General features: G+C 42.8%; 1 long non-coding RNA gene and 2 other non-coding genes across 3 annotated transcripts; all 3 read right to left on the minus strand.

The window, feature by feature from the left end:
• Positions 1-762: 762 nt before the first annotated feature.
• On the minus strand, positions 763-378,254 carry LOC124709147. The gene is made up of 3 exons (XR_007005393.1): positions 378,074-378,254; positions 119,563-119,763; positions 763-851 (listed from the first exon to the last, which is right to left on the minus strand). It is a non-coding gene; the product is annotated as an uncharacterized LOC124709147 (long non-coding RNA).
• Trnas-aga lies at positions 251,750-251,823 on the minus strand. Its single transcript has one exon. It is a non-coding gene; the product is annotated as a tRNA-Ser (tRNA).
• A 23,942-nt stretch (positions 378,255-402,196) lies between the features above and the next one.
• On the minus strand, positions 402,197-402,271 carry Trnas-cga. The gene has a single exon. It is a non-coding gene; the product is annotated as a tRNA-Ser (tRNA).
• Between the last annotated feature and the right edge of the window lie 174,445 nt (positions 402,272-576,716).

Below are 576,716 nucleotides of genomic sequence, written 5' to 3' on the forward strand. Positions count from 1 at the left end.
CTGGAACGCTCATGCAGAATATACCACGATTTTATAGGAGAAGAAGGAGTACGCGCCTTACAGTATATAAAGCAATAGAAAATATTCTTATTAATATGGGGAGCTATGATGGTGCACAAGTCGTCCTGCATGGTGCATCAATGTTTATAAGACTCACTTCCATAGCGTCTCACTGCAATCTGCAGGGCCAGAGGAGGCACCGCGCGATATTAGGTGCCTATTGTATGACATTTCCTGTCGGAGTAAAGTTACGCTGTGTGGAGTTTCCGGTCTAGTGTGTTGTTGGTGGCGTCGCCTTCTGGTCCGTTGATGTCCAGAGTAACTACGCTTCGGTCTCTCACACTCATTATCTGTCCCACTATCTGTCTAGTGTTACCTGTCTCACTCGTTATCTCCCCCCCCCCCCCCCCCCTCCCGTTTCTCTCTCTCTCCCTCTCTCTTTCTCTTTCTCTCTCTCTACATGTTTCTTCCTCTCAATATCAGTACGGTGCAGCACCGCTCACCTAGTATGCTGGCGCCCTGGTCCCTGGCGACGCCGGTGAGGCTCTGGACGCGCTGCAGCAGCGACTCGCGCGTCTTGGCGGGCGAGGATGGCGCGCTGGTGGTGCGCGGCCCGGTGCGCAGGTTGAGCGACAGGTCTCCGCCGCTCTGCGACTGCGCCGGAGGCGGAGGCCCGCCGACCGGCGGCGCGGGGGCGGCGCTGGGGGGGCGGCGGCCCGTGCTGCGGGCCCTGCGGCGCCGGCTGCACGCCGCTCGACAGCCCCAGCGGCACGCCCTCGTGCGTCGGCGGCAGCGGCTTCCGCTCGTCCGGCGCGTCGTCCAACTCAGACGACAGGTCGCCGGACGAGAACCTGGGCGGGAGCGAAACCAGCCGTGGCCATACACTGACGTCTGTGTCTCAGCAGTATGATGACCAACTACACTATATAGCGTCCCCAGTGCCATATTACGAAAAGACTTAGAAAACGGTATTTATAAAGAAGAGACATTTAAAATTTGAATAAGTGGACACTAGCCGCTCAGGCGAACATACATTTTTCTCTATATTATAATAATTTCTCTGCGTAAGTTTCGAGGGCAAAGAAATATAACAAAATGTTCCAAAGAGACGACAAGATACGCTCTTTTGTTAATTTTTTAGTCGTCTTCACTTCTTCTCTTGTCTTGGTTGCTTGTAGACGGACATCTTGCGAGTGCTGGCAAATGTAAGCATATTTGTATGAATTAAGCAGATAATATATTGATTTAATATTATTGTGCACTTTTAATTTGTAAGAGGTCATCCCGATTTCATGTCCGCCTTCCTTGAATTAACCTGCATTCGAGTAATTTACAGTTCAACAATCGCAGCGGCCGATGCAGCCAACGACGCCGTGGCTATATTAACTTTTTTGCGGAAGCGAAAAATTCGTCCGCTATTAACATAATACTCATTCTTCTCCACAGCCGCCCGACGTTGCAGAAAATACGTAGCTTTAAGGTTCTTATTTTCAGTACCACAGCCGAGAGCCAGAGCCAGGACTCCGACTACAATACAATGGTTAACGGAGGTAAGAAAAAATACTCTCGCGCGTGTGTGGGCCGCAATTTAACTAAGGATCTTTTGCTTTAAAGTGAACTGACTAGCCGACAAAATTAATATGAAAAGTTTATTCCATTGTTCAGCTTATATGCTCATGTTTTAAGATTCAGTGAGTCTAACGTTCATTAACGTAACAAATAATTTGAGATTAATATTGTTAAAAAGGAGAACTTCAGGAAAGCATTTAATCGTAAATCGAAATTGAATGAAATATCATTTTTATTAAGGGCCACCACGTAAGTCGGCAACAATTAAAATAATGATAATAATATATTAAATTACGACGGACGCGAGAACTACTATCCATAAGTTTGGAAACACCTAGTAATTATAGACAGTGGAAAGGAAATACAGTATAAAAAGGCATTCTCTTGTCTTCCAAATGTTTATTATCTCAAATAATACACAGGAAGGTGCAACAATTAATTTTCGATCCTCAAAATAGCCACCCTTTGCTTTCATCACTGTCTTGCACACTCTCGGCATGCAGTGCGTCAGTTTTGCCAAGGTTTCAGTTGGAATTAATCTCCACTCCTGCAGCAGAACCTCCCACAATTGTGACCCACTTATGATTTCCCGTTTTCGGATCCTCCTATCCACTTCATCCCATAGCAGCTCGATTGGGTTACAGTCAGGGGATTAGGGCGGTCATTCCATGTTTTTCAATATTTTACGAACCTCTAGAGACTTCATATAATTCTGACACAAGCGAGACGTATGTTTCGGGTCGGTATCTTGCTGCAAGACAAACCTTTTTCCAATCAGATGTCTTAGCATGTCACTGGAGAATGGCATGATAATCAAAAATGTCTCTGAGCACTATGGGACTTAACATCTGAGGTCATCAGTCTCCTAGAACTTAGAACTACTTAAACCTAATTAACCTAAGGACATCACACACATCGATGCCCGAGGCAGGATTCGAACCTGCGACCGTAGCGGTCACGCGGTTCCAGACTGAAGCGGCTAGAACCGCTCGGCCACTTAGGCCGGCGCATGATAATCCTTTTGGTTCATTTTTCCATCTGTTTTCACCAAATCTCCGCCTTTATTCCCTCCAATGGATGCCCATACCGTCACAGAACCCTCTCCATGCTTTACAGTTGGAATTACGCACTGAGGATTCAAGCGTACAAATTGACGGCGTTTACTTACAAATATTTCGAACTTGGGTTTATCAGTGAATAAGACTCTTTGCCAATCCCCCGCTGTCCAATGTTGGTGTGTCTTAGTAGCCCACTAAAGCCTTTTCTTCTTGTTAACAAGGCGCAACAGTGGTTTCCTCGTTGCTACATAACCTCGGATGTTGTTGTCTGCCAGGCGTCGTCTCACTGTTGACTCACTCACCGGCCTACCTCTCGTTCCGTTTAGTTGGGTTGGGTTCATTTGGGGAAGGGGACCAGACAGCGAGGTCATCAGTCCCATCGGATTAGGGAAGGACGGGCAAGGAAGTCGGCCGTGCCCTTTGAAAGGAACCATCCCGGCATTTGCCGGGAGAGATTTAAGGAAATCACGGAAAATCTAAATCAGGATGGCCGGACGCGGGATTGAACCGTCGTCCTCCCGAATGCAAGTCCAGTGTCTAGCCAATGCGCCACCTCACTCGGTGCGTTTAGTTCACCAGTCAATTCACGGACAGTTTTTAATCTGTTACGTTTACTGGTCACTTCCAAATACTTTTCCTGGCGTTCTGATATTTTCCTGAGTGCTCCTGAGCGAGGTCGATCTCCATAGGAGCCTGTTTCTCGATGACGGTGTACGGTTTTGACAACTCCGCTGATGGAAATCATCAGTTTCATTGCTATTTTTCGGACACTATTGCCTTCTTGGTGCAAGTGATTATCATTGCCCGTGATTCATAAGGAACCTGGCACTTTGGGGCCATTTTCAATTACTTTCGCGGTGTGTTATACCTTTATGCAAACGCAACTACAAGTGAACAAAAATATAAACAACGTACCTCTACATAGCCATGCGGTCTACCAGCGCCACCTGGCGTGTTTAGTAGAACCGCTTGGACAGGTAACGTCGGTTTACATAAAACGGAGCAATACTAGTATGTTCCAATATGTATGTATATGTACAATAATTACGTGTACAATACTGTACGTGTCATTATTAATCGTTATTTGAGCTTGCTATTCTGTATTATAACCAATAACTTACATAGATCACTTCCATCTTGCTCCGTTGGAACACGCAGCATGGTGTTTCCAAACTTATGGAAGGCAGTTTAGGTGCATAAAAACTTTTCACTGTGTACTGTTTCTGCCCCTGCCCCATCCTTGCCTCTTTCCCTCCCACGTCCCTCCCTACATGGCCCTCTCTGGCGCGCCCCCCGTCCATCTCCCCCCTCTCTTCCCCCCTCCCCCCTCCCCCCTCCCCCCTCCCCCCTCCCTCCCTCCCTCCCTGTACCTGGCTGATCCTCCTTTTTGATCATCGTGCCACGTCAGTGTTGTGTTTAGTTCTGTTTCTCCTGTGCGTCGACAGGTGTGATTTTCATTGTGTGCTGGCCGTGTACTTAGTGTCAGTGTTTGTCAGTGTTTGTTATGTGCTACGCCATCCATCGATACTTTTATGCTTCGGTCCTACTGCGCCTTGTTTCTTTTAATTGTCCCAGTGTGTGTTTTTTGTGTGTACTACTTTTTTACGGTTTTTATCTCCATTTTACAGTCGCCTCCTTTTTTGTCTATTGTCTTCCATGATATTCCCCCTTTTTTGTATCTATGTTCACCATGTTTTCTCCTTTGTTACTTTTAAATGTCTTCTATTGTTTGTTCTATGTCTTTCGGCTGAAGAGCAGCGCATCTGCTGCTGCCAGTCCGCCCCGATGGGGAATTGAAATACAATGAAGGGGGAAAAAAATAGTTTCTGGTCGACATCTCATCACCCGGACTATGACAGCACAACAAAATGAAGCCAAGGTACTTAACATGCTACAGCGTCTTCAAATGCGAACTTACTAGTTTAGGCTCGAGAGAGACTGTTATTTATATCAACCGAAACAGGACAGTGTGCTGTTAAGAGCCACAGTTTATTTTTTCTGTGTATATGGAGCCTGAAGCGACGAGTGAAAGTTTGTACCTAGGTCGAGTTTCGAACCTCTATCTCCTGCTCACTAGGCATATGAGCTAACCACTACCCCACCCTGGCACAATAGCTTCGCACAACTGCGTGGTCTACCCTAGTACGCCTCCCTCCTCAATCACATTCCCTTTCACACTTGGTATTTCCCTAAACTCGAACAGTATTGAAGAGACTCTCTGAGTGTACTAGAATAATACCACAGCATCGAACGAAATGGGGGATCCTATCTGAAACCCAGGCATAGGTGCTTCAATCAAATGAGCTTAGGGGGAATACCAAGTAGACTGTAGCGTGAACGGGAATTTGGAGTGCCGCGAGAGGTATGCTAGGCTAATCTGTGAAGCCGTGCGGAGTCACTGTGCAAGGGTGCCGTAGTCGTTAGCGCATCTGACTAGTGAAAGGGAGACCAAGGTTTGAAACCCGGTCTTAGTACAAATTTTAATTCGTTGCTTCAGACTGCATATATACATTATAGATGCTGGTGGTCTCTCGAAACCTATGGCTTGATTTTATCTCCACTATGACTCTCAGGGGTTTAAAAATCCATCATCAAGTGGATTTAAGTGAATTAATACTGCATGTAGCCATTTGTAACAATCTGAGGCACTGTCTAGTAGAAAAAGACAAAAAGAAAATACTATTTTAGTAAAATGTTGCTGGTGTACAGAAACCAGCTAGAAATTAGTTTTAGATTACTTTACCCAAAAATGTACCATTGCAGGGTTCGGATTTATGTATTGCAACATCGGTTTGCTTTCAAGTTTCCGTCAAAACATATGAGGCGTTGGTTTACTGTTGAGGTGCCCTAGGATAAACAATAATTCAACAGTTAATCCGTGTAACAAAGGTAGTTGCGCTACAGACTTGTGTTCGAATGTCCGTCTGGAGCATTTCTTTTCGTAGTTTTCTTCCAAAGCATCACGTGTTTCGACGAACCCGTAAAATCCGTTTTATCATGAATTGTATAAATTTGAAATCGACAACGGTACGTTTTGAATAAATTAACCTACAACCAATTTGTGGCTGTTTGCTCTACTTCATATAACAGCCGCGGACAACAACCATATCTTTATTTGACAAATTTGCAATTCTAGTACATGACTCAGTTTCGTGAACGTCTTTGACCGAAAAGGTGAACGATAATGTAGATTTGAAAGTAAAAATACCTCTAGCGCATCACAGGCTATTTTCTCTGGCGTGTTACGTCACACGCAGCATCATATGCGCGTTATACACTAAAGTGAACAAAGGTTAAATCTAGAATGTAGTACGCGTGAAGAAAATACAAAATGATCATTCTGTCAACAGTTGCAGAAACAAAAAAGACACAGATTCTTCATTGACAGTGTGTGTTTGTTGGAGGGGGGCGGGGGGGGGGGGGGGGAGGGCGACGGTTGAGAAATAATGGCTGAAAGCAGTAAGAGAAGGAGGCCATAGTTTTATTTATAACAGAGCCCTGGGTAGTCATGCTCACATCTCACATCTATGACTACTACATGTTGTGTCTAAGCAATGGTTGACAGAACGCGTGAATGATTTTTTAAATAATATAGTCTGGTAGATATAATCTTAATTATATAAGCAGTTTATATATACCAGGTATCCGTCATAACCATCTTTAGGCGCATTTTCTCTGGTGTTTCAGTCTATATTTGCAATTTAGTTGTGCAGTGTGTAGCAAGAGTCACGGCAAACAAATGTTGGTCATCACATCTTTCATGTGTCTCCCAGAGTCCACGGGAAACGTCAGTTATTTTCCCGTTACAAACAAAATTACTTTTAAAACAGAATATTACATTCACGTTCGATAGAACTGAGAAAAATTAATCCGGTGCGATATTCGTTTTATCGACTCGTTTTAACAGGGGCAGTAAAACGCAGTGAGTAACCAGTACTCCAGCTGCTACCTACCAGCGCACCTGCACGGCGGTGGAACTCCACAGAACTACACTCCTGGAAATGGAAAAAAGAACACATTGACACCGGTGTGTCAGACCCACCATACTTGCTCCGGACACTGCGAGAGGGCTGTACAAGCAATGATCACACGCACGGCACAGCGGACACACCAGGAACCGCGGTGTTGGCCGTCGAATGGCGCTAGCTGCGCAGCATTTGTGCACCGCCGCCGTCAGTGTCAGCCAGTTTGCCGTGGCATACGAAGCTCCATCGCAGTCTTTAACACTGGTAGCATGCCGCGACAGCGTGGACGTGAACCGTATGTGCAGTTGACGAACTTTGAGCGAGGGCGTATAGTGGGCATGCGGGAGGCCGGGTGGACGTACCGCCGAATTGCTCAACACGTGGGGCGTGAGGTCTCCACAGTACATCGATGTTGTCGCCAGTGGTCGGCGGAAGGTGCACGTGCCCGTCGACCTGGGACCGGACCGCAGCGACGCACGGATGCACGCCAAGACCGTAGGATCCTACGCAGTGCCGTAGGGGACCGCACCGCCACTTCCCAGCAAATTAGGGACACTGTTGCTCCTGGGGTATCGGCGAGGACCATTCGCAACCGTCTCCATGAAGCTGGGCTACGGTCCCGCACACCGTTAGGCCGTCTTCCACTCACGCCCCAACATCGTGCAGCCCGCCTCCAGTGGTGTCGCGACAGGCGTGAATGGAGGGACGAATGGAGACGTGTCGTCTTCAGCGATGAGAGTCGCTTCTGCCTTGGTGCCAATGATGGTCGTATGCGTGTTTGGCGCCGTGCAGGTGAGCGCCACAATCAGGACTGCATACGACCGAGGCACACAGGGCCAACACCCGGCATCATGGTGTGGGGAGCGATCTCCTACACTGGCCGTACACCACTGGTGATCGTCGAGGGGACACTGAATAGTGCACGGTACATCCAAACCGTCATTGAACCCATCGTTCTACTATTCCTAGACCGGCAAGGGAACTTGCTGTTCCAACAGGACAATGCACGTCCACATGTATCCCGTGCCACCCAACGTGCTCTAGAAGGTGTAAGTCAACTACCCTGGCCAGCAAGATCTCCGGATCTGTCCCCCATTGAGCATGTTTGGGACTGGATGAAGCGTCGTCCCACGCGGTCTGCACGTCCAGCACGAACGCTGGTCCAACTGAGGCGCCAGGTGGAAATGGCATGGCAAGCCGTTCCACAGGACTACATCCAGCATCTCTACGATCGTCTCCATGGGAGAATAGCAGCCTGCATTGCTGCGAAAGGTGGATATACACTGTACTAGTGCCGACATTGTGCATGCTCTGTTGCCTGTGTCTATGTGCCTGTGGTTCTGTCAGTGTGATCATGTGATGTATCTGACCCCAGGAATGTGTCAATAAAGTTTCCCCTTCCTGGGAGAATGAATTCACGGTGTTCTTATTTCAATTTCCAGGAGTGTATAAGCCATCCACCAAAATACTGTTTTGTTTTCTGTTTTACAAGGACAGTGCCACAGGTTAACCCCCAAAGCCGAACATATTAACCACAGATGTCTTATTAATTGACGTATATCCACCTGATGACGGAGGATTAACCTCTGAAATGCCTAGTGGGAGTAAAATAAATCGTGGCTGATATCAGTAAACTTATGGTTTCAATCGGTACTATTCCATCAATAATAATGTGTAATTTTGAGACGAATTTCTTATGTGACCTCCCACATCGGCACCCATACTCTGTCAATATGACGATTTTAGGCGCTTGAAGTTCTTTCCTCTCTATGTTAGTGGAAACCTCATCGTTGGTGTACAGTCACACTAACTTATTTGCGGCGAGGATCACGTGCTTAAATAATTTACCTCTGTTGAACTCTTCCGTTTTAAAGTAAATGAAAAACTTAACGAGGCAATTATATGTATCCAGTATTTCGTCGAGTCCGCGTCCCCCAATGTACGAAGTCAAACAGACCAAATACAATTTGTTCTTAATGTTGTTAGAGACTGGAGTCTAAGAACTAATGCTTATTCAGCAGAATATTTTTAAAAAAATTCTGTTAAATCGAAAACTGGGAATTAAATGTGCTTCAATTTTGGAGTTGTCAGGTCAGCATTGTGTACCTGACTGAGAAAATCCAAGTGCGTCTATGCTTCACTTGTTTATAGACTCTGTTATTCAGTTCGTGTGATTCTTAACAGATCAACACTTTAGCACTTTATTTCTTCAGACTAATAGAAAACCTGGCCAGGCCTCTAGTATCCAAACTGGACATATGTCAGTCCCTTTATTTGTATATAACTTAATGTGTTTGACTCTTTGTCGCAGCTTTCTAATGGTGTGACGAGGGTAACTTTCATGATGGAACTGTATTTTATCATTCTTTAATCTTGTTGCACCTGCAAGGGTTTCGTATACGGCTGGGAATAGCAACAATAAATGTGTACAGTAATTGAGCTAGTTACGCTCATGCTTGCAACTTTTTACTAATCTTCTAGTGTCGCCCATCTATCCTCGGTATACTACAACCCCATGAAGTGTCTGAAATAACTGCAAATGTACACGACGTTCCACTCTAAAGCGGTTCTTTCATAATTATATCCCTCGGAAAATTTTAGTGTTCGTGATCAAGGGGACAAAACACTACGACTGGTGTGCCAGGTAGCCAAGGACAATGTAGCTTTATTGAGTCCAATAAACAGAAACCGTTTCTTGGAGCGAGGGTCGATACTGCTAGGTTCAGCCTGATGTTCATCACTGAAGCACTGGAATTTTTTGGAAGCAGGTAATCACTTGCGTGACACTGGAAAGTCCTAGTGGGCAATCACTGACATTGCACGGGGATGTTCGTATGTGGAGGAAGTCAATGGTGATAGTGTCCTGTGAAGCAGTGAACTGGAAGATACCTGTGGGGAGTCCGGCCGCCACTGCAAGTCTTCTTAGTTGTTGTCACTTCGGCGATTTGGGCGTCGATGAGAGTGAGATGGTGATGAAGGCAACGCAACTCCCAACCTCCGAATGGAGAAAATATTCGACCCGGCCGGGAATCGAACCTGGGCTTCTCACATGGTATTCCGCTGCACTGACCACTCAGTTAAGGAGGCGCAGGTGAAGTCCGGCGAAGCGGTAAACTGCAGTGATGAATCGTTAGATACAACGGGTGGAGATCAAGGAAAGCTGTGGGCGCTCGGCAGAACTCGCAGTATTGACGAACCACTAGAGGCGCCCGGCGTAAAGCCCAGCGTGTGAACTGCCCGCAGAGCTGTCGACGGCACCCTAAATACTCGTCTGGCTGAAAGATACGGGTGGAGGTAGTGTCGCGATGACAGCCCTGTTTTCCGCAGTGCCTTGCCACATTGGTAACACAGGTTTCCGTCAGATCACCGAAGTTAAGCGCTGTCGTGCTGGGCTAGCACTTGGATCGGTGACCATCCGGTCTGCCGAGCGCTGTTGGCAAGCGGAGTGCAATCAACCCTTGTGAGGCAAACTGAGGAACTACTTCACTGAGCGGTAGCGGCTCCGGTCTCGTAAATTGATACACGGCCGGGAAAGTGGTGTGCTGACCACATGCCCCTCCACATCCGCATCCAGTGACGCCTGTGGTCTGAGGATGACACGGCGGCCGGTAGGTACCGTTGGGCCTACCAAGGCCTGTTCGGACAGAGTTGAGTTTAGTTTATGCCTCTGGCGCCGAGGCTGGCGTAATACGGTATCGTGGTGACTGTTGGAGGTTTGGCTGTAAACAACGTGGCGTATCGGGTGACAACAATATTATTGCATCAGGGAGAGAGGGCGTTTCGGTAGGCTTATCTTGTGTTTTTAACGCGATATTTCACTGGTACACGATGAACCACTTGATAGTATATGCACAACTGTCTTGATATCGTTCACAAGGCGATGCTCTTTCCTGTACTTTACTGTAACGTCAATGTGCGTTTCCGAGAACAGTCATGAAGTCCAAGTGCAATAATATCGTGACCGGTAACTATTTGTATGTTGTTGTGGACCGTTTTCGCCTGAGCTCCAGCGGAAGACTCGATAGCGGGCCTGAGCTGAGGCAACCTGCTATACACATCTGTATGGTTGGTGATTGTGTCGGAAGAGGATATGGAAAAAATCATATGACACCACAATTATAGTATAATTTTTAGTTTGACATGATTAAAAAGAACATTCAGATTACATTTTATTAGTGGCGTCATAAAATGACTTGTGTTTTATTCACTGGTTTCATTTCCTGATCGATCGGGTGGGTAACGGTCTGTGTGGTCGAAACTAGTAATCAATAAAACGTGTTTCTTCAGTGTCAGTTTACTCTGGTGATGATGAGGTTACTTGAATATTTATAAGCTGTGGACAACAACTACATACAGCTTAAATATCAAGATAACTGAAAGGAAATTTATATAAGATTAAATAAATAAGAATACAGAAATGGTGAGGAACGGTAATGAGCTCTGAAGACGTAGTAAGATGTGAGACCCCTATGCTGGAATCACAACCTATTGATCATAGTATGGGCATCGAAAGTATGCAGCTGTAGCGGGAGGATCTTCCTGGACGCAGTTCATATGGAGTCCTCAAAGCATCGATAAAATCAACTTGCTGATCAATCAGATCCCAAATGTGTTCGATGTGGAATGTGTCGATCATACGCGAGTTTCCAAGCCGTGGAAAGCGTATTAACGGAACCACTTGCTGTCAAGTATCAATGGCAACCACTGTGTTCAAATACAAGGGCAGCATTCATCGCTGGAGGCGTAGGTACACAGTTCCGAGAAAAGCAAGCACGAAAACTAGCAACGTAGAGCAGTCCGTTACAGGCCCATCATCAGTAGAGTCTGAAATGGAACTCCGTCCTGGCATGTTATTAAATAACAAAATTTTACCTATTAGTGAATTAGTGTACAACAGTCACGTAAAAAGAGGACTAACTATTATTCTAAGCTCATCTACACCCACATACGCAATGTGTTTGAAAGAAGTGTCGCGTATTCATGAAGATCGTAGTAATGGTCCGAAATAGTTGAAAAGTTCCTATAATGATATGTCCGGAAATCAATACCTGTTGAGATGTGGCCTCGGAGTCTTTCGCGACGGAATACATGAATAAAACGTTCTTGATTTTCAAGCCGCATCAACTCGAATAAAATCCTCGAGCTTTCGATGACCATCTCCGCCATCGTCGTCAGGAGTTCACTGAATGCCGGGGCTGCTACGGTTTCTCGCTTATATAGGCATGGTGACATCATCAGCAGCCAATAAGTTAGACCAAATGTGGCGTGCGCGCGTAAGTCGGCCCGGGCAGCTAGCGGAGCTATTGCCCGTGGCAGCATCGGTGACGTCACGTGGTGCCAGAGACCAGGGGTACACACTCAGCAGGGCATGGAGGCGGGCGTTGGACATCGAAAGAAAGCAAAGACAGATGTGCGGCGCTGGAGCGGCAGTTTCAAACGTGGCGCCTGCCCCTGGCGCCACCTGACGTCACCGATGCTGCCACGGGCAATAGCTCCGCTAGCTACCCAGATCGAATTACGCGCGCCACATTTGGTCTGTCTGATTGGCTACTGATGATGTCATCATGCCTATATAAGCGAGAAACCGTAGCAGCCCCAGCTCCCTCCCGCGTCTGCCCTTCTCCCCCTTTATTAGTTCTCTCCCTCCTTGGTTCCCCCCCCCCCCCTTTTCGTTTTTTCCTCTCCTCCCTCCTTGTTTTTCCCCCTCCTGCAGGTCCCCCCCCCCCCCTCCCCGCATCTGCCTTTGGCTCGGGAGTGTCGTCTTTGTGCTGCCACTTTCGTGCAGTGTTCTACAGTGAGTGTTCTACAGTGCGTGTTTTACGGTGAGTGTTCCGTGTTGTGTTTTTTGGGACTTGTTGCGAACGGCCATCATACTGTCGCTGGGTGTGCCTTTTATCTCTTGCGAACAGAAACCAGACTATCGCCATGTTTTTTTAATTGTGTGTCTACTATGTTACTTGTCTGATTCCTGTGTCTTTTATCTACATTGCCAACCCCCTTTGCTTTCTGTTTTAACTTTCCGCAATTTTACGCCATTTTACACTTTAAATCACCATTTTATCGCCTGTTTTTCCTTGTTTCTTTCTTCTTCCTTTATTTAAAAAGGTCTGTAGGCTGTAGAGCAGCGTAGTAAGCTGCTGCCAGCCCGCCCCCTTCGAGGGGAATTGAAACTCAATAAATGAAAAAAGAAAAAACAGCCCCAGCAATCAGTTAACTCGAGGGCGGAGATGGTCATCGACAGCTCGAGGATTTTATTCGAGTTGACGTGGCTTGAAAACCGAGAACGTTTTATTCACCTGTTGAGACATGGGCGAAATGGCCCTCGCGTTCCCATCTGTTACCTTGAAGTAAACACCACACGCTGTAGTACTTGCGGTTACTACGCGCTCTGACACATACCTCAACCCTTCTTCGATGTGAATCAAGCACTTTTTTCAAATTCACCGGCCCCATTCGGAATAAATTACATTCGTTGGTTACACATTCATGTAACGTCTGCACTCTGTTGACGATTGGGGCATAACCCAATGTCTTTAAATGTCTCTATAGCCATAAATCGTACGGACTGGGATCTAGTGAATGAGGAGGCCATCTTACCGTACCACCTAGAGCAATCCAACGCCCATAAAACGTTGCGGTGAGATGCCTTCACACGATCCGGAGAAAATGGGTTGGTGGACCATCGTGTATAAACCATAGACTTTGTCTACATCCAATGGTGATGTTCTGCAATATCGCTGCTAGCTCATCGCGTAGAAATAGGTGATACGCAACATCCGCTAAACTGTTTGGTAAAGTATATGGCACTATGAGTATGTCACCGACAATGTCCGCTCCCGGTAGCTGAATGGTCGGCGCGACACAATGTCAATCCTAAGGGTCCGGGTTCGATTCCCGGCTGGGTCGGGGATTATCTCCGCTCAGGGACTCGGTGTTGTGTTGTCCTCATCATCATCATTTCATCCCCATCGATGTGCAAATCGCCGAAGTGGCGTCAAATCGAAAGACTTGCACCCGGCGAAAGGTTACCCGATGGGAGGCCCTAGTCACACGACCGACAATTACCGCCCATACATCGATGCTGAATTTGTGGCAATTTACTATGCCATATCTTATGAGCCCACCCTACACCACAGAATACAACACACCACTCGGCGCAAGTGACACTGCCCGTAGCTCAACAGATATTGTTTTTTGGACATATCATTAAGGAACTTTTCTTCTAGTTCTTGCAGGAATATGACACTTTCGTTAAACAAATAGTATAATTTGAAAGCCACTGTACTGTGCTAGATGCAGAATACTTTGCGGCAAAATTAGTGACTCTCTCTTATTCCGTTCGACTACAGACGGTGGAAAAAAGGCTCTTTATACGCCTTTCTACGCACCCTAGTCACTTACGGCTACAATTCTCTCTTCTCTTATTTCCTACTCGAGATAGACAGAGGTGGCACCAGAACCGTAGAACGGTCTCCCTTCAAATTCTGTTCTCTAAGTCGACTCAACAGTGATCATGAGAACTGTCACCTTCCTTCCAAAGATTTCCATTTAAGCTCCCCCAAGAATTTCTGTTACATTTTCGCACCTGTTGTACCGTCCTGGTACGATCCGTTTGCTGTTTCGTTATACGTTTGTTATCATGCATGCTTGATAAGTATTTCAACCGCTGGCGTAACACTCCGTAATCATACAATTTTCATGTCCGAAAGACAGTGCACAGTACTGTACAGACACCGCAAATTGTTTTACATCCCTAGACAGGCAGCGTCAATAACAAAAAGTCTCTCCCGGTGGATATGGTGACATAGGGAAGTTTGGGTCGGTGCGGGAGACGTGTACCGATAGCGGGAGAGGTTACGGCGACCACTCGCAGTAAGCGAGCAATGTGGTTTTGAATCCAACCCGGCACAAATTTTCATGTTTAATCGTATCTGCAATTTGCGAATACGTCTCTTCTACTTTAACACCAGTTGCACTAGGGTCTTGTAGCGATTTGCTTTCCCGGGATTGTCAGCACAAATCTGTCTTCCCTTTGCATTACCTACTACAGATTTTACTTATTAGTGCCACTTATTATCGCATCTTAGTGTTAGTCTACGTATTATCTTGAATTCATTCCCATTTAAAGAGAACTCTCATTCACTACGCCATGAACGATTGTCATACCTATTCGTTACAATGAAATGAATGCCCCTAGCTGCATACAGACGTTGATATAAGTCAACGGGGACAGTTGAAAATGTGTGCCTCGACCGGGACTCGAACCCGGGATCTCCTGCTTACATGGCAGACTCCCCTATCCATTTGAGTTACTGAGGACACAGAGAATAATGCGACTGCAGGGACTTATCTCTGGCACGCCTCCCGTGAGACCCACATTCGCAACATATTGTCCCGCACTTTATTCATAAAGCCCCTGCTCGTTTTACTCAGTACTCGCGGCTTATTGGCGATTCCCGTAAGAGTTCGGGCACTGTTTATGCAACCGCATAAATGGCCGTTGAGCCTTAACTCTCTCTCTCTCTCTCTCTCTCTCTCTGCTGAGAATTCTTCCCGGTCGTATTGCCGTGGTCCATGGAACTCTTCAATCCCTGACGTTTTGTCCAAGGCTACGTTGGAAATCTTCAGTGGTGTTTCTGATTGTGATAAGTCTTTCCGACTCAAAATGAATTCAGGCTGGTATTAAGTGATGGGAGAATGGAAACAAGAGGGAACAATCCTTTTATTAATAATTCTGAAAAAAAAAAAAACTGTTGGTGTGCATTGCAAAGAATGTCAGAGCCGCTACCGTGCTTCGCGTTCCGCGGAACGCAGTACCATTTAGGTTGACGTGAAGCGATGGGGACACGGAGCCCCCGGCAGTTGAATTTTTGTAGTTTGTTTATATTTGTGATACGTGAAGTTCGGGACTCAGATCTCAATTTGTCAAAGCAGTTTGATACGACTCTCAAAAAATCTCGAGAATATCGACTCTGAAATTTTTCCGAGTGTCTTTAATAACCCTTATACGAGGAAGGTCATTTTGTTTGATAGGCCGTGTGGCTCTGTGGTGGAATGGTGGTCTGACATGCCGTTATCCTGGTTCTGGTTCCCGCTGTGGTAAATATTCAAATAAAGGACCATATTATATGAAGAGTAAAATACGTAAGACAAGGATGAAAAAGAAAAACAACAACGCATTTACTGTTCTAGTTTTATTCACACAATAAATTGAGAGGGCTATGCCGGATATCTATTAAACAGGGAGCGGCAAACCGTAGGGCACCTCGGGTGCGCGTGCAGCCTACACGGCCCCTTCCACGCTTCAGTACCGCGAACTCACCGTGTCGCAGTCACGACCGAACGCCAGGCGGTGGCACCACTGCTACCAGAGGCTGTCATATCCGAGGAACCTATTCGCGTTTGCACAACACGTGACGAGAAACTAGTATCACGAGCATTCTGACGCCGGCAGCTGCAAAGGCAGGCGCGTAGGTTATGCGAGCCATGTCATTCGGCTTCGAGAAACTCTCCTGGGCTCCGGGCGCGTGTTACACGCCTCATCGTCTCTGGATACCCTCAAAGCCCGTCATAAGGAGCAACGCCGCCGTTCTTAATTACAGACTTTCCTGTGTCTGTGTCGGACCTAATCAGAACGGCATTCTCGGAATTTGCGGCCGGCCACTATGGCCGAGCGGTTCTAGGCACTTCAGTCCGGAATCGCGCTGCTGCTGCGGTCGCTGGTTCGAATCCTGCCTGGGGTACGGATGTGTGTGATGTCCTTAGGTTAGTTAGGTGGTGGTGGTTAGTGTTTAACGCCCGTCGACAACGAGGTCATTAGTGACGGAGCGCAAGCTCGGGTTAGGGAAGGATTGGGAAGGAAATCGGCCGTGCCCTTTCAAAGGAACCATCCCGGCATTTGCCTGAAACGACTTAGGGAAATCACGGAAAACCTAAATCAGGATGGCCGGAGACGGGATTGAACCGTCGTCCTCCCGAATGCGAGTCCAGTGTGCTAAGGTTACTTAGGTTTAAGTAGTTCTAAGTCTAGGGGACTGATGACCTTAGACGTTAAGTCCCATAGTGCTTGGAGCCATTTGAACCATTTTTTTCGGAGCTTGGGTTACTTCCCTTCAAGTGTATATCCCTACGTAGCTCCGAGTGCTGATGCTACGTACTAGAAACAGTGAGGCGACTTTTAGATAGCAGCTCTGGCAGCCCTCTTAATGATTCAAATGGCTCTCAGCACTATGTGACTGATCATCTGCGGTCATCAGTCCTCTAGAACTTAGAACTACTTAAACTTAAATAATTTAAAGACATCACACACATCCATGCCCGCGGCAGGATTAGAACCTGCGACCGTAGTGGTCTCGCGTTTCCAGACTGAAGCGCCTAGAACCGCTCGGCCACAACGGCCCGCTGGCAACCGTGTATTTTGTGCTTTTTGTTCTTACCGTCAAAGCAGACTTAGTTTGACCGCAGCTCGTGGTCGTGCGGTAGCGTTCTCGCTTCCCACGCCCGGGTTCCCGGGTTCGATTCCCGGCGGGGTCAGGGATTTTCTCTGCCTCGTGATGACTGGGTGTTGTGTGATGTCCTTAGGTTAGTTAGGTTTAAGTAGTTCTAAGTTCTAGGGGACTGATGACCTTAGATGTTAAGTCCCATAGTGCTCAGAGCCATTTGAACCATTTTGAACTTAGTTTTGCTGTCAATAAACTTATTGAAACTTGAATGAGATTTTCACTCTGCAGCGGAGTGTGCGCTGATATGAAACTTCCTGGCAGATTAAAACTGTGTGCCAGACTGAGAATTGAACTTGGGACCTTTGCCTTTCGCGGGCAAGCTGTGAGGACGGGGCGTGAGTAGTGCTTGGGTAGCTCAGATAGTAGAGCACTTTCCCGCGAAAGGCAAAGTTCCCGAGTTCGAGTTTCGGTCCGGCACATAGTTTTAATCTTATTGATACTTGTTTTCCCTGTGTGCCGGTGAGGGGCACTTCAGAGAGTTAGATCGAAATCCGTATAATTTGACGAAGCTAGGGTCCGCAATCCTTATCAAATTTTTGAATATGATACACGCAGCTTACGGATGTCAATTGTATTTTAGTTACAATTGGAATACCGCTCATGGCTACCAGAATATTTATTAGTGGCGATTGCAGTTTCGAAGATCTGACATTTTTAGGTTTGCATATTAAGCACGGAGGCAAATATCGGCAATGTCACAAGCGAACACAACTGCCTTTATCCCGCCAAACGAAGCAATGTAGCCGACACGTATCGAACGTCGTGTTTTTCCTTTTGTGGATAAGAGCTGTTTGTGGCGCGATGAAATGGGATCCTGCCGGGATTGTCAACTTGCTAATTGTCAATATGCACTTCGGTATTCGATATGTATGCGCTAAACCGACAGCCCTTAGTAACTCCAATCGTAACCAATAAATATATAGATAGCCATAAGTGGTATTTGTCATGTTCAGAAATCTGTTATGAAAAGCAATTAAAATCTGTCACATGCAGTACGTAGTTCGCAAATTCAATAATTTTCTATTGCTTTCCTTATTCACGTTTTTGTAGATTTTATAAAATGTCTGTTTGTATTGAAATCTTCTGCTGTAGCTGTTGTATTCTACCTGTATTTCTTTTCCAGTCTTTAGCTTACTGGGATCTAAGAGTTTTACACGAAATTCGTTCCTCTCTCATTTACAAGGCGTTATCTGTGGTGATTTTGTGAATATAGCATACATAATGCTTCTAAATTTGATAATTCGGCAGTCAGAGCTGGAAGGAAAAATATTGTTAGCAGGTCATCCCCCATTCATTACTCTTATTGAAGCAATGGTAGAGGGAAGAAGACAGAGAGAAAGGACAAGGTGGAAGATCATGGATAAAATTAAACTAGCAAGAGATATGAGAGAAAGCCCACCAATTTTCAAGCTGAGGAAAAAAAGAAGAGACGAAGATTGAAAACATTCTTTGCCTATGAATGTGATGTAGAATATGATTTCGGTGTTTATTACTCATTTTACATGTTCTGAAGTCGACAGGTTTTTCCTCGTCGCTAGCAGATGTTGTAGTATAAAAAGTATGGTAGCAATTTACTGTTGTTAAGCTTCATGGAAATTTGATCTGTGTTTTCATCTGCTTTGAAATCACCACTGCATCATACGGCAGCTGTGGTCGAGCGGTTCTAGGCGCTTCAGACCTGAACCACGCGGCTGCTACGGTCGCAGGTTCGAATGCTGCCTCGGGAATGGATGTGTGTGATGTCCTTAGGTTAGTTAGGTTTAAGTAATTCTAAGTCTAGGGGACTGATGACCTCAGATGTTAAGTCCTATAGTGCTTAGAGCCATTTTTTTCGAACATAAATCCAGTTCCCTAAAAGGTAAAAAATTTCAAAGGGTGACACTGAAACCACGTTTTTACGACAGCAACAACTGATAGTGGTACTATCAAACACTCTGAACTTTAAAATACATGAAAAGAGATAACAGACGCCGCAATCAATTTGCGCAGTACATTGATATGCAAAATTTCTTTTTAATCTATAACCGTATTATGAATGCCATATTTACAGAATGTCTACTGAAGATGTTTTGTAAATAAAAGCGAAACGCCTCAGGTGCAACGCTCCCATAAATTACAATACGCTTATGACAGGGATTAACAAATAATAAGTTTATGTTTATTTACTTTAGCTGTACACTGTTGTGAAATAATAGCCAGTGGAATCGTACGATATTTTAAAAAAGATGCGTCAAAACTTGAAACGCGCAGCTGCTAGGGTAGGTACTGTAGATGAGTGTAGGGAAATTTTGAACTGAACAAGGAAATGGGTTGCCAGCGATTTTGTTCAGCTTGTTGCTGGATGAAGTGCTGCCATACTAGGGACAGCGAACAAAACCGTTGCTACTGAAGGTGTTAATATCAGGTACAAAATAAAAACAACAATACAGCCAAGCATCAAAACACTGTATCAAGGTAGGGTACAATAAGTCCCACATTATGAATGCAGAGACTAACTTTAAGATTGAAAGTCAAGCGCTGGAGAATGTGAACGGCTACTGTTACCGGGGAGAAAACTATCAAGCAATTTACAGAGCAACTGTACCATAACATACTGGTCCCAAACGCTGCACAAACTGCGATATGTTACAAAAACAACTTGTGGAAAGAAAAACCTGTCCAGGAACGTCGAACTGAAACGTAATAAGTCAATACTCAGAAATACCTTATTATGCACAACGGAGAGGGCCACCTTGGACAAGAGGGCCTGCATCGTGCTCGAAGAGGTGGATTGAAAGATCTTGAGGCACATGTGAGCACTAAGAAATAAGGTGAAGTCTGGATACGTAGATCAAGACGAGATCTGTTTGAGCATGTTGGACCAATGTCAAGGATCATACTCATGAGAAGCCTGAGATTTGTTAGGCACGTAGTGAGGATGGAGGACAACACATTCACCAGTAAGATATGGAATGCATCACACTTAACAGGAAACCAGTGGATGAGAGAAGCGAGGGGCAACTGGAAAACAATTACAATAAGAGAAAACAATCAATATACTACTGTCCAGGATAGATCCAGCTACGCAACTACAGTGTAAAGTCATTGGTGAACTCATACCAGAATTAAAATGAAGTTCACGGAAGCAGAGAGACCCAGGAGAGCGAGAGAATGGAGAGGTACTGGGAAGAACGTGACCTGTGATCCTAAGGGGGCGGAGCGAACCATATAAATGTAATTGTGATGTTCCAGTAAATAAATGGCACTAATTAAAGTGGTTCTGAGTGCTATACTTATCTTCTAACTTATAACCACATCCAGTGTGAATTCGTTTATCAACAGTGGGTGTAATGTATAACGATTTAATATGTTGGTTATATCATAGTACTTGCATTTCTTAAGAATTTAGTTTAAACGGTAAAAACCGAAGTACATCGAATACCAAACGTACTCTAAAAATCTTTTAGTGTTCGCAATAACAACTTGGTGAGCCATTATCTGTCAGATTGGGAGCGTCACTGCTGAATGCATTAGTTCAAAATGGTTCAAATGGCTCCAAGCACTATGGGACTTAACATCTATGGTCATCAGTCCCCTACAACTTAGAACTACTTAAACCTAACTAACTTAAGGACATCACACAACACCCACTCATCACGAGGCAGAGAAAATCCCTGACCCCGCCGGGAATCGAATCCGGGAACTCGGGCGTGGGAAGCGAAAACGCTAACGCACGACCACGAGCTGCGGACAAACTAAGTCTGCTTTGACGGTAAGAACAAAAAGCACAAAATACAGGGTTGCCAGCGGGCCGTTGTGGCCGAGCGTTTCTAGGCGCTTCAGTCTGGAAACGCGAGACCACTACGGTCGCAAATTCTAATCCTGCCGCGGGCATGGATGTGTGTGATGTCTTTAAATTATTTAAGTTTAAGTAGTTCTAAGTTCTAGAGGACTGATGGACGCAGATGATCAGTCACATAGTGCTGAGAGCCATTTGAATCATTAAGAGGGCTGCCAGAGCTGCTATCTAAAAGTCGCCTCACTGTTTCTAGTACGTAGCATCAGCACTCGGAGCTACGTAGGGATATACACTTGAAGGGAAGTAGCAACGACAGTGGATGCGATATCGCAGTGGAAGTAACTACATTTTAACCCGTCAACCAATTGTGTTTGTGTGTGCCATCGCTTCGCTAAGTTTCTACAGGATCAATTTGCAGAAAGCAATATCGCAGATGGGACGTCATCGGTAGCACAGAGTTTAAATCGGTGCAGATAGGCTTAAGTGCTACCATAGTGAAGGTGGGAGTCAGTAGGCACAACACGTACACAGAAATCAAGCTCGTTAGCTAATCGACAGGACTCGAACGGGGGCGAACACAAGGAGGAGCTATCGATTGCAGGTGATCGATCAATCGATAGGTCGATCAGAGCAGCACGAGTGAGGCGCGAGCCCTAAGAATTCCCCGCGCACGTCGGTTGAGGGCTGGAGGGCATCAAGGGCCTGATCGCCAGACAATGGCGCCTTTGTGCGCAGGGCCGGCCGGGTACGGCAGATCACGGGGCCCTGCGGACAGAACTGCGCCATTAGGGAGGCGGCGTAACTCATCTCGAGTGAAACTTTAAACGACGAGGGGCTGCAACAGCGGAGCGCGGGGAGGCGAACGGGACACAGCCATTCATGTACTTCCAATCAGGAATTTCCTGAAAATTTCATCCGTTCCGTACGCTGACTCTGTGCTACCGATGACATCCCATCTGCGATTTTGTTTTGTACAAGTTTAGTCTGCTGAAACTTGATGAAGCGATGTCGCATGAAAGCACAATTCGTCGACGGACTAAACGCAGTTAGCTCAACTATGATGCCGCATCCACTATCATTGTTACTAATGAAGCAGAATTAATGGTTTGTCTTCCCCACTACTCACAGACTTGCGATGTTACAATACTCCACAAGAAACTTTAACTTCATGTTCACTGACGCTGGGCCCGACTTTTCTAAGCCATTGCAGTTACTACTGTGTTTCGTGGAGACGGCGCGATTTATTATAGTATGTGACAGCCTTTCGGTAAGAAAGTTTATTGAAAATATCTTGATGCAGGACAAAGTTTACCCCCCCCCCCCCCCCCCCCCACCCCCTAAGAATCTTACCAGCACGTGGCTTTCCTCTGACTCCTCACACGCACTAAACAACGTTTATTAATTACGCCATTTGCATGATCAGGACGACAACATAGACACACGAAGCTTAAGATAGGAAACAAGTTCACGTTTAGTTCGCAAAAGAATATACATTTAAATTTATAAAAGTTGCACCCTTCGCTCTGGTTCTACACGACACGAATTTCTTCGTACGATGAGTATGTTTAACATCCCTGTCACTAATTATTGCCGGAAAACTGTGATAAGGGGCAATGTGTTTGCAACATGCCATCTATCAATATGATTTACGCTAACTAGGCGATACGTAAAGACGAAACATTATTGCTTCTCCCCTAATCGTGTCTGTAGCACTGGGATACCTTTGGTACCTGAGTTGAGAGGATGCCCGCTTCACCTTGTAAGCCTTGACATCTGTTTTCCACTGACTATTTTCGCAGGTGAAATCTCTGTTTGAACCAAGCACTCTTCTGGAGGTCGCTCAAGAGCGAGGAGCCGCTTCGAGCGTGTTAAATCGTCCACTCTAAAATGCAGTTGGTGACAAGAACTTACCAAAGGCGCTCAACCTAACAGGAGTATGTAAATGCAGCATTTTCTTGTAATGCGAACTTACAATCGCTGTATACTTATTCTAGTCATTTCATGACAGTTTTTGGACTATTCTGTTACGGAGGACTAGTATCTTATTTAACCGTCTTTATTGCTTTTGCTAAGGATCGATTTAATCTAATGACACAATATGATTGCATTATACTTCCGTGTTCAGTAATCGCGGGATCTGGACGTCAATCCTAAAAAGTTTGACAGCCGAATGGTAATTCAAAAACGCGTCTTGTACGTTCAGTGACTTCAATTAAGCCAGTGGCCAAGCCTACTACAGCTAATGTCTGTAATCTTTAACTGCCTTTGTTTTGCTATTCTTTTCACCTAAATACATATGTTTATTCAAAGTTACTAATAATGCTTTTGCACACCACGATCGGACTATTCCACAACTCCTACCCCATCAATCTCGGTTTACAGTCTCGACTTCCTATGACATATTATGCTGTGTACATGGCACATACCGGGATTTCACACACTCTCTCAACCCGCTAAGTCTCATTCAGTTTCGCCCTTCTGTTCTGGGTGCGTCACTTTTTTTGTTAGATAGTGTGCTTAAAACGCTCGTCAGAGTCCTGCAGTAAATTGCATGTTCGACACTGAAGCATGCTTTCTCGCAGTTAACGCGAGTGCAAATTGAAAGTGAGTGTTTGTATAATCTTAAAGAATGTGTAGACTTGTAGAGTCTGATATCCTCTTTAGCCAATGGCTCGGTTGGAGACACGACTTACTGATGTAGTAAGCAATCAGAAACTGATCATCTTTTGCGATCGAAGGTAAACGCGAACAGGGACAGAATATCCCTCTGTAGATGCCAGCACGGAGTTCTCAAGCACCGTTCGTATGGAACCCAGCTTAATCTATTTTCCCGTGAGATCCAAAATGCTGTAGATAAGTGTCCATTTGCTTGAGTTTCGGAAAACCGTCGATACAAATTACGTGCATATAAATTATAAGTTGTCTCATTTTTTTATCAGTTTGCTACAAATGTTCCACTCTAGCTGTTTGATAGTATCAAAGACATCGAACATCTAGGTTAGCCAGTTTTGAGGGGAAAAACTTACTCTATAAGGACAAGCGTCGGTAATCAGAGTCTCAACTGTGTAGCCTACGACACATCACCTATGTACTCCGTTCACACTAACACAAAACGATCCCATCCGAAAGTTATGAAACTGATGTAAGTTATAAATTAGATAACACACTTTTACGGAACACTCGATTTTATTCCTTCCTTGATTGCAAATTACATGAACACGGTTTCTAACCACATTCGCACTACACTTGCATATACTCGTCATTCTCGGTATAAAATGAGTTATCCATTGCCACTCTTTCTGTACGGTCTCGTTTTCAACACTAAACGTTTCATAATCGAGAGATTAAAGTTTTTAAGACAATTACAATCACCGCGCTCCCATGTATATCGCGTTCTGCTCACCGCACATGGCTCGAAGGCGACTGATGGCTGCCTCCCGTCACACGATCTCTTGGCACCGATTCGCACCTACCAGAACTATGGGGCTTCCACTTCAGCGATGCCGCTGCGCCGTGTCAAAGAAGATGGTAAGTAGCCAATTTGATCTGTCGAATGGTGGATCGACATTTGTGCCCTTACAAAATCATGTGTTTATGGTTAGCTGGAACAAGTATTCGATTGGACTCAAGATCTGCAAGCAAATAGAGGGTTGGGTTGTTTGGGGGAAGAGACCAAACAGCGAGGTCATCGGTCTCATCGGATTAGGGAAGGATGGGGAAGGAAGTCGGCCGTGCCCTTTCGAAGGAAGCATCCCGGCATTTACCTGGAGCGATTTAGGGAAATCGCAGAAAACGTAAATCAGGACGGCCGGACGCGGGGTTGAACCGTCGTCCTCGCGAATGCGAGTCCAGTGTGCTAACCACTGCGCCACCTCGCTCGGTGAGCAAATAGAAATCGTTACGTCGTTCTTGTCGTGGAAACATCGTCAGAATCAAAAGTCGCTCTCAGTGTGCCTAATGGAAAAGCTAAGATGTTTACGATGTATGCTAACGACATATGCTCGTGATCGTTTCGTAGCTTCTGTTACTGCTAATAACTAGACACTAGTGCCTACGAGCTTTAATTTATACGCTAAGGCACTGAAGGTGATCATTACGTGATCGAATATCGATTTTGCCGTTAATAAATAATCAGAATTACGGCCAATGCTGACCTTCCTTCTAATTTTATTTACCATATGGTCGTTGTGCACACAGCACTCTATGGAGCCGCCAATCAATTGTTTTGGTGATCTGCAAGTTGTAAATTTTCAGTGCATCTGTATGTATTAGCGCGGCTTTTCGTAGAACTCGACTAGCTTTCAGGGACACCAAAAGGCACTCGAGAAACTTCTTCACTTAATTAAAATTCGTCTTGTGCCACGAAGTTCTCTGAATTAAACAGTCCTGTTCTTGTTACTCACGTTTAACAATGAAGGAGTTTGCGGAACACTGTTCAATGTTTTTTGATGAGGGCCCTACTTAGATTACACTAGGCTAGAGCAGGGTGAGGTCGACTTGTCGGTGAGCTTACTAGCGTCGCGTATTAGCAGCGGTGTTGTTTGCGGTGCGGTGCCAGTAGAAGGCTTCAGAGTGCAGAACCAGCCAGGACGGAACTAAGGCCAGATCGATGGCGCTCGGCGCGCTTCGCTGCGGCGACTCTTTGTCCAGGCCGGCTCCAGCCTCCAGCTTCCAGCCACGAGGTCCACCGCCACGCTCCGCCGGGTTGGCGACCCCGCTACCAGTCGCCACTATTGTCCGCTCTCAGGCTTTATTCTCCAGACAGAGACCCCTCCATCAGCCAGAAATCTGAGCAGCAAACACACCGCAGACTCCTCCAGCACAATGTGTGTTCGCTCAGCTGTTGAAGACAGCAGCAAGTTCTCTATTTTCTAACCAAACCGCTTCAATGAAAGAAAAACAATCTGTTGAGTTACAGTATGGCTGTAGATCTACGATACAAGCAACGCTCAACCCACAACTTATTATATCTTTGCCATCGATGAATAAAGGAACATCAATAGCAAAAATGACGGTAATCATAAGATTACAAAGAAACCAACCAACAACCGAAATTTTTTTAAATTTTTTTGTATTTATGATATGTGAAGTCCAGAATGCAAGTTCTCAGCGGAATATACTTCGAAAGTTGCTGAAGAACTTCAGGAACTTGAACCCAATAAAACAAAGGCAATTTACAAGACAGACACGCTGATTCACACAGTAGCGTTGGAGTATAGGGATCGAGTAATCACAGAATTTCTGGTTCAAATCCAACTAATGTTTTGTTTCTTTTTTTTCTCGTTCATTCCTAGAACCTACATCACTCAATATAGACATTGTCAAGCATATAATACCTTATCATTTATGAAAAACGCGCATCCTCTTGTTTCTAATTACGCATCACAAACAATATTCCAGTTTTGATTGCAAATATAAATTCTTAGTTATCATTTTACAAGAGATTGCTAACAGCGATTGTTGAAATTGAAAACATAAATTTATTAACAATTTCTTATAAGACATCGATAGTCAAGGAATATTTGCAATGAAAGCTGGAATTTTGCATGTGATATGTGATTTAGAAACAAGAAGACCTGCATTCTTTTATAAAATGATTAGATATGTGTCAATTAGCAAATATTTTATGAATTTTTGTATTAAACGATTTACATATTCGAAACGAACGGGAAAAATGAAATGAAAAAGAAAAATACCATAGCGAGAATTCAACCAGCGACCCATTTCTTACCTGGTTACCATTCTCCTACGCTACTGCGTGAGCCACGCTGTCTGCCGAAAAAAAAAATCGCCCTCATTTTAAGGAATTTAGTTGCTCAGAAAACTCTAGTGTCGATTTTCTCGAGAGTTTTTCAAAGTTGCGTCGAACTGCTCTGGGATATTGATATTTGCATTCCGAACTTCACGTGCCATAAATACAAAAAATTGCAAGAATCCTTTTTACAAGCTCTGCCACAAGCGACAGTAACAACGCGATCTGACCATCGCCCACGCAAGTTGGCTGCCTGGAGAATTAAGAATTATATAAATGGCCGCAGAGCAGGCTGAAGAGAGTTTTCTTTGAGCAGCCACATGAAGCAGATCACCACTAGCTGAAAAAAGTAACCATCTTCTCGTATTGCCGCTGGCCAGCTCCCACTAGAAAGCGGAAGGATGGGAATTGGCAGAGCAGCTTCCGCAGTGTCAGGGCGGCAAGCCCTCCCTTTTGAGGCGGCAGCCACTAGTGGTAACCGATTGCCGGCTGAGCAGGTCTGTGTGGGGGAAATCAGAAGACAGCACTTAGCGAGTGACGCAGACGGAAATAAACTCACCAGTAGGTAGGCGAATAGATTCAGAATATGCGGCTGCAGTAGTTTTAAATATGTCCATGTCGTCTAAAGATGGTATCTTAACGGCTGCTGTAATGACAGCAGTGCCTGTTATTAATTGTACTACGAAACCATGGGAAAATATAATGAAATTTGGTAAAGACACACCAAGTTTCTTTCTGGTACACTCTTTCACACATTTAGTTATTCATGATTTCCTGTTTACCGTTAACAGATTCGAATAATTATCGATCGTGGTTATACCTTAGCTCGTTATGCAGCTGGCAGTACTTGAAAGCGATCACTCCAGAAGAACAGCTTGCTATGACTCTCTTAACAGCTACTAATACCATAATTTGCTGAATTTAAATGCTGTTTGCTACAATGATAATACATTACCTTTTGTGTGGGAGAAATTTGTCTATAACAGAAAATTTCTGAATTTTGTTTCTCGTGATTGTAAAATGAAGATCACGTATTTGAACCAATTTGCAAGAAGTGTTAGTAATTGAAACAAAAAAAAAAAAAAAAAAAAAAAAACAAAAAATTGCTTCAAATGGCTCTGAGCACTATGGGACTTAACTTCTGAGGTCATCAGTCCCCTAGAACTTAGAACTACTTAAACCTAACTAACCTAAGGATATGACACACATCCATGCCCGAGGCAGGATTCGAACCTGCGACCGTGGCGGTCGCGAGGTTCCAGACTGTAGCGCCTAGAACCGCTCGGCCATCCTGGTCGGCAATTGAAACAACCAACATACTATCGCAGTACCATCTTTAGACTGCCATTACTATTACTGTAGGGAATACAAACACATAGCCGACACCCACTACAGTAGTACAAACTCACATGCCCTATAACACCACAGATGATTAAGAGATTGAAATAACGTATGATCAGGTAAAATAAATTACTTACATTCTGAATTATTTTATTAACAAGAAAAGAATGAGAAGGAAAAATAGTAGTGGGAAAGAACTGGGTGAAATAAATAAAAGAGGAAGCCAAACTGAGGCATTCTGCACACAGCGAATTTTCATCATTGATAAGACTTCAATTAACAATCGTGAAGGTGGGTAAGATGAGTCATACGGACACGGATACACCGGAGGATTTCAGATCGATTATGTAATGGTACGACAGTTTTTAAAAACAAATATTAAACAGCAAGACATTTCCAGTTGAAGATATGTACTGCCCGAAATTTTTCGTTGCTGAACTCCACGTAAAAACTGATAATATTTCAAGAACGTAGGAAATTAAGGAGATAGGGCCTGGATAGTTGAAGAAACCATACAAACGGAGTATTAGGCAACGATCGACTAAAACAGGGGAAAGAACTACGCTACAAGACCATTGGGTGGCTTTGATAGGTCAAATAATCAGGGCAGCAGACGATCGAAGTATAGAAATCCTTGCATAACGGAGGAACTAATAAATTTAATTTGCAAATATGACTTTACTAATTTTTAGCAAAGATATGTGTTGAATTACTGTGTTGCTCACTTTACAATCTCTATCATTATCCCAAGAATTCTATAGGATGTCCTACATCATTAACTCCTTCCCGAACTAACAACCCGTAAGTACGTAGACGAAAAAAAGCAACATCAAAAAGTAATTTATGTAAAGAAATGAAATTTCTTGTACATATTTGTCTAGGTAACATACGTAAGTGATTAACATTGGAAGATCAAAGGTTAATGTAAGCGCGAGATATGCCATTGCAAATGGGAAATGCTGGTACATTAATAACCGGTGTAAGCACCAGAATAATGAATGAAAGCATGCAAACCGTGAATGCATTGTGTTGTTCAGGTGCCACATGTCAGTTTGTGGGATGGAGTCCAAGCCCGTTGCACTCGGTCTGTCAATACAGGGACGGTTAACGTTGGTTGTGGATGACGCTGGTGTTGTCGTCCGATGACGTTCCACATGTGCTCGATTGGAGACTGACTGGTGATCGAGCAGACCAAAGAAACTCGGTAGAGCATGTTGGATTACAACAGCAGTATGTGGACGAGCGTTATCCTGTTGAAAAGGACGCCCTGGAATGCTGTTCATGAATGACAGCGCAACAGGTCGAGTCACGAGACTGACGTACACATTTGCAGTCAGGGTGCGTGGGATAACCGCGAGAGTGCTCCTGCTGTCATACGCAATCGCACCCTACACCATAACTCCAGGTGTTGGTCCAGTGTGTCTAGTACGCCGACAGGTTGTTTTCAAGCCCTCACCTAGCCCCCTCGTTATCAACACACTGCTGTCACCGGTACCAAGGCAGAACCAGCTTTCATCAGGAAACAAACTAGACCTCCACTCTGCTCTCCAATGAGCTCTCGTTTGACATCACTAGAGTCGCAAATGGCGGTTGTTTTGGGTCAGTGGAATGCACGCTACAGGGCGTCCGGCTCGGAGCTGTCCTTGAAGAACGTAAAGTACCTAGCGACTGGAAGAAAGCGCAGGTCGTTCCCATTTTCAAGAAGGGTCATAAATCAGATGCGAATAATTATAGGCCTATTTCGCTTACGTCAGTCTGTTGTAGAATAATGGAACATGTTTTGTGTTCTCGTATTATGACGTTCTTAGATAATACAAATCTCCTTCATCATAACCAACATGGATTCCGCAAACAGAGATCATGTGAAACTCAGCTCGCCCTATTTGCCCAAGAAATTCACAGTGCCGTAGACACTGGCGAGCAGATTGATGCCGTATTCCTGGACTTCAGGAAGGCATTTGATACGGTTCCGCACTTACGTTTAGTGAAAAAAATACGAGCTTACGGAATATCGGACCAGGTTTGTGATTGGATTCAGGATTTTCTAGAAGAAAGAACACAACATGTCATTCTTAACGGTTCAAAATCTGCAGATGTAGAGGTAATTTCGGGAGTACCGCAGGGAAGCGTGATAGGACCTTTATTGTTTACAATATACATAAATGACTTAGTTGACAACATCGGTAGCTCCGCGAGGCTATTTGCAGATGATACGGTTGTCTACAAGAAAGTAGCAACATCAGAAGACTCGTACGTACTCCAGGAGGACCTGCAGAGGATTAATGCATGGTGCGACAGCTGGCAGCTTTCCCTAAACGTAGATAAATGTAATATAATGCGCATACATAGGGGCAGAAATCCATTCCAGTACGACTATGCCATAGGTGGTAAATCATTGGAAGCGGTAACGACCGTAAAATACTTAGGAGTTACTATCCGGAGCGATCTGAAGTGGAATGATCACATAAAACAAATAGTGGGAAAAGCAGGCGCCAGGTTGAGATTCACAGGAAGAATTCTAAGAAAATGTGACTCATCGACGAAAGAAGTAGCTTACAAAGCGCTTGTTCGTCCGATTCTTGAGTATTGCTCATCAGTATGGGACCCTTACCAGGTTGTATTAATAGAAGAGATAGACATGATCCAGCGAAAAGCAGCGCGATTCGTCATGGGGACATTTAGTCAGCGCGAGAGCGTTACGGAGATGCTGAACAAGCTCCAGTGGCGGACACTTCAAGAAAGGCGTTACGCAATACGGAGAGGTTTATTATCGAAATTACGAGAGAGCACATTCCGGGAAGAGATGGGCAACATATTACTACCGCCCACATATATCTCGCGTAATGATCACAACGAAAAGATCCGAGAAATTAGAGCAAATACGGAGACTTACAAGCAGTCGTTCTTCCCACGCACAATTCGTGAATGGAACAGGGAAGGGGGGATCAGATAGTGGTACAATAAGTACCCTTCGCCACACACCGTAAGGTGGCTCGCGGAGTATAGATGTAGATGTAGATGTAGATGTAAAAGTACCGATTTGCAACAGTTCATCTTGTCAGTGTGGTACCAGTTGCTGTTCAGATTGCTGCTTCAGAGTCAGTACGAAGCGTCAGATTCATACGTCGAACATGATGGTCTTCCCTCTCGGTACTACCACGTGGTCGTCAGAAGCCCGGTCTTCTTGCGAGCGTACATTCTCGCGACTATCGTTTCCAGTAATCTAGTACCGTGGCTACAGTATCACAGAAGGAACATCTAGCTTCTCGGAACACTGTTACACGACATCGTCCAAACTCACTGAGTTGTTTGTCGCTGTAAAGGCATTCCTTACCAACGTCAACTCACCACGTCCAATCTCTAAGCTAACTAACGCACACGACCGTGACAACGTGTATTTAAAGCAAACCTATTTTGCATGCCCATGGTGGCTCTACTATCGCCATTCTTAAGCGATCTGCGCTAAATTTGAACAGACATCATCTTACAGACGTAAATAAACGCCTAACAACTTCCGTTTACATCACAAAATTCCTTTTACGAGTTGAGATTTTTGTCCGTCAGTGTAGATAAGTATTGCTGTTGACTTTAGAATGCACCGGCGGTTCTCAGACGTGTATCAGCCATCGACAGGAAAATACTGTAGTGCAGTGTTCTACAAAGTGTGTCATACGTATTTTGTGCGGGGGATCTTCTTTTACTGACTCCAAGTACCATGTATACACAGGTAAAACAAAGGGCGAGTAATTTCATGTGAGGCTACTGTTAATTATTATCTGTCCTGGCCATCCAGACTAATGAAAGTATATTTGGCAATTGCGAGGTGAATGTACCGTCATGTCATTGCAGTTGAAGTTTATAGTAGAAAGCTAATTATTGTGGCAACTGCGGCCATACCGAACTACTAACCACTTTTCATCAAGAGGAACGCTCATGAGGTAGCCTGTAACATCCTACTGTTCTTACAGTTTCGGAAGATGTCGACAGGCAATTTTAGCTGGCACTTTGCTTCACGTGATCATACCACCAAGGATTTACGACCTTTCGATAAAGAAACTGAATTACAACATCAGACGCTTTCGTATAAAATCCTTTTCAGTAGCTGATCTGGAAAGGCTAGTTGTCAAGCCTATTACTTGTAACTATTAAGCATTCTAAAGGTAGTAAACTAACAGAAGGTCTGAATGCAAACCGGAATTATTTTCTCTCCTTTGGATATCTGCGTTATCGTGGCCTCTGCCATGTAACATCGAACTTTTGGATCCTCGTCCACCGGCCGTTGTGACCGAGCGGTTCTAGGCGCTTCAGTCCGGAACCGCGCTGCTGCTACGGTCGCAGGTTCGAACCCTGTCTCGGGCATGGATGTGTGTGATATGCTTAAGTTAGGTAGGTTTAAGTAGTTCTAAGTCTAGGGGACTGATTACCTCAGATGTTAAATCCCATAGTGCTTAGAGCCATTTGAACCATTTTTTATCCTCGTCAGTTGCTTTTACTTCATTTATTTCCTTGTGAACTTTATTTTATTCGAATAAAACAATCCGGCAGTTTAAGTTCTATAACTGTTTGATGGATAGTGAAAACTGTAACCGCCCGCCACAGTGGCCGAGCGGTTCTAGGTGCTTCAGTCTGGAACTGCGCGACCGCTACGGTCGCAGGTTCGAATCCTGCCTCGGGCATGGATGTGTGTGATGTCCTTAGGGTAGTTAGGTTTAAGTAGTTCTAAGTCCTAGGGGACTAATGACCTCAGAAGTTAAGTTCCACAGTGCTCAGAGCCATTTGAACCATTTGAATACTGTAACCGTAAATGTGTTTGTTTGTTGCTGTAGGTTACAGCATACTCTAAAACAGGTATAAAACTGAAACAGCGACGTTATTATGCTAAAAGCTCCTCAAGCCACACATCATTTTGTCTCCGAAGTATGACTTAAGTGTCTCTAGATAACGAACTTGCTGTTTATGTTCATCTCGGGTGTCACTCGTGATATGGATCTAGATCTTCATAGTACTGTCACACGACAAATGTTCTTCTGCAATAGTTTGGCCAGGAAGATAGTTTTCTGCATCTATATCTGTACTTCGTAGACGTATTACGATCTAAGGTAGAAGTCAGACAGATTCATATGAAAAGTACGCAATCCTCCCACGATGGAGGTAGCTTACGAAACGCTAGTTCGACGAGTACCAGATGTATAAGTATGAAACCGGAATTTTGCTTGCAATGATTACACGTCTTGACAGCGCTGTCAATCGACCATAGGTCGCGAATCAGCCTATTCACCTCGCCAACAAAATATGAGAAAACACTACAACATCAAAGCCGTAAGTTACACACAAAAAAGTGATATATACTCATTTCCGTTCGTAAATACATAATAAACAGAAAAATAAAAATTACGTTTTGCTGTTTGCAGATGAGAAGTTGTAGATTGTGTAGTAGACTAGCTACCAATACCCAAAAGCATCATGTAAGGTATGTAAATGCGTACATCCACTCTTTTGCCAATTAAGCTATGACTAGAACTTTAGACATAATGTTATAAACAACACACAGTGCATCAGGTCGTTAATACATATCTCAACTGTGAACTATGAACAAATGATGTATAATATTTTCCAACAGTTACTCATTCACAATTGTAAATATTATGTACCAAAAGTTTCGCCAAATTTCAATGTGTAACAACAATTTCACAGTAAGAAAATAAAAAAAAGCCACTGAAGATTGTACAGAAAATGTTGAAACATGTCTGGGTAAAACGAAACTCAAACTGTCTTTTGCATATGGCGGAATTCCTCGTCCTATTTTCATAACAATCACGGACATAAAAAGAAGAACTGCAACACCACACGACGATTATAATTTTGCTTCTTTAGTAAAGCATTCTTGTTTAATTTGATTTTTTATTTCGAGCACCATAGAAGTTCCTCTTGTCCCAAGATGTGTGTCTCTCACTTTCGAAGTCTCGCTGTACAGATGGACGCAATGAATAACAACATATGCGGTATTTTTGACTATGATGTATATTTGGAAACTGAAATGACGAATGAAAATTTGTACCAAGGCCGGGATTCGAGCTCGAGTCCCCATCTCACTAGGCAGGTGCACTGCCAAGTGGCTTTGAGGAACTGTAGGGAATAACCTAGCACGTCTCCCTCCTCACTCCAAATTCCTATTCATGCCTAACCCCAGTGAACAGCTTAGGCCTGATAGGGAATTTGGAGTGAGGAGAGAACCGGGCAAGGGTAGTCCGTATAGTTTCTCAAAGTCACTGTGGCACTGCGGCGTAGTAGTCGGCGTACGTGCCTTGTGAGATGGAGCCTCGGGTTCGAATCCCGGCCTTGGTACAAATTTTCTTTCGTCGCTTCAGTCTGCATATATACTTCATAGACGTTTGAAACCTGAAAACTTTTCTGGAACCATATAGTCTCACTTGATTCTGGACTGTGCTTAGTGTTAAAGTAATGTTATTAAGAAGTGTCTATAGCTGTGTAAGGTGAAACTGGAATTCGGTAACCGCTGTATTTGTGAAAGTGCCGAAAATAAGTAGCATCCATTGAGTTTTAAATCCCGTATTACGATTAAACTGTTTGCGACGGATGCGTCGCAGCCCATCAGTAATGTGACAACCCGCAGTCTCGCCAGAGAATCGTATCAACAAGTAATGACTAGACACCAACGAAAACAGCCAAATGCTCTAATTAATATTTAAAACTAGTACTTCCTAACACGTCTATTACTTGTTTCTCATTCGGGTCGGCGGCTGCACATACTGGACATGAGGTCACCGAGTATCTTTGGCAGTAAATACCAGCAGACCGAGTGTTCCGCTGCTGTGGGCGAACTACGTGGTCGATTCACAATAGCTCGAATGGAAACATGTTCTTCCTAACGCCCTACGAGATTAGATACGCTGGAAACCCGTGGTTAGTAAATAAGGAACAAGAGCTGCTATAAAGGCGTACGCTGGGGCGATATCGCAGATCAGACGAGGCTCTCGCATGGCGGCTGCCACCCACGCGCTGCCCTCGCCCTCACGCGACCCCTCGCGACCTTTCAACGTGCCCCGCACTGCTCCGGATTCTGGTCGGCTTAAACGCCCTGGACTGCGACTACAGTGCGAGAAATTTATTCTGTCTGAGGTAACAGGCGTAGATCTGGGGACAGACTCAGGCAACCAGTCACACACAGGCTCGTGTAGAGGGCACTGGGACCTGTAAGTTGGCTGCCAAAAGTGGTCCATAGCCTTCTTTTTTTTCCTTTTTCTTTTTTTTTAAAAAAGTGAAGTTAGTGGGCTTTGATACAATAATTTCGACACAAGGTCTGTTATGCTACATAGTACAGGGTGGAAAATATAGAACTAGCCCGGGAAAACTGATGGACATATATATATTTCAAATTTATCTCGAAAGGAATGGGTGTGGAAGCTCTGTTTTCATGCACTGCCACTCTAAAAAATCTTTATGTTACGTGAACAAAAATTGTGAATATAAGTCTGTGAAAGTCTCCAGAAATAAAAATGGCTCTGAGCACTATGGGACTTAACATCTGACGTCATCAGTTCCCTAGAACTCAGAACTACTTAAACCTAACTAACCTAAGGACATCACACACGCCCATGCCCGAGGCAGGATTCGAACCTGCGACCGTAGCAGTCGCGCGGTTCCGGACGGAAGTGCCTAGAACCGCTCCGCCACCGCGGCCGGCCCAGAAATAAAAGAAGACAGAAGTGGAATAGAGGAAAGACTAAGGATTTGGCTTGCTTTAGAGTGTATGTTTAAAAATGATATGAAGTTTTCTACTTTTCTATAACATCTTATTTTTAGGAACTTGTATTTTCCTTTTGCATGGGACAGTTACTCAAAACTTACTTATCAGAATTGATAAGAATCAAAATTGCGCAAGGTCTTTGAAAGAACGTGCAGGAACTTAAGAACGCAAGCAGTAATGGAAGTATCAATAACGACAAAATGTCGACAGAAATAGCGAGAACAAAGGAACTTCTGTGTTAGAATTAACACTGCAACATGTGTCTCGAAGAAGAAGGACATAAAGTACGTAAGGGAAGTTATTTGATACACAGTAGATCTGTTTCTGATGAGTAGTGAACTGCTGTTTATAAAAAAAAATTACCTGATGCTTTGTGAATATTAGAAGAATACAAGATTGAAGCCACGTAGAAACGAACCGAAAACATTTCAATTTCTCTGATAGCCCAATCAGAAGTTACGGTTGGGAAATACTGCAAAGGTGTAATATTGTCGACCGATCTAATCTGAAAAAGTCAAATGAAAATTTCAATTACGATCGTTTATCAAGCACTTAAATAGCAAAATTTCGATTACTAACGGGCAAAATACGGCAGAAGGCATAGATAACGTTACTTCGGAATATTTCTTTGGGGCAAGTGACAATCAAACGGCTATTCAATTTTGTTTGTAGAAACTTTGATACTGGAGACGTATCAGCAGAATTTCGGAAAACTACATCCACACAATTCCGAAAATGGCAAGGGTAGATGAGTGCGAGAACAATCGCACTTCAGATTAACAGCTCACGCATCTAAGCTGCTGACACGATTAATGTATAGAAAAAAGGAAAAGAAAACTGAGCATGTATTAGATGACGATCAGTTTGGCTTTGGGAAAGGTAAAGGCACCAGGGAGGTGAATATGACGTTGTGGTTGATAACGGTAGCATGATTGAACAAAAACAGAGAAACGCTCATAGGATTTGTCGACCTAGAAAAAGTGTTCGGCAGTTTAAAGTGATACAAGTGTTCGAGTTTCTGAGAAAAAAGGAGTAATTTGTAGAGGAAAGCGAGTAATACGCAATAAATACAAGAATCGAATGGTGATAATAAAATCTGAAAATCATGCTCGATGTGCTCGGCTTTAAAGGAGTGTGAGACAGGGGTGCTGCCTTTCGTTCCTACTGTAGTACACTGACTAAAATAAAAGATAGGTCAAGACTGAGATTAAAATTCGGGGTGAAAATATATCAGTGATAAGAGTTACTGGTGACATTGCTGTCCTCAGTGAAAGTAAAGAATAAATACGGGATCTGTCGAATGGAATGAACAGTCTAACGGGTACGGAATACGGACAGAATAAACTGGAAGAGGACAAAATAATGAGAAGCAGCATAAATGTGAATAGCTAGAATTCTGCTACCTTCGAAGCAAAACAACCCATGATGTACAAAACAAGGAGGACATAAAGAGCAGACTAGCACATGCAAAGGGGGCATTCCTGGCCAAGATAAGTCCACTGGTGTCAAATATAGCTCTTAATTTGAGGAAGAAATTTCTGAGAATGCGCGTTTGGAGCACAGCATTGTACGGTAGTGAATTACGGACATTGCGTGAAACCGGAACGGAAGAAAATCCAAACATTTGAGATGTGGTACTACAGAGGAAAGCTGAGAATCAGATGCACTGATAAGAAAAGGAATGAGGAGGTTCTCCGCAGAATCGGCGAGGAAAGGAACATATGGGAAACAACGAACAGAGGAAGAGGCAGGTGGAAGGAACGTGTGTTAAGAAATGGTGCTGTAGGGAACTGTAGAGAGTGACAAGTGTAGATTAAGATAGAGATTGGAATACACCCAACAAATAATTATTAAGGACGTAGAGTACAAGTGTCGCTCTAAGATGAATTGGGTAGCGAAGGAGAGGAATTACGGAGCGCCAGTCAGAAGATTGACTCAAAGAAAGGACTACTTTCAATAATCCAGGTGATTTTGCAGGGATTTGGATTGGTGACTGAGGGTGTGAACTGAATTGAAGCCGGCATTCTGCTACGCCTCGTTGGACGTGAGGAGCTCAACTTCGGGAGGGGCGGACTGCGAGTCAGCCGCTCGATACGGACAGACAGACAGACAGCCCGCGCGGTGCATTCTGGTCGCGTCCGTCAATGCCTTCCTTTCCTTGCCGACAATGGACAGAGATGAGGCGAGGGCGCGCACGGGGTCTGCAGGTCACATGCTCCATTTATGAACGCGATTCTACCGAATACAATGCTGGCCATTAAAATTGGAACTACATGAAGGGAGCATGCGAAAACGTCAAGTGATTACCATTTCAGCTTAACCGGGCAAGGTACATCTAAGTTCGATTTCACAGTTGGATGTTGATTGTCTGCGATGTAATCACGCTATACCACGTGTAATTGTTGTTGTGGTCTTCAGTCCAGAGACTGGTTTGATGCAGCTCTCCATGCTACTCTATGCTGTGCAAGCTTCTTCATCTCCCAGTACCTATTGCAACTTACATCCTTCTGTACCTGCTTAGTGTATCCATCTCTTGGTCTCCCTTTACGATTTTTACCCTCCGCGCAGCCCTCCGATACTAAATCTGTGATCTCTTGATGCCTCACAACATGTTCTACCAACCGATCCCTTCTTCTAGTCACGTTGTGCCACAATCTCCTCCCCAGTTCTATTCAATACCTCATCATTAGTTATGTGATCTACCCATCTAATCTTCAGCATTCTTCTGTAGCATCACATTTCGAAAGCTTCTACTCTTCTCCTGTCCAAACTATTTATCGTCCATGTTTCACTTCCATACATGGTTACACTCCATACAAATACTCTCAGAAACGACTTCCTGACATTTAAATCTATACACGGTGTTAACAAATTTCTCTTCTTCAAAAACGCTTTCCTTGCCATTGCCAATCGACACTTTTGTACCCTCTCTACTTCGTCCATCAGCAGTTATTTTTCTCCCCAAATAGCAAAACTCTTCCAGGTCTTTTGGTGTCTCTGACAGAATTACAATGTCATCGACGAACCTCAGAGTTTTTATTTCTTCTCTATGGATTTTAATCCCTACTCCGATTTTTTCTTTTGTTTCCTCTACTGCATGCTCAATATACAAATTTAATAACATTGGGGATAGGTGACAACCCTGTCTCACTCCCTTTCCAATCACTGCTTCCCTTTCTTGCCCTCGAATCTTGTAACTGCCATCTGGTTTCCGTATTTTACCCCTACCACCTTCAGAAATTGAAAGAAAGTATTCCAGTCAACATCGTCAAAAGTTTTCTTTAAGTCTACAAATGCTAGAAACGTAGATTTCCCTTTCCTTAATCTATCTTCTAAGATAAGTCGTAGGGTCAGTATTGCCTCACGTGTCCGAATATTTCTACGGAATCGAAACTGATCTTCCCCTAGGTCGACTTCTACCAGTTTTTCCATTCGTCTGTAAAGAATTCGCGTTCGTATTTTGCATCCGTGACTTATTAAACTGATAGTTCGGTAATTTTCACATCTGTCAAAACCTGCTTTCTTTGGGATTGGAATTATTATATTCTTCTTGAAGTCTGAGGGTATTTCGCCTGTCTCATAATCTTGCCCACCAGATGGTAGAGTTTTGTCAGGGCTGGCTCTCCCAAGGCTATCAGTACTTCTAATGGAATGTTGTCTACTCCCAGGATCTTGTTTCGACTTAAGTCTTTCAGTGCACTGTCAAACCATTCACACAGTATCATATCTCCCATTTCATCTTCATCTACATCCTCTTCGATTTCCAAAATATTGTCGTCAAGTACATTGCTCTTGTACAGGCACTCTATATACTCCTTCCACCTTTCTGCTTTACCTTCTTAGCTTAGAAGTGGGTTTCCATCTGAGCTCTTGGTATTCATACAAGTGGTTCTCTTTTCTGCAAAGGTCTCTTTAATTTTCCTATAGGCAGTCTATCTCACCCCTAGTGAGATACGCATCTACATCCTTACATTTGTCCTCTAGCCATCCCTGCTTAGCCATTTTGCACTTCCTGTCGATCTCATTTTTGAGGCGTTTGTATTCCTGCTTCATTTACGGCATTTTTATATTTTCTCCTTTCATCAATTAAATTAAGTATTTCTTCTGTTACCCAAGGATTTCTACTAGCCCTCGTCTTTTTACCTACTTGACCCTCTGCTGCCTTCATTATTTCATCCCTCAAAGCTTCCCATTCTTCTTCTACTATATTCCTTTCCTCTATTCCCTAATGCTCTTACTGAAACTCTCTACGTAAAAAGGAGAAACTTATATCAGTTGCTGTTGTTGGAAATCGACAAAAGTTGCATCGTGGCCCATGTAGACTTTGGGTAATAGTTTCGTGTTATTGTTATCTGCATTGGTCAGTATACCACAAATTTCATGTGAGTGTGGGATCGGCGTGCTCGTGGGGGGCGGGGGGGGGGGGGGGAGGGTAGCATACTCACCCGTTTGGTCATACTTACAGTGCTCTGCTGTGGTTAATGGTACAGCCCCATATTCCGGACCTTTAGTCAAGAAATGGGTTTGTTTCCTGGTGATGCATATGTCATCATATGCAGTGGTAAGGAGAGATGGGCTATAGATTGTTGTGGCAACTGTCACTGTAGGAAAACTGGACACAAGCAGAAACGGTTTCTGAACGAGGCCTCACAATGAACAGTAGATTTACTTAACTTGTATATCTCGAAAAATACGAGTACTCATTACAAATGGTGCAGTGAGAACTAGAGTCCAGCTATCACAATGTCAACAAAGATGAAGCACAAACAAAAGTATCATAGAGTAGTGGCTTCGAGCGCAGGAGGGCTGAGTGGCTACTGCTGGTCATCCTATATTTCGGCAGCAGAGGGCGCTCATTGTCCAGAACCACCGGAGGCGTGGCTCATCAGGCATGCTCCATTGGGTCCGCCGGATCCCACAGCCACACGGAGAAGCCTTGTGGTCTAAGGCGCCTTGCCACGGTTCACGCGACTGCCCCCGTCGGAGGTTGGAGTCCTCCCTCGGGCATGGGTGCGTGTGTTGCCCTCAGCGTAAGCTAGTTTAAGTTAGATTAAGTAGTGTGTAAGCCTAGGGACTGATGACCTCGGCAGCTTGCCCCTAGGAACTTAGCCACCACCATCACCGGATCCCACACGATCGCCATCGGCGTCTAATGGAAACTTCCGATCCACTACCAACTGTAGAACGCCAGTGGCATAGTATCAATAAATGATGTCACAGCTGTAAGGCAAGTATTCACACAGATTGTGTGACGAGATGTGGAACACCATGGATGGTCAGCATGGTAACAACTGTTGTGACTTCCTATGTCGCAGCAGTGCAGAGAGGTGCTCTGACAGGCATACACGAAATGCAGACACTGGACACAGAAGTGACACCTCATCGACTTTTCGGAAGAGACACAGTTCTCTGTACAGCCTCACGATGGAGCCCTCTGCATGAGTACATGAAAGCATCTATCATCGTTATACGATGGATTGATGTTACAGCTGCCATTGGCTATGCTATACGAACATCTACATCTGATATGGCCGGTAATCTACGTAGCAGCCGTTACATTTATGAAGTGTTGCGGACGGTGGTTGTAGCATATACTCTACAAGGGTGGACAAAAAAATGAAAAATCAAAAACACAACACATTATCATGCCTAATACAGTTTAAGAAAACAGCTGGTATTCAGAACAGCTTGCAGTCGTCCTGGAATAGATAAAGGCAGGTCCTACATCGTTTTCAAAAACATCTTATACTATGCCTCCTGCAAAATAGTGCCAAGTTCAGATAACGAAGATTGAGGTGGATAACTATCATTCACTCTTCTCCTAAACGTAGATCGCAGAGGCTCAGCAGTATACAGTTCTGATGACTGTGGTGTTCTGAGGAGAGGAGAAAATTCATCCTCGTGCTCACTGAACTATTCCTGAACGATACAGGGTCCTTCTCTTCTAAGAACACAGCATCACCATTGCGGAACAAACGTTGTACCATAGGCTGGACCTGATCAGTCGAAACGGTGACATAACTCTTCGTAGCAATGTAACCTTGCAGACTGACCATGGGGCCCATGGAATACTAAATCATCGACGAACCCTGTCTATGATGTTAGCTCGGTCAGACGTTATAAACAGTGTGAAACAAAATTCATCCGATCAAATTGCACTCTCCCATTTCTCCGTACTCCTGGTTTTATGCCTTCGGTAGCACGTTTTCCTGTTACGGGCATTTGCGTCCCCGGCGAGTGATTTGGAAACACCAGTAATACCCCACTTGTGGAGTTTCTTTCTTGTTGTTTTGGTGCTGACAGCGTTTGTGTGTGCGACATTCATTTCTGCAGCGACGTTTGAAGCTGTAGTGCTCTTATTTTTCGCCACACTGCTCTTCTGTGACAGTCCATCGCGATCGCTCGACACTGACCGTCCATCGCGATCGCTCAACACTGACCGTCCATCGCGATCGCTCAACACACACTTTCATCTGCGGATGATGTTTCTCCACCTTCGCTGTATGCAGTATTAATCTTCGATACGGTACGTTTTGAAACTGCTTCGGCTACCTTTGCTACGGAAGCACCTGCCATAAAGCAGTTTGCCCACGTTAGAATTGACTTAGCTCCGACAGGATGCACTCACAACTAGGTAGAACACTGTTCTGACCAGGAGTGACATTTGAAACGTATTTAGGACAATGAGCAGGTACCACTATGATCAAATACAGCAGCAAAATCAGCGCGCTTGGCTAAAATCTGTATTTATGTTCAAGCACGCATTTGTCACGGTGTTTCTATATTTTAGTCCAACCCCTGTATGTCTCCATGACGTTATGTTTCCACAGGATAACAAATGCTCTTGTCGCCTTTGCTTTCCTGACCGACTGTAAGACCTTAGATTCAACATCGGCAGCTGAAATAGTAAAAAAAAAGGTGACAACGTCCTATTTCCAGGAGGTAAAAATAATCACAAATTTCCTCAGTAGGACGGCTGTAGAAGTAGCAACTTTGTGTAATCAAGCAGTTCTTATAGAATCTGAGGCAGATGTGAGAGAAATTCGAACCGCCATCCCACTAAGCCATGAAGCTAGCAGGTGACCAGTGTGCTGGATGTCAGCGCAAGTCTGCTTGAAGTAGTGTGAAGAGCCTCCACTCTAAAAGGGCAGCACACACTGAATTGCCAGAATTCACGACATAACTGTTTGCCCGGTTCAGCGTGGTCGGTGATGGAATCGCTACAGTGGCAAAATAGCAGTGTGGACGTGCTGGCTGCTCTACAATCTTTGTCAAACGATTTTAAAGGTCCTATTTGATAAAAAATGATTTTCTCACATCTTGTAGCCTCGTTCGTCACTTTCATGGTATATTTTTGGTTATAGTCATAGTTATTGTGATATTTCGAAATTAAGTAAACCATCACAAGTAATCTGAGTAGTCTGCAATTAAAAATAGCTATGATTTATACATTTGGTACATATTAGGTCATGCATTTCTGTGTATGAAAAGTAGCTAACAAACTGGTTTTTTCTTTAAACTTGGGAGCAGATCTGTATCCCAAAACTTGTGAAAATGGAATGTATGTAGTGCACTAGCTTGTGCCTATGCACATGAACAATATAGTGAAAGTGAAATATTCATAACATCCATCGTATCTCATAAATGGTTCAACATATATAAACGAGTTTTGTGCAAATCTTATGACGCAAAAAAGACGATCGTACTTCGATATGGTTTACTTGTGAAACGTTATCTACCGTTATATAAGAGTAACTGGACATTTTTCTATGGAATACAGTAGTTTGAATGAAACGAGGGCGTGGGTTTACAACAATATAACTGAAGAACTTATACATTTATTTTCATAACGACATGAGATTTTTCATAAACTATTGACCAGTCTTATTCTCACGTTTTTCTTTAATAATACATTGTTTCAGGATTCTGTCACAGTTTCAACTGCATTAGAATGTTTGTTAATTGTTGTTGTTGTGCAAACTCCACATTGTTTTGGCAAAGGAATCTTATTCCAGTGAACTCGTAGATATTTCATGTGAATATGCTAGACGAGTTTATAGTCACATAGTTTTGAATTACAGATGTACCTTAGCAGCGAAATTTCAATTACTATTTGTTGCTAGGATATATACTGCTCAGCGGAGGATATCTTACATGATTACTGGCTCACGTTACAGGAAATATATCTATCTAATTCCGCAAATATCACCTGCTGTATCGATGTGTAACATCCCATTCGAGTCATTACAAATGTTTCCATTTTATGGGCAAAGTCTTAAAGTAGACAGTTACCGGTCCATAACTTACGAAACTACATTTTGCGGATATAACACTGTTTAAGTGCTGTAGTGGCGCAGCAGACGACGTGTTAACAGCGAGTTTATGGCTTTCGTAAGCACCAGTAACAGGTTTCGTCGCGAGAAAATGTCGATGAGGCATTAGGTCCGGTTAGTGGTGGTAGAAGCTGTCTGTAGCAGTGCACCTAAACTAGGAACAAGTGTTTATTATGGGGAGACGTTTCTTCCAGTGCGAAAGGTATCATACATTTTCATAGCAATTTCAAACCATTATGAACCTTGTAGCCCAAAGCAAATTTCTTTTTTAATTCTTATTAATGTCCATTTCTTCTGATTGCCGAAGTTGCCCCCTGTTGCGATAGAAGGAAATGAGAAAAAAATACCACAAAGAGGAAGTCTGTAAGTTCACCCTGTTATGGTTTGTAGTCTGACAGAAAATTATATTGATAGTGTAACAGAGACTGAAATATCGAGAGGGTAATTCCATTTCATATACGGGGTGGGAAAAATTAAACCGTCCCGGAAAATATTACATCCACCTTAAAGCAGACAACTCAGCTTGCATCATCTGAACCGGGGCGGATGTTATAACTTAAGTTGTCTACCTTAAGAGCCTTGAAATATTTTCCTGGGTGGTTTTATTTTGCCCAAGCTGTACATTACAAGTTGTTTGTCGCTTCTCAGCCTCCTAGATCCCCTAGCTTCCTTGAAACTTGATGCTCATCTTCTAGGATTATTATCCATTCGTTATAAATAACTTCCACTGAGTTCCTTCTATTTTCATCATTATAATGATATCTTTATTTCTGATCTTGAACTCCAAAAATTCGTTTCCAGTAATCAATTTCCTTGGCTTGCAGGTCTAATTTTTTCTGTGTTATTTGTCAAACATCTGACCGATCTATGAATATACTTTCTACTTTTCTTTTGTGTATAATCTTTACCGTTTCATCTGTGATCTCGTTTAAAAAGATTCAGTTTTATTGTCGAATAACGTTTTTTCTTTATTCAGTCTTATATTTAATATGTTCTACATTCCTTCTTTTCGCAGGTGTAGGTACATGTAAGTATGTGAAACAATAACACCATTTGGCACTGAAATTCCCATAATATTGATCTCGCTGTTTTGTCACCACACACTATCATATACTCACTTTTCTTTGCAGTTACTTTTAAACCTCACTCGTCATTTTTCGAAAAGCTTCCTTAGTGTATGGCAAGGGTTGTCGCTATCTTAGACAGTCATCACCCGATCATCAGCGGAAAGAACAAGGTTTAGTTTATTACCTCCCAGATTCCCATAGATTTAGCTTTAGTTCTGCACGCATTTAGCACTCCTTCTAAGTATACAGAGGGGTCAAAAAAATGTATTCACTGTTTAAAAGTCCATAACTTGCAAACTGATTGACGGAGTTGTCTCGTTTTTGGTGAAAATGTAGCTTAAAGTCCAACTTAAAGATATCACTGTCGGTGTTCGAAATGGTCACCATTAACATCCACACACAAAAACGATGCCGCTGAACTGCAGCACGAACTACTGACTGCAACGTGCTCAGTTGGATATTTGCGCATGAATGTACGATGGATTCTCGAGGTTCATCCAATGTGCGTGGCTTTTGTCGATAAACGACGTCCTTTTGTGTTCCCCACAGGTAAAAGTCCACAGGAGTTAGGTCTGGGGAACGTGGTGGATACTCCACAGCACCTACGGCCTATCCATCTTCCTGGTAGATTTTCGTCGAGATACGCCCTAACACGATTTTGGTAGTGGGCTGGGGCACCATCTTGTTGAAAGTAAACTCTTCCGTCTCCATACAAGTCTCGGATGGCAGGTAAAATGGGTGCCTGAAGCTTCTGAAGGTACACGTCACCGGTAACTCAACTAACTAGGTGCAACTAAGAACAAAACACTGACTATCTGGGCGACTGTCATCTGACAAAACAAAACAACGCATTACAACGCTTGTGTGGCGATTACCGGAACTTCAAACTATTACACTACCAAAGATGAGACAACTTCGTCAATTAGTTTGACAGGTATGGACTTTTTAACAGTGGATACATTTTTTTGGACCCCTCTGCATTTTAAATAACAGAAGAGCCTATGGACAGTCCTGTCGAAGTCCTTTGCTAATTTCTTTCCAATGAATGTAAAATAGATAAATATATGCATTGCGCGTTAAAGTGTGTGGGCAGACGATGGTTTACCGAAAGGCTGTACCAGAAAGCCATCTTGTAGAAATAAAACATTAGTGTGTACTTAGTCCGAGTGGTGTCGCTATGTTCTCGTTCCCTGAATAAATACAGGCTACTGCCTGACCCGTATTCAGGCAGTGACGTCACCTTTGGCAATACCTGTAGTGTAAACGTTAGGCACAAAACTCTAATTAAGTAGATTTTCAGAGAAAATACGCTGCATTAACTGGTTACAATGGATACCGGGATGTAATGGTACGGTCCGCAGCTCGTGGTCATGCGGTAGCGTTCTCGCTTCCCGCGCCCGGGTTCCCGGGTTCGATTCCCGGCGGGGTCAGGGATTTTCTCTGCCTCGTGATGACTGGGTGTTGTGTGATGTCCTTAGGTTAGTTAGGTTTAAGTAGTTCTAAGTTCTAGGGGACTGATGACCATAGATGTTAAGTCCCATAGTGCTCAGAGCCATTTTTTTTTTTGTAATGGTACGAACATTTAAGAAATCGTTCAAAAGGAGGATCGTGGAAACATACCGTCGTTTCATAATCAGACAGACTTCCGTACAGAGGACATAGTAATAGGCATTCTTTGCGTAGAGAAGTATGTGATGAGTTGAAAACAACTAAGTCTGCAGGTCAGTATGAAATCCCAGTTTGATTTCACAAAGATTACGACATTGGCCCCTTACATAGCTTGCATTTATCCCTGATCTCATGCCCATCGTAAAATCGTAAGCAACTGCAAAAAAGAGCATGTGACTCTAGTAAATAATCCTATAGAACACCTTTGCAATGTTTTGGAACGTCGACTTCGTGCCAGTCCTCACCGACCGACATCGATACCTCTCCTCAGTGCAGCACTCCGTGAAGAATGGGTTGCCATTCCCCAAGAAAGCTTCCAGCACCTGATTGAACGTATGCCTGGGAGAGTGGAAGCTGTCATCAAGGTTAAGGGTGGGCCAACACCATATTGAATTCCAGCATACCGATGGAGGGTGCGACGAACTTGTATGTCATTTTCAGCCAGATGTCCGGATTCTTTTGTTCAAATAGTGTACAGTTAGTGTAATGAGGACGTTTATAAGAGAAATACGAGCTCGTACAGAGGCAGACAGACAGTAGTTTCTGCCCTGCTCTACTTGCGAGTAGAACAGGAAAGGAAGTTTTTCGAGAATGAAAACGTATTCCATGTGTGTCGGTAAACATGTTTTAATTAAAAAATTGTCCTTAGACTTCAGATTTTGGTCCTTGGACACTATTTTCAGATCTGTTCACTTAAACATTCAAGGTGACTAGGCGTTGCTCTCTCTTCTACGTCTTCATGATGAGTATGCTGTGGGCACTAACGTCTTCCATGATGATAACAGACTCGTTTAAAGAGCTTCAGGCATACATTCCTCGTTTGACGAACGTTCACGCACCATGTCCCATCTCTGATTGCCCACAAAATCAACGGACCTTAGTCCCGTAGAGAAGTCGCTGGAACACCAGTATCAGTCAGCATCCCTGTAGTTTACCTGTACGGGTTGTAATCATCATGAGTGGCACCAGCTGAATATGACATACCTGAAGAAACTTGTGAAGTCTGTTCCTTGTCTAAATGCCCACTGCGAAGGCTACAGGCTGTGTTAGCCAGTATTAGCGCGGTGTCTTTTTGGGGTAATTACTTTTTGACTGGCGTGCTCATATATATTTCGTTAATTATTATTTTATTGAATATAAAAAATACAGAATTTGGAACCATAGTAGCTATGACATACGATAGACTGAGTATAGGACTTCACGAGCGAAAACGTGAAAGTATAGTACAGCACTCGCTGCCTCAGAAACGCCGGCTGGGAACTACAGCAGTGAAGCTATGACCAGTGCGCGTCCATCACGAGTGTCAGGGCAGATATTGGAGAGCCATCAGGACACTCCCCTTCCACGCGTTAACCGCCCTTTAAACGCGGCTTTCCCTGTCACAGCCACGCAGTGAGCGAGTATCAATTTGTTTGTTTTTCGTCCGTGTCACCGCAAAGCGCAAACACGCAGTTCGTGATTCGATAGCGGCCATGCCCGTTCGTCAACTCCTCTGACACGGACTAAGCGTTCACCAGGTAATAAACTGCATTGCAGGTCCTATTGAAAGCTATCTGGCGAACCGTTAATCGCTGGCGTTAAAATGCTTTTCAGATTAGCTTCTTATCTGTTGGCTGGAGAGAATGAAGGAAAGTATGCTGAAATGATTTTTTAAACGGATTAAACGGCCCTGCAATTGGAAGTGATTCTCTTTCATAACTGGAGTAGTTTCTGCAGGGTACGCAAAATAAAAATGTCCGTGGAAAATATTTCATGCACTTTAAGATAGACAACCTAGCTTACATTGTTCACCGCATGTAGGGATGATGTACAAGGAGCATTCGGAAACTAAGTTCTGATCGGCCGTGAAATGGAAAACCACTGTGAAAATCAAAAATTTTTTATTTGTAACAATTAGCTACAGCTCCTAGCTACATATCTACACAGTCGCCGCTCCAACTTAGATATCTGTAACATTGTACCAACTTTCCAATACCCTCTTCATAGAAGGAAGCCGCCAGTATTTTCCGCCAATACTCTATGCTGGCCTAAGCTCATCGTATGTGCCAAAATGTTGTCTTCATAGCCAGCGGTACATGTTAGCAGAGATGAAACTCAGAGGGAGCCAATTGCGGGCTGTATTGTGGGTGATCAAACACCACTGAAAACGCTGGAGGAGCGTCTTCATTGCCTCTGCAGAATGGTGCTGAAAACTGTCTTGAAGAAGAAAACGCACGACAGTTATGTTATGTGGTTTGCATACCTTCAGGAGAAATTTCTCACCAGGCCCTCGTACTTGGCGGGAGACATTGTTTTCTAGTCCTCTTTACGTGCTCACTACGCCCACAGAACTGAAAAGAGTGACGTGACGCGATCGACGGGCGTACCAGGGCACTGCTCAACAGATCTGCGCAAAGCTTCATCCGATTTTCACAGTGGTTCGCAATCGAGCGGAACTTAATTTCCTAATAGCCCTTGTTTACTGAGTTGCTTATGTTATGGTGCATGAAATGCACTGACTGATAAAACAGCAACATCCCGAAGGACTTCTTCAGTGGTACCAGGTCATTGGCAATCAGATGATGCTCAGGAGGCCTCTGTGCATAATCTGTTTTGAGTCAGCCACCGATAGCTGAGTGCGGCAGAAGACAGAATATGTTATATTTTGCTGTATTTAATGTTTTTCTAATATTTAACTAACAATCATTTGTGTGTGTTTAAATGGTACCTTGAAGAACTTTTGCGTTGTGTGTATATATGTACTGTTAATTTGCTCAATATAGATTATTGCATCTAAAAAAAAACAGAAGAAGACAGAATATGTTATTTAAAAAACACTGACATTGTTATTTAAAAAAACACTGACATTTTCTGTTCATCTTTTAGTGTCTCAACAGAAATGGTATCGCGTATGCGCAATGTATCGTTTCTAATTAATTTTTTTAAAGAAAAGCATGCAAGAAGACCCAGGTTCGAGTCAAGGCCACAGCACAAATTATAATTCATTTCGAGTGCTTCGATAAAAAAAAGTGGTCAGCAACAAAGAATGCCAATCCTAAGAGCCCGGGTTCGATTCCCGGCCGGGGCGGATATTTTCTTCGATCAGGGACTTGCTGTTGTGTTGTCCTAATCATCATCATTTCATCCCCATCAACGCGTAAGTCGCCGAAATGGCGTCAAATAGAAAGACTTGCGCCCGGCGAAAGGTCTACCCGTCGGGAGGCACAAGTCAGACGACATTTATTTTTCCGTTTTGAACACTTCAGGCAGTAACTGTGCTGAATACAGCGGTGAGCAGTGTTTGCAACCTTCATTCTGGGTGCAACAATGGCCCACCTGTTGAACAACTTCAGCCACTTGATCGGGGTCATATTGTGGACCCGTGTGAAGCTGGATGGACGCATCGACAAAGTGTTGTGCATGTTGGCCACAATATATCGATGGTATTTAGTTACCTTAAGCAGTGATCTGTAGAACATAAGCGCACCTGTAGAACAGTTTCTGGACGTCCAAGTACTACAGATGCAGGTCAAGATCGATGCATTGGGCGCGCTGTGGCGTCCGAAAGGACGTCATCCGGGTATGAAATCCGAGCACTTGTTGCACGGCTGTGTCATATATGGCCGTTATTAGCCGTCTGCTTGCAGTAAGGTTTACACCACGTGAGCCTATGGCGAGGCTAGCACTGGCACCGCGTCACTTCCAAACAGCGTCACCCTAGTGTCTTTGGCTGGTGAGTGGAATAGCGCTGTTTCGTCGTCAGTGATCAGAATAGGCCGCTGTTTGTAAGCGAGTGATCGACATACACGTGTACGACGTAGATCTGGTGAGCAGCCAGTTTCAGAGTACATTCGGTCACGACACAGGTCCCACCCCAGGCTTCATGGCACATTCATAAGCAGCTGCTGCGATGCAAAGCGCTCTTCGTGGTGGACAACTGCGCTGGCGAACAAGATCACCAGATCGTTAATCAACTGATCACCTATGGTACATGATGAAGCAGGAATTTACTCTTACTGTAGAGTCTGCAACAACCACTGGCGAATTGCAACAAGAGACGGAAGATGCTTGTGACAATCTACTGCAGTATGCCTTTCGGCACTGTTATGCCGGAGCCAAGGTAGCCCCTGAGGGCCGACAATTACATCACAGAGGATGAGGTTGTCTATGTCCACGGCGTACCTAAAGCACCATGGTAAAAACCGGCTATTTACGTACAAGATGCTGGGAAGAGACATTCCGAGCTCTATTTCCTGCAGGGGAGCTCGAGCCACAGCCTGCAGAAAGTATCAATACGCCAAAACCTGATTGGCTGGAGACAGCTATCTAGGGGCCAGAATCAGCCCCATAGTTCAGTTCACTCCGGATGCCGACCTCGTGTACTTCGATCACTGAATATTACGTCTTCGTCTCTGAATTGGACTTTACTAGTGTGTGTGTGTTACCACGAACCTTTGTGGAAAATTAGAAGTGAACTTTTGTTCTGCCCCAGTTAGGAGACTTTTACTGGCATCGTTATTGTTATCTTTCGTTTGTTGTTCATTCATCAACCTTGGGTACTTACATCAATAAAAGTTGCGTTTGTGAAACATTGCGATTTGTAAGTCACAACAGGCACGTTTGTGATTTTTTGCATGAGAGAATTCACGTCTGAATTGTCGCCAGAGGGGAAGCAGCTGTTTGGGCATCATTTACTGTGACGTGTGTTAAATTTGGTTTGAATTTGTTATATACCCCTAAATGAGGAACTACCTGCTACCTCACTTGCCAATAAAATCACCTTGTCTTTGAGGGTGCTGTATTTTTTTTCAGGTGGTGTGTTTTCCACTCAAATTTTATTTTGTCCTCCCTGTAGCAGCGGTTTATCTTAATACCATCAAGAAAGACACTCAGATTGTGGATATAAGGACGAGTGAGGAACTTTAGCATGCCCATTGAAACTGTAACTCCACGATGGATAGCAACAACAAAGTTTTATTTGTTGTGCGTATGCACTCTGGTAAAACGCTGCTGAATTCTCCGCACTTTTCATAAATTAAACATCGACTGCAAGCACTTGATCTATACCTAATTGACTGCATCGGAAGGAAGGTCTTTGTTCATTATATACTAAACTTTCAGGTAATAACATCATCTGACACCTTCGCCTACTACATGAAATAGCTTACTACACTCTGTCTGTATCCATATCGATCTTTTTTTATTTTATAAATAATGCTTACTGATACACAGGTGGGTGCATCTACCTTGTTGTTGATGGAGTGATTTAGAAAATCACTTGCCAAATTTACCAGCCGGTTGCTGGAAACAAATGTAATGTGGGAAAACTTAAGTGGAAGTACAGACCTCAGTGATAAACAAGAAGAGCGGACGCTGTAATCAAAGTAACATTTTAGCACGGTTGCTAATGGTTGTCTGCTGTTGTTGTTGTGGTCTTCAGTCCTGAGACTGGTTTGATGCAGCTCTCCATGCTACTCTATCCTGTGCAAGCTTCTTTATCTCCCCGTACCTACTGCAACCTACATCCTTCTGAATCTGCTTTGAGTATTCATCTCTTGGTCGCCCTCTACGATTTTTACCCTCCACGCTGCCCTTCAATGCTAAATTGGAGATCCCTTGATGCCTCAGAACATGTCCATTACGGAAATATTCAACCTTGTTGCCTCTATAGCCGTCCACAACTGCGAAAATTTTACCAGTGCATGATTTTGTGGACAAATTGACCTCTCGATTATGTCCCATAAATGTCTGTTGAGGTCCATGATGAGAGGTCTGTAACTGTCCAGAATGTTCCTCAAACCAATCGAGAAGAACTGTGGTCCGGTGACATGGCGCATTATCATCCATACGTGATGGATGCAAATGGTCTCCAAGTAGACAAGCATAACCACATCTAGTCAATGAACAGTTCAGTTCGACCAGAGAACGCACTCCACTCCATGTAAACACCGCGCATCTAATTATGGATCCACCAACAGTTTGCACAGTGCCTTATTGACAGCTTGGGTCCATAGCTTAATGGGGTCTACACCTCACTCGAACCCTAGCCTTACCCACCGAAATCGGGACTCATCGGATCTGGTCACGGCTTTCCAGCCGTCTGGGGTCCAACCGACATCGTCACGAGCCCAGGAGAAGCGCTGCAGGCGATGTCGTGCTGATTAGAAAAGGCACTTACGTCGGTCGTCTATTTTATAGCCCATTGACGCCAACGAATACGTTCGTTATACGCCCACCATTGATTTCTACATTTAATTCACGCAGTGTACACAGACGCAGCTACTCTTGGTCATTAAGTGAGGGCCGTCGGCCACTGCGTTGTCCGTGGTGAGAGTTAATGCCTGAAACTCTTCACACTATGGACCTCGGAATACGACTTACTTATTTCCCAAACAATTTGCCGGCCGAAGTGGCCGTGCGGTTAGAGGCGCTGCAGTCTGGCCCCGCAAGACCGCTACGGTCGCAGGTTCGAATCCTGCCTCGGGCATGGATGTTTGTGATGTCCTTAGGTTAGTCAGGTTTAACTAGTTCTAAGTTCTAGGGGACTAATGACCTCAGCAATTGAGTCCCATAGTGCTCAGAGCCATTTGAACCATTTGAACCCTAACGATTTCCGAAATGGACTGCTCCTTGCGTCTAGCTCCAACTACCATCCCGCGTTAAGAGTCCGTTAATTCCCATCGTAGGTCCTTATTCACGTCGGAAACATTTTCATATGAATCGCCTGCATACAAATGACAGCTCCGTGAATGCACTCCCCTCTTATATCTTGTACATGCGATTCTACCGTCATCTGCATATGTGCATATACGAAGGCGGTTCAGAAAGTAACCTCCGATTGGTCACAGTGCGGGTTGTGGGGGGAGTAGCGACGCCATCTGTGCGTTCACGCACTCAACAGGTCAGTCGGCATCAAGCCGTGGTCGAGTGAACGTCGTACCTGCGCTAGTTTAGTGTTTTGTGGCAGTTTGAAATGTGTGCTGCAATAGAAAACCCCGCCAAATGTGAAGTGCGTGCTGTCATAAGGTTTTTTACAGCCAAAGGATATTCTGCAGCAGCTATTCATCGTGAGCTTTGTGCCGTGTATGGACCAAGAGTTATAAGTGAAGGAGTTGTCCGTGAATGGGTACGTTTATTTAAAAGTGGACGAGAAAACGTTCATGATGAAGAGAGGAGTGGTAGACCATCATTGGTGACTGACGAACTCGTTCAGACAGTTGATGCAAAAGTTCGTGAAAATCGACGTTTCTCAATGTCGGAGTTGTCTACTGGTTTTCCACAGATTTCTAAGACTCTCTTGTACGAGATAGTGACAGCAAAATTGGGTTACCGTAAGTTCTGTGCACGATGGGTGCCCAAAATTCTTACCGACCACCACAAAACTCAAAGAATGGCCTCTGCATTACACTTTCTGTCACGTTATGAGGACGAAGGAGAACCATTGTTAAACAGAATCGTGACCGGTGATGAAACCTGGATTAAGTACGTGAATCCTGAGACAAAAGAACAATCAAAGATGTGGGCACATTCAAATTCGCCTACCAAACCAAGAAAAGCCTCGCAAGATTTTTCTGCCAGAAAACTGATGGCAACGGTGTTTTGGCATGCCAAAGGGGTGTTGTTGGTTGAATTCATGGAACGTGGTACGACCATTAATCAAGACGTGTACTGTGAAACAATAAAAAAGTTACGACGGGCTATACAGAACAAACGCCGTGGTATGCTGACTTCTGGTATCGTTTTTTTGCACGATAACGCCCGTCCTCACTCTGCTCGCAGAACAACGGCCCTTCTTGAGTCCTTCGAGTGGGACGTTATCAACCATCCACCTTACAGCCCAGACCTGGCGCCAAGTGATTATCACCTCTTCATGCATTTGAAGAAATAGCTCGGGTCACAGCGGTTTGATGACGACGAAGAGCTCAAAGATGCGGTCACAGGCTGGCTCCAGGCATAAGCGGGTGATTTTTTATGCAGAAGGAATTTCAAAGCTTGTGAAGAGATACGATAAGTGCCTCAATCGCTATGGAGACTATGTAGAAAAATAGTGCAAAGATGTAGTTGTAAGATGTATATATTAAAATATTTTTATTTAACTTGGTGTATTTTTTTAAATCAACCGGAGGTTACTTTCTGAACGGCCCTCGTAGCTATACCATGACTTTTGCCACCTCAGTGATATAATGACGTTGTTGTTAAAAAACTTCCTGGCAGATTAAAACTGTGTGCCCGACTGAGACTCGAACTCGGGACCTTTGCCTTTCGCGGGCAAGTGCTCTGCCATCTGAGCTACCGAAGCACGACTCACGGCCGGTACTCACATCTTTACTTCTGCCAGTATCCGTCTCCTACCTTCCAAACTTTACAGAAGCTCTCCTGCGAACCTTGCAGAACTAGCACTCCTGAAAGAAAGGATACTGCGGAGACATGGCTTAGCCACAGCCTGGGGGATGTTTCCAGAATGAGATTTTCACTCTGCAGCGGAGTGTGCGCTGATATGAAACTTCCTGGCAGATTAAAACTGTGTGCCCGAGAGAGGTTCGCAGGAGAGCTTCTGTAAAGTTTGGAAGGTAGGAGACGGATACTGGCAGAAGTAAAGATGTGAGTACCGGCCGTGAGTCGTGCTTCGGTAGCTCAGATGGCAGAGCACTTGCCCGCGAAAGGCAAAGGTCCCGAGTTCGAGTCTCGGTCGGGCACACAGTTTTAATCTGCCAGGAAGTTTCATATCAGCGCACACTCCGCTGCAGAGTGAAAATCTCATTCCACGTTGTTGTTGTTGTTGTGGTCTTCAGTCCTGAGACTGGTTTGATGCAGCTCTCCATGCTACTCTATCCCGTGCAAGCTTCTTCATCTCCCAGTACCTACTGCAGCCTACATCCTTCTGAATCTGCTTAGTGTATTCATCTCTTGGTCTCCCTCTACAACTTTTACCCTCCACGCTGCCCTCCAATACTAAATTGGCGATCCCTCGATGTCTCAGAACATGTCCTACCAACATAATCAAGTTAATGAAACAACTATAACAGCAAAGATGTAGCATAATTGTAGTGACGTGAATGGAAAAGACAGACAGTACTACAGAATAGCCGGCCGCGGTGACCGTGCGATTCTAGGCACTTCGGTCATTTGAACTCGCCAACGTAGATACTTACAACATGATGTATAAGCAGCGTTGATAAAAAACACCACCTAACACTGCAATTACTGAGGCCGCGCAACTCTAGATATGAAAGAATGTTCTGTAGAAATACCGTCATCTAATTTTATCGGGCAGTAAGAAAATGGATTGGCTTCTGGAAAATAATGTCAGAAATTTCCACACAATAATGTTTATTTTGTCCTTGATAACCAAAGAAAAGCTACAATTCACTCCACATTTAAACTATTGGCTATTTCCTTCCAGTTCACGATTCATACACACATTTCACACGCACAGCAGCCAGAAATCTGTCGAAACCCAACCCAAATCAGACAAAGTTTTCACAGTCATTAATTTCACCACTAATATGAGTTATTACATTCGGTCCTTTTTGTGGATTTCTAAAATAAAACTGATCGCCAAAAATGCTCAGTAGTTGAATACTGAAACGTACCTCGTGGATTCTATGAAGGCCAATATTTCACACGCGAGTATCTGTCCAACAGGTTTAGTCAAAACCTCTGAATTTTAATCAAGCACTCCTCAACAACAACTGCTATCGACTTAGCTCACCAATAAGTCAAACACTAATTAATTCTTCATCTTACAAATTATTTTTACTGGCACTAGTAACATGACCGACCGCGTTAAAAGCTAGCGAGGGACTTTTTTCTTCCAGCCTCACTCCCACTATAACCATCAGCTAACGAGCGGGTGCCTTCTCAATTCTGATTGGCTGACCATACTAATGGCCACTCAGAATACTCGCTCATGATCATACAGAGCCAAAACTCTCCTGCACCAGTCTTTATTCACAGTCGCATCTGTGTCAATTTGACATGCATATATTAAAGTAAAGTTTAATAAACGGAAACGAAAAGACAATAATTCTGGAAATATTCTTTAGATACAGATTTTACTCCAGCTGACTTTTTGGCTGCTCTGCTACAATAGCAATCACATCTAGACATACGTCATCAGCAAAGTGGGTAACTCGCCTAGGATCATTTTCCCACGACAGGCTTGTGAAACTCTTGCACCTTATTTAAGACGGTATATAATGCAATATTGAAACTTATGAATGTTCCATATACATTACTCACAGGCTCACATAACACATAATAAATTAAATATTGATTTTAATAGTTCTTTCGGAAGTTATTCCAGATTTCATACTACGAAAATTGTAAGGTAATTGAAATTTTTAAATTAAATTTCAATTACATAATTCTATACCCTTATACTTCAGGTGAGTATTTCAATTGACAACCAAAAACAAGTCATAAATGTTCCCAGGTGAATTTCCTTTCTTAAGTTCAGTTTTTATAACTTAAAAGTAAATTTTTCTATCTCCGAAAATACACTCGCTAGAAAGCTGAGATTTTCACACCACCTTTCTATTAATAACAAAGCGCAGTATACAAATTTTGAAAGCGATTACACTGAAACTACTATCCTGTATTTGGATTCTTATAGGTGGTGAATGTACGCGTTCAGTAAGAGACACTGAATAGCTTTCCCACGGCAGGCAGTGACAGATACACGTGTGTCTCCCGGGTAGGCCGATAGATGTCAGCCGCCGAAGTTACATGCAGCAAGCTATCCTAAAACAAACGTTCGCTCGGAACAAATAGTGACGCCACAAAATGGCTGCGGAATGAGCCAACAGCAGCGCACCAACGACCCTCGCCAACGCATAACTTTAGAACACCCTGAAATTGCTCAGAGTCCCTCAATACATTTTCTCTGGTGGCATCACAGCTCAGCAGAAGCGAAGTCAGCCCATAAACGTTCAGAGGGAAGAAGTCAGATGAAGGAGTAATATTGTACCGAGAGCCCCCTAAAAGGAAATCTAGCACTTCCTCGTTTTAGTTCATTACTTATTCATACTGAGTGAGCTACGAGTCTTCCGAGCGCCGAATGAAAAAAAAAAAAAAAACGTTTCTCACAGGGGAACCTCCCCATCGCACCCCCCTCAGATTTAGTTATAAATTGACACAGTGGGTAGGCCTTGAAAAACTGAACACAGATCAATAGAGAAGACAGGAAGAAGTTGTGTGGAACTAGGAAAAAATAAGCAAAATATACAAACTGAGTAGTCCATGTGCAACATATGCAACATTAGGGACAACATTAGTTGAGGAGCACCGTGGTCCCGTGGTTAGAGTGAGCAACAGTGGAACGAGAGGTCTTGGGTACGAGTCCTCCCTCAAGTGAAAATTTTACTTTCTTTATTTTCGCAAAGTTACGATCTGACCGTTCGTTCATTGACGTCTCTGTTCACTGTAATAAGTTTAGTGTCTGTGTTTTGCGACCGCACCGCAAAACCGTGCGATTAGTTGGCGAAAGGACGTGCCTCTCCAATGGGAACCGAAAACATTTGATCGCAAGTTCATAGGTCAACCGATTCCTCCACAGGAAAACACGTCTGATATATTCTATACGACACTGGTGACGGCATGTGCGTCACGTGACAGGAATATGTTGTCGACCCACCTAACTTGCACACTAGGCGAATGGGTAAAAAGATTCTTCTACCTTACCCGATTTAGGTTTTCTTGTGGATGTGATAATCACTCCCAAAAAACTGATGAAAACACAAGAGTTTGTCGCATAAACTGCAACAAATGAATGAACAGTTTCACAGTCGCACAGTTTTCCCTGTGCTCCGTCAAAACATATGTTTTTTACGTTTTCAAATGTTTCCGTGTGTAGACCGTAAAATTGTGCATATGTCCAAGCAAATCTGAACATGCCCTGGAATTTTGGAGAGCGAAGTTGATTATGTGTGAGAGCCTGAGCTTTGATAATTGTCTGAAAATAAAAAATTAAACTTTTCTCTCGAGGGAAGATTCGAACCGAGGACCTGTCGTTCCGCAGCTGCTCACGCTAACCACGGGACCACGGCGCTCGTAAGCTGGCACTCTCCTAAATGTTGCATACATTGCACATGGACTACTCAGTTTGTATATTTTGCTTATTTTTTTCATAGTTCCACACAACTTCTTCCTGTTTTCTCGATTGATCTTTGTTCAGTTTTTCATGGCCTATCGCTGTGCCAACTTATAACTAAATCTGAGGGGGGTGCGATGGGGAGGTTCCCTTGCAAGAAAAGCTGCTCCCCTTTCCAGGCTATTTATTAGCTGGTTAACCAGTAATGTGTGTCCCAACATTTAACACTCATAAAAAGGCATCTTACTCTCTTCCCATCTCTCTGTCGTCAATGAGGCGGGCTCTCGTCGACTTTCTACGCCTAACCTCTAAAAAAAAAGACTCCTCCCGGACAGGCAATGAAGGCCCAACTGTACCTACCGGCCGCCGTGACATCCTCAACCCACAGGCGTCACTGGGTGCGGATATGGAGGGACATGTAGTCATCACACCGTTCTCCCGGCCGTATGTCAGTTTACGAGACCGGAGCTGGTACTTCTCAATCAAGTAGGTCCTCAGTTTACCTCACGAGGGCTGAGGGCACCCCGCTTGCCAACAACGCTCGGCACACCGGATGAGCACCCATCCAAGTGCTAGCCCAGCCCGACAGCACTTAACTTCGGTGATCTGACGGGAGCCGGTGTTACCACTGCGGCAAGGCCGTTGACCCATCTAACCTCTAGTTCATTCATATTTGCCATTGCTGACAGTTCTTAGTTGTGTAAACATTTTGTTTTTGTGAAGTCAACATTCCTCAGCACCTCAAGCCTACGAATCATCCCAAAACTATGGGTCCACACTCTATTTTCGAGACAACATCAATACCACGTGCTACTTTCTGGAGAAAACTTAGAAAACGCTAAGTTTTGTACGCAATAGTGTCTTCTCGGACTTCTCTAAGAATAGCGTTCTTTCTAATTGCACTTCTGGGTAGTAAAAGTGGTCACGACTGGGGCCTCATGCCGTAGGAGATCTTATCTGTGTTTGCCTGCTGTGCTTCTGGTGCCCAACAGGAACTATGAAACTTTGCTCTGTGTACAGCAACATAGTAACTCAAGTTACCATGTTGTATATAGAGCAATGTTCAGAATACAGTCTTAAAGGTGTCACTATAGTGTGGATGGTTTCGTACAATGTCGGAAAGTGGCTATTTTTTACTTGTAATAAAGAGTGATTTGAAAATGACACGAAATATAGATGTTACAAATGTGCTTGGCAACGACGCTTTGTCGAAATTAGTTCAAAATGGCTCTGATCACTATGGGACTTAACTGCTGCGGTCATCATTGCCCTAGAACTTAGAACTACTTAAACCTAACTAACCTAAGGGCACCACACACATCCATGCCCGAGGCAGGATTCGAACCTGCGACCGTAGCAGTCAGGCTGTTCCCGACTGAAGCACCTAGAACAGCTCGGCCACCGCGGTCGGCCGAAATTAGCTAATGGTACGATTAAATAAATATCGAATTACAGCCTTCTGCGGACCATGTTTACGTTTATTAAGCATCTGGAGGTCTGGATACCCACAAATCCAAAATTTTAAATTACATTCGTCAGCTGCTACCAGTCACTAGTATTACCATCTATCAATTAATTACTCCAGTGCAATCGGTTTTTTGCACTATGATTTTACATATGTTACTGGACAATTTCAAAAAAAAATTCACATATCGCTTGTTTTCCACGAAGCAATAAATATCTTCGATCATATTATGGTAACTAGAATGAGTCGTTCCACAACAAATTACGAGAAATATCTCTGATATGTAAGGGAGGCATCTCTGGCCTGGGCTGCACTCTCCACGTACTGAGGGTTAAACGCCTCATAGTGCCTATCGTCAGAGTCTTGTAACATTTGATAGGAGACAGAATATTGACCTACCAGATCCTACTTCACATCTCCAGTCAGGTACTGTCCAATGTCTGTCACGTCTCCACGCTGACCGATTTTACTGCTCTTGTTCCGTACATCTGACTGGAATGCTTTGCATCAACTGTGGAAGGCTAAATGACAGCCTGATAGTAGTTCTAGGCCACGTGCAGCGCTCAAAAGCAAAAGGTACGCTCTCTTACGAGAGTGACTAACATTTTGTCCAGTGATCTGATGGTCACAAGTTCCCCCATAACCACAGTCTATTGTTCCACTTCTCTCAAGTCCTATTACTATGTGCCCTCTATTTACAAAGTCACTTCGAATTTTCGGACAGCTATTACTGTGGTTTTCTGTTAGATTTTTACACTGTTACTTCGCAATTCCTTTTTAAAACTATTTGAGATAATTTTTGATGCCTGGTAGAAGCCGACCTCGGGGAAGATCAGTTTGGATTCCGTAGAAATGTTGGAACACGTGAGGCAATACTGGCCTTACGACTTATCTTAGAAGAAAGATTAAGAAAAGGCAAACCTACGTTTCTAGCTTTAGTAGACTTAGAGAAAGCTTTTGACAATGTTAACTGGAATACTCTCTTTCAAATTCTGAAGATGGCAGGGGTAAAATACAGGGAGCGAAAGGCTATTTACAATTTGTACAGAAACCAGATGGCAGTTATAAGAGTCGGGGGGCATGAAAGGGAAGCAGTGGTTGGGAAAGGAGTGAGACAGGGTTGTAGCCTCTCCCAGATGTTATTCAATCTGTATATTGAGCAAGCAGTAAAGGAAACAAAAGAAAAATTCGGAGTAGGTATTAAAATTCATGGAGAAGAAGTAAAAACTTTGAGGTTCGCCGATGACATTGTAATTCTGTCAGAGACAGCAAAGGACTTGGAAGAGCAGTTGAACGCAATGGACAGTGTCTTGAAAGGAGGATATAAGATGAACATCAACAAAAGCAAAACGAGGATAATGGAATGTAGTCAAATTAAGTCGGGTGATGCTGAGGGAATTAGATTAGGAAATGAGACACTTAAAGTAGTAAAGGAGTTTTGCTATTTAGGGAGTAAAACAACCGATGATGGTCGAAGTAGAGAGGATATAAAATGTAGACTGGCAATGGCAAGGAAAGTGTTTCTCAAGAAGAGAAATTTGTTAACATCGAGCATAGATTTAAGTGTCAGGAAGTCGTTTCTGAAAGTATTTGTATGGAGTGTAGCCATGTATGGAAGTGAAACATGGACGATAACTAGTTTGGACAAGAAGAGAATAGAAGCTTTCGAAATGTGGTGCTACAGAAGAATGCTGAAGATAAGGTGGGTAGATCACGTAACTAATGAGGAGGTATTGAATAGGATTGGGGAGAAGAGAAGTTTGTGGCACAACTTGACTAGAAGAAGGGATCGGTTGGTAGGACATGTTTTGAGGCATCAAGGGATCACAAATCTAGCATTGGAGGGCACCGTGGAGGGTAAAAATCGTAGAGGGAGACCAAGAGATGAATACACTAAGCAGATTCAGAAGGATGTAGGTTGCAGTAGGTACTGGGAGATGAAGAAGCTTGCACAGGATAGAGTAGCATGGAGAGCTGCATCAAACCAGTCTCAGGACTGAAGACCACAACAACAACACCTTTCCAACCCATCTTGGAAGGTGAAGGATGAAAGATATTTATAACGGAAAAGGTTACTTTAAATCCACATACTGCGTTGTCGAGACTTGAACTAACTGATTAATTCTTATGTAATGATTACTGTATAGACAGAGATGTGAACAAATCATTGAAAAGTGTTATTTTATTTGAAAGTGCAGATTTATTGTTCTATAATTAAGAATATAAAAACAAACCAATTTGTAAAGTGTGGAATATTCTTTAGGACGTGACAGATTATTATTAAGGAAAGCATAAGTTTCTGCCAAACAAATGACAAAGACGTTAGGCTTGATGACAGCTAATCTTTGGCCTTTGTGATTCCATTATGTCAACACGTTTTCTGGAAAGGAAAATGCGTAGTAGACAGTACCGATATAGGTTTGATGTGTGCCTTGTCGTTTTTCGTTTTTGTGAACGGCTTTTATGTAGAACGATGTACACTCCACACAAACCAAACTGCGGAGGGAAGCCTGCCAACAGCGTTAGAGTGAAGTCTTGTTATGCTGCGCTCGGCTAAACATTAACACTCTCAGTACAGGACCAGTATTTGTTCACGTCCGCAGAACCCAGGCAATTTTAGGTATGTTCAAAAACTTATGTCTTGGACATCACCGAGCATATAAGGACAGAATTAAAACTATTTTAATCCCATTTTGTCTTCTTTCATATGCAACTATGAACAAAATACTGCGAGGTATAACACCGAAAAATTATATTCTTATACATGACATTGTTTTCGCAAAATGAAAAGAGTCACACATTTATATAGGAAGAGTAAATGAGTTCATAAATACATAAAGATCAGTGCTGAATATCGTTTTTAAATACAATAGTACTTTCTAGATGGATTTATAGAGCATTTAGGTATGAAGTATTTTAAAACAGCGTCCCATACCTAATGCCACACAGCACTGCTCGCACTGATAACAAATCTCCTTGCGAGATGCTTGCTGGCTTTCTCTGATTTTGAAGAACAAATAGAAATACATAGCAGTCATATTTTTTGCTTTTGTGTGGTAAGGTGTTGCAGGAAATGTATCTGTGTCAGTCAGCCTACAGGTTTGTTTTGGTTATTTGGAGTTGTTGGAAAACTTGGCAATTTTCATTCTGTTGGTCTGAAATGGTCTGTGTGACCAAAATGCATTCGATACTCCTAGTAAGAGCAAATGAAAAATGCTGTTTCCTCCACCATTTTACAATTCTGTGCCTGAACACAAAGATAGTAGTGATTTGGCCTTCAAAGACACCTGTGTCGTCCATATCATCTTCAATATCTAGTGCATCCATAGTGTCTCCAACATTCAGCAGATCTACAATTTCTTCATAAGATAAACCACGGCGCGCCGTTTCTCTTGCACAGAATACGAATAATGTTCCCTATCCGCAGACGATAACAGTGACTCATAACGAACGAAATACCCCGAAAACAAGACCACATTCACGCCATCTAGCCATGCAACTAATAAGTAACAGTATAAACACCGCATATCGATTGCCAGAGGTATGAAAACAACTCGCAGTGCATTTTAATGAACAAAATACGCTGGTTTGTAGGACCTATGGGCTTGGCGCTTTTAGAAGGTATCGTGGTCCGTAGATTCTATGACGCTGACTCTGAGAGAGTGAAATGTTTCTGCGATCGTCATCACAAATTATGCAAGAGGGCGATAACTGGTACATCGACAATAGTAATTCGTCTCATCCAAGTCTTAGGCTTTGATGCACGACTTTTGAAGCCTATAATATGATGTTGCAACAGTTACGCCACCTTACTCGAAGAATGTTTGTCAAAGGTATACATTATGCAGACTAGTCTATCTAATTAATAGGAGACATGAAGAATTTGCACAATTATATTTGTACTACATTCTCATTCGCAACTTCTGACAAGCCAATTATTTGTATACACGAAAAACCGTCATGATCGACTGTGACTGGTAGCAGCTGACGAATGTAATTTAAAATTTTGGATTTGTGGGTATCCAGACCTCCAGATGCTTGATAAACGTAAACATGGTCCGCAGTAGGCTGTAATTCGATATTTATTTAATCGTACGATTAGCTAATTTCGGCCGACCGCGGTGGCCGAGCTGTTCTAGGCGCTTCAGTCGGGAACAGCCTGACTGCTACGGTCGCAGGTTTGAATCCTGCCTCGGGCATGGATGTGTGTGATGTCCTTAGGTTAGTTAGGTTTGAATAGTTCTAAGTTCTAGGGGACTGATGACCGCAGCAGTTAAGTCCCATAGTGATCAGAGCCATTTTGAACTAATTTCGACAAAGCGTCGTTGCCAAGCACATTTGTAACATCTATATTTCATGTCATTTTAAAATCACTCTTTATTACAAGTAAAAAATAGCCACTTTCCGACATTGTACGAAGTCATACTAGTGAAGTCATGAAAGATGTCGGTAATTTCTTTCTGATGCTAAAAGCAGTAACTGCTTTGCAGGAATTTCACATTTATCGGTTGTTCTAAGAGTAATGAATATACACTACTTTCAAAATCCGACTGGTGTTAGCAAGTAGAGTAATTGATTTTCGGGAGAAGAACTATCAAGTTGAGTTGGTATTGGTTGTTGGCCCAATGGTGAGTGATGACACAGTCCTTTAGTGGGAAATGATTATCGAAACGATGATTGCAGGTAATAGTGAAGTGCACGGCATACTTCACTTCTGGATACGACGACCCAGTAGTTTGCCCATTAAACGCTTCGGAAGACGTACTATAGCTAATTAATATTCAAGCAGGTACAAACGCGTTTAACGCTAGTGAGAGAGTTCAGTTTACTCTAAAACGGTGTTCAACTTGTTAATATTATTGTTATTAGCAGCGAGTCCGAAGTTGTACATTAAAATGGACGACCAAGGTTCCACATGGTCACGCAGCCTAACAGTCGAAATAATGAACAATAAGAGGACACTACAACTACGGGAGGAGTACATGATGTAGGGATGTTTTATACTCGAACTGGATGCCACATTTGAACAGAACGGCCATAGTGGAATTGACTTACGGACGTGTTAGGTGAACTTCACTAACATGATCGAAAGTTTTCAAGCGCTAAATTATTCTTCAGTTCTTACCAAAAAATGACGTATTACTTAACTCATTGTAGTCAGTCACGAGATGTCGTAAACATAACGGCTAAGGATGAGTGCTTGAAGCTTATTTAAAATTATAGCATTAATTACGATTCCTTTTTGTTTTTTGCGACTGCTCTCGTTGGTGTAAAGTTGAAGTTCCATCTTGCGAACTTACACAAAATGCTTGCACCTGTTTTTGTGTAGTTCGCTATACTTTTAAACCACCGGCGTTGGTCGTAATGTGAGCTGAATATTCATATCTGAGTTTCATGAACAAAGCTGTGATACTGTCGGCAGCGTATTATGTCCCTTAATAACGCAAGGACATTCAAAGGAACATCGTGCCTGCAAATCTGAAATGAAAGCCTGCTGGGTCGATGATCCAGAAATAACCAGTTACAGCAGGTAATAGGAGTTGAATGTACTGGCCGCTTTAGAGCCGAAACTAATACTGCTTTTGACAGGGTAAAATAGTCACCCCAGTCCATTTTCAGAGGAAACCGACGACAGAGACCAATGTTTTGTTTCTTTTTCTGCCAGCACATGCACTTAGAGCGATATTTAGTTTGCATTTCTCGGCGTTTGTATGTTGGGACTGGCGAACTCACGTGCATTATGAAACAAACCACATTAAGTTTACTGTAGAGTTTAAATTACATAGTTGTAGCGATGCGTTTCAGTTTCAAACTACGCCGCATACAACCCTGGATGCCGTACGTTATTACAGGAGGCGCTGCGCCACGAAAATTGAATCTGCTGGAAAGTGATCAAATTAATGAAAGTTTCCTGTCCAACCAATTTCGTTGTGGAGTGACTCATGGTACTAGTAACAAATGTAAATACTGGTGCACGAATATATCAACTTAAATTTTGCCAGAATGTAGCTGAATAACTGATGTTTAAGCGAAAACATTGACATGTAAACAATAAACAGACAGTATTCTGGCACAACAGCCTGTTATAGTTGTATGGAAGTATAAAGCACATAACTGTTCAGCATAGGGCGAGATGATAACGAAATAAGTATACACTAAGCTCACACCTGGAAAAGGCACACGTGTACAGCACACGGAAAATGCCTGTCAGTTTCTTGATTTAACTGCTATGATGCTACATAACTGAATGAGAAACTGCTTCTGACGAAAACAGTCATGTGCTTTTTTGTGCTGTGCTTACTAATTGATGACAACCATGCTCAAGAATCGACCTTTCAGAGACAGCGTAGGAAAATATCCTAGTAGGTAAATGGACTCCTCCGAGGATCAGTGTTAGCTTTGGCTTTATGTGCCTTACGCACAAGCGACATCCGAGCAAATCCATTCTAAAAGTTTTGCTAAGCACCCGATATCACTCTAGCAACACAAAATAATGTTTTCCCAGAACGTGGAAAAATTCGCCGACGTGATGTGGATGCACTAGAAAGAGTGATTTAAATAGTGAAGACTCTGTTCCAACGCCAGTAAAACAACCTATATAAAGAGCTACCCGACATAAAAATATTCACTTCTGATGAACATAGTAAAACCACGAACAACATACTAAATGTCGTGGTATAACACTTGTACACACTCTAAAATTTAGGAAACGCCTTGAAACATCTGCAACAAACATCATATGTGCGACCAACTTTACCAGAAGTCTGACTGGAATGTCATAATTGGAGCAAACAGTAGCACGCTGGATCAACTTGATAAAGATCTCGCCAAAGACAGAGCTCTGGTGGAACTGTTGTAAGATTGCACCCATTGCTAAACTGTCAGAGGGCCCGTTTCCTTCAACACGACGGAAGACATGTCAGGCCATGGAGCTCTCACTGGCCGACGAGCGTACAGGTGTCCGTGTGTGCACCGTTGTCTGGATTTCTCCCCAGCAAGGGGGAAGCGGAAGGACGTTGGAGTATCACCACAGTTGAACGCGGAAAAGATGCCGGAGTTTTAAACGGATGCGATAAATGGCTATGGCCAGTAATTGCGAAATTAATGAGTAAAACATAGAAATGTCCTGCCAGAAATCCAAATACACTAGGATGACCACGACAACCTGAATGATAATTATATTACAAAAATTACGGAAATGGTCGTAATTATCTGAACATTATTATATGGCCCTTGCAAACTGGTAGCTAGTAAACGGTAATTACAGTCAGCGTGTCAAGCGATAGCAGAGGGAGTCAGCTATAGTCACTGCCATGCGTCCCTAATTAATACACAACATAAATTATAGCGTATTTTAAATTACAGGTAATTACGCAAATATGCAAGGACGACGATTCCTCCTCCACTCACTAAAACACACACACACACACAAACACACACACACACACACACAAACATTTATTAGTTGTTTAATTAAATATTCCTTTGACCATTAATAAAGACACAAGTCAACTGAAATTGATGTAGCTTACACATTTTCTGAATCCACCATAAAAAAGATCACGGGAAATGCTCCTTAAGACTACACCACACTAATTTGCGTATGTGTTCTTTTTCGTAAGTGTCATGCACATGTCTGCGTAATATGCAGTCATATTCCAGAATGAGATTTTCACTTTGCAGCGGAGTGTGCGCTGATATGAAACTTCCTGGCAGATTAAAACTGTGTGCCGGGCCGAGACTCGAAGTCGGGACCTTTGCCTTCTCATTCTGGAATATAACTGCAAAGGTCCTGAGTTCGAGTCTTGGCCCGGCACACAGTTTTAATCTGCAGTTATATTGTTTATGAATCAGCCATTAGGCTTAAGTTATTTTGTGAAGTCGGAAAAGGAAGGCAACATGTGTTAATTACTGTTAGTTATAATTTAAATGGTGTATCTATCCGTCACGCTGAGAACCATTATCTTTCGAGACGGCTAGGTGTTTGAATTTAGAATGTGGCAGCCAGTTGGAAGTCCATCTGCTGCGAGTGTCAGACTCTGAGCAGCTCGGGACTTATAATTATTTAGGCTATTTTTCATAATTGTCTCTGGCTAGCCTGAAGGACTGTTTTAATGATAAAGGAAATTTATAGCTCGTTTAAGGTACTATTTAACTTCAACTAAGACTGTTGGCCATTGGTTTATGATAGTTAATGCACTACGGGACTTTATATTGCGCTCATTTGCAATGAATAGTTCCCTGGGGGAATGTGGCTGTACTTGGATCGCATATACGCAAACTTTTACTGTACATATGCGGTCATGCTCAGTTTATTCGAGGCTGCATCTGTGTGCTTTTTGCAAGGTCAAGATTCGATTTCTCGTATTTTTAATGGGTGAATAAAGAATCAGTTCATCAGAACAAATCTTTGTTGTAACCTACAATTATGGATCCTAAGAGATTTATCATAACTAATTTTTATTAATCAATTTAATTTATATTTATGTTATTTCTCATTTACAATTTCGACTGTCAGATCACTTGAGAAATCTAATTTTTTTCATATAGCTTAGATGCACGGCCTAGGTGTGACGTCGCACAATCCACCCCAAGGCCTACGAGAAACACAGTCCACGGTGCGTACGTCACAGCACGTGACACTACGGGTCTTACGAGAGCCAGCAGCCGACTCCGGCGAGGAGCGAGTAACGTCCTCAGACGAGTTTGATAATTCTTGAATGGGCGTTTAAATGCACTCAAGCTCTCGAGAGCACATGACAAATGTAAAACGTTCAGTGGGTATTACGTAGATTAGATATCCATTTCTCGTGGGCCCTACACAGAACCGAACGTTCGTGAAGTGTGGCGGACAAACCGATTGGTGTAACGTCACAAGTTCATAGCGAGGCCCGTCTTTCTCGTGGGCCCGATCCACCACTACGATAGATAGCGAGGAAATATTAATTAGGGCCGCGAATTTCTAGATTCCTCGCAGGCAGGTAATCGGTCCCTTTGTCGGTCAAGGCTTTCAGGTAGAGCGCGCTTGTATTTAGAGTATCAGAAGGAGGAGATAGCACGCACTGTGATGTTAATAACTTCTTTAATTTGATACTAATGTCTTAGTATTTTCATATTTTCGGATGCTTGTGTTATAAATTGTATTTCTGTTTCATATATGTAGCGTTTTTCCCGTAGTTTTTTGTGTTAAATTAAGCATATAACTGGAAAGAAGATGTGCCACTCGATTGAACGGCAGATAAAGAATAGTCAAGTACGTACTAAGGACAGCCGAAGTTGGAACTAGCAGTTCAAAAACGCAAGCACTGACTTCGGATGGAAATAGATGAGACACAGCTGCAGTACTATTGGATAGATAACCAGTATGGAAAAAAAAAGAAAATCTGTGAAACAATAGCACTTCCGTATCAATGCGACTATAAATGAAGCTCGTAAGGGATGTTATCGGGTAACAGATATGGGAAGAAGAAAAATCCAAATTGGAGTCTTGGTCGGGCGTAAGGCAGATCTCTCATTGGGGACCAACCCAGCTAATATTTTGTTTATAGTCCATACAAAATTCAATGATACACGTAAATATTATCAAATAATCATAGAATAATAGATGTAATTAACAGCAAATGAACAATTCCTGTTGCACCAAGCATGCTGTACACAAATGCAGTTAAAACAAATTATCAACAAAAAAAAAAAAAATATTATTGCGTTTAGTCCCGTATTTTACTACCATAAGCCACGTAAAAACGTTGTGGAATTTTTACACCTGCACTCTATGGGATTCCAGAGACCATTTTCTTGTGACTTCCTTGGTAGGGATGCAGTTATAAGGAAGCTGACTGGCGTCATCAGAGTACGTGAAGCATCTATAATACTTTCAGCAAACAATTTCTTGAAATGTGAAGTCATAGCTTTCACGAAACAATTGCAACTCGCCTTAATGAGCCACAATAAACAGCGATATCGCCCTTTAAAGACACTTTTCAGCCAAACCCTTCACTCTGCCATACTCCTCCTGTCAATAAGACTACACTCAGTCCACTACTGTGGTTTCTACTTCACCGTTTTTACGGAAAAGGATTTTCCGTGTTGACGGCAGTAATATCGTAGCGCTCTCCACTGCTCATTAAATGTAACATGGTCTCTTGCTTTCGCGCGCGCGCCACAGACACACAGCGCATACATTTATTTTAAGCGTCGTGTGTCCTGACGTAGATCAAAAGACCTGCAGCGACGAGCTTTGAGTTTTGTGCTTTGTGCTTCTTTTGCTTTTTATTTCACTTCAGATGACACATATGCATCAAATGATAAAAGCAAGCTAGGCACTGAAACCACCGGGTAGCAATGGCGATTATTATTGAAACAGTCGGTTTTCGGCTGTATCGACTTTTTCCACGCCAGTTTAACCTGACTGATAAAACCGGTTTCTGGCATAAACGATTTTCAGTTTTGACCCCGCAGGGTAGCAATGGCGATTATCATTGAAACAGTCGGTTTTCGGATGTGTCGCCTTTTTCCACGCCAGTTTAACATGACTGATAAAACCGGTTTCTGGCATAAATGATTTTCAGTTTTTATTCCTATTATTTTCTGTACTAATCTAGAAATTGAATAAAGATTGAAAAAATTTGGCCCTCTCAATTTGAAAATACATAGAATCAAGATATAAAACTAAAGAGGCAAATAAAAGAAAACTTAGTTGGTACACCGTTCGCTGCTTTTCTCGAAAAGTGATTCATGATTGAATGCTACAAGAAGTGGCAGTATTCTCCTACCGATTCTAATTTTTTTGAAACCCTGCTAAAAAAATACGTTGTAATCTAGGATCAAACCACTGTTTAGGCTTTACGAATATTCAGTGGTAAATGATGAAAACTGGTTGAAGAACTTTTTTTCATGTGAAGTTTTTTTCCGTTTTCAAGGGCTACAAGCAGGTGAAGACATGTTATGTAGACACTTTCTATTTTAATTTGATACTATGAATGTATTGTTAAGTTTTCAATTTATTAGTGTTACCATAATTTGTTTCCTCTTTTCATATGTAAGACAAATGGCAAACAAATCTGTAATCTTTGAAAGCAAATGAAACATTGTACCTCATTGTTAAGTCACTTCGCAGAAGTATTTCCAGACCAGGGCTGGTACCATTCTGCAATACATCGGATGGCCGGCGACCACAACGAGAGGCCACCATACAGGCCAGCCGTGGGCAAGTATTGCACATCGCAAGTACACCCAAGTACACACGGCTACAGGGACATTGTTGTGTGTTGTGATCTTCAGTCCTGAGACTGAGACATTAATGTTTCGGAAATGTTGGACCAGTTCTTTTGCCATGTGTTTGTTTCGCCCGTTTTATCAGCAATGTCATTAAAACAACTCTGATCGCTTTTCGAATTTTCTATAACCACGCAATATTTCAAACCAATTCAAATTTTACAAATAAAAATCAATCCTCTTTTGAATCAAATTTATATGAAAGCAGAAAAAAATTAGCGCTGGTGTTATGGATAATTCATATTTCAGGTTTTTACTCGGATATTAGTACAAAATAAATCCACTTGTTATAACCGAGAGCAAACAAATACCTAAAAATACCTATTATTCAGAACTAAAATACCGATCGCGGTTTTAACCGGTCGGTTTTTCCCATACGTACTGCAGGGTGTGCATTACCAGTGTTTCCAGTGAAATTACAAGAAAGGACATTAACTGGAATCCAGGATCAATTTTGCCCCAAGATCTAACATATAGAACGAAATCGGTATGGTTTGCGGCCTGTTTAGAGTATGCTGCGGTGCAGTGCAACTTGTACCCAATGATTGTTCAAGTACATATTGTGGTTCACATTCACGGTACCATAAATGAGTGCGACGGATGAAACGGTACAGAATGACTGGACGTTCCACATACTGCAGGTTAAATGTCTTCTTGTGTAATTGTAAGCATGGAAAATCGCAACTCATCGAACCACAATAGATTCCTCCATTCATTTATGGTTCATTCGCATAGAGTATGAAAGGAAGGTATAAGATGAACATCAACAAAAGCAAAACGAGGATAATGGAATGTAGTCGAGTTAAGTCGGGTGATGCTGGGGGAATTAGATTGGGAAATGAGACACTTAAAGTAGTAAAAGAGTTTTGCTGTTTGGGGAGCAAAATAACTGATGATGGCGGAAGTAGAGAGGATATAAAATGTAGACTGGCAATGGCAAGGAAAGGGTTTCTGAAGAAGAAAGACAAGAGGAGAATAGAAGCTTTCGAAATGCGTTGCTACAGAAGAATGCTGAGAGTTAGATGGGTAGATCACATAACTAATGAGGAGGCATTGAATAGAATTGGGGAGAAGAGGAGCTTGTGGCACAACTTGACTAGAAGAAGGGATCGGTTGGTAGGACATGTTCTGAGACATCGAGGGATCACCAATTTAGTATTGGAGGGCAGCGTGGAGGGTAAAAATCGTAGAGGGAGACCAAGAGATGAATACACTAAGCAGATTCAGAAGTATGCTGCAGTAGGTACTGGGAGATGAAGAAGCTTGCACAGGATAGAGTAGCATGGAAAGCTACATCAAACCAGTCTCAGGACTGAAGACCACAACAACAACAACATGATGGGCAGATGTTTGCTCGGAATTGGTGGATACTGCGACGCACATGGGTCTCTGATTTTGAATATGAATTGTAGCAACATGTTAATTAGACGAAAGAGGTCTTCAGCAATATAATCTGTTTCTACCAGACGCGGAGAGTACCTATTTCCTGACCAACCAACGTCTTAACTAGCCTATCATTTCTTTCAATTTGTACGCATCTTTCACCGGCAGGAGCCCAGCCTTAGAACACGCGCACTGAACGATAGGCAGGTGAGTTTTTTCAGGCTGTAGCATCACTGATGCGTGGCAACTTACAGAAACAAACAGATGGGTTAGCATTAGAGCGTGATAGTAGTTGCCTGCCGCCAAAGTGGACAGTTCTTTTCGGTAGAACCGTTGTATATGTTGTGCTTATCACCTAGCTTGCAGAAATCGATCCAGTATTAAGAGGTAGGTGGATAAGCTACAAGCTTTATGAGCTGGCACGAGTAATAGCCTTTTGCGAGATCCCCGCCTCGAAGTGTCCATTGCATGGAGGTCCCTTCGCAATGTTCGCTTTGAAGTTGATTGAAGTGAAGGAGTATTCACTGACAACAGGAAATCAGTTCTGAAACTAATTGTCATTTACAACACCTGGTATTCGTCATCGATAATCGTCCATTAGGCTCTTGCTGCAACCGCCATTCTTCATAGTCGCGCTGTGTAATCTACGTTTATACAGCAACAAATCGTGTTATTTAGTTCAGGGTATGAACATGGCGACGTCCAAAGAAGGAAGCTCATTTCTGTCTTTCTGTCACGTGTCCACGTCGACCCATCTTACTGTGCTAGAACCGACTGAAACACACGTACAGTTTCACTGACACGATCTACGTCTGCCGTGGAATGTCACATAAGCGTCAGTTCCACACCATCTACAGCACTCCAAAGCAACTGGAGTGACCTAAGTTCTGTAAAGTTTATTTTCGTAAATAACGGCGGATATTATGACACAGTAACCATTTTACTTCACATTTCTCATATGTGAGAACAGCAGAGTTACTTAGCAGCTTTTGCCGGCCGGAGTGGCCGAGAGGTTCTAGGCGCTACAGTCTGGAACCGCGCGACCGCTGCGGTCGCAGGTTCGATTCCTGCCTCGGGCATAGATGTGTGTGATGTCCTTAGGTTAGTTAGGTTTAAGTAGTTCTAAGTTCTAGGGGACTGATGACTTCAGAAGTTACGTCCCATAATACTCAGAGCCATTTTGAACTTAGCATCTTTTGTTTATGACGACGGATTGACCAGCAACTTACACATTTAGCGTCCCCTCAGAACTATAACATGCATGGAAATGTAGCCTTGGTTTTTTATACCATTACCCTCCGATACGCTGTGAAAATATGAAACTTTCGTCTTTCCGAAATCAGACAACTGACGGGGAATTATCTGGCAGGTGTCATAGATGTGGTACCACACTTGTTAGGGGTTGCAGATGTCGACCGCGCTCCGTAATAGATATCGCTGGACCCGTGAGTCGCGACTAGGAATGTAGCATAGCCTTCACCTGATAGGAAGCAACCTCTAACAAGGCGCTTAATAGGTAATGCCTCGCTAGATATCTGCTTGTAATTATATGTATGCAGCATATTAAGAAGCCTGTAACACAAGTACAATATATATTACTTGTTATCCACGACTACTAATTATTTCAGTCGTTGGAGATACAGACTATACAGCCAGCTCCTTACCGACTTCACTGCCAAACCTGCAATATATGTTTCTAGTTAGCATTGACCACCTGTCATTATAACAACTGACAACGAGAATCATAACAATAGATGTTTCGATGCTTACGAAGAAGCGCAGAGGTGGGCAACCGATAACTCCGAAGTCCCTTTTCAATTGAGCTAGTAGTAAATCCTTCCGAGTTCAGCAGCAATGAAAGTTTCAATTCTGACCTTTTTACGGTCTTGATTATTACAAGAGAATGACTGTAATGCTTCCGATTTTCTGTCCGTTCCATATCATCTGAGCGGGATTGGGGTGGCAACAGAGGGATGAAGAAATATTAGCTGGCTGCTGTTACTGTACTAAGGATGAGTGATGGAGCTGTGTTTGGTCATTAAGGACTGTGTCAGGTTCCTCTCATTGGTGTTTATTACTGGCCAAAATTTCGAGTAATTTTAGCTTTGTGCATTTAGTTCCTCTATGGAGAGCATCACACTTACTATCATATCAATGACATTCATACCGAGCATGTTCAGGAAACGTGGAATCTTTATTGTTCAGTTCCCAATTACTTTCATCTTCAAATGGTTCAAATGGCTCTGAGCACTATGGGACTTAACGTCTGAGGTCATCAGTCCCCTAGAACTTAGAACTACTTAAACCTAAGTAACCTAAGGACATCAAACACATCCATGCCCGAAGCAGGATTCGAACCTGCGACAGTAGCGGTCACTCGGTTCCAGACTGTAGCGCCTAGAACCGCTCGGCCACTCCGGCCAGCTTTTATTTTCAGTCATAGAAGTAGCTATAGCCCTACCTTATTGGCGTAAATATAATTTGCGACACGCGTTGCAGAAAATCCTATCGCTGAAGTTGTGTAGACTAGCTGTTGAGTATTAAATAATCTGATTACGGCTTAGGAAGCCTAAAGACAGTTTAAAACGAACTATTAAATAATTATTGAAATCTGGTTTTGCAGGACGGAGCGGATCAAGTTGTGGAAAGGGACCAAGGTCAAAAATAATTCCTTCTAAAACGCCTGAATTTAGAGAAACGGCTGAAGGCCTCACTTAAGTAAAATTGCAATATCTTCACGGCTAAAGGCCGAAATAATATTCCAGATCAGCTAAGGAATTCTATAAAAGCCAAGCATTTACAAATTTCGGCTAAAGGCCATATTAAGGAAAATTCGAATTAATTCTTCGGCTGAAAGCCCAATAAATTTGTTTTTAACATAATAAAAGAGAAACTTTAAACATACGTTTTTACACAGTACAACAGAAAAACATCTTAAGAAAACTTGAAGTATCTTCCAGAATGAGATTTTCACTCTGCAGCGGAGTGTGCGCTGATATGAAACTTCCTGGCAGATTAAAACTGTGTGCCGGACCGAGACTCGAACTCGGGACCTTAATCTGCCAGGAAGTGTCATATCAGCGCACACTCCGCTGCAGAGTGAAAATCTCATTCTGGAAACATCCCCAAGGCTGTGGCAAAGCCATGTCTCCGCAATATCCTTTCTTCCAGGAATGTTAGTTCTGCAAGGTTCGCAGGAGAGCTTCTGTGAAGTTTGGAAGGTAGGAGACGAGGTACTGGCAGAAGTAAAGCTGTGAGGACGGGGCGTGAGTCGTGCTTGGGTAGCACAGTTGGTCAGCCGGCACGGTAGCTCAGCGTGTTCGGTCAGAGAGCCGGTTGGCTTCTGTAATAAAAAAACTGAGTGGAAGGATCAACCACCGAACTTGAACAGGATGTCTTGCGACGTCCGCAACCACCAAACACAACGATCAATAACGAACAAACCGAAAAAAAAGTTGGTAGAGCACTTGCCCGCGGAAGGCAAAGGTCCCGAGTTCGAGTCTCGGTCCGGCACACAGTTTTAATCTGCCAGGAAGTTTCGTTTGAAGTGTCTTGTCGGCTGAAAGACCAAACAATTACTCAAAAAATTAAAGACAATCTTAAGATAAACATTTACAGAACACGTCTGAAGACCGTTTCAAGATTCAAAATAACTAAAGAGAAACCTTACAGACAAGGATTTACATATTAAATCCACAGATTCTGAAACAAACGCGGCTGAAGGCCTAAATACAGAGCAACAAGAATTCTAAACAAAACACGGCTGAAGGCCTAATCTTAAAATAGTTGTCATGATGACATAAAATGACAATATTAATACACGGCTGAAAGGCTGACACAGTACCTGCGACCAAATAAAATGACAATCACAAACAATAAACAGTAGTGTTCCAAGGGTCGGCCTGGGGAGGAAACTCAGTTTAGGTGAGACAGGCAGCCAATCGTAACATTAAACAATCGGCTTGCAGCACGACCTAGGGAAGGCTGAAGAACCACCAACAGCCTAATCAAATCACTCTTTCGCAACCGACCAACAGCCTAGTCCAGTACGCAGACAGCATTCATCTGCTCAGTGGAAATCACAGAAGCTACACACGGTTCTACGTAAACACACTTGCGCAAGAACTCGAACGATCGTAAAAGCAATCACTGTGGAACAACAAGGACGAATCAATTCGACACACAGAGTTTTTCCACAAGCGGTCGGCGACCAAATACAAGTCGTCCGGCGAGACGACCGACCGAACGAGCAACCCAGGTCGTTCCCACTTCAAGTTACGTGTGTCGGCGACGGTCGGCCGAGTCTTGGCTGTCCGAAGCTGACTGCAGCTCCAGCTCGACTCAACTCTATGTCCGTTCGGAACTCGGAGACACGGCGACCCGGGCACCTTGGCTCGAACCCATCCATGCAGAGGTAACTCTTGCCCATTGGCCACGATATCTCTGCACAAGGAAGGAACTGAACCACGTCCGGTAAGATGACCAAGTGACGATGCCCAGAAACGGTCAAAAGACCAAATACACGTCGCCCAATGACACGACCGACCAACGGTCGTCCCTCTCCAATCTCCTTCCATCGGACAGTTCATGTGTGTCGCCAGCGGTCGGCGAGCACTGGCTGTCCGCACCTCACTGTCGCTCCATCCCCGACTACACTGAGGCTGCGTCCGGATTAAACTCGAACAGATCACGACCCGGAAATACTGGCGGTCGCTCCAGACATAGTACGACAGTGCACTTATCGATGAGCGCTGTTGCTCCCACTGACGGGTAAGTAAACCAGCAACTTAATGACGCTAGTAGATCGAATCACAAAAAAGGCGACAGAACCATTAAGACAAGATGACGAGCAATAAACGGCATGACCGCGGGCCTCGCACCGCTCAAATATTATTGTGGAACATTAATACTGTTTATTCAACTTTTTAATATGTCTATATTTCTCCAAGAACTGCAGGAATATTTCATAAATATTTTTAACTTTTGATAATAGAACTGTCCTATGCTGACGGTCACCATTCGGACACACGTGAGAGTTTACAAAATTTCTCTATACAAGGTGAAAAGTATTTAAACCGACAAACTCTAGGAGATTGTAGGGGACATCCAAACAAATATTTTTCTCTAATGTCATTTTTTCCTATGAGGAGAATTTAAACCGGTAGAGGATTTCTCTGGCGGCAAATTAATTAAACCAACAAACATTTTTCCATTTTTTATGACCAAGAGACAACACATTAACACAACCCAATTTCAATTACAGCAGATTTTCAAAAATGCCTCCATTGACACGTAAACAAACGTTACACTGGTGGATCATGTTCTGTGTGACACAGGCAAAATTGTTCCTGCTACTGTTACTATCCGGACAACCAGATCCTCTTCTGATGCAACAGGAGTTGCGTAAACACGATTGCGCATCTCTCCCCACACAAAAGAGTCCAGAGGGGACATACCTGGGGATCGAACAGGCCATGGCACAGGACCACCTCTGCCAATCCACGTTTCTGGGAACCTTCGGTCCAGGAATCGACGCACATGACGACTGAAATGTGCCGGCGACCCGTCATGTTGGAACCACATGCGTTGTCTTGTAGGGATCGGGACGTCTTCCAGCAATTCTGGCAATGCTCTGGCTAGAAAATTGTAATAGTGCCTGCCATTTAATGGCCTAGGTAGCAGATACGGCCCAATTAAACAGTCCCCAACAACACCGACCCACACATTAACGAAGAACCGCACTTGATGAGCGCTAGTAACTGTGGTATGTGGCTTATTCTCACTCCAAACATGCGAATTGTGCGTGTCGAAGACTCCATCACGCACGAACGTTGCTTCATCGGTAAACGCCGGCCGGAGTGGCCGTGCGGTTCTAGGCGCTACAGTCTGGAGCCGAGCGACCGCTACGGTCGCAGGTTCGAATCCTGCCTCGGGCATGGATGTGTGCGATGTCCTTAGGTTAGTTATGTTTAATTAGTTCTAAGTTCTAGGGGACTGATGACTTCAGAAGTTAGGTCGCATAGTGCTCAGAGCCATTTCATCGGTAAACAACACAGAGGACGGAAATGTAGGATGCATTTCACGCTGTTCCAGGTACCACTGCGAATACTGTGCTCTGGGTGGATAATCAACTGGTTCCAGTTTGTGGACACGCTGTAAGTAAAATGGACGTAACAGTTGCCCTCGAAGGACTGTTATTACATTCGTCTGATTCGTCCCCATGTTACGTGGAATTGCACGAGTGCTGATTGAAGGATCCCGCTCCACATGCTGCAAGACAGCTTCCTCAAATTGCAGCGTTCTTAGCGTGCGACGACGTTCCTGTCCAGGTAATCTGCTAAATGACCCGGTCTCACGCAGACGTTGGTACACAGCAGCAAAGGTCGTATGATGCGGGATACAGCGATTAGGATATTGTTGTTGATAAACCTTCTGTGCAGCTCGTCCGTTGCGGTGCGCTACGTAGTACGCACCAACCATATCAGTGCATTCACTCCAGGTGTATCGCTGCATTAGTAAAAAGAGACAATACACTACTCCACTGGTGGACAGCAGTTGCCTACAACTGAAGATCGTAATACGGCCTCCACCGGTATAGATAATCCTCATAGGAAAAAATGACATTAGGGAAAAATATTTGTTTTGATGTCCCCTACAACCTCCCAGAGTTTGTCGGTTTAAATACTCTTCACCCTGTAGAGAAAAAGTATTCGCCTCCACTCTCCTACTGCCACTGTGACGTCTTGTTACACATCATTTCCATTTTCTTGCATCAGTGTGGGAAGTACAGACATTCAACGGGCATACAGGCGTATTGGTAGAGTACACTGAAATGCGTCGGATGTATCGGGCTGCCATAGCGCGTTCCTTGGATGTGCCAAATTCCATTACAGAAAACGCTTTCACTTCCCTGCAATTTAAAGCAGAATATTTTGACTGCTCAGTCTGCAGGGCCGGGTCGTTGTAGCCCACAGCCCGACGGGACGTCAGCTGTAACAGCAGGGCACGTTACCCAGCACGCGAAAACGCCATTACCTCTGTAGCTCTGCGTTCCTTATCGACCTGCTCGCCGCCGTAAGTATTGTATCCCGGAGTAATTTAGAAGTGAAGAAAGTGTACGTAATGACCGAGTGTGGTAGAAACGAGCTCAATGGAGGGACCAGCATGTGACCTGGGGGCAAAGAGCTCTTTATACGAGTACATGGCGAACCAGAAGTCCACCGAACCATATTCGGAGGCTGTTCAGAGTTTTACTGCTAATTTTGTGGACTGAGAGTTTATCGGTTTGCTCTGTGATATTCACATACATCGTACAGACAAAAATCTGCCGAGACTGATTTTATTGCTGACGTATAAGTGACGCCAGGGCAGTAAATACAGAGGTATCTCGAACTGAAAACTGTAAATAAGAGATGTGCGTTCGACTAGTCAGTAGTAAGTGGTAGATGTGTGACCGTAGTAAGTTAGATCACCTGAACCTTTCTTTTACCGAATGAGGTAGAACAACTCAGTTTACTGAATTTGTTAATGCGATTAGCGATAAGTAGAGAGCAGATTATGTGCATCATAAACACCTTAAAATATGAATGCCAATATGAACGAAAAATGCTTAAAAATGCAAACAGTGTGTCGAAATACGCAACAACAAATAATAAAAAACATGGTAGTTACTGCTTGCCTTACGAGGTGTGATTGGGAAGATTTAAGAATGGATCCGTTGCTGCTTACTGGTTTGGCGGGCAGGTACACGGAGGTTGGGGAGTGAGTCATTGCCTTATCATTGAACGCCCTCTGACGGGAAACTGCGTTTCCTTCATTCAGTTCGTTGTGGCAGCTGGGTGAGTGCGGGTCTGTTAGGGCTTGCTGCCGTATTCTATCTGTGTGAAAATGCATGTAAAAACGGAGTAACGAGTTTGTGTGAAATTTTGTTTTAAAACCGGGACATCAGCTTCTGAGACTGACGAACTATTAAAAACACCTTTTGGAGGCAATTGTATGCGCCAGTCAAATGTTTTTGTCTGGTTCAACAGATTTAAAAATGGTCTCGAATCATTTGAAGATGAACCACAATCCGGCAGTCCTTCCACCTCAAAAACGAATGAAAATGTTGTTAAAGTTCGCGACTAAATGCGCTCTGTTTGTAGACTAGGTCGCGAACTTTAACAACATTTTCATTCGTTTTTGAGGTGGAAGGACTGCCGGATTGTGGTTCATCCTCAAATGATTCGAGGCCATTTTTAAATCTGTTTCTGCGCAGTTCAGTCAACTTTAACTGAAGATCTGAACATGCGTCGAGTGTCAGCAAAATTCATTCCAAAAGTGTTTTCAAATGACCAGAAACAATACCGACTTGAAGTGTGTGAAGAACTGATTAATCAGGCTAGAAATGACCCAGATTTGTTAAATAGGGTAATTATAGGTGACGAATCATGGGTATATGGATATGATCCTGAAATCAAAGTTCTGTCTTCACAGTGGAAGACTCCAGGTTCACCACTACTCGATTGAAGACATCCAGGCAAATACGGAGAGGGTACTTAACACGCTTCAGGAAAAAAAATTCCAGGAATGTTCACAAAAGTGGAAACACCGTTGGAGTCGGTGTGTTCAGTCAGAAGGGGACTATTTTGAAGGAGGTACGTTGCAGTAGCATGTGAGTACCACCATTGTGCAATTACAAGCCCATTCTTAAAACTTTCCAGTCACACCTCATATATCTCAAAATCGAACCTGTGCACATCAATTTTGAGGAAGAGCACCAGCCACACGAAAAGTCGGTACATTTAGAACGCTGATATTTTCTAAATACTTTCTAGTAGAGGTTAGGAAGGGAATCTTTCTAGGGTTTATTTTCGAAAAATTTGCAAAATGGGGATGCATACCGTGTTCCAAAAATAGTTCCTTCTTGGCCATTGTTGTCAGTAAGAAGCGGATGCGATGCGAGTGAGTCGCAGCAAAACAATCGATATATACAGGACCAACTTCGAGATATAACACACGCAGAGTGGTACGCTTAAAAACTCCGTAATATTTTATTTAAGAAACAACATTCAATCATAATTTTTTTTGAACAGAATTAACTCTGAATTAATACTATTGGACCAAAGATTCAGTCGTAATTTATTTTGCGGCCGGTCGGAGTGGCCGAGCGGCTCTAGGCGCTACAGTCTGGAGCCGCGCGACCACTACGGTCGCAGGTTGGAAACCTGCCTCGGGCATGGATGTGTGTGATGTCGTTAGGTTAGTTAGGTTTCAGTAGTTCTAAGTTCTAGGGGACTGATGACCTCAGAAGTTAAGTCCCATAGTGCTCAGAGCCATTTGAACCATTTTTATTTCACATTTTTCTACTATTGTAAACATAAAGGACCAAATACTGTTCCAAATGTTTGGTAATAAGATTGTGCCTTCGATCACTCAAAACATTTTTATAAGCAGGAAAGGATCGTCGTACATCAATTGGCAGTATTTGAATTTGCGTGCTATGTTGGCACTTATTGTTTCTGGTAAAAGTTCACACGTCCCATAAATAAAGCTATCGATTTGACACAAAGGTTCAAAGCCTGGATTATTGTTTAAAATGTTTTCAAACTTTTCTTTAAGTTTACTTGGGAATACCCGTGTCAATGGAAAGTTCACAAGAATAATTTCATTCGTTAACTGAATAGATCCATTCAACGCCAAACCTTGAGTTCCAAACTTTTTAATACTTACAGGTATACGGGAAAAATGATTGCTAATCACAGCAATGTCTTTTTTTTAATACCGGAATCATTAAAAGCTACCTTGCACTAGTAAACTGCAAAGCCTCTACACTATCGAAGTCGTTTACTACCCCTATAATGGCATCGAAATGTTCATTGTAAAAAAACACACTTTCGACCCACGTATCCCAACGAGTTAACCACTGGTTCTCGAGGTAAAGGCAAATTTGGTAGTTTTTCTCTGTAGGTCTTTATGCGAGCAGGAGCCTTTAGAAACACTTCCTTTTTGGATGAAATCAGTTTATTTACATTCAAAAACGTGGAACGTACTTCTTCAGCAAGGCATGAGCAAAGTGCGTCACATGAATCAAATTGGGATAAAATACTCGGAGGGCTTTTCGTGCTTTGATCATACAGGGAGCAGCATCTCAAATAAACGCAAAGACCCTTTCATCTGCAGAAGTTTCTGGAAATATTTTTCTAATACCCTCATTAACAAATCTTGCGATCGTAGAATCATTTACTTTTTCAAGTTATTTGCATTTAGCTAAATAGGAAGAAGACGGCTCTTCTTTCAAAGCACCAACAATTAAATTTACAATGTAACGGCCACAAGTGTATGTAGTTTCGTCACCTGAAATCTAGGTAATGCTGTCTTTGAGGTCATTGCGTATTTCTTTCAGAACATTTACGTAAATTGTCGGTATGCAATTTTTATGCAATGTTGATTCATCTGGTATATTCTGATTTAAGCAATATTTGCACCAGAAGCCTTTGAAGAAAGGGATTTGTAAGTTTGTGAAGAGAAATATTGCTTGGAATGAATGCTTCACATAGATTGATGTCAGACCGACTTTTTGCGTTACCTTTTTGACAAATCCCTGCTGCTGCAAGTTGCTGTTATCAGACGTTGTCGTGGTCATTTTTTTCTGCATTACTGCGATATGGAGACTTGTCTTGACATGCTGGTATATTTGAAACTTTTTTTGCACGAAACGTTTCTGGCAAACTCGACAATATGAAACAATTCTGTCATACGTAAATGTTCCAGGATGGGCAGCTATCAACCAAACGGCGTTCGTTTTTTCGGGCGGCATGGCGCACAATACGTTACACACTACACGTCGTAAACACGTTCAACTGCGTACAAGTAAATAGAAAGCTAAATTGAAACAATGGAGGTGCGACTAAAAGCTTTCGTAGTTTAATTTAGTTGCCGCCGACACGTGCGATATTACAGCGGAGGGCATTAACTGGGAGCGCGGGCGCGGAAGCATTGACTCTGTCTGCCAGTGCCTGTTCCTCTTCTGTAATGATTTCGCTAGAGTGTGCCTCTTGGTAGCGCTTGCACGCAGTTCTAGGTCGCGGTGAATCTCTGAGCCATCAAAACTAGATAGAGCGAAAATATGCATTATGACTAGTTTTTAGTTAAAATACGCAACAACTGGTGAAAAGGAGCCAAATATGCAAGTGCGTATGCAACATGCAAATGCATATAATCCGGTCTTTAGTGATTAGTGTTAATGTTAACAAACTTATACTTCTTAGTGCTAACGGTCCAACTACATTTAAAAACCGTTTTCTACAGGTTACCAGTTTTAAAACAAAATTCCTCCATGGAATACAAGGAGTTGTCCAGGAGAACTATGGGTTAGATTTAAAACTTGCTTTGCTTCCTGTCAGACATTTTATAGTATCGAGAAAATGGTGAAAAGCTTTTGTTGCTACATATTGAACTCCTTTCTGAAGCATTGACGACCTTAACAATCTGTAATAAAAATTCTTTTTTCCTCTAGTGTTGCAAATTATTCTCAAATTGTGATACATTATTTATGACAAATATCATTATGGAATATATGCATTGTGATGGTGCAGTTAAAGCGCCTACCTCCATGAAGAGCTGCCTACAGGACGAGTGCAGGTGAGGACCACATATTCTTACTCCTCACTTTTGTCCAATCAGTACTTTCTTTTCAAGAGATGAGTTATATCGGAGAATTATTCCACAAGACTAAACTGAGTGGAAATACGCAAAATAAGTCAGAAAGCTGATTCGTTCATTTCCAAGACTAGCAATTATACGAAGAGCAGAAGTAGCTGAAGCAAGTGTTTGAGCAGCTCAGCAACATGATTCTACCAGTTCAAGCTTTCATCAGTACATGCACCCAGAAATTTGGAGCTTTGTAATCCATTTACTGATTCCTCTTCATGTGATACGTCAGTCACTGGTTTGTCTCTATTTGGTGTACAGAACTGAATGTGTGTGTCTTCTCATAACTAAGGGAGAGTCCATTAGCAGAGTACCACTTAATAATTCTTCAAGAAACAGAATTATCAATCTGTTCTGTTACTGTCTCTTTAATGAGGTTTGTTATGACATTAGTCTCATCTTAAAAAAGAGTCAGTTCTGCATGATGAATGTTAACTGGAGTCATTCACACATATGAGGAGTAGAAGTGGACCCAAAACTGAACCTTGGGGGACTCCGTAATTTCTTCCCAATCAATAATTTTCTCTTATTTCAACGTCTTTCGAATTATTCAGCACAACTATTGAATTCCGTTGGTTAAGTATGGTTCAGGCCAATTGTATGTAAAGTCATCAGTTCCATAAAACTTTAGTGTTTCTATTATGTATTATGATCAACTCAATCAAGCGCCTTGTAAAGACCACAAAAATACCACCCAGCGACATTTTACAGTATTTTTAAGGCGTTAATATTTGCTAGGTGAATGTACAAGTAGCATTCTCAGTCGAGGAACCATTCTGGAATCCAAACTGTGATATGCCATGTAAAATGGCTGTACTTAAATTTGAGGCTACACTTTAGTATTTAACTTTATCGAATATTTTGGAAATAGTAGTCAGTAAGGATAGTGGACAATAATTATTTAAGTCTTTCTTCTCACCTTTCTTATAATGAGATTTAAAACTGTATATATTAATGTGAGTGGCAATTCCCTATGCCAGTGATAAATTGGTAGGACATCACGTATTAAGTTAGAATAACTTTTCAGTATTGTGCCTGAAATTCCATCAACACCGTATGGATTCGTTCCATAACTCGTCGAAGTTCGGTGTTCAGATGATGATGTGAACCGTTATATTAAGTTTAAGATTGACAGCTAAAGAGACAGCTTTCTCCAGCATTGTTAGTTTAACAGAAGAGATGCTTTTGAAGAGCTTTTTGCAGTGCATGAATTCCAAGCTCTATATTCACCAAGTTTCAGATTCTCGCCACTGTTCTTGACGCATCCAGCGAAAGCAGGAGTACATTCTAGTTAATATGACACAGTTGATTCAATAAGTGCCTTAAATGAGAGATGTTCCTTCCATGGCCTTTGGTCCGCTGAAGATATCATCCGTCAGCTGGTTAACAGTGGTGCAGTTTGCCTCTCCAGGAGCACGCTCAGACGAGGGGCACGAGAGAAAATCGTAAAACGCGCTACCTCAGATACGATTGAATTTCATAACCTTCTTTAGACCAGGTATACAGCCCCATTTACCCTTATGTCTCTACCAAAATAACTCTTGGCATTATACATCATGAGGAAACACAACAGTAAAAAACTGGCCAGGTGCGAGTAGGCCTCGCCGACAGAGAGTTCCGTACAAACTCAGTCATATATATAGATAGTTTATCCATCGTATGACTAGATGATCTCGACGATTTTTCCTCTTATTGACTTAGAAGCTTCAATTTTTTACAGCGCCAAGGGACCATGAGCTTTAGTATGTGTCATAAATTTCAATGTGATAATCTACCGGCCCTGAGAAAATTGGCCGGCCGCTGTGGGCGAGCAGTTCTAGGCGCTTCAGACCGGAACCGCGCTGCTGCTACAGTCGCAGGTTCGAATCCTGCCTCGGGCATGGATGTGTGATATCTATAGGTTAGTTAGGTTTAAGTAGTTCTAAGTCTAGGGGACTGATGACGTCAGATGTTAAGTCCCATAGTGCTTAGAGCCATTTTGAGAAAATTATTTCTCAACAGTCGAACAGACAGAGAGAAAGACAGACAGACTGAAGACAAAGTGATCCTATAAGGATTCCGTTTCTATCGGTTTAGGTATGGAACCCTGAAAAAAATACATTAGTTCTGTTTAATTGTTAGAGATATAATTACTTTTTAATAAAAACCAAAAGTTATCTAAATACTCCAAAATGGATCACATTGAAAACCTGGCACTGAGCTGATTTACTTGGGATGGATTTACGTACTCCTTAAGGCGAAGTAATGTTTTATCAGTTATGTCTATAAAGTACATAGTTGAATGTTAACCGAAATTGTTTGTTTGTTTTGAAAGAAACCATCCGTTCATTTGTTAAGCCAGTCAGGCTCCATCTCTCAATTGATCAACATTTAAGGAACGGCAAGTTATAGTTTTCTGTGTTTTCCTCACACTATATTTATTAAATTAAGTGCGTGTTTTTCTATTTAAGATGTTTAATCTCGTGTTTTTATAAATGTAAATTCATTTACTCTGTAGTGGTGTAGTTGGTCACTGAACAGCCAGCTACACAGCTTATTAATGTATCAGCGAGCATTGGTGACACATCAGGAGGGTAGTAGGTTGCATATCTAGGATTCTGTCTGGTTCTATCGTTTACTTCTTTAGTTAATCTAGCTAGGATGGTTAGGATGTGTACGTGCAAATGCAGGAGGAGCTGGCCGCAGTTGATGAACAGCTGAATGCGCTTTTGGCTACGATCGGTCACGTTTAGCCTGCTACCACGAGGTTTAACGATGGCGAAGATTCTGGCGTGTCACATGGAACACCTCAGGTGTCGCTTGTTTTGCCCGTGGTCTCTGGTTCCGAGGCGCCTCATAGTACACCCGACGTGATGGATCCGCCCTCACAGCAGGGTGAGTGGCGGGTGGTAATGCGTTCGCGTCTCTCGAGCCGGAGGGCCAATGTGAAGACTGGCCACCTGGCCTCGATCATTCACCTTGTGATTGGGAAGGTGGCCACTCCTTCAGTAGGGTCCGAGCAGGCACACAAAGGAAGAGGTTAACTAGCTACCGGGAGCTCCAACGTTAGTCTCATTATGGAGCCTCTTAGGCAGATAGCATGCAGCGCTGGAAAGAAAGCCAATGTGCACTCGATATGTCTGCCAGGGAGCCTCATCCGAGACGTGGAGGCGGCCTTGCCGGTGACTATCGGGCTTGCAGGGTGCAGTCATCTGCAAGATGTGGCTCACATCGGGACCAACGACGCCTGTCGCATTGGTTCTGACGCCATCCTCAGTTTATACAGGCGGCTGGCAGAGGTTGTGAAGGCTGCTAGCCTCGCGGGTGGGTTGGATACAGAACTCGCAATTTGCAGGACTGTTCCCTGAGTTGATCGCGGTCTTTTGATATGGAGCCGAGTGGAGGGCCTCAAAGGCTTCGTCGAGTCTGTGGTGGTCTTGGCTGGAGATTTCTAGACCTGCATTATCGTCTGGGGATTTGTAGGACTCCCATTAATAGGTGAGGGTGCTCTACACAAACGGTTCAGCTACATGGATAGCAGAGTACTTGTGGAGTGCACGTGAGGATTTTTTAACCTAGACGGTAGTTTGAGGTGCTCTGATGAATACTCGGCGGTCGATACACAACAAGGGAAGTCAGACGGCATTCAGAATAAAGACTGTCAATACTTTATCAGCAAGCTGTCTAAGTATTCGTAATAAAGTTCCCCAATTTACTGCCCCCTCCCCCCCCCCCCGGGTAACTTCTCGCGCTCAAATTATTCTCGGGACCGAGAGCTGGCTGAAATGCGAGGTGTGAAGCTCTGAGATATTTAGCGAGTCATGGAACGTGTATCGGAAAGATATATTAGAGGCCATAGGACGGGGAGTGTTCATTGCAACTGACAAAAATATTGTCTCTACTGGGGTCGAAGGTAAGTGTGACAGTGAGGTTACCTGGTTGCGTATAACAGGTGTAGGTAAAACTAAGTTAATTGTTGGGTGTTTTCACCGGTCACGCGACAGTTCTGGAGTCAATCAAAAAAAGTCTACGGCCAGTAGAGCGTAAATACCCAGGTCATGCAACACTAGTTAGAGGCGACCTTAACCTACCGAGTATAGACTGGGATATCTAAAGATTCATTCCGGGGTGGGGGGGGGGAGGAGGGTACAAAGAGACAGTCATACGAAATACTTGGAACACGTTTTCTGAAAACTGTCTTGAGCACTGAGCATCTCTCTCGGCAGTCCTGACGCAATGGAAATGTCTTACATCTTGTAGCTGCAAATAGGCCAGACATTATCTACAATGTCAGTATAGAAACGAGGATTAGTGATCATGATGTTATTGTAACAGCTACGATCACGGAAGTTAATAAATCAGTTAAGACGCCTAGGAGAGTGTTTCTGCTAGATAGAGCAGATAAGCGGTTGTTACCATCTCACTTAAACAACGAATTGATATCATTTAGTTCCAGTAAGATGGATGCAGAGGAATTATGGGTCAAGTGTAAGCAGAGTGTGGATCGTAGTCTGCAGAGTTATGTGTCTAGTAAGCTGATAGAGGATGTAAAAGATCCACCGTGGTTTAACAACGAAATTCGGATGATGCTGACGAAGCAGCGGCTGGTGCACTCTCGGTTCAAAAGAGAACGCACAAATGATGACAAGCAAAGGTTAGTAGAGATTTGTGCATCTGCGAAAAGATCTATGCGCGATCTGGCACAGAATCTGAGAAAATTCTGGTCATATGAAAAATCGCTAAGCGAGTCTTTGTCTGGTTCAAATGGCTCTGAGAACTATGCGACTTAACTTCTGAGGTCATCAGTCGCCTAGAACTTAGAACTAATTAAACGTAACTAAACTAAGGACATCACACACATCCATGCCCGAGGCAGGATTCGAACCTGCGACCGCAGCAGCCGCTCGATTCCAGACTGTAGCGCCTAGAACCGCGTGGCCACTCCGGCCGGCTAAGCGAGCCTAAGGCTTCCATTCAGTCCCTTGTTGATGAGTTTGCTATGGCAGTTGAAGACGGCCGAAGTTTCAAATTTCACATTCAAGAAATCGATCGTACTGGAGAATCGTGCAAACATACCGTCATTTGACCATCGGACAGACTCCTGTATAGACGACACAGAATAAGCATACCAGGCGTACAGAAATAGCTGAAAGATTTATAAGCAAATTAATCACCAGGTCCCAATTCGGTTTTACAAAGACTGCTCTACGGCATTTCCTCCTTACCTAGTCTGCATTTATCGTGAACCTCTCGCCCAACATATGGTCCAAGGTGACAGGGGAAAAAAAAAATTACGCCGGTGACTCCAGTGTATAAGAAGGGTAAAAGAACGGACCCGCAAAGCTACAGACCAATATCCCTATCTTCGGTTGGCTGCAGACACCTTCAATATAATCTCGGTTCGAATATATTGAGTTTTCCTGAGACTGACAAGCTTACGTCCACCAGTCATTATGGCTTTAGAAAAAATCGCTCGTGCGAAACTCAGCTTGCCCATATCTCGTCTGATATACTGCGAACTATGGATGAAGGGCCATATTTCTAGATTTGCGGAAAGCATTTGATACGGTTCCCAATTGCAGTCTGGTATCGAAGATTCGAGCGTTGGAGTAAGTTGACAGATATGTGAGTGGCTTGAAGACTTCTTAAGTAATAGAACCCTGTATGTTGTCCCGGAAGGCCATCACCAGAGACAAGGGTACCGTCAGAAGGGCCCCAGGGAAGTATGATAGGACCGCTGTTGTTCTCTGTATACATAAATGACAGAGTGGGCAGCAATCTGCGGTTGTTTGCCGATGATGCTGTGGTCGACGGTAAGGTGTCGAAGTTGAGTGACTGTAGGAAAAAAACAAGACGACTTAGACATAATTTATGACTGGCGTGATGAATGGCAGCTAGCTCTAAATGTGGAACAACGTAAGTTTAATGCGCATGAGTAGGAGTAACAAATCTGTTATGTTGGATTACAGTATTACTCTTGTCTCACTTGGTACAGTCAAGTCGTTCTCAACAATGGTGACATTGACAGTTCAGTACATATTTAACAGCATTTTACGCTGTAATAAGTGTCACACTCATCGGATCTTGTGGGACTCTCACAGTCAAAAGGCTGGATTTTGACGACGACATACAGTCATGTACATGTACATGTACATTCTGACAATGTAACTCTTGCAGTGTTACTTGAAAATGGCTCTAAGGCCGAAATTGCAATCGTAATAATAAATATTTTATACAGTCAACGGCGACTATTATGTCATTTAAGAAATAAATTACAAACTTAAACATTTTGGGATATTCTTTTACTTATTTCAAAGACAATACGATAAACTACAACGCGACTGAGATTTACAAGGTGCTGACAGATCAGAAATTTATAAACAGAATCGAGACTAAAAGAGGAAAAGTTTGAAGGGAGAGTATCTTGAAGAATGTTCGCTTGGGTGTACTATGAAACGAAGATAGGGAGATTACGGTTTAACGTCCCGTCGACATCTAGGTCATTGTAGTCGGAGCACGAGTTCTGACTGTTTCGAGGGAGGGGAAGGAAATCGGCCGGTCCTTTACAAAGGCACCGTCCCGGCTTTTGCCCGAAGCGATTTAGAAAAATCACGGAAAACCTAAATCAGGATGACCATGTGTGGAGTCGAATCGTCGTCCTCCCGTATGCGAGTCCAGTGTGCTAACCACGGCATCACCTCGCTCCGTATGTGTACTGTGAGGAAACTGCGCAGTCAGAAATTCGTAATACATGCATACCATAAAATAATTTGATGTCAGCTAATTAGAAACTAAAAGCTACTAAACTTAGGGAACATCAACAGATGATTAAACTATTAAATGAGCTCATGATGGAACATAAATAGACGTGCAAAGCTTCGGCAGAATTATGGAACTGGACAAAACGTAGAATTGCGACAATTGACCATACACGTGTTAACGACATAAGAATGACGTTGTTCATCGCAATTAAGAAAAATAGTATGATCTAAGACTTTAAACATACCTACAAGTAGAATTCGACAACTACAAGAGACATTAATCAAAAAAATTGCAAAATTTCTCTGTAATAGTTTTTCCAATTGGAAAATGCTGTTATCAATTCCATATAATTTGAATATAGTCTTATATTTTTGCAATATAAGAGATATTTTAGTTCCTAAAATGACATAAAACGGAGCTGAAAATAAAGCAAGAGATCTGGTTCATACGAAATGACGACAAAAGCTGAAGAAGTTGACGCAGGACTGAAATTTGCTGTTTGAAACTTTTTCTGTAGTCACAGAGAAACGCGTATGTTGCACAACGATAAATTGTTGTTGTTGCCATCGTCTTTAGCCTGAAGATTGGTTTGATACAGCACTCCGTCCTATTTTATCCTGCGCAGGCCTCTTCATCTGCGAATAACTTCTGCATTCCATCTCCTTTTAAAACTGCTTACTCTATTCATTTCTGGGTCTCACTTTATAAATTGCTCTTTCTCCTTCCCCCGCCCCCGCACCTCCCTCACACACACACACACACACACACACACACACACACACACACACTTCCCTCTACTACTAAATTGACGTTCCCTTGGTACCACAGAATATGTCTTATCAACCGACACCTTCTTTTAATCAAGTTGCAGCACAAATTGCTTTTCCTCCCATCTCATCTCCCACATTATTCTGTAACACTAATTTCAAAAGCTTCTGCTCTCTTCTTCTATTGACCGTTTATCGTGCGCGATTCACTTCCAAATAAGGCTACACGCCAGAAAAATACCTTCATAAAAGGCTTCCTGTTACTTAACTTTTTTATTGCATTTTAAAAAATTCTTCTATTTCCAAAATGCTATTCTTGCAATTGCCACTCTGAATTTTATAATCTCTCTATTTCGGTCATCGCTAGTTACTTTCCTACCAAAATAGCAAAACTCATATACTACTTTTATTGTTTCATTGCCTAATCTAATTCTCTCAGCATCGCCTGAGTTACTTAGACTATATTCCATTACCTTCGTTGTACTGTTATTCATATTCATCTTATAGCCTCTTTTCAAGTCACTGTCCATACTGCTCAACTGTTCTTCCAAGTCATTAGACGTCTATGAGAGATTTACAATGTCATCGGCAGGATGCAAAGTTTTAATTTCTTCTCCATGAACTTTCGGACCCTTTCTAGATTTACCCATGGTTTCTTTACTGCTTGCTCAATGTACGGATTGAGTAACATCGACGATAGACTACATCACTTTCTCAATTTCTTCTCAATCGCTGCTTCCCTTTTGCATCTTTCTATTATTGCAACTGCAGCCTGATTTCTGTACAAGTTGTAAATAAACTTTCGCTCCCTGTATTTTACCCCTGCTAGGGCGTATTCCAGTCAACATTGTCAAAACGGCTGCGTTACAGTTGTTTTCGGAAATGAGTTTCTAGCAGATTCGCTCGTTGTGCCATCGAATTCCCGGTTTTTCAGAAGTCTTCAATTACTAATACCCTTGCGCCGTTTGTTACTTCTTTCTGGTTTTTCTATTCTCCTAGTTTTACTTTATCGTAATGATGCGCTCAGAATTCACTACTCCACGAGAAACAACCCTCCACCACTTCCTCCCGTATTAACACTACTGAACATGTCTTTCGTCTGGCCCTTTGAATCTAAATAGTAATCCGCAATATTATTGTTGTCGTTATTAGAATGTTCCTGAGCTGCGCGGGATTAGCCGAGCGGTCTAGTGCGCTGTAGTCATGGACTGTGCGGCTGCTCCCGGCGGAGGTTCGAGTCCTCCCTTGAGCATGGTCGTGTGTGTTTGTCCTTAGGATAATTTAGATTAAGTAGTGTGTAAGCTTAGGGACTGATGACCTTAGCAGTTAAGTCCCATAAGATTTCACACGCATTTGAACATTTTTAGAATGTTCCTGTTTCGTGAATACAATAAACAACTCGCCCATCTGTGACTGTTTGTGACTCCATAGAGTTATTGTGATCCTTTCAAAGCTTCTGTTACTGCTAATAGCGAGACACCAGCGCCTACGAGCTTTAATTTGTACGCTAAAGCACTGAAGATGATCATTATGTGATCGAAAATCGATTTTGCTGTTAATAAATCATCAAAATTACGGCCAACGCTGACCTTCCTTCTAATTTTATCTACTGATAGGAACAACTGAATGAAAACATTGGTTTCGTCGGTTGTTGGAAGAAACTCCAGTCAGTCGATTGTAGTGTTTTTTTTTGGTCGATTTATTCATTCATTCTTTTGAATGAAATTAGTCTGTGGTGGCAACCGATTGTAAAAAGTCGGTAGAGAGCGTTGTAGTTTGCATATTTCTTTTCAGCTCAAACCATTCTGTACTCTTCCTGTGGGCTCTGCCAGCCAGCCTGTGGTATTAGGCGGTTTTCCCATATTCGTATAGATTGCTGGGTTGGTTAACCATTCAAAGAAAATTAACGAATCATGATAAATATTTTTTGCGAAAAAAATACTTCTGACAAGCAGAAGTATGCACTCAAAAATCAAATGATTAAATCAACAAACAATTTAAAAACTTGTAACATGTATAATTCCTGCCCATGTCACCTTAGTTATTACTAAATTATAATTGGCAGCTATGTGTGGAAACCGGTGGGAAGAGGGATATAGCCTTGAAATTTAGAAAAGTAATTGTTCATTTATTTAAATATAAATTTAGAATGTGTCATCTATTATGAAACTCTTAACACCAATCAAATTTGATATTAGGTTTTCCGTTTCGCTTTTAATTAAATAAATGTACAAATGTTGAAAATGCTTAAATTTTGAAATTATGCTTTTTGTTTACCTCCCTTGCATTAAGGTAAGTTATTGATCTCTAAACACGTAGGCAACTCTAGTAAGATTTCTACACGCCCCCAATTTGAATTAAACAAGGCGTGTTTTGATGTGTCCTCAGGAATGTACATGAAAATTGAATAGTAAAACAGACTGTACAGTCAGAAGAACAGCGCCTGCTTTTGTGACAGTCGTCATCTGATATGTTCAAGCTGACATGATAATTCAACAGATAACTCAGCGAAAAACAGCAGTTAATGACGCTCCAAAATCTATTCAGGATGTGCTTGGGCATACAAACAGTGAATTATTGGGATAGGAAAGTTTGATCGTAAATCGTGGTGTCCCATATGTGCTCACAATATTCAGTAAAACCAGTCATTCCAAAAGAAATATCAACAGAATATCTCTATTTAAAAGGGGGATAGTGCGAACTGCAGAAGATATAGAAAAATATCAATTTATTGTACGTATCACATAGATTATACGCCTGTACTTTAAGCACTAGATTAAAAGGTATGAAAGGAAGGGTTTTTACAAGGACAGATCAATAATTCATGCTGCTCTTGTGCTAATGAATATAACTGAAATATAGTGTTAAACAGAAAGCCTCAATTGATAGGAAAACTAATTTCTTTTTAACATTCATAGCTAATGTTAGTTTACAAATAACATTACACTGCACATCAATTTAAAAATAAATAGAATAAGAGTAATTAAATTAAAATGCATCTATAATAATAATAAAAATAATAATAATGGTTTCATAACAAAAATAATAATATGTGCTCTACTAACAAAGTTAATATTACATACAGTGTTTACCTTGACGACAATAATGAGGTACTGACAGCAGCCGTAACAGAAACAAAACAATAATGAGCACATGATCCAAAGCTGACGAAAATATAGACACAAAAATACAATGATCAAGCTTAAAATATGAAAAAGAAAAACAATGAAAAAAAATGAGGAAAAAGGGATCAGTAGGGATGTGACAAAATATCTGTGATTGGATATCTTTAACCATAGACGTTGGACAACAATGAAGGACGCGCTGGTAACGCTTTAACTTTATGCATATAGATGCAAGCAAGAATTCAAACATATGTGAATCCTATTACTGTTAGTAATACTCCATACGTAAGCAGAAGTTCTGAGTGTCCAACGTAATACGTAGCCAAGTAGATCAGACTGTGTGCCTATTCTACGGTCGTTTCCACCTCATTTGAACATAACAGTCACTGGTGTAACGAATAAAGAGAATGCTTCAAACTTGTCCGCACCAGCTTTAACAACGCGAAGAGAAATTTCTGAACATGGAGGAAAAAATATTACAACTAGGATAAAGAGAAAAACCTCATACACAAAAAGAAAATTCATTCTCAGAAAGCGGTGGGACCTGTTGTCAGAATCTGGGCTTGTTCAGCACTGGTCAGCTGTAACTCACTACATGCGTGCCATATTTGCATTAAGCAATGCATTACGGAAATGCTTCAGGAACTCGGGTGGGAGTCTCTGGTGGAAAGGAGGCGTTCTTTTCGTGAATCGCTATGGAGGAAATTTGGAGAACCAGCATTTGAGGCTGACTGCCGTACAATTTTACTGCCGCCAACTTATATTTCGCGGGAAGACTACAAAGATAAGAGAGATTAGGGCTCGTACAGAGGCATATAGGCAGTCATTTTTCCCTCGTTCTGTTTGGGAGTGGAACAAGGAGAGAAGATGCTAGTTGTGGTACGAAGTACCCTACGCCACGCACCGTATGGTGGATTGCGGAGTATGTATGTAGATGTAGATGTAGAAGCAGCCAACAGCTGAGCTTAGAGAAGGACAGCACTTGTGATTCTGAGAACACTCGCTACTCTACCCACAAAGTGCACTCTTTACTCTCTTTGAGTGCCTGTGGTGCCTAAGCAACTACGTAATAGTAAGGGAAGAGCTTCACAAAATATTTATCCTCATTCTGCTGAATGAGAAAGGAGCACACAAACGTGAGAACTTTCATTCAGTTTGACACTCGCTACTCAGTTTCTTTTCCGCAGTAATGAAGAGATCAGGAATATAAAAAACCGTAATTTTTAGTTACAAAATTTAAAGAGTGATGAAATATTAATTCTGAACTGTAGCATAACAAAGGGCTACAGAATTTAGGGGAAATCATGGGTATCTTATCGGCACTTATAACTTAAAAACCTTGACCAACATTTCACGATTAATGAAGATAGCAGGACTGCAAATTATTACTTGCGATGGTACAACCGCATGATTTAACAACTGAGTGGTCAGGCGATTGTTTTTTCAACTGAAAGAATTAACAGAATAAAAGAGGCCTCTGTTGGTACGTCAGCTCACTTTCCGTGTTTGAGTGGTTCCACTTAATGTGAAACCATCAACTGATAAGGGTCTGGCGAACGCAAAATCGCCAAGATTGGTGATCTTTTACAGAAGCTCGAAATTTAGCACGGACTTCATAGCGAGATGCTTATAATGGTTTCCACAACGAAACTTTGTTTCAAAACCTGACAGAAAATCCAGAGAGATTCTGGTCGTGTGTAAAACATGCTAGCGGCAAGACACAATTAATGCCTTATCTGTGCTTTAGCAATGGTGCAACAGTGCTGCTAAAACAAAGCTCTAAACGCAGCCTTCCGAAACTCTTTCGCCAAAGAAGACAAAGTAAATATTCCAGAATTCGAAACAAGAAGAGCTGCCAACGTGATATCGACTGATTAGTGAAGCAGCTTAAACTACTTAATAAAAGCAAGTCTTCCGGTCCAGAGCGTATGCCAGGTAGGTTCCTTTAAGAGTAAGCTGATGCAGTAGGTCCATACTTAACAATCATATACAACAGCTCGCTTGACGAAAGATCCTTACTCAAAGACTGGAAAGTTTCACAGGTCACACCAATATTCAAGAAAGTCAAAAGGAGTAATCCACTAAATTACAGGCCCCTGTGTTCGAACGTTATGAATTACCTAGAAGAGAACGGTCTATTGACATACAATCAACACGGATTTAGAAAACACCGTTCTTGTGAAACACAATTAGCTCTTTATTCACAAGATGTGTTGAGTGCTATCGACAAAATATTTCAAATTGATTCCGTATTTTTAGATTCCCAGAAGGCTTTTGACACAGTACCTCACAAACGGCTCATAATCTTGTGTGCTTATGGAATATCGTCTCAGTTATGCAACTGGATTCGTTATTTCCAGTACGAGGGGTAATAGTTCGTGGCAATTGACGGAATTGGATAAAACGAAAGTGACTTCTGGCGTTTCCCAAAGTAGCTTGGAGGCCCTCTGATGTTTCTTAACTTTATAAGCGATTTAAGAGACAGTCGGAGCAGCCGCCTTAGGTTGTTTGCAGATGATGCTGTCGTTTATCGTCTAGTAAAGTCATCAGAAGATCAAAACCAATTGCAAAACGATTTGTATAAGATATCTGTATGACTATAAATAATGAAAAGTGTGTGGTAATCGACATGAGTGCTAAAATTTTTGTTACACGATAAATTAATTAAATCTAAAGGCCATAAATTCAACTAAATACCTAGGAATTACAATTACGAACAACTTAAATTGGAAATAACTCACAGAAAATATTGTGGGGGAGACGAAGCAAAGCATACACGTTATTGGCAGAACATCTAGAAGATGCAACAGGTCTACTAAAGAGACTGCCTACACTACTTTTGTACGTCGTCTTTTGGAATACTGTTGCGTGGTGTGGGGTTCTTATCAGATGGATTAACGGAGTACAGCGAGAAAGTTCAAATGCAAGGAAAATTCACGTTTTTCATTAGCGAGGAAAAGGGGAGAGAGTGTTACGGACATGGCATAAGATTTGGGGTGAACATCATTAAAGCAAAAGCGTTTCCCGTTGCGGAGGGACCTTCTCACGAAATTTCAGTGACCAACTTCCTCCTTCGAATGAAAACATTTTGTTGACGCCACCTGCATAGGGAGGAAAGTTCACCATAATAAATAAGGGAAATAAGTACTCGCCCGGGAAGCTATAGATGTTCTTTTCTTCCACGCGCTATTCTAGAGTGGAATAATAGGGAAGTAGTGCGAAGGTGCTTCTATGAATTCTCTGCCAGGCACTTACGTGTAATTTGCACAGCATCCATGCAGACGTAGTTCCTATGGCCATTATACGATTGTTTCCTCTCAGTCTACCGAGCGAGGTGGCGCAGTGGTTAGACACTGGACTCGCATTCGGAAGGACGACGGTTCAATCCCGCGTCCGGCCATCCTGATTTAGGTTTTCCGTGATTTCCCTAAATCACTCCAGGCAAATGCCGGGATGGTTCCTCTGAAAGGGCACGGCCGACTTCCTTCCCCATCCTTCCCTATTCCGATGAGACCGATGACCACGCTGTCTGGTCTCCTTCCCCAAAACCAACCAACCAACCCTCTCAGTCTCTGAGCAGAAGTTGTTCCATTTACGTACGTGGTCAGCACACAGGCCGGTCTCACAGCTTTACTTCTGCCAGTATCTCGTCTCCTATCTCCGCAGTATCCTTTCTTTCAGGAGTGCTAGTTCTGCAAGGTTCGCAGGAGAGCTTCTGTAAAGTTTGGAAGGCAGGAGACGAGATACTGGCAGAAGTTAAACTGTGAGCACCGGGCGTGAGTCGTGCTTCGGTAGCTCAGATGGTAGAGCATTTTCCCGCGAAAGGCAAAGATCCCGAGTTCGAGTCTCGGTCGGGCACACAGTTTTAATCTGGCAGGAAGTTTCATATCAGCGCACACTCCGCTGCAGAGTGAAAATCTCATTCTGGACTCATAAAATTGCTCGCAAGAACTTCTGTGTGGATATGTTAAATCCATTACATGAGGATGAATATTTCTTGGACAAAATCATCTTTCCTGACGTGTCGAATCTTCACTTAAGTGGCAACATTAACACACATAATTAGGGTCGTGAAAATCCACATTAAACATTGTAACAAGTTCATAACAGCCCTAAACTGAATTTTTTTTTTGCATTTCGTAAGAACACAGTGTATGGCCTCTTGTTTCCAAGAGAGAATCATCGACGGGATAGTGTACCTGGATAATTACAACAATTTTTGATACCGTAGATCGATGCGGATGACCAAGGACGAAATGTTTTCATGCAAGATTGTGCACTACCCCAATAACTGGTTGACGTCCGGGATTTTTAAGTGACCGTTTTCCAGGTCAATGGATTGGCCGTGATGCGCCAACTGCATGGTCCCCACGTTCCCCAGACCTAACACCGCTCCATTTTTTTATGGGGACTCATCAGGGACATCGTGTTTGTATCTCCTATGCCGCCTTTTCTACCTGAACTTAGAGCAAGAATTTACGCTGCCATTGACCAAGTTACACCTGCAATGCTTCATCGAGTTTGGGAAGAAATTGATTTCCAGTGGGATGTGTGCAGGATAACCAACGGAAGCCATATACAACATCTTCAGTTTAAGGTAAAAAACTTGATGTGTTTCCCTACAAAACAACACTAAACCCAGCTCCATATCTTCTTTCTATAAATTTATATGGATTTTTAAAGTTGTGAAGTCCTTTTTGAAACACCCTGTTTATGGCCGACTGGAATACTCATGTTACAGTACAGACCAGACATCATGACCAGTTCAGAACTAGTGTGCCGGCTGGGATGTAGGTGATTGTATAGTAGGCCCATATGTTCTCCTAGAACGTCTTTGCAGATGCTGTCTAGAAGGACTTTCTTCAGAACACTCTCCAAGATTATTAGAAGATCTGCCCATGCAAATATGAAAAGAAATCATTTGGTTTATGCATGATGGAGCTGCAGAACATTTCAATCTCAGGGTTCGGGATGCACAGATGGATAGGTAGAGGAGAACCGGTTCCGTGTCATGCACGTTCGCCAACGTCACTACTTTGGACTATTATCTCTGGGGGCACCTTACACAATTGGTCTGTGCAGAAGGCTGCCCAGATACAGCTCGAAACTCTCAGGCAATATTTGAAACGTGTGACAGTCGGTGATTAGACAAGCGTACGCGTCTTTAGCGGCAAGAGGAGGACATTTCGAGCATTTATTATGAGTTTATCTTGTTGAGGTCCAGTCGCTTAAATTGCGAACTTTCAATAGTACTTCGAAAACGAACCATTTTCGGACATATCTTCATGGGAACTTCCTAAAGGAATCTTTGGAACATCCTGTATAGTTTTCTTGTGGTCACTAAAAATCAGATTTTGTAAGGCTATTTCGTCTGGTTTAGCATTATTGCGGCAGATATCTCATTACCCCCCCCCCCCCCCCCATGAACCATGGACCTTGCCGTTGGTGGGGAGGCTTGCGTGCCTCAGCGATACAGATAGCCGTACCGTAGGTGCAACCACAACGGAGGGGTATCTGTTGAGAGGCCAGACAAACGTGTGGTTCCTGAAGAGGGGCAGCAGCCTTTTCAGTAGTTGCAAGGGCAACAGTCTGGATGATTGACTGATCTGGCCTTGTAACAATAACCAAAACGGCCTTGCTGTGCTGGTACTGCGAACGGCTGAAAGCAAGGGGAAACTACAGCCGTAATTTTTCCCGAGGGCATACAGCTTTACTGTATGATTACATGATGATGGCGTCCTCTTGGGTAAAATATTCCGGAGGTAAAATAGTCCCCCATTCGGATCTCCGGGCGGGGACTACTCAAGAGGATGTCGGTATCAGGAGAAAGAAAACTGGCGTTCTACGGATCGGAGCGTGGAATGTCAGATCCCTTAATCGGGCAGGTAGGTTAGAAAATTTAAAAAGGGAAATGGATAGGTTGAAGTTAGATATAGTGGGAATTAGTGAAGTTCGGTGGCAGGAGGAACAAGACCTCTGGTCAGGTGACTACAGGGTTATAAACACAAAATCAAATAGGGGTAATGCAGGAGTAGGTTTAATAATGAATAGGAAAATAGGAATGCGGGTAAGCTACTACAAACAGCATAGTGAACGCATTATTGTGACCAAGATAGATACGAAGCCCACGCCTACTACAGTAGTACAAGTTTATATGCCAACTAGCTCTGCAGATGACGAAGAAATTGAAGAAATGTATGATGAAATAAAAGAAATTATTCAGATTGTGAAGGAAGACGAAAATTTAATAGTCATGGGTGACTGGAATTCGAGTGTAGGAAAAGGGAGAGAAGGAAACATAGTAGGTGAATATGGATTGGGGGACAGAAATGAAAGAGGAAGCCGCCTGGTCGAATTTTGCACAGAGCACAACATAATCATAACTAACACTTGGTTTAAGAATCATGAAAGAAGGTTGTATACATGGAAGAACCCTGGAGATACTAAAACGTTTCAGATAGATTATATAATGGTAAGACAGAGATTTAGAAACCAGGTTTTAAATTGTAAGACATTTCCAGGGGCAGATGTGGACTCTGACCACAATCTATTGGTTATGACCTGTAGATTAAAACTGAAGAAACTGCAAAAAGGTGGGAATTTAAGGAGATGGGACCTGGATAAACTAAAAGAACCAGAGGTTGTACAGAGATTCAAGGAGAGCATAAGGGAGCAATTGACAGGAAGGGGGGAAATAAATACAGTAGAAGAAGAATGGGTAGCTTTGAGGGATGAAGTAGCGAAGGCAGCAGAGGATCAAGTAGGTAAAAAGACGAGGGCTAGTAGAAATCCTTGGGTAACAGAAGAAATATTGAATTTAATTGATGAAAGGAGAAAATATAAAAATGCAGTAAGTGAAACAGGCAAAAAGGAATACAAACGTCTCAAAAATGAGATCGACAGGAAGTGCAAAATGGCTAAGCAGGGATGGCTAGAGGACAAATGTAAGGATGTAGAGGCCTATCTCACTAGGGGTAAGATAGATACCGCCTACAGGAAAATTAAAGAGACCTTTGGAGATAAGACAACGACTTGTATGAATATCAAGAGCTCAGATGGAAACCCAGTTCTAAGCAAAGAAGGGAAAGCAGAAAGGTGGAAGGAGTATATAGAGGGTCTATACAAGGGCGATGTACTTGAGGACAATATTGTGGAAATGGAAGAGGATGTAGATGAAGATGAAATGGGAGATATGATACTGCGTGAAGAGTTTGACAGAACACTGAAAGACCTGAGTCGAAACAAGGCCCCCGGAGTAGACAATATTCCATTGGAACTCCTGACGGCCGTGGGAGAGCCAGTCCTGACAAAACTCTACCATCTGGTGAGCAAGATGTATGAAACAGGCGAAATGCCGTCAGACTTCAAGAAGAATATAATAATTCCAATCCCAAAGAAAGCAGATGTTGACAGATGTGAAAATTACCGAACTATCAGCTTAATAAGTCACAGCTGCAAAATACTAACACGAATTCTTTACAGACGAATGGAAAACCTAGTAGAAGCCAACCTCGGGGAAGATCAGTTTGGATTCCGTAGAAACACTGGAACACGTGAGGCAATACTGACCTTACGACTTATCTTAGAAGAAAGATTAAGGAAAGGCAAACCTACGTTTCTAGCATTTGTAGACTTAGAGAAAGCTTTTGACAATGTTGACTGGAATACTCTCTTTCAAATTCTAAAGGTGGCAGGGGTAAAATACAGGGAGCGAAAGGCTATTTACAATTTGTACAGAAACCAAATGGCAGTTATAAGAGTCGAGGGACATGAAAGGGAAGCAGTGGTTGGGAAGGGAGTAAGACAGGGTTGTAGCCTCTCCCCGATGTTGTTCAATCTGTATATTGAGCAAGCAGTAAAGGAAACAAAAGAAAAATTCGGAGTAGGTATTAAAATTCATGGAGAAGAAATAAAAACTTTGAGGTTCGCCGATGACATTGTAATTCTGTCAGAGACAGCAAAGGACTTGCAAGAGCAGTTGAATGGAATGGACAGTGTCTTGAAAGGAGGATATAAGATGAACATCAACAAAAGCAAAACAAGGATAATGGAATGTAGTCTAATTAAGTCGGGTGATGCTGAGGGAATTAGATTAGGAAATGAGGCACTTAAAGTAGTAAAGGAGTTTTGCTATTTGGGGAGCAAAATAACTGATGATGGTCGAAGTAGAGAGGATATAAAATGTAGGCTGGCAATGGCAAGGAAAGCGTTTCTGAAGAAGAGAAATTTGTTAACATCCAGTATTGATTTAAGTGTCAGGAAGTCATTTCTGAAAGTATTCGTATGGAGTGTAGCCATGTATGGAAGTGAAACATGGACGATAACTAGTTTGGACAAGAAGAGAATAGAAGCTTTCGAAATGTGGTGCTACAGAAGAATGCTGAAGATAAGGTGGGTAGATCACGTAACTAATGAGGAGGTATTGAATAGGATTGGGGAGAAGAGAAGTTTGTGGCACAACTTGACTAGAAGAAGGGATCGGTTGGTAGGACATGTTTTGAGGCATCAAGGGATCACAAATCTAGCATTGGAGGGCACCGTGGAGGGTAAAAATCGTAGAGGGAGACCAAGAGATGAATACACTAAGCAGATTCAGAAGGATGTAGGTTGCAGTAGGTACTGGGAGATGAAAAAGCTTGCACAGGATAGAGTAGCATGGAGAGCTGCATCAAACCAGTCTCAGGACTGAAGACCACAACAACAACAACATCTCATTAGCTTTCTAAGAGGTGTTTGTCAGCGTCCAAAGGAAGCTATATTTATGGAGATATAGGAGGCACATGGCAAGTCAACGCGGCAGCGTCTACCAATAAATATGGCCGCGGAACACGTGACCTCGCGTGTCGATCAGATATGGCGGCTGACGCCTGTCCATCGTCAGCGCTGCACGCACTCGCCGTAAACGTACCGCACGTTTGTCCCACACCGCTGGTGGTAAATAAGGCCACGCACTCGATAGCCAGGGCGCGTGCTGTCCCACAGTGAGTGATGGGCAAGGAAAAAAGAACAGCTTTTAACCCTTCTGCAACATTTTACGACTGCACGTGCCTGTGAGGTAACCGATAATATACCTTCGCTTCTTGGTAACAGCAAGCTATTATGTTTTATAGCTATGGGGATCATGTGGTTGCAGTTCCGCGAAACTGGCATAATCTTCAAGATACAATACCTGTTTCTGGCTCTCTGGGGAGACTAGATGCTAAAATAAGTGGGAAAAGGGTATAGAAGAAAGTTCAGGACTCAGTGTTATGTTTCGATGAAACAAGCAACAAAAATAAGCGCCGCAGAACACCCACAATACGGTGAAGCGATAGGAAATCAGACGAACACCTACAGTCAGGGAGGCGAATGGGTTTGTTGAATGGGTTCTGGCAAAATGCCATGCATCTGTAAATCAAATGGCATACAAGATGAGAGTGCGACCAATTCTAGAGTACTGGTCAACTGTTTGGACTTCTTATCAAGTACGACGAAAGACACTGGACTTATCCGAATATGTGTTACGAGTATCGTAATAGGTCAGAGTATCCCATGCGAAAGTGCAACAGAAGTGGTCGAGGGAGAAAGAGTACTAACGAAATTCTCTGGGGCAGATTTGGGGCAGCTACATTCGAAGGTGAATGTGCGACTACTCTGTTAGCGTCATTGTACATATCGCACGGGAATCATATAATCCAAATTACACAGAATAGAGCACTAATGGCGGAATATAGTCACTTTTTCCATTGGCCAATACGCCAATAGTACAGGACAGAAAATCGACAATAATGTACCCTACGCCATACAGTGCAAAATGACTTCCAGAGTACATATGCAGATGTAGATGGACGTATTTTTATTTTGATGTTCTGCGATTTTTCTGGGCGACACTACTGATCACTCCCAGTAATTTGGAAATATTACGTTATGGTTTTATAATAAATAAATGTAAATGTCGTGTGACTAGAGCCTCCCCCCCGGGTAGATCGTTCGCGGGGTGCAAGTCTTTCGATTTGACGTCACTTCTGCGACTTGCGCGTCGATGGGGATGAAATGATGATGTTGACAACACAACACCCAGTCCTTGAACGGAGAAAATATCAGAATCAGCCGGGAATCGAACCCTGACCCTTGGGATTGATATTCTGTCACGCTGCTCAGTCAGCTATCGGAGGCGGACATTGTTTTATAATGGTGGGAATGAAGGGAGAGACTGATATTCGGATTAGCAATTTTCAAGCAATTTTACGGTATGTATGGAATTTTTATGATATTTTACTACAGCTGGAATGTGCAGTCGCCTTGTTTGACAGTAAAAACATTTAATCTGATGCTGTTTCCCATATTTATAAATAATATCGCAAACAGTGATGGAGTTGAACTATCAAAACACACTAACTCATATTTCATAACACTGTGCCCCTGCATCAAAAGCAATGGAACGCGAAAATGAGAGGATCAAGCTCACAGGAGTATCAACAGTGGAGAAAACCCTTCATAGTAAATAAGCCACATAATAGACGTGTAAAACTTCCCTTGCGATTTTCTCGGAACTGGCAGAGTAGTGCACCTTACTACTTGCAAATTATGTTGTTTTAATGGCTTAGTAAAGATGTACAAAGTTTGAAGTAAATCTGCGATCCCAACGTCGTGGGCTCCCCTTCTGCGCTTGACCGAGAGAAGATTGTGATGATTTCGGCTCGAGCATTTCAGAAACTGAACGAATTGTCGGGTGTTCGAGGAGTGCTGTGGAGATTGTCTTCAACACGTGGCGAAACCAAGATGAAATCACGTTCAGACATCGTGGCGTTCGGCTGCCACCCCTCATTACAGATGTTGGACGTCGTAGTCGGGGCAGACTGGTAAAACAGGACAGGCGGCGAACTGCAGCCGAACTAGCATCGCACCTTAATGCTGGGCGGAGTAGAAGTGTGTCTGAACATACAGTGCACCTAAACTCCTCACGATGAGACTCCGCAGCCGACGACCCATTCATTCCAACGTCAACACCCCGACATCGACAACTGCGACTGAATGGGCACATGGACATCGGCACTGGACGTTGGCGCAGTGACAGAGCGTTTCATTGTCTGATGAAACCTGATACTTTCTTCATCATTGCGATGGGAGGGTGCGAATACGTCGTCTTGCAGAGGAACAGCTTCTTGACACCTGTACTGCGGGTCGGAGACAAGCTGGCGGCGGCTCCACTATGCTCTGGGGAACATTCACGCGGGCGTCCATGGGTCCAGTGGAGCTCGTGCAAGGCACCATGACGGCCAAGGAGTATCGTGCACTGGTTGCAGACCACGTACATCCCTTCATGACGATCATGTTTCCCGACTGCAGTGGCATTTTTCTGCAAGATAATGCACCATGTCACAAGGCCAGGGGTGTGACAGAGTGGTTCGAAGAACACAGTGTCGAGTTCCAATTGACATGTTCGATCCCAAATTCGCCTGACTGAACCCGATTGAGCACATCTCGGACGTGATTGAACGTGGATTGAGAACTCATCGCATTCCTCTCCGGAATTCACGGGAATTAGGTAACTTGTGTGTGTAGATGTGGTGCCAACTCCCTCCAGCGACCTACGAAGGCCTTGTTGCTTCCGTGCCACAACTCGTTACCACTGTTATCCGTCACAAAGTTGGACATACTGGCTATTAGGTAGGTGATCATAATCTTCTGGCTGATCAGTGTAGCTACAAATACGATAATCACTGCAGGCTCCCAGCATCCACACAGCCACAAACAGCACTTTTCCATTCGATGGTATATCGCCTAATATCTGCTCCATTGCCTGAAACACCATATCAGATACGACCACAGACCGACAAAAATGTGGTTTCAAGCAACGGCTGTAGCTCCGCTTTGATTTGTAATACACTAAAAAAAAAAGAAATTGCAAAGACTCTTGCAAGTACCATATTTAATATAACCTTGAAAAAAGTTAGAGTCTCGCAATTACAGAACTACGCTTTGTAATACCAACAGCACATTAAAGTTTTTATTCAATAGGAAGGACAAATTGCAACCCTTGGCACAGTGTGGAGTGTATAGTCACATGCAGGCGGTGTGCGAAAGTAAATATTGGTTATTCAGGCAGGGTTGTTACAGTTGTGTTATGTGAACATCAGAGAAGCCGGAGATTAAGGAAGAAAGATTCAACTTCTGGCGATCATCTTCTAATGGAGTATCACTCATTTTATGTAGCAATGAAGTATACAGGGACCGAGCGGTTCTAGGCGCTACAGTCAGGACCCGCGCGACCGCTACGGTCGCAGGTTCGAATCCTGCCTCGGGCGTGGATGTGTGTGATGTCCTTAGGTTAGTTAGGTTTAAGTAGTTCTAAGTTCTAGGGGACTGATGACCTCTTAAGTTAAGTCCCATAGTGCTCAGAGCCATTTGAACCATTTGAAGTATACTGGAAATCAACAAATGGTCATACTCAGTTTCTTTTTCCCCTTTGTTAAATTAAATCTTCGTTACAGGTAAGAGATTCATATTATAAATACATCTTATTTCTCATCAGTTGTTAAATGTACGAGGGCTATCCACAAAGTACATTACGTTTTGGAATTAAAAATAAATGAAGTATTGGAATTTTTTTTATTATATACAGATGAAAGCCACACTTAAATACTCCTTTTCTATATAGTTGCCATTTAAATTAAGGCACTTATCGTAGCGATGGACGAGCTTGGAAATTCCTTGGTCGTAAAATTCGGCCGCCTGCGCCTTCAACCACGTAATGACTGTCTTTTGGGACAGAAAAGGTGTGACTTTTGTGGATTTCCTGGAAAGAGGCACTACAATAAACTCTAGAAGGTATTGCCAAACTCTGCACATCCTCAGAAGAGCAATACAAAACAAGCGCAGGGGAAAGTTGGGCTCAAAGATCTTGCTGATTCACGACAACGCCCGGGCCCACACGGCAAATGCCACTCGTGAAGTTGTCGAATCTTTTAAGTGGGAGTTGTTTCCTCATCCGCCGTACAGTCCCGACCTGGCACCGAGCGACTTCCACTTATTCCCAGCAATGAAGAAGTGGTTGGCTATGAAGCGTTTTGATGACGCCGCACAGCTTCAAGAAGAGGTAACCATGTGGTTGAAGGCGCAGGCGGCCGAATTTTACGACTAAGGAATTTCCAAGCTCGTCCATCGCTACGATAAGTGCCTTAATTTAATTGGCAACTATGTAGAAATGTAGTATTTAAGTGTGGCTTTCATCTGTATATAATAAAAAAATTTCCAATACTTTATTTATTTTTAATTCCAAAACGTAATGTACTTTGTGGATAGCTCTCGTATCTTCACAAAACAACTTGGTTTCTCCCTTTATTATTCCTAAGTGAGAAGATGTAACCTTTCCACGTGAAACACTCTACGTCATTTTTCTGTCTTCTCTATAAATAATATCTGTGTAAGTCAGATATAGTATGTATCTGCGTTTGCCACATTCAGTCGTTACATGAAGAAACCGAAAGCTGACTCGTGACCAGGCAAATGTAATTTTGCAGAATATTAGGAAGTGTTTTCCTGTTTAATATACCAAGCAAGGTGGCGCAGTGGTTATCACACTGGACTCGCATTTGGGAGGACGACGGTTCTGATTTAGGTTTTCCGTGATTTCCCTAAACCACTTAAGGCAAACGCTGCGATGGTTCCTTTGAAAGTGCACAGCCGACTTCCTTTCCAAATCCGATGGGAGTGATGACCTCACTGTTTGGTCCTCTCCTACGAATCATCCAACCAACCGATCTACTTAATACACAAAGGTACATGTATCACATTTGAACAACCGAAATAAAATGTTCAAACGTACCTACGTTCTGTATTTTAATTTAAAAAACCTGCCTGTTACCAACTGTTCGTCTAAAATTGTGAGCCATATGTTTGTGAATGTTACAGCGCCATCTATCACAAAGCGAAAATGTGGTCCAACTAAAACATTCATATTTCTTTACGTACTGCACGAATATGTAATAAAAAATGGGAGTTCCTATTTAAAAAACGCAGTTGATATCCGTTTGATGTATGGCAGCGCCATCTAGCGGGCCAGCCATAGCGCCATCTGGTTTCCCCCTTCAAGCTAGACGAGTTTCGTTCTTTGTAGTTTTTTCGTTTTATGCTTATTTCGTGAGATATTTGGCCCGGTCACTATCAATGGACCACCCCGTATATACTGACTAGCACCGACGGAAAATTCAGTTAGTAAATACTTTCTTCATTATTTTCGGTAATATTATAGTATATTACTCCTGTACTATACGAACTGAAATGTTGACTCACTAAGGTTAGATGTGAGTTTGCCATGCGAAATAAATTTTTAAATGAATAAATGTATAGAAGATACCGACTTGTAAAATCAGATCAGTCTTTTTGACACACCCTACACTTCGTCTGAAAACTGAAACTGGAGAGTAAAAACACAGCAGTATGTGTTAAATGGTTTCTCTGTGTGGTCGGACTGTAGCTTGTATACGGAGAGCGGTAAACGTGGCAGGAGTTATTGTTTCGAAACGCTTGAGTGCCGGACCGCGCCTGTGGGCGTCTCTTTCCCTTTCGGCGACACGGGCAGATTGGTTCATGGCGCAGAATACATTACACTCCGTAATGGATGATCTGGCAGCCTCCAAGCACCTCCCACCACTTATCCTCTGTCCCTTCCCTCGGTCGACTACACACACACACACACACACACACACACACACACACACCGCGATGAAGTTCAGTGTTTTACAGGTGCGCAAACGACCGCCAGTAACGTGACGCGGTATGAGATGAGCCGATATCCGATCCCCGATAACGCCCCACGCGGCCCGCGCGCTGTGCTAACGCCGTTACGGCAGAAGCCGCCAGCGCTGGGAGATCTCGACCGTTGGCGGCGTGCCCTGCAACAACATGGCGACGCCTGATACTGTGTGCCTTCCGCTAACATCCGAGGCCGAGAGGTCGTGACCTCAGAGATTGATTACTTGTTGCGGTTGTACGCTGCAGTCACCGCTGGCCTACAAGCATTGTTGGATCTGCCCTGCCTGATCCCTACATTCCTACCAACAGGAGGGCGCAGTGACAGAAATTGTTATCAAAGAGGGGTCAATGTCACCTAACCACATCCATTTGAACCTGCTTGCTGCTGTCGCAGCCGGCCGGTGTGGCCGTGCGGTTAAAGGCGCTTCAGTCTGGAACCGCGTGCCCGCTACGGTCGCAGGTTCGAATCCTGCCTCGGGCATGGATGTGTGTGATGTCCTTAGGTTAGTTAGGTTTAAGTAGTTCTAAGTTCTAGGGGACTGATGACCACAGATGTTAAGTCCCATAGTGCTCAGAGCCATTTTTGCTGCTGTCGCATCAGTGTTTAAGAAGGGTAGTAGGAGTAATCCATCGAACTACAGACCTATATCATTGACGTCGGTTTGCAGTAGGGTTTTGGAGCATATACTGTATTCAAACGTTATGAATCACCTCGACGGGAACGATTTATTGATACGTAATAAGCATGGTTTCAGAAATCATCATCGTTCTTGTGCAACGCAGCTAGCTCTTTATTCGCACGAAGTAATGGCCGCTATCGACAGGGGATCTCAAGTTGATTCTGTATTTCTAGATTTCCGGAAAGCTTTTGACACCGTTCCTCACAAGCGACTTCTAATCAAGCTGCGGGCCTACGGGGTATCGTCTCAGTTGTGCTACTGGATTCGTGATTTCCTGTGAGGAAGGTCGCAGTTCGTAGTAATAGACGGCAAATCATCGAGTAAAACTGAAGTGATGTCAGGTGTTCCCCAGGGAAGCGTCTTGGGACCTCTGCTGTTCCTGATCTATATAAATGACCTGGGTGACAATCTGAGCAGTTCTCTTAGGTTGTTCGCAGATGCTGCTGTAATTTACCGTCTAGCAAGGTAATCCGAAGACCAGTATCAGTTGCAAAGCGATTTAGAAAAGATTGCTGTATGGTGTGGCAGGTGGCAGTTGACGCTAAATATCGAAAAGTGTGAGGTGATCCACATGAGTTCCAAAAGAAATCCGTTGGAAGTCGATTACTCGATAAATAGTACAATTCTCAAGGCTGTCAATTAAACTAAGTACTTGGGTGTTAAAATTACGAACAACCTCAGTTGGAAAGACCACACAGATAATATTGTGGGGAAGGCGACCCAAAGGTTGCGTTTCATTGGCAGGGCACTTAGAAGATGCAATATGTCCACTAAAGAGACAGCTTACACTACACTCGTTCGTCCTCTGTTAGAATATTGCTGCGCGGTGTGGGAGCCTTACCAGGTGGGACATCGAAAGGGTGCAAAAAAGGGCAGCTCGTTTTGTATTATCACGTAATAGGGGAGAGAGTGTAGCAGATATGATACGCGAGTTTGGATGAAAGTCATTAAAGCAAAGACGTTTTTCGTCGCGGCGAGATCTATTTACGAAATTTCAGTCACAAATTTTCTCTTCCGAATGCGAAAATATTTTGTTGAGTCCAACCTACATAGGTAGGACTGATCATCGAAATAAAATAAGAGAAATCAGAGCTCGAACAGAAAGGTTTAGGTGTTCGTTTTTCCCGCGCGCTGTTCGGGAGTGGATTGGTAGGGAGATAGTATGATTATGGTTCGATGAACCCTCTGCCAAGCACTTAAATGTGAATTGCAGAGTAATCATGTAGATGTAGATGTAGATTCATTCCTTGGTCTCCCTCAAAATTTTTACCCTTCACACCTCCTCCATTGCCAAATGGACGCTTTCGTCAAGCCTGAGGTTGTGTCGTACGAGTTGATCTCTAAAACTCAAGTTGTTCCAGAAATTTCTTATCCTCAGTTCGATTCAGTGCCTCGTCATTAGTTAATCAATCTTTCCATTTAATATTCACCGTTTTCCTGTAACACTACATTTCAAAAGCACCTATTCTCGTCTACGTTTCACTTCTACACAAGGCTACACTCCAGACAAATAGCTCCGGAAAAGATTTCCTAACATCTACATTTATATTAGATGTTAATACTTTCCTCTTTTCCAGGAACGGTTTCGTTCTACAGTCAATATGCATTTTGCACCCTCTCTACTGTAGTCATCCGCAGTTATGTTGCTGCCAAAATACGTTAAGAAATCAGACACTAAAAGCAGTAGATGTATTTTGCCAATCTCATCTTTATTACCTGATTTATGTCAACTACATTCCATTATCCCGTGTTTTACTTATGTCGAAGTTCATATAACCTGTTTTCAAGCGAGTATCCGTTTTGTTTTACTGCTCTTCGAAGTCATTTGCTGTAATGTATACAGGGTGTTACAAAAAGGTACGGCCAAACTTTCAGGAAACATTACTCACACACAAATAAAGAAAAGATGTTATGTGGACATGTGTCCGGGAACGCTTAATTTCCATGTTAGAGCTCATTTTAGTTTCGTCAGTATGTTCTTCCACCTACACTGAATGGAGCATGTTATCATGATTTCATACGGGATACTCTACCTGTGCTGCTAGAACATGTGCCTTTACAAGTACGACACAACATGTGGTTCATGCACGATGGAGCTCCTGCACATTTCAGTCGAAGTGTTCGTACGCTTCTCAACAACAGATTCGGTGACCGATGGATTGTTAGGGGCTGACCAATTCCATGGCCTCCACGCTCTCCTGACCTCAACCCTCTTGACTTTCATTTATGGGGCATTTGAAAGCTCTTGTCTACGCAACCCCGCTACCAAATGTAGAGACTCTTCGTGCTCGTGTTGTGGACGGCTGTGATACAATACGCCATTCTCCAGGGCTGCAACAGCGCATCAGGGATTCCATGCGACGGAGGGTGTATGCATGTATCCTCGCTAACGGAGGACATTTTGAACATTTCCTGTAACAAAGTGTTTGAAGTCACGCTGGTACGTTCTGTTGCTGTGTGTTTCCATTCCATGATTAATGTGATTTCAAGAGAAGTAATAAAATGAGCTCTAACATGGAAAGTAAGCGTTTCCGGACACATGTCCACATAACATTTTCTTTCTTTGTATGTGAGGAATGTTTCGTGAAAGTTCGCCGTACCTTTTGGTAACACCCTGTATAGCTGATCTAATGAGTTTATTATAATTATATTTTTGCCTTTGTTTAATGTAAACTACAAACTTTTTTCTGCTATCCTGGTGAAGTATGGAATCCATCACAAGTAGCCTGAATGTCACATCAAAGCTCCTGCGATTGTTACGTTCTTATAGTGAAATGAATCAATATTCAGTGTTATGAATGTTAAAATGAATTCAGCCTGTTCATGATCGTTCTAGAATAGGTTAAGACATTTTATTACGTTGTCAGACGTTATGTATAATTCTTGGAATGAACTACGGTAAAGTGTTTTATGAGACACAACGAATACTAATTGAATGATGCATACTACGTTATATATTCAAGAAGATTATTTCAGTTGTGACTATTAAGATATTTTAACCAAGTGTTGAGATGTTTGTGAAAAAGTTCTTTAATTTTGAGAAGTGCTAGAAATCAGAAAAATATTTTTTGTAATATTACACTTCGACAACGAGTACTTACAAAAGAATATTTATCCGTTTCTATGACAGGAAGGAGATACAAGATGTCTGTTGCTGAAAAACGTACTTTGACATTACATGGGAAACAATCCAGTGGTCTATTAATGTTGAAAAATATTATTTTTAAGTATAGCTTCCAACACAGAAACAAATGATTCGCTGATTTTGTTCAGTGTCTGTTTAAACAGCATCGCTGGTTGCCTGGGTGGTGGACAAAACCAATAACGGACCAAAAAAACAATATTCATATCTTTTTAAAATTATTCCTCAAGTGAGTTGTACCTGCAGAGATTCACGACGTTAACGATATACAATCAAATTTCGTCAAGAGTCAGACGAAGTTTGGGTAGTGAAGGGACACAAGGAGAATCACGCGTATGTCCCGAATGTCTCACTGTCCCACCACTAATCTTGGGAACAATAACATGTTGGTATATTAACATTACTATAGCTGTATTCGGAACCACTTCATATTAAATTTTCTTACTCTTTTCTCGAAAGATATCCACTGAAGAGCCAAAGAAACTGGCACAGCTACCCAATATCGTGTATGGCCCCAGCGAGCACGAAAAAGTGCCACAACACGACGTGGCATGGATTCGACTAATATCTGAAGTAGTGCTGGAGGGAACTGACCATGAATCCTCCTCGGCTGTCCATGAGTCCGTAAGAGTACGAGGGGGTGGTGATCTGTTCTGAAGAGCACCTAGCAAGTCATCCCAGATGTGTTCAATAATGTTGATGTATGGGGAGTTTGGTGGCCAGCGAGAAAGTTTAAACTCAGAAGAATGTTCCTGAAGTCACTCTGTAGCAATACTGGTCGTGTGGGGTGTGGTATTGCCCTGCTAGATTTGCCCAAGTCCGTTCGAATGCGCAATGGACATGAATGGCTGCAGATCATCAGACAGGATGCTTACATACGTGTCACCTGCCAGAGTCGTATCTAGACGTATCAGGGGTCCCATAGCATTCCAATTGCAGACGCGCAACACCATTACAGAGCCTCCACCAGCTTGAACAGTTCCCTGCTGACATGTACGGTTCATGGATTAATGAGGTTGTCTCCATACCGGTACACGTCCATGCACTAGATACAATTTGAACCGAGACTCGTCCGACTTGGCAACATGTTTCCAGTCCAATATCGGTGCTGATGGGCTCAGGTGAGGCGTAAAGCTTCGTGTAGTGCAGTCATCAAGGGTACACGAGCGGGGCTTCGGCTCCGAAATCATATTCCGATGATGTTCCGTTGAATGGTTCGCACTCGGATACTTGATAATGGCCCAGCACTGAAATCTGCAGCAGTTTGCGGAAGGGTTGCACTTCTGTCACGTTGAACGATTCTCTTCAGTCGCCGTTGGTCCCGTTCTTGCAGGATCTTTTCCCGGCCATAGCGATACCGGAGATTTGATGTTTTACCGGATTCCTGATATTCACGGTACACTTGTGAAATGATCATACGGGAAAATCCGTACTTCATCGCTATATCGGAGATGCTGTCTACCATCGCTCGTGCGCTGACTATAGCACCATGTTCAAACTCTCTTAAATCTCGATAATCGGCCATTGTAGCAGCAGTAACCGATCTAACAATTGCGCCGAACGCTTGTCTTATATAGGCGTTGCCGGCTGCAGCGCCGTGTTCTGTCTGTTTACAGATCCATGTAATTGAGTACGCATGCGTATACCAGTTTCTTCGGCGCTTCAGTGTATCTATGGTATACGAAATGTTGAACTACATTGTGTGCAGGAATATTTTTCTACACGTTTCATGGATACGGGAATTTTACTTCATTGAAGCAAGCTCACCAGAAAATGTGTTAGTCACTCCCTTAAATAAGGACTCTGCTCTCTTTGTAGCGCTGTTGGTTATGTACACAGTAAAAGCAGAGGCAATAATTTGAAACGACCAATCAGTGTTTCTAGAGATATTCGGCGGGATTAACTCTTCCGTTACGAATTTTTGCTGTAGCTCGAATGATTCGTCTTTTTTGTTGTTTCTGATTGCATTAGAGCACTTCCTAAGAGCAATATCTGCATATTGTTACTTCCCAAATTGTTTATTTCTAAGCACTGAAATTTGTGAACAAAGACTTACTATTTAAACAAGTAACTATATACGTATGTTTTTGGATATGGTCCGCCTTTAGCAAAACACAATTTTGGTTTTAACCCAAACATGTTTCACTGCAGTTGCAACATCTTCAGTGGGCTTTTATTTTTCATCTGTTAAAGGTAAAGAATGTTCTTTGCTGTTTGTATATATGTAGCTATTAGTTTTTAAATCGTAATTACAGATATTTGAAAGGTTACGTATCCGTATGGGCCATCCGGTCCCAGCGGGGCTATAAAAGTCTGCGCAACTACGTCCGGTCCGCAGTATAATAGTGACTGTTGTTGCCTCTCGTGAATAATGTTGTTTCCTTTCCATTTGTTTAGGAGAAATGAGTACACAGCAGCGCTTAGGTGGCGGTATGAGATGGAAAATCGTCGGTAGGCTTGAGGCAGGACATTCCCAAGCTCAGGTTGCAAGAGAACTGGATGTGACACCAAGTATCATCTCGAACTTGTGGAAGCAGTTTAAAACTAGTAGGACAGTGACCAGACCTTCCAAAGGCACTCCTGAATCGCTTGTTAACAATATGTCCATTTTCACAATATTTGAGACTAGTGCGGGTGCCATTTCGGACTTCCATTATTATAAAACAAAATATGTTCTGGATGAAATCTGAGCACGAGATTCTTCTACAAACCTAGCAGCGTTGCCAATTTATGCGTCTCGTCTTTATGAAATGATCCCATTACTACTTCTTGAGAGTTTGTTGAATGCAGATTAATGGGTCTCAGAGCGATAAAGATGAGACTGCGAAACTGGCGGACGATTTTGACCAGTAACGTAGCGATTGCGCAATGGACAACATAAACAACATGATGACTTTACATCATACCATTAGCGATATTTTGAGACATAAAGAACGCACCAGGTTTTGCTTAATAGAACGGGAAACAAAACAAAAAAAATGCGTATCATAATTATTGCGATAAGTGTATCCATGTTATAAATTAAAGCACCGCTCCCGCACTCACCCCCTCGTCCCACACGTCGCAGTTTTAACTGCATGTGAAGGTTAATGGCAGTAATCACCGTAGGGATTTTCATGCGTTTTTCAGTAATAGAAAAACTAAGTTACGAGGAAGGTTTGTGTGTAAAATTTATTACCGCTACCCGAGACGAGTCGGGCGGCAGTAGATACTTGTGTGATGCTGGGGCAGGTCGCTTGTCGCGTGTTATGAAGAGAAACATATCTTGGACGTGAAACGGATTCAGTATCGCAAAAACAAGTTCTGCGGCTGTAACGGTCATTGCGACGCGGAGTATGAAATAAAAATAAAGTTTGTTTTCGTAAATAAGTCTAGGTTTTACCACAATATAGACTTTCACTTTTCAACTGAAGTGGAGACTGCGATAAATACTTTCAAATAGAAGTAGTTTTGAGTAATTAATGGAAATCTGTTTGACAAAGAATAGGCGCTGGAAAGAAACCGAATACAGCATTGTAAAGGCGGCTGTACAGCTGAAGTACAAGCCACAATATACAGTGCAAACTAAAAAATATTATTTATCGTAAGGAAATCTAAGCCAGTATCGTAAAATACCCTTCAGCTATATAGTTGAAGTAGAGAGTGAGATTTGTAGTTAGAAATGTGAGTGTGATTCAGTAATAGATCAAAATGGTTATCTAAAATACTTTAGCTACTTATTGAAAACAAAACGACTTGAATGTTATAAAAATTCGTTACAGCTTTATTGTGGACCTTGATCAAAGCTATGAATTGAAGAAAACATGGTAAGGAAGAAAAGACCGATAAATCGACTAAATATTACTACTCGTTATATAAGTACAGAGAACTGCAACTAGTCACTCTCTAGAAATAGTTATTTAATTTATGAACCAGTTTTCTAACCTTTCAGACTCATCTTCAGATGGTGCACAGGAGGTTACATATATACTTCAAAGCGTAACACTGGTTGCTGGCCCTGTGACAAGAAGAAGAGACATGCTTCACCACAGAGTCAGCAACCAGGCATTACCCTTTGGGTTTTTGAAAAAGAACTCCCTAGTTTTAAGTATAATGGGGAAATTAATGAAAAATTCCATCGATGAGTACATATTAACTTTCGTTTAATGTTAGTAGATGTCAACGTGGGATGCATTTGTCGCCCTGCACACGTCGAGACGATATTCCACTTCTCGCCACGTATTCTCCAACATTTCAGGTGTAAGTGTCCCAACCGCCGCGAAGATTCTTTTCCGTAAATGACTGATGTCTCTGATCTTTTCGCTGCAGACGACATTTTTTATGTGGCCCCAAAAGGAAACGTCCGGTGGGGTTAAGTCTGGGCTTTTTGGTGGCCAAGGTATTGGGCGAACCCTGCCTATCCACGTTCCAGGAAAGCGAGTGTCAAGAGCCGCGCGCACATGGTTACTGTAGTGAGGTGGGGAACCATTTTGTTGGAAAAACACGAGCCCCTTTTCCGTCTCAATATCGTCTATTTGAGGAAAGACGTACTCTGTCAACGTGTCACAGTAAACGCCCCCGTTTATTGTTTATGCTACAAAAACGAGAGGACCAATCACATGATCTTCCATCAAACCGCACCAGACATTAACTTTGGGAGAGTCAAGTTGATGCTGAATAACTGACCCAGTTTTCACAAGCCAAATAACACACTGCACTTTCTGTTGCGGAGTACACATTGTTGCTGAGTTGCTCTGCAAGCACGCCTGGAGCGAACTGAGCAAACAGAGGAAAGAAGCAGCACTGGTGGCGTCTTAAGGTGAAGCAGACCTTCCAACAGCAGGGGAGACAAACTTGGAGAGTTGATGAATCAAACACCACAAACTAGAATTGTGTATGTTACTTTGTACAGATTCAAGGGCACATGAAAACTATGGAGTTATTTTTCAAACACACTGTAGATAAGTAACCTCCTATGTACCATCTGAAGATGAGCCTGAAAATGTTGGAAAACCGGTTCCGTAATAAATAAGTATTTCAAAAAAGTGACTAGTGATGTTTTATGTATTTATATTGAATAAACAATCACGGATTCTTGAACATCCGTAATGGATAAGCTTAGTTATAGTTTGTATTTCCTCCGAAACCCGTTTTGTTTCTTGTAACTAACAGAGATTAAAAATATATCCAGAATGAGATTTTCACTCTGCAGCCGAGTGTGCGCTGATATGAAACTTTCTGGCAGATTAAAACTCTGTGCCGGACCGAGACTCGACCTCGGGACCTTTGCCTTTCGCGGGCAAGTGCTCTACCAACTGAGCTACCCAAGCACGACTGACGCCCCGTCCTCACAGCTCAGTTGGTAGAGCACTTGCCCGCGAAAGGCACAGGTCCCGAGTTCGAGTCTCGGTCCGGCACAGAGTTTTAATCTGCCAGAAAGTTTCATTAAAAATATAATTTCTCTTAAAAAAAATTCAAAATGCGCGCCGAGAAGTGACGTCACAGTAACCATTACCATTACAGTACTGGTCAAAGCCGACGGTTAGTATCGCAAATACCTCTTGAACTGGGTCAGAGTGAAAGCTGTGTCGTGGTATTTTGCGGCCCACAACAGCATGCAGAACTCGCGTGGACTGTTTGAAGGTCCTTGCGCTATGAAACACGGAGTGGAAAGAGGCTTATGTGATTTGACAAGTACGGGTGCTCACCTCCGTTTCAGGTAGTTGACATTGGAGGTGAAGGACTGCTTGAAGCTGGTGAAGGAAATGTTGGCGGCTGTGTGTGGCCTGCAGGAGTGGAAGCAGCCCTGGCTGGCGATGGCCTCGCGGTGGCGCAGCTACGGCGGCTGGGCGCTCGCGAGTCTGCTGCAGGTCCTGCTGCGCTGTCGCGGCTGTCTGCCGTCAGGCCGTCTGAAACACAGCGCAACACACACCCTGAGCTATCAGCTGGCTGCTGTGGCGGATCTAAGTTTTAATTGTCATCACGGCAGTTGGGTGGCCTTAACTACACTACTGGTCATTAAAATTGCTACACAACGACGATGACGTTCTACAGACGCGAAATTTAACCGACAGGAAGAATATGCTGTGATGTGCAAATGATTAGCTTTTCAGAGCATTCACACAAGGTTTGCGCCGGTGGCGACACCTACAACGTGCTGACATGAGGAAAGTTTCCAACCGATTTCTCATACACAAACAGCAGTTGACCGGCGTTGCCTGGTGAAACGTTGTTGTGATGCCTCGTGTAAGGAGGAGAAATGCGTACCATCACGTTTCCGACTTTGATAAAGGTCGGACTGTAGCCTATCGCGATTGTGGTTTATCGTATCGCGACATTGCTGCTCGCGTTCGTCGAGATCCAATTACTGTTAACAGAATATGGAATCGGTGGATTCAAGAGGGTAATGCGGAACGCCGTGCTGGATCCCAACGGCCTCGTGTCACCAGCAGTCGAGATGACAGGCACCTTATCCGCATGGCTGTAACTGATCGTGCAGCCACGTCTCGATCCCTGAGTCAACAAATGGGGACGTTTGCAAGACAACAACCATCTACACGAACAGTTCGACGACGTTTGCAGCTGCATGGACTATCAGCTCGGAGACCATGGCTGCGGTTACCCTTGACGCTGCATCACAGACAGGAGCGCCTGCGATGGTGTAATCAACAACGAACCTGGGTGCACGAATGGCAAAACGTCAATTTTTTGGAGGAATCCAGGTTCTGTTTACAGCATCGTGATGATCGCATCCGTGTTTGGCGACATCGCGGTGAACGCACATTGGAAGCGTGTATTCGTCATCGCCATACTGGCGTATCATCCAGCGTGATGATATGAGGTGCCATTGGTTACACGTCTCGGTCACCTCTTGCTTGCATTGACAGCACTTTCAACAGTGGAAGATGTGTTACGAGCCGTGGCTCTACCCTTCATTCGATCCTTGGGAAACCCTACATTTCAGCAGGATAATGCACGACCGCATTCTCCAGATCTCTCACCAATTGGAAACGTCTGGTCAATGGTGGCCGAGCAACTGGCTCGTCACAATACGCCAGTCACTACTCTTGATGAACTGTGGTATCGTGTTGAAGCTGCATGGGCAGCTGCACCTGTACACGCCATCCAATCTTTGTTTGACTCAATGCCCAGGCGTATCAAGGCCGTTATTACGGCCAGAGGTGGTTGTTCTGGGTACTGATTTCTTAGGATCTATGCACCCAAACTGCGTGAAAATGTAATTAAATGTCAGTTCTAGTATAACATATTTGTCCAATGAATACCCGTTTATCATTTGCATTTCTTCTTGGTGTAGAAATTTTAATGGCCAGTAGTGTAATTGTGCTACCAGCTGGATTAGTCATCGAGAAAATTTGGAGAACTGAAATATATGTTACACCAGCGGCCTTGCCGCAGTGGTAACATCAGTTCCCGTCAGATCACGGAAGTTAAGCGCTGTCGGGCTGGGCTAGCGATTAGTTGGGTGACTATCCGGTCTGCCTAGTTCTGTTGGCATGCGGGGTGCACTCAGCCCTTGTGAGGCAAACCGAGGAGCTACTTGATTGAGAAGTAGCGGCTCCGGTTTCGTAAACTGACATACGTCCGGGAGAGCGGCGTGCTGACCACATGCCCCTCCAAATACGAATCCAGTGACGCCTTTGGGCTGAGGATGACACGGCTGCCGGTCGGTCCCGTTGCGCCTTCCAAGGCCTGTTCGGACGGAGTTTAAAAACATATGTTATGTTATGTTAAGCAGGGACCTAGAAACGGCGGAGAGGCTCCGTCCTTGCTGCAGCCGCAGTAGTCGGCACTGCTCACGACGACTACCGCAGTCCACTTCACCCCTCCGCTGCCCCGGTGGTCCCCCCCAGGGAACATCTTCCACCAGACGAGTGTAACCCCTATGTTTGCCTGGTAGAGTAATGGTGGTGTACTGGTACGTGGAGTACTTGCTTGCGCAGCAATCGCCGACATAGTGTAGCTGAGGCGGAATAAGGGGAACCAGTCCGCATTTGCCGAGGCAGATGGAAAACCGCCTAGAAACCATCCACAGACTGGTCGGCTCACCGGACCTCGAGACAAATCCGCCGGGCGGAATCGTGCCGGGGACCGGCGCTCCGTCCCGCCCGGAAAGCCGTGGGTTAGACCACACGGACGGCCAACCGGAAGGGCAAAATATATGTTACTATGAGGTTTTCCTATAAGTCTTTTTTAATGTACGAGGGGCATTGAATGATTACAGAGACAAATTGGTCTGGAGAAAAAAGCGTTTACTTTTACAAAAAGCCGGCCGGTGTAACCTAGTGTTTCTATGCGCTTCAGTCTGGAACCGTGCGACTGCTCCGGTCGCAGGTTCGAATTCTGCCTCGGGCATGGATCTGTGTGATGTCCTTAGGCTAGTTAGGTTTAAGTAGTTCTAAGTTCTAGGGGACTGATGGCCTCAGATGATAAGTCCCATAGTGCTCAGAGCCATTTGAACCATTTTTATTACAAAAAAAAACTTTTTATATTTTTCAACGTAATCCCCTTGAACGCTTATGCACTTGTTCCAACGGGCTACTAGCTTTTTTTATTCAGGCTGCAAAGAACTCTTTATCTTGATGTTTGAACCTATTTCACACAAACGTTTTCACGTCCTCGTTCTCCTGGATTCTCTTCCCACGTTATGCCTCCTTTAGTGCAACCAAACAAATGGAAATCACCAGATGCTAAATCAGAACTGTAATGGGGATGAGGCAGTGCTTCCCACCCCATTTTGTCGATGGTTTCACTGGTTAGTTGAGCAATATTAGGACGTGAGTTGTCTTGCTGGAGAATCACAGCTCTCCTCTGAGATCCACAACGTCTCTCTGATGGTTGGCTTCACCTTGTTTAAAAGCAAATCCGAGAAGTATTGGCTGCTCATTGTACCCTGCGTTTCGAGATAATAGCAAAAAACTGGACCTTCAGCATCCCGAAACACCGTCAACATGATTTTTCCTGCTGGTGCTTGGGGTTTGAATTTTTTCATGACAGGTGAGCTGGTGTGCTTCTACTCCATGCTTTGTATTTTTGATTCTGGCCTATAATAGTGAACACACGTTTCATCACAAGTTAAAATTTTGTTGAGGAAGTGCTCACCTCCTTCAAATGGTTCAAATGGCTCTAAGCTCTATGGGACTCAACATCTGAGGTCATCAGTCCCCTAGACTTAGTACTACTTAAACCTAACTAACGTAAGGACATCAAACACATCCATGCCCGAGGCAGGATTCGAACATGCGACCGTAGCAGCAGCACGGTTCCGGACTGAAGTTCCTAGAACCTCTCGGTCACAGGGGCCGGCATTTCCCTTCACAACGTTCCTTTAGCTCTGTGCACACTCTCAACCTTGTTTCCTTGTGTAGCCAACACCTTTGGGACCCATCTTGCACAAGTTTTGCGGTACTTCAGCTTGTTACAGAAAATGTTATGAACTGAACCAGTACAACTTGAACCTTGTCAACGATCATTTCCATAGTCACACAGCGGTCGGCACGAATAATGCCACCAATTAGATTTTCAAGTGAGGCAGATGAAATTGCAAATGGTCGGCCAGAACGGTGTTCGTCAGCCACTGAGTCGCGGCCGTTTTTGAACTTGTAAAAATTTACACGATTCATACAACCTTCACCATAAACTTGAGACATTATACAGTATGTATTCATTAGTTTCTCTCCTTCAGCAAGTAAAAAACGAATAACAGAACGTCGTTCAACTAATGTGTACGTTTCAACCCGACTCGCCATCTGTAAATGTATTTTTGAGGTTATAAACAGAACAGTGTTGATACATCAGCTGATCAGAGCTCATCCCAGTGATGTCAACCTAAAGCCATAAAAGTACCAAACTTGCTTTCTAACAGTTTTTTCCCCAGACGAAATTGTCTCTTTAATTACTGAATGACCCCCGAACGTTGGGTGCTGTGAGTTTTGCCGCCAGCACGAGCACAGCGAGCGGCCAAAGATGGTGCAGGCTACGCTCATCACCAGCAGTAGCAATCTGCTGTAAAGATTACATCTAAGAGGAGCTTGCGGCAGAAACAAGAGCCGATGGCTGAAGAATATAATGAACTAATTGTTTAAAGTACGTTTGTTTGCTAAATGATTCCGAGGTTGGATAAACAAGGGGTTAATAGTCAATGGAGTACTGGACTTTGAGCAACGCGTTTGAAAATCAGGTCTTGTACTGGGCAGTGGATTTATGGCAGAGAAGACTCTGGTGAGCTGTGGTATCGATAGTCTCAGTTTAACTGCTCAGTTACGTCTATTCACAGGAATAGTTTCTGAAAAAGTTTAAAGTTGTACGTAGTGGATTTTGCTATGTCGAAGGTTAATACTGACTACCAGTGTTTGTTATACCGCGCACTGAATTCTGATAGTTGTTGTTAAGTGACAATCAAAATATGATCTCTGTAGGTGATTGTAGGTTTGACAGGTTGTAAGAATTGATTGATAGTCTACTACGATGTGTAGTACATGCTGTACCTGAACCAGCCATTGATAACTGGTGCTTAGTTTGCACTGCAATCGGACGCCGTACTGATTTGTTCTGTGCATATTAACTAGTTTAAGTGTTTGTGCACCCAAGGATAATATGTATGTTCGTGATATATATATATATATATATATATATATATATATATATATATATATATATATATATATATATATATACCGGGTGATCAAGAAGTCAGTATAAATTTGATAACTGAATAAATCACGGAATAATGTAGATAGAGAAGTACAAATTGACACACATGCTTGGAATGACATGGGGTTTTATTAGAGCCAAAAAAATACAAAAGTTCAAAAAATGTCAGACAGATGGCGCTTCATTTGATCACAATAGCAATAATTAGCGTAACAAAGTAAGACAAAGCAAAGATGATGTTCTTTACAAGAAATTCTCAATATGTCCACCATCATTGCTCAACAATAGCTGTAGTCGAGGAATAATGTTGTGAACAGCACTGTAAAGCGTGTCCGGAGTTATGGTGAAGCATTGGCGTCGGATGTTGTCTTTCAGCATCCCTAGAGATGTCGGTCGATCACGATACACTTGTGACTTCAGGTAACTCCAAAGACAATAATCGCAGAGACTGAGGTCTGGGGACCTGGGAGGCCAAGCTCCTTTTATATATGATTGTCAAGCGCAGTCACTGACGTTTTGCTGTCCAGCGCCATCTGTCGGACATTTTGTGAACTTTTTTTTTTTTGTTCTAATAAAACCCCAAGTCATTCCAAGCATGTGTGTCAGTTTTTACCTCTCTATCTACATTATTCCGTGGTTTATTAAGTTTTCAAATTTATACTGACTTTTTGATCACACGGTATGTGTAGTTCTGGTTAGCACACTCCTCTGGCTAGTGATTGTGATTTTAATGGCTGTACCGGACCCACTGACGTAATAGTATGACTGCCATAGCAGTGGATATGTGTACTTAGGATTCTTACTGAGCAGACAGCTCAAATTTATTGAATTAATTTACAAGCAGGCACTAGTACTCGTCATAGCGGAAGTCTAAAATTGTGGTTGTACAGTGGAACCTGCCTGTTAATTGTTCAGATTTTCCCAGTACAGTAATAGACAAACCGTACTAAACTGGTACTATTCGTGTAAACGCACGACAATGCTACTATTACTGCTATAGTGTGTCCGCGAAGACCCATCACCTGAAGAGGCCGCATTAGGGGGACCTATATAAGTAAAGGCCAAAGGTGAGGGTGAAACGTAAGCATTTTCTTTTATTGTTTTCTGATTTGCCATCGTTTCACGTGGGATAATTATTGTTGCGCCTCATTTACTTGTCTCGTCGTTGTGGTACTGAAATAGCTCAATAAAGCCTAGTGGTTGGGAATAAGCTTTGAGTCCACACATTTTGATTAGAACTAAATTTAACTCCCCTTTAACATTGATTGAAGCCTCCAAGACACGAAAAGAAATAACTTATAATTTTAAAGAAACAGAAATAAAGGAAAAGAAAGAATACACTAACTAAAAGAAAACCTTCTTATTAGCGTTAATTGCCTGAATTTTCGCATTGTGATCATTTCGCGAGAGGTGTGTAGGAGTAAGTAAGGGTAGTATGTTGTCCGACTCTTCCACGAACGTACTCTCCCAGAATTTCGACAGGAAAATTTCCCGTGATGCACAAAGCCTCTTTTGCAGCGTCCGTCATTGAAGTTTGTTGACCATCTGCAAATTGTGACGCGTCAGCTAAACCATCCCGTGACGAAACGAGCCGCTCCGAGTTGAATCTTCGCTATCTCTTCTATTAATCCAACCTGGTAAGGGTCCCGGAAAGAGTACTCAGCCCGTCGAACATTCTCTGCAGACCACTTCTATCATGGATGAAGTACATTTCCTTAACCTACTTCCTACGAATCTCAGCTTGATATCTTCCTTTCTCTACGCTTTGTTTATGTGGTTATGTAGTCATTTGACTTTCAGTCGCTACGAGTAGTTACTCCTATAATTTTATGGCAGGTATTATTTCCAATAATTTCTCGCCAATATTGTAATCGTACAGTAGTGATCTCTTCGCCTATTTTGTGCGATAGGTTACATTTATTTACTTTCTGGGTAAACTGCTAGTTCCTGCACCAATCATCAATTCTCTGCTGGTCATCTTGCAGTTCGATGAGCCTCGTCATCTGTTAACAGGCTCATGGAGCTTACGACGCTATCCACTCGATCTTTTACATTTACTGTAAAGAGTAATGTACCTCTTGCACTTACTTTGTGCATCCCTGAAATTACCTCCACAACTGTCGATGTGCTGAGTTCTACGTGCAGGGAAGATCTGGATTCAGTGTCAACCCTGGTCCGATATGCACGACTGTACGCTACGGTCGCAGGTTCGAATCCTGCCTCGGGCATGGATGTGTGTGATGTCCTTAGGTTAGTTAGGTTTAAGTAGTTCTAAGTTCATGATGACTCATGACCGCAGACGTTAAGTGCTTAGAGCCATTTGAACCATTTGTACATCACACCTACCGACTTCCGTCTTATTCGGATAATTTCTTCATCGTTCGTCGTTTTTTTTGTCGTATAGTGTACAAAGCTAGCTGTCTTTCCTTGGACTTTTGCGATGTCATCCATCAATCTCATTTGTTAAGGAGGTAAGACGTCAAACTAGTCGACATGGAGAGGGAGAGGCACCACAGGACATTTTGATTTCCACTGTCTGCACTTTTACAAATTAATTCATATAACTTTGTCAGGAAGACCAGGAAGGATTCAGGTTTCCGAATCAAAATAGTGCAAGTTCAAAAACATAACAAAATAATATTTTTACATGTGAAATTTCATCATTTCTTAATTTACTATTCGCTGCATTTTTGCTATAGGTACATATTTGTTCATAAGTAAGAGAGATTCTTCGATGAATTTTGCACAGCATACAAACCATACTTACAGGTGTATGAAACTCTAGAATTTTCCAAATATATTAGAAACGATTGTAAAAATCGATATAATTAACTATAAAATTTGAGGTTTTTCTAAACTTGAAGTTTAAAATGCAACAGCTTATTTATTTTTTCATAAATTAAGTAAATTCTAGAGTTTCATACACCTGTAAGTATGGTTTGTATGCTTTGCGAAATTCATCGAAGAATCTCTCTTACGTTTACCTATAGCAACAAATGCAGCCAATAGTAAATGAAAAAATGATGAAATTTTACATGTTAAAAAATTATTATATTATGTTTTTGACTTCCATTGCTATGACTGTTAAACCTGAATCCTTCCTTGTCTTTCTGACGAAGTTCTTTGAATTTATTTGTAAAAGCACAGACTGTGGAAATTAAAATGTCCTGTGGTGTCTCTCCTGCTCCAAGTCGGGCCGTTTGTCGTTCTACCCCCTTAAGGACCCAAAACGTTACAAAAATGCTCTAGCGGAGGACGAACAAGCGTTACTACTCCCAGTGCTTCACAGAGAGATAGCCTGCCACTTCGTGCATAGACTCAGTGGAAACATCTGAGACTGACCACTGCGTTATATGATGGAGGGTTGTTGCCGCACAATTCCAACAATACAACAAGGATCGTTGCAGCGTTGTTCCTCTTCAAACTGAGAAAAGGAACTGCTGCGTATCTTGCAAATTACGGCTGGGGTTCACTATTCTGTCTTGGCTTCTATGGAAGCGTCCTGCGGTACAGTGGCGCGGGTATTTCGTTGTGTGGCAGGGCAGCGGACATGTAAGAACAAAGTCACAGAAAATTTATTACGTAACTTTATATTTTTCGAGGTGGTTATTAAAACTTCACGAAATGGTTCAAATGGCTGTGAGCACTATGGGACTTACCATCTGAGGTCATCAGTCCCCTAGAACTTAGAACTACTTAAACCTAACTAACCTTAGGACATCACACGCATCCATGCCAGAGGCAGGATTCGAACCTACGACCGTAGCGGTCACGCGATTCCAGACTGAAGCGCCTAGAACCGCTCGGTCAGTTTCATTATTAATTCTCTGCTAATGTGTTCGGCTGTTGGCAAAACTTTACGAGTACCCCAGGAAGTGCTGGTGTTCTAGCGACAGAGGTAGAGGTCTGCCCTGCCGCACGTGGCAGCACTTGTTGCTCGGTGCGTTATTACGCAGACACGGGAGCCGCGCTATGGCCGCGGGCTTTGCGGCCCCCCGCCGAGCCCCATCAGCCGGGATAACGAGTGCCGAACACCTGCTTGTTAGCGGCGCCAGTTCCCGGCCAGATAAATAACCCCAGCATCGGCGCCGGCGCCGCGTCCCGTTGCGCTGCGGCGTGGGCGGCCGGCACTGTTACGTCGCTAACCGGGCGACCCTCGCAGGGGGTTCCCCGGATGAAGTTACGGTCCACTTCTCTGCGGATGGGTGCGTTAATGAAATACAAGAAAAACAGGAAATTGTCGCCTCAATTACAAACGTAATTTAGTAAAGAAACTTCCTCCTGTCTGCAGATGTTACCACTTACGTCACAACAGCAATGATCGATCCTCTGAATCTCTGCGGATGGGTACGTTAATTAAATACAAGAAAAACAGAAAACTGCCGCCTCACTTACAAACGTATTTAATAAAGGAACTTCTTTCTGTCTTCAGATGATAACACTTAACTTACGTCACAACAGCAATGATCTATCCCCTGATAAAAAAAAGACGAAGCTACATCACCCACCCATTTTGAAATGGAATGCAGGTTGAGAACAAAATGCACTTACAAAATTTTAGAACCTGTTGAAAGTTGTAACAGCAGTCCACTTCCAGCTGTGCATTATCTTTACACTCCAAGCAGGCCGAAATGGAGTCTTCAAATTTGCGATTTTTGTTACATGAAAGCAGCATTTACGTAACTTCCATGTGCAAACAATGAGAGAGCCGGCAGGGGCGGCCATGCGGTTCTAGGCGCTTCAGTCTGGAGCCGCGTGACCGCTACGGTCGCAGGTTCGAATCCACCCTCGGGTATGGATGTGTGTGATGTCCTTAGGTTAGTTAGGTGTAAGTAGTTCTAAGTTCTAGGGGACTGATGACCACAGATGTTAAGTCCCATAGTGCTCAGAGCCATTTCAACCATTTTTGAACCAAACAATGAGATAGTGTAAGTTCGTAGTTAGGGTTGTAAGACTACCGTAGGTTACCGTAGACACCGGCCGCGGTGGCGGAGCGGTTCTAAGCCCTTCAGTCTGGAGCCGCGCTGCTGCTGCGGTCGCAGGTTCGAATCCTGCCTCGGGCATGGATGTGTGTGATGTCCTTAGGTTAGTTAGGTTTAAGTAGTTCTACATCTAGGGGACTGATGACCTCAGATGTTAAATTCCCATACAGCTTAGAGCCATTTGAACCATTTTTTTACCGTAGACTAAAATAAGTAAGCGTCGCTTTGGTCATTTAATCTGGTACCTGCCTAACCAGTACGTTATGTGTCTTGCATACCTATTGGGTCTTATCTCATAATGAACTCTTTCTTTATGTATGGGATTGCTATCTTACTAGATTCCACGAAAAACCAGAAGCGGTGAACCGTCTAGAAACTGAGTGAGGATATATAATGGGCTGGCTATTCCATAAAACATTGTCGTTCTTCACAGCTATCTTCCTGTCTGTTACTCAATAATAAACAGTATTTATAGCAAAATTGATATTGTCAATGTTTAATTCAAGTTTTATTTGAAAATTTTTGGTTTACTGCATGAAACCGACAGCTGTAGAAGTAAAAATAAAGGGAACAATACAGATTTATCTTACAGTGCCAGAAAACGCAATTGCCTCAAAGAAAACGGTAAAATAAAGGAAACCACTAAACAACAATATGTCGGACATCGCTTCAGTACTTCGTCCAACATGTTTCTGTTATTCATAAATAACTTTTGCATTTATCAGTAATAATAGGTAACTCTTGCCTTTGATCACGACGAAGAACGTTCTATTTAGAACAAAATGACAACAATATTAGATATGTCTTTTTATATTTGTGCATTTATCCTGTACTTGCATCAAAGTAACTGCTTTGGTTACATAAAAGCGGAGAAGTTACGAGGTCAACGAACTCTTATTAGTTATAAAATGCAGTTTTCTACGCCATTTATGTTGCGTAACAAAACTACCGAACCATAGTTTTGCCAGAGTCATATCTGTTCGTATGCTTACAGGATCTGTGTCAGTTTCAATTAAATCGTTTCGAGTGTTGCCTTCGACATTATAAAACATGAAAACAATTAGGTGACCAACATTTCAATAGGTTTTGTAGCGGTCCTCTTTAGCGTATGGACTTCTACAGAGGGCCACACTGCAGTTCTAACAGCAGAAAAGTGCGAAACTGAGACAGTAATTGAAAAGACGGTGCGAAAGATTGGTAGTCTGTCCCCGTGTTACTCAGTCTGTACATAGAGCTAGCAATAAAGAAAACCAAGGAGTAATTGAAAAATCAAAATTAACACACAGGGAGCAGAAATAAAAACTAAGGTTTGGCAATAAAATTGTGAAAACAGGAACGATTTCGTATCTGTTACGACTTCGTATACATCACAGGACGAGGCGTCTTCTGCATAAAAAGTCCCATAGAGTCCTCAAGTTTGAAGATGAATATTAGGTAACAGGAAAAGGCATTTACGAAGCTTATAACATGTTGAAACTTGTTTAACAGCGACACATATTCTTACTCTGTAAACAGACCGAGATGAATTCTTTAAACTTTACATTACTATAGCATGAAAGGGATGGTTATGAAACTCTCATTTGCAAACAATAAGATATGTACTTGCTCCAAAACCAGACTGAAGAGTCGAAGGATATAAAAAGGAGACTTTGTTTGAGAAGGAGCGAGTCTGCTCATAGAGCAAGAGATAAAGGTAACCAAGGTGAAATTGAGAAACCAAAGCTAATGTAATTTTAGAATAAATAAAACTTTCAGGTATTTTTGGACTTCAGTTGTTTCATTTGAGGCATTTATATGTTTTTCTTCGTTCGTCATTTATATTGAATATTTCATCTGTTATCGGTGGATTTATTCTTGACCTTTAAGGGCCTTTTTTGTTACGTTGATTATCTGTTGTCTTCAGTGTTCATCTATCGAAGATAGCCATTCGTCATTTATTGTATCTCTTTCCTCTATTTCAGGCGATATTTTCCAAATTCTCCCCTTATAGCTCTAAAAAATCCTTAGTCCTCTCAATTTATCCAGGTCCCATTTCTTATCTTTCTGCAGTTCCTTCATTTTATTGCAGTTACCATAAGCAGCTTTTGCTTAAGGGAGGGTTAGACGAATCCTAGTAACAGTTTACCGGCAGATAATCGCGCCACTATTTCTATGTTTGCTTTCCAAAAGCCTGTTCTGACGAAAAGTGAAAATCCTGCTCTGGTAACAGTCACGCAAGCGAGCGAGGCGAAGCCAATCTTGATAAGGAAGTTTTTACTATGCCCCCTCCCCCCCACCCCAAATTAATACAAACATCATAATCTCATTACATCTACTCCAATAATGGTAAGGCTACATACAGCCTCAGTGAGAGAGTGACAGATAATAAAATGATTACAGAGAACGATACCAATGTGCAGTGATACAGGTCAATAAAACAGCAATTTTACGTTACTTACTGACGTACACAACTTGATGGTGCTTTTTCGTCATAAATTACGTATTAAAGATGTTTTTTTATCATCCACAACTAAACTCCATAAAATAAATTTTGGCAGTAAAATTAGATCTATTCTAACAATTAGGTTCGTCCAAATTATGCAGACAACGCGATTTGTGCTTATTTCCCAGACGTAGACTAACGCATTTATGCTATCATCAGTGCGTCATGTTTTATTCATGTCTGGAAATTATGATGTTTTACGGAGAAATTACTGAACGAAAAGTAGGCGTAAAACATTTTATATCTATTATAATCATAACCTGAGTTTTGTAGGACCTTCTTTAAATTCGCGCATAATTTGTCATATTTGCTAATAATTTTACAGTTTCAGAACATATTATTAACTCACATGTTGCTTTTGTTTTCACGAAACCAAACCCAAACTGTGGCGATGATTCACACGCGGTCATCACGTTTCCGGGTTAAAGATAGGAAGCCAGTCAAGGTCTTGGTTCAGGGTATCGTCTGCGGCTTCTTCTCCTCTCCACCCCCCCCCCCCCCCCACCACCACCTCAAGCTAATTCCCGGTCGTCTTTAAGCCGCCAAGTAACACCCTGGCGTCACCTTCAGTGTCTAACTTTCTCGCCTGCCGAGGCCCGGAAACTATTTTCGGTGCCACTTTTATTGTGATCTCTGCACACTAGATTGTTCTAGTCCAATTCGTAATTATTGTTTCGCAATGTATTGTGGGAACCATGGTAAAGTAGTACTTTCTGATGTCAGTTTCACAATCTGACGCGATTTAGCTAGAGCAAATTTCGCATTCTACAATATGAAATTCACACTACTGACAGAGCTAGGCGGCGCAGTGGTTATTAGACACTGTTGGAAGGAGTGTGGGTCGAACCACAGTTCCGACGTCCAGAGCCAGTATTTTAGTAGAATTCTGAAACCACTTTTATTACACAACGTACACAATAGTGTATATGTACCAGTGACGGTCAGACAACTCGTTGGTGTTGTCGATGGACATTATTTCAGAATGGAATGAAAGCTTATTCGTTTTAGTATCCATTATGTGGTGAAAATCTCATCAAAATTTGATTAATATTGGAATGATGCTTCATGCTGCAACGCTTTCTATTTGCATCAGTATATTCTGGCAAAATCTCAATACTGCAGCAAAATGTCTCTGCTGATATTCCCCTTGGCATATGACCTAGGTCCGGATTTGCCACAGACAGTAGTAGTGGTGGGTGGCAATATTGTAGCTACTGTGTGGTTAACACGTGTATACAGTTGGTACAATCACAGCAACACAGGTCTCACATTCACTACACACACACACACACACACACACCACACACCACACACACACACACACACACACACGTACACATACACAACGCAGAAAGTCATGACTTTCGAAACCCTTACTTACACATCAGGTCTCGTGAGTGAGAGCTACCATTTGCGTCCTTGGGAAAAGCAAAGTCGTCTTCAGAATTTCCCATAACCATTATCTCGGGGTTGTGGAAGACAGCATAGCACGAGATAGAGGTTTTACTTGTTGCAGCTCATATCGCGAGCAAAACAAAGGTAGGTCTTCCTTGTTTACTAATTCTGTTCGAGAAAAACACGGCTAGTTGTGTCTGAAGCTATTTAATTGTGTGCCTCACAAGAGATAAATTTCTGGAGAGAAACGGTGTTTTAGTAATAAAGAAAATATTACAGAACAAGACAAATGCAAACAAAGGCGTGTCATAAAGCGGCAGAGTATTCTAAAACTCCCCATGCACCATGCACTGGTATCTGCGAACGGAGAATGAATATTTCAAGATTACTGCGTAAAATGAAGTCTGAAACAGGTAATTACCAACAAGCTGCAGAAGTGTGGGCGGAGCGCAAAGCGGACGGCTCATTTTGCCCAGCACTGTTAATGGGCGATAAAACTGTTTGATCTGCTAATGCAGCCGACGGCTGTTGACTTTGGAAGGGCGTTTGCTGCGTAAGCCGAAACCGTCACGGAAATTTAGTGAAACATATCATCTCGTCAATTTCTTGTAAAGGCGGGAAAGTCTCTACAAATTCTAAAAGATTATTTAAAACAATGGCAGCTCAAGATGTACAATTGAATTACTCGCATATTAGAGATTACTGCAAGATTTGCATTCACCGTTTTCCTTAAATCAAATTTTCAATCAGGAAAAAATTATCGGTATAACAATGATTTTAATGCGACGTTGAAATCGTGGGAAAGTACTCACTGAGAATTTGTTTAAGATCTCAGAGGGTTGATGACTGACTTCGTATCAACACGTCTCATATCAATCCTCAATGCGTCGTAGGATTTTTAAAAACATTGCCCGTTGCATGAAGTACCATGAAGCAAAAATATGTTCACAAGTGAGAATGGTTAGCAGTTAGCTTTGGTACCATTGTACTGTGGTATAACTAGATTTACACAGAAGAATGATACGGACAGTGAATATAAAAGGTGTGAAAATATATAAATAGAATTATTTAACAGTGAGGAGAAGAACCGAAATGAACAGCATCGTGCGTATATAGATCGATGGAAACTGACATAGTAATGCTGTCCGAGGTACAGTTGTATAATGAGATGGAGTAAGAGGAGGAGGAGGAGGAGGAGGAGGAGGAGGAGGAAGGGATGATAGAAGAAGAAGAAGAAGAAGAAATAAAAGAAGGGTGAGTAATGATTGGTTGTCTCGAAGCAGGTGGGAGTATAACCTCACTTGTTTGAAACACACAAAGATGAGGAATTAAAATAAAACAATAAGAAAAGAAAGTTAGATAGAATTAACTCAGCAACGAAAGATTAGCTATGTTCAGTAAGGCGAACAGGAGGTGATATGTTGGGTAATCGAATCTTGCGGTGATTAGGGGTTGGCCAAATGTAACGCATCTCACACAACCAGATAGAGTCTTCACACAGTCAGTCTACTGACATAGTACACGTCATGGAGTCATACCTCACAACTGAGAGGCTGAGAGTACAATCGATACAAACAACGTTTCATAAGGAAATGATCTAAGCAAACGTTTGTAAAGCTAATTTGTAGATTTCTTCACAGTAAAAGAATTACAAGCGATTTCTTGCCTACTTCTGCATTCTATGATATAAAATTCAAGCTCTAAGCCAATGCCAGGACTGCATTTAGAATACAACTAGAACAAGTGGACGAAAGGAGAACTGCTGCTGTCTTTAATGAAACATCAGATATACTTTTTCTAAAGCAGTGCAGTAGCAAATGTGCATGCTCTTAAGATTACTTCTAATAATTTTTAAACGCATGTTTAAGTATGTCTGAAGATGGCCTTGTAAGCCGAAAACCTGTTAACAACAAAAGTAATATTGTAGAACAAAAGCAAACTGGTGCTTTTCATTTATTATAATGTTGTTCTACCAAGAACCGACGGAAGATTTTGTTAATATAAATATGTCCTGCTTTGAGATAGCGGATGTACATCTTGACACAAAATCAGCATACCGACACTACAGATCATAAGTTCCTTGAAGCAGGCCATGCGTACATGGAATGTGATAATGCAAAGAAACACTTGAAACATGTATTTGTTCCCCAGGACAGGATGGAAACAGTAAAGACGGCCAGCCTAATGTTATCAGTAGTGGAAATGAAAACAGGAAACTTTGTTTCAATGAAAGCCATGGATTTCATAGTAAAGGAAAAAGTTGCTAAAGACGCTCAATGAAACATAATACAGTGGAACAATATTATAGGAGCAGAATCAGCAAAGAAAATGCTCTAGCAGTGCAGTTTAGTTGTTTACTAAAAGTTTATTGAAGCGGATTTTAGGAGGCACAACACTGGTCACCTGTCAATACCTCTCCTGCAGCCACTGCATCGAGAAGATTATGAAATACAATTTGAAAAGTGGAAAAACCTTCAGGAAATAAATACATCCATCCAATTTGTCGTGAGTACTATAAGAATATATTCGACTTCTAAACAGCAGTTACCAGGGGTGTAAGAAGAGGGAGTGGAGAAAGAAAAGGATGTGGCCAAAGAAAGGGACAAGAAAGGCTGAGAAATACACAACAGGGTAGTACTGCACGACGAGTGTTGCCCCTGGAAGGACATTCTTTAGAAAGGTGGCACGGAAGGAAATGATTCTGATCCTATATTAAGGCACTGACTGTGAGAGGATTAAAGAGAGTGACAATAAATAATCTCTCGTACGTATTGGAAACACACCAATAAATTTTCGTTTTGATACTTTTTTATTTTACTTGCAATTTAGCTGTTCTCAGCTTGTTACATTAATTTTGCATTAGCTACACAATTACTCTTGTTTTATTACGAACTTCTATTGTACTATCAGCATCACGTGTGTTGTAGCGAAAACATCTTCAGAATAAAACACAACAGAGAAAATGGTTTTGCACTTGTACCTGTTTTACTCTAAAAAGTTTTAAGGAGGAAGAGTATAAGTATTTTAATACATTACAAAAAATAATGCAGATGCTCTACACTGTCAATCCATACCAATGTAGACATACACGGACTAAGTGAGCATTAGGAAAAAGTCAGATTCAATAGGAACTCACATAATTTACAAACAGTCATTTAACTTTGTCAGTCATTTACTCAATTTGCTTCAGCAAGCGGAAGCACTTGTTCTCGCAGCCCCTCAGTTATCACAGAAACTAAGCCCAGCTCATAATAGAAGCGAAAAAAATGAATTGTATGTACAATATGTAACGGTATCAACTAATATGTTAAGAAACAGAAAATTCAAACACTGATAACCTAATGGTATTTGTAAATATATCTATACATAAAGTATTTGTAAATATATCTCTACAGAAAATGTGTGAGAGGGGAAGATAAATATTCAAGGTGTAATTTGCGTGGATAAAATACAGTACATTAACAATTCAGTTTGATTCAGAAATAAATATGATGTGAGGTCGCCTACCATTGAGAGTCAAAAATGTTATGAAAACAGAACTGATTGATAAATATATGCATATCAGGTCGCCCAACACTGACCATCAAAAATGTAATTAATTAATTTAGAATGAGGAACTTGCTATAAAGATGGCTCAACTTTCGGCGCCAAAATGTAGTCAATCCAAAAATTAAAAGCACATGTAGATATTAATTTTATTATTATTGTCATTATTTGCAGATAACCAATACGAATGTAAGCTCAGTGCTTATGTGACTAAACATAGACATGACTCAGTAGTTGAATCTCACCACTCTATGCAGTTGTTATACATGAAGGCGAGTGCAACTCTTGCGATGTTGGTGCGACATGTCGATCACATCTCCTCACGAGTGCGGCTGCAAGTTGACAGCTGACAGCTTTCATCTTTCGTATCCTGTGACCTTGAAGCGACGTCCTGAATTGCTTAGCTTGGCAAGGCTTCCGCGCTCCTGGCCTAATCCCTTCAGATAGTGCACTTCTGGCAGTCGACATGGTGTTATTGCCCTCAGGCTAGGTACCTATTGGATTCGGCATGGTGTTAGAGTGATATTTCGAAGCTTATGTCAGACAAAGACATGCATCAGTATGCTTAAACATTCAAGCATGCGACTGCAATGAAGACCATTCGACATGGGATGGAAAGTGGACACTGGAATGAATGCAGGATCTGACAGTCTGAAAACTGGGTCGACGGTAGGTTGCCATCTCTAGAAGGAAGACTCACTGGCTTTCTCCCTTGTCCCATCGCTCTCTTTTCAGGCTTTCTCTGTTTGGTTTCCCTGCAGCTGGTCCTACTTGCCAGCCTTATTATGATCCCCCAGTCTGTCCTCCAGGGCGCTTAATTTTCTATTGTATCGTGTTTGTCATTGACGTTTTCAATATGCAATTTAGCTCATTGATCGATCGCCTCCCAGTCTTCCTGCTGGGTCTGAAAATTTCCGATCTTACGTCAGATGACGTGTAACCTGAAAACTCGCTCTGGCCTCTTGTGGCACCTAACTGGTGAATTGGCTGCTGACTCTTCAGGTGATTGCATACCGGTAGGAATTGCTCCAAGTGTCTGTCTGCCTTCGTGAATTGTCAAACTGGCTGTGACACAACATCAGACCCATTTTTTTGTGACAGGAGTGCCCGTGATTGACTCTTCAGACGTTTTGCTCTCTGTGACATCTGCCTGCTGTCAGACTTCAAGCAGAACAACCTTTTCAGAGTGAAGCAAACATTTCACTCAGAATTTAACTGTCTGAGTTTTGTGAAAATATTAGGTGTATGTAATGACTTACGTGGCGCCCTCTTATCTTGAGCAACTGACACGAAAGTATTACAGATTCTAAATACATTAATGATGTGACCTGTGTACAACGATGGGGTTAAAATTACTTGAAGTGGGCGTGTATAGATGTGACGTGTGCATACGGGCCTGAATCATACTATATAATTTATGCGCAACGGTACGTCAAACAACTTACACAGAATATAATGCACACTGTCGTGACCTCACTGCAAGGCGAAATGCAACAATGATTGGCAGAGTATCTAGTGCAATGTCTCTACTCACTGCCTTAACCACTTCTAAAACGACACACTGGATTTCATTGTTATTTAAACTTTGTCCCTCGAAAGCAGTTACTGCAAGATTATTACCGAGGTACTGTGAAATGTTCGTTCCTGAGCAGACCTCGTAGATTGTTTGCAGATCATTCTGACGTTTACCGTCTGGAAAAGTTATCAAAAAATCAGACCAAACTATAGTATGGTTTACACAGTACGTACGGTGCTAGAATGGCAATTGATCTTGAGCAATGTCGTATTCTACGTGAATGGAAAAATTTGAATTTCTGTTAGACGATGAATCTCACGAATTTAAGAATTTTCGATTGAACTTGATACTTAGGAACTACAAGTTCGTAAGGGTTAAGTTGGAACCATAGCGAAGAAAATTTTATGGGCAAGGTGAATTGCGTTTTATTGGCAGAACATCAAAGAGGTGGCCTACACTACCTATGTTCAAATGGCTCTGAGCACTATGGGACTCAACTGCTGTGGTCATTAGTCCCCTAGAACGTAGAACTACTTAAACCTAACTAACCTAAGGGCATCACACACACCCATGCCCGGGGCAGGATTCGAACCTGCGACCGTAGCAGCAGCGCGGCTCCGGACTGGAGCGCCTAGAACCGCACGGCCACCGCGGCCGGCACACTACCTATGACCAACCTCTTCTGGTATACTGCTGTCTGTTTGGTTTTGGATCTTTACCTGGCAGGATTGATGGAAGACATCGAGAAAGTTCAAAGAAGAGCAACTCACTTTGTGTTATGAAGATAGTGTTACGAATGTAATAGGCGAGTTGTTGTGGTAGTCATTAAAACAGAGGCGCTTTCCATTGCCGCGAGATCTTTCCACAAAACTTCAAACATTCCTTTTCCTTCGATGCGAAAATATCTTATTAACTCCCGCCTATATAAGGAGAAATAAGCATTGCAATAAAGGAAGAGAAATCAGAGCAACGGCGCTAGGATCTAGGTGCTCGATTTTTCCTATGTTCCGTTCGCGAGTACAACGGTAAATTAATAATCTGAAAGTGGTTGTGTGAGCGTTGTGCCAAACGGTTAAGTGTTATTGCAGAATAGGCGTATAGGCGTATAAAAGAGGAAGTAGTTTGTTTCATAGCCACTCAGTAAAGTCATTACGATCAGCAAAGGTAACCAGCAGGAGGGATTATATCCATCCTAGCGATAATCATGAGAGATGTACGAAATGGCAGTGTGGATGACCGCAGTGAGTTTCGAAAATCTGTACTCCAGAAAGCGAAATAGGAGTGCTGCCTCAACCGCTACGCAATCTAACCCAGCCAGCATGGTTAGCTGTAGCAGGAACCCTGAGTGATACTTCGGTGTACAGTGAGACCAGAGGAATATTTTTCTGTGGTTGTGTGCCTGATCCTCTGAGCAAAGTGACGACGCATGAAGAAGGAAGGATGGGAGGAGGGAAGGAAGGTGATCCGGGCTGAGAGCCGTTCGCTGTTATCGTGGCTGTGGCTGTCCGCCGCCGCGATCTAATTTCGGCAGCGAAGCCCTCCACGGTCGCCTCGGCGCAGTCAGCAGCTCCGCCCACGGCTCCACCCCTTCCAGCCCCTCCCCCTCCGGCGGGACTTAAGGAGGCCACCACTGCAGAGAAGCGACGCGGCCTCGGCCGCCGAGGATGGTCTAAGATATCACTGTACAACAAAACGCTCTGGAAAGACGTCATTCAACGCGATAGCTGGCACAGCTGTTAATTGACGTTATTCCCTGAAACAGTCAGACAAGTATTCTAACTCCTCTACTTTACTCCTTCTGTCAACTGATGGCTAGTTGTCATGAGCACACCCACACAAACCACTAGAACCCCTCTGTTTATTAATTTGAAAGTTAACTAAACTGTGGGAATCAAATAAACTTTCTTACAATAAACCTAGCAGATGACGCCAGATGAAGGTTAACCTTATTATTAGGGAGGAGAGAAAAATATGCTTTTGCCTGTACTTTCTTAAATCACTCTGGCAACGCTCGTATTTCTGCTTTACGCAGCCCTCGTCATTTTTGTGGATTTTCTTGTTTCCATACTGGTCCACAACCAGGTGGAAACCGACACCTGACATTGGCATTAATAAAAAAAATGGTTCAAATGGCTCTGAGCACTATGGGACTTAACTTCTGAGGTCATCAGTCCCCTAGAGCTTAGAACTACTTAAACCAAACTAACCTAAGGACATCACACACATCCATGCCCGAGGCAGGATTCGAACCTGCGACTGTAGCGGTCACGCGCTTCCAGACTGTAGCGCCTAGAGCCGCTCGGCCACAACGGCCGGCCGTTAATAAAGGAGGTAGTTATTGCATCTAGCCATGAATGGAAATGTTGCAACGGATAATTGGGTGAGGGGTACTTGAGAGCGCTACCTAGAGAAGAGAGCGTATCCTATTTTGCACGTTACTAAGCAAGGGAACATCCTCATCGCACCCCCCTCAGATTTAGTTATAAGTTGGCACAGTGGACAGGCCTTGATAAACTATACACAGATCAATCGAGAAAACAGGAAGAAGTTGTGTGAAACTATGAAAAAAAAGCAAAATATACAAACTGAGTAGTCCATGCGCAGGACAGGCAACATCAAGGCTAATGTGAGCACAGGAGCGCCGTGGTCCCGTGGTTAGCGTGAGCAGCTGCTGAAGGAGAGGTCCTTGGTTCAAGTCTTCTCTCAAGTGAAAAGTTTAATTTTTTATTTTCAGACAATTGTTATCTGTCCGTCCGATGCGATCACTTTTTTTGGGAGTGGTTATCACATCCACAAGAAAACCTAAATCGGGCAAGGTAGAAGAATCTTTTCACCCATTCGCCAAGTGTAGAAGTTAGGTGGGTCGACAACATATTCCTGAATGTGACGCACATGCCGCCACCAGTGTCGTATAGAATATATCAGACGTGTTTTCCTGTGGAGGAATCGGTTGACCTATGACCTTGCGATCAAATGTTTTCGGTTCCCATTGGAGAGGAACGTACTTTCGTCTACTAATCTCACGGTTTTGCGGTGCGGTCGCAAAACACAGACACTAAACTTATTACAGTGAACAGAGACGTCAATGAACGAACTGACAGATCATAACTTTGCGAAAATAAATAACGTAAAATTTTGACCCGAGGGAAGACTTGAACCAAGGACCTCTCGTTCCGCAGATGTTCACACTAACCACGGGACCACGGCGCTCCTGAACTGGCACCCTGCTTAATGTTACTTATCTTGCACATGGACAACTCAGTTTGTATATTTTACTTATTTTTTCCATAGTTCCACACAACTTCTTCCTGTTTTCTCGATTGATCTGTGTTCAGTTTTTCAAGGCCTGTCAACTGTGCCAACTTATAACTAAATCTGAGGGGGGTGCGATGGGGAGGTTCCCTTGTAAGCAAGGGGCTGAAGGGCTCACACGCTATTTTATAACTCTTTTCATTCTATAAATGAGTTCTCATTAGATTAACTTCATTGTGATTTCAGGGTATGTTAAAGATTGATGATCATTCATAACCTATTTATTCTAAACATAATTATTCCACTTTAGACCAATTACAGTAATTATTCCACTTTACATAGATTACAGTTTAACAACGTATAGCTTGGCTGTCTTGTATGCTAATCTGCACGCACATTATTGTTTTACGGACAAGACGGAACTTCGTTTCGCCTAAATGTGCACCACCAAATTTTACCATTACTTTACATAGAACATCCACTATGTGAGAGAGGATAACGGACAAGCTTGGGACCAGGCACGTTAACACAGGGGTCGAAAGAATTTAGCGGAGCGATATCTGATTTGTCGCTATTTGAAACTCGTGCCCTCCGTGGAATTACAGTTTATCTAACGACGAAGGGAGTGGAAACGGCAATCAATTTAACTATACCGTGAGGTGGCGAATTAAGATGTGGCCGTTCGATGTTATAATTTGGCTACTCAATGGTCAACCATGTTCACTATAACTAGCATGGGGAGTACCACGTATTCTAAGACCCCATTCGCACAAAAAAACATTTTTACGGTTGAATTTTCGACCAAAATAAATCACTGTCGTTTGAATATAACTCGTTGGACTCTATTTGCGCGATAGAATTTATGCATTGGAACTATTGATGAGACTAGTAGCTTATGACACCGCGTGGCTTTGTACAAAGGATGGGAGCCTACTCTGTTCCCACACAAAATTTCCGAAATAAACGAGAAACAATCATTGCGTGCATTCGTTTCCCAACAAAATCTGAAGCTGGAAATAAAAAGAATCAGTTCAAATATTCAAATACCTTCCTTCTTGTGAACACCGAGACAGACGCACTGAGGGCACGTCTGCTCACATACCCGTCTTCTGTAGAACTCCCAGAATATGGCGGGCACCCGGAGGTCTTCCTGGGTCTCGGTGGAGGGGGTGGCCGATCCACTTGGCCGTGACCAACCTCTCCACCCCAAATCTTATGTTTCTGGAACGTCTTTGACTTCGACCTGCCTGTGCTGTATCTCTGATCCCCTACCCAGGAGTAAGGTTGGCACTACTACACTACAGAACTACCTCTGCTGTGTACCAACTAGTATTTTGCCACGCTTTATGGAAATGTGGGAGGAGGATTAGGAATGTTCACGTTCATGATTCGTATTCAGGTACAAGTAATAAATGATACTCGACATATATAAATATGTATAGTGAAGCCTAACACATTCTCCATCAGTCCAAATGGGGTTCAGCTGCACCAGCGGCCGGCTGCTCCGCGCAATAAATTGGCCGCCGAACCGCCTCAGTTTGTATTCCCGGTGCGAGCGAGCAGCGAAACCAGCTGCTTAAGGAGCGGAAACTACTGTACCGTTTCAAGTTCTCTTGTCTTGTTTTCTGCGCTCTGAATAAGTCTACATAGCTGCGGCGTGCGATATTGCGGGTGTTTCCTTGTGTTGTGCTAAAGGATGCAACAGAACACTTTTGTTAAGTTGCAGGAAAATTGGCTATAGTTAACTTATACGCGACAGACTTTTGACGTGAGGTCACGAGCTAAGACTATCTGAAGGGCTCACACGCTGATGTATGGGTCCCTGCGTTCTATATATTTTTTTTATTTTATAACTCTTTTCACTGGTTCTGTGGATTATACAAAGGGACGGTAATTGAATATAAGAACGGAATTGAACACTTAGCTTTCTGAAAATAAAAGCGTACGAAGTTTGAATGACTGTATCGAAGTATAGTAATGGACCATAGACCTTGCTATAATAGAGTGGCGTGCTATAAAAATCACGGACATTTTAGATGCCGTAATTGCTGAGAGTAATTGTTTGATCAGCCCTCCTTTTCCCTCTAAACAAAACGCAATCATTCATGATCATTTAATTATTGTTGAATGTTATTAATAAAAAACTAAACTGATTTCCATTATAACGTGTTATTAGTAACTAATAAATAACACCCAAAGATGTCATTAAGTATCGTGTCTTCGGTAATGCAGCATCAAATGAAGGGTGACCTACTGAACAAAAATTTAAGATTAATTATCATGAAAACACAAAATGTAGTACCCGTTACAGTGAAGATCCTTGTGGCTGCTTCATCTGAGGTACAGATATAACGAACAGTGATGCATATACAGTAGATAACAACATAAACACCGTACGTCAGAGAAGTCGACGACAGCGGATCGACGGAGGGCGGCTACACCACTCACAATTATTGAAGTGTATGAATTAAAATAGTAACTTCTGAATGGTTTGCGTTAGGACGTTCAAACTGGACAGGTGGTCACGGAGCATGATGGGAATTAGTATGCGCATGTGCACGCGCCTTATTGTTGACTGCCATTTGCGTGTGAAAATGTCACGGTACAGCGCTTTGTGAAGCAAGCAATAATAGCCCAGCTGCAGTTCAAAGGAAATTTGAGACCGAGTTCAAGTTGAGGCCAACCGGTTCAAGTGTGCTAAAAATGAAGAATTTGATTCGTAAACTTGAGAGAACGGGTCGTATTCGTGATGACAGTGTTGCTAATGTTGGTCGTCCAATTGGGTGTAAACGTCTGGAAACATCGAGAAGACAAGTGTTGTGTTAGAAACCAGTCCCAGGTAATCGATCAAACGGGCTGCACCACAGGTGGGAATCAAGCAGGAGGCACTTCGACAAATTGTAGTTGCAGACCTCCGTCTCTCACCATACGAAATTCAAACCGATCAGCCATTAAGGCGCAAGGGCCATGGAAGAGTGGTTGTGTTTCGCCAATACTATGTCCACAGAATTGACGAACAGGGCTTTGATGAGAATATGGTCTGGTTTACTGACGAAGTCCACTTTCATTTTGACGCGTTCCTCAATAAGCGGAATTGGCGCATTTGAGGGACAGAGACCGCATTTCGATAGAGAAGTCTCTTCACCCCCGGTGGATGACTGTATGGCGTGCAATGTCCAGTCACAGAGTAATCGGTGTGATATTTCTTGATGGCTTGATGGCATGCTGATTACCGAAAGTTACATGAAGGTTTTGGAAGATGATTTCATATCCATTATCCACAGGATTTCGACAAGGTGTGGTTCATGCAAGACGGAGCTCCACCACATCGAAGCAGGAGAATGTTTGATGTCCTGGAAGAGCACTCTGGGGAAAACATTCTGGCTCTGGAGCACCCACAGGCCACTGGCATGGGCCTTGATTGGCAACCATATTTTCCGAATCTGAACACATGAGACTCCTTTTTGTGGGGCTATATTAAAGAGAAGGTGTAGAGCAATAATCCCAAAACCATTACTGAGCTGAAAATAGCCATTTACGAGGCAATCGACAGCATCGATGTTCCGACGCTTCGGCGGGTCATGCAGAACTTCGCTTTTCGTCTGCGCCACATAATCCCCAATGATGGCAGGCATATCGAACATGTCGTAACCTACATCTGAATATCTGTGCTGGCGTATACATGTTGAATAAAGTGAGTACACGCTGTAGTTTGTCTCTAATTTACGATTTCTTCCATATAGTTCAATAAATGTCACCCTATGTATATAGTGATTCTGCTGTCACTTTCATTCTTTCGCTCGCTATGCGCAACTTATTAGTACTACAAAAAAAAAAAAAAAAGAAGTACAGAGACTTTTCATAGTAAAGCTAACGTAGTTAAATTTTTTGTTGGGATACGTTTTCGCTAGACTCCGCAGTTTTCGAATTATTCAAGAAAAAACGTACAGAAGTGACCTTCATACGCGTTTTTCTTGAATGATTCTAAAACCGTGGTTTCCAGCGAAAGGGTATCCCAGTAAAAATTTAAGTATTTTAAAGGTTTTGTCCAGTTTTTCTGTAGGATTTTGCGCATAGCGAGCGACAGAATACGAAAATTTTGCACACCGTATTGAATGGCCGTGCGGGCTGCATAAGACCCAGCGGTAAAGGCAGCTGATTTACCCAGTGTTTAACATGGGACATCTAAGTATCACGGAAACGGAGTCAGAAATAATGTTGTAGATGAAAATCACCGCTTATACAAGGGCAGGGCCATCTTTGTATTTTCAAATGGGAACACCACCAATTTTTATTGCATATTCGGAGTCTACGACAAAACATACGTACGGTTTACTCAAACTTCTGGTTTCCATTCGTAGCAGACGGTGATATAAGCCGAAGGTATCAAGTGTGCCGTTTTTGCAATTAAGAACCGACGCATTTGATTTAACATTTCATTTACTACTTTACCACACAAGTAGCCTCATTATTAGTAATATACAAACACATTTGCAACAACTCAAGTGACGTTGAACATCGTTAGTCGTTAGAATACAAAGGTCTACATTTCTATTGTAAATGAAATGAAGAACCAGACGGTCAATTCTTAACTGCAGCCGTGCGGGGTAGCCGCCCTGCCTTGGGGTCTTGCCACGGTTCTTGTGGCTGCCTCTGTCGGAGGTTCGAGTCCTCCCTCGGGCATGGCTGTTGTGTTGTCCTTAGCGTAAGTTAGTCTAAGTTAGTTTAAGTAGTGTGTAAGACTAGGGACCGATGACCTTAGCAGTTTGGTTCCTTAGAAATTCACACATTTTTTTAACTGCAAAAACAGGCACACTTCGTATTTGTCGATTACAGCGCCATCTACCACGAATAGGACACAATGATTTCAGGAAACCGTAACTATTTTGTGGCATAGAATCCGAATATGCAATAAAAATGGGTGTTCCAGTTGCAAATACGTTTACCTCGCCAGATAGTGGCCAGTTGTAGCGCAAACAGTTGTCATCTTTACTAATATGAGCTTTTCACCTAGAACATTTTTTTCGTACGACGCATCATTTTAGAGACATTTAGTTGCCGCTATAAAAAAAAATAGAAATAAAACAGGGAAAGACGAACAGAAATGATGCTTATTTTCAAGAACAAGAATTACGAGAGTTAGAGATCTATTTCCAGATAAGGTCCGATCAGTTGCAAAATGGAAAACACAGCGAAAATCGACGATGCTTCTGGGGCAGCGTCTCTAGTGTTCCTTCGATCACATCGCGTCGCTCTTTTTAGTTGTGAGCGCACAATGACCACGTAGAGATGCGTAGAAAATAATGTCTCCCAGCAAGAGCGAGTGCTTGATGAGAAATTTCGCCTGGTTTCACGCAACCCCACATAACGTGCCTGTCATGCATGTCCTTCTTCACGACAATTCTCGGCCGCACGCTGCAGGGGCAAGGGATGCGTTCCTGCGCGTTTTCGATCGGAAGTGTTGGATCTTATACCTTAAAACCCGGACTTGCCTCCCTCCGATTTTCTTCTCAGCTCACATGAAGTGCTGGCTATGAAGACAACATTTTGGTACAGACAGAGATCTCACGGAAAGCACAGGCGACTGCCTTCTATGACGAGGGTATTGGGAAGTTAGTGCAGTGCTACGACAAACGTCTAAGTCGGAACGGCGATTATATAGCGGAGTAGCTGAAAGGATACAGACTGACCATGATAAATTCCCAACATACTGCGACTGGTTTCATGGATTTATCATTGAAAGGCCAGGAATATTGCAGTACACATGGTACAATGACAAAGCATGGTTCTACTTGTCAGGATATGTGAACTCACAAAACACACTATTATGGAGTAGCGACAGCTGTTGCAAATAAGGTATTTTTGACTTACTCAGTGGTTTCCAGTTTGCGACCGATCGGAATTTATTAAACGAATAGCCCTCATAACTGAAGTCACCATGAATTATGATAGTCACATACAATTAAAAAAGGCGGGACATGGTTCTTAGTAGGGTGTGCGATCGCCACGGGTGCTATACGGGCTTTGCAACGTGCTCCCAAGCTGATCACAATGTTTGGTAAAGAGATCTTTTGGTAGGGCGCTCCATTCCCCCAACAATGTTGTTGAAAACTTCTTTGATGGTCGTTGATGGGTACGGATCTGCTGTAATACGTCTCTGCAGCAACGCATCCCACACGTGATTAACGCTGTCCAAGTTGCCAAAATGGGCTAATCAATCTATTCGCCTAACATCAAAGATCTCCTCAACCTCCGCTCCAATGCTGGCTCCCATTTTCATGCATAAATGCCGAATGGACCCCTAAAAAGACGCATGTGTGGCAGAAGTACAATGTCACTTCAGCGTTGACCGGTGACTGTACCGGGTTCAAGGATCTGATGGTCAGTGCGCCCTTGCAAAATCATGCCTGCCTACATTACCATACCTGTGCCACCAAAACCACCATATTCGACAATATTCCTGGGTGAATTATCTATTCCGACCTCGCGCCATATGAGGATACGCCTAGCATTGTCGAACATGATTGTTTTGGTGGGCCAGATGTTATTGTGTGGGGAGGCATAATGCTGCATGGGAGTACTGACCTGCAAACCACATTGCACTCCTCCTCCATGCGTGTCTTTTCAGGGGCGCATTCGCTTTTAGCGTCATCTTTATGGATGACGCTGCGCAACGGCATTGAACAACGCAGGTAGAGGTACTATTGGGATGAGATGATACTCAGAGAATGGACTGACCCGTCCGTTCCCCTAACTTAAATCCCATGAAGCACGTGCTGGATGCGTTGTGCAAACGTGATGCAGCACGTCCGCATCCATCAACAACCAATCAGCAAGCTATCAACCGCGTTATTGGAGGAATGGAACGACCTACCACAAGAACTCTTTACCATCCTTATAACACTGGAATCGCATTCGGGAGGACGACGGCTCAATCCCGCGTCCTGCCATCCTGATTTAGGTTTTCCGTGATTTCCCTAAATCGCTCCAGGCAAATGCCGGGATGCTTCCTTTGAAAGGGCACGGCCGAATTCCTTCCCCGTCCTTCCCTAATCCGATGAGACCGATGACCTCGCTTTTTGGTCTCTTCCCCCAAACAACCCAATCCATCCTTGTAGCCAGGTTGAAAGTACGCTTCAGAGCTTGCAATGCCGCCCAAACACTCTATTAAGAACCATGTTCCGTCTTTTGTAATGTTAAGGGTCCATCAAAAATCATGGTGGGCTTGGTGTAATTATTGCGTTTGAATACAAGTGGCATTTCTGTTCGTCTCATAGTCCATTTCTTTCTGTTACCTACTGTACTATACTCTAGCAGTTCTTTCTACACTCATCCTCATTACTTAAAGATAATTGCAGAATGTGGTGCCGCGCAACGTGGCACTACACAAAACTGGCGCTAATAGCATAGGTACATAGGGAACACACACGACACAAATATGTAAGTCCACGGTAGTGGTGATGCTAAAACCGTCCCGAAACACATGTACTACAGAACGCCACTGTTTTCTGCGAATGTATCCCGAAATCAATACGGGATGTGATCACCATGCACACGTACACAGGCCGCACGACGGGTTGGCATACTTTGGTTCAGGTGGTAAAGCAGTTGCTGGGGTATAGCCTCACATTCTTGCAACAGTGCCTGTCGGAGCTCCTGAAGCGTCCTAGTGGTTTGAAGACGTGCAGCGATACTTCGACCGAGAGCATCCCAGATGTACTCGATGGGGTTCAGGTCGGGAGAACAGACAGGCCACTCCATTCGCCCGATGTCTTGTTTCAAGGTACTGCTCCACGATGGCAGCTCGGTGGGGCCATACGTTATCATCCATCAGAAAGAAGGTGGGGCCCACTGCACCCCTGAAAAGGCGGACATACTGATGCAAAATGACGTCCCGATACACCTGACCTGTTACAGTTCCTCTGTCAAAGACATCCAGGGGCGTACGTGCACCAATCATAATCCCACCCCACACCATCAAACCACGACCTCCAAACAGGTTCCTTTCAAGGACATTAAGGGGTTGGTATCTGGTTCCTGATTCACGCCAGATGAAAACCGGCGAGAATCACTGTTCAGACTATACCTGAACTCGTCTTCGAACATAACCTGAGACTACCGTTCCAATGACCATGTACTGTGTTCTTGATACCAGGCTTTACAGGCTCCCCTGTGACCAGCGGTCAGTGGAATCCACCTTACAGGTCTCCGGTCGAATAAACCATGTCTGTTCAGTCGTCTGTAGACTGTGTGTTTGGAAACAACTGTTCCAGTGGCTGCGGTAAGGCCCCGAGCAAGGTTACTTGCAGTACTCCGTGGCCGTCTGCGGGCACTGATGGTGAGATATCGGTGTTCTTGCGGTGTTGTACACTGTGGACGTCCCGTACTGTAGCGCCTGGACACGTTTCCTGTCTGCTGGAATCGTTGCCATAATCTTGAGATTACACTTCGTGGTACACAGAGGGCCCGTGCTACTACCTGCTGTGTTTGACCAGCCTCCAGTCGCCCTAGTATTCTACCCGTCATAACGTCATCAATATGTGTCCTTTGAACCATTTTAAACACAGTCACCATTAGCACGTCTGAAAAAGTCTGAACACTTACTCGCTGCACCGTACTCTGACATGCACCGCCGGCCGGTGTGGCCGAGCGGTTCTATTCGCTTCAGTCTGGAACCGCGCGACCGCTACGGTCGCAGGTTCGAATCCTGCCTCGGGCATGGATGTGTGTGATGTCCTTACGTTAGTTGGGTTTAAGTAGTTCTAAGTTCTAGGGGACTGATGGTGTCAGATGTTAATTCCCATAGTGCTCAGAGCCCTTTGAACCATTTGACATGCACCAACACACCTCTGCGTTTGTGGAATGCTGCTAGCGCCACCGTGCGACGACCTCCGGTCAGATGCACCGCATGGTCATACCCGAGGTGATTTAAACCCACAAACCGCCCACCAGAGCGTTGTTTCACCATGTTTCAGCATTATCCTTAATTTATGAGCATGAGTGTATGTATGGTCGAAGTTTCAGTGAAATATGTTTCTTGATGTGTCTTGGCAGTGACACATCATGCGGAAGTCGCTTTCATTCTTAAGTTTTGTACACCAATGTGTGCATATACAGGATGATTCGGCTGTCCCTAGGGATATCGTTTTAGGTAACCCGCAATGTTATATCTAGCACTCAAAAACTACGCCGGAGATTTCCATATTCTCTCGCTCGCTGTGCGCAAACTATTAGTCCAACAGAAAAAAAAATTAACTGGACTTGTTTTGCAGATAATTTAGTGTAGTTAGATTTTATACTGGTATTTGTTTTCGCTATAGGTCGTAGTTTTGGAGATACTCAAGGAAAAACTAAAAAGGTGACCTTCAGACACACATCCACTCCCACATACAGCCTCCACCAGTCAGGATTTCTAGTATGTCGTTCATGGCTCTCCCGCCTACTACTGTACAAAAGTTGGCGACTAAACGGGTTATTTCCCACAGTGGACCTTTCTTAGCCTTCATGGACTGGTCTTTTTACGCCATCGATTTAGTCGAGCACTTAAAAACTGTATATTTTGCCTGGCAATATTGTGAATTTTAACAGCATAAAACAGACAATTACATCGTTGTTTTCATCAGATCTTTTGACTACAAAACTACGCTGTGTGTAAGGGATAAGTTCGGACCGTATTAACAACTTAATCAGTCTTAGCGTAACGTTTACGAAAGTCTTTTTCTTTCATTAATCTCAAGGAAACGTTTGATTTAATAATGTTAACGAAATAACCGACTATGGTGGTGGTGCAATAGCACAGTCAACAGAAACCACAAAAGGCCAAATAGCGGAATTAGTTCGTGTAATCGGAAATTTTTGTATAGTGGTAGGAAATTGTGCTACGAAAAACTTACTAAAAATCCTGGATGATGAGGAATGACTGTGGAGGTGGAGGTGTTTTTGAAGGTCGCACTTGTACGTTTTTCCTGAGTCATTCGAAAACTATCGACTCCAGCGAAAACGTAGCCCAAGACAAAATTTTAAGGACCTGAAATTTCCTACAAAAAGATCCTGTCGATTTTTTTCTCTGTAAGAGTAATGTTTAGCGCGTAGTTAGTGAGAGAATAAGGAAACATCGCGTATGCTTTTTGAAGGCCAGATACAACATAATCGTTTGCATGAAACGATATCGGTAGGGGCAGCTGAATCAATGGGACCTGCAATATCATTACCGAACAGAGTAGCAGAGTCTCCAGAAGGCAGTAAGACGAACACCAGCAAACTACTAGTCTAATTCTGCTACATTGAGACACGCTGCAAAAATAATAACAGCGTGTGCTGTTAATACAAAAAGAAAGCCTCTACCCAAGGGTTATTTTCAAGGCTTAAGCGGAGCACTCTTCTAAGATTGAACAGCAAATAGCATTTACATTATTCAGTGATTAGTTGTACTGAAAGACTTTCCAATCACTTTGAATCTATCACTTATAAAGACTTGCAAAATTAAAGACTCCAACAGACCTTTTCTTCCTTTGATTTGAAATAACACTAGTATTAATCAGTTGCTTTGGGAGAGATATGTGTCACCCGTAGTATTTCAGTTAGTACAGTCTCTGCTGTTGTCGCCAGAGGTGTCAGGTGAGTGTACCAAATTTCACACCGTGTTTGGTTTCGAATCCCTTATAAATTTAATCATGAATTATTCCTGTTATACTGTATACACGTAAACATACAAATAAATTTCATTAGTTGTCGTTTCTGGTTTTTCCATTTTAAAAGTCCGTCTTTGTAAAACACATAAAACCTTATTTCTGCACAATAAAAGATGGTTGGGCTGCACAATTATGAGTGTAGCAATTACTTTTACATCGATCACACTTACATCCAGTCTAACTGCAGATTACATAGAGCAAGGCAGGCCCTCAGACTACAACTACAAAATCATTTTAAACAGTTATGTTTTACGTTGGGAGGCAAATTTCTGGACCATATAGAGTAAACAGAGTTCGGTTGTTAGCAGTTAACGACGAAAGGGCGCTGTTGACATTTTACATTCCAGTCCTCGTGATTAATTCTGCGCAGCCCGTTGGGTCACCGTTGCGGAACGCGATTTAGTTCGCTTGTGAGGATAAAACATGGATCCATGTGTGGTAGGTGGCTAGTATGTGCGGGAAACGTACTCGAATAAACGTGGTAGTGGCAGGGGCTGCAATCAAAACCTGCGTGCGTGGATGTGTGTGTGTGTGTGTGTGTGTGTGTGTGTGTGTGTGTGTGTGAGTGTGTGTGAGCTGTGTTCATTAGGAACTTGGACTCGATGCTGTAATTGAGTTTGCTGCCGGCGGTCTGATATTCACTGAAAAGGTATGGCAGGTGCATTCCGTCCTGAATTGCTGCCTGATTCACGGACGGGGTGCGCTGCGGATACTGTTTGTTGGCTTGAGGGCGGATTGGACAAATTTTGCGATGCATTTGGGTACGTACGTATGAGTAACAGTGATGTCACAAAATGATTAAATTTATGTAACTCTTCAACATATTAAATACCTAAATAAGCATTTTTACAGAATGATACGCACAGCACTACATCGACACTCTGCAAGGAATGAAGTGCGTGGCAGAGGGCCTTCCCCCTGTACCACGTACTAACTTTTGTTCCAGTTCCGTTCGTGTATGGAGCGAGGGAAGAATGATTAATTAAAAGTCAGGAGTGTCTTGTAATTTAATTCTGTCTTCGGCGTACGTAGGAAGTTTCCATACATAACGGTGAAACAATGCAGTTAGGCTCTCGTAGAATAGTTGACGTCTATCTCCAAGGATCTGTCATTGCAGGATTTTCAGCGTCTTCCTGATGCTCTCTGCTAGTGAAATAAACCTGTGACAATTCGAGATGGCCTACTGAGTACGTTCAATATTCTCTGTTAATTTTTTCTTGTATGAATCTCACATGCTTCAGCGTTAATATAAGATGGGTCACAAGTGCTTTTTGTAAGCGATCTCCTTTGTAAACTGATGGTATTTTCGTGGCATCCTACCAATACTCCACGACTGAGAGTGTAGGATCATTACATTTTATATTCCTATAAACTGAGCCCATGCATTTGTGCGACTTGGCGGATACCAATGGCGAATCACAGGTGTTGTGGTCATAGGATACTATATTTTGCATTTTGCACTGTGTACAGTTTTACGTTTGTGAACATTCAAAACAAACTGGCAATTTATGTATCACTTTGAAATCTTATGAACAGCTGACTGTATATTTATGCAGATTCCTTAAAACAATACGTCGTTACTGTAAACTGCATCATCTGCAGTACTTCAGGCATGCCGAGGAAGATTTTCTGATATCCTTGCTATCCACGTTGTACCAGGTGATCAAAAAGTCAGAATAGATTTGAAAACTGAACAAATCACGGAATAATGTAGATAGAGAGGTACAAATTGACACACATGCTTGGAATGACATGGGGTTTTATTAGAACAAAAAAAAAAAAGAAAAAAAAAATTAAAAAAATAAATAAATACAAAAGTTCAAAAAATGTCCGACAGATGGCGTTTCATCTGATCAGAATAGCAATAATTAGCATAACAAAGTAAGAAAATGCGAAGATGATGTTCTTTACAGGAAATGCTCGATATGTCCACCATCATTCCTCAACAATAGCTGTAGTCGAGGAATAATGTTGTGAACAGCACTGTAAAGCATGTTCGGAGTTATGGTGAGGCATTGACGTCGGATGTTGTCTTCCACCATCCCTAGAGATGTCGGTCGATCACGATACACTTGCGACTTCAGGTAACCCCAAAGCCAATAATCGTACGGGCTGAGGTCTGGGGACCTGGGAGCCCAAGCATGACGAAAGCGGCGGCTGAGCACACGATCATCACCAAACGACACGCGCAAGAGATCTTTCACGCGTCTAGCAATACTTTTTTTGTTGTTCTAATAAAACCCCATGTCATTCCAAGCATGTGTGTCAATTTGGACCTCTCTATCTACATTATTCCGTGGCTTACTAAGTTTTCAAATTTATACTGACTTTTTGATCACCCGGTATTATAATAATCTGGCACACAGTGTTAATAGTAACTGCGTAATGTACTGGTACATTCCAGCAGTTTTATAATGAATTATTCCAGGCAAGCTGCAAATACACTGACGCGCCAAAGAAACCGGTATAGGCATGCGTGTCCAAATACAGAGATATGTAAACAGGCAGAATACGGCGATGCGATCAGCAACGCCTATATAAGACAAAAAGTCACTACTGCGGTTGTTAGATCGGTTACTACTGCTACAAAGGCAGATTATCAAAATTTCAATGAGTCTGTATATGGTGTTATAGTCGGCACACGGGCGATAGGACACAGCATCTCCGAGATAGTGACGAATGTCAGAAATCGGGTAAAACATCAAATCTCCGCCATCGCTGCAGCAGAAGAAACATCTTGCAAGGAGGGGATCAACCACGACTCAAGAGAATCGGTCAATGTGATAGGAGTGCAACCCTTCCGCAGTTTGCTACAGAGTGACTCCAGGAACACTCTTCTGAGTTTAAACAATTCCGCTGGCCACCAAATTACCCAGAAATGAACATTATTAAGCTTATCTGTGATGCCTTGCTACGTACTGTTCAGAAGAGATCTCCACCCCCTCGTACTTTTACGCATTTATGGGCAGCCTTGCAGTATTAATGGTGTCAATTCCTTCCAGCACTACTTAAGACATTAGTCGAGTCCATGCCACGCCGTATTGCGCCACTTTTGCGTGCTCGCGGAGTCCCTACACGATATTAGCCAGGTGTACCAGTTTCTTAGACTCTACATTGTAGTTTAATTAGTAGTGATTCTTGCTTAGTACAAACTTGCTTCGGCTATAGCGCCATTCTCAAGTAAACGTCCAGGTGGACTAGACACCCATATTGCATTACTGACTGTCGGCTGTATATTCTATGTGGTTTCGGGATTGCAGGCCGATCATGGTGCCTTCCTACCACAATATTTCGGCTGGCAACAGTTCACCCATCTTCCGGTGAGTGTCAACCACTCAGCTGAAGGTGGTTGAACGTTTGCCTTCCGAAATATTGTGGCAAGAAGTCAGCATTATCCGGCTGCAATCCCGAACCTAACAGAGTATTCAGTGCGCCAAGAAAACTTAAAGAATCACAGTCAACTGTCTGTCTGATGCTGTAATGTTATAAGTAACGTAATTTCTATTTCTGTAGAATTTTTTCCGTGAAATACTTTTGACAGCTAGATTGACAGTTTATTCTCAGTGATGCAAATATGTGAATTACGTGACTTGAAACAGTCTAGTAACGAGCAGACAGTCGACAGCTTACTCAGTGACGTAAAGTGGATGTCTTTTCCAACTAGGAATTTACTTGATAATGGCCCTATAGTCGAAACAAATCGGTGGTAACCTGCTAGCAGACCAGGTTACGAGTGTTGCTTAACTATGATAGAGATAATGTGTTCTTAGTGGGACATCCACAACTGTTACTTGTATTGTTCATAATGAATCTGTAAATTCAAAGATCCTTTATTTGGACAAAGGCACATACGTTACCCGGACTTCAGGACTCTAGTCCCATCTCCAGACGCTGTAACAATTTATATTCTGTAGGACAGTAACAAAATAAAATAATATAGAAGGGCCTGTAAACCTGTAAACCAACCATACAATATACATGAATTGCGTACGAAGAACCGTACTGGTCGGGTGGAAATATTAACAGATTTATGCTATAGTATGAGAAAGCCTGTGCGGTTGAGGCATGAACAATGTGAGACTCGAGATAAGCCGGGCCTGACCTAAAGAAACACGACTAAAACCATAAATATGCACTCATAGACAAAAATAATATAAGCTGATATCACAACCATACCTCTGAGAGCATAGTTATGACAACGTGATAGAGGGATGGCAGATACTGCACTCAGATTTATTCGAACAGAAAGAGAATGCTTACAATGCGCTCGCTGGACCAGTATTTGAGTATTGTTCGTTGTGATTAATGGATGAATGGAAAAGATCCAAAGCAGAGCTTCGTGGCTCAGTTTATTTAATCTGAGGGTATCACTCGAACGCTAAACAATCTGTAATGGAAGATACGAGGGCTATCCACAAAGTACATTACGTTTTGGAATTAAAAATAAATAAAGTATTGGAAATTTTTTTTATTATATACAGATGAAAGCCACACTTAAATACTACTTTTCTACATAGTTGCCATTTAAATTAAGGCACTTATCGTAGCGATGGACGAGCTTGGAAATTCCTTCGTCGTAAAATTCGGCCGCCTGCGCCTTCAACCACGTGGTTAATCAGTAACCCGGTAGAAATACGATTTTTGTGGATTTTCTGGAAAGGGGCACTACAATAAACTCTCAAAGGTATCGCCAAACTCTGCACATCCTCAGAAGAGCAATACAAAACAAGCGCAGGGGAAAGTTGGGCTCAAAGATCTTGCTGATTCACGACAACGCCCGGGCCCACACGGCAAATGCCACTCGTGAAGTTCTCGAATCTTTTAAGTGGGAGTTGTTTCCTCATCCGCCGTACAGTCCCGATCTGGCACCGAGCGACTTCCACTTATTCCCAGCGATGAAGAAGTGGTTGGCTATGCAGCGTTTTGATGACGACGCACAGCTTCAAGAAGAGGTAACCACGTGATTGAAGGTGCAGGCGGCCGAATTTTACAACGAAGGAATTTCCAAGCTCGTCCATCGCTACGATAAGTGCCTTAATTTAAATGGCAACTATGTAGAAAAGTAGTATTGAAGTGTGGCTTTCATCTGTATATAATAAAAAAAATTTCCAATACTTTATTTATTTTTAATTCCAAAACGTAATGTACTTTGTGGATAGCCCTCGTATTAGAAGAGAAGCTATGCGAAGAGGACATTAGAAGAGAATCTATGCGAGAACCCCACACTCAGGTGCCCATGAGCTCTGATTGTAACACTACGAGCAAGATAGTATGGAGCAAAGTCAGTAGTCGATACATGTGAACTAACCACTGCCGAAAAATCAGTACATCAAGCCTTCGTCCAGGAATGATTTTAGATGATCCATCATTGAAGTGGTCGTGGAAATGTGCCTGATCATAAACTAGTAGAAATAAGGAATACCAAAAGGGCGTGGAGATTCGCCTGGTCTTGTACTTGTAATATCAACAGTCGTACTTTTTATAAAATATATTAGTTACGTGACCACTTTAGAGATTATATCAGCTTCTTCTTTAGGCTCGTGTGCAAACTGAATAATGATAGCCCACCAACGGTGCATTAGAACAGGCACAATGTTTATTTATTAGGTTCATGAATTACTTTACACACGATTTGTGCACTCCAACCATATAACAAAAACTGTCCGTTGCCTCGACGATCACAATTTAGTAATGATGGAGAGTAGACTGGAGTTCAAGAAAATAACCCAAAATAATTATTTTGGAAAGAAGGGGGATATTAATTACCGAGGAATAGTCAGATCTGTTTGAAGTTTTCAGAGTCTGTGTGGACTACTATAATGACTATCACAATACGAAATTGAGCTGAAGAGAAATGGAAATCTCTAAAAAAGGGTCTTTACCGAAGTTGGACAAAGAAATATATGAACAAGTGAGGCAACAGCGAAGAAGGATTGGGTCACAGAAGAAATTCTTTTGGTTAATCGACAAAAGAAGGACGGAACAAAGCGATGAGGGACAGACAGGAGTCTAGAAGTGAAAGTCAGTTTAGGAACGAAATAAACAGGCACTGTAGGGAAGCTTCGGTGATACGTCTTCTGAAAGAATGCGAAGAAATGAAGGAAAAAAAGTCGTGGGAAGTCTGATTCAGAAGATATAGAAGTCAAAATAACTTTCAGTGAAATGAACATCAATGACGTCCACATTAAGAGTGTGAAAGGAATTCCACTATTAAGCACAGAGGTGACAGCGAGTAGGTGTAAAGAGTACACTGATGGCTTCTACGTGAGGAAGGAACTGTCTAATAACGTGGAAGAAGAAGAAAGAACAGGAGTCGATATCGAAGGCCTTGGGAGGTGAAGTTTTGGAAACATTAACGAAGCTGTGGACGACTTGCGATGAAATAAGGCCGAAGGCATAGAGAACATTCCTTTGGAACTTCTAAAATCATTAAGAGAATTGACAACAAAAGTCTGTTCAAGTTGGTTTGTGGAATCTGTGAGTGTGGAGACGCACCCAGACATTCAGAAAGTATGATCTACACGATCCCGACGATACCAAGGACGTAAGTGCAAAAGCTATCGCACAGTCAGATTGACAGCTCAGGCATCAAGTTGTTGACAGTAACAATTTGAAGAAGCATGGAAAAGAAAATAATGAATCTTTTACATTACGCTCAGTTTGGCTTTGGGAAAGGTAAAGGCACTAGAGAACCAGGACTAACGTTGCGCTTGTTAACGATAGCAAGACTGAATGAAAATTAAGACACTCTCATAGAATTTGTCGGCCTTGAAAAAGTGCTCGACGATTCAGAATAGTACAAGATGCACAGAACTCTCAGGAAAATTGCAATAAACTGTTCAGAAAGACGGGCAATACACAATACGTAGAAGAACAAAAAGGAAAAAAATAAGAGCAGAAGGCAAAAATGAAGTGCTCGGATTAGAAGGAAAGGGTTGTACTCTTTCGCACCTACAGTTGAATCTATACATCGAAGAACCAAATCGGAAATGAAAGAAGTTCAAGATTGGGATTGAAATCCTGAGTGAAAGATCTACTAATGATATTGCTGTCCTCAGCGAAAGTGAGGAACAATTGCGGAGGCCTGTTAATGGAACGAAGACAGTAATGAGCGCAGAAGACGAGAGTAAACAGGAGGAAGATGAAAGTAAAGATGGGTATCAGAAAAGAGATTACTGATTAAACATAACATAAAAATTGGTGATCAAGAAGCAGACGAAGGAATTCTGCAACCTCGGAAGCAAAATAATACGGAAAGGGATGAACCAAGGAGAATGAAAAAAGTGGATTCACACAGACAAAGAGGACATTCCTTGCGACTAGTAGTTGTACATTGCAGCCTCTGTCTCGCACAGTACGACTGCTTGGCAGAGTCTACATCTACATACCGATACCTATGTCGATGCATTTGTACCAACATTGGGCTTTGTTTGAAGAAGAAATTCCTGTGAATGTACATATGGAGTTGAGTGTTGTAGGTAAGTGAATAATCGTCCGTGGAGCAATATGAAATAAAGAGACTCAAAGTATTTGAGCTTTGGAGCTATAGAAAGATGATGAAATCTACGTGGGCAGGAAAGATCATCAACGAGAACGTTCACCGAAGAATCGACGAAGGGAGGAATATATGTGAAACATTGACAAGGAAGAAGGGACAGGATGTTGGAACATGTGCTAAGACACAAGGAATAACTTCTGTGGCACTAGAGGAAGCTGTAGGGGGTACACTTTGTAAGGAGGACAGAGATTGAAATAATTCTGAACGTAGGTTGCAAGTGCTACTTTAAGACGAAGACGTTGGCGCAGGAGAGGATTTCAAATCAGTCACAATGCTGATGGCCCAATCAAAACCATCCTTCTCTGAACTCTCTTATCGTTTCCTACTATAGTTTCCTATACTATGGTGTCAAAATAATGGCCACACGGTCTTCTTCGAATACGGTTTCTCTAATTTTGCTCCAGAGAGGTTCGCGAGGAGTATGTTCCAAGGACTCCTATTCAAGTCTCTCGAGCATTTCTGTTACACATTCGTATGGTACACACCGGCCTGTTACGATCCTTGCAACACGTCTCTGAATTCGTTCAGCACCTGCTGTCACGCTTAGTCATAAAAAACATTACTCTCGAACTGGTCGCACTAACGATTTCCTTTACAGATGCATTCCATTTTCTTAAAACTCTTCAAACAGGTCTAGAACTAATACAGCAAATATAAGATTATTATGTTTACTACGTTACAGGATCTGTAGAACAGAAACACTAGTGAGTGTATTTCAGTTACATACAGATGAAGCCGTTGCAGGCTTCCAAGTCTATTACAAATACCGTAAGCACACGTATTTGGAAAACTAGTATGTAAATACCCTGTGTGATCTAAAACAAACTACGAGTGAGTTCAGTAAGTAACGAAGCAGCTTTTCCTGAAAGGAGGTTGGTTTTATTCAGGATTCCAATACACCATATTATTCCCCAATCTTTTGGCTGCAAAACCCTATCTTTCAACATAATCTCCGTTCAATGCGACGGCCTTACGCCACCTCACTGGGAGGGCTGGAATGCCCGCATGGTCCCACTCTACTGCTCAATGTCGTTGCCAACGTCTTGCAGCAATAATAACCTCCTCGTCATACAAGTACTGTTTCCCGAGTACTACATCCTTGATTTAGCCAGATAGAAGCTGGCTGTACGGTGGATGAGGAAGAACGGTCCAATGAAGTTATGGAAGCTGCTCTCGGGCGCGGATACTTGTGTGAGGCCTTACGTTGTCACGGAGAATTAGAAGTTCGTCTGCATTTTTGTGGGGACATACAAGTTGATGTCGTTTCTTCAAATTCCTGAGGGTATCACAGTACACTTCTGAGTTGATCGTTGCACTATGAGGGAGGACATTAAACAGAATAACTCATTCAGAGTCCCATCGCTATGGCTTTACTGGTTGTTGGTGCGGCTATGAACTTTTTCTTTGGAGGAGACGTGGTGTGGCGTCACTCCATCGATTGCCGTTTTTTGTTCCGGTTCGAAGGAATGAACACATGTATGATCGGCTGTGACGATGTTCGACAAAAAGCAATTCCGCACACTTGGTCCTTTATGCTTTTCTCTTAGACGGCGTAATAGTAGCAATAACATAATCAGTCTAGACAGATTCGTATTTGTTGGAATAATAGTGCCCATTGTTTCTATAGCAAAAAATAAGTAACGGAATTTATTGAATTTTCTATAGTGTACTACGTACTAGTCTCTTAAATAACAGTTAACGTTTGTTTTTAGCATAAGACCTCCGAGATTCAATAGTATAGGTGTAGATGGATGAGGAATAGGTATTTGAAACCAGTGAAGTCCCATCGAATTAATAAATTTGGTTTCTCGTATTTCTCGTCTTTTAGATATAGCATTAGAAGCTGCTATGGACATAACTGCTTCTGTAAAATACTTGTTTATAAGCGCAGGGAGTAAATTTTTCACAAAATGTAGATCATGTAGAACACAAGATGATCTGATATTCGCTTTTGAGATTTCCTCAAAAGTTTGTCGAGTTTACTCTCAGTTAATGCGCACTTAGAGGGAACAAAGGTTCGGGAAAAAATTGTCAATGCAAAACATACGTTATAATATCACTGGTTTTGCAGATAGTGTCAGTACTTACATTGACGAAACAGTTGCGCGGTTTCTCCCCAGTGGTATAATTTGATGGAGTCAAAGCAAATTTAATATCGCGGCCTCCACTCTTCCGCCTTGGCTGAGAGACGTCATTCTAAATTATGCCACAAGACGCTGGAAATGAATTTAGCCGGAAAATTACAGCCGAAGATCGAAGTCCACGGTCGGTAATACTGTGTCAACAGCGGGCTATCTCCGGCAGTGCCTCTGGCGATCCCGCTAATGCAATTGCAGGCGGTATGCGCTCATGCTGGGCCGGGCGCCGGTTAATTTCGATAATGGGACGAGGAGCGGCGGAGCGGAACGTAGCGGACGGAGCCGCTGCTCTCCGTAGCGTGGCGAGAGGCTGCGCCTGCGCTGGCCCCTGCAGGGTATGCAACCCTTCCAACGTGGGCGCCCATCGTGCTGCCGACCGCCAGGCTTCCTCTTTGCCGTCCCCTTTTTCCTCCATTGTTTGTTTTGTTTTCGCAGAGTTCGCTGTAGCGTACCTGTTGCAATTTTAAGCAGGCCCTTTGCGCGCTGGCGGAATGCCGCGGGTTGCAGTGCCTTTGCGCGTTTTCGCACTGGCGTCACGTCCCTCGCGAAAAACTACTCTGACAAAACTGGGCTGAAAAAAATGGAAAAATAATAATGAACGGAGCAGAATACAAAACTGCTTGCTTAAAATCTGCTATACTGGTCAGTAAAATTACATTTCCTCTGTTAAATGATGACGCACGGTATTTGAAACTGTGTGTTCGTCATATAACGTTAAAAATCTACCTCAGCCGAAATAAACGGTCTTTCTTCTTACGATTATTTTTTCTTAAATAAAGCGCATTTATTCTATCCCAATAATGCCTAATTTGTTTTGTTGTAACAATGAAATGTACTCAGACTCAAAACAGCTGAGGCTTTGGTGGCCAGTTGGTGACGTATTGTCTGCTGGGTTTCGATCCGGGATCTGCGGCCGAAGTTTGTATAATAATTTTCCTAACATTTCGTCAACACGAACGGCTTGGCATTAACAAAGACTCACCCTCCATTGCTGGCAGCGAACGAAGATCCTGAGACAAAAGTCGACAACGATATGTGAACGGATTTCTCTCGCACTTACTTACAAGCAAGATAATGTGGCGCACATGATTCTCCAGCTGGTCATGATTAAGATTTCTTATCACTGACGCATTTCACGTTTTCCCGTATTGGAAACTAACTCTCCGATCACAATTGTCACGTTTGTTGGGCGAGAATCGTATAAATTCTATGAAAATATTTGATAAACTACTGTTAGTTTATTATGAAAATCTATTTCAAGTGGGGGCGATTCCAAATCTGTATATACGAGTTCGATAGCAATTCGTAATGTACATTAAAGTGTGGTTCGCAGAGAGACGATACATCTGCGGTACGATGTGTGACGCGATTTGCGATTAATGCAGAAGCAATCCGCACCGGTGAAGCGCATAGAAACGTAACTGAAGCGACATTACTGGTTCACACTGGGACGACTACGATGCGACACCGACAGGTGTGTCCGTCGTACTGCCCTGTGCAATAAGAAGTGTTGGTCGCTCCAAATAACTTGTGAGGTATACTACACGGAGAGGAAAATCCTGTGTGCCTTAAAATTGTTTTATGTAGATGAATGAACGTTAGATCCACTCGGTAGTTAGTTTCTAAGTAAAACCTTCGGTTTTTGCGTACAAAATTAGTAACAACTTTTTTGGATTTGCTCTTGTTCTTCGCTAAGCATTCTTACTCTTTCGATATTGAGGTAACTATACGAAAAAAAGAGGTTTTGTTATAGCTCATAGTTGTTTTGAAACTCTGCAAATATGTTAACCAGGGGCACATTTTGAAAGCTTTGCAGTGAAGAATATGATCGCTGGTGTTTGGTGGGTTTTAAGATTGATGTGCACGAAATGTAGCTAATATATCTAAGTTTATTCTAACGGTGGAAGGAGAGTGATACTGCTTTGCATTCTCGGCAAAATACATGAGATATACAGGGTGTTACAAAAAGGTACGGCCAAACTTTCAGGGAACATTCCTCACACACAAAGAAAGAAAATATGTTATGTGGAAATGTGTCCGGAAACGCTTACTTTCCATGTTAGAGCTCATTTTATTACTTCTCTTCAGATCACATTAATCATGGAATGGGAACACACAGCAACAGAACGTACCAGCGTGAATTCACACACTTTGTTACAGGAAATGTTCAAAATGTCCTCCGTTAGCGAGGATACATGCATCCACCCTCCGTCGCATGGAATCCCTGATGCGCTGATGCAGCCCTGGAGAATGGTGTATTGTATCACAGCCGTCCACAATACGAGCACGAAGAGTCTGTACATTTGGTACCGGGGTTGCGTATACAAGAGCTTTCAAATGCCCCCATAAATGAAAGTGAAGAGGGTTGAGGTCAGGAGGGCGGGGAGGCCATGGAATTGGTCCGCCTCTACCAATCCATCGGTCACCGAATCTGTTGTTGGGAAGCGTACGTACACTTCGACTGCAGGAGCTCCATCGTGCATGAACCACATGTTGTTTCGTGCTTGTAAAGGCACATGTTCTAGCAGCACTGGTAGAGTATCCCGTATGAAGTCATGATAACGTGCTCCATTGAGCTTAGGTGGAAGAACATGGGGCCCAATCAAGGCATCACCAACAATGCCTGCCCAAACGTTCACAGAAAATCTGTGTTGATGACGTGATTGCACAGTTGCGTGCGGATTCTCGTCAGCCCACACATGTTGATTGTGAAAATTTACAATTTGATCATGTTGGAATGAAGCCTCATCCGTAAAGAGAACATTTGCACTGAAATGAGGATTGGCACATTGTTGGATGAACCATTCGCAGAAGTGTACCCGTGGAGGCCAATGAGCTGCTGATAGTGCCTGCACACGCTGTACATGGTACGGAAACAACTGGTTCTCCCGTAGCACTCTCCATACAGTTACGTGGTCAACGTTACCTTGTACAGCAGCAACTTCTCTGATGCTATTAGGGTTATCGTCAACTGCACAAAGAATTGCCTCGTCCATTGCAGGTGTCCTCGTCGTTCTAGGTCTTCCCCAGTCGCGAGTCATAGGCTGGAATGTTCCGTGCTCCCTATGACGTCGATCAATTGCTTCGAACGTCTCCCTGGCGGGACACCTTCGTTCTGGAAATCTGTCTCGATACAAACGTACCGCGCCACGGCTGTTGCCCCGTGGTAATCCATACATCAAATGAGCATCTACCAACTCCGCATTTCTAAACACTTCACTAACTGCAAAACCACGTTCGTGATGAACACTAACCTGTTGATGCTACGTACTGATGTGCTTGATGCTAGTACTGTAGAGCAATGAGTCTCATGTCAGCACAAGCACCGAAGTCAACATTACCTTCCTTCAATTGGGCCAACTGGCGGTGAATCGAGGAAGTACTGTACATACTGACGAAACTTAAATGAGCTCTAACATGAAAATTAAGCGCTTCCGGACACATGTCCACATAACATCTTTTCTTTATTTGTGTGTGATGAATGTTTCCTGAAAGTTTGGCCGTACCTTTTTGTAGCACCCTGTATTGGAGGTTGTCCGCAACGAGGTTGGCTGTTACGCGCCACACGGGAGGCTATCACCGCCTGCTATGGCCCGCAATACAGAGTGTGGACCTGCGTCTTGTTTCTCTTTTTCGATGCTTGTATGCTACCGATAGAAACCGAAACTAGAAATGAAAATCTTTCTGATATGAGAAGACACCAGGCGGCATCAGTAGATGACGCTAACTGGGTGGTTTTTCAATCGATACTCCCTGATTTCAGGAAACTTTGTGAGATGCGTAAAAGGGATATTAAACCTAATTCCCTGTTACTTCTGAATGAGCACATGGAGCCTAGAAGGACATGTCAGGAATCTTATCACCTCACTCTTCTTCCATTTCATCAAATACAGTATCCATCACCATGCAGTGTTCCCCACCCGCTCCTGCACCATCGGCGATGACTGCTCTCGCTTCGAAACAAGCAAAGTTTCTTCTGAATACTCCTCAAACTCAGCCATATACTCCTTTGCGAAACTGAACAAGAGTGTACCACCGATAAGGATTGTGTTGCGCGACCTTTATTGCAACGTCTCGTGTCCATATACCATCGTTTCAGTGTGAACCACGCCTAAAACCAAATTAGTATTGACACGACTTTTTATTCTAATTAACAATGAAAATGATGGTCTACACACGAGGTTACTAAATCAGACCAACTGCTACTAAGTGTTCCGGTGTAACGTTAAGCGCCTGCACGGCGATCAAGAACGGAAGAGCAGAGAAGGCTGTGAGACGACGCCAGCCAATATTACGCTAAAACACCCCTTTCTAGGACGACGCCAAGACAGGAGCGGAATCTAGGCCAAGAGAATATAAGCGTCGCTCCGCTTGGCTGCGGCGCGAGTTGAAGTCGAGTCGACTACAAACGCTACAGCAGTGACTTAGAAACTTTATTGGTTCACTTGTATTACGAATTGTATGTACGGAAGAACCTGCTTATGTTTGTCTGTCGCTCCTTGCTTGCGACGCTTCTATATCTCACAATGTTACGTATTGTAATCATGTCCTTTTGTACGAGTAATAAACTCCATTAATACGATTCGCTTGAATTGTCGTCTAGCGATCCGAGAAAGCAGCTTTCCTAGGCACCCTATATTAGAAGAGTGGGCAGAACACAACCCAAAGCATATCTACTGCTTGTTACAATGTGTTGCTCAGTGATCCTCCTTTACAGTATTAAATATCTTTTTTTTTGCATTTGCAATGCCTGCACTTCATTAGTCCTTATAAGCTGGGCCAGTACACGTCCCTAGTCAATAAAGAAGCCGATGGGGTCACCACCTACCGAGAGCCGTCCTACTGTCTCACTCGCACTCCTTTACATACTATTCTAACTCAGTTTATACACTGCTGATCCAAAATACTATGACAACCTGCTTAACAGCTTGTCTGTCCTTGGAACGAAATACGAGATATGTTCCCAAGGTAAGTTCCCTTTGCTTATATAAAACAAACGTGTACAGATACAGAAAAAACATTTGTTGTACAAAAATCTACTACTGTTAAACTACTTTTCTACATAGCTTCCGAAATTACGTAGGCACTTGTCATAGCGTGGCACAAGATTTTGTATGCCTTCTCCATAGAAGGTTGCCGACTGTGCATTAAACCATGTCGTAACATGTTCTTTCAGCTCGTCATCATCGTTGAAACGTTGACCACCAAAGACAGACTTTTAGGTGTAAGAAGAGATGAAAGTCACTAGGAGCGAGGTCCGGGGTGTACGGTGGATGATCAAATGCGTCCCAGTGAGATTCCCGTAAGAGTTGTTTGGTCACACTCGCCGTGTGTGGTCAGACATTATCGTGGAAAAAAAAACAACACCTTTTGACAGTAATACTTGGCGCTTGTTCTGTATTGCGCCGCGCAATTTCTTAATGGTCTCACAGTAACCATGTGCATTGATTTTTTGGTCTCGTGGCAAGAAATCAATCAGCAAAATTCCTTTTCTGTTCCAAAAATCGGTGCGCACGACTTTTCGAGGTGTCAAGATTTGCTTAGGCTTCGTTGGGGATGAAGTGTGCCTCCATTCCATTGACTGCCGTTTTGTTTCAGGGGTGTCGTACGATACCCAAGTTTCATCCCCCATGACTATCCGAGAAAGAAAACCATCGCCTTCTTCATTGTAGCGTGTCAGTAACTGAAATGCACTGCCCATCCGTTGTTTTTTGTGTTGTGCAGTAAGAATTTTGGGTACGCAACCTGAGCAATGTTTTCGAAATTTCAGTTTATCAGTAACAATTTCATGAATTAGTGATCATGAGATATGCGGAATTTTCATAGCAAAGGCAGTAAGTGTAAACTTCCTGTTGTGCTTAATCTTCTCTTCAGTTGTGTAACCCAGTTCATCAGTAACCACAGACGGGCGTGCACTTCGTTCTTCATGGTGCACTTGATCACATCATTCATTAAACAGTCTGACCCGTCTTCTAACCATTGAATCACTCACAGAATTTTGTCCGTAAACCTCGCAAATTTGCCCGATGAATTTTCTTTGTCTTAACTTACTTTGCATTTAGAAAACGAATCACAGATCTGATTTACATGCGTTGGCATTTTCAATCACGGCTGACATTGTAAAGAAGCTCTACAAAGCACGCGTCGGCAGCAGCATCTGAAAATGGCGTACATTTCTTCTCCTTGAGTCAGGGTAACTGCCGCGCATGCTCGGAACTGCAATCGTAGCGCTGCCGCGGATAGAAATAGAAACGGAACTTACTTTGCGGACGACCCGCGTACATCACTGTTTCAGCGTATCAGGTTGGTTGGTTGGTTGTTTCGGGGAAGGAGACCAGACAGCGAGGTCATCAGTCTCATCGGATTAGGGAAGGACGGGGAAGGAAGTCGGCCGTGCCCTTTGAAAGGAACCATCCCGGCATTTGCCTGGAGCGATTTAGGGAAATCACGGAAAACCTAAATCAGGATGGCCGGACGCGGGATTCAACCGTCGTCCTCCCGAATGCGAGTCCAGCGTCGAACCACTGCGCCACCTCGCTCGGTGCGTATCAGGTGTCCGACAGTTTGTTAGTAGGTCTGTGGAGGTACGTGGCGTTGGACGCTTACGCACAGGTCATGTAATTAGCATAAACAACCGGTCGCTGATTTACGTACGCAGTGATGACGCCCGATGGCGACACAAATGGGTTCCATAGGATTTAAACCAGGCGAATTCGATCGCCGAGACACGAACGTGAGTTCACTACAATGCTCCTCAAACCATTGTAACACCGTTCTGGCTCCAAAACACGGACAATTATACTGATTACAGTTGACATCGCCGTCGGGGAAGAAATCAAGTATGAAAGGATGCAGGTGGTTAGCAGCTGTCAGCGCGTGTCTTCGATTACTACCACAGGCCTCATGCAAGCGCTGGAGAATGTCTCCCGTGGCGTAACACTGTCCCCAGAAGCCTGCGTCCGTGTCGCGCTGCACGTTCCGAGCCGCCGTTCACCTCGACGACGGCGTTTGTGGAGAAGACTATCGGCATAGTGTAGCAACAATGTGATTCATCCGAAGAGTCGACACGATTCCATTGATCGACCGCCACATCCCCATGGTCCCGTGCCACTGCAATCGTAACTGACGATGTCGTTGGATCGACTGTGAAGACGTAAGGTTGGTCTGCTGCTGAGCTCCATGTTCAGCAATGTACGATGAACGGTGTGCTCTGAAACACTTGTGCGTGCACCGGCATTGTGCTCTTTTGGCAGAAATGCCACAGATCGCCATCTATCCTACTTTACAGAGCAGACAAGTTTCCAAACACCATGTTCTGTGAAGATTCGTGGACATCCAACAATTTAGCGCCTTGTGGTAGTTTCCTTGTCCTTCTACCTCGTTCCGCAGATGCTCACGACAGTAGCACGTGAACATTTTCGACCAGCTTCGCCGTTTTTATATACCCTATCAGAGGTTCTGAATAATAATAATACACTACTGGCCATTAAAATTGCTACACCAATAAGAAATGCAGATGATAAACGGGTATTCATTGGTCAAATATATCAACTAGAACTGACATGTGATTACATTTTCACTCGACTTGGGTGCATAGATCCTGAGAAATCAGTACCCAGAACAACCACCTCTGGCCGTAATACCGGCCTTGATACGCCTGGGCATTGAGTAAAAAAGAGCTTGGATGGCGTGTACAGGTACAGCTTCCCATGCAACTTCAATACGATACCACAATACCACAGTTCATCAAGAGTAGTGACTGGCGTATTGTGACGAGTCAGTTGCTCGGCCACCATTGACCAGATGTTTTCAATTGGTGACAGATCTGGAGAATGTGCTGGCCAGGGCAGCAGTCGAACATTTCCTGTATCCAGAAAGGCCCGTATAGGACCTGCAACATGCGGTCATGCATTATCGTGCTGAAATGTAGTGTTTCGCAGGGATCGAATGAAGGGTAGAGCCACGGGTCGTAACACATCTGAAACGTAACGTCCACTGTTCAAAGTGCCGTCAATGCGAACAAGAGGTAACCGAGACGTATAACCAATGGCACCCCATACCATCACGCCGGGTGATACACCAGTATGGCGATGACGAGTACGCGCTTCCAAAGTGCGTTCACCGCGATGTCGCCAAGCACGGATGCGACCATCATGATGCTGTAAACAGAACCTGGATTCATCCTAAAAAATGACGTTTTGCCATTCGCGCACCAAGGTTCGTCGTTGAGTACACCATCGCAGGAGCTTCTGTATGTGATGCAGCGTCAAGGGTACCCGCAGCCACGGTCTCCGAGCTGATTGTCCATGCTGCTGCAAACGTCGTCGAACTGTTCGTGCAGATGGTTGTTGTCTTGCAAACGTCCCCATCTGTTGACTCAGGGATCGAGACGTGGCTGCACTATCCGTTACAGCCATGCGGATAAGATGCCTGTTATCTCGACTGCTAGTGATACGAGGCCGTTGGGATCCAGTACAGCGTTGTGTATTACCCTCCTGACCCCACCGATTCCATATTCTGCTAGCAGTTATTGGATCTCGACCAACGCGAGCAGCAATGTCGCGATACGATAAACCGCAATCGCGATAGGCTACAATCCGACCTTTATCAAAGTCGGAAACGTGATGGGACGCATTTCTCCTCCTTACACGAGGCATTACAACAACGTTTCACCAGGCAACGCCGGTCAACTCCTGTTTGTGTATGAGAAATCGGTTGGAAACTTTCCTCGTGTCAGCACGTTGTAGGTGTCACCACCGGGTCCAACATTGTGTGAATGCTCTGAAAAGCTAATCATTTGCATATCACAGCATCTTATTCCTGTCGGTTAAATTTCACGTCTGAAGCACGTCATCTTCGTGGTGTTGCAGTTTTAATGGCCCGTAGTGTAATAATAACTTGCCCTTTGTGTAAGTCGCTTATCTCAGTGGATTTCATATTTTCAAACCATATCTTCGCTGGTGTGATCGCTCGTCCATGTCTGCTCCACTTGCGTATTTTTGCTACCGCGCCACGTGCCCGCAACGCAACCACGTGGCATCCAACGTCGCGGCGAGTAGTGGTCAAAATGTTTTGGCTCATCAGTCTATAGGTCTACTTCACATTTGTCATGTTTTACCTGTAAACTAACTCGCGAGCAGTTTTACAGTGATAATCGATGCCCACTAATCGATCTCTGCGGTGTAGACGCTTGTTGCTCATTTGTACTGCAATGTCTTAACGATGCTCTTTGCTGAGCCGTAGGGCACGACCAATAGGAATCCAACGCGTCCAGTGCGGCAGAAAAATGGTCTGTGTTTGAATGTTGGAATAAAAAGGTTCCGTTTCGTTTACTCTGTTGTTTGGTGGGCTCAATGCAAAGTGAAGGGGCAGTTGCTGTGAGGCGTATCGAGAGAGAAAGAAATTGGTTTCCATGTCAGATCCGATTATGAGAACTGCGGTCTGGATTATCTGGTCATGACCTACGAATAATAAGATAGTATATGCTGTAAAGCGCTACTTGGCATGCGCGATTGGTGCAAGATATCCATGTCGGTACTGTGACACTATGAGTGATACTGTAGGGCATCAAGGTTTGGTTAATGTGGGCCAGAAGGCATTATCTCCACGATATGAATTTGATTATTCGGCGAGCTTCTTCATTAATCCAATGATTCTTAGTGGTATCTTGGCTTTTACGAGTGCTATGTGAGCGAAGTTTGCAAGAGACCGGTCGTGAGCCTAGACTTAACTAGTCGATTCAACACCTGACCCTCTCCGGACTCTCTGGAGATCAGTACGTTCGCCATATATTCAGATGCGTAATGTACAAATTTTTACAATGAATAATGCAGAATGATCCGCGCAAATAAACCACGATCGATAAACGCGAAGGAGCAGAGATTGTGTAAACACGAAAAGACACATGGTTCAAAATGGTTCAAATGGCTCTGAGCACTACGGGACTTAACTTCTGCGGTAATCAGTCCCGTAGAACTTAGAACTACTTAAACCTAACTAACCTAAGGACATCGCACACATCCATGCCCGAGGCAGGATTCGAACCTGCGACCGTAGCGGTCTCGCGGTTCCAGACTGTAGCGTCTAGAACCGCTCGGCCACTCCGGCCGGCTAAAAGACACATGTCCAGAGGCCCTGTTTATTTGATCTCATGAGATCACAATGATAAATGTTATATAAAATATATTTACATATGGAAAAGGACGGAAAAACCATTAATGAAGACATGGGGAACTACTTGATTACACCTTAAGCAATGTCAAATAGGTCACAGGGGACTGCAAGGCAATCGCAAAAATCGGAATTTGTAAGGATCGCGCTCTAGTATTCCTTCGCTGGTGGAAGACTAACTAATGTAATGATCATGTTATAAGGGCGTAGTAATCAGTCATGCAAGACGTTAGTATTCACTGTATCTTGAATATTTCGAAAAAAAAAAGTGTGGACCACAATCCATTAGGATACGTCGACTCGCAAGTCAGAGAAACGAGTTAAATAAAAAACAATTGTATGGAACTAAAACAATCAAGCGCCGCCACAAAATTCCTCATGAAATTACTATCACGATTTACACCCTAGCCGCTTCCCGAATCCACATCATTCACGGAACAAAGTAGTAGCGCTTCCTAACAAAAAAGACGCCTTCCGGATCTGAAGGCAAAGGCTCTTTCCGTTGGAATCCGAGGCCAGGAAACAAGCATCGTCTAAGTCATATACTTGTCGAAAGTGTCTCTGCACCATCGACATTTCAATATGGATCGCCTGACCTGGTCGAAGTCTGAACCCAGAATGTGGTAAAATTTCGGCTCCCCCACTCTCCTGAACATTCCGCGAAAAAGAGGCACAGGTAAAGTTCACCAGCCAATCAAAACGGGTCACTAGTGGTCAGTCAATGACGAGCGGCGAGTGACCTTGCGAAACCCCCTCCTAACAAATTGTTTCGAAATAGCCTACTGAAAGACTTAAAACAAAAGAGAAAAGGAAGGGGCTGAGCTGTTTTAACGGTCGGCATTGCAAAATCTTGTCGCGGTATACCGACGTCCAGAAAGCTTCGTAATTTCATCTTCCATCTGTTTCGGCTGCGTCCCTCGGCGTGGCAGACGGCTTCTGGGCGCCATGCGAACATCTCGGCCCTGCTCTCTGAGTTGCGTTCCTCAGTCCAGCTATTCAAACCATCACCAGGAAATTCTTTAAAATGAAAAGTGGAAACATCTCTCGCTCGCGATGTGCCTGGGAGCAAAGAGTTACCACATTTGTAAGCGCTAAGTTCACCAGTACGTATGTGAGTGGCTCGAAGACCTATTAAGTGATATAAAATCAGACATATTAAATATGATGAGGCCTTGAACCTGAAACTCGGAGTAATGCTCTTGAAGAACCGTCGTTATAGATTCCGTTATGCATGTCCCTACTTCTTTCTTTCCACACTTCAGAGAAGCTCATCTACTTAACGCAGTTTACAAAAACTTCTACAAGAAATGATCGTGTGGAGAAATGGCTTAGCTGCAGCCTAGGATATAGTTTCCAGAACGAACTTTCACTCTACCCTGCAGTATGAGCTGATTTGAACTCCCTACAACATTAAAACCGTGTACCTAACTGGGATTCGAAAACGGAAGGCACTCAGGAAGGCTTCTGTGAAGATTGAAAAATAGAAGAGAGGAACTAGCAGAACTGGATCTATGATGAATGGTCGGAGTCGTTCTTAGAGAGTGCACTCGGGAACAGCATTACTTGCGAAGGGAGATGCTAGCATCTGTTCACAGTCCAGTACTTACATTCAATTTGTCATGTACCTTTAAAACGAGTGCACACTCCGCTGTAAAGAGAAATATTCATTCTGGCAGATAAATTTTGGGTGATGTCAGGTAAGCACAGAAAATATGTGTCGTATTTTTTTTATATCCAGAATTGCAGGTTTTCAGTATGTATTTTTTACACATAGTACGTTGGGCAGGCTACATGCTGATTACTAAAATACCGCGTAGCCTCCTTTCGTTAGACTTGTTACGTGTGTTGTCCTCGCCGGCCGTTGCGGCCGAACGGTTCTAGGCGCTTCAGTCCGGAACCGCGCTGCTGCTACGGTCACAAGTTCGAATCCTGCCTCAGGCATGGATGTGTGTGATGACCTTAGGTTAGTTAGGTTTTAAGTAGTTCTAAGTCTAGGGGACTGATGACCTCAGATGTTAAGTCCCATAGTGCTCAGAGCCATTTGAACCATTTGAAGCCCAATAAAGAATATGTGGGACCACCTCGGTCAGGCTGCACGCCCCTTGTATCCTCGGCAGAGAAATCTAGCCCAGCTCGCCACGGCTCTGAAGTCGGTACGGCTCCGCATGGCTGTCGGTACCTTCCAGAACCTGACTAATTATGTTCCTGCACGTCTCACGGCGGTCCTACTTTCCAGGACCTGACTGATTCTCTTTCTGCACGTCTCACGGCGGCCCACGCTGCAAAAGGTGGCTATTCGGGCTTTTAGCAGTTGGTCACATTCATGTGACTGGACAGTGTAAATGATTTAAGACTGATTATTGTAGATCAGGAACAATTAGATATCTTTCGTTAACCACAAGAAAATGTTGTAAGAGTGATTACTGTAGTTTAGGAACAGCTTGGGATGTTTCAACAGATAACAGAAAATCTCCAATAGGTGCGGATTGTCTGTCAGTGCAGAGTGAAAGAGAGAGGGGGAGGGCGTGCATGCCTTGAGCAGGCTCACAGTGGCAGCAATATGTGTCAATAGTCATGATGGAGACGGCGAGTTTGGCTGAATGTTCACGTACCATTGTCGTGAGCATCTACGGAAAGAGACAGGACAGTGAAACAACCAGTAGTCGCTAAATGGTTCGACGTCCACGACTCTTGACAGAACGTGGTGCTCGGAGCCTTGTCTGCTCTGTAAAGTAGGACAGCCTCTCTGCCGATAGAGCATAATGCTAGAGCACGTGATTCGGAGCACACTGTTCGTCGTATCTTGTTGGAAATGGAGCTCTGCGTCTGACTACGCCTACGCGTTCAGATGTTGGCCCAACGACATCGTCAGTTACGATTCCAGTGGACACCAACGGGTATCCACTATCGATCAACGGAATCCTATCTGCTCCTTGTGTGACTGACATTTTTGCTACACTAGGTCGATGGTCGTCTCCACAAACGCCTTTATCGAGGTAAACGCCTGCTCGAAACGTGCAGAGCACCACGGATGTAGGCTGTTGGGAGCAGTGTTACGCTGTGTGAGACTTCTCCTGCGCTTGCATAGGACCTGTGGTAGTAACAGAAGACACATGACAGCTGCGAACCACCTACATCCCTTCATGCTTGATATCTTCCCCAACGGCGATGTTATTTTTCAGCAGTATAATTGTCCGTGCCTCTGAAACAGAGCCGTGGTACAGCGGTTTGAGGAGTGTTATCATGAACGCACCTTGATGTCTCGGCAAGCACAATCATCTGCTGTAAATCCTATGGGACCCATCGGGGCCGCTCTCGGACGCGATCACAGCGTACGCAAATCAGCGGCCCGTTACTTACTCGGATTACATGACCTGTGCGTAGACATCTAACGCGAGATACCTCCACAAACCTGCCAACAGACTGTCGGACACCTGCTGCGCAGAATCAGCGATGTATTTCGTTCAAAGGCGGACAAACAAGCTATAAGGTAGGTGGTCATGATGTTCGGATCATCAGTGTGTAGCAGGCAACTTTCAACATTTCTGTTATGTGCTGCACTAATGCCGACACACCAAAGTCCGGTGTTGTGAACGAACATGACAAAACAAATTTCTTGCGCACTACATGACTTAGGTTTGTTGGCACTAGTGCAGAACATCATTGAAAGGAACAGACTGGATTATGTATACAGAAATTTCTGGGTGACAGTTCCACATTTGCTGAGGGATGACGTACTGCACTTTAAAGTGCATCCAATTCCGAAATTCCAATAATGGACACAAGAAAAATAATTTCAGTCAAACGGCGAAAACGGCTCTTCAAAATTTTTGGCATGACTGCGCTGCCCCTTTAAGAAAAGATTATCGACTATACTAAATGTAACCCAGCAGCACGATCTAATTTCACAGACGTGAACATTTCAAGAAACAGCCTTTGTTCTGGTTCTCTTTTCTTCTTTCACGTTTGATAAGTCTCATTTTCTCATATGGTTGACACTTGAAACCAACACGTTCGCAGGTATACAGTTGAATTAAATGTTTTTCAGCACTATATGCCCACTTTTGGCTCTGAAATACTATTGATGATACGTAATTTCAGTGTTTATCAAGTCAAAGACAAGTACAGGGGGGTCCAAAAAATGTATCCACTGTTTAAAAGTCCATAACTGGCAAACTAATTGACGGAGTTGTCTCATCTTTGGTAGTGCAATAGTTTGTAGTTCCGGCAATCGCCACACAAGCGTTGTATTGCGTTGTTTTGTTTTGTCGGATGACAGTCGCCAGATAGTCAGTGTTTTGTTCTTAGTTGCACCTAGTTACTGCAGTAAACATGGCTGGCGCAACGCTTGCATTCGATGAAAGGAAGTCAGTTCTGAAGTGGTATTTTAAGTACGAAAATATTGATGAGATTCAACGGCAGTGGCGAAATGAGTATCAAACAGAGCCACCGACACGTTTAACGATTCGTCGCATTCGAGACAAATTTGAAGCCGAAGGCTGTGTTAAAGATGTACACAAACAACGATCTGGACGACCTGTAACAGTAACAAGTCCAGCTAACTTCCGTCGTGTGTTACAACAATTCACTCGCTCACCACAGAAGTCTGTGAGGCAGTACAGTAAATCGTCACAATTGCATCTACTGGGCCGCCGAAAATCCGAACGTCCATGTAGACAAAACCGTGAATTTGCCAGGAGTAAATGTGTGGTGTGGGTTTTCTTACCGGGGTTTGATTGGGCCATTCTTGCTTGACGGCACAGTTACCGGTGAGGTGGACCTTCAGAAGCTTCAGGCATCCATTTTACCTGCCATCCGAGACTTGTATGGAGACGGAAGAGTTTACTTTCAACAAGATGGTGCCCCAGCCCGCTACCAAAATCGTGTTAGGGCGTATCTCGACGAAAATCTACCAGGAAGATGGATAGGCCGTAAAGGTGGCTGTGGAGTATCCACCACGTTCTCCAGACCTAACTCTTCTGGACTTTTACCTGTGGGGAACACTAAAGGACGTCGTTTATCGACAAAAGCCACGCACATTGGATGAACTTCGAGAATCGATCGTACATTCATGTGCAAATATCCAACTGAACACGTTGCAGTCAGTAGTTCGTGCTGCAGTTCGGCGGCATCGTTTGTGTGTCGATGTTAATGGTGACCATTTCGAACACCTACAGTGATATCTTTGAGTGGACTTTAATCTACACTTTCACCAAAAATGAGACAACTCCGTCAATTAGTTTGCAAGTTATGGACTTTTAAACAGTGGATACATTTTTTTGGACTCCTCTGTATATTTAATCGTTGTAACTGGCACCACATTTCATTTAAAATTTTCGGCAGCGTCTCGCAGGTTTAATAGTTTCGATTTTAAAAAAGATAGGCTGTAAAAACAAGACTTTGTGGCATCTAGACGTATTTTGTCTCAAGTCACGCGAGGATAACTACCAATGGAAGTTACTTTGTCGTGTACAGTCGGATTGTTTGGAAGATATAGAATCCATCATTATGGTAATAATACGCATAAAGTTAGTTGGTCAAGTCGTCGGGAATCTAAAGTAAGCCTTCATGCGCCTGCAGGGCGCCATGTAGACTAGCGTGCCATATATCTGAAATTTAATTTGACACACTTTTCATCTTTACAGTAACAATGCGTCGCTTAGCGATCTGTCCCAGCACTTTATTCCAGAAATCTACTTACTGTGCATGAAGAACGTGCCAATATTTCACTGTGCTCTGCGTAACGCTCCCTGAAGGGCGATGCCGCCGCAGTGGCCACATAAAACATCGAGGACAGCAGCCACAGACCGCGCCGGTATCTCCCCACTCTGCCTCAAGAGATATGAGTCTCACTAGGGTCGACCTCACTTACTGCCGTACTCCTCTCCAGCCGTTACTTGCGCGCTGCGGACTAAGGCAAGGCTCCCGTGCTGAGATATTGAACGTAGTGCAAAGGAGACTTATAGTACAACGAGGGAAGCTAGCCTAATTCCTAATAAAAATTTAATCTGTTTGCTTAGAGCTTTCCTACTGACAGAAACGATTTAAAAATGTTAGTTTAAGTGTCATATTACATTCAGTGATTTTAAAAAGAGATAAAGAAATAGAAAAACATTAAAAATTGATGCAGAATAATTTTCGCGACTAAAATGTTCATGATTTTAATGGCTCTGAGCACTATGGGACTTAACATCTGAGATCATCAGTCCCCTAGGCTTAGATCTACTTAAACCTAACTAACTTAAGGACAACACACACATCCATGCCCGAGGCAGGATTCAAATCTCCGACCGTAGCAGCAGCGCGGTTCCGGACGGAAGCGCCTATAACCGCTCGGTCACAACGGCCGGCCATGATTTTAAGACACTGCGCTTGTCAATACGGGTTTGAACACCTTCATTTGATTGAAAATTATCATTACAATGCTTGTTGTTTTACAGAACCAGCTCACTTAAATAAAGAAAATGGTCACCTCAGTAACAATAAAAAGAGTACTAAAATCGATTATCTGAAAAGAACTGCGGAGAATTCAGTACACACACACACTTATATGCAGGGTGGTCATTTTAACTGAAGACTGAAATATCTCGAAAACTACACATCAGGTCAAAACAAGTTATAAGTCCAATTTATTAGTCTCAGAGGGGGACATCAAACCATACCACACTCTACACGCTATCGTCAACGGAAACCCCAATTTTTTGTTGCAGATTACGATTCTACGTTTTGTCTGACGAATTTTTGTCGCCTCGCCGGAGATGGCGTTGTAATCGCAGGAATAGAAATGGCTACATAATCGTAAATTACAACATGCTACTCAATTCCCTTGAATATCTAATGTCACGTGGGACCCCACCCCGCATGCAGTGAGAGCAGGACAGGTCAGTTATTTTATATCTCGTAACTGGAAACTGTATTCGCAACTTTTATTCCTCCGACTTATCTAACAGGGGACTACTCGATACGTCACCGTGGCCGTGTAGCAAACTGCAATGTATCATAACAGGCAGTATTCTACGACCGGAGCTTACGCATCGTGCAGACGTAAAACAGATATCGGCTCTAAAGATTACAATATTTGATCAGTGTTTACTGCCTGAATCTCTGCCTGCCATTTGGGGAACAGACGTGTAAGTGGACGATGAATGTTTCAACCACAGAGGAAAACATTGAAATGATCCTGATTTATGGAGAATGGAGGAGAAATGTAGACTCTGCTGCTGCCTTGTACGCTGAACGTTTCCCAGAGGAAGGTCGCTCTCGTTCGTTCTTTAACAAGGCTGTGAACGCCTTTTTGTCTGGTGGTAGCGTACAGACCAGTAAAAGGAAACGAAGTCAATGTGTGACAGGAGAAGGTAATACAAAAGCTGTACTAGCGGCAGTGTACCATAGCCCTCGGATAGTCGCCCGGCAACTACACCGCGATTCCGGTATGTCCATAGGTAGTATTGTTACAATAATGCATTGTCATAAGTATCACCCATACTACGTGTCACTGCATCAAGAACTTCATGGTGCACATTTCTATGACTGGGTAGTGGTTTGTGAATGGGCACTTCAACAAATGCGAACGACCCCCATATTATTTGCCGAGGTACTATTTACCGATGAGCCGCGTGGAGTGGCCGCGCGGTTACAGGCGCCATGTCACTAATCGTGCGGCCCCTCCCGCCAGAGGGGCGAGTCCTCCCTCGGGCATGAGTGTGAGTGTTGTCCTTAGCTTTAAGTTAGTTTAAGTAGTGTTTAAGTCTAGGGACCGATGACCTCAGCAGTTTGGCCCATTAGGAATTCACACACCTTTTTTCCGATGTATCTACTTCACAAGCCATGGTAGTGTTAACATCACGTTGAATGGACGCAAATATCGAAGGTTTCTGGAACAGGAACCACCGGTACTAGTGCAGAATGTTGGCCTGGACGTTTTACAACGTATGTAGTTTCACCATTATGGCTGCCCGGAACATTAAGCAATTAAAGCACGGGAGGTATTACACCGTGTTTACACTGGTCGGTAGATCGGCAGAGGTGGCCCTATTAGTTGACCCGCTTGGTCGCCGGACTTGACGCCGCCGAATTACTTTCTGTGGGGATATTTAAAAGGTAAGGTATACATGAAAGTGCCAACAGACATGAACGACCGCTTCAGAAGCCCCTCTGCTGAATTCCCTCAGATACGCTTCCGTCCTGTGTACTGTTACTTGAAAAGCGGATCACTAACTATACTGAAGTTGGTGGCACTGCATTTTAACACTTATTCTAACTGGAAAAGTAGAGTAGCGTTCGCCTCGAGCTAAGGCCACACTGACGTTCCAAGTAGACGCATGTTCGATACCTCAGAGAAATACAACGTTGCGAATGGGTTTTCCAATTAGAAGTTTGAAATACTGGCCTCTCCTATCCTCGCAGCATGGAGGTGGGGGTCCCACGTGTCATTGGATATTGAAGGGCCACAGAATAGCAAGTCGTAAACTGCAATTGCGTACCCATTTCTATTGCTCCGATTAGAGCGCTGTCTGTGGCGATGCGATGTAAATGCTTCAGACAAAACGTATGTAGATTCTGCAACAGACTCGTAGTCTGCAGTAAAAAATCCCTGTCCCCATTGCCGGATGGTGTGGCCTAGCGGTTCTAAGTGCTTCAGTCTGGAACCGCGCGACCGCTACGGTCGCGGGTTCGAATCCTGCCTCGGGCATGGATGTGTGTGATGTCTTTAGGTTAGTTAGGTTTAAGTAGTTCTAAGCTCTAGTGGACTGATGACCTCAAATGTTAAGTCCCATAGTGCTCAGAGTCATTTGAACCATTTGAACCTGTTCCCATTAAAGATTTCAAAGTTGACCCTCGCCACGCACGCACGACGTGGGGTGGCAGGTCGAGTGTGTTATCATTGAACGTCCTCCTCCGAGCCAAACAAATTGAAATTACAACTCTTTTTATACGTTGTGTAGTTTTCGAGATATTTCAGTGTCCCTAGTTATAATCGACACCCCTATATATATAAACTAAATCTCTCGAAATCGTACGAAAAAAATGTTCTAGATGAAAATTCAGTACTAGGAAAGGGGGCACCAGTCTGTACTACAACTGGGCACCTCCTAACTACCCCTCATTCGTGTCACTATTTTTGACCGCAGAGCGAAAGCATGTCTGTAGATGATCCATTGGAGGCTGAAACCTTCTGAGCAGTCCTGTAACAGGGCAGTTGAGATTTGACTTAGCTGTCCCGTATGGACGAAGACAAAGCACACTTCGTAATACAGGTCATGGCCAACGTTACTATCCCAGACCGAGCGGGGTGGCGCAGTGGTTAGACACTGGACTCGCATTCGGGAGGACGACGGTTCAATCCCGCGTCCGGCCATCCTGATTTAGGTTTTCCGTGATTTCCCTAAATCGCTCCAGGCAAATGCCGGGATGGTTCCTTTCAAAGGGCACGGCCGACTTCCTTCCCCGCCCTTCCCTAATCCGATGAGACCGATGACCTCGCTGTCTGGTCTCCTTCCCCGAAACCAACCAACCAACTATCCCAGCTATTTAACATTAGTATTACGGGGATTAGAAATTGTATAGGGAGTAATTTTTACTATTTCTGTTGATTTATGGTAATCGTATTCCAGGTAGTACAATGGAGGAAATTTGTAATTGCACAGTACTGTAACCAAAATTTTTGATAACCTACCAAGCGATGTATAAAATGCATGATAGACAACAAACTAAGATTCGAAAAGGAACTGAAAAGGTTTCTTCTTGAAAACTCTTGTTCCGCAGAAGATTTTCAATTGTTGTAATGCGTAAAGGTGATAGATAGGAATTACTAAATCACATATGTATACAAAAAAATATAGTAGCGTTTAGCCGTATTTCCACATTAATTTGTTACTTGAGCTGAAAGTGACTCGTTCCATATTGTTACGGTTTATCGTGCAAATGATCCCTGAAACATAAAAATAACTAACTAATTAATTAAATAGTTAAAAAACATTGCTGCGCTTTCGTGTGTCTTTCTTAAATAAAAATCAATAGTTATTTCAAATTCTCTTCCGTTAGTTTTCTTCCCGAAGCCTTTTATAATTTATCGTACTGTGTTAGTCATCTCACATGTCCTCACTTACCTTCTGTCTACAGTCGTAGTTGACGCTAACACATTTCACCGAACTGGTTCTTCATTCACTTGAATGGTTATTCAGATATGCTGATGTGTTATGCATATTATACCAAGTACAATACATGTCTGATTTGCCAAGAACTTCTATACACCTGGTGATACTGAACATGTTAGGAGTGACGGTTGTGATAAATGCTTTGTACGAATCGAATAGGTGGTAGTTTATTTACTTTGAGTCTGCATCTATATTCGAAGGGTTTTCTCTATAATGGAAGACACAGTATATTTCCATATTGTTCTAACAAGCTTTAACGTATTGGTGTAATTCTGTGTTATTGAAACATAGGTACAAGATCCCCTTATATTCATCATTGCGCAATAAATGTCCTCCTATATCCGAATATCTCACTAATCGAAGTCATATGGTGGTAATACTCATTCATGCGTGAAAATTTTCCATACAAATGTGAATATTTTCAGAGTATTAATGCTAATGTCACACCATGTAACTCAGGATGGATTTAAAAAGGAGTAGAAAGCTTTCAACAAAGCTATAACTAATGATTTGTACAACAAAACGAAGGTGTACAACAATAAAGCCACGAGAATCGCAGAGTATGTTACAGACGTTGATTCCGATGAATGAGAACACGTCATGATAAAAAGTGTTGAAACACGGCAGTTATAAGAAAAATATCCATTGTGAAAACGCATTAAGTTGTAAGGAATTATCTGGAAGTGAAGACAATCTAGGACCATGAAGTTGTTAAACGAGATATATGTGTTAAGAAAATTGTAAAAACCCATCTCAAAGGAAGACCAAAAGTAAAAACTGGAGCAAAATTATTGGAAGAGCGGAAACGACAACACACTGCTGGATTTGAACAAAATTGGAAAATTCGGAACTTAAATGAGAAATACTTGTTAACGTCTTCAATATGAGTCCCAGCTTGAAGAAAGATCAAATGGCAAGATATCTACTTGTGCAGTTTCAGTCTCAATTACAACAGAAATATTAGTTTACGTTCCTTGGTTGCATATAACCAAAACTGTTCGGCGATGGTAGGAGTCATTACCTAATATGTAATTCACTGGGAGGTGATTAAAGCAAAATACAGTTGCCAAAGTACAATAAAGCGTGTATGTATAATCTCACCTAGAGAAAATAGTAGTTAGCGTCTTAAAGGAGTGCGCTGGGGACTTGAGCGCTGTAGATGGTTTAGAGCTAGTTGAAAGTGGCCATGCGCTCCTCCAAAGCTGACAAAAGTCATGGCAGTGAAGTGGGGTGTATGTGCTAGTCTGTTACTTGAAATAAGCGTGGGAAGATGAGTCGAGGTGGTGACATGAATAATATGGTGGAACGGAGCAATCGTTTTTGGACGAAGCCATAACTACATCGAAATGAAGTTGTCTGATTCACTTTTGTGCATCGAAGACTGTCCAAGCGCCTACAAAGACAGGCGTACCATCCGCAGCACGAAGTGGGAACAGTGATCGTAAAAGATATTAATCGACAGGGAGATGAAAGTCACGCCTTGAGAGTCATAATCCATTTCAAATCTGACAGGAAATGATACTTTTAGTGAATATAGGTCCATCTCAACCAGTTTCCGAGCAAATATGGCTATGGAAAATACTCTATGTGATCAAAAGTATCCGGACACCTGGCTGAAAATGACTTACAAGTTCGTGGCATCCTCCATCGGTAATGCTGGAATTCAATACGGTTTTGGTTCACCCTTAACGTTGCTGACAGCTTCCACTCTCACAAGCATATGTTCAATCAGGTGCTGGAAGGTTTCTTGGGGAATGGCAGCCCATTCTTCACGGAGAGCTGCACTGAGGAGAGGTATCGATGTCGATCGGTGAGGCCTGGCACGAAGTTGGCGTTCCAAAACATCCCAAAGGTGTTCTAGAGGATTCAGGTCAGGACTCTGTGCAGGCCAAGCCATTATAGGGATGTTATTGCCGCGTAACCACTCTGTCACATGCCGTGCATTATGAACAGGTGCACTATCGTGTTGAAAGATGCAATCGCCATCCCTGAATTGTTCTTCAACAGTGAGAAGCAAGAAGGTTCTTAAAACATCAATGTAGGCCTGTGCTGTGATAGCGCTACGCAAAACAACATTGGGTGCAAGCCTACCCCATGAAAAACAAGACCACATCATAACACCACCGCGTCCGAAGTTTACTGTTGGCGCTGCACACGCTGGCAGATGACATTCACCGGTATTTCGCCATGCCCACACTGCCATCGGATCGCCACATTGTGTACCGTGATTCTTCACTCTACACAACGTTTTTCCACTGTTCAATCGTCCAATGTTCACGCTCCCTACACGAATCGAGGCATCGTTTGGCATTTATTGGCGTGATGTGTGGCTTATGAGCAGCCGCTCGACCATGAAATGCAAGTTTTCTCACGTCCTGCCCAACTGTCACTGTACTTGCAGTTGATCCTGATGGAGTTTGGAATTCCTGTTTAATGGTGTGGTAGATGTCTTCCTCTTAGACATTACGGCCCTCTAAAACTGTCGGCGGTCTAAAAAAAATGGTTCAGATGGCTCTGAGCACTATAGGACTCAACTGCTGAGATCGTAAGTCCCCTAGAACTTAGAACTACTTAAACCTTATTAACATAAGGACATCACACATATCCATGCCCGAGGCAGGATTCGAACCACCGACCGTAGCGGTCGCGCGGTTCCGGACTGTAGCGCCTAGAACCGCTTGGCCACTCCGGCCGGCTGTCGGCGGTCTCTACCAGTCAACAGGCCAGGTCGGTCTGTGCGCTTTTGCGCTGTACATGTCCCTCCACGTTTCCACTTCACTATCACATCAGAAAGAGGTGCCCTAGGGATGTTTTAGAGTGTGGAAATCTCGCGTACAGACGTATGACACAAGTGACACCCAGTCACCTGACCACGTTCGAAGTCCGTAAGTTCCACGGAGAGCCCCATTCTGCTCGCTCAGGATGTTTAATGACTACTGAGGTCGCTGATATGGAGCACGTGGCAGTAGTGGCAGCACAATGCACCTGATAGGAGAAACGTATCTTTTGGGGAGTGTCCGGATACTTTTTATCATATAATGTATGTGCAGTGGATGGAGGAGATTATGTGATGTGGTGGTATTTTTCGTACCATGACTTGGGTCCACTTATTCGGGTAACTTTGAACATGAACTGGGTTGTTTATTTCAACACTATCGGTCAGGACGCGTTGCCGGACTTCCACAACTTCATGATGAGTGTGCTGTGGACACTCCCGTCTTTCAGCATGACAATAACCGCGTTGACAGGGCTGCATGCAATTCTCGACGGGCCCACTCGATCTTAAACTTTTGGAAATGTCAGACTATTAGAACGGCTATTGAGACAAGGCAGTCCGTATCTGCGCAGTTTGATAGTTCTTGGGGATCTAATCACCAATGAGTTTCATGCGCATGCCTTAAGGAATGTGTGGATTCTCTTAGCCTAGTTGAGGCCATTATCGACGCTGAAGGATGTGTTACGCGGTATTAGCATGGTGTCTCTCGTCCAGTGTGCTTACGTTGCCAGAATTAGTGTGGTGCAAAGTATATCGAGTAAAATTTGTAACCTGTTGTTTTTATTGAAAGCCTGCTGGAAATGAAACCTGAATAACAGTGCTCACCTTCCTGTAGAATGACTCAGAGTGTCCCCACACACTGAAAATAGATTTTCTGTCGATTCCTATTTGAGGGAACGCTGGCTTTAGGTTGGGATGATTCTAGGATCCCTAGACGATTAAAACTGACTAAAGTTCTCTTCAAGAGAGAAGTTTATAGAGTCTCGATATCGCTATGATTGTTCTTTTACTGAGTGGAAATTTAAGGACGTCCAGTAAGACAATCAACTATTAACACATGACAGACTGAAAGTACACTTTGTAGATGGGCATATTTCCAAGTGAGATGCGGCGTCTAGGCAACAAATCAAAAGAGTTTCAATGCCACCCCTACCTTTCCTCCCCCGCTCCCCCCCACCACCACCTCCCGCCCCGCCACCGATACGAAGAGGCTTTGAACAGATATTCCTTGTTTCTAAGCAAAAAGTGCGAATTAGAAATTCCCACTCAAATTTTCCCTAATGACAGTGTTCTTATACTCGTATTTTTCAGGTTTGCTTGTGCAACGCCTAGATGGCAAATACACTACTGGCAATTAAAATTGCTACACCAAGAAGAAATGCAGGTGACAAACGGGTATTCATTGGACAAATCTATTATACTAGAACTGACATGTTATTACATTTTCACGCAATTTGGGTGCATAGATCCTGAGAAATAAGTACCCAGAACAACCACCTCTGGCCGTAACAGCCTTGATACGCCTGGGCATTGAGTCAAACAGGCAACGCGGGTCAACTGCTGTTAGTGTATGAGAAATCGGTTGGAAACTTTCCTCAAATCAGCACGTTGTAGGTGTCGCCACCGGCGCCAACCTTGTGTGAATGCTCTGAAAAGCTAATTATTTGCATATCACAGCATCTTCTTCCTGTCAGTTAAATTTAGCTTCTGTAGCACGACATCTTAGTGGTATAACAATTTTAATGGCCAGTAGTGTAGAATTTTCAACAGCTGCCCATACAGCTTCAACACGATACCACAGTTGATCAAGAGAAGTGAGTAGCGTATTGTGACGAGCCAGTTGCTCGGCCATCATTGACCAGACGGTTTCAATTGGCGAGAGATCTGGAGAATGTGCTGGCCAGGCAGCAGTCGAACATTTTCTGTATCCAGAAAGGCCCGTACAGGACCGGCAACATGCGGTCGTGCATTATCCTGCTGAAATGTAGGGTTTCGCAGGGATCGAATGAAGGGTAGAGCCACGGGTCGTAACACATCTGAAATGTAACGTCCATTGTTCAAAGTGCCGTCAATGCGAACAAGATGTGAACGAGACGTGTATCCAATAGCACCCCATACCATCATGCCGGGTGATACGCCAGTATGGCGATGACGAATACACGCTTCCAATGTGCGTTCACCGCGATGTCGCCAAACACAGATGCGACCATCATGATGCTGTAAACAGAACCTGCATTCATCCGAAAAAATGACGTTTTGCCATTCGTGAACCCAGGTTCGTCGTTGAGTACACCATCGCAAGCTCCTGTCTGTGATGCATCGTCAGGGGTAACCGCAGCCATGGTTTGCGTGCTGATAGTCCATGCTGCTGCAAACGTCGTCGAACTGTTCGTGCAGATGGTTGTTGTCTTGCAAACGTCCCCATCTGTTGACTCAGGGATCGAGACGTGGTTGGACGCTCCGTTACAGCCATGTGGATATGATGCCTGTCACCTCGACTGCTAGTGATACGCGGCCGTTGCGATCCAGCTCGGCGTTCCATATTACCCTCCTGACCCCACCGATTCCATATTCTGCTAACAGTCATTGGATCTCGACCAAGGCGAGCAACAATGTCACGATACGATAAACCGCAATCGCGATAGCCTACAATCCGACCTTTATCAAAGTCGGAAACGTGATGGTACGCATTTCTCCTCCTTACACGAGGCATCAGGTTTCACCAGGCAACGCCAGTCAACTGCTGTTAGTGTATGAGAAATCGGTTGGAAACTTTCTTCATGTCAGCACGTTGTAGGTGTCACCACCGGCGCCAACCTTGTGTGAATGCTCTGAAAAGCTAATCATTAGCATATCACAGCATCTTATTCCTGTCGGTTAAATTTCGCTACTGTATAACGTCATATTCGTGGTGTAGCAATTTTAATGGCCAGTAGTGTAGTATTTTCAAACATTACTCTTAGTTATTATCTAGATGGACACGAAAAAATATTGGATTATGTGTTTCCGTGTTAGTAAACAGTCTGGCTAAGTTCAAGGGCAGAGTGACCATGATCAGGATAGTCAAATCGAAATATGTAGGTTAGTACTAACAAATATGTTTGGAAAGCATTAGGGAGGCCCATGTTATATGCAAAGTGTCATCTATGCACAACCTGGTGCAGAGATGTTACGAAAGTAAGTTAGTCACGCGGGACTACAATCCAGAAAAGAGTTAGGAAGAGGGCACTACCTAGGCAGCTGTGGGCCGGTGCCAGAATGAGACTGCGGCTTGGAGCAGGCTCTCTCCGGCAGTAGTCAGGAGTCAACACGTGATTCATATGCCTTGATCCCTATTGGCTACACATAGTGAGTGCAGAGGGAGTCGGTTGGCAACAATACAAGTTTCACAGATAAAACCATCTCATGTAGAAGTGACAATCTTACTTGACACATAGGCGAAAATGTATTATACTTTAACATCACAAGAAACATCTATCAGACTGGCTGGAGGACCAGTGAAGTACTGCGACGGCGGAATAATTGTTTTAGAGATATCACATTAGCCTGTAATGGAGCGGAGGATATCGACGTAGGGCACTTACAACTTCTATGAAGCTAGAACCAGCTATAATTGGGATCACTCTGGAATTCGCAGAACGCCTGTAAGTTGTACAAGCGTGTAACAGAGAGCTACGGGATCGCAAGCGACCATGTGGCGGGCTAACAGCTTTTCCCACCCGCCTAAACAAAGGGCAAGGTGCGGCGGGTTGAGGCCAGGCGTAACTCGGCCAGCTGCGTACCGCAGGGGAAGCACGCGATGCGCTGTCCACTATCCTCTCATCCGCACAACGCCTGTCTAAACACCACCAGTCACGCAACCTTCGCTTCGCTTTGTGGCTGGCGACGCACGCCTCCTGAATGTGCCCTCTGCATGAAAGCATTTAATAGCTTCATACTCAGCGCCGCCGCAGCGGCCACAACCACAACCACCACCACCAGAACCTTGGTGATCTAGTAGTAATGAGCGTGCCTGGAAAACTAAAAACTGCGGGTACGAACCCAGATTTAAACATAGAGTATTTCATTTTTCATTTAACCTAGTCTTTAGAACTCAAAGATGTCAGTATTCGCGTGGATTCCACGTTAAACTGTAGGTCCCTTTTCCACTGTAGGGATATTTTTGTATGCAGGTGCAACTAAAAATTTGAACCAGGTCGTTGAGCCACACGAAATGATGATGATGACGATGATGATCATCATCGTTCTCATCTGCCGTCTTATATCCTCTACAAGATATAGGCGTGCTCTAGAACGGCACGTATGCAGCAGGTTCCCGATTTTCTGGGCTGTGGCAGACCCGAGGCTGCACGGATAAACGAAAATCAGAGGTAACCCAAACTTAACATTCCAGTCAGACCGAGAGGTTACGGTGTGTGGGCATGCCCTTCCAGTGCATTTTCTAATTTAATCAGCGTTGTAAATCCATTTTGGCGAACGTAACTGAAGAAACCTTCACAAAAATAATAAAAAAAATGTTCAAATGCGTGTGAAATCTTATGGAACTTAGCTGATAAGGTCATCATTCCTAAGCTTACACACTACTTAACCTAAATTATCCTAAGGACAAACACACACACACCCATGCCTGAGGGAGGACTCGAACCTCCGCCGGGACCAGCTGCACAGTCCATGACTGCGGCGCCCTAGACCGCTCGGCTAATCCCGCGCGGCGGTCTATTCGCGATCTCCCTTATATATTCGCCCAATAAACCGAAGTGGACCATTCGCCTTCCATTCTAGTGACGAACAGCAATTTCTAGAATCCAGTAGCGACGTTTAAATCGTATATTCCATCGTGATGAAACGTTGAATTATCCTTCAATCTTCACTGTTTCATAGAGGTCTTTTGCTTTCACTATTAACATCTGACCTGATACGAGAACTCCTTTCGCCTAATTTAAGGTTTTGAGGCAGCTGGACGATGTGCCAGTCCGACTTTGATGTCAATTTTTCCCTATTTTTCTTGAAGTTTCCACTATTTTTCTCTCCATCTCTTGAGTTTGAGAAAGTCTTGTTGTGGATTCACCCTTTTCTAACACTTCTTTAACCTCTAATTTGTTGTCCAGGGTTAGAACAATACGTTTGCTGTCGTCGTCTTAGCACACGAAAACCGTCCATAGCTGGATCTACAAGAAATCTGATGTAAATAAACTCTTTGTCAATGATCCCATTTAGAAACAACGGTATTATTAAGAACTGTTGTCGGATAGTGAAGTACTTTCAACAAATAACAATGCATTCCTCCCGGCGATGTTTAATAGTATGCTTTCATTTATTACCATTAACACAGCAAGAATTCTAAGAACCGTCTGAGAAGAAACCTGAGAACTCTTCATCGGACTTCTGGTTACTTTTTTGCTTTTTACGAATGCTAATACAGGTGCACGAGATCATTCGACGGGCTTAACTATTTCTGTGCACTTGTTCCTAGTCTTAAGTGAAATGCCACCTGTATACTAATATAGTCGACTCCGGACCTAAAAGTTAAAGTGTAACGTATACTACTGAAGATCAGTCAGTTGAGGGAAATACAGTATACTAAACGGTATACTACTGAAGATCAGTCAGTTGAGGGAAATACAGTATACTAAACGTTGTTGACATACGAAAATAATTGCGAACAGTCCACTGTTCATTTCAGCCAACGTCATGTCAGATTTCATGAAAGTACGTAAAATTAAAGCCTTGCAATGTAATTTTACTTGTAAACGTAGAGCTAGCGTATAAGCGACCTTTAGACTGTAGCGTGTGTTGACTTGAGAAAGTTTTGTTGTGGATTCACCCTTTTCTAACACTTCTTTACCCTCTAATTTGTTGTCCAGGGTTAGAACAATACGTTTGCTGTCGTCGTCTTAGCACACGTAAAAATATTCTATACAGGCTCCCAAGTAGATGCCATTTTCCTTGACTTCCGGAAAGCGTTCGATACAGTTCCGCACTGTCGCCTGATAAACAAAGTAAGAGCCTACGGAATAGCAGACCACCTGTGTGGCTGAATTGAAGAGTTTTTAGCAAACAGAACGCAGCATGTTGTTCTCAATGGAGAGACGTCTATAGACGTTAAAGTAACTTCTGGCGTGCCACAGGGGAGTGTTTGGTATCATTGCTTTTCACAATATATATAAATGACCTAGTAGATAGTGTCGGAAATTCCATGCGGCTTTTCGCGGATAATGCTGTAGGATACAGAGAAGTTGCAGCATTAGAAAATTGCAGCGAAATGCAGGGAGATCTGCAGCGGATAGGCACTCGGTGCAGGAAGTGGCAACTGACCCTTAACATTGACAAATGTAATGTATTGTGAATACATAGAAAGAAGGATCCTTTATTGTATGAATATATGATAGCGGAACAAACACTGGTAGCAGTTACTTCTGCAAAATATCTGCGAGTATGCGTACGGAACGATTTGAAGTGGAATGATCATATAAAATTAATTGATTGTAAGGCGGGTGCCAGGTTGAGATTCATTGGGAGAGTCCTTAGAAAATGTAATCCATCAACAAAGGAGGTGGCATACAAAACACTCGTTCGACCTATACTCGAGTATTGCTCGTCAGTGTGGGATGCGCACCAGGTCGGGTTCACAGAGGAGATAGAGAAGATCCAAAGAAGAGCGGCGCGTTTCGTCACAGGGTTATTTGGTAAGCGTGACAGCGTTACGGAGATGTTTAACAAACTCAAGTGGCAGACTCTGCAAGAGAGGCGCTCTGCATCGCGGTGTAGCTTGCTGTCCAGGTTTCGAGAGGGTGCGTTTATGGATGAGGTATCGAATATATTGTTTCGCCATACTTATACCTCCCGAGGAGATCACGAATGTAAAATTAGAGAGATTCGAGCGCGCACGGAGGCTTTCCAGCAGTCGTTCTTCCCGCGAACCATACGCGAGTGGAACAAGAAAGTGAGGTAATGACAGTGGCACGTAAAGTGCCCTTCGCCACACACCGTTGGGTGGCTAGCGGAGTATAAATGTAGAAGTAGATGTATCAGGGCAACAGAGCCATATACATTGGCTCTTAAACTGGTTGAGGTACAGCGAAACATGTACACAGTCGAGCCGAAATCTTACATAGGGGGCCAACACTGTTATTCCAAGATGAGAAAGAAACATGCCAGAGCTTTCAGCCTGCTTTCGGTCAAAGACGGTGGAAGAAAACACTTCTCCTATTTATTAACGTGCATTGTCCTTTACATATGTTAAGTATCTTTCGTACCGAATCACATTGCATCCATGTGACATAGGTACTGCGGATGAGTGATCCTAGTGTTCTGGTTGACTAGACAACGACAACTCAGAAATGTTTCACATAGCGCGTCGTAACAGGTGTCTAATAGGGAGCTTCATGGGGATTCTCTATGCGTCAGCGGCGAGTGCCTTCGATCGAATGCTACGTAAACGCTCCCCGCCCCGTGATGTGCCGTTACTTCAACTGCTGCTCTGAGGCAAAAGTGCACTGCTGAAGCCGCAGGACTAGTAAACTAGATGAGTTACAATGTCCCGTCTTTCCTAATGTATCTTTCTGTTGTTTACCTGAATGTCTTCAGAAGAATGTAGCGCTAGTTCCTTCGACTACGATACACCGTCTCTAAAGACCTCAGCATTGACGGTAATTTAAATCACTCCCGTTCTTCCCTCTCATGCTGCAACAGGAACTCCGAAATTCTATTTCTACCCATTATCTATTAGGTGACTGTTATAGTTTGAAATCATGTACTCCACACAACGCAATATGCGTGTGAGTGCACCAGTGACTAAAGTAACACCTGGTGAAAAAGAACTAATTTATGATTATCTGTCGTATAGGCAATACTCGTATGTGCTGATAACAGTTTTGAAGAACCTAATTCGCAGAAACATTATTTTGCACACTGTTCTTTATTTTGTTTTGCACTTGTAAGAAACTGCACCCAAGAGGGCCATTTAATATATTTCGGACATGAAACCTTCCAAAAACTATTCCCTTAACACTAATCGCACAAAATGATTAACCGTTACGACAACGTAAATAAATATTCGAAAGTTAACGTTACGTACTCGTGATTAATGTGATTACTGCTTCTTGTGAGTAGATATCAGATCTTACAAGGTGGAGCCCATATTTCCACTGCACATGTGTCTCCTATTAGGGAGGATGCAACACACTTTCATATCGTGTTTGTAAGCTTTGAATATGTTATATCTAATTTTGCGTTGCTTAAACATATGTTCACGATCTTCTTTATTTACCGCTGCGCCATTAAGTCATTACTACTTCCGAACATCTCATTAATCGAACTCACGTCGCGTTAACATTCATTTATGGGTCAAAATCTTTTATACGTGGGGAACATTTTCAGGGCACTGATACTGAAGTCATACCAGTTACGTAGTTACGTACCGAGCGAGGTGGCACACTGGAATCGCATTTGGGGGCGGGGGGGGGGGGGGGGGGGGCGACGGTTCAAACCCCCATCCGACCATTTTGATTAAGGTTTTCTGTGATTTGTCTAAATCACTGCCGGCAAATGCAAGGCCGAATTCCTTCCCAAACTTCCGTAATCTACTGGGACCGATGACCTCGCTCTTTGGTCCCCTCTCCCAAATCAAACAACCAGTTACGTACTCATAAAAATTTAAAACAAAGCAGGTAGTTCATAAATCCGAAGACTTTTTGATGCAGCTGTCCATGATAGTCCATCCCGTGAAAGTCTCTTCATCCGTGCATAACTATTGCATTTGAATGAGGTTACTTTATTCAAATCCTGGTCTCCGTCAACAATTTTTATCCTTCATATTTCCCGCTATTACCACTCTGACACTTTTGATGCCTCAGGATGTGTCCTAGCAAAACGATCCCTTCCGTTAGTCAAGTAGTGCCATGAATTTCTTTTTTCTCCATTTCGGTTCAGAACCTCCTCATTTCTTACTACATTTACTCATCTAATCCTCATCATTCGTCCACAGCACCACGTTTCAAAAGTTTATATTCTCTTTTTGTCTGAACTGCTTATTGTCCATATTTCACTTCGATGTAAGGCTACACTCCACACAAATTCTTCCCCAACATTTAAATTTTATACTAGAAGTAAAGAAATTTTATTTTTGAAATGCTTTTCTTCCTACTGCTCATCTGCATTTTATATTGCTTCTTCGTGAACTATTTTGCTATCAGAAAATTAAAACTCATCGTCCTCTAAACATTTCATTTCCTGGTTTAATTTCATCAGCATCGTCTGATTTAATTCTACTACATTCCATTCCCCGTGTTTTTCTCTTGTTGACATTCATCTCATATCTTTACAGGAGACTGTACATTCAGATGAACTGCTCTTCCAAGTGCTTTGCCGTCTCTGACAGAATTAACGTCATCATCAACCTCAAAGTCTTTATTTCTCACTGAACTTCAATTTTCTTTCCAAATTTCTCCATGTAGTCCTTCGCAGTTTGCTAAGCATGCAGAACGAACATCGGCTACAACCTGTTTCGTTTCCATCTCAGCTATGGCTTCTCTTTAATATCTTTACACTATTGTAACTGGGGTCTGGCTTCTGTGTACGTTCTAAATAACCTTCCACTTCCTGCGTCTTAACCCTGCTGGCTACGGGATTTCAAAGAGTATGGTCTAGTTCACATTGTCGAAAGAGTTTTATGATTCTACAATTGCTATAAACGTAGGTTTGCCTTTCTTTGGCCTATCCTCTAGAATAAGCCGTAGGGTCAGTACTGCCTCGCGTGCTCCTACATTTATGCAGAATACATACTAATCTTCCCCGAGGTCGGTTTCTTCCAGTTTTTCCATTCATCTCCAAATACTTCGTGTGAGTGCTTTACGACCACGACTTACTAAACTAATGGTTTGGTGGGATTCATACCGGCCAACACCTGGGTTCTTTGGAATAATTACATCCATCTTTCAATCTAAGGGTATTTGGTCTGTCTCATATGTCTTGCACACCAGGTGGGATAATTCAATCACATCTGACCCTCCCAAGAATCCCAGTAACTCTACTCCAAGGGCTTTTTTTCCACTTAGGTCTTTCACTGTTCTGTCGAATTCTTCTCGCAGAAATCTATATGCAACACTACACCTGAGACAAATCGATATTGGCGGTGCTTCTTTTTTATTGTGCCAGCCACCTTCATGAACCTACCGAAAAAACGGACTTCAGCAACGAATCTAGAATTTGGAATTTAGAGTGGCTTTAAAATAAAAACGCATCTCAGTTTCAACGCTACAAAATGAAACAAGCGACGGTTTGCTCAGGCTCAGAGAGACTGGATTGTGAGCGGTTGCGGCGACTGACAAAGTAAGACGTGATACTGCGTCTTAGACAATCTCGGCCAGTGGCCAAGCTGTGTCAGGGTTTATGCAGCAGGCTGTCACCGACTGCTGGTTTCGGGGACGGTGAGTGTCATCTGGCCGTGGCAACTGATGGACGGAGACGTCCAGGGAGCGAACCCTGGACCGGCACGGCAGCTGGCTGGCAGTGGTACGAGCTGACGTCCGCCCCAGTGGCTTCGTAGTTAGAAATGTCTCAGTTCGACCCTCGGCCCACCAGGCGGCTGCAGGACCTCTTTGGCGGACCTCACGGCGGGTGCCGCTGCTATGACGGTTGGCGACTGGATAACTCGCTGCTTCCACGCATGCACAGCTGAACGGACGGCCAGGATATATTCGTTCCGAAAGGGATTTGCCGCGTTATCGCAGCTGAACACGTCACGTAGTCCGCTTGCCATAGTGTCCCTGGTTTCGGTAATTGTCCGGGCACCGACTGACGGCGGCGAAATTCGCCCACTTTACGGCATGAAGCCTAAGACCCGTGCCATTACGTAAATAGGATGTCTACGTGTTGAAAAGATTAGAAACTCACCTTAAATGTTGAAAAATGTACATCTCCGCACGTAAAAACAATAAAAAACATGGTATCTTATGACTGCAATATCAGTGTCACGATTGGAATCAGTTACTTGGGCGTAACAACTTTTTGGATTTTGAAATGGAATATCAGACTCAGTCCTAGTTACGAGATGGTGAACGTGGTTTCGTTTCTGTCAGTCTATAAAATCACTTGTACAACTCAGCTTAGAATATTGCTCAAGCTTGTGCGACCCATACTAAACAATACTAACTGGGGATATTGAAACGTGCATATAGTACGGCAGTAGATATGGTTTGCTTGGCCCACACAAGATCGTGACAAAAGTATTAAAAAGCTTGAACTGATAGGTGCTTGTAGATAAACAGCAATCATTCCGCGAAAGCCTACTTACACAGTTATCAAGAATCAATACTAAGTGAGGGATATAGAAATATACTACAGCCTCCTACCTACAGCCGCCACAGGGGCCGCGAACACGAGATTAGCCTAATTACAGCACTCACAAAGGCTTTCAAGAAGTAATTCTTTGAGAGGGATGCGAACATGATTTCAGAAGTTCCTGTGGTAGCCACTGAAGGAAAATCTCCAAGCTTGACAAGATGCAAGATGTTTCCAACCGATTACTAGAGTAATGTGAACCATTTACAAGTATCAGCATTCAGAGAGAGAGTTGCCAAAGGAACTCGCAAGAGTGCTTTCATCTCACGTCGTTAATTATCAGCAATGTTCAATATTAATTTAGGGAGAAATGATTTTACTAATACCACTGATTTTTTGCGATAATTGCTCGATGTTTTAAATGAAGAAGTCACATATGTTTGTGTATGAACTATATGTGCAGTAGTAAAAAAGTATCTGTAACACAGAACTAATAATTTCATGGTTTTCAGAATATCATAAAAGTCAGCTGATTCATATAATTAAGTTTTCACCTTAATATTTTCAGCACTATTTTTAAAATCGTTGTTCCCACTACTTTATAATATTGTTTTAACGTTTTTGTAAATTGACAATAATGAACAATCATAAACAGTAGCAAATTGTTGAATGCAACCCACTAGCTATTTCGATTTTTCCAAGGAATTTAGTTGCTAGAGCAAATAAAAGACGTCATTTTGAAGATTTGTGAAATAACTTTAGTTACTTATTCTTAAATATTAAATATTTATTTGTATAAATTCTGTAGAAATTTAACGACATCCTGCATTTGACCATTTTCCCAATATTATATTCAGTACTAGCGTTTTCCGTGTAGCTCACTCGCACACATGTTCGAGACATTTGCTGCACACATCCCCTCCTTACCACTCTCTAGATCCACCTCTTCCCCCTACTCCTCCTCCTTCCATCTTTCTGTCCTACTCATTCTCCCACCTCTATATGTCCATCTCTTCTTCCCACTTTCTGCCTACCCCTCCCCCCCCCCTCCTCACTGTCAGTCTCCTCTCCTCCTCTCCGCTCAACTATGTCCATACACTCCTGTAACGCCTGCAGGACATGCCGATACTGCTCCCAAAACATGCCTTTGTGCAGGTCAACCCACATACTTTTTTTTCCCCCGTTCCTATGCAGCTAGGACTTTCTGAACTCCAGAATGCTGATTCTGATCCAAATTTGGTTGAAATCTATTCAGTGGTTTTGGAGATAGTGGGCACACACAAATACATACATACATCCTGTTTCATATGCATATGGGTTGGATTAAGAACTTACATGAAATTTATTAATTACATTTTGGTAACAATTTTAGGTTTAATTATATGATATTTACAGCTTTGGTCACTAGTTCAAGCATTATGTTCATTGTGTTACACAAAAACCCAGTGCTTGATTTGTGACGGTATGCGCCGGTATGCAGTACCTGAAGAAAACAAGTGAGAACAGCAGCTTTTGAGGAGTGGTATGATAGAATTTTTGCTGCAATTGAAGCGATGTAGAACAAATGTTGGATTAACGCTTTTAAAACGATCAGAACAGCGTTAAAACATTTTAAGACGCTTAAATTTCAAAAACACCCAGCGGAATACAAATCTTGCACTTTCAAAATCTATCAAAGGTTAAGAGTTAAGAGAACATCCTTCAGGAAATTACACCAAACTCTTTCAGGCTCATCGAATGTAGGTATCCAAAGCTGTCGCTTAAAAGCATTGCAGCATAGGCCTCAGGCCTCAACAGAGGCCCGAAGATAAAAAAGGTAGTACGACCCTTATGAGGTCACGAAGCCCCATTGGATTAGTTAGAGCAGCATTACACACCGTTTAACTTTACTGGAACCGCTGCGTTAGAAACGCAATAGCATAAAAGTGTACAAGGAACTATATCGAAAGAGGTCGGAGCTGTTTCGCGACGCCATTACCGTAACTGGGCGCGGCCATTAATTTAATGTGCGTCTCTTGTGGTTGCCGTCTTTTCTTGCTCTTTTATCGTCTCGGAACGTTACAACTTAGAGCCGGGAGAGCGTGACATTCTGACCTTTCAACGCAGAGGAGAGCCGAAGAGGGCCGGCCTAATTGGTTTATGCGGCTTGCGGCGAGGGTGCCATCTGCGCCGTTACGTAGGGCAGCCACTCTTGCTAATAACCCTTCCTTTCCATCCGACACCTCCCCCCCCTCTCCCCGTCCATAGTCTGGCGTGTCTGCGAGTTCACCAACTTAGTCTTGGGGAAAACTGGGGGGGGGGGGGGGGGAGGGAGGGGGGCAGTCATAATGAACGGCTACTATAGGGTACGAGCCCGCTGGCGTAGAGAAGGCTTGTTGGAAACCTGCAGATTTCGGCTCTGCAAGGTCCGAGACTCGTAATGGCTGCAGTCGTAGAGAGCCCAGCCAGCAGAGGCTACCAACAGGAAACTGTACACTCCAAGATGCAAAAGACGACGCACCATGAAAGAATGACCCGAAAGCGACGGAAATCGGCAGATGCGATGTACACATACTGACGAAGAAATGATTACACTTTCAGGAAAATTGGATGATTTATTCAAGAAAACGAGATTCAAAAATTGTCCAAGTCAATAATGCGTTGATCCACTCCGATCCTTATGGAAACAGTTATTTCGTTTCTATTAAGAGAGCTGTTAGATATCCTCCTGAAAGATATCGTGATAAATTCTGTCTGACTGGCGCGTTAGATCGTCGAAATTCCGAGCTGGTTTGAGGGCCCTGTCCATAATGGTCCAAAGGTCCTCAACTGGGGAGGGATTCGGTGGTCTTGCTGACTAAGGTTGCGTTTGGGAAGCTCGGAAAAAGGGTGTGGGTGGACATTAATATCTTGCTGATATGTAAGTCCAGGTTGGATGGCAATGAAGGGCAACAAAACGAGGCCCCTCCACCCTCCCCCCGTCCATAGCCAGGCGTGTCTACGAGTTCGTCAACTTGATCGTGGGGAAACCTGGATCGGGGGAGGAGGGGAGGCGGTCCTAATGAACGGGTACTATAGGGTACGAGCCATTTGGAGTAGAGAAGGCTTATTGGAAACCTGCAGATTTCAGCTCTGCAAGATCTGAGACTCCTAATGGCTGCGCTCCTAGAGAGCCCTGTCAGCAGCGGCTACCAACAGGAAGCTGTACACTCCAAGACGCAAAAGACGACGCACCATGAAAGAATGATCCGAAAGCGGCGGAAATCGGCAGATGCGATGTACACATACTGACGAAGAAATGATTACAATTTCAGAAAAAACTGGATGATTTTTTCAAGGAAAAGAGCTTCACAAATTGAGTCAATAATGCGTTGATCCACTCTGACACTTATGTAAACAATTATTTCCTTTTGCATTGAATGAGCTGTAGGTTATGCTCCTGAAGGATATCGTGATAAATTCTGTCTGACGAGTGTTAGATCGTCAAACGTCCGAGCTGGTTTGAGGGCCCTGCCCTTAATGGTCCAAATGTTCTCAACTGGGGACGGATCCGGTGGCCTTGCTGGCTCAGGTTGCGTTTGGGATGCTCGGAAAAAAGTGTGTGGGTGGACATTATCTTGCTGAAATGTAAGCCCAGGTTGGCTTGCAATGAAGGGCAACAAAACAATTCCTAGAGCATCGTCGACGCACCACTGTGCTGTAAGGGTGTCGCAGATGACAGCCACAGAAGTCCCACTATGAAATGAAATGATTCCCCTGGCCATTACACCTGGCTGTCGCGCTGTATGGCGGGTGACAATCAGACTCGTAGCCCACTGTTGGCCAGGGCGTTTCCAGACACGTCTTTGCTTGTCATGGGCGCTCAGTTTGAAGTGGGACTCAATCGCTGAAACAGTTCTATTCCAGTCAGTGACATTCCATATCAACTGTGCTCAACAGCACTGGTTTGTCGTTGTACAGAGGTCAATCAGAGTCGGCGTAAGGGGCGCCGTGAGCTCAGGCCCTTTCTGTGAGCTGAATGGTAATTGTCATTGCGGTCACTGAAGCACCAGTTGCACATCATATCGACGATAATGATCAATTTGGGGCTTTTGGAAGATTTTTCAGTCCTCGCATTCTGTCGTCTCTCCATGTAGACCGCTTCCCTCTTGCTGATGTCCTCAGCAGTGGTTCACTCATTCCTGCCAACATAGTCGAATAGTTGCATCGCTCCTATTCAAATGCCGAGTGATTCACCGCTTGCCCCAACTGGCTTCTTTGAGCCCAAGCACACGCCCTCTCTCACATGATGACATCTGTGTATATTATCCGTGCGCCTGCCTGCCTGTCAGGCATAGTTACTGTTCAACTGAGTACACGGAAAGAAATTCGCAAAGACTTTACGCCATAGCATTTAGACGCCCCTGCTTCCTATCTTTGTCAGGTACTCGGTGAAGTTGCATTGCAGGGTCACACATTCATCCAACGGCCACGGAAGTTGATGGTTTTACATTGTCCATCGATACTTTTATAACCCTCAGTTCTCAATTTGCGTAACTCTTCGTGGCGTGCTCTCTCTCTCTCTCTCTCTCTCTTTCTTTCTTCTCTCCCCTCTTTTTTGTTTCGTTTTAGAGTGTATGTTGTTGAGGCCTTCAAACAATTTCATACAACTCTCACGATAATATCTGCATAGCTACTGTAGCCTCCACGTATTATTTCAGTCTTCTTATTGTAGTCAAACCTTCGTTTCCCAAAAGGACGTCGTTTCTCTCCCCCTGTTCTCCTCGCCTTCCCACCCCCACTAACACATTTCCTTCTATTACCAAACAGCCTATTCTTTGATGCTTCAGACAGTATTCTGTCTCTTCTCTTAGTTAACTTTTGGCACAAGTTCCTTTTCTCCCCATATCTATTCAGAATCATCTCATTAGTTATTTGATCTCCCAATCTAATCTTCACCATTCTCTTGTAGCGCCACAATTCAAACGCGTCTGTTCTTTCTTTGTCTGCAGCGAACAGTCTTCCCACAAACACTTCCCACTTTACGACAAGATGTTTTCTACATGGTCATACTGCACCCCTAGGTGGACTACACCTGTCTGTATAGACTGTCCGTTTTGCGTCCAGGCATCCACACTTCACTGCATAATACGGTATGGCAAACAAAGACATTATTTCGCAGAGTTATTATGCAGGTGGCCTAGCCAGTCTATTCATATTTTAGATTTTTATTTTATTCCTAATTTTTCACTTTAGTATTCACCTGCATTCTTCACTGCGATTCATTGCAGCCTAGGTGCCGAGAGGATAGTCGTTTCAGCAAAGGTAGTTTGTTCCTATGGAACGTGATCTGCTAACAGAAAGCCCTCTATACGCCGCTGTGGGTAGTCATTAGAGAGCATGAGAGAGAATTCACGTGGTAGTTGCTGGCTGCCGTCTGGAGCGTCCGTTCAGTGATGTAATATCTCTGTGTGGCAGCGTCACTCAGCTAAAAATATCATGATGTCTGTCCTCTTCTCCTTTTTTTATGGACTTTGTTCCGACATCGTAATCTTCTCATGAACACCGTGCCTGACTGTCGGTCTCACAGACCAATCTAGGTGCAGCTGTATGTATCTCGTACAGTCAATATAATGAAGGTATAATTTTAACAAAGCCTTTCATTGGAAAATCTCCCCTCAGATGCCAGCATCCCCACCATCCTGAACCACTTATCTCCCGACATAACAGCTTTTTTAACTTAATAAATTTTGCCAAATATTTTCCGGACAGTAGACACTCTTACACAGTTGAGATTATGAGTGTTCTACAAAAGCTATCTAAGGCTGCGATATCAGCTTCACTGGACCCAAAACATTTCCACTGAGCCATATGGCGCTGTTGTAGGACGCTGGGTTCGCATTTGAGAGAGTGGAGGGGCCGAATACCAATCCAGCCATCAGAGATTTCTTTAAATCGCTTTAGGAAAATGTCACGATGGTTCCTTTGAAAAGGACACGGCAAATTTCCTTTCACGTTCTCCCTCACCCCCTTCCCCCCTCCCTCCCTCCGAATCGGAGCTTCGGTCCCGTCTGTTATGATCACTAAGCTTAATAAACCCATTTCTTCTCTCTTTTCCCCTTACGAACCTTTTCCTCCGCTCTCACCACAAACACAATATTTAGTTGGTGGAAAAGGGAGAAAGGAGGAAGGCAGAACAGACTCAGATCTGTCGATACACATAATGTTTCTATCATTCAACATCGAACACTTCAGTCTTCACACAGCTAAAGCACCTTCGTTGAAAGCGCATTGAGCTTACTCTTTTAATCATTTAGGTGTACGACTTGCGTACCATTCAGCAGCTGTACATTTTAGCATATAATTAATAATGAAATTAATTTATATATACCCACAGAAAAATCAGTACTACCCTCCCGGATATGAATTCGATTTCTCCTGCTTTCACTGGCGTTTCGTTCAGTGAGCGAAGCAATGAACCCATGCCACATTCACGATAGTGAAACATTGTGCAGATTAAATTATATTCCTTTCAGAAGTCTCCAAACGCTAATGGGAGAAATTATCGTAATTGACTTTGGTCATTATCCAATATACACTGTACAGCCAGAACACTATGACCACCGACGTTCTATTGATATAAGCCCGTCCAGGCGATAGCAGCTTCACCTGGCGAGGGAAGACTGCTAGTCGGATACACGCACGGGTATGTAGGATCAGTCAGCGAGCTGTCTTTGTGCAGAATAGGAAAGGCGCGCGAAATGTCTGAGTTTGGCTGTGGGCAGATTGTGGTGGCCCGGAAGCTCGGCACGAGCATGCATGAGTTGTTGGCTGTTCGAGAAGTTCTGTGGTGAGTGCCTCTAACACATGGTGAAACCAAGATTTAACCACATCCAGACGTCGTGGAGTTGGGCGGCCACTCCTCTTTACAGATGTTGGACGTCGTAGGCTGGGCAGACTGTAAGACAGGACAGGCGACGAGCCGCAGTGGAACTAACATCATACTTTATTGCTAGGCAGAGTACAAGTGTGCGTGAACAGACAGTGTTCCGAACACTCCTAACGCAGTCGACGATCCATACATGGAAATGAAATGGGCGTTTGGCGTCATTAGCCAACAGGCCCCTTACGGAGCAGATCCGGCCGCCTTGGTGCAGGTCTTATTACATTCGATCCCACGTTGGGCGACCTGCGCGCCGGATGGGAATGAAATGATGATTAAGGCAACACAACACTCAGCCCCTGAGTGGAGAAAATCGCCGACCCAGCCGGGAATCGAACCCGAGCCCCTTAGGACGGCAGTCCTCCACTCTGACCATTCAGATATCGGGGCGGACGATCCATACATGTGCCAATGCTAACACCACAACATCGACAACTGCGCTGACCATCAGCACTGGACGTTGGCAGGGTGTTGCATGGTGTGACGAATCCCGATACCTTCTTCATCATGCAGATGGGAGGGCGCGAATACATCGTCTTCCAGTGGAACAACTCCTTGACAGAGAAAAGCTGGCGGCGACTCCATTATCCTTAGAGGAACATTCACGTCGGCATCCACGGGTCCAGTGGAGCTCGTCCAAGGCACCATGACGGCCAAGAAATATCGTACACTGCAGACCACGTACATCCTCCTTGATGATCATGTTTCCTGACGGCAGTGGCATTTCTTAACAAGATCACGTTTCGTGTCACAAGACCAGGAGTGTGATGGAGTGGTTCGAGGAACACAGTGGTAAGTTCCAATTGATATTCTGGCCCTCAATCTCGCCAGGGTGAGCCCTACGTGCTGCAATTGAATGAGACGTCAGAGCACATCGCCCCACTCCCCGGAATTTACAGGAATTAGGTAACTTGTGCGTGCAGGTGTGGTCCCTCTAGCGACCTACCAAGGCATTACTGCTTCCATGCAACAACTCATCGCCGCTGTTATCAATGCCAAAGGTGGATATACCGGTTATTAGGTTGTTGTTGTTGTTGTCTTCAGTCCTGACACTGGTTTGATGCAGCTCTCCATGCTACTCTATCCTGTGCAAGCTTCTTCATCTCCCAGTACTTACTGCAACCTACATCCTTCTGAATCTGCTTAGTGTATTGATCTCTTGTTCTCCCTCTACGATTTTTACCCTCCACGCTGCTCTCCAATGCTAAATTTGTGATCCCTTGATGCCTCAGAACATGTGCTACCAACCGATCCCTTCTTCTTGTCAAGTTGTGCCACAAACACCTCTTCTCCCCCATTCTATTCAATACCTCCTCATTAGTTATGTGATCTAACCACCTAATCTTCAGCATTCTTCTGTAGCACCACATTTCGAAAGCTTCTATTCTCTTCTTGTCCAAACTATTTATCGTCCATGTTTTACTTCCATACATGGCTACACTCCATACAAATACTTTCAGAAACGACTTCCTGACACTTAAATCTATACTCAATGTTAACAAATTTCTCTTCTTCAGAAACGCTTTCCTTGCCATTGCCAGTCTACATTTTATATCCTCTCTACTTCGACCATCATCAGTTATTTTGCTCCCCAAGTAGCAAAACTCCTTTACTACTTTAAGTGTCTCATTTCCTAATACAATTCCCTCAGCATCACCCGACTTAATTCGACTACATTCCATTATCCTCGTTTTGCTTTTGTTGATGTTCATCTTATATCCTCCTTTCAAGACACTGTCCATTCCGTTCAACTGCTCTTCCAAGTCCTTTGCTGTCTCTGATAGAATTACAATGTCATCGGCGAACCTCAACATTTTTATTTCTTCTCCATGGACTTCAATACCTACTCAGAATTTTTCTTTTGTTTCCTTTACTGCTTGCTCAATATACAGATTGAGTAACATTGAGGCCCGCATATCGTGGTCGTGCGGTAGCGTTCTCGCTTCCCACGCCCGGGTTCCCGGGTTCGATTCCCGGCGGGGTCAGGGATTTTCTCTGCCTCGTGATGGCTGGGTGTTGTGTGCTGTCCTTAGGTTAGTTAGGTTTAAGTAGTTCTAAGTTCTAGGGGACTGATGACCATAGCTGTTAAGTCCCATAGTGCTCAGAGCCATTTGAACCATTTAGTAACATTGGGGATAGGCTACAACCCTGTCTCACTCCCTTACCAACCGCTGCTTCCCTTTCATGCCCCTCGACTCTTATAACTGCCATCTGGTTTCAGTACAATTTGTAAATGACCTTTCGCTCCCTGTATTTTGCCCCTGCCACCTTTAGAATTTGAAAGAGAGTATTCTATTAGGTAGGTGGTCATAACGGCCTGGCTGTTCAATGTATGTAATGGAAAGCTTTCTCATGGTTAATTCTTGACGTAAAATGTACTGGGGTGGATATTCTTATATACGTATAAAGCAAAGCAAATCTCCGTGCTCTGGTCCAGATTTACCGATCGAGACCGACCGACCCCCGTGTCGTCCTAAGTCATTGACGTTATTTCGTTGTAGTATAGAGCGTAAAGGGGTCAGTAAACCGCTTTCTCGGCGTTTCAGTTTTTCAGTTTGGAATCGGTACTTCTCACACAAATACCCCCACAACTGGCATCACAAAGCTAAGTGCGTACCGTTCCAGACCTCGCACAATGGAAAAATCTCTGGTTTCATTCGCACACATTTAATGTCCTAACGTCCAACGACGTATTGTCCACGTTCTTTGTGGTTCCGTCTGTGATCGCACTTCTGAGGCGTTTTCGTATTCTCAAGAGAAGTGCAGTCATTCTTGAACTCAGCTTACTATTTCTTAACATGAACATTAATTATAATATTGTGTGTAATACATAAACAGGTTTCAATGAACTCCGTTGGAGATAAACAGTCTGAAAAAGAATTTTATAACGTCATAGTACTCCAAGTTTCTGTCTTCGTTTCAGCTCCGCATTGCCTTCAACAAAACAGAGGTTATGGACAATGTTAAAGAATTTGGATCGTAGCATCAAACAAAAGTAAAGTTGAACGACACAGCCGCAAGGCCCGCCGGAGTGGCCGTGCGGTTCTAGGCGCTGCAGTCCGAAACCGAGCGACCGCTACGGTCGCAGGATCGAATCCTGCCTCGGGCATGTATGTGTGTGATGTCCTTACGTTAGTTAGGTTTAATTAGTTCTAAGTTATAGGGGACTGATTATTTCAGAAGTTGAGTCGCATAGTGCTCAGAACCATTTGAAAACCACAACCGCAGGTTCACATGCCACTTTTCGTTTCTCAGCTGCGAGCTCACAAGAAACGAAAGTGTTACTATTAACTGACTAAGACCAGCACACGTGAGTACCAATAAAACAAGATATTTTCCAAACTGTTTCTTTCAACATGAGAATGTTATAAATATGTTAACAGAAAGCGAGAAATAAAAACCATCCAAGATCGGTTACGCTGTAACTAGTTTTAAAAGTGACTTATTTTGTTTCTTTGGCCTAGCGTTCAGCTCCCGGAACATTTCCGTAGCTAAATCGGTTTGCCAATTCTCTCGTCTGTGGAAAACGGAACTTTAAGGAAGTACGACTTTATGTGTATTTTATATGACGAACTTTTATTTGTAACTGTGCACTCACACACAGATATATCTGCTTGTGTATTAGACAAATTAGAATTTGTCATACATTCTTCTGGTGAAATCCGACAAAAATCCTATTTAATTCTCGTTATATCACTTAAATGTACACAATATGTCGCCGTAATCCACTAGAGCCCATCATTTGTTTTATTTTCTTTGGTAAAGGAATTTGCATGTTTGCGGAACTGGCTGCTAATACAAAGATTTAGCCAACATTCCCGCATAAAACGTTATATTTTTATTGTCTGTGACAAGAGTCAATGCAGAACAATTAGAGCAACTGAGAAGATTTTAAATAAGCAGGGGCACTGACGAAGTAAATCGCGACAACGACTTCAGTGGGAAAAGATTGCTCATGGCTTCTAAGTTCCTGAAATATCTTGGTTTACGTTCTTTTCTGCTCAACATTTGTTTATAATTAATGCTATCAGTTATAATAATTTCCGAAACGACTTCATTGTCTTTCTTGATGTTCGCCCGTTGATGCCTTAAATGACACAATTGTTTCCCGTTTCTGTATTGTTGCTTTTATTAATTATATGAATTGTTGTTGCGAATAAAACCTATGTCAGTGATAATGCAGACCTCAATTAAACCGATCCTTTAATAAATACCTGTTATTCTTTCGTAAAATGTTTCCTGTTCGTACTAATGTTACCAAATTAACTGCTTCTAATACATCTTTTCCACAGTCTACCGTCAGTTTTTCTTATAAGCACTCCCAAAAACATGGTTAACACCACTAAATATAATATGCGTGCAACAGGACATCCCGTTATCTATGAGCAAAAAACTGATGTGTAATATCTAGGGGAGTAATTCATTCGTAAAACCCTTATATTATGATCATATACCTTCTAAGTAGGGTATCTGCATCCATAGTAAGTGAAATGAGAAAGGAAGCCTGGGGACCCACATGTTCAGAAAAATTTTAATAATATGGTAATGTAGTCAAAGCAAAAATTAGTTTTATAGGTCATCAGTAACCGGTACTAACATAGCGACGTACAGAAGCAGTACCGAATCGTGCTATTGGTGATAAGGTTCAATGACGTCATTTGTCACCCAGTTACTGAAACTTTAAGTTTTTTCACCGAGACCCGCTTTAGAACTTTGGAATCTTTTAAAGTTAAACCGTTAAAGGTTTCCTGAGTTACGTAATAGACACGCTGAAAAAGGGGAGTGGGGTAAGCATTTCAACTCTTCAGAACTTTATTACTGTCGTGTCTAATTTTGCCTGTTCAAGTTTCCTTCTGTCGAACTTTAAAAAAATTTCTTGACTTGTGAAACTTCAGTTCACTCATATTTCGCGGAATTCCTTGCTCTAAGTTCACAAATAGCTCTCAATTTTTCATAAATGTTTCCCATTTCATTCTGTCACCATTCGAACTTTCTGCGCCTGTCCTCATTCAAATTACTGGGGCATGTTTAACTTCTGTATAGCTTCATTGATAATTTCTCCTATAGCTGATACATTTCTTGAAAGGTAAAAACATACTCTCCTTGAATGAAGTTGTTTGTCTTGTTTACCGATTACTACAGGAAATGACGTTATTAGTGTGGATACTGTATTCATTGTACGAGTCTGAAACACGATGCGTCTTCAATACATTCTCTTAAGCAAAATAAATCAAAAAGTTTCTAGCTACACTGATAAGCAATGACATTGTTGTAAGAACCTGAGATTACAGAAAAATAAAACGGCATCGAGCTATCTAGGTAAATGGATCGGGGCCAGAATGAAGCATAAAGCTATTGATATGGAATGGAGATGGAAGTGATACTCGCACTTACTTATACATTAAGTTTACCTGTCAAGATTAGGACGTTCAGGCTCTCTCTTACATGTAACCATACATCTCTACTGAATTAGTACTGCAGTATGCACAGTAGATGCGCTTTATAATAGGACAACCACAATAATATTAATAATAATAGATATGGCAATCATTGCAGTGTACCTGGGAAATGGATAGTAGACTGAACAATCATACTAACCTATTAAAAAAATTAATTTTTTTTGAAAAACACTATTCATTACATGACTGGTTTAGATGCTGTTTAAGAACCAGGATGCAGAAAGCCACGCCACTGTGAAGGACGCCAATCTTTTCCGTGGGGAGAAATCAGGTTGGGAGTTCCACAGATTCGATCAAGGGCCCCGTTCCTGCTCTACGGAAATAATCTACAATTTTATTTCAATCAGGAAGCAAAGTTAGTGCTTTTGGAGATGGTGAAAGGGTTATGGATAAGACGGCCAAAGAAGTACCAACAGTGGAAAATAGTAAATGATATTTTTTCTAAAGTTATTTAACAGCGTTTGATGAAACAGATTAGTTTTAACTTTGAGAGAGATGTATAGAGAAAAACAGGTCATCCAGTTTAGAACCCAAAAAAGTACTTTAACTATGAATGTAGATTATATTGCCAAGAAAAATAATAAAAAAGTTCGAAAGTTGTAAGTTACTAGATGTGCATGTTGATAAACCTAAATTAGAAAACCATATAGAGAACCTAAAATATCTACGTTCATGTACTGTTGTCACACGAATAACTGCCAGCCTTGGAGACATAGAAATAGGAAAGTTAACGTATTTCCCCTATTTTTATTCGCTGATGTACTATAGTGTAATATTTTGGAATTTCTCTTCACACACGCAAGAGGTATTCATTGCAGAAAAGAAAGTATCTGGACTATATGTCGAGTTCACTCACGTAAGTCTCGTATGCATGTGTTTGTACATTTGAGAATATTAACCACAGACTCATAGCACATTCCTTCAGTCACGAAATTCATTTCAAACAAAAATTCATTATAATTTGACTATAAAAATATAATCACCAATACAACAGAAGAAGAAAAAATGATCTGCACGTCCCTCCATTGACTAACTTTGATGTAAAAAGGAATCAAATTGTCGGCTATAAAATTATTTTATGAGGTGCCCATTGTAGCAAAATCTCTCATAGACAGAACTTGCGTTTTCAAATATAGTTGAAGTTCTTACTCCCAATAATTTTTTCTACACAACAGGGGAATTCTTGAGTAGAAATAATTAGTCTATTACAAACGAGTAAATGTCCAGAATATATACTGTTATTGTGAATAAGATTGTGAAGCATGGGACTAATTTACGAGATAACATGCACTTTTCTTGCTTGCAAGAGAGGGAGTGAGAGGAAAAGAAAAGAAAAAAAAACAAAAAACAAACGGGACGACAACCCAATGGAATACTTATAGCTTAAACACGGATACAGATTACTTAATACAATGATGCATGGGAAATTAGAAGAGGACTTTATAGAGCAGTAAATATCAGTTGGTTGACGCTGATAAAGGCCTAGCACAATGGAAACTAACAAGTGGAGACTGTATAATTTCGCCTTTGAAGGAGATTCTTTCATGGAGGAGGAATATGGGCGTCATGTTACAGGCAATTTTAACTTATAATTACCAAATAAAAACATAGTTGAGAAACGATGTGTGCTTTAGTACGTTCAAGTTGTTAGCTTCCCTACGTTTTCGTATTACATTTTTTCTGTTACGTAATACATTCTTCTAAACTCCTATTGAAATTATTTTACCACTCGGTCATGCAATCGGCAGTTGCGCGCGCACCAAAATCGAAACAAGTCTTCTACTAAGCTAATGTTGCCAGTGTCTTTATAGGTAGTTTGGATGGCTGCTGTAGGTACTACTGTGCGTAAGATACCGAAGTCACAATGTATACGAGCCGGCCGTTGTGACCGAGCGGATCTAGTCGCTTCAGTTTGGAACCACGCGACCGCTACGGTCGCAGGTTCGAATCCTGCGTCGGGCATGGATGTATGTGATGTCCTTAGGTTAGTTAGGTTTAAGTAGTTCCAAGTTCTAGGGGACTGATGACCTCAGATGTTAAGTCCCATAGTGCTCAGAGCCATTTGAACAATGTATAGGAGTGTAACAGCAGTAAGACGAGCATTAAATCACACGTACGCAGCAAGGTAACAAGATGTCTAAATAAGCATAGAAAATTGTAAAGGGTGAAACAACTGAATTCTTGGTACCACTGTACCACTAACTGTTGCACGCCACTTATATCTCAATCACTTATACTACAATCTACACTGTACCTCTAACGGATGTACGCCACTTATATCTCAATCACTTACACTACAATCTGTGTTGTCACTAGCACTGCTGTCCGGAATTAATGAAATCATAAGTTATACAGTGTTATTTTCCACTACACATTAATTACCTCATGTTTTCATTATAACTACTTTTGTGTGTGCTATAACATTACGACAATATTATGGTGATGTTTGGTTTATAGATTCTTTGTCAATCTTTCCACATGTGTCAGCGTACATTTGTTGTTGTTTCTCCCGGCCTAACACTTAATTATGCTCACATGAGTTCAGTAGAATTGAAGTGACAGCCTGAGGACCCTATGGCCACATTTTTCCATTTCATCTGTTACATGTAGAGGTAAATGCTATTTAATCTAAACCATGAAATGAAATGACTTCATGGCATTGAAGGCAGGAAATTCCCCGTTGAGAAAGTTCGGCAGCCAAGTTGCAAGTCTTTTTAGTTGACGTCAAACTGGGCGACTTACGTGTCGATGATGATGAGAAAGTGATAAGGACAATACAACATCCAGTTCCCGTGCGGAGAAAATCTCGGATACTATCGGGAATTGAAGATGGACTCAATGCATGGCAGTCAAACGCGCTCACCAATCAGCTATGGGACGGACATTCTGATCCACAAGATCCAGTGATTCACCCTTCCTGCTGTTCTCTGGTGTGGGAATGTTTTTATGTTGCAGCCAGTTAGTAACGTCTTGTTTTTATGAAGTTATTGTAGGTGCCTTATCAAGAACAGTCGAGGGACATGAGATGTTGTCCATAACTATTGCTGAAGGTTTGTTCAAGATAAAAGCGAGTCCTTAAACCATCGCTGAAATGATTCTCCATTCATTTCTTCATGGAAATCAATGGTTCTCTTCAGTCTAAAGAAGAGCGTACAGTTTTCAGCAAAGCCTACGAGGAGAAAATAAGTCTGCTGCATTTTACTTTGGGTTGTGGTATGGCGCCAGTTACCGATTCGTCAGTCTGCCATGTGCTTATTAAATGGGTTGCATTTAACCACGTTTCGTCGAGTCAAGCAACATCGTTAAAGTTTTCTTCATCGACAATATTCATCACGTGCATGTCGAATTCTCTCTTCTTTCATGGAGTACTTAGATAAAGATACAACTTAATTTTCTTCTACTTCTTATTGTTCCTTCCCTATTGTCACTACAGCGTTATTGCGAATTTATACTTCAAATGGAACTCTATCACGTTACAGATAGATAGCAAGGGCCGACCATTGTCTTTCTCTCGTCCGAAATATGAGATTGTTGTAGTTAAACTCTCACTACTTGAGACGGTTCTCAAGAAAAACTAGTTATTGGAGGACAAAGAAACCTTGTGGAAATTTTGTTAAGAGCATACAGAATAGGAATAAATCATTGAAAGAAAATCATTTTAATTTCCACATGAGAAGCTAACATGTCTTTAACAGCGCTACCGACGTTGCGCAGTGTGACGACCATCTGCATTCACGACAGTCTGGAACCACACTAGAATTATTCGCAACTCTTTTCGAACGGCGGGCCATAGAATGTAGAGCTGTTGTGACATAGCTAGCGCCCTGCTTGAATATCGTACATTGCGTTCGCATTCTGAGCTACGGCAGCAGTAACTTCTTCAGCAATTTGTTGCACAATTAGCCGAAGGCCTCGCTAGAAGCAACATCTAAATGGCCAGTTCAAAACATGGTTCAAATGGCTCCGAGCACTATGGGACTTAACATCTATAGTCATCAGTCCCCTAGAACTTAGAACTACTTAAACCTAACTAACCTAAGGACAGCACACAACACCCCGTCATCACGAGGCAGAGAAAATCCCTGACCCCGCCGGGAATCGAACCCGGGAACCCGGGCATGGTAAGCGAGAACGCTACCGCACGACCACGAGCTGCGGACAAATGGCCAGTTAAATCGCCCTTCTGAATCATGTTCTTCAACCCCGGTGGAGAAAGAGGAACTCTCCGTACTCCTTTAATACATCGATACTCGCGAAGAGCAGCTGCCAGCCGGTGTGGCCGAGCGGTTCTAGGCGCTACAGTCTGGAACCGCGCGACCGCTACGGTCGCAGGTTCGAATCCTGCCTCGGGCATGGATGTGTGTCATGTCCTTAGGTTAGTTAGGTTTAAGTAGTTCTAAGTTCTAGGGGACTGATGACCTTAGAAGTTGAGTCCCATAGTGCTCAGAGCCATTTTTTTTGAAGAGCTGCACTATTGTTGTTGTTTTGGTGAAACGGATTTACGAGTAATGCCCTGGTCGTCTTGTACAGACCAATGTTGACTGTCTGCAACTGTAATGTACACTGATACTTGTGTTTCAACAATACGTTACCGTTTCAACACCACTACCACGACACGACCACTACTATCAACGCTCATCCTGCTTCGCACAGTTTGTTCATCATCCTAATAAATTTGGGTACGCATACGGTAAATAGTTTTTCGTCTACAGTGGCTCAAATTACGAAAGTTTAATTATAACCGTGCTGTGTTCCCTAACTTTATTAGAATATTAAGGAGTCTCCCCCCTCAGTTCAGTGCGTTGCCGAAGTAAAGGCTTATCTTACACAGCATACATCCTCGGATGTCCTCTCCTCCTTCGTTATGGCACTGGAATTTTGTGAACAGATATAAATATTCAGACAAGTATCACACACCTCAATTCGCAGCACTACACTGTACAGTTGCTATAGACCAATGTAGCTATGGAGTGTAGAGCGAAGTGGAGTTCGTAGCCACGAGTGTTCCCATTTTCGTTTTTCTCCTTTCGCCAGCATGCAGGGTTTTGAAGGCTAACACAGCACAGAAAATGCAGTTTCCAAGAGCACTGAGTTGTTTAACTGATGAAAGGATTAATGGGAGAGGCCTTCAATAAGTAATGGAACACCTTCTTTTCTGAAAGCAGGTTGGTTTTATTCAGGATTCCAATACAGCATATTTTTCAACATAACCTCCGTTCAATGCGGGCGCCTTACGCCACCTTTCTGGGAGGATTTATATGAACACATAGTATCGACGACGAAGCCAACTTCTTGCTCCATCAATAACCATCCCATCATCCACGTACTACTTCCCGCAGAGTCCATCCTTCATTAGATCAAACAGATGAAAGTCGGAGGGTGCGAGGTCCAGGCTGTAGGGTGGATGAGGAAGAACGATCCAATGAAGTTATGACCTTCTCTCGAGCGCTCATACTTATGTGAGGCTTTGCGTTGTCATGGAGGGAAAATTCATTTACATTTTCGTCGCGACGATCACGCTGCTGACGTTTCTTCGCTTTCCTGAGGGTAGCGGAATACACTTCAGAATTGATAGTTGTAACATGATGGATCAGTTATACAGTGAGGTGTTTGATCGCGGTCCGTCAGTCGCCTCACTTGAGAGTGTCCAGATGTTTCTACACTTCAGGAGTCACAGCTCTGTGCGGCCGGGCGTCACGCGGGAGATCGAACACGTTTTCATGACATTCCTGTGATCGAGACAGACGCCACGGCCAACGACTCGCCGTGCTTTTGTTCACTGCCAGGTCTGCACAGACACTCTGCAAGCGTCTGTGAAAATCAGCGACGCTCCGGTGTTATGGCGTAAAGTCAAACGTTGGCACCCCGGCCGGGAACGAAAGAGAGGAGAAAGCTGTTAGCAGAGGTCAGCCAATCGCACGCTGACCGACCCCGTTCCAGGACGACAACGCGACGGCAACGACATCTGGGTGAACAGGACAGAAGCGCAGCGTCCGACGAGGGACGCCCCAGCTGAATAGCAGTTTTAACGTTAGCCATTTCGACTGCAGTTCAGGACAGACTTTTATCGGTTAGAGATCAACAGTCACTGCAAAGACTGATTATTTCGTACGTCGCCCTTTGCTTGCGACACATCTGTGTAATTGTCAGAGTTAAGTATTGTATTTTATTATATGTAATAAAACTCATTAATAAGAGTTGTTTGATCATTTGTCTAGCGAACCGAAGATGCAAGCTTCCCAGACACAACGCTCTGGTTTTCCACCAAAAGAAACTCAACGGTAGCTCTCGGCTTGCAATGCACCTTCTCTACAGACGCCCTTTTAAAGGCAACGTTTTGCGCCGTCACCTGTCTGAATTGCATGAAACTATGTGGGCTGAAGCGAGGATGTCCAAGACAAAGTCCGCATTTTTTCAACTGAAACTGGCCAAAAAATACATCGCATTATTTACTGAGCACCCCTCGTACTAATTAAAATTTCAGCCATTAATTTTATGGTCGCATTACTGTAATAACACAGTTTTCTTAGAGAAAACTAACAAATAAGCGCCGGCCGCAGTGGCCGAGCGGTTCTAAGTGCTACAGCCTGGAACCGCGCGACAGCTGCGGTCGCAGTTTCGAATCCTGCCTCGGGCATGGATGTGTGTGATGTCCTTAGATTAGGTAGGTTTAAGTAGTTATAAGTTGTAGGGGACTAATGACATCAGATGTTAAGTTCCATATTGCTCAGAGCCCTTTTGAACAAATAAGCTCATAAAAATGTGAATGTGTATTTGAAGTCACGACCTTTCGATTACCAGTACAGTGCTTTACAGTTACATTAATGCGTCACACGGATAATTTCGTTTCATTTAATATTGTTACGGGAGATCAACATTGCAACTGTAATTCCAACACGGATAGCGGATGTGAGTCAGTGATAAATTGCATGAAAAGCAGAAACGCGAAACACGCAAATGAATTCGGCATGGCTCGCGGACAACTTCGATGTGGCTCGCAGCGGCGTAACGCGACTGGGTAAGCTGTATTTACTGTACAATGTAGTGAGATATGGCTCTCTTTCTACCTTTAAAAACAGTTTCGGTATGATGGCTACATTTCTCGCAATATGACGTATGTCTTTAATGTCCACTGAACTTTGAGTGACAAGCGAGAAAGTTTCTACTTCAAGCACTACGAATTAACTACTGCAGGTTTCTTAATTTCATAACATCATTTAAGTATGACAACTAAAGGTAAGCTACGATGTGGTGTTATAAGGTGCGAATGAATCGAAGCCATTAACAAAAGTTTCATAAAAATGTGAAACATTGGCTCTGCGATAGTGAATTCTTGCGTAAACTCTGACGTGCTATTTCCCAATCTGTTGGGCAACGATCATCATTCCACTTTCAAATTCGGTTAAATCGCGATGTACTGGCATGTTCGCTACACACCTGTCTATTAACAGACTGCTCCGATATTATGTCCACACTCGCGCAACACGTAACATACAGCCGCGTCTTCCGGGTGTCATACGGGCCACACCTTCAAGTACGACAACTTTTTCCAAGAATTTTGGCCAATATTTGGGGCTCCTTCATGAAGCAATACGTTTGCGTAAACGATAAAACAACGCACAACGACTGGATTCGTGGCAATGGCCAAAAACACTTTGAGCTCCTACAATACATAATCTGTTTTCAGGGCTAACGTACACTTTTGTCCTCATTCAAAAAATGGTTCAAATGGCTGTGAGCACTATGGGACTTAACATCTGAGGTCATCAGTCCCCTAGAACTTAGAACTACTTAAACCTAACTAACCTAAAGACATCACACACATCCATGCCCGAGGCAGGATTCGAACCTGCGACCGTAGCGGTCACACGGGTCCAGACTGAAGCGCCTAGAACCGTTCGGCCTCACCGGCCGGCTTGACCTCATTAATTGAACAAAAACAGTCCTGGAAGAAATACTTAGTGAATTTTCAAGAAGTTGGCATCTATAATCCTTAATAAACTGTTGAAAGGCTAACTGTCCCTTTTGAGAAATGAGGGATATGTCTAACAGGAAAAGAGTGAAAAGCAATTTCAAAATCTCAAACAGCATTTTTGCAACAGTATCTCACAAATCCACAAAGGAATAGTAGATGCAGTCAATTACACACAACTGCACTCGGCATGCCCGCATCTCGTGGTCGTGCGGTAGCGTTCTCGCTTCCCACGCCCGGATTCCCGGGTTCAATTCCCGGCGGGGTCAGGGATTTTCTCTGCCTCGTGATGGCTGGGTGTTGTGTGCTGTCCTTAGGTTAGTTAGGTTTAAGTAGTTCTAAGTTCTAGGGGACTTATGACCACAGCAGTTGAGTCCCATGGTGCTCAGAGCCACTCGGCGTAAACATCCAGCGCAGTCCAAGATCTAAGACAGAAATAGACAACACTAGCATAATAAGCTAGAAAACAACAGCACGGTAAACATCCGAATGAGCTCAGCCGGGATAACATCTATTTCCAAGCACCAGACAGCTGGTTGACGCACGCAGATTTGCATGCAGAAACAGAGGGATTTCTGGCAGCGATAAAACATCAACTCATTGCGACAAGGAACTACCAGATGAGGAGCCAGATTGAGCAAGGAGTATCACACATTACGTCTAGGCGTAAAACCCTAGCAGGCACGCAAAATTAAAAAAAGCGTGATGATGTTGCTAAAATTATCCAACAAAAGATGAGGGTAGCATTATCAGTAAATGAATGATTTTTCACCGTATTACAAACACGAATCTGTGACCGTTGTAGAAAACGAAAATTCTAAATTTACTGGAAATGCTGCACAATAATTAATGAAATAATCTGTTGTAATGGATCTGACGTAACAATGACTATTAAACGTCAGAAGTCACCTTCCTGACAGACCTGGTTGTTCTCGACAGCCGTAATTTTCTAACCATCTGTAATGAGAGAATGGTAGATACAAGGACATAGGAGAGAGGTAAAGGCCATGTGGAAGCGTAAGTCAGTAAACATCGTCCCTGGCGTAACATCGGATACCGGTATTGACCAAAAACGACTGCAGATCCTTTCTCTCCTCTCCGTGCGAACACGCCCTGTGAGGCCCAACGGTACCGCCATACATCCTCAACTGACAGTTGTCACTGGATGCGGTTGTGGAGGGGAATGTAGACATTACACCACCTTCCCAGCCGTCGTCAGTTTCCGTGACCGAAGCCGCTGCTTCTCAGTCAATTAGTCCGCAGCTCGTGGTCAAATGGCTAGTGTTGTTGCCTCTGGATCGTGGGGTCACGGGTTCGATTCCCGGTCGGGTTGGGGATTTTCTCTGTCAGGGGACTTGGTGTTTGTGTTGTCCTCATCATTTCATCATTTATTCATCATCATTAGAGACAGTAACTAGACTTAATTGTGTAAAAAATGGGACTTTGTACTGGCGCTGATAACCGCGCAGCTGAGCACCCCACAAACCAAACATCATCATCATCATCAGTCAAGTAGCTCCTTAATGGTCCTCACAAGGGCTGAGTGCACCCCGCCTCCAACAGCGCTCAGCAGACCCGAACGGTCACCAATTCAAGCGCTAACCAAGCTCGACAGAGCGTAACTTTGGTGATCTGACGGGAACCGGTGTTACCACTGCGGCAACGCCGTTGTGCACAGCCTACAGGACCTGAAAGTGCATCCTTCCCTCCGCTGGTAACTGCAAAAAGATGTTTTACTCAACACCTGGACAAAAGTTCGTGAGATTCTTGGATAACATAGCTAGTTTAGTGATAAGTTGTTGTTTAAACACTTATCATGGTATCAGTACTGATTGCAAATGAATGAGCCAATAAAGAACTACTCTGAATTACGACCTGCAGTAGCTTCCACGCTGCAGGTCACATTTTGAAACAACAAAAGGTGAACAACAATGACTACTGAGTTAGTTGAAAAGTGTTCAGTGACTTAAACATCAGTACAACCGGGAAGAAGCATTGAGATGCTTGCACCTTGTTATCCGAGCGGTTTCTGAGCCGCTAACGAGCGTGTACCTCACAAATGTGTATATATCTGTGTATGTGTGTGTGTGTGTACGTGTGTGTGTTGCTCGCGGGCGATTCGAGATCTGCTCGCAGCTAGCCACCTGGTGTCCGCCCTGCGTCAAACACAAAGGGGTTTTCAGGTTTGATGGGACGTCTGTGTTGCGTGCTTACGCACTAGCAAGCATTGTGACTCGAAAGTCACTTTTACTGTCGAGAAACTCAAGAAACTCTACTGACGAGGCAATGTGTGGCGTTTGAAGTCTGAAGCACCACTGGGCTGTGCCCGGTATGACTTCGTAATTGTAGAAAAATTTGTATATGTCATTAATTCCTAAAGTGGTGCGTAATTGTTATTTTTGGGCGTTCAAGAGAAGCTTCAGAGGGTCCTTGGCCTAAAGGTTATATGAGGAGGGGGTGCGATATCTGTGTTTTTTCGTAAAATTTCTACATCTACATCTACACCCGTACTCCGCAAGCCACCTGACGGTGTGTGGTGGAGGTCACCTTGAGTACCTCTATCGGTTCTCCCTTCTATTTCAGTCTCGTATTGTTCGTGAAAAGAAAGATTCCTCATAGTCTCTTCGTGAGATATACCTAGGAGGGAGCAATATACTACTTGTCTCCTCGGTGAAGGTATGTTCTCTAAACGTCAACAGAAGCCCATACGCGAGCTACTGAGGGTCTCTCTTGCAGAGTCTTCCACTGGAGTTTATCTATCATCTCCGTAACGCTTTCGCGATTACTAAATGATCCTGTAACGAACCGCGCTGCTCTCCATAGGATCTTGTCTATCTCTTCTATCAACCCTATCTGATACGGATCCCACACCAGTGAGCAGTATTCAAGCAGTGGGCGAACAAGTGTACTGCAACCTACTCCCTTTGTTGTCGGAATGCATTTCCTTATGATTCTTCCAATCTCAGTCTGGCATGTGCTTTACTGACGATTAATTTTATATTAATTTAACGTTTTGATCTTTAATACGAGGCGTATTCTGAAAGTAAAGTCCGATCGGTCGCCAAGGAGAAACCACAGTCGAAATTAAAAGTGTTTTATCTGCAATAATTAGCCATACCTTCCAGCAACGTCTCTACATAGCCGCCGCTCTGTCTTAGACATTCGTCGTAGCGTTGTGCCAACATTCCAGTACCCTCGTCATAGAAGGCAGTCACCAACAGTTTTCGCCGATTCTCTACGTTGATCTGCAGCTCGTTGTCTGAGCCAGCGTGCCAAACTGTTGACTTCATAGCCAGCGGTTCATGTCAGCAGAAATTAAAATCAGAGGGAGCAAAATCCGGGCTGTATGGAGGTCGATCAAGCATTTCTCATCGAAAACGCTGCACTGGTATCCTCATTGCCCCTTCAGAGTGCAGCCAAGAACTGTCGTGAAGAAAGAAATGGACGACAGTTATGTTGTGTGGGCTGCATCAAATCAGGCGAAATCTCTCACGAGCACTCGTACTTGGCGAGAGACACTGTTTTCTAGGCACCTTTGCGTGCTCACTGCGCATTCAGCACTGAAAAGACAGACATGACGCTATCAATGGGCGTACTAGAGACACTGTCCAATACATCTATGCAAAGCTTTATCGGATTTTCACTGTGGTTTCCATTTCGCAACTGGTCGGACCTTATTTTCGGAATGCGCGTCGTAAGTGTGTAATAGTGGGCTGTTGCAGTAGTTCTCCTATGTGTGTGTTTTGGACATACCTGCCAGCACCTGAAACGACCTGGAAAGCTTTGTTCTGGAGACGTTGTAGGCTTAGGAAGGTGGCTGGAGCTCCGCAAGGTTCAGTCTTAGGCCCTGTCCTGTACATAATCTACACCGACGACGTACCCAAGAAAGTCGGTGGTGACATAGCTCTATACGCTGGCGACACTGCCATCTACAAGAGCATCCGCAACCTTTTATTCGTTCACCATAAACCACAGGAGCATCTAGACTAGATCCCGCAATGGTGTAACGTTTGGAAGCTGAAAACTGACCCCAAAATGCCAGGTCATTCATTTTACAATGAAAATTAAGCGTCCCGACCCGGAACTCACGGTTGACGGACGAGATCTGCCCTGGCGTGAGTCAGTTACGTACCTGGGCATGGATTGTGCCCTTGTTACGAAAAACTGACGCCTCGCAACAAACGAATCAACGATCCAGATTCAGTGTTCTGGACAGTGTTCAGTGACCTAGTTTGTAAATAAGGGCATCGTGCTAGGCGCGGTCAAAGGCTTTTACTATATCCAGGAATGCCGCTCCTACTGAATCTCTCTTTGAACTAGCATACTGCTCGATAGTTTATATGCGCTTTAATTGTGCGTAAGTGAGTGGCGTGCACCACTTGCATGTGTGCGTGCGGTGACGTCACGTGCAGCGGGCGCGCGGCACCTGGTGCGTGACGTCAAGGGCGCTAGGGTTGTGGTAGCGGGAGGGGCGACGTGGGAGGGGGAGGGGTGGTAGCGGGGAAGGGGGGAGACGGCAGTGAGCGACAGGCGGCGGGCGCTGAGTAATTAACACCGCACCGCCCACCCCCCAGAGGGCGCCAACTGAAGCAAACTTGGTTTCCTCGCAGTTACCGCAGGCGCGCCAAGAGCGTCACGAGTTTGACGCCTTTAGTCGTCGAATGGCCGTTACGCTGGCTTCTGCACTTAAATTAGTCACGGGTTTTAACACCGCTACAGCGTGTGTTATTACGGTGGCGAAAAATGCGTCAGCGCAGTTCTCTCTAGAGGTCTGCGTGGTTGCTTCGGTCTTAATTTTCGTAGTAATGAAAATTCTGAGTTATTGATTTATGTTATGTATTAACGATTTGGAGAATAGAATAAATTCTATCATAACATTGGGAGGATGATTTCTTTACGATGAACTCTTGTCTATTAATATCGACACAATTGGAGGTAGTTATTTTGCTTTATTTTTTGTAAAATGAAAACTGCTGTCCACCACTAAATGTAAAAACGAGATATGCCTTGAAGAGCTGAGTCAAAGGACTGGGAGTGGGGCTTTTGCATCATACGGTAATGATAAATGGGGATAGCGACGATGACATCCGAGTGTTTTGTGACAAACCTAAAATGAATGTGGTGACTGTAGCTGAAACTAACGAATTAATAGTTTTCCAAATTCATTAAAAATATTCTTTAAAACACACACACACACACACACACACACACACACACATATATATATATATATATATATATATATATATATATATATATATATATATATACACAAGATTCTCAGAATTGTGTACAAAGACATGCTACTTGTTCTACTGAGGATATCGCCAAGAATGTACGATGTGTCACAGTGCAAGAATACAATAAAAATGATATTTTCTTCTGAAAAGCAATACCAAACTTGTCGCAAACATACATATGTATATACCGAGAGATACATCAGTTGATTTTTTGAATAACAATAAACACCGGTTATTTAAAATGTTTGTAACAGCACATGTTTCAAGTGTAATGCGCTGCGAATACATAGAAAGAAAGATCCAATATCATTTAGCCACAATATAGCAGGTCAGCAACTGGAAGCAGTTAATTCCATAAATTATCTGGGAGTACGCATTAGGAGTGATTTAAAATGGAATGATCATATAAAGTTGATCGTCGGTAAAGCAGATGCCAGACTGAGATTCATTGGCAGAATCCTAAGGAAATGCAATCCGAAAACAAAGTAAGTAGGTTACAGTACACTTGTTCGCCCACTGCTTCAATACTGCTCACCGGTGTGGGATCCGTACCAGATAGGGTTGATAGAAGAGATAGAGAAGATCCAACGGAGAGCAGCGCGCTTCGTTACAGGATCATTTAGTAATCGCGAAAGCGTTACGGAGATGATGGATAAACTCTAGTGGAAGACTGTGCAGGAGAGACGCTCGGTAGCTCGGTACGGGCTTTTGTTGAAGTTTCGAGAACATACCTTCACCGAGGAGTCAAGCAGTATATTGCTCCCTCCTAGGTATATCTCGCGAAGAGACAATGAGGATAAAATCAGAGAGATTAGAACCCACACAGAGGCATACCGACAATCCTCCTTTCCACGAACAATACGAGACTGGAATAGAAGGGAGAACCGATAGAGGTACTCAAGGTACCCTCCGCCACACACCGTCAAGTGGCTTGCGGAGTATGGATTTGGATGTAGATGTAGATGTAGAAACTTCTGATTACCTCCACCCCATTGTACTACTACGGATTTATGGACAACACTGCAGGACTCATGGTGTCAGTTCCCTCCAGCACAACTTCAGACATCAGTCGAGAACATGCCACTTCGCGTTGCTGCATTTCTGCGTGCTCGCGGGAGCTCTACAAGATATGAGGCAGGTGTACCAGTTTCTTTGGCTCTTCAGTGTATAACTTAAAAGATTTAAGGTGTGCATGCCAGGAATCCTCGTACGAGGTATGAATGTTATCTGTTCCATATATAATTGGCTTTTGGAGCGACGTTAGTGGCAACGATAGGAACATAGCATGATTTAATTAATATCTTTGCAACCAACGTAAATAAGTAAATATTATGTGCGATTCGCGTCTCTCTCTTTCTCTATCTGTGTGTGTGTGTGTGTGTGTGTGTGTGTGTGTGTGTGTGTGTGTGTGTGTGTGTGTTTGTGTGTGTAGGCGCACTCATGCGTGCTATTGGATATGTCTATTAATTTTCATCATACACTCCTGGAAATTGAAATAAGAACACCGTGAATTCATTGTGCCAGGAAGGGGAAACTTTATTGACACATTCCTGGGGTCAGATACATCACATGATCACACTGACAGAACCACAGGCACATAGACACAGGCAACAGAGCATGCACAATGTCGGCACTAGTACAGTGTATATCCACCTTTCGCAGCAATGCAGGCTGCTATTCTCCCATGGAGACGAGCGTAGAGATGCTGGATGTAGTCCTGTGGAACGGCTTGCCATGCCATTTCCACCTGGCGCCTCAGTTGGACCAGCGTTCGTGCTGGACGTGCAGACCACGTGAGACGACGCTTCATCCAGTCCCAAACATGCTCAATGGGGGACAGATCCGGAGATCTTGCTGGCCAGGGTAGTTGACTTACACCTTCTAGAGCACGTTGGGTGGCACGGGATACATGCGGACGTGCATTGTCCTGTTGGAACAGCAAGTTCCCTTGCCGGTCTAGGAATGGTAGAACGATAGGTTCGATGACGGTTTGGATGTACCGTGCACTATTCAGTGTCCCCTCGACGATCACCAGTGGTGTACGGCCAGTGTAGGAGATCGCTCCCCACACCATGATGCCGGGTGTTGGCCCTGTGTGCCTCGGTCGTATGCAGTCCTGATTGTGGCGCTCACCTGCACGGCGCCAAACACGCATACGACCATCATTGGCACCAAGGCAGAAGCGACTCTCATCGCTGAAGACGACACGTCTCCATTCGTCCCTCCATTCACGCCTGTCGCGACACCACTGGAGGCGGGCTGCACGATGTTGGGGCGTGAGCGGAAGACGGCCTAACGGTGTGCGGGACCGTAGCCCAGCTTCATGGAGACGGTTGCGAATGGTCCTCGCCGATACCCCAGGAGCAACAGTGTCCCTAATTTGCTGGGAAGTGGCGGTGCGGTCCCCTACGGCACTGCGTATGATCCTACGGTCTTGGCGTGCATCCGTGCGTCGCTGCGGTCCGGTCCCAGGTCGACGGGCACGTGCACCTTCCGCCGACCACTGGCGACAACATCGATGTACTGTGGAGACCTCACGCCCCACGTGTTGAGCAATTCGGCGGTACGTCCACCCGGCCTCCCGCATGCCCACTATACGCCCTCGCTCAAAGTCCGTCAACTGCACATACGGTTCACGTCCACGCTGTCGCGGCATGCTACCAGTGTTAAAGACTGCGATGGAGCTCCGTATGCCACGGCAAACTGGCTGACACTGACGGCGGCGGTGCACAAATGCTGCGCAGCTAGCGCCATTCGACGGCCAACACCGCGGTTCCTGGTGTGTCCGCTGTGCCGTGCGTGTGATCATTGCTTGTACAGCCCTCTCGCAGTGTCCGGAGCAAGTATGGTGGGTCTGACACACCGGTGTCAATGTGTTCTTTTTTCCATTTCCAGGAGTGTATTATGTATCAGAGGCTGGCTGATTGACTCATGTCCGGAGGTCACAAATAAAATACGAGGGGGAAGAAGCGCGCCTCATGTTGATCTGAAGTCCGTGACACCTCTCCTCTTGTGAATGTTACTAAGCACCGATTCATTGTTCAGACTAATTGCCGCGATTCTATGCCGCAGACGCTTTGCTGCCTAAGTTTTCGTCCTGCCATGGAGAAAATCGTGTCGCCATCTAGGTTTGATTTAAAAAAAGAAGAAATCTGAAAGGTGAGTCATTAACTGCGCTGCTGAAAAACCTAATGTAAACAAGGTATTTCATTGCCACAGACGAAATGTAGCCAACATATCGAAATACATTTTTATGACCTTAAGAGGCCTATATCCCTTCCCCGCCAACGAATAATCGTTTCTCAGTCTCATGTATAGTTTTAAAGTGTCCAAACAAAGAATATCTCGACATATTAGCCGTCTCGGTACCCGCGCGTGTTAACGCGACCGTTTCCGGAAAGGGGTATGCCGACCCCTGTACGATTCCGTCCGGCTCATTAACGAGGAGGCGTCAAACATTGATGCAGTTTTCATGAGGTTTCGCACATCCCACTAGAAGAACATCGATATGGTTCCCATGTTTCTCCACAGATAAAATCTATTTATCAGTGAAAACTGTATCAAAATCCCTACAGTAGTTCCTGAGATTAGCATGAACCCCAGCGGGCCACATCAGTTTATACATGTATAGAAAATAGATAGGTAGATGTATAAAAATTGCGTTAAGGAATAAATATATTGGGGTAGAGTAGTTAGTATACCCAAATGCTGGGACAGCTCCCTGCAGCACATTCCCAGTTATTACCGCAACTAATACTTTTGTATTCTGGAAACTTTGGCTTAGCTTGTTGAGTTACGCTAAAATGATACTGTATGATACTGAAAATGAAGTCCCATGATTCTTTATTAATTTATTTATTTATTGTTCCGTGGCACCAAATTAAGCAGATGTCCCCATGGTCACGGAACGAGTCAATACACGATAGGAGAAACATATAAAATGGAATGTAAGAAACATATTCAGGCGACAAGTCGTAAGTTTAAATAAAGAAAATCAACAATGTAACACTGAAATTTGCTTAATTTTTCAGTTCTTCCAGGAGCTGCTCGACAGAATAGAAGGAGTGAGCCATGAGGAAACTGTTCAGTTTAGACTTAAAAGTGTTTGGGCTACTGCTAAGATTTTTGAGTTCTTGTGGTAGCTTATTGAAAATGGATGCAGCAGAATACTGCACTCCTTTCTCCACAAGAGTCAAGGAAGTGGATTCCACATGCAGATTTGATATCTGCCTAGTATTAACTGAGTGAAAGCTGCTAACTCTTGGGAATAAGCTAATACTGCTAGCAACAAACGACGTTAAAGAAAATACATACTGTGAGGGCAATGTCAGAATTTCCAGACTATTGAATAGGGGTCGACAAGAAGTTCTCGAACTTACCGCCACACATAGCTTGGACATCCAGTTTTTGAGCCAAAAATACCCTGTGGCCCCAGCACCGACAGAGCATAGGAGAACGGTGCGGGAGACGCGCACCGCCGTCCTAGGCAAGGATCCTAATGGAGGTGGTTTGCCGTTGCCTTCCTCCTGCCGTAATGGGGAAGAATGAAGATGATGAAGACGACACAACAAAACCCAGTCATCTCGGGGAAGGTGAAAATCCCTGACCCCGCCGGGAATCGCGCCCGGGACGCCGCGCTCGGAAAGCGATACCGCTACCGCGAGAAAACGAACAGCGGACTGTATGACATTACAGAGTGAAAATAAGGTTTCTGTATTTTTGTGTCGCCTATGCCCGAGAACATCTGAATTGCAAATGAAGATTTGTTTAAGCACTTTTGCAATTCAATCATATGCTCCATATTTTCTTTGCCCTCCTAAAAACCGAACAGTACGGAATGTGATGGAGAATGCTTGCTGTACCAGATACGTTTTCCCAATTCCTACACTTTTGTGAATGATGGGCAGAAGGGGTTTGTCGATTCCCTGCAATTCTTCCACTTCTTAAATGGAGGAAGAGCCCACATCCCTCCTGCGACAGCTCACGTCTTTACTGGAAAAGCCGACGTCCCTGCTGGAAAAGCCCACGTCCCTACTGGAAGTGCCCACTGCTCCGCTTGATGAACACATGGCTCTGCTAGAAAAGCCCACATCTTTGCTCTTAGGCAAACTATCAGTAGAGGGAGACAATAATCACAAATTGGAATAATGCTGTAATTATTCTGTTCTGCAAGAAAGGTGGTAGTCAACCCATAAAAACCTTTCCATAAGATGTTATCTAAATTTATCAGTAAACACAACGGAGAAACTTTGGAATTTAATGAGGTCGGTCTCAGAAGCGCTTATAACATGACTACCAGCCATGAACGAAGTTATGCATCAAAGAAACTAGCATGAATTAGTCCTTTGACTTGGATACATAGATTATGAGGACGCTTGTGACCGAGTTCCAACAAAATTTTTACTAATAGAGGTACAGCCTAAGAGAGAAGGGAACGATATATCCTACACCAGTAAAAAAGGTACCATTCGACGTCGTCAGGATATAAGGAATTCAGTAATAATAAAGGCGAGGAGATATAAGCAAACGAAGACTATTTGCAGCAGCCCTAGAGGAACTGTGCAGATACTTTAACTGGGAAGACGAATAAGGTATATCTGTTTAGGGAACTCATCTGAACTTTCTCTGTTTTGCAAATGACTGCTTTTCTGTAGTGTAGATATACAACAATGAAACGAGTCGTAATAAAATTAAAATAATTTACTATAAACACATGGGAAAAAATGTAGTTAGAAACTGACAACAAAGTCGCAGAAATCTTTGACGGGTCCTTTGTTTAGGAGAAGTGGAGTCACAAAAGAGCGCGGCACAGGACAAATAAATATATAAATAACTAAAAAAAAGCAAAAATCCTTTCTGAGGTGGACGTTAAACACATAAGAAGGAAGGAATTTGAAATCGAGCTTCTGCTCGACATCAACGCTATTAGGGACGAAAAACTAACTCAATCAGACTAAATATGGTTTTGGGAGGGGCGGGGAGGGAATGTCGCAGTCTCTTCTTGAAGGAAACATTGTGGTCTTTACCTGAAGCGATATAGTGAAAATAAGGAGATCAGATGATAATTAGAAGCTTTATCCAATGTACTGTGTTACATCGGCAACTGGAAGCAATCTTTTGGAACATCTTCGCATTGAAGTTGTAATAAAAAGAAATTGGAATCGACATATCTGTTTCATTTGTGCCAGCATCGGTATTACAAACAATAAATTCGAAAAAAAAGTAATGAAACAAGAAATGTTTTCTTACTGCATTCGAAATTATACTTCTCTCTTAAACTACATTTTGAAGGTGCGGACGGTTATGATTTAGTATTGCAGTTTCGCACTGTCACACATTGTCGGAGTCTAAATATGTACACCAGCTATAGGCAGGCACGAGTAAAACGAGGACCAGAATTGATGATGGACGTACATCACTGGACAAGTGGCGAGGTGCAGCATGGCCAGTGGAAACGACAGACGAGGCAGTAACCATTTGGCAGACAGCACCAAAGCGAAAAGTTATCCTGCTTATTAACGACGCAATTATTTGCGTACCACGTAGACTGCCTCGCACATCGCATGGAAAGGTACTCATATTAATTCGCTTCTGTTAATTGTCTGTCCCTATGATAACAAAAACTTACGACCTCTGCTACAAATTCTATTAACGCACAGTGAATAATATATTTTTACACAGAGTGTCACCAAAGGCAGATTTCGTTATAAACGTTTTTCCATATTGTGTTGTCATTAATGATAACTAGACATTGTGAATGTAAAGGACACGTCATACTTCCATTCGAACTCTGTTATTCAGTTGTCTGTTGTTTCATATTCCCCCTTCACGAATGCTTCGCTATGAGTTGATTTAACCTTCATATAATTTTCTATTTTCTAGATAATGATGTTGCTCATCGTGTTTAGATTAGAAAAGGTCTGTATTGACTAACCTTCATATCATCATCGGACTTTTGGCTCAGCTAAGACGGAAAAAAGGAAAATAAATGTACAATATGTCTCACTTTTCAAGCTACAAACTCACCTCAACCACACATATTTTGACAGCAAATATTTCTTACAGCTAATTGTCATGTATGAGCATCTGTTAACACAAGAAATGTACTTAGGGCGATTATATGAAATGATTTTGACATATGACTACTAGATGAGCAAATGAATTAAAAAAGACTAGCTAGCAGCGAGGCGTGTTGCAAATCCATTTATCATGATAACGGTGGCGTGGCTTTGGATCCGCGAAACACCAAGGGCGCGAGGCAGCCGTCGTGATCCATGAGCGCTCACTCACTGCCAGCGGCTTACGGAGACGGGAGGATATTCACTCCAAGGATTGCACTGAGTTCCGGAATAGCTAGATAGGAATCAGGCCGAGTGACCGCCAGTAGCACACTGAGACTCTAATGTCCGCAGTTTAATACCCCAAGTAAAATGACACACTTTTGGAACTCTGGGATGGCCTGTAATCTATCTGAAGGTACAAGTCACCTATGGGTTGCCATAGAACAACTTGACGCATGGGTGATGGAATATTTGGCTGCTGTATCGTTATCCTCAGTGTGTGTGAGGAATAACTACAGAAACTGATGAATAGAACGAGTCGTACCTCGAATAAAGAATATGGATTCGGAGTACCAATACACTTCAGAAACACGAAAGTAGTGAGTAGGAGGCATGAGATTAGCGCTGAAATCAGCATTAAAACTGGGCAACACAAAGTAGACGAAGAGAAGGATTTATTGTATCTTGAAAGCAAAATTTCGCATATGTGATGAAGCAACGAGAGTATAAACTACCAAAGTAGCAGCGTATGCCTCGCTGAAATGAGGCGATATTGACCTTAGTCGAGAAAGAAGTTTCTGAAAGACAATTGTATGGCTGTGGTACGTAGACTCACGTTTAACAAAGAATATAAAATGAATTTTAGTATGGTATGTTGAAACTATTACAATTTATCAGAAGATGAAAATTGAAATTGAATTTTTAGTCTTATATTTGTGCGGCAAATTTGCAACGACTTCTACTTCAACAGCCGCGACTGTGCATCTGGTTATAATAGCCTTACAGTTCTCGTGAGAGCTTGCAGTTGCACGTGTACAGGTATAAAGTCAGACCCACGTCATCACAGAATTCTAGTTTCTCGCCTTGCGTTTCCTGAAGTTGATGTCCTCTTCGCAGGAGATCACGCACGGTCGCGTCCCCATTCATAATTTGGCACTGAAACTTATGGGAAATGTGCAATTGTACTTTTCAAGTAGTAAGTACGTAAATTCCTTTAAGTGGAGCCATTAATTATTCAGCGTTTCAATTCATTCCTCAACATTGGTCACAATACCATCACAAATGATAACACAGCATTATACTTGCACATGAATAATTGCAACGTTCGACCTTGTAATGTTAACGCAAGCTACGAACTTAATAATATTTTATCATTAATAAATATCATGAGTAATTAACACATCTCTATTCCGATTACGAACTTCCTGTACCAATGATTTAAGAACGATTTCATCAGCGTGCTTCAGTGAGGTCCTATGCCAACCGCAGTGGAGCTTGTTTCTTTTGACCAACCAGAGCTTAGGAAAAACAGCTGTACCTTGTAAGGCCATGCCACAATCAGCCAGTGAGAAGTAGGAACGGAGTCTCCATGTGAACAGTGACTGCTAAGCTTGTGACCATGACGCAATATGTCAGCCAACAGTAGGGCTTAAGAAATATTGTTCATTATCACAGCTCGCCCAGGTCCAGTGAACTAGAAATGTTGCAAATTCAATTTTATTTTTCATCCTTTGTTAAACTGTAGCGATTTCTAGATACACTTTTTCCCTCTCTGTGAAATGTAAAAATTTCTGCATAACGTAACTAAGTAATACTTATCTTTGTAAACACTCTGTATCTTATTTTATGCATCTTCATGCATCTGTAGCAGTAATAATTCCGTACATTATAATACTATCGGCTCTACTAAATTAGCAATTCGCCGATAACGTTACTCCTACGGAAGAAATTAGATTTGATCGTGATTGTGTCTAATGGAAAATCTATCGGACTAATTTTCGTTTCCCTAAACATTTCTATTGACAGGAGCCAGTAGTAGAATAAACTGGAATCGAAGCAAGGTTGTATCAGCAATAAAGTAAATTGGAATTACGAAAAATGGAACGGTCGCCAGACTATTTAGGCAAAATTGTACTAAATTCTAGCATTCTTCATAAGAAAGTCAACTATTGGTATTTAATTTACTTGATACTGAATTAAAATTTTGCTATAGGACACGAGACAGAAGTACACTTAAGCAAGCAAGATACCAGTGGTTTGACATGAACAACACATAAGTAATATCAAATATTTTGGCAACAAATGGCTCTCTTTACCAGTTACTCTCTGTGCTTTACAGTAGGAAAGCTAATGGCCATTACGTATAACAGATTACTGACGTATGAGCACTATTAATTGGGACATGAGGTTCTACTATCAACTTAATTATGAGAGAATCACTGTTAGTGTTCAGATAGCCATGTTCTCTGTTCTGACTACTATTTGTTTTCTCAAGGAGCATTCACGTCATTATACTAAACAGCTCAAATGAAAGATGAGGTCCCCAGCCCTGATGTAGTTCGAATAGTGGTACCGAGTTATTTATAACAGAACATAAACGTTATAAGGATAAAAGTTGCTCATCCCTCGTAATGCTGTTGCGAAATTGAGTGCAACACTGTCTCAGCAACTAGCAAGGGGACACATGAACTATTTTATCAGTAGAAAAAGATCAATGCTGATCAGTTTCGCCAACACTTTTTCCAACAAACACGTGGAAACACAAATATTGTTACAAACCTGTGCATTAATAATTCCTTATGCTAGTACTTCAAGTTTACTACCCAGTAACTACTCTGAATGATCAGTTTTTGTAGACAATTTTAGAACTGTGCTGAGATATCAATAAGAATAACAACTAAACAAAGCACTTTAGATCTTTTATTTGTAGCTGTAATGCTGTAAAACTTTATCTGTTCTTGTATGAAAACCACGCGAAGTACTTCATAAACAAGGCTTATGGAATAGTAACGCTACAAAGCTTATTCAAATTTATTAAAGAAAGCAATTACTTTTAAGTTCAGTAAAATAGGATGCTTCGAAACACTGCTGAACTTGGAAAAGGGCTCTGTCTAGGCAAATGACTAGGTGCTCAAGACATAACATAAACAAAACTCGCTTTTCATTGGGTAAGAAACCAACTGGTCCTTGCAGTCTTACAGTACTCAAGTGATTGTTTCAGATGATCTCCGGCGGCAATTCCAAAAAGGTGGCAGAAGTATCCATGACTCTTGCTGTTGAAAAGCTATGAAAATTCTCTTCTTAGCATCGTATTTTCGTAATTCAGAACTATCCGAGGTGTACCATGAATAATAAGCCAAATTTCTTCCATATACAAGGGTATGTTACTTAATATTTCTGCTCTTTTTGCCCCATTCAGCATATTCGATACGAATGGTTTGCGTGCTAGCGACCGACTAACTCGTCTCACAAATGAGCCTTCTAGTTCCACCACCAGATCCACCTTTTCCATTCCCGTCATGGCAGATTTATTGTGGAGGTATTTACCTTCAGCATTTACATCGTTGCAAACGTTATTTCCCTAAGGGTGAATGAGTTCTACGAGAATAGTTTTAATATAATGCTTTTCCATTTGCTTTTAAAATGACGTACTTATATTAACTGATCGTCATCATTTTGTTTGGGCCTTTGTCCCACTTCAACGTGGGGCCCGTCTTGTTACTACAGATTTGGAGATGTTAGTGTCGGAGGGTGCCGGATGCTCATCTTGTCGCCGTTCGTATCACCTGGGATGGAAATAGTGTACACCAGCAGTCTGCGTCTAATGTAAGGCAGGAAATAGTGCGAACGTTTTCAAACGTTTGCGAGTCGTGTGACTGAGGCGGGACATGGGGACCAGCCCAGTATTCACCTAGGGGGATGTGGAAAACCGCCTAAAAACCGCATCCAGAATGGCCGGCACACGGGCCCTCGTCGTTAATTAGCTGGGCGGATTCGATCCAGGGCAGGCGTGCCTATTCGAGTCCAGGAAGTAGCGCATTAAAGCCCTTGGCTAACCTGGCGGGTTCTGCACGTGCAGTACTTACATTAATCATTGGGACATAAATGGACATAAATAGTGAATTAACATTTACATAGATGTTACATCAAAGAGCTTTATGATAGACAGGCCACGTTAAACATAAGCAGACAAAGAGGTTATATGAGGTAAGGGTAGGTAATGTCGATAACAATCTTACATCGACGCACATCTTTTAATCTATGCATATGGACTATCAGACCAATTGTGTGATTGGATTGAAGAGTTCCTAGATAACAAAACGCAGCATGTCTTTCTCAATGGAGTGAAGTCTTCCGAAGTAAGAGTGATTTCAGGTGTGCCAAAGGGTAGAGTTGTAGGACCGTTGCTATTCACAATATACACATTAATGACCTTGTGGATAACATCGGAAGTTCACTGAGGCTTTTTTTTGGATGATGCTGTAGTATATCGAGAGGTTGTAACACTGGAAAATTGTACTGAAATGCAGGAGGATCTGCAACGAATTGACGCATGGTGCAGGGAATGGCAATTGAATCACAATGTAGACAAGTGTAATATGCTGCGAATACATAGAAAGAAAGATCCTTTATCATTTAGCTACAATATAGCACGTCAGCAACTGGAAGTAGTTAATTCCATAAATTATCTGAGAGTAGGCATTAGGAGTGATTGAAAATGGAATGACCATATAAAATTAATCGTCGGCAAAGCAGATGCCAGACTGACATTCATTGGAAGAATCCTCAGGAAATGCAGTCCGAAAACAAAGGAAGTAGGTTACAATACACTTGTTCGGCCACTACTTCAATACTGCTCACCTGTGTGGGATCCATACCAGATACGTTTGATAGAAGAGATAGAGAAGATCCAACGGAGAGCAGCGCGCTTCGTTACAGGATCATGTAGTAATAGCGAAAGCGCTACGGAGATGATAGATAAATTTCAGTGGAAGACTCTGCAAGAGAGACGCTCAGTAGCTCGGTACGGGCTTTTGTTGAAGTTTCGAGAAAATGTCTTCACCGAGGAGTCAAGCAGTATATTGCTCCCTCCTATGTATATTTCGTGAAAAGACCATGAGGATATAATCAGAGAGATTAGAGCCCACACAGAGGCATACCGACAATCCTTCTTTCCACGAACAATACGAGACTGGAATAGAAGGGAGAACCGATAGAGGTACTCAAGGGTCCCTCCGCCACACACCGTCAGGTGGCTTGCGGAGTATGGATGTAGATGTAGATCTATGGACTCGACATTCAGTGATTGCCTGACAATGGCCTAAGAATCCTAAATCTGACTCATGATGAAATAAATAACATTTTCAAAACATCAGAAAATTGTTTACTGTTTCGTACTTTCGTCATGTTCTGTCAACCGCTAACTTAAATTCATTTAAAGTTAAAAAAAGCCTTTATTTTGTTTGACATTGTTTAAAAACAGTGGATTGTCGTTTTAGAAGAGGAGATGCCGCACATGGATAAATAAAAGTACTGAAAAATTTTCATTTCCAAAAAGGAGAAAGCTTTAATGTTATATTCTGACAGTAATCTTCACATGTCGTATTAAAAAAAAACCGAGGCTGCTGACAGCAGGTTTCCGTGCACCTTCTGCGTTGCCTCGGCTCCCCTCCGCTTTCCCCCTTTGAGCCGAAGTATATTGCTTGCAACGCGGCCGTCAGACAGCTTTGGGGGTCCGTGCCTATGCCTGCGCCACGCTCCTCATAAGTGAAGGTGCGGACCTCAAACTCCCTCCCTCCCTCCCTCCTTCCCTCAATGCTCCCTTCACTCCCCCTCTGGAGTTTCACGCCTTGAGGTAGGGACGCTTCCCTCGCTATTCGAACCACCAGCGTCAGAGGACTGGCTGGTGTACGCGTCACCCCCCATTATTAAATATAGCCCCAGAGGACGTAACTTAATCCCCCCTCCGGTAACATTAGTGACGCCTGGAGTTACGCATCTGAGATTATCTGAAATATTACTCAAAGGTACCACAAAATTTTTCTGGATTGCACAGGGAGCCTTGATGTAAAATGAAACAATGCTCCGATCACTACTGCACACACAACGCATGTACGCAGTCTGATAAAGACAGCCTTCAATAGTGAGGTACAGCGTTGTTTTGTCAGCTTGCAGTGTCGTATTCGGATACGATCCCAAGCTTTCTATAACTACCTCCATCATCGCGAAAGACTTTGTAGCCAAAGTTGTAATATCCGCCAGTCTTTGATTCATTGTTTAACAATACGACACGCTCAGCAGACCAGATACTTTTTTCTAATCTGAACCCAGCTCGAAAAGTTAGGCAAATATTCTCCCTCCACACACCTTTTCGCATGTCTAACAGCTATAATATTTCCTTTATACCCTTACTACTATAATTATGTAGCTGTACCTCGTTTCTACTGTTCTATTGCCAGGGGACGTAAAAATAGGTCCTACCTTGCATCCATGACGTGTAAAGTTACTTTGATATTGAAATACACTGACGCTAAATAAAATTCGCAAAAAAAGTTCATGTAGTGTAATGAAATTCCAGGAATACATTTGTCTAGGAAACATAGTTAAGAGAGTAACACTCCATGATCACAGGTTAATGAAAGCGCGAGGTAAGCCACTGAAAATGTGAAATGCTGGTACATTAATGGCCGGTGTAGGCTAACCGACAGAATCATGAATGCAAGCGTGCAAACGTGCATGCATTGTGTTGCGCAGGTGGCGGATGTCAGTTTATGGGATGGAGTTCCATGCCTGATGCACTTGGTCTCTCAACACAGGGACAGTTAATGTGGTTGTGTATGAGCTGGGACTGTCGTCCGATGAAGTCTCATATGTGCTCAATCGAGCAGGCATTGCAACATGTAGACACTTTGTAGAGCATGTTGGGTTACAACGGTGGTATTTGGGTGAACGTTTTCCTGTTGGAATACACCCCGTGGTATGATGGTCATGAATGCAGAACAACAGTTCGAATCACCAAACTGACGTACAAATTTGCAGTTGGATTATGTGGGATAACCACAAGAGTACTCCTGCTGTCATACGAAGAAGAAACCTCGATTTGCATGTCGAGTGTATCCAGCACACAGATAGAGTGGTTGCAGGCGCTGAAATGGGATCCCTCTAACCAACACACAGCCATCACTTTACCGATGTGTAACTGGCTTTCATCACAAAAAAAAAAAAAAAAAAACAAGAGACCTCCACCCTGCCTTCCAATCAGTTCTCGCTGACACCGCTTAAGGGACCTGAACGTGAACGGGCTGCATTTTTATACCTCGCTCTCAGTGCACATTACTCTTGATCTAGAATGCGGAGGAAGTTGTGTTTTTTTACCAACAATGAATGACATTAACTCAAGTTGTAAAAGGAAATTTATTGATATATCTGTTATAGTTTAAAAATTACAGTATTTTGCCTGATAGATGTGTTGATAATACACGTTCCCATTCTGGTACCCTGGTCCATCATCAGTCTAATAGCATTCAAACTGTGGCAGGCTGCTGTCAACATTCATAGGAACACATTATGCCTCTCGTTTTGTAGTTTGGAGTATATCTCAGGAAATAGGAAACCCTTATTATACAACATTGCTATTTTGTCTAAAAAATACCGCTAAAATTATACACAGAATGACAAACAAACATCATTTCTGCGATGTGTTAGGCATAAGACAAAGATACTATCCCATTCTTCACTTGAGAGAAATGTGGTGAACATGGATAAAACCATTGTGATGTTATATGTATGCCGGCCGGGGTGGCCGAGCGGTTCTAGGCGCTACAGTCCGGAACCGCGCGACCGCTACGGTCGCAGGTTCGAATCCTGCCTCGGGCATGGATGTGTGTGATGTCCTTAGGTTAGTTAGGTTTAAGTAGTTCTAAGTTCTAGGGGAGTGATGACCTCAGAAGTTATGTCCCATAGTGCTCAGAGCCATTTGAACCATTTGTTATATGTACCTAATGTTCTGAAAATGTAGTTTCGAGAAAATGAGAAAAGAATGTTCACAGTGTTTTTGACTCACAGCATGCCTCTTTCAGAACATTCCACCAGCATACTCTTGCTGGACAGCTGCTTCTTTATCCTCTGTAGACTTCTTCAGGAGCCTTTTCCTTACTCTGGACTCTTTAGCGGTGGCTTCCATAGCCCTTTCAGCTTCAACTAGTCGCTGACGATCTATGTCAGTCAGGGCAGCTATCGTATTATTTCGCGGCTTGATGACTAATTTGTCCATTACTTTTGTCCTGCTGATTACACCATCATTGAAACAGATGACAGCATCCATCACACCCATTTTGAGTACTGTCCATCCAACAAGCACTGTTTTTGGTACACGTTGCCGCACGCAGCTGTTCAAACACTCATTAGGGTTTTGCTAAGTAATTTTGTATCTGCAAGGTCCCTGTATAATGGCTTTATTGTTTCCGTAATTGGGGCAGGCAAGAAATGTTTATGGTGATATTCCCTGCCTGTCGCATGAGTGTGGCTGGTTTGCAAACATTCGTTCAAAGAGCATTTAAGATCAAATCAAAACTGTAAAGTAGATAAAAAATACATTTTTGAAATGGGATAAAATTGTCTTTCAAATGGTGACAAAAAGAGTTTTGGGAAATTTCAGTCGTTTCACGTCCAGGTCCCCTAAGTTGGAAATGGCGGTGGTTTGGGGTCAGTGGGACGCACGCTACGGAGCGTCTGGCTCAGAGCTATTCTCGAATACCCGATTTGTAACGGCTCGTGGTGTCACCGTGGTGCCAACTGCTGCTCAGACTGCTGCTGCAGATGCAGTGCGATGCTCCAGAGCCAAACGCCAAACACGACAGTCTTCCCTCTCGGTAGTGCCATGCGGGCGTCCGGAGCATTGTCTTCTTGCGTCCGTACATTCTCGTGACCATCGCTGCCAGCAGTCATGTACAGCGTGCTGCATTCCAGCTAAGTCTTTCTGCAATATCACAGAGCGAGCATCCGATTTCTCGTAGCCCTATTACGCAACCTCGTTCAAACTCAATGATGTGTTGATAATGGCATCTTTGTCGCATTAAAGGCGCTCTTGACTAACATCAACTGAGCATGTCCAATCTCAAAGGTAAGTAAAGGTCAAGACCGTTACAGAGTGTATTTAAGGATAACCTGATTTTCGTGATGATAGTGGAGGTACTAGCGTCACTATTCTGTGATTAGCGCGGAAAATGAATATACGTCTTTCAGTTATAGAAACACGCCTACCAACTATCGTTTACTCGCACGACCCATTCTTGGTGATATGATGTTTTTCCCGTCAGTGTACGTACGTGTGAATTGGTTGTTATTGGGATTTTATGCTTCCTTATATGATATTTTTGCATTTTCTGGAAATAGGCTGGTTATTAGTTGTTTCCCCAAAACAAACGAGAATTGCACAGTAATATGCAGACCTTGTGACTGTCTATGACAGTCAAGACTTTTCATATTGTCTCCGAGATCACCAAACTAGTCCCAAGCAGTTTAAGTTGAGGAAATTGTCATCTTGGAAAATGCAATCTTTCTACGACGACAGTCGTGTGCTGTATGGAATAAATGTGATTACCTTTTGTGGTTTCATAGATCTTATCAGTTACCTGTCCATTCAGTGCCACCTTGGCAGCCACGAAAAGCCACATCGTTGCGCAAGCTATTACAGCATAGCCACCATGTTACGCAGCTGGAAAGTGATGGTCTAAAGTGAATTAAGATGGCGTGGACATTACATGTTTCCACTGGCCATTATTGCTTCCGATGCATCTGATTTACATGGCGTATTAAGTACAGTAGCAACTCTGTCGTGAGTGATTAATTTATGCATTACAGTCACACGATTATCACTGACACTACGATTGAACAATATGTCCCGAACTTTGAGCCGTATTGTTGAGGTATTTTAAATTTTTACACCGATATGGCGTTTTATCTACATCTACATTCATGCTCCGCAAACCACCATATGGTACGAGGAAGAGGCTACCCTGTATTACTATTATTCGTTTCTATTCCTGTTCCACTCGAAAATAGAACCAGACAAAAATGACTATATATATACGCCTCCATACGAGCCATAATTTTCGATATCTTCATGATATGTTGGTGGCATTAGGGTTGTCCTGCAGTTAGCTTCAAATGCCGGTTCTCTAATTATTCTCATCTATGTTCCTCCAAAAGAACGTCGCCCTCTCTCCACTGCTTCCCATTCGAATTCCCGAAGCATTCCGTAATGTTTGTTTGTTGTTCGAACTTACCGGTAACAAATCTAGCAGCCCCCCTCTGAATTTCCTCGATGTCTCTTTAATCCGACCTGGTGCGGATCTCAAACACTCAAAAATTACTCAACAATGGGTCATTTTGGTGTCCTACACGCGGTCTCCTTTACAGATGAACCACTCTTTCCTAAAATTCTCCCATTAAACCGAAATCGACACTTCGCCTTACCTACTACAATCCTTACATGCTCATTCCACTTCATAACGTTCCGTCTAGATATTTAATTGGCTTGACTGTGTCAATCAGCACACTACTAATACCGTATTCGAATATTATGAGTTTTTTTTCTTACTCATCTGCATCTCTAGGAATCTGTTTAGTAGATTTCTCATAAACCTTCTTGCTTGCATGACAATACCTACGAGGACTATCCTTTCGTGAAGTGGAAACCACAGTGAAAATAAAATATGTTTGCTTTGCAACAGTTACTACACTTTCTAGTTACTTCTCTACATGCTCTTCACACCGGCTTAGATTTTTAACGTAGCGTTGTGCCACTTTTCATAGAAAGGAGACGCTGCCCGTCCCGCCAGTTACCTACATTGGTCTGCAGGTCGTTGTCTGCGCCGGAACGTTGTCTTAATAGCCAGCGGATTGATGTGAACACAGATGAAAATCAGAGGAAGCTAATTCCAAGCTGTATGGCGGGTGATCAAACACTTCTTATCGAAAGCGCTGCAGGAGCGTCATTGCCCCTGAAGTGTGGAGCGAGAATTCTCATGCAGAAGGAAATGCGGTAAAGTGTCACAGAAGTCTTATGTGAATTGCATAAAACAGGCGATATCTCTCAGTAAGCATTCATACTTAGCGGGAGACACTATTGTTCTAGGCATCTTTACGTGCTCAATGTGCGCTCATAACTGAAAAGAGCGACGTGACGCGATCTGCGGGCATACCAGAGCCACTAGCCAACATATGTTTACAAAGTTTCATCGGATTTGTACAGTGGTTTCCATTTCGCGACCGATCGGACCTTAATAAATGAATAGCCTCGTACATCCCTAAACACGCTTGTAGAATTGCAAGCGTTGTTTCGGATACGCAAGTAACTACGCACTGACTGTTTACTCTCGTTTAAGAGCTGTAAAATTACGCAAAACGGGATCCAAAGAGAATAGCTCAATGTTCACGAACGGTCTAGCGATTCCGAACAGGCTCAAAGATGTTGTAGTACGAAGGTAAAACGACGGTTACACTTTACAGGATTATCAGAATACCGCTTACGTTTTCGAATATTTATATTAAGTTGTTAGCATTATTTTAAACCATGTTGACGGCATGTAAAATGAGACAAAGGACCATTAGTTATTTGCCAGAGTGGGATAGGATGGTGGATTAATGCGCTTGGTTTCGTAGTGCGAAATTATGCTAAATTGCAGTTGTTTCAAAGTAAATGCCTTTTTTGCATGCTGCTCATCGAAATTTTTATTTTTATTTATGCACCCAGACGCGTTTTGCGTTTTTTACAAGGCATCTTCAGTGGGTGTACTGAAATATTACATAATTTGTCCATTTTTACACACAGGTTATGGCTTCACAAATACGTTACAGATTTAAAAACACTTTTTTTTATGAAATGGAAAGATGCTTACACGTAACTTCTAATTCATTGCATCTAAGCAAACTACAATGAAATGAACACCCTTAGCTGCTTACAGGCGTTGACATACGTCAACGGGGACAGATGAAGATGTGTGCCCCGACCGGGATCTTCTGCTTACATGGCAGACGCTCTATCCATTTGAGCCACCGAGGACACAGAGGATAGCGCGACGGCAGGGATTTATCTCTGGCACGCCTCCCGCGAACCCCACATTCTCAACGTATTGTCCCGCACTACATTCGTAGTGGCCCCGGCCATTATACTCATTACTCGCGGCGCGTTGCCGATTCCCGTAAGAGTTCGGGCACTGTTTGTGCATTCGCACAGAAGAAGAAGATGGTCAAATGGCCGATGAGCCTTAACTGTCCGAAAGAACAGATACCATCTTAGTATATATCTAAGCAAACTGCTTTTTCTCATCTGGCAACCAGGTGGACATCTTACAGTTCACAAAGTGAAAGTGTCCACCTGGTTGCCAGATGAGAAAAAGCAGTTTGCTTAGGTGCAATGAATTAGAAGTTACCTGTAAGTACCTTTCCATTCCAAAAAAAACGTTAAGGAACTGTTTTTAAATGTGAAACCGTAACCATAATTAAGAAATTATGTAATATTTTAGGACACCCACTGAAGGTGCCTTGTAAAAAAGGCGAAACGCGTCTGTGCGCCTAAATAAAAATAAATATTTCGATGTGCAGCATGCAAAAATGGTATTTTCTTTGAAACAACTGCAATTTATATACAGCTGCTGCGAAAATGGCCACTACAAGAAACGTGAAAATATACTAGGTGTTTAATACCGAACTAATGAGTGTTATGATAATTGTTATACGAATTACGGTATAGCATTCTGATGGATAGGTAACTAAAAAATAGCAGTACCAGAAGGTTGCCTACTTCACGTTGGAAAATGACAGAAAACCTGAAGCCACTGAAGATGGGAATGAAACTGCTGCTAAGGAAAACTCAGACACATGAAGTATTGGAATGAGAACTTTATTTCAGCTACGTTTATCTGAACGACAGTCAATTGGCTACACCACTGCCCACCTCTTTCAGTTTTGAAGAACGGATACTCCAGTAACTAACCTGTATAATGTCCTTCCCTTCATTGATTCGTCGACCACATCCGTCTTCCTCTCTCGCATTTCTTCTGTTACACACTCCGTCCCTCATATCCGTCTCCATATTACACCAGCCGACAGACCTCCCCCTCCCCAGTTGCCCTGCCTTAGGAGACAGTATTGCCAGCACGTGACAAACTAATCCTAGCTCCATGTGTCGGCTCGCTCATTACAGCTTATTGCCTCTACTGCAATCTCAGTAACGCTTTAAACAGGCTGGGCAATAAACCAGCGTTCATTCTACACGTTTGCAAACATCTCCGTCGTTTGAAGCTCTAGGGCGAGGTTGTAATCTCTTCGCAAACAGATGCTACTTCGCATAAATTTCCGAAGTTGGTTACGTTAAGAGTAAAGTCTCCACGCTGCAGGATGTTATGAAGTTGCGACTCAGAGGGTTTGATCAGAGACGGGAAAACTCTATGCATGTGATTAATTACATGCGAAATACAAATAAGATGATACCAGTCCAACTCGTAAATGAGATAAACTGAGGAGTGCAATTATAGTGCAGCCCTGTGAACACGGTTGTTGGCACCATGAAAACATCACACTCAGCATGAGGATGTAGAAGAAAGAGTAATACGTGATTACCGAGAATGTTGATATAAACAACGCAGTTAATGAACACGGTAACTTCACTTAATTCGCCAAAGTGATACAGCGAAAAACATTGATGAAACATCATTGATCCACCTCCAGCTTGAGCTGTATCTCACCCATAATGCGAGTTAAACATCTCAGTGGGCTGCCGGTGCACTCAACAACTGCATCATTTTAAAAGAGGCAAAATCGTGATTACGAGCGCCAAGACAGCCACTATCTAGTTTCTATGCTGTTTGGTCCATTGAAAACGTGCAGCGTAATGTAGTGCTGCAAGTAATGGCCTTCGGGGAGGTGATCGCCTCGAAATGTCCTCGGCATGCTGCTCCCTTCGCAATGTTCATTCGGGAGCTGATTGAGGAGTACCTGCATTCTCTGAGAACACACATTCTTTCGGCTTTGAAATCCGTTATCATTGACAAAGGGAGACATTCACCTACAGCCCAAATCGTAGCGACACTTAGACTGTCTTAAAAGAGAGAGACCAGAAATCCAGTGCATTATTCGGTATTTCCAAGCCTATGCGACAGTATATTTTAGCCACTGGTTGACTTCAGACATTTTTTATTTTTTATTGCCTTTCTGGACGTGCCCTTACAGTCATCTCAACAATGGAAGATAGAACAGTGTGTTTCGACAGTTCAAAACATTCATTGGAGCCAAGCCGTACCCTGGCACGAAGTTTAGGCAAATCATGTGACGCCATGCGGGTGAGTTTTGTGTGTATTACAACGCTACGAAAGTGAAAAATCTCCAACCCGCCCAGGGATCGAAACCGGACTCCTTAGAGTAGCAATCTGTAGCACTGACCCTGCAGCTACCGAGGCTAACAAATTCAAACACTTGTGCACTAGTGGAAAATGGTTCAGGATCGAAGAGAGGGGATTTGCACCTGGCGCGAACGTATAACCTTTAACCCTGAACTTTTACAAAACTCCAGACTAGCGTAACGGCAGTGAAAAGTTTCAGACTTATCGAATAGGAATTCCAGACACGCTTCCCAGAGCAGGATTGGACGGCGTTCGTTTCCAATGGGGATCACTTCGTGAGGATAGAATGAATCCGTGCTTTTACGGACCTAGTGATAACTGTCATCCTATTTCCTATGTAAGATGTTTAATGATGAATAATTCACCTCTAAGAAATTATATTAAATTCAGTTTTCGTTCCACTGATCCAAAAATGAGACGATTCTCCTGGGTATGGAAAAGTCAGAAAACCAAAACAAAAAAAGTATATAAAACATCTGAATAAAATACTGATTACCCTGATCATTTGTCAGGAAACTGTCAAAATATGTGAATACATTACAGTGAAATGAAAATGCTAATATTTATAGAACTACTATCCTATCAGAATGAGACATAGATATGCACTTTTAATAAATTTATCAATGACAAAATACTAATCTTGATTTGTGGTCAAGTATTGTCAGACCTAAAATCCAACAGATATTCATCTACAGAGCAGAAGGAGTTGCTATCAGAAAGTCTATCACACTCTGTTTAAACTGGGCTTTATCTGAAACTAAGTTTATAATGGTTGCTGGCAATCTATTACAAAAGTATGTTGCTGAATATTGGACCCCTTTTTGGACCAAGTTATATGATTGTAGGTCTTTATGTAGATCGTTCTTATTCCTAGTGCTGATACTATGTTTGGAGCTATTGATTGGAAATAGAGATATATTACTTGCAGCAAATGTCATTAAGCAATAAATATACTGAGAAGCAGTGGTTAGAATACAAAGTACCTTGAACACGTGTCTACATGATGTTCTTGAATTTACACCATAAATGAGTCCTCGTTACACGATTTTGCACACTAAAACCTTTTATTCGGTTTGACGAGTTACCCCAGAATTTTATTCCATATGACATAATAGAATGAAAGTAAGCAAAGTATACAAGTTTTTTTTATATTTATATCTCCTACAACTGACATCATTCTCACTGCAAATACAGACTTGTTTAGACGCTTCAGCAATTGTGTGCCATGCACTTTCCAACCGCACTTATTACTGAGTTGTAATCCCAGAAATTTTTACACTGTAAATCTTTTCAATCTGCGTGTCTTCATATGTTATATACATGCTGGAAAGATATCTCTCACAGATTTTGAACTGCATATAGTGGGTCTTTTCAAAGTTTAATGGCAGTGAATTAGCTTTAAACCATTTATTAAAGCTAAAAGTATAATTATAAGAGATAAGCTATCAGAAATTACAGTTTATAACACAAGACGTAGGTGAAAAAAAGATTTTCTCGTAGCATTTACGGAGTTACGTGGCGCAGCAGTTAGCACAATGGACTCGGATTTGCCAGGACGACATTTCAAACCCGCGTCCGACCATCCTGATTTAGGTTTTCCATGTTATCCCTAAATCGCTTCAGCATATGCTGGGATGGTTCCTTTCAAAGGGTATGGTCGACTTCCTACCCCATCCTTTCCTAAACTGATGCGACCTATGGCCTCGCTGTTTGGTCCCCACCCTGAAATCAACCAACCAACCAATCGTATTATTTGGTCGTCGAGAACGAAGATCCAACATGTACACTGAAACAGTGTCTGAAGTAACTGAATTGAGATGAATAAAACAAATGGATTGTTAATGCACCATCAGAGCAAAAAGCAAGTTGAAATCATATAAATGAAAAGGAGAAATAATAAGCTATCGTTCGAATGGGTGCAAGACCATTTTGAAATTTACCACTGTATCTATTACCTTTTATGTAGGAAACTATTATTCTTCTGTTGAAGAGAAAGCCATCTGAAGATTTAAATCAAATGATATTTTCCTCCTGTGGCATATAATACTTTATTAGATTAAAGTTTTGGTTTTGTTAGGTGATGCAAAAAATTCGTACAGCTCGAACTTCCTATTTCATGTTGGAAATATTTTCTATTGAGCAACGAAAATTAATGTGGATGTAGTGGTAATATCCACGTGAAATCGCAAAAAGATCATAAATATTTATTGCTCCGGGATATTCTTTATACTCGATTTCTGAACGAGTTCGAAACAAGAGTAACTGCGCAAGACTAACGACAACCAGTTTTTGGATTTGCTGAGGAAATAATGATCTGCAAAAAATGTAAACAGGAAAAAATCTATTTGTAAACGGATGTAAGTTAAAACAGTGAACACAAAAACATAAGTAAGAATGAGTAGGAAGATGGTTAAGGATGAGTGGAAAGAGCACAGCGAGGAGGAATGGCGTGGGAGCAGGGAAGGGGGAAAAATGTGACTAAGAGCGAGTTAATTTTGATCGACGGGACAGAAACATAACCTGGTATAATACGCCCAATTGTGCCTGAAAATCCACGAATGATTGTAAAATATATAGTGGAGTAAGCAAAGATTTACAGGAAAAGTGTGCGTAAATTTTAGCTAACGATGGTGATGTGGACAAAATATGGACTACAGTGACTGCAAAAGTTGTATTATCATCAATTTAATGCAGTAAACAACGAATGGAAATATGTTCGGGCGTGAAGGGTCGAATTATCACAGGTAATGAGACATACAGCTTCGCTTATGACCCTTAAGTGAAGCGAGAAATTCCCGAATATGGTGATTTCAGTAATTAAACCTGAAGCTGGTTTCAGCAAGATCACCGTTCCAGTCGCTAGACTGCTATCCTCTTAATACCGGAATAGCTGTCGCATCTGACGTCATCGACGATGTGTCTGATATTTTACCCCACCAATCCGATTCTTTGCATCCTCCATTTCATCACACACGGTGAACAACAATGAACCATACCGTAATAAGTGCCCAGACATTGTGGAGTATCGAAGTTAGGTAAATGCCTGTGCACTTGAATGTTGCATTCGTATTTGGTCTTTCCGTGTACTTGTATAATGTTATACCTTTTCTGTCGTTTTAGACTGCATCAGAAGACGTGATGACTGACAGCCGTCCTTGAATTAACCATCTGCAAAACCAAATGCCTTATAGGTTCCCTCACTCACGAGGCTATTTCTCAACACTTGTAAATTTATTTTTACGTTATATGTGCCATGATGTTTGGAGAGGATATTAAATTCTCTGATTCTATGTTTGTCCTTAACCATAATGACTGACTTTGTATATCAGATTTGTTACACTTTATACCAGTTTCTTTACACATTTGTGTTTCAAAAAGATTGATTACCTTACACCTCTCCTTCATTCAACAGTTACACCACATTTCCATATCTTCATGTTTGAATACATCATATTTGTTTAATAGGAAACATGCTATCTCCACTTACATCACAGATTTCTCAGGAGCTACGCTACACTTTCAGCAATTCAAGTAAGGCATCTTTAATGCTGTTCTTCTAGTTATAAGGTGATGGAGATGGCGCCATCGTAAATTATTAGTTTCTCGACACAAGGACTTAGCTTTCAGGATAATAGGTAGTGTAGGCAGCAGATGACAAACATTTTTCCTGCCTAAATGATGCCTGTAGGACAGCTCTTAATGCCCCCACGGGGCTCGCCACTCTTTGGCGGGTCGCGATCGTGCTTGGCTAACACGGGGCCCCAGCCTTTGCAACATCTCTTCCCTTCCGTGCTATTGCTATTCTTTTATCACTTCCTTGGGGAACATGTCTGGCGTGTTATTGAAAATGTTCTGGATTGTTCATTGATGATGTAAGAACATTCTCACCACTGTTTCTCGTTCCCTTTTCTCTGCTTTGTTTACCATCTCCTATACTTCCTCCGCTTCAGCGTTTGAGTTTACTCTTTTTCTTCTTCCTCACTGCGCCTTCCAGAAGGCCGGCCCACGCATCTGATGCATAATTGGTGACTGTGTAACGCGTAATTCCCGGCCCTGTGTCAGCAGGTGGGGTTCGCATGTACCCCTGGTACAGGTGCTGCTTGGTCCGCCTGTCAGGTGTTCGGGAGTTATGACCTGAGGTGTGAACAGTCAATTAAAGTGGGTGCGTCCCCTTTTGATGGAAGCCTCACTTGGATGGACCACGCCATCGGAGACACAACCATGGGCGATTTTCTCACAATGAGCCAACCATCTTCACAATCAACAACCACAAAATGTTAACGGAATGAGGCTAACGATTCAAAGACCCATCCATCTGCACCATGGTGCCTCATGGTTTCATGTACTGAAGCCGGTCAGTCCTTCGCAACGGTAAATCCGTTTATTATTCAGAAAAGTATTGATGCAATTGCTGGCCCTGTGAAATCCTGCTCTCGTTTAGGAAATGGCACTTTGCTTTTGGAGACTACTTCTGATTCTGAAGCACAACATCTGCTTTCCGCTTCGCTTCTCCATGGCCGTCCTGTTCATGAAGAGGTCTATAGAACTCTGAATTCTTCCCATGGTGTTGTTTACACTAGGCTGCTCGACGGTCAGACTGAGGCTGAAATCCAAATATACCTCCCTGATCAGAGTGCCATTGGCGTCCATCGGGTGACGAAAGAGGTATTTTCCTCCTTAGTGCCCACATGTACTCTTTTCTCACCTTTGATAGAGTGGAGCCTCCGTCCAAGATCAAAGCAGGCTATGAAGTTATCACAGTCCGACCGTACATGCCGACCCCGATGCCTTGCCACCAGTGTCATTGTTTCAACGATACTTGAATGTCTTGTCGACAGTCAGTCAAACGTATAACCTGTTATAGCAACGGGTGCGAGGGTGATTTTCCGCCTCATTCATGCCGCTGTGTCAACTGCAATGGCAGCCATGCCACCTCCTCTCGAGATGGTCCCGTGTATCTCTTCTATTCAGGAGGTCTGGCTAAAAGAAAAACAAAAAATTCTTACCCACTCGCTCGCAAGTTATTGGCTAGCGTTCTACTGCCTGGCACTTATAGTACTGTTCTTGCTACGTCTCGCTCCATGATGAAACTGTCCACAGAGAAATGCGACCTCAGATTAAGCTCTGAGGTTGTGAAATCGCCCAGTTTGAAGGTAGCATCGCCGTCCCTCGTCCAGCTGTGGAATAAGCCATCAAACTCTCAAGGGGCGAAGTCACCAGTTACACAACCAGCTGGAAAGGACGGAAGGAGTACTGATGTGAAGACTTCCTACCTCCCTCCAGCCAACCAACATCTGAGTCTTCCTCAGCTAAATGGAAAAGAAGTCATACAGAGGCAAATGGTCTTCTCCTTCGGCGACTCGAAGATTATGTTCGACGGTGTTGCCATGTGATACCTCCACCCGGCCGACTTCCGTGTCGCTGGTGGGCACCATCAAACATTTTTCTGCGCTGGATTCCGCAGATCGACAACACAAGAAAGTCGATGCTTCTGTGGACCTCATGGAGCAGGATACTCCAGCTTCTGTGCCATGTAGCAGCGGGGCTTTGCAGTCTGACACTCGGCAGCTGCCGAGTTGGCACCCCTTCATTTTTTACTCATCGTGACTCTTCTCCAATGAAACGTTCGCGGCCTTCGATCCAATAAAGAGGATTAACGCCTGTTTTTAGAATCGCAGAGTCCCCTCGTACTCTTCCTTCAGGAAACAAAATTGTGTCCTCACGACCGCTTTGAGCTTTCGCATTTCTTCTTCCCAGTACATTTTGACGTCCCCCCCCCCTAGGTCGGCATCCCATCTCATGGCAGAGTCATGCTGCTCATACGGGTCGACGTACATAGTCAACTCACCCCATGGCTACCCGTCTTCAAGCTGTTGTAGTTCGCCTTTTCCTCCCTCACATGATGTTTTCCTTATGCACCATTTATATCCCTCCGTCGTTAGATGTCACCAGGGGAGACTTCCTCCAGTTTATTGGGCAGCTGCCTCACCCATTTCTGCTGCTCGATGACTTTAATGCACACGATCCCCTATGGTGTTCTCCCAGAATCTGTGAGAGAGGCGACCTCTTAGCTGACCTTCTTAATCAACTTAACCTCTTGTCCCTTAACACAGGAACACTCACATTCCTTCCTGACTCGTCGCACATTTGGACCTATCCTTCTGCACTGCCCAGCCTGCCGATCGTCTCGAGTGGTCTGTTGTTTCTGGCACCTACTCGAGCGACCATTTTCCGAGTGCTATCCGTTTGCTGACTCCTACCATACCTGCGTTCACACCCAAATAGCAGCTTACTAAGGCCGACTGGAGGCTTTACTCCTGCCTGGAGACCTTCGACGAAACGTTATCCTTAGCCGCTGCAGAACATTTCAATCCCTGCTATTACTCTTTACAACACCTTGTCCCTTGGCGGATGGAGGCATGCCGTGACACAGTCCGCGCGTGGAGACGTGCTCTCTGCGTTATTAACCGTCATCCTACGATGGCAAACTACATTCATTATAAACACGTGCGTGCACGTTATTCGGGATAGCAAAAAAGCTAGGTGGGTTGCATTCACAAGTTCTTTTAACAGTTCCACTCCCTTCTCTGTCGTGTTGGCCAACTTCCAACTGCTCTCTGGGACCAAGATCCAGTCCACAGTTTTCGGTCTGACAGTACCAGACGATGTCGTCAGCTATCTCAAACACTTCGGGCAGCCATTTTGCAGAAATTTCGAGCTCTTCCCGCTATCATCCTGCCTTCCTCCATTGGAAATGAGTGGAGGAGGCTCCGGTGATATCCTTCTATTCTCAGAATTGTGAGTGCTACAATGCCGCCTTTACTATGAGGGAGCTAGATCACGCTCTCACTTCATCCCCATCCTCCTTCCCAGAGCCAGACACTGTTCACAGTCAGGTGTTGCAGCACCTTTCCCTAGAGGGTAAGCACTTTCTGCTCAATATATGCATCTGCTCAGAGGGCACGTTTCCCAGATGTTGGCGTGAAACCCCTGTCATACCCATATCTAAGCCCGGTTCAGACAAACACCTTCCTTCTAGTTACCGCCCCACCTCTCTCACCAGCTGTGGATGCAGGGTGATGGAGCGTGTGATTCATAACCAGCTGGCATGGTGGTTCGAGTCTCGCAATCTACTAAACACTGCAAAGTGTGGATTTCGAATGAACCGTTCTCCTGTTGACCATCTCGTCACCTCGACGACCCTTGTCATCAATGGTTTTCTGCGGAAATCCCACACTGTGGCCGTGTTTTCCGATTCGGAGAAAGCCTACGACACCTCCTGGAGGACTGGTATCGTCCATGCACTCTACGCTTGCGGCTTAAGCGGCCGCCTTCCCAGTTTCCTTGAGGATTTTTAACAGACTCAGTTTTCAAGGTCCATGTGGATTCTGCCTTGTCGGACACCTTTATGAAGGAAGATGGTGTGCCTTAGAGTTCTGTCCTGTGCGTCGTCCTCTTTGCCATCGCCATTAACCCTGTAATAGCCTGTCTCCCACCGGGCATCTCCGGCTCCCTTCTCGTTGACGATTTTGCCGTCTATTGGAGTTCTCCACGGACCTGTCTCATCGAATGACCTCTTCAGCGATGTGTAGATCGTCTTTAGTAATGGAGCATCGACACTGGCTTTCGTTTATCCATTGACAAAACCGTTTGTATACATTTCTGGCGGCGCAGTTGGTTTCTGCCACCATCTTTACATCTTGTGCTTGTTGCTCTTCCATCGTTGAAACTACGAAATTCCTAGGGATTATGCTCAATAGGAAACTCTCTTGGTCTTCCTATGTGTCATACCTGGCAGCCCGCTGTACAAGGTCCTCTAATGACCTACGAGTCCTCAATGGTACTTCCTGTGGTGCAGATCGAATCATCCTCCTCTGTTTGTACATATCCCCTGTCCTTTCGAAACTAGACTATGGGTGAAACTTCCTGGCAGATTAAAACTGTGTGCACCGACCGAGACTCGAACTCGGGACCTTTTCCTTTCGCGGGCAAGTGCTCTACCATCTGAGCTACCGAAGCACGACTCACGCCCGGTCTCACAGCTTTACTTCTGCCAGTATCTCGTCTCCTACCTTCCAAATTTTACAGAAGCTCTTCTGCGAAACTTGCAGAACTAGCACTCCTGAAAGAAAAGATACTGCGGAGACATGGCTTAGCCACAGCCTGGGGGATGTTTTCAGAATGAGAATTTCACTCTGCAGCGGAGTGTGCGCTGATATGAAACTTCCTGGAAGATTAAAACTGTGTGCACCGACCGAGACTCGAACTCGGGACCTTTGCCTTTCTCGGGCAAGTGCTCTACCATCTGAGCTACCGAAGCACGACTCACGCCCGGTCTCACAGCTTTACTTCTGCCAGTATCTCGTCTCCTACCTTCCAAACTTTACAGAAGCTCTCCTGCGAACCTTGCAGAACTAGCACTCCTGAAAGAAAGGATACTGCGGAGATAGGAGACGAGATACTGGCAGAAGTAAAGCTGTGAGACCGGCCGTGAGTCGTCTTTCGGTAGCTCAGATGGTAGAGCACTTGCCCACGAAAGGCAAAGGTCCCGAGTTCGAGTCTCGGTCGGTGCACACAGTTTTAATCTTCCAGGAAGTTTCATATCAGCGCACACTCCGCTGCAGAGTGAAAGTCTCATTCTAGACTATGGGTGCTTTGTTTTTGCACCTGCACGTCTGTCCTTCTTACGTCTTCTCAATACTCCGTTTGGCCACTGATGCCTTTCACACTAGCCCAGTTGAGAGTCTGTATTCAGAAGCTGCTGAACCACCGGTGTCCTACCACCGTGGCTTTCTCCTCCTATGCATGCTGTTTGTCTGCCATGCGTGGCCACCCATCTTATGCCTCATTTTTCGATGATTCCTTTGATCACCAGCATGGGGCACGTCCCTCTGTTTTCTTACCTCCCGGAGTTCGCTTTCGGCTCTTTCTCCGGCAGCTTAACTTCTCGCTCCCTGCAACTTTATCGGTGGGTGTGAACCCTTCACCACCTTGACTTCGTGCGGCGGTCCGTGTTCACCTTGGTCTTCATTCGATTCACATGGACATTACTCCAGCCACGCTCTATCACCTTCAGTTTCACGACCATCGTACGGAATTTCGCAGTAGTACCTTTGTGTACACTGATGGCTCTCGGACTGCCCGTGGCGTGGGGTGTGCCTTCGTCACTGGCACCGACGTTTTTCGGTATCGGCTTCCGGCACACTGCTCAGCAGAGTTCTTCTCCCTGTATTAAGCCACGCAGTACATCCGGTGACACAGGCTTTTCAATTGTGTTATCTGCTCAGATACTCTCAGCGCCCTTCAAAGCCTCTGTGCAACGGGTCCAGGAAGACTGTCACTTGCTCACTGTTGACGGAGGCATTGTACTGTCTGTGGGTCTCTGGTCATGCCGGTCTGACTGGAAACCAGGTTGCTGACGCTGCTGCCAAGCCTGCAGTCCTTGTACTTCAGCCCACTAGTTCTTATATTCCCTCCGATGATATCTGTGTTGCCCTCTGTCAGGAGGTGGTGTCGCTTTGCCATCGCTACTGGTGCTCCCTTCATGGGAATAAGCTCCAGATTATTAAGGTTGTCCAGCGGCTTAGACGACCTCGTATCGGCCCTCCCGCCGGGGGTTGTGTATAGGGCACTGCCTTTTAAGAAATCGTCAATTCATAAGTGGCGCTCCCCCACCACTTTGTACACATTGTGCCTAAGTTTTAACTGTCCACCATTTCATGACAGATTGCCCATTTTTTAACCGTTTACGTTCCCGCTTGGGTTTACCGTTTGAGTTACAGGCCGTTTTAGCGAACGACGCGCGGGCTGTCGATCACGTTTTACTTTTTATCCGTCGTAGCAATATGGCGAAGGCAATTTAAATTTCAGTTCTGGACATCCGTTACTTTATGGTATATTTTATAGATATTTCTCTAAGTCCCTGTTTTTAGCTGTCTTCTCTTACGCCGATTGGGACTGACGTGTAGCCGTTTTCTCCTTTTTTTGTCTTCGTGTTCTATAGTTTTGACATGGGCGCGTATGACCCTGATTATTGCTTTTGCGCTAAAAAACAAAGCAAACAGACAAACAACCCGATTTTAATGACCTTTGAGGTCATGTAACATGTTGTTTGCGGTTAATGTTATAGTTCAGTTGTGTTACTTTCGGCCTACCCCCTTCTACTTCGAAGTCACATTGAATTATTAATAGGTCGAATTCAGATTATAGTGTAAATAGTACTGTAATCAACAAAAATCGACACGAAAATCTTTGGAAGAGGCTTATGCCCAGGAGTAGATGTCTAGATGGTGAAGAAGAAGAATAAGGAAAGGAGAAGATTCAGTGTCCTGAGGCCAGAAACCGGGTTCATAATCTTCTATGAACACTCACATACAGTTTCAAAAGGAGTAGTGGGCTTACTTCATCTTTAGTAGTTCATGTGTGATCAAATTTTGTAGACTAGTAATCGTTTCATTTCCGTATTTCCCAGTGTCGACGTTTCTTCCCCGTGCATAGCTGCAGTTTAAATATTGTTTTCCTGGATCTTTACTGTTATTACCGTTAGTAGGTTTGGGATATAGCAGGTTTATTCTCTTTACCTAAAGGCCTTTTGCTTTCTGTAAACTTTGCTATTGCAGTTTGCTAATTCTTGTCTGTTCCTTCTGCATCTAAGTTATGATAATTTGATCCACCTTTCCAACGGTCTCTTGTTGAAAATTAACATTTAACTATCCATCAGATCGACCATCTGCATTGCTCAGTGCCTTAGTAGCCTTATGTACACTCCTGGAAATTGAAATAAGAACACCGTGAATTCATTGTCCCAGGAAGGGGAAACTTTATTGACACATTCCTGGGGTCAGATACATCACATGATCACACTGACAGAACCACAGGCACATAGACACAGGCAACAGAGCATGCACAATGTCGGCACTAGTACAGTGTATATGCACCTTTCGCAGCAATGCAGGCTGCTATTCTCCCATGGAGACGATCGTAGAGATGCTGGATGTAGTCCTGTGGAACGGCTTGCCATGCCATTTTCACCTGGCGCCTCAGTTGGACCAGCGTTCGTGCTGGACGTGCAGACCGCGTGAGACGACGCTTCATCCAGTCCCAAACATGCTCAATGGGGGACAGATCCGGAGATCTTGCTGGCCAGGGTAGTTGACTTACACCTTCTAGAGCACGTTGGGTGGCACGGGATACATGCGGAAGTGCATTGTCCTGTTGGAACAGCAAGTTCCCTTGCCGGTCTAGGAATGGTAGAACGATGGGTTCGATGACGGTTTGGATGTACCGTGCACTATTCAGTGTCCCCTCGACGGTCACCAGCGGTGTACGGCCAGTGTAGGAGATCGCTCCCCACACCATGATGCCGGGTGTTGGCCCTGTGTGCCTCGGTCGTATGCAGTCCTGATTGTGGCGCTCACCTGCACGGCGCCAATCACGCATACGACCATCATTGGCACCAAGGCAGAAGCGACTCTCATCGCTGAAGACGACACGTCTCCATTCGTCCCTCCATTCACGCCTGTCGCGACACCACTGGAGGCGGGCTGCACGATGTTGGGGCGTGAGCGGAAGACGGCCTAACGGTGTGCGGGACAGTAGCCCAGCTTCATGGAGACGGTTGCGAATGGTCCTCACCGATACCCCAGGAGCAACAGTGTCCCTAATTTGCTGGGAAGTGGCGGTGCGGTCCCCTACGGCACTGCGTAGGAGCCTACGGTCTTGGCGTGCGTCCGTGCGTCACTGCGGTCCGGTCCCAGGTCGACGGGCACGTGCACCTTCCGCCGACCACTGGCGACAACACCGATGTACTGTGGAGACCTCACGCCCCACGTGTTGAGCAATTCGGCGGTACGTCCACCCGGCCTCCCGCATGCCCACTATACGCCCTCGCTCAAAGTCCGTCAACTGCACATACGGTTCACGTCCACGCTGTCGCGGCATGCTACCAGTGTTAAAGACTGCGATGGAGCTCCGTATGCCACGGCAAACTGGCTGACACTGACGGCGGCGGTGCACAAATGCTGCGCAGCTAGCGCCATTCGACGGCCAACACCGCGGTTCCTGGTGTGTCCGCTGTGCCGTGCGTGTGATCATTGCTTGTACAGCCCTCTCGCAGTGTCCGGAGCAAGTATGGTGGGTCTGACACACCGGTGTCAATGTGTTCTTTTTTCCATTTCCAGGAGTGTATGTTATTGTTGTGGTCTTCAGTCCAGAGACTGATTTGATGCAGCTCTCCATGCTACTCTATCCTTTGCAAGCCCGTTCATCTCCGAATAGCTAATGTAACTTACATCCTTCCGAATCTGCTTAATGTATTCATCTCTTGTTCTCCCTTTACGATTTTTACCCTCCACGCTTCCCTCCAATACTAAATGGGTGATCCCTTGATGCCTCGGAACCTGCCCTATCAGTCGATCCCTTTGACAAGTCAAGTTGCGCCACAGGTTCCTCTTCTCCCCAATTCAATTCAGTACCTACTCATTAGTTAGTGAGCTGCCTATCTAATCTTCAGCATTGTTCTGTAGCAACATATTTCGAAAGCTTCTATCTCTTCTTGTCGAAACTACTTACCGACCGTGTTTCACTTCCATTCATGGCTACACTCCCTAGAAGTACTTTCAGAAAAGACTTCCTGACACTTAAATCTATACTCGATGTTAACAAATTTTTCCTCTTCAGCAACGCTTTCCTTGCCATTGCTAGTCTACATTTTATATCATCTCTACTTCGACCATCATCAGTTATTTTGCTCCCCAAATAGCAAAACTCATCTACTGCTTTAAATGTCTCATTTCCTAATCTAATTGCCTCAGCATCACGTGATTTAATTCGACTACTTTCCATTACCCTCGTTTTGCTTTTGTTGATGTTCATCTCATATCCTCCTTTCAAGACACTGTCCATTCCGTTCAGCTGCTCTTCCAGGTTCTTTGCTGTCTCTGACAGAATTACAGTGTCGTCTGCAAACTTCAAAGTTTTTATTTCTTTACCATGGATTTTAATTCCTACTCTAAATTCTCCTATTTTTTCCTCTACTGCTTGCTCAATATATATATATATATATATATATATATATAGAATAACATCGGGGATAGGATATAATCCTGTCTCAGTCCCTTGTCAACCACTGCTTCCCTTTCGTACCCCTCGACACTTATAACGGCTCTCTGGTTTCTGTACAAATTGTAAACAGCCTTTCGCTCAGTGTATTTCGCCCCTGCCACCTTCAGAATTTGAAAGAGAGTATTCCAGTCAACATTTTCAAAAGCTTTCTCTAACTTTACAAATGTTAGAGACGTAGATTTGCCTTTCCTTAACCTACCTTCTAAGATAAGTCGTAGAATCAGTACTGCGTGTTCCAATATTTCTACGGAATCCAAACTGATCTTCTCCGCATCGGACTTCTACCAGTTTTTCCATTCGTCCGTAAAGAATTCGTGTTAGTATTTCGCAACCATGACTTCTTAAGCTAATAGTTCGGTAATTTTCACATCTATCAACAGCTGCTTTCTTTGTAATCGGAATAATTATATTTTTCTTGAAATCTGAGCGTATTTCGCCTGTCTCATACATCCTGCTCACGAGATGGTAGAGTTTTGTAAGAGCTGGCTCTCCCAAGACTATCAGTAGTTCTAATGGAACGCCGGCCGTGGTGGCCGAGCGGTTGTAGGCCCTTCAGTCCGGAACCGCGCGACTGCTACAGTCGCAGGTTCGAATCCTGCCTCGGGCATGGATGTATGTGATGTCCTTAGGTTAGTTAGGTTTAAGTAGTTCTAAGTTCTAGGGGACTGATGACCTCAGATGTTAAGTCCCATAGTCCTCAGAGCCAATCTAATGGAATGTTGTCTACTTCCGGAGCCTTGTTTTGACTTAGGTCTTTCAGTGCTCTGTCATTTTGCACTTCCTGTCGATCTCATTTTTGAGACGTTTGTATTCCTTTTCATCTGCTTCATTTACTGCATTTTTATATTTTCTCCTTTCATCAATTAAATTCAATATCGCTACTGTCGCCCGTGGGATTACTAGCGCTCACCCTTTTACATATTCGATCCTCTGCCGCCGTGACTATTTCATCTCTCGAAGCTTCCCATGCTCTTTCTACTATATCTCTTTCTCCTGTTCTTGTCAATCGTTCCCTAATTCTCTCTCTGAAACTATCTGCAGCTTCTGGTTCATTCAACTTATCCAGGTCTCATCTCCTTAAATTCCTACCTTTTTGGAGTTTGTTCAGTTTCAGTCTCTACTTCATAACCAATAAATTTTGGTCAGAGTCCACATCTGCCCCTGGAAATGTCTTACAATTTAAAATGTTAGCTACGATTAAGTTATGCTCTGTACAAAATTCTACCTGGCGGCTTCCTGTTTCATTCCTTACCAACATTCCACGTTCATCTACTACTTTTCCTTCTCTTCCTTTTCCTACTATCGAATCCCAGTTCCACATGACTATTAAATTTCCGTCTCCGTTACCTATCGGAATAATTTCTTTTATCGTATCATACGTTTCCTCAATCTCTTCATCATCTGCGCAGCTAGTTGGCATACAAATTTGTACTACTGTGGCAGGTGTGGGTTTCGTGTCTACGTTGGCTCCAATAATGCTTTCACTATGCTGTTCGTAGTAGCTTATCCGCGTTCCTATTTTCTTATTCGTTATTAAACCTACTCCTGCCTTACCCTTACTTGATTTTGTATTTATAACCCTGTATTCACCTTACCAGAAATATTGGACCTCCTGTCAACGAACTTTACTAATACCTACTGTATCTAACTTTAACCCATCAATTTCCCTTTTTAAATTTTCTAATCTACCTGCCCGATTAAGCGATCTGACGTTCCACGCTGCGATCCGTAGAACGCCAGTATTGTTTCTGCTGATAACTACGTCCTCCTGAGTTGTTCCCATTAGGAGATCCGAATGGGGGACTATTTCACATCAGGAATATTTTATTCATGTGGACGCCATCATCATTTAACCATACAGTAAAGCTGCGTGTCCTCGGGAAGAACTACGGCTCTAGTTTCCCCCCGTTTTCAGCCGTTCGCAGTGCCAGCACAGCAAGGCCGTTTTGGTTGATGTTAAAAGGCCAGGTGAGTCGATCGTCCAGACTGTTGCCCCTGAAACTACTGAAAAGGGCGCGGCTCCTCTTAGGAACTACACGTTTGTCTGGCCGCTCAGCAGATAACCCTTGTACGGTACACCTGTCTGTATCGCTGAGACACGCAAACCCCCCCATCAACGGTAAGGTCCATGGTTCATGGGGGGAGGTTCTTGTGTATGTGCATATTATATTCATCAGCTATGCGCACGATGTAATTACTGTTAACTTTGAAAGGTGGCTACACTGTGCCACTGCGCCAGAGATTGCGCCAAAGAGTACTATTAAGCCGCCTCCACAGTGTGTGTTAAGAGCTCGTAGCAGTCAGTGGTTGTCGAGAGTTCATAGCAGTCAGTGCTTGTTGAGAGCTCGTTGTAGTCAGTCGTACCGAGATGTGCTAGTGGGCACTGCTTGTCGTGAAGTCGGAGTGAGATGTGGTAGTAAAGAGTGTTGTTCCATGTTTTATGCAGTTATTTGATGGGAGAGATAGCAAATGTTATTGTAATGAGTGCATTTCGTCAATATATATGAAGGTAAAAACTACAATGTTCTTTTATTAATTGTGTGTCTGAAATAATGCGTCACTACAGGTTCAGTCAACAAAGCATCTGGCTTGTGTTCTTGTATTAGAGTGAATTCTGGTTTTCTTGCGTAATTATAGTTTTTCTAAATTTCTTTTGTCATGTCAGCATAGTTGGTATTTAAAAATTCTTGTCTTGTTGGAAAAGAACCGTGCCAGATGTGGACGTTGAGTCACACTCCCACATACAGAACAGTGACTCTTGTGCTTATTGGTTTTGTTGGTTTTTTAGTTGCTGGGGACTTAATTAATTAACTGTGTTTACGAAAATCTTCTTACATTGTTTGTTGCAGTCAGATAGCGTAATAATACTGGTCAGGGCCAACCGATTACGAGACACTGCGTAATCGGACATACAGCTACAACTAAAAACAAAAAATCATTTTCAATCATATATATTTAATTAAGCCCCTATGCACGTGGCGACCGCTGCTTCGGATCGTCCCTTGGATTCTTCTGATTGTGAAACTAGTAGACGGTAGTATTGTTGTAGTAATTTGTAGTTAGTAATTGTAGTCTGTATTGAATGTGTAGATTTGGTAATTGGCATTCTTCTAATGGTATTTTTCAAAATTTAATTTTTATTGCCTTGTATAAGCGTTTAACAATCTTGTGCAATTATTTCAATTGTTCGTTAATCGTGTTTGAGGGAAACAGCTAGTGTGAATAGTATTGTTGGAGATAAGGAGTCATTGTGTGTGATTTTCGTACAGTGACGAATCTTTTGTATATTTTGTAAATGATTACGCGATCAATGAAAAAGGCAAAAATGATGAATAGTGAGAATGACGAAATTGTTAACATGGCGAACTCGCCAACAGAGGAAAACAGTGTGATGAATAATGAAGTGGAAAACAATGTAATAAGTCGGGAAAATAGTCCGGAACCATTTCAAAATTTTTCTCAATCAGAAAATTTACAGAATCTGAGATTAACGACAGAAGATTCTGAAATAGTATCGAACACAGATAGCCTTACAGCTATTACGAAGGAAACTGGTTTTGCGGGAAATGTTAGGCGCGAAAAGAATTGCGAACCGGCTACTATGGAGCAGTTGATGGGTGCAATATTAAATTTGGGATCTGAATTAAAAACAGTGGCAACACGTTTAGAAACAGAGATGGGAACAATTAAAACTGATATGGGAACAATGGGAACACGGTTGGGATCTGAAATAAAAACAGATAGGGGAATAATGGAGCAGTTTCGATCTGAATTTAAAACAGAGATAGGAACTTTGGAAACACGGTTAGATTCACGAATAGGGACATGTTTCAAAAATATGAAAGATGAATTAAAGAAAGAAATCAGGGAAGAAGTACAACCGATTCTGAATTCTCACAATAATAGATTAATTGCAGTAGAAATCAGACAAAGGGAACAGGATAGAGAACAGGAAGAAAGAGATCGCGTGATAGTACAGAATTTTTCAGAGTTAAATTTACAACGTGCGAAGGATAAGGAAGAAATATTTGAGAGAATCGAAGGATCCGTATCAAATGACAGATTAAATAACCTAACACAACAGTATGAACAGTTAGCTACCAAATGTGACAATACTGAAACCCGAGTCGCGACACTTACGGAAGACGTAAATAAACAGAAAGAACAATTAGGTGACTTATCGGAAAGAGTAGAGGAAATTTCAGATAAACTGACAAATCTTAGTTTACATGGGGACAGAGATTCGGATGATACAGCTCCATTACCATTTGCAGAAACCGAAGAGTATCAGAACATAAATAAGCATGTTGAAAATCAGGGAAAATTTAATGAACGCGTGAAAAAGGAATTTGAGGCATTACGGAAGCAAGTCAAACAAATCGAAGGCGAAATTGTAGGAAAGGACAGTAGAAGGAACTTAGAATCACAGATAGCAGAGGGGTATGAAGAAAGTAATTTATTTCATTTACGGGACGCAACAAGAGAGCGCCAGGCGCGCGAACTTGACAATAATCGACATTCAAACTGGGACAGACGCGGTAGGTCTTTGTCGCCACGAGGCGAAAACTTTGACTATAAACACTTTTTGACTGTTCGGAAATTTAAGATCTTCCGCAATTCGAAGAATGGCATACATCCATGTGCATGGTTAGATCAATTTATGTACGCACTTCCACCAAATTTGCCACTAAGTCACAAACTAGAAATTATGTGCGGTTATTAATGTCCTCAGGGGATTCACTACTCTAAGTGAATATGTGCCGTAGCGAGCATAGGGCCCCGAGCTGTAGTGGTGCTATTTCTCTTTTAGTTTTCTGTACCGCTGCCTACTCTTTTACTATTCTTTGCATCTGTCAAACCAACTCTTCGACTATCAATCTATCTAGTGAGTAAGTGAACAATAACCGGATATGACTGTTTTACTCAAAAGTGACTTTGGAAATTACCGATTGGACTTACTGTACCTATTGCAGCATTCATTGTAGTTTAAACGAAATTTTACCTGTTTATCTTCGTGACAACATTACTTCTTATGTTGACGACATTCTTATTGCTAAACGTTCTTGGAGTGAGCACAATAAAATTTTGGATTCATTATTACGTATTTTTGCACGAGTTGGCATGACAGTAAACTTGGAAAAATCTGAATTTGGTCGCTCACAGGTGAAATTTCTCGGTCACATTATTTCTACAGAAGGTATTCTCCCTGATCCAGAGAAACTAGACGCTATTCGTAATTATGCTGTTCCTAGCCAAAACGTGACGTTCGTAGTTTTCTTGGTGTCTCTAATTTTCCTAGACGCTTTGTTAGTTTGGATGATTTGGCCACACCTCGTTTTTGCGATCTATCTGGAAAGTTCTTTTTAAACGAAAATCGGTCGACAGCTCTGTTTGGCTAGTTTGTATTCCTGATGAGTGGGTTAATAAGCTGATTTGGTATACGCATTTCAGTTATGCACACTTTGGTCCCCGAAAATGCTTTCACAAATTACGAGAAAATTGCTTCTTCAGTAATATGGAAAAACGTATTCGATCTGTTCTTGCCAAATGCAAATTATGTCAAATGGCTAAGCCTCCAACGATTTCTCACAGAGCACCGTTGTTTCCTGTCATTCCAGCGAAATTAAAGGAGATGGCTGCAGTCGATTTGTTCGGTCCAGTGGTTCGTTCTACTAATGGTTTTGCGTACATTTTCGTAGCAGTGGAGTTGACGTCAAAATATGTGTGTTTTACACCTTTACGCAAAGCAACAGCTCGTTCAGTATCGAATGCTTTCATCAAACATTTTCTTAAAGAAGTTGGTCATGTTGATAAGGTTATATCAGATAATGGATCACAGTTTCGTTCTAAAATTTGGCTTCGTACTCTACAGCGTCGTAAAATTAAACCAATCTTCATTTCACTTTTTCACCCTCAATCTAACGCTTCAGAGAGATGGATGAAGGAAATCAATAAATTGTGTCGTCTTTATTGTCATCAGAATCACAGAACTTGGGATCAGTATCTTCATATTTTTCAAAACATTCTGAATGAACTTCCTAATGACTCAACTTCTTTACCGCCTCTATTGATATTAAAAAACAAAGCACCGACAAATCGCATTTCTGAAATCGTTCCTTTTCCGCCTTCACGGAAACTGCGGCATTCTGAAGTTGTCAACCTGGCTCTACGAAATATTGCGTCTGCGGCTGCAAGAAGAGAGAAATCAGCGAAACGTCCTGGTCGTTTAAAAACTTTTTCAGTTGGTCAGAAGGTATTAATTAAGTCCCACCGTTTGTCTCACAAAGGAAAAGGCTTGTGTCGCAAATTTTTTCTGCTTTATAACGGTCCATACAGAATTCGTAAAATTATTCATGATAACACTGTCGAAGTAGAAACTCTTAAATCACGACGCTCTAAAGGAATACATCATATATCAAACGTTAAAATTTTTGTGGAATGACATACTTGTGAGAAACTAACAGCTACATGTAAACACGCAGAGAGTACAAGGATACCGCGCTGTGTTTTGGCGGCGGCACATGCTCAAAGCAACAGTGAAGTCTGCGCGCCGCACAAGGCAGTCGTTGACCGCAAACAATTGCTTCCTACGTCACGCGCCTACAGCTGATCGAGCGCTCAGTGCGAATGCACTGACAGCCGTAAACAAATACTCAGTCTAATTTCTCCGACTAAATTCAGTATAAAGCTATAGTGACTTGATGAATTCTGTTATTAACATTCAGTATTTTTCAGGATACGGTTGTATAAAGTATTTAAGACCTTCAGGTAAATTCTGTGCGTGTCCGACGTTAAGACGACCTGCTTTCGAGAAATTTTCAGGAGGAATGTAATTTCGAAGAAGAAAGTAATTAACTAAAAAAAGGTAACTACTAATTGAGTTTATTTTTCAGGTAACATATTTCCACTTAGGTACGTACTTTAGACGTAATTTGCTGCTCGCGATTACGTGATTCATACTTTGTGCTAATTTCATGTTCTATGAATTTACGTGTGAAGCGACGTGCTTGCGTACGTTAACTGATTTTGACAATGATTATTAATGAACTGGGTTGTGACTTGTATATATTATGCATCGCTTGGCTGCACTGCTTTTTCACTGATGTCATATTTTTCTATTATGTGCCTGCTTTGCTTATTTATTTAAATTATAATTGTAACCTGATTTATTGTGCTGATGTGTTTAAGTATGTAAGTTATACTTTGTGATTTATCTGCTTGCGCCTCCATGCTTACTTATTAAGATTACATATGAACATTTATTTGCTTATGCTGATATGATGCTAATGACTTGTTTATTACGTAAGAGATATGTTTACTGCTATGCGTATGGATTGCATATTTACACATTTCTGTTTTGTTGTCATAACTACTCTTTAATTTGGTGTATAGCAATGCTGATGTACAGTGTATAAACATAGAGTTTAGGTCACACTACTGTATTAATTATAGATTGTTCGCTTGGCAGAGCCTCGTTGTAGGAATTGTGCTGCATCCACTTGTTGACATTCTGTTCTCTACTGGTATATTTAATCGCTATTGCAAGTTTTGCTTACGCTCAGTGCCTTATAGTTTTAAGATAAGAAAATGAACTGCTATAATTCGACGAACAACATTAGTACAAGAAACTTCATAGAAGTCACAGGAGCTGAGGTTTTATGGAAGCTGTATAAATTTATGCTAATAGGAAGGAGGCTAACGACATGACAGACCGAAACTAGGTTTAGACCATTGACAGTTATTACACTGCATTTTTCGTGAGCAATTGAAATAGGAAGTGACACTTGACACAAAAAATACTCCACATGTTTGCTTCTGTTTGCCATAATTCTTGAAGTGGTGTACACACTGTGAAATATTATGATCCTTCACACTCCGTAATCGTACTTAATTACTGAGAGTTATTCGAACTAAGTCTGTTAGAGGTCAGGTATGCATTTCTTTTATTTAATGATGGACAAGGAACCAAAATGTATCTTATAATTTATAATGAGTAGAAGATTGGGCTCAGATGGATTACACAGAGGTTGTGTGTTGACAATGTGTCTTCGGATTGTATGGGATGCTGAATTGAAGTTGCATTAGGATTTTATCTGTACTTGTTCGAGGAGACTGACTAGAGGAAAGAGTTGTTATGGAAGTGAAATGATATTGGTGCTGAGGTTTATATTTATCGACGTATTATTATAGGTATTGAGAGTATATGAAGTTGATGATTATTGGAGTTTTTGTGGACAAGAGGTAAGGTAAATGATATTGATGATAAGAGTTATATGTATCGACGTATTGAAGAAGTATTAGTGACGTATTGAGATTAAGCTGATGATTATTGGAGTTTTGGTGTATAAGAGGTAAAGTAAGTGAGGAGCATATTTTTTTTGGTTGGTCTTATGGAACAAGGAGGATGAAGAGAGCAGACTAGAACACTAAAATAGAAGGAAGATAGTCTATACACACACTTTGTTAAATCACTAAGCAGTATATACTTTTTTTTTTTTTTGGAGAGAGGAAGTAATTGCATATCTTGGCTCACTGACAGTTGTTCAACAACAGTACATTTTGATCTGGCTTGGCAAACATTGGTCTTGACATGATGACTATGACGTTGACTTAACTATTATTGACTGTTATACATTGCTGCCAGTACTACTTGATACACATGATGAACATCAGATTTTGACAGAATTACATTTACACAATTAACACTATTCAGTTACACAGTAGTACTTAATGTGGATGAGAGATGAGTGAGTGTGTTCTGTGTGTTTTCCTTTACTAATCCTACCCACCTATCTCCTAAATATTATTTTATTTGTTGGTAGTGGCTTGCACTGACACCCATGAATATTATAGGTTTGCTGGTATTTGTGTATTGTAATAGTTAATAGGACAATTATCTGATATCATTTGTGTGTTTGTTATGATTTGTATGTTACTGTAAAAGCATTTGTATGTGCATTCAAACTATTGTTCATGCCTGGACTGTCTGATTAGTGAAGATAAATATTCTGAACTGTTACCTGCACCTTTCAACATGATGTGTGACATTTGGTCGTGTTTAATTTCTGCTGATGAACTGTGTGATCAGTGATTGTAAAAAAAAATTATGGACTGTTACCTGTACCTTTTCTACATGATTGGTGCCACTAGGACATGTTTAATTTCTGCTCATAAACTCTGATGAACGGTGTGATCAGTGCTAGTGAGTTTGATGGAACTGCTTCTGCTGAGAGATGTGACTTTTTGCTGTCTGCACCTACTCAATACTACTGGGTGCCACAGATGGAACTGCTTCTACTGAAATAATGTCACTTGTTGCTGGGTGCACCTGCTCAACATTGCTGGGTGCAACTGATGAACTGTTTTTACTGAAATGAAGTCACTTGTTGCTGTCTGCACCTACTCAACATTGCTGGGTGCCTCTGATGGACTGCTTCTACTGAAATGGTGTCACTTGTTGGTGTCTGCACCTGCTCTCAACATTGCTGGGTGCAACTGATTGACTGCTTCTATTGAAATGATGTCACTTGTTGCTGTCTGCACCAACTCAACATTGCTGGGTGCAACTGATGGATTGCTTTTACTGAAATGATGTCACTTGTTGCTGTCTGCACCTGCTCAACATTGCTGGGTGCAACTGATGGACTGCTTCTACTGAAATGATGTCACTTGTTGCTGTCTGCACCTACTCAACATTGCTGGGTGCCACTGTTAGAACTGTTTCTACTGAAATGATGTTACTTCTTGCTGTCTGCACCTACTCAACTTTACTGGGTGCCACAGATGGAACTGCTTCTACTGAAATGATGTCACTTGTTAGTGTCTGCACCTGCTTAACATTGCTGGGTGCAACTGATGGACTGCTTCTACTGAAATAATGTCACTTGTGGCTGGGTGTACCTGCTAAACTTTGCTGGGTGCAACTGATGAACTGTTTTTACTGAAATGATGTCACTTGTTGCTGTCTGCACCTGCTCTCAACATTGCTGGGTGCAACTGATGGACTACTCCTACTGAAATGATATCACTTGTTGGTGTCTGCACCTGCTCTCAACATTGCTGGGTGCAACTGATGGACTGCTTCTACTGAAATAATGTCACTTGTTGGTGTCTGCACCTGCTTTCAACATTGCTGGGTGCCTCTGATGGACTGCTTCTACTGAACTAATGTGACTTGTTGCTGGGTGTACCTGCTAAACTCTACTGGATGCAACTGATGAACTGCTTCTACTGAAAAGATGTCACCTGTTAGTATCTTTTTTTTGTATAAACTAATCATTGAAAGCATTTTATGTGAACATTTGTATAAACTGATTTTTTGTATATTGTGTAAACTATTATGTAAAGTCACATGTATGAAAAGAAGTTGTATTGCTTACTGTATTTCATATATTAGGTTAGTAAAAGGTCAGTGCAAAGCCAAAATTTTTAACTAATTATGTGATATTTAGGTATTAATATTATCTTTTATTTTTATCTGTATTTTTGTGGACGAATTTGGTGGTATTTTCACCACCAATGCTGGCAAAAATACCATCAAATTCTGGCCTGTGGAGGAGGGGCATATGAAAGGTGGCTACACTGTGCCACTGCGCCAGAGATTGCGCCAAAGAGTACTATTAAGCCGCCTCCACAGTGTGTGTTAAGAGCTCGTAGCAGTCAGTGGTTGTCGAGAGTTCATAGCAGTCAGTGCTTGTTGAGAGCTCGTTGTAGTCAGTCGTACCGAGATGTGCTAGTGGGCACTGCTTGTCGTGAAGTCGGAGTGAGATGTGGTAGTAAAGAGTGTTGTTCCATGTTTTATGCAGTTATTTGATGGGAGAGATAGCAAATGTTATTGTAATGAGTGCATTTCGTCAATATATATGAAGGTAAAAACTACAATGTTCTTTTATTAATTGTGTGTCTGAAATAATGCGTCACTACAGGTTCAGTCAACAAAGCATCTGGCTTGTGTTCTTGTATTAGAGTGAATTCTGGTTTTCTTGCGTAATTATAGTTTTTCTAAATTTCTTTTGTCATGTCAGCATAGTTGGTATTTAAAAACTCTTGTCTTGTTGGAAAAGAACCGTGCCAGATGTGGACGTTGAGTCACACTCCCACATACAGAACAGTGACTCTTGTGCTTATTGGTTTTGTTGGTTTTTTAGTTGCTGGGGACTTAATTAATTAACTGTGTTTACGAAAATCTTCTTACATTGTTTGTTGCAGTCAGATAGCGTAATAATACTGGTCAGGGCCAACCGATTACGAGACACTGCGTAATCGGACATACAGCTACAACTAAAAACAAAAAATCATTTTCAATCATATATATTTAATTAAGCCCCCATGCAACTTTCATAGGTAGTTATGTTGTTAGCGAATTATATCGTACCAATTGTGATTAATGGATTGAGAGTAGACCAGTGAAAATATAAAGTAATGAGGACTAACAGAAGTGAGATATGCGATGATCTGAACATCAGATGTGGAGACCACGCAGTAGACTCAGTGAATAAAAATAACATATAACCGGCGAAGCAAGGGGGATGGAAGAAGCAACTAGGACAGATAAAAAGATGCCTGTTAGTATTAAAGGTAGGCCATAATCTGCAGTATAACTTTCTGCGAATGTAACTCTGCTGCACAGTGTTGCAGGAAGTGAATCACTGTTTGTGGGAAAAGCGGAGTTTTCGTGTTTCACAAGGGTGCTGCAATTTAAGTGAATGGGTTTGATGATTGATGCAGAGGAATAGGCGAGGTAATGGATACGTAGGAAATGCTGACATTGGACAGGACGTGTATGAAGACAAAGGAGATTAATTTCCATTGTATTAAATGAAGACTTACAGGGAAGAAAACTGTAGGGGAAGGCAGAGATTTGAATACATCCACCAAATAATTAAGGAAGTTTGGCGCGACGACTACGTTGAAGCGGGGAGATTGGCATAGAAGAAGAAATCGGGGGCTGTGTCGAACCAGCCATAAACCTGACGAGCCGGCCTCCCCTCCCACACAGGCCACAGACAAAACAAAATTATTTACATTTTTTCCGATACATTTTATTAACGGTTTTAGTTAATTAACGGGTGCCAGTCCTCTTTATCTACAGCTCTTATGGGGATTGACGCATGACATGGGCAGACCCACGTAACTTTATGTAAATGTAACGTTGCAGAAACGACGGAAAGCACGAAAGTGAGCACGGATATTTTTTACTGTAAATAACATCATATCTAAATAAGTTGTGCACATTAGTTTTGTGAAATGTAATTATAATTTCATAAATACATTTCATAGATATAGCGGCAGTTATCCTGAGGCTGATTGCGATCGATTATACGAGTAATAAGTTTTTGTTTGGTTTTAGAAAGTAAGTGAAGAGCGTTCCTGTTCGTATCTCTCTATCTTGTCTGTTAGTCTTTGTACTGATAGGATGCGTTTCAGCTGCATTGCTTGCATATCAGAAATTAACATTTCTTTTTTATCGGTAAATCCGATGTAAATGTCATGTGTTAGCTTTAGAACCATTTGGGGTTTACAGCTTCGAATATAACGTCTAAAAGTGCTGATGGACACCTTAGCATCTCCGCAACGCTTCTGCAGCCCTTCCACGAATGCGACTGGCCTTTTACCTTCTGCAGTACGGAATCACAGAACGCTGTCTTACACGTACGTCGATGTCGTCAATTTTCTAAACTTGCTGCCGTCTGTTGATGTAGATGTTACTGGGGTGAGCAGTAGAAGGTTTCCGGATGTGCGCCAAATTCATGATTGCTACATTACCAAGTTGTGAAGAAGGGGAAAAAGAAGAGGAGCTACTCTCTGACCGTACTATCACAGTCCGCATACACTGTCTCGCGTTCGTGTAGCTTTTTGCAGCAGTCTTCTAATGTTAGAAATTTTGAGCTGCCATTGATGTCACATAGATCTCAACTGTATCACATTCAAGTAATCATACTGAATTACAGATTGCATACCCTCTGCACTGACCTCGTATTCTACGAGAGACTTTAAGCAAGCAGGCTACTTCAATTCTGCGATACTGTGTACCTGTCTTTCCTCGTTTGAATGCTGATCACGCTTTGGTCAATAGCAAACTGAAAGCAGCTGCTTACAAAACAGTTTTGGCAAAGATGACTGTCACACCACCGTGAAATCGGATCTCGTAAGTATTTGCGTAAAAGCGCCCATCGCCACACAGCGAGAACTATTGCACTAAAGCTTCAGATTATTTGACCGTTGTATTTAAGTATCCTGCTGAAAGTCTTAACAGTCCTATCATATTAAACCTCATCTATTAACTTTTGGATAAATTAAGGCATCAGTTGTATACCTGATCTAGTCTTCAAAACCACGGGATACATCAGCATGAATGTTAACAAATTCAATCCTCATTGTACCAGAATCTAACGGATATTCTTCACAGAGACTTAACGCTATAATTATGCTGACAGTAGGTACATATCTGGTACCTTTGGAACTAACAACTAGGAGTTTTCGGGTGAACAATGGACGCGCAGTGAATGGGGAACAAGTTGAATGTGGGAGACATGTAACTACTAATCTCCATAAAAACTGGTGCATGGAGATGAGGGATGAAAGATGTGAAATGTGTAACTTATCTTAGCTTCTGATTCTCTTTCCCTTTCTCAGTACCGCTCATCATCCGTCTACTGAAGCGTGATTCTATTAGAAATGAGGTTTAGATACGGAGATTCCTAATGCATCTCGTCACCAAAACTAATCAAGTACTTGGTTTATCCGTTTGGTGACGCTAGGGATTTCTATACCATTAGAGTAGTGAAATGGGCTTAGCCCGAGAACTACGCTTCCGCCATCAGATGTCCTGAGACATAAACTTTGATGGAGGCCCTCGAGAAGTTAGGATTGCCATCAAGTTTAGGAAACTTGTGTAGCTCCCAAGTACGCCCGAGACTCACTCGCCGTCTCGAGTTACATCGCTGCCGGCTTTCCGTGTCTTCCGTGACAGTGGGCTTATGAACAACATTACCTGATATTTCTCACCGTGTAACACGTAAATACTTGACAGCGACAGTTAAGAACGGCCGCTAGCGATGTGAAAGAGATTAAGACCGTATGTAAGTCTTCCTGGTATTCCTGTATTCCATGTTTCCCGCCTTATTTCAGTTTAGCTTGCAGAATTACAACCCTATTACCGTAAAACACGCTAAAAATTGCAAATGCTTTTACCTCGTGATACTTCTAGATATAAGAAGAAAATTGGTATAATGCAACCACTGACGATGTTCTAAATCAGTCAAACGAAACACGTATCGCATAATACATACACAAGTTTGTAGTTGCATAGAAGAATTTTAAGTAAATAAAATTTTGGATTGTATGTATCATGCTGACATGTTCAGTTTACTTTTATGGCGTTACGGATAGTGGGGGTGAAGGTTTCTGCATATTCTGTGAACGATAAAACGTGTCAATGGGTTTACGAATAGCATTTTTGTTTGTGATAATTTGATAAATGTATCCCAACAACGTCCATACTACCTTAAACTTTTTGGAGGATTAAAATTTTGTGTTGCGCAGGGACACGAACCAGGGACCTCTACCATTTGTGTAGACCTGTATTTTCAGAGAACTCATATTTTACTTGTTACTTGCCACGGCTTCCCAGGGTAGCAGTATGTATCTACGACCGGACAGTGTCATGTAAGTTAAAGAGAGATTTAAGCAGCACCGGCCAGGGAAGTTCTCAGAATGAATGAATTAATCAACAGTGATCATCAAAGTTCAGGCAGTTTGCAGGAAATACTTAAAATCAAAAACTTTCTTGTGAATTAGTCTATTGAGGAAACCGTATCAAAATCCACGCCGTAGAGTCATAGATAGGTTTTAACGAACAGACAGAAAGGCGCGGCGGGGCAATTTAGTTAATTTACCGATATATTTCAAATCATGGTGAGTTGTCACGAAATGAGTTGTCGCGAAATGACCCACGGAACATGCAAAAAACCAAACTAAATCGAACCACCTCTCGTGAACTCTGCTACATATTGCTCAACACCCGAATTCTGCGACTTCCACGAAACTGAATTTACCGCCAGTACCACAAACCCGGAACAGCAACGCACCAGTGGTTTCCTCAAAACGGCAGTAGGCCTAAATTATTCGAGTGGATCAATGTTAATGTTTTACATTTTTAATTACGAAATTTTAAAAATATGATTATCATCTTAAATGCCCCGAGTGAATAACTGTGAAAAAAATGGTAAAAGAAAGGAAAGGCTATATGGTGCAGTCACATTCTGCATCTACATGGATACTCTGCAAGTCACACTTAAATGCCTTCACAATAATTCTCTATTATTCCAGTCTCGAACAGCGCGCGGAAAAAACGAGCACACACGTCTTATTATGATGATCGTTTTCTCTGTGTAGGTCGACGTTGACAAAATATTTTCGCATTCGGAGTAGAAAGTTGGCTATTGGAGTTTCGTGAGAAGATTCCGCCGCAACGAAACCGCCTTTCTTTTAGTGATATCCATCCTAAGTCCTATATCACGTCTGTGACGCTCTCTCCCCTATTTTGGGATAATACAAAACGTACTTCTCTTCTCTATACCTTCCCGATGTACTCCATTAGTAGTCTCTGGTAAGGATTCCAGACGGCGCAGCTGTAAACCAAAAGATGACGGACATACGTAGTGTAGGCAGTCTGTTTAACAGATCTGTTACATTTTCAAAAGTTTTGCTAGTAAAACGCAGTCTTTCCTTTGTCTCCCCAACAACATTTTCTTTGAGTTCTTTCCAATTTCAGTTGTTCGCAATTGTAATTCACAGATATTTAGCTGAATTTACGACCTTTTGATTTGACTGATGTATCGAGTAACCGAAGCTTAACGGATTCGTTTTAGCACTCTTGTGGATGACGTCACAACTTTCATTATTTAGGGACAATTGCCAATTTTCTCACCATACAAATATGTTTTATAAATAGATTTAAAATTTATTTTCATCTTCTGATGACTTTACCAGACGTTGGACGACAGCATCATCTGCAAACAACTTAAGACGGCTGCTCAGATTGTCTCCTAAGTCGTTTAAATGGTTACGGAACAGCAGAGGGCCTATAACACTACCTTGGGGATCGCCAGAAGTCACCTCAGTTTTACTTGATGACTTTCCGTCAGTTACTACGAAATGTGACCTCTCTGACAAAAAATCACGAGTCCAGTCACATAACTCAGGCGATATTCCGTAATCACGTACTTTCATTATACGCAGCTTGTGTGGTACAGTGTCAAAAGCCATGTGTAAATCTAGAAATATGGAATCTATTTCAAATCCCTTGTCAATAGCACTCACCATTTCGAGTGAGTAAAGAGCTAGTTGTGGCTCACTCTAAATCTGTGTTGATTGTGTGTCAATAGACCGTTCTCTTCGAGGAATTCTTAATGTTCGAACACGATATACAGGGTGTAAATTTTAAGCTGACAAACCAGAATAACTCGAAAAATAAGCTTTACACAAAAAATGTGTGGAATCCAAAGTTGATTATTTTACTTGGGGACATCTGATGGTGCTAAAATTAGCCCGTTATCCCAGCCCCCTGGGAGTGGGGCGGGAGCCAACTTCAAAATTTCAAGTGGAAACACCCATTGTTTATTGCTGAATCAGATTCTACATAAAAAAACTACGCAAATTTTGTCTTTAACATTATTTTTAACTCTCGGTAGTTGGCGCTGAAATTCAAGATAAGCCATGTTCTCATTTTTGCGTTGAAAATGGTGGCGGATCAATAAAATATATTTATTTACTTCATAAATTTTGATTTGCTAAAATAAAAACTCTCCCTCTCTCCCCGTAGGGTGGGGATACGAGAGAGAGGAATTAGAGTGTTACAAATGTTGATCCAAAACTTATCCGAATCTGCGGACGGCAATTACTTCACAAAACTTCATTCTGGTTATTTGTTATGTCTTGTTTCTAAGGTGCTGTTTACTGTTCTTCCCCTTTTTGCAAATTGTGGTATTTTCTGATGTACGCCTTTGTCATACTCATATGTGATACGACATCCAAAATAATTAAAATGGGCAACTTGTTCTATTATTGTATTGTTCACTACTTTTTCGTTATGTGATCTCGTCCTATAAAAGTCATTGGTTTCGTTTTCGTTGGCTGTAGAGTGCACAGTAGTCTTCTCCTATTTTACCTACAAGGTAAATTCCTTATTGCAGGCCATTTTGTTAGTCTGTTAAAACTGTCACAACATCTGCGTATAGAACGCAATTCAGAGCAGTAACTTTGTCTATTCTAATACCTGCTTGAAACTTGGTTTTCACCGAGCGAAGAGGTGCAGTGGTTATCACACTGGATTCGCGTCCGGAAGGATGACGGTTCAAACCCGAGTCCGGCCATCCTGCTTTAGGTTTTACATGATTTCCCTCCACCACTCCATGCAAATGCTGGGATGGCTCCTTTGAAAGGGCAGGGCCTACTTCCTTTCTCATCCTTCCCCTTGAGCTCGCTGTTTGGTTCGCCCCCCCCCCCCCCCCCCCCCACGAATCAGTGTCAAGCAACCAACCAACCAACTTTTTCAAATGGGCGAAACGCTAGACTTTTCTCTGATCTGCATCCCCGTCAGTTGTCAATAGTGCTGCCAGCTTTATACTTGTACGTAAAGTGATTCTCGTGTTCTAGTTCAGATTTCTGAAGATGTTTAGAAACAGAGTTGGTACCCTCTTTTCTTTATCATTCTCAACAATTTTTTTATGTTGCCTTTATCAAAGAACTTTTCCAGATCAATAAATGGTAAGTGGGTATCTCGACTAAATCATGCATATTTTTCAATGACTTGTTTTATTACCAATGTGTTGTTGATCTTCATCTACAGAGACCCGTTCTATTCCTCAAGGAGCTCGTATCCGCTCAAATAAAATTATGGCTGTTCCACCTTTCTTCTCCAACTGACTGGTCGGGACCCTTTGCCTTTCCCATCGGCGGCTCTGCCCTGTGAGCAGCGGCATTATCTGGCCCCCAGCTGGGTTCACTCCATTTGCCTGCCCCCGCTTAACGCCGGCCATAAAAGGCAGAGGCGGCTTGCCGCTGCACACGACACGCACCGTTCCTCTGAGACGCTGCCGTAAGCGGGGCGGCGTCGACGTCCGTGTCGCTATCGCAGCAGGTCGTAAAGCACCGTCGCAGAGACTCACGAAACGTGCACGGCCCAGTTGCCCCTAACGACACATCTGCAGCGTCTCCGGGACCGTAGGACTGGCACAGAGGAATATCCACTGTGCCGTGTCGTCCCTGTGCTGTCTCCTGCTGTGACGAGGCTGCAAGTTCACAAGTAAGAGTCAAGTGTGTTGAGTCAGCTTCTGTAGATCGAGGATTCTTCACATAGCGTCAGCCAGCTCATAAAGTTGATCCTCCGATACGTTCTTGGACCCTTGGAGTAAAAAGTAAACGTAAACTCCGCTTGATGGTCCTGGCGGGCTCATCGGGACCGACCGACCGCCATGTCATCCTCTGTCAATGGCGTCATTGGATGAGGTATGGAGGGAAGTGAGGCCATCACACGTCTCTCCAATGCTGCTACCAGTCAGTCAAGTAGCTCCTCAGTTGGCATCAAGCGGCTGAGTACACCCCTTTACAGTCCTCCACGCGAGGAGAAATCCTGGTCAGTGCCTGGAATCGAACCCGAGTCCTTCGTATGTCACTCAGCCATGCTGACTACTTAGCTACGGGTGCGGAGGACAGAATCATACAGTTATTGGACAAAATATGGAAATGGGCCATCTTTACCCTCCAAAATGTCCTAAATCCTGCTGATGATCCACCTATGCAAGTTCCTGAATGGGAGTCAGAGGGAAGCTATTAAGTACATGTTTTTCATTACACCTCCCTATTCTTTTGTTCTATTTCTATCTAAAATAACAAGTGCAAGAAATATTTTTCCTCCAACCAAAATGTTGGAAAGGTATTTTGAACGCATTTATCGTCATCTAATGCACTTGTTTCTTTCCCTAACCATTATTCAAAACCTTCAACGCATGACAACTTATTCTGATAAGATATCCGAAAATACATTACCTGCTGAAATGATTCCCATACAAAAAATATATTTTGTTTCGTGAGCTCTATTGCATCGCCCCTATTTTGTAAGATGTGCACATTTGACTTTCTGAAGCGGAGAAAGTTTCCTCAAACTTCCATCTGAATCTAAATAATAGGGTCCTCTATTGATTCTAGAAATTGAATATGTTTGAAGAAGGTGAGATATTTAACAGGAAGAGCAAATACAAGTGTGAAATCCTGCATAATTATTAGGGGTGCTCAATAAGCAATGTACATATTGCTTTGAAAGTATTACGATTTTATTCAGGATTCCAATACACGGTATTACTTCCCGCTCTCTTTGCTACAAAACCCTATTTTGTAATATAATCTCCGTTCAAAGAGCTAAAATTTTATTCTTATACTAGCTTATTTTCAGTAATTTCACTACAGAAAAAGCTATTTGCACAAGCGAATGGTGTGAGTACATAGTGGCTGTTTATTATATCTAACGTTACTGGAACCTTCAGATAGCAGGGAGATGAAAGCATCATATCGACTGGTCCCATAGACAGCTGGCTGTTTCGGGTGACGAGACTGTGTCAGAACAACAGTGAAACAAGTAGAACAAGCATTGATATTTCCAAAAGGATTGCCGCACGAGAAGATCGTAGGATCGTTTGACTCGCTCTGACAAATAAATGGGTGACAAGAGCGGAAATCCGAGCTGAGGTACTGTGCAAGGTGTCAGAACGAACCATTGGGTATAGATTAGTATAAGTTGAGATCAGGAATTGCCATGCATATTTATCGCTGCCAACACAGCACAAGCTACAAGGCTTGAAAGGTGTAGACTCGAAGTCAACTGGGCAACGAGAGGCATTCCGTGTTGTTCAGCGATGTGCCTCGCTCCAGTTTACGGCGGTAGAATAGAGATCAAAGTGTCTGTAGACTATCCAGTGAATGGTCACAGGAAGCAGTAATTCTCGAGACCCGTACCTCTGCAACTCGCAGACTCGCGCTGTGAAGGACTATAGGCTATGACAACAATGTTGACTTGATAATTGTTGATGGAAGCTGTATACCCTCCTGCATAACGTGAATCCTGTTGTCATACCCAGGATACAAAATGAAAGAGTTCAGCATAGTGCAATATACCAACATAATGCAATAACCCAGCCTAATGCAATATATTCATGAAGTCTACTCTATTGGACTTGTCCCAAAGAACAGACACCATTTTCATCCTGTAGTAACTTTGAATCAAGACAAAAGGGAATTAAAAAATTTGCCAGTAGGCATTGGTTTATATCAGTTACGTAGGTTTCAAAATTTTTCCCACAAAAGGATTCAAACCCAGGTCTCCTGCTTACTAAGCAGTTTTGCTGACTGTACACAATCTGGACACAGTGGTCACCACAACCGTATGGACTACACTAGTACGCCTCCTGTCAGACAGCGGTTGTGATGACCACTGTGTCTAGATGGCGTAGTGGTCAGAACAACTTCCTAAACAGTAGGAGACCCTTGTTCAAATCTCAGCCAGGCACAAATTTTAAACTTGCTCCATTGATATAAATCAATGCCCACTAGCAGCTAATGTCTTTCATTTCCTTGTGTCATAATGCAGTATTCTAGCGTAATGGAATATTCCAGTATAATGCAAGACCCGCAAAGCCAGAAGAAACTTTGAATCCTTATTGGTCTCTGCATTCCCCTGATTTTTCAGCCATATAGCATATGTGGATTGCGATAGGAAGACGTATACTATGTGATCAAAAGTACCCGGACACCTCCAAAACCTTTCGTTTCTCATGTTTGGTGCATTGTGCTGCCACCTCCTGCCAGGTACTCCATATCAGCGACCTCAGTAGTCATCAGACATCGTGAAGGAACGGACTGGGGCGCTCCGCGGAACTCTCGGACTTCAAACGTGGTTAGATGACTGGGTGTCACTTGTGTCATACGTCTGTACGCGAGATTTCCACTCTCCTTAACATCCCTAGGTCCACTTTTTCCGATGTGGTAGTGAAGTGGAAACGCAAAGGGACACGTACAGAACAAAAGCATACAGGCTGACCTGGTCTGTTGACTGACAGAGACCGCCGACAGTTGAAGAGGGTTGTAGTAAGTAAGACATCTATCCAGACCATGACACAGGAGTTCCAAACTGCATCAGCATCCACTGCAAATACTATGACAGTCAGGAGGGAGGTGAGAAAACTTGGATTTCATGGTCGAGCGGCTGCTCATAAGCCACACATCACGACGGTAAATGCCAAAAGACGCCTCGCTTGGTGTAAGGAGCGTAAACACTGGACAACTGAACAGTGGAAAAACGTTGTGTGGAATGACGAATCACGGTATACAATGTGGCGAACCGATGGCAGGGTGTGGGTATGGCGAATGCCCGGTGAACGTCATATGCCAGCGTGTGTAGTGCCAACAGTAAAATTCGGAGGCGTTGGTGTTATGGTGTGGTTGTGTTTTTTCATGGAGGGGCCTTGCATCACTTGTTGTTTTGCGTGGCACTATCACAGCACAGGCCACTGTTTACTCCAGGGATGTTGAGTGCATCTTTCAACACGATCGAGCACCTGTTCATAAGGTACGGCCCGTAGCGGAGTGGTTACACGACAGTAAAGTCTCTGTATAGGACTGGTCTGCACAGAGTCCTGACCTGAATCCTACAGAACACCTTTGCGATCTTTTGGATCGCCGACTTCGTGCCAGGCCTCACCGACCGACATCGATACCTCTCCTCAGTGCAGCTCTCGGCGAAGAATGGGCTGTCATTCACCAAAAAAACCTTCCGCATCTCATTGAACCTATTGTCTGCGAGAGTGGAAGCTGTCATCAAGGATAATGGTGGGCCATCACCGTATTGAATTCCAGCATTACCAATGAAGGGCTCCACGAACTTATAAGTCATTTTGAGTCAGGTGTCCGTATACTTTTGATCACATAGTATATGTTTTCATACAGACAACAATATCCACGTATCGACACAGCATGTGTTTCAATCGTGGCAAGAAATGCGTCATTCGGAGGCTCTTTACTTCCATGTCACAAGGGAGTTTCGTGTCTGTGGGGGTAAGTCGTACTGATTGTGATGATGGACAACGGTTTCGAATGGAAAGGAGATGTAATAGCTACACCGCCCAATCACATTAACGTGACCACTGCCTAAACGGCCGCGGTGGCCGAGCGGTTCTAGGCGCTTCAGTCCGGAACCTCGCGACTGCTATGGTCGCAGGTTCGAATCCCGCCTCGGGTATGGTCGTGTGCGATGTCCTTAGGTTAGTTAGGTTTACGTAGTTCTAAGTTTAGTGGACTGAAGACCTCAGATGTTAAGTCCCATAGTGCTCAGAGCCATTTGAGCCATTTGAGACACCGCAGCAGCGCGGGATTAGCCAAGCGGTCTAGGGCGCTGCAGTCATGGACTGTGCGGCTGGTCCCGGCGGAGGTTCGAGTCCTCCCTTGGGCATGGGTGTGTGTGTTTGTCATTAGGATAATTTAGGTTAAGTAGTGTGTAAGCTTGGGGACTGATGACCTTAGCAGTTAAGTCCCGTAAGATTTCACACACATTTGAACATTTTTTGAGCCACCGCCTAAAGGTTGATTAACCATCTTTGCCAGCGCTGATCACTTACGAGACGAGCAGGAATGGAGTCAGTGAAGTTCTGGGAGGTACCGTCAGGTGTGTGAGGCCATGCCGACTTCAGGTTTCTCGTTTGAGGACCCATGGGACATACTGACCGATGAAGATGGTCCCACAAATTCTCGATTGGGTTTAAATATAGGGAGTCTAATGGTCAGGGTACTACGGTAAACTCAACATGGTGCTCTTCGAATCTATTATGTGTAACGTTGGATTGTCCTGCTGGTACATGCCATCGTGCCGAGCAATAACAAACAGCATGTTCGAGTGGATATGGTCCTCAAGGATAGATGCATAGTTCTGTTCATCCACTGCATCTTTCAGTTGACGAAATCACCCAGGAATGCCACAAAAACGTTACTCAGACAATAAAGCCCCAGCCTAGACCCATACGACGATTGTTGCAAGGGCTATATACACCAACAACCATCTGTCTGATGGAGCATGAAATGTGATTCATTTAAAACGCCACCTGTTACCACTCAGGAAATGCCAGCCTTCGTCGCCTGTGAACAGTAGTCAGCATCGGCGCATTAACCAGACGCCTGCTGTGGATGCCCACACACAGCAATGTTCACAGAACAGTCGTTGGAGAGATACTGTTAGTAGCCCCTTGGTTCATCTGAGCCTTTAGTTGCTCAACAGCTGTACGTCTATTTGCCCTTATACATCTCCGCAGCCATTGTTCGCCCGTTCCATCTACATCACAGCTGCCTCGGTGCCGATTTAGGTTGGCGCCGCATTGCATTGTACAGTTTACTTTAACCACGGCGGCATTCTAACAGTTTAGATACTTAGTTGTTTCGGAAATGCTTCAACCCTTGCCTCGAAAGCCAATGATCATGCCCTTTTGGGCCGTCAGATAAATCGCTCCGTTTCTGCATCGCGACAGCGACTGGAATATTTGCGCGTGCCTTCTGACACCCTTTTAGGTATATACACTCCACTGTTAGTGCTGCCACTTGCTGTCTGTATGTAGTTATTGCACATTGAATTCGAATATAGACGGCGTTCATATTGATTTCACTGGTCCCTGTATATGCCCTTTGTGTGATGACTATCTGCACGATGTTTGACAATATCTGTCTGATATTTCAGGGTCTAGCACTTTCTGTTTCCCGTCAGTGCAGTGTTCATACTCTTTTTTAAAACTGAATTTAGAAACAACTGCTACTCGTGTATATGGGAAAATGTATGTGCCGCAACTTCGCCGCAAAATTCTATTGGCGACCCGTTCGATATGTGGCGACAAAGCTGTAGGTGTTTACTCGCTGCCGCAGAAGCAGGGTTCAATTATTCCATCGACTCTGTGACCTAGTTTCTAAGCGTAGAATAGTTATGAGGTCTTTTGGTATAATTTATGGTGGATTTACCTTCAAAGGTTTGTTCCTTTCATTGCTGGCCGGGGTGGCCGAGCGGTTCTAGGCGCTACAGTTTCGAACCGCGCGACCGCTACGGTCGCAGGTTCGAATCCTGCGTCGGGCATGGATGTGTGTGATGTCCTTAGGTTAGTTAGGTTTAAGTAGTTCTAAGTTCTAGGGGACTGATGACCTCAGAAGTTAAGTCCCATAGTGTTCAGAGCCATTTGACCCATTTCGTTCCTTTCATTATGGCTCCGCTAAGAGAACTAATTACTATTATGGCAATCAAATGCAGTGACCCTTCATTTATAGGAACTTGTTCTATTCCTTAGCACTTATTAACGAAGATTACACCTACTGTTCTAAAAATCAAAGGCATAATTTTCCTCTCACTGAAAGTTTTGCGCTATGCTTTGTGAGATCATTAAATAGATTTGCTGTAAGGTCCTATGATTAGCGTGCACATTTTTAATAGAAGATTTGCTCGTTTGCACACGTTTATTGGTGTCTGTGTTGTCAATAAACAGTGTGTTTTGCAAAGAAACGCAACGCGCGACTAAATCCTCCGCTCACTTCCACTCCTAGCCTGTGCTGCTGCAAATGTTGTGCGACCTAGATAGGAAGCCGATCGGCTCTGCAGTATGGCCAGGCAGTGATAAACGTCTTTATTTGTCCGACTTAGAAACCCTATCCCAGGGAGAAGAGAGAGTGCCTCGTCCGATGTAACAGATGTGTAAAGGCAGTGATTTTGATAAAGCGACCTCCGCTATCGTCCGACTGACTCTTAGGACGCTGTTACAAGCCCTGTAGCCCTTCCATTCGCGGCCGAGCGAGGAACGCAGGTTTTCTAATGGCTTCCGCACGCCCGTCGTTTGTCTTCCGCTGTCGGTGCCCGGCCCGCCACCGGCGCTACCGGAGGTAATCTCTGCCGGACGATCTTCCGTTTCCTCGGATCCTTCAGTAATGGACCATTATCTGTAGCTGTGCGGCCAGAACCAATCTTGTTCCCTTCACACACAGGAGCAGATGGCGCGTGCTGTTATTAAGCTGTGTAACTACTCTTGTACCACGTTCGCTCTTTCTCTCCTCGGGATGTCGTTCATATAAAACATGAAAGATAACAATGTCGCGTTTATTTTCTACAGCAGGCTCATCCAAGAATTGCGCCCGCGCCCCGCGGGCGCAAGGCATTGTAGTTCAGCGCCCCGTCCGCGACCGTGTGTCGCTAGTGTCGCCATAGGAGCGAGAGAGAGAGAGAGAGAGAGAGAGAGAGAGAGAGAGCTGCGGGGTGAGTGAGACCGTCCAGCACTGCTCTGCGCTGGACTGTCCCGCGGTCATATCTAACCTAAACAAAATATTCTATTTAAGAATTAATTTTATGTAAGGGATATAGAGCGTGATTCTTACTGTTGGTAGTTACAAGTAAGTATTTTTTGTTATATTTCATGCTACAATTTTTTGTATCGCTTTTCCGAGTATAGAAATCGGATCCTTAGTTCGCTGTTTTGTACGTAATAATTTTAACTGACCAAGTTTGAAAACTTATTAAAATAGAATTAAAGGTTATAAAGCTCTTTAATTCTTACAGTCAACATTGTTAAAGAAGACAATTATCATTTTACACTTTTTCTTTTTCGAGAAAACGATTTTGTCTAGGCTTGGTACAATATTCCGTGAGACTGCTAACCTCAAAGAATTGGTCAAATTTTTATCGCCATGGAAGGAACGGTTATTAGTTTTAGCAAGCTTCAAAAGAGAGAAAATGCACTCACAAATATACGTGGAACAAAACATAGAGAGAACTTTGGCCGCGTGCTTGTGCAAAAGAGGATATTTCTCTCGTGGAAGACAGCTTTAAAAGTCATCCAAAGTTGTAATAAAGCGATCCTTCAGGCGGATCTGGCACTGTAGGTCAACCAGCTCTAGTTGAAGCACTTGTGAGACGTCCACTGCCCGAAGGGAAAACGGGCGAACAAATATATCTATCGGCTGGCATTCGGGCGGCCCGCACGGGCAGCTAAGCGGCGCGGCTCGGCCACTGCAGCAACACACGAATTCGCCCGGGGCGCTGGCCGCGGGCGATCGCGGGCGCTAGCGCCCCAGGGGCACAGTTTGGACGAGCCTGTTCTACAGAAAGCCGAGCTGTCTGCCACATTCACCTTCCTTTTCGTCAGGGGGGCAACTACAAGTCAAAGAAGTAACGAAATATACAGATGACAGCTGTAATTGTAGCCTCAACGACAAGAGGTCATATTAACACAACGATCTACATCTACATGGATACTCTGCAAATCACACTTAAGTGCCTGGCAGAGGGTTCGTCGAACCACCTTCACAATTCTCTATTATTCCAATCTCGTACAGCGCGCGGAAAGAATGATACGTATGTTCTGCGACTTCCTTTCTACGAAGGGCGTTCAGTAAGAAATGTTCAACATTTTTTTCTGAAAGTAGGATGGTTTCATTCAGGCACAATACTATTACCTTTTCTTTCGGCTACAAGACCCTATTCTTTCAACACAACCTTCTTTCAGTGCGATGGCCTTACACCACCATACTGTGGGGGCGTTTTGCCCGCATGGTACCACGCTAGTGCTCGACGCCGGAGCCAACGTCTTCCTGCATCGATGACCTCCCCATCATCCACATACTGCTTCCTGCGGAGTGCATTCTTCCTTGGGCACAACAGATACTGTTTGTGATCTTCAGTTAGGCAGCTATGAACCAAGCGGGCATACACCTTTGAGAACCCCAACTGGTGGACGAGTGTATCAGCACTATCAACAGAGACAAGCTGAGAAGCGAGGTTTTGATTGCGATCCATCGAACACGTTGTATGAGAGTGTACGCACGTTCCAACATTGCGGTAGTTTCATCTGTGTGCGACCGGCCGGCATGCGGGAGATCGGACATGTGTGCGCGATCTTGTTGCGATGACGACAGACTCCTCGCACAACGACTCACCGTGCTTTTGTTCACTGCGGGTCTCCGTACACATTCTGCATGCGCCTATGAATATCTGCGAAGTTGCAGTTTTCGGTCAAAAGAAACTCAACGACAGCTGTCGGCTTGGAAAACACCCCCGTTACAGACACCATTTTGAGGGCTGGGTATAGTACTGCCACCTATCGGAACTTCGTGAAATTATAGAAGCTGAAGCTGGAGTATTCCAAGATATCATACAACAAGCTCATTTTTTTCAGCTGAAACTGATTGAGAAAATGAAGTGTTCCATTACTTACTGAGCGCTCCTCGTATTACGATGTTCTGCGCAATTGGAGAAGGATACAGTGAATATAAATGGCTACAACTATTTAATGTTCAACTACGCGGGATGTCGCTCTTAAAAGCCGTCACGTACCTTTCCTATGGTTCTTAGGCAGAAATATGCAATTTCGTTTTTGCAATGTGTAGCTGGAGTCAACCTAAACAAGCATTGCTCATCACGTCTTTCATGTGATGGCCTGTGTCAATGGCAATCGTCGGTTTGTTTATCGTTACACATAAAATTATTCCTTTCTTTCTTTCTTTCGCTTGTGCCCTTTCCCGCAGTTAGGCAGGGTCGGCAAGGTTAATCGGATTTGGCAATGTAAGTGGAAGGGGTGACCGGATGCCCTTCATGCCACCACCCTGTACCCCCCGGGGACGGAATTGGTGTACCCCAACTGTCTGTGACTAGTGTAATCCATGGAATAGGACGAAAGTGTTCAAATGTCTGCGAGCAGTGTAACTGAGGCGGGATGTGGGGACCAGCCCAGTATTCACCTAGAGGGATGTGGAAAACCGCCTAGAAACCAAATCCAGGCTGGCCGGCACACCGGCTGTCGTCGTTAATCCGCCGAGCGGATTTGATCCGGGACCGGCGCGCCTACCCGAGTCCAGGAAGCAGCGCATGAGCGCTCTCGGCTAACCTGGCGGGTCACACATAAAATTATTTCTAAAGCGAAATTTTACTTGTCTGTTCGATACAGCGCTTCCAAATTAATCTAGTCCGATATTCATCTTATAGAAAGATATTAACAAGGAACAGTAAAGTGCGACGAAACTCTAGTATTCCAGCAGCGTCTCACATGTCGCTCTGGTTCGCGCTAACTATCCCTCCCCCCGCACTTCCAGCAGCAGCGCCACTCAGTCACTGTTGGAGAACCGGATATTCTTCGGGTTGTGCTGTCCCTTTTGACACGTATCTATAAAATTAATATCGCACCAGGCTAATTTCCGATCGCATTGTCGTGTGGACGGGTAAAAATTTTTTGTTCGTAATAGGAAAGAAACTGACACTTTCCGTCTATAGTGTGCATCACATGAAAGATGTAATGAGCAATATTTATTTGGGCGACTTCAGTCACATACTGCAATTGAAAATATCTGCGGCGTACCAGAGAACATGTGGAGGGACACTGTGTATCGATGAGAATTACAGTGAGTGGAAAAAAGATTCAAAATATGTAATAAACAGGAAGACTACTCCAACCACACGAATTATGCTACGGCAATACTTTGAAGCCATGGAGCAAAAAAACATTCACCGCATGTATCGTCTTTAGGTCATGGCCAAAGTTCAACATAAGTGGTCAGGGGAAACTGCACAAACCGATCTTTGTGGTCTAGTGTAGCTAAGTCAAGTTTTCCTCGATGGGATTTGGAAGATGTCATACGACATCCGCACAGGACCACAGACGGTAAACGCCGAAGGAAGAGGTCGAAAATAAAAAGACAATAGTAAAGTGCGTGCATGGAAACCGAAAGGTCTAGGTGTAGAATCCCCGTCGGACCACGGAAGTCTCGGTCTACATTTAACCTAGACTTCACCGGTCAATGAAGCGAAGATTCGCAAGGAACGACGCAGGGATTGGTTTCCACTCTAAAGTGTACTTCTCCTTTCCTCGGTATGATTACTAGGATACCTTAGGGATATCCAATCGCCGACTTGCACCAAACTGTTGAGCCACATGCAGTTACTATTATTATTTTTATTATTATTATTATTATTAGCACAACATTTGACTGTGTGGTATACAAAACCAATCGTGTGTAAGAGAACATCATCGTGACTCCCTGAAAGATTGTGTATTCTGCACGATGTCATACAAAAATTACAGGTTCAGTTTTTCTTCGTTAACTGCTTCAACAAATATTCACCTGAACGAGCTTCAGCAACGACTGACGTCGCAGGTTGATACGGCTGATACGGTAGGTAGCAAGAACGATTACCCCCAAATTGGAGTATGGAGGTATAGAACTCAAAATGTGTATTTATTATTCGCTCTCTTCAATGCCTCCACATATTCTTTAGAAAGTATTATTGTAGTAGCACTATAGTGTATCGATTTAATCTTAGTACATACGCCAAAATGACAGAAACTGAGACAAATAACCACGGAACAAAAAATTAACTGAAATCAGTCAACAAAGAAATGTCCACTGCGTTGGTTGGTTTGTGGGATTGAAGGGACCAGACTACAAGGGGCCCGTTTTTCCATGAACTTGAAACCCCCAGAAGAAATAAAAACAAACAATGGAGATGACAAGAGACGACACAGGACAAGAAAGACACAGAGGCCAGACGAAAGGAATTAAAATCACACCTAGTGTGACAGAGGTTGGCCGAAAAAAAAGCCAACTATCAAGTACCAAGAAATGGACTAAAACCCCAGTCTAAAATCGTAGGCCAAAGGCCAGACTCAACACAAAAAAAAGGACAAACACTTCGATCAAGTGATAAAAACCCCCTACACGAATAAAACTCAAAACTAAATCTGCCATCGGGACTCCATCTGATAAAAGTGCAGGAAGCCTATCAGGCAGCGCAAATGTCTGCCTGAGCGGAGTTAAAAGCGGGCTGTCCAACGAGATGTGGACCATCGTCAAAGCTCAAAATATCCACGGGTGTGCTGCCGGTCTATAGTGTCCAACGGGCACAATATTTCGGCGATCATACATGTCGCCATCATCAGGTGAACTGACGGACTGAGCTCCTGTGAACGTGCCGGCACGGAGATCCGAACGCTATGGCTGCTCAGAGGGAACTGGGTTCGGTCGCGGCGGCGGCCGATTTAAATACCCTCCGCCCGCGGCGCGCTCCCTCCGCCGTCCGCGCCCCGCGCCACGGTCGCGCGGTGGAACAGATTGCGACGGCGTCTGAGATGATTGCTCGATTTACTCTTGATTAACCCGATCGCTGGTTCCCAAGCCTTGCTAAGATTATAGCCACAGTCACGGTTTATGAGGTCGTTATTGGTGCGAATTTCGATGGCCTCTCTAACAACGCTGTCCCAGTATCTCGACATCTGTACCAGAATCCTCGTGCGGTCATATTCCATGGCGTGATTTTCCGACAAACAATGTTCAGCGACCGCCGACTTGCTCGGATACATCAGGCGAGTGTGCCTCTGGTGTTCACGGCATCGATCCTCGACGGTACGCATCGTCTGACCAATATACGACTTGCCACATTGACACGGAATCTGGTACACGCCGGCCTTCCTCAAACCGAGGTCATCTTTGGCGCTCCCCACCAGTGCACGAGTTTTATTTGGAAGACAAAACACAGTTCCGACCCGGTGTTTCTTCAGAATGCGAGCGATTTTCCCCGAGAGTGCGCCTGTGTATGGAATAAATGCAGTGCCCACCTCCTCCCTCGTGACTTCATCCATCTCAAGAGGTTGTGCCGCAGTGGTTGGGCGGAGAGCACGTTGAATCTGCCACTCTGAGTACCCATTTTTCCGAAATACAGTTCTCAGATGTTCCAATTCCTGGGGTAGACACTCTGCGTCAGAGATAGTGCGCGCCCTATGTACTAGAGTTTTAAGTACCCCATTCCTCTGTGAAGGGTGGTGGCAGCTGTCTGCGTGCAAATACAGATCAGTGTGCGTAGTCTTCCGATACACCCCATGACCTAGGGTGCCGTCAGCCCTTCTCTTGACCAAGACGTCGAGGATAGGTAATTTACCCTCCGTTTCAGTCTCCATAGTGAATTTGATGTTGGAGTGTATGGAGTTTAGATGTGTGAGGAAGTCAAGGAGTTTATCCATACCATGTGGCCAGATGACGAACGCCATGGAATATGACCGCACGAGGATTCTGGTACAGACGTCGAGATACTGGGACAGCGTTGTTAGAGAGGCCATCGAAATTCGCACCAATAACGACCTCATAAACCGTGACTGTGGCTATAATCTTAGCAAGGCTTGGGAACCAGCGATCGGGTTAATCAAGAGTAAATCGAGCAAACGTATAGTTGTGACGACCACGGCGGACAGAGCCATCACTCCGACGTCATCTCAGACGCCGTCGCAATCTGTTCCACCGCGCGACCGTGGCGCGGCGCGCGGACGGCGGAGGGAGCGCGCCGCGGGCGGAGGGTATTTAAATCGGCCGCCGCCGCGACCGAACCCAGTTCCCTCTGAGCAGCCATAGCGTACGGATCTCCGTGCCGGCACGTTCACAGGAGCTCAGTCCGTCAGTTCACCTGATGATGGCGACATGTATGATCGCCGAAATATTGTGCCCGTTGGACACTATAGACCGGCAGCACACCCGTGGATATTTTGACTATCAAATACGCCGGGAGAAACTCAAGAATCACATCGTCAAAGCTGACCCGCAGCGACATAAAGGTGGGTCCCCACGGCGCAATAAATAGCTGTGCGATATCCAGGTGTGGCCAACGCGCAGTCGGCAGAGGACATCAGAGTCCTTGCGAGAGAACCGCAAGGAGGAGCGCCACGCACCGGTTGCCTCCTTGATGGCCCGAAGTTTGTTGGGTGAAGGTAGGCCGCGCCATTCTTCACCCCAGGTGCGAAGTACCTTCTGCCGCAAAACTGACCTGAGGTCACTCTCCGGAAGGCTAATCTCCAAGGCTGGCCGGCCGAAGTGGCCGTGCGGTTCTAGGCGCTGCAGTCTGGAACCACGAGACCGCTACGGTCGCAGGTTCGAATCCTGCCCCGGGCATCGATGTGTGTGATGTCCTTAGGTTAGTTAGGTTTAACTAGTTCTAAGTTCTAGGGGACTAATGACCTCAGAAGTAGAGTCCCATAGTGCTCAGAGCCATTTTTTCTCCAAGGCTGGTGCACCGACAGCCTGTTTGGCCAGCGTGTCAACACGTACATTTCCCGGGATGCCTACATGACCCGGGGTCCACACAAAGACAACTGAGTCTGATGAGATAGTGTACGATTGTACGTATGCCAAATAAAGATGAATTCCTATCGCAACATGAGTGGTCTATCGTAGGTAGCTGGACAAACGAAGACATACAAACGACTGAAAACGGCGCAGTCGTTCCAGATTTCGTAGAGAGTAAGCGGACAGATGTCCATAATTATACACCTATATTTCGGATGTCATTCCTTTAATTTGGGGAACACGCTTTATACACGAGTATTTTGAACGTTAATGAAGGTTAAAAAAGGCAGGAATCAACATGTGTAGAGCAAAGAGTTGTGAAACGCATCTCGTTCTGTTCGTTGAAACTGCGCAGATACTCGCGTGCAAGTTATACCGCATTCCATAACGCATTGGGTAAGTTGGCCCACTGTTCTGTACAGAACATTGCTATCCAAGTGAATGTCGGATTATTTTACGTGTGGACTGAAAACCCCTAGCTAAGACGACTCAGTATAATTTTCTTAAGGGAGAGACACGCGAGACAGTCACAAAAATGCTCAATAAATTTGTGTGTGCGACTTTCCAAAGAACACGTTCCGCATGGCACAGAGGAATTCCGTGTACATTCTGACAACACACTTCCCAACACAAGCTACTAAAATGAGATTTTCACTCTGCAGCGGAGTGTGCGCTGATATGAAACTTCCTGGCATATTAAAACTGTGTGCCCGACCGAGACTCGAACTCGGGACCTTTGCCTTTCGCGGGCAAGTGCTCTGCCAACTGAGCTACCGAAGCACGACTCACGCCCGGTACTCACAGCTGTACTTCTGCCAGTACCTCGTCTCCTACCTTCCAAACTTTACAGAAGCTCTTCTGCGAACCTTGCAGAACTAGCACTCCTGAAAGAAAGGATATTGCGGAGACATGGCTTAGCCACAGCCAGGGGGATGTTTCCAGAATGAGATTTTCACTCTGCAGCGGAGTGTGGGCTGATATGAAACTTCCTGGCAGATTAAAACTGTGTGCCCGACCGAGACTCGAAATCGGCACCTTTGCCTATCGCGGGCAAGTGCTCTACCAACTGAGCTACCGAAGCACGACTCACGCCCGGTACTCACAGCTTCACTTCTGCCAGTACCTCGTCTCCTACCTTCCAAACTTAACAGAAGCTCTCCTGCGATCCTTGCAGAACTAGCACTCCTGAAAGAAAGGATATTGCGGAGACATGGCTTAGCCACAGCCTGGGGGATGTTTCCAGGAAGTTTCATATCAGCGCACACTCCGCTGCAGAGTGAAAATCTCATTCTGGAAACATCCCCCAGGCTGTGGCTAAGCCATGTCTCCGCAATATCCTTTCTTTCAGGAGTGCTAGTTCTGCAAGGTTCGCAGAAGAGCTTCTGTAAAGTTTGGAAGGTAGGAGACGAGGTACTGGCAGAAGTAAAGCTGTGAGTACCGGGCGTGAGTCGTGCTTCGGTCGCTCAGTTGGTAGAGCACTTGCCCGCGGAAGGCAAAGGTCCCGAGTTCGAGTCTCGGTCGGGCACACAGTTTTAATCTGCCAGGAAGTTTTACAAGCTACTAAATGTGTTAAACTGTCGGACTTAGTGGTCTCTCGTTTGCTGAGAGGTGGGAACACGTAATGCAACCAGGAACATTGCCGTACATAATCGTTTTGATGGTCCAGGTGTTATGGTGTGGGAAGCATAATGTTGCACTGGCGTACTGATCTGTAAATCTTTGAACACGGCCCACTCACTGGCCAATGTTATTGTGACACTGTCCCACTTGCGTCTTTTCCGGGGTGCATTCGGCGCTGACATCATTGTCATGGACGACAATGAAAGGCACCGAGCAGCGCAGGTGGGGAGCTCTTGGAAACAAAAGGATATTCGGCGAATGGACTAGTCTTCCAGTTCCCTCGGCGTAAATCCCCTCGTGCTCGTGTGGGTTGCGTTGGGGCGACGTACCGTAGCACGTCCATGTGCAACAACAACCATCAAACAGTTATCAACGGCGCTGGTTTAGTAATGGTTCGGCCCACCAGTAGAACTGCTCACCAACTTTGTGTCCAACGTGGGAGGATGTAGCAGAGTATACACTGCAGTCCGTGGTAGTCACACACCCTATTAATATCCACGTCCCGCCTTTTGAAGCGTCAAGGGGACCATCATGAATCGCGGGACTTCAGGGTTATTATTATCTTTGAATAAATGTGTCATTTCTGTATGTCTCATTGCGCATGTCTTTCATTTTTTGTGCGTATGATCCCACTTTCATGGAGCTATGTTGTTTGGCAGTGACATATCATGTGAATGTTACTTCCTTTCTTAAGTTTTGCACATAAATGTTTTTATTGTTGTTGACCCTTTTACGATGCACTAATGTGTCGAGAAAGTAGACGGATTGGAGCCCGTACTCGAGCATCACATCTGTCCCGTGTCCATATCGAACAATGTTTGTTACTCAGAATGTTCAGGCGGATTGTTTCGACTTGGATTGGATTGTTTGGGGGAAGAGACCAAACAGCGAGGTCATCGGTCTCATCGGATTAGGAAAGGACGGGCAAGGAAGTCGGCCGTGCCCTTTGAAAGAAACCATCCCGTCATTTGCCTGGAGCGATTTAGGGAAATAACGGAAAACCTAAATCAAGATGGCCAGACGCGGGATTGAATCGTCGTCCTCCCGAATGCGAGTCCAGTGTGCTAACCACTGCGCTATCTTGCTCGGTATTTCGACTTGTATTTGACGTATTAAAATAACAGTGTTTCAGTGATCGCCACTAATTAGTACTCTATATGCTTTCCCTTAGCGCTACAGCGGGTAATTTTTCGAGCTGGATAATATTCTGTCCAACGTACTTAACCATACTAACGCTGAATCGATGTTCCAGCTTGTTTCCACTCTCGGAAACCGTTTAGGATTCATATAGCCAATCCAAATATTTGACATACAAGTAAAAATTTATTATGGCATGCAGATATGGTAAAATTTATTCTGTGACTGGTTGTCATACGCAGAATGCTTGTCATTTTACAATATTTAAAATTTGTTGGTTCTGTGTGGTTGCGGTAAACAGGCAATGCTTATTTCGTACAGTTTGAAGATAACTAGAGCAGTGAATTAAAATTCTTTAGCATACAGTACTGCAATATTTTGGGCGCAATGACAGTTTATTTGTATTTGTAACGCAAACTTTTCATTTATTCATTTGTTTTAATACCTTTCATCCACTATCGGGAAAGACAGAACGCTCTGTTTTACATGCGGTGCATTGCACACCTCTTTCTTTTAGCTGAAGCATAAAGCACTGAAATAGGGGCAGAAAATTTGCTTTTTATTTTTATTTTTACTCATTTTATTCTCTATTTAGAGTGGGCTGTTATAAAACTTTTTTATTTTCAGCTAAATTCCAGCAAGCTGCGAGAGGACCGTTGTAGTTGCCAATATGGAACACTTGTAAGGGGATTTCCAGTTTCAGTATAAGCCTTCTAACCAAAGGAACCCATCTCCGACCACGCCTCTCTCATAGCCTCCTGCACCCTCCCCCCCCCCCCCCACCCACTCCACCCCCTCCTACACCACAAATAAACCTAGGTCAAAACGGGATTTTTTTTTGTTTTGTTTCTGGGACTATGTTACTCATTGCTCGTGACATAATTTGTTTCTAGGACGACATCGTACATTGTGCCTTCAAAAAATTAGACATTCATGTGAGGTATTTTTTTGCTTCTACCATAGCTTAATTTTCTTTTCATCTTACATTGCCTATTTTCCCTTCTTATTAAAGTAGAACAGGCAGTTTCAAAATTGTTTTTGTGAACCGAATACAAAAATAAAATCCGGATAAGTGCGAGTAGGAGTGGCACACCGATGATTCTGTACAAATTTGATTATACAGATAGCGTATCTACCTTGGGAATCAATAATTAAGGCGACTTTTGCCTGTTGTTGACATCGATACTGGAAAAATATCAAAATATCTGACATTTACTTGGATAGTTTAAGATTTTGTACCTCCAAGGGACCATATGTCTATCCATTCCTGAGGATCTTAACAAAAGGCTGGACAGACAGTCGCCGGCCGGTGTGGCCGTGCGGTTCTAGGTGCTTCAGTCTGGAGCCGCGTGACCGCTAAGGTCGCAGGTTCGAATCCTGCCTCGGGCATGGTTGTGTGTGATGTCCTTAGGTTAGTTAGGTTTAAGTAGCTCTAAGATCTAGGGGACTGATGACCACAGCTGTTAAGTCCCATAGTTCTCAGAGCCATATGATCCTTTTTTTTTTTTTTTTTTTTTTTTTTTTTTTTTTTTTTTTTTTTTTTTTTTTTGGACAGACTGTCAGATAATAGATAACACAAAAGCGAAATGTTTTTCGTGTGATATAAGTACGGATTTACGCTTTTCGCTTTCTTCCCTTACCTGTACTGTAAATATTTGTTCCTTCCCACATGTAATGACCACATTTCATCGGGAAGTACCCCATAGGTTTTGATGAGTAAGTCTGTGACTACTGAAATATGTGACGCAGATGGCCGTATCTTTTGATTGCATTGATTTAAAGCTATAGTGTTTTACACCGCCAAGGGACGTAGGCCTTAGTATGTGGCATAAATTTCTACTTGATACGTCTAACCATACCTGGGAATAATGGTGTTTAACAGTCGGACAGACAGACAGACCAACAGATAAATGGAAAACAAAGCGCTCCTGTAAAGGTTCCGTTTTTTCCAACTGAGCTACGGAACTTTATGAATAGGGAAGTTCGTTGAAATAATTTCCCACTTGCATTATTTGGGACTGAATGACAGTTTTGCTACCTAGATGATGTGCAAGACAAACAACCTGAATATGTGAAACTTCCTGGCAGATTAAAACTGTGTGCCGGACCGAGACTCGAACTCGGGACCTTTGCCTTTCGCGGGCAAGTGCTCTACCAACTGAGCTACCCAAGCACGACTCACGCCCCGTCCTCACAGCTTTACTTCTGCCAGTACCTCGTCTCCTACCTTCCAAACTTTACAGAAGCTCTCCTGCGGACCTTGCAGAACTAGCACTCCTGAAAGAGAGGATATTGCGGAGACATGGCTGAGCCACAGCCTTGGGGATATTTCCAGAATGAGAGTTTCACTCTGCAGCGGAGTGTGCGCTGATATGAAAATTTCTGGCAGATTAAAACTGTGTGTCGGACCGAGACACGAACTTGGGACCTTCTGTAAAGTTTGGAAGGTAGGAGACGAGGTACTGGCAGAAGTAAAGCTGTGAGGATGGGGCGTGAGTCGTGCTTGGGTAGCTCAGTTGGCAGAGCACTTGCCCGCGAAAGGCAAAGGTCCCGAGTTCGAGTCTTGGTCTGGCACACAGTTTTAATCTGCCAGGAAGTTTCATACCAGCGCACACTCCGCTGCAGAGTCAAAATCTCATTCTGGAACCTGAATATGTTTCCTGCTCTGGAGTGCGGGGACTGGACTGCTTTCTTCCTTATTTCTGGAGTAATGATGTCCATTCTCCACATACTGAAATTGAAAATGTGCATTAATGCACGCACTGTGTATGTGTGTGTGTGAAGGACTTGCTACAAACTGACTTTAAAAATGCCCCTTAATTTGTTACGCAGCAAGTTGTTAGTGAAGAACTATGTGAGGTAACGGGCGAGTTTTGGTGCCCTGAAAATATTCGAAGTTCGGAGTTGGCGTGGTCGCACAGGCCGCTCGGCAAGCCGGGGCCCGTCAGCAAACGCGTGGTGCCGAACATTAGCCGGAGCAAGAGGGGTAGCCCCAGCGCGTGGTCCAGGCCGATCGGGGGGCTGGGAATTCCATGTCGACACTGTGTCGAGGAATGGGCTTTGTGTCGATGAAGATGATTCGTATGCCGGGAGTGCCAAATAGGGCGGACTTTGTGAAACCATAATAGGAGACATTTCACAGTTGATATAGAAATTAATAATAGCCAGAGGAATCATGATACCTTAAAGAGAAACATGTACATTACCATTATTTGCACGACGATTCTTACGGTGTAAGCAGATTTTCAATATCGTTATTAGTTTAAAGTTTAGTATCTGACTTTAAATTATACGAGTAACGCCCAGCAACGAATTTCCAAAATCTAAACGGTTCATTCGATTTTGTCGATCGACGTGTCTTTAGAACTCCATTAGTGTAAACCTAAATTGGTATGTATTACAGGCACGTAACTTGAATAGCACATGAGTTATTGGAGGTCAAAATGGCCGATTACTATTGATCGCTTCAGGCCATAAGTATTACATAGTTACACAAAAAACAGCAGTAGAATGCCTATAGTCCGCAGCTCGTGGTCGTGCGGTAGCGTTCTCGCTTCCCACGCCCGGGTTCCCGGGTTCGATTCCCGGCGGGGTCAGGGCTTTTCTCTGCCTGTGATGACTGGGTGTTGTGTGATGTCCTTAGGTTAGTTAGGTTTAAGTAGTTCTAAGTTCTAGGGGACTGATGACCATAGCTGTAAAGTCCCATAGTGCTCAGAGCCATTTGAACCATTTTTGAATGCTTATAAATATATTTATTCGTCTATGTCTTTGTTTATATCCGATATATACTAGTCAAGAACAAATAGATCAAATATTTACTGTATTTTAGAAAACACATGGACATTAGGTTACTGGCCTACTTTTATTTATAGTCCTTTGATATATGTTTATTTAATTTGTTTATATATTTAATAATGTGTGTTAGAGCGTGTTTATGGTCCAGCCATAGGAATATTTATTTAATGTCAAGTTATTTAAATGTAAATCCAGTATTTCGAATGTGTTTCAATATGTTTGTGAGTGTGCAGTGGCTTGGAGACATAACGGGAGTGCTTTAGCCAATCACAGTGCTCGCTGCTACGGTGGGCGACAACCGAAGTCACTGGAGAGGCTGTATGGAAGTGGGGGAGGGGCATTGGGTGCGCACAGGACACGGAGGAGTGCTGAACGGGAAGACGCGACGGACTGTCGCAGGAAATTCTTGGAGAGTGTTGAGCTGTTTGCGCTTGGTCGCGGGAGATAGAAATAGTTCGTTGTGCCGACTGCTGCACTTGTGAGATTTCTGTGGTTTCTGCAGTGAATACGTAGTATGCGTTTAGAAGTGAATAACTAGCGAGCTATGTCGTTGCTCATAACTGACTACGTGAAGTAGGACTGTATTGTTTCCCTGTTATTCAACTTATATTTTGTTTAATTGCTGGACCATCGACTCCAATAAGTGTTTTGCTGTAGTAAATAGCTTTCGTAAAGGTACTTCTACTGTCGTACTCATCATTTAAACTCTTTAAAATAGTAACTGCAGATTTTATTTAATTGCAATCTTTCATTTATAAATTTCTATGTTGCATTCAAAATTCGCAATTTCCGAGTGATAGGAACCTTCGACTATTACATTCGTGTGTATATTCATATTGTATACTGTAGACTCAGCGCAGTATTTGGTTTATAATGCGTCAACTACGTGTCGCAGTCTCTAGGCAACGAAACCAGCCAAACCATTTAATAACTCAACTCTGAGTCTGAGGGTACGTAGTTGAGGGCCACCATTATTTTTTTTTTTTTTTTGAAAGCCTGCAACTACATTCAACCAAATGCGATATATAGTTTACATTAAAAGACTCTCTTTTTGGTGGCGCTTGAAGTCCATAGCCATTACGAATTTTTTTGAGGGACATCGTCTTTCCGCCGTTGACTTTAATGGTTTAGAAGCTGCACAAAAATATGGAAACGCCGCGAAAAATGCATGCTTTAACACGATTCAGATGCAAGCCATACCCGAAGGTTGCGTTGTTGTATTGAATCACGAACGGCATCTATGAAATGTCCTTAATACGTTGCAAGCGTCAGTCGTGATAAGAACTGTGTTCTGTGTAGTTGTGAGCGCGTTATGTTGGAGCTAACTGAATTAAAACGTTGGCAAATTGTTTGTGTTCGTACGGTGTGTTCAAAATGGTTCAAATGGCTCTGAGCACTATGGGACTTAACATCTGAGGTCATGAGTCCCCTAGAACTTAGAACTACTTAAACCTAACTAACCTAAGGACATCACACACATCCATGCCCGAAGCAGGATTCGAACCTGCGACCGTAGCGGTCACGCGGTTCCAGACTGAAGCGCCTAGAACCGCACGGGCACACCGGCCGGCCTTACGGTGTGTGCTTCCGTAACCTAGACAGCGGAAGAGGTTAGCGTTTCCGTATCGAAGTTTATAACGGGTATAAAAAAAGCGTAATGACATCATCTGGTAAATCACAAAGCGGACGAAAGTGTGTGTTGAGAGAGCGTGACGGACGGTCATGAAAGAAGCTACTGAAAAAAATGAATAAATAAAAAATATCATAGCTAACACTTGGTTCAAGAATCATGAAAGAAGGTTGTATACATGGAAGAAGCCTGGAGATACTGACAGGTTTCAGATAGACAGAGGTTTAGGAACCAGGTTTTAAATTGTAAGACATTTCCAGGGGCAGATGTGGAACATGACCACAATCTATTGGTTATGACCTGTAGATTAAAACTGAGGAAACTGCAAAATGGTGGGAATTTAAGGAGATGGGACCTGGATAAGCTAAAAGAACCAGAGGTTGTACAGAGTTTCAGGGAGAGCATAAGGGAACAATTGACGGGAATGGGGGAATGAAACACAGTAGAAGAAGAATGGGTAGCTTTGAGGGATGAAGTAGTGAAGGCAGCAGAGGATCAAGTAGGTAAAAAGACGAGGGTTAGTAGAAATCCTTGGGTGACAGAAGAAATACTGAATTTAATTTATGAAAGGAGAAAATATAAAAATGCAGTAAATGAAGCAGGCAAGAATACAAACGTCTCAAAAATGAGATCGACAGGAAGTGCAAAATGGCTAAGCAGGCATGGCTACAGGACAAATGTAAGGATGTAGGGGCTTATCTCACTAAGGGTAAGATAGATACAGCCTAAAGGAAAATTAAAGAGACCTTTGGAGAAAAGAGAGCCACTTGTATGAATATCAAAAGCTCAGTTTAAAGCAAAGAAGGGAAAGCAGAAAGGTGGAAGGAGTATATAGAGGGTCTATACAAGGGCGATGTACTTATGGATAATCTTATGGAAATGGAAGAGGATGTAGATGAAGATGAAATGGGAGATATAATACTGTGTGAAGAGTTTGACAGAGCACTGAAAGACCTGAGTCGAAACAAGGCCCCAGGAGTAGACAACATTCCATTAGAACCACTGACAGCCTTGCGAGAGCCAGTCCTGACGAAACTCTGCCATCTGGTGAGCAAGATGTATGAGACAGGCGAAATACCCTCAGACTTCAAGAAGAATATAATAATTACAATCCCAAAGAAAGCAGGTGTTGACAAATGTGAAAATTACCGAACTATCAGTTTAATAAGTCACGGCTGCAAACTACTAACGCGGATTCTTTACAGACGAATGGAAAAACTGGTAGAAGCCGATCTCGTGGAAGAACAGTTTGGATTCCGTAGAAATGTTGGAACACGTGAGGCAATACTGACCGTACGACTTATCTTAGAAGCTAGATTAAGAAAAGGCAAACCTACGTTTCTAGCATTTGTAGACTTGGAGAAAGCTTTTGACAATGTTGACTGGAATACGCTCTTTCAAATTCTTAAGGTGGCAGGGGTAAAATACAGGGAGCGAAAGGCTATTTCCAATTTGTACAGAAACCAGATGGCAATTATAACAGTCGAGGGACATGAAAGGGAAGCAGTGGTTGGGAAGGGAGTGAGACAGGGTTGTTGTCTCTCCCCGATGTTATTCAATCTGTATATTGAGCAAGCAGTGAAGGAAACAAAAGAAAAATTCGGAGTAGGTATTAAAATCCATGGAGAAGAAATAAAAACTTTGAGGTTCGCCGATTACATTGTAATTCTGTCAGAGACAGCAAAGGACTTGGAAGAGCAGTTGAATGGAATGGGTAGTGTCTTGAAAGGAGGGTATAAGATGAACATCAACAAAAGCAAAACGAGGGTAATGGAATGTAGTCGAATTAAGTCTGGTGATGCTGAGGGAATTAGATTAGGAAATGAGACACTCAAAATAGTAAAGGAATTATGCTATTTGGGGAGCAAAATAACTGATGATGGTCGAAGTAGAGAGGATATAAAATGTAGACTGGCAATGGCAAGGAAAGCGTTTCTGAAGAAGAGAAATTTGTTAACATCGAGTATAGATTTAAGTGTCAGGAAGTCGTTTCTGAAAGTATTTGTATGGAGTGTAGCCATGTATGGAAGTGAAACATGGGCGATAAATAGTTTGGACAGTAAGAGAATAGAAGCTTTTGAAATGTGGTGCTACAGAAGAATACTGAAGATTAGATGGGTAGATCTCATAACTAATGAGGAAGTATTGAATAGGATTGGGGAGAAGAGAAGTTTGTGGCACAACTTGACTAGAAGAAGGGATCGGTTGGTAGGACATGTGTTGAGGCATCAAGGGATCACCAATTTAGTATTGGAGGGCAGTGTGGAGGGTAAAAATCGTAGAGGGAGACCAAGAGATGAATACACTAATCAAATTCAGAAGGATGTAGGTTGCAGTAGGTACTGGGAGATGAAAAAGCTTGCACAGGATAGAGTAGTATGGAGAGCTGCATCAAACCAGTCTCAGGACTGAAGACCACAACAACAACAAATAAAAAACAAAATTAAAAGGACGACAGCTGCAAAATCACTGAAGAACTTAATGTCGCACTCGTGAACACCATCTGCATCTAAACATCACGAAGGGTGCACCAGAAACTGGGACGTAAAGGGTGACTAGCAATTCCAAAACCATTCCTCAGTGATGCAAATGCCTTAACAGGAAACCGTAGTGTCGACGCCATAGAATCTGTACAATGGACCAGGGGACGAATGTCATTTGGTCGGTTGAGTCCTGTTTCTAACTCCTGGCCGAGTTTTCGTCCGAGCATTGAACATGGCTAGGATTTTCTGATGATTAGGGCAGCCATATCGTGGTCTTCCTTCAGCCCCTGCATTTCTGCCAGCTGATCAGGTCCATCCCATAGTTCACTATTTTTTCCTCAATGGTGATGCTGAGTTTCAAGTGGACAGGGCCGCTGCTCGCATAGTTCAGGACCGGTTTTATGATCACGAGGATGAACTGTCACATATTCCCAGTCCTCCACCGTCACCAGTTCTGTATATTATTAAGCTTTTATAGTCTAGTTTGGAGGGAAGGGCGCGTCATTGCTGTCCACGTCTGTCATCATTACCTGAACTTGACACTGTTTTGCAAGAAGAATGACATACCATTCCCTTTGAAACAATAAATTACTTATATTTACCCATTTCACGGCGACTGGAAGCCGTTTTGAATGCCAGCGGTTTTCCTACATCGTATTACGCATACCAGCGTGTTGTGTGTTGGTGTCTCCATATTTTTGTTTCTCCCCTGTATTTCTCAATACTTTCATTGGGCGAAAGATGATGTTCTTCACAAAATTTATAACTTACTTACGTTCTACTTTGGGAGAGGTGGTATTATGTGAATAGGAGAGAGCGGAAGGTGTCCTTAAAGAATTTTTGACTATTCAGTGAGCGGTAATAGAAATGTTGGAAAATGTTATCTGCTGGAGCTCGAAGTAAGATGTCTTACATCTCGCAACGATGTTTTGTTGAGGTTTGGATGGTGGCAGGGAGGGGGGGGGGGGTGGCGAATTGAAGTGAAGGGAGGCCCCATTTTAGTATCTTGTAACGGAGCCGTTAGTCTCGTGCCTAGCCTGTGGCATTGAGGAAGAAACCATGGAGGCATTCGCTTTACCAGTTTCTTGAACTGGAATGATCTAAGTGCACTTTCAAACCCGCTCCTTACTAAATACGAATCTAGCGCCTTCCTTTCCTTTCACGTGTATCAACAGCATCAGATGCTTCATATAGCAGTACGGATTGTGAACCAACTTAACTTATGACGTGTGATGGAGGGTACTTCTGATACGGCTATCTTTTCCCTCCTTTTCCATTCCGGGACGGTATATATGGAAAACGACTCTCGATAAATCTCCATATAGTTTCTCAGGTTTCCTACTGGTGGCCATTTCGAAAATTTGCGATTTTCACACTTTTCCCTTACCTGTACTGTAAATCTCTGTTTCTTGCCACATTTAATGACTGTATTTCAACGGGAGCTACCCTATAGGTTTTGGTGAGTGAGTTTGTGACTAATAAAATATGTGATGCAAATGGCAATATGCCTTAGTGTATGGCATAAATTTCGACTTGATTCGTCTACCCATTTCTGAAAAATATAGTTATTAACAGTCGGACAGATAAATAGACAGAAAGACAACAAAGTAATCTTGTAAGGGTTCCGTTGTTGCCGACTGAGGAAATAAGGAACTCCGTTGAAATGATTTCCCACTGGCAGTATTTGGGAGGGAATGATAGTTCCGCCCACTTAGATGATAAGGAAGACAACCCACCTGAATATGTTTCTTTTTCGGGAGTGCGGGGACTGGACTGCTTTCTTCCTTTTTCTGGATGAATGATGTCTATTGTCGCAGACTGAAATTGAAAAAGTGCACGATGCACGCACTTGTGTCCGTGTGGTGCGTGTGTGTGAGTGCGTGTGTGTGCGTTGAATGATTTGTTACGATATATAGTTTATGTTAGAAGACTTTCTCTTGTAAGTGGTGCTGACAATCCACCTAATTTAGTATATAATGATGTGAATTCATCATCTTCCGTTCTTACGAGATTCTGAAGTATGATGTGTCTCGTTTTAGTAAACAGCTGCGTAGCGGGGCTTTTAAGTTCTCAGATTTTCTTCGTCAGAACTTGATACATCAGAATTCATGGAGTACATATTTCTACATAATTAATAAAATAACACGATAAACAAGCGTACAATAATTTTTCACATAAATTACTTCAAGCTGATCTTAGTAATTATCAATAGCAGCACATTAAGATACGAGATTGCTGAAAGTTCTTGTGTTAGCGCCCTGGAAACCGGATATAGCTAATTAATTTTAATATGAATAGGGCAGGATTAATAAACGAGAAAACCCATTTTGCACTCGTGATATTGAAAGTGTTGTTAATAAAAATTCTCTATCTAAACTAGACTGAACTGCATGTGACTGCTTTAGTCGTTAATAAAACTTGCATCTGACTGCGTATTTAACTGAACTGAACTTTATCTGACTGCATGAAAATATTGTGGGAAAATTAATACTCAAAATACACATCTGACTGCAAGAAAGTTTAGTGGTAAAAATAAATGAAAGTCATCAACCTGCATCTGACTGCGTCTGTGGACTTACCTCGTGCACTCCTTCCCGTTTAGCCGATAATAAAACATATATTCAACTCAGCCGTAGTGCAATGGCATAAAATTGTCATTCTAGATAACTTTACTCATTTTGGTCCTGTTTGTTACTTAATAAAAATTCTGTCCTGATCTGAATAATTTGCCAACTGTGCAGTGGCATATAGATTATTTTACTCTGATAAATGAAATTATTAGCTTTACTCATGGGAACTTTACTTTAATGTACCTTTTGGTTCAATGCAAACACAGGATACAGAGAACGACATAAGGTATGAGATGAAACTCTAATTTTATCTAAAAAATATTTATTGTTCAAACATTTAAGGCACATGTGAAAAACTAAAAAAAACTTCTATAGCATGGATTTACGAGAAAGTTTCACAGAACGCTTATTGCATCAACAATGGGATTTCTATCTAGCTTTTAGATATTATTTAACCAAAGAAAACCTATTTTATTAATTATTCTTTCTAGTTTCCCTAGGTATGTGCCGAGTTTCCCTCAATATATAGCTTATTATGTGCGTAGCGCCAATTCTTACTATGATGCTGTCACGACCCGGCTGTCTCCTGTAGGCATCTAGCTCCGACTCTAAACACGTCTGCGCATCTCCTCACCACTACTCAAACTTTTACCGCGTGCACCTAGCTCTGTTAGCTGTCAAAGATCTTACTACTCGAAGATGTACTACTCGTCCAACCTTGCGGTTGGGAACTATCGACGTTTTTCACTGGCTCTATCCTGATCGAGTCTCAGCACATACCTTTCAATATGTTATAAATTTGTTCACCATACAACTTCGGTATATTTCAAGGATTATTTCTACTGCAACAAAGTACTGCGTACGTCGACAGATTTCGTTGGTTACTTTTAAAGTTTTCTGGGAATATGACGCAATGACGCATTTCTTGCATGAATTTGGACACCATATCCCTTGACTGTATCATGTTCCACAACATTTCAGTGTGGCATAAATGACATTAAAATGCTCTAGAGTGTTGGCTGTATGATTTTACAGATGTTATTTTAGCAAAAGTTCATCAAGAACAGAGCACAATATTTCTACATTAAGAGGAAGAAACACAAATCTAACAATAGAGAAATAATTTTCATTGCTTGCAAGTAAAATTTGCGTTAAAAGAGGATAGATACAAAGTCCAAATGCGTAACTGAGACGGCAAAATAAGCGATAACACGTGTTTTTAAAATATCAGTAGGATTCTTGAATTCTTTCGCAACGTTAAGATCAGCAGTAGTGAACTTACTTGATTTTACGTCTATCTATGGAATGGAGTGCCTAAATCACAGTGTATCGTTGCGATATAAGTTGGAAAGCATACATCAAAACAACCGACGATGGAATATGTAGTTTCGGTATAATAAATGGATTTGTGCGCAGCTCGGAAACAAAGTATCAGAGAGGAAATGAATTCTATATCCGCAATATGAGAGAACAACTGAATTAACTCTCCCTCCATTCCGAACTTTTAACATATTCTAGTGACCATTCAACGAAATTACAAGAGAATATTAACATTTGAATTCGCATTTAAGCAAATAAATACACAATTTCATTGGGTAAATTTTATTTTGCCAGTCAGCATAAGATTAAAGTTGCGTCATGCCAAATCAATTAGTACGTTGATAATTTAGGTACGGCGAAATGCCGCAGCCCTGCTCGAGAAAAGGTTAGAGTTCAACAGACATCCAGTCCAGGTAGTCAAAGTCTAAACACGGGCTGCCGCAAACGAGGACAGTGCCCCAGCGCCCCTGAGAACAAGCTATCTTATGGGACACGAAGGAAGGAAATGAAGAAAGAGTAACGACAAACGAAAAGGAGAGGAGATTTGGAAAATTTAGTCCGATCGGTTAGTCAAGTGACTGCAAGTTCCGCAACACCAGCCCCCACCCTCTCCTAGTATTCGTCTTCATAGACGAATCAAGTATCGCTGCTGCTAAACTTTTCGACATCCTTACACTCGGAGTATTGGTTGAAATTCCATGTTAAGTCGCTCGTTTGTGGCGGGATCGACGAGAGAAGCCGACGACAGGCGATGTTGCAGCAAGAGAGACAACGATACATTGTTCGTTGTCGGCAGACCACGGAGTTCACAACGGCATACGAGGCGAAGTACAAATCATACTAGAAATTATTTACCATCGAAATGAAACAGAGCATTAAGCGATGACGCCTACTGCGCCACTCCTATTTCGTACACTATCGTTCGATCTCCAAAGTCGGCAGCGACCTCTACCTATTCTGTCCGTCACCACTCTCTTGTTGGCCAAAGCTGATTTATTATCTTTGAAGTTAGTTATTAATTTGGGCGGCTGGTCATATTTTCACAGCACTTGGCACGCTGAGATAGTGACACATGGTAGCGAGAGACACCAACGGTAGAATATGAGTAACCAGTTTTTATAATACTCATCTTTTATTCAACTTCTTTCTTGTCAGTTGAGAGCTCGTAATCCATTCTTAGGTATAGCTTTTTATGCTGGTCTAGAGGATTTTGGGTACCTCCTACTAAATTATATGAATACTGGCGGACTTTCCGGTCATTTCACTTCACAATGCAAATCAGTGTCATCTAAGATGCTAACGGAACACACATAACTTGTACTCCATTCTCGCAATTCCAACTCATAGTACTGACTACCCAAAAGACAAAGATATACTTCTAACAACACGTAGCAAAGAAATTACTATCATACATCGATCTGTTTGTGCAAAATCATCTTTGCCATCCAAAATCCCAAGAAAATTTAAGACAACACTACATAGCCCAGGAATTAGGTTTCGCCATGTGAGACTATCGGTACTCAAAACTACATCATTTCATAAAAGAATCCTTATAATTGTTTAAGTTTTTAAGAAGTCCATAAACATCACTGTAATTACATTAAGTGTTTATAGAAGATGACGGTTAAACATTTTTCTATCGGTATGTGGTAGTGGATTTCTCGGTTCTGAGTCTTCAATTTGGAATTGATCATTTCATATGATCCAAGATCGGTTAGTAGATTTATTTCGCCACAAGCAGTTTTATTACACAATCCAGTGGTAGAAAGGCGAGAAGCCATGTAAATGCAGGCAAACTGACCCGGGACTGAGGATACGAACTGCAATTACACAAAGACGATGAATTTTGTTGTCAGCGAAATGATCCACTTCAAATCTCATTTCATTCCGTTCACAGCCAAACCGGTAATTTCCAAGAAAGATGACCTTTCGAATGCGTGGTCTCAAACGACATACATCGAACTTGCGATCCTAAATCGATCATGCGATAGCCGGCTGCTGTGGCCGAGCGGTTCTAGACGATTCAGTCCGGAACCGCGTGACTGCTACGGTCGCAGGTTCGAATCCTGCCTCGGGCTTGGATGTGTGTGATGTCCTAAGGGTAGTTAGGTTTAAGTAGTTCTAAGTTCTAGGGGACTCATACCTCAGATGTTAAGTCTCATAGCGCTCAGAACATTTGCACCATTTTTCGATCATGCGATAATGGTGGCACGACTTATGGCTACTGTTTACACCCTTCAATAGAGCAAAGACAAAAGAAGAACGTTTGCTAAGTTGCAATTAATTACAAATGAAAGTAGTGACTTTACTCGTCACTCACGTCTTTTTCACGTGCTATTCCTCGTGCTGCGTAAGTTGCCGGCAAGCTGCCTTTTTTTGCCCAAAATGTGGTTACACTCTTGCTATGTCAGTCAGAAACATCGGGAGAGTACCAGAATGGTCAATTTTTTCACGGAACCTCAAGCTGAGAAAATGTAGGTACCGAAAGACATAAGAGTTCGTCATCTCCTGGACGGCCCTCTGTTCTATTGAGGGTTTAACAGATTTCCACAAGCGTTCTGCGTTCTGTGTGTGGACAAATGGATCATCCGATGACACAAATGCAGCAGAATTATTCACAATTTCATGTTGAAATCCTTGTTTCTAAAAGGTCTTGTACGTCTTAAATCCGTCTGCTACCATTTCGTGCCTGGCAATATGGAGTGCTTCAGCAGAGAGACTTGAGTTTGCCTCCGTCTTGAATAAACTCTAACTATAAAGCAATTCAGTACCGGCAAATAGCCATATACGTTCCACTTAATTTTTCAAGATCCGTCCTCTCCCATACCTCCTAGTAGCTACATGCGATTCGTCTGTTTCAACAACCTTGTTTTGTCCACTTAATGGAACACTCCCATTCGTAACTATGAGGTAACTGAGTTCTCGGCGGAAACTACAGCACTCGCACACGGTGTTCGTGGTCAATTGTGTTTCAGAAGCTGTTGCTTGTAACGTGTAGCCTCCCAACCGACAAGAAACTAAAATGGTGCTCTTCTCGATGGTGGAACTGTCAAACCACCTGGTCTTTCTTATAAGTGTTTTCTTGTGTCACTGGGAGCACGATAATTGCAAAGGAAAATCAACGTCGGCACATTTCATGAGGAATTTCACGGACATTTATCTCGCCATAAGCAGTTTTTTTCGCACTTCCTGCTACCCTCATTTGGAAGCAATCCAAAGTCCCAACAGAATCTCAGAAAACTTTCCGCACTACATAACCGAGGAAATAGATTTCGCCCTGTGAGACTATCGGTACTCGAAACTACAACCTTTCCACTCATTGCTAATTACAACCCGAAACGATAAACAGTATTCATAGCTTGCACCACCAGAGTCGTGTTGTCGGCTTCAAGGCGCAGATTCGATGTATATCATTAGGCGCCCAAGCGTTTGACAGGCAATGATTCTTAGAAATTACCACTGGTAATTTTCAAGAAGTCTCTGATTAAGACGAAATTAGTTTTGGGAGAAAATTAGAGTTTAAGGCATGAAATCCATCCATAATGCATTACAAATTCTTGTAAACACATATTATTTCTTACGATAAGTGCTGACACTTGACTGGTCAAACTTTGCCTATTCGAGCGAATGAAGAAGTTCACTTGACACTGAAACTTCTTTGGAGGTTGGATGATCTATTGTAATGCGATTTTTCTGTGTTACAATATTTATATACATTCAGACTTCTCAAATACAAACACCATCAGACAAGCCGTGATAAACAGTTTGCATGACTGGTTTGCAAAATTGAACTGCGGTGAATTGCGTTGCGCCTCGTCAGAAAGGCGCGACTGCGATTACGCCTGAATTTTGAAAGTCACAGGTTGAAAGGAAAATATTTGTCAACAGCTTACCTTCTGACTTCTGTCGTTTCGCCGTGTCCTTACTGCATTTCATGGTTTTCTTAGCATTTTTCTGACTAGAAACGGGTGGATTCGTGCCGCTGGCTAATCGCCTCCCCTCGTACTGTTGCTATGCAACGGCTTGGGCCGCAAGAGGAACCCCTGTATTGTTGAGAAACGCGTCGAGTTCCATTACGTTGTTTACGAAGAAGCACGGAAAATAATCACTGCCAAATAAGGATATGGTTCAAATGGCTCTGAGCACTATGGGACATAACTTCTTAGGTCATCAGTCCCCTAGAACTTAGAACTACTTAAACCTAACTAACCTAAGGACATCACACACATCCATGCCCGAGGCAGGATTCGAACCTGCGACCGTAGCGGTCGCGCGGTTGCAGACTGTAGCGCCTAGAACCGCTCGGCCACTTCGGCCGACCAAATGAGGATAAGATCTAGCGATAGCAATACGTAACAGAGTTGACAACGAGCTGCGCTGACGTATGCCAAACCGTTCTGTTGCAAGATATTATCCCTCTTTTGCAAGCTAAAAATATTTACAAAATTAACTTCTTGTGCTTGAGGTCCTTAGCCATAATTAATTTTTTGGGGGAGATCATCTTTCCAGCGTTGAATTTAACGGTTTAGAGGTTGCACAAAAATGTGGAAACGCTGCGAAAAATGCATGCTTTAACATAAATGCTGATGCAAGCCATGCCCGAGGGTTGCGCTGTTGTATTGAACCACGAAGGGCATCTGGGCAATGTCCTCAATACTTTTCATGTGTCGCTAGTTACAAAAACAGTGTTCTGTGTAGGTGTGAGTGCATTATGTCGGGGCCAAGTGAATTCGAACGTGCGCAGATTCTTACTGCTCGAATGGTGGGTGCTTCCGTAATCTACTAGGGTTTCCCGGAAAGTGATGGATCGCGCTTTTTTTTTTCAACATTTCATTATTGAACATATTGAGAATTACACATACGAAAAGATAGTGTTTTTTCAACACACTATTTTTCCACGTGATCTCCGTCCCGTTCTATGGCCTTCATCCAGCGCGAAACAAGGACGTGCACGCCCCATCGGCACCAATCCTTGTCTGGTTGGCGGAGCCAGTGCTTCACAGTATGAATCAACTCCTGATCGTCCTAAAAATGCCTTCCACGAATGGCATCCTGTAATGCTCCGAACAAGTGGAAGTCCGAGGGGGCCAGGTCAGGGCAAATCATGCAGCTTCGACGAACCGCCTTCTGAAGACGTCACCCTCCGTGGCCAGCGACTAACTGCACTTCCGTCACCAGCAGATACTCCATAGACTTTGCACAAGCGCTTGTGAATGTTCCCCACAGTTTCTTTCTCTACAGTCAGATATTCAATGACGGCACGTTTCTTGTAACGTACATCACCTACAGATGCCATTTTGAAACTGTCCTGCAGCTACGCTATCGGTATGAAGCGACGGAAACTTGGCACAAAGGTAGTGAATCGCATTCGTAGCGTTGTTTTCGGCTAAGAAAAAGAAATGCGGTGCATTACTTTCTGGGCGACCCTAGTAGGCAGCCGCATTGGTTGCAGTTTAAGGAGGAACCGCGTCAAAGTTGATATCGCATAGAGGAAACGCGTAAAGACATCATCTAGTATGTCTTAAAGCGGACGAAAGTGTGTGTTGAGAGAGCATGGCGGACGGTCATGAAAGAGGATAGTGAAAAAAAAAGACATATGCAAAAATCACTGCAGAACTTAATGTCGCAGTCGTGAACACTATCTGCATCCAAACATCCGAAGGGTGCACCAGAAACTGAGAACTGAAGAGTGACTCGCAATTCCTCAGTTATGTAGATGCCTGTAACAGGAAAACATAGCGTCGACGACATCGAATCTGTACTATGGAACAGTGGACGAATGTCATTTGATCGAACGAGTCTTGTTTCACACTGTTTCTAACTCCTGGCCGAGGTCTCGTACGAACAGCGAAACATGGCTAGGGCTAGCTGACGATTAGGGAAGTCATATCGTGGTCTTTCATGGACCCCCTCATTTCTGCCAGCTGATCAGGTCCATATTATAGTACATTACTTTATCCTCAATTATGATGCTGAGTTTCAAGTGGACAGGGCCGCTGCTCGCATAGTTCAGAACCGGTTTTGTGATCACGAGGATGAATTGTCACATCTTCCCAGTCCTCCACCGTCACCGGTTCTGTACATTATTAAGATTTTGTAGTCTACTTTGGGGGGAAGGGAGCGTCATTGCTGTCCAACTCTATCATCGTTGCCTGAACTTGCTGCTATTTTGCTGGAAGAATGTCCGCAATTCTCTTCAAAACAATTTACCCATTCCGCGGCGACTGGAAGCCGTTTTGAAAGCCAACGGTTTCCCTGCATCGTATTAGGCAGACCTACGTGTTGTGTGTTTGGTGTCTCCAAATTTTTGTCAACTCCCTGTATTTTTCAATAGTGTCATCGGCGGAAAGATGATGTTCTTTACAAAATTTATAACGTACTTATGTTCTACATTGGGTAGGGAATTGTTATGTGAACAGGAGAGAGCGAACGTGTGGTCAAAGGACTGACTGTTGAACAAGTGTTAACGGAAATGTTGAACTATGTTAGCTGGTGGATGGTGGAGATCGAAGTAACATGCCGTACATCACGCAAGAACATTCTGTGAGAGAGGATGTTTTGTTGAGAATGGGATGCTGGCGGGGGGAGGGGGTGGGGGGGCGAGGGTCTTGGGCGAATAGGAGAAAGGAGGCCTCATTTTACTAACTTGCTCCGTAGCCCTTGGGATTGTCAACGAAACCATGAAGGCATTCGCTTTAACAATTTCTCGAACGGGGATGATCGAAGTGCGCTTTCAAGCCAGCACTTTGTTAATACGAGTCTAATGCCTTAACTAAGAAACCTTTCCTGTCACGTGTATCAATAGTATCAGATGTGTCACAGTACAGTACGGATTGCGAACGAAACAAACTTGTAGCGTCTGACGGAGAGTACTTCTGAAACAGCTATCTTTTCCTCCAGTTCTTTTCCATTTATGGATGGTTGGTAGAAGGAACGACTCTCTATAAACCCCCGTATGAGTCCTCAGAATTTCCTCTCGTGGCCACTTCGCGAGGCGTTGTGCCGGGAGGTAATATGTTGCCCGACTCTTCTTGGACCATACGCTCTCACAGTGTCAGCAGTAAACGTCCTCATGACTCACAACGCCACTCTTTTAACGTTTGCCACGGGAGTTTGCTTAACTTATCGCCAACGCTCTCGCTCCACTAAACGATCACGTCACTAAATGCCTCGCTCTTCATTATTATTGTGACTGTGCCCTCTTGTAATGTTTTGTGGTTCCTGCCTGAACGAGGGTGGTATAACAGGTGGGTGGCCAGTTTCCTCTCACTACAACACAAAATTCCCAGGGTGTTAAAGACACTTTATTACAGGAACCAATTCAAGGATATGCAATCTGAAGTCCTGTGGTTAACAGCAATCAAATAACAAGTACTAATTCTTGAATCTTGACCGTGTCCATACCACAACCATATACAATAAATGACGTTCCCCCACAGCTAGCAAATAAGAGAGGCGACGACTATCACTGTGGAAGGCTAGCGCACAGTGCGACATATTGAGCTGCAATGCGAACTGAGTTCCGATGCGACGTACTGAAGTATAGAGCCTGAGAGATTCAGATTGAGGTAGCTTGGTCGGCGGCGGCGGCCTATATGCAAGCTGTCCAGGGGGCGTTATCGGGGCGTAGCGTGGGGGCGTGTCTTGTTCTTCTCTTGTCCTATAAGCGCGCATAGTTCAGCGCCTGCTAAACGATGTTTCCTAGTGCCGACCGGAGCGCGGGCGAAGGCGTAGTCCAGCACAGTTATATTTTCGCTCTCTCCTATGCATTCAGCTTGGTAAAGATCCCGAAATGAAGAACGAAACTTGAGAAGCGGTCGAAAAAGTTCTTTGTAAGCCACTTTTTTCTAGGATGCATTACATTTCCTTCAGTTTCTCTTAATGAATCTCAGCCCTGGATCTGCGTTAACTACTATTTGTCAGTTTCTGCAAATGAATCTCAGCCCGGGATCTGTGTTAACTACTATTTGTTCTGTGTGGTCAATCCACTTCAGGCATTTTACTGTTACCAGAGCTTCTTCTCTAATACTGTATTATGCGGAATACGTTATACTAACTTTGTGGCCCAACGGTTCTTTGCGCTTCAGTCCGGAACCGCGCTGCTGCTACGGTCGCAGGTTCGAATCCTGCCTCGGACATGGATGTGTGTGATGTCCTTAGGTTAGTTAGGTTTAAGTAGTTCTAAGTTTAGGGGACTGATGACCTCAGATGTTAAGTCTCATAGTGCTTAGAACCATTTCAACCATTCGTTATACTAATGTTCATAATCAACGGCCAGTTGTCGTACCAGTCATAGACCCATTCTAGGACATCCTGCATTTCGCTACATTATTCTGGCGTTGCTGTCTCTCTATAGACAACAGCACCTTCTGCGAATAGCCTCACGAAGCCACCAGTATTATCAACAACATTATTAATATTAATCGTAAACAGTAACGATGCTGTAACTGTTTCATTCGCCAATTTCTTTGAGTTGTAGGAGTAAGAATAACTACCGCTGCTGTGTGAAGAAAACAGCTACAGGATTGGAAACACTGCCTCACCGAAGGTAACTTCCCTAGCGACCCGACTTTCACAGTTGGCGCATAACTATTCATGAACTACGTAATTCACCCTAGGGGATATTTCACAGGCAACGTTCGGTTGTTCCGTATCTTCAGAGATTTAGGACAGCTATAAAATTCTTGGTAGAAGCAGCATAAGATGGTTATACATTATTCAGAACCAAATGTAAAATGCAGGCACCTAGTACAGAGAGATGTACAGTCTATGTAAATAAGAATAACGAACTGGCTACCTGTTGGCAAATACAGATATAGCAGGAGTTATACACACAAACAACATGAGGTGGCACGTTGTTTTATGTATAGTGTATTCCTTTTTTTTTTACTGATACAGTATCATTTTGAGTCAACAAATATTCTCCAGCTTTTTCTAACTTACGAAACCCTCGAAAGAAATGAAGTCTCTAGATAGGAAACATCCGCAGCTCGTGGTCTCGCGGTAGCGTTCTCGCTTCCCGAGCACGGGGTCCCGGGTTCGATTCCCGGCGAGGTCAGGGATTTTCACCTGCCTCGAGATGACTGAGTGTTGTTGTGTCGTCTTCATCGTCATCATTCAATCACATTACGGTCGGAGGAAGGCAATGGCAAACCAAGTCCACTAGGACCTTGCCTAGTACGGCGGTGCGGGTCTCCCGCATCGTTCCTCTACGCTGTGTCAAGACGCATGGGACTTCATAATCATCATCATCAGATAGGAAACATAGATGCTTGTACCTCCAACAGTATTTTTGCTCAGTCTGCGTTTCTCAATATTTTCAAGAAGAAACTGGTAGAAAGGAATGCATTTGAACAATATTGCGATGGTGTTGCAGGAGTTGATAATTTTCCGTGGTTTTCTCTAGTCATCATCATAATCTAAAGGTGAAACTCGTTATTGTACCATTGTGCTGTAGTCGTGACAGTTACTATATTTTAGAAACGCTTCATCGCGTGTATAGTTCTGATGGTCTGGGTCCCGCGGTCGGATTTTGCCAAGATAATTTCGTTTAAACTGTTTTCGAGCCACTAGTATGCTTAATTGCGTGACAGGTTTGTGTAGTTTTCCTCTTTTAGCAAACTAGTTAATTTCTCACGCTAGTATAATATGTTTCTGTCACGAAGGGAGTACAAAAGAACAAATTACGAGGTTCACAGAATCAGCTGCGATGGTCAGCACAATTTTTTTTAGTTTTATGTATCCACGAGGTTGAGTTCGTGGCAAATAGGTATCGTTTCTTCAGGCAGTAGGTCAGTGTGTCGATATAGATGGACATCGTCTAGGAACGTAATATTGCACATGATATGTAACATGGCCAACGGCCTTCCCGCAGTGGTAGCACCGGTTCCCACCAGATCACCGAAGTTAAGGGCTATCGGGCTTAGCTAGCACATGGGTGGGTCACCGTCTGGGTCTGCAGAGTGCTGTTGGCAAGCTGGGTGCACTCAGCCCTTGTGAGACCAATTGAGGAGCTACTTGATTGATTGAGAAGTAGCGGCTCCGGTCGCGAAAACTGACAATGGCGGAGTGCTGACCACATGCCCCTCTGTATATGCATCGGGTGACACCTAGGGGCTGAGGATGACACGGCGGCGTTCAAGGCCTGCTCGGACGAAGTTTGTTTTATGTGTGACGTAGAAGAAAGCGTTAGTGAGTTCATCGGGAATCTTAGAGGTGATGAAAAATGGATAATTAATGTGAACTCGATAGGTTGTTGGATTTATGACCATAAATACTTTCGGTCAAAGTTAATTATCTCCTCAACTATGTAGTTGCGTAAATAACCAGTCTTGTCCATAAACAGATTACTCATCAGAATCTGAGTTTTTCTTAGCGCTATACCAGGGGGTAATTCTGATGACTTTTCTGGAAACTAGAAATCTACTCGGTAGGAATCAGCATGGGTTTCGAAAAGGACGATCGTGTGAAACCCAGCTCGTGCTATTCGTCCACGAGACTCAGAGGGCCATAGACACGGGTTCAGAGGCAGATGCCGTGTTTCTTGACTTCCGCAAGGCGTTCTATACAGTTCCCCACAGTCGTCTGATGAACAAAGTAAGAGCATATGGACTATCAGACTAATTGTGTGATTGGATTGAAGAGTTCCTAGATAACAGAACGCAGCATGTCATTCTCAATGGAGAGAAGTCTTCCGGAGTAAGAGTGATTTCAGGTGTGCGCATGGGAGTGTCGTAGGACCGTTGCTATTCACAATATACATAAATGACCTTGTGGATGACATCGGAAGTTCACTGAGATTTTTTGCGGATGATGCAGTGGTATATCGAGAGGTTTTAACAATGAAAAATTGTAATGAAATGCAGGAGGATCTGCAGCGAATTGACGCATGGTGCAAAGAATGGCAATTGAATCTCAATTTGAAAAGTGTAATGTGCTGCGAATACATAGAAAGAAAGATCCCTTATCATTTAGCTACAATACAGCAGGCCAGCAACCGGAAGCAGTTAATTCCATAAATTATCTGGGAGTACGCATTAGGAGTGATTTAAAATGGACTGATCATATAAAGTTGATCGTCGGTAAAGCAGATGCCACACTGAGATTCATTGGAAGAATCCTAAGGAAACGCAATCCGAAAACAAAGGAAGTAGGTTACAGTAAGCTTGTTCGCCCATTGCTTGAATACTGCTCAACATTGTGGGATACGTACCAGATAGGTTTGATAGAAGAGATAGAGAAGATCCAACGGAGAGCAGCGCGCTTCGTTACAGGTTCGTTTAGTAATCGCGAAAGCGTTACGGAGATGATAGATAAACTCCAGTGGAAGACTCTGCAGGAGAGACGCTCAGTAGCTCGGTACGGGGTTTTGTTGAAGTTTCGAGAACATACCTTCACCGAGGAGTCAAGCAGTATATTGCTCCCTCCTACGTATATCTCGCGAAGAGACCATGAGGATAAAATCAGAGAGATTAAGGCCCACACAGAGGCATACCGACAATCTTTCTTTCCACGAACAATACGAGACTGGAATAGAAGGGAGAACCGATAGAGGTACTCAAGGTACCCTCCGCCACACACGGTCAGGTGGCTTGCGAAGTATGGATGTAGATGTAGATGTGGATCTACTCGCACAGCAAGCTTAGACCCACAGTTTATCCAAATAAAATAAGTTGTATAAAGTTAGGAAATGAGACGATGAAAGTAGGAGACGAGATTTGCTACTTGGGCATCGAAATACCCGAGGACTGCAGAAGTAATGAGGATATACAATTACATGCAATATAAAATTAAGCGGTAAGATGTTTTCTGGAATATTGGAAACATAGGCTTATAGGGAAGTGAAAACTGGACGGTGAACTTTACAGAGAAGCAGAGAACAGAAGTTTTTGCAGTGTAGTGATTGATAACAATTCTGGAGATAAGATGGTGGATGGGTGAAGGAACTTATTCAACGGGGAAGAACTGAGTATTATGGTGGAATCTGACTAAAACAAGCGTTAATGCGATAGGATGCATCGCCCGCATCTCGTGGTCGTGCGGTAGCGTTCTCGCTTCCCACGCCCGGGTTCCCGGGTTCGATTCCCGGCGGGGTCAGGGATTTTCTCTGCCTCGTGATGGCTGGGTGTTGTGTGCTGTTCTTAGGTTAGTTAGGTTTAATTAGTTCTAAGTTCTAGGCGACTGATGACCTCAGCAGTTGAGTCGCATAGTGCTCAGAGCCATTTGAACCATTTTTGATAGGGTGCATCATGAGGCAACAAAGAATAGTTATTTGGCACTGGAGGGAAGTATGTGGGGTGAAAATAGTACAGGGGCCCAAGTCTTGAATACGAATAAATTCAGAGGGAAGAGGGGTACTGTAGCTATGCTGATATAAAAAGAATAACATAAGATAAACTAGTGAGAAGAGCTGTATCAAATTAGTTTTTAAAATAGTAATTATGTTACGTCAGGAGATTATTTAAAGTCTAAGTGAGACGACCACTTCATGGCACCCGAAAAAATGCACATGGACTTTTCTGACTTTTCTGCCAATCGACGCCCAAAACCAGAATTTACCAGGCTGATAATGGAGTTTACTGTGTATCGTCTCAGAACTTTGGACAAGAACATGTCATGTCTTCGTGGCTTGTCAGTATTTTAAAAGAAAGTGAGGAGAGTGACAGTTTAACGCTATGTCGACAGCCCGTTCGTTGGAGAAGAAGCACACAAGCTCGGATAAGAAAAGGATGGGGAAGGAAATGGACGGCACCCTTTCCGGTGGAGCCATTCCGTCGTCCTACCGAATGAGAATTCAGAACACTAACTCTTGCGTCACCGCCTCTGCCTCTGGTTTACTCACTGCGTGTGTATGCAGGACTGATATGAGTGTGATGGTTCTAAAGAATGCTCCCTGACTTTTGATCAGTACGTGTGCATATCTGGAATAGATATACACCGTATTTGTAAACTTTCTGTTCTCATATCAAGCTGTCTCTTGCTTTTAGAAAGATAACTCGCGCATTCTGGTTTCCTACCCTTGCAGACTAGGTTTGCGAAACGGCAGGAAAATTTGGTTCTGTACCAAACATCTTTCACGTCCGAAATTCTCTACTCGCTCACTGAAAATTTATATTTAACACCACTTACAGCTATTGTGATTAATACACATTCATCACAACATCTTTTAAATAAACTGGTAAAATGAATGGAAATGCATGTGGGGTGATAGGGCGACTTGTCAATTTTTTCCAAATTTAAGTCAAAGGGGAAAATATCGTAACGAATCCGTACATTGTCTACCAATATATCGTAAGTTAAGGAGACATTATCGCTGAGCCAATTCGAAATAACTCCCGTATTTGACAGAGTGTTGCTTACTCATAGTGACTATTGTATCTTAGGGCACTCTTAATTTCCGCAGAAGACTTCAGTCATTCTTCGTTTGCCGGTAACGCGACGAGAAACTTTATTTGAGTGGGTAATTAAGGTAATTACTACCAGTCGTTTCATATACTTCCAAAGATGGTCTGATAAAAGACTGTGTTAGTTTTCCTGAGAAGCAGAACATAAAATTCATCTGATCTACCTGGAAGCTACTGCAAAGTGGATATAGAAGAGGGGGAAAAATATTAAACAGGAAGGTAAACTGCGAAATACAGATATAGTAGAAACAATAAGTGATTGAAGAAGGGTGTGAGAAATAGGAAGTGAAGCCAGGTTAGTTTTGTGCATTCTGAGGCCTACAACGTTAGTTAACTGACTTAGAAGCAGCCGCAGTCAAACGGGCAAAGATGACGAGAAGAATAAAACACGACGGGAAGTGACTGCGGACAACATCAAACAACATGAAAGAATGACGACTACAAATAAATATCACGAACAAAAATACAGGCCATTGTAACATCAAAGAACTGAGATCAAAAGCTGTCGTTACGAGAGATTACAGTACACGGTAGACGCGCGGATAATATCGCCGTTGAGCTCGCGTAAGCTCCAACGGTAGGCAAAATCGTGTTCTACAGAAGCACTCGGAAAGCAAACAGAAGTCGCACTTTCATATGGTTCATGTAGTTATTCCTGAGAGACACAGTTAATATTTCAATGTCGATTTCAAACATTGTCAGTCCTCATGACGGAATTTGGTTTGTGGCTTCAAAGTTCGTTCGTCTGTTTTAATGTAATGTATGTGGAGGAAATTAGGTGACTGTCATTCACGTCTGCGTAATTTAAGCCATAACTTCGTTTCTTTATTTGTGTTTAGTGTAATAGAGACGGTGCGGGCCGGAATTCTCGGGAACGTTGGGTGATGACGTCAGCAAAAGTCATTAGCTGGGTGCGCGAATTCGATACCCGAGCGGCTTAGCCGCGCATAGCAGTCAATCACGTTGCAAGGTACACTGTCAGATGGTTTAGTTACCAATTAACAGATTAATTCCTAATTAACGTCACTGAATAATCTCCTGAAAGCTGCTGTCTGAACGGGGTTTTAACCGTGATTGCGATGAGCTTTCCATTCGTAGCATATTGTTGGGGCAGTGGTCCACACATTTAGTTGACAGGCACTTTCAATGTCCCTACCAGATAATACGCAGAATATTAGAACTTCATTCGTGAAAGTCGTTCATGCAGTTTTTACGAGATATTGTGTCTGAAACATCCGTAATTAATCAGAATAAAATCGGCGCATTGACCTCTATAAAGTGTGAAAAATATTCTAATTCCCTTTGTTAAACAATCTTCTGTGAAAATTTTGCAGATTCACTGCCTGAAACTTTCAAAAGTCATTAGATGAGTATTAGTGCATTGTCCAGAACGAATCACATTGAAATGTAGTTCCTCTTGCCGTGTAAAATATTTCTCTTGAATACAACCATTCTATTGCTGTGAAAGATAAATACATCGAAAAACTAAAACAAGATATGGTAATTCTAAAACATCTCGTCTCATAACCAAAACAAAAATAAGTTTTCGCCATCTTCCGATTTTTATGAGATTTTCAGGTCTCTTAATACAAACGTAATAAATTATCGCTCAGACACACGTTTAAACGACACAGGTTATCTTCATTTGCAGCTTGCGAAACAACTTATTCACAATTTTCTTTCGTTTAAAAGGCAGTTTTGTGGAAAGTTTTGCTCATGCCTGGAGGCGATGGAGAACTCTCTGGAGCTCTTGCATACTACACGTCTCGACAGTCGACGGTGTAACAAGATCTCTAAACATCTAGACATTGAGTCCATTTCCAAATTTACCTTAGAGTAAGCTGGTACTCTTCAGTTTCACGTGCTGGACTACAAACTCTCAATTTGGCCACCTGTTTGTCGTGAGTGGGACTTCCTCCTGGAAGTGTAATCCGTAAATACTGGTGGCATAAATAAGGAAAAGGTGCTGGAACAAGGGATTTCATGCCATTGTTTCCTTGGTTTAGCAATTTTCAAATTTTCAACTGAACTCTGACGCTGCGAGATGAAGCTTGCAGGCCAGCGCATGGTTCATGGTGGGCCTACAACTCAGGGTGAAAAGTTTTCAATGATAGGACTCGCTATCAATTGCCTATCTTCTGAGAATGTAGGGAGGAATTGTAAGGACTGTTCAGTGAGTATAGAATGTATATTTAGAGTGAACGAAAGAAAGGCAAAAGAATGAGGAGTATCAGAAATGAGATTAGCGATGAAATTTACAAATTATTGGAAACCATATAGTAGACAATGTGAAGGAATTTCGGTGCCTTTGAAGCAGCGTAACACATGACAGATGAATCAATGAAAAGTAGGCTGTCATTGGCACAAAGCACAAACCAATTAGCATAAAACGTGGGGTCCGCAGCTCGTGGTCGTGCGGTAGCGTTCTCGCTTCCCGCGCCCGGGTTCCCGGGTTCGATTCCCGGCGGGGTCAGGGATTTTCTCTGCCTCGTGATGACTGGGTGTTGTGTGATGTCCTTAGGTTAGTTAGGTTTAAGTAGTTCTAAGTTCTAGGAGACTGATGACCATAGATGTTAAGTCCCATAGCGCTCAGAGCCATTTGAACCATAAAACGTGGGAATGAAATTTTTCGGAATGTATGTCTCGAGTACTTCATTCTATGGAATGACTCATGGACTGTAGGACAACAGGAAAAGAGTGGAAGTGTTTCGGATGTGGCGCTGAGAGTTAAGTAGGCTGATGACAGATTAATGAGACGTTACTTGGCAGAACAGGCGAGAAAAGAAGTAAATTTAAGGAAAACACTGACTAGAAGAAGGGGCAGGATATGTGTGTTAAGACATCAGAGAGAAATGTCCATGGTGCTAAAAGGGATCTGTAGAGGGTAAAAGCTGTTGGAAAAGTTAGGCGCTGCGATATATCCAACAAAAAAATGAGGACGCTGGTAGTAAGTGGTGCTAACAGATGCAGACGGATTTGTGGTGGGCGTAATCAAACAATCATAGGGTAACATTTATTTGAGGAGAACAAACACTGGCAGATTTCTTTGGCTGTTGTAATAAGTGTATGATGGTATGTGATACACATAGTTACACAACACCATCACTTCGGTTATGTATACAAAATGTTATACTCCATTTGCTAACATCGGTGACAGGGTGCTATTTTGAAAGTGTCTGTAAAGTTATCTTCCACCAACACACTGCAAGAGCGCATGTTGTCTGTGGTGTCCTGACCTAACTTGATGCAGATACTATTCAACAGCTAGCCTGACCGACACATTTTCTAGATCTTTCATCCACTGAGAACATCTGGTCATGGCTTTCCAAGAAACTGGCCTGCCACCACTTTCCAGCCACTGTGATTGATGAACAGTAATAGGGATATGAGCAGCAGAGTGGAACGACCTGTCTACCCGTCATCCAATCTCAGTGTGGTTCGATGACGATCTGCGTCAGACTCATCATTGGTGTCAAAGTTGACAGCTGTGTGTTCTAAATTCTGCAAACTTTATCCATTGAAATCACCTAAATTAACCATCTTTTCTCCCTACTAAATCAGATACGGAAAATAAGTAAAATTCCGTTATCTGCTAGCATTCCTGTTACTCCATATTATATCTGAATATTTTATATTACCAGCGATGGTAAGAACGAATGGCATTACTCTATGCCAAAAATCCTCAGAAAAATTTTAAAAAAATTCCAGTGATACAGTAGGTACACTTATTTTGCAAACTGATGTGCAGCATAATGGAAAAATTTAGGTCCGAGATATTGGATTTGGATGGATACTGCAGTCTACATACAGGTCGTTGCGTACATTAGGTGATGTTAGGCTGCCACTGGGTACAAAGATTTATTAACTTTTTGGCTGTTAGCTGGGTATGTTACACACGAGGACATTTAAAAAAAGTTAGCGAATTTTGGGAAGAATGGACTTGGAATGCAACAAGTGTGTAGGAATACATACCTACAGTGCAGGAATGTAGTGGCTGATAATACTTCAGCTACCATGTAAAATCGTTGGTGATTCAGAGACTATTATTGGCCAGGATGGCCATCCCCTGACTCAGGTCGCGTCACACGAGCGGCTCTCCAGTCATAGAAACAGAAAGTAAGCTATACTTTTTTTGTTAGTTTACTCGTATTGAGTTCGCAGGAGCGATCTGTAGTGATTACTGAGGCGTAGGAAAATTTCTCAGACAAGATCACTATATAAAACTTACTTCTAGAGGATGGGTTTCAGGAAACTAAATAGTCATCTTCAGAACTGTAATAAAATTACAAGACATGCTACGAACTGTTATACAAATAATGCAACATTACACTGTAGGAGAACCATATGGCAATATACCTTTATAAAGGTCATTACAAACATCTTTTGCCATCTATACACAATATCTTCCCATTACAGGTGCATAAAACATGTCCAAAAATGTTCAAATGTGTGTGAATTCCTAAGGGACCAAACTGCTGAGGTCATTGGTCCCTAGACTCATACACTAGTTAAACTAACTTGTGCTAAGAACAACACACACAGCCATGCCCGAGGGAGGTCTCGAACCTCCAGTGGGAGGGGCCACCATAAATCATGAAATGTGTGACATATTGGCATGTCAAAATTAAAATTACTCTGTACACCACAATTTGCCAAACATCGTCTCATGTGTAGGCTATTGACAGCCGTTTTGCGCCCTGGTAAGGATAACATCTTGTAATATGGAAATTAGGTATTGGCAAATTGTTATGTACATAGTAATTTTGATTTTGAGAGTCCAATGCATCGTTCATTTCATGTTTTATGACTGGAAATTCAATGGGAAGATTTTGTGTGTAGATACCACAAGGTGTTTATAATAACCATTATGAAGATATGTTGTCATTTGGTTGATCTATAGGTTAATGTTGCATTATTTGTGTATTAGCCTCTAGCACATCTTGTGATTTTATGACAGATTTGAAGATGTTAACTTAGTTTTACTGAAACTGGTTATCCACAATAAAGTTTTTTTGTCGCAATCATGGCTAAGAAGTTGCTATTCTTGAAATTACTTATTTTTATTCAATGTGTCACCATTACAGTGGCATTTGGGGCTGGCTCAAAGCGGTGCATTGAACGCCAGGCACCAATGGCAGCCTCAGCAAGCACGCAGCAGTACAGTCGGCAGTGTAAGGATGCTAAGGCAGCTGTGTGCTGCTTCAGTGTGAGTATAAAACAGCTAGTAACTCAGGGGGATGTTTGGGTGCACAGTGTGCAAGTGCGCTCCAAACTTTAGCCCCTTGGAGATGCCCAGAGACCAGATGAAGTCACCCTGGTGGTGAACCCCACTTTATGGTTCCACCTCAAGCCATGTAAACATCGAGTCTAGGAGCAGCTTGTAGACAAGCAGTTAGTGGTTAACGCAGTTAGGCATTGATGAAGCTGATTGGACCACACAGGACCAGCGACTGTCATTGAGCATATCTCAACCTCAGCAGCAGTAGAAGGCAGGTTACTGCTGTGCCAGAGTAATGAGTACCTATACTTAGTCATCCCAGTCTTGTTATGACTGATCATCATGTTTGATTATATAGACGATCTGAGCCATTGATGAGTGGGCTGTGACATGTGGTAATTCAGTTCATCGCTGTGGTGGACTAGGCCCTTGTTCCATGCTGCATCAACAATATTCCAGTGCTGGTAGCAGGACTCTGCAGGGAGCTACCTTCCAACCATGCCACAGGTTCTGATGTCACTATAGAGGGGTGTTTGCACAACTGTGGCAACATCAGAAGGAAAGTTTAATCTGCAGGAAGTTATCCTACTAATTTTTACTCTGTGTGATTTCCACGAAGTTTTAGTCACTGAGGACAAAGATTATCAGAGGTTAATCAGTTTTTAATGGCATAGGAGGAATAAGGTAAGGAATTTACATGCCACTTATTCTGTCACTGTACCCACTGAAAACCAACTCCTGAAACAGGAACCTTGTTCAGTGAATCCTTGCTCGTTCCACAACTCAGTGTGGTGGTTAGGAAATGTGAGAGGTAGCGCTGAGACCGTGAATGTCGGCTAATTGGCGGCTGCAGGCGAACCATGTGCGAGCAGCGCGGTGAGCACATTGTTCGGCGGCGTGGGCGGGCGAGCAGTGGAAATCAATACGGTAGGAGGCGGTCGGGTAGGCAGCCAGCAGCGCAGGACTCCGCCGAGCGCGACAATCCACGATTCGCGGACTGTGCGCGGCGGCTGCGGCCGGCGGAGGGGTGACAGAACACGAGCGCGCTTCAGCCGCGGACAAGTGCCGGTCGAGTCCACTATCTGGGTCAACAGGCTGCGATCGTACATACCACTCGGTCAGCAAATACGAGGCCAGCGGGGTACTGGCGTCAGCAGATAAAAAACTGCCGGACAAACTGGTTTCTGTGCTGATGGAACAACAAGTACCGGTGGATATGGCTTTAAGGGTTCATGAGGTGGAGAGTGTAATGTAATGGACTACTGAAACTACAGATACCACCAGCTGGCGAGTTGTGCGGTGCTGTCAATCAACTTGAAGGAGCAAGTGAACTTTAACTACATAAAAATAAACTGAATATTATTATTTTGTTACAAAACTGTTAATATCAGGACAATCATGAGGTATATTGCCACAGAACTATATTATAAACACTTTTCATTCATCATACTATGTTTTTCGTATATGTATAGGTGCGATGTGTAAAATATCAATATACAACAAATATTGGCAGTACTGCACAATTTGTAAGCTCTGTGAACAGGAGCCAGTTGTTGGCGGGTGTAGAGACAATGGGCAGTTGGTGTTGAGACATCTCGTAATATGCTTGCTTTGAGAAGGTCAAGGATAGAGGGAACGAAATGATACATTGGAAAAGCTGTTACATTTAAAATTATTGAATATTGTCACGATCAGCATTTATAAAATAAAAGTTGGAAATTTAAATATGTGTCAGTTCTTATGAAGCAGAATACACACCATGGACCTCAAATTGATTTAACAAACGGCAGATGGCGAGATTCATCACTGGCCCAAGAGCATGCAACAACGACCAATAAAGGTAAGAAAGTTATATTACTCTAAATTCAAATTGTGATGATACCTTTCTTTCTCTATGTCTTCAAACCTGTATGTACTCTGTTGTTAGAGTGAACAGCGTGACGGGGACTTGTGGTCGACTAGGAACACCAGCGGGACCACACAGGTTTAAAATGATAATTTGTAGCTTGATATACTACCACTGACAATAATTAATGTTTGTCCCCGGGAGAAAGAGGTGCATTACAAGAGGCAGAAGACGTTTCATAGGAAAATTGTTTTCATTACCAGTCACAGCCACGTAAAATAGAGTAAATGCAGATGACTTCAGTGTGTAATTGTTCTCCTTTATCCTTCTGGATAGACTACTGCATTCCAACTTAGTAGCTGTTCACAAGCGATTCATTAGTGTCTTCTGGAAATTAGTTATACTGAATATTGTAGTACATGTGAAAGATATATTCATTATTTCATCATGGAGGGACCATCACATTAATGCCATTAACATGACACATTACAGTTCAGTGTCAAAGTAGAGTGACAGTACATGTGTTGAAACATCAGCTAACAATTGCAATGGTACTAGAGGCCAAAAACAGTAGAGAAGAAAGAGTTTGGAGTATATTCAATAAATAATCGAGGACACTGAATGTAACTGCTACTCTGAGAGGGAGAGGTTTACACTGGAGGAGAAATCGCAAGCTGCATCAAAACAATGAAGACTGATCATAAAAGTAATGCTGCTTATTTCTGTTTTGGAATCTTCTTGTTTTGCAAAGATAATTACCAGAATCATCACCAATATTATCACAACATCAACCATTTGGCATCTACTAGTGAATGAATGTCATTCATAGACCTTTGTGTGCATTCAGAGCTGGAAGAAGTATCTTCAATTTCGATGCATCAACCTCATGATAAACGTAATTCTTGAAGTTTTTCGCTGGCTACGTGTTCTGACCATCTCCATTTCATTTCCAATAAGAGCAGAATATGCTCTCTTATCAATTTGTTGCCTTTCTATCTTTCCTAGTGTTTCACAAGGTGGAACTTCGTATTTTTCTCCATTTCCTCTCTAAAGGCACATGTGTCGCTACTGTAAGTCAAACACAGTAATACATACTGATTTTAACTCTCACTTTTGATACACATGGATACTTTAGTTTTGAAAACCCATTTTAGTTTCAAAAAGCTATTTTTAATATTTTCTTTACCTCTTTTTCTGCATATCCACTAGCTTTGAAACACAAAATAAACACAAAAAATTAGCAATTGGGCCGGCCAGTGTGGCCTATCGGTTCTAGGCGCTTCAGTCTGGAACCGCGCGACCGCTATGGTCGCAGGTTCGAATCCTGCCTCGGGCATGGATGTGTGTGATGTCCTTAGGTTAGTTAGGTTTAAGTAGTTCTAAGTTCTAGGGGACTGATGACCTCAGATGTTAAATCCCATAGTGCTCAGAGCCATTTGAACCAATTACCAGTTGACTATACTACCTATTCGTTAGTGTATAATGTTATCTATTCCATATTTGATAATATTTTATTTTTATTAGTGGGCTGTGTGGGACGACCTGATTTACAATAAAAGGCATTTCAGTATTCTATCTGTAGTTTTCTTTGTGTCCAAATTACTTTCATTCTCGTACAATACGCTATTTTCTTATAGTCAGACCAAGCTTTTTCCGTCTTCTTAGCTTTTTCGGAGAGGCAAACTGACCAGACGCGGATTTTCTGTGAAAATGTTTCGCCAGACAGGTATTTCACGTGTTACTCTTGCTTGTTTCAGGTGTTCTTTTACTGCACCAGTCCATTACACTCTCTCAATTTCAGCTTTACTGCGACTTTAGAAGAGACCTACAAGCTGTCTAATGAATCCGGTTGGTTTCATTCTTGTCGTGTTCATACTCGAATAAACGGAGGTATACTTCACAGTTACCTTATGTGTTCTGAACCTGTGTCCTCCTTTGTCAATGTAATTGGGACCTAAAATTTTTCAGATTACTTTCTAATCACTGTTTCGAGTTTATCCAGCGTGTATTTATAATGAATGTTTTAGTCCCATAAATACACTCACAGTAGATGATTGTGTTGCAGTGTACAAGTTATTTGTATCTATTGAGGCAATTTCTTTGTGGCTGTCTTTTGTCAGTCTGAAAATTGTTTACATTTTGTGGTAACCAATTTCATAACAAAACTTTTGTACATTAATCTCCTGAGTGGTTTCGGCTACCTATCTGAACTCAGAAACGCTTTCGAGTCTGCTGTTATTTCTTCTTCAGAATTTCGGGTGCGAGATTGTTGCTAAACGTGCTTTTTGCATCTTCTGATGGTACTTAGAGACCTGCACTCTCTACTGTTTCTTTAAGAACTTTCGTTTGGCTTTGTGAGTTTTGAATGATCATTACCGTAGTATAACAGGGTTTAAAACTTGATTTAATATTTTATTTATTAATTTCCTGCCTAAAGTAATTTACAGTCTGATTAATCCTACGCTACATAGCAGTTTTGCTACGTGGAAGTAACTTGCTTCTAAGACTTTAGAATTTGAACAGCTGGTGGCATTGCTTGTATCAGTGTCTCCATGAGTTTTGTAAGCTTATGTGCGACATTGTTGTCCCCGAGTTTCTTAAATCTCTGTTGTTTTGTTTGTTGTATATCGGAAAATCTTGCTCTGTGATTTACGATGGTGGCTGTGTAATGACGTCGAATTAGTCTGCGTATTTAGCAAGTAAAAACGGCATATAGAGGTCTCCAAAAATTATTAGTCTGTACTGTAGGTATGAAATTATATATATGTATGTTTGATGTGTTATTTTTTGGTTCTTATGGGGAAAATATGTCGAAATAGGAGTGTGGCAGTTCTGCTACAACACGCAACAAAGACGATTTTTATACTTGTATGTATAATTTTTTATACTTGTCCGGAAGAACGGACACAATTGATGACCTGCATCCGTCTAGAAAGAATTATATATTAATACCTTCAGCTGCTGACGGCTTTGATATATATCAACGGCGACAGGTGAAAATGTGTGCCCAGACCGGGACTCGAACCCGGGATCTCCTGCTTATATGGCAATACCGGCCATGATCTTCTTCTTCTGTGTGGATGCACACATATTACCCGAACTCTTACGGGACGTGGTAAGAATGTCTTCCACGAGTAATGCGAGTGTTGGGTAGGGACACTACGAATGTAGTGGGTGGCCATATAAGGTAGGAATGTGGGTCTCGCGGGAGGCGTGCGAGAGATAGTCTCTGCAGTCGCAACATTCTCCTTGCCCTCGGTAGCTCAGCTGGACGGAGCGTCTGCCCATGTAAGCAGGAGTTCCCGGGTTCGAGTCCCGGTCGGGGAACATATTATCACCTGTTCCCGTTGATATATATCAACAGCTGAAGGTATTAATATATAAATCTAAAGGTAATTTTTAGTGTGCACAGTAACTGCCAGACTGATTTATTTGTAGCTGTTTTGTAGATAGGAAACAGCTGTTTGAATCAAAATGAAATTTATCATTTAAGCAGTAAGGCATTGCTGCTGTCTGCAAATGGTAGTTATTAGGCACAAAACTCGACATGTTTACGGGTTTGAAACAGATGCCGACGTATGGAACTTGGGTTACTGTGTGTTGACACTCGTCGTCAGCCATGACAGGAAGCAGATGGCGCTGCAGACGCGGTCTCTCGGGCCCTACACTAGCACCATCTATAGCGAAATTCCGCTTTCATACTTCTACAAATGGTTCAAATGGCTCTGAGCACTGTGGGACTTAACATCAGATGTCATCAGTCCCCTAGAACTGAGAACTACTTAAACCCAACCAACCTAAGGACACCACACACATCAATGCCCGAGGCAGGATGCGAACCTGCGATCGTAGCAGTCGCGCAGTTCCGGACTGAAGCGCCTAGAACCGCTGGGCCACCGCGGCCGGCCATACTTCTACAACTGGTAAATAGTGCTTCTTATACATCTCATGGTTTCTATGTTATTCACATTATGCCCTGCACTGTATAACTCGTACGTGTTATCGATTTTTTACCTTTGATAATTACTATAAAGTTGAAACAGGATAATGTAAAATAAATGATTATTAAAATATTCAGTTAAATTTTTCATTAAAGATGCGAATGCCGTGAAGGCGCGGAAGGACAGTCTACGACATGTGCAAGCAGCCTTTGTTCTAGATGAAACATGAACATTTTGAAACTTTGATCGTCAGTCGTTGCGTTGTATTCGTTCTGAACTAACGGATTTATTGTTGTGGCAGAGCTCATTATTTCTCGAAGATTGTTTGGAAATTATTAGTTCAATACACAGTACCTGTGTTATCATTTACAGAATATACTGAGATTTTATTTAGTTCAGTGATCAACTGATTAAATTTATCTATGGAAATGATATGAAAATATCCTCATTTTATTTTCAGTAATTTTGTGTAGTGTGCAGATGTTTTGGACCGCTAATTGAAACTGAGAAAGACATTTACAAGAAATTTATGAATAGGGTAGATTCATGCTTACCCTATAGTGGAGATGTTGAATCACAGAAATAACACAAAGACTGCTAAACAAATGAAATTTCGGCCAAAAGTCCTTCTTCTAAAGTCGACAATACATACAAACTCACGCAAGCACAATTCACAACATATGACCACTGTTTAAGGTCGCCGAGTCCTGGTTGCCAAGGCAAAGGCATTTTGGCTGAAAGCTCGCTTGTTTAGCAGTCTTTCTTTTGTGCCTGTCTACGACACAGAATTTCCACCATATGGTGAGTAGCAGTCTATCCTTTCCATAATAACGTTAAAAATATTTGCCCTTAGCAATGCTTCATTTTAGTGGTGTCAGATGCCAATTCCTCGGTCTAGGTATGAATTTTATACTGGTAACTTACTCGCAAATTTTTGATGAAATTTTTATTTCATGCTCCTCATAGTGGTGGTTAACTAGACAGATTATGAACTTAAATTTTACAGAACTTAGGCGCACAGCGCAGGAGGCTGAACTTACAATTAGATACTTTTAAATAAACTCACCCTCATTTCATTTTTTAAGAAAGGGTTCCACCACATCCACCTGAAAAGATACACGTAAATCCTGAAGAGAGCTTAATTCGGTTTGATAGTATTATGGTAAAGACACTCTACCAATTCCCTGACGTAAGGAGTTGGAGAGTAATGGATTCTTAATTGCTTTTCCAATACGGGCCGTAATGGCTCGGTAATGTTCGGTAATGTTCTATTCCACTGTTGGCAGGATCTCAATCAGTAGTTTTTTTTCTGTTTAGCTCTGAAAAGTAATCTGACATTTCGCTGCGTTTAAGTGGGAGATTACAATGTTCCCTATATGATCTTCAACAATTATGTAAGTGAGCAGACTTGTTTGTCGTTTGAGGACACACCAATCCCAAATTAGTTTGGTGAATAGTAAGAACTTGTCGAATTTGTGTGGACAATAGCATACGCCGTATGTAAATGGCAGAAGACATTGTTTAATAACGCAAAAAATAGCTGAATAAAGAGGCAAGTAATTGAAGAGGAAGCAATACTGGATAATACAGTAAAACTTCATTTATACGTTTTTCACTTACAAGTTTTTCTCGCTTATACGTTTCTTTTTTTCGTGTATCGGCGAAATACCCACAGCGCGCACAAGTAATGACGCAGTGTCTCAGAGTGGGTTGCCAGGAAGTGGATTGGTAAGGCCTACATTAGACTATAATAAAATTTGGTTGTGTAATAAGGAAGTTTGTTAAAGTTATGCATTGTTCAAATTTTGTTTGATCAAATCTAGCACCTCGCCTTAAATTTGATCAAAGGAAGCGTTCGTCTTATATTTACTGGTTGGAGAAAGCAACAGCTTGGAGCGCTAGCATCGCTGCAGCTGTCTGACATGGTGCGTCGCATATATAACGAAATTGATTGAAATATTCGAGACAGATGCAGCACTGTGTATCTTACGACATCTCGAATACAAAAACAGAATAAAAAGTGACAGCTATAAAAAATGCGGATGCTATTAGCCGTGAAGTACGGCCGGGATATACTTCCGAGAATATAAAGGAGAAAATCTACAACTTCCGTGGAAATAAAAATTTTTCATGACTGCAGTACGTATTAAATTTATTTACCTTCACAAATTCCTCCTTCAGTGCGTTATAAATAGCTTCAAACGTTTCTAGTATTATTTTCGTCAATGTTCTCTGCAGCATTAGAGCGCTATACCGCTACTGTAAGCTAGCTAGAAAGCCAGTATTACGGTAAGTCTGTCTTTTACGGATGTAGCATTTCTGAGGAGAGTGTTCAGCTTCATAATATGAGGAGCCACTTTATTGAGCGCAAATTGAAATGTACTCTCGTCCACTCCCAAACGGATTTTCACGCGACTTTACGTCCTCGACTTGCAGCTCCCGTTGGAAATTTTGTTATATATCTGTCGCATCTCGCCGTAAAGTCCACGGCTTCACCCAAGTATGTTCTTTTTGTTCTGCTTCTTGTGGTGTCACCGCCAGACACCACACTTGCTAGGTGGTAGCTTAAATCGGCCGCGGTCCACTTAGTACATGTCGGACCCGCGTGTCGCCACTGTGATCGCAGACCTAGCGCCACCACCAAGGCAGGTCTCGTGATACGAGAGTGGACTCGCCCCAGTTGTACGAGAATCTAGCTACCGCCCAGTTGTACGAGAACCAAGCTACCGCCCAGTTGTACGAGAACCTAGCTACCGCCCTGTTGTACGAAGCCTTTCTCTCTCATTAGCCGAGAGACAGAATAGCCATCAGCTAAGTTAATGGCAACGAACTAGCAAGGCGCCATTTGTATCAGTGCCTATAGCTTACGAGTATTCAAGAGAGATGTATTCCAAGGAATTATTAAAAGATAAGTAATAAGCATCTACATACTTTTCTTCTTATTCATTTATAAGTTCTCATGTTCCAGACTTCACGCCCGTCTGCTTTAGCCTTGCGTGCCCTATCGGCTACAGCGTTAGTCTAGCATCTAAACTTCACGGTGTCGGTCCAGCTACCGACACAACATTTATTGGCGACGAGGGAAAAGGACCTTTTTTCTGATTGCTTACATTTATTTCTGATTGCTTACATTTAATTGTGTCATGGCTTCGCCACATTCTCCAGATGTACTGTCCGAATTTTATCGCTTGCAGAATCAGCAGACGCAGGCGTTATTGGATGCCCTTGGACAGCTCGTCCAGGGTCAACGTGCGCTGCAAACCGATGCGGCCGCCGCCGCTTCTTCGCTACCGCTGCCTCTAAACGCTGTTGCACCTCCATTTCGACCATACGTGGCAGCCGATGAGACGTGGCAAGAGTGGTCTCGCCAGTTCAACTTCCACCTTGCTGCCTACAGAATTCAAGGTAATGAGCGGCAGCCGTTTTTGCTTTCTTGTGTCGGTGTGTCCACATACCGTGTGATAGTGAAATTGTTTCCCCGACGCGACGTAGCAACTCTGTCCTACGAGGAAATTTTGTCTGCTTTAGATGCCTATTTCAAAGAAACAGTTAATGTGGTTGCAAAACGGTATACGTTTTTTCGTACAAAACGTACGGCCGGTCAAACTAATAGGGAGTGGGTAGCAACATTGCAAGGACTTACTAGGGACTGTGCCTTTGAATGTGACTGTGGTCTTTCTTATTCAGATACAATGGTGCGTGATGCAATTGCACAGAACGTTTCTGATGTTCGCATACGGGAGCAAATTTTGAAACTAGTCAATCCCTCCCTTCAACAAGTAATAGACATATTGGATAGACAGGACACACTGGACTGTGCTCAGGACTCTTTTGAAACTTCGCCAGCCGTGTGTAACATTAACCGGCCCGCTGGACGCGCTGCGCGGCCCGGTAACCGGGCCTCGCGCACGGCGACACAGCGACCGCCGCGTGCTAACCCAGAGGTGCCGCGCCAGCCCGCAAATGCAGTGAAATCATGCCCGCGGTGTGCTACTAGACATTCGCGTGAACATTGCCCGTCACGCCAAGCTATTTGCTTTTTCTGCAATAAGAAAGGACATGTTCAAAGTGTTTGCCAGAAAAAGCTCAGATCAGACAATCACAATCATTCCAGGCCCTTTGCTTCGCGCCGGAATCGAACCAAGGACACTCAGGCTCGTGGACCTTCGCCTATGGACATTCATGTCGTTAATTCCACTTCGTCCAGTGACACTTTCTCAAACAGTAACTGTGTTCCTCCCACAAAAACTGTGCGTCGACGTCGCCGGAAATCACGTCAATTAGCAAGTGATTCTGTACCAGTGTCTGTTCCAATTGCACAAAACAGTCGCTCTTGTCGTCGGCAGGACAATAAACTTTTTGTGGACTTAGACTTTGAAGGCCAAGTGATACCATTCCAGCTCGATACCGGAGCTGCAGTTTCATTGCTCAATCACGACACGTACAAACAACTGGGCAAACCTCCGTTGCGTTCCGCAAATGTTAAGCTAACTACATATTCCGGACAGAAAATTCCTGTGTTAGGACAGTGCAGCCTTCTTGCAACATACAAGGGACAAACGAAACTTGTGTCATTTTACGTTCTTCGTTCTTCTTCTGCAGTGAACTTGTTTGGTCTAGATTTATTTAAGTTGTTTAACATGTCTATTGTAAATCAGGTCCTATCAGTGAATCAGACTGTGCCTACAGACAGTGTTTCTCGGCTGTGTGACGAATTTGCAGACATTTTTGCACCGGGCTTAGGTTGCGCTAACAACTATGAAGCACATTTAGAACTGAAGGTAAACGCGCAACCGAAATTTTTCAGGGCGCGCAATGTTCCCCACGCATTGCGTGATGAGGTCGCACGAACGTTACACGATCTCGAATCACAGGGTGTAATTGAACGTGTGCACGCTTCTCTCTGGGCCTCACCCTTAGTAATTTTGCCAAAACCTTCCGGAAAATTGAGACTTTGCGTGGACTTCAAGGCCACAGTGAATCCACAGCTAGTGACTGCTACTTTTCCTTTGCCCCGCCCGGAAGATCTTTTTGCTAAACTGTGCCCGGGAAAATATTTTTCAAAGTTGGACCTAGCCGATGCGTACTTGCAAATACCGGTGGACGACGAATCCCAGCGCGTATTGGTGGTTAACACGCATCTTGGATTGTACCGCTTCAAAAGACTGCCATTCGGGTGTGCATCCGCCCCTGCCTTGTTTCAGCAATATTTACAAACTATTTGTGCGTCGGTCCCTACTGCAGCAAACTATCTGGACGATATAGTGATCTCCGGACAGACAGAAGAAGATCATCTTGCGAATTTACGAACATTATTTCAGGTCTTGCGGCAAAATGGTCTTCGCTTGAGGAAGGACAAATGTGTGTTTTTTGCTCGTGACTTACCATACCTGGGACATGTCATTAATGCCCAAGGCATACATCCGAGTCCAGAGCACCTCCGTGCCATACAAGAATTGCCTTCCCCTCAAAATGTGAAACAGCTACAGAGTGTGTTGGGTAAAATTAATTATTACCATAAATATGTGCGCAATGCCTCTTCCATTTCAGCTCCGCTTCATCGCTTACGCCGTAAAGGTGTTCCGTTCGTCTGGACGACGGAATGTGAACGCGCCTTTCGCCAGTTGAAATCGGCGTTGCTTTCTAATACTTGCCTTACGCCATTCGATCCCCAGAAACCCCTTTTGTTGATGGTAGATGCATCGGATTTCGGGATCGGTGCTGTGCTTGCGCACAAAGTTGGCTCCCATGATCGCCCTATTGCCTTTGCGTCAAAATTGCTCTCGTCTGCGCAAAGAAATTATTCACAGATAGAGAAAGAAGCTTTGGCTCTCGTGTTTGGTGTTACTAAGTTCCATGATTTCTTGTATGGTCGTCACTTTACCATCATCACAGACCACAAACCTTTGACATCGCTTTTTCATCCGACCAAGCCTGTACCTCCACGTACAGCGCAGAAATTCATTCGCTGGTCTATTTTCCTCTCGCAGTACCGCTACGATATCTTGTATCGGTCCACTGCTAAGCACGGAAACGCCGATGCGTTGTCCCGTTTGCCTGTTGCTGAGGATAAAGCATTCGATTCTTCCGAACTTGCTTGCATGTTCATTGATTCGGAAACCGATGAAGTGGTCGAATCGTTTCCGATTGATTTTCGTCGTGTCGCTACAGCCACAGCTGCTGACCCTGTCCTTGCTACTGTTTTACGTTTTGTTGCTACGCAATGGCCTTTGTCAAAGTCTCGGATCGAGGATCCGTTGGTTCGCCGATTTTTTGCTCACAAGGAGAGACTTTTTGTTCGACGTGGTGTTTTGTTGTTGCGTTCTGATAATGATCAGTCCAGAGTCGTGGTCCCACGTTCGTTACAGTCCTCTTCATCACGGACATTGGGGTATAGTGCGAACGAAACAACTTGCTCGTCAGCACTGTACTTGGTTCGGAATCGATGCTGCGATTACGAATATGTGTTCTTCGTGCCCGGCGTGTGCCGAACAACAGTCCGCACCGCCGCGGAAAGTCTTTGCGTGGCCAAAAGCCACTTCCCCTTGGCAACGTTTGCACATTGATTTTGCTGGTCCATTCTGGAATGCTCGATGGTTGGTTCTGGTCGACGCCTTCAGTAATTTTCCTTTTGTTGTCCGGATGTCTTCCACGACGTCCTCCGCCACCATCCAAGCGTTGTCTGCTATCTTTTGCATTGAAGGTCTTCCGCAGACTATTGTTTCCGACAATGGCCCACAATTCATGTCCGCAGAATTTCAGTCATTCTGCCAGGCCAATGGTATTCAACATCTGACATCCGCGCCGTTTTCGCCTCAGTCCAACGGTGCCGCTGAACGATTGGTCCGGACTTTCAAGTCACAGATGTTGAAATTGAAAGAGTCGCATTCTCGGGAGGACGCATTGTTGCTCTTTTTGTCTTCGTATCGCTCTCAGCCCCGAGATGGTCGATCGCCGGCTGAGTTGCTCCACGGTCGTCCTCATCGCACCTTGATGTCTTTGCTGCATCCGCCGCATCAGGTTCCTGTGCAGCGGCAGCCTCCTGCTTTTGCTCCAGGCGACGTTGTATTTTATCGCAACTATCGCGGTTCACGGCGTTGGCTCGCAGGGCGCATTCTTCGCTGCCTCGGCCGCGCGATGTATTTGGTTTTGGGGGCCTCTGGTGAGGTGCGTCGGCATCTCAATCAGCTGCGCCTCTGTCGTCGCTCGGGTTCTGCCGCTCCCCGTCTGCTTTCAGCGACGGTGCCGTCCGGTCAGCGCCCTGGGGACCCATCTACTGGCTCGCCTCATCCCCAGGTGTTACCGACGATGCCTTCCATTTTGCCCCATGGCGACGCGCCGCCGCAGCAGCAGCAGCCGCCGCCGCCGCCGCCTGTTCTCCCGCCGGCGTCGCCCGCATTAGACGCTTCGCTGCAGCCGCCAAGCGCCTCCCAGGGTCACGCGCCGCCGATCGCTTCCCGTGACCAGCTGTCCTCCGCCATGGAACTCCCGCCCGCTCCGGACCACATGACGTCATCACGCGTCGGCTACCCCGACGCAATGGAAATTGATCCTTCGGTCCCTCCTGTCTCTTTACGGGCGCATACACCGCATGTTGACGTGCACCCTGGACTAGTTTTGCAGGCGTTTCCTAGCTCCCCTCGGACCGAATGGCCGGGTGCGGGTGGCACAGCCTCGCCTGTTGTTAGGCTCCCCACCTCATCGCATACGTCAACATGTGGTCCTCCCCACGGCGGGCGGAAGCCTTATCACACGACCGTTCGCCGATTTGCGGGGGAGGAATGTGGTGTCACCGCCAGACACCACACTTGCTAGGTGGTAGCTTAAATCGGCCGCGGTCCACTTAGTACATGTCGGACCCGCGTGTCGCCACTGTGATCGCAGACCTAGCGCCACCACCAAGGCAGGTCTCGTGATACGAGAGTGGACTCGCCCCAGTTGTACGAGAATCTAGCTACCGCCCAGTTGTACGAGAACCAAGCTACCGCCCAGTTGTACGAGAACCTAGCTACCGCCCTGTTGTACGAAGCCTTTCTCTCTCATTAGCCGAGAGACAGAATAGCCATCAGCTAAGTTAATGGCAACGAACTAGCAAGGCGCCATTTGTATCAGTGCCTATAGCTTACGAGTATTCAAGAGAGATGTATTCCAAGGAATTATTAAAAGATAAGTAATAAGCATCTACATACTTTTCTTCTTATTCATTTATAAGTTCTCATGTTCCAGACTTCACGCCCGTCTGCTTTAGCCTTGCGTGCCCTATCGGCTACAGCGTTAGTCTAGCATCTAAACTTCACGGTGTCGGTCCAGCTACCGACACAACACTTCTCTTACAAATGCAATGACAATGGAATTGCAGTGCACAAAACTGCTGACCAGCTATAATTTTACTTACGGTATCGGTGGCGTAGTGTGTTGATGTTGGCAACGACCATTCATTGCTGGGAATTTATTTCACCACGAAGTAAATCTGTTCTTGCTCTATGGTTGACAGTTTCTTGTATGTACCCTTGTCAGCGTAGTAAATTAGTTATACTTGTAAAATGAACATTTCATAACAAAACATTTGCATTATTTGAAGATGGTGTTGCTAACATCAGCACACTACACCACCGATGTCGTAAGTAAAATCGAACTGCAGAGAATAGTATTAAGTCGTCGTCCGCTATTGACGAAATATTTGATGACAGTGTAATACCCCTTTTGCGCCACGTCAAAGATCATTGTCAAAGAAAATTTGATGGTATAATACCGCCATAAACTCCATGTATTAACACGGCACACCGGTATCCAACTAGAAAATCACTTTGCTACGTGCATCCCAATCCAACTAACACTTAATTTTTAATGTGACAGACTTGACAGATTGACGTAACAATAGTTTAAACTGCAATAACAGAGTCGTCCCGAAAACCAGATGTTATACAGAGACTGTACAGTATTGGAAAGTACAGTATGAAGCTTAGTATTACGGCTGTGGTGAAAGCCATAGGGAAGGTTGGTAGTAGGTGCAGCGCTCATTTGTAATTATTCTGAGAACTGGTAACATGAGTGGAAGAAAAAGGAAAAAACATTACTATCGCTGAAAAGCTACGAATTTTGAGAGTTGTAAAGAGGATCAATAATCGAAAGCGAGTGGATAGTGCCAAGGACTTAGGAATTTCTGCGTCTACTTTAAATTCTATAGTAGCAAAGGCAAAGGAAATTGAAGACAGTGCATGTGTGTCCGGAATTTCTACTAGTAAGCGGACACGCATTCATGGCGGGAAAGGTGAAGACGTGGAAGATTGTTTGTTGGAGTAGTTGAGGCAACATAGAGCAGAAGGCATCCCTATTAGCTGCCCAATGCTTTGTGAAAAAGCAAATGAATTTGCATTTCGACTCGGTGTGGAAAATTTCAGTGCTTCATCAGGTTGGCTGCACTAAATTAAGGTAAGACATGGCATCAGCTGTCAGAATGTTTGTGGCGAAAGCAAAAGTGTCGATACCGAGACAATGCGAGATTGGAAGGAAACCCGTTTGAAATAACTGACATCACAATATGCTCCTAAAAGCAGTTTCAATACGGATGAGACGGGTTTGTTTTACAATGTAATGCCTGACCGTACAATGACATTCAAAGGCGAGAACTACCATGGAGGAAAACGAAGTTAACAAAGTGTAACAGTGCTTTTATGTGCTAACAGTGATGGGTGTGAGAAGCTTCCCCAGTGTACGATTGGGAAATTTGCCAAGCCCCGTTATTTTAAGAACATTGACACATTTCCCACAAAATACACTAGAAACAAGAAATCGTGGATTACGATAAAAGTTTTCGAAAGCTGGCTTCGAAGTGTCGATGCGAAAATGGGTGCAGCATGCGGGAAGATTTTATTGTTCGTAGACAGGTGTGCAGCACATCCTCCCTTTACTTCCTATTTGAGAAATGTGACCGTGGAATCCTTTCCAACGAATTGCACGAGTGAGCTCCAGCCACTTGGCCTTGGAGTAATACATACTTTCAAGTTGCATTATCGCAAAATGCTCGTGCAGCATGCCATCAGGTGTGTAAACATCGAAAAAAGGAAGAAATGAAAATGAACATTTTACAGGTAAGATTTTTTCTTGCCATTTATTTCATGTTGTGCTACCGGAGCCAAAGATCACTTCATGAAATTATTAATGAATTTGTTTCTTCTGATAGGCAATGCACTACCTTGCAGCTTCATGGCACAGTTTCAGACAATACCATTCGGAATTGTTTCCGAAAGGCCGGATTTGGAAATGAAGTCCATGATCATGGTGGAAATGATCATACTGACGATATTTCACCTAATGATGAAGAATGGAATCAACGTGAACAGCAGGCATCATTTGAGGATTACGTGAACGTTGTTGTAAACCTCGACAGTACAGAACCCATGAGTATCGCTGAGATAGTTCAATCTGGCATCGCGGGACCTGGACGAGGAAGAAACTGACGATGAGGATGATACAGAAGAGTCTCAGCATTCCTCATTTACGTTTAACGATGCAGTAAATGCGTTAGAAACAATTAAACCATTTGTGACGCGCCACAATGTTTCTGACGAAATAATGACAGAGATGTCCCGTTTTGAGGGTACAGTGAACGCTGTTGGCGCGACAAAGAAAAAACAAGCAAAAATTACGGACTTTTTTTTACAAAATGACGTTTTCTTCTGTGCAGAGGTTTACATTTTTTTATATGTTTGTTAAGTATGGTAATTAATAAGCCTAAATAACGTTTTGAAGAATGTAACTTTTTATTTACTAAATTTTTCAATTGTGGTTCAAATGGCTCTAGGCACTATGGGGCTTAACATCTGAGATCATCAGTCCCCTAGGCTTAGAACTACTTAAACCTAACTAACCTAAGGACATCACACACATCCATGCCCGAGGCAGGATTCGAACCTGTGACCGTAGCAGCAGCGCGGGTCCGGACTGAAGCGTCTAACACCGGTTGGCCACAGCGGCCGGCCTTTCATTTGTGTTTTCCAATTAATTTGATAGTATGGTGCTGTATTTCATATATACGTTTTTCACACTCAAACGTTTTTTTCTGTAGTCCGTTGAAAAACGTGTAAACGAAGTTTTACTGTATTTGGTGCTCGAACATGTAAAAAGCTGCTCAGAGTCATAACAGAGTGTTCATTTTGGCTGGTATCATATACTCGTACTCCTAACTTTTAATAATAACACGTCTACCCAGAAAATTAATGTGAAGGGCAGCGTGTGCAATACAAGCCCCAAAGCGAAAAGAATGGGTGATTAGAAGTTTACGTCCCGTCGAAGAAAAGGTTAGCTGAAACGGAATGCACGTACTTGACTTCCCTCTATTACGTACAAATATTCTATCACCCAGTCCAGAATATCGACATCTTAGAAACTAATGCGTGGCAGTAGGGCTTCGGAGACAGCCTACCCGTGCTACACTAGCCAGGCCGGGTCTGAAGTTCGCTGAGGCCTGTAAATAATGCTAGAACCCCGGCAGAGCAGTTCTGACAGATCTCAGCAGCGTGTTGACTACAACAGAATCGTAGAGCCTGGGATCAGCATAGCCACATAACATGCGGAGCACGTACCAGCGGGCACAGGTCTCAAGTCAGTATTGCCGTTTAGCTTTCAGTTAGTCCTCGTGTATGTTGGCAAGCATTCAGATCTTACTACGTTATCTGCAGTGCTGGTTGCTGGCAGCTGATCCACATTTATTCCTTACTTCGCGATATACCAAAATGGTTGCGTTATCAAGACTTAAAAGTCCACCCACCACGTTTTTCTGTCTACGTGAAAGTTAATCTCAGGAACTACCGTAGGAATTTTGATACGGTTTCTACTAATGGGTACAATGATTCACGAGGAAGATTTGTGTATATAATTTATTACTGCTACTCCAGACAAGCCGTTCGGACTTAGATAAACTATCGGCAAAAAAGTTTCCGGACACACTGTGTAATGCGGAATTCACCAGTAGAAGCCAGAAGCGGCGGACCCATCAATATAAAAGAAGATGGACGGTATTTTGTTGTCAGTGGAGAAGCTTTAACAGCAGATGGGTTGGTCAGAAGCGATCACTAACTTCGAACGTTGACTAGTCACTGCGTGTCACCTATTTAAGGAATTCATCAAGGATACTTGTACCTTTCCAAAGTAGCCCAAGATAACTTTTGATGATAAGACTGTGAACCGTAAATGCGGAAGAACAGCTACAGAAAAACCAAAACCAGGTAGACCTAAAGTGATGACGAACAGGAAACGTCGAGCAATGAGTAGCGTGGTTGCTAAACATCGCATAAAATCAGCGCAAGAAACCACTCGTGAGCTGCAGATTGCTACCAGCAGCTCAGCTAGCACAATGACTGTGCAAAGGAAATAAAAAGAAATGGGTCATAAGCCACATTTTTCAGTAATCAGTGCTAAGCGACTGTTGAGATTGTGTTAAATGCGATGCCATCGTTCCCTTACGAACAATGATCAAATAGTTTTACCAGCTGACAAGGGGAATTAAACGGTTATATTCACACGTGATGATTAAGTCCTTAAAATTGATTCATTAGCCAACGAGAAGAATGCATAGGAAAATATTACGTGCAAGACTCCTTCACTTTTGAAAACAAGCACGTTGTCGGAATATTTCGGTAAGAAACTCCATCCTGGTGATGTCGTTCCACCTAGGTTGTGTGGTTCCCCGAAGAAATATGAGGAAAGCGTACCATTACGCCTTACAGTTACTTATTTGGGTGCACCCGCTTACAACATGGCGAAACACTTTATAAGTGTTCTTAGTCCATACGTCGGCAAGTGTGTATACCACACCTTCACTTCTGTGGCATTTATTCGACGGTTGAAATCTTTGACGCTTTCATGTGGACGTACTAATGAGTTTTGATGCGGTGTCTCTATTTACATGAGTCGCTGAGTTTGATTAGTGAGAAACTGGATGAGGGATTGGTGAAGATGTTTCGTCGTCGTGCACTGACATCCACGTATTTTCTATTTAATGGCAATATTTTTGAAAATAATGACGGAGTGACTATAAGTAGTCCAATACCGCCCATAATCGCAGAGTTATTAGTGGAGGACTTTTTAGCTTTGCAACCAACGTGTTCCTGGGTGTATTTTGATGGTGCCTTCTTTGTCTGCCTCATGGAGATGATGCTCTTTATCGATTTTTGGATCACTTCAACTGTCTTCATCTCAGCATTACATTTACTATATGGGTCGAAAGTGACGTGGGGCTTCTACCATTGGACGTCATGGTTTAAAAAAATAAAAGTCACAAAAAATTATGGTGCTCTGCGACATAGTGTTCGACGAAAGCCGACACATACCGATCGGTACATGTATGCTAAGAGTTGCTTATCCACTGTATGAACGGAATGGCGTCCTTACGGCTTTGGGGTGCAGACTGTATACTATTTCCGACGCTGACAGTTTAGCCAGCAACGCGCATATTAGATGACTGTGTTTCATGAAAATGGGTTCACTGAGAAGCAGATTCTTCAGGCTATGGAGTTTGAGTCAAGCCCGGAGGTGCATGAGGAGGAACAAATATCTGAATCGTTTATTCCATGTGATGGGACAAATCGTTTAAGATCGGAAGAATTGAGAGTTATTCCATTAAACTTCCAATATAGGGCACTACTAGTCTCTGTGAAAGATGATTTGGTAACTATGAAGCATGACATACATAAAATTTCGTGTCGATGTGGGAAGATATACATCGGCCGTTCGATTCGTAAAGTTCAGGACAGATGCGGCGTTTTTCTACTCCAACCTACCACTGCACAAAAATGAGGAATTACAAGGCTTGTTTCCTGTATTCTCTCTCTTTTGGACTTCATTGTCTGGACTATTGCGCCACGGGATTTTTAGGCTATTTTTGTCAACGTCATTAATTTAAACTTTCCAGTACTGCTAGTGAAAGATAAAAGACTTTTCTAAACGGTATGCAGAAACTAATTACGTTTACAGTTCGACCTAATCCCAAACCTTAAAAGCAGGGTAGTTTCATAGTAAAAAGGCCAGACAAACAGAATGATTTAATTGTTAATTTTATCCTGTTATAATTCACAAAACTTTGAGAAAAAATTTTCTCGAACGTAAATTTTACAATTTGGAAGTGTATGATTAAGTTGGTGGCGTAGAAGACCAAAAAAGGTCGAATGTGGGAAATAATTATCGTATTCGTACATTGTTTTGCAAAAATTGTTTTTGAACAAGTTTTCGACAACGTGAAATTGAGCAACATGCTCTAAATTCTGAGAAGAGTATACTATGCTGCAGAAATGACAGGTAATTCACAATAGGTACAAGAACAAAAACGGAAGAATAAGACTGGAAGATCAAGAACGAAGAGCTTAGATTACAAAGGGTATAAGAAAGGAATGCAGTCTTTCGGCCCATACTATTTAATCTGTGCATTGAAGAGGTTATGACAGAAATAAAAGAAACGTTCAAGATTGGAATTAGAATTAAGGGCAAAAGAGTGTCAATGAGAAGATTGAAGGTGTGATTGCTGTCCTCAGTGCCAGTGAAAAAAATTACAAGACCTGTTGAATGGAATGAACAATTTAATGAGAATAGTATATGGCTTGAGAGTAAACTGAAGAAAGACGATTGTAATGAGAAGTAACAGAAATGGAACAGGAAGAAACCCATGATAGATGGAGCAAGGACGACATAAAAAGTAGACTAGCACTGGGAAAAAGCGTATTCCTGATCAAGAGAAGTCTACCAGTATCAAACACAGGCCTTCATTTGAGGAAGAAATTTCTGAGAAAGCACGTTTGAGCACAGCACTGTATGACAGTGAAACACGGACTGTAGGAAAACAGGAACAGAGGAGAGGAGAACCATTTGAGACGTGGTGCCGCAGAAGAATTTTGAAAATTGGGTAGAATAATAATGTAAGTAATGAAGACGTTCTCCACAGAATCTGCCATGAAAGGAAAATGTGGAAAACACTGACGAGAAGAAGGGGTAGGTTGATAGGGAATGCGTTAAGGCACCAAGGAATAGCTTCCACAGTATTTGAGGGAGCTGTAGATGGTGAAAACTGTAGAAGCAGACAGAGACTGGAGTACAATCAACAAATGATTGAGCATGCAGAATACAACTTGCTGTGGCCGCCCACTTCACACATCCTAGCGCCTACTGCTTCGGCATCCAACTTCACATCCGCCCAACATGAGATGCCTGCCTCACAGGAAAACCTATGTGGTCTGTGTCTTCAACACAAATATTTACCGGCGGCCACAACACAACACAACACCAGGTCTCCACCAATGGCCGCCAGGAAGCACTACCTATTCGCGGAGCCTTCAGAACAGCTTCACCAGAGGTCACAGCTAGCCCAGGAACTACTTTTATTCGCCAGGCACGTGATCGCAAATAGTTCCGGCAGATACATCCGCCAAACGGCCACTATAGGGCGGCGCACTGCCGGCAAAGTGCAGTTCTACGCACTGCTTGGAAGTATATAGAGCTGCCATCCTAGCAACCAACGCCAGACGCCTCTTCTAGCTGGCCGATCTCTTGCAGATGGTATAGTTGACGAACATCTTGATATTGTATAATTCTTTGATTGTGATCTTTCCCCGTGAAGAGCCTGTCTTTTCTATTATTACTTGTTATTTTATATTTGTGACGATCCGCAGTTAGGATCGAGTCTATTGATCTTTCGGATATTGTATTATTGTTTCGTTTTGGTGAGTCCAATAGATTGTTTTCGGACTTTTCCTCATTTCTATTCTGCTAGCTCAGATACTTCACAAGTGCTACTCTGAGATGGAAAGATGGGCACAAGAGGAGAGAAATTCGTGGCGTGCCGCATTAAACCAGTCAGAAGTCTGACGAAGGAAACAAAAAAAACAAATCTCTTAAACCGATGGCTGTAACGTTCACAGCCGAATCAAGCCTAGACGAAGTTTCGACGTCCCGATTTCTTGAATACACAACCAAGGGGAAGGTTTGTCTTACTGATGGCTATAATACTCACAGCCGAGATATCCTATGAGCAGACGTCGATCTCCTGGATGCATTTCCGAGAACTGACTGAGTATCTGCCCAGATAGTCTCATGTACATTTGTCGTCATTTCGCCGCATCACTGAAGGACAGTATTCGTGGGGCCACAACCGATCCGTTCTCCCTAAATCGAGTACGCAGTTCGTCCCTAATGATTTCACTGTCTCCGAGGCGGTAAACTGAAGGTTCGTTCATGCTCAGCGTAGCTATAAGGAGTCAGACCTGGAGCCAGGTACTGGCAGCACGTTTAGAGACGTGCGCAACGCGACTCAGAAGTGGCGAGGGAGGCGGCCGCCCTTGGCGCTGCGCCCTCGCGGCAGTGCGGTACCAGGGCCAGTACTACCAGCAGCGGGCCCTGGCCAGCACTTTGACGGAGGAACAAAAGAAGGTCAGAGGGCCAAGCGCCGGGGCGCAGTCGGTGGAGCGCGCCGGGCTCGCACTGACAAAGGGCCGCCGCTAACCACCGAGCCGTGTTGCGCGGCTCAGTCGGAAAGCAAGCCTCTCTCTCGCTACGATGGCGCCGCCCCATTTTCGAATCGACTAACCACTTCCATATTTCTTTGTCGCTCTGTTCATCTGCTCGATGACGCAAAAGAAGCTACTTCGTTCATCCCTGACTCATTTTATAATGAAGGAAATTCTTTTCTTAAACCATCTTTCTTTTTTTAATACTAACTTTTTAATAGTTATGCATTTAGTTCCTTGATTAAAAATACTTAATGTTTGTAGGAGGGCTTGTGCAGACTCTGAGGTGCTGACAACAGAAAAATAGTCTGAACTTGTGTCATCATCTGAATGACGATAGGGACGCACAAAGGAAGACTATAACAAAAGGGACGGAGCTGGCGAGTTGACAAACCAGTTCTGATAAAACTAAACTTGAGCTATTTCCAGAAGATCTTTAGCATAATGGAATTTCCCAACATACGAATTTCGTTACTGAAGAAAAAAAGAATATGAAACATTATTCTGTCTGAAATATTTATATTGTGTATACACTTATCTTTATACTGACATACACCCTAGACGTTTTTCGGTGACTTCGCTCGAATATAGGTTCGACATATTGCACTCATCTACTGCTCCTTCCTCTGTGTGTCCACCCTGCATCCACCCTCTCGTTGTCCATCTCATCCTCCCACCTTTATCTGCCCATCTGCTCCTTCCTCTCTCTTTGTTCATCTCTTTCACCTCCTCTCTCCTTCCTTATCTACCTCCCCCTCTCTGTCCATCTCCTACCCCTCTTCCATTTATACCAGCGCACTACCCAACTATATCTTTCACCTGCCTCCTGCATCTCCCTCTCCTTCCATCTCATCCTCTATTACACTCACTATGTCCATTTTATTGACCCCTCTCTCTTTGTCCATGTTATTGACCCCTCTGTCCATCTTACCGTCCTCTCTCTGTTCACCTCTCTCTCGCTCTCGCTCTCTCTCTCTCTCTCTCTGTTTCTGTTCATCTCATCCTCCCATCTGTCTGTATCCTTCGCGTCCTGCCTGCTCTCTGTGGCCATCTCCCCTGGCCCTCACGATCTGACAATCTCCTCCACCTACTTTCTCTCTTCACCTTACCATCCCCCCTCTCTCATTATTCATCTCCTTTCCTGCCCCACTATGCACACATTCCGATCCATGCATGTAGCTCCTGCAAGGCGTGCTGATACCACCTGCACAATAAACCTGTCATACAGGGAGGCCCGTACATCAGGGGTATGAAACTCCTTTTCCTGCATTTTCACTATGGATGCTAGGAGGTTGTAGCTCTGACAATGCTAATTGTCATATAGGAAGCAGTATTTGCACCAGATTTGTTTTAAATCGATATAGTGATTGAGGAGGAGATTCTGAACGTACATACACATCCTATTAAATATTAGCTGAGTATCTGGTGTTGAAGGGTTGTTATCTGTTCCATTTATCTATTGGTCCATCACCTCGTCTCCTCCTCCTCCTCCCTCCCACAGCTGGCTTCCTCTTCTCCCATCTCTTTCTAGCCCCCTCTCTCAGTCCATCTTTTCCTTTGTACCTCTCTCTGTCCATCTGCTTGGTCCCTGTTCTCTGTCCATTTCCTCCTCTTTCCTTTTTCTGTCGATTTCCTGCCCTCCAACTCTCTGTTTCCTCCTCTCCCTGTCCATCTCTTTTTCCTCCCTCACCCTATCCATCTTCTCCTCCTCCCTTTTTTCAATCCATCTCCTCCTCTTGTCTCTCCCTGTCCATTTTTTCACCCCCCTGTAATCTCCTTCTCTCCCTCATCTGTATCCATCTCTTCTTTTCCGTTCTCTTTTTTTCCATCTCCCCCTCCCTCTTCTCTCCTCACGTTATCATCCTCAACCCAACAACCCAATAGGATACTGCTTATTCTCACCCCCATAGTATTTCTTTCCAGGTAGTAAGCAATATTCTGTCAAGTTTGGTTGAACTCTATCACTGTGAATTTGCCCGTGTATGCACATATCACATGTATTTAACATATATTTAACTTATTTCATATACACGCTCGCATAAGTCACCTGTATCTCTAGCTAATTTCGCCCTGCAGTTTCACTTTCATGCAGCTCAACGTTCGTTACATATCCCGGAAACTGTGTATGGTACAATGAGATAATTTTAAAGGTACAGCCAGTGGAATATGTGGACGCTGTCTGCAAAATGTTTTGAATAGAGTTAGTAGTAGAGAAGTAAATTAAATGTCACGCCTCATGCCGCAGTTTTACTGCAGGCACAGCGAAAATGTAGCAAGTAAGAAACGTTTTCCCTTTAACATTTTGTGGGGGTGTCAGCGAGAAAAGTCTCGTGAAGATTTGAAATTACGTGTTAAGTTGGTTACAAGTCACTACGTGCTCTCTTTCCCAAATACCGGATGAATATAATCTAGTGATGCGCACGTCGTGATTTATTATTGCCCGACTTCCACCCGTTTGAGGAAGGTCGTATTTATGGCCACAGTGGTTCTTTCCACACAGTAAGTGACATGTGTAAATCGATTACGTAATTTGGCAGGAGATGTGTAACATACATACATGATTTTTGTAATATTTAAGCTTGAAAAATTCCACTATTCTTGTGACTGAAGAAACAGAACTTTAAAAAAATTGAAGTGAAATAAAATTGTATACGCTTACAGCAGTTCCTCTACTTCTCTATGGTAGTGCGACGTGGATAATTTTCAAACGCCAGAGAAGGATGTACATATTAGAAAGTGGTAGCAATATACAATGTAATAGATGAATATACAGTTAAATGGAAGGATTATGTAGTAACAGTATCAGAGTGGCCATTACCAGTACAAGGCATGAAATACACTGATAACCCAAAATATTACGACCGCTACCCACCGCGATATTGGATGCCGCCTGATGGAGTTGCGGTCACGTGACGCAGTAACAAAAGTAAACAAGCGGAACGGATAAGGACGAGTGATCACCCTAGCGATGCTCTCCTTTCTCTGACCATCTCCTCCTCTCGTCTCTCCCTGTCCATTTTCCTCACCCTCTTTCTCTGTCATGGGGAAATCCATTGAAACAAGCGACTTTGACAAAGGGAAGATTATTATTTAGCACAGCCTGAGAACGAGTATCTCGCAAAGACGCAACCTTCTCGAATGATCACGTGCTACTGTCGTGATCGTCTACGGAAAGAGGAAGAAGGGCAGTGGAACTATTCCTAGGCGCTAAATGGTTGGATGTCCACGACTCTTCTCAAAATGTGGTGTTCAGCGGCTTGTCTGCTCTGTAAAGTAGGATAGATGGTGATCTGTGGTATCTCTACCGAAAGACCGCAATGCTGGTTCACGCACAAGTGTTTCGGAGCGCACCTTTGACCGTACTTTGTTGAACGTGGAGCTCCATAGCTGACCACCCCTGCGTGGTCACATGTTGACCCAACGTCATCGTCAGTTACGATTTCAGTGGGCACGGGACCATCGGAATCTCAGCGTCGATCAATGGAAACGTGTCGGCTCTTCGAGTGAATAAGAATTTTGCTGCATTAGGTCATGGTCGTCATGGAGGTGAACGGTGGCTCGAAACGTGCAGCGCGCCACGGACGCAGGATAACGGGAGCATTATTAGACCATGGGAGATACTCTGCTGCGTTTACATGGGACCTGTGGTAGCAATCGAAGACGTGCTGACAGCTGTGAACATGCTGCACCCCCTCATGCTTGATGTCTTCCCTGATGGGATGTCATTCTTCGACAGTATAATTGTCCGTGTCTCTGAGCCAGAACGGTTTTACAGTGGTTTGAGGAGCATTATAGTGACTCTCACATTGATGTCTCGGAGACCAAATTCGCCTGATGTAAATTCTATTGAACCCATTTAGGTCGCTATAGGGCGTAATCACCAGGTACGCAGATCACATGCCCTTTATTTACGCGTATTACATGATCTGTGCGTAGACATCTAATGCCACACACCTACACAAACCTAACAACAAACTTTCGGGTCCCTGATACGCAGAATTAGTTATGTTTTTCGTTCCAAAGGCGGACAAACAAGCTATTAAGCAGCTGGACATAACGTTTTGGCTCCTCAGTGTATACACCACATCGCAAAAGAAGTCTCGGAAGATGCAAGAAGATAAGGCATGAGCAGTAATGACCCACGAAGGTGGAACAGACGTCGTACCTAAACCCTAAAAGTGAAGATGATTATTATAGTGCGTTTACACTTCTTCACTACAGACGTTAGATAAAAATTAAAGCTTAACATAATTTATCGCATGCACGGGCCTTTCATGCTTACAGCAAAATAAAGAGGATATAAACCTCAATGTAAAGAGAATACAACAAACTGCACATTATAAAAAAATTTCTAAGGTACACATTACAAAAAGAAAGAAAAACACCAGTCGGTCATAATCTCAGTATAGGAGACATTTATTGCAGATGGCGGTCCATCGCTGTCGGTCCCTAGCCTCATTTACTACCGCCGTTGGCTCTACTTGTTTGAGTATTGCCTGTACCAGATACTTCCATCGCGCCCTCATTCATGCCTTTGGGCGTCTCCCAGCAGGTTGGGAACGGAGAACATGGTTAGGGAGGGATCCACCGTCTCGGAAGATGTGGTCAAACCACTGTAGCCTCTTCTGCCCCAATACTCGGCCGCTGTGTGGCTTTCCATACCGCTGGTAAAGGTCTTCTTTTATTTTCCTCTCCCATTTACCTTTCATTGTATTGTAAATGGGTCCATTTATCTTTCGAAGTACCTTCCTCTCGAACATGCAAATTGCTTCTTCATTTGTTGCCGAAGTTGCATTAAAATATTTAAGTGGAGCAAGTCATTAAAATGAATAAATAAAATATGCAGGGTGTCTCTCCTAAGAGTTGCCAGACAAGTTTTCTATGGTGATTTTGTTTTTATTGCATGTACGTGGAGTTAGCCCAAACAGATACTGTTCGCCATGTGTATCATGCAAATACTACCGTTACGGATAACGTCTGTTTGTTCCCTGCTACACAAAAGATGGCATGGCTTTTACTGAAGTGGGCTTACATATTTAAGCTAAAGCTTCGGGGCTGTGATGCAGTGGTGAATATTTATTTCCTAAGAGACTATCCAGGGGCATGGAATTCAGTTCCGTTCATGGCTGTCTCTCGAACATCTTCGAGGAGTACCAAATATTTGATACTCAATATTTCACATAAATTGTGACCGAATTTAAAAATTTAAAACGCTGATATAGCCTACTCATTAAGAGATGTACTTTTATGTGAAAACGGTAAGACAAGTATTACAGTTACAAGCTGTGTATATGTCTTGCAGCAGTGTAACTCACAGATACCCAGAATGTATTCATCCAGTGTTTTGGAATGAGATAATATGGTGCCTTTCAACAAACTTTACAAGTAACTTCAAACCTTTGCAAAATTTTTTGTTGCTGCAACACCCAAAAAAGTTCATCGCCTAGTCCGGCCGTTGTGACCGAGCGCTTCTAGGCGCTTCAGTCTGGAACCGCGCGACCGCTACGGTCGCAGGTTCGAATGCTGCCTCTGGCATGGATGTGTGTGATGCCTTTAGGTTGGTTAGGTTTAAGTAGTTCTAAGTTCTAGGGGAGCGATGACCTCAGATGTTAAGTCCCATAGTGCTCAGAGCCATTTTTTCATCGCCTACTACATTTTCGCTATTCGTGCAGTAAAACTACCGCATCAGACATGCCAGTTTAATTTATGTCTTCTTTACCATTAACTGTATTCCTCTACACATTTTACAGACAGTATTCACATTTAGCACTGAATATAAGGATAAATTCGTATCACTGTAAGACACATGGTTTAGCAGATATGATGTCATAAACATTGACGAGCAAATTATCCAGAATACACTCCTCCAGTGTTTAATAATGAGACTACAGACTGTAGACATAATATCACATATTTTCTAAACATATTATCGGTTACATGCTTAGTGTAATTTAACACATTAACTCATTTGTAAAGTAATGAGAGTTTGAGGCTTGTTTTACAATAGAATTCTATTCTTTGAAGACTCGTGGGTTTCCTGCTATAAAACTATTTACTGACGATTCGTTTCCTTCTGCGGGAGACACATTCAGAGAGAAATCAACAACTGCACCGGAAGCTGAACAACCACGAATTTATGGAGCTGTGTAGAGGGTATGGTGCCTCCTACAGAGCTCTATAAATTCGTAGCCGCCAGAGTTATAATGCAGTTACCGAATAATCTCCAAAGATAGGCTGTTCCAGATGGCAACATCTCCGCCATTCACGACAATTATGGTACATTTTTCACTATTGGCCAAATTCGGCTATTATGCCATTTTTATAGTGGTACATGACGAAAGGGCACTAAGCTCCCCACCCACAAGCCTGCTGCGGGCAAGTGCATCACACATGTCAAATACCACCTGGAAGTGGAGTAACAGCCAAAATTGCCCATTAGTGCAGAATAAACAATAGATACGGTATGAGATTTTCACTCTGCAGCGGAGTGTGCACTGATGTGAAACTTCCTGGCAGATTAAAACTATGTGATGGACCGAGCTCGAACTCAGGACCTTTGCCTTTCGCGGGCAAGTGCTCTACCATCACCAGCGAAAGGCAAAGGGAACGAGTTCGAGTCTCGGTCCATCACACTGTTTCAATACGCCAGGAAGTTTCAATGAATACTGTGAATCGTGGAATTATTGCCAATACAGAAATTCTGCACGTGTCTGGCATCTATCCGAAGGACATTAATCGTTAGTCAGTCTATCTTCGGGGATTTTTCTGGAACTGTGTTATAGGTCATGGCGGTCATTAATTTACGGAGCTGTCTAGAGTGTATCGCCATACCCTCTACTCAGCTCACATAAATTCAGAGTTCTTTTATCATCCAGTGCCGGTACTGAAGTCTTTCTGAAGGTGTCTACCGTTGATGGGGATGAAACGTCACTGAACATCCGCACATACCATTGCTTCTCGGCCGGGTTGTTTTATTTCAAGCAAAAACCGGCTGTTAAAGGCTACGTTGTGTTATTAAACTTTCGTGTATTCATTATTTTAGCGCAATGACGGTTTACCAATATGTGTTAAGAGGGACAACAAATCACGAATAATAACCCGTGCTCTAGCAGTGAGTGTATGGTGCTGCGGCTGCATGGCGGTAGCAGTTTAACAGCGCCCAAAACTGGGCAAGTGTGACAAGGAAGACGAGCTCATGTTAACTGATCTTCCGGTGTCTGCTGTTAAGTGGATTAATTAGTGTCAAAAGAAGTCGCTTTCAAACCACTTGTTGGGTGAATTATTGAGTATTGCTGATCAGTCTGGAACCATTACCAGGTAGGATTAATAGAAGAGAAAGAAAAGATTTAACCAAGAGGGATGTGTTTCGTCAAGGGATCGCTTAGTCGGCGCGAGAGCGTTGCGGAGATGCTCGAAAAAATTCAGTGGCTCACGCACCAAGCGAGGCGTTGTGTGTCACAGAGAGGCTTACTACTGTAATTCCGATCGTTCTTGCCATGCACATTCGCAAATGGAACACAGGAGAGGAGAAGAGGTAGTGATACTAGAATTAACCTCCATCAAAAAACCATACGGTGGTTCCGAGTATAGATATAAATGTTACTAGGAGCGTCGCTTCCTAGGCGTTTTAACCGTGCCGTCTTACGAACTTCCAGGTGACTTAAACAGGCAGTTATCTGGGAGACGGTGGGAGGGGGGGAGGGGGAGGGGGATGACCTACCATGTAGCGCGGAATTCAGACCTGCGTGCAACTTGGCATTTTTCACATTAACAAATGATTACCAGTGGGGAAAGAAACGATAGGTGACAATTCGGTATTCGAACCGACCTTATTTTATGAAAGTAAGTAGAATAATAGCTAATGCGTCTCATGTCTGAACACTTTCTAGCGCCTTATACGAGGGTTGGAACTTTAATAATGGCAACTATTTATTTACAGCTCGTACAAAATAGATACGCGTTTCAAAGTTTTACTGACCTTCAAAATAGTCGTAGGATGTGTTCCAAAAATGAACAGAATAGAGACAGAAGTGATGACATTTTCAGTAGGACCTGACCATCATTTTGCAGGACAATGCTCAAGCACGTACATTGCAAGCTGTCACTGATTTGTTTGACTGATGGTGCTGCTAAGTGCTATACCACCTTCTGCACTCCCCTGACTTAAGCCCTCGTCAGTTCAAATCGATTTCTAAACTGAAGGGAACACTTCACGGAATTCGCTTCAGAACTGTTACAAATTCGTCGGGCAATAAACCGCGGCGTTCGAAGTGTCAACATAACTGGCACCTCTAAGAGTATCCTACGACTTCCACGTCGCTGGCAACGGGCTATACATAATGCTGGTGACTACTCTGAAGGTCAGTAAAACTTTCAAACACATATCTGTTTTGTACGAGCTGTAAATAAATAGTTGCCACTATTGAAGTTTCAACCCTCGTACGTTATCTAATCAAAAGTATCCGGACTTATATCAATGGATATTAATGTAAGAAGTGCCCACTCTTCTATTGTGTGAGGATCTGACTCTGCTGGGGACACTTTCAATGATGTGTCTTAATGTCTGTGGAGTAATGGTAGCCAATCTTTTCTCAAGAGCCGGCCGTTGTGGCCGAGCGGTTCTAGGCGCTTCAGTTCGGAACCGCGCTGCTGCTACGGTCGCAGGTTCGAGTCCTCCCTCGGGCATGGGTATGTGTGTTGACCTTAGCGTAAGTTACTTTATGTTAGATTAAGTAGTGGGTAAGCTTAGCGACCGATGACCTTAGCAGTTTGGTCCCTTAAGAACTTACCACAAATTTCCAAATTTTTACTTTGGCACACGCTGTACTGCGAAGTTTGAGTCGACTAAAAGAGCAGCGTAAACTGTTTCATATACAATAGCTCTCAGTATGTGCTGGAATTATGGGCGACGATTGTGCTTATCAGTTGGCGAAAGTAGTTCGGACCTAATTTCCACCGACATATCCTTACCATACAATGATATTCACAGTAGCCTTGTCAAACAAACAAAAACGGAACAGAAAAAGGAAGTGAACATCGCCTGTAATATAAGAGGCACATGATATCTTGCGATTCAGAAGCAGATTCTAGGCAACCCTGGGATTCTCAGCATGGCGCTCTCGAAACGAGAAATTGTCACTCGTAACAGACTCTTCGCCGGCCGCGGTGGTCTAGCGGTTCTAGGCGCTCAGTCCGGAACCGCGCGACTGCTACGGTCGCAGGTTCGAATCCTGCCTCGGGCATGGATGTGTGTGATGTCCTTAGATTAGTTAGGTTTAAGTAGTTCTAAGTTCTAGGGGACTGATGACCATAGATGTTAAGTCCCATAGTGCTCAGAGCCATTTTGAACCAACATACTCTTCGAAAACTCTTAGTGCCGTATGTATCCGTTCCCAGATTTGTCATTTCATTCGTCGTTGTAAAAGGGATCTTCAGTGTTCAATGATATCTCCAATGTTTCATTATATATGCATATAACTAGTTTTTATGTTAACATTTTGTAGCTTTTATTGTAATGGTGCAGTCATATTGATGTACTTTGTTGACGCCCTATCTCGTGTAATTATGTTTAATATGTTGTAATGAAATCAGGTCAATGTTCTATGTATTATGTGAAATAATATTATCTGATAAAATGGGCTTCGCTCCAAACCATTAAAAAAAAAAGAAAAAAAAGAAAAGAAAAGAAAATCACTTATCCCCTCTGACAGTCCATTTTGCTGTCACTGATTCTTTAGTAGTAGAAGAATACTGCCAGCATCTGTTTACTGTAGCTCTTCAGCCTACCGTGACACGTAACGGCTAATTCCGCATTACATAGCAGTGTCCGGAGACTTTTGATAGGTAGTATTGGTATCATGTTACGTAAAAGAAAGGAGGAAATATTTGAACATGGTTCCTCATATCTTTCACACTCTTAATATTTTTAAGATTATCTTCACTTTTGTGATTCCTTTTTAGTATTATAATGATTTTCTTAATTTTTTCATCAGAGGATGCTATAGTTCAATGTCGAATTATTTCAATTTTTTTCTTTTGATAACTTACGAAAACGTCAAATATTTCCTATGGTTTTATAAAGATGTGACTTTATCGATACAATAATACAGCGAAAAACCCATCATCACCGAACAGACTGAACATAATGTCAAACACTTAGTCTGTACTGGAAGCAGACTTCTATACATACACTCCACACAATGTGATGGTTAGAGTGATATAAGATGTTAAGTAACTATTTACAACAAAACGAGTAACTAACTATAACGAAAAAAAACGAAGTAAGAGATTAGGAGTCGTGTTTCAAGACTACTTCAAACAGGTTCAATTGATGTTTGGTACGATAGTATTGGAAGCTGAAGAAATTAATTAAAGTTTGTGCTGCGTCCGAGACTCAGACCCGTGTCTTCTTACTTACGAGACAGAAATGCTGACCATTACACCACCATAGCACTATGGTCAACACTGCTGCACGAACTACCCAAGTCGAATGCCCTCCCCAGCACAAACTTCAATTCATATCTCCAGCTTATTTTTCCCCTTACATTGTCGCTACTACCAGGGCTCTCCGGCATTGGAATAGCACCCCAGCGTTGGACGTAATTGGGGGAGTCCTGTGCTACATGTGATCGTAAAGATCTTATAATTAAATTTTCCATGAGACATCTAAGTCTCGTCTCTATCTACGATAATGTCTCAGGCAAATTTAATTATGAGATCCAATATTTGGTAGTCGATCGTGCAAACAATACAGTTTTCTCTATAAATTTAAGGCTATGTCACGAGCAACAAGTGTAGCAATTTTTATCTAATAGGATCGTAGAGATGGTTTAGTGATTAAAATGGAGGCAAAGAAACTTGTTGTTTCCAGGCAGTGGTTTTACTGCAGAATTATTATAGAACGCAAAATATAGAGACAACGTGAGTGCGGTTTCTTCACTGAAGCACACGAAAGCATTTTTCTACATTTTTCCTTTCCGCAGTTTTGCAACAAGAATAAACAGTTATGTCAATAAAGCTCTAACTAGACACATTCCTACTGATACAGCTATGAAATGGCTGATTTAAGTGAAAAAGTATTCTGCACTGTAGCGTCACTCGTATGCACGTGGAGTCCAACATACGTCTGATCACTGACCTATAACAAACAGTTTAGATGACATACTGCACTCGGCTCTCAGTTTCTTAACGTACAGTGCAACATTTTCCGAATTGGTAAGTCGATTTATTGAGCTGTTGCACTAAAATAGTACGTTGTGCATATAGGCTGTCAACACACGGTCATATTCAGATTCAGCCACCTACAGGTCTGTAATTCTTGAAAACGTGTCTCGTGGACAACCAACGGCCTGGCTACAAGTACTTTAAAGTTGCAGCTGCCGTTCTTGGAGGTAAGACACACGCTTGATTCACCGCCATAGTCTATCGTTGTATGAGCGTCTGGGGGTGATCAAATTCTGACCCAAACCAGTTACCATCGAAATAAATGTTGCGGTCGAGACTGTCGGTAATCCATTTTTAAAGTACCTACAAGTCTGCCATTCGTCTATTCAGAGGACCGAAAAACATAAATTTTTCAGAAAAAAAACCGATTTCTGGAAAATACGCTACTGGCCATTAAAATTGCTACACCAAGAAGAAATGCAGATGGTAAACGGGTATTCATTGGGCAAATATATTATACTAGAACTGACATGTGATTACATTTTCACGCAATTTGAGTGTATAGATCCTGAGAAATCAGTATCGAGAACAACCACCTCTGGCCGTAATAACGCCCTTGATAAGCCTGGGCATAGAGTCAAACAGCACTTGGATGGTGCGTACAGGTACAGCTGCCCATGGAGCTTCAACACGATACCACAGTTCATCAAGGGTAGTGACTGGCGTATTGTGACAAGCAAGTTGCTCGGCCACCATTGACACGACTTTTCAGTTGGTGAGAGATCTGGAGATTGTGCTGGCCAGGGCAGCTGTCGAACATTTTCTGTATCCAGAAAGGCCCGTACAGGCCCTGCAACATGCGGTCGTGCATTATCCTGCTGAAGTGTAGGGTTTCGCAGGGATCGAATGAAGGGTAGAGCCACGGTTCGTAACACATCTGAAATGTAACGTCCACTGTTCAAAGTGCCGTCAATGCGAACAAGAGGTGACCGAGACGTGTAACCAATGGCACCCCATACTATCACGCCGGGTGATACGCTAGTATGGCGATGCGAATACACGCTTCCAATGTGCGTTCAACGCGATGTCGCCAAACACGGATGCGACCATCATGATGCTGTAAGCAGAACTTGGATTCATCCGAAAAAATGACGTTTTGCCATTCGTGCACCAAGGTTCGTCGTTGAGTACACCATCGGAGGCGCTCCTGTCTGTGATGCAGCGTCAAGGGTGAGCGCAATCATGGTCTCTGAGGTGATGGTCCATGCTGCTGCAAACGTAGTCGAACTGTTCGTGCAGATAGTTGTTGTCTTGCAAACGTCCCCATCTGTTGACTCAGGGATCGAGACGTGGCTGCACGATCCGTTAAAGCCATTCCGATAAGATGCTTGTCATGTCGACTGCTAGTGATAAGAGGCCGTTGGGATCCAGCCCGGCGTTCCGTATTACCCTCCTGAACCCACCGATTCTATATTCTGCTAACAGCCATTGGGTCTCGACCAACGCGAGCAGCAATGTCGCGATCGATAAATCGCAATCGTGATAGGTTAGAACCCGACCTTTATCAAAATCGGAAACGTGATGGTACGCATTTCTCCTTCTTACACGAGGCATCACAACAACGTTTCACCAGGCATCTGCTCTTTGTGTATGAGAAATCGGTTGGAAACTTTCCTCATGTCAGCACGTTGTAGGTGTCGCCACCGGCTTCAACCTTGTGTGAATGCTCTGAAAAGCTAATCATTTGCATATCACAGCATCTTCTTCCTGTCGGTTAAATTTCGCGTCTGTAGCACGTCATCTTCGTGGTGCAGGAATTTTAATGGTTGTAGTGTATTATTAAAATGTGGCCAGGCTCTGACATCAAATGTCGAAATTAAGTCACTGCAAATACAGGCCTTACCTACTAAAGCAGTGTGGCGTTCAAATCAGCCTTTGGGTTGATGACAGCTCTGTTGTTTAGAGAATGGTGGAAGGGTGGAGTCCTCATGTAAATCCCATGAGTAATTCAAGTCAGCTTCGCGCTTTATGTAGCGTGATTAGTTGGTAGGTTCGCTGTAGAGGGTTAGCCCAACATATTTTAGCGCGTTAGTAGAATCGATGGTGGGTAAGACGTTTTAACACACCCTAAATTCGATGGGCAGTCCTGAGGACTTGCACCCCAAGCTATGGCGATCCACAGCGAGTAGCGTGTCTAGAGGGCGGCTGGCTTGTGTGGACACGTGAATTATTGATCTGCAGAACAGCCGTCGGCACGCCATTCAGAAGCCGTTGCGAGTTTAGCTGCAGGACCTACCCCACATAGTGTTGTGACCTCTCCACGTAATCGGAGTAACAGAGATATTCTAGTCGTCGCTGATGCCCTTCCTATAAATGGATCCTGCTTGCAATGTATGGTGCTGACGCATGAATGCGGGCCATCTGATAGCGCCATACACTCTACTGACTCAGATTTAACAACATTTCAGAGAAATTTGTGATAGAACTTACTGTCCCCAATTCCCGAATCCAGCCATAGCTTTCCAACCTGCAACTTGATTAGTCTTAGGAAAGCACTGCATTCCATTCGAACCCTGTCATAACCGTTAGCTGTGTTGCCTGCCCTTGTGGCACTAAATATTCAACACGTTAACCGTCATCATCATGCTCCTAATACTTTGTTAAACTTCAGCAGACAAAATAAGCTCACCAGACAGAAGGCTCTCATCCCTAAAGAAAATGTTGCAAGTATCATTTCATACCCTGTAATCCGACCGGTTAGTAAAGGAGTCTACAACATTGTGCCAACAGCATCCACGACGCTCGTTGAAGATTTGATCTCATAGTTCCACCAAAGTACGGGGATGGTGGTGTTGCCGTTTCTCCCGGTGTTTCAATATCCCACAGATTTTATTATGAGGTCCAAGTCAATTGATCTTGCAGGCCAGTCGAGATGTAATAATGTGGGGGAGTGTTTTGAAAACCAGTCATATGTTCTTGCAGCCTGATGAACGTTGCTGTTGTCTTTATGTGCCTGCGTGAGCAATAGCCTCCTGCGAGGTGATCCGACTGCAAACGTTCGTTGCTTGTAGTTCCAGTGGCAAAGTCCTCTTACGGACGCGTTGAACAGTCCGTCGCGAAGCACCAACAAATCCAGCAACTTTACCCATCGAATGGCCAAAGGTATGGCCAAACACGACAGCAACTTTCCGCCACTCTGTCTCAACTTTTACCTTTACCCATGCTTATGTACAAAGTCCCCTTGAAACATAAATGTATCACTGATAGCAACTGCCTTATACTCACGTAGAGGTGATACACGAGAGGTTGAGAAACTGACTCGACTGCTGCGCCATCTGTAAAGGCTTAACGATTCATCTGTGCGTGCGAAATAGGGCGCCAGACATTTGTGCGGTGAACGTATCTGCTGAAACAAAGATACCCTGACAAGAATGATGTTCCTGAATCGGGAAACACTTTAGGAAGAAGACTCGTACGTCTTTGTTAAGTTGTTCGGAGAAGGTAACGATAACCGCGCAGAAACGAAGTTATAGCGTAACACTTTGTGTTAGCCGACACCTTCCTGGTGACAGCTGAATGGAAAAGAGTTGTCCTAGACGAACTGCGCAGCGGTTTGTGGGTAACTAAACCTCTGTCACCCTTATACATGTTTCATGACATTCCCTTGATGATGCCGATTACTTGTGTTTGCAGTCAAAATGAAAATCTCATTCTGGCCTGAGAATTTCATTTACTAGGTTTTAGCGAATCTTAACATGTATATACTTGTTTTGTAAATAAAACTGCCTTTTCAAGTATTTATATGCTTGCTGCAGAGGATGGCCACACAAACAAACTTGCTTAACATGTATAAAGACCAATCATTAATTCCCCACGTGTTCTGGCCCACACGCACATTATTACTTCCCACATTCGCCCTATGTATTCTTTTAAGTCGAATTAATTATCTTCTTCAATGCCTATTTACAACTACAACCATAAAAGTTAGCGAGGCTTGCACTTTCGGTAAAACGTTCTCAAATATTGTGTCTTTAGTAATTGCACATATGTATGCTTCCAATACAATTAGAGCACCCACTGCGTTTGCAACTTTTGTCACAATGTAGATTTATTCGAAATTGTTGTTACTGATAGCTCAAACCCCAAACTGTTAATATACTTGTCATTGGCCTTAACAAGTAGTTAATGTAGTGCCTATTATCAGTAAGATATCTGACGACTTTCTGTTCTTGTAACCGTGACCACTAACGGTAAGGAAGATGGGGAATTTCATCATCCCTTTTTCTCAGCTGACAATGACAACTAGCGCATGCTGTATTTCGCATTTCAGTAGCGACACTACTGCTCCTGTCGGTCTATTTCTGTTTAAATATTAGTAAAATGTCTGTTGGAGATCTGCTTGCAACCGATTCATGTTTTTCACTATCCTTATTATTTTAAAAACATAACTGCACTAGTTTTACTCACCGAACAATATGAAGGATGTTTCGACGATAAAATTTGCTATACATGAAGTATTAGCAATTACAGCCAGTGTGACAAACGATTTGTTCTTGATAATTACGTATTTTTACGAGGTTTGCCAAGAAAATAATGCACCGCATTTTTTCGCTCAGCCGAAAACAATGTTACGAATGTATTTGCAGTCTCGTGAGCGAACGCGCCAAGTTTCCGTCACTCCAGACAGATAGCGTAGCTGCAGGACAGTTTCAAAATGGCGTCTGTAGGTGATATACCCTTCGACCATAGATACTAGTAGACTGGCCTTGCAATGCAGAAGCTATAGGGCTGGTGTGGCTCCAACATAAACCACGTGACTGTTGGCAAAACGTGGCGGGATTTCAAATGAGCGGTCTGCCATCCTGTGTTTGTATCGTATTTTACCCACATTTCTCAATTGACTGCCAAACACTTCCAACAAAAATTACTTTTTTATTTCGGAAAAATTATGTCAGAACTACATTTGACCTGGATTTGTTCACAGTACCATTTATAAAATCTAAAAACTATATCGAAAGCCCCTCTGTTGGGCAGCAGGACTAAATTACAATAAACTATCAGTTAAAGTAAAATGTCGTAAAAATTCTTTTAAACAGTAAGAGTGGGCTCATGTCAAAACTTTAAATATTGGATTCGCCGCGTTTTGAGCTCTAGTCACTTAGAAAATGGGATGTGGGAATTATGTCAACTATAGGTCCCAAAATTGTCGACTTTAGGAGCAGGTCTATTTTGGAGTATTAATTTTAGGTGCACTTCAAAGGTTGAGTTCCTACTATTTTTACAAAAGTTTAAACTATCAGTTTAAAAAAATGATATTTTAGATTAAAGGTGAGACTCTGAAGTTTCAGAAAATAATTTTGGAACCTACATTTGTTTAATAGTATTAGAAGGTAGAAAAAATGCTCTTCATGTGTCGACTATAGGTGCTCTTACCTTACTATAACCTCACTTGTATATACAAAAAGGCGCGTATGTGCAGATGGATTAAGTTTTTCCGTTTCAGGGCCTGTATCCAAAGCTGTCTTCGGTTTTCATCCTTAGGGAACCTATGAGTAGGAACGAGAAACACTTATACTTACTTCTGTAACCGAATTACCACAGATACTTTCCAAAATGTAATATGAGTCTGACTTTACAGGCATCACTTTCAACACTTTAATTTACGTGATACCCTATTTCAAGTGTAAAAAACATATAAAAGTCACTTCAGCAGATTTCAATAAACGTATCTGCATTATCATAGAAACACACGTGAAATGTAATGCCATTTCCCCCGACAAAACGCTGAGTACAGCCATAAGCGGAACACGAAACAACCATGTTTTGCCAACATTCACGTGACTTTAGCCCAGAGATGTTGGAGCCACGAAAATGACGTCAGGGCCAGTCTATTATATTTATGGTCGAAGGATATACCTTACAAGCAACGTGGCGTCATTGAATTTCTCACTGCAGAGAAAGAATCTGTGGGGAATATTCACAGGCGCTTGTGCAAAGTCTATGGAGCATCTGCTGTCGACAGAAGTACAGTTAGTCTCTGGGCACGAAGGGTGAGGTCATCAGAAGGCGGTTCGGCGGAGCTCCACGATTTGCAGCGGTTGGGGAGACCATCCACGGCTGTCACACCCGACATGTTGCATGATTTCCACTTGTTTAGGCGATTGAAGGATGCCATTCGGTGAAGACATTTTGAGGACGATGAGGAGGTGATTCACACAGTGAAGCATTGGCGCCGCCACCAGTGCAAGGACTGGTACCGACAGGGCATACATTCCCTTGTTTCGCACTGAAGGAAGGCCGTAGAACAGGATGGAGATTACGTGGAAAAATGGGGTGTGTAGGTAAAACACCATTCTTTCGTACGTGTAATTCTCATTATGTTCAATAAAGGATTGTTGAGGAAAAAATGCGTTGGATTACTTTCTGGGCAAACCTCGTATATTTCTCACGCGACAGTTATGAAGGACCATTTATTCAGGAGGACTTAAATGACATTTGAAATATTGAAGACTGGAACATTACCAGGCTAAACCTCCCACTGGCCGAGATTAATCGAGAAACTCCGTTTGTTCCAGTAACTAGTGCGACGGGCGTTAATTGACAGGAACAGAAGACATCTGTACATGAAATTCAGAGTTTTGTGTTTGACACAGACTCTTTGGGCAAGCGCATACATAAGAAGATTCCCTCCTCGTGAGTATGAAAAAAAATCTTAATTGAATTCAAAGAATTGTAGAAGCTAAAGAAATGAATCAAAAGTTGTACCGCAACCAGAACTTGAAACCAGACCTCGTACGAGGCAGATACGCTATCCATTTCACCACTGCAGCAACAGGGCAACAATGCTGCACGGACTACTATAGTCCAGTATACTTCCTAACAAATTTCAGTTCATGTTTTCAGGCCATTTTCCCCTTCTTAAATCGTGTGTACGTAATAGGAAAATCCTCACTGTACCTCAGGCATACGGGGTTCCATTGATCTGATGGAATTACTGTTTCCTTGAGACATATGAGTCTCAACTTTATCTTCGATAATTATAGAGGCCGGAGAAACGAATCACAATTAGTGCCTCGATTAAAGAAGAGGAAAATGGGACGAAGACGTGAACTGAAGTTTGTGTTAGAGAGGGCAGTGCACTACGGTAGCGTTATGCTTACTACTACAGTGGTGTAATGGCTAGCAGATGTGCCTAATAAGAAGGAGACATGGGTTCAAGATCCAGCTGTGGTACAAATTTGGTTCATGTTGTCAGCTTCTATAATTATCGAAAAGAATGTTGAGACTCATATGTCTCAATTAAATAGTAATTTCATCGGATTAAATTCGAACGACATCGCAGTCTTTTCATTTGAAAACCTAGGTGTAGAACCATTTCCTCTGGTATATTTTGTGACGTGTCAAAGGCATCTGACTACGTAAACCATAATATCAAGTAAAGTAGAATATTATTGTGTAATACGAAGTGCTGCAAAATGGTTGAGATCCAGTATCTCCAGCAGGAAACAGAGGATGTCATTAGGAAAGATGCACGACTTAATCTACTGGGCATCATCCTACTGGGAAGTAATTACATGTGGTTCCAACTTAGGGCCACGACATTTTCCGATGGCCTTTCATCTGTGATATTACGAGATGCCAATCTTGTTTCGTTTGCAGACGGTAAAAACATCGCAGTAAATACCAAATCCAATATAGTCTTAGAAAGATCGTTTAATTAAATTCGCATGAACATTAATAAATGGTTCTTAGGCAATTATTTTTTTCCTAACTTGAAGAAACACATTTCATGCAATTTAGATCTTCTGAGATGTTTGCCATCCGTATGCGCCTACAATACGACTGCGGTTAGAGCGAACTGTCTGTGTTAAATTATTGGGATTGCAGCATGATGATGAATTGAACTAGGAGGAGCATACCACAGAACTGCTGGAGCGCCTAGACAAATCTCTATTTGCGATGCGACTGTTGGCAAATATAGGTGATATAAACAGAAGAAAAAGGTAAAATATGCTTACTTTCATTCCACATTGTCATATGAGATTATTTTGAAAGTTATCTCATCAAACCAGGCTAAAATTTTCTGGATCCAGAAACGTGTAATAAGAATTATTTGTGTTACGAACTCAAGAACATCCTACACAGGCTTGTTTAAGGAGCTACGGATAGTGGTTACTACTTCTCAGTAAATTTATATTTTAATGAAATTTGTCATTACAAATCTCTCTCTTTCCCAGGCTAACACCCCAGATCATGCAATCAGTATTAGAAATAGGAATAATCTTCACAGAGCTATAAGTCGCTTACTTTGGAAGACAAAGGTGTCCGTTATTCAGGAAAACACATTTTCAGTAACATTTCATCAGCCATAAAAGTCTTAATTACTAATGAAGTTGAGTTTAATATGAACCTACATGATATATTGGTGGTAAACTCCATCTACTGCCCTGGCCAATTTCTTAGTAAAAGCAGTTGATATGTATATGGTAATCATAACATCAAATAATGCGTATATTAGTACATCTGATTTCTGTACAGGTTCAACTCCGTATTGCGCTTATTGTAAGTAAGTGACGGAAAATTATTTATCTATTTGATGATACATGACTACAATAACCTAAGAGTTACCACAGTATTGAGTATTTTCATATTTTCTGAGAAGGAATTTGTTATCTTTAAAATAACAGTTAGTTTAGAACGTTTTTTGGCTTAGTCCACATCCATGACAATCATTTCACTTGGACTCTCTGGATGGTAAATCAGCATATTTGGTTTTTTCCTAATCTTTATTGTGTGTTTTTGTTTTTCTGAATTGTTCTGCTTCGTGGAGAATCTCCTCACTATGAATGTGTTGGATGAGAAAGTACTTCTAATTTAATCCAGTCTCATATCCAGGACAATTAAAATACTCTCCTTTTTACTGCACAAACATTCTTCACAAATTCATATGAAAGCGGAATATAAAAAGAAATGGAAGAGCTAGATTTAACATCCCGCTGATGGCGAGATGGAAAATTGAAAATTTGTGGTATGTTCCTATGGGACCAAAGTGCTGAGGTCATCGGTCCATAGGCTCACACATTACTTAATCTAACTTAAAGTAACTTACGCTAAGGACAAGACACACACCAATGCCGGAGGGTTTATTATTTAAGAACTGGGACAAAATGAAAACTGCGTCGGAGGAAAAACGAAATATTGTGTCTCTTAAAACTTCCAGTATGACACTTTATATCACAGAAGATTAGAAAATTAATGACATAATGTACCAGAACAGAAGATAGCTAACGATACGGATTAGACACTCTTGTGGCTAAGTCAGGTATTAATTTTGATTTTTAACTCAGATGTGTTACTCTGGTGAATATAGTAACTATAAATGTATAGTGACTTATTTAACGAACATTATTATCAAATCATAATGAAAAAATATGAATGTGATTTAGCGAACAGTAATGGTCTCAATACTTCGGTATTTTCAGTATGTTAATCAATCTAGCACTTCTTATAATGTATTTGGGTAATGGTACATGTAATTTAGTATCCTTTTATACTTATTAATGCTGGCATAACCTTATAGTGTAGCGTGCACAGTCTTTGGTGAAATGACCTGCCACCAACTACTTACATATACAAATATCACGTCTATGTGGAGTAAGTGCTTCGTTACAATTGTGTGCGTCGATTTTAATTTATTATCACTTTAACATTTAGCGGATGTAAATTGCGATGAGTTCGGTACATGTCATAGTTTGACGGTCATACGCTTGCTTTACGATAAAAGGAAAATGTTACTGAAAAAATTATATGAACATTTTTTTACCTTTTATTCACTGTGCAGCGTTAACAATCGAATAAGCATTTTCGAATCCAGTCTGCTAACAAAATTCAAAGAAAACATGTAGCTGTTTAGGGGATCTTCTTCTCATATAAAAGTGATTGTACAGCCTTAGACATAATCCATCCGTCCATCACATGTTCATGTTAGGTTTACAGTTCTTGAAATTGGTTTCAAGCTAATAGATGCACTGGTCGTTTATAAGTGATGGTCTGCACAATTACTGCAATTCATCTTTTGTTCGTATGTCAGTACAGTGTTAACAGATTTTGCTACTTTGACTACTTTTACACGAATTTCTGTACCCGAAACTACTACAACAATTTTTTTCTTCTAACAAGGTGACCTTACGAACTGCTGTGCACTCTTCCATGTCCTTCGTACTTAACAGAATCTGAAGGTCATTGTCTGGACAACAATGTCCTAAGGTGGGAAGACAATTAAAAAAAGTGCAAAAAATTGGCGATTAGATTATTTTCAGGCGCTGTTAAGTAGACAATGTTTCGAGTGTATTAAGAATGTCGTCTGAGAAAAGTAGTTGTGAGCGTAGAGTAATAGTCTTACGATTTTGAAGTTGTTGATTTTAATCTCAATAGCAGCAATAATTAAATTCCATGCTTTTAACAAAAAATAAATGTTAGTTAACAAGTAGTGAATCATAATTTTTGAATAAAGTAGCAAAATGTTTATATTTAGCAACCGTGTGAATATGCTAGTATTCACATTTGATTTGGCACAATGAAGCACAACAACAAATACAAGAAGATTTTTATTTCCAGAGATTCAACAGTATTATTGATGTATATAATTCTTGTTATCGAACAGTAAAGCATTTCACATGCATGTATCAAGTTTTATCTTCATACTATCAGTAGTATAATAATTAGGCTTTTTATCAATAAATTATTATCAATATTTATTGTTTAATGTTTCGTTCTCGTAATAAATATAGTGTTCAAAAGAAAAAAGAATAGTTGGCACCAACGAAACCAACCATCGATTTAATGACTACAAGAATTGTATGCTACACACTCAGTTGCTAGAAGCTATGTTAATGAACTAGAAATGTTTTGGTAAAACATCTTCTACTTCATTAGGCCGTCTGGTACGGTAACCGTATGTAGAATATTTGAATTAAAACCTTCTTGGTTTTAAGCTATTCTTTTACTAAAAAACGCATTTTGCCTTCATGGTACGTCTTCAGAATATCTTAAAATTTTCCTTTTACAACATTTTAAAACGCACAAAGCGGCTTTTTGAGCACTGTGCGAATTCAAAGCACGCGTCGAATCGGCTGCATCCGCAAAGACCTTTTCCTTTAACAACATTTTATAAACCAAAAACGGCTGTGTGCTAGGCTCAAGGAAACGTAGAATCAGATAAACCCGCAGAGATCTTAACAGAGTCGTACTAGCATGCCAGAATAGTGCAGCGGTAGGACCAAACACACAAAATAGTGTACACATTTAAACACAATACACAGAGATGCCACCCTAACTTCACTGCAGGAGTATTAAGCGGGCACACAGGCAAGCAATAGAATGAGGCTGCAGAGGACACACATAGGAGGCGCTCCTTTCGTGAAATTACGGCAGCATCTGTGTATATTGCATTCAAATGTGTACACTTTTTCGTATTGCCCTACCATTGCACCATTCTGACCTAATGTCCGACTTTTTTATGGTCTCCGTGGGTTCATCTGATTCGACACGTGCTTCAGTGTACACGGAGCCGTTTTATGGTTTTTGAAATGTTGTAAAATGAAAATTTTAACATAATCTGAGGTTGTAACACAAAGGTAAAACGCGTTGTCGATAAATGAATAAATCGCAAACAAGACTGATTTTTAATTCAAATAGAAATGTTTTGTACTAGACAGCGCTCGGAAATCTAATCTGCTAACCTTGAAAGAGGTTGTAGTACATATATGTTCGGGCACGGACTCTCAAATCTGGCAAGTATGAAAAAAAATGTAAGACGACCGTATCTCAGTATACCCCGCTGGCATTTGCGTTATCCTAGGCCCTTCCGTGACGGTCGATACACTGCCAATCTGGAGCAGGCAGTCAGTGAGACAGCGTGCTGATCTGTGGAGTAGCATATTGACCGGCTAACCTGGCAGAGGGATTTGTGTCGCGCGCTCCGCCGAGCACCCGCCGGGATCATCGACCTCCAGGCGCCTACTGCGCATGCTAGCCCGCCGCACAGCCGCGCATCTCGTGGTCCACCCGCCAACACCGAATGGTACGGTGACCGTCGAAATTCCTATTCTATACTGTACTACATTACAGTGTTTTCACGATGTAATTGTACATTCTTTACGAAGGAAATATTTGGGGATTAACTGGAAGATAATAACGTGGCGAAAAATGGCGTTGTGTATAAGAGGGAATAAGCAAAGGAAGGGAACTTTGCAAAATTTTTGAAATACAACATGGCGATCTTTCGTGCTGCGAGTGAAACGATGAACAATAAGATTCATATTTTTCCTTCACACACATATTTCTTGGATAACAATCATCTCGCAAGTCCCCATGCAAACTTTCGGTCTTCCGGTTGGTGTATTTCTGCCGCTAACGACATGTGTGAGCTCTTAGCCATGCTGGGGAAGCCCACATGGAATGAGAACGAAGGTCGATAGCAGGTCCCGCGGTGGTTAGTTGATATTGCGCATGACGTCAAAATGACACCACTTTTGCAGGAAATAGTGTGAAATAAGTGTCACGCACATTTCAAACTTTTCACAAAGTAAACTACTACTCATGTAAGCCGTATTGAAACGATTATTATTTGTGAAAAATTATTATTTCATAATACTAAGTGTATCTTGATTCCTATTTTGGTCTTCGGCCATTGATGGACGTTTAGAGCAATTTATATGTATGAACAAGGAAGAATTAATCGGTTATGTTAAAATATCAATCAATTCTCTCAGCAACTGCTACTAATGTCTTATGTGAAACTGACAAATTATGGCCGGCCGGAGTGGCCGAGCGGTTCTAGGCGCTACAGTCCGTAACCTCACGACCGCTACGGTAGCAGGTTCGAATCCTGCCTCGGGCATGGATGTGTGTGATGTCTTTAAGTTAGTTAGGTTTAAGTAGTTCTAAGTTATAGGGGACTGATGACCTCAGCAGTTAAGTCCCACAGTGCTCAGAGCCATTTTTTTGACAAATTATGACTTAAGTTATTTCCTTACTATATAAAAACCACGTAAGCCTACTTTTTTGTCTTTATGATTATTAATGAATGTCTAAAATCACGTTTAAATTTTGTTTTAATGCAGTGGTAATAGCAAACTAAAATATTATCCATCCTTTTTTTTAAGGTTTGGAAGTATTAATTTGCAATTTGTCCCCATTACCAAGGCTTCTGGAGTGCGATGTAATGCCGTAAGTGTTATTTACGAATAATTTACAAAGAATTTTACTTCTTTCAGCTAAATGTAACGTAGCTCAGTTTTGATTGTGAGGAATATTTTCCGAGATAAAACTCATTCAACCGTCGTAGTCGAACGTACGAACTGGCAACCTTATTGTAAGGATCTAATATATTGAGACTGTGCTTTTATTAGAGACTGTTGACGGGATCGCAGCTTACTTAGTACAGTATTGAAATCTGAGACACAGCTGAGAGTCATTTTATTCAGCTTCTGTCCCGAGAACTACGTTTCCACTTTGATCACGAGAGCAGCGAAAATATACGACTCGTACTCTCTAATACGTCCTGTATTGATCTGGTTTATACACTGAGCTGACAAGGGTCATGAGATAACGATAAGCAAGTTATGAAATGGCAGAGCATTGGTGGAGCTGTCATTTTTACTCAGGCGATTCATGGCAAAAGTTTCCGATGTGATTACAGCTGCACGACGAGAATTAACATACTTTGAAAGAGGAACGGTAATTGACGCTAGACGCATGGGACATTCCATTTCGGAAATCGTTGTAGAATTCAATATTCCGAGGTCCACTGTTCGAAGAGTATGTCAAGAATACCAAATTATCGACATTACCTCTCACCACAGACAAAGCAATGGCCGACCGCCTTCACTTAACGACCGAGTGCAGCGGCGTTTGCGTCGTGTTGCCAGTGTTAACACAGAAGAAACACTGAGTGAAATAACCGTAGAAATCAATGTGGAACGTATGACGAACGTATCCGTTAGGACAGCGGGGCTAAATTTGGCGCCAATGAATTATTGCAGCAGACGGCTGACGCCTTTGTTAACTGAGTGACATCGCCTGCAGCGCCTCTTCTGGGCTCCTTGGACACTAGACGACTGTTAAACCGTAGCCTGGTCAGGTGAGTCCCTATTTCAGTTGGTAAGAGCTGATGGTAGGGCTCACGTGTGTAGTAGACTCCACGAAGCCATGGACCAAGTTGTCAAACAAGGCACTGTGCAAGCTAGTGATGACTTCATAATGGTGTGGGTTTGGTTTACGTACAGACCAAATAGTACCTGCTTCCTCTTTTCATCCACACTCTCAAAAAATGGCCTTTTTTCACTCTGCCGTCCACTGGGCCACCTCCATACCACTTTGAACAGAAAAGTTTAATGAGGAGATTAATTTACTTGAAACCATAGCAGTCAATAATGAATATCCGCCTAACATAGTGGACGATATCCTAAAAAAAAAAAACCGCAAGAACTACCACGCTCAACACCTCATGCACTGAAATTAACCCAAAACAACGTTTTTCTATTCCTTTCATAGGACCCATTTGCTATTAGATTCAGCGCATGCTTCGCAACAAATACAACTGCAATGTTACCTTCTCTACTAATAATAATCTAAAGAGAAACTTCATTCATAATTTGAAATCCATTCACTCCCCAACAGAAAGTTCTGGCGTTTATAAGATCATCTGCGATACCTGCTCCTCCTATTATATAGGGCAAACAGAAAGAACGGCACCAGTCGCCTAAATTCATCCTTTGCCGATCATTTCTTAATTACTGGACACGTGCCTAAAGCCATAGGCGATAACAATATTCGGCATACCGAAAAGAAGGGGCGTAGGTTAGATGTCTTAGAGGAATTGGAGATTTTCAAACATCTCACTCGTCATTCTCAACGAACAGCTGCAGCTGCGAAATAAAAACTTTTTCGACTGTATAAAGCCATTGCTTGATCTTTGATTCAGGTTTCCTCATGTAGTTTACCGAAATGTTGCTTTCCTGTCACATCTTTGCTGTTTTCTTGTATGTCATAACTAACGTTTTTACATTACAAAATGTACCTCTATTTAAAGCAGATAAATATGTAACTTCATCCTGTTATTATTAATGCTTACATTATGCCTGAATCAGCTGCATCATAATTTCATGTGTCTAATTTTGAATGTACAGTAGCCTAGTTGTTTCTGCGGTTGCTAGATGGCGCTCGTAGCAACACCATGTTTACTTGCCCACACTTTCTAAAGTGGGCACCTCAGTCTTGTTGCAACCCTTGTTCACAGTACGAGCAGCCCCTAGCGGCTCGCCATCTCACAAGTGTTCATGACGTCGCCTTTCCGGCTTAGATCTTTTTTAATATGTGACTTGTAAGTACTGCATCTTTCCGAGTTAGTACAAACTTTCATTTTATTAATGTACTATGTACCAAATGTTTTAGTACAGTTAGTCTAATTCTGAAGACGACGCTCATAGTAGCGTCGAAACCAGGTCAATTTTGACTTAATATTTGTGACCGAGAGCTTATTTGTTACAATATTTACATGGAATGTACTGAATCCTCTTGTCCAGCTGAACTGATCATTAATTGAAAATCGCTATGTTCGGTTTTTTGCAGACCATTTGAAGCTATTCATGGACTTCGAGTTTCCAAACAACAATGCACCATATCACTGGGCCACATTAAAAAAAATGGCTCTGAGCACTATGGGACTTAACATCTATGGTCATCAGTCCCCTAGAACTTAGAACTACTTAAACATAACTAACCTACGGACAGCACACAACACCCAGTCATCACGAGGCAGAGAAAATCCCTGACCCCGCCGGGAATCGAACCCGGGAACCCGGACGTGGGAAGCGAGAACGCTACCGCACGATCATGAGCTGCGGACTGGGCCACAATCGTTCGCGACTGGTTTGAAGAACGTTGTTGACAGTTCGAGCGAACGGTTCGACCACCCAGATCACCCGAAACGAATCCCAGCGAACATTTATGGGACATAATCGAGAGGTCAGTTCGTGCACAAAACGCTGCCCTGGCAGTACTTCCGCAGTTATGTACGGCTATAGAGGCAGGATGTCTTAATATTTCTGTAGGGGATTTCCAACGACTTGAGTCCATGCCACGTCGAGATGCTGCACTGCCTTGGGCAAAATGAGGTCCGGCACGATAATAGGCGGGATCCCATGAATTTTGTATCTCAAACGCCCAGTTTTTTAACACTATTTTCCTTGTCAGAGTGGGCGGGCGCTCTAGGTAAAAGCAAGGGCTTGTTAAAGAATAATAATGTATAACTTTTTCGGTGTGTTATGCAGTTGCCTTTTGTTTTTGTGAAAATGCAATCACAATGGTGAAAAACGTACAACACATACAGCGCGTAACGAAACAATCCTCGCACGTAACACGTGAACTTACCACAGGGTGTTTAATCTGTTTCTCAAGCTTCGCTGAAATACGTAAAAGAGGCAGAACTATTACTTTGCAAGACTTATGCAAAATGCCTACCACTATGGTCACGGAAGAGCGTGCACTGTATGTTAACGTACAACGACAATTCCGGAAAAACAGGAACACAACGGTGCAGTACTGAGGGAGAATATTACTGTGGGAATACACTGGGAACCCACTCTACTGTGTATGTTTCCGAACAAGACGCATATCGTGTATCGCCAACATTTGCGCTGTTGTACAAATATTTTCGGCGCAATGCAAGTATAAAGGTAAATGACGATATGAAATCAAACAATTTGCACTTCGCCATCGGATGTCATGAGTCCCTCATACCAAAATACTGTCGAGCGGTTTTAGGCGCTTCAGTCCGGAACCGCGCTGCTGCTAAGGTCGCAAGTTCGAATCCTGCCTCGGGCATGGATGTGTGTGATGTCCTTAGGTTAGTTAGCTTTCAGTAGTTCTGAGTCTAGGGTACTGATGACCTCAGATGATAAGTCGCATATTGCTTAGAGCCATTTGAACCATTTGAACCAAAATATTCACAAAATGGCCCCTTACTGACCCCTGCAATTTTGTGACTGGAGTTTTGGTTCAGCTTGTGTATTAGTTCTGTCTTGCGACGCAGGACACTGCAAGTGTCTCCAGCACGTAAGGCTGCGTGGTGACAGTCTATTGGTACTTCACGCGGTCCTAATCTAGCTCTCAGTGGAGAGAATACGAGAACGTCCTAGTTATTACTTGAAAACGGCCTTCAGTGCCGAAAATGGTGTTTTCGTATTTTAGGATTAAAATTTAGTTTTTTTTTTTTGCAAAGGTTATAACCTCGGTGAAATCATATACTTAACAAGTCCATAGCGACTGCCGAACCTAACATAAAGTAATTCACTGAAGATGTTTTTGCGGTACTGAATGAAAAGGAAGGTGGCTGCAAACCAATGGATGACATATGCCTTTGTTAGAAGTCTTCCCATCGCTTTACTGTTTGTTCGTCCTTTGGTTATTTGAGAAAGTGTGTTCTTAATGTAAATGCTGCCCGTTCATGCGAACAAAGCACCATTTATGGAGTAACTTGACATTAACATTAGAGGTGTAGTACTATCTCGAAGAACCGTCGGAGATGAAGTAGCAGTGACGTGTTTGGGAAAACATTCCGACATTCCTCTGAAATGAATGAATCGATCAAAAATTATATCAGAATGGCCGAATGAGCATTTAAACCTTCTTCTTTCGGTGTGTTAACCACTGCACACTCTCACTGAACAGAACCCTTTTATTTCTAGACAATTTGGATCAGACGTTCTCTGTTATCTTCATATTCGTATGATTATGTTCTACCGGTACTGCAAAAAGTACTTGTGATGGTAGAGACTAAAATTTAATTTTGTATATTGCTATTATTATTATTCAGCAGATGCCATAAATAATTATTGCTGAGATATTTGTCGTTTCTGTTTAAGATTCATTCGAATACTTCATTTACACCTTGTGCCATCAGCATCACAACTGTTTTTAACGGAATCAGTCCCTGTAGTTAATACTTGCTTGCTCGCGTCTCGCGATCAGTCTACGTTCACGTAATACATTCCGCACGCCTCTGCGCAGTGAGTAGTGGACGGTGTTCTGCGTTGTTCCTAGACATTCCTTTCCCTGATTCACTCAAATAAAATAGGAGAAAAATGACTGCCTGCAAAGAAAAAGGAAAGAAAAGTCAACGATCCGGTATTATTTAACTGGTTCCTCTGGCAAACTGATACGGACTGGAGGAGGCTGGTTACCTTAATATCCAAATCACTTTGAAATTCGCGATGTGGATAGCATTTTAATTTAATTAACCAGTTATCTATATTTATTCTGCACAAGAAACATCAAGCAGTGTGGCGAAGGGTACTTCTAGTACTGCTATTGTCTTGTTTCTCTAATGAATGTTGCTTGGAGAAAGCTTCGTTTGAGCTCTTCTTGGTACGTACGCTCTCGAAATTTTGACAGTAAACCTCGCCGTAATGAACGTCGCCTCCCTTGTAGCGTTGACATTGGAGTGTGTTCAACATCTCCGTAACGTCCTCGCGCTTAATAGACGATTCCGTCAGGAAACGCGCTGCCCTTCGTTGTGTCTTTGACTGACCCAACTTGTTATCTGTTCAAATAAACTGGAGTTTGGCCAAGAGTGGAAATTCTATTATTTATTGTTCAGGCATTTTTTCTGCACATTTCTAATGATTTTCATGTAACGTGTATTAGAGAACTACAATGGTTTTCGTATAAGGTGTGTTAGAGAGCTTTAACACGTGCATGCCAGAAATTTCTCCAATGTCTACTGTCACACATGGATGAGCTGCATTTAAACTTTGCCCATACGTCATAGTAGGATGCTGGTAAGCCACAGCCTCATTATAACGTGACGATGTCGCTCCTCATACAGGCAGCTTTGGTGCAATTTTGATGTCGAGCTTTGATCATTCAGTGCCTCTTCACTATGTTCTGGCACCTGTTTGTCAAAGCTCCACGTATAAACAATTGTGCGCCCAAAACACCATCCAGTCTTAATTATTTGTGGTCGAAATAAGATGCAGAATATTATTTTAAAACTATGAAGTGTTACGTGCCTGTACCGGAATGCGCGACTCCCTTTCCGTTCACTGCACGTACGGCTAAAACGTTATTGTCCTGTTCTGATTTTCATGACATTTATTGACGTTATACAACTATCCATCTATCTCATAATCCTCAAGGTGGAAAAACGATATCTCATCACATCCAGGACCACAGATTCTCAAGTAGGAGACTCGCAGAAGGGGAAAACGACAAATCAGAATAAAAGTTTTCTCTGCTTGCATCACAATGCTCGATTTTTGTCAGTACAGAATAACTGAAGCAGATACCACCGTATGTGGTAAACTGAAGTGGTGCAGAAATATGTCGTCTGGAATTGATATTGTTAGGAATAGTTTTTACTCAACGAGTACTGATTAACTTAGCAACAGAGTGGTTAAAATGTTGTGGTGTATTAGGGATGGTATACAAGGCATAGATATGGACTGGGCACAAACTAATTCCCCTGATTGTAGATGCTGAAGTGGATCTATATGGACACGAATTTCAAAGACGTGCAAAAATATAAATAGTTAAATAGTGTAAAAGTTGACACTAAATATGTGAATTAAACACAAATCTGTGACAAAAATCGTTTCATACTCATATCACTACCAACGAAGACTTCTCCTGGGAAGGAACTGTGGAGGGCGTGGTGGCGTCGGGTGAAGAAGAAGTACTGGAATGGGCGTTGTCGACAAAAGACTCAGATCTGCAACAATGAGCATTTCAGACAATAAATCTAAATGGAAACGTCTGATAATGTTACATACAGTCAAGAAATGGATAAATATCTCGATGGACCATGTTTTACGATTTTCTTCCAACCGGAGAGCAGGTCGCCTCTGATACTTTCCTATAAATTTCGCAATTATATGGTCTTCCAAAAACTTACAATTCATGGCTGTTTCAAATATTTATATCAGTAGATTTGGAGGGATTACAATTGCCATGAAAGTTTTATGTGTTTTGTCTTTTGTGGTTATCAGCAAGTGGTATCGTAGCTAAAAATCCCTCCTATTACAGCGAATGTATCTGTAGAAGACTCACAGTTTTTGGGTAACAACATCTACGTGTAGTTTAACGTTTTACACGCCCGTATGACAACTAATGTAAGAGATTTGATTTCTGAAAGTGACTTGTTCCGTCAGATACTTGTCTTTAACTTGGAAGTAGTATTGCGTATGGCAATGACTTTACGTTACTGAAGATTAAAAGATTTTTCCTAGGGTCTGTGTCTCACAAACTTTTAATCTGACGAGAAAAGTTAAATTCTTGCTATGTATTTAGTTAAGAAATAAACTTTAAGGATCCATTAGCGTGTCAGAACTCATTGTTTTTTATAGTTTCGTATTATTCCGCCGATATCCGGCAGCGACTTAAAGTTAAAATGGCTTCTCTTTTGCGGCAATCACATAACGTGTGTACGAGTTTGATGTTGTGACGCAGGATCGACGAGATTTAAAAGTTTGCATCTCGCTGTGAGTCGTGCACGGATAGCCAAAGCGGTTACGGCGACCGGTCACGTAAAGTGGGGTATCCGATTTCATGTCCCGGTCCAACACAAATTTTCCGTCGTCGTTCTTTTATGTAGCTGATGGTTGATCGTATTCTCAGCTGCAAATGCATTTAATTTATGTCATTGGTTTCGTACTTAGCCCTCAGTGATTCGCAGGTTACAGGTTTCGGTATATGTACCTAATTTATAGATAAATAGGAAATGAAGAGTTATGTGACGTTGTTGACTCTGAGACCCCAAGTAGTTGTTCAGCAGTCTAATCGGAGAGTGTTTCCTTTCTCCGCGTTCAGAGGCTCCATACAACGCGGTGAGTTGAAGTCGCTTCTTAAGTGTATCTGTTAACTGTTGGTGCTGTAATGGTCATGTGTGTGTGTGTGTGTGTGTGTGTGTGTGTGTTTGTGTGTGTGTTTGTGTGTGTAGTGTGGTATTACTTTTGCGTTGAATGATGACGAGAGAAGGGAGATGCTGTAATACCGTAGCGACATGGGAACTGCCAACTTAACGTCCCCATCTCATGGACGCATCAGCATCAACAGTGTCACATGACCAAACTCAGTGAGTCACTGCGGAGGGATTTGGAATTCAACCCAGCACATTGGCGCAGAGTCTGGTAATCAGGAACTTCACGACAGTACCTTTCCTCTCCTTGCCGTCCAAATAGTGACGTTGAAAATTTCTTTTCCTACCTGGACTCGAACCGGCTACTTACGAGTCTGGGACCACCGCAAAGGTGTGCATTAACAACTCCGGCTGCGAAGAAGGTTATTTAATAGTGAATTATGATAATTATAAACAATTTGTGGTATCACATCGTCGACATAAAACGCACTATGTTCACATGCCCTCAAACGTTTCGTTAAAAGGTTCCTCCCCATTATTTTCATAACATCCTTCAGTCCAGACATAGTACTATTGTAGCTGTATTTTCTCTTTTCACGGATGATGTGGTGAAAAATTGATTTTCTGTTTAATTCCTTTTGCATTACAGTTCTTCACAGTGATCCCTACTTATGATTCGAGTCTTTCTAAATGCCAAACTTAACATTGGAAGTGGGTTCGTGCACGTGGCCATTTCACCGACTTTTCAGAGACTTCTTTTAAAAAAAAAAGTGGCATAGGAATATTCTGATCACATGCTAGCATCCGGAACACTCCCATTCGCGCGTAGATGTTTGGCGCGTCCATTTAAATGGAAACAATAAACTACGTCAAATAGACGTACATTAATTTTTTTTCCAAATTGCGAGAGACTTCTCTTGCAGTGATACCAGTTTATGTAATAAATGATCTCGTCTTTCAGCGCCAACCAAATTAAGAACTAAAATTTATGGCTCAGTATGTTGTGACTAAAACTATGTTGTAGCAAGAAGCAGTTAATATCCGAAAACACATTCGCTAAAGTGATTTACACGTAAAGAAAGATGACCTATAGACACTGTGCAGCAGAAAAAAAAATCCGAACAGGTAAAATAGGTTTCTCACTTTTATTTGCAGCTCCCGAGAGCTTTTAGCGACGGATCCCTAGAGTGTGATGTGATGTCATACTGTCTTATTCTACAAATTTCAGAATGGAAACGGACCCCTTGAAACTGATTTTGGAGCAATAGTTTTTGTTGCTGTTTCCTGGATGGCTTTCCTCTCCAAATTAAATACAACTCTGGACCCAGCCAAGGTATCCATCACGCGGAATAGCATCAAGTCAGCGTATAAACATGCGTTTGCTTTCGGTGTAAGAAAGGAAGTAAATCCCAGTGACATTTTAAGACACACACACGGATGAAATTTATTTAAATGGCAATACAGCTACGTCCCTTGTTTCTCAGACTTGTTCTATTGCACTGATACTGGATCTTTTCTTAGTAAATTCGTGATGCTGCACCAACGAAAGTGGTACTTAAATTTCACTGCCATGTATATTGTAAAATCGATAAAAAATTATGCTGTAAGAAATTGTTAATATTTGGCATATTTCAGGCACACAAGGCTGTTGTGCTATTGCGGATATATTTGGTGCTGCTCCAGTAAGAGAGAGAGAGAGAGCGCCCTGAGGATCAACGCCCCCTCCAGCTTCCAGCACGTTGTACTCACCACGCGGCGGTCGCAGGCGTTCGCCGAGTGGAGCAGTTGACGCAAGGCGGAGGCGCTGGACACGGGGCGCCGGGCAGCGTCGTCTACGAAAGAGGACGGAAGTGGCGGCGAGAGGAGCTACGAGAGCGGCTGGTGGCAGTGGAAGACCGAGAGCGGGTGGCGGCAAAGGAGGTGCGAACGGTAGGACGGCGGACGCGCGACTGAGGGCGAGCGGGCGCCCGGTCGATAGGCGCGAGGGCGCCGCGACGCCTGCGCCCCTGGCGGCGGCCGCCGCAGTCGCGACGTTTGGCACGGCGCCCGCGCGACCCGGCAGCGGCCGACCGACGCCGCCGTCGATCCACCCCCGCGACGGCGCCGGGGGGGGGGGGGGGGAGCGGCGGCAAGAGTTTGGGGGAGGGGAGGGAGCGCGCGTGCCGGAGCGGCGCGAACCCACGCGAAAATCTATAGCGGCGCTCAAGGGGTGACCGTCCCACAGTCGGTCTAGTCTCAAACTCGCAGGGGCAGAATCGCAGCCATCTATAGGCATGTGTCATTATAAAATTTTATGAATTGTCTAATGTTTTTTAGGTGTGAGAACGACCCTGATGTACTAACAAACAATAAAATAAAACATAACAATGAAACACGTGAGGCAATACTGACCTTACGACTTATCTTACAAGAAAGATTAAGGAAAGGCAAAACTACGTTTCTAGCATTTGTAGACTTAGTTAAAGCTTTTGGCAATGTTGACTGAAATACTCTCTTTCAAATTCTAAAGGTGGCAGGGGTAAAATAGATGGAGCGAAAGGCTATTTACAATTTGTACAGAAAGCAGATGGCAGTTATAAGAGTCAAGGGACATGAAAGGGAAGCAGTGGTTGGGAAGGGAGTGAGACAGGGTTGTAGCCTCTCCCCGTTGCTATTCAGTCTGTATATTGAGCAAGCAGTAAAGGAAACAAAAGAAAAGTTCGGAGTAGGTATTAAAATCCATGGAGAAGAAATAAAAACTTTGAGATTCGCGCGATGACATTGTAATTCTGTCAGAGACAGCAAAGGACTTGGAAGAGCAGCTGAACGGAATGTACAGTGTGTTGAAAGTAGGGTATAAGATGAACATTAACAAAAGCAATACGAGGATAACGGAATGTAGTCGAATTAAGTCGGGTGATGCTGAAAGAATTAGATTAGGAAATGAGACACTTAAAGTAGTAAATGAGTTTTGCTATTTAGGGAGCAAAATAACTGATAATGGTCGAAGTAGAGAGGACATAAAATGTAGACTGGCAATGTCAAGGAAAGAGTTTCTGAAGAAGAGAAATTTGTTAACATCCAGTATTGATTTAAGTGTCAGGAAGTCTTTTCTGAAATTATTTGTATGGAGTGTAGCCATGTATGGAAGTGAAACATGGACGATAAACAGTTTGGGCAAGAAGAGAATAGAAGCTTTCGAAATGTGGTGCTACAGAAGAATGCTGAAGATTAGATGGGTAGATCACATAACTAATGAGGAGGTATTGAATAGAGTTGAGGAGAAGAGGAGTTTGTGGCACAACTTGACTAGAAGAAGAGATAGGTTGGTAGGACTTGTTCTGAGGCATCAAGGTGTCACCAATTTAGTAATGAAGGGCAGCGTGGAGGGTAAAAATCGTAGAGGGAACCAAGAGATGAATACACTAAGCAGATTCAGAAGGATGTGGGCTGCAGTAGGTACTGGGAGATGAAGAGGCTTGCACAGGATAGAGTAGCATGGATAGCTGCATCAAACCAGTCTCAGGACTGAAGACAACAACTACAACATTGTACATGCTGCATACAAGGCGAAAGTGGAAGATCTGGGTCAGCCGGCCGTGGTGACCGAGCGGTTCTAGGCGCTTCAGTCCGGATCCGCGCGACTGCTACGGTCGCAGGATCGAATCCTGCCTCGGGCATGGATGTGTGTGATATCCTTAGGTTAGTTAGGTTTAAGCAGTTCTAAGTTCTAGGGGGCTGATGACCTCAGAAGTTAAGTCCCATAGTGCTCAGAGCCATTTGAACCATTTGATCTGGGTCACTGTTATTAGAATTATCAATTTCCACTTCACTGAGTTAAGTTGGGCGATGCTGAGGGATATAAACTAGGATACGATATCCATAAGACAGTAGATGCATTTTATTCTTTGGCTAGCAGAGGACTGATGATGACTGAGGCAGAGCGGTCATAAAATGTAGACTGGCAAAGCCAAGTGTAGAATTTCTGAGGAAGAGAAATTTGTTAACATCGAATATAGGTCCTCGAGATAGGAAGTCTTATCTGAAAGTATTTGTCTGGAGTGTAGCTAGGTATGGAAGTGAAAAATGGAAGATAAAGAGTTAAGGCAAGAATAGTACAGAAGTATTTTAAACGTGGTGCTACAAAAGATGCTGAAGATTAGGTGGGTAGATAACGTAACTAATGAGGAGGTACTGAATATAATTGAAGGGAAAAGAATTTGTGGCACAACCTGTATGTAGAAGGGATCCGTTGATAGGACACATTCTGAGACATCGAGGTATCACCAAGTTAGTACTGGAGGGAAATGTGGGGGTAAAAATCGTAGAGGGAGTCATAGAGAGGAATACAGTAAGCTTATCCATAAGAATGTGAGATGGAGTAGTTTTTAAGAGATGAAAGGGCTTGCACAGGGTAGAGTAGCATTAGGAGTTGCATCAGAGTAGTCTTTAGACTGAAGACCACGACCACTGCACTTTTAGCTTGGTGTGTGAAAAGCTCATAGTTCATTCATTAGTAGCAATACACGAAGAACGAAAGTAGAGCAAACGAGTAATTAGAGCACTCTTTAAATTCTTCGTTTTGTACATGCTGCTCATGTCATGATCATGTGCTATTTCCCTATCCATAAAATGGCAGTCGGAGCTGCGACTACTGACATCAGAGGAGACTTCTGACCCAATGGGGCAAAGAGGTCGAATTTCTGAGTATCATTCAAAAATTCTTTAAAACGAAGATTCTTGGCATTTCATCTACACCTATGTCTACATGGTTACTCTACCATTCACAAGAAAGTGCCTAGCAGAATGTACATCGAACTACCTTCAAGGTATTTCTCTACCGTTCCACTTTGGAACAGCGCTCGGGAAAAACGAATACTTAAATCATTCCGTGCGAGCTCAGATTTTTCTTATGTTATCATTACGATCGTTTCACCATGTGCAGGTGGGCGCCAACAAAATATTTTGACACTATGAGGAGGAATTTGCTGATTAAAGTTTCATGAGGAGATCCTACCGCAACGAAAAACACCTTTGTTTTCCACTCTTCCCTATTTCGTGATAATACAAAAGGAGCTTACCTTCTTTGAACTTTTCCGATGGTGTCCGCCAGTCCTTTATAACGCAGATACAAATCTTCACAGGAATACTCCAGAAGAGGGTGCACAAACGTAATGTAAGCAGTCTGCTTAGTGGCCTTGTTTTAGCCTGTAAAGGAACAGTTTTGTGCAAAAAAAAAAAAAGTTGCTAAACACATAACACAATGAATTCCAACCGACCAATCAAATGTAAGGACACACATAAGAAATCTGAACTGAAAAGGGCATGCTATATTCCGGTCGTTGGACGCCGTTGTATTGTACCTGAGGTGGGGCATTTTGACGTATGTTGTCAACATTTTAGTTCTGAGCACAAACAATAATTATCAGACAGAGTATTTGATGGTAGGTGACAGACACCTGCTGTTTTTACTGTTCATCTCAAAGTTGTGACAAATGCTGAGAAAGAAAGCCCAAAGATAATTACTAATAAAATGCACAAATTAGTATTCTATTTAATTTTGATGTCTAATAGAAAGATGTAAATCGCTTCAAATAAGTTTACGGTAATGAGCAGTTACTAAGAAATTACCTATGTTCGAAAACAGATGAACAAATTGTGGAAATAAAGCAACAGTGATGTTCTTTAACTATAGTCCCGTAGCTATTGGACTAATCCTCTTGTTACTTTTGCCACATGTCACACTCAAGTGCACTCTTTATCATTTATTAATGTGGTCAGCTATATTAGCTTCTCAAGCTGCCCAGCATTTCTCCACACATTAGTTAGCTTCCTGGAGTGTACTTAATAAAAATCACCTTATATAAATATTTGCTCCCAGATCAGGGAATATTTCGTATGTAATGTCGGGTGTTATGAGCGAGTGCTTCGTGTAGGTGACCGCTGTGAGCACGTTTGGAACGGACTACCTCGTCTGTGTTGACGATAACGAAAGAGAAGAGAGAGGTTGGAACTCAGTGCCTGCACATATCCTATGCCTCTCGCATACTGTCAGTATGACCACCGGTCTTAACGCATCCATCTGGCTAACGCGTGGCCATTAACAGTGCACATGTCCACACCCAGCGAGGCGCTTTAAAGAGGTTTGGAATAGTATCAGGAACACTGGTGCAGTTCTCGGTGGTCATGGAATGGACGATACCCACCCTTCTGTCGCTGCCGTGAAAATTAAGTCGGTCAGGCTCTATTCCTCCATCAACTTTCTGACTGATCGAGCTGAGCGTCCCCATGCAAATTAAGCCATGGTGCTGTATCATATTATAGTAAATTTATTTTAGCGAAACACAGTAAAGATAATAATTCAGAGACATTGTAAACAAAACTACTCTGTAAATCGAGATGACATCAGTCTTAAGTTAAGCTGTAGTCTCTGAGAGATAGTGTTACTCATACTGATATCCTCCTGTTAATCGAGTATAGGAAATACTATCAATATTTTATGTGTTGCAACTTGTTTATTTCATGTGGAGATGGTTCAAATGGCTCTAAGCACTATGGGACTTAACTTCTGAGGTCATCAGTCCCCTAGACTTAGAACCACTTCAACCTAACTAACCTAAGGATATCACAACATCCATGCCTGAGGCAGAATTCGAGCCCTCAACCGTAGCAGCAGTGCGGTTCCGGACTGAAGAGCCTAGAATCGCTCCGCCAGAGCGGCCGGCTCATGTTGAGAGAACAAACGCCTTGACTGATGGGAAAGAAGTTCTATACTCGTGTCCTCTACAAACTGTCTGGCCAACGACCTACGCAATCCAAAAATCCCGCATTCTTAATTGAACTCCAAAAGTGAGTTCGGCTCCTGTACGCCGACGGTTATTAAGAACAAAAGTGATGGGCCCAGTAGCAAACGAAGATTCCCACAACTTGCGAATTCTTGAAGTCAAACATTTAATACGTACATACATAAGAGCCAAAACATTACAACCACTACCTATCACGACATTCAATGTTGCATGGTGTCGGCAGAGTCCGTGACGCGGCAAGGAATGTGAATAAACGGGGCGGAGACAAATGGAAAATCATTCTAGTTACGATAGGATTTTACCAGTAGTTGTTTTTGTTATACTGTTCCATATTTTTTGGGTGTGAATAAGAACCATATTTTGTAGATAAGAGTGGAATATAATAAACTTAAATTTAATTATTATTTAATTATTTTTTATACAAATTTTATTTTTAAAAGGCAAATGGTTATTCCAAATGGATAATTCGGTAGTACAATAAGGGACGAAAATGAGGAAGTCCACCGACACAGATGACTTCGTCAAAAGGGCAGATTGTTATGTCCGGCACCTGGGAAAACCGAAGCTAGTTGACTGTTCGCGTGGGCCGGCCGTAGTGACCGAGCGGTTCTAGGCGCTTCAGTCTGGAACGGCGCGACCGCTACGGTCGCAGGTTCGAATCCTGCCTCGGGCATGGATGTGGCTGATGCCCTTAGGTTAGTTAGGTTTAAGTAGTTCTAAGTTCTAGGGGACTGATGACCTCAGATGTTAAGTCCCATAGTGCTCAGAGCCATTTGAACCATTTTTCTGTTCGCGTGTCACTGTCACGAGCACCTATGGAAAGTTATTGAAGGACGGCGGAACCACGCGTGGACGACAAGTTACTGAACACCCAAACCTCATAATCAAGCCGTGGAGGTAAGAGGTTTTCCCGTCTCTATAGCGGGACAGGCAGCGTTGTGTGTCACATCTCACGACAGAGTACAGTAGAATGACGGAGCAGGCACAAGTGTCTCCGAATTTACCGTCCGGCGCTCATTGCTGAACATGAGGCTCCGCATCAGACGACGGCTGTGTGTTGATCCGGAGACACCTTCGATTCCTTGAATTCCGGTGTTTATAAAATATTATGTGGTGACTGTGACGAACAGTACTTTGGTGAAACGGGTCGAAATTTCGCTGCTCGGTACAAAGAACACACTTTCTGTACGTCTCGTAATAAATCAGTATTTGCTCAACACTTGAGCAGCGCAGAAATTCTGAAGGATCTATCACGAACAACGTGAAAGTTCTGCACAATGCACAGAAGGCAATTTGACTTAATATCTTGGAAGAGATAGAATGATGCTCATTATGAAAATAAACCTTCGTCTGCACTCAACGAACAATTAGACTTTTGAGAAAAAAACTTTATCATTGTTTTGAAGGCTTATTATAGAGTGCCTTTGCTTTCCTGTTCATTATTTATTGTTCTTTTTTATTTTCCAAATATTAAAGATTAATTACATGTTTGTAGCTATTTTATGGAATTTCTTGTTATTGTAAACAGCTATACTGAGGTGACAGAAGTCACGGGATGCCTCCTAATATCGTGTCGGACCTCTTATTGCCCGGCGTGGCATGGAATTAACAAGTCGTTACAAGTCTCCTGCAGAAATATCCCGCCACGTAGTCTCTATAGCCGTCCATCAGGGTGAAAACGTTGCCGGTGGGAGATTTTGTGCACGAACTGACATCCCGATTATGTCCCATTAATGTTTGATGGGATTCATATCGGGCGATTCGGATGGCTGAATTATTCGCACGAATTGTCCTGAAGGTTCTTCAAACCGATCGCGAAGAATTATAGCTGGGTGACGTGGCGCATTCTCATCCATATAAATTCTTGTTTGAGAATACGAAGTCCATGACTGGCTGCAAGTGGTCTCCAAGTAGCCGAGTGTATCCTATCGAGTATTGTTTCAGTTCGTCAGTTGGACCAGCTTGCACGGTGCCTTGTTGACAACTTGGGTCCATGGTTTCGTGGGATCTGCGCCACACTCGAACCCTGTCTTCAGCTCTTACTAACTGAAATCGCGCTCACCTGATGAGGCCAATGTTTTCCAGTCATCCGAGATACAACCGACATGGTCACAAGACCAGGAGAGGTGCTTCAGGCAATGGCATGCTGTAAGCAAAGGCACTGGCTTCGCTTTGCTTCCACAACCCATTAAGAGCCAAATTTCGCGGCATGGGCTTAAAGCATATGTTCATGGTATATCCTCCACTGATTTCTGCGATTACTTCAAGCAACGTATCTTGTCTTTTAGCATTGGCAATTCTATTCAAAAACCATTGCTCTCGATCGTCAAGTGAAGGCCGTCGGCCACTGCGTTCTCTGTGATGAGAGGTAATACCTGGAACTCTGCACTACTGGCCATTTAAATTGCTACACCAAGAAGAAATGCAGATGATAAATGGGTATTCATTGGACAAATATATTATACAGGGTGATTCAAAAAGAATACCACAACTTTAGGAATTAAAAACTCTGCAACGACAAAAGGCAGAGCTAAGCACTATCTGTCGGCGAATTAAGGGAGCTATAAAGTTTCATTTAGTTGTACATTTGTTCGCCATTTCAGCCAATAAAGTTTTTGGTCCCTTTTTCTTCGAAGGTGCTACTGTAACTGGACTACAGTATCTGGAGATGTTAGAGAATTGGCTGTTCCCTCAGCTCGAACAAGAAGTACAACAATTCATATTTCAGCAGGATGGAGCGCCACCACATTGGCACTTATCTGTCCGTAACTACCTGAACGTCAACTACCCGAGGCGATGGATCGGCCGCCAGGCAGCCCGTGACAGAGCACTTCATCACTGGCCTCCAAGAAACCCTGATCTTACCCCCTGCGATTTTTTCTTATGGGGGTATGTTAAGGATATGGTGTTTCGGCCACCTCTCCCAGCCACCATTGATGATCTGAAACGAGAAATAACAGCAGCTATCCAAACTGTTACGCCTGATATGCTACAGAGAGTGTGGAACGAGTTGGAGTATCGGGTTGATATTGCTAGTGTGTCTGGAGGGGGCCATATTGAACATCTCTGAACTTGTTTTTGAGTGAAAAAAAACCTTTTTGCATACTCTTTGTAATGATGTATAACAGAAGGTTATATTATGTTTCTTTCATTAAATACACATTTTTAAAATTGTGGTATTCTTTTTGAATCACCCTGTACTACAACCGACATGAGATTACATTTTCACGCAATTTGGGTGCATAGCTCGTGAGAAATAAGTACCCAGAACAACTACCTCTGGGCGTAATAACGGCCTTGATACGCCTGGGCATTGAGTCAAACAGAGCTTGGATGGCGTGTACAGGTACAGATGCCCATGGAGCTTCAACACGATACCACAGTTCATCAAGAGTAGTGACTGGCGTATTGTGACGTGCCAGTTGCGCGGCCACCATTGACCAGACATTTTCAGTTGATGAGAGGAGCATGCTGGCTAGGACAGCAGTCGAACATTTTCTGTATCCAGAAAGGCCCGTACAGGACCTGCAACATGCGGTAGTTCATTACCCTGCTGAAATGTAGGGTTTCGCAGGGATCGAATGAAGGGTAGAGCCACGGGTCGTAATATACCTGAAATGTAACGTCCACTGTTCAAAGTGCCATCAATGCGAACGAGAGGCGACCGAGACGTGTAACCAATGGCACCCCATACCACCACTTCGGGTGGTACGCCAGTATGGCGATGACGAATACACGCTTCCAATGTGCGTTCACCGCGATGTCGCCAAACACGGATGCGACCATCACGATGCTGTAAACAGAACCTGAATTCATCCGAAAAAACGTCGTTTTGCCATTCGTGCACCCAGGTTCGTCGTTGAGTACATCATTGTAGGCGCTCCTGTCTGTGATGCAGCGTCAAGGGTAACCGCAGCCATGGTGTCCGAGATGATAGGCCAGGCTGTTGCAAACGTCGTCGAACTGTTCGTGCAGATGGTTGTTGTCTTGCAAACGTCCCCATCTGTTGACTCAGGGATCGAGACGTGGCTCCACGATTCGTTACAGCAATGCGGGTAACATGCCTGTCGTCTCGACTGCTAGTGATACGAGGCCGTTGGGACCCAGCACGTCGTTCGGTATTACCGTCCTTAACCCACCGCTTCCATATTCTGCTAACAGTCATTGGATCTCGACCAACGCGAGCAGCAATGTCGCGATACGATAAACCGCAATCGCGATAGGTCATAATCCGACCTTTATCAAAGTCGGAAACGTGATGGTACGCATTTATCCTCCTTACACGAGGCATCACAACAACGTTTGATCAGGCAACGCTGGTTAACTGCTGTTTGTGTACGAGAAATCGGTTCTAAACTTTCCTCATGTCAGCACGATGTAGATATTGCCACCGGCGCCAACCTTGTGTGAATGCTGTGAAAAGCTAATCATTTCTATATCACAGCATCTTCTTCCTGTCGGTTAAATTTCGCGTCTGTAGCTCGTCATCTTCGTGGTGCAGCAATTTTAATGGCCAGTAGTGTATGTTCTCGGGCTCAGTTTTGACATTGTAGGTATTTAATTTCCTAATGACTTTCGATATGGAACGTCTCATGCGTCTAGCTCCAACCACCATTCCGCGTTGAGAGTCTCTTAATTCCCTTCGTGTGGCCGTAATCACGCTGGATACCTTTTTCCACGAACCAGCTGAGAACAAATGACAGCTCCGCAAATGTACTCCCCTTTTACATCTTGTGTACGCGATACTATCGCCATCTGTACCATGAATTCTGTCGCTTCAGTGTTTGCTCACAGTATCTTTTTAAGTTTGTTAGCACATCTTTTGTTTTTTTATTTACAGTTGCCTTGGCGAGTCCGTGCTATTTTGTGACAATTCTGCCGCAGTGATTCGCTTGATGTAACCTATGTTGCGGTACATTTCATATTATGTACGCTTATTTTTCTTGCTATCTTGTTTGTTTCCTTGTCACATTCAGCTATAGTATTCTGACGCATATATCTAAACCTTCTTATTTGCACGCTAGTACTGCGTAACAGCTAGTCGCTGTCGCAACTCTGAAATGCTCTTCCGCTGTATAGTGCATGCCGATACTTTCAAGCCGTCTCCGTTGCAACCATCGGCGCCACACAAGCTCTATCTTAGCTGATGTACGACCTACGAGGTTGCTGCAAATCCCTACAGATGGCATTTTATGTTGTTATAGCCGACTATCGTTGGTTCTCCTTCTTGTATAGATTTTTATAACAACGACGAAATACTTTCTGTATATACTATTTTCTACAATGTAATGTATTTATTTCTTCATTTTCTATTAACTTTTGTATAATTATTTTGTGTATATTTTACTGCAATAATATTTCTGCTTCTTGTATGCCTGATTGGCCGTTATTGACGTAATGCGGTATGCCATGGGCGGAGCATCATGAACTTAAGCAACATCCCTGTTGCTCTATTCAGCAGTTGACGTTCGTGGTCCACGATATCTGCTTCGTTCACCACCACCGCTGCCTGCTACCAAGGTACAATTTCTTCATTTACTATTTTTTATAATTTATATATTTTATATTTCGTAATTATTGTAATACTCCCTCTAAAGCCATTCTATACTTTTGTTTCAGTGTTTGTGATCCGAAGACCGTCACATTTGACCGAAACCGTTTACCATCGCGAATAAATATCTGATTGCGGGCAAGACTGTTTTTAATTCTATTTTTGAAGTATTTTATACGGACCGCTGATATTCTCCACTGGAAATGTTGTCAAAAATTATTGATTCAGTGCCTATCCAGGTATACGCAGATTTCAGGAAATTTAGAGGAATAAGAACGAAAATAATGAAACTGAATACGAAAATACATTTTAACAAACAGTGCTTAGTCAAACATATTATTCCGAAATATACTAGAATTAACATCAAATCCAGTTCTCATGTTGCTTCAGTTATTCAGCAGAAGAGCAGCATTCTATGGATGAAATCTGAAATTAGGAATGCGATAAAACAAAAAGAGGAATCAAATAGTAAAATGTATCAGCTACATTTACTTTTAAGTATCCAGATGTCTCCTTTAATCTTTTCTATACTACTCAATATTACCGACGAGAAAATTAACTTCTTCTGTGATACAATAATGAATAAGCATCATAAGAAAATAGATACTCTTATTAGCCAGCAACATAAAATTTCAGACGGTTCTTTCATTAATGAGCATGAACTGCATTCAAGGATTTCCCGTCTTAGTAATATCCATTTCACTCCAGCTAAAACTGCCATTTTAACCAAAGATTGAAATGTAAATTAACACCTGCTCTTAACGATGTAAACATTAAATGCGTAATGGCGGACGTTAAAGTTGCTAATAAATATTCCCATTAGAGTAAATCAGATGCTGCCAAATTTGCCTTGAATACTAAAGAAATTGTCACCAAAGCTTAACAAGCATATAATTGATAAAGCAACTGCAGCAAACGCAGACAAAGACAACACTCTAATAATTTTAAAATAGAAGGAAAAAGCTATTTTACTTAATTTATATAGATCACCGGTTTCAGCAAATTAAGTCGCCAACTTCAGATCTGTAGCGCCGTGATCGAAACTGTAGAAGCAATAGGGTCACAGATAAGGTAAGTGTGGTATATTTTTACGTAAGTATGGTATATGAAACATACTTTATGCAGTATATATTCCAATGAATCACGACTATTTGCAAATTGTAGCGTGCCACATCACTGAAAAAATTTCAAGAACATGAAAACTATTGTATATCGGCATGTGAAGTATGAGATTTATAAAACGAAAGTTGCATTAACTTCCATCAATATTGCACCGACTACACATGGTCATAGCCGCACAATAGCTGAATGAAGACTGAGATTGCAATGTAAACAGCACAGATGTTACGATCAACCATTAGTTGACTCTGTAGGAGTGACATAATGCATTGTACCATATAATGCATAACTTTAAAATAATATCAAACACTTAGACGAAGCGATTATCCACTTTGCATGTACATATATTAAGAATTCCAAATTAGAGTACAGTGGAAAATGGTTTCTTTTAAAACTAAAAAAAAATCAAGTTTTTATAGAAATCATAACAGAAAGTACTGGACGTTCATTATATCACAAATGTATATAAATGGTTGATTGTAAAATCTGTGTCTCCATCCAGCTATTGTAAGAACATGAGCTTGCATAGTCTGTGCAATACGCAGGGGAGTTTGTGTAACGTTTTTTTAATACCTGACATGCCGATGTAACACGGTTTTCATGTTTTTGAAATGTCTTTTTAGGATGTGACACGGTATAATGTGCACATGGTTGCGATTCGTTGAAATGTATTGCTTAAGATAAGTGGTGTGGATCTTGATTATGTAAGAATATATCACTCCATCATTTATGAAGTAATGGCGCTTACAGTTCCGATCTATGTCTTGCAGGTCGGAAGATGGCAATTTAGTTTGCTGAAATTGGAAATCTAAGTAAATGCTGTTAAATAGCGGTCTGGCTATTTGATATTTTTACTTGTCTTTTCATAATCTAGGTCGCCCACATTGTTAAAAAATGTCAAGCATATACACCTCTCGTGTCTGTCTGTGAAAGTTATTACGTTTCTAAGACTAACGTTTTTCTGTGAGAATGGCATTACCAAAATTAACTAAGTTACAACCCCAAAATTTCAAAATAAGGTTAAAAAAATTGATTTACGAACTTACAGCACGCTGCAGGTGAACACTAGGTCCGCAACTTCCTTTATAATTGAAGTAAGTGGTTATAGTTTCATCACAATTTGCGTTGACAAGTATCTTTTTTTATTTCTTGCTGGTGACTAGTTTCTGACGCCAGTGTCCATTTTCAACCCATCCATATCGTTAAGGGTGACAAATATAGGAGATAGCCTATATATAGCAAAACTACTCCAGCAGTGATTTTCAAAATGGTACTATGGTAAAGTCAACAACAGTAAATAGACTACCTAGGATGGACATTAGAGAACATCTCTAATGTTCCTCCATTGTGGTCTGTTTACTGTTGTTGAGTTCACAATAGTGCTATTTTGATCATCACTGCTGGGGTAGTTTTGCTATATATAGGCTATCTCCTATATTTGTCACCTTTAACGTTTTTGATGGTTTGAAAATGGGCACTGGCGTCAGAAACCACCAGAAATCACCATCAAGATATAAAAAAGATATTCTTCAATGCAATTTATTACGGAGCTACAACCATGTATTCTAAATGATTGAGTGATGAAAATAATGTACTTCTGTTTGGAAATAAAAAAAACTTTATTGGACATTCTGAATCCTCGATTGCCTAAATTAAGATCTCAGTTGAAGTTACATAAATCTCATATGCCGATTCATCTACTTAACAGTAATATGAGTTGTCCCTCGTACAACCTAAACAAAAAAAAAAGAGTGACGCTGCAACACCTTTTTATGTTTTCGAAGGGACCTTTATCATCAAAAACAGTTACGAATTAGCACATTCAATATATAACATCGATATTACTGATAATACAAGATTTGCTTCATTAGATATTACAGGCTTGTGCACTAATATAGCTACTATTAAAAATAATTTATTTCAAAATAAGATTGTGAGAGCAGGAGGAACAAACGTTCATTGATATAACTGGAAATGCTCTCGAATTCAACTAATTTTCATGCAATGGAAAAATTTATTTCCAAAAGGATGGATTAGCAACGAGTAGTTCTCTAGCAGGTACCTTAGCTGACACCTTTGTTAATCGCGTTGATTTACAATTTTTCCGTATTATAAAAGATACATAGATGGCTTTTTGTTGTTACATAAAGGTTCCATAGGCATTTTAAATAATGTTCATCCCAATTTGTTTTAGCACTAGAACACGAAAACTGCACAAGCCTTAGCTACCAGTCATCCTTCTTAATGCAAAAAAGCCTTTTTCCAGTCGATGATTTAGAGTAATTAAATTATCTCTTGAATCAGATGCAATCCAAGAAGACTTAAACACTTTAAAGAAGAATTCCAAAGCTGACTTTCTCGCCTCTGATAACCTGTTCCATAAGCTGCAAAAATCTCGTGACAGCCTTAGCGTTCCTAACTGCAAATGTACCAAAGCGACCTACATGGATTTAGTATCTGACGAAATAAAGAAACTGGTCAAAGAGAACGAACTGGTATGAGCTTTTACTATTAAAAAATCTTTTGCAGAATAGACAGAAACATATAATTGAAAATTGCAATAACATATACTTAAATTCCGCTGTTTACCTATATGTGACGAATGTGAAAAATATTATATTGGACAAATAGGTTGAAATTTCACTATTTGTTATGAGAAACACGTTTCCCGTATATCTCGTAATAAATCGGCATTTAGCCAATGATTGACGTATCACAATCACCAATCACTCTGAAGGATCTATTGCGAACAATTTGCAAGTCCTCCACAATGCACTGCAAGGAATTTTTCTTAATATATTTGAAGAAATAGTAATTTATGCTCATTATAAAAATTAATCTTCGTCGATAATCTAGAAGCAGTTATACTTTTGGGAAAAATATTTTTGATAGTTTGCAAACTTCAGACTTACTATAGAATGCTTTTGCTCTCCTGTTCACATTTTATTCTTCTTTATTACATTCCCAGTAATAATTTTTAATCTCATATTTGCATTTTTTAATAATTCAGAACTACAAACAACTATGTCCACAGCGTCTTTTAAAGTTTTGACAACTAATGTTTTTTGTTTTTTATTTATGTCTGTCTTGATGGTTCCATGATGTTTTATGACAATTGTGTCTCAGAGCTTCCCTTGATGTAACCTAAACTATGTACACTTAGTTTACTTATTATATTACCGGCAAATTTGTCACATTCAGCTGTGGTATCTGAAAAATGTACAAGTTCCTTACTTGCGTGCCAGTACTCTGTAACAGCTATTCATTGTCTCTACTTTATAATCGTCTTCTGCTGAAACGTGCATATCGACACTTTGCCGCTGCCTTCATGATAACCATCGGCGTCACTCGAGTTTTATTTTTGCCGCCACTGTGATCTACTAGCAGTCTGCAATTGAAATCATCCTCCGCTGGATAGTGGATATCGATACTTTCAGGCACTCCCCATGGGAACAATAGGCGTCACTGAGGCTCTATCTTTGCTGGCATACTGAAGTTTTCTGCAAATCTTCACAGGCGGCAACCTACGGTCTTCAATCCGATTATCATTGATTCTCTCTCCTGTACAGATTTTTATGACATAAAGACGAAATGTGCTTTATACCTATTACTTTACATAATTTAATGTATCCATTTCTTCATTTGTTATTAGCTTTTGTATAACTGTTCGGTGTAAACCTTATTGCAATAAGAAACTTACTTTTTGTATGTCTGGTTGGCTATTACTAACAATATGGTATGCAGTTGGAGGAGCACCCTGTACTCAAGCAGCAACTCCGTTGCTCTGTTAAGCAGGTAACGATCGTGGATCCACTATACCTGCTCCGTTCACCACCACTGCCTGCCATCAAGTATATAATTTCTTCGTTTAATATTTGTTACCTTTGATGTATTTTATATGTAACTGTTATTATCAGACTTTCTTCTAAACGCGTTCTATACTTCTATTTCAGTGTTTATGGTCCGATGATCGTCACATTTGACCGAAACCGTTTACCATTACCAATAAATATTTTATCACGGCCAAGACTGTTTTTAATTCAATTTTTAAAACATTGATGTATTGTGTGTGTATTCTTACACTTTATATTCAGATTCATCATTTACATCTGTCGCTATGTCCCCATCAATTGTATTTAGAACGAAATAAAAAAGCACATCGTAAGCAGTACGTACAAGCGTAGAAGTATCGGTAGAAGAAGAAGAGAAGAAGAAGAAGAAGAAGAAGAAAAGAAAGAAGAGGAAGATACAGTAATGCTACTTACGTATCCCATTCTCTGCGGTCAGAGCAAAACCCCAGGAGCTTTGAGTCCAGAGCTGCGAATCCCAATCGCATTTTACGGTATCTGGATCACAAGCATCTTCCCGAAAGGAGCTAACAGGGAAGTGACAGTCTGATTATCGGATTGTGGTGAGGATATGGCCTGAAACAAATTGTCAACACCCTACAAGTGAGTGGACTTACCAGCGCCATCACCACTACGAAAGGTAAATTGTCACTTCACACCTATACAGCAGTACGTGCTAGGACTGAAGTCGGGCAGGAGCTGATCAACGTGCTTTATTTATAATGAAACCAGCATGCTAGTCTTTATTTGATATGTATCATCTGGTTTGGGCGTGCTTGCGACTGCATCATTTCTTCAGCTCCGGGACACTGCACACGACTTGCGTACGTGTGTCGCGACTTTTCCACAGATGCTGTGTTTCTGCACATGTTATATGACGGTCTTTTGAACGCAAGAGGCGCCGCACCGATGGCGAGAGCCAGACATGTGTAGTGGAGTGTAATTTGACTGCTTACTGGAGCAGTGTACGCCTGCCACTGTTCGCGGTCTCAAAACCTACCGTGTAAGCAGTGAATGTTCGAATAGATGCGTTTTTTTTTTAAAAAAAAGACGATGTCATTTATTCATAATGTGGAGAGGTTGGACATGGAGCAGACGAAGAAGAGAGATCTGCAGTATACAGAGAGGCTCATATGTGTACCTGGCTGCAAGCTGCCTACAGTCAACGCCGATTCGGTTGTAGTATAGACAAAGTCTCTCAAATTATTTCACCAATTCTCCATGAACAGCAATGACAATGTACGTTACAAATTTGTTTGAAATCTGTGAAGGAAGATATAGAAAATTTCAAATGAATAAATGAAATCCATAATTTTGAAAACGACCGTATGACTCATTGGTAATCATAATGAATTTGTAAGTTTTCTGAAGCACATTTATAAATGCCGCTGTTTCTGTCACCATACATTTGTTTCTGGCTCCGGATTGCTGGACACGTGTACTCCTCGAGATTCCATATTGAAGCAGCCTACCCCTGAAGATACCCTACTGCTACAACACTTTTTCATAGCCTTTGATGTAAACCATTGTGTCTTTACGATCATAGGTTCAGAATGATGTCACCATATTTTCATAGGAAACTCCTCCGTCAGCCAACTGTTTTGCATGATGATAGTAAGGCAACCAGGCAATGACTCGACAAATCTTAGCACACTGTTCTGTGCTAAATGGTATGGGTAAAACATCATTAGGGCAATACTTCATTAATACTTATGCAGCGTTGGAGAATTCAGTGAATGCAACATCTATTAACACAAATTGTTCACACTCATCGGGAAACACCTGTTTATCTTGAGTGACATTGGCACACTGAGAACTGCATTGTGAGATACGCTGCTCGTGGTGCAACACCTATACATTTTACTACACATCATATGATTGCTGTAAGAGGTGAGTGGTTTACGAGCGATCACGTAGTAGTAACATATATTCCAATGTGCCTAGAGATAAGTTTTGCGGTGAGTCAAACTCAGTACTTATGTCTACAATTTCCGGTTTAATTTCCTCGTTTTCCACGGAGCAATCAAGTACCAGTATGGGTACTAATTCTTAACTTGTCAGGACTGACCGCACAACCAAATTCATCACCTCACAGTAATCAGAGGAAACCTAAAATACCGCGTAGTAGGCAGACATAGCTATTGTCCCAATCAAGCTGTAAGTTTCCGTATGCAAAATACTGTTAGTTAATTCTTCAGTATTGATTAATTTAGATTTGTCAAATATGCTCGAATCTTTTTTCCGATTCTTCTTATGTCTCTTTGCTGGGTCAGAATAATAAGTCGAGGCGCTTCTAGTTGAACAAATCTCTAATCATCCCTGATACTTTCGAAGTCTCTGGAAACTCTGGAAAGACTGGATATTCATTAAAGTTCCCATGGCTGGAAAGCTAATGATAACTGGGAATCTGCACTCAATACATGCAAAACCTTCAGGCACTCTTCATCTGATACTGATAAATGGGCTACTTTCCACACTAATTACCCAGGAAAATTTTACTCTGCTCTTCTGATGCACCTTCAATGTGTGAGTTACCACCTATAGCACGCTGACCTACAATCAGCTCCTACTGACGTTCGCAATGATGCATTTACTATCCTCAAAGAGGCCCCTTCACATTGTTTGTGGGATGGAGGCGTTTAATTGAACACCTATTTATCCATCATGATCAATCCTGCATTTTATAATGCATTCAGGTCCAATGTTGATGTAGAGACGTATGGTTTTAGGATCGGTGTGATTCCAACATTTCTTTTGCTGTTGAACTCGATACCATAAAATTCGTATCTTATATCTTGCAAAATAAAGGCGAATGCATTATGTGTAAGCCATGAGGTTGCAGATTTCAGAGCACTTGCATCCGTCTTCATGTTCACAAAGCCTATTCCAAAATGAGGAACTGGTGCTTGGTTGAGTTAACACATCTTGGTAGTGAATAAGAAATCTTATCTCAGCGTTATTGTTAAAGACTGTTGAAGCAAAAAATTTGTAGGAGAAGTATTTGTGATGAATGATCTGATCGTCATATTAAACGATATCATTGCGAGGGTTCAGTACTATCGATTTAAGAAATTGGTAACTGTCGCGTGTTGTCATGATCCTTTTCTGCTGCGAAGTGGTGTGTTTTATTTATACCTTACACATGCTGCTGCTTCAGATGAATTTGTAGTGAAGGTGTACTATAATTTATACGTTGCAAAGATTGACTAGGTTCCTCTTCTAATCTATGATACTCAACTCGAGATGGTGTAATTTCTGAACAGTAACTGGAAGGTGTAGTGGTTTGCTAGGCACCTCCATCGTTTTGTAACGTACCCAAAGTAGGAAAATATCCTTTGATTGTGTGACTTAATCAATTTTCAAGTCTTCAAGGTATGAATTCTTTGCTGCACTACAGTCAACACAGATCAAGCTCCGAGACAGACTTGTAAATTTTATCAGTATTCAGGATATGATGAAGGATATGATCAAGGCGGGATGGGAGCATCTGTGAAAGTAAAGAAACTGCTACATTAAACTAACGGTAAACTACGATAAGCTTCGGGATGTAAGACTGCGGTGTGTGGGAGGCCACCGACAGCCAGACTGAGTGGCGTAGTGCCTGAAACAGGAGCAGGAAGACACATCTGGCCAGCCTGAGACCTGCCTACTAAGACAGCTCCTTGTCAGTCCTGGTGCCCTCTCAGTAGCTTGTTCTGAGCCCCCGTGTGACCAGTCACAGGCCTCTCTCTGATTAGCTGTAGGATGGTAGTTCAAAAAATGGGTCAAATGGCTCTGAGACTATGGGACTTAACTTCTGAGGTCATCAGTCCCCTACAACTTAGAACTACTTAAACCTAACTAACCTAAGGACATCACACACATCCATGCCCGAGGCAGGATTCGAACCTGCGATCGTAGCGGTCAGGTGGTTCCAGACTGAAGCGCCTAGAACCGCTCGACCACTCCGATCGGCTTTTACATTGTCTTCTACATCACTCCATATAGCTTTCTTAATAGTACGGTAACTTTTCTGACAGCTTCCGATATAGTGTATGACATGTCCGTCCGAAAAAGAGATAAACGTTCGGTTCTGAAGAACATCCGAAACAGGGTGACTTGCGCTGCCGAAGTACTTAGTCTCCCAGGTGTGCCAAAGCGACCCGGTGTAATATCATTATTCTTATGTTTCTCAGAACTAAAACTTAATAATCAAAAACGGTAGACTCGTAGGGTACCCATGAGAGATTATCATACTGAAAACGAGGCTAGATACAATGAAAAGTATATAAATAATTAATAAGAGAAGTTAGGCGTTTTGGCGCCTAACACTCGAATGTGCCGACCGATCAGAAGCAAGTTCAGTACAATTGGCGGACTGTCCCATGGTAATAATACATACTGTACCATATGCTGCTTGTACCTCTCTCCATTTTTGTACCATATGCTACTTCATGTGTATGAAACTGTATCAAGGCGAGCTTCTAGCAAGATAAAATACTGATGGCCACAGCTACGAATATCACACCACTCCAGTGCAAAGTGACAAATTAAGACACAAGTTGTATAAACGCATAACTTAAACTTAACAGAATCTCCTACAAGTAAAACATGTCTCAAACAATATGATAATATTACCGCACAAGTCATCTGGCAGTAGAGAAAATGTTGGTAGTTACCTGTAGGGTTTTGCGGTGAACTAGTATAATGTTTAACAATAAGGTACTGATATGGCTTCACACTCAGATAATTGATTGGATATTAACTGAGCATCTCAACAACTAATGTAACATTCTTAGTAGATTATATTTTCATTCTAGGATGTATCCCACTCTGATCCTTGAGTTGATTCACCGCAATTTCTCATATCAGCAACCGACTTTTCGTCTTACAGCCTAATACCTATGTTAGAGCCTTCTAGGTTGTTATGACCGGACGAAGCTACAATCGTCCGGCCATAACTTTGGGTTCTTTGATCGCTTTGGTAGATGGCTCATCGGAACTAAAACTGACTAAATATTATTTACTATTAAAAACAGTCTTGATCACGATTTATTTATTAAGGTGATCGTGATCGAGACTGTTTTTAATAGTAAATATTTGTAACTCATTGATCACTGCTACTCCCATAATATATTCAAAAGTGATTAAATATTAGTTCAGTTTAGTACACGAAAAGTGTTTATTAAACTTGATGCAGACCTTTGGCATAGGTGTACTCGTTAATTTACAACTGCCATCGACTATTGAAGTACGACTTGATACACTAATTAATAAACTGTTGTCTTGAGGTACAATGTCGAACATTTACAAAAGCAGATTTCCAATTGAGACTTGAGTGACAATTAGTCCTCCTCAATGATGTTGACCCATTGAGCTGAAGTCACGAACTGGGGCAGAGTGCTTCCATGCTCGGCTGCGTATTGACCTCTGTGAGAGGTCAGTCCATTACTGAGAGAGAGGGCGTGTCCTATACAGCCTCTTCTGCTTGCAGTTAAGGATTGCAGTTAGACATCGCTAACGTCTGTGGAATCGATGTGCGTTGCCGAGTCTTGTATGGCATCGCGATCTTTGGACGATAGGTAATTCCACAGTTGGTGGTCCAAGGAAGGTGCAGACGTGAACTTCCTGGACTCGTTTGGCAGCAATATGCAGACGCACACCTGGATCTCTGCAACAGGTGAGCAGCCATTGTGTCTCACGACGGTTAAGGTTAGCTCTGAACCCAGAGATCTGTCACGTATCGTTTGCTGTAAACCAAATTTTCCGCTAACGAAGATACTGAAATTTCTGGCTAACACATTCTTGTAATGCTCCCATACAGCTTAAAAACTGCTTAATGTAACAACATTGTTTCAGCGCTACGTCAGGCTTTATATTTTTTATTTCACATAAGGGCTTAAGATTACGATTTCTAAGATTACTATGTTTTACAAAGAGCAAATGACTAATTATAAAATGGTAAGTCGGTACTCATTCCGAGGTCAGTATGCTTATTGCTCGATTTTATAAACTGTCGTTTCGGAATGTCTGGTGCAACTGCACGACCAAGACTACATCAAAATATCAAGCAAAATAAACAAAAATTAACACTAGTTATCATATAAAGATGCTCTAAGTCATGTAGAACTGAAATGTAGCTGAAGGTAAACTGAGCCAGGAGATAAATATCTCTGAAATACCGTCAAAAAATCCTGCTGCAATTTATACTTTTTAAACGTTTATATCAAGGTACAGATGGCCTGACACAATCAATGTTTCTGCACACCGCCGCCAGGTTAAGGTTTGTACTTATGTGTTCTTTTCAAAGCTCTGCAAAATAAAAGTAAAAATTTCTTTATACGGGGGCATGACTTTTACTTCTTTAAGTTGGTTGGTTGGTTGGTTTGCGGAAGGAGACCAGACAGCGTGGTCATCGGTCTCATCGGATTAGGGAAGGATGGGGAAGGAAGTCGGCCGTGCCCTTTCAGAGGAACCATCCCGGCATTTGCCTGGAGTGATTTAGGGAAATCACGGAAAACCTAAATCAGGATGGCCGGATGCGGGATTGAACCGTCGTCCTTACGAATGCGAGTTTTACTTCTTTAACAGCTGCTTGATAGTCACATATACAGACACCATCTGAGCGAAACCGCTTGCTGCCACGGCTTTCAGTCAAATGATAAACTGGAGCTACACGAAGAAAATGCACAACTACGATACCAAATGCCCCTGTGGACTGTGTGTGTAAATGGCGCCATCTTGACATCTCTCCTCACTGAGTGAAAAGAAATTGAAAAGCCAAGTTAACACAATAGAAAGAGCTTAATGTGTTTTATCAATGGCTGATCGGAATGCTCGGCAGGCGCGAGGAAGAGCTGAAGATGAATACAAAAGCCATTTTCCAGTAATATAAACCTTCCCTGCTCTTCGTGACGAACAAAGTGAAGTAATTTACATCAGGAGTGTGTTATGCAACAAGTTTCGCAGAACACTGAAATCCAGAGCTCTCTCTACTGAGTTGAAAACTTCTGGGTAATATCGTTTTGCAATGCTGCGGTACAAGGGAGGTCTTATCGCAGATATACGAATTGAAATACGCTAATTACAGTCTCGCATAAAAATATGTTACTTTTCCGTTACGAAACTATGTTCATTTCAGGCAGGTTTTCTTAGTTTTTAGTTCCATTGTAACACAAAGCCATAAAAAGCGTTAGAAACTCCGCAGTGTTTTCTTAGCTCTCTGTTCATGACCGAATGGTGATAGCAAACACGCCTAAGTCGGTGAGGAGTGTTATTTTTGCACCACTGATTAATTGGTTCAAATGGCTCTGAGCACTATGCGACTTAACTTCTGAGGTCATCAGTCGCCTAGAACTTAGAACTAATTAAACCTAACTAACCTAAGGACATCACACACATCCATGCCCGAGGCAGGATTCGAACCTGCGACCGTAGCGGTCGCTCGGTTTCAGACTGTAGCGCCTAGAACCGCACGGCCACTCCGGCCGGCACTGATTAATTCTCTACGGCAAGGAGAATATTGAGTTGACTGTACGATGAAGGGAATCTTCTTTGGTGCGAACAATTTTCATTAGCGTATTCCCACGCTACGATTGTCACTTGTCAGCCTCAAAGATATGCGCATATCTGGGTAGCAACTAACAGGGATAGGCATAAGTGTTTCTGATGTCTTATCTGCTGAATTATATGTCGTATACTGATGCAATTTTTGTGGTACGTTCTGCCTGCAAAATGAGACGCGAATACAGTAAGTAGAAAAGAAATAATAAACTATAACGTCGTGCTTTATGCGGCAGTTCTACTGAATGAACAACGAAAATGTCTCATCATTTTGTGGGGTCGTCAGCAGGAAAACGTTTCTTAAATGTTTGAAATTACATGTAAAGTTTGTTGCAAGTGTCTAAATGCTCTCATTCCCAAATACTGAATGACTAAAATATGGTCCGCAGCTCGTGGTTGTGCGGTAGCGTTCTCGCTTCCCACGCCCGGGTTCCCGGGTTCGATTCCCGGCGGGGTCAGGGATTTTCTCTGCCTCGTGATGACTGGGTGTTGTGTGATGTCCTTAGGTTAGTTAGGTTTAAGTAGTTCTAAGTTCTAGGGGACTGATGACCATAGATGTTAAGTACCATACTGCTCAGAGCCATTTTTTGACTAAAATATGGATACTTGCGCGTGTCGGACTATCCTACGTTTACACTCCCACCACCACCACCTCTTTGATAACAAGGTGATTCTTACCCCCACAGCGATTATTTAGAGACAGCAAGTGATAAGTGTACCACTTTTGGTTGAAATAGGTCCACTGATTTAGGAGAAAATGTGGAACATACATACATACACACACACACAACTATATGTGTACAACTACTTTTGTAATGTGTCGATTTTGCCCGAGATTTCTCAGTGCATTTGTGGAGCTAAGCTGATACTACGCCACTGGGCTGCATCCGTAGCGAGCCTATAATTTCCCAGGGAAAAACGTGTTTCCAGCTGGTCTTACTGCCATTGTCTGTGATCTAAGCCGCGCGGGGTAGCCGCGCGGTTTTAGGCGTCTTGTCACTGAAACTTCCTGGCAGATTAAAACTGTGTGCCCGACCGAGACTCGAACTCGGGACCTTTGCCTTTCGCGGGCAATTGCTCTACCAACTGAGCTACCGAAGCACGACTCACGCCCGGTATCACAGCTTCACTTCTGCCAGTACCTCGTCTCCTACCTTCCAAACTTTACAGAAGCTCTCCTGGTAGAGCACTTGCCCGCGAAAGGCAAAGGTCCCGAGTTCGAGTCTCGGTCGGGCACACAGTTTTAATCTGCCAGGAAGTTTCATATCAGCGCACACTCCGCTGCAGAGTGAAAATCTCGTTCTGGAAACATCCCCCAGGCTGTGGCTAAGCCATGTCTCCGCAATATCCTTTCTTTCAGGAGTGCTAGTTCTGCTAGGTTCGCAGGAGAGCTTCTGTAAAGTTTGGAAGGTAGGAGACGAGGTACTGGCAGAAGTGAAGCTGAGATACCGGGCGTGAGTCGTGCTTCGGTAGCTCAGTTGGTAGAGCACTTGCCCGCGAAAGGCAAAGGTCCCGAGTTCGAGTTTCGGTCGGGCACACAGTTTTAATCTGCCAGGAAGTTTCATATCAGCGCACACTCCGCTGCAGAGTGAAAATCTCATTCGTCTTGTCACTGTTCGTGCGGCTCACCCCTGTCGGAGGTTCGAGTCCTCCCTCGGGCATGGGTGTGTGTGTTGTCTTTGGCGTAAGTCAGTTCAAGTTAGATTAAGTAGTGTAAGCTTAGAGACCGATAACCTGAGCAGTTTGGTCCCATAGGGTCTTACCGCAAATTTTTTCAAAAATTCTGTGGTCTAACGAACCAATTCTGTTATATAGACATCAATCCATTTATTTCCGGTTTCGAACTTGTTTTCTTTAATTATTCTTGATACGTTAATCATGTTCAAATATAGGAGCAGAATGGAATAGTATAGCACATGGACTTAAGATTTCTGTGTTGGATTATGATTTGGAAACTGCGATTGTTTCTGATACAAATTAAAATGATTGTCAGTTGCAGTAGCTTTTATTTTCTTCAAAAATGGCACTTTTCGAGCGCTTACAACCTCATTTTCAAGGAAATCAGTCATGAGCTTCTCTTCCCCTTGGTGCAACCAGTTGTCTTCGTTACGCTTCATTTACGATATAATTTATATTACCTAACAAAAAAGGGGAGGAGAAATGGAAATAAGATTTCACAGGTTGGGAGGCAATGCGATGTTGTTCCAGTGATTACAAGTCAAATTTACAGAAATCTTTCCAGTATCAGCCTACTTGTCAATATGACGTTGCACCCTCTCTGGTGTGGAAAAGCGTCATAAAAACGATGTACCTTTTCTGTACGGAAGCTGGCTCAGAACTGCTGTATCTAGTTCAAATGGTTCAAATGGCTCTGAGCACTATGGGACTTAACAGCTGTGGTCATCGATCCCCTAGAACTTAGAACTACTTAAACCTAACTAACCTAAGGACATCACACACATCCATGCCCGAGGCAGGATTCGAACCTGCGATCGTAGCAGTCGCGCGGGTCCGGACTGCGCGCCTAGAATGCTATATCTAGTCCTTGATATTCTGGCACTGGGACTGAGGTGATGTACGAGCTGGTCTCACACATGTTGTTCAGGGCACAGATCTGGTGATCTTGCTGTCCACGGGAACACCTGCATATCCCGCACACTGTTCAAAGAGACAAGTGCCATGTTTTGTTTTGTTTTAGGGCGAAAAAACAACTAGGGGCACATGCGCTCATGTCAGAATTGTGAAACACGAAGACAAAGAGGTGAGTTAAAGACGACTATACGTAAATCCCAAATAAAAAATAATAATAATAATAAAACAGGGACACGGAAAAAGATCTATAGAATACGCCATAGAGAAAGGGAGGGGCAGAAATAAAATTAAATGTCCTTCGCCATATTCCTACGACGGATAAAAAGTAAACGCGGTGGACAGCCCGAGCGTCGTTCGCTAAAACGGCCGATAACTCAGACGGGAAACCCAAACGGGAACGTAAACGGTTAACAAAAAGGGGAGTCCCAACAGGAAATGACGGATAGTTAAAAGTTGGGCGGAATGTGCACAAAGTGTTGGGGAGCGCCACTTAACAAATGGCGATGGGTAAAAAGTCAGTGCCCAATACGCAACCTAGTTGAAATGAGCTCCTCGTGGCGCAAGTGCATGTGTGGACGTTCGTAAACCTTTTGAAAAATGTCACAGCGATACTGTCGCATGGGAAGTAAGACATGAGAACGCAGGATGTCCGTGACGTACCGTTGTGCCTTCACTGTTCCCTCAGTGACTAATAGTCGTGGCCTGAAGTCATAGCCCTTGATTTCCATTACGACAGCGCTAGAAATAACACCCTCTGCTCTCCAGAATATTGGAAAAATGGGACCCCGCTAATTACCTAGTCCATCTGCTGCTAGTCACCGAATGAAGATGCACGATGACACACAGTGTTGCATGGATTCCGTTATTTGCCCTGGGATGGCACGTGACGTTGTGAAGGGGATGCAATGTGCCTGGTGCGCAGTACGGTGATCCTCCATAGTGGTGGTCAGACGAGTTCTACTTTATGAGGAGCTTGCCTGCCCACACGTTCTCACGCAGTCCAGCATCGGCCCACTGTCACATGTGAATGGGCCAAAAGTTTGGATGTTGCAAGACACGTTCAGCACTCCAAATGGTGACCCACAGTTATGCCTCTTTTGGACTCTCTCAAGTGCCGATAACGATGTCGCACGCGGCATATCGGTATCCATACCAGACTTTGTAGTCCGGGTGCTTCAATGATTTTGTAAGGTACTGTAATTAACCAAACAAAGACTGTTTTTGGCTTTGTTTCACAATTTCATTATTAATGTTATTGCACAACGTAGGTTTCGGATCATAAGCCCATTTTCAAGTACTTCACTGATTCTCAAAGATGATAATCCACTGATGAACATGATGACAGGGCAATTATATCATCTCAACTTCTTAAGGTATCAATCCATAGCTTAATGTACAATTACGTTAATGACAATTTTTAACAAATTACATATATTATTCGACATTCAGTAATTACACTGCAATGGCTGGAATAAAGTTTTGCCTCAGCCAAGAGCTTTTTAATTACAACGGACTGGGGCCCAAAGTTTTGCTTCTGTCCTGGGGTTTAGTCTCGTCTACAAGAGGTGAGTAATTGAATTGGGTTTGGTCATTTAATAGTAAATGTGGGGATACACACTTCTGTCCTTTAATTTCTAAAATTTCTAATTGGTTGAGTTTGGCCCCCTTTTCCTCTGTGTGTCGTACTTGTACATCTATTGTGTATTTGTGGTTATTGCTCAGGCAATGTTTTGCAAAGGCTGGATCAGGCTTCTTCAATCTCCAGCTTCTGTGGTGTTCATTAAGCCTGGTACAGATTGACATCCCCGTCTGTCCACTGTAGCAAGGACACTGACAGCATGTGATTTTCTAAACCCCACTCTTTGTGGTAGCTGGTTGCTTGTCCTTTGCACTGAACAAGAAACTACCTATTGTGTGAGGGTCATAGAAAAGCACAGAGAAACCCTTTGCCTTCAAGATTTGATGTTTTCTCTATAAAAGGATCTGCACCATTTCTTTTCCAGTTTGTCTGCGTATTTCATTGGGGACTCTAGGGACCTGGCTTGCTTCTTCATCTTCTTACCTAAAATTTTATCTCTTGTGTTGGGGTCAAATTCATTAATTATGGCTATTGTTTTTGTTGTTTTAAGTTCCTGGTCTAAATCTTCTTCGGACATAGGGATGAAAGGATACGATGGATCATGTGATGGAATGCAGCATGTTTGTAGGTTGTAGGATGTTGTGAGCAAGCCAGAATGAAAGTGTCAGTGAAAGAATCTTTTCGATAAATTTTAAAAGTACTGTAATTACTTTGTGACAGCTTTTTATCGTAATATGGCCCTACAGTTACGTTTTGCAGTGTATGAAAATAAGTGAAACCAACTAATTTGTTTCGACACGAAGTGTAAGCCAAACAAGTGTGTGCATCCAAGAGAAGAAGTACTTATATAACCAAATGTTTCACTTGGAGATGAGGACTTAAGCCCTCAACCCGCATCGTGGAAGGAAATAAAAGATACTGGCACAGGTAAGTGTTTCAGTTTGTATTATATACCACTTGAAATTCTTTCTCAGGTGAAATGATCAGAGAACTTCCTTTCGTTACTCCCCGTTATGCTGTAATTCTTCAATATACCGCCGATATTTGGCGTACCATTTCACCGAAGAAAATGCTGACATGCGACGTACGTCATTGCCTGTGGTAACATTTCTTCCATTTCTTTATCTTAGAGGTGTGTGAGTAATCATTAAGAACTTGCTACTGGTCATGGTATTCGTCAAGGACGACTTTATTTTCAGTACCGTACAATGGGAACGTACGCCGAAATGGAGTGAGCAGATGCCGATGGCTTAGCATAATAATAAGTTATTCGTTAGTTGACAGTGTGTTGACTGCACTCAGCATTCAGGAATGTGACAGTTTCCCTTCTCTGTACACAATGGGTGCACATCCCCAGCAGCATAATTTATAAACAAACAAACAGTTAGAAAGTTATGCATTCAATTTACAACTGTTTGCCGCTCACAGCTCTACACACATATATATAGAGACTGCCCTCCCGCCGCAGGTTCGATTCCTCCATCCGTCATAACTGTCTACCAAGCTATGAAGACGCGTTGCCGTGTAGACATTTAAAAACTCGCGTTGTCGACACGCAAAACAGCTGTGCTTCAGCATTTGTACATCATGCATATTTCTTTGTACGGCTGTTTTATAAATTCAAATGTGTCTTCGTGAATACTTGGGACTTAAATCTTTTACATACTACACTACAAACACAGTTTATTTCTTTCCGTTTCTAGTTAAAAAATTGGGAAAATGAGTGCCTGGGCAAGTTTGTCAGGTTTGTCGGGTAGTCAGTATATATCCACGCAATGGTAGGAGAAAATACACACATAAAAAAAAAGGTTTTGCACCACCCAGGTTCCCAGAACTCCTGAAGACAGACGTTGACTGTGGATATTGTATCACAGACACAGCCCCTTTGACTGTTCAGAGATATCACTAAACACACCGAAACATGTAAACAACCATGTGTTAGCAGCGCCTATCAGATGGAGGGGGTCCGACAGCCGATCAGTTCCAGTCATTCCACCAGGAAGGAGGTACACGGCTCGTGTTGTCTGTAGTTCAACTATGTCTTGACGGTCATTGCCGCGGTTCGATCGCGTCCGCCTTGTTACTTTGTGACAGGAAGGGCTCTCAACAAGGAACGTGTCCAGGCGTCTCGGGGTGAACCAACGCGATGTTGTTCGGATATGGAGGAGATACAGAGAGACCGGAACTATCGATGACATGCCACGCTCAGACCATATAAGGGCTACTACTGCAGTGTAGGACCGCTACCTACTGATTATGGCGCGGAGGAACCGTGACAGCAACTATGTTGAATAATGCATTTCGTGCAGCCACAAGACGTCACCTTACGACTCAAACAGTGAGCAATAGACTGCATGATGCGCAACTTCACTCCCGACGTCCATGACGAGGTCCATCTTTGCAACCACAACACCATGCAGCGTGGTACATATGGGCCCAGCAATGTGCCGAATGGACATCTCAGGATTGGCATCACGTTCCCTTCACCGATGAGCGGTGAGTGTCGCATATGCCTTCACCCAGACAATTGTCGGAGACGTGTTTGGAAGCAACCCGGTCAGGCTGAACGCCTTAGATACACTGTCCATCGAGTGCAGCAAGACGGGGGTTCCCAACTGTTTTGCGGTGGCGTTATGTGGGGCCAACGTACGCCGCTAGTGGTCATGGAAGGTGCCGTAAAGGCTGTGCGATACGGGAATGCCGTCTTCCGACAGATAATGCAACCATATGGGCAGCAAATTGGCAAGGAATTCCTCCCCATGGACAATTCGCGACCCCATCGTGCACATCTTGTGAATGACTTCCTTCAGGATAACGACCTAGCTCGACTAGTGTGGCCAGTATGTTTTCCAGACATGGATCCTACTGAACATGCCTAGGATAGATTGAAAAGTGCTGTTTGTGGACGACGTGATCCACCAACCACTCTGAGGGATCTGCGCCGAAACTCCGTTGAGGAGTGGGACAATCTGGACCAAGAGTGCCTTGATGAACTTGAGGATAGTACGCCATGACGAATACAGGCACGCATCAACGCAAGAGGACGTGCTACTCGGTAATAGAGGTACCGATGTGTACAGCAATCTGGACCACCGCCTCGCCTCGCTGTTTGGTGGTACAACATGCAATGTGTGGTTTTCATGAGCAATAAAAATGGCGGAAATGATGTTTACGTTGATATCTATTCCAGTTTTCTATACAGGCTCCGGAACTCTTGGAACCGAGGTGATGCAAAACTTTTTTTGATGTGTAAAGTAATAAATAAGATGTCCAAATGACAGAACCAAATCATGGCCACACGTGTCCAGTGCAATGGAACATACAGTTATCAATGGACATGCTCTGTCAGCTAACAGGTAATGAAAAGAGGGAAACAGAATTTTTTTACTCTCTCTCTCTCTCTCTCTCTCTCTCTCTCTCTCTCTCTCTCTCTCTCTCACACACACACACACACACACACACACACACATACACACGCCCACGCGCGCGCACATATAAAAAAATCCAATTTTCGCAACTTTTTCCTGTCACAAAATTTTAATTACTGTGAACTAGAACCTACGTCAGTAATTTAGGGCTAGAGGGCAACTGACAACAGCCAAATGATATCAGTCTAGGATTAGTCTTTGTTACAGCAAACTCAAGTAGCAGACAATACTGAATATACAGTACATGCAGAGCACGCTTGTCTGAACGGAGAAGTGGCCCGTGTGTTTTGCAGAAGATATTTCATATCACTGCAGAATAAGTCTGCAGGCACAGTTGCCTTACAGAGAACCTGGACGTTAAACACATCGAAGTTATAAACCAAGGACGAAGCAAAATGCACGTGGCACACTACAGAAACAGTGATATAAATGTACTGTCACTACTGAATGGTGTCTATGATGTGGCAAACAAAAGATGCAAATTTGCTTGATAAAGTATTTTAGGCAAGTAAGATACGGACCAGAAGAGACGAAAGAACTTTTATTTCATTTGCTGGGAGACGTATGCAAGTAGAAGGTTAATAAACATAACCACTTTCAGAAAATACGGGAGATAAAATTTGAGACATTAAATGTTAAGAAAGCTATAAAAGTGCAGAAAATAAATAAGAGCTAAAGTGGTGACTGATGTATGTTCTTGGGTGAGAACAACAAAATCAGAACAGAAAACTCGTGACACAAAATGAAAAGGTGAGGAAAAATTCTATAAAATCACAAAGAAACAAGTCAGATTGTGAAAAACTGTTTATCAAATCCGTATACAGATAGAGTTAAATATTAAATCGAAACTTCTAACACATTAACTTACATAGACATTAACAGAAATTATACAAAAACGTAGGTGGTAAATGAGAGAGAATGTGATAAAGGATAGAACGTGTAGAAAGTCACCACGTCCAACCGGGCAAACACTGACCAGTCTGCGGCGGGACGAAATTAATATCTATATTTTTATCCCTCGGTTTTGACAAGGCGTTTGACCATATTAACTGCCACCACTTGGATTTTAAGCAGTAAACGATGACGACCGTTTAACGTCCCGTCGACAAAGTCATTCGAAACTGGGCGCAAACACAGATTGGGGGAGATGGGGAAGGAAATCGGTTGTGCCGTTTGAGAGTAACCATTTGATTTAAACGACTGACGGATTTGTCAGAAATTTTAAATTTCGATTGCTCGCTGTGAATTTTAGGCACTTTTTTCCTGAATGCAAGCAACCGGATGCCGTCTCGCCAACCCCGCCCCGCACCACCAACTCAAGCACCACCCCCGCCACCACCACCACCACCACCAACGGCCATGAAGTCTTTTACGGAGGCACACTATGGGCCCATTCATTGGGCCCCAGGCAGCGGAGTGTGCAGTCCTGTGACTATAAAGAAACGAACTGGACACGAACGGAACACTTCGCCGGAAGATGGAGAGTAGGAAACTTGTCGAAAGTTGCGACAACACGACGTTACGGCTCGGCTACTACTCCCAGAAGATTTCATTAATACATAGGGATATTTGCAACAAGTTAGAAGTAATGATATACTGATATAGCTCAAGAACGTTTGTAAATAGACGGCTGAGCCGAACAATGAACATTATCCAACATTTTAACCAACAAGGTCACGACATAAGTGGTGACTTTCTACGCACAAGTCGAAACTTATGTGTCTTGCTCATGCATCAGGACGCAATACCACAGAATGGATAGAGCCATATAACAAAATGCATTAAGTATGATATTCGCAAACAGCTTACAAGATGCCTCTGCCATAATTTAGAGGGCAGTTTTATAAGCACCGAGAGCAAAACTGCTAGAATAGTCACAGAAAAATATGAATACGTTGGAAAGAGTACAATGATTCAAAAACATATCCCTGCAGAAAGTATGTTACTGAGAACAAATATTCCCCTTACCAGTGTTGCAAAGTTTTGTTCAGTTCGTGAAATACTAGCCCGAACAAGTTAACGAGATGAATAAATATTGTGAAACAACCACAATTTATGTGTACTTAGGTACATATGACGTAACAAACACCACTGACAGAATCCATTAAAACGAAGGTATTTTATGTTTACACTCCATAGTCAAACCGAAATTAATCATTTGGTTGGTAGCAACTTTTTTCTAGAATTGTAGTCATACTATTGAAAAATTAATTCTCCACGTATTGACGTTATATATTACACAGCAATCTTCTGACAACTCAAGAGCTTTAACTTATGGAAATTTTCAAAACACCAGTGATTATCACATGATGCTTGTCATATAATCTATGGGAACTGAGGTAATTACTTTAAACGCATTGTATTATGACTCATACGATGATACGAGTACTTAACTCTCTGGTTTCAATAATTAGAACGTATGACAATACAGAATATTCATATTTTGTCTTGCTAGTGTTAACGTCAAATAAAAAAAAGAGAATATTGTTATTTCTGCGGTGGAGATTACTTTATCATACCTCTAGTTACAGGAGTTAATTGCTGATTTGCATGAATTGGAGGAGCGTGTGCACCCATACTCAGAGAGGCAGCGTACAAGCTTTCTGTCTCGGGAACTGGCGCAACACAAAATTAGTTAGCGGCTACAGCTAGGATATTACAGTACAAAATAACTTCACCTCTCCTAACTCAAAGAGAAGCAACTAGCTGGATTGCTCGGAGGCCGAAACGCCGCAGCCCACACCAAAGAATACCAGCGGCAAACCCCAAGCGCAGCGGAGCATGCCTAGCTCCTGCCCTCACCGCTCCCAGAAGCGGCATACACGGAGGAAGGAAGTGCTGCGGGCAAAGCTTTTAGTCAGAAACGCGCCGCGGTCGTTCTTTTCAGAGCAGACCTGTTGCAGAACCTTCTGTGCTCCGCTGTTCCATGAGATAGAACGCGCTATATTAATAGCGAGACTTCAGCGGCTCCTACGCGACACGAATTCCATAGAGAGCAGCACAAGTGTTCAGCAGCGCTCGTGCTCTTTTTTCTCCCAGGCAACTCCTTGTTTATCGGAAAAGCAGCCCTGACGTTGCAACCTTTGTGCGCCTGCCTTCGTTTCATCAACAGTTTTGGCCGACTTCCGAATTACCAGTGAGAACTATCTAACAGAAATGGGTCTGAAAGCATGTAGGAAGGAGTCTCAGTGACGACTGAGAACGCCAATGACTATTGAATTGTCCCCTTGGAAAAATTAATGAGTTATTGTGCTGATAAACCTCTTACATTATTTGATTTTCAAACAGCTGAGCAGAACTGAACGTACTCAAACATTTCGCTCTTTACCTATTCTGATCAACACTAAACTGACACACAATATTTTTAGCGCAACGCAATCTGACTTTCAATAATCCCTACAAAACAATGGCCCTGACTAACAATAACCTATACCTTTCAAGAATCACTTACCTCACAAAAATCTTCATTACTCGAACTACTGAAATACAGCGAGCGCCAATGCTGCCAGCTAAATAAAAGATTCTAACTACTGAAGTCACTAACTGCTGATAGGCATAGTTAGCAAATGAAAGAGTTTGATAAAGAACAAGTAATGTATTTACCTTATATATATCAGTTCATGACATCCAGTCTTACAAATTTATTGTCTCTGATGGACACACGTCCAGACCATCCGCTCTCAAAACTCCACCATCTCTCTCCCCGTATCCACCACTGCTGGCGGCTCACCTCCAACTGTGCAACGCTACGCACTGTTAACAGCCAACCGCCCAACACTACAATAGTATATACTCCAACAATGCAAGCCAACCACAGCCTTCACACAGCACAGTCAGTGATTTTCATATAGAGCGCTACGTGGCCTGCCCAACACTACAATAGCATATACTCCAACAATGCACTCCAACCACAGCCTTCACACAGCACAGTCAGTGATTTTGATATAGAGCGCTAAACAGCCTACTTACACTATCGTACACGAAGAGTAGTCGTTAAATTTTAATTACCACCTCGAAACCACCGAGGTAGATTATGAAACTTGGTGTAGTAGTATTTTATTCCACTCCAGATCACGTTCACAAGGAGAGTGGACATGTTTCGCTATTACAAATTAAGAACAATAAAAATTACATAATTCATACATACAGGTATCTATGTATTTACAGGTCTAATTCGATAAAGGTGGGAAAAGTATTGGACTGTGGCCTTATAGTAGGAAACATCCCAGTGTCTGAATGAAGTAACTGGAGAAAACCATGGAAAATCTAAATCAGGGTGACCAGATGAACATTTGAGTGTCCACCCAAACGAATACAAGACCAGTCTGTTTAAAACAGTGACACTCCATTCCGTTTGTCCCTAGTGCAAAATAATTGTCAATGATATGCGCATAACTGATTGGTAAATGAACTTACACAGCATATTTAAAATCTCCAGTATTTCGCACAGATCTTCACAATGAAGTCGACTAATATTTTTGGTTATTACTCTTATGACTTTTCCCTAGTCTCAAAATTGTGTTGATATTTTGTGCATTTGATCCCCCTAAATTAATTCCGTGACAAATTTTACAAGGTCTATAGAGATCCCATCTACGTTTTGCTTAAGTGTCATTGTCCCTCTTCAAACTAAAATTCATAGCGTTCACTTGTTTTAATGTCACTTTATCTCACAATGACCAGTTGTAAACTTCATTGAGGATTTCATTTGCTTTTTCTTCAAGAAGTCCTCTTGTTTTCTCAGGACTATTACTGTCGTCTGCTAAGAGAATGTTTTCTTCATGACTAACAATATTGGGGATGTCAACAATTAGGAAAAATTTATAGACACTTTAAGTTGCAGACAGGCACACACATTAGCTTTCGACCGCAGAAATCGTCAGAAAATTAAACGTACACACATTCATTTACACAGGGAAGCACACCTCATGCATACATCTCCAGCAGCTCGGACGGGAATACAACTACCGCGTAGAACGGAAGCAGCAATTTGGAGGGGCAGGGAAGGGAAAGTGATTTCAGTGTACGGGTAGGGGGAGAGAATAGTACTGTCTCGTGGGGCGTCTAGGGACTACACCGCCAGCAGGTGCAGCGTCGGAAGGCTATGGGACAGGGAGAAGGGAAGAGGGGAGGGGGAGGGCAATGGGGAGCGAAAAAGGAAAGGAGCAGGGAAGGGGCAAGGTGGGTGGGTGGGTGCATTGTCAGAGGGTGATACACTAAGAGGGTAGGAGATTAAATTAGGGAGGTAGTGATAGGACAGAGGGGATGGAATCTATTGGATGGTGGGCATACAGACAGTTTGTTACCATAGGTTCAGCCCAGGAAAATTTCGGGAGCTGAGGATGTATTGTAAGTATAGCTTCTGTCTGCACAGCTCAGGAATGATGGCGATGGAGAGGAGGATACAATTTGCTCAGATAGTGAAGCAACCATTGAAATCAAGGATGTTATGTTCAGTTTCATGTTGTGCCACAGAGTGGTCTACTCTGCTCTTGACAACAATTTGATGGTGGTCATTTATCCTGTTGGACAACTGTTTGGTAGTCATACCAATATAAGAAACTGTGCTATGATTGTAGTGGAGCTGGTATATGACATGGGTGCTTTCACAGGTGGCTCAGCCTCTGAAGGGTTAGGATAGGCCTGTGACAGGAACTACCCACTACCCCCACAGGTTTGGGGGATGGAAGATCTGTTTGCTCACTAGATGTGGGGGATAGTGCCTACTCTCAGGATAATGGGCAAGGAAGTTCTCATCACAGCAGATGGCAGTGGGTGGGTGGATTGTGCAGGTCTTGCACATGGGTCTTGTACAAGAATACGTGACAGTGGTTAAGGCTGATAATAGGAGCGGCTTAGGGATGGACTAGAACGTTGTGGAGGTTGGGTGAGCGACAGACAACGCTTTAGGAGTGGTGGAAAGCGTATTGGGTGGCGTGTCCCTCATGGTGGGTAATCAAAGCCCTGGCAAAGAATTTGTTTCAGTTGTTCCAGTCTGGGTTGATACTGTGTAATGAAGGGGCTACTGATTTTGGCTGGTTCCTGTGGGTAGTGAGAGGACTGGGGCCATGAGGAAAAATGGCGCAGGAGATCTGTTTGATGTCTAGGTGTGGGGGATAGCAGATCTGTTCGCTGACTAGGTGCAGGGAATAGTGCCTCTCTATGAAGGCTTTTTGAGACTCTCAGAATAATGGGAAAGGGAGTTCTCATCACAGCAGCATTTTGCGGAGCATGTAGAAAGTGGATGTGCAGGGTACCATAGGGGTGAGAAGGGAGATGGATTCAGGAGGAAGTTCTGATAAGTCTCTAAGGCTTTAAGCAAGCATTGGAGCTTATGTTGGACTTTTGGGATGGGATCACTCCGCCGGATTTTATAGGCAGAGGAGCCAGATAATTGGCAGAGGCCTTCTGTGAGATATTAACTTCGATTCATAACAATAGTGGTGGAACATTCGTCTACATGAAGGATGATTAGGTCAGCACTTGTTTCGAGGTAGTGTACGGTTGTTTTATTTATTAATTTAATTTTTTTTTCTGGGCAAGTCGTTGATGAACAGGGTGACCCAAAAGACAGCATTTTAAGATTAAATGCTTCACACAGTAACGTAGGTAGAGGGTTAAAAACTGATACACATGCTTGGTCATGATGCTTGGTCATGACAACATCACTTAATTCCGGCAATAGGTGTCACTAGTGTGCTCATGGGAGCCTGCCGCTTACAAGTGTAATCTGCTAGCACTGTGCCATAGTAATGAAAAAAAAAGGAAAAAGAACTCAGCATCAACTCACTAGATAACGTTGGATCTTCGCTTTCGTCGGTGGTGGTGAATCCACATGTTGCCACTACTTGCGTTGATTCTTTGTCTTGGGGTCACAGTGCTACACCCAGCACTCCTTCGTTTTGATTAGGCTGCTACAGAAAACATTTGGATTGGCTGACACCTGCAGTATTGCCGCTGACACATCGTTTCCATTTTTTTGAGTGGGTGTGAGCAGTCGCGGAACTCAGACGAGGGAAATGTTTCCCTTTGTCGTATGCAAAATGTCATGACAGATGCTTAAAAATGATCCGTGGTAGACTTTTTACTTTTTGTACTATCGTCTCGATTTTAATACGCCAGTCACTGAGCACCTGGGCCACCATTTCTCTTACGATTCCTTAATTTTTTAGAGAGTGACGGTCTGGTTTGTTCTTCATCTTCAAGATTTGCTAGACCATAGTAAAGCGACAATGTTATGTAACTAGTGTGCCATAAGTTGGAGTGTTGTTGCTGCACACTTCTGACCCAGCGTAGATTCTTGCAGCTTTGCTCTCAAATGCTGGAAATGAATTAGCGCATGTCCACGTTGCCAACGCTTACGAAGTTTATTAAAGCCAAAAAGTCATCTTCGACAGGAGGAAAAGTTAGACACATACATGTGAATAAGTTTAAGTTTCGAATATTTATCGAACACAAACAACACTCTGACTCTGGCTATTTCAGTACTTTAATATTTAAGGGCAAACTGACTCCAACAAAATAACTGTGTTCTCTTGACGAAAGAACATATGGGTGAAAGCGGGTAAGTATCTTTATGTAAGTTTGTGGTGAAATATTTATGAAATGTAAAAAGGCTTTGTGTAGTTAAAGAACACAAATAAGGTTACTGCGACCGAGACTGCTACAGTATCTGGAATTGTTGGAGCTCTGCATGCAGGTACCGTATGTAAGAATATCACACTAGTACAGTCAATAAGAAACATATTCTTTTGTTAAGGTCTCAAGAGCAAAAGCCGCAGTCAATGTGCAAATGCCACTGGAAAAGTCTAAGTCCGGCGTGATGTCAGTAGTTAGTAAGGAAAAATATTATGGAGCCTGATAGCGGGTCATGACGATAGTGTTCACGTCATCTGCAGGGAAGACCATGATGGATCTTCGAAGTTGTGGGGACTGGTACGGACAGGAGAGACGGTGTATTTCTGGCTTCGATTGAGTTTGTGGTAGATGAAATGCGAGTGCATTTGGCGCCTGGAGCGGGCGTTCACCTGGGTGGCCTCCCAGGACATGTACTACAACCTAAGTACGGCCCCGTTGGTAGGATACCGTCAGTCTTCCTTCCTCTCACGTGACCGGCATAAGAAAGAGGTCTGTGGGTCCAGCGGCTCCCGTCAATGCTTAGGTCGCCGTATGGTGACCGTGTATAATGTGGCCACCTTCGTGTGTCATCTGCTAGGAAGCTTGCTGCCCGCATTACTTGGATGCAATATATGCTGCTAGCAGCGTATACGTAAGTCCCCGATGCAGCAGGGTGCGTCATTTTGTTTCGGATCCTCAGTCACCATGCTATGGTACTATGACATGGATTTCCGTGAGTACCAGGACTGCAGAAATGTACTTACAAACAAACAAAAATTAATTACGTAACAACTTTTTCGAGGTGATAATTACAACATTATGACTGTCGAATGTAGATCAAATGTGAACATAACTGATTATGACCATTTGTAAGCTCTAAATGACTAGTACAGTTTTAATAAACCGTGGTCACAGGTTTATGCGGAGATTTGTTTGTAATTCTCTATTTTACATACCATGGAAAAAAAGCATAACCTTTCAAATACGAGTTTATATATCTAACGTTACATCAACATGGTTCAGGGCCATGTACACAACTTGAGATGGGTCGGACATAGACTTGCCCTGCTGACAAGGAGCTCGAAAAATAACTACAACTACATATCAGCCTGCATCCAAACCTCATCCTACCAGAATAATTAAGACTATAATACGTTTATTGGGAGATTATATCAGTTACATAATTAACATAAAATCGGGTGATTACTTCGCCAGGATCAAAAAATGGCTCAAAATGGCTCTGAGCACTATGGGACTTAACATGTGAGGTCATCAGTCCCCTAGAACTTAGCACTACTTAACCAGAATTAACCAAAGGACATCACACACATCCATGCCCGAGGCAGGATTCGAGATTGCGTCCGTAGCGGTCGCGCGCTTCCAGACTGAAGCACCTAGAACCTCTCGGTCACAACGGCCAGCTCTGTTCAGTATCTTCATTGAAATACAGTAATGATTAACCAAAAGATTGGCAATACAAAAAAATGAAGAAAATGGCAGCTCGTTAGAAATGACCTTTGACAAACACGGAACAAGATAATCTATGAACGACTAAAGGAAGACAGCGAAGAGATAAATATACCATACAAGAAGAAATATAAACCTGAAAACAAAGTACTGCTGAAGAACATTTTCTTATTGTTAAATGTTTCTTATTTGATTCACTTAAGAAATGTATTTTCATCGCTTTTCTCATGTATATAACTGGTATATGTAAACAAATCTCTGTTTTTTATATTTTTACCGTGTAAACACCGTCATATTATAGAGTTGCGAGTTCTATTCCACTCCTTGCTTTACTATACATTGCCTGCTAAATGTGTCAGTATGGCTGAACCTCAAAGATAATTTGCTTCATATTCTAGTCCAACAGCAGTAGAAAAATCTTCTAGAAATATTTCTAAAAACAGCTTGTCGATGCGTCGATATCAGAAAAGTTTGTGCTCGAGATTTCACTCGCCCAACAGCGGCCACCGACCACCGCCCGCCTAACGACAGCTGCTATCCGACCAGGTGATCGTGGTGTGCTGCGGCGTGCCACGGCGTAACTTGGGCAGTGGTAAGCATAAAAAATGTTTCTTACTGTAGTTTGATTTCCTGCCCCAATCATCTTCTAAAAACTGAGTGAACACCATGTTCTAACACAAACACACGTAAATTTCTATGTGTGTATTTATTGTCATTTTCTTGATTTACCTTCTAGTATTTGTCTTTGGTTTCGGCGTACTTTAGTTTTATGAAAGTTGTTTAAGTGTTATATAATAGAGTTGCAAGTGAGTAAGGTCTAACGTCTGTGTTCGCTTTGGGTTTGAGGTAGGGGTTCAGGTGTTGGAACACTTCGAAACATTTGTATCGTATGTGGGACAAGTTGCACAAATATTATCAGAAAACGACTTTCTTGCTTCGAGAAAGGTCGTTCTGCCTTGAATGATTTTCACACTCAGGGAGTGTCAACGACTGACATGCGTAATGAACTTCGACAATGTAACATTCATGCAACAGTTGCATTCAATAGGCAATGTTCAGAAGCTGGGTGTTTGAGTACTACATATTCCAATCAAAACAACAAAAATCGACACAAATTTGCTCGAACATCATCATTTCTATGAAACGTTATTACTGGTGACGAGTTATCGTGCATTTATGTCAATTTCTTAAGCAGAAATTAACAGCTGAGTCCTAACAAATGACACCTTCTCTAGCAAAAGTTAGTGTGAGCAGGTAGTATTTTGCCTCTGGTGGCACAAAAAGAGAATTGTGCACTACGAAATTCTCTCCAGAGCTGTGTCTGTCGAAACTTAGATTTCTTCCAGAACTGACGTACATGCAGAACGTCTAAAACAGGAAGAATCGAAAATAAAAATAAGAGGTCAACCAAACTGAGAAAAGGGCAGCATCTCTATGCATTTTCTCGAGTTCTTGCAACTTAACTTAATTTTAGGCGTATTAAATGAGAGCATTGTGAGACAGTCATCATGTACTGTAGTTTTGACGAAACTCTCACCTCGACCACAACAACATGATTTTATTTTTTCCTTAGGCGTTCTAGCATTTTTCCATAGTCAAAGGATACTGGTCACAAAGCATTGCATTCAACTTAACGTTACCAAGCAGAAGTGCACTTACATCTTCTGAGTCCTTTTTTCGCCCATTGCAAGTTGTTTCCTGGACAGCAGACTTTCTCGATTTGGAACTTTATTTTGCTCATAGCTTACGAGATCTCTCTGAGGATGTTCACATCTTACAATCAATGCTGTGTTGTTGCCTTTTAATTTGCGTTCCTCTCTCTCTGGGATGGTGCCATGACATTGATCTTAAGAAAAACATTTTCTAACACTATAATTAGTAAAGGAGCTTACTCATACCGTTTACTGTAAAACAAATTGAGATGCTCCAAAAACGTGAAATGTGTCTGGTGAATGAGCTTCTCATTACCAGCACACTTAAGACACAAAAAAAATAATTATGACTGTTATTGATTTATGATGTTCAGTTTGTAATCAGTGGATAAGAAAATTAATAGTGACTTTGCTTTAATTCCTAAACCTAGCCTCAGAATAGTCAATAGATCTCATAGACAAACACTTTAGATATTCGTATATCAGACTCCATGGAACATTGCGGCAGCCAGCGCTGCTACATCTTTCCACCATGAGCTTCACAAGTACGAGTTCACTGAAGGAACACACTGACTGATGCAACGAAATTTTCCTGCTGGTCGTATAAGTGAAACTTGGCAGCAATGCAGAATGTGTTTGGCAACTCTGTAGCTATCAAGTTACTTCCTGCATTGAGCAGAATTATTTTGCTAATTTCACTATTTTCTTGTAATTTCCATTAATTGATCTCAGTGATTTTGACTCCAGGTGTGACAACGGTTTTGTCAGTTTCTTATTAGAGTCCGGGAATGTCGTTCTACCCACAAATTTCAACTAATCTACGTCGAGTTTTACTTCTTCTAACCACCACAAGGACAATAAAGGAGAGACGAATGCTGCAACTCTTTGCTAGCTCTAGGGTAATCAAGTCACACTGTAAAATAAACGTTGCATCAGCTCCCTGTTCCAGTTTTTCATCTGTTCCGTGACAGAGCTACAACCACCTGTACTGCAAATCAGGAAGAAAATCATACAAAAACTTCTCCATCATAAATTGTCTCGCAACTTCCAGTAAGCAGTACTGCAAAAGCGATAAACAAGTGATACTGCACACTGGATAATTACTTTATCTGCTTCTACTGACATTTTTGGTTTTTTGAATCCTATTACTTTGGCTTTGAATATTTTATTACTTGGTCTTCATTATGTGTTTGCTCCAGCTGTCGTATTCGCATGCTACTTTAATATAATACACGAGAGGATGTAAATACAGACCATCTCGAAGTGCGCAATATCATTCTAATTCATGGCGATTTATGCACATACGAGGGGCGTTTGAAAAGTCTGTGCAAAAGTAAAAACTACTTACATGTTTGGGGTGAACCTTTTTTATTTTTCGACAGAGTGTCCTTTAAGACTTATACACTTCGTCCAACGCTATTCTAATTGGTTTATCCCTTCCCAATAATAGGAATTGTCCAAGTCTGCAAAATAGCTATTAGTTGCTGCAATCACCTCATCGTTTGAATGAAATCTTTGTCCCGCCATCCATTTCTTCAAATTGGGGAACAAATAGTAGTCCGAGGAAGCCAAATCTGGAGAATATGGGTGTAGTGAAACGAGTTGGAATTTTATTTCCATTAATTTTGCTGCCACAACTGCTGAGGTGTGTGCTGGTGCGCCGTCATGATGGAAAAGGACTTTTTTGCGGTACAATCGCCGGCGTTTTTCTTGCAGCTCCGTTTTCAAACGGTCCAATAACGATGAATAATACGCACCTGTAATAGGTTTATTCTTTTCCAGATAGTCGATGAGGATTATCCCTTGCGAATCCCAAGAGACAGTCGCCATAACAGTTCCGGCCGAAGGAATGGTCATCGCCTTTTTTGGCGCGAATTCTCCCTTGATAACACATTGTTCAGATTGTTCTTTGGTCTCAGGAGAATAGTAATGTATCTATGTTTCACCCACAGTGACGAAACAACGCTTAAAGTTCCAGAACACCTGCAACACTTCACACGATTCCATTTTTGGTCAAGCGTGAGCAATGGTGGAACCCATCTTAATGGATAGCTTTCTCATGTCCAAATGTTTATGCAAAATATTATGTACCCGTTCATTCGAGATGCCCACAGCACTAGCAATCTCATGCACTTTAACTCTTCCTTCATCCATCACCATGTCATGAATTTTATCAATGATTTCTGGAGTCGTAACCAGCACAGGGGTCAAGAACGTTCAGCATCACTTGTGCCCATATGGCGACTCCGAAAAATTTTAAACCACTTATAAACTGTTCTAATCGAAAGTGCAGAGTCACCGTAATGTTTATGAAGCTTCTATTTAGTCTCCTGAGGCGTTTTGCCTTTCATAAAGTAGTATTTAATCACCACACGAAATTCTTTTTCGTCCATTTTTTGAGACTCACTCGACTACCTTGAGTCACACGAATGCCAAACACAAAGCAATTGACCAATATGGCTGAAACTTGGTGTGCGTTCTTTCCAAAGAAATATGACCTCGATACGTGGCGGTGGTGCCATCTCTCGGACTTTGAACAGACTTTCCAAACGTCCCTCGTACAAGTTTCAGATACTTTTTGTTTTATTAAAATAGGCTTTCATTGTAAGGTTATGTTGGTAAGTTGTAATTCATTTGTAATAGTACAGTGCATATTTTAACAGCGTTTAACCATTAATTTATTGAACATAACAGTAAATATAAGAGAGAAGTAAATCATCAACAATATATTTCCTTACATTAACTAAAACAATCCGATAATGCTGAGGTAGTTCATCAGTTCCACGTCGGTAGAAGCCTTCTCGTTTATAGTTAAAGATTCTTCAGTTCAGGTCTGAAATGCTTTTTCTTACAGAAAGGAATTTTCTTGGCGGTTTTTCTATCACGGATGGAACATGTGCAAGATCTACAGAATGAGTGTGTGAAGAATGACTTCCCCTGGTTAGTTTTGTTTTTCAAATCAGCATTGTGTGTTATGATGTAGTAGCAGTACTTGAAGCAGTTTCGTTCATCGGTTTTCTTCATTGCTGTAAACTGTGTCTCAGTTTGGGAAGAAATCCTAGCTATGACGCACAACTGTAGGATGGAATTCATAGTGTATGTCCCTCAGGATTCTAAGAACAGCCATCTTTTTGATCTGGCAATACTGTAGGATGCGGAAGTGTCTGGAGGAAGTATTGACATTGGCTTAGCGCTTTGCAGTGCTGTATCTTCTCGTGCTCTGGTGGTAAACTTCGCGCATCATAAATACAAAGAGAGGAGTTCGATACTACTCCTTCGTTTACTTTTTAAACCTATAAAATTTAATCCAATTCCATAATTTTATATTAACAGACAACACAAGAACACTGCGATAATTAGTTAATGAAATAGAAACATAAATATTATACTACAAAAAATAGTGGGATATTGGGACGATTTGTAAAAATTAAATGTATAGCTTTTATATTTGCCTGAATAAATATTATAGATGTGGAAGTAGTCTATTCCTGTACCATCATGTTCTTTGGTAGAGCCAGTCGAGTCACTTGCTGATGTCACGTTAGAACTGAATGTACGTGCTTGCCTTGTCTTCTTTAGTATACCTCATGGTTCAGCATGTTACATATCAAGTAAGGAGACAACTATGCTGTAATGTTGTTACGTCGGTGCCATTTGTTACGTTACGTGTAAAAAAATTATATATATATTTCATATATTTCATTTTTAATTTATCAGCATGAATTTTTCTTTTGTTAAAGCATGATTCTTTCTCTCAGGGATATTATCTTTTCTTATCACTTTTACTAACTTGCATAAGTAAATATGAAACGTGTTCTTGAAGGGCCGCTGTTATTCATGTGCCAACTGTAGATTTTGCACGTGATGACTGTAATATAGTTGCCGTTAACTGAATTGAATGTAATTTTCTTAATATCTAGTTACTGATTGCAAAACAAGGCTCGAGAGAATTTCGATTGTTGCCGTGGAGCGGCCAAGATAAAACTTACTGAACTCATGAAATCTGTATAATTTAAAAAATGAACTTTAACGTAAATTAATTATCTGTTGCAATTTTAAAATGTTCTTACTACGAAATCTCTCGCATTTACAGTTACTGTTATCACTAAAAAATAAATTAATACTTCGGCGCGTAATGGGCGACCAGAGGCTGCATCGGAAGATGAGCTTCCCGCAGCGCAAATTACTGAAAAGATGTTTAGTAACAATAATTAGCCACTGCGAGCATTTTAGGTGACAACTATTACAAGGAAATTCATTTTGTGATAACGATAATTAGTTTATTTTAGCAGAATACAGAATAACTTACATAAAATATGTGTAGCCGCTCAATGGCTGCCTTCCGTATCGCGAACCAAAACAGTGTGTGTATCATAAAATACGTCCTTCCTCCTCGGCCGTACAATGGCGTCTCTTTACGATCCTTTATTTTCATAGACATCTTTTAAATAAATAAGTTACTCTTAAATTATCGCTGCATATCAGTTGTTTCAAGAACATTAACTGTATATTTTATACTAATTATATTCATAAAATACGTTAACTACGGTTTACAACCGATAAAAATGTCAATATTTATGTGACGCACCATCACAATGTGTAAAGTGAAACTTCCCCTGAAGTAAATGAAATGTATAAACTTGCGTACAAAGTATATGTTTCTTCAACCCCAAAATCACTAAAACACTATTACGAGGGTGGACTGAACAGTAATGACTCGGTCGACTTTCTCGCTTCGCTGAGACAAGTTGCAGACCTCTGCCGCCACACAGCTCCGAATTGCAGCGTGTAACATAATTCTGTATAACATTACCATGTCGGCGTGTGAGAAACAGCGTACTGTAATCGCGCTTCGAACTGGAAGTGTTCGTCCGTCCGTCGAGCAACCCCCTCCATCATGACAACGCCAGATGACACACGAGCGTTGCGACATCTGTAACAGTCTGACACCTCGGATTCACTGCCATTGATCGTCCTTCACATATTCCCGACTTGGTCCCATCCGATTTTCATGTTTCCAAAACTTAAGAAAAACTTTTGAAAACTTCACTTTGACAGCAATGAAGCGGTGCAGGCAAAGCTGAAGTTATGGCTTCGTCAACAACATAAGAATTTCGGAGGCATTAGTTTTCAGCACGTCCTCGCATTGTGGAACAAAAATATAAAATGTTTACGACAAATCCTCGCTGTTGTTTGACGGTGGGCCTAGGCCGTAAGTTATTCATGGTGAAATAAATCATTCATGCAAAAATCGTGGGTGGTGACAATAATTTCTTCAGAGATATTTGCGACACTTACGTAGCGAAATTATTTGTTCTACGTTTCATACATAATGTAGTGTGTTTCTGGAGGCTGTACATATTAATTTTTCATTTAACTATTATGTATTTTGCATTTTATACCAAATTTTAATTTATAACTTACGTCAGTTGAAATTAGAACACTGTGCGGATTAGAAGGGAGCAAGAAGTTAGTAGGGACTACAGTGAATAATTCAGAGATTCATGGTGCAGAAAAAGCAGGTTCGAGAAAAGAAAATTTTCCATTATGGGTTGTGTCAGACTGAGAAAATCTTAAAGGTTACAGTTTTCAATAATTTATTAAAATGTGTTAGTTTTGTTAACAAATTGTGATTCAGTGTTTTGTGACTAATATTCCAAATTGGTGATAAATATGAGGTACATATAAATTTTAAAAAAGCGGCTATTAAGAGACAATAGAATCAAAACTTTACTGATACAAAAACAGAACCCTGAAACTGAGCTGGAAACTCTTAATATAAAAGTAATGGAAAAATTTGACACTATAATATGAAACAGAGCTCTGAAAGTCCCAAATTTTGGAGTTTAAGGCACGCATCGTCTTGATTGAGGGCATTGATGTTCGCCTAAGTGAAATTAAAAAAAAAAATAAAAATAAAAACTGGCGTGCAAACGTACATAATTGAACACTTGTGTTATATAACGAAATTTTTTTATAAATCCCGTTTCAACATGTCATCCCTAAGTTCTTCTGTGACGTTCCAGCACCGCAGGACAGGAAAGTTGATAACCATAAATTGCACAGCCGATCTGTATAAATTCAAAACGAAGAGTCGACTTGATGGATACAGTGGCCTTGATGTAGAGACTATGGGATCAGAGTTCGCAGAATACCTCGCCACCAGAATGTATCTTCAGGTAGATCGAATCTATGACTTCCGTGGAAGGCACATCAACAAACAGAAGGATGACTCATACAAACGACAAGCTGCAATAGTTAGGAGTAATTCCCTCCGTCAAATTAAACTTTTAAATAAGTATAAACCTAGAAAGATCGTTTCCTTCAATTTGGCAAGATACGTTAATTGTATGAACATTTCTGCAGCGTAAACTAAACAGTTCAACGTATGTAGTAAGCCCATTGATCCCACAGTTAGGCTCCATAATGTGGACTGATAGACCATATTGAAATGAGTTCGCATATGCCTAACAAATATACTACTGAAAACCAGAATACAGTTTTGATTTGGCACAATCTTTTGAATATGATCTGTCACAATATGCCTAGAAGTTTAAAGTTGTCTGTCGTAAGCGCAACTTTTTTTCCATGTTTTCTGCGAAGAAGTTTCTGCGCCGAACAATCGATCTCTGAAAGCTAACTGTCTTTGACGAAATCAATAGGAGTATATCAGGGAAACACTTTTGCGATCGGATATGGTAACCAATCGCGGGCGACCGCTGCTCGTGTTCCGCTTGGAGCTGATGGCTTCAATCTGGTCAATACGTGTTGGACACTGTCTGTCTTAGGTACCGGTCGACATGTTTCGGTGTGCAGAGGTGCTGCTATGACTGACTGAGCAGTTATTAAGTAATTTCCTGCTGTTGTTTCTCAAATACTGGTGTTGTAGTTTACATTGTGCAATTCGGGGTAGCAATACACTGGTGTAGAAATCTTAATAACAAAAGTATCTTTCGTATGACGTTTCACTGAGAGCTAACATAGTTCTATGAAACTTGGACCATACACAGAAAGAACTATTACAGTATATTGCAGAAGGTGTCCGAAAGAAATACGCAATGAGACGAACAAAAGAGACCTTTTGTTCAAAGACAGTAACTGACCTGAAGTGTAGGTTTGGTGGTCCATGTGCTATTGCGTTGAAAGGCACAGCGTTGCATGGACGTCCTGACCTGGAAATCTTCAAACAGGACATACTTATCAGTCAACTTTAACATTATTGTGAGACTGGACTCCTTCACCATGTGTGCCTTTTCGAGGTTGTAGTCCCAGACTTCATGTTTGTGGTTGACTGTGAGCGATCGCATCTAACAATGGTGGTGGAGAATCTCTTTGAACGATGGGATATTCCACAAATGGAATGGCCTGCGCGTTCCCCCGATTTATGTCCCATAGACAATGTGTGGTATGCGTTGGGGTGACAGGAACACCGTATCACAAGAACTCTTTGTCTACCCTCTGCTCAGCACGTTGCGGAACATGAATTGTCATCCGTGCTGATCACACACTCTGTTAGGAATCCCTTCCTTTTCTAATCTTCAGATGACCATCACGTATTGCTGTAACTTCAGTGTAGTTACTGTACTTGAATGTCATCTCTACTCGTCTCACTGCCTGTTTGTTTCTGCTACATTCTGTACTACACTGTGCCAGTTCTTTATGTGTATGCTCCAAGCTTCATCCAACTTGGAAATGATAGATAATGCGAAACTTACTTTCGTCGTTAAGTTTAAAACACCAGTGCATTTATACCCTTTCCAGATCTTTAAAGTGGACTTATCTGTGTTCAAAGGACGCGTTAGTTGTTTGGTGCGGCGACCAGTGTTTGAGGAACGCTATGTAATCGGATTTATATGACTCCATCCTAATACTAGAGTAACTGAATTCCTCATACCGTGATTTAGTGAACTGTTTTCAGTACTTTCTAATGCACTCGAAGTAATTTTTTTTTACAGCTTTTATTTTTGGTGATCGATGTTTATGCGCTGTATCGTGTCATTATTATGTTTTAAATGAAACTACATTGTCTTGAATCCATGTCTGCCTGGTTTATTCGTGATCCCAAGTCACTGTTTAACCATTTTAATATCTTTACCGTTGAGTATGCACTTTGCAAGCGACCTCGAGGTATTTCACGTAATGTAGTGCATTTATATTCTAGAATTCAGTTAAATGTTATTTATTGCTCATATTATTATTACGTTGTGCAAAGTATGGTATTCCTGTCCTTTTTTGCTACTGCTTTAAAAATCGTAATCAGATAGTGTTGAAATGTCGTTTCTCGGGTGTAAACTTTATATTGAAGAGGTCACTTTATTCAAGCTATGTGTCAAGATAAATATCTGCATATAATTCGAATATAACAACGAGGAGGTAGTTTACAAAGTTAAAAGTAAAGCATAAGATATGCAAACAACGTTAAATCACAACCGATTTACGTATTTCTACATCTCAGACAACTCTCAGATATACTTTTCAAATAATTTTTGTTGCTTCAGTCATTTTTACTAATATTTAATTAAGCTATATATCGAAGTAAAGAAATATACGGGATTGTATTTTCGATACATAACCTCACCGGCACACAGAGCAAATGAACGTAACCACACTTCAGATTTATGTAATGTACATGTAACTATATTGTAGTGATGATGGCAGCATGCTGCCGAAACACGTGGTGCTAATTACATATTAGTAAAATGTGACTGTAGCAGTAGAAACTATTTCACAGATATAGAGTGTAGTTGCAGTCCTCAGAACGTTGCAAATATCGTGGGTAAACAGAAGTCAAATGAAACAGATAACGAATTCACTGTTACAAATTTCCACATACCCGTAATTTAATTCGCTTCCAATTTTATTTGATTGTTCTGTCAGTTTAATCAATTATGAAAACGAACATTGCGCGTATGAATGAGTTTATGAATGCATGAATATAAAACGTCCTATGCTAACAACGACGCAAAGACCGTAATTACGGTATCAATTGCTAGCAGAAAGCGTTTTGTTTTAACTGGGATCTGAGTGTGGAAACATGCAAAACGTCGGTAATAAGACAACTTGATTTTTCTGCACGATGAATCCCTGAACCGCTCATTTTGCATCCTACAAACGTTTTGTGCCCTACAAAACCGCACAGTGTTAACTTACTTTTAACCGTGTAAACAGTAAAATATTGTGACCTTTAGGCCCCTTTCACCACAACAGAGTCGAATTCAAACCCAATTATAAGACTTTCAGTATCTCAGGGATATAAACCTCAAAGTTGACTTCAAATTATTCTCTGGTGGGTAGTAAAATAACAGTAAAACGTAAACTTTCACGACAGAAATGTCACAGTTTATAAAATGTTCTGGGTAGTTATGCCGTGGTGGAATGAATTTCACATTAAAAGCCAACGTTTCGTCTCTATCTGTGAAGGACATTTTCAAGGAGGATCGTAACTTATACGAATGTTCGATTCACACCCTGGCTCGCTACTGACTGCATCAAAATTCCACTTCCGCGATCTTTCGCGCTGTGGTGTGACGTCGCTTGTTTTGAGTACCCGAGCGCAAGTGGCCGTTTTCGACTGCCGTCGTCTGAAGCTGTTATCATTGCATGTTGAAAGACTGGTACACATCTGCTTTAGCACCGGAATCCAGATGCCATCAAATTTCACGCCTTCCTCCTTCCGCGTGAGGATTCAAGAGAAACGCCGGGACCTGGCAAGCACAGACCGTAATTTAATGTCTCTCCATATTATTACCAACAATAAATTGTGTAGTGGTGACTGTGATAGAACTGACAGACTACTGCACGACAGTACAGCAAAACTCACTCAAAACGGAATCGCCTGGGACTAAAATAATTTTTCAAATTGATCAAGTTTCCAGATCCACGCAACTCCCTGGGCTACGTAAAATTTGTCAGGTATCATGCACAAAAGTACGGTACAAATTTTTAATTATGCATATACTGTATGTACGTAGCTTCACTCCAGCAAAATTGATACTCATTTACTGTATATTGGACAACAGAACACTGGACTATTACACTAATTGATAAGTAATACGGCATTTCTATATTTTTATTAGAACTTTAATTTCGTTTATTATTTTATGTAAATAAATATTATTCGCATGTTTATTTGCTTTACATTTCACTTTTTTCGCCACATATCAAGAAGGGAAACTTGTGTTAATTTTCTGTTCAAAATTGTTTTTCTAGGCAATTTTTTGCACCGTACAATAGTTCCAACAAGCTGGGAAAATTTGTGTTTGCTGATAATTGCATAACATCTTTAAAGCGTGCAATGGCTCCTTCAGGCGTGTTAATTATTCTAGGGACATCATTTTGCTCCTCTTCTTCTTCCTTTGTTTCCTCTTCATCATATTCTGTGTTGCGGATTCCTGTTAACTCTGTTGCTGAAGTGAAAGTGGAGTGAGTTGACAGAAAGTCATCACTTCGAATGTAATCATCCGAGCTACAGGAAATGTTTCGCATCGTCATTAATTCAGCAATTGCTGCTGCATTTCCTTTACTGCCAAGCCAATCCATTTTACTGAATCCGGGACAGAAACTGACTGTGGAAGAGGAAACGCACTTTCGGCTTCTTCAACAGTAAGAATATGAGACTGCATCAGTAATCACCTATAATGACACTTGAATGTGTAATTAACCCCCTTAGCCATGGGTTGTGTGAGGCTGGTTGAACCTGGAGGGAACAAAGCCAATTTCCTGTTTGATAACGCTACTTTCGGCTGGCGGGTTGCATTGTTTAGGAAAAAGAGAACTTGGCTATTTCTCTTTTTCATTTTGGTACTGAAAGAATCCAGTCATTCTTCCATAAGACCACTCACCCTCCACGCTTTTTTATTGCTTCGTCATGCAACTGGAAGCTTACTGACATCTATGTTTTTGAAACAACGTGGTCTTGCACCTTTCCAATCACCAGTTACTTCTCCATTTAACATAACATCTTTCTTCACAGAAGTACAGTGAGTCCTTGGACATTTTTCTGCCGGTGCACTTTTCACCTCGAATTGCAAGCGATTTTGGAGGCAGAACGCGATAAAACAGTCCCGTTTCATCGGCATTGAACACGTCTTTCGGCTCACAATTGACAATTAAGTTGGATAGTATTGCCGCCATTCTGTTGCTACACATTCCTGCACATCCTTAGCTTCCCCACACACTCCATTCCACACAATGGGAATTTTCTCTGCCTCGTGATGACTGGGTGTTGTGTGATGTCCTTAGGTTAGTTAGGTTTAAGTAGTTCTAAGTTCTAGGGGACTGATGACCATAGATGTTAAGTCTCATAGTGCTCAGAGCCATTTGATCCACACAATGTTGTGCCTAGGTTTTAAACTGTCCAGCCATCCTGTGGATGCCTTAAACTCTGTAATTCCAAGATCTTTAGCGGCTTTCACTCTGCAACATAGGCCCAGATAAATGTAAGTCTTTTGCCTGCGCAATTACGTACCATTCCCAAATCATTTCGTTAGTATCTTGATTTCCAGTCTTCTTCTCCATCCTTGTCATCTGCCTGTTCCCTTTCATCCATTTGTCCCAAATCTTATCTTTGTTCCTTAATGTCTCATAAATTTCTGTTTTACCGCATTTGAAACACAACATAATTACGTGCACAGATAGTTTGTCTTTCTCACTCGCCTGAATTACATCAATCTTTTCGTTAAGTGTTAACGACGCATACCGTTTGTTGGACATCATGTTACTGTATCTCTTAAAGTACTACTAAAGTTCATGTAAGAAGGCGGCCCAATTTTCACTCATTCTGCGCATCCCCCTCCACTAGCTACTACCAGCCAATAATACTCATTCTCTTTCCAGGCTGCTAGCAGAGAGTTACAGCTAGCCAATAATATTCATTCTCTTTCCAGGCTGCTAGGAGAGAGTTACAGCTAGAGAGCGAGAATCTCGCTCCTACATGCTGCATTGTTGCCGACCTTCGCGACAACCGAATTATTCACTCAACTGTCAATTTTTTTGTTTCCTTTTTTTTATTGTCCCTGTATAGCTGTGAATGTGATCTGTTAATGATTAAGTGCGATAAAAAAAATGTCAGCTGATGGCAATAAATGTGAAGTGTTTTTACAAGCAGGCAAGGCGGATTATTTATCGCGTTTATAACTTTTTCAAACATGAATTTGAAAGCAGGTCTCGTACTGTTGACATTTGAAAACACAAGAACGGACAGCAGAACCATGTGGCGTCAGCAAGAGAACTGTAAAGATAATTGTAAACGAAAGTTTCAGGGCTGTTGGAACCATGGAAACAGTTGGTTTCGTCTCACCTGGAAAGTATTGAAATCGCAAGTAACCTGTAACACAAATGGGTGGTTTTAACAACGATGTTTTAAAGTTCTCCATGTGAATGATGAATGCCCGACATCACAAAAACGTGTTACAGTTATGCACCTTCAGCAATATACAGAATTTTAAAGGACCTTGGTTCCAGATACGTTAAGAAGATAGTTTTTAGAGAAGTGACATAGATGCAGCATGAACTGTATCCCGTAAAAAGATTCACGATACAGGAGAAGCAGGCAGATTAGCAGTGAACTGCGTTGATGAAACATGGGTTAATTACAATTATTCGAAGATGATCTGCTCGAAAATGAGTGATGGTACTGGCAGTTTTGAAGTTCTCATAGGAATAAGTTCTCGGATAATTATTCTGCATGCTAACTCTTCTTTTGGTTTTGTTTCTGAGAATAAACTTGTATTTACGTGTAAGGACAACAGCAGTGATTACGATTCGGAAATGAAAGCTGTCATTTTGGTGACGTGATTGAAAATTATTTTCATAGCTTGCTTCTAAGTCGGTCATTGTCAGTTATAATTCAAGTGTTATAGAGAAAAAAAACCAAGTACAAACACCAGAAAAGCATATATTTTTTCTGCGGCTTTAAAATAAAAATATTAAGCACCGTATTAACCAGACTCGTGCCGATCTCCTAAAGCTCCTTGGTTTATACAAGTCACGTGACAGAACGTACAAATTTGACTTCCTTGCACGTGAATAGGATCACGGTTTTGCGTTTAACCTCGTGTCACTGTCAGTGTAGCCCCATAGAATTACTTTGGGAAAGGGTTTTAAGGCTACGTGGGAGGAAAAAACAAAACATTCAAGATAACGTACAGTGAATCGCTTGTGTATGAGACAATAGACAATGACGCAATAGACAACATTCCACCTGTAGCACGCGCACTGTCCACGCGGCATGCTGAAAAGCTTCCAAAAGAAGAATTTGACAGGGAAGTGATGATGGATATAAGCCTTGAACCTACCATCATAAATTTACAGTCAGGTTGTTCAGTAACAGATTCAAATAGAAGTGACGATGGTATTACGATATAGTCTTTGGAACAAAATAATAACAGTTATTAGTTTTAAAAACTATTAATTTTTTTAAAAAAATGTGTTTGTCAACATATCAGTTGCATACATAATAATGAGAACTTCCTAGCCTTTTTGATTAGGACATTGTATCCTTTTAGCTATGCAGACTGTAACGTTCAAAATACTGCCGAAGGAGAAGTTAAGCTTCTCCCACCATATCGTCTGGTATAATAACACGCGAGAATGCAGCTGCATAAATTCGTCAAAAGCCTGATATTTCCACATGTAAACCCCAGCTATTTTCAAGGCACGAATTGGATAAGGCCCTAAAATGACAGTAACTGTTACTTGTCGAGATATCGGTGGTTTTTGATGTTATCGGTCAGTATTCCCTGGAGTTATTCGCAGATGATGGTTAATTGTTTGCTTGTTAGATGGATTATAAATGCGGTCTCTCACTGTAGTATCGAAAGTGTTAGTTTACACCAATAATCCCTGTTAACAGCGAAAAGTGTGACACTTACTGACAGTTTTTACAATTGTCTTTTACATTATACTTTTCTACCACTAATTCCTTTTTACACACAGCGATTACACGAAACTATAGTCAAACACATCCACATACATACACCTCACACATTTTTAAAATTTATATTGAGTAGAAGGAGTTGTGAAGCAAATATAATGATTTCGGTTTGTGGTTGAAGTTAATTTTGTTGTGAATTAAATTTTTACTTACAATGCAGTTCAAATCGCAATAAATGGTAATTATTGCAAGCAGTTTCAATGACCTTATCGTTAGACAATTGGCATTTTGAAAAAAAATTGTACTTCACGTCATCACAAAGCTGTGTCAGCTGTTCTCACCTCCCGACCTCACGCAGAGTAAATCTGTGAAGCAGTGGACGCAACGTCGTCAAGACGTGAATTAATATTTCTCTCATGACGATGGATCGAAACTGGTTTCAATATTTATTGTCCCCTCAGAGATTTGAACGTATAACACAATGTACCGTAAGCCTGGCTGTTGTTCGCACCAACGAGTTCGGCAACGTGGACTTTTGTTTGCCGGCTCTCTGCTGCCACGCATGCGCAGTTCTCATCCCTCCCATGCTTCCTTTTCGCTCCGCCTCTATGTGCGGAAGCGTAGTCCTAGATGACACGTGCTTTGGTCAACTGAAACTGGCAGAAAATAACAACCTTGCCCGGTAAAACCTCTTTCACAAAGCACATTGCGGCAGAGTGTTGTTAGATGCGCAACAATGACCTGTTAGGCCCGGTGTGCGTCAATAATGAGGAAAACGAGAAAGCTGACTAACAGAGAGTAACTTATTCATTGTTGCACAGAGTGGCGCGGTTTTAGGTCCGCACCAGAAGTGTTGCGCTGCGCTGGACTTCTTTTCTTGCTTTTACTTCGCTTAACAGAGGTGTTAAACGTAACGTCCTTGTAGGGTCGTGAATAACTAAAATGGTTCAAATGGCTCTGAGCACTATGGGACTTAACAGCTATGGTCATCAGTCCCCTAGAACTTAGAACTACTTAAACCTAACTAACCTAAGGAAATCACACAACAGCCAGTCATCACGAGGCAGGGAAAATCCCTGACCCCGTGAATAACTAATGAACCACAATACATCAGTATTGTATAGGGTCTTTTCCACATTATAAATGAATTATTAAGTATTTTCTAAGACTTGCTTTCCGTTTCTACGTTAGACACGTTACGCTTTATACAAAAAGTCAGCGTATAAAAGTGCACTGAATGCGTCGGGACTGAAATACTTGTTCGGTTTGGGTAGATTTCCGAACTATACACGTACCTATTTGAGCAAGTTTTACAGTGTTAGGAAGAGTGTGTTGACAACTTCTAATAGAAATAAGAAGAAATTTGATAATTTGCAACCTAATCAGACGATCCACCGTTTTGACGCTTCCCACAGATTATCAATTAATTCTGACTTTCTGTGTCTGACCATGAGAGATCTGTGCTAGCCAAGGATGAAAATGTTGGCATTAGGTCACGTGTTGTGCCCACGGAAGAATTTACATTCAGTGTAGAAGCAGGCATTCGTAGTGTGTACACGTTTGCAGCTGAAAAAAAATCCCTATAGAAGCTGTAAGTGTATTGTCTTGTGCAAAGCCTCCAAAACGTAATTTAACTATGGGTGAAAGAAATGCCATGAAACACCTGAATGAGGACTGTGGTATTATCATTGTCTCCACTGACATGGAAATGCGACGGTTGGTTTGACCGTGACCAACTTTGATAGCAAGATGAATGGTATATTAGATCCACAGGCATATAGGGAACTGAATAAAGATCCCACTGACAAAGTTATTAGAACTTATAAAGGTCGCCCAATCTTTGATATTCCTATATTCGTGCTATATACGAAGCTTGTTAGCACTTGATGTAGAGAATTGGGTTGGCGCCATTAAATTGTATTGTAGTAGTTGCTGCTGCTGCTGGCTGGTTCACTGCTGTATCTTTATGTTAATGTTGGCTCTATATATATTCGTATAGGGGTAAAAAGATGAGGTCCCGTGTTGTTGATGTGCTTGTTGATAAATAATGAACGACAGCATAAGTGAACTTCAACTATTTATTGGCATGGTAGCCATCTTAACTCCGCTGACCACCCAAAGACGTTGTCACAGTACAGAGTAACACTTCTTTTACAACGTCTTTGCATTGGTTTTCCACATAAGTCAATAACATACACACTTTACAAAAGTTCTATCAAGACTGAGCTGACGAGGCTTCTTGATGCTTGTATTTATAACCTTGTCAAATCCTATTGAGTAGAAGAAGTGGTGAAGCAAATATAATGATTTCAGTTTGTGGTTGAAGTTGATTTCGTTGTTCATTAAATTTTTACTTATAATGCAGTTCAAATAGCATTTGTGCAAAAAAGTTATTAATTTACATTGAGATGTGGTTTATAAGTCACGCATCCATCTGTTGTCTTAATTTGTGCAAAAAAGTTATTAATTTGCATTGAGTGACATAATTTAACAGGTCATTAAAATGACAGACAGATTGGTCAACTTGTCAGAACAATTCTTTGTTGCAAAAAGGCCGTTTTTCAAAGGTACATCTATTGACTTCTCTCATTTGCATACATAAGTAAATAATGTGAATTATTAAAAATTACAGTGGTTCTCGTTTAAAATAGATGTGTTTATGTGAATCGTGAGAGAAAAGAGTCCTAGTGAATAAATAGGTTTCACTGGATAATTTTTAATTTAGGAGATCCAAAATACGTAAGTTGACCAACATTATTCATATTTCATATTAATTATTTCAGTTGAATATAGTGTTTTTACATAATGACATCTGCTGTATCAGTGTTCAAGTGATGTTAACTTTTGTGTGGGTCAGTTATTAATTATATTTTAACGGGTTGACTGCTAGTTAAACTGGTTGAATTAGGAGGGTATCGCATTCTTCGTTATAATAAAGCATTTAATAGGTTCCGTTACAAACTGTTACTGTCCGTTCAGTTCGGCTCCGCCACCACGAAGACGTTATGGATGGCCGAGGATGCAAAAGGAACATGTTCTCCTATAGCCTATAGTGAGTGCTATTGATTCGCACACCTATTCGATAGCTCAGTTCTTGACAACATTATCACGACCATATGAGGGCCGATAGGATTCATATATCAAGAAAACGGTACATTTTATCAGTAAATAAAACTTCATAGTGGTCCAGCAGGAGGACATATAAGTTAGTTTTGATGTGGTATTAATTATGGTTCCGCTCACCGAAGTGATGCAACGGATGAATCGGATTTTTCATCCCGATATTGCAGAACTGTTTAAATATTGCCTCAGAACCACGTATTTCAAATAGAAACAGACGGATGGTGTAGATATGGGAAGCCTCTTAAGCCTAGCTATAGAGAACTTCTTCACGGAAGAATGCGAGGAGCAGGCACTGCAAACTGCGAACATGAAACCGAATATTTGGTTTTGCTTCGTGGAAGAGACGTTTGTTTCGTGGCGGCGTGAGCGGGAGGGACTAGATCGTTTTCATAAACATCTCACCAGGATCAATCCGAAGATTCAGTTTATCGTGGAGCAGAGGGCAGGCGTAAGTTTAAATTTCCCTGATGTGCTAATTTTCAAGAAAGAAGATGGTAGCTTGGGCCATACGGTTTACCGAAAATCCACGCACACAGATTTTTTCCATCACCGGGATTCAAACCACCAACCACAACAAAAGCGAGGCATCATAAAAACGTTGGCAGATAGAGCAAGGAAAATCTACGAACCCGAGCTGCTTGTCGGAAATTAAAGCATCTCACCAGTGCATTGCTCAAGAAAGGTTATCCGTTTGCTGAGGTAAATAAGAGAAACCGTAGCGATGATCAGGCCCCGGTGAAATCGGAAGTTTTCCTGTCTTTCATTAAGGATGTTACTGACCGCAAAGGACAAATGGTTCAAATGGCTCTGACCACTATGGGACTTAACATCGGAGATCATCAGTTCCCTAGAACTTAGAACTACTTAAACCTAACTAACCTAAGGACAACACACACATCCACGCCCGAGGCAGGATTCGAAACTGCGACCGTAGCGGTCGCGCTGTTCCAGATTGAAGCGCCTAGAACCGCTCGGCCACACCGGCCGGCGCGCATAGGACAATCTTGAAAAAGCGGACCATCGAAGTAATCCACAAACCCACTTGCAAAATACAAGATCACCTCAAATCTGCCAAGTACGCTCGCCAACCGCTGGATAAAGCAGGAATTTATAGGATTACGTCTAGTTGTTGGGAGGTGTACGTAGGTCCTACAAAAAGAAAGGACAAAAAACAACTAGAAGAGCACAAGGGCAATTACAGAAGAGGGGATACTGACAGATCAGCTGTTGTGGAACATACTTTGCAGCCAGCAGCCCACCGCATTCATTTTGATAGGACTCCAGTACTTGCAGCCACAAGCGGATTCCATGAAAGGCTATACAGAGAGGCCATAGGATTTTCAACAGGAAAGAGGAAAATGTGAAATTGAATGACGTCTTGATTCCGGTGCTGAAGATGTGTACTTGTCTCCCACCATGGGGCGATGACAGTGTCGGACGATGGCAGTCGACAACGGCCAGTTTTTTTCTTTTTTTGTGGTTTTATGGCGCACAACTACAATGGTCATTAGCGCCCAGACTAAATTAGGAATGCACCGCGAGGCACGAGGTTAAAACAGCAACGAAAAGGGACAATACTATAAAAGACAGACAGGCAGAGAATTAAAAAAAACGGCATAATCAAATTTCCTTAGACAGGTTTATCAAGTTGATAAAAAGAAGAATGCGAGCAGCTGCTCGTGGGTCATCCGCTAAAATGGCTTCTACAGTACATGGCAGGCCAAGATCAACGCGCAGGTTATTAAAAGTCGGACAGGACGTTAAAATGTGGCGTATCGTCAGCAATTGCCCACATGAGCAGAACGGCGCCGGCGCAGCCGTCAGCAGATGGCGATGGCTGAACCGGCAGTGTCCAATTCGTATCCGGGCCAAAACGACCTCCTCCCGCCGAGAAGGGCGTGAAGAGGTCGTCCAAACCGCGGGAAGAGGTTTCAAGGCTCGAAGCTTGTTGTCCGTAAGGGCAAACCAATCGGCATGCCACAGCGATAAAATGCGCTGATAAATGACCCTGCTACAATCTGATGAAGGGACACAACAAGAAGCTGTCCGAGGCTGGAGGACCGCAGCCTTGGCCGCGGCATCCGCAGATTCGTTCCCAGGGATACCGACATGGCCAGGAACCCACATAAAAGTAACCGGAGAACCGTCGTCCGCCAGCTGCTGAAGAGAGCGTTGGATCCGGTGCACGAATGGGTGAACCGGATACGGATCCCTGAGGCTCTGGATGGCGCTCAAAGAATCAGAGCAGATCACAAGCAGAATGTCGGTGGCGGCAGATGTAAAGAACAGCCCGGTAGAAGGCAAATAGCTCAGCTGTGAAGACCGGAAATGGCCATGGAGCCGGTATTTGAAACTGTGTGCCCCGACAATAAAAGAAAACCCGACACCGTCATTGGTCTTAGAGCCATCTGTATAAATGAAGGTCATATTAATGAACTTCGAACAAAGTTCGACAAAACGGGAGCGGTATACCGAACCGGGGGTAACCTCCTTTGGGAGCGAGCTGAGGTCAAGGTGAACGCGAAACTGAGCCTGGAGTCAAGGTGGCGTTTGGCTCTCGCCCACTCGAAAGGTTGCAGGGAGTGAAAAATCAAGATGCTGAAGGAGTCGACGAAAGCGGACTCCAGGGGGTAGCAGGGCAGAGACATACAACCCATATTGACGGCCGAGAGAGTCGTCAAAAAAGGAACGATAAGACGGGTGGTCGGGCATTGACAACAGCCGACAGGCATACCGACAAAGCAGTGTATCGCGCCGGTAGGTTAGTGGCAATTCACCGGCTTCGGCATGAAGACTCTCGACGGGACTAGTATAAAACGCTCCGGTCGCAAGACGTAAACCCCGATGTTGAATGGAGTTAAGGCGGCGTAAGATGGACGGCCGTGCAGAGGAGTATACGAAGCTCCCATAATCCAGCATGGAGCGGACGATCGATCGATATAGGCGAAGTAGGACGGTTCGATCCGCTCCCCACAACATACCACTGAGAACACGGAGGACATTTAGAGAACGGGTACAACGAGCAGCCAAATATGACACATGTGGAGACCCGCTAAGATTCCTGTCAAATGTAAGACCTTAAAATTTTGTTGTTTCCACGAATGGGAGAGCAACGGGACCGCGTCGTAAGGACGGTGGGAGAAACTCTTTGCAGCGCCAGAAGTTAATACAGACCGTCTTCTCGGCAGAAAACCAGAAGCCATTGGCGACACTCCAGGAGTAAAGACGGTCAAGACAACGCTGAAGACAACGCTCCAGGAAACATGTACGCTGCGCGCTGCAATAGATGGTAAAATCGTCCACGAAAAGGGGGCCTGGTACATCAGCTGGGAGGCAATCCATTATTGGATTGATCGCTATGGCGAAGAGAGCGACGCTCAAAACTGAGCCCTGTGGCACCCCATTCTCCTGGCGAAATACGTCGGACAGGACAGAACCCACACGTACCCTGAACTGTCGATCCATTAAAAAGCCACGAATAAAAGGAGGGAGGCGATCGCGAAAGACCCATGTATGCATGGTGCGGAGAATGCTAGCCCTCCAACAGGTGTCGTAAGCCTTCTCCAAGTCAAAGAACATAGCCGCGGTCGGCGCTTCCGCAAGAAGTTATTCATAATGAAGGTCGACAAGGTAACCAGATGGTCAACAGCAGAGCGGCGCCTACGAAATCCGCATTGTACATTGGTAAGTAGGCGTCGAGATCTGAGCAGCCAAACCAAACGAGAGTTAACCATTCGCTCCATCACCTTACAGACACAGCTGGTAAGCGAGATGGGCCGATAACTGGAAGGCAAGTGCTTGTCCTTCCCCGGCTTAGGAATCGGGACAACAATAGACTCGAGCCAGCATGTGGGAACATGACCCTCAATCCAGATGCGATTGTAAGTACGAGAAGAAAACCTTTACCCGCAGGAGAAAGGTTCTCCAGCATCTGAATATGAATAGAATCAGGCCCTGGAGTGGAGGACCGTGACCGGGCAAGTGCATTTTCGAGTTCCCGCATGCTAAATATGGCATTATAACTTTCACGATTCGAGGAGCGGAAGTTGGGTGGCCTAGCCTCCTCTGCCTGTTTTCGGGAGAGGAATGCAGGGTGCTAATGAGCGGAGCTCGAAACCTCTGCGAAAAAGTGGCCGAAGGCATTGGAGACATCCTCAGGGGCCACAAGGACGTCATTCGCGACCCGCAAGCCAGAAACTGGTGAGTGGACCTTAGTGCCAGACAGCCGGCGCAGGCTACCTCAGACAACAGAAGAAGCAGTAAAACTGTTGCAGGTGCTTGTGAAAGCAGCCCAGCTGGCTTTCTTGCTTTCTTTAATAACACGACGACACTGCGCACCTAATCGTTTATAATTGATACAATTCGCCACCGTAGGGTGGCGATTAAAAGTGCGTAAAGCAGATCGACGAGCACGTAAAGCGTCTCTACAAGCTGCGGTCCACCGGGGGACCGGTACGTGACGTAGAGAAGAAGTAGTGTGAGGGATGGAATATGCAGCAGCAGTGAGAATGACTTCCGTGAGGTGTGCGACCTGACTATCGCAGCTTGCGAAGGTTTGATCCTGGAAGGCCGCCCTGGAAGAGAAGAGCCCCCAGTCTGCTTTGGAGACGTTCCAACTAGTTGAGCACGGAGAGGGGGTATGATTCAGGAGATGGATAACACACGGGAAGTGGTCGCTCGAATACGTATCAGAAAGTGTATACCGCTCAAACCGGCGTGCAAGTTGGGTAGTACATATAGAGAGGTCTATATGGGAATAGGTGTGAGATGTGTCTGAAAGAAAAGTAGGGGCGCCAGTATTGAGGCAGACAAGATTGAGTTGGTTGAAAAGATCTGCTAACAGGGAGCTCCTCGGGCAGGATGCTGGAGAGACCAAAGGGGAAGGTGGGCATTGAAATCACCAGTTAACAAAAATGGTGCAGGTAGCTGAGCAATAATTTGCATCATATCTGCCCTGGTAACGGCAGACGACGATGGGGTGTAAACGGTACAAAGGGAAAATGTAAAAGTGGGGAGAGTAATTCGGACGGCAACTGCCTGCAGGCCGGTGTGCAATGTGATGGGATCGTAGTAAATATCATCCCGGACCAGCAACATAACCCCTCCATGAGCCAGAATACCTGCCACAGGGGGTAGGTCAAAACGCACAGAGGCATAGTGTGCCAAGTCAATTTGATCGCATGGGCGTAGCTTCGTTTCCTGGAGGGCTACGACGAGCGAACAGTGCAGGCGTAGCAGCAACTTTAAGTCCTCTCGGTTGGAGCGAATGTCGCGAATATTCCAATGAAGAAGTGCCATTGGAAGAAGAAAAAGAAAAAGGAGAAGCAAGAAGGGGTCACCTCGAAGGTCGCTGAGGGTCTGGCTTCGAGCGAGCACTGCCGCCGCTATCAATAGGCGGAGAGTCATCGTCCATTGGTTCAATAGGTTCATCGGCCATCTTGTTAAGATGGCCGGGAGGGGGAGCTTCCTCCGCCGGTGAACGGCCAGATGTGCGGCTACCAGCGGTGCGGCCAGGCGAAACGGATGACGGCCTGGGGCGGCAACCGCTGGGTGGCGCAGGAGAAGAAACGCGCCGTGGCGGAGAAGGAGAACTGTGCTTCCTGTGAGCCTTCTTGGAAGGTCGTTTAGTGGAAGTAGTGATCGATGGCTGGGAGTTCGAGGTACATAGGAAGTCTGCACGGGACGGTTCCTTCTTGAAGGCCCGTGCATCTGACTTCTGGGTCTTCGTCTTGGCAGAAGCTGATGAAGGTGCTTGTGTCGTAGGGGTGGCAGGAGGAAGAGGAGACGTTGACCGGGCGATCTTAGCACTGGCCGAACGGACGACCGTAGTGCTGAAGGTCAGATCGCATGTCTGCGTCGCCACCTCCCTGGTAATCCGAGGAGAGGCGAGGACAGTACTGTATTTCTCCACTGGGAGCAGCGTGGGCTTCCTACTAGCAAATAGCTTGCGAGCAGCCGAGGTGGACACTTTCTCTTTGACCCGAATTTCCTGTATACAGTGTTCTTTCTTGTAGATGGGACAGTCGCGGGAGGACGCTGCATGGTCACCCTGACAGATCACACAACGAGGAGACGGAGGTGGACAGTCACCCTCATGGGCATCCCTGCCACAAGTGACACATTTAGCCGCGTTAGAACAAGACTGGCGAGTGTGATTAAAACGCTGACACTGGTAGCAGCGCGTAGGTGTCGGGACATAGGGGCGAACAGAAATAACCTCGTAGCCCGCTTTGATACACGACGGCAGCTGAACACTATCAAAGGTCAAGAAAAGTGTCCGGGTCGGTACAAGGTCTTTGTTGACCATTTTCATGACCCTATGGACAGCCGTCACGCCCTGCTCAGCGAGGAAAGACTGAATCTCCTCGTCAGTCAATCCGTCGAGTGTTCTAGTATATACCACACCACACGACGAATTTAAAGTGCGGTGAGCCTCCATCCGGACAGGGAACGTGTACAGGAGAGTGGCCCGAAGCAGTTTTTGTGCCTGAAAGGCGCTCTCAGTTTCTAGTAACAAGGTACCGTTATGCATCCTGGTACAAGACTTGACAGATCCGGCTATGGCATCGACGCCCTTCTGGATAACGAAAGGGTTGACAGAAGAAAAATCCTTTCCGTCCTCAGATCGAGAAACTACGAGGAACTTTGGGGCAGGCGGTAGTACTTTTGTTACTGGTGTTTGGTCAAGTTTCCGTTTTTGGGCAGAAGTCGAGAGAGAAGAAGAAAAGAAATCCATTGCGGAGGAATCCCCCATGATTGCCAGCGTCTCCGATGGCGCGCTCCTTCCTTGTGGGGACCCTCTCAGAGGGCACTCCCGCCTTAGGTGAATGTTTACACCTCAGGTCACACCTCCCGAGAAACGGACGGAGGGGCCAATCGGCATGGTCGGAAGGTGTCAGCTCAGGCAATCACCCCTCCCCGGGCCTGGCCTTTACCAGGGGGTACGTGCGTGCCTTACTTGTCTATCCAGGGCCGGGAATTACGCGTTACCCCGTCACCGGCTACGCGTGCGAACGCGTGGGTCGGCCTTCAGGCACGCACAGGGAGGAAAGAAGAAGAGGAAAAATGAAGGGAGATAGGGAGAGAGAGGACAGACTGTCTCAGACGCCGAGGTGGAGACCAGAGGGTGGACAAGAAGGCAACGAGAAGAAGGCAAGGAGAAGAAGGCAAGGAGAAGAAGGCAAGGAGAAAACGGCAAGGGAAAAAGTAAGGAAGACAGTGAGAGGGAGAAGGACAAAGAAAGGAATCAAACAAGGGAAGGAAACAAAGGAAGAAAGAAACAAGAATAAGTGAAAAACCAAAATGACCACAAATAGAAGTCGTGGAACCGTCCGTCTCCGGACGCAGGCGGAAGCTACCCCCTTGAGGGGGAGGGACTCCTTTTAGTCGCCTCTTACGACAGGCAGGAATACCTCGGGCCTATTCTAACCCCCGGACCCGCAGGGGGAAACGGCCAGTTGCGCTCGGGTACACAAAATATATGACGTCATACCATAGCGCAGAAGCAGGGAGAAGTGGAGTTTTGATGCAGTCAGTAGCAAGCTAGAGTGAGAGTCGGATAGTCAAATAAGCTACAATCCCCCTTCAAAATTCCTGCTAAGGTGGGAACGGGACGTTGGGTTTTAACGTGAAATCGATTCGACCACGGCGTAATGGCCCGGAACGTTTTATTGATTGTGACAATAACATAAGCGTTTGATCTGGCCTTGCATAATACAATAAAACTTTTTAAAGTAACTGTTCTGCAACAGTAATTCTATAAAACTACTCCTTACATCTTAATGTACAATTGACACATCTGGAGGCATAAAAATCTACCAAGACTTATATCGTGCATACTTTGTAAGACATACCTCCCTTAGATTACTTACGCACTTTTTCCCAAGAATGTAAATGTAGATACTTTAATACGATTTGTTTCTATAGTGCAAAAATATTACGACCAAAGTAGAACGCATAGCTACAGAATTTTGAAATTATGTGGTGCTTACAAGGACTCACTCACTCCACGAAAAACATGACAAGATATTTTTCTTTCACCACGACAGTTTATAATTAATTTCTCGGGTTTGGGACACATTCCACAAAATATTTATTTACTGTTGTTGCGTGAAATTGGTAACGTGAGCGAGAAAACTACTAAAAGCAACAGGGTGTAGAAGGGAGGATGTAGTTCTTGTGTTATTTGAGGAAGAACATATTGTGTACGATAATACAAACGGCTTTGTTTTCTTACAGTAAGCAGAAATTTATGCTGTCTAGATTTAATTACAGTTAAAAACTACGTTTCCCCTCAAGCTCTATACTTTTTCGTCAAACAGTATATTAATTAACCAGCAACGCTATATTTATTAATCAGCATCACTGAAGAAAAACAGGTAAGATCGAGAACGTTCTTAGAAAACGCGCCGTGCTGAAACGGTCTCAAATACTGCACCACTGACATCGATGACATGACCTCTGTTTAATGCTTCCATTCTGGTGGAAAGACTTCCACTGTCTGAAACTGGCGTAGCACAGATATTAGCATCACACAGAAGCGTTCTGTTGGCCTATGTGTGTGCAATCTCTTAGACTTCTGTTCCCCATGTCCTCTGAGTTTGCATATACTGCGGATAATTCTCTTTCTGTGCTGTTAGTTTCAAAAGAAATTTCAACGAAAGGTTTTGATACGCACTAAGTACTTATCTAGTGCGGGCTGGTTCCCCTTATTCCGTCTCAGCTACACTGTGTCGGCGATTGCTGTGCAAAATCTGTTTCCACGTACGAGTGCACCTCAATTACTCTACCACGCAAACATTTTGGGCTACACTCGTCTGGTATGTGACGTTCCCGTGGAGGTCCACTGGGAGGCCGAACCCCAAAATAACCCTGGGTTCGGTGTGGGGCGGCGGTGGGGTGGATGGACTGCTGTGGCCTGTTCTGGGAATGTAAACCACAGAGGTCTACGGCGGAACGAAGCCTCTCCGTCGTTTCTTGATCCCTGACTTACTACATACATACTAATATCATAATCTGCCATAATTTACGTTACGCAAAAAATATATATCGTGTAACAAAAACCACCAGAGTGAACAACATTCGACAGATTAAGCAACTGGGGATTTTAGTCATACTAAAACCACCTAATCTGAGCTGAGCACATAGCTGCAGTGCGCAAGAAGGCACCAGCATCTCTCCAAATCTAACAAAAACATAAACAGCTCTTCCGTTTTACCTGAAAAATGCCTGTTACAAATTGTACTGTACTTGTAATTGTTCATTACAGCGATTTTATTATTCTGCAAGATCTTTCTCACGAAAGATAGCGGCGCTTAAAAACGGTCATGAACACTTGCATATGATTTGTCTCCTAAGTCCGAATTTTGATAATATTTCACCATCTTGCGCACAACTATCCCGGCTACCCGCAGGCATGTCCAGAGATTTCGATATGTTCTTGTCTCTCCTATGGTCTTATCAGCCTTTACAGTCTCTAATGTCTCTCCTCAGCCTTAACACTATTGCCTAAACAACACATTCGTTCCCATTAGCGGAAAAGCCTTTGTGTTCAACTGCATCACTCAGACGCTTTCAGTCCTTTTCAGCAGAAGGAACTCAACCCAAGAATGACCTCCATCGTTATACATCTACCAGAGAACTGAATAACACTTCCAGCAGCAGCAACAGCAGCAGTATTAGTACAGCGAGTATTTACGTTATTAGAACTAAGTAAGTACTCTTATTCACGTTGTCATCAGACACCTTCTGACCATTTTCAATTCTATTAATACCATTTTATTACCATTCATCATACAAATTTATTAATGTTTCTTTCTAGAAAGCAGAACGCTGCCTGTCAGTGCAGACAGACTTTCAGCGACAAAAGAAGCTTTGGACGTACTGAAAGAGACTTTTACAAGACCATTACTTTCCGCAATACATATAAATTACCTTGGAGATAGCGTCGAGAGTCTCATCATGCTTTTTGCCAATGATGCTGCAGGATCGTGATCAAAAGCAATGCTTCCGAATGTTTTATTCTGTTCTCAATATCGGCTGAGGTATTGCACGACATGTGTATTACTCCCTCGACTTTTTCGCTTCGCTGACGCAACCTGCATTGACCGAGTCCGGCGGATAGCCAAGCTTCAGGTGTCGTACGGTACAGCCTGCACAGACACCTGCTAGCCAAACACCGACCGATGCTCCCCTTGTTGTTAGTAACCTTTCCGGACAAGAGTGACACAGGCAGATTTTTTTTTTTTTTTTTTTTCCCCACGGACTCTCTGGCAGCCACGACGAGAGGCGCGTAAAGCACCACCAGCAGAGAGCGTATTCACGACCACGGCGCTGCAATCGCAATGTCACGTGTCTACAAGCAGGTCGTGCCGTATCCGTGTACCGTGATAATCACTATGCCAGGTCACAACCACGGGACAGCAGTTCGGTGTCAGGTATCAAACCATCTCATGTTTAGAGTTATCTGAAATTACGCTGACCGCTGTCGTGGTTCCTCAACCTGTCTCTCTATGTGAAACTTCCTGCAATTCCAACAACGACCCTGGACCGAGTTTCAAACAGTAAACCACCTCGGGGCAGCCGCCTCGTCACCGCCAAGCAGAACTGGCCTCTGCGATTATGAATCTTGGACACGGTATCAGGGTTGACTAATGTATGTGGATTTAAAGACTGATAGAGGGCGCCGAGATGTAGCGTGTAAAATGGCGATGTGTAACGGAATTGTGTCGGTGCGTGAGAAACAGCGTGCTGGAACCGAGTTTCGAATTCGAAGGATTGGTAAACACCTGGAACAGCCTTCCTTCAGCATGACAATTCTAGACCACACACGAGCACTGCGGCATCTGAAACAATCCGATACGTTCACTCTTGTCGATCATTCACGATACAGTTCCATCCTGGCCCCATCTGATTTGCCGCGGTGGCTGAGCGGTTCTAGGAGCTTCAGTACGGAGCCGCGCTGCTGCTACGGTCGCAGGTTCGAATCCTGTCTCGGGCATGGATGTGTGTGATGTCCTTAGGTTAGTTAGGTTTAAGTAGTACTAAGTTCTAGGGGACTGATGACGTCCGATGTTAAGTCCCATAGTGCTCAGAGCCATTTTTGAACCCATCCGATTTTTATCTGTTTTCAGAACGTGAAGTATGGCTTCGAGAACTTCGCTTTCATAGTGATGAAACGGTTCAAGCAGAGGTGAGATTGCGGCTTCGTCAGCAAAGTAAAACGTTCTAGAGTGACAGTATCAAGAAACTTGCATCGTCTTTGGAGAAATGTGTCCTTCGCTAGGGTGACAATGTAGAGAAATACACACATCAAAAAAAGTTTTGCATCACCCCGGTTCCCCGAAATCCTGAAGATAGACGTTGACTGTGGATATTGTATCACAGACGCAGTCTCTGTGACTGTTCAGTGATGTCACTAAACCCACCCAAAGGTGTTAACAACCATGCATGAGCAGCGCCTATTAGACGGGGGGGGGGGGGGGGGTCTGACAGCTGATCAGTTCCAGTCATTCCACCAGGACGGAGGTACATGGCTAGTGTTGTCTGTAGTTCAACCACGCCTAGACGGCCAATCGCGTCCGCGTTGTTACTTTGTGCCAGGAAGGGCTCTCAACAAGGGACGTGTCCAGGTGTCTCTGAGTGAACCAAAGCCATGTTGTTCAAACATGGAGGAGATACAGAGAGACAGGAACTGTCGATGACATGCCTCGTTCAGGCCGTCTAAGGGCTTATACTGCGGTGGATGACCGCTACCTACGGATTATGGCTCAGAGCAATCCCGACAGCAATGCGACCCTGTTGAATAATGCTTTCTGTGCAGCCACAGGACGTCGTATTACGACTCAAACTGTGCGCAATGGGCTATATCATTCGCAACTTCACTCCTGACGTCCATGGCGAAGTCCATCTTTGCAACCACGACACCATGCAGCGCGGTACAGATAGACCTAACAACATGCCGAATGGACCGCTCAAGATTGGCATCATGTTCTCTTCACCGATGAGTGTCGCGTATGCCTTCAACCAAACAATCGTTGGAGACGTGTTTGGAAGCAACCCGGTCAGGCTGAGGGCCTTAGACACACTGCCCAGCACGTGCAGCAAGGTGGAGGTTCCCTGCTGTTTCGGTGTGGCGTTACGTGGGGCCGACGTACGCCGCTGGTGGTCATGGAATGCGCCATATCGGCTGTACGATCCGTGAATGTCATTCTCCGACCGATAATGCAACCATATCGGCAGTGTATTGGCGAGGCATTCGTCTTCATCAACGATAATTCGCGCCCCCATTATGCACGTCTTGTGAATGACTTCCTTCAGGATAACGACATCGCTCGACAAGAGTGGCCAGCATGTTTTCCAGACATGAACCCTACCTAACATGCCTGGTATAGATTTAAAAGTGCTGTTTGTGGACGAGGTGATCCACCAACCACTCTGAGGGATCTACGCCGAATCGCCGTTGAGGATTGGGACAATCTGGACCAACAGTTCCTTGATGAACTTGTGGATAGTACGCCACGACGAATACAGGCATGCATCAATGCAAGAGAACGTGCTACTTGGTATTAGAGGTACCGAGTGTACAGCAATCTGGACCACCACCACCGAAGGTCTCACTGTATGGTGGTACAACATGCAATGTGTGGCTTTCATGAGTAGTAAAAAGGGCGGAAATGATGTATATTTTAATTTCTGTTCCACCTTTCTGTACAGGTTCCGGAACTCAAGGAACAGAGGCGAAAAACTTTTTTTGATTGGTCTAAATATGTAGACATCAAGAATGAAGATATAGAATTTAAGTAAAGTTTGTTTTACTTGAATTCCTTTAACAGTTTCCACATGAAAAATTCGGGTGCATCCTTCCAGCAAGCTCTCGTTTCATAGAAAGAGGAGTCACAGAGACAGAAAATCCAGCAAAATCCAGGAAGACTTGCAGAGGATCGACGCTTGGTGCAGAGATTGGCAGACGGCCCTCAACTTTAACGAATGTAACGTATTGTGCTTAAACAGCGAGAAAGTACTGGATCTCGGCTACTTGCTAACCAGACATCCAGACATTGACCGAGTCCGGCGGATAGCCAAGCTTCAGGTGTCGTCCGGTACAACCTGCACAGACACCTGCTAGCCAAACACCGACCGATGCTCCCCTTGTTGTTAGTAACCTTTCCGGACAAGAGTGACACAGTCAGATTTTTTTTATTTTATTTTTTTATTTTTTATTTTTTTATTTCCACGGACTCTCTGGCAGCCACGACGAGAGGCGCGTAATGCACCACCAGCAGAGAACGTATTCACGACCACGGCGCTGCAATCGCAATGTCACGTGTCTACAAGCAGGTCGTGCCGTATCCGTGTACCGTGATAATCATTATGCCAGGTCACAACCACGGGACAGCAGTTCGGTGTCAGGTATCAAACCATCTCATGTTTAGAGTTCTCTGAAATTACGCTGACCGCTGTCGTGGTTCCTCAACCTGTCTCTCTATGTGAAACTTCCTGCAATTCCAACAACGACCCTGGACCGAGTTTCAAACAGTAAACCACCTCGGGGCAGCCGCCTACGAAGAAACTTGAAGCCCCCAGTCTTCTCGTCACCGCCAAGCAGAACTGGCCTCTGCGATTATGAATCTTGGACACGGTATGAGGGTTGACTAATGTATGTGGATTTAAAGACTGCCTTTCTACCATGTGATCCATCGGAATTAGCCTTTCTGACATTTTTTCTGAGCTAATTACTCCTCAAGAAAAACTATTAGGAACTTCATTTATCTGATCGTAAGTGTTCATTTGCCAACAAGAAGTTATACTTATTTTCAAGTATTCAACCATCCATTGTCATTGTGAAAGAACTGTGAAGTAGGTTTATTTAACATTAATAAGGCTCTCTGTCTACCGCGGAACCTGTTCATTCTGATATGCGCCATCAACATCCGTATCAGAAACACCCATTATTGTGAAATTACACGACTGCAGAACAATAATTGAAAGCATTCACATTCAATAAATATCTCGAAATAAGCTTACAGAGCGACTGAAGATGGACCGATCACATAAAACAAATCGCAAGTAAGGCACATATCACACGGTGATTCATTGGAATAATAGTCAGGAAACAGCGTCCATCCAGAAAGCAGTTATCTTACAAAACGCTCATTCGAGCAATATTTGAATATTGTCCGTCAGCCTCGTATCCCTACCTGTTAAAGTTTGACAAAGGGAATAGAGAAGAACCAAAGAAGAGCTGCACTTTCCGTGACAGAGATATTTACTCTCGCAGATGCTCAACTCTCTGACAGACACTACAAAAGAGGTGTTGTGCATCACGATGTGGTTAACCGTTAAAATTCCGAGATTTTGAGTCCCGACAGGAACCTACCGATGTATTGTTTCCTTCTGCGTATATCTCGCGGAATGACCATGACGGTAAAGCCAAAGATATTCGAGTTCATATAGAGTCTTACCAATAACTTTTTTTTCCGCTGACCATCGTGGCTGGAATTGGAAGGGAAGTGGAAGTGATGGTAATAATCATCTGATAAACGTCACAAAGTGGCTTGTGGAGTATAGACGTAGATGTAGATGTACATATGATATAATCCCATATATATTACGTATGCGAAAGTTTGTGTGTGAGTATGTTTGTTGCTCCTTCGAGCTGAAACGGCTGGATGGATACGGAAGAAATTTGGAATGGAATTATTTTATACCCTGAATTAAAGCACAGGTTACTTTCAGAACTCTGTAGTACAAGATATTGATTGATTTGAAGAATATAACGCGAAATGTTGACAATAATTGCTCTTAGAAAAAGCTGTTTATAATTTGACTTTTAAACGGTATCGTATTTGTGAATTTGCTTTTATTGTTTATGTCCTACATAATACAATTCAACGTAATGAATTCAGTGCTTATACACTTCTCAAAGTGTTTAATCCCTACTTCCATACAAGCCCTAGATAAGATAGCTTCCCTTACTCATGGCACCATCATACACTTTGTTGAACTGTTCCAACATCATGATCAACCACACGTTGATGGAGCTGTGACGCGAATCAATGTGGGATTATAGATGTCTCTGAGGAGAGCCAACATTGCTCATGTTTCTCTGGTGCCCGTCGGAACTATCAACAGATGGGGTGTCACTAGGCATGGCCTACACCTAAACAAGACTGGGAAGGGAAGGTTGGTACATCTGATTCATGAAAGTATAGGGGGTGGATCTCGGGCCACACATGGGCAAATACCTGTTGTCATAGGTAGGAAAAGTAGGTTTTTTTTAAGATAAATCCAGACAACAGGTTCCCCAGCTTAAAGGGTATCTCCAGAGGTTTAAAAATTACTGAAACAATCACTCAAAAGACAGATTTTAATACTTCAAATGTCACACATACCAGATGTCACCAAGAAAAACAAACCATTGGAAAGAGTAACTTGGGACATTTCACAGGCTTAACAGTTCTCTATCAAAACATTCAATCAATAAAAAAAATACAGTTATTCGAAGTTGAGCTCCAATCTTTGAACTGCACAGTTGATTGTGTTACTGAGCACTGGTGTAGAGACACAGAAATCCAACATGTAGTATTACTACTGTATAAAAGGGCAAACTCTTACTGCAGGACTGCTTCAAGGGACTGGAGGATCATGCATTTATATCAGAAAAGGAACACAGTTCAAATCAAGACATGACCTCAGTACAGTAAGCGAAGACAAACATTTTGAAATATCAGCTATTGAATTAACAGGGCTTGATATCACCAAGAAATTAATCATTTTAGTATGTATATATCTCCTAGTGGTAGTGTGGACACTATTTTCAGTAAATTAACTGAAGTTCTACATAAAGTCTCAAGTACAAAGGTCGACATAATTCTGTGTGAAGACATTAATATCAACACTAAAATCGTCAATAAATCCAGCAGCACCCTCATAAATATCCTTCAAAGTATTGGCATGTCCCTATTGGTAAGAAGTGCAACAATGGTTACAACAATGACTCCATCACTAATTGCCCATGTGGCCACAAATATGAACAGGGAAAAATGTGATGTAGCTGTAAAAGATCTAGGACTATCAGACCATCTATGTCAAATAACAACAGTAAAGTCAGGCATCAAATCGTTCCCTAAACTGCAAGCCTACAAATGACATCTATCAGACATCAAAATAAAAGATTTTTCAAAGATCTAACAAAACAAAGCTGGGATGAAGTGTATAAGGAAACCAATGTGACTATGAAATTCTCTAAATTCAGGACATTATTTGAATTGAACTTTGAAAAGGCATTTCCAAAAGTATGCATGTCTGTATCAGCATCTCACCAAAACAGATGGATAATAGCATGTATTAAGTAGTCATCCCAACACTTAAATAGCTCAGTTCCATGAAAAAGAGTCGCAAGGATCCAGAATTCTTAAATTTCTATCATATGTACAAAAAGATCTATAGGAAGATGCTGACTGCTGCAAAAAAGTCATTTAATGACAAAATAGTATATAATGCAGGGAATAAAAGCAAAGCAATCTGGGATGTTATAAAAAAGGAAACACGGAGAGGCAAACAAACGCAGAATAACATACTGTTAAGGGAGGTGGATAATGTAATAAATGAACCACAACACTTAGCAAACTATGTAAATGAGCATTTTTCAAGTATTGCGGACAAGTTACAAAAAATTTCCCCAAAACAAACATAGCACCTGTAAATAATGATGCACTAAGTACAATGATGTTACTTTTAACCACTGGGAATGAAGTCAATAAAACTGTTCAATAACTAAAAAATAAAAAGTCAGTAGGCTTAGATGAAGTACCAATGTGTGTACTGAATCAATGAATAGGGATTATACAAGGCCCCCTAACAAATATAATAAATTAATCCTTCATATCAGGGGCATTTCCAGAGCAGTTAAAACAGACAAGATCTGTACCTTTGCTTAAGAAAGGTAATGTAGAAGACATAGGAAATTACCTGCCAATCTCCCTGCTGTCATAATTCTCAAAAATAATAGAAACAATTATGAAAGACAGATTAATGAATTACCTGGGTAAATACAATCTTTTAAGCGAATCACAGTTTGGTTTCCAAAGTGGCAGAAATACAGAGTCAGCCATAGTAGGATTCACAAAAGTAGTCCTTGAGGCTCTTGATAAAGATGAGTGTGTCACAGGCATATTTGTGGATCTTTCTAAGGCCTTTGATACAGTCGACCACAATATTCTATTAAATAAATTAGAAGCATTACGAATAAGAGGGTAAAAAGATTAGAGATAACACACACATCAAATAGATCTAAACATCTAGTAAAACATATATCAGAACCAAAATACATTACTATAGGGGTTCTGCAAGGTAGCATATTAAGACCAATACTATTCCTGATATACATCAATGACTTTCACAGTAGTGTTACTCATGGTGAAAAAATTCTCTATAGTGATGACAGCAAAATTATAGTCACTGAGAAAATAACAGAACTTGCAGAGAAAGCAAAAGAAACTCTCAAAAAGTTTATGACTGGTCAATAAGCAATAAAGTGACACTGAACATAAAGAAAGCTAATGGCATGAATTTCGTTTGAAGACGAAAAATGGAAATGTTAAACTAAATGTAGGTTTCACCTCTATAGACTGTGCAACAAATGCAAAATTTTTAGGAATGAATATTGAGTCTCAATTGAAGTGGTGTGAACACACAAATGTACTTGCAAACAGAATGTCATCAGCATGTTATGACCTGAGAATCATATCATCAGTGTGTAACATGTAGTGTCTTTTAGTTACATACCATTCAATTGGACACTCAGATCTTACCTATGGCATTCTTTTTTGCGGAACAAATGTACAAAATATGTACACAGTTCTCAAACTGCAGAAAAGACCCACAAGAATAATAACCAAAAATAGTAGTCGAGCTCATTGTAAAGATCTGTTCAAAACACTGGGGATTTTAACCGCTCTATGTGAATACATTTACCAGTCAGTTGCACACATCAAAAATAAGATTGGTAAGTACTGCACAAGCAGCTCTGTCGATGACCATGGAACAAGAGCTAGACACAACTTACATTTACAAAGAAAAAATAAATATAAAACTCAAAACAGCATTTTCTGTCAAGAAATAAAACTATACAACAAATTACCAAAAGAGATTAAAGAAATTACAAAAATACACTTATTTAAAAAGGCAGCTAAAAGTACATACATTGAATGATTACTTAGATACAACAGAGTAAGGGTTTGGTAAAAAAGTGTTGTACAAATAAATAATAATAATGATTATAAAACATTTAACATTCCATCTCCTTTTCTAGAAGTACTTAACCCCAAGCTATGCATAGCACAATACTAACACCTTTTCTCTTTCTGAGCTCAAAATCTCACTCGTTATAGAAGGATGCTGGCTCAGTTTTCCAGGACAGCAAATGGGGAGTTGTGGTACAGAAAATGGGCCAGAGATCACCAGTGTATGTGAGTGTTTGTGTGTGAAGTGAGTGAAGTGTTATGAAACGATGTGTGTATAGTGTGTGCAGTGACTGATAGTGAGATATGAGTGAACAATGTGGCGTTACATTACTTAATATGTTATTTGTAAAAAAAAAGGTATTGTATACCAGGAGTGAATCTAATGATTGGGTCCAACCAGAAGTCTGTAAATGTATGTGTATACGAATTAGCTTATTTTAAATTTATCTAAACTTCTAATGCTTCGACATGTCCCATATCCTTGTAAAAAGAGATCAACAGATGCATAAACCTACTACTACTACACTGCTACTACTTGCATTTTAGTCGCTGACCATGAAGTGTGTCTTATAGCTTCTGAGATGCTTCAAGATTCGCAATACAGCGTCATTTAAGTGTTGCGCCCTTACATGTAGAATGTGGTAGTCTCTTCGTGAGGCTGGATCTGACTACGATACACGAGTATATCCACTGGTACCAAGCACACATCTGAGAGCAGATGACGTGGTTGCATGTACAAATAGTATAAAATTTTCCCTCCACCGAACTACAAATTGCTCATTTTCTTTCTTAGTTGAGTTAGAGTATTTGTTAATTATTTACACTGAAGTGGTGGGTGGAATTAGATGAACTTTGGAACAGAGATGTCATATAACCTGAATTAACACGTAAAGTACCTTTTATTCCGAAAAAAGTCAGTGCTCCAACGTGATGTTCAACATAACTATTGTTGTGGAATGGGTAATGTGACTGAAAACGAATCCACTAATATTAATTTTCTAACAAATGCATGAAGTTTAGCATGGAGATTAGTTATTACCCCTTTTCACAAATGAATAAGTACATACATAAATTTAGGACAGCAGAAATACTTCTGTAGGATATAATCGTCACTAAACTCTGTAGCAATGAAACGTATGTGCAAGAAAATACAAGGTGAGACAATAAAGTAATGAGACTGATGTGAAAAAAATGTTGCTTACTGTGTTAGTCAAGTTTAGTCTTGTCACCTTCAAAGTAGTTCCCTTCTGATTGCACACACTTCTTCTAGTGCTTCTGCCATTGATGGTAACATTTCTGTAACTCATCTTCTGTAATATCCTCCAAGACTTTCGTCCCAGCTTTTTGGACATGTTGTGTTGTTTGAAAATGGTGTCCCTTGAGCACCGGTTTGAATCTTGTAAATACAAAAAAGTCGCATGGAGCGATATCTGGTGAATAAGGTGGCTGTGGTAGTACTGAAATTTGTTTTGAGGTTAAAAATTTCTGTATTGACAGAGCAGTATGGGATGGAGCATTATCGTGATGCAGAATCCCATTATCAGCAATGTTGGCACGGACACGAAGAACTCTTTAACAAAGTCTTTCTAAAATTTCTTTGTAGTAATACTGGTTAACTGTTTGTCCAGGAGGCACCCACTCTTTATGAACAATTCCCTTGGAATCAAAGACGCACACAAGCATGCATTTCACTATTGACTCTGACATGCAAGCCTTTTTTGGTCTGGGTGATTCCTTTGAGCACCATTGTGAAGTTCGGTGTTTTGTCTCTGGATCGTACTGAAAAAACCAACTTTCATTACCAGTGATAACACGGCTCAACAATTCTGGATTGATTTCCGTCTGCTCTAACAGATCGGGTGCCACATTTTTCCGTGTTTCTCGCTGTTGTGGTGTGAGATTTTTGGGGACAATTTTTGCGCAAATCTTTCTCATACCAAGATCTTCAGATATTATTAGACAAACCGTTTCTCGGTTGAGGTTCAGTTTTTCTGCAATCATTTTCATGGATAATCTTCGATCAGATCGTACGACTTCATGCACCCTGGCCAAGTTGACAACTGTTCGTGAGGCTGATGGTCGTCCACTGTGGTCTTCATCTTCAACATTCGATCTGTCTTCACTAAACATTTTATGCCAACATAAAACTTGAGCTCTTGACATAAACTCCTCTCGAAAAGCCTTCTGGAGCTTACAGTAAGTTGTCGTCGCGTTTTCACGCAATTTAACACAAAAAGAAATGGCATATCATTGCGCAATATTTTGCGGTTCCATTTCTGTGACGATAGACACAAACATGTGTAACTTATTACAGTACAATTCACGACTGAGCAGTTGCATCGATGTGACGCTTGGACTTGAAGCAGCTTATAGACCGAGGTCAAAGATATTGTGCCTACACAAGCCTGCAAGGTTGCCACATCTTGCATAGAAAATCAGTCTCATTACTTTATTGTCGCACCTCGTATTTCACAGCATATAGAATGATTCGGAAGTGCACTGGATTCTCACATCATGAGGATTCTCTAACACTGACTTAGCTTTTCTGTTTAGATTTGAATCATTTATAATTTTTAGAAGATTTTTTTGCTTCTGGTTTAGAAGAATTAATGTTGAGAACTTGGAATGTGGATGTTTACTTGTGAGTGTCAAGTATTCTGTCAGCTTCTTTGAGCATCTCAAAATTGTGTGTTTTCTTCTGATGTCCAGCAGTTCGCTGGCACACAAGTGCTTCAAGCCTCAACACCTACAAAAGGTAACTTTGATGTTGGGGCATACAGTATTGAGTTGCTGACTTAATATTTCTTTGTAAATAACTGTTTATCTACAGGTAACACGGTGGGGCAAAATTAATAATTAAAAAACAGGGTGCAGAAAAAATACCACACGTGGCAGTCAGCTTGCAAGTTCTCAACCCAATTCACGAAAGAGTATATCTAGCAAAACCTGATTCCGCCTTTAGGTTTAATAGAAATGCGATTTTAAACACGAGGCTCTGACAGAGCTTTAACTGTGTGCAGCATGCCCAAGAGCACGTATCATGATCTCCGCATTGTGCTGGAGCTCTCTCATGGTAGCTCAGCGTGTTCGGTCAGGTGACTGGCTGCCCACTTTAATAAAAAAAAATTAAAAAGAACTGAGTAAAACCGTCAACGACCAGTCTGAACAGGTATTGTGTGACGTCCGCCCAGACCAAATGCCGAGAAAAACAACGATCAAAATGAAAAGAAAGAGAAAAGAAAAAGACGCGAGAGGAGGCAATGCCATGGAGGACGATATGTAGACTCGGCGAAGTTCGAGTCATGTCATTGCCAAACACTTTCTTCCCACTCAAAGCATCAGACTGTATCAAATTTACACCCTCACCACACGGTTTCATCTGTAATTCTATCCGTAACTGTTACCTTTATTTAAACATTAAGACATTATAGGAACTTGTTGTTGTTGGGGTTTTCAGTCCTGAGACTGGTTTGATGCAGTTCTCCATGCTACTCTATCCTGTGCAAGCTTCTTCATCTCCCAGTACTTACTGCAACCGACATCCTTCTGAATCTGCTTAGTGTATTCATCTCTTGGTCCCCCTCTACGATTTTTACCCTCCACACTGCCCTCCAATGCTAAATTTGTGATCTCTTGATGCCTCATAACATGTCCTACCAACCGATCCATTCTTCTAGTCAAGTTGTGCCACAAACTCCTCTTCTCCCCAATTCTATTCAATACCTCCTCATTAATTATGTGATCTACCCATCTAATCTTCAGCATTCGTCTGTAGCACCACATTTCGAAATCTTCTATTCTCTTCTTGCCCAAACTGTTTATCGTCCATGTTTCACTTCAATACATGGCTACACTCCATACAAATACTTTCAGAAACGACTTCCTGACACTTAAATCAATACTCGATGTTAAAAAATTTCTCTTCTTCAGAAACGCTTTCCTTGCCATTGCCAGTCTGCATTTTATATCCTCTTTACTTCGACCATCATCAATTATTTTGCTCCCCAAATAGCAAAACCCCTTTACTGCTTTAAGTGTCTCATTTCCTAATCTAATTCCCTCAGCATCACCCGACTTAATTCGACTACATTCCACTATCCTCGTTCTGCTTTTCTTGATGTTCATCTTATATCCTCCTTTCAAGACACTGTCCATTCCGTTCAATTGCTCTTCCAAGTCCTTTGCTGTCTCTGACAGAATTACACTGTCATCGGCGAACCTCAAAATTTTTATTTCTTCTCCATGGATTTTAATACCTACTCCGAATTTTTCTTTTGTTTCCTTTACTGCTTGCTCAATACACAGATTGAATAACAGCGGGAAGAGGCTACAACCCTGTCTCACTCCTTTCCCAACCACTGCTTCCCTTTCATGTCCCTCGACTCTTATAACTGCCATCTGCTTTCTGTACAAATTGTAAATAGCCTTTCGCTCCCTGTATTTTACCCCTGCCACATTTAGAATTTGAAAGAGAGTATTCCAGTCAACATTGTCAAAAGTTTTCTGTAAGTCTACAAATGCTAGAAACGTAGGCTTCCCAGGAACTTCTTATAGACGTAAATGCCCACTTTATTTCTCCTATTAGAGAAATAGAGCCCATACAAAATAACAGTGGATACAGTAACACTGTATCGAGTGAGGTACAGAAAACACAATACTTACACTAAATCAGATTGCGCATAATGCTATGCTCAATACTTCCATTCTGTACATTTGACGTCCAGGCTTATCTTCACAGAGCCGGTACGTAGACGTACGAAAAATTTTCACCTCAGAGAAGATGCCCAGAGAGACCATCTTGCATTTTCAAACACTTTTGCACTTGCTGAACCATACTTCGCTGGACCCTCTGTAACATATCTGCATCCACTATTGCCGAAGTTCGTGTACGTCCACGACCGGAGTACTGTAAACTTCTGCTTTTAAGTGCCAACACAAATAAATATACAGGGTGGTCCATTGATAGCGACAGGGCCAAATATCTCACGAAATAAGCATCAAACGAAAAAACTACAAAGACGAAACTCGTCTAGCTTGAAGGGGGAAACCTGATGACGTTATAGTTGACCCGCTAGATGGCGCTGCTGTAGGTGAGACGGATATCAGCTGCGTTTCTTTTTTTTTTTTTATAGGAACCCCAATTTTTATTACATATTCGTGTAGTACGTAAAGAAATATGTATGTTTTAGTTGGATCACTTTTTTCGCTTTGTGATAGATGGCGCTGTAATAGTCAAAAACGTATAAGTACGAGGTATCACGTAACATTCCGCCAGTGCGGACGGTATTTGTTTCGTGATACATTACCCGTGTTAAAATGGACCGTTTAATAATTGCGGAAAATATCGATATCGTGTTTATGTATGGCTATTGTGATCAAAATGCCCAACGGGCGTGTGCTATGTATGCTGCTCGGTATCTTGGACGACATCATCCAAATGTCCGGACCGTTCGCCGGATAGTTACGTTATTTAAGGAAACAGGAAGTGTTCAACCACATGCGAAACGTCAACCAGGACCTGCAACAAATGATGATGCCCAAGTAGGTGTTTTAGCTGCTGTCGCGGCTGATCCGCACATCAGTAGCAGACAAATTGCGCGAGAATCGGGAATCTAAAAATCGTCGGTGTTGAGGGTGCTACATCAACATCGATTGTACCCCCGTACCATATTTCTATGCACCAGGAATTGCATGGCGACGACTTTGAACGTCGTGTACAGTTCTGCCACTGGGCACAAGAGAAATTACGGGACGATGACATATTTTCCACGCGTTCTGTTTAGCGACGAGGCGTCATTCACCAACAGCGGTAACGTAAACCGGCATAATATCCACTGTTGGGCAACGAAAAATCCACGATGGTTGCGACAAGTGGAACATCAGCGACCTTGGTTGACGAACATCATTTTGAGCATTTATTGCATTAATGTGGTATTTACAGGTAATCACGCTGTAACAACATGCGTTCTCAGAAATGATAAGTTCACAAAGGTACATGTATCACATTGGGATAGAGGAAATAAAATGTTCAAACGTACCTATTTTAATTTAAAAAACCTACCTGTTACCAACTGTTCGTCTAAAATTGTGAGCCATATGCTTGTGACTATTACAGCACCATCTATCACAAAGCGAAAAAAGTGGTCCAACTACAACATTCATATTTCTGTACGTACTACACGAATACATAGTAAAAATGGGGTTCCTATTTGTAAAAAACGCAGTTGATATCCGTTTGACCTATTGCAGCGCCATCTAGCAAGCCAACTATAGCGCCATCTGGTTTCCCCATTGAAGCTAGACAAGTTTCGTCTTTGTAGTTTTTTCGTTTGGCGCTTATTTCTTGAGATATTTTGCCCGGTCACGATCAATGGACCACTCTGTATAGACTATTAAGGCACGGTGAACGTGGAGGCAGAACACTGGACCTCTATGCCAATCCTCTTCCCTGGAAACGTTTCATTTAATTAGTTATGCACATTCATCCCAAACTATGACGATTCACCATTATGCTGAGATTCCGCCCAGTAACGAAAAACGTCTTTGTTTAATCACGTCCACTCCAAATCCTATATCATTTCAATGATAACCTCTCCTCTTTTTCGCGATAGTACAAAACGTGCTGCCCTTTAAGTTTTTTCGATGTAATCCGACAGTCGTCTGTCATAAGGATCCCACAACGCGCAGCAATATTCTCTTCAGTAGATCTGTTACTTTTTCTAAGTGTCCTCCTGCCAATGAACGTAGTCTTTGGTAGTCTTCCTCACAACATTTTCTGTGTGTTCCTTGCAGTTTGAATTATTCGTAATTGAAATTCCTGGGTATTTAGTTGAATTTATGGCCTTTAGATTTGACTGATTTATAGCGTAACCGGAGTTTAACCGGTTCCTTTGAGCACTCATGTGGATGACCTCACTTTCCTTATTTGGGATCAATTGCCAATTTTCGCACCATAAAGATTGTTTTCTAAGTAGCTTTGCAATTTGTTTTGATCTTCTGATAACTTTACTTGTCGATAAACGACAGAATCATCTGCAAACAACCTGAGACGGCTGCTCAGATTGTCTCCCAAAAAGCTTATGTAGATAAGGAACAGCAAAGGGCCTATAGCACTACCTTGGGGAACACCAGAAATTACTTGCGTTTCACTGGACTACTTTCCGTCAGTTACTACAAACTGTGACCTCTCTTACAGGAAATCACGAATCTAGTCACATAACTGAGAGGATATTTCATAAGCACGCAGTTTCACTACAAGCCGCTTGTGTGCTTCAGTGTTAAAATACGGAATCCATTTGACATCCCTTGTCAATAGCACTCAACAGTGCATGTGAATAAAGAGCTAGTCGTGTTTCACAGGAACGATGTTTCCTAAATACGTGTTGACTGTGTATCAGTAGACCGTTTTTTACGAGGTAATTCATAATGTTCGAGCACAATATATGTTCCAAAATCCTGCTGTATATCGACGTTAATGATATGGGCCTGTAATTTTGTGGATTACTCCTATTCTCTTTCTTGAATATTGGTGTGACCTGTGAAACTTTCCAGTCTTTGGGTACGGATCTTTCGTCGAGCGAACGGTTGTATACGATTGTTAAGTATGGAGCTATTGCATCAGCATACTCTGAAAGGAACGTAAGTAATGTACAAAATGGAACGGAAGACTTGCTTTTATTAAGTGACTACTCCCAGGTTATGTACTTTTGAGTTACTCATTTGGCAGCTGTTCTTGATTCGAATTCTGAAATATTTACTTCGTCTTCTTTGTTGAAGGAATTTCGGAAGGCTGTGTTTAGTAACTCTGCTTCAACAGCACTGTCTTCGCTAGTATTTCCATTGCTATCGCGCAGAGAAGTCATTGACTCTGTCTTGGCGCTAACGTACGCCATATATGACCAGAATCTCTTTGGGTTTTCTGCCTCGTTTCGAGACAAAGTTTCTTTGTGGAAACTATTATAAGCAGCTCGCATTCAAGTCCGCGCCATATTTCTTTCGAGCTTCTGTAAAATACCCCCAATCTTAGAGATTTTGCGTCTGTCTGAATTTAGCATGTTTTTTCGTCGTTTCTGCAACAGTGTTCTGGCACGTTTTGTGCACCCTGGCGGATCAGCTCCGTCGACTACTAATTTATTTGGTGTAAATCTCTCAATTGCTGCCGATACTATTTCTTTGAATTCAAGCCACATCTGCCTACATTCAGATGCATGCAGTTTAATAGATCCCATTTCCACATGTTCGGCTATTGTCACGTGACAAAATGATGTTCTCCTTGTAAACGATGGGAACTACGGCACGGACGTCAAAAATATGAGAAAGGAACCTGATGTGGTTTTGAAACAGTATATTCAATGGCCTATGACGACTGGTGTGGTAGTGTGGGGTGATACACGTTCCTCCTGCATTCCGATGTGCGGCACTATGTGACAGTTGTTGACAGCTCCTTGTTTTCATACATATGTTTTCAAAATGCTCCCGATGTGATTTTGCTAGAAAAGCTTTCGTCTCGAATCTGGATAGGCAAACGCATGCCGATTTACAAGTGCGTCGTTTTTTCTCCACATCTAATATGTAAAGCCGTGTTTCAATTTAACAAAGATCGTTCAGGCTTTAATCTGACCAGTGTAGCGCTTCGTGGTGCAAAATCCCATAAATAAAGTGCGACGGGCTATTAATACGAAGATAAATGTAACATACCTGTGCGAGAGATAAATACTCTGAGGAATTTAAGCATCTCCATGTGAAGTCGATAACAAAGATATACAGACTGTATTATGCTACGGCAAAGAGATAATTATTCCATGTTCGACATTGGGAGAGAGATGTTCTATGTCAGATGGAGAGAAGATTGTTGGAAGCCACCATTAAGGCAGTAATCTATGGTTTATGGTATTGAAGAAAATAAATACGTATCAAAGCACAAAATGAGTATCAGGTGTGTAGAGTTCATAACCCTTAATCATTTCAAAAGAAATATTCGGTGATTATAAAGACGCAAGTCGTTCGGAAGCATTGTGTGGTTTGATGGTGCGAATCTGCAGCTTTACATGGTTTTGGGATTCGGCGAGAATATTTCTCCGAAGACCTAAATAATTTCACGAACTGAAGTTGGACGCCACATTCAAAAATGGTTCAAATGGCTCTGAGCACCATGGGACTTAACATCTATGGTCATCAGTCCCCTAGAACGTAGAACTACTTAAACCTAACTAACCTAAGGACAGCACACAACACCCAGCCATCACGAGGCAGAGAAAATCCCTGACCCCGTCGGGAATCGAACCCGGGAACCCGGGCGTGGGAAGCGAGAACACTACCGCACGACCACGAGATGCGGGCGACGCCACATTCCATTCACGTGACACAGCATAGCGCTTGGCTGTACCGATCGATTTCCGTGGAGCGATGAATTATTTTTAGCGATTTCAGGCGGAGAAGTTGCAGTAAGGAGACTCCACGAGATCTGTTGCTGCGAAACGCAATTGGTATTACCGTATTCTTGACTAATATAGACTTCACAGCCACTGCAAACATAATTAAAAGGACTCAACTGAAATAAAAGGAGCAAACAGTAAAAAGGAATCGCTAAACCAAACCATAAATAAAAATCAATTAATAATAATACACATTAACATTAATAAAACGCTCATTAAATAATAGAGAGAATAAAAAATATAAGAACTTTAAATTGGCGTCCGACTACAGGACTGCCAACAATTAAGAATTGTTGTTGTATATCGTATGCATGTACTAATCGTTTCACTGTGTGTTCCATGTACGCTGAGCTTTGGTGGAGTTTGATACGGTGAGCAGAGCAGTCACAATCCACACCACACAACTTCACACCGCAGCAAGCTGAATAAGGCAGGCATACACAAGAATTTCGCAAGCTTTACTCAGTCTGGTCTATATGTAGAAAGAAACTAATATTCCGAGTCTGTAGAGAAAGAGGTAGTTAGATTTTTCATTTGTTTTCAATATTGCAGAAGTAGACGTAGAGAAATATATGTTCATTCTAGTCATGTGTAATTTCATGTTATAGTGTATTTAAGTGTGAAACCTGTTGGGTATTCAGTGTGGTTGAAATGGCTCTGAGCACTATGGGACTCAACTGCTGAGGTCATTAGTACCCTAGAACTTAGAACTAGTTAAACCTAACTAACCTAAGGACATCACAAACATCCATGCCCGAGGCAGGATTCGAACCTGCGACCGTAGCGGTCTTGCGGTTCCAGACTGCAGTGCCTTTAACCGCACGGCCACTTCGGCCGGCTATTCAGTGTGTTTTTTGATTTGTTATGGAGCCCAAATAAAGATGGATCAGGAAAAATTTCCAGACGTTCATGAAATTAGTGATAAGTCTGCTGTAGAGGAAATAGCAGTTTCGTCTCAGCAAAAGACAAACCCTTGGCTTAGATTTTAGAGCAACTAAAACTTTTGTCTGTAGTGGTACAGGCCGTATCCGAGAAGCAGGAGGATATGTCACAAAAGCAAACTGACATGTCAACCGTAGTACAATCCATGTCACAAAAGCAAACAGACATGGCACAAAAGCAGTCTGACTTATCTCACAAGCAGACACATACGTCACTGGTTATTCAATCGTTAGTGACCCAACAACAACAGATTTCAAATGAGATAAGAGAGTTGCGCGAGGCTCAAAAGCAATTTCCTTTAGTTACAAAAGGTGACACAGGAAATGCATAGTATGAAGTCGAAACAGGAGGAAGTGGAGAATTCCGTAGTCGAGTTGACAGAAACGGTGACAAATACAGCTTCTGATAAATTCATACGCGAAAATTTCAACGAATAACAACAGGAATTTTCCTGTAAGCTAGACAAATGGGCATCTGCGAAAGAGAATAAAGTTATGCTATGTGTGGATGTTAGTATCCAAGAAGCGGTAATCAAATTGCCGATCGAAAGTTTACCCAAGGCTGAGAGTGTTAAAGAAGACTTAAAGGACGTTAAAGATAAATCAGGAACGATCTTCAAGCAATGGAAAGACCAAATAGTTCATTCTGTGGAAAACATTTCTAAAGATCTCGAACAAATGCAAGCGGCAATAAAGGAGTTCCGGAATTTCTGCGTGAGGTAGAACGTACGCACAATTCAACACCAGAATCTTGTCACGGGAATGGACATGCTTCACATCCTATGAAATTGAGTTATAACCGAATGCAAGCAGCACCGCCCAACAACAGTGTTTACGCCGCGATGTTGATGGAAGAGAAATTGCTTAAACACAGACAATTTCAACTGTTCTCACCCGACAGGAAGTCAATCAACTCTGTAGTGTTTATATGTGGATTTCAAGGTATATTACCCAGGGCATGCACGGGAGCACAGAAAATAACTTATGTGTCAGGATACACTCAGGGTGTCGGTGCATTGTGGGCCAGAGACATGATGGACACATGTGAGACCTACAAAGAGCTTGAAAAGGCATTTTTGGTGAAGTATTGGTCACGAGGCGTACAGGAATGTTTACGTAAGAAAGTTTTTAATTCTGAACCGTTCTGTATAAAGACAGGCAGCCTATGCAGATACTTCGAGAAGTATCTAAATAAAGCCAGACATTGGGACAATCCCATCACACATAAAGATATCTTACGCATTCCGAAGGCAAAACTTCCCACAGAAAATAGGGAAAAATTAATTCATGCTTCAGAAGAGAATCTTGAATGAATTTATGTAGGTATTAGATTCAATAGATCTAATCCAAGAGGATATGAAGGCGAAAACATATAAGCACAGCACTTTCTCCCAGTCGAATAATGATTACGGCGGACGGGCAGGAAATAAGCTGATTGGCGAGACAAATGCCAGTCGCGCTTTGCCACCGAATAATAACTACAGCCAGAATAGTGATACACGCAACGGCAACGGAAATAACTTTCGTTATGGCCGTAACCGGCAAAACAGGCAAGATAAACTATACAACCCAGGGTACAACGTAAATGCAAATTCTTGAAACTGGCATAATGCAAGTAATAGTAATAATAGGCAGCGACAGCAGTTGAGACCTGTATAGAATGATTGGCGACAGAGATCACCAATAATTACCGAAGTGAGAGAGGCTGCGGATCGTAGAAATGAATCGCATTTGGAAAACTAAAGCCGACCGAATAGTGACCCGGAGAAGTGGTCGTGGACAAGGATAGGGGCTATGTGCAGAAAGTAAATACGTTGCGCTCTAATGAAGGACAGTTAATGCAAGAGGAGCTTTGCGCAGATACAACAAAGTGTAATGAGAAAAATTCATCTGAGCCCATTTCTGCCATGAGAGTGAAGATAGTAGTTTTGGACATAAGCGCATCAGTTAATGTAATTTTGCTGAGTTTATTTAACCAGATAATGAGGAAGACTCCATTGCCTACATTCCTGTGCAGTACTGTTAGATACTCGGAGCGTCTGGCACGTGATCACAACCTGTGCGGACACAGACGATGTTGAAGTTAGATTTAGGAAATGCAGCGATAATATGCGCATTCCTAGTTGTGGAGAAATTGAAAATCGACTGCATTCTGAGAATTGAAACTATGCGGGAGAGGGATGTCAAATTAGACTTCTCGACCGGTAAAGTGAATTTTTGGATCGATGGAGTCCTAGTCCAAGTATGGTTACTGAGAAACATGGAAGGTATTGCAGAGGGGCAAAATTGCAGTTAATAAGGACACAGCGCCGGAATTACCAAACAAGTTTGATTAAGGTCATAAAATAGTTGAGATCTCTGATCAAATAAAACATAAGTTAAGCGAGCCAGAGCACTTTAAAGATGAACAGAGGATACAGTTGTCTGTCATCTTAAGCAATTTTATAAATATTTTGAACATGGCTGCACAACAGCAACGGTTCCACGTAATAAAATTATAACCAGCCGACAAGTTGCAATGGATTAAGAAATTCTTTACCTAGGTTTCGACAAATATAAATTTGTCTTCTTCAGAAGGTAGCCTAAGGACAATTTTTTTTTCTTTATTGTAATTTTAATCACCTCATACAAGGCGGGCTGGAAGCAGCATATTACGCTGCTCTTCAGCCTTGAGTGGTACAATTACGTGACATATAGGTGGCACAGATAATACAATAAAAACGGCGGGCAAAAAATGTAGATATGAAAAACAATAAACATGAAGCCGTTCACGCTGGACGAGAAAAAACACTAACACTTGTTGACACGGCGCACAGAACACGGATGACGGCGACGGCACACGTGAACAGTGGTGGCGTGACGGCGAAAGAACACTAAACACAAAACGAAGGCACACACACGAGACACTGATGGCGATGATCTCCGGCGCGCGAAAGTCCACTGAGCGTGTACGAGTCCGGGGACCTGCCAAGAGAGGAGGAGGGGGGGAGGGCGAGGGAGAGGGGAGAGCAGAGATGCCATGGGCAGGGGAGATAGGGGGAAGGGAGGAAGGGGGAGGGGAAGCCCGGGGGAAGAGGGGTGGAGGAAGGGGGATTGGGGGAAAAGGAGCCTAAGGACAATGAACATCACAGCTTACATTATAAAAGTATGCAACTTAAGCTAAGAATAAATTTTAATACAAATTAGAGAACTCTTGCATTACAGAAATATGATAACGACTGGTACTTACAATTTTACATTAGTAAGGACTAATGTATCATCGCTGTTTTTACAATTGTTGGCATAGATCCATTTGTCAAAAATGAAAGATATCCCTAGAATTAAGGTTTGTCACGTAAATACAAAATAGTTCATGGATCTTGCGGAGCTCACAACCGACTGAGTGTAATCGGCGAGCGTAGTTACTCTGGAAACAGGGCAGGTGGCGCTCGTGCCGAGAAACATGTACCAATTGGCGTACAAAGACAACGTGTAAGTTATCAGTATTAATAACGACCTTAGGTAAAGTGACAATAAAAAAGAAGGAAATTAACACTCCTGTTATAACAGTATGGGAGCATTGGTACAAATAATGTAGTTATACATCAAAAAAGCAGGTGGCGCTTACGCCGAGGAACTTACGCGCAGTGGTATATACAGGAAAAATTTAAAAAAAAGAAAATTTGCGTCACTATATTAGTGAAGCCCACAAGCGGTATATATGTCAGAACTTTAAAATTGACAATAATGGCTCTGGTCGAGAAAGAATTACGGACACTGGTACACGATCCTGTTAATACAAATTCGCAGGGAAAACCAGAATTTTTTAGAGCCAGGAAAAATCACATAAGGGCCGATGTAGCATCAACATACATCGTAAGAAAACCACCAATACATAAGAGGTAGTGAGCTTGAAGCATTGAAGGTGCATCATAGCTTCCTGAGGAAATAAACCACTAAGGTTACGAGCATTAATGTTATACCATAAACAGTACAGGTTTCAAGCCTTCGAAAAATTGTCTACAAGCAAGGTTCAACTGGTCGTTCAGTATATTACCGTCCTTGAGCTCAAGATGTTTGAAAATTTGTAACTCTTCCCACCGATGTAATCTACGCCCTTTGTCTTCTAAATGTTTAGGCGTATGACTGGCTATCAGGAGGTGTTCAGCAAAAGTAGAACTGTGTATATTCGCTCCTTTTTTTATCTAATAGGTGTTCTTTATATCTTGTTTTCACAGCTCTGCCTGTTTGACCAATATAGTATGAAGGACAGTTATTACAGGTTAGTCTGTAAACCCCTGAATTGGAAAACCAATCGCCGGCGATCTCTACTGAAAGCACAAGATTTCTCTTTAAACTGTTATCTGTAGAGAAGGAGACGTTGCAGTTATATTTTTCATTAGAAGACGTTTTATCCTATACGATATATTACCCGAGAACGGAATAGAAATAATTTTTTCAGCTTCTTTGCTATCAGTGGGGGCGTTATTGTTCAAAGTCGAACAGTTTTGGGAAGTTTTCTTACTGAACATGTAATCAATCATATTCTGATTGTACCCATTATTAACCGCAATCGCTTTGATGACACTCAATTCTTTTTTGAAGGTATTCGAAGAACAACCTCGCATAATTATAGGTCATACCTGTCATTTAAATGTAAAGCCGCACTAAACATACTGCCATAGTTTTTATGCTGCTCCATGGAAACAAAGAAATGCAGTCGACCAGGAAATACAGAGAATGTTGGAGTGGAATTTTAAACTTTAAACCAGGCTAAATAAATGTATAAATAGAACTCAGACTTTCTCTTGGGCGTGCAAGTGCCAGTTTTTCCTGCCAACCGCGCAACTTAACTGCGAAGTGAGTTACTACGCGTACGGCTTTAGGTCGACCGAAGCAGGGTTTATTTCGGCTAGTGCACGTAGTCCAGAGCTAGTCGCCCCGTCCCAATACTGCTCTCCTTGTGCGTGGCCCGGCGGCACAGTAAATCACGTGACCACTGAGCTCGCTGGCCCGTTAAGCTGCACCCGAGACCCACTCTGGCATACGGCCGCCTGTGTGCTCTTAAATCATTGTGTGCCGTCCTAGCCAGTCACGTCCCTGCTGAATTACAACTTTGCGCTTCCGAGAGGGACTAGCCCGTTGGCGCCAGCACTGTCGTGTCCCTTGGTTATACGATCTCGGTACATTTCAGCCTGGAGTGGATACACGGCCTGCGGAGTTCGATCCTAGCTGCAGCTTACGTTCTCCAATATGACGTCCACATCTATATACAGTATCTCATCAACAGTATCCGGACAGACATATGTAATGCAGAACTGAGCACTATATGTCACGAGAGGTGGGCATGTTGGTATAAAAGGACGCTTGGAGTTTTACGTTGTCAGTAGAGAGGCAGGAACAACAGAATGGTTTGGGCAGGAAAGCTCACTGTTTCGAACGTGGACTAGTCATTAAATGTAACCTGAGTAGCAAATCCATGACGGACATTTCAACCCTTCTAAAGCTGCCAAAGACGACTACTGGTGATGGGACTGTTAAGTCGAAACGCGAATGAATGCTGCAGCTAAATTAAGAGCACGCAGACATCATACACTGACCGACAGGGACTGTCGAGAATTGCGGAAAATGGTTATACGAAATAGCAGAAATCAGCGGAAGAAACCAATCGTGAGTACCAAAGTGCTACCAGAATAGAGCTAGCACAACAGCTCTGAGCAGGGATCTCTATACATCTACATCTACACTACTGGCCATTAAAATTGATGCACGCGAAATTTAACCGACAGGAAGAAGATGCTGTGATATGCAAATGATTAGCTTTTCAGAGCATTCACACAAGGTTGGCCCCGGTGGTGACACCTACAACGTGCTGACATGAGGAAAGTTTCCAGCCGATTTCTCATACACAAACAGCAGTTGACCAGCGTTGACTGGTGAAACGTTGTTGTGATGCCTCGTGTAAGCAGGAGAAATGCGTACCATCACGTTTCCGACTTTGATAAAGGTCGGATTGTAGCCTATCGCGATTGCGGTTATCGTATCACGACATTGCAGCTCGCATTGGTCCAGATCCAATGACTGTTAGCAGAATTTGCAATCGGTGGGTTCAGGAGGGCAATACGGAACACCGTGTTGGATCCCAACGGCCCCGTATCACTAGCAGTCGAGATGACAGGCATCTTATCCGCATGGCTGTAACGGATCGTGCAGCCACGTCTCGATCCCTAAGTCCACTAATGGGAACGTTTCCAAGACAATAACCATCTGCACGAACAGTTCGACAACGTTTGCAGCAGCACTGACTATCAGCTCGGAGACCATGGCTGCGGTTACCTTTGACGATGCATCTCAGACAGGAGCGCCTGCGATGGTGTACTCAACTACGAACGTGGGTGCACGAATGGCAAAACTTCATTTCTTCAGATGAATCCAGGTTCTGTTTACAGCATCATGATGGTCGCATTCGTGTTGGGCGACATCGCGGTGAACGCACATTGGAAGCGTGTATTCGTCATCGCCATACTGGCGTATCACCTTGCATGATGGTATGGGGTGACATTGGTTACTCGTCTCGGTCACCTCTTGTTCTCCTTGATGGCACTTTGAACAGTGGCCGTTACATTTCGGATGTGCTGCGACCCGTGGCTCTACCCTTCATTCGATCCCTGCGAAACCCTACATTTCAGCAGGATAATGCACGACCGCATGTTGCAGGTCCTGTACGGGCCTTTCTGGATACAGAAAATGTTCGACTGCTGCCCTGGCCAGCACATTCTCCATATCTCTCACCTATTGAAAACGTCTGGTCACTGGTGGCCGAGCAACTGGCTCGTTACGATACGCCAGTCACTACTCTTGATGAACTGTGTATCGTGTTGAAGCTGCATGGGCAGCTGTACCTGTACACGCTATCCGAGCTCTGTTTGACTCAAAGCCTAGGCGTATCAAGGCCGTTATTACGGCCAGTGGTAGTTGTTCTGGGTACTGATTTCTCAGGATCTATGCACCCAGATTGCGTGAAAATGTAATCACATGTCGGTTCTAGTATAATATATTTGTCCAATGAATACCCATTTCTTCTTGGTGTAGCAATTTTAATGGCCAGCAGTATACATGACTATTCTGCAATCCACGCATAAGTGCCTCCAGAGCGTCCATCGTAACACATGTCGACTGGTTGTCTACTTCTCCACCACCGAACGGCGCGAGGGAAGAACAAACACTTAAATCTTTCCGTGCGAGCTTCGATTTCTTTTATCTTATTACAGTGACCATTTCTCCCTAAACAGGTAGGCGTCAACAAAATATTTTCGCATTCGGAGGAGAAAGGTGCTGATCGGAATTAATGAAAAGACCTCGCCGCAGCAATAAATGCTTTTATTTTAAAGATTACCACCCCAACTCGCGCACCATATCCGCGATACTCTACCGCTATTTTACAACAATACAAAATGAGCTGCTCTTCTTTGAACTTTTTCAATGTCCTCCGTCAATCGAGTATGGATAGCATCCAATACGTCGTAGCAGTACTCCAGAAGACGACGGGAAAGTGTAGTGTATGCAGCCTTTTAAGTAGACCTATTGCATCTCCTAAGTGATGTGCTAATACAACGCAGTCTTTTGTTCGCTTCCCCATGATATTTTCTATGTGATCGTTGCAATTTAAGTTGTTCGTAATTCTAGTCCCTACGTATTTAGTTGAATTGATAGCCTTTAGGTTCGTGCGATTTATCTTGTAATTGAAGTTTAACGCATTCGTTTTAGTACTTATGTTGATGACCTCACTGTTTTCATTATTTACAGTCAGTCTCATTATTCCGACGATAGAGGTATCTTGTCTAAATCATTTCGCAATTGGTTTTGATATTGTTATGACTGTACTAGACGCTAAACGGCAGAGATGCTCGTACTGTCTCCTAAATCGTTTGTATAGATTAAGAACAGCATAGGGCCTACAACACTTGTCCAATAGCCCATTCTCCCGCCAGCAAGAACAAAGGGCGTGTATGATGGTTATCGCGAGTTCCATGGTAAGTTATGTAATGGACCTTCTCAGGGAAGTGACCGTAAGGAAGGTCAAATTCTCTCGCTATGCTTGCCGGGATGCCTCGTCCGGGATGAGAAAGGGGCTTAGACGGAGGCTACTCGATCGCTGGGTGCACCCAAGTGCAAATCATAGCTCATGTCGGCATGAATGACGCTTTCCTGTCGGGCACTACGACCGTTGTCGGCGCTTTTAGATGGCTGGCTGACGTGGTGAAGACAGCTAGTTCCTCAGTGGTGGGTTGGATGTGCGACCCAATATCTGCGGCATCGTAACGGGATTCAATCGGGGTGCTCTGCGATTATCACTACTTTTGAGTGAGGTTCCAAAAACCAGATATCGTAAAACTGATTACAAATACTGCTTCTGGTTCGTTATGTAGACACTCCAATACTGATTTTTGAAAATGTGGTTCTAGCTGCCGGAGCTCTTCCGATATTTAACTGAAGAGAAACAGCTATTCTGTTGAGTAAATCGGAAGTCGGAACCTCAGATTTCCACAGGTCATTTCTGTAAAACAACTGACGACCTAAAAACAGATATTTCATCCATGCAGGAAAAACGCTTCAGACCTCAATATGTAAATATCACAGCGAAAAACTTTTTCAGGAGTTCAATTTTCGTCTTTCGGGCGTTGAGTGTCGTGTTAAAGTAAGACATGTGCCCATCTCGGTAGCGGATTTCGCGACTGCCAGTTGGAGAGAGATACGGCTCCACTATATAGGTTAGGAGAGCACTAGACAAGTGAATCAGCTACTCGGGTAGCACAGAATATATTGTGTATACAAGATGATTTTGATTCTAGGTTCAATGATTTATTATCTACCTTAATCAGAGAAAAGTCGCCTGCATGAATTTTACAGGATAACTTTCGTCCTTGCACATAGCAAACAGAAAGAGTTAATGCGAAATTAGTATTCTACAGGAGCATCCATGGTAATGTCCCAAAACTATTCCCTCCTATTACCTGTAATAATACGCACGTAGTGCTGGGAACGGGAAACTGGCTGAAAAGGGAAGTGAACAGTAGCGATATCCTAAATCCATTTTCGAGTAAATTTTGAAAGGACAGGTTGGATGCCATTGACTGGTTGCCGTAAAAAACTCCATAATATAATGTGAGGTTATTGCTGCCGGCCGCTGTGGCCGAGCGGTTCTAGGCGCTTCAGTCCGGAACCGCACTGGTGCTACGGTCTCAGGTTCGAATCCTGCCTCGGGCATAGATGTGTGTGATGTCCTTAGGTTAGTTAGGTTTAAGCAGTTCTAAGCCTAGTGGACTGATGACCTCAGATGTTAAGTCCCATAGTACTTAGAGCGATTTGAACCATATAAGGTTATTGCTGATTTCCAATTTGAAGTTGAAGGGATGCAATAAAACTGACCGAAAATGATAACAGTATTATGGTATAGACGACCACCCTCAGGGGCATCAGTAGTTGAGCACGGCTAGGAACATTTACTGAATAGCAGTGGTCAATTTCACGATCAGACTACTGTATTGGAGGGTGACTTCAATCTTCAGCTTGTGCAATTAATCCTGGGGACACGGATTCATATGAGCATTGTGGTGGTACAAAGGAAGATGATGATGATGATGATGATGATGATGATGTTTTATTGTGAAGAGAGGCTGCAGATTTCCCGTCGCATTGTGTATTAACTGAAGTAACCATGGGATGTAATGAGTTTGGTCAGTATCAAATGCAACATGCAGTCCCCAACGTTAATTCATTCTTCCTTTCCCTTCTCCGTGTTAGCACGAACAACATGTAACTGTTTCCATATGTGCTGGAAATGTAGGATATGCAAGCGGACGCTGTGTATTCTGCCGTATGAAGGTAGAAAACTATGCTTATGTAATACTTCACTAATCTGAGGTCTGCTACAGACATCCTTGTCTCTGCGCAGATATAATACTCAGGTCACGAGTTTGTTGTTCTTGAGTCGAAGCTTTAAAATAACCGGTTTGATGACTAAGGCTCTCAGTTCTATTCAATGTTCTGTCAAGTTCCAAATTTGGGATACCAGGTACTTTTCTTATTGTCTCATAACAAGGATCACTTTGCAGGCAAAGCAACACTCTGCCAACGATAGTCTTTGCTCACTATGTGGGTGTGAGAGTGAATGCTAAGGTGCAAATGACTTTTATTTGATCGTAGTAACTCTAAGACTCTTAACTATTTCTTTGGAACCATCAAAATAATGTTCCCAGGAAGTTTCAGCGACAATAATGTCATAGAAATATTTTTAGATGGCGGTATCCTCTTTATAAGCCGCTATAAGTAACTATGAAACATTTAACAATGCCAAAAGCTACGTAGCCCGAAAGACATGTTGATTACCATAACATGCTTTGATTTTACATCTAAAGGCGTGACTTTCACAGAACTCTTTTTCCCTGCTCACAGTTAGCAATCCATCTTACGCAGAGCAGACAGTACATGCATCAGTAGGTGCAGTCCATTACTAACTTGCTGCAGCAATACATCTTACTGAAAATAACCCTGAAATAAAGTAACACTATTAGTCAATAATAATTTGATAAACAGAATCTCTCTGGGGAGTTGCTCTACATCTTGTAAACTACGGCAGCGGCGAGTTTAGCTTACAAGTTGCAATTTGAGAAGTGGCACAGATTCGGCACAGTGTGCTTCCAAAGGAAACTAATTGCAACCTTAAGAGCAGTGGACGGTGAGAACAGATTATTGTACTCAGGTCGTACAGATTAATCACGAAAAGTTTTGGTTCAATAAGTATAATTCGAAACGGTAGCGATAATAGGAGTCTTTGTTACATCAACACTCGTAATACGTGGGATCAATGACTGATGGTTCACAGTTAAATGTGTGGTCATGTGTTACTTAATATATAAACAACGCACATTATTGATAAATCGTTTAAACTACTGCAAATGCGTGATAGAACTAACGTGAAACAAACGTGAAACAGCATGCAAAAGAAGGAGAAACCTACAAGGTTCTACTGGGCCTGCATACAAGTCGAACGAACGGTCATTTGTTACAAAACTTTTATCACAAGTGCCACGTGCAAAATCGCTAAGTAATTACAAAACCTTCACAGGTTATCTGTCCCGATTATGAGTTGAATTCATCCCAATAATTAACATAACATTTCATCACACAGGCGAAATATATTTCCACCACGAAATGCGGAATAGCTTCCAACACATTCCACGTGCTTGCCGAGAAGGTGGGTGAGTAGAGATTCAGTGGTTGTAAGTTGATACTCAAAGTACCCACAATTTTTAGAAGTTCATCCTATCTGAAGAGAATCTCGCTGAAGGCCACTTCATGATATGATCACGTAATGTTGCTAAAATTTTTGCTACAAAACTACAATATATGTGGTGTCCATGCTAGGGTGTGGCGCCAGATGACGAAGTGAACAGTCCTTCCTTTTCCAAACAACACGCCAAGATTGCTCATCACTTACCCAAGTTCTATCTGCGGAGCTTTGGATGGAAGCTGACATCACGACATTTACCAACCTCACCGACAAATTGAACACACAGATATTCCGTCTCTTTCTCTCTCTCTCCTTCCTCCCTAAGAACCACCAGGCACATTTTCTCTGGTGCTGCGGCACATATTTGCTTGTTTGTTTCTACATTGTGTAGCTGGATTCAGCCACTATAAACAGTGCTCATCAATTCTTTCACGCGACGCCCATTGTCGACGGAATGCGTCTATTTATTTCCCGTTACAAACAAAATTACTTTTAAGGCGGAATTCTACGTGCCCATTCGACACAGCGGTCCCAGGTTAATCCAGTCCAATGTTAGTTTTTTTCGGTATGTATTAAAAGGGACAGCGGCCGGTGTGGCCAAGCGGTTCAATGCGCTTCAGTCTGGAACCGCGCGACTGCCACGGTCGCAGGTTCGAATCCTGCCTCGGGCATGGATGTGTGTGATGTCCTTAGGTTAGTCAGGTTTAAGTACTTCTAAGTTATAGGGGACTGATGACCTCATATGTTAAGTCCCACAGTGCTCAGAGCCATTTGAACATTTTTATTTAAAGGGACAGTAAGACACGCACAATAACCAGTACTCCTGCAATGTTAGCACTGCCCTGGCCCGCGCTGACTGCTGTCGCGAAAGCATGCAGCGCTACTGAGTCGCTGTTGGATTGCTGATGATACTTCGAAGTTTACTGTCCGGTTTTAATACATGCCAATATCGGACTAGAATGATTAGGGAGTGCTCTGTCAAATGGGCACGTAAAATTCTGATTTAAAAATAAAGTTGTTTTTAATGAAAACATACTGACGCTTTCTGTTGTCACTGTGCGTCGCATGAACAACATGATAACTACTAATTGTCTAATCCCAGATGGGTAATGCAGAAACGAAATTGGAAATATCTGCCGAAACGCCAGAGAAAATGTGCATGGCGACTCTTAGGAGAGACATCGAGTATATAGAGTCTTAGAGTAGACCTGAATGCGTGATAAATTTGCTGATAGTATTATCGGCTAAGTATCTACGTTAGAATGTGCAGTGACAGAAGCTCAAGCCGTCCGGTGTGGCCGAGCAGTTCTAGGCGCTTGAGTACGGAACCGCGCTGCTGCTACAGTCGCAGGTTGGAATCCTGCCTCAGGCATGGATGTGTGTGGTGTTCTTATGTCAGTTAGGCTTAAGTGGTTCTAAGTCTAGGGGACTGATGACCTTAGATGTTAAGTCCTATAGTACTTAGAGCCATTTGAACCATTTTGACAGGAGCTCCAATTGTTCTGTTATGCATTTAACGTTGTCATTGTCACCAAAGGCCTCAGTGGTAACATGCGATTGGTGCCACAAAATCTGAAACTAGTGAATTATCGAATCCCGTTTTAACTACTGCATTCACAGTAAAGGTACCAGTGTAGTCTGGAAAAAGTGAGCAGCACCATTAGCCATTAGGGGTAATATCCGCATCAAGAGTTTGTGTAGAATTCAGATTCGATTTAAATAAAACCGAACATTCCAATCATAAATAATCCTGATGACCAAACGGAACATTATTAGGAATTGTGTTAACTGAAACTTGTATTCGAAATCCAGATCCGATAATTGCGTCCAGGCTGCAAACGTACTTACTGGTGAAGGAGCTGTAAAATGTGTTATGGTTTTCACACATATTTATAAATATTGTTGACATTTATGTGGCTAGTTAAAGCAGTAGGTTGGTCACAGAACGTTACCAAACGATTCTGAGTCGCCTGTAAGTGCGGTCGTCCGATAGAGTGTATTCTTCAACGTTAACTGCTGATACGTCAACTCTGGTATCTACTTCTAAATCCACGTTCACGATCTTGATCACCAGTGAGATCACCTGTTTAAGTGAAATTTTGGTTCCGGCTGATGGCACCAGCGTGATGTCATGCAGCGCCGTATACAGCTCTGCCACAGAGACTGAGCCAAACTATAATATCTAAGTTTTGTGTAACCTAATGATTACGATTATTATTAAGTCGGATTTCTAAAAAAGTTTCATTTCCAAGCAAATAAATTGGAGCATGGGCACAGTTGTAATCTTAAACTAAGAGTAGTATAGCCGTGGAGAAACTTTGTCTGCTCGGAAATTTGGAACCTGTCAGACTGTTATTTAGTGAGCCGTTTTCATTACCCAACATAACTGAGCGGCCCGAGTAAACAGCGCCAAATAGAGAGAGTAACTTTCTCTGGAGCTCTCTGAAGCGGAAAACAACAGAAGAAGAAAGTTCTGCGTATTTTTTCTGCCAGGACACCCCCTGATAAGGACTCGAAAGAGTGTTACTTATTTCTCGTTTTGGGAAACGACAAGCCTCTTGTGCTCCATAAGATTGTCTCTGCGAGTAGACAACTTTGAACACGCGGTTAAATGCCCAAAAATATAAACTAGAAAAGGATGTGAACGTAACAAAATTCAGTTGATGACTACGTATACCTACACGAGAAATTGACAGAAAGTGTTGCAAATGTCGGAAAAAGAGAAACAAGCCACGACACATCTGTGAATAGATCACTTTAGTGAAGTTGTAATGGGAATCTAACAGCATGTAGAACCTGTCAACCAAAATAAAATCTCATACTATAACAATAAAATGTCATTCATTCCAATATGTGATTGTTACGCATGCAGGCTAAAGGTTGGAATTCTCAAACATATCGCTAACTGCATTATAAAACTGTGAAATAATTTGAAACTAGTATTTCAGTTTGAAAAATTTGTGAAAAGTTTGGAGTTAAGATACCTTGTAAGCATCCCCTAGCTCAATTCTTACAGCACATAATAAGTTAATTGTAAAATGGGAATCATACAATTGGATGTCGTTACTGATTGAGGAAAATAGAATGAAATAACATCCATCGTCTACGAAGAACACAGTAAATGAAGTGTCTGTAAAGTGAAATTTACTCACATGTCACATGTTATATGCAGTCTACCGTAATGAACACAATTTAGATTTTACGAAGCTAGAAAATTACTGAGATAAAGTAAGACGTCATTAATTTTAAAGCAAAAAGCTGTCGGTAAAAATGAAATGTTCATATATCTGCAAAGTTTTGTGGATAGTGTCTGGAAGCGAGGTTTTAGAGTTAACAAAAGCAAAACAAAGGTAATGGAATGTATTACATTTAAATCAGGTGACACTGAGAGAATTACATTAGGAAACGAGACATTAATTGTGGTAGGGAAGTTTTGCTGTTTTCGCTGCAAAATACGTGACAATGATGAAAACAGACAGGATATAGAATATAGATTGGTAATAGTAAGGAAAACATTTCTGAAAAAAAGTAATTTGTTAAAATCCATGATAAAAATGTGGTACTGCAGGAGAACGCTAGGCATTTGACGGATATACTGGGTAACTGATAAAGGTATTGGATAGATCCGACAAAAAAATTAAATATGTATGACATAGGGTAAAAGAACTAATTGGTTGTTTGGAAACAAACTTAACATTAAGTAATCTTCAGTTTCGTGATGTCATAAATTGATTGTAGTTATGCAGAGATAAAGAGGCTTGCACGGGGTAGACTTACATGGAAAGCTGCACCACTGAGCGAAGTGTCATAGTGGTTAACAAATTCACCTGCAGTCATCCAGATTAAAATTTTCCGTGATTTCCCTAAATTGCTCCTGGCAAAGGCCTGGATCGTTTCTCTATAAACGCATTGTGTATTTAGTTCCCCAACCTTGAAACAATCCGAAATTGTGTTCCGCCTCTACTGAAGACGCAGTTGATGGGACGTCAAATCCTAATTTTCGTTACTCCCTTTTTGTTAGCTGGACCGAAACTATTCTCTGGACGGAAGATCACAGCACGAATTCCTGACATCACATCCCACCGAACTGGTACAATTCAATGTTATTACAAGGTTACGTTATAATATTTCCTAAAATTTTATTTGGAATAAATAGTGATACCCCACGCAGACGCAGTTATACTAGGCTGCTGAGATGTGAGATCAATGGTGGCAGTGGGAACGATGAAGAAATTAGACATTTAATCTTAGCACTGTAAGGAAAAAATAGCAGAAGGAGAAGAAGAAGAAGAAGAAGAAGAAGAAGAAGCGCAAGAGGAGGAGGAAGACTAAAACTGCTACTAACCTAAAAAAAATGAAAAATTGATATATTTTGTTAGTCTCATTTGCATGAATATACAATTTTTGCTGCAGTGGTTACCTGTTTTGCGCTGACACGCCCACTCTCATACCATACACCTTCTGATTAACAGCAACTAATCATACAGTATGGTGCCAAAAGGCACGAATAGCTTTTGTTTAGAGCGTTAAACTGTGGACAACAAATACTCTCTTTGATAAGTTAGCCTGCGTGACTACTCTAGATAAAACAGTAGACACATGGGCTAACATGAATGAGAGTACTTGTTGTACGCAGTTTGACTTTCTATACATAAGCAGTTTGTGCCTTTTGGCACTGTATTGTGTGACTAGTCACTGTTAAAAAAAAGGTGTGCCGTTTCAGAATGGGCGTGTCAGCCAGAAACAGGTAACCATTGCAGAAAAAAATTATCAAATTTCCTCAGTACTGAACAGTTGCAGACTTACCAATTTGGGGCACTATCCCTCAAATCATCAAAAAGAATTGTTAAATTTTTGCAGTTTTTGCTTAATAAAAGAAAACACTCCTTACTTCTACCAGCTGTGTGCCAGATATAGGCGCGCTGCTGTCGCTTTGTTCAACATAAAGATGATTGCATACCATGCAAGAAGTTTTGCTGTGAATTTTGCTTAAAAGAAACTGTGATAAACTGGAAACTAATTCATTGTTGAAGTGACGAATTTATAAAATGATCCCACAGTAAAATTAAATTTTCAAATTTAGTTTCAAACAATTTTTGTTTAACTCTGGCGCTTCCACCTACGTGAGTCAACCTGACCAAAAAATCTTTCTGATACCAAGCTGGAAATCCCTGCTCACGGTGTATTTGGTGCCTGTGCGAAATTTTTTGGCATTGCTATGCACATCGAAATGATGACCGCTTCTTCTGAGTAGCGCCAGCCATCGCTTACTCGGCGATGCTCCCCAGTGTCAACAAGTTCGTCTGACAGTAATCGCCCGGTAATCCAAGTTTAATAATTTCGGGCTCCTCGTCAACATTAATTAGGCGCCCGTGAACCTCACCGTCTGACTCCCAGAAAGTTTGTACCACCGGTGTCCGCTCCAGTATCGATACCTTCCTTCGATACACGCTGTTACTTGCAGCTACTGTCGTGAAAATAATTCGTCAAAGTTGCCGGCAGACAGCACCTCTTCAACTTCTAACGTAATACACTTAAAATTTCATTACTTAGCGACGCTGCAAAATAAAGTACACAAAATGAACTCTGAACCCCACCGTCAAAATTTTGGAAGTCGTTCATGGCTATTTTCTGAGTACTTCGTTACAATGTCACCGTAGTTTCCGGTAGCTCACTGCAGAATAATTGCATTTCGTTTGGTCTGTTACCCCCATTTATTTTTTTATCACTCTTTCAGTGACAACATATGCATGAAAATACAAGTGTCTACAGCATGTAATGCGTGGCTTGTTTGGAAACAGCTTGTTCCATTCACTCGCAGTACTTTCTTCTCCTTCACGTCTGCAATCTGCTCTGACTCGGGTTTGTTTATCTGGCAGTGGTACTAGTCAAATGGTTCAAATGGCTCTAAGCACTATGAGACTTAACATCTAAGGTCATCAGTCCCCTAGACTTAGAAACTACTTAAACCTAACTAACCTAAGGACATCACACACATCCATGCCCGAGGCAGGGTTCGAACCTGCGGCTGTAGCAGCCGCGCGGTTCCGGACTGAAGCGCCTTTACCCGCTCGGCTACCACGGCCGGCTGGTAGTAGTCTTTTAACAGTGACACAGGGGAGCGTGGGTAGGTTTACGTATGAAGATTTGGCCGGTATGCACTTCGTACACAGGTTCTCATAATGCGTTGGAAGTACGGTAAAATGACACTATCCCGCTCGACGACAACCGCGTCACAGTACCTTTGCATCCTAGAGCGTGTTGCATCAGTCTGTATTTTGGTTTGTACGTTTTGGTGACAGCATATCACAATCTTTTTGACATTTAGGAAGCTATTCTCAGATAAACATAGGCAACTAGGAAAAAAAATTAATAAATTATACTTACGTTACTACTTTGTATCGAGACACCGGAGTCCATTAGTATCTTACACCAATATACTCAGATGATGCCAATGAACGTCCTAAATTTTGTGGGTAGAGTTCTGGCTTATTCTGTATATACTTCCGAGGTGTTTACATCTAAAATAGGCTGTATAAACACACACGTATGCTATATTTCCCATACTAGTATGAGCAAGGTGTCAGTGGATTTCACGGTACACACATAATCGCGGCCATTACAAATGAATCTTACCTCTGAAATAGCGTACGTGCTAAACTTTACATGGATTACGTCTTGTGTAGGGTTAAAACATCCGCTGAAAATGTCAACTGCAAACTAAAAACAACATGTTGTTGATGGTAAACGGTGTGCCCTGAATTAGTCTGTAGCTGTAGATGGACTGATAACAGTCTAGCTGATCACTTACCAATATAGGATTGTAAACTAAAAATTCCTCGCTCTGGAACACAAGAAACCACCTATATGAGTTTTTCGGTTAATCACATATCAAAAGTTACAGATGTCAGCGTCAGTGTGAAACAATACTATTGTACGGAGCCATCTATAGATCAGGAAGCGGAAGACGACAACGACAATACCTAGATACTATACAGCTTTTAGTTTCGTCATTTTCTTGAGTGTTTCTTTTAAGTTACCCTACTCTGTAGATGTAAAGACCAACCGTCTATTTATCGGTGGTGAGAGCTGTTTACAATTTTTTTCTAAGTTTAGCTATCTTTAAAGCGTTAGTGTCACGTGAACTGACAGAAGTCCATAGCTGTAGTCGTTTACTTGTGCTGCAAGCGACAGCAGCAGCGGCTACCTGTTCGTTGGCTATGTTGAGTAGTGCACTTCGTTCTCTCTGATTGTATGAATATTTTGTGGGAATGAGTACAAATTCACGCTTTGGACTGCAGCACGTCAATGAAAATCGGACGGTGTTTGGCTAGGTAGCATACTCAGACGCCTGGAAGTTGATCAGGCTTCGGATGTGCGATGTCGACAAATTAACAATGCTGATTTCGACTTCATGATCGACGTCTAAACATCGATGGCTCATAACAATAGATCGAAAGAGATCGACGTTTTTAAAATCGATGTTAAACTGTGGATTTGAAGAATAGCGTCTGGTGCACCACCTACTTCCTATAACGACTGATGATGAATGTCAACAGACAGAAACCCATGTTCCATACATCGGTATCTGTTTCAAACCCGAAAACATGTCGAGTTTTGTGCCTGCAAACTACGATTTGCGGACATCATTGGTCTTCTGTTGTAATTTGAAGAAAACTGTTGCAGAATCGCATCGAATGCTTGTCGAAGCTTTCGGCGAATTTGCTGAGGGAAAAACACAGTGTTTCGAGTGGTTAAAAAAATTCAAAAGTGGTGATTTTGGCGTGAGAAACGACGAGCAAGGGAAACCACCGAAAAAGTTAGAAGACAACGAATCGCAGGCAGGCCTGATTGGATGAAGATGATACCCAAGCCCAACAGGAATTCCCGGAACAATTGAATGTGACGCAGAAAGACGTTCCTCTTGATTGCTATGGGAAAGGTGTAGAAAGTGGACAAATGGTTTCCTCATGAACTGAATGAAAGACAGCAAGCAAATCTGAAGACTTCTTGTGAAATTCTGCTCACCAGATACAAAAGAAAATCGTTTCTCTATCGAATAGCGACAGGTAATGAAAAATGGATATATTTTGAGAATCCTCAGATGTTGAGTCCCATAGTGCTCAGAGCCATCGACATCCACTGCAAGACCAAATCGCTTTGGGAAGGAGACAATGCTCTGTGTCTGGTGGGATCAGAAGGGTGTCATCTATTACGAGATGCCAAAACCTGGTGAAACCGTTAACACTGATCGATACTAACTGCAAATGGTCGACTTAAATTCTGTACCCAAGTTTTACGGAAACGCATCGGGTGTCTTAGAGCGTTGTAAAGTCTGAAAATTACGGAAAAAATCATAATATTAATGTAATTATTGTATAAATTAAAATAAATTGCCTTTTCCTAAATTTTAATTTGATTGATAGAAGCAAGTCATTAGTGTGGTCTGACCTACAACATCAGCGACGAATCGTTAAGCACTAAGCGGCAGTGGAGTAGTGTATCGAATGCGTACTGAAAATCAAGCATCACAGCATTGACTTGAGATTCTTCTGGACCTCATTGGCGAAGACATAGAGTTATATTTCGTATGACCTCACCATTTGTAACGCTTCACAAACCAGATTCATAAATTACGCTCTCATAGTTCTAGTCAGAGTGGCAGTGAAGGTAACTTCACACTAATGTGAATAATTTGTTTCTGCTAACTGAATGAGAAGCGTCTATTTGTTTCGTTTATTATTTTATGCCTGGGCAGTGCTTTGCCTCGCAGTATATCGTATTAGCGATACTAACGAGTGGCGTCGCACCACTAGATTCCGTGAAAATGGATTTTGCGACCACTCTGACAGATGTGCCATGTGGAATGTAATTCTGCTTCGTTCCTAATTCAGTTCGGTTCGTGGAATTTTCACTTTAACAGGATTAAAATCGTTATAGTTTTATGCGCACCTCTACGCATGCCTGTGTGCTAGTTGACGGGGAATAGTAGGGCGAGGAGAAAATAGTGAGAGAGTCAGAGAGGATTGGGCCATGGATGAGGTGTGCGCTGATCAAAAGCTGTCTAAAGACTAATTAAGAGAAAACGATAAGGCACTTCTGCATATTCATTTTTTGAACGTTGTACTAACGTCGAAAAATTAGTTCGAAAATGCAATTTTCCTAAATTATCTTCCCTCAGTCACCTATTTCCCATTTTTCAAGGATGGCAACAAATCATGTTGGTAATGAAAGTACCTCTAACCCTGGAAGTACGTTCTCTTTGTTGAGTGGTGACTGCCTCACGATAAGATGTTTTTAATAATAGCAGCTTCATTATAATTAACAGAAAAAAAATCGAAAAACTACTGCTAGTAGAAAGTCATCAAAGTGAAGTTTCAGCACTCACCGAAAGGAAATTAAAATATTTTCATCTGCATTCTTGCAGGTTAACAGGTACTTTCATTCCCACTCTGATCTGCTGAAGTCATTGAAAATCTAAAATACAGGACTGAAGCAAAATACTTAAAGAGAACTGCACTTCACTTTGAAACACCCTGTAAGTAGAAGGGTAATGGGACACCACCCCACTTTTGATATCAAATTGGTATGCAAAATAAAGACATTGATTAATTAATGACACCCACGTCCTTCCACCGACCCACACTGAACCAACTCCCAACCGCAGATGATGTCATGCGTTTTCCTCAGCCTGCACTTTTGTTCCCCTCCCCCTCCGCACCACTCACCCTCACCCTCCCCTATCTACACTATTGTCAGGAATTTCGAATTTTGGCGAGAATTTCTTTGTCCCAGTGCTGTGCTGACATCCCAAACCCTCACCCCCGCCCCACCACCCGGGAATTGGCAGTAAAATTAAAAAAGACGCCACCTATTCTGGGGCTTCAACCCTGGTCATTCTGGACAGAATGCGTAAGTGCTACCCCACCCCACCCTCTCCAACATATCGATACTGTCCAGATGCAGGAGAGGAAGGTTAGGTTAGTGTACTTTATTTTGTTGGGAAACTGAAATAGAGATTGGTCCCAGTTATCTAGCTAATCATAAAGATCGCCCAAATTGCGTAATTATATACATAGCAAAGAGTGACTAAATTCTCAATACAGCTAAAAAATTGACGATTTCATACAACTGGTGTTATCCTGCTGGCAAAAACTTTCACAATACCATTCAAAACTAGTGGAAAACATACTCAGGTTTTACCCTTCACCTACAAGCTGCCAGGGAAAAGGCTGGGGTGGGGGGGGACTACTTTTACTTTTTTTGTGGGAATTGTGTTCAACTGATGAGATGTTGGTGTTAGACAGAGAGGAGTTTAATAAATGTGTTACCTGTAAGTATACAACTGGGGACTGTATCTATCACTGTTTGATGTCAGACTTTGCTACAGATGCCTGCTCGGCCATCACCCCGCAGCCCAGGTAATAGAAGCCAATATACGCTACCACAACTGATGAAAAAAGCTTCGCTGTTGTAATTACACATCGAAATTGTGAAAAAAAGAACACTAATAATCAATGGGTCATAACGCAACACATGTACGGAGCAATTGCTACAGATGCCTGCTCGGTCATCACCCCGCAGCCCAGGTAATAGAAGCAAATATACGCTACCACAACTGATGAAAAACGCTTCGCTGTTGTAACACATCGAAATTGTGAAAAAAAAACACTAATAATCAATGGGTCATAACGCAACACATGTACGGAGCAAAATCGTCGTCTCAACAGATTGCAGAAGAGGTGGCAGTTCCAACTGTGGTCTACTCTATGAGGACTCACGAACTAACCATCTTAGAGGCAGTCCTACCCTCCCCATTACCACCCCTCATCCCCCCTTCTCATCACCGTAGGTAGGGACTGAGGGCTGTTCCATCTTGTCACTGATGATATCATTCTGGTGGTATTGACATACTGTCTCCAGTCTGCATAAAGCAGTCACAGATAGACAAAAGACAAGAAGAGGACGCTTCGTGCTCTCTGTTAAATGTATGTCTCGGAAGAAATGGATGCCCCTGGAACAACAACGAAATTTTGGTGAACTGTCCAGATCGCTTATTTTCAAATGTCAGCTGCTTGGAGAACACACATGATTACTTCAATAGCTGATACACTGAGGTATCACCAACGCCCTGCTGCACGAAAATGCAACCAAAGAAGCAGCAACTTCCTCTGAGGGAATAAGCACCATGACCAGTAGGCAAAGGAGATGTAACAGTCTAATTGCTGCTTACATTAGCTTCACCACAGCGTTGGTAACATTCCTCTTGCACAACATAGTCCTTGTCTGATGTTAGGTAGTTTTGCTGATGTGTAGGACAATATAGCAATTTCGTCTTAACACCACATCTCTTGAGTACACCCCCCTCACACTATTAAAGGTGATACACGTGACATCAGCCCACTCTCCACTCTCCTATAGAACTCTCTAAGGAATGGCTTAAGTCCGATAAATGAAACGATTCATCTTTTTAATACTTAAGGAATAACATTGCTTCTGAGAATCAACCGCCGGCCGTTGTGGCCGAGCGTTTCTAGGCGCTTCAGTCTGGAACCGCACTACCGCTACGGTCACAGGTTCGAATCCTGCCTCTGGCATGGATGTGTGTGATGTCCTTAGGTTAGTTAGGTTTAAATAGTTCTAAGTTCTAGGGGACTGATGACCTCAGATGGTAAGTCCCATAGTTCTCAGAGCCCTGTGATCCATGTGAGAATCAACCATAATTTGGTAATATCTATATTCGACTTCATGTGTAAGAACACAGTTTTGGATTGGGATACATATGTTTCACCTGCTTTCATAGAGAACATCTTTGCAATACTTATATCACCTCTCTTGAAGCATGTATTATGAAAACTCTGTTGAAGTATGTGTTATGAAAACCCATGTACTTTATTAGTCGACACAATGTCAACTAACGAGCAACTTATTATTAAGATAAAAAATATACAAAATCTGTAGTTTGTAGACGTTACCTGTTGCTGTGGAAGAACAGACTAAGTATAGATCTCATGATCACTGGATAGCTGTTGAAAACCATCTACAATGCCATAAACTCTTCCAGTTTCCATGTGTTGTGATGTCTCCTTCATTTTTGTTAATGATAAAAATCGAATCTGTGTTTTATTTCAATCAACCTGTGTGTTGTGGGAACTGTACAGTTTATACTATGCGATCGTCAGCTTTGTGTAAGAGCTAATGGATCAAATGTGTTAATCTCAGTTTAGAATGTGACACAGACCTGAAAGTCACGACAGTAAAACAAAGTATCTGACGGTGTACAGAGTTATGGTCACACATTGCTTCGATGGGCTACAGACGAAAAACAGTGTATTAAACTGCTTATGAAGGAACAATACAGGAACCCTCTCTTGTGATTGATATCCCATTGGATATGCTCTTCCTCAAGTACAGTCGACAAAACTTTATGCAGGCTGTTCAAGCAAGGGCGACCGCTGGCCACCAGTTCCAAAGGAGTGATGCAGGTATATGTAATATACTCATTGTCAACGTGCAGACAGTATTTGTTTTTTGGTTTATCTGAAGAGAGGAACATGGTGAAATCGTATATGAGGTCACATTACAAGGAGTGGCATAACTGGTTAAAGTTTGGAAGCATACAGTTCTCTCAAATGTACACCGACTTTACCCATAAAACTAGTAGGAATCAGTTGTACCCACCCTCGTGGAATCATGACTGTCTTTATTGTTACTAAAATGATTGCGTGTTTTAAAATAAGTGTTACTGCAAGTCCTATGTTATTTCGTTCTTCACAATCTCTAATTATAAAGTAGGCACCACTTGAATTATAGCTCTTTGCCGAACTTCGAAGTGATTGTGTTTTTCTGGACATGTGAGCAAATGGCGTCTAAAGCTGTATTCTGTAATGTTAGTTGATGCGTCTGCAATGTCTGTATTACACACTTGCATGACAGTTTATTTACAGACACTGACTTGAATGTGAGAGACACTCTCAGGTCGTATAATTTGGCCATCAGGCTGATAGACATTGCCTAGCATAGATGCTTTTTCTTAGGAATTAAAGTTTTCGCTTTTTCTTTACTCTGATGACTGTTTCGAAATAACAAGAACATTCCATGGCGACCGGTAGTTTTCATAGCAAAATAGTTGACGGTTTTTCCTGATGTAAAGCAAGATGGTCTGGTCATCTGTAATTGGCGCGGTGCTGTAGTTTTCTTTTTCTTTTTTTCACTTTGTTGGGTATCGCAAAATCGTGAGATGGGCATTGTACCCTGCAGTGAAATGTAAAAGCTATACCGATTTTGCTCATAAAACTTAAAGCAAATGGACAGTACCTATTTTCGTGGAGAGAGGACATTTATTATCGTCGCAACTGCGTTTTTAATTAGTTACCATAAGAGCTCATTTCATTTTTGTAAGATAGAATGTGCAAATCTGTACGCATTGCACGAATCACTGTGTTTATTACGTTGCTCAATAACAATGGTTCCCGACAGGAAGAAATTAACCTCTGAAGGATAAACTGAAATATTCTTACGAGTAAAAACAAAAGTATTCAGTCACGAAACTAAATTACATTGAAACGCCAAACAAACTGGTATTGGCATGGGTATTCAACTACAGAGATACGTAAATAGGTAGATCACGGTGTTGCGGTCAGGAGCGCCTATGTGAGACAACAAGTATCTACAGTAGTTGTTAGATCTGTTACTACAGCTAAAATGGTAGGGCAGCTTATCAAGATTTAAGTGAGCTTGAACGTGGTGTTAGAGTCGGAGCACGAGCGACGGTACACAAAATTTGTAGCGATGAAATGCAGCGTGAATATCAGGAGTCCGGCAAAACATCAGATCTCCGACATCACTGCGGTCAGAAAAAGATCCTACAAGAACGGGACCAACGACGACTCAAGAGAATCGTTCAACGTGACAGAAGTGCAACACTTCTGCAAATTGCAGCAAATTTCAGTGCTGGGCCATTAGCAAGTGTCAGCGTGCGAACCGTTCAACGAAACATCATCGATACGGGCTTTCGGAGCCGAAGGCCCACTCGTGTATCCTTGATGATTGCACGACACCAATCTTTACGCCTCGCCTGGGCCCGTCAACACCGACATTGTTGATGACTGGAAACATGTTACCAGGTCGGGCGAGTCTTGTTTCAAATTGTATCGAGCGGATGGACGTGCACGGATATCGAGAAAACTTCATGCATCCTTGGTCCCAGCATGTCAGCAGGGGACTGTTCAAGCTGATGGAGGCTCTGTAATGGTTTGGAGCGTGTGCAGTTGGACTGATATGGGACCCCTCATACGTCTAGATACGACTCTGACAGGTGACACGTATGTAAGCATCTATTCATTTCTATTGTGCATTCCGACGGGCTTGGACAATTCCAGCAGGACAATGCGACACCCCAAACGTCCAGAATTGCTACAGTGTGGCTCCTGGGACACTTTTACGCATTTAAACACTTCCGATAGTCACCATACTCCCTGGACATGAACATTACTGAGCATATCTGGGGTGCCTTGCAACGTGCTATTCAGAAGAGATTTCCACCCCATCGTACTCTTACAGATTTATGGACAGCCCTGCAGGATTCGTGGTATCAGTTCCTTCCAGAACTACTTCAGACATTAGTCGAGTCCATGCCACGTCGTGTTGTGGCACTTCTGTGTGCTCGCGGGGACCCTGCACGATAATAGGCAGGTGTACCAGTTTCTTTGGCTCTTCAGTGTATTTTAATAAATGTTTTCGTAAGACTGTAATACTGATTACGTAAGTTACCAAAAATTGGCTATGTGCAGAAAGAGATGTTTATACATTCGTTTCACAAGCTGTAAGCTCGATCTCAAAGCATCATACGTTGATGCCAGTGTTTGGGGACAAAAGCTACCTTTAACGTGTTTTACTGCCTGATGGAGATTACAGCTTCTGAAACGAATGTACGAAAAACGTATTCCCAACATAGTCCAATCACTCACTACACTCATGCTTTTTACTTTCGATTTGTACCATGCACCAATGACAGTAAAACTGAGACATATGTATTATATATGCTTAAATATGTTACGAAAGTGCCTTCTCCGAGTTGTAGGTAGTTTCGACAATAGGCCAGAAACTGCTTCATTATTCACGTCGCAACAGGTAAGCGAACTTCAAGTACCTGACCCGTCATTAACTATGTACTGATTACTAAATAGCTGTAGGATCTACACATTATTATCGTTATTATTATCAATAGCAGTGGTCGCACAGAAACCAATGGCAGCGTGGGGTATTCCAATTTCTACCAGTTCAGAAGTAAGAAGTCTTGCAATCAAGTGACTTACGGTAAGGCTAAGTACGGTGCACAGATTTTAATTAGGTTAATTTTAAATGGGGGTGCAGTGCCCCTAGAAACGGAAATGATCTGTAGCAAGTGTGGACTGTCAAATTGGATAGTTAGCTTTCGTTTCCGAGAAAATGTTATAGGTAGGATTCACGATGCACTGAGAGTTGCTTCGTCATTCTGCAAAAAAAAAGGATCGTTATAAAAAAACCATTACTAACTGTCTCACTGACTTATTAGTTCGTCGTTTAACAAAACTCCTACAAAACTTAATATCGTTTATTGTACGTCAGTTTGAAAGTATGTGTTCTAAGGAAATTCTTTTTTGTTCTCAAATTTAGTTAGGAGCTAATATTGATGGTGCTGGACGGAGTGGTCGGAGGGGTACTAGCTAATATCTGATTGCACTCAGGTGTAATGGTCTAAGAAATGTTGGGAACCACTGCGCTGTGAGGAAGCTCCTGCTCACAGCAACATATTTATCAGATTTCGTCAGCTCGCGTTTCGTTTATTTATAGGCCAAGTTTCATAGACAAGGAAATGTTTCCACGGCAGTAAAGCCAGATTCATAGTATATTATAAACTCGCAAGTTGAAATATAACGTATAAGTAGTAACAGGATTTCAGTATGTGTCAGATCCCTGGCGTACATTTCGCATTCTGTGTAGCGACGTCAGGGATGGACGTGTGAAGTAGGTGAAACTGGGACCAGTGTGTTGAGTCCAGACAGAAAGTTTCGAAAAGATTTGGGCCTTCGCCGAAGGTGGAGGGTGACGGCGAGCAAGAAGGCGAAGTTTTGCAGCGGGGTCCACTCCCCAGGCTATAGCCGCCTCTGCCACTTTTCTTCTGCATCGCTCGCAGCCACGCGAAGGAGCGGACGCAAATATTTTTGCTCCCCCTAACGCACTGCTAGAAACCTGGGTGGCTGGAGATATCTTGGATGGAGTAAAAGTTTCTTTCTGTATGCTGATACATTCATTAATAAAATACACATCTGTCCATTAAAACTGCAACACCAGGAACGGTAGAAATTTTTTATTGTGCGTGTAAAGTGCAGTAGTAGGAAATAATTGACCTCCCACCTTGTGACTAAGACACGTCGTACTTCTATAGTATCGTCCGGAGTGGCCGAGCGGTTCTAGGCGCTACAGTCTGGAACAGCGTGACCGCTACGGTCGCAGGTTCGAATCCTGCCTCGGGCATGGATGTATGTGATGTCCTTAGGTTAGTTAGGTTTAAGTAGTTCTAAGCTCTAGGGGACTGATGACCTCCGATGTTAAGCCCATAGTGCTCAGAGCCATATGAACCATTTTTGAACATAATCAGAACTTCATATACTTCGAAACATAAAACTGTTTTTAAAGTGAAAATGCTTAAAATTAACAATCAATGTATTAAGAAGATAGGAAAATAGGAATGTGTTTAACGTAGATAGGTACTTTGAGAAGCGGCTCGCTGTGTCAAGCGATATCATATAAGTTGACGTATAGATCATGGGTGACCCGGAAAATGCGCTCCAATCACTCTTAAATTTAATCATAAATATTAGTAACATAATTAGTTGTTGGCACAGAAAATTTCGGAAGAAGTCTATCGGTCATGGGCCGCAACTATAACATTACTACACTGCACCAAACTTCTACTTTTGCTATATAAATGACAGAGACAGGGGGTACACGAGAAAATGTAACGTATTCCGATGCTATACAGCGGAACTCGTACCACATCCAGAAAGGCAGCGGACGCTTAAACAAAATCCAGCCGAGGTATCCGTATTGAGGGTACCTTGTACCACTACTTGTTATATCCTTTCCTGTTCCACTCGCAGATAGAGCGAGGGGAAAACGGCTGTCTACATGCCTCCGCTTGAGCCTCTATTTCTCGTATCTCATCTTCGTGGACCTTACTCCCAATGTCTGTTGGCGGCGGTAGAATCGTTCGTCAGACAGCTTGAAATGCCGGTTCTCTTAATTTCCTCAATAGTGCTTCACGAAAAGAACGTTGCCTTCGCTCCAGGGAAGTTTCTCCGTAACACTTACGTGTTGTTCGAACCTACTGATAACAAATCTAGCAGCCCCCCTCTGAAATGCTTCGATGTCTTCCTTCAGTTCGACCTGGTACGGATCCCAAACACTGGAGCAGTACATAAGAAGAGGTCGCACCAACGCCCTATATGCTGTCTCCTTTACAGGTGAACCACTCTTTCCCGAAATTCTCTCAGTAAATCGAAGTCGACCATTCGCCTTCCCTACGACAGTTCTCATATCGCTTTGCAACGCTGCGCCCAGATGTTTAAACGACTTGATTGTATCAAGCAGGACACTAGTAATACTCTATCCGAACATTACAGGTTTTGTCTTCCTACTCATCCGCATTTACTTACATTTGTTCCACATTTAGGCCTAGCTGCCATCCATCACAGCAACAGTAAATATTGTCTAAGACGTCTTGTACCTTCCCACAGTCGCTCAACCTCGACACGTTACCGAACAAGACGGCATCATCAGCAAACAACCGCAATTAGCAGCCCGCCCTGTCCGCTTAATCATTTACGTATATAGAGAACAACAGTGGTCCTGTCACATTTTCCTGGGGCACAGGTACGATGCCACAGTTTCTGATGAACACTCGCCGTCGAGGACAGCATATTGCCTTTTATTACTTGAGAAGTCTTTAGAGCCACTCATATATCTGTGAACTTCCACACTCTGCTCTTACCTTCGTTAGCAGCCTGCAATGGGGCACCACGTCATATGCTTTCCGTGAAATACAAAAATATGGAATTTGGCTGTCGCCCTTCATCCATAGTTCTCAGAATATCATGCGAGAAAAGGGCAAGCAGACTTTCGCACGATCGCTGCTTTCTAAAACCGTGTTGATCCGTGGACGTAAACTTCTCAGTCTCAAGAAAGCTTATTATATTCGAACTGAGAATATGTTCAAGGATTCTGCGGCAAACCAAAGTTAGAGATATTGTACTGAAATTTTGCGGGGCCGTTCTTTCACCCTTCTTATATAGTGGAGTCACCTGCGCTTTTCTCCAGTCGCTTGGCACTCAGTGCTGGGCGAGAGATTTACGATAAATGTAAACTAGGTAAGGGCCAATGCCATGGAGTACTTTTTATGAAATCGAAATGGGATTCCATCCGGACCTGGTGATGTATTTTATTTCAAATCTTTCAGTTGTTTTTCCACGCCGGGGATGCTTATTACCATGTCGTCTACACGGGACTCTGTCCAGTGATGAAATAACGAATTGTTTGTGCGATTCTCCAGTGTGATGTGTACAACATGCTGGCGCCACCGACACGAGGGCCGCAATCAGAAGAATTGCAACACGGAGCAGGTAGGACACGCTCTATATGCTTGCTCACGAGCTAATTCCATGAACTAACCTGACCTCATTAAAATGGATTTGTACGATCTACCGACAAGCCACCGAGGTCGCTGATCAGGATCGGCGCTAGACACGTGGGGGATGAAGCAATCTGCACACATAACAATGAATTATCTGAAGTCATCACACTCATTAAAAGACACTCTTTTTTTTGCACTTTGTGTTAAGAACAATAAAATGAAATGACGCATATGAGCAACACGCTCCTATGCGCAGATTGTGGTGGATTGTTAACTTGTAGCTCGTCCGGAGATACAAATTACACCTATGTCTCGATGTTAGATGAAATATGATTGAGTAAAAGCGTACGTAGGTTAGTAGTAGCTGAGAGAATCCCATTGTTCGAGGTTGTTATGACTTGCACGTAAAATTGATGACACGCCTGACTCACACAAAATGTTCACAGGCGCGACGGCACCGTAGCAGACCTACGTGCTTTGTGGCGTTTCATTGTGCCGTTCCGTCACTACTTTGAGGTGTTTTGGACGTCTCATAGAAGAAGAGCCATTAATAAGAGGATTGAAAAACGACTTCTTCATTCATTACTACGTTGAAATTCGGTCGCTAGACGTGACATATTTAGATATGTATCTCTTTAACTCACAAGGGGCGGTCTGTCAGACCACGCAAGAATTTTGGCACTAAATTCTGGCGGAATACATCTTTACTCTACATACCTTCCTTAAATAGCCAACTATATGATGTTTTACTGTTGTTGCAGTCTTTCTTTTTTTTTTGTTGCTGACATGTGTTACTGACACGTTTTTGGATATCGCAAACCGCACCTCGTGAACTCCGTAGTTTCTTATTGTAACACAAAATGTTTTCGCAGGAATGAACCAATTTTAATAATCCTATGTTTGATGACGCTGATAGTCGGTGAACAGAGGAACACGCCAGTGATATAAGGCAAGAAATAGACGCAGAAGACGACAATTTTTTAACAGCCTCTAATCAGATTTCTACTGGCGAACAAGAGCACCATTGAGAGGAAGAACTTCAGGACAATGGTGTTGGGCACCTTCCTCTTTCTCCAGTAAAATACTTGAAGTGTAAGGTAACATCAAATATATTCTGAGTGGTAATAAAGGAAAATGGAGATCACAGCAGTGAACATAAATTTAGCAGATTTTCTTTTGGTCCTATCGAGTGTAATTTTTATGTACAAGTTTAAACCATGGAATTTAATTTTATGTGAAAATATACTTGCTACAAGGGCATTATAACTTTCAGAATACAAAATTCAATGATCTGACAGTTTGTTTATGCGCAGTGTTTAATAAATTTCACGAAATACGTGATTTTGTGGAATGAAAAGTAAAATACAACAGGTTTTTTTAGCACAATAAAATCAAATTTAAACAACACTGAAATAATTTTAAAAACAAATATTATGTAACTCAAATGAAAAGTTGCAAATGATGCATTTCCTAAGTCTCGGTCTAAATATAAGGGCCCAGAGACAGCACCTGATAGTATGTGTTACAGAAAAGTCACCTCGTGAGATAAGCGGTATTGATGTAATGACTTGGATGTTCGATATCATTTACAATAAGATACCTCTAGACAACTTAAAATACGACAGTTTTTTGAGAGAATGTTGTGTTACAATTTTGTAGCCGCTGGATGTATTTAGAACACTCTTACAATCTTCGCACTAACTGCATCGGAGAAGAGCCGTAATCAGTGGCTTTGATTAGGAAGAAATCTTTAGAAGGTGACCGTAATTGAGAAGAATTCCAGGTAAAACTTGTACGAGCTACCAAAAGGTGACAGAACATGAACACCATTGTTATTGTCATCATTCGCTGCTAGGAGAAACAACGCAAGGGGACAAAATAGTCCCGTTCATGATCATAAGAAAGATGTAGATTGTATTAACCGAAGATTTTTGTACGTGATGATAGGAATATTGTTTCCACATGACGATGAAAATATTACCTTATGTGTAACCAAAGTACAAACCACACTTTCGACTTCACTGTTGAGGGAATGCTAATGTCTTTAATATACTATATGATGATTTTATACTGCCATTAGCCCTCACCGACAAAATGCTTAAGACAAATTTATGGGAGACGCGTAGACTTAGGTTTGGCACAGATACCTGTAAGGGAACTCTCACGGAAACACACACAGAATAACACTCCGAAAAAATCAGAGTAAGGTAACCACCGAAATTTAAAAAAAATTAGCTCTTCCGGCATACATATAATGTCTATTCGTATCTGTTAAAGGATACGAGTCTCATTAACATAAATCACAGAAACGAAGCTGTCATTATCAGAAATTTTTGAATTTACAGACCGATTTCACTGACCTATAACCCAACTAGAGGATGCACTCATGTTCAGAAAAAAAATAGAACACCTTGAACGACTAGAGACAGTATGTTCATATTCACAGGTCATGGGCATTAGTAAGTCGTGCAGATACGATTAGCATTTCCGTCATCTCGGTTTAGTGTGTGTCCTGTTGTCCAGCGGGTATAGGGCCCGCTATGGGTGCTGATAACTGGTTTCATGTGTGATGGAATCAACACGTATAAGGTGCGAATGACGTCATGTGGTTTAACCATCCATTCTGCACTCCCTTGGTTCCAAACTTCATCTGTGGTGGTTGGCATTGGGTCACAGCGCTGCACCCGTCGTTTCGCTATGACAAAGGCATTTTAGATTGGTGACAAGTCTGGTGATCTTGTAGGCCAGGTCAAAAGGCTGACATCCTGTGACACCAAGGAGGCACGTATTTGTGCAGCAAATGTGGTCGTGCATTGTCTTGCTGAAAAATGGCACCTGGGGTGTTGTGCAGAAAGGATATGGCTACAGGTGGCAGGATGTCATTCACGTAGGTCGCACTGTTCACACTGCCCTGGATACGAACCAACCGTGATTTTTGGTTGCATTAAATAGCACCCCACACCTTAAGACGTTGAGTTGGCGCTGGATGCCTTGTGCGAATCTAGTCACTATGAGGTCGCTCCCCCTGTCTGCGGCGACCCAAATTGCGGCCGTCGTTTTCGAACGAACAGAACCTGGATGCGTCCGACAACACTACCTGATGCCATACGTGTCCACAGTGACTTGGTTCCACACAACACTGCCGTCTGGCTTGTTTGTGCACATTTGTCGAAGGCAGGCGGAGAAGGAGACGACGCACACGTACCCCATGCCGTAATAAACGGCAAAGAACTGTCACCCCTGATAGTGCACGATGTGTTACAATGTGCCACTGTTGCACTAGAGCCGAGGGGGACACAGATCTGTCTTGCAATATCATTCGGATGAGGCGTTTATCTTCTCGGGAGGTGGTCTGAGAAGCACGACCTAACCTATCTCGTCGTGTTCTACTATCTTCCGTGAACCAGTCTGTATACACCCGTTGCACTGCTGAAACACTTCATCCCACAAGAGTAGCGATTTCCCTGATGGATGCATCACATTCTCTCATGGCAGTATTGTGTCCTCTTTCAAATTATCACTGATCTGATGGTACAGTTCGTGCATGCGTCTGCAAGGTATCGTACACGTCTATCCAAGTCACAGTGATCCATTATCTTCGGTGTATAGTGACAACGAGAGCCAAAGGCTTATTTTACCGGTAGGTGGTGTTGCTTTGCGATTGCGGTGTAGACCCTGAACCCATGGGCCAGCATGGTTCAAATGCTAATCATTTCTGCAGAACTTACTAAGGTACATGCGCTGTGAATATGAACGTCCTATCTCTTCGTTCAAAGTTGTGTTTTTTTCTGAACATGAGTGTACTTCATAACGCTTTGAAGGTTTTTATGCAACGAAAAACATTTTGAATGAGTTCAAACGTATTAATATATATTAAACATCTTCAGTAGGTTATTCCATCTCCTCTCTCATAAAAATAACAAGGAACAAATAAAATGGAATTGCTGTGTTGACAGTAAGTTGGTTCTAGTCGTTGGTGAGGCGAGTATAAGGCTTAAAAACAATAATCATATTTCTACGTTTCCGTATCTTATCAGAAAGGATGGGACTCTTATAGGATCACTTTGTTGTCCGTCTAGTAGTTTGTCTGTCTGTCCTGATGTTCTGACCCTTTTTTATCTGGAACTGCTAGAGGTATGAAGTTGAAATTCATTAAGGTTAGGGTCCCTTGGCGGTGTCAAAAAATTAAGCTTCTAAGTCACATATTCGGTGGTCGCACACTCACCCGTTAAAACCCATTGGGTACTTGTTCAGGGTTGGAAATGTAGTGCCATCTTTGGCAGTATCACGGGCCTAACCTAGCTGGGCATCGCATCAAACTGAACATGGATGAGAGATAAGTGTATGTTATACGTGCTGCTTGAGCACAATGTCACAGGTGTTCGAACCTAGTGGCTGAAGTGAGTGGTGCCTTGATAGTCTCCCGGCAACCCACAAACAGCTGTTTCCAGTGTATGAGTGACTAGAGAACTTGCCTGTCAGGGGAGCAGTCGAATATCGTCTCCATCAGCGTAGGATACTCAACATCTACACCATGCAATCTTCCATTATCTTGTTGAAAGACAACGTCCCAGAGACTCGAAAATAAGGTCCAGCTACCAACCTCAACAAATCAGAAATGTAATTACTACTCTCCTGACGACCAACTATGCGAAGCAGAGGTGCTCGTGTTGTGTAGCCAATGGCATCCCACAAATCACGCCTGGGACTGAGACTGTATGGCGGTGAGGAACGCTAACTGGCAATATTTGGTGTTCTCCTCCTCCTCCTCCTTCTTCTTCTTCTTCTTCTTCTTCTTCTTCTTCTTCTCCCACGAAGCGATATGTCCAATCTGCTGCTGTACAAAGGACTGGGAATTGTGCCACTCCTGTGTACAGAGCTGGCGCTGGGAGCAGTGCTGTTGCAGTGGCCCTCTCAGCTGCCACGTCAAGACATGCCTGTGATGGTCCAGTTGTATTGGCCGTCCATATACTTTATTTTCATTTCTTCTGCTACGTTGTAAGACTAGGCCAATGTGAAGGAAAATGTTGCCTAGCAGCGGAATTAAATTACAAGTGGGGGATAAATTCGGTACTAATAGAGTTGTAAAACTACAGTAGGCTACTGTAAACTATCTTAAGTAAACATAGATTATGGTACTTTTCCTAATACCTTCGGTCGGATGAGATTCTAACCGCCTTACGTGCATCTGATTTGTGTTGCATAACTACCAGGTGCTACCTCCTTTCAACTGGTTTGGTTGTGTATGTGATCAGCATCTTACTACATTCCCCTAGAAAATGGCAGTGGTGGCCCATCTAGAAACAGAGTTTGGATATATTAAGAATTGTGTAACGTACGAAATAACTGTGTTCTTTATAGTTATCCTCCTGTGTCTTACTTAAAAATAAGCAGTATTTATAGCAAATTCGAAATTTTCATTGTTTAATTCAAGTTATATTCACAGATTATTGATTCGTAACGCGAAACAGAGGAATTTTTTTGCAAAAAGTTTATCATTAAAATGCAACTTCCTATAAAAAAGGTTAAATTAAAAAAATACAAAACAAAAAAATATCAATCATCGCTTCAATACATGGTCAAGCATATATTTATATATACGCTTCTGTTATTGTTAAACAACCTCCTCACTTATAAGTTATAATTGGAAACTATTGCCTTGGCTATGATGAAAAACGTTCTATCGACTACAAAACAACAATAATAATCACATAGCTTTTTTAAAATTTGTGTGTGTAAACTGTACATGCATCAAAAGTAATTGTTTTGATTGGATAAAAGGGCAGAATTTATGGAAGTAGCTAATTGCTTCTTCTTATAAAATGCAATTTCTACTTCGTAAAGAAATAAAATACATAATGGGTACTACTGAACGATGTGTGGTTCTAATTACACTACTGGCCATTAAAATTGCTACACCACGGAGATGACGTGATAAAGACCCGAAATTTAAGATGCTGTGATATGCAAATGATTAGCTTTTCAGAGCATTCACACAAGGTTAGCGCCGGTGGCGACACCTACAACATGGTTATTGTTGTCTTCAGTCCTGAGACTGGTTTGATGCAGCTCTCCATGCTACTCTATCCTGTGCAAGCTTCTTCATCTCCCAGTACTTACTGAAACCTACATCCTTCTGAATCTGCTTGGTGTATTCACCTCTTGGTCTCCCTCTACGATTTTTACCCTCCACGCTGCCCTCCAGTACTAAATTGGTGATCCCTTGATGCCTCAGAAAATGTCCTACCAACCGGCCCCTTCTTCTTGTCAAGTTGTGCCACAAGCTCCTCTTCTCCCCAATTCTATTCAATACCTCCTCATTAGTTATGTGATCTACCCATCTAAACCTCAGCTTTCTTCTGTAGCACCCCATTTCGAAAACTTCTATTCTCTTCTTGTCCAAACTATTTATCGTCCATGTTTCACTTCCATACATGGCTACACTCCATACAAATACTTTTAGAAACGGCTTCCTGACAAATCTATACTCGATGTTAACAAATTTCTCTTCTTCAGAAACGCTTTCCTTGCCATTGCCAGTCTACATTTTATATCCTCTCTACTTCGACCATCATCAGTTATTTTGCTCCCCAAATAGCAAAACTCTTTTACTACTTTAAGTGTCTCGTTTCCTAATCTAATTCCCTCAGCATCACCCGACTTAATTAGACTACATTCCATTATCCTCGTTTTGCTTGTGTTGATGTTCATCTTGTATCCTCCTTTCAAGACACTGTCCGTTCCGTTCAACTGCTCTTCCAAGTCTTTCGCTGTCTCTCACAGAATTACGATGTCATCGGCGAACCTCAACGTTTTTATTTCTTCTCCGTGGACTTTAATACCCACTCCGAATTTTTCTTTTGTTTCCTTTACTGCTTGCTCAATATACAGATTGATTAACATCGGGGACAGGCTACGATCCTGTCTCACTCCATTCCCAACCGCTGCTTCCCTTTCATGCCCCTCGACTCTTATAACTGCCATCTGGTTTCTGTACAAATTGTAAATAGCCTTTCGCTCCCAGTATTTTACCCCTGCCACTTTTAGAATTTGAAAGAGAGTATTCCAGTCAACATTGTCAAAAGCTTTCTCTAAGTATACAAATGCTAGAAACGTAGGTTTGCCTTTCCTTAATCTATTTTCTAAGATAAGCCGTAGGGTCAGTATTGTCTCACGTGTTCCAACATTTCTGCAGAATGCAAACTGATCTTCGCCGAGGTCGGCTTCTACCAGTTTTTCCATTCGTCTGTAAAGAATTCGCTTTAGTATTTTGCAGCTGTGACTTATTAAACCGATTGTTCGGTAATTTTCACTTCTGTCAACACCTGCTTTCTTTGGGATTGGAATTATTATATTTTTCTTGCAGTCTGAGGGTATTTCGTCTGTCTCATACATCTTGCTTACCAGATGGTAGAGTTTTGTCAGGACTGGCTCTCCAAAGGCCGTCAGTAGTTCCAATGGAATGTTGTCTACTCCCGGGGCCCTATTTCGACTCAGTTCTTTCAGTGCTCTGTCAAACTCTTCAAGCAGTATCATATCTCCCACTTCATCTCCAACTACATCATCTTCCATTTCCATAATATTGTCCTCAAGCACATCGCCCTTGTATAGACCCTCTATATACTTCTTCCACCTTTCTGCTTTCCCTTCTTTGCTTACATCTGGGTTTCCATCTGAGCTCTTGATATTCATACAAGTGGCTCTCTTTCCTACAAAGGTCTCTTTAATTTTTCTGTAGGCAGTATCTGTCTTACCCCTAGTGAGATAAGCCTCTACATCCTTACATTTGTCCTCTAGCCATCCCTGCTTAGCCATTTTGCACTTCCTGTCAATCTCATTTTTGAGACGTTTGTATTCCCTGCATGTACTGCGTTTTTATATTTTCTCCTTTCATCAATTAAATTCAATATTTCTTCTGTTACCCAACGATTTCTACCAGCCCTCGTCTTTTTACCTACTTGATCCTCTGCTGCCTTCACTACGTCATCCCTCAGAGCTACCCATTCTTCTTCTACTGTATTTCGTTCCCCCATTCCTGCCAATTGTTCCCTTATGCTCTCCCTGAAACTCTGTACATCGTCTGGTTCTTTCATTTTATCCATTTCCCATCTCCTTAAATACTCACCTTTTTGCAGTTTCTTGAGTTTTAATCTACAGTTCATAACCAATAGATTGTGGTCAGAGTCCACATCTGCCCCTGGAAATGTCTTACAATTTAAAACCTGGTTCCTAAATCTCTGTCTTACCATTATATAATCTATCTGATACCTTCTAGTATCTCCAGGATTCTTCCATGTATACAACCTTCTTTTATGATTCTTGAACCAAGTGTTGGCTATGATGAAGTTGTGCTCTGTGCAAAATTCTACCAGACGGCTTCCTCTTTCATTTCCCTCCCCCAATCCATATTCACCTACTATGTTTCCTTCTCTCCCTTTTCCTACTCTCGAATTCCAGTCACCCATGGCTATTAAATTTTCGTCTCCCTTCACTACCTGAATAATTTCTTTTATCTCATCATACATTTCATCAATTTCTTCATCATCTGCAGAGCTAGTTAGCATATAAACTTGTACTACTGTGGTAGGCTTGGGCTTCGTGTCTATCTTGGCCACAATAATGCGTTCACTATGCTGTTGGTAGTAGCTTACACGCACTATTTTTTATTCATTATTAAACCTACTCCTGCATTACCTCTATTTGATTTTGTATTTATAACGCTGTATTCACCTGACCAAAAGTCTTGTTCCTCCTGCCACCGAACTTCACTAATTCCCACTATATCTAACTTAAACCTATCCATTTCCCTTTTTAAATTTTTTAACCTACCTGCCCGATTAAGGGATCTGACATTCCACGTTCCGATCCGTAGAACGCCAGTTTTCTTTCCCTTGATAACGACGTCCTCTTGAGTAGTCCCCGCCCTGAGATCCGAATGGGGGACTATTTTACTTCCGGAATATTTTACCCAAGAGGACGCCATCATCATTTAACCACACAGTAAAGCTGCATGCCCTCGGGAAAAATTACGGCTGTAGTTTCCCCCTGCTTTCAGCCGTTCGCAGTACCAGCACAGCAAGGCCGTTTTGGTTAGTGTTGCAAGGCCAGATCAGTCAATCATCCAGACTACTGCCCCTGCAACTATTGAAAAGGCTGCTGCCCCTCTTCAAGAACCACACGTTTGTCTGGCCTCTCAACAGAAACCCCTCCGTTGTGGTTGCACCTACGGTACGGCTATCTGTATCGCTGAGGCACGCAAGCCTCTCCACCAACGGCAAGGTCCATGGTTCATGGTGCCATAAGGAAAGTTTCCAACCGATTTCTCATACACAAACAGCAGTTAACCGGCGTTGCCTGGTGAAACGTTGTTGTGACGCCTCGTGTAAGGAGGAGAAATGCGTACCATTACGTTTCCGACTTTGATAAAGGTCGGATTAAGGCCTATCGCGGTTGCGGTTTATCGTATCGCAACACTGCTGTTCGCGTTGGTCGAGATCCAATGACTGTTACCAGAATGTGGAATCGGTGGGTTCACGAGGGTAATACGGAATGCCGTGCTGGATCCCAACGGCCTCGTATCACTAGCAGTCGAGATGAAAGGCATCTTATCCGCGTGGCTGTAATGGATCGTGCAGCCAACTGTCGATCCCTGAGTCAACAGATGGGGACGTTTGCAAGACAACAACCGTCTGCACGAACAGTTCGACGACGTTTGCAGCAGCATGGACTATCAGCTCGGAGACAATGGCTGTGGTTATCCTTGACGCTGTATCACAGACAGGAGCGCCTGCGATGATGTACTCAACGACGAAACCTGGGTGCACAAATGGCAAAACGTCATTTTTTCGGATGAATCCAGGCACTGTTTACAGCATCATGATGGTCGCATCCATCTTTGGCGACATCGCGGTGAACGCACATTGGAAGCGTGTATTCGTCATCGCCATACTGGTGTATCACCCGGCATGATTGTATGGGGTGCCATTGGTTACACGTCACTGTCACCTCTTGTTCGCATTGACGGCACTTTGAGCAGTGGACTTTACATTTCAGATGTGTTACGACCCGTGGCTTCATTGGATCCCTGCGAAATCCTACATTTCAGCAGGATAATGCACGACCGCATGTTGCAGGTCCTGTACGAGCCTTTCTGGATACAGAAAATGTTCGACTGCTGTCCTGGCCAGCGCATTCTCCAGATCTCTCACCAATTGGAAACGTGTGGTCAATGGTGGCCAAGCAACTGGCTCGCCACAATACGCCAGTCACTACTCTTGATGAACTATGGTATCGTGTTAAAGCTGCATGGGCAGCTGTATCTGTACACTTCATCCAAGCTCTGTTTGACTCAATGCCCAGGCGTATCAGGGCCGTTATTACGGCCAGAGTTGATTGTTCTGGGTACTCATTTCTCAGGATCTATCCACCCAAATTGCGTGAAAATGTAATCACATGTCAGTTGTAGTATAATATATTTGTCCAATGGATACCTGTTTATAATCTGCATTTCTTCTTCGTGTAGCAATTTTAATGGCCAATAGTGTATGTGCAAAACCAACAAAAAGGCAATCAACAGTTCGTCACTCACACTTTCATTTATGTTTCTTTATCTACCAATGCTAGCAATACGACCAAAAATGCTACCACTTACTATGACATTTACGTAACATACAAAACCCACCGAATCGTAGTGCTGGTAGAGCCCAGGTACCAATCACTTTGGTAAATGTTATAGTAAAAATAACACGCCTCCACGCAATAATTCGTCTCTCTCTGGGGAATCAAGTACATGACCGTAGCCGCTTGCGCGGAGACGGCCTTATAACGAGGAGCGTTCAGTAAGTAACGCAACACATATTTTTCCGGAAGAATGGTGGTTATTTTCAGGCTTCCAATACGCCACGCTGTTCCCCAGTGTTTTGGCTACGAAACCCTATTTTTCAACTTAAGCTCCGTTCAACCCGATGGCCTGTGTGTCCGCATGCCACCACTCTACTGGGCGTGTTGCATCAATAACCTCCCAATCATTCACGTACTGCTTCCTCCAAAGTGCATCCTTCATTGGGCCAAATAGATGGAAGTCGGTCCAGGCTTAGGGTTGATAGGGAAACACGTTCCAATGAAGTTTTGTGAGCTGGTGGACGTGTGTTTCAGTAGTGCCAACAGAGATGCCCAGTTGCACAGTGACGCATTTCATTGTGATCCGTCGATCACCTCAAATGAGAGTGCCCGCACGTTCCAACATTGCAGGAGTCACAGCTGCGCGCTGCCGGCCTGCACGAAGGAGATCGGATAGGTCTGCGCGACCTTGCTGCAATGATGACGGACTCCTCGCCCGACTCACCGTGCTTTTGTTCACTGTCGTGTGTCTATAGATATTCCGTAAGCGCCTATGTACACCTAAGATGCTCTTGTTTTCCGCCAAAAGAAACTCAATTAGGGATCTCTGCTTGGAATGCACCTCAGTTACAGAAGCTATTTTGAAGACTATGTATAACTCCGCCACCTGTCGGAACTTCAAGAAACTATAGAGACTGAAGCTGGATTAATGGACGGAAGCGAGAATACTCCACGATGACCCACAACATATTCTGCATTTTTTCAAGGGAAACTGGCCGAGAAAAAATGTGTTGCATTATTTATTGAACACCCCTCGTACAATGGAGCTACGAACATAGATCGTCTGAAGCCTATAACGACCCTGTCGCCCACCCTCTAGTTCTCAAACATAATGTTCTCTTTACTTCTGTTTTATCGAAAGTCAGATGACGTCTGTGGAGCAACGTCATCTAACCACGACTTGGTCTGTCCTCCGTTGCGTCTAAATTCAGACTCGCGAATCCAAACAAGAATATTGATTCTTCGAAACTATGTTAGACTATCGTGCACTCTCTGCCTAATCATGACCGAGTATTTACTTGACTAAATTTTAATTTCGATATCGAAGTTGTTCTGAAGACTTTAGTAGACAAATTATTGGACCGTTCTATATACCAACGAAGTATTCGTCGCACTTCCCTGCTTATCTCGAATTATCGCTTTGATATCTTATTTTTTTCCACTGAACATAGTGACTGCAGTCACCAATGGAATTGGAACTGTGACTAAACTGACCTTGGAGAATTCCGCTATTTGATATTTACCCTCGACACGTTCTGATGGAATGAATTTTGAAAGTTTTATCTGTTCATTAAACTTGTATCAGTTGTTTAACTTGCGTTTTAATAGCGTTAGGAGTTGCTTTTGAGAAATCATCTTCTTTTCGTTACTTCAAGTCTTTTCAATAAACATTGAATATTACTATTTGAGATTTGAATAAAATTAATGTGCTCTTGAAACTTCAAAGTAATGATTTTCTTCAAAACGGCTTTACTCCAGTACTGCTTACTTTGCTTTACTAGCTGTGGAAGCACCACATCCTAAAGTCGGCACTGCCATATTCGTTAGAGCTGAGATGGCGGTGACTTCTGTCGGAAAATCTACAGCCGATGATGTCGAAAATCTAACAGCTGAAATTTGAAACCTTACAGTAACATCCGTGTATAAACCTCCAGGGAAAAGATTTACTTTCACTTGACAAAAAACTTTACAAACCGAAATACCAAATTCATTGTAGGAGATTTTAACTGTCACAGCACCACTAGGGGATGTAGTGAAACAGACGAGAATGGACACCTGTTGGAGGAATGGCTAGAAACAAGAAACCACAGTATCCTCCATGATCCAAAACTTCCCCCCTCCTTCACAAGTAAAATATGGAAACGTGGATATAACCCCGACAACCGCATTACCAGCTCAAACATAAAAGATTGCTGTTCTAAAGTAGTATATCAACCTATACGTATAACACAGCATATACCAGGTGTATACAGCAGACCATTACAGTACCGTTTTGCAGAAGTTTTAATTTTAAAAAGACCAATTGCGAAACTTTTGCAGAGGAACTGCGTAAGTGCACAGCAAACCTCGCCCAAGCCCCAGACAACCTCCAGGCATTTCTGCGAATGCTACAGAGAGTCTTCAGACAACATATACCACGAGGCTGCCGACAGCAGTACACCCCAGGTCTCTCACATGACTCCAGTCATCTCCTAGCCAAGTAAGAGGAATTATACCAAAATGACGCCTTTAATCAAGAAACAATAGCATGTGATATGACTTTGATGGAAACAGTAAGTGAAGCTCGGCAAAAGAAATTAATGGAGACCTTGGAGAGGATGGATATGACACATGGCAGCAAAATAGCCTGGAATCTCATTAAAAAACTTGAGGGAGACCCAAATGGTCCCAAACAGTCTGCCGCAGTAACACCTAATCAAGTTGCTCATCAACTGCTCCTTAATGGAAAGACTAATACAACATAACAGCAAGTAAAAATTAACAGGAATTTAGAATCCGAAACTAACAGGTTTCTAACACCCTTCACAGTGAAGGAAATCAGCAAGAGTCTCAGAAATAGGAAAAACGACAAAGCAGCTGGGATGGATGACATGTACATGGAGCAGATCAAATGCTTTGGACCGGGCACAATGAACTGGATCCTGCGACTTTTCAGTCAATGTGCCGAAACGTGTTTGATTCCGGGCAAGGATAGTGGCGCTCTTGAAACCCGGGAAGGTACCTGATACACCAAAGAACAATTGCCCAGTATCTCTCCTGTGTCATCTTTACAAACTATATGGGAGACTTATTTTAAATCGTATGACAGACTCTATTGATATGAAACTTATTCCTCAACAAACTGGTTTTACACCTCAAAAATCATGTACTAGCCAAATTTTGTGCTTAACAGAACACATAGATTAAGGATATGAAAATAAAAATATAACAACGCTAGCCCTGGTCGACCTTAGCTCTGCATGTGATACAATTAACCACAGGCTGCTGCTCCAGAAACTCTATAATGAACCAGGAGACTATCAATTTGATAAGATTATAGAGCCCCTATCACAATATAGATAATTTTATGTTGTTATCAACGGGAAAAAGAGCAGATGGATAAACCAGAAAGTTGGTGTGGCCCAAGGAAGCGTTTTGGTGCCCTCCCTATTTAATCTGTACACCAACGACCAACCGATGCCAAAGCATACAATACATTTTCTGCATGCGGATGACCTGGAAATTAAAGCACAGGGGAAGATCTTCGAGGATGTAGAATAGAAGCTGGCGGAAGCTCTTAGAGATATGTCAGAGTGTTATAAAAACGTCTCTCTTAAGCCAAACCCGTCCAAAACACAAATAAGCGCATTCCACCTTCGATCCTGACAAGCTAACCGTAAACTTAACGTCTCTTGGAAAAATACCACACTGGAGCATATCGACAAACCAACTTAACTGGACGTGGTGCTCGAAAGATCTCAGACATGCTGGTACCACTGCGAAAAGAAACGACAAAAGTAACTGCCAGAAATAATATTCTGCGGAAAGTAGCTAACAGCGAATGGGGTGCTAAACGTTCCTTATTAAGCACCACCGCACAAGCCTTATGCCTCCCTACAGTCGACTATGCCTCCCCCGTATGGTCCAGAAGAAGGTCGACATACACTATGTGATCAAAAGTATCCGGACACCTGGCTGAAAATGACTTACAAGTTCGTGGCGTCCTCCATCGGTAATCGTCCTCCATCGGTAATGCTAGAATTCAGTATGGTGTTGGCTCACCCTTTGCCTTGATGACAGCTTCCACTCTCACAGACATACGTTCAATCAGATGCTGGAAGGTTTCTTGGGGAATGGCAGCCCATTCTTCACGGAGTGCTGCACTGAGGAGAGGTATCGATGACACTCGGTGAGGCCTGGCACGAAGTAGGCGATCCAAAACATCCCAAAGGTTTTCTATAGGATTCAGGTCAGGACTCTGTGCAGACCAGTCCATTACAGAGATGTTACTGTCGTGTAACCACTCCGCCACAGGCCGTGAATTATGAACAGGTGCTCGATCGTGTTGAAAGATGCAATCAGCATCCTCGAATTGGTCTTCAACAGTGGGAAGCAAGAAGATGCTTCAAACGTCAATGTAGGCCTGTGCTGTGATAGTGTCAAGCAAAACATGGGGTGCGAGGCCCCACCATTAAAAAACATGATCACACCATAACACCAAGGCCTCAGAAATTTAGTGTTGGCACTACACACGCAGGCAAATGACATCACCGGGAATTCACCATACCCATACCCTGCCATCTGATCTCCACATTGTGTACCGTGATTAGTCACTCCACACAACGTTTTTCCACTCTTCAATCGTCCAATATGTACGCTCCTTACACCAACCGAGGCGTCGTTTGGCATTTACCGGCGTGATGTGTGGCTTATGAGCAGCCGCTCGACCATGAAATCTAAATTTTCTCACCTCCCACCTAACTGTCATAGTTCTTGCAGTGGATCCTGACGCAGTTTTGAATGCCTGTGTGGTAGTCGGGACAGATGTCTGCATATTACACATTACGACCGTCTTCCACTGTCGGTGGTCTCTGTCAGTCAACAGACGAGGTCGGCCTGTACTCTTTAGTACTGTACGTCTCCCTTCACGTTTCCACTTCACTTTCACCTCGGAAACGGTGGACCTAGGAATCTTTAGGAGTGTGGAAATCTCGAGTACAGACGTATGACACAAATGACACCCAGACACCTGCCCATGTTCGAAGTCCGTAGTTCCGCGGAGTACCACAATCTACTCTCTGACGATGTCCAATGACTACTGAGGTCGCTGATATGGAGTATCTGCCAGTAGATGGCAGCACAATGCACCTAATATGGAAAATGTGGGTTTTGGGGGGGTGTCCGAATGCTTTTGATCACATTGTGTAAGTCTTAATGAAACATGTCGATTAACAACAGGATGCATGAAACCTACTTCTCTACCAAAACTATATAGAGCTGCCAGGTTTGCGAATCCCGACTCTAAGAGAACATCACATGAATTCACAGAGAGGCTCAGACAAACTATTACCTATCGGTATCCCATTTTTGGCAGTGAGTCTAAATCCGGGTGATTTAAATCCCATAAAAGGTCGTTAGCCGCGATAATAAACACCAGCTGATTACCCACCTGTACAGGAAGTGCCCAGCGGATTCAGCACAACCTGGAAGACGTGGAGGACACTGAACCGAATGACAGGGGTGGCCCCAGTGACGACAAATATGATTAAGTGGCGTATTGGAACCACGGATGATAATAGTGGCTGTGGCGCTGTGCAGGATATGGAGCATATACTCACTTGTCCCGTAGGTGCAGCCCCTAAGATTTATGGCTGGACAGGAAATAAGCCTTGGACGTGGCCCTATACTGGGCTGAAAGATTGTGACCTGGTTTCCGGACACGAAAATGTAAATTAAGTCCAGTACTGCAAAAAAGCAACCTGTTGTCACTGACAGTTGGAAATTTTTCACAACACAACTTTTATTGGTGTAAACTCACAAGGTTGATGACTGAACATACAAACGAAAGGTAAAAACAACGATAAAAGATTTCTAATTGAGGCAAACAAAAGTTCACTTCTTATTTTACAAAAAGGTTCGTCGTAACACACTCACACACTAGTAACAGTCTAATTCCGAGACGAACACGTAATCTTCGACGGTTGCAGTACTAGGAGGTCGGCATCCGGCGTGAACTGAACTTCTGGCCTGGTTCTAGCCCCTAAATAGCTTTCTCCAGCCAATCATATTTCGGCGTGGCGATACTCCCTGCAGGCCGTGGCTCGAGCTCGCCGTGCAGGAAGTAGTGCTCGGAATGTCTGTTTCCATTATCTTGTGTGTAAACATCCAGTGTTTTCGATTCTGCTTTTGCGTACGCCTTTGGGCATAGGCAACCTCGTCCTCTATGGTCTTATATGGTTTGCCGGCCCTCAGGGGCTACCTTGGCTCCGGTGTAACACAACCCATCAAAGACGTGTATCACTCTGTCTCAAAGAACTGACTATGATACTGAAATTTCTGTTACTGCTGTTACATACAGCGTTCATAAATTTGGTTTTAGGCTTTTTGAAAAATGAGTGGGGTACCTGAAATTAAACAGGCACAAGCTATATAAATGAATGTATCTACAGAATGATTTTTTCCACAGTGTAGAAACTCTAGGGATTGATCGATGAGAGCATACAGAACAAAAATGGTCTAACGCACTTACGTACGGAAATGAATGGTTTCCATGCTACAGACCACTTACTCAATCATACTTTGTAGCAGAGACTGCGGTCTAATACGTGCTGTACCACACAGTTACATTTACATTATGTATGGTCTCCTTCTCGATGGTGATACTGTTCCTCATACGTCATGCTCTAGCACCCTCTCCTGCCACAGTGATTGGTAATGTGTCCGATTGACTATTATTGCTGATTAATCTTGTTGTGGATGTGATACAACGTTGTACACAATGGTTCCGTATTCGAATCGAGAGCTTGCCGACATGGTGTTTACTTACGGAAAGGCAAATGGAAACGTGCGGCGTGTAGCATAGTTGTATCAGGAGAACTATCCCCGCCGACAACAACCACAAAATTCAGCGTTTGCAACAGTGTTTCGTTGTTTGTCTAGAACAGGGTCGTTTCAGGAAGCAGGATGTCATGAAGGCATACCCGAAATTTTCAGACACCAGACTTGGAGGAAAATGTGTTAACACGTGGAAGGCGACCGCCCTGTCAGTACCAGGCTGTTGGCCCGCCAGTACAGTGCAAGCCAGACGACCGTGTGGAACGTTCTCCAAGACAATTGTTACTACACTTATCACTTACAGTATGTGCAAGGTTTACTAGCGATAGACTTTCCACGTTGGGAGCAGTTTTGTCGCTGTCTATTCATCAGGCAACACGATTCCGGGATTTGCGTCATCTTCGTATTCACAGACGAGGTCGCCATTACGGGGAGTGGGATCTTCCTCTTCCGTAACAGTCATCTGTGGGATATTCCGCAGAACCGCTATGGTATGGTGACAGTGAATCATTAGCATTGATGGAGCTACCGTAGTTTGAAGGCAGTCTTCCTTTCACGTCGCCTAACATGCCGGAACTAACGGGGTTTCTTGCTGGTGACTTTTCCTCCGCTTTTGGAAGAAGTGCCATTGATGATTCGAGGGATTATGTGGCCGCTACATGATAGCGCTCCAGGCCACTTCGCCGTTAACATCCGGACGCATCTCAATCGTGTCTACCCTGGTCGATGGATCAGACAAGGGGGGTCCAGCTGCGTGGCCTGCTCGTCCACCGGATCTCAATCTGTGCAGTTTCTGGTAATGGGGCCATCTGAGACGTATTGTGTATGTGGACCCCATTCCAGGTTTGGAGATACTGGAGCAGCGTATTCATGCTGCCTTGACACTATTCGGATGCAGCCTGGCCAGTGTGAGGCAGAACATGATACGGAGCGTACACGCATGCGTTGAGGCAGATGGAATCCATCTTCAACACATACTGATACTGTGACTACATGGTACAGCGCATATTAGACCAGAGTCTGTGCAGCAATGTATGAGTGAAAAAATGGTTTATAGCATGAAAACCATGCGTCTCTGTACATAAGTTCATTAGACTTTTTTATTCTGTATCCTTCATCGATCAGTTCCTTGAGTTTGTACACGGTGGAAAAATCACGCTGCATGTTTACCAAAACCCCAATTGTTCACAGTACGGTTTGAAATAAGTTTGTAGCCTGCCTGCTTAGGAACAGTGTAGTTGAGGGTATGGTGCCAAAAACACTTCTTCAAATTCTTCCTGTCTGTTGCTAAAGCGTCGTAAAGGCTGCCCCTGTTAAACCTGCTTGATGCCAAGCTGTACAAGCGTTGCAAAAAATGTTCAAATGTGTGTGAAATCTTATGGGACTTAACTGCTACGGTCATCAGTCCCTAAGCTTACACACTACTTAACCTAAATTATCCTAAGGACAAACAGACTCACCCATGCCCGCGGGAGAACTCGAACCTCCGCCGGGACCAGCCGCACGGTCCATGACTGCAGCGCCCCAGACCGCTCGGCCAATCCCGCGAAGCGGCTCAAGCGTTGAAACATCACAATTAGCATGGTAAGTCTTGCAGCCACGGCTTATGATTGCCATAGACGACTTCGTAACGCAGAGGCATTATTAAACGTAGTCTTCCAGTGACGTGTGCCTATGTTAGTACACAAGAATAATGTTTTGCAGAGACTCTCTCTATCACTGCTGACTGGCTACCTTCACTGCTCAGTCTGTCTGCAGTAAACGTTTTTCCACGTAAAAGGTGTTCCCGAAACCAGAACACGGTGAGGTGACCTGTTACCGCTGTCTGAACTCTGTTCACCGCGACTGCGTACGTTGCCGTTGCCCTTGCAGAAAAGGTGTTCACCAAACCGAACGACAGGGGCAAAAGCTTGGCCTCACTCAACCCTAATTCCTTACTTCTTTCTTACCCAAGGCATTACACTTTTCGTAATAATAATTAATATCAAGTTAAGGAGGACCTCAGACTGTACAGAAATGATCTGTTTTATTCCTTAATTCTAGAACTATAATTTAGTTTTTCATTTCACATTCCAATGAATTTTTTTAAAAAAAGTTAGTAAGTGGGCAGGTGAGATCAAGACAACAAACTTCGTAAGTGGACATTAACGCTGTTCCGTGATAATCCCCAAAACCTGACGAAGAATTCAAATATACACTCCTGGAAATGGAAAAAAGAACACATTGACACCGGTGTGTCAGACCCACCATACTTGCTCCGGACACTGCGAGAGGGCTGTACAAGCAATGATCACACGCACGGCACAGCGGACACACCAGGAACCGCGGTGTTGGCCGTCGAATGGCGCTAGCTGCGCAGCATTTGTGCACCGCCGCCGTCAGTGTTAGCGAGTTTGCCGTGGCATACGGAGCTCCATCGCAGTCTTTAACACTGGTAGCATGCCGCGACAGCGTGGACGTGAACCGTATGTGCAGTTGACGGACTTTGAGCGAGGGCATGCGGGAGGCCGGGTGGACGTACCGCCGAATTGCTCAACACGTGGGGCGTGAGGTCTCCACAGTACATCGATGTTGTCGCCAGTGGTCGGCGGAAGGTGCACGTGCCCGTCGACCTGGGACCGGACCGCAGCGACGCACGGATGCACGCCAAGACCGTAGGATCCTACGCAGTGCCGTAGGGGACCGCACAGCCACTTCCCAGCAAATTAGGGACACTGTTGCTCCTGGGGTATCGGCGAGGACCATTCGCAACCGTCTCCATGAAGCTGGGCTACGGTCCCGCACACCGTTATGCCGTCTTCCGCTCACGCCCCAACATCGTGCAGCCCGCCTCCAGTGGTGTCGCGACAGGCGTGAATGGAAGGACGAATGGAGACGTGTCGTCTTCAGCGATGAGAGTCGCTTCTGCCTTGGTGCCAATGATGGTCGTATGCGTGTTTGGCGCCGTGCAGGTGAGCGCCACAATCAGGAGTGCATACGACCGAGGCACACAGGGCCAACACCCGGCATCATGGTGTGGGGAGCGATCTCCTACACTGGCCGTACACCACTGGTGATCGTCGAGGGGACACTGAATAGTGCACGGTACATCCAAAACGTCATCGAACCCATCGTTCTACCATTCCTAGACCGGCAAGGGAACTTGCTGTTCCAACAGGACAATGCCCGTCCGCATGTATCCCGTGCCACCCAACGTGCTCTAGAAGGTGTAAGTCAACTACCCTGGCCAGCAAGATCTCCGGATCTGTCCCCCATTGAGCATGTTTGGGACTGGATGAAGCGTCGTCTCACGCGGTCTGCACGTCCAGCACGAACGCTGGTCCAACTGAGGCGCCAGGTGGAAATGGCATGGCAAGCCGTTCCACAGGACTACATCCAGCATCTCTACGATCGTCTCCATGGGAGAATAGCAGCCTGCATTGCTGCGAAAGGTGGATATACACTGTACTAGTGCCGACATTGTGCATGCTCTGTTGCCTGTGTCTATGTGCCTGTGGTTCTGTCAGTGTGATCATGTGATGTATCTGACCCCAGGAATGTGTCAATAAAGTTTCCCCTTCCTGGGACAATGAATTCACGGTGTTCTTATTTCAATTTCCAGGAGTGTATTATGTTGACGCCAATCTCTGTTTTATGTGAGTACCGGACTGCCGTAAAGGTATATTTTGCATCAGACCAAATAGGCAGAGTTGTGTTTTCTCCGAATTTCATCGTTATCATTGGTAGTTTGAAAAGATGTGAGTGATAGTATGGATTTCTAATCTGTACGCATGCGATAGCGTGCGCTACCTAATTTGTTCCAAAAACCCAAACACAAAAACATGGTTCTTCTGGGGTTTATACCAAGGTTTCTATTGGTGATATAAAGTAGGGCTACGGGTTTTGCATACCCATTGTCACTGTCCTGCAGATCAGGGTCAAAGTATGACTATTGCACACTTCCTCCTGCTAAGGAAAATGGAGCGAACTGGTTCGTTTTCTTTGCATTCGACGTGGTCTACGGTAATCCTTAAACAGCTTACGGAAGCGCCTTTAGTTGATGGGCAGGTCCTTCGGAAACCCAAAAAAAGTGTGTCTTCACCATTTTTTCCTACCAAAACCGAGCCGGGGATTTCTAGACGGCTATGTACAGCAAATGGCTGAAACTCTTAAGCTATATTCCTAAGATCCGGCTAACGAATAGGTTTGAAAACTTTATTGATAGCATTATCATTTTCCTAGACACAAGAGATCAAATTTACCTTACATGTACAGTCATACTCAAAAGTATCCGAACGACCTGAATTGCCATTCACCTGATTCGCATGCAACCGGCATAACGCAGCTGTCTAGCAGGTCCTCTAATCGCTGCTTGGTACAGTCGTTTGACTATTGGAAATGATTCCAACAAGTCACCACTAGAAAACACTGCTCTGTATCGCAGTAACTCATGATGTAAAGTAACGCTACGATGCTATAAATATCAGGGAACACCTTATCACAGATAAGACTGACCTTAAGGCTTGTAAGCTCACATTTCTTACAATAAATGACATACCTGAAATGTTACCACTCTTCTTCAAACATTGTTTGACAGCTTTAACTCAGAATAAGTTTTGTACATGCATATCATCAATAAACTGCATGTGCATCGTCAGACTGTTATAGATATCATCAGAGAATTCGCATATATCGTTGATGATAATTTCGCTCTCATGTTTACTATTGTTTCAACAACACTAAAGGAAACCTTACGAAAACTGTGCACTGTATTATAAGAAATGAAATAAAACTGTCCACGATAACCTTACGACGAAAGTTTATGGTCAGCGAATATTAAATTTGAACTAATATTGCGAAAATATTGTACTTGGATAGCTTAGAATGAAAATCTTTCTGTTTATTTCAAAGGAAAACAATTGATTTTCTAAAACATTGTCTGTCATACACAACTTGAAACCGGCCACGTCGACCAAATCATACGGAAGAACTGACAGCGACGTATATCGGAAGGCAGTAAGATCTCTTGCCTTTTGGTTTGGCAGTATTCGATAGCCATTTCTATGCGCAAGTAAATGAAGAAAGGCAGCACGTTTTTGTTATCAAGTAGCGTCTGCATCAATTACTTTGGTTTTAATGTAATCTATGAGTAACTGCTGATGTTTGATATTAACATGAAGAGGATTCCGTAGACAGGGAAAGAACCTGTTCTTGTGAAACTACTTCTACTGTTACCAAAAGGCATTAAATGATCTTCAAGCACGTGTGTTCCAGCAGCGGTATGAATAAAATGATAGTAATAATGACGGTAATAATCGAATTATCCGGTAACTTCACACTTCACAGTGAATTTTCTCGAACTAAGAAATTTGCTCAATTTGTGAAAATTCAAAATGGCTTTACTTCCAGCCTATAATGCCTAGAAGAGTATTTACATCCTGCTGACATTAGAATAGCATAATCTCCGCTTCCGAAGCTTATTTCTACTTAACCATTTAATAGATTCTCATTTTTTCCACCGTAACTAATTATGTAAGCTAAGCACATCATTCGTTTCAGCACACTCCTGAGGCTGGGAAATGTGGCCACGATGGTCTGGTGGAACGAATTATCACAGGTGCACTGCGTGGGTTCAGGAATTTACGTTTAAGAGGCAGAAACAGATTTATTTTACCTCTGGTAACCTCAAGAGAATGACGTTATAATCCATAATCCGCATTAAACATCACGTTCCTTCATTACCAACTGGGCAGAGCCGGTTTACGTTGGGAAATAACATAGCGGAAGTCATAGCAAACAGAAATACAGTCGCCAGTAACGTCACTTACATTAGAAAATTTTATTTTATTTGATGACCCGGTAGCCATTTAAAGGAACAGGTCTCTTATTTTACTTGTACTTGATTGAACTAGAGACGTTGAAAAATTTTGTGCTGGACTGTGATTTGAATTCGCATCTCCACTTTCGAGGATCTGAATCTCTCAGAACAGTATAGTTCAATCATTTCGTTCCTTTTCCCAAGACCGCAATCTTCCCTAGGTCTCCTCCAAAGCATCCAGTACAAAAATATTCATAATTTCATTTCAAGACCTATCAAGTGCACATCCACCTGCTAGTGAAAATTAACGTGCATTTTTAATGTCTGTTCATGTGTTTCCAACAATCGCAATAGGTGTCGTTATTTCTGGTCAAACACGCACACATCTTACTGTTGGTGAGTAAGCAACTGATACTTAAGCTGTATTCATGGATGCACGGTAGGTGTGCAGTTCGATTGTCGCTTATGCACAAAACTTTGTATCCTTATTTTAGATTCAAACACCTAGCAGCTCGTAAGAAAAACCGATACGTAACATTTGATTTTTCTTAGTTAACAATCCGATTACGTGTTGGGTTCGTATCTCCGTCACAGAACTTCACATCTTGCACTTCATCTTTAAATGCATGCACACTTTGTTACTTCAGAATGGAGATATATCAGACATCTTTCGTGGTTAGCTAACAGGGACGAAAGGGTCTTTGTAGGGGTCCCGGTTTATTACAAAATTGTCGTCTTTTATTTTCAAGTTTAGATTTGGGTACTGGTATTGCCAAAAATTTCGGTAATTCATGACTCTTCATGGCTAGTCATCAATATGATGTGATTAGATTAGATTAATTCTTGTTCCATAGATCATGAATACGACATTTCGTAATGATGTGGAACGTGTCATTTTAAATGAAAGATTTCTTTACATATCATGATTCAGTTTCTTTACAACAGTTTTTACTCTCTCTCTCTCTCTCTCTCTCTCTCTCTCTCATTCCTTTTTATTTCTCTCTCTCTCTCCCTCTCTCTCTCCCTCTCTCTCTCTGTCACACACACACACACACATTTTTTTTTATTTGTTTGTTGTGCTCGACTATCGGCGAGGCACGAAAACGCGTGTGAATGAGTTTCTTAGTTTTGAGTACACTTGCGAAACAAATATAAACACAACTATGAGAGTTACTGATTTATGATGCTTCGTTTGCATCAAATCTGAATATTTTTAGTAACTACGCTCCAGTCCCTAAACCTAGTTACAGAAATGCGAATAATTCGCATTACGTATTCCAGGCCGTAGCAGCTGCGACTTGGAGACACAAGCCAGCTGTAGGATCACATCGGTAAGTCTTCTTCCTGCTGGTACTGTAACTGACATTTGGCAACAAGGCAACGTATGTTCGGAAACTTTGTGATCGACGAGTTACTTCCTTGTGTGCACGGAATTAAGCCTCAAAGTTCACTTGATTTTACCTGTCATTTCCATTGAATAATCTCAGTTATCATCGCTTGAGCTGTAACAAAAGATTGTAAACTTACGGTTTTCAGCCCAGGAAACTCGTTGCAGGTGGAAATCGCAACTAATCTCGTCCTTTAAATAGCGGTTTATGAGTTCTAGGCACCATTCACCTCGTAAGAGGAAGCTGACCCACATCCCTGCTCGCCAGCTCTGTGGTAACGTGCTGACGTGTGAAAAAGCGTCTGTTACGGTTTTCAGTTCCAGTCTCACTGACTTCAACGTTTTTACCCCTTCTGTAAAAGAGCTACAAGCAGTCAGATCAAACATCAATAAGCAAATCGAAAGAAAATGCTTTCGGCTCATAGTGTAATGGCGAAAAACTTACAATGCTGCACGACAGGTAACGCCTCTTTCCACTGCTGGCAAGCAAATTTTGGGTTTCTAGAAATACATAACTACATTTATGAAATACCACATTTGCATACCTCTTAAGTATGACACAGCATACCAATTAAACACAGACCCAATCAAAATCTAAGTGAGTAGTATTTTACTAATTCGTGTCGATAGAGGCATGCTGGTGTACAGACTTTCGTCGTAAGGTTATCGTGGATAGTTTTATTTCATTTCTTACAATACAGTGCACAGTTTTCGTAAGGTTTCCTTTAGTGTTGTTGAAACAATAGTAAACATGAGAGTGAAATTAATCATCAACGATATATGCGAATTCTCTGATGTTATCTATAACAGTCTGACGATGCACATGCAGTTTATTGATGACATGCATGTACAAAACTTATTCTGAGTTAAAGCTGTCAAACAATGTTTGAAGAAGAACAAAATGACACTACCACACGACAGCTAATGTAGAAAATACTTTTCTGACGTATTTGGGCACGATGCGCTCTCCCCATACATAATACAAAAGCTTCGAGATGCATCTCCTGGTCCGCAGCTCGTGGTCGTGCGGTAGCTTCTCGCTTCCCCCGCCCGGGTTCCCGGGTTCGATTCCCGGCGGGGTCAGGGATTTTCTCTGCCTCATGATGACTGGGTGTTGTGTGCTGTCCTTAGGTTAGTTAGGTTTAAGTAGTTCTAAGTTCTAGGGGACTGATGACCATAGATGTTAAGTCCCATAGTGCTCAGAACCATTTGAACCATGCATCTCCTGCCTGGCTGTCTATTAAACCTGAAAAGAACAAAATATCACAGAAGTTAGCCCTTTTTCCACATGCGACTATTTTGGGTTGAGAAGTGAAGGGAATTATGTTCAAAGTTCCATTAGATTGGTAACTTCTGCAGACAGCGTTTAAAAAAAATTTAGTAGTAAATGTATTCGAACTCGCGACATCTTATCTATGGTGCACGACACAATTATGCTACTACCTGACACATAGTTCCAACAGCTCCAGAGCTGAACAACAATTCCTCCAGAACTTATGCATACCACAGCGCTGCGAGATAATGCAAATGGCCGGGTCTAGACTTCTAAGAGAAACAGTTACAGCTTTTCTTTTGCGCTGCACGACGGTTTTTACAAACAGATAGCGCAATAGAATAGCTCAAGTGGAAAGGAACACTTCCTATTTAAATTTCTGCATCCTACACTGTTGGCAGTTCTGTGTAGGTGGCAGTTACGTGATTTTATTTCGGTGATTACAAAATAGAGTCGAATGTACGCACTGGGTAGCCGAGGCAGCTAGTTCATGGTGATTTGGTCAACCAAGTAAATGAATTTACTGAACATGCTGCAATTTACTACAGGGAGCCTGTGTGTCAGAATTCTCATCCAGTGTGGTGCAACGGCGCCACAATAGAAAAATGAGTCACAGAAAAGAGGGTTTTGTGGTCTGTTGGACTGATGGTAGGTTCTTATACCTATGGTCTGGGTTCGATTCCCGCTTCTGTCAATGATTTTAGATAGGGAGAGAAAGATTCCATTCTCTTCTGACTACACCAACTGAAGAAGATATAAGGCAGTGTGGTCTGAAATTCACATTAAAGATGATATTCCTTCTCTGCCAAGTAGACGTTAGGTTGAACCACAATAAAGTCTGGAGTGGCGGCATGTGGAAACTCTATCACCAGTAACCTTTCTTATACTAGTTATTTATTTCTAGTGACGAAACAAACGCTATGTAGAGTCACAGGACACTTATTCCATCTTTTATCTGAGCTTCTGTATGTCGATAAAATTGGTTCTGAACTGAGAATGCAACTCAGACCGCCCTTAACGCGGAATCTGATCCCTTCGTGGCAATACAGCTCGGCTACAATTTGTTGTTGGTTCAAAACTGCAGATTCCTCAACATGTCCACATATTTCGTGTGAATGGGTTCGAAACCTGGCCCGGCACTACAGATTTCATTATGTATTATCAAGCTCTAGCATGAGAACACCTATCTGCTGGTGGACAATAATTTTGATTTTTAATGTTTTTTCATTCGTTTCAACACTAACGATATCTGACGTTTCTGACTCCCAGTGGGACACAGAACTATTTGCGAGATCACTGTAAGTTCAAGATGTTATTCCGAGCTGCTGGTGGAGAAAAATTCCGTAGCTGCCGTCTCTTTGTGTGTAGTCAACAACGATATGTGTGGGGCTCTATTCCCAGTGAGCACTGAACTCTTCGTCGTATTATTTCTAGTTCAAACATGCTCAATTGTCGCTGCTGGTGCAACAAACCCATATTTAACGTTCGTTTTCTCTAGAATATAACAGCGATAGGTGCCGGGTTGGAGTCCTGGGAAGGAAAAAATTAATGTTTCTTCTCGCCATTTCAGTTAAAACATCTAGCTACTGGCAAGGAAATCCGATATGTCACAGTTGGTTGTGTTTCGATATCAATCCGATTAGGTTCTGGGTTCGAATCCCTGTCCAACACAAAGCTTTACCTCACGGCATTTCAAGTAAGTTACTTGTGAAGAAGCAATATTTAACATCTCTCGTAGTTCGTTAACAGGGACAAGATATGCTGGGGAGGAATTCGCGTCCGTTAAAAATGTTTGTGTGATGTAAATTAAAGTTGATATTTGCTAACTGATACTGTCTAAAATTGAGGTATATCACTCTCTGTATGCCTAATCAGGAGTGACTGTTAGTTTGCGTCAGTCATGAAATCTTTGCTTAGTCTGCCTGACCTGGGTTTGAATCCATATGCAGAACGAGACGGTTCGTCGTGTCATTTGAAGTTCATACATATTTTCAACTAGCTGCTCGTGGATAACTTAAATTTTTAATGTCATTTTGTGTTAAATAATAAGTACTGTATGTTACTTTGAAGAGGAAATCATGAATACGACGAACTTACTACGTGCATTACCTATCTGTCGTAATAATGAGAGTGGTAACATTTCAGGTATGTCATTTATTGTAAGAAATGTGAGCTTACAAGCCTTAAGGTCAGTCTTATCTGTGATAAGGTGTTCCCTGATATTTATAGCATCGTGGTGTTACTTTACATCATGAGTTACTGCGATACAGAGCAGTGTTTTCTAGTGGTGACTTGTTGGAATCATTTCCAATAGTCAAACGACTGTACCAAGGAGCGATTAGAGGACCTGCTAGACAGCTGCGTTATGCCGGTTGCATGCGAATCAGGTGAAATGCAATTCAGGTCGTTCGGATACTTTTGAGTATGACTGTACACGTAACATCCGCTGGATGGAAAGCTAAATAATAGATACCGCACCAAATTTTTGACGTTATGTTCATCATCTCTAGCCATGCCATCTACCCGTTTTCAACCGAGCTGTACATTTCTGCGATGTGTTCCTATGATCCTGATATCGAATGACCTTCAAAATTTTCTTGGTATCTTTATCAGTTTCGTAGTTACAGAGGTTCAAATTAACACTATTTGCACAAGTAAAATACTCACGTAAAATCCGTCGTAGATTGCTGTGCAAGATTTTTATTTAACACAAACAGTGATACGTAAGACCAGATCAGAACATCTAACCCTTGTAATTTTTGGAAACTCTCTGAATTTCAGATTTTTACGCGGGGAAGAGCTTCTGTTAGGGTGCAATCAGATGTATATTGAGGCCAACTAATACACAGTTTTAACAATTATCCATTGTGCCCATTTTTTGTGTAGACCCCTACTGATGGACTTTTCACCTTGGTCGGAACTGAATTATTCTTCGAGCGCTTGGAAACAGACAGCAGTTATTTATTACCTTTCCATAAATAGCAGGAACGCCAAAAGCTGGAACAATAGACACCGTACTAACGATTTCTGGTTCTTAAGACATCTTCACAGTGACCATGTGGAGACTTATCTCGTTACAAAGAAATCCATTTCCTGATTCAAGTTACATGCAGTGCCTGTACGATCAACGAACCATTTCGTGCATCTTCGGTTCCCGCCGGAAGTACGCTACGAAGTGAAATGATTGTGGCTGACTGTTCAGTCGGGAAAGAAGTGTTGGGCAGTATGGCTTAAGTTGTAGGTCGCACAATTAAGATCTCAGATCCGCGCCGTATAAAATTCTATTAATTACCGGGACTATGCGTGCAAAGGAGAGAAGAAGTGCATATTAATTTTGTGAACAGGTTTTCTAGAAGATACTTAATGTAAAAGACTTATGATAGCTTCTAACATGAACCGTGAAACGTGTGACTTTGTAGGCGCATGTATCTAAAACGTGTTATTCGCAGTTTACAGCTCTACCTACTTCGTGTACTCTGAGTAAAGAAAAGTTATTGGCATCCTAAATTTGGAAGGTATCAGATAATTGATTAGAAGTGAGAGCCTTATCCATCTCACCAGTTATTATACAGTCTCACCTCAAGAACTGAGATCTCACGACCTGAGCACCACATCTGAACTGGGGAAAAATCATTTATCGAAGATCTCAGGTTAAAGCAGCATTATAATATCTCAGAATTCTGCTTTGAAGCATTTTCGGTGAAAACGGAAACAGTTAAATGCAATTCATGCTAACATGGAGGAGGGAAAAATGAAAGAAGAAATAATGAGGAGCATGACTGTTGAACTGGAAACAGACTGAACTCGTCACATTGGATAATTAGCTCAGTTACGACATGAACTGACGACAATTCCACACAACCCGTATTTTCGATCACATCCGACTATTATTCGTCTTAAGTTTTTCCTTCGTACCGCTGTACGCTATATCAGAATAGTTCAGTCTCGAGAGTCATCTAGAAGAGTCGCAGTTACGCCATGATCGCTATTTCAATCACTTGTTGAGTCGAGACATCATGTGCGAATACTGCATAATGATTTTATTTTGAATTAAAATCTCAGTTTCCGCACCATAAAATTTTATTGATACCTGGACTCAATTGTGGGTGCGGATAATCTTCAGATCAGCTACAGGATAATTCAATTTGTCCAACAGTACTGCTAAAACACTACATGTAAGAGAGTGGTTTAAACAAATAAAGGCGATTTTTACGGTAAATTTCTTATTGGGGAACCAATATTCCAACTACCACAATTGCTGTATATAATCTCTCACACGTTGTATGAACTTGGACCATATTATGATAAGCATCCTAATCACGGTCCTGGAAGAACATTTCTAGCATCATCCACAATCAATCTTTCACCGCTTCCAAAGTCTCGGAATCCCACGGAACCTTGAATTCATTCACGTGCTCTTCACCGAGCCAAAAAGTTAATATCCGCTGCAAACTCGGGATGGTATGGTGTGGTGTGTGATCCAGCAGCTCAAATTCCAAGATTTTATACAGAAAAAAAATCGTACCGGTTGAAAGTATCCACTTCGTCTTCGTTTTGATTTTGGGTTCCATCTCTCGCTGTAGTTCTCAGCAGTTGTGACTAATCACTGCTTTACCGTTACAAATGTAATGAACCAGCAGTGGACAGCTCGTATCTTAAAACACTGCCGTCATTAACTTTCTGGCAGTAGCTTGGTCTTTGAATGTTTTTTTCTATGGACGAAGATGGATGTTACTACACCATGTTCTGCCGTTAACTCCGCGGTTCATAATGACTGACACACGTCGCATTGAAGATCACTGTGCAACTCAGAAAGTATTCTCCCTTGTGTTAGAAGCGCCTTTAATGTGATGTCGACATTTCCAAACATACCTACTTGTTTTTAACTGTCAATTAGTGTGGTACACAACGACACAAAATTTGAGACAGTCTACACGTTCGTGGGCGATTGCATATGCTGAAACGTGCCTTACGTTCAGCTCTTGCACAGTTGCGCGGTATCATCATTTCTGACACAACTATCAGAATGAATGACTCGCTTGGCTGCCTCGATTCGTCTTTCGAAGTGCGCGGCCTGCCCGAACGCTGTTCGTTGTAGACAGATACACGTCCACTATCAAAGCAATTTATTCACTCGTAAATCATGTGTTTGATCAGACAGCTATCATCACGCAGCAGCTGCATTCTGCTAAAAATCTCAGCTTCTTCAGTCCTTTCAGAGTACTGAATGCGAATCACATTCCTCATTTCTGCTTTGGTGCATATAGATTAAGAGGTACTCATAATAAAATGCTCTGAAAACACAGTGTACAGAGATATTCACTGCACCATCACCGCTAACGCACAAGAACAACACTGGTATTAAGGCATGTCAGTGTTGAGTCAGCGTCATCCTATGGAGAAGAAAAAAAAATTGCCTGTACTTAACGACTAAATCTCGTGCAAACTGTGTTTTTACCTTTCTTCTTCATTAGGTTGTCTGCAAAGTTGGCGGCAGTCGACTGTTCACTTACGCTCATTTCCTAGCGGATGCCATTTTAATTAAATTTTGTATTATCAGTCCTACATGCACTATCTGTTCAAAAGTATGAGGACACCTATTAGTGAACGAGAATATAGGGTTATGCACGCTTCGTTCTCATGACGATTATAACTTCTTTGACGACACTGCCAATGTTGTATCTAAATGAATGATAATTAAATCCAGACCCTAAGCTGTCGACAGGCGTTGATATACATCAACGGGGACAGTTGAAAATACGTGCCACGACCGGGACTCGAACCCGGGATCTCCTGCTTACATGGCAGTCGCTGTATCCACCTCAGCCACCGACGGCATAGAGGATAATGCGACTACACGGATTTATCCCTTGCACGCTCCCGATGAGACCCACATTCCCAACTTAATGTCCACACACTACAAGTGTAGTGGCCCCTGCCCATTACATTCACTACTCGCGGCAGGCAATCTTACCGAGTCCCATAAGTGTTCGGGCAATGCGTGTGCATCCAGCACAGAAGAAGAAGGACATGTCCGAAAGAACAGATACCATCTTCATATAGTTAAGGCTAACCGGCCATTGACCTTCTTCTTCTGTGCTGGATGCACACGCATTGCCCGAACTCTTACGGGATTCGGTAAGATTGTCTGCCGCGAGTAATGAGTGTAATGGGAAGGGGCACTACGAATGTAGAGTGTGGACATTAAGTTGGGATTGAGGGTCTCACGGGGAGCGTGCAAGGGTTAAATCCCTGCAGTCGCACTATCCCCTGTGCCCTCGGTGGCTGAGGTGTATAGAGCGTCTGCCATGAAAGCAGGAGATACTGGCTTCGAGTCCAGGTTGGGCACACATTTTCAACTGTCCCCGTTGATGTATATCAACGTCTATCGACAGCTTAGGGTATTGATTTAACTAACATTTGATTCTAAGAGAGCTGCATGGTTACCGATGGTATCTGTTCTTTCTGGCATGTCCGAAAGAACAGATATCATCTTTCGGAAATGTCCGAAAGAACAGATACCATCTTCATAATGTTATACCTGAATGTCTGTGGAGGAACGGAAGCCAGTTCTTTCTCAAGAGGCCGGCCGGAGTGACCGAACGCTTCTAGGCGTTACAGTCTGGAACCGCGCGACCACTACGGTCGCAGGTTCTAATCCTGCCTCGGGCATGGATGTGTGTGATGTCCTTAGGTTAGCCAGGGTTAAGTAGTTCTAAGTTATAGGGGACTGATGACATCAGTAGTTAAGTCCCATAGTGCTCAGAGCCATTTGAACCTTTTTTTTTTTTCTCAAGGGCCGGAACCACGGAAACTAGTGATGTTGGACGCTGTGGTCTGGAGCGAATTCGATGCTGTAATTGATCCCAAAGGCATTCCATTGGGTTCAGATCGGGGCTCCATTTCAGAAACGCTACTGTCCACGGACAGTAGAAGATGGCGTATGACAAGAGCTGCTGACATCGTCTCCGAACTGTTAATTTACTATACACAGTATACAATGCTTTAAATTGTGTTCATATTCTTCCTAATTTAGCGTTTTCTTGAGCAGATTAAAGGGCCCACACGAAAATCAAGAACAGCAGGGTCGTACCGTAAAACCACCACCGTACTTCACTGTTGGCGCCTCACGTAATGGCAGGTTACGTTCTTTAGGCATTCGCCTTCCATCGGATTTCCACCGGGTATAGCGAAATTAATCACTTCAAATCATTACAGTCATGTGCTCAGCGTGACGGATTGTCAATCCTCTTGGCCAGGCTTCGATTCCCGGCTGGGTCGGAGAATTTTCTGCGCCCAGGGACTGGGTGTTGTGCTGTCCTCATCATCATCCTATCATCCTCATTGACTGCAGGTCCCCGAAGTGGCGTCAAATTAAAAGACCGGCATCCGGCGAACGGTCTTCCCGACGTGGGGCCCTATGAATACGATTAAAAAAAAGTTACAGTCATCCATCGCCCAGTTTCATCGCTCTTTACTTCACCTCAAGTGACGCTTAGCACTGACTACAGAAATTTGTGGCTTATGAGGAGCTGCTCGACCACTGTACACAATTCTTTCTAACTCCTTAGGTGCAGTCATTGTGCTAGCTAGGTTGCTGGCGGCACTCCGGAACTCACGAGTGATTCCTTCCGCTGATGTCACATGGTTTTGTACAACCATCCTTTGCAATGCTCGACGCCCATGTCCGTCACAACATGCCTGTCTGGTCTTGGTGTAACTGTGGTTGTTCCTACATGTTTGCATTTCACAATCGCATCACCAGACGTCGATTTAGAAATGTTGGAATGCCCCACTTATTCAAGTGATATCCAATGACTAGTCCCCATTCGAAATGATTGTAGTGTCCATGAAGTCTGCTGTTACAGCTTCTCCACTGACAACACAGTACTCTCCGTCTCCTTTTATATGCTCAAGTTGTCAATTCCGCATTATATAGGGGTGTCCTGATATTTTCATCAGATAAATTATGAAGACAGATGCGCACTGCTGGGTGGATACACGGACTGCAAACTGCTTAGCCTTAACGTCATGTTTGTTGTTTCGTTTGCTATTGAATGTATCCGAAATTTTTTTTATTCTTTTCACATTGCCGGCCGCTTTGGCCGAGCGGTTCTAGGCGCTTCAGTCCGAAACCGCGCTGCTGCTACGGTCGTAGGTTCGAATCCTGCCGCGGGCTTGGATCTGTGTGATGTCCTTAGGTTAGTTAGGTCTAAGTAGTTATAAGTCTAGCGGACTGATGACCTCACATGTTATGTCCCATAGTGCTTAGAGCCATTTGAACGATCTTTCCACATTTTACTTTTACCACACCAACTTCTTATCAAAGCGGCAATTCCGTTGTGTTTGGTTTCGGGTGATTTTGACGAGAGAGGTAGGAGAGAGTATTACGGATGTTTAACGTATATATTAATACATTCGAACTAATTGGACATGTTTTTCGTTGCATGCAGATATTCAAAGCATTATGCAAGTATATTACGGTTGGTTTCTAAGCGAGTGAAATAGGTCTACAAATTCCAAAATTTCTGGTAGCGACAGCTTCCTGTGCTTTAAAAGGTTTCAGTTAATGATATTCATAGCGTCCGTAATACATGAAACGACAAAGAAATCGTATAGGCATGCGTATTCAAATAGAGAGATAGGTAAACAGGCAGAATACGGCGCTGCGGTCGGTAACGGCTATATAAGATAGCAAGTGTCTGGAGCAGTTGTTAGATGAGCTACTGCTGCTACAATGACAGGTTATCGATATTTAAGAGAGTTTGAACGCGATGTTATAGTCGGCGCACGAGCGATGGGGCACATAAATTCCGAAGTAGCGATGAAGTGGGGATTTTCACCGACGACCATTCACGAATGTACTGTGAATATAAGGAACCCGTAAAACACCAAATCTCCGACATCGCTGTGGCCGGAGAAAGATCCTGCAATAAAGGGATCAAAGACGACTGAAGTGCAATCCTTCCGCAAATTGCTGCATATTTAAATGCCTTGAGCCCCGCCCCGCCTGGGCCCGTCAACACCGACGTTGGAGTGTTGATGACCGGAAACATGTTGCCTGGCTAGACGAGCCTCGTTTCAAATAGTATCGAGCGGATGGACGTGTACGGGCAAGGAGACAACCTCATGAGTCCATGGACCCTACATGTCCGCAGGGGACTGTTCAAGCTGGTGGAGGCTCTGTAATGATGTGGGGCGTGTGTAGTTGGAGTGGTATGAGGCCCCTGCTACATCTAGATACGACTCTGATAGGTGACACGTACGTAAGCATCCTGTCTGATCAACTGCATCCATTGATGTCCATTGTGCATTCCGACGGACTTTGGCAGTTGCAGCAGGACACAGCAACTCTCCACACGTCCAGAATTGCTACAGAGTGGCTCCAGGAACACTGTTCTGAGTTTAAACACTTCTGCTAGCCACCAAACTCTGGAGACGTGGACATTATTGAGAATACGTCGAGTACCTTGCAACGTTCTGTTCAGAAGAGATCTCCACCCCCTCGCACTCTTATTCTCTTACAGATTTACGGGCACCTTTGCAGGATTCATGGTGTCAATTACCTCCAACAATACTTCAGACATTAGTCCAACGTATGGTAGGTCGTGTTGCGGCACTTCTGCGTTATCGCTGGGGCCCTACACGATATTAGGCTGGTGTACCAGTTTCTTTGGATCTTCAGTGTATGTGCTAATGTATTTAAGTTCATATAACATTAGATGGGTTTTTAGGGATCTAATTGTTTTCAAATCCGTAGTCACTTTAAGCCGAATTTTATCGAGTATTATTCTATGTTTGTTTTTGTGAGAGTACTCTAGCCAGTATTTGGTTGTGAGTATACGTGATAAATTGTCATTGAATCTCAGTCAACAAATCTCTCGAAAATTTGGCTGAAGCATATTGTGGGTGGCGATTTATGGCAGTATAAAATGATCGGTGAGTAGATTAAATTAAAAACATTCCCTCAATAGCCAAGCCGAAAACTTGTTTTGTACTCTTGCTACACGCAAGACAATATTTGTATCGTTATAAAAAGATAATTTTTTATCAAAGCATACAAACACCTTTGGTTGATAAAATATTCATATTTCTTCTGATAATTGGCGACTCTATGTTGTCCCCTAACCGGTACGTAGGAGCATGTTTTGCCCAAACACATCATGCCATGCTATTGTTCTCATAAAGTGTGCAACATAAGAGTGCAGTCTAATGGATTTTGTGACTTCCTCTGACCTCAAGCAATCACATTACGGTGTGGGCAGTTTGCTACATGCCCCTCACGCCTAGCTCCTAATGTTGCTAATTAGAAGCAGAAGCTCAATAATGGAACAAGGCCATGAAAGCAATTGCTGAGAAGGCAGTTAGGTAGTCTCCAATCTGCTTGGTGTTGGAGTTGTTTTTCCCTGATTTCCCTCGCAGTCGGTGGCGACCTCGTGTTGTAAACATATAAGTTGTAAGTTATGCTAGGAAATGAAAAATCAGAGTGCCATCACGGTATGTTAATTGAAATTAAACACCGTCACATGTATAAGAAAGCAGTTATGTTTTTAGTAAGCATGACTTGCTCTAAAATAGTAGAAGTTTATGCTCGGAACTGGTAGCTGTATCTCGCTTGAATTTTGTCTTAGCTCCCACTGCCTTACTTGATGCAGTACGAAATCTGCTTAGTAGCATTCGACTGTACTGTGCAGCGCCATTAAAAGGTAAGTTTCCGAAATCCCATAGTTGTCTTCTATTGCGACGCAATAGCTTGAAATTTGGCTAAAAGGTGGCTAGAACCTTTCTCTGTAATGGTACAAACTCGTGACGCATTGTGACGTCATTTTCGGGCTTGGCGACGCATTAACAGCAAGATGTCGATACGCGGAAAAAGAGGTCACAGTTTAGAAGTTCATGTGAAGTGTAAGGTGGGCTAGTGATGTCACATTGGCACGAAATTTCATCACTGTTCTGTACAACGCCATTGCAGACGAGTCACATGGTGGGAATGTCTTCACACCATCTCGTACCTACGTTTAACCCCTTCTTTTGCCTCCTCTGCCTTGTAGCTCGAAACTGCGACGTCCAGTGTTGAAATCACGCGGTTTTGTTATGGGTGACCGATTATAGCGTTTCAGACGCACCATTGCTCAGCAGCGACTCGAAAAGAGTCAGGTGGGTAATAAAAGCATCCCTTCCGTTGGGGCGTTGATTGCCACCCATTTCGCGTTCGAAAACAGTAGTGTGATGAGCAGCACGACGACGTTCTTGACAACCTCTGACACTGACGCTCTTCTCTAGGAACATCGTGGGCTTTAAACACAATTCAGCGTGATCGCACACCTATGAAGTGTAGCGTGACCGCGACTTTTTCTCTGTTACTCAGGGCGGAACCACTGGAAACCATTCAGAACCTTTCCACTAAATATGAGAGTACTCAGAAGCACGAATAAAGACGCAAAGGGTCGCTCGAAGACACCCCCAGTTCGGCGACACCCTCCAGGCCACCCTCGGACATTTAGTGAGCGCTTAGAAATGTCACTTTAAGCAGACAGCGGCGACTATTTACTAGGCACTAGCATGACAGGCATCCATTTGATACTTCTTGGATTTCACATGCGATCAACAAGCTCTAGTTCAGAAACATAGTGCCACTCAGATCAGGGGTGTCGAAATGGATGCCTGGCACATGGACGGATAGGAATCACTGACTGGCTGTATTCGTACATGTACATTTTTCATATACTCAGGAAAGGTACGCGGATGACACCGAAGGTGTTGCCCCAAATTGGGAGGATCTGAAGTGGAACACTTTGCTATTTTATTCATTCATTTGTGAATGTCGCGACCCCTCCTCCCCTTCACCCCCCCCCCCCCCCTCCTACCAAAGGAGGACGAGCGCCGCGTGGTGTAGCCTCGCGGTCTGGGGCGCCTTGTCACGCTCCCCGCGGCTGGCCCAGTCGGAGATTCGAGTCCTCCCTCGGACATGGGTGTGGGTGTCGCCCTTAGCGTTTGGTCCCATAAGACCTTACCACAAATTTCCGAATCTTCCAAAGGAATTCCGTAATGTGAGGGCTGAAAAGCATAAACACGTTTCGCTGCTTCCAATCAGCATCACATGTCGTCAAATGGTTTTGAACAATCCCTAGTGATTCCGCCCTATACACCAGAGCAAGAACTGTGGTCGCCCTAGACACCGAACGGATGCTTTCATGTTTAATTGAGTTTCAGCCCCAGGATGGCCTTAGACCGTCCGTGGGTGTCAGTTGCGTCCAAGATTGTCAATAATGTCGCCCTGTTGATCATCGGAATGACAAGTGTCGTTTTCGACTGCGAAAAATATGCGAATCAACGCCCTAGGGGAAAAGGTGGTTTCATTGACATCATCTACGCTACTGCCTGAGGCTTTTCGAGTCGATTCTGAGCGGTGGTGTCTCTGAAACGTTTTCCTCTGCCAAATAGAAGAAAACTGTGTGATTTCAATGCTGGACATCGTGGTTCTGACCTGCATAGCACAACCGTTGCGAAAAGGGTGAAATATATGCAATAGAGTGTTCGACGACCTCCTCATCGTGTTATATGTCCACGGAACCGTTGGGCAGACTTGTGGCGAAATTTGGTGCCAATGTGACTTAATTAAACCACCTTACACATCTCACGAACTTCTGAGCTGCGGCTTTTTTTTTATTTTTCGCGTGTGTCGTCACCTTGCCGTTCGAAACGTCGCCGAGCCCGAGACGGACGTCTCAGGTCGCCTAGCTTTTGCACTATTGCTGCGGAAGGCTGAAGCCACCTTTAAGTCATATTTCAAACTTCTGCGTCGCAACGGGAAACAGTACGGGGTATCGAAAGAACGACTGTTAATTGCGTTGTTGTACTGAGTACTGCCTCGTATATTACCAGTCCCTTTCCTTTATTTAGCAAAACTAAAAGTTTACTGCAGTGTAGTAATATGTCTCTTGCAGTTGATCGCAGGTGGACTTCACCTGACATATTATCTATCAAATATTAATCGTTTTCACTGAAATTTGAGATTAAATTTAAGAGTGTTTGGTGCTTAATTTCCTGGTCACCCCCATCTATACGTCAGCTTACTAGATATCTTCTGCATTGCGAGCCGCTTTGCACACCGCCGATCTGGTATAAGCACGTTCCCATCTTCCTATTCTTTCAGTACACAGATTGCTAAGGTTAAGCATTTATGTTTTCTGTTTAGTTCTAAATTTCCAAGAAATTCCAACAGCAACTTTATTGAAGTAAGTAGAAATGAAATAATCTTCATGGTAGTACAAAGAGCAATCAAATGGAAAGGACACCGATGGAATGAAGTAAGTAAACAGTTGTTCAAATAACTTATGTGTTTGCTGCCGGGTGACGTAGTCCACCATCGCCGATATTTCGACAGGGGCACACCCTGCCGTTCTCAAGGCACAAATGCAAGGAGGAAGCAATGTGCAAGGGAATTTAATATCTCGGTTCACAGAGGAGAAACAAAAAGATACCAGACACAGAACAAGTGTCAACAAAAACAAAGATAACCAACATCAGAAATACCGATAGGGACTATTAATCAACAGATACACTTAAGCACTCCGTCTTAAGGCCACAAGTGGCCCATCGGGACCATCCGACCGCCGTGTCATCCTCAGATGAGGATGCGGATAGGAGGGGTGTGTGGTCAGCACACCGCTCTCCCGGTCGTTATGATGGTTTTCTTTGACCGGAGCCGCTACTGTTCGGTCGAGTAGCTCCTCAATTGGCATCACGAGGCTGAGCGCACCCCGAAAAATGGCAACAGCACATGGCGGCTGGATGGTCACCCATCCAAGTGCCGGCCACGCCCGACAGCGCTTAACTTCGGTGATCTCACGGGAACCGGTGTATCCACTGCGGCAAGGCCAATCAACAGATGAGGTAGCACTAATCCTGTCTCTCTGTATTTTGATAAGAGACAGAGCCGGATTCCAAGCAGCATTTAAACAAAATGAATCATCTCTGTTTATAAGGTTGCTTGATAACACTATCCCAATAGCTGGACGTGCGAGCCAGAATCTCCGTGTTGTTGTATTCCATAGGATTACCGAATTCAAGGCAATGTTCTGCAGAAGCGGATTTGCTCGGCTGTTGTAAGCGTGTGAGACGCTTTTGTTCAGTACACCGGTCTTCCACAGTCCTGATTGTCTGACCAATATATGACATGCCACAACTGCAAAGAATACGATAGACACCAGCCTTACGCAAACCAAGATCATCTTTCACGGACACCAACAGGGCCTCAATCTTAGAAGGTGGTCGAAAATCACATTTCACATCATATTTCCGCAAAATACGGCGAATCCTGTTGGAAATGCTTCCTGCGTAAGGCAAAAAGGCCGTAAAGTTAGGTGCCACATCGTTGCTATCGTCACTCACCCGTTCCACAGAAGGCTGATAGCGCAACGCACGTTTGATCTGCCTCTCACTATAACCATTCTGACGAAAGGTGACTTCGAGATGTGATAGCTCAGCTGCCAAACTTTCAGGGTCTGAGATAACGTGGGTCCTCTGAACCAAGGTACGATGTACTCCTTCACGCTGAGCTGGATGGTGACAGCTATCAGCTCGCATATACAAGTCACTGTGAGTAGGCTTCCTATAAACAGAATGTCCCAACGTACCATCAGTCTTCCTTCTGACCAACACATCAAAAAGGGAAGGCATCCATTCTTTTCCACCTCCATAGTAAACTGAATATTCGGGTGGATTGATTTCAGGTGTTCCAAAAACCAGTTTAAAGTCTCACTACCATGAGGCCAAACAACAAAAGTATCGTCTACATATCTGAAAGTTTCAAGGTCGCTGACTCCAATGCACGTTCCTCAAAGTCCTCCATAAACAAATTGTCTACAATAGGTGACAACGGGCTTCCCATTGCATCTCCATCAGTCTGTTCGTGGTACTGACCATTGAATAAAAAGTAAGAGTAAGTGGAAGTCAGCACATGTCGAAACAAATTTATTAACTCGGCAGGGTGTGCTCCTGTCGAAATATCGGCGGTGATCGACGACATCACTCGACAGCAAACCCGTAAGTTATTTGACCATTCAATTCGCCGGGAAAAGTTAAGGTCTCACAAGTAAACAGTTCATTATTTCGAAAGGAATCGGTACAGCTGGTAATACACTCATCCCAGTGTGAGACAAGATCGTCAGTCCTGTCACGGAAAAATTTTTGGGTTATCTAAGGAAGAATGATTGTACCCAGGTGAGCACCTATCCATCTGACGCAAATCGACAGCCACGAATGTCTTTCGTCAGGGCTCCACAAAAAAATGGGGAGAGGTCGGGACTGTATGGAGGGTGTGTAAGGACAGCGCAGCGAGTTTTCTGCAGCGTACCAAAAATGACAGGCACGCCAGATCCAGAAAAGCCATGATGTCCTTTTTCTTTGACTGCAAGAGCCCATTGCTCATTGACGTTCCTGGACCATGATGCAACAACTAACGCACAGCGGTAGGTGTACTCTTCTAAAAAATTGAAGCACGCTATCAAGCCCAAACAGGCAGAAATGTTGACGGACGGCATCATTCCGTTGCAGGGTAGCGCGCGTCCACATACTGCCGAGATTGCTTAGAGGACCCTACAGAAGATTATCTAGGAACCCCTCACACACCTCCACATAGTCGAGATCTCTCTCCATGTGATTTGTTTATTTTCGGAGCCCTGAAGAAAGACATTTGTAGACGTCGATTTGCTTCAGATGTACAGGAGCATCCCTGGGTACAGACGCCGTTGGTAGCTGTAGGCATTTTTCCGCGAAGGCATTGATCATCTTGTCTCACAGTAAGATAAATTTATTAAGTTATGGTGATTACATTTGAAATAATGAACGATTTACTTACTTTTTGACAACTGCCTCATTTTTATTTGACTGCTACTTGTATACGAGGGTTGGAACTTAAATAGTGGCAACTATTTATTCATAACCGATACAAAAGAGTTACATGTTTGCACCTGTTACTGTCCTTCAGAGTAGTCACCAGCGTTGTGCAGAATCCGTTGCCAGCGATGTAGACGGCACAGTATACCGTTAGCACAGCCTGTTCTGTTGGTGGTAAGAATGGAACGGTCTATTGCCAGTCGAATCTCTGGAACAGTTCTGAAGCGAATGCCACGAAGTGGTTCCTTCATCTTCGGAATCAAATAAAAGTCACAAGGACTTAAGTCCGGGGAGTATGGTGGATGGTACAGTACTTCCCAGTCACATCGACCGAACAGCTCAGCCACAGCTTGCGCTGTATGCGCCCGCGCATTGTCGTGCAAAATGATGGATGGGTTGCGCAGAAAGTGTCACCGCTTCTTTTTCAAAGCTGGTCGCAGGTGATGCTCCAAAAGCTAACAGCAATACTGTGCATTGACGGTCTGCCGTGGAGGAACGTAATGCGTAGGATAGCACCATCACAGTCGTACACAAGAGTCACCATAAATTTAGATCACTCCATTCCCACCATTAACAGAACAGCCTCAGCTAACGATATACTACGCCTTCCACATCGCTGACAACGGGTTCTACGCAACGCTGGACTCTGCTTTGAAGGAGAGCAACAAGTGCAAACATGTAAATCTTATGTATCGGTTGTGAATAAATAGCTGCCGCTGTTAAGTTCCAACCCTCGTATGTAAAATTTAATGTTGTGAAAATACGACCTGTTTTAGTCACCAGGTGAGAGGTTATTTGCAAATGGCAGAAAATGAAATTGAATAAACTAAAAATAAACCCCATACGTAACAACATCTGCTCTGCCCAAGCTGTTTCGAACCTTGGGAACAGCCTTCTAGTGTGGTACGAAAATATCAGCTGGTGCTTGGGAGAATATAATAATAATGTTTGAATGTCCATAACATTAAAGTATTACATAAAATAAATAAAGAACCCAATTATGACAGGGTGCTGTAATGCCGCAGCTGAGCCACTTTTACTTTTATAGTAATATTAGTTTCACTGAGAAACCTGTTTTTAGAGTTCAGAACTGAGAAAGACAGTTTAACTCACCACTTCTTTATTTCGATTAGCTAATATTTTAATGTGATGACATAAAACATAGCAGTGTAACCATGTCGCCTTGTCAGTGGGGCTCCGTTTATGCGTACAGTACGACATTATACACATCCGTGTGTGTAGAGTCCGTGTGGAATGAGCATTGTCGTAATGCTTCCGGCATCGCCGTAGATAAGCACAGGAGACGTGACTGTACGGGGTACCTTGGGTTAACAACACGATCGTCTTTGGCTCGTGTAGCGTGTTGAGACCATGGTCTGTGCCCTATCCGGTATCCACGGCAACAGCGTAATGCAAAGCCACATGTTGCTGGCCTCTCAGGTCAACCTCGAAACAAAAGTGTAGCTATAGAATGCTTGATATGCTCCTCACACACTCTTATTTGTTCAGTCTTTCTATAGCTGGTAGCAAAATGTAACTCATCATCAAATTTGGCAAGCTAGTTACTTTAAAATTTTCGCAGTTTCCTTTTCATTAATTTTTGATTGGGGCAACAAAAAGACACTGCCCTATTGGAAAAGCTTAGTAAAGCTGTCGTCTGCCTGATGGTTGGATTGAACCTATTTTGCTTCCTTAGGCTTGCCCCTATTGCAGGTGGTCTTTGGTTACCTTTAATCAGACGTTCAGACTGACTTAAACAGTGACTAACATGGGGATCTACAACCTAATGTTGATTCACAAATATGGTGCATGGTATGTAAATTGAAGGTGCAGGGGGGAGAGAGGAAAGCAAAGGGAAAGCATTGTTGATGTCAGCTGTATCGGGAAATCAGCTCCGACGATTGCAAATGTGTGCCGGAGCAGGATTCGAATCCGGGACTTCCCTCTTACTGGGCAGGGGCGTTAACGACTGCGCCTCTCAGCCGATCCACACTGCTCTCTAGTGCCACGTATCTGTAGCCCCTGTCCATTTCCTCCAAGCTCGCTACTTTGAGATTCCCGCATGAAGTTGGACGTGATTGTGCATCCGCACTGAGGGTCATTGATTCATTGCCCATCGAGGCGAATCAACTATATGAACACTGGGTGTCTGTTCTTTTGGACATGTCCGAAAGTACAGACACCACTCTTTCATATAAATGGTGCATCTTAGTTAGTTAAACTTTCCGTAGATCACCTGAACGATTCTAGTACCAAAAAGAAGCAGAACATGTTAGTTTACAGGAGATGTAACAATATTTTCTTGTTTTAACATTAAGGGGCTCCGGAAAGGCTCAAAATCATGAAAAGTTCAATTTTTACTTTTTTGCGTTTTCTGAATCTGCAGACTATTACCTTTTAATAGATATATAATTTATTCAATTCCGAAGACTGCAACTATTTTTAATTTTTTTTTTGAAATGTGTTCTACATGGGCGTGACCCACTGTGGCGCTGTTAAACTGCTGTCAAATGGTGTTATTATTAACGTCCGTGTTCATCAGGTACATTTTAGTGATGTGAGATAACGTATGTGTTGTGGCTAACCTGTGATGGTTCAATATATATCGCTGGTGTGATTGTCGATTGTTTCATGTTTATTTACTCTGTCGTTATCTCGAAAATATTCGTAATTAATTCTGTTTCTTGAGTCTCTGTTTTGTTGAAGTATAATAATGAGTAAAAGTAAAGTTATTAGAAATCCTCTGAAGGCTTTTAAGAAAAGGAGAAATGTTGGAAAGCCAAAGGTATGTGTTATTACTGTAAACAATAAAGATAACCAAGTGAGTGAACCTAACCTCTCAAGTACACCTGCCCATAGCAGTCAAAGTGGGAAAGAAAATACTTCACAGAAGAAGCTTGGTTCAATGAGTGAAAACTATGAATGTTTTATGGGCGAATCGGATGTGAATGAAATATTTGATATGTCGGTTCTCAAAGGAATTTTTTCAAACTGTGTAAGATGTATTCATTGTAGTGAAGTTGGTCTGGAACTCTGCATAATAAAACACGTAGGACTTGCTAGTGAAATACAACTGAAATGTGATAAGTGTTCATACATGACCACCTATTGGAACAGTGTTGCAGTAACTGCAACTGAAGAAAATTGTAGCAAAATCTACGAACACAACAACGAGCGATGCTTGCTTTAGACAAGGAACGCCTTCGGGCAGCAGACAGGGCTGTAAAGAGTCTAGAAATACAAGCAAGAGTAAACAGGAGGAGGAACAAGAGGAAGCTGGAGGAGGAGTTTGCAGATGATGAAGATAATCCATCCTATGGACCTGGAATCCACTAAAAAGTTAATCCAATCTTTGTCGCTCGATTCCCAAAACTTTTATTTTCTCATACTAATTACATGTTTTCTAAGGATCTTCCAAACATATTTGTTTCAAACTTTCAGTAAATGTTACACAGTACCTTCTGCATAATTTAACACAGCCTTTTTCCAAAAAACTGTATATTTTTGAATATATAAATAAAAAATTGCACAAAAATGTTGTGAATTTTCATTACAATTGAAAAAAATCATCTTTAATAACTGAATTAAAATTTTGTAAAATCCCTGTGTTAAGTTGTAGCCCATATTCCAATAAATAATCTGTAAAAAGTTCAACTTCCTACCTCAAATACTTTGTGAGGAAAGATGTAATTTATAAGCGTTATTTTAACATTGCAAGTATAGGGCGTTCCGGAGCCCCTTAATAGACATATTACATTTTCCAACCTTACTCATGGCCATACAGTTAAAAAGTATGTTTCTTTTTCCAATCTATCAATTTTTAGATATAAATTGGTCTATGGAACAGGAAGAGCTGGCCAGAAGAAATGAATTTAATTCGGATTTAAAACTTGTTTTGCCATCCGTGAGACATTTTGTGGCTCAAATGGTTCAAATGGCTCTGAGCACTATGGGACATAACTGCTGTGGTCATCAGTCCCCCGAGAACTTAGAACTACTTAAACCTAGCTAACCTAAGGACATGAACACATGCATACCCAAGGCAGGATTCCAACCTGCGACCGTAGCGGTCGCGCGGTTCCAGACTGTAGCGCCTAGAACCGCTCGGTCACCCCGGCCGGCGACATTTTATGTATTGGGCAGATGAAGAAGGATTTTTTGATGATGTTTATTGAAATCATTTCTGAGCCACTAACAACTTTACTAATTCATGATAAAGGTCATTTTGTCTTCTAATGTTACAGCTATGCATGTGACTATTGCTCTGAAACTGTGATGAATTATTTATGACGAATTTCACTAGAGAATGCATGTCTTTTTTAGGGCCAGCAGTACAATGTATGTCAGATATGTCATAATTATGATAAAGATGCACCAGAATGGTTGCTTATAACAACTAATCTTTGTGCATGACAGACTGTTTCGGAATTTATTGCCATTTTCAAGCACGTCTTGAATGACGTGACGTCCATATTACGTCGTTAGTGAACTGTCCTGTGACTGTCACTGTTCTGATGAGGAGGTAAACGAGATAAATATATTGAAAATAATACGTTAATTATGGTCTGACAGCAGTTTGACAGATCAACTTTTACGACGGATAGCCTGCAGCAGCCCCTGTTTCGCAAGACAGAAGACAGCCACTGCCACAGTCTACAGCACGAGCACATCGCAGTAGACTCAGCCGCTTCGTGTGTTCGTTTCAACTCTCCAAGGTCTGGTGTGAAATGTTATGTGATGAATGACCGCAAAAACTACTTTCTCCACCACATGGAATGGCGACATTGCTGTAAATAATTCAGGAAACACACATCAATTGTGCATGAAACAGCAGCAAAAAGAAAATATTGTTCCGCACAGATCTCGATTTGAGAAAATGGAGATAAATATCATCTCTCACTGATATGATCTGTAGCCACTCCACACAGGAGCCATGGATGAAAGCTACAGTATCGCACAGCGAGACGGAAAGTACAAAAAGTGCATCATTCTAACCAGCTCTCTGCCAATAGACGTACAGCTAAACACTTCGTCAGTTATAGTACAGACAAAGACAGTCTTCAACAAATCACAATCAATCTGCACCATTTCAATTATATACTGGTGGTTATCACACTGATTAATCAAAATACTTGTGGGACGTCCTGAACAAACGAACTCGCACTTGACCCTAAAGCCCTACAACGGCGAAAGTATCTCTGTTTATGGAACGTGCACGTAGCAAGCAAAACAACGAAATACATAAGTGCCATTTGCAGTCGTTCAGTCGCGTTCTTGTCCTAATATTTTCCGCGTGGATGCTTTTGTTTTATGTGGTTTAAACATTCAGCACAATGTGCATGCTTCTGATACGCAACTTCCCCGTCTTAGTGTTCAGTAGTTGTTCGAAAAATGGGTATATTGGTTTAACGGCACACTGGGACATACGAAGGAGAATCACTCCCACATTACGATCAAGGATAACGCTAAGTTTTTCCGTGCTCGGCCAGTGCCCCATATCATTCATGATGAAATTTCTTCTAGATTAGAACAAATCAGATTTCTCTGAGGTCAGTGGGCATCTCCCCTTGTTATCATAACAAAATCTAACGTGAAAATCAGACTTTGTTCCGACTTTAAAGCTACAGTTTACGCTCAAACAGTATTTGATTCCTTCCAGCTTCTACAAATTGACGAGCTTATGGATCGTCTAGCAGGTGGATTATTCTTTTGAAAAACTGACACTTACCTGACGCTTATCTTCCACTTCCCCTGGGTGAGGAACGGAAAAAATTTATGGTGGTTAACACACGCGTCGACTTTTATTAATAAAAGAGCCTTACTTTCGGAAGCACCTCTGTTTCTGCGTTAATTCGAAAGTTTGTTGAAGAAATGACGTCGATCATTCCGTCGTGTTAATATCATTTGAATGACGTCATTTTATTAGGACAAAAACCGGAACAGCATCTCAGAAATATAGAGTCTTATCTTCATGTTTAACTGACACAAGACTCAAGTTAATTTACAGAAATGTTGCTTTTCAATACTGAAAACAAATTTTTGTTAGATGTCATTAGCAGCCACAGGGCTCGTCCCTCGACTGAGCATTTAGATGAGGCCACACGGAGATTACCTTCTTCTACAAATATATGAGAATTCCAACCTATTCTTGGAAAACTAACGTACTACATCAAATTCAATCCAAAAGCCGTTCTTTTGCATATTCCTTTCAAATGGAAACGAGAACACGCACAATCCTTTCATAACATGAAACGTGCATTATTAGGCACCAGTGTCTTACATTCGATCCGTAATTACCAGTAGTCTTGGAGCTGACATATCACTACATGGAGTACGGGCAGGTTTACCTCAAAAGGAAGGCAACATGGAATGTAGCATAGCATTCGCGTCTAAGACGTTGAACAAGGGCTAGGTCAACTACAGTGAGTTGAAAAAGAAAGCTTTAGTCATAATTCACGGTGTCACAAAATGTCATCGATATCCGTATGATAGAAAAGGTTTTCTTGTGACTGCCTCCGGCTGTTCCTTTACATCCGGCTAAAGATGTACCTGATCGTAAAGTAATGAGCCGCAACATCTTTCTAAAAGTCAATATCAATGCTTTATTGCACTACGGCACAGAATGCCAAAGCAGACGCACTGTTCCGATTATCCATCGGACATGATCCGGATTTAGACACAGCAGAAGCTTCAAATTGATCATTCCGATCCACAAGTATTACAAGCTTTTCCCCGTGCTTCTCGGCGAATCACACAGGCTACTGTACATAAACAATCATTACAATTGCTCAAGTACTACATTCGGATGGATTGGCCACATAACCAGAAGTCAATTTCAGATCCAGAAGTTTGTAAACACCACGTTCAACACAATAGTGGTTCTTTTCATAATGGTGAAATTTTCTTGCGTTCTCCTAATGATCAAACGAAAGTCACGATACCCGCAACTTTGCAGGCACATGTGTTGCAACTATTATGTAGAGGGCACTGGGGAATCGTTATAACTAAGCAGCTAGCACTCCAGCAACATATACGGCTCGGGCTGGATAAACAAATTTAAGATATAACCTCCGTTTCCGCACATTCGCGGAGAATCATGCAATGTGTCGCCAAGAATTTTTAATGGGTCTCGACTTGACGGTCCTTAGCAACGTATTGATAACTTATTTTGCTGGTCCTTTCTCGATAAGAAGATGGATCATTATTGTCAACACATACTGAACTCATCGTTTCGTCATCATTCCAAAGCATTTGGCTAGTAGCACTAGCATTGTTAAAGCACTCGCTTCTGTCTTTTGCTTAGAAGGTCTGTTACAACAATTGTTCCGGAATATGGCTCGCAATTTTCTCCGTCGGAATTTTAACTATTTTGCCGACAGAATGGAGTTCAATATATCCTAACCGCGAACAGATCCGAAGCCAAACATCTCATTCACACTTTCAAGACACAAATATCCAAACTACATGCTTCATATTCGACGTAAAAGGCTTTCACGTCGTTTCTGAACCTCAATAGCACTATGGCTGCTCACAACGCTCGCTTCACCAGCGGAACTCCTATATGATCGTCACCATCGCACTCAGCTGAAAGTCCGGGAGAGTTGGACCATTTTCTCCTTCAGCGGAAAATCTGTGTGTTTTTCAACTTGATTAACTTCTGGCGCATGTTCGTAGAGTGTCATATCAACTTAAGTACAATATACTATTGAGGCAATGCCACTTAAAATACAAGAGGTATGATAAAATGAAAATGTACATGAGTGCATCATGTCATTCGTAGGTGTATGGCTAGGTGGACCAGTGAATTGGGAGAGCCAGACCGCAAAAAAATGGTTGTACACGAATAAAAGAGTCAATTAAAGTTTAATGTCTTTGTTTCGAAACTGTTGTAATGAGTATAGAATCACACTACTGAATATTCTAGTCCCAAAAATTTTTATCAGTCTATTATAGATCTTGATTGGAAATTAGTTTTTGTAATGAGTTCTTGGTTTTATTCAAGCACTGGTTGCCTATCTCTCGCCACAACAGTTACCCTTATTACCAAATGTTGACTATCATGAACAGGCAACGCACTGAATCAAATCGCCATTTTTATTAATTTCGTAATAGAGTTCACCGCAGCCAACACATTCATGCTCATCTCATTCATCGAAGTCATTTTTCGTAATCTTTTGGTGCAGTAATTTTCTTATTGCGCTCAGTCTTTCACCCTGACTAGTATTTCCCTTTGGTGATCTTTTTTTGCCTTTTTTCTATTTCAATTCATTTTTTACCCCTCTTTTTGTTTACAGTTGTTGAATGTTCAGCAGAGTTTAGCCCTTTGTATACAGTTGCTGCCTTCCTTTTAAAATTCATGGTTTTATCAGTAGAAGGAACAGCTCATATTTCTTCCAAGTGTTTTGTCTGTGCTGGTTAGGAGTATTCAGTTCTGAGGTGGTAGTTCTGAATGTTTTAGTTTTAGTAGCAGTAGAGTCCGAAATTGGGTCAGTGAAGAATTTGAATTGTGCAAATAACTCTGCTCTTTTGCTGTTCTTGGAAGCGATGAGCTTTGAAGTGGTCATTTGGCTTGTGTAGAAGACCCTACTTTCCCATTTGTTGCCACAGACACTTCTTCCCTAACGTACGTACAGTCTGAGACTGTAGCTATCTTCAGTGAGATTACTGCACATTCCTTGAATCAAAATTTAATTGGGCTACACCTCTCCCACATTAAAACACGTGGTCTGTCTCTCCCAAATAACACTGTTCCATCTCTCCCGACTGTCTGAGAGCCGTTCTCCAGCGGCACGTTTCTGAAACATGCCGCTGGTCCGTCTCATCCAGTGGTCCAACTCTCCATTATTCGCCCTATCTCTTTCAGTCTCACTACTCTGTTTCCAACGCTACATTCGCAACAAAGTTGTGCTCGAAGGACAAAGTTTCCTACCATGCCTACGACAAGCCTCACAACTGGGAATCCGGCGTCGTCACACAGACTCTGGCTGTGCTCATAATGCCATTCAAGATGCATCAGATACCCACCGACGGCAACGAAACCAGTTTCGTTTCAGTGGTTATAATAATCCTGTCGTAGACTTTCATTTTTCAGACACGCTGCCGGAAACAGAGTCTGCTGCTCGACGAACCCTTCCTGTTGCCTCTCGTCTAGACTCAAGGGTCATCCGATGATTCCACCATGGAGACGGACCCCTGTCCACGCCCCCTCTGTGACAACTGCCACTCCTGCAGCCACCTCGCCCGTCGCCAATTGTTGCTGCGACGGACATCGTCGACACCGAGCCTTCACCAGCTGTACAGCCTTATGCGTCCCCAGCAGCGCCAATGCTGTGCCCACCTCGAAAAATGAGTCAAATGGCTCTGAGCACTATGGGACTTATCATCTGAGGTCGTCAGTCCCCTAGAACTTAGAACTACTTAAACCTAACTAACCTAAGGACATCACACACATCCATGCCCGAAACAGGATTCGAACCTGCGACCGTAGCAGTCGTACGGTTCCAGACTGAAGCGCCTAGAACCGCTCGGCCACTCCGGCCGGTGCTGTACCCAACTCACCCTTTGGATGGACATCCTATATCCAGTTTGTCGGAAGCTGTTTGCGGTGGTTTCATACGACGAATATCGGGATGTGAGTTGGATGGCGGCATTTATCATCGCGTCACAGCCAACCCTCTTCTTAGCACCACGGCAAGGACCCGTCCCCGTTGTCGCCAGCAGCCTCACTACGCGACGACGGTGCGCATTTTTGCTTTTATTCTTTTTTTCTGAAGGGGTGGGGTGAGGGGGGGAGGGAGAATTGCGGTGTCGATACCATCGTCAGCCAACGTCTCGCCATTTTCTGGTATGTAATGAACCCAGGAATATTGTAGAATCGACCGTTTTGGGGGTTAAGTTCTTATTCTACGGGGCGTCATAGCGTTGCGTGGGTGTACTGACCTCCAAATCTTTATATACGTTACACGCACTAATCAACGCTATTGTGACACTGTACTCCTTCCCAACGTGCGCCCTTTAAGGGATGTATTCGGCCCTGGCTTTGTTTTCATGGATGAAAATGCGCAACGACATCAAACTGCACTTGTGGAGGAACTCTTGGAACGAGAGGATATTCGTCGAATGGACTGGGCTTCCCTTTCCTCCGACATAAATCCTATCGAGTACGTGTGGGATGCATCAGACGTATTGCAGCCTGTCCATATGCACCAATGGCCATGCGACATGTTGTCAGTAGCGCTGGTGGGCCAATGAACCGCTCTCCCAAAGTAAGTCCTTATCTACCTTGCAGCGAGTGTTGGAGTACGTTGAAGGGCATGCATTGCTGTCGGTCGTGACCACAATCTCTATTAAGACCATTGTTTCCCCTTTTGTAATGACCAGGATACCATCTTGAATTGCGGTGACTTCATTACAATTATTGTCTTTCATTAAAAGTAGCATTTTTTCGTCTCATGGCGTATTTCTTTCAGCTGCCTTGCGTGTTGTATATGGTGTACGTTTCACTGAATTATCTTACTTGGCAGCCTCATATCATGCGAAAATTAGTTTCTTCGTTAGTTTTGGACGCCATTGTATATAGATGCGTCAGTATGATTATTCACTCCCACTAAATGACGCAGGATTAGGTTTCCAGCTTACTCTGCTAAGGATAACGTTGATCACACTTTCTTAACATCTGTGTCGTGATGCTTCCCTGTGTGGGATAGTCCTTTTAGTAGGTTGTAAAATTTTCATCTATTTGGAGCTCTAGACTTCATAAGTTCATAATAAGACGAATTTTTCTATGTAACGTATACTATTACAGTCCATAATTAATTTACAGGTACTCTGTACAATTCAGTACTTGAACCGCTGGGGAAGTATTACTATTACTTCTGCTTCCCAGGTAATTCGAAACATCGTAAAAGACCGTAACAGTGGTCAGTTTTCGCATTTGCTGGAAACTAGTAGCAGCCTGCACGCCCCTCCCTCCTTGGTCGTTTAAAGAGTGGGACTCCCATATACAAAACATCCGTATCATCAACCTCAATCTTTATGACGTCATTTCTCCTGAACTGTGTGTCGTAGCGTTATATAATATTTGAGGTATGTTCAGTGGTATATGTGGATAATGTCTGGAAAATGTGTTTTAAATAGCGTTTGTAGTACAGACGTAATAAATTACTAAAGTGTTCCCTGATGCTGGCGTTTCACGGTGTAAACAGCGGAAATGTATTAAGTGATAAACTTCCTTTCTTTCAATATTTTGTGCAGTGTGATAGAGAGAAGAAGTTTCTAAATGGTTTGTAATTATGCGTTAAGCTTGCAGCAAGTCTCTAAGTACTCTCACTCTCAAATAATGGACAGGTAATTTCCGTGCCGTGATTTCCGATGCCTGGAGACGACTACACTGTATCTGACTTTAATTAAAATTTTAAGCTAAGATAAAAATCTCTTAATGAGCATTTTTTTTTAAGTCATCAGTCTTCTGACTGGTTTGATGCGGCCCGTCACGAATTCCTTTCCTGTGCTAACCTTTGCATCTCAGAGCAATAAAAAGCAGCAGTCTGTAGTCAGGCCACAAGTGGCCTATCGGGACCATCCGACCACCATGTCACTGTATCTGACTTTAATCAAAATTTTAAGCTAAGATAAAAATCTCTTAATGAGAAATCTTTTTTTAAGTCATCAGTCTTCTGACTGGTTTGATGCGGCCCGTCACGAATTCCTTTCCTGTGCTAACCTTTGCATCTCAGAGTAATAAAAAGCAGCACTCTGTCGTCAGGCCACAAGTGGCCTATCGGGACCATCCGACCGCCATGTCGTTCTCAGATGAGGATGAAGATAGGAGGGGTGTGTGGTCAGCACACCGCTCTCCCGGTCGTTATGATGGTTTTCTGTGACCGGGGCCGCTACTATTCGCTCGAGTAGCTCCTCAATTGGCATCACGAGGCTGAGTGCACCCCGAAAAATGGCAACAGCAAATGGCGGCCCGGATAGTCACCCATGCAAGTGCCGGCCACGCCCGACATCGGTGATCTGACGGGAACCGGTATATCCACTGCGGCAAGGCCGTTGCTTCAGAGTCATAACTGCAACCTATATCCGCAATTATCTGCTGGATGTATTTCAATATCCGTCTTCCTCTACAAATTTTGCGCTCTGTTGCTCCCTCTAGTAGCATGGATGTTATTCCCTGGGGTCCTAACAGATGTATTACCATCCCGCCCCTTCTTCTTCTCAGTTCTTTCCATACAATCCTTTCCTAGCCGATTCTGCGGAGAACCTCCTCAATTCTTACCCTATCACATCCGAAATTCTTCGATGTTTTTCTGGCCCGGCATCCCCACAGTCCATGTTTTTCACAACTCTACAATGTTGTGCTCGAAACGTACATTCTTAGCAATTTCTTCCTCAAATTAAGGTCTACGGTTGATACCAGCAGGCCTCTTTTCGTCAGGATTATGGCAACATGTTAAATTTTTAAATGCGGTGAATAGTTGTATGAGATATTGAAAATAAAATTTTTGTTGATCATGGAAGCTGTTAGACAGGCCACCTGTAACTCGTGTTTTGTACTGTTTTAACCGTGAGAAGAACAGTAGAACTAGGAGGGACGGTAAATAAGTAATACCATATCTTTTTGCCGTCCAATTTCAGTTGAGAAAATGCGGAGTTTGTTGTGGCACATCGTGGAATGTTTCTGTTTCAGCCCCTATAGTTTCATGTGGTTTATATACACCTTGGCGCTGTAGGTAGCCTTGAAAATGGTGTCCATTACGGAAGTGCGTTCCAAGCGGAGAGCTGTTATTACGTTTCTTTTGGCGGAAAAGAAAGTTGGTTGGTTGGTTTGATTTTTGAAGGGACCAAACTACGTTGTCATCGGTCCCTTGTTCCATTGAACTAAGTCCATGGGATAACACGGAAAACAAACACGACACACCACATGAGTTCTAGATGAAAGGAAAAAAAAAAAAAAAAGCTGACACACTAGGGACAAGAGAAGAAACACAGACATACAAGAAACAGGCAGAAGAGCTTAAAACTGTAGAGCAGATGTCCTGGGCTGGCTGATCACGAGGATAAAAACGGACGAGCCAGCCACTCTGCTACACATTAAAATCTCTGACCTAAAAGTACTAGGGTAGAAATCACAGGGAGGCAAAGAACGGGAACTAAAACTTAAACCGAAGAATAAAAACCGGCGTCACGTAGAAACCGTAAAACCAAGTTAGCCGTGGAGGCATCGTCTCCTGAAATCGTGGGGAGGGAAACAGGGAGATTAAAATTCCGTCTTAGAGCGGCTAGATATGGACAGTCCACCAAAAGGTGGACCACTGTCAAACGGGAACCGCAGCGAGAACGTGATGGATCTCGCAGATTTTCATAGGCGCTTGCAAAATGTCTAGAGAGATCTGGCGGTGAAACAAAAGCAAGGTGAGTCGGTGGGCGAGAAGTCTGCCATCATCGCAGCAAGGTCGCGCAAACCTGTCCGTGCTTCTGCGTGCTGGTCTGCCCCACACAGCTCTGACTTTTGCAATGGTGGAACGTGCAGACGCTCTTATTCAAGGTTGAAGTTTGCATACACAGCATCAGCTGGTAGATGTCAAATTTAAATAATTTTATAATGGAATGGCTTTTACTTCTTATCTGAAAGAAACTAATAAAGAGTGAGAGCCGCGCAGGGGTAGCCGCGCGGGCTGGGCGTCTGGTAGTGGTTGGCGCAGCTCCCACCGTCGGAGGTTCGAGTACTCCCTCGGGCATGGGTTGTCCTTACTGTAAGTTAGTTTAAGTTAGGTTAAGAAGTGTGTAAGGTCGCTTTCGGAAAGAAATTCAAACAGATCCCCCTATGGTGGACAGATGCATAAAAACTGATTTCCCGGAAAAGATCACAGCTCCCCCCTCCCAAAACCGGGGAATGAGGCCGAATAAAGATCAACCACGGCAAAATAATCCTGTGATGGTGGCGGCCTCCCTGGCCCCTACCCAAGAAGAACCTAAACAAACAGAACGACAGCCACTCCAAGAAAGCATAGTTACGAGCACCAGTGCACATCCAACTGTAGCGGACACCCCCGTAGTCAGGCTACCGCCTGTAGACCCGGTTAGGGTGTATCCTAACATTGAATATACGATGCAACTGGCAAGATTGGAGCAGCCGACTACCCTGACCACTGCCTTACGACATGTGGTCCAGGTGGGGCATGAGAATGGTAGGAAGGTCACCTTCTCGGTAATGGAGGCTGTAGATAGAGTACAGCTAAAGTCAGTCAACCTTCCCACTGACTTCGGAGCGCTGCGAGACTTACTCAAGAAAATATTTGAAAGACGTGGGGAGAAATTTGACCTAGACGACATCTACACTCAGTCAGTCCTAGCTCACGATCGAATCGCCTTTGATTGGAGTAAGATCTGGCCTGACGATAGAATGCATACTTACTTCCCATAATGACTAAACTAACTGTCGGACAACTAAACAAGCATAACAGCAGATGCAGGAGCTTCGAAGGGAGGTGGAGAAGAGGAGGCTTGACGTACTCTGCCTTCAGGAGCCGTACTCTCAAGCTGGGAAACTTTCATTTGCAGCCGCTACACGGCAAATAGCTAGTAGTGGGGATGCCCCCTAAGCGGCAATAGTCATCACGAACCAGTCTCTACGAGTAACAACACTCTCACAATTTTCCACCAGTCACTGCAATGTCGTGGAGATACAGTCTCCTGTGGGAGTTGTAACCTTCATAAATATGTACTTCCAATATGGAGTCAACATAGAACAACACTTAGATCACCTGACAAGAGTAGCCACGGCGTTGCGGGGACGCAAACAGGTCATAACAGCTGACATAAATGCAAAATCCCCCCCTCTGGTTCAGTGGCACAAGAGATGAAAATGGCGGAAAAGTGGAGGATATGATCATGGCGTTACAACTTGTAGTGGCAAATAGACCTGGCAACCCTCCCACCTATGCGGCAGGAGGGGGCCTTGGCACCAACATAGACGTAACACTAGTTACATCAAATACTGCCAACATCATCCAGAACTGTGAAGTCAAAGAAAACCCTACAACAAGTGACCATAATCTTATTACTTTTAGCCTAGGAGATAGAGGGTGCCACTGGGCCATGAGGTGGGAGCTGCAACTGAATTTCAAAAGGGCTGATTGGGAGAGACTAGCGAGAGAGTGCGACATTCCTCCATTGCCAGAAGGTGACGCACAACAGGACCTGGACATAGACAAGTGGGCTGAAGAACTGGTGAGCGCAGTTACCGGAGCGGTGAGGGCAGTTGTTCCAACCAGGAGGAGGGCCATGGCAGCCTCCCCGTCACCATGGTCAGCTGAACTGGAATAAATGCGTCAGTCTGTCAGAAGGCTGAGGAGGCACTACCAACGCGGTGTCATCTGGTGGGAAAAGCAAAGATGGTTACTGCAATACCGGTAGGCAAAAGAGAAATTCCAAAAAGAACTAAAAGAAGTTAGAATACGAAGTTGGGAAAGATTTGTATTGGACCAGTTGGCCTTGAACCCATGGGGTGTACCCTACAAACTAGTTAGCGAAAAGATCCGATCCCCAATGATGCTATCAACGGTCAGGCACGAGGATGGGATGACGGATTCCTGGCAGGAGACTGCTGAGGTCCTTCTCCGGTCCCTGCTGCCTGACGACGATGTGGCTAGCGACACCGGAAACCAGTCCCAGTTACGTAATGAAGATCCGGACAGAATAGTAAACGATAGAGCAGTCTACCCCTTCTCTGAAGAGGAGGTGGCTGGCCACATCAAAGCATTAAAAACAGGGGAAGCCCTCGTCCCAGACGACATTGTGGCGGAGGTGGTGCAGTTCCTGGCACCCCAACTGGTAGCTAAGACAGAAAAATTCCCAAAAATTTGGAAAGTGGCAAATAAAGTGATCATCAAAAAAGGACCCAACAAGGACCCAGCGGTTGTCAAGTCATATAGACCGATCTGCCTACTAGACATTTTTGGGAAGTTATTCGAGAAATTGCTAGCTGACAGACTGACTGTACACCGAGTGCTGTGCGGGATGAGCGGCAGGCAGTTCGGCTTCAGGCCGGGGCAATCGGCAACCGATGCGATCGCTCTGGCGGCCGAGGTCTGCAGCTCTGCCCCGTACAAGTACGTTGTTGGCATCATGGTTGACATCAGTGGCGCCTTTGACAACCTGTGGTGGCCTTCGCTCTTCTCCTGCTTGCGGGAGAAAGAGTGTGCAGGGTCGCTATATGGTTGCCTGAGGACCTGTTGTGAAGGGCGGGAGGTCTGGCTATCATCCCCTAGCGGCAGAGTTGGAAAAGCTGTAACTAAGGGATGTCCCCAGGGTTCCGTCTTAGGTCTCCTGTTCTGGGACAACCATATGGAACCACTTTTAGATAGTTAGCAGCAGAGTGAAGAAGTGCTAGAGGTGATAGCCTACGCAGATGACCTCCTTCTGCTGGTCGGCGGCCGGAGCCGCGAAGACATCGAACCAAAAATAGGTAGAGCTATGACAAAATTGCAAGTGTGATCTACAAATACTAAGATGTCGATTTCACCAACAAAATCCACGTACTTATTGCTGAAAGGACAGCTAGTAAGGAACCCTACAGTTAGAATTGGAGGCTCACCAGTTATAAGACGACAACAGACTCGCTACTTGGGTGTCATCATCGATGAAAGGTGAAACGTCGGAAGGCACATTGAGTCCGTAACCCAAAAAGCACTAGAAGTACTCAACAACCTTATTTTCATAGGGCACAAAAGATTTCACCTTCCACCACACCTAATCAAGCTATATCACAATAGTATACTAACTTCATTAGTGGGTTACGGATTGGGAGTCTGGGCGCACAGGCTCACAAGGGTGGTGCCTGCCATGGCAGTGAGAAGAGTACAAAGAAACATGCTGTTAAGATCTATAGGGGCGAATAGAACATCCCCAGGAAGTGCCCTATTAGTAATAATGGGGCTCTGTCCTCTAGATATAAAAATACGAGAACAAGCAGCATGGTATTGGGTTAAGAAGGGGAACAACATGAAAATAGAGAATATCCTGGGAGCTCTGGTGTGAGACAAGGGAGAAATACGAAGAAGGGGTGAGGACTTATGGCAGGAATCTTGGGAAACGGATGAATCTGGCAGAAGAACCTTTGGATTCCTGCCAAATGTTAAAGAAAGGTTAGGCATGAGGTATTTCGAGGCAACACGGGGTTTAATACACTTCTCTCTGGTCATGGGCCCTACCCGACATACCTATGTCGGTTTGGGAAAAGGGCTACACCCGAGTGTGATTGTGGCGCTTCGGAGGGCACTCCCGACCATGTGGTTTACGAGTGCCCCCTTTTCGATGATGTAGCAGTGACATTAAGACAACAACTTCCACATAACAATACATTATGACCTATTAAGACATGAAAAGACTTTTGAAATCCTAAACAGCTGCCGGCCGAAGTGGCCTCGCGGTTCTGGCGCTGCAGTCTGGAACCGCGAGACCGCTACGGTCACAGGTTCGAATCCTGCCTCGGGCATGGATGTGTGTGATGTCCTTAGGTTAGTTAGGTTTAACTAGTTCTAAGTTCTAGGGGACTAATGACCTCAGCAGTTGAGTCCCATAGTGCTCAGAGCCATTTTTGAACCTAAACAGCTTGGCAAACGAGGTGTCACGAAAAGTACTGACAGCATACTTGAGGGACTTTCATGACTAGAGACAAACACTGAACGCGTCCTAGTACCCTAATTCTGTACCGCCTGTGCGTGGACAGATCGACTTTTAGTTGCAATCCACCACGAGCAGGACTAGGGGGACCAGAGTACACTCATTTCAGACTAAGATAGCACCGGAATTGACTTAGGTTAGTACAGTAGTTAGTAGCATTAGAAGTAGAAATAAAGTTAGGAACCTGCAGCGACAAACAATTTTGGCCTGCCCAGTGTCAGGGGCATGCTCATCGGGATTAGCTCGATGAGCAGGGCCTTTAAGTAGGTTTATATCTAGGCTGACACAGCTGAACGCTGCAGGCAGTTGGGAATTAACAAGTAGGTAGGAAAACTAACAATTAGCTAGCAGCGTATTGATTAATAACTGTAGTCTGCCTATTAACCTGTACTGTTACGATGTCTGTAGCTGATAATAAACATTGTGTCATTGTAATAACAATAATAATAGCTGCCGATAATATATAACACTGTAGTAATATTACGACCCACTAATCACTAAGGTGGTGGGTTAATTTTGTATAAATATTATAGATGTTATTAAATAAGGATTTTTTTTTAAAGAAAAAGAAAGTGTGTAAGCCTAGGAACCGATGACCTCAGCAGTTTGGTCTCATAAGATATTACGACAAATAAAAATAAAAAAATTACAGAGTGAGCAAAATTAAACTGGTTCGGAACATATCTAAAAGACTGAAACGGAACTGACGCTTGTTATGTAACAGTAGAACTCTCTATAGAACAAAATGCTGGAAATCGCGATTTCAATACACTAATAAGTTGCTGCCACACGTTTGCCTATGCACATCTTCTGCATAGTCTGTCCCGAGTACTTTGCTAGGTCATTACGTTTCAGTGAGTGACAGGAGGAGATGCGTATAGCGACGAGTTGAATGAGACAAAAAATATTGCTCACGACCAAAGAGCACGTGTTCGTCGTCGAGTGTTATACGAAGGACAATTCGTGGGCAACTAGAGCGGGATTTAAGAATGCAGAATCTCACTGCGGTACCATTGAATTAAAAGTTCTCGCGTTCCCAGCCGCGTCAAGTGATTAAATTTACACGAGCTTTCGTCCAAGAGAAATGTCTGCCACTGCGCTGCTGGAACGTCCCTTACACCTGAACTAGTTGCCGGCTGTGACATCACTGGTGGTTGCGGCATCGCCATATACGGGGATACGTTGACTCTGCGTTCGATGCGTCCTCATAAACAGCGCGGTCGCTGTGTCCCACACACTGCTGAGCTGCAGGCCACTATCTCTACTTAGGGCGTTGTCGGCGATTTTTATTTGAATGACGTCTTTAACTGCACAATCCCAGAAACAGCTAGCACGAGCCACGACCGATATTTCATCAAATTTTGTCCGGTGTCCTTTTATAAAAGATGCTCAGCTAAAGCAGATATATCGGGATAGCATAGGCCATAAAACCTCTCATGCTCCTTCGTGTGCTGTTCCACGGAGCGTACTGTTTGCTTGACGTTAGACTTGCCGCAGTCGCAGGGTATCTTATAGACCCCAGGTGTTCTCAGGCCTGATACATCATTAACTGATCTTAGTAACTGACAAATTTTTGTCGGAGGCTTCAAGAACGATCTGGTCTTGTGTTTTTCCAGCAGTCGGTTTATCTTTCCCGGCACGGAGTAGCAGAACGGCGAGGAAGCAAGTTCTTTTCCTTCTGATCCTCGGTGGCGTTTTTGTGATTCTTGCTTGAAATCACATCATTTACTTGGTGAATGCTGTAGCCGTTTGTCTCTGAAGACCTCGTCTATGTGGCTCCGCTCGTTGGACAGGTCGCACTATGCACGAATGTTTGTAAAACAGTGCGCTTCTGTCACGGGTGATGATGACTGAGGGCATGCAAGTACAGATCTTTATAGATAGGTTTTCTGTAGACGCTGCGGCCAAGGCATCCTTTTCATTTGGGGCAGATGAGGATTTTTTTTCTTTATTCGATTTCCATTCCCCCCAAAGGGGGTGGGCTGGCAGCAGCTTGGTATGCCGCTCTTCAGGCTACAGACTTTGTTTTAAAAAGGTGAAGATAAATATATAATGAAAAACGGGCGATAAAATCGGAGACAAAGGGTAACATGACGAAAAATCGTGGAACTTAAAACGTGATGATACTAATGATGATACTAATGATGATGATGATGATGATACTAATAAAATACATATGAAGCAGACAGGTAAAATAATAGACAGACAATTAAAAAACACGGCGACAGTCTGGTTTCTGTTCGCAACACGGGAAAAGACGAAAAAAAGCTGAACAGTCACTGAAACATTGCACTAAAATATGACATACCACAGCCGAGAGCAGGTGGGGGGAAATTGGACAAATGATAGCAAAATAAAAAAGGAGTGAAGGTGAGGAAAAGCGAAGGGGGGAGGGGGGAAAGGAGCCAATGGAGGATGAGGACGCATAAGAGGGGTGGGGGGTGCTGGGCAGACACGACAGGGACTGGGGAAGGCAGAGGAGAGGAATACAAAAGGACTCGGGGGGGGGGAGAAAGTAGGGAGAGGTTTGGTGGGGAGAAAACAGAATGGAAAGGGGGGGGGGGAGGAAGAGGGAGCCCAGAGAAAGGACAGAGGAAAGGAGGGGAGGGGTGAGGATCAGAGTTGATAGGAGGGATAGATGGAGGGAGAGAGGGCATCATCTGGGAGGGGGAGTTGATGGAAGCCACCTTGGAAAAGGAGATGAAGGTTGTAGAGATGGAGGGTAGGGGGGGGGGGGGCACAATAGTGAAGTAGTGAAGGCATGGCAGGGGGCGGGGATGGGAGAGGAGAGGAGCAACCAGGGGGTGAGGGGGATGAAGGCGGTGGGATGTGTAGAGTATGCGGATATGTTCGAGAAATAGGAGCAGACGGGGGAAAGGAATGAGGTCATAGAGGATCGCAGACAAGGACGTCGAGAAAGGGCAATGTATTGTCGTTTTGTACCTCCATATTCAATGCCAAATTATTTGCGGAAGAGTTCAAGACTGGAAGCGGTTTGGAAAAATCTCCAGCAAAGTCTGCAATTCAAAACATAAGGGCAAAATGGTGTGTAATGCGTTCTGTAGTGGATAAAAATTGTAAATATCCGGAAAGATTTCCAACACCTGAAAACATTGCTCTATTAAAGGAAGCCTGCAATAAAGTCGCCGAAATCTCAACGCCATCTATCTATGCAGGTTGGAATTAATAAGACGTTGTATCGAAACATTATCAAATAGAAACCTGCATCTGTATCCTTACAAATTTACTGTTGTACCTCAATTAAAGTTTCCAGAGAACTTTCGTGTGCCGTGAGCGAACCAGGAATCAGGACTTTCGAGTCCTCAGTTCTTCATTTCTTCAAATGATACCTGGTTCAGTCTGTTAAGGTATGTGAACTCTCACAACATGCGCCATTATGTATCAGAAACCCGCCCGTCAATATTTTGAAGAGCCGTTGGATAATCTCAAGATTGGTGTTTGGAGTACAATATTTGGTGTCCTCTTTGCAACCCAATTCTTTCACCAAGCTGTTTATGGTAACCGGTATGTCACACAAGAAGTTCACTCGATACTCGCGGAAGATGAATACTGTATGAATATTTTTACTTGTGGGACGAAGGGTTAGGTGCACTCAAATAATCTTCATGCATTGGAACAGCTACAGCAGAACAATGAAACCGCTCCTGCTTCTATCACTCAGGCAGAGCAACTAGGCGCGTATTACAGTGAGATAAATCGAAAGCAGCGCTGCATTGGCGTCAACGGTGACTGATTTCATCATCATCATCATCATTATCTTCATCTTCATCGGTGAGGTCCATTAAAAAGGGTCAATCTCGCACAAGTCTTATTAAAATTATTTTCTGGTCGTGTTTCATTTTGTCCATCCTACAGCACTAAGATGTGATCATTTTGTCCATCCTACAGCACTAAGATGTGACAAGTAGTTTAGCGCCTTGACTAACGACCATGATGTCAATCAAATAATGGTTCAAAAATCAAAGCGTATAATAGCCGCTAGTGCTTATCTTGGTAAAGGACATTTTTGCTGAACGCTACACTCTCATATCACATGAAAGTTACGTAATACTTTCTTAAAAATAGAGCGAATGCTAAATAGAGGGCCGCAGTTCATCAGTGCAATGGGTCCAACGCGATATTAAAATAGCCCAGCGACTACTCGTCCGATTTGCTTATTGTCACTTTGTTGAAACCCACGTTTCTGTGTTTAGAGGAATTGCCCGAGTATCTAGGGTACCCGCATTATGAGTGGCAACTTCTATACACTGAGATGAAGAAAGTCATGGGGTATCTCCTAACATGCTTTCCCCTGCGTAGTGCAGAAACTCGATGTGGCATGGAATCAACTAGTCGTTGGAAGGCCCCTGCAGAAATGTAGATTCAAAAATGGCTCTGAGCTCTATGGGACTTAACATCTGAAGTCATCAGTCCCCTAGAACTTAGAACTACTTAAACCTACCTAACCTAAGGACATCACACACATCCATGTCCGAGGCAGGATTCGAACCTGCGACAGTAGGGGTCGCGCGGTTCTAGATTGAAGCGCCTAGAACCGCTCGGCCACTGCGGCCGGCCAGAAATGTAGGGCCATGCTGCCTCTATAGCCGTCCTTAATTGCGAAAGTGCTGCTGTTGCAGCATTTTGGACACTGACTGATGTCTCGAATATGTCTCATAAATGTTCGATGGGATTCATGTCGGGCTGTCTGGATGGCTAAATGATTCGCTCGAACTTGAAACCAATCACGAACAGTCGTGACTCGGTGCCATGGCGCATTGTCGCCCATAAAAATTCCACAGCCGTTTGCTAACATGAAGTCCATGAATGACTGCAAATGGTGCCCCAGTAGCCGAATATAGCCCTTTCCTGTCAATGATCGATTCAGCTGGATCAGGGGACCGAGTCCATTCCATGTGAACGGAGCCCACAATATCAAGGAGCAACCATCAGCCTAGTGCCTTGTTGACAACTTGGGTCTATGACGTCGTGGGGTCTGTCACGCTGAAAACCTACCATCTGCTCTTACCAATTGAAATATGGACTCATCTGACCAGGGCAGTCCGCCCCAATAGCTGAGTGGTCAGCGCCGCGGTCTGTTATGCCAATGGGGCCGGGTTCGATTCCCGGCTGGGTCGGAGATTTTCTCCGCTCAGGGACTGGGTGTTGTGTTGTCATCATTATCATTTCATCACGACCAGTGGAAGACAACGAGAAACCACCACTGGAATCACTTCCCTAGACGCTCATGCGATGGACCACTCTGACGAGGTTTCCCCCATGACAAGACCTGCCGTAAGGCAGAACACATAGTTAGTTTGACCAGGCCACGGTTTTCCAGTCGTGTAGGATCAAACCAATGTGGTCGCTGGCCCAGGACAGGCGCTGCAGGCAATGCCGTGCTCTTAGCAAACGCATTAGCGTCCGTCCTTTGCTGCCATAGCCCATTAACACAAAATTTCGTTGCACTGTCCTAAGGGATACGTTCCTCGTACGTCTCACTTTGATTTCTGGGGTTATTTCACGCACTGTTGCTTGTCTGTTAGCACTGGCAACTCTACGCAAACGCTGCTTCTTTTGATCGTTGACTGATGGCCGTCGGCTACTACGTTATCCGTGACGAGAGGTAATGCCTGAAATTTGGTATTCTCGGCAAGCTTTTGACACTGTGGATCTCGGGATATTGAATTCCCTAAAAATTTCCGAAAAGGAATGTCCCACGAGTTTAGAGCCAACTAACATTCCATGTTCAGAGTCTATTAATTTCCGTCGTGCATCCATAATCACGTCAGAAAGTTTTCATATGAACCTCCTCAGCACAAATAACAGCTCCGCCAATGCAGAGTCCGTTTATACTTTGTGTACGCGATACTACCGTCATTCGCATATGTGCATAACGCCTTGCCATGACGCTTGTCACCTCAAAGTATTTAGACGTAGCTCGGTGGCAGTTTCCCGTTATTTGCCTACCTCACGCTGTCCCGTGAGCTGGCCTGTGACGGCCAAGGCCGGAGCGGACCGATGATCAGCTTCGATCGCCGGCTGATGGAAATTTGCTCTCCATATGGGAGCTGTTTCCATCAGCCGCTGACAACAGCGGCCGCTGTTTTTCTTTTTTCCGGCCACGCATTAGACCGGCGACGAGCGGCCATAAGCGCGCGGCCGGCTCGCAGATTGATAGCGTTCCCCTGAGTCCGCGCGGCATTATCGCAGCATCGGCTGTCCTTCTGCTTACGCCCGCCTGTGTACACACCTAACAGCGCGCTTACGCCACAGCTGAACAGATTCTCCATGGTCTACGGACAGAAATTGAGGCAGGGCATTCAGGTAGCGGATCTGGCAGCTTTGTTTAGAATGTAATATCCCTATGGGCAGAACTAATACTTCAGTCTGTCCCGACGGTGCATTGTACGTGCCGTGTACAGTTAACATAAAAGCGTCTTTAACTGATAACGAGTAGTAGTCACATACTATTAATTATCACTTCGAATAAATCCAGATGAGGCTATGTTCTCTATATACAATGAGGTGACAAAAGTCATGGGATAGCAATATACATATATACAGATGGCAGCCGGCCGGTGTGGCCGAGCGGTTCTAGGCGCTTCAGTCTGGAACCGCGCGACCGCTACGGTCGCAGTTGTGAATCCTGCCTGAGGCATGGATGTGTGTGATGTCCACAGATTAGTTAGGTTTAAGTGGTTCTAAGTTCTAGGGGACTGATGACCTCAGATGTTAAGTCCCATAGTGCTCAGAGCCATTTGAACCATTTGAACAGATGGCAGTAGTATCGCGTAAGGTAAAAGCGGGACAGGTGATTCGGGAGGACAGACGCCGCACTTCCAAGAAATTTGTCAGCAGAAATTGTTGTGCGGGCGACGCTCATTGTTGTTGTAACCACTGGTGAGATCAGTTTACTCCCAAGTTTTTGTACTTTAGGAGCGGAAAATAGAGGAGAAATTTAAGAAAATAGCATTTCGAGACCAAGGTAAGTCAAGGAAATTTTCCACGATTCCTTTTTAATCGTATGTACTAGTAGATACACGCCTAGTAGCTTATAACATGTATTTAGGTTGTGCAGTAAAGACATTTAGCTTACGTCGGTCGAGTAATGGCTTCTTCCGATAACATCTTTAGTGAAAATTGGGGTGCGGCATCTGTTCCTACGAAAACAGACAGATGACGCACCATTACTGTGGGACAGATGCCGCAATGCTTGCAATGCTGACAGGAATCCATACGGTTTTCTTTTAGAGAAAAATGCCGATAAAACGCATTAGGACAACAGACAGGGGAAAATGGACTGCCGCGCGGGATTAGCCGAGCGGTCTGAGGCGCTGTATTCAGGGACTGTGCTGCTGGTCCCGGTGGAGGTTAGAGTCCTCCCTCGGGCTGTGTGTGTGTTTGTCCTTAGGATACTTTAGCTTAAGTAGTGTGTAAGCTTTGGGACTGATGACCTTAGCAGTTAAGTCCCGTAAGACTTCACACACATCTGAACATCTGAACAAAATGGACTGCAGAAGATCTATTAGAGGCAGTGAAACTAGATGATCTGACTCCAGATGAGCCATCAACATCAAGGTCTGAAACAAATGCGTTAAGAGAACAACCTCCTAACTGTAAATCTTGCACAAATTTGGCTACTCATCGACCAACTGATCAAGGCAGCTGTTGAATCAATGACAACCCAGTGACACCATCAAAATTGCTGGAAAAGATTTCACCTGTTCCTATATTGCCTCAGAGAAATCGATCCACAATCCCGCGTCCGGCCAACATGGTTTATGTTTTCCGTGATTTCCCTAAATCGCTCCAGGCAAATGCCGGGATGGTTCCTCTGAAAGGACATGGCCGTCTTCCCTCCCCGTCCTTCCCTAACCCGATGAGACCGATGACCTCGCTGTTTGGTCTCTTCCCCCAAGCAACCCAACCAAATCGATCCAAAAGCAAGCAATCAGCAACGAATATAACATTCAACGATTTTATAGCAATGAAAAGAAAGGAAATCACCGAAAGAAACGAGAAAGGAAAATCTCTTGCCCAAAAAAAGTAGCAGCTAAAAGGAATCAAATCCCCAAAACCAGAGGGAAGAAACCGCCAAAGAGGCGTCTTTGTGAAGACTCCGTTTCAGAAGAAGATGACGATGATATTTCCCCACACGGTAGTTCCTCCGATTAATCAAATTTCGAAGAAAACGAATGTGTAGAGTGCCTTGAACTTTATCAAGAAACAGTGTCTACCTCTGACTGGATTCAATTCGTAGGATGTTCTAGGTGGCTTAATGACGTGGACGACTTAAAAATAAACTTGAAAAACAAAAATCAAAGTGAATGTCATTTTCAATGTATTTTGCCATTGGCCATCTGTCCCTCCCTTCTGCGGCATCTTGCCCGCAACTTACTAATTAATTGAAATTTACAAGCCTTTGTACATCACAAGAATGTTCCTTTGTTATAAAGTTTTTTGTAATGCGATGGTATCTATAATAAAATAAACTGTTCAAACCATCAATGTTGCCTAATTTTATTGCGATTTAAGTGTTTATATATTGATAAAAATTAATTTGAAAAAATGTGCGGCGTCTGTCCCGCCTTTACCTTATAGAAGGTACAAAAGTGTATTGCATCGGCGGAGCCATCATTTGTACTCATGTGATTCATGTGGAAAGTTTCCCGACGTGATTATGGCCCCCCGATAGGAATCAAACAAACATTGGACGGGGAACGATAGTTTAAGCTAGATGGATGGGACATTCCATTTCTGAAATCGTTAGGGAATTCAATATTCCGAGGCCCACAGTGTCAAGAGTGAGCCGAGAATAACAGATTTCAGGCATGGCACCTCATCACGGACGCGCTGTGGCAGATAGTCTTTACTTAACGACCGAGAGCAGCGGAGTTTGGGTAGACTTGTCAGTACTAACGTACAAGCAACGGTGCGTGAAATAACCGCAGAAATCAATGTGGGACGTAGGAGTGTATCCGTTAGGACAGAGCGATGAAATTTGCCGTTAATGGGCTATGGCAGCAGAAGACCTACGCGAGTGCCTTTCCTAGCAGCACGACATCGCTTTCAGCGCCTCTCCTGGGCTCGTGACCACAATTGACTTCAGAAATTGGACAGGAAACACAAAAACAATAATTCTAGTTCATTTTTTGTGTCCCTGTCTTTTAAGACAACTACGCTGAAATCTCCACAAACTATTAACCGTTTCTTCCTATCTGACAGGTAGCTTAATAGCGCATCTAGATTTCTCATAAATAGCTGAATGTCTCTTAGAGGAGATCAGTAAACTGTTACAGTTATAAGAGACGAATTCTGCAGAGAAAACTCACAAGCACATGCTTCTAGGTTCTGATAGTCACAAAAACTAATTCATTCAATATTTTTGACTTTGTGGCCCACTTTTACGTTTATTACAACTTCTCCTTTTCCCAAGTTAACTTTACTTGAAAATTATGCAAGTCTAATCTCTGATATTTAGCTTCTCCATCCCTGTGGTTATATGGCGTTTAGAGAGGCACGAAGCATCTAACCTTTCAGAATTTTCCACGCCGTCTGAGCATACAATAAGCTCATCTATCTTGCTTTTCAACCGTAAAACGTTCTGATGAAACAATTTCATTATTCTGGGTACTGTTACACATATTACGGTATTGTACTGCTCTAATTTATTTCAACACTATCTGTCTGTAATCTGAATCAAAACCTAAAAAAAAGTGCCCCTTGGATTCCAATAATCACAGGTATTTTGTCATGTGTGCTTGTGGCAGGCTTATACTTTCTGCAAGATGCCCAGAAAATCTTGGCTTCCCTCCCCTATTTAAGTGCAGACCAGAATTAGTGTATCTCCATCTAGCAATCGCAGCAACAGGCACGGTACAGATATGAGTCTTTATTTCAGCCAAAAAGCAGCTCTCTCAGCTCTTGGTTGACACGGCCAACAGCCCTGTTATCTCAGGGATTGTCACGTCGCTGCCAAACTTGCCGAAACCCCACACGAGTGTGTTCTGTTGCTGCTGCTATTTTCTCCGGGTCTCCTTTAGTGCTATATTCTAAATTTTTATCCAGACTTTTTCCCGCTCCTCCTACAATACGTACCTCATCAAAGCCACCGAAATCTCTGCACAAGGCCCCTATGTTCTGTCAGCTGTCTAACCTTGGCGCTAGGTTTCACGATGCTTGTGACATCGTATTCCACGCGTGGCTTCTCCTGTAGCAGTTGGCCTACATTTCTCCCGTGACTGCTTCCTAGCAGCAGACTCTTCTTTCTACGTGACTTTTTACCGACTTAGCATAAAAGTCATTTCTGCGAGTCTGCCACACCATATTAAGCTCAAAAACTGGTTGAGGCTCTTCCCCTATTGCAGATAACAAGTCAAACTGATTGCTAACCGGAATCTCAAACGTGATTAATGAGGTTTTCTCCTTTTGCCTATTACTACTTGCTTTCTTCCAACTCCCATTGTCTCTTTTCTCCCCTCAGCCTACCTAATTCAAAATACACCATTTGTAATTCCGCCTGGAGGGCATAAATTTTCTTCGCCTCTTCCACGATATTCTTGTCTCGGCTGCCTAATCTACAAAGTCATGGAAGACCCTCAGTCATTCTTTTAGCTTTCCACCTGCATTCTTCCCAACGAAACACCAACTCACAGTCCTGACATGTTTCTCCCACACGAATTAACCTACGGCAACATCCACATTTGTGATATATGACACTACACTTACAGTAAACTAAAAATCACTACAACATACTTACACTGTAATAATGTAATAATCAGTAAACTCATCCTTTGATGAGTTGCACAGCTTCCTTCCAGGCGTCAGACAGACTTAGCTAAGAAATACATAAATATGTAGAATATTATTAGAGATAGAAATAGATACAAACACGGCTACATATATACCTACAAATAAAGAAAATTCTGGACAGAAACTCATAACTCGATGACCATATCCCACATCTGCCTTTCTGATAAGTCCCATAAGGTACTGACAGTAATAATTACTATAAAAATGGCCCTTGAAGTATATTTCGTAGTAGTTTGTAAACAGTGACCCGCTGTTGTTGCCTAAGACTTACTGTAAAAGTGTAATTAATTTAGGAAACCAACCCTTGACACACAAGTTATATATAAGACTTGTAATATCAAGGCGAAAACAAAAGACTCAATGCAGTCCTGAGGCTTTGCTTCTGATCATTGGCTATGGTTGGAAGCCGTCTTATCTAACCCATCCTCAGCTCATCGGACGAAAGATTAGTCACCCCTAGAGAAGTAACAAGGATCAGCTAATACCGTGTAATTCAGTCCCAGGACTTGCAAAAACCACCTGGATCCGGTTAGCTAGTGAATCCACAGGGCTGTGCATTTACATCGAATCCAAATGAAGCCACTCGCTGAGCATCTGAACGCAAAATTCCACCTAATTGCGGGGATGTTGATGTCGGTATTTTACCCGCTGTTTCAATGTATCCCACAGCTTTTCTATGTGGCTCAAGTCAGGTGATTCTGCAGGCCAGTCGAGATGTAATAATGCACTTGCATAAAACCAGTGACATATTCTCGCATCACAATGAACGTTGTTGTTGTCATCGTCTTTATACGCCTGTGTGAGCTACGGCCTCTTACGAGGTGGCCGACTCCAAATGTTCACTGCATGCAGTTCACGTCGCAATGTTCTCTATCATCGGATTGGGATTGACCTTCATTTACAGCCTGCAGCAGTTCCTGCCACGTTTAGAACCGACGTTGATTCACAAGCAGTGAATCGCATCTCCTGGGCCTCTCAGTCAGGTGCTTTTCTCGGCAACAGATCTGACGTGATTCGTGGTCACGTGATTTACACCGCTGCTTGTAGACATGTTGGGCAGTCCGCCGCGAACCGCCAACAAATCTCTCAACTTCATACTACGTATGACCATGGCACGGCCAAACACGATTGCCCCTTTTCCCCACTACGTTAGGTCCTTAATATACACATGTTTACGTACAACGTCCTCTTGAGACACAAATGTCTCAGTGATGGCTACTGCCTTACGCTCACGCAGAGACAGTGCGCGCGCAACTGAGCGCGTGACTTGACCGCTGCACCGTCTGTGAGGGCTGAATCATTCACCTTTGAGTGCGAACTGGGGTGACGAACTAATTTTTTCCCCAGTGAGCTTATCTTTATTTTATTCTCTTCCAAATTACTAAGTTTTTACTTAACACCCTTCGTTTTTTAACTAATTTGCAGTTTGTTTCATTGACTTGCTTTTTACCTCACTATTACTACATTTACTTTTATTTTCTGAAAACAGTAGTTGCTTGTAGAATGGAGAAATTTATATCAATGCACGTTGAAAACTGTAAAATATACAAGCTGTTTTAAAATTCTAGGTAACCAATCTTTAAACATACTGTAAATGAACTGAAGTAGAATAAATGAGCCTAAAGAAGCAGCATGAGTGACCATGTACTATGCGTAGTGAATTTGAAGGTTTGTCGCTGACCCCGTTGGATAGCTTACCGCGACGCTTAGTTTCGTTAGCCTTCAGTAGCCTCGTAATCAGATTTCCATAGTATGCTCCAGCGTTGGTTTGCACCCCACAAGCATAATCTCTTAGCACCAACAAACGCTAATCTCGAAAAACGCACAGTATCTCCTTGCCAGATGAAGGTGCAATCTGCAGTTTTTCCAGAGGTGGTAAATCCACATTACTCCACTGCTTGCTTTGCTCCATTGTCTCAGAGTCCTAATCATACATACAACAACGCTCGTGGTGGTTACATAGCTGGAAACGCTGTGTGGTATGGTGTGTCGCAGCTGCAAGATTTCCATTACTGTCCGGTTCGGGGGAGCGAGCGTGGGCAGTCGCTTTACCCTGCTTGAGGCAGTCCTTGTCATGCTAAAAATGTCGTACGTGATACTGAAAGTGAATCTTAAGTAACTTTAACGTTTTTTACGCTACGCCCATCTTCAAGTACCAGAGCCTCCACCTGTTTCCGGTTGTTGCCTGTTCGTCATAGAGAAATGTTACGCATTTCGTTCACCGTCACTCCGATTTATTTACTATCACGACGACAAGCATCTACTCCACCTAACGACTGATCATATAACAGTGCTTTGTAGCCGTAACTGTTCATCACCGCTACACGAATTGCTGGAGCGTTATTCTCTACAAATTAACAAAATTAATTACCACACTACCGTCGAGCGAGGTGGCGTAGTGGTTATCACAATGGACTCGCGTTCGGCCAGCCTGATTTAGGTTTTCCGTGATTTTAGATTTTCCATTATTTCCCTAACTCGGTTCAGGCAAATTCTGGGAGTGTTCCTTTGAAACGGCACGGCCGCCTTCCTTCCCCATCATTTCCTAATCCAATGGGACCGATGACCTCGTTGTTTTGTCCCCTCCCCCAAAAGATCCAACCAACCACACTACACACCATAAGCTACGAGATTTTTTCCACCTTTACCGACGTACTATGCTACGCGGGTATCAGAGTGTGACACTACTGCCAAAATGTACCTGGAAAAAAATTAAAAAGTTGGTAACTTTAATTTTTCGAGTGATAATAAATGCTTCTAAGTATTGAGTTTAAGAAGATTGTAAATAGCTCCTACAACTTCTTTTCCTTTATTATGCTCGACATGCGATTCACTACTGCATAATGATATTGGTACTACAGGTCCGCGCAGTTGTCGAAACAGTAGATATATTTCCCAATTTTAGCTGCAATATTTAATTTAATGCGTAAGAAACTTTGACAGTCGCATTCAAAACACGTTCTCATTAGAAATTTCTATATCTGGGCTCAATGTGTTGGTCAAGTAACAGCCCTACATTTGATTTGGATATGTAAAGGAGCGCTTTCTCTTGAACAAATCATCCAATTTTTTTCTGGAATTGTAATCATCTGTTTATCAGTACATGTACATAACATCTTTCCATACATTTCTGTCTGTTATGTTGCACTTGGCCTATTTCTAATGATTACTTGTGTACGTACATAAAAACAAGATATACAGAGTGTTACAAAAAGGTGCGGCCAAACTTTCAGGAAACATTTCTCACACACAAAGAAAGAAAAAATGTTATGTGGACATGTGTCCGGAAACACTTACTTTCCATGTTATTTTATTACTTCTTTTCAAATAACATTAATCATGGAATGGAAACACACAGCAACAGAACGTACCAGCGTGACTTCAAACACTTTGTTACAGGAAATGTTCAAAATGTTCTCCGTTAGCGAGGATACACGCATCCACCCTCCGTCGCATGGAATCCCTGATGCGCTGATGCAGCCCTGGAGAATGGCGTATTGTATCACAGCCGTCCACAATACGAGCACGAAGAGTCTCTACATTTGGTACCGGGGTTGCGTAGACAAGAGCTTTCAAATGCCCCCATAAATGAAAGTCAAGAGGGTTGAGGTCAGGAGAGCGTGGAGGCCATGGAATTGGTCCGCCTCTACCAATCCATCGGTCACCGAATCTGTTGTTGAGAAGCGTACGAACACTTCGACTGAAATGTGCAGGAGCTCCATCGTGCATGAACCACATGTTGTGTCGTACTTGTAAAGGCACATGTTCTAGCAGCACAAGTAGAGTATCCCGTATGAAACCATGGCGGTGAATCGAGGAAGTACAGTACATACTGACGAAACTAAAATGAGCTCTAACATGGAAATTAAGCATTTCCGGACACATGTCCACATAACATCTTTTCTTTATTTGTATGTGAGGAATGTTTCCTGAAACTTTGGCCGTACCTTTTTGTAACAACCTGTAGTGCCGTAGATAATTTACACAGTGGACAGCACATCGCTGTGGAACAGAAACAGAAAATCAGACCATTTTTCAGATTTGCAGTGCACACAATGTGGTTCAATGAAGTAATGGGCGAGGAAAGTAGAACTAGTTCACAGAATACACACTAACAGAAAGAAACGCGCACAATGGGTGTATTATTCGAATGGGACGGAAATCAGAAGATGTTATGTACATGTACTGATAAACAGATGATTACAATTCCAGAAAAAAATTGGATGATTTGTTCAAGAGAAAGCGCTCCACAAATTGATCAAGTCAATAACGCATTCTTGGCACTGATAGAGTTGTTGGATGGTCTCCTGAGGGATACTGCAGCAAATTCCGTCCAAATGACAGGTTAGATCGACAAAATGCCGAATTGGTTCCCCATAATGTTCCAAATGTTCTGAATTGGGAAGAGACCGGCGACATTGCTGGCCAAGGTATGGTTTGGCGAGTACAGACAAGCAGTACAAACTATCTTCGTGTGCGGGCGGGCATTATCATGCTGAAATTTAAGCCAAGGATGGCTTGACATGAAGGGCAACAAAATGGGTCGTAGTATATCGTCGACGTATCGCTGTTCTGTAAGGGTGCTGCAGATGACAACCAAAAGTGTTCTGCAATGAAAAGAAATGGCACCCCTCACCACCACTCCTGGCTGGACGGACGACACTGTGACTGATATCCCACCACTGTTCATAGTGGCTCCAGACGCGTCTGCGGCCTGATATCTCATTGGCTGGAGCAGAACTGTCTTCAGTTATAAGTCCCGCTTCAAAGTGAGCCACGACGACCAGCTTGCCAAACCCTACCTTGGAGACCAAGGTCGCCGCATCTCTTCCCAGCTGAGAACGTTTGGAGCATTATGGGAAGGGCCCTCCAAAATACTCAGGAATTTGGCCATCTAACACGCCAGTTGGACAGAATTTGGCGCGATATTGCTCAGGAGGACATCCAACAACTCTATCAAACAATGCAAAGCCATGTAACTAATTGTATAAGGGCCAGAGGTGCAGCAATGCGTTGCTGGCTTGATCAACTTTTGAAGCTTCTTCCTTGAATAAATCTTTCAGTTTCTCTGAAATTGTAATCATTTGTTTTTTTGCACATGTACATGACATCTATCGATTTCCATTCCATTCGGATAATTCCTTCGTTGTGCGCTTTTTTCTTTTTGTGAACGCATTTCATGCGCCTTGGGACAGGCAACCCAACTTACGTCATCTGCATGTAGGGCAGATAGTGCAAGTCGATTTGCCTATCACAAGGAGCATGAAAGAATTTCTGATTCAGTTCCATTTTGCCCAGTCTGTACAATTAATATGAATCTATTCTTCGAACATACAAGGTTATGACATTGATATATTATTTTCAGTGCAAAACTGGTATGGTTAACAGTTTCCGAAACAATATGCAATGCAGCTGCTCGGTTCCTGATAGTGAGGTTCCTTACTGTGTGCTAAGTGTGCTGTTTGGATGAACTGTCTCTAGACCTTGAATGAATAGTACAAAACACCACTGCTGTGTGGCGAATAGTATTCAGGGAATACTCGACGTTGGTTGTTCATGTGTCAGTCACATTCACCGAACTTCATCCACGTTTCGGATGAACTACGCCGAAGAGCATTTAACAAACTGACCGCATGTGTAAAGCTAAGTCCTTTAGTTACTACCAGACAGGGAGAGCAACCTCGAACCATAGTCCGTGTCAATGGGCGAGTCAGCCGAAGGTGAGCAAGAGAATACAACCTGGATCATTTTCATTCCTGTACATAGATACATTTGACCGAGATCCGCTATCTGTCTCTTATGCAGCCAGCAGACAGGTGGAAACGTATGAACTCCGTGGAGAAGCAGACTGAAGCATACTGAAACTCAAGGCAAAGTGGGGTACTTAGCATCAGTGAATTGTGGTGTTTCTATTTGGCAGTATGCACATAAATTCTTATCGTATAACTTTCTCTGCAAGTAATATCGTCTAATAATACTTTATTTCACTCATTTAAGCAGTAATAGGTGGTATGTAACTTTCGAGAATCATAATGAACAAGACTCAATACACTAAAGCTACCTTGTAATACTGTACCGCAGTTACTCCTTTCCATATCCCCCGCGCGGGATTAGCCGAGCTGTCTAGGGCGCTGTAGTCAGGACCTGCGCGGCTGGTCCCAGCAGAGGTTCGAATCCTCCCTCGGGCATAGGAGTGTGTGTTTGTCATTAGGATAGTTTAGGTTAAGTAGTGTTTAAGCTTAGGGACTGATGACCTTAACATTTAAGTCCCATAAGATTTCACACACATTTCAACATTTCATTTTCTTTCCATATCCGTCCTCCATTTGACCAGTCATACAGTCATACGCATTCCTTCAGTTCCACGTTATTAAATTATCTATAAAAGAATTATTTGATAACAGTTAACTTCCGATCACGAAATGTGTTATTTATTACTGGAAGTGTTTCTTTTTCAAAAACCAGTTTAAACTGCACTTTGATTTACAAAGATACTGTATGCTACAATATATTAAATCTCCTTCATACTGAAACTTCAGACATAATGGAAATATGTAGCGGATAAATGGACTGAATATATTCTCCAAATGGATGCAGTTTTACGCCAAGTGGCAAACAGCATTAACAATAATTCACAAACCACCGTCACCAGACAAAGAATACTTTCTACTGCTGCATACGGCTTGAGCTGCTGCTGTTGCTGCATGACTATCGTTCCTCAATATCCGGAAAAACTAAATAAGGAACTCAGAAAATGCTAAACTTAGAAAATGCTAAAGATTGAGATATAATACGACTTGCAAGGATTCAGGATCCTCACAATCCGTCAAAATTACTCTCATTAGCTTCATTCACAATGCAAGGCAATATTAAATCACACTACAGTGTATACGAGGACAGTGTATACACTTAAACAGGCCAAGTGACCATGATACTTAGACTTTTGTTTTTAGTGAATGACAAATATAAGGTAACAGCTATTTTAGATTAGGGTCTTTCACTGAGTGACAAATGTAAGGTAACTACAGTTTTAGATAAGGGTCTATTACCATTGCTCGAATTACCGAATTACTTGAGAGCGTAGCTGACAGTTTCTCGCCGCAGCATACACTGACTTGCACAGATTGTCCCACAATTTATTACATTTTATTGCAGCCCACATCAATAAGTGAAATGCTTCTTATTATAAACTTAAAGGATTACTACCTCTGGATGGAGCTAAATTCCGCGACGCATTCCATATACCTGTACTTCACAATAAAGCATCACGATACATTGCCTATGGAAGCTTAATTTTTGCTGTGCTTAATGACGAATACTGGAAACATAACACTGCAACGTTCAGTGTCAGATATAATGAGAACATTGGCGTATCTGACTGAGCTGAACATTAAAAACGTGAATGAAGTTTTGTAGTGAGAGACTATGCCTAAATTCAAAATTACTGAACAGATCATGAGACTGTTTAAATCCTTTACTATGTGAGCTAGAGTGCCATTACACTTCATTCAAACAAATTACTGTTAAACTTCAAAGGTATTCCGATTGTCCGACTGTTTTGCCAAGTTTCCTACCTCGTTTGTTGGGTGGGTATGTCACAACTGATTTTTAGCTAAGTGAACTTCATTCAGAATGTGAAGCACGTAATCCCTGTCAAAAATAAAATGTCGCAGGTTTGTAAACCACAGCGAACGATAATGGAACAGACTACGTAAACAAAATCCTTAAACCCGTTTGTAATACATAAAAGTGAATTTATGAAATATAAATACGTCTAGTTTCTCATTCAAACGTTCAAAAAACATATCCAACTCGCTCCAGAAGACACAAGACACAGCCATACACAGTGTGGGCGACACACAGCAAGATCAGCCTCCAGAGAGACGCAAAATACGAGAGGCTTTCCATGAGTAATGCAACACATTTATTTTTCTCTGCCAGTTTCGGTTGAGAAAAAGCAGAATGTGTTTGGCACATCGTGGAATAATTCCGCTTCAGCCTTTCCGATAGATGGCAGCGCTATACCCAGCCTTCACCATGGGGTCTGTAACGGAGGTTTCTCCAGGCAGACAGATGTCATCGAGTACCTTTTGGCGGAAAACCAGAGTTTTGCCACATTATGCCTTTCTCACTTGTTTCACCTTTTCTGCCAAACTTCGTTTCCTAATTCATTAGGTATGGAAATATTTTTGTACCTCTCCCTTGCATTCACAGCGCCAGATTTGCAAGTAGTGACGAAAGTTGGTACTATTTTTTTTTTCAGCGTAAATCGGTCTCGCATTAACGCGTTAGAATATGAATGTAGATTCGCTGCCATAGGATAATTACAGCCCTTAGTGGTCCTCTGTCAGTAGCTGCACTTTAATTATAACCAGAGAGTAGTTTCCAAGTGAAAGGCGGGAAGGAGCTGACTCACGGCTTCACACAGACAGTGTCAGTTTGTTAGTCGACAGTATCAACATTGTTTCTCAAGACAGCATCAGGATATACCTCATCATCAACCTGAAGAGCCCAGCTGGACTATCTACAAGTTGTGTTAGCTATTGTTCACTAGATACAGGACTTGACCAGTGTTCACAGAAGGATCAGTGCAACTGAACGTTGAAAAACTTTTCCACACATCGTCGTTTACTGATAAGGTACATAAGTTTTATAAATAAATCAGTCTCAGTTGTTGATAATTTATCTGGCCCTCAGTTTTTGCCATAGTTTGCATTAACCTGTTTCATAGTGTGATGAGCATACAGTTGCTGCCTGCGAGCTAACTATCCAATAACAGCAACTGTTTAGGGCGGTAGGAGGTTCTATTCTTGCCAATTTATGTTCGACGTCAGGAGTGAACACCACACCATTTTTTGTCTGCAGTCTATTATTTCGAGTGCTTTAAAAATACTGAACAATCATACAGACGTAATCCCAAACGGTGTTATTATGTTCAATAGAAATCTGCTAAGGATTAATTTCCCTTCCAGAAAAAAGAAACAGACAGCGTGGTGTAAGGCTCTTTACAGACAGGGATCGAGGAATGGGCTACATGTCACGTGGGTAAATCACTTCTGTGCAAATTACTAAGCCGTTATCACGCCAGGGAGCGCGTTTGTGTTAGGCACACTGACATTCAACGGACCAGAAATTCTCTCCGTTTGGACTAGAGCCGAAACGTATTATCGTAATACACAAAACATCAATGAAAGAAATTATTTGAATCGAGGAGCTGTCCTTGCTTTGCTGCTTTATTGCAATCCACAGAGAGCTGCTTATTTGGCAACCTAATCCGCCAGTTCGTTACCTGGTTTGTTACTGGGCAGTTTTATCAACATCTCATCAACTTTACTCCTTTCTATATTATTCTTCACGTCATGCTTAAAATCTTGAACACAAAAGAATTATTTTGTTTTTCTGTATAGTAAGTCAAGGCAGGACGGGAATACGATACTACAACGATCGTGTTTCGGGCTTCGCGTTTTTAATTTTTAAAGGTTTCGGCTGATCACCCTGTCGTTATCAAAGCTTAATTCATTGTATTACGAGCCGTCCGTGTAGATCTATCTCATTTCTCTCCTATGTTAAACGCGTAGAGTATCGTCTATACTTCTATGCCGTAGTGGCATCATCACACATTCCAGTTGAAGGAGATTGTTCAGAAATGCTGTCAGATAACAGTACAAATTCTGTGCGTTCTTGAATTAATGGCGATAGTGCATCTGCGTGTAACACGCTACCTGGGATCGGTTACATTGTTCCCGCCCACACACACACACGTACACAGACACAGAAAAACACACACATACACACACACACACACACACACACACACACACACAAGGCCTTATACTGCATTTAATTTCGGACAATAAGCTTTATAAAGCTAGTCAGTAACAAATATCTCGGCATTCCAAATAAGGTGTCACCAACGATCATTATCATATTTTGAGTCTTTCGCAGTCACCTCACCATTTAACATCGGCACTTGCCGAAATACATAAACAGCTGCCAAACGTTAATATACATAATGTCCCCCATTTCATTTCCATAGTACTTAAGATAGTGATTAACAGCCGGCCGGCGTGGCCGAGCGGTTCTAGGCACTACAGTCTGGACCCGCGCGACCGCTACGGTCGCAGGTTCGAATCCCGCCTCGGGCATGAATGTGTGTGATGTCCTTAGGTTAGTTACGTTTAAGTAGTTCTAAGTTCTAGGAGACTGATGACCTCAGATGTTAAGTCCCATAGTGCTCAGAGCCATACTGATTAACAAGAAAAGAAGCGGGCGTTACTTTATATATTCTAATGTAAGTTGCCTGACCCTTGAACAGACTGACATCACTCTCATATTTGAAGAAGATGAGGGAATGTTATGACCTAAGCATTATCAAAACTTTTCATTATCTAGGCCATCTTTGCATAGTAAACGTCACAGGAGTAATATAATGCATGTACGATTAAAGAAACTATCTACTGAGCCAGGAAAACATAATGTGATTATAATAGAGACATTATAGGCCCCTGAAGTATAGTTTCGTTGGTAGTTCATTCTGGAAAGACTTCATCATTATATCTCGTAAGCACTAATCATCATCATCATCATTATTCTTGCCTTGTGCCCTTCGATTACGGGGTGGGCATTCTTGTGTAGGCTGAAGCTATATTAATGTCAAGAGATGGCCGGATGCTCTTCCTCACGGCCCCCCTACCCGTCCTCTCTGGGATGAAATTAGGTCACCCCATCTTTCTGAGTAAAGCACACGTCCAAGTGTGACATCGTTTTCTGAAAGTTTGCATATAGTGTATCTGAGACCGAAATTGGGAACCAACCCTGTATTTATCTAGTCGGATGTAGGAAATCAGCTATAAACAACATCCAACACCCTCATCCTTAACACGCCGGGCGGATTTGATCCGAGGAGGAGCTCCTCCCCGAATCCCGTAAGCCGTACGTTAACGCACTCGATTGTCCGGACGGGTTTGGTAAGTACTATCCTCTCGGTCAGATATTCCAACATTCCGTACCTTAAGTTAGTAGGCAGTCCATACTGTCGCATGTTTTACCTCAGAATAACTAATATCATTTACCTCATCAATATATTGATAGAGAGTAGGATATACTTATTATCTGTTTATTGTTTAAACACATTCGCAGTTAATGTTAGCTCACAAATCTGCTATACCTTAATCTTTCCGCAATATAACTGCATCCAAATATCATTTTGGTAGTGTTTTCCTTTTGGATGTTAGTTTTGCGGTTGCTGTGGGTTTATTTATCGACAGCCATTTTTTAATTGTATTTCATTGTTGCTATTTGAGATCACATGTTGTTATTTGGAGGTAGTAAGTGGAGATGTGGATCCTAAAAATGGAG

Source organism: Schistocerca piceifrons, chromosome 7 (genome assembly GCF_021461385.2).
Source record: "Schistocerca piceifrons isolate TAMUIC-IGC-003096 chromosome 7, iqSchPice1.1, whole genome shotgun sequence".
NCBI lineage: Eukaryota > Metazoa > Arthropoda > Insecta > Orthoptera > Acrididae > Schistocerca > Schistocerca piceifrons.